Source organism: Zonotrichia leucophrys, chromosome 19 (genome assembly GCF_028769735.1).
Source record: "Zonotrichia leucophrys gambelii isolate GWCS_2022_RI chromosome 19, RI_Zleu_2.0, whole genome shotgun sequence".
In the NCBI taxonomy this organism is placed as follows: Eukaryota; Metazoa; Chordata; class Aves; order Passeriformes; family Passerellidae; genus Zonotrichia; species Zonotrichia leucophrys.
Genome location: NC_088188.1, coordinates 7,168,705 through 7,573,143, shown reverse-complemented (window position 1 = coordinate 7,573,143; position 404,439 = coordinate 7,168,705). Strand labels below are relative to the sequence as shown.

General features: G+C 50.8%; 16 protein-coding genes and 1 long non-coding RNA gene across 49 annotated transcripts; 13 read left to right on the top strand and 4 right to left on the bottom strand.

Annotated features, from left to right (window-relative positions):
• The first annotated feature begins 4,671 nt into the window (after window positions 1-4,671).
• On the top strand, window positions 4,672-94,779 carry SSH2 (slingshot protein phosphatase 2). 2 transcript variants are annotated; one of them, XM_064729143.1, is made up of 15 exons: window positions 4,672-4,883; window positions 33,139-33,182; window positions 62,360-62,463; window positions 67,117-67,181; window positions 71,759-71,880; window positions 74,253-74,321; window positions 75,082-75,147; window positions 76,158-76,352; window positions 77,923-78,016; window positions 78,143-78,271; window positions 80,302-80,348; window positions 81,696-81,842; window positions 82,434-82,634; window positions 86,697-87,519; window positions 88,747-94,779. In XM_064729143.1, the coding sequence occupies exons 1-15, from the start codon at window positions 4,821-4,823 to the stop codon at window positions 90,700-90,702; spliced, it is 4,125 nt and encodes a 1,374-aa protein (XP_064585213.1). In that variant the 5' UTR covers window positions 4,672-4,820; the 3' UTR covers window positions 90,703-94,779. The 2 variants fall into 2 exon arrangements, with proteins under 2 accessions (XP_064585213.1, XP_064585214.1); XM_064729144.1 differs by lacking the exons at window positions 4,672-4,883; window positions 33,139-33,182 and adding an exon at window positions 44,501-44,588.
• A 1,546-nt stretch (window positions 94,780-96,325) lies between these two features.
• Window positions 96,326-102,229, top strand: CORO6 (coronin 6). 2 transcript variants are annotated; one of them, XM_064729495.1, is made up of 11 exons: window positions 96,326-96,484; window positions 98,340-98,653; window positions 99,243-99,365; window positions 99,801-99,930; window positions 100,013-100,194; window positions 100,314-100,433; window positions 101,136-101,240; window positions 101,327-101,472; window positions 101,551-101,608; window positions 101,688-101,918; window positions 102,030-102,229. In XM_064729495.1, the coding sequence occupies exons 2-11, from the start codon at window positions 98,456-98,458 to the stop codon at window positions 102,147-102,149; spliced, it is 1,413 nt and encodes a 470-aa protein (XP_064585565.1). In that variant the 5' UTR covers window positions 96,326-96,484; window positions 98,340-98,455; the 3' UTR covers window positions 102,150-102,229. The 2 variants fall into 2 exon arrangements, with proteins under 2 accessions (XP_064585565.1, XP_064585564.1); XM_064729494.1 differs by having other exon boundaries at window positions 102,027-102,229.
• Window positions 102,230-102,742: 513 nt separating this feature from the next.
• ANKRD13B (ankyrin repeat domain 13B) lies at window positions 102,743-112,941 on the bottom strand. 4 transcript variants are annotated; one of them, XM_064729493.1, is made up of 15 exons: window positions 112,823-112,941; window positions 106,870-107,005; window positions 106,487-106,611; window positions 106,373-106,418; window positions 105,995-106,138; window positions 105,722-105,911; window positions 105,570-105,636; window positions 105,390-105,471; window positions 105,257-105,321; window positions 105,047-105,177; window positions 104,780-104,937; window positions 104,551-104,703; window positions 104,241-104,401; window positions 103,970-104,050; window positions 102,743-103,884 (listed from the first exon to the last, which is right to left on the bottom strand). In XM_064729493.1, exons 1-15 carry the CDS (start codon window positions 112,901-112,903, stop codon window positions 103,657-103,659), a joined length of 1,848 nt encoding a protein of 615 aa, XP_064585563.1. In that variant the 5' UTR covers window positions 112,904-112,941; the 3' UTR covers window positions 102,743-103,656. The 4 variants fall into 4 exon arrangements, with proteins under 4 accessions (XP_064585563.1, XP_064585560.1, XP_064585561.1 ...); XM_064729490.1 differs by lacking the exon at window positions 112,823-112,941 and adding an exon at window positions 110,273-110,447; XM_064729491.1 differs by lacking the exon at window positions 112,823-112,941 and adding an exon at window positions 110,273-110,446 and having other exon boundaries at window positions 103,974-104,050.
• Window positions 112,141-120,618, top strand: GIT1 (GIT ArfGAP 1). Of its 4 annotated transcripts, XM_064729486.1 has the most exons (22): window positions 112,141-112,296; window positions 115,161-115,294; window positions 115,376-115,488; window positions 115,566-115,671; window positions 115,746-115,832; window positions 115,942-116,072; window positions 116,149-116,243; window positions 116,322-116,364; window positions 116,545-116,571; window positions 116,857-116,905; window positions 116,989-117,061; window positions 117,669-117,766; window positions 117,847-117,958; window positions 118,038-118,165; window positions 118,242-118,394; window positions 118,476-118,703; window positions 118,813-118,866; window positions 119,138-119,224; window positions 119,328-119,401; window positions 119,495-119,677; window positions 119,774-119,837; window positions 119,938-120,618. In XM_064729486.1, the coding sequence occupies exons 1-22, from the start codon at window positions 112,245-112,247 to the stop codon at window positions 120,148-120,150; spliced, it is 2,304 nt and encodes a 767-aa protein (XP_064585556.1). In that variant the 5' UTR covers window positions 112,141-112,244; the 3' UTR covers window positions 120,151-120,618. The 4 variants fall into 4 exon arrangements, with proteins under 4 accessions (XP_064585556.1, XP_064585557.1, XP_064585558.1 ...); XM_064729487.1 differs by lacking the exon at window positions 116,545-116,571; XM_064729488.1 differs by lacking the exon at window positions 118,813-118,866.
• Window positions 120,619-120,870: 252 nt separating this feature from the next.
• On the top strand, window positions 120,871-123,843 carry ABHD15 (abhydrolase domain containing 15). Its single transcript, XM_064729450.1, has 2 exons — window positions 120,871-121,715; window positions 122,912-123,843. The coding sequence occupies exons 1-2, from the start codon at window positions 120,871-120,873 to the stop codon at window positions 123,387-123,389; spliced, it is 1,323 nt and encodes a 440-aa protein (XP_064585520.1). The 3' UTR covers window positions 123,390-123,843.
• Window positions 123,844-129,518: 5,675 nt separating this feature from the next.
• On the bottom strand, window positions 129,519-191,455 carry TAOK1 (TAO kinase 1). The gene is made up of 20 exons (XM_064729449.1): window positions 191,227-191,455; window positions 163,329-163,555; window positions 159,271-159,342; window positions 156,260-156,361; window positions 155,416-155,461; window positions 154,428-154,524; window positions 153,953-154,066; window positions 153,102-153,193; window positions 150,524-150,617; window positions 149,800-149,881; window positions 147,774-147,941; window positions 146,723-146,926; window positions 145,412-145,546; window positions 144,553-144,789; window positions 143,676-143,804; window positions 141,967-142,170; window positions 141,235-141,474; window positions 137,317-137,529; window positions 136,050-136,232; window positions 129,519-132,563 (listed from the first exon to the last, which is right to left on the bottom strand). The coding sequence occupies exons 2-20, from the start codon at window positions 163,458-163,460 to the stop codon at window positions 132,102-132,104; spliced, it is 3,006 nt and encodes a 1,001-aa protein (XP_064585519.1). The 5' UTR covers window positions 163,461-163,555; window positions 191,227-191,455; the 3' UTR covers window positions 129,519-132,101.
• Window positions 191,456-191,879: 424 nt separating this feature from the next.
• On the top strand, window positions 191,880-208,428 carry LOC135455738 (uncharacterized). Of its 2 annotated transcripts, none has more exons than XR_010442379.1 (5): window positions 191,880-192,724; window positions 192,851-192,942; window positions 198,034-198,269; window positions 198,991-199,194; window positions 206,707-208,428. It is a non-coding gene; the product is annotated as an uncharacterized LOC135455738 (long non-coding RNA). The 2 variants fall into 2 exon arrangements; XR_010442378.1 differs by having other exon boundaries at window positions 198,684-199,194.
• Window positions 208,429-211,243: 2,815 nt separating this feature from the next.
• On the top strand, window positions 211,244-225,628 carry NUFIP2 (nuclear FMR1 interacting protein 2). Of its 2 annotated transcripts, none has more exons than XM_064729043.1 (5): window positions 211,244-211,515; window positions 214,323-216,038; window positions 223,675-223,707; window positions 224,273-224,327; window positions 224,937-225,628. In XM_064729043.1, the coding sequence occupies exons 1-4, from the start codon at window positions 211,332-211,334 to the stop codon at window positions 224,323-224,325; spliced, it is 1,986 nt and encodes a 661-aa protein (XP_064585113.1). In that variant the 5' UTR covers window positions 211,244-211,331; the 3' UTR covers window positions 224,326-224,327; window positions 224,937-225,628. The 2 variants fall into 2 exon arrangements, with proteins under 2 accessions (XP_064585113.1, XP_064585112.1); XM_064729042.1 differs by lacking the exon at window positions 224,937-225,628 and adding an exon at window positions 224,626-224,747 and having other exon boundaries at window positions 211,250-211,515.
• An 8,964-nt stretch (window positions 225,629-234,592) lies between these two features.
• CRYBA1 (crystallin beta A1) lies at window positions 234,593-238,189 on the bottom strand. 2 transcript variants are annotated; one of them, XM_064729315.1, is made up of 6 exons: window positions 238,142-238,189; window positions 237,475-237,594; window positions 237,142-237,260; window positions 235,494-235,635; window positions 234,981-235,123; window positions 234,593-234,875 (listed from the first exon to the last, which is right to left on the bottom strand). In XM_064729315.1, exons 1-6 carry the CDS (start codon window positions 238,184-238,186, stop codon window positions 234,728-234,730), a joined length of 717 nt encoding a protein of 238 aa, XP_064585385.1. In that variant the 5' UTR covers window positions 238,187-238,189; the 3' UTR covers window positions 234,593-234,727. The 2 variants fall into 2 exon arrangements, with proteins under 2 accessions (XP_064585385.1, XP_064585386.1); XM_064729316.1 differs by lacking the exon at window positions 237,475-237,594.
• A 4,619-nt stretch (window positions 238,190-242,808) lies between these two features.
• On the top strand, window positions 242,809-279,540 carry MYO18A (myosin XVIIIA). 16 transcript variants are annotated; one of them, XM_064729370.1, is made up of 45 exons: window positions 242,809-242,885; window positions 247,463-248,545; window positions 256,003-256,038; window positions 256,627-256,683; window positions 257,232-257,319; window positions 257,441-257,550; window positions 257,629-257,805; window positions 257,921-258,131; window positions 258,355-258,497; window positions 259,154-259,254; window positions 259,344-259,407; window positions 259,517-259,661; window positions 259,990-260,010; window positions 261,051-261,062; window positions 261,522-261,698; window positions 261,777-261,867; window positions 261,951-262,143; window positions 262,453-262,539; window positions 263,057-263,198; window positions 263,408-263,567; window positions 263,646-263,832; window positions 263,934-264,168; window positions 264,987-265,096; window positions 265,185-265,250; window positions 265,497-265,625; window positions 266,079-266,222; window positions 267,198-267,287; window positions 267,373-267,492; window positions 267,569-267,680; window positions 267,782-267,909; window positions 268,013-268,167; window positions 269,323-269,446; window positions 269,523-269,723; window positions 270,019-270,129; window positions 270,453-270,557; window positions 270,669-270,815; window positions 270,905-271,018; window positions 271,162-271,278; window positions 271,382-271,465; window positions 271,663-271,800; window positions 272,692-272,877; window positions 272,960-273,099; window positions 274,152-274,196; window positions 275,689-275,811; window positions 278,907-279,540. In XM_064729370.1, the coding sequence occupies exons 2-45, from the start codon at window positions 247,538-247,540 to the stop codon at window positions 279,043-279,045; spliced, it is 6,273 nt and encodes a 2,090-aa protein (XP_064585440.1). In that variant the 5' UTR covers window positions 242,809-242,885; window positions 247,463-247,537; the 3' UTR covers window positions 279,046-279,540. The 16 variants fall into 16 exon arrangements, with proteins under 16 accessions (XP_064585440.1, XP_064585433.1, XP_064585442.1 ...); XM_064729363.1 differs by having other exon boundaries at window positions 256,003-256,143; XM_064729379.1 differs by lacking the exons at window positions 242,809-242,885; window positions 247,463-248,545; window positions 256,627-256,683 and adding exons at window positions 251,933-252,201; window positions 253,031-253,099; window positions 253,926-253,981.
• Window positions 279,541-280,053: 513 nt separating this feature from the next.
• On the bottom strand, window positions 280,054-282,874 carry PIPOX (pipecolic acid and sarcosine oxidase). The gene is made up of 8 exons (XM_064729381.1): window positions 282,663-282,874; window positions 282,240-282,388; window positions 281,668-281,869; window positions 281,370-281,552; window positions 281,152-281,304; window positions 280,939-281,085; window positions 280,755-280,830; window positions 280,054-280,661 (listed from the first exon to the last, which is right to left on the bottom strand). The coding sequence occupies exons 1-8, from the start codon at window positions 282,786-282,788 to the stop codon at window positions 280,531-280,533; spliced, it is 1,167 nt and encodes a 388-aa protein (XP_064585451.1). The 5' UTR covers window positions 282,789-282,874; the 3' UTR covers window positions 280,054-280,530.
• Window positions 282,875-286,147: 3,273 nt separating this feature from the next.
• Window positions 286,148-301,465, top strand: SEZ6 (seizure related 6 homolog). 2 transcript variants are annotated; one of them, XM_064729146.1, is made up of 17 exons: window positions 286,148-286,554; window positions 294,096-294,668; window positions 294,778-294,911; window positions 295,756-295,948; window positions 296,505-296,690; window positions 296,765-296,933; window positions 297,549-297,715; window positions 297,799-297,993; window positions 298,167-298,305; window positions 298,382-298,578; window positions 298,655-298,849; window positions 298,929-299,120; window positions 299,204-299,401; window positions 299,498-299,536; window positions 299,641-299,761; window positions 299,839-299,941; window positions 300,533-301,465. In XM_064729146.1, the coding sequence occupies exons 1-17, from the start codon at window positions 286,491-286,493 to the stop codon at window positions 300,563-300,565; spliced, it is 2,898 nt and encodes a 965-aa protein (XP_064585216.1). In that variant the 5' UTR covers window positions 286,148-286,490; the 3' UTR covers window positions 300,566-301,465. The 2 variants fall into 2 exon arrangements, with proteins under 2 accessions (XP_064585216.1, XP_064585217.1); XM_064729147.1 differs by having other exon boundaries at window positions 286,149-286,554; window positions 300,549-301,465.
• Window positions 301,466-302,151: 686 nt separating this feature from the next.
• Window positions 302,152-333,787, top strand: PHF12 (PHD finger protein 12). The gene is made up of 15 exons (XM_064729222.1): window positions 302,152-302,443; window positions 302,760-302,941; window positions 316,932-317,004; window positions 318,547-318,934; window positions 319,478-319,598; window positions 320,566-320,698; window positions 321,398-321,562; window positions 322,147-322,308; window positions 323,421-324,237; window positions 326,221-326,343; window positions 327,275-327,418; window positions 329,324-329,422; window positions 329,977-330,059; window positions 331,888-332,026; window positions 332,625-333,787. The coding sequence occupies exons 1-15, from the start codon at window positions 302,378-302,380 to the stop codon at window positions 332,957-332,959; spliced, it is 3,030 nt and encodes a 1,009-aa protein (XP_064585292.1). The 5' UTR covers window positions 302,152-302,377; the 3' UTR covers window positions 332,960-333,787.
• Window positions 333,788-334,742: 955 nt separating this feature from the next.
• On the top strand, window positions 334,743-337,053 carry DHRS13 (dehydrogenase/reductase 13). The gene is made up of 5 exons (XM_064729273.1): window positions 334,743-334,879; window positions 334,957-335,075; window positions 335,594-335,717; window positions 335,805-336,116; window positions 336,724-337,053. The coding sequence occupies exons 1-5, from the start codon at window positions 334,753-334,755 to the stop codon at window positions 337,026-337,028; spliced, it is 987 nt and encodes a 328-aa protein (XP_064585343.1). The 5' UTR covers window positions 334,743-334,752; the 3' UTR covers window positions 337,029-337,053.
• Window positions 337,054-337,459: 406 nt separating this feature from the next.
• On the top strand, window positions 337,460-356,835 carry FLOT2 (flotillin 2). Of its 4 annotated transcripts, XM_064729174.1 has the most exons (12): window positions 337,460-337,574; window positions 344,990-345,071; window positions 347,027-347,095; window positions 348,826-348,916; window positions 352,780-352,903; window positions 353,316-353,434; window positions 353,842-353,955; window positions 354,048-354,167; window positions 354,532-354,746; window positions 354,841-355,024; window positions 355,178-355,327; window positions 355,471-356,835. In XM_064729174.1, the coding sequence occupies exons 1-12, from the start codon at window positions 337,526-337,528 to the stop codon at window positions 355,507-355,509; spliced, it is 1,356 nt and encodes a 451-aa protein (XP_064585244.1). In that variant the 5' UTR covers window positions 337,460-337,525; the 3' UTR covers window positions 355,510-356,835. The 4 variants fall into 4 exon arrangements, with proteins under 4 accessions (XP_064585244.1, XP_064585240.1, XP_064585242.1 ...); XM_064729170.1 differs by lacking the exon at window positions 347,027-347,095; XM_064729172.1 differs by lacking the exon at window positions 348,826-348,916 and having other exon boundaries at window positions 347,027-347,117.
• A 3,664-nt stretch (window positions 356,836-360,499) lies between these two features.
• On the top strand, window positions 360,500-365,652 carry ERAL1 (Era like 12S mitochondrial rRNA chaperone 1). The gene is made up of 11 exons (XM_064729476.1): window positions 360,500-360,624; window positions 360,803-361,027; window positions 361,139-361,266; window positions 361,340-361,417; window positions 361,552-361,598; window positions 361,946-362,007; window positions 362,393-362,505; window positions 362,936-363,322; window positions 363,712-363,861; window positions 364,106-364,186; window positions 364,398-365,652. Exons 1-11 carry the CDS (start codon window positions 360,537-360,539, stop codon window positions 364,518-364,520), a joined length of 1,482 nt encoding a protein of 493 aa, XP_064585546.1. The 5' UTR covers window positions 360,500-360,536; the 3' UTR covers window positions 364,521-365,652.
• Window positions 365,653-366,873: 1,221 nt separating this feature from the next.
• FAM222B (family with sequence similarity 222 member B) lies at window positions 366,874-403,047 on the top strand. 3 transcript variants are annotated; one of them, XM_064729408.1, is made up of 3 exons: window positions 366,878-366,957; window positions 392,626-392,753; window positions 398,819-403,047. In XM_064729408.1, exons 2-3 carry the CDS (start codon window positions 392,672-392,674, stop codon window positions 400,387-400,389), a joined length of 1,653 nt encoding a protein of 550 aa, XP_064585478.1. In that variant the 5' UTR covers window positions 366,878-366,957; window positions 392,626-392,671; the 3' UTR covers window positions 400,390-403,047. The 3 variants fall into 3 exon arrangements, with proteins under 3 accessions (XP_064585480.1, XP_064585478.1, XP_064585479.1); XM_064729410.1 differs by lacking the exon at window positions 392,626-392,753 and having other exon boundaries at window positions 366,874-366,957; XM_064729409.1 differs by lacking the exons at window positions 366,878-366,957; window positions 392,626-392,753 and adding an exon at window positions 377,920-378,051.
• Window positions 403,048-404,439: the final 1,392 nt, after the last annotated feature.

Below are 404,439 nucleotides of genomic sequence, written 5' to 3'. Positions count from 1 at the left end.
GTGCCCAGGGCTTTAATGCAGCACAGATGGAGAAGACTAAGAGGGTATGGAAGAACAAACAAAAAAAATAAACAACAAAGGAATGCTACAATCAGGCCATGAAACTTGGGATCTGTGGAGGATTACAGAGACACACAATGGATAAGACTCCATTGGCTCATAACCTTCAGTGATTTTCATTAGTTGAGAATTTGGCCCATAAGGAAGAATTTCTCCACTGAAAGGGTGGTCAGGCATTGGAAGGGATGGAGCCACCATCCCTGGGAGTGCTCAGGAAACAACTGGACGTGGCACTCAGGGCCATGGTCACATTGGCAACGCAGTGTTTGGTCAAATGTTGGATTCAATGATCTTGGAGGTCTTTTGCAAAATTACTGATTCTACAAGTCTATGATTTTACAATAATATTGGGAGCTCTCAGGGCCTGTGGCACTCCCAACTGGAGCCCAAATAACAGTGAGCATGGAGCACAGACGCAAGCTCTAGAAACACCCAGGAAATTTGAAGTGTGATATAAAGTTTCCTGTAAGCCTTTGTTCAAGCTGAAGGCAAGATAAGCTTTCCATTATTTAGTAGGATGCCACTTCCCTGGCTTCTTTCCTGTAAGAAAAATATCCTTGCTGGAATCCCTGCAGGTACAAAAAGATTATCTCAGTGTTCCCTGTAGAAAACCCAAATGTGCTCATAAACAATATTCTTATGGCTTCATTGTTATTCTCTAAGAGAATTTTGATGGGCAGGATAAAGCCAAGAATGACTAAAGTTTGTTTAGGTAAATATTTTCTAGATGTTTGAGTTATAAAAGTCCTTTCAAAAACAAAGTTCAATCTCTTTGACATTCTATTGCTCAGAAATAATTTTGCATTCCCCTTATGTGTTTCATAGAGCATATTAATCTCATCACAAAAAGCCCAATATCCTTTTCATACATGATCTTTTCAATACAATTTACAATTAAAATTTAGAAACATTTTCTCCTTTGCTTTCTGAAGCTTTGAAGAACTGTTTTTCTTACCTTTGGAGCAGGTATCAAAATAGATCTTATTCCTCCTGCATTCAAAGTGGCTTTGCAAATCAACAGGGATTTCATATATGCCCATCAACCATTAAAAATCTTGAAGTGAATTAAGGATTTCTCAGACCTGCTGTGGAGCTGGGCTGTGAGTTTTACTCCTCTGTGTGTTTGCAGTTGCTAAGCAATAATCCCAAAGGTTGCTATGTCTTTCCACGTTCAAAATTGCTGTAGGTTGTCTTTTGGCTGTGGCACAGCCCAACAGACTCTTCTGTACTGAACTTAGAACATTGCATCACATGACTGAAAATAAAATAAAATCGAGAAAAGACTATGAATAGCAACAGAGAACATTAAGGGCACAAACAGAGAATCTGCAGGTGCCAGTGACAGGTTACCTTCAGATTCAAGGCTCACAAAGTCCAGAATTGTCTCAAGCCCATTACCAGCTGAAGGGAGGACTGTGTTAACCAGATGTGAGAATCTCAGACATAAAAAGAAATTAATTACAAACTCAATTTAAACATTTTCAGGCTTTCTTTCTTGTGTTGCTTTGAAGCAGCCTTGCAGGAAAGGCACACAAGCATTAACGAGGGGGGAGAGCACAGTGCCATTTTGTCAGACTGCTTTTAAACCTGAATCTAAAGGAATTTGATGAATCCCCTTTCATAATCTCTCCTATATTCTTTGAAGAATAATATGACAGGAAAAGGAGAAGGCAAAAGACAAATACATCTACAACAGGCATTCTGCACTCATTTACACGAATGTAAATCAGGTGCCTGTTCAGCAATTCCCTTGGGTAGGGCACAACTTCCAACTGAGAAACTTATGGCTATTTCTGCCAGGAAATGAGGTTTATCTAGTGCTATTTCTTTCTTTGTATTTTATAATGGAAGTGGCAAAACCTTTGGATTGCCTACCTGCAGGAAAACTGAACTGTGACTTTATCTATGGTATTTGTCAAGGTGCAAGGTGCCCTGCCCTCTATTAGTCTCCATTTCATGGGATGGCCTGTAAGAAACCTTGAAATAGAGGAGGTCAACTTTCATGTGAAAAATACACCATAATAAATTATCATTTCTTTGCTATGTATTTGGAGAAACGTATCAGAAGGAAATATGCTCATTGCAGTGCATTTCCAAGATGTGTTGAAGTCTAGCATCAATTATGTTAACAAAATGAAGCAGAAAATTAGAGCTCAGGAGTAATTTAAAATGAGGCTTTAAACTGGATTGTGCCCTTCTTCCTCAAAGCAGTTTGCTCATGATTAATTCCTGTTATCTCTTCTCCCAGGTGGGCTTGGTTTTTCCCCTTTGCAATTCAGAATTCTGTTGCTATTATGATTAACTTATAAAACTTTTTGAGAATGAAACATAAATTTTAAAAAAACTGTGATTTTTTTTTTCAACCCCCAAACAAGAATATACAACTAGAACTTAGAAGGATGGATCAAAACATCTCTATTTTTATTTTTCTGGAAGTGGAATCCCATGGGTTAAGCAAACCTTTAATTGTACTCTAACTTGGCTGTTATTCCTTGATGTTTTTGCTAAGCAAAGTGTATCCTTTTATTATGCCACCAAATACTTGCACTGTTGACAAAATAATGGGCTGAATATGTCATCACAGATGTTTTGCTGGAATTGCCTCTTCTATCTTTTTTTCTTTTTGTTTTTCTCTGTAAGATACATTTTGGGAGCACTCTGTTGTCTTTTGCAGCTGATGCCAAGATTGTGCAATAAAAGCCCTAACATGTAGTAATAATAAGTTGTGTTAGCCAGGGAAATGTTTGCAGTGTATTAAATAGTCAGTTTTGGAAATGTGTACAAAACCAGCTCGTGTACAGCTCCACTTCTTTGAAATGCTACTCTGGGCTGAAGCAGCAGGTGCTGACCACAGCACAGGAAGGAATAAGGCCACAAGCTTCCAGTCTGTTTTTTGTACCAACCCTGATGCTGTGACCACAGCCTGCCCTCTAATTGCTCTTTTCAATCCCAATACATCTGCCTTATAGCTTCCTCCTCCACATTTAAATTCTGCTGCTAAAAAACCCCAAAACATTGCACATGCAAATTACACCTTCCTAGAGGCTGGAGAACTGTCACAATTTGTGGTTGTTGTAGCTAATAACTGATATGTCAGACTTTTAGTGAACTGTAGATAGCAACTCCATTGTTTACCTGTGGTAAATGTTTTTAAAAAGTGTTTGCTGTTCAAATACCTGGAAGATCTACAGGGTGTATGAAAATGACACAAAAGTCTACTTTGGAACTTGGTTTAAATAATAATTTCTTGATAGTAATCCCTGCATGACTTGATCAAAATCCAGAATGAAACACCAGTCTCAGGTGAGGAAATGGCTACAATATTCTGGGTATTTCAGTCTTCTATCAATCCTCTCTATCAATGCAGACATACTTGAACATGAGCTATGGGCCTAGAGCAGCCCCACATTTGCATGTTCAAGACTCTGGCTTGCACTCTAAACTCAGTTTAGTCTGATTTAGAGAGCCTGTCCTCCATCCTTTAGCCTCCATCCTCACCCGTCCACCAGGAGGCAAAATGCTCCATTAGCAAGCCTGACTTCACTGCAGCCCAGCCCAGCTACAGGAGCCTCCCTGATCATTATTTTAACTGGGGAATAACCTAAAGAAAGACCATGTGGCTTCTCCAGTTCTCAAATGTGCTATCAACCTGAGGAACAGATTGAAACAGCATCAGCCATGAATGGAATAATGGATAATAAATGGAATCTAGGGGTTGATACATACTCCTGACAAAGAGTTTGCTCTGTTTAACGTTTAGAACAGTTTCTGGTTATCATATGTAATGTTGTCATTCGATGCCCAAGAGACAATTCTTGATCCCAGTCACCTCCTTCCCATGAATTTTGTAGATTCTTGATCCAAATTACCTCCTTCTGATGATATTCGGTGGCACCAGGCTGAAACTGCAAAGCAAATGAAGTTTAATAGCACTTAACCCTTTGTTTCAGAGCCCCAAACACCCAACAGTTCTGTATCTGGGAATGTTTGAATGCTTAAGATGTAATCACTAGACTCGGTTTTTGGTGTTTGGGCGTGTGCATTGATGTATGAAGAGGTGTTATATGCTGCTTTCACTATGGAGTTACTGTAGTTGCCTAATCCAAGGAAAAGCTCCGTTATGTGACCATTAATGCCAACTTTCACCAGGGGTTGCCATATCCATCATCACAGCTCCCGGTGGTATGGGATTCCTCAAATCATCACCAGCCAGGAGGCACACTGGGGGTGCCCTGCTGACATAAATTAATAAAATCCACCTATGAGGCTGAGAGACTGGGGGGGCGATGCCGAAACCCCTTCAGCAACCGGGGTGGGGATGCCGGGGCACCCCAGCTCCCTCAGGAACGGGGTGGGGATGTCGAGCCCCTCCAGCCCATCGCAGCCCCCTCATGGGCCGGGGTGAGGATGTCGAGTCCCTCCAGACCACCGCAGCCCCCTCAGGGACCGGGGCTGGGAGCGCCGGCACCCCTCAGGAGCCGCCGGCGCCGCGGGGGTTAACGCGGCACGGCCGCCAGGGGGCGGCGCCGCGCGCGCGCTGACAGCCGGCGCGTGCGCGCTGGCGCCTCATTGTGCCCGGCCGGCCCGGCCCCGCCGCGCCTCAGTCGGCGAGAGGCCGCGGGCGCGCGCGGAGCTGCTGCCGCTGCCGCCCCCTGCGGCCGTCGCCGCCGCGCCACCTCCGCTCCGCTCCCTTCCCCTGTCCCCGCCATGGAGTGAGGCCCCCGCCGGACGGCCGGACGGGGGGGCCCCGCCGCGCCTCGATGGCTCTGGTCACGGTGCAGCGCTCGCCTACCCCCAGCGCCACCTCCAGCCCCTGCGCCTCGGTGAGTCCCGGCGGGCACTGAGGGCAGCGCGGCGCTCGGCGGCCGTTGGGGTCCGGCTCGCGGTGCTGCGCATGCGCCGCACCCCCTCCGCCTCAACCCCCGTTGCCGCCGGGGTCCGGGCCCCGGGCCGGGGGCGATGCGGGCCCGCGGTGCCCGGGAACGGGGCTCGCACACCCCCGGGCTGTGGCCTGCTGACAGCCGAGGGGACGGGCGGGGGTCCCGGTGCCCGTCAGCAGGCCCGGGCTGGGGCAGGGCAGCTCCCTGCCGGCCCTCGTGGTATCGCAGGGTCCCGGTCATGCCCACCCCCTCAGTGAAGGATGCGGCGGCTCGGGGCTGCTGCCATAAATCCGCCGGGTTTATTCTGTGTTCATTGTATGCGGTAGGAGAGGCGGGAAGCGTGGTGTGGAAGCGACCTGACACGGTTGGGGCTCCGGCCGTGCTCAGCTGATCTCATCTGACAGCACCCTCTGGGTATCCCCAGTGCCTGCTCTGCCTTCGCGGGCAGCTCAGGTGCTTTTCTGCCCCCTTTTTTAGAACGGTTCATGTAATCTCCATAGGGCTGTGTCAAGCCCAGGAGAGACACAAAACGGCCAGATTCCAAATCCCTGAGTGGGATGTGCGGCAGGACAGATGTTCCCATCGCTGCCCTGGGTTGGGCAGGCAGCTTTGAAGGCTTCTGCCTTTCCATGCTCTTTAAACTTGGGACAGGCTGTTGTTTTGTTTGTTGTTTGTATTTCTCTGTTGTTAACCCTGTAAGCTGCTACCTACCCCCCATGTGCTGTTTCTGATGTAGTCGAGGATGAAAATTAAAATAGCTCTGCTTTCACTTCTGTACGCTTAGTTCTAAGTTAGCATTTATCCTTAAAAAACCCCATGCATTATCACACTGCTGTTAGGCCTGATTTGCAAATGTTTGGAGGAAGAGAATAGTTGAAATCCCAGTGGCTTCCATCCTCAGTGGGGGGGAATGAAAAAGCCAACTACTCTGAAAATATTTCTCGTTGTGTTAGGTAACCTCTTCTGAAACTGGATCAGCTGCTTGACAGGTCCTGCCTGCCCCAATGGCATTTTAGCTGTCAGAACACTTACCTCGTTTTTTCCCCCTCTTTCATTCCCATGTCTCTCCTAAGGTATGTTTACTTAGCAACACAGATTAATTTCACTTATACTTACCTGCTATAAATATTAATGTGCTGCATTACTTCAGAGATTTCTTCCCCCTCTGACTTCCTTACCCTTTCCACTATTCCTCTTCCCATACATTTATAGCATTGAATGCATCTAGTGAGAATAGATGGGTCTCTCTTGGCATCTTCCTTCTTTCTCCCATTTGGATGCATCTTCCTTCTTTCTCCCACTTGGATGCATAGACCCTCTCTTTGTTAAATATTTTATATATATATGAACAATTAGTTGTATTCTCTAAAGCTTTTCCATCTGCAACAGCCAGGCTGTTTCCCAACCAATTAAATTAAATTAAAATCGTGCTGATATTTGGATACTACTTAGTTGTTAAATATATAAACAACTCCCTGTGGAGCCTGATGAATCCGGAGGATGCAGCCTTGGGTTTATGTGTCTATATTCTCTTTGTCCCATGACATGATATGGAGGTGTATTCTGTACCAGAAATAAGTGTGTGGCATATTCCTGGCCTGCTTTTGGGCTTTGTAATTACTTCTGCTTTCTCAGACTCCTCCTGGAGTGTAAAGTGAACTTGATTTTCATCATGATCTTAACTCTATTGTTTGAACACTTCTGCATTTCTTGTTGCAGCTTCCTAACCACACTTCAGGGTTGGGCTGCCCTTTTAGCCCCTTAGATAGCTGGGGTGGGTTGTTTCTCCCTCCTTCTGTTAGAGCTGTGTTCCTCCTTTGCCACAAACTTCTTGTTTCTCAATCAAATCTTTATCATTTCAGATGCTTCTCCTTCCTCAGCTGCTGAGGGTTTGTGAGCAGGGCAGGCACATTTTTAGTCCTTAAGGAGGTTTTGGTCCTAAGCCTCCCACACTTGCCATTCTCCTGGATCCCTGTCAGCTGCAGCAGCAGGACTTGATTCTTTCAGTTTTGACTCAAATTGTTTCAACCAATCTGTAGTAAACTGATGGTAGCTTTCTTTGACTGTCCCCAGGTTACCTCTTTAAATGAAAGCTCATCTTGCTCAATAATTTTATCAGTAGGGTAAGGGTCTGTCCTTGCTGTTTGGAGCAAAGATTATCTGGTAACTGCTGGAACTTAGCTGCTTCAACTTGTGGGCAAGGAGAGGCATGTGAGTGTGCAAGCATATGGCTGTGTCTAATTCTGTTTCCAGGTCACTAAGAATTTTGAGGACAGAAAAGGATTCTCTTTTTAAATTGCTTGATGTCTTTTTGCTTCAGAGATAAACTTCTCAGACAAGGAGAAAGGGTGAAATTAGTGTCCTCAAACTGGATTTTTTGCATTAAGTGTGCCCTATAAACTGTTATAATTGGCTCTTACAGATTCAGGGGAATAGCTGATCTGAATCACTCTGAAATTGGACAGCTTTTATTTATAGGTTTTTATCTTGTTCCCATTGCCACAGAGCATCTCATGAGCATTCATTTCAGGGCAGTTCATGCAAAGTGTTGATTATACATTTACAGCCCTCTGGTTGCTTGATGACTTGTAAAATTCCTTTAATTGTCTGTCCAGACTTTTGCTGTTTGTTTTGGCCTTTGGTTATGCAGTCGCTTGAGAAATAAGACTGCAATCTTCAATCCTTACAGCAGAGCAGTTGTCTTCTGATGTGCCATGTTAGCAAAAAGGGGTGGCAGACAGGGCCATGCTACAGTAAAATACAAAGATGCCATGAGCTCCTTGGTGCTAATGCTGATGCATTGTTCAATGCAGTTCTTGGCTGATAATCACCTGTATTGGAAATGATCTGTTGAAACTTGGCCTTTTAAGGTATTTTTGATGCACAGGTACCAAAAAATTGGATCTGTAATTTCTGAAAAATGGTATTTTCCTTTTGTTGATTATATCTCTTTCCTGAGAAGTGAAGAAGCTGGGCAGGCAATCTGGCCCTGGCTGCTCTCACAGTTCACTTGTCTTCCCTACCCTGAGGGAGGCAATATGCTTTTATTGGAAGGGACCGACTGACCCAAAAAGAGAGGAGACACTGGGTATATATTGTTCTAAAATGCACAGTTTGGGGAAAAAAAAATATGCTAAAGCAAATTAAAACCTAAAGCATTGGACTTCCCCTCCTTAATCCCAGGAGAACAGCTTGAGCAGGAAGCATAGGCCTGGAAATGTGTTTGGGAGTGTCTGTCATGTTGTGCTTGGAAGCTCCTTGCTGGTAGAATGTTCAGGAAATATTTTCCCCACGTCTTTATGGGGAAGCTAAATATAACATTTCTCTCCCCCTGGTCCTGTAATTGCTGTTAGACAATGTGGTAATTGTGAGTTGACTTAATCATTGATAAGTCCAGTCTATCTCACATAGAACTTATTTTTTCTCGTTTCCTTTTTTTAAATAAATAAATTAAGATCTTGATTGCTGCTGCATGGGTAAGGTTATGGAGAGGTGATTTTTGGAGGAACTAAAATGTAGCTGGGCCATCAGAAGCTTCTTATGAAATATTTAGTAAAGTTAGGAATGCCTAATATTTGAAGATGCTCTGACCAGTAAGATCATCTATTGTTTCTTGATTTTCTCCAGCTGATGTCTTTCAGGCATAGCCAGAGTTCATTCTGAAAACTGAAGGTTTTGGAGGCAGTGGCCCAGAAGAATGAGCTGATTCCTGCTTTAGGCAAACCTTGTAGTGCCCCACAGGTACCTGTTTCCTCTGGTGCCACCATTTGGGAGATAAAACTGCTTCAGTGAGGTGATCTGTAACTTCCCATCTTTTAAATTTCTGCTGAAAGCCCTGTGAGGGAACCAGGAGGCCTCCACCTCTTGCTGGGTGTGATGCTGTGTTGTTAAAAGATGATTTCTCTCCAGCTGGACAAGAGCAGGCTGTTGGAGCACAGATCATTTTTGTGTGTGTAAATGCATTCATGTGTGGTGAGACTCTGCTGTTCCTAAAGCAGTTTGGTGGTTAAACTGTGACAGAAGAGCTTCTCTGGAATTTCTGCTGCCTCTTGCACACACACTGAGCAGGTTTCCTCTAGGATCTGCATGAAATGCAATGTCCCCTTAGAGGTGAGAACAGCATTTGCAGCTGAGGAGGAGGATGATGACAGTGGAATTGGAGCCTCACTGAGAACCACTGAGAAACACTCTTAAAACTTGCAGAGCACATGAAAAAAATCTTCACTTTTTAAAAGAGATCTAATTCCTTTGGTAGCATATCTCAATGATAGCTTGATTTCAGTTTTCACCTCTTGAGTTCTGGTGGCACATAAATTCTTGTGTTTTGAAAAGGAGCTTGTAATTTGAAAATGCAAATAGCTTGTGATGCTGTAATGAGTCACTACCTGACCAGTATTGATTCTTGCTCTTTAAGAAATAAAAATAAGTTGAAAAGGGCAGGGTACAGTGGCATCTACAGTCATTCTGGGAGCCAATGACATATTTATTTAAGTGGAAAATGCTATTTTGAGCGGAGACTGCCATCCACAAAGCAGTCTGCTGGAAATATTTTAGTGTAAGAGAGCTGCCTTTATGCAGGGGTAATGCCTGAGGATTTCCAGTTACTGGAAAAAATCCTGAAAGATCTAAAGCTGCAACTCTTCTGTCTTGGGAAATGAAAAAAAAAAGAAAAAAAAAAAGGAAATAGCCTTTGGGCAGCTTAGCTCAGTGAAGCTGCTCCCTGATCACAGCCTGCAGCTCAGGGTTTCATTCTTCAGTCACAACAAGCCACATCCTCCCAGGGCCAGCTGAAGCAGGGGGCTCTTTGCAGGCTTTGAGTCTCCACGTCTGACTCCTGCTGATGCCATTAGCGAGAAGCACAAATGGAGCTGCTGCTTTGTGAGCAGTGCTGCCTTCACATGAGCTGGCCCTGCCACTCAAGAGCACTTGGGCTGGTCAGCTGCCTGCTCCAGGTGTTCCAGTTGTTTAGTTCAGTCTGAATTAAAGGTATCTCCACTCTGTGCCAGTGATTTGCCTGAGGGTCCTTTTAATTTGATTATTAGGTAGTGACAGTGAAGCTCATATATTTTGCATAAAAGGGGAGCCTTGGAAGCAGGAGAAGAAAGAGGTGAGACTTATTGGAAGCAAGGCACACACTGTTTCTTACCTTTTGGCTGGAAACTGTTCCTCTGTTTAAAGGGGTAAAAAATTATGAGGGCTAAAAGCCATTTTTGCATTTCTCAGTTGGGCCATATAAAATTACTGTCAACCCAACCACCTACAAAATGTCTTATCACAGTACTGCAATATTGCACTGTGCGTGCTCATGTGTTTTAGTCAGCGTTTGGGGAGGCTTCTGTATACAGGGCTTTGAATGTGTCAATAGCTTTTTGCCCAAATAGAATTCCTCTGAATATGCATCTTATCAGCGTTGCTCATTGCAGGCTGCTCCGTTGCTGTGAGATGAGTCACAGCGTTTAGCAGCTTGTTGCTTCCATGGTGAGACGCGCCCTTGCTGTGCATGCCAGCGCTCATGGAGCTCCTGGCAAATGCCCTGTGACGTGAACTCCCCATGGCCCCGGCCAGCACAACGCCCCTGGCATCGCTGAAACGCCCCTGGCATCGCTGAAACGCCTGCTGCTGCTCCTGGGTGCGCTGCTCCTCCTCCTCTTCCTCCCCAGAGACTCCTGCACTGAGGCTTCATGGAAATAATGAACTTATTGCATTGGTGGGGGTTGTTTCAGGGTGAAATTACTGGGGAACTTAAGGGCACAGTGTAAACTTCTTGTACTGGAGTAATCAAAGACATTAGAGTGTTTCATCTGAGCTGTTTTGAAAGAAGTGTTTTATCAGGGATCACACTGTCCCTGTGCTGAGCTCATAGCACAGCTCAGGAGGTGCCTTTGAGGCTTGAGCTTTCCACTGCTCTGCCAATGGAGAAGCACAGGAGATCTTGGGGAAGTGAATTCCAGAGATGTTGTCTCAGGAATTGGACTGCAACTTGTAACTGAATTAAATATCCGAAAAGTGAATTTTAATATGGAAAGACAGTCCTGTCCAGGGAACTGTGGCTGTCCTGTTCTCATTGGCTGCTACCATGTCCCTTCTGTTTTGATGTACAGAACTATCATATTTAAAATTGCAGCAAGAACTTTTAAGACTTGTTCAACTGGCTTGGTTTAGCTTCAACAGCTGACATCTGAGAATTGTGTACATTAGGATTCTTCAGAAAAAACCCTGAAACAAAACATGTCATGCTTTTCATCTTTTCATTTTACAGGATGATGAGAGGGAGGGATAGGGCATGTGCCTTGCATGTGTAAAGTGCTTTGCTTTCCAAAGGAGGGCTGGTTGGTAGTTAGAGGTAGTCTGACTCTGAGTGGTGCAGGACCAACCCTTTCACTCAGTGCATCTAAAAATGGAGTTTTCCACAGGTCTCTGAAGCTCTGAATGGACTGCAGAGAGTCAGCTGATGTCTGTGAGCTTCTTGTATAGTAGCAGGTATCGTTTGGAGCCTGCTGTTCCCTGAGTCCTGGAGCATCTTCAGTAGGAAACAGGGTGTCACACTGGAAATTTAGCTCATGAGCTGCTGTGGGGCAGGCAGGGAAGTGACTCAGCCCTCTGACCTACAGACAGCAGCTAAACCTAGGTACAAGAGGAAGTGCTAGGTGATGAGATAAAGGTGTTGCTGGAATAAGGATTGATTCTTTTTTTGTTCTTCTTTGTTTCTGTTGTCTTTCTTTTTTGTTTTCATTTCCGAAGTCCTCCTCAGCAGTTTTAAATAGTTTAAAGACAAACAGCTCTGGGCATGTTCTTCAGAGATGCTGTAACCACTGCATTTGAATATAGTGCTTCGAGATGTGTCAGGAAACAGCTACGTGCTGTATTGTCTCCTGAGTGAAGTGCAAACCTTGAAGTGACAGCCCTCCCCTTTGCCCTTTCACATTGCAGAATGGTTAACAACTATTTCATTCACACTCTAACCAAATATTTTTTATGTAACATCTAATGAGTTTGATTACTGCGAGTTTGCTCTGGGTTTTTTTTTTTCAGCTGAGTTGTGCTTACATGGGGGAGCAAGCTTGTGACTTCAAAAAGTGAAGTGAAACAGGACAACTTAGACCTTTTTGTTCTTTGTGGTGTTCCTTCCTCCTTGGTAGTATTCTGGTTCAGCAGCAGTTATTAGAATGTGTAAGCCTGAATTCCACCTCTTAATGAATCATGAGACAGTAGCTACCCCTGTAGTGTGGGTCCAGTTTAATATTGCATAAACTTGTCAGTACAGCTGCAGATGGAAATCAAATATTAATATATTATCTCTTGCTTTTAGTGTTTGCCTGCCACTGCATCCCTCAGCACTTGGCTGTGTGGCTGCCTTGGTGCTGGGAGGGAATTGTCCTTCAATGCAGCTTCTGCCCTGCTCCTGAATCTCAAATAAAGGTTTATCAGGGAAAACCAATATGAGCAGAGCATATTTTCAACCCCCTTCCCAAAAGCTGCCCATAGTTGTAGGATACTTTAAGGCAAGGGAGGTATTACTAGTTAACATTTATAGTATGACTGGAATAGAGTTTGCACAGTCTCAGTGGGTGAAGTGAATATTTTTCACATAGACTGTACAGATCCCTGGTTTCATCTTGTGCATCATGCTGCAAAGATAACAACTGTGCCACACGCTCCTGCAACCCACACTTCTGGTCCTTGAAGTGGAATTTTTCTCCTTTACACATAAACCAGACACTGCTGTGGTGGGGAGGAAGCTCTGTTTAACTCAGATCTGTTCATGTTGACCATACATGGCTGAGGCAGTTATTTTGGGGTTTCTCTCTGCTTCTCAAATGACTGAGAAAGTTCAAACTTGACTTTGCCTTGAGGAGAAGGGAAAAGTTTGAGAACTTTTTTTTTAGTATTTGAGAGATGGAATGAGCCAAAATAAATTTTTAAGCTTGAGCACTTGCTCACGTCTTAGTCCTGAATTTGAGAAGTGCCCCATTTAAAAAGTAGAGTAATAAAAACCCAACAAAACCAAAACTAAACAGCCCCACAAAACCCAACCCAAAATTACTCAGCTTATTTAAAATTTAAACTTTCAAGTTTGATTTTAGGACGGGTTGAGCACAGAATGCCTTGAGCCGTAGTGAGTACAGAGACAGCTGAGGTGAGAAACAGTCTGTGTGTGTCAGAATTTCATTTACTTGCTGAGAAGTGGGACATCCTTGATGTACTCCACCTTCCTAAAACTTCACTTTGGTGGTGAACGTTCTCTGCATTCTACCATGTACTCTGGGAGATGCTGAAGAACCCTGAAGGGTGAGAGATTGCCAGCAGGGTTTTGGTGCGGAGTCTCTTCTGGGGGCAGATGGGGAGCGATTTCCTGGCCGAGTGCTGATAGTTTGTCTGACGTGCAGCCTTGTTCTCTGTGGCTTGGCACAGGTTCAGTGCTCTGTGTGGTGTGGAAGCACGCTGTGTAAAACGTGAGAATTTCCTGCTGTGATAAGGAACCAACAGTTCTTCCAACAGGTGCAGTCTTTAGCTGCAGTCCTGGGGATGTAACAGAAATGTTTGCTGTCATGGGCCTTCAGGATTGTCAATCTCAAACTGAGTCTGGCCTGAGCAGTTCAGAAGGCAGAGCTTTGCTTTTGCTTGCACTGCTATGATAAGAGAATTAGGAGGGGAAGCTGTGCTCAAGAATCTCTAATCCATGATGGTGACTGTGACTGAAATGAATAATCTTATTTTAAAGGGTGCTCTAAACCACTAAAGCTTTATAAATATTAATTTTGTTCATTTGTTTCCTAATAAAAGGCTTTTATTCATGAAATCGCTATTTATTTATTAACCTGACAAACTAATAGCAAGCTCTCTTCTTTCAGTGTATGCATGTGCCATATCACAATTCTGCTTGTCACTGTAATAAGAACTTCATTCATCTGCCTTAAAATGTCATTGATAACAACCTGGCAGTGGCCCAGCTTGGAGCAAGTCAACTACAAAAGGCTGCATTGTAAACCTTTCTGAGAGCACATGCTACATTAAGTCTAAAATTAAAAAAAAAAAAAAAGAGAGAGAAATGTGCAGGCTGGTCTGAGTGTCGTACAACTGCCAAATAGCTTCAAACCTCTGGAAAAAATTGGAATTCTGTATGGAGGAATTCTGGCTGAGATGGGTTAGTTTGGAATGAAGGATGCATTCTGCTCGCTTTGAAATCTTTGGGGTACACTGAATTTATAAGCCTCATCTTAAAATGAGAGGGAATGCTTTGCTGAACCACAGGCAGCTAAATGAGAGCTTGGACATGTAAAGATCTTGTTATTTCCTTTAGTCTTGTCTTTCTGCAACTGGGATAAAAGCTGCAATCTGAAAATAGTCACATGCCTCTGGAGTTAACTGCTTGGAATACTGGGAGTTTGTCTTGGTTATAGAAACCTTCCCTGACCCCATCTGCAGCCTGGGCACCAAACATATTTATCCTCCCATAAGTTCGCAGAGTGCAAGGAGGTTCCATCACACGCTGAAGTTCGAATATCTGTCTCTGCCAGCTCCTCTGGAGGGACCTGAGCTGCTCCTTGCTCTGCAGTCCTGTGCATGGGGCTTCACATCCATGGAGGCTTAGGGCTTCCTGCCTTTGACTCTCCTGTTCTCAAAACTATTACAAATTAAATCAGTAGCCTGGGTGAGGGTGAGCTGATCTGTCCATGCAGAGTTTGAACTACATGGACAAAAGCTTCCAGGGACCTTTAAAACAGGCCGTGTCCTGTGCTGCATGTGAGGGCAGTGGGGTTTGGTACAGCCCCTGACTGACCTAGGCAGTCTCACTGAACAATTTAACAGCTGAGTTGACTGTGAAGCTTTAACATATTTTCATCCAAGGTCTTCTGGGAGCACTCTAAGCATGCCTTAAACACCATGGTTCTCATCCTACACCCCAGACATGGCAGAAGCTCAGGCAGAGTGGGGAAGGGCTTGCTCACAACTGATGGGTTTAGAGTTGGATTTCTTAACTGGAACAAGGACTGCAAGAGTCTTTAAAAACTAAAAACCCAAACCCTGCAATTTCATGCTGCTTCACTTCTGTGGTTTTTGTTTTGTCTCTTTCTTAAGTATAGTGTATGGACAGCGCCATGGGTTAGGGAACACTTGAGCTTCATCTTCAGAGACTTTTCGTATGTAGCCTTCTGCTGAAGTCAATGGGTGTGGAGGTAAGCGGTGCTTTCTGACAACATCACTGCCACCCACTCTGAGCCTGATGCACACAGCACTCCTTGTATTTGAGCATTGTTTTTCTCCCAAAAAGTCGCATGCAGTTGCACAATAAAGACACGGCTTATTGGTGTAATGCAAATCTGTTCCTGCTTGTTGGTGCAAAGTGCAAGCAGCGAGCATCAAAGTGCGAAAACTTCACAGATCCTGCATGAACACTTGCCACTGAACTGCAGTGACATCCTGCATTATGTCAGAATAAAGGATGACATCACAGTTGGTCTCTGAGTGAATGGGATTTGAACTCAGGGTTGAATGTTGCTGCTTGGAGCATTTGTGCTGCTGATGCTCAACACCCTTTGCTCTGCTACTGTTTGTTTGTTTATGTATTTTTACAGCTGCTGAGTTTAGTTTCTCAAAGGTTAATTATTTTATCAAGAGCCAGTCAGAATCGGAGTTTCCTGTTTCCTTGTCTTTCTGTTGATTTCCTTTCCTGTTGAAACACAACTTTCTCTGTTGGAACAACTCAGTTGCTGCGCTCTTCAGTTTCCGTCTGGTGATTTGAAGTGTCTGAAATGGCCTGATATTCTCACAGAGATATTGACAGTGGGGTCTGGTGACTAAATTGTTGTGATAAAACAAAAATTCATTGGTTGATGCTGTTGAAATCCGCTGACTTTTCTATGCTCCTAATAGAAGGCTTTAAAATATCCAGCTGCAGACTGATCCTCTCCAAGCATGTGACACTGACATCAGTCCTAGAAGTGAGGCGTTGAACTGCCTCCAAAAATGAGCTCATCGGGTAATATTCAATACACTGATTTAGCAAAATATTAATTAATTTGATTACATGATCACCTGTACATACTGTTTGAAAGGTGGGAATTCATTCCAGTTTTAGTTGCTACTGTTCCAGATACCAGTGTTGTAAAGATCCTGTTGATGGGACACCATGCTCCCACTGCATGCTGGGACCTGGGCTTGGCAGAGCCTATCTCTAATTGCCACTAATTTGCTCTAACATTTGGCAGCTTCCTGACTTTTCTTCTCCCTGCATCCCTCCCAATAAACTGCAGGGAATAAGTCAAGATTCTGTTGTCAAGCCATTCATCTAAAGCCACTCATAAAACTTGCTTAATTTTCTTGTGGCTCCCTTGACTTTTTTAAATGGCTGTGTGAAAACACAACCATGTGCTTTCCCAGAAGTTGGAATAGTGGTCCATCTTCATCTTGACCTGCCTGGTGCCAAAGCTGAGTGACCATAATGAGATTAAACCCTGGCAGAACGGCCCTGGAGGCTTCCTCCCCTCCTGTAGCTTGAGGTCAGCTGCAGTAGCTGAGACTTCCTCTTACAGCCCACACAAAGGGCGTGGATTCGGGCAACACTGGACTCATGGTGACCCCAAATATTTGCCTATTATTTTTTAAACTTGAAGAAATTTTGTATTTTCCTTTAATTACAGTAGCAGCACATTCTAGATGCAACTGTCCAAGCACATCAAGATGTGTCTGATTATTTATTTGAAACATGGGCATAAGAGAAGCAGTTTGTTAGAAGGGTTCATGTGCATTTGTGCAGAAACAGTTTTGTCTTCCTTCCTCCACCCAGTATTTTCTGCCTGTTACTGCACATTGCAGGATTGTTAGTTTTGGATTCTGTTTCCCTCTGAATACAAGTCTTTATGGAGCTGCCCATAATGTTGCTCTTTTCTTTCAAGAAACACTGCTGCTAACTTAAGACAGAGGAAGATGCTGTGTGCTACAGGGCTGTAAGGATGCCTGAATTGCAAACTGTTGTGCAACTAAAGAGTGGTATTGTGCAAAACAGAGTGGAAAAACGGCTGCTGATGAGCACAGAGAGTCGAGGCAACGAGAGCCCTACTTAGAGAGCAAGAGGAGAAGCTGGGTTTGGGGAACAAGCAGTAGAAAACAAGATAGGAAGGCTCCGTTCCTGCAAGAGTAAATGATCCCTTAGAGCAGCCAAGGAGGCTGTTTGATGTGAACTCTGTGCAAAGGTCAGTGGAGAGTGTGCTCCAGTGTCCCAGGCGATGCTGCTTCTTCCTCCTTCTTGTTTACAAGAAGCTGGCATGATTTCAGAATCAACTACTAAAACATCCTTGGTGGGAGAAGAATTGGGAAGACAAAATACTTCTTTGCATCTAGAAAGTTATTGCTACATCAGTAACTGCTGAAGCTGGGCGAGTGGCTGCTGCCTGGTTTTGGTTAATGTCAGGAATTGTGCTGGTGGGAAGTGAGTCCTGGGGTGGGACTGTGCAGTCCCTGTTGTGCCTCAGCACAGTTCTCAGCATACTTCAGATGCTGTCTCTGCAAAATGATGAAATAAACTTCCTCTTTTCCCAGCAAAATGCCTGTGGTACACCCATCACGGAGTTGTTTTTGTCCATCCTTATTTAACAATAACAGGGGTTGTGCAGAAAACATGCAGGGCATGGAAATGGGGAGCTGAGCCCCATCTATCCTGTGCTGCTGAAGGGTGGGAGGAGGTAGGGAAGCATGGAAAAGAGGAAAACAGCTTTGCCTGTGCCTGTTTTGATACTGAAGAGCTCTTCCCAGTGATCTGAGAAGGGGGTGGGGAGAGAACCAGATGCTCTTAGGAAGTTCATACCATTGTTAATAATGTAATTCACAGATGGTGGTGAAGGCCTTGAAGAGGCTTTCATGCAGTACTTACGCTCTGTAACAGATCATCACATAAGGGCTCACAAATAGAGATGACTTAATCCAAGGATGAGTCTACAGTGATCTGTTTGATGGTAGGCCTGCAGATCACTGCAACCTCTTTAAACAGTTAAGAGCCTTCAGGATCCCTGGATGCTGAGCACTAGAATTGGACCAATCCCTAATTAAATTGTCAGGATAAAGTGTTCGTGTAGCTTTGAGACTTTTCCAATGAAAATGGTTCTTGTAATTAAAAAACAAGTTCCTTTGTCCTGGTGCAGAAATCAATGCAGGTAAAGCATGAACATCAGTTTGTACAATGACATCTTGTTAAGAGGCAGTTCTGCTTTTATTTCCATTTGTCTGCTTGGAGCTGGAAGCAGAGCTTGTGTGTGTTCTGAATAGCTGTCAATACTTTGTGACAGCTAAGGAGGATTGTGCCTTGCATGTCCTCCTGTTGAAAAAGAAGTCACTCATATCTAAAGCAGCTTTACAGCAAATGAACAGGATGCTGGTTTTCAGACATGTAGAATCAGGAAAGACTTAGCTCAAGTGCTTGCAATAAAATTCAGTATTTGTTTGTGAGAGGCTTATTGATAAGATCTTCACTGGCTGCTGGTCAGCTTTTGCTGTAAGCTGTGTAACTACAAGTATTTATCAGGGACTTGTAAGCAATACTGGCTTGCATGTGTAGCACTAGAAATCAAAAGTTTCAAATAACATGAGAACTGATCTTGGCTTTGTTGTTTGTTGCTGTCTTTTCAAGTGCAGCCTCTCCTTCTCTAAAAGACATTCCTGTTGTGGCTTTTATTATTATTAACTTCTTCAAGTTTAAATTGAATTTAGTAAATTGACTTCTTGTGATGTTTGTCATGTGATGGTTTATGAGCTCTCAAGAATGTGCTCCTGTGACTTAGCCATGTATTTGCCTGTACCAATGCAGGCTGTATCATGTGTTCTTGTTGGGCTTGCATTTTGAGCTAAGTAGTGGAGGGGGTTGGGAGAAAAAAATAAAAAAAGGTGGGGGGAGAACTGATTCAGGGCTAAGCTGCCAGAAATTCTCAGACTGCTTAATTTGTGACCTTATTCCCTAGTTAAATGCAACCCAGGATTTTTTGCCTCTTCCATAGTTTCACAGAATTGTTTTCTGCATTAAAAGCTGAGTTTTTCTCTTACTACCCTTGTTAAAAACCAGGAAAACCCAATGCTTGGGTAAAAGAAATACCTTGACATCTTGGGAGAAAAGATTTTTTTAATCCTTGGTGGGTGGGTGTGCCTTAACTGAGAAAGTTAGAAACTGTCTTTCTGATCCACATTTTGTGCATATATCAACTGTGGCATCAGTAAAGCAATATCTTTATTACTGCAGTAAAATGAACAAAGTTGAAATTACTGCATCTGTGCCAAGAATTTTTGGTTTCTCCACGATGGCCAAAGTTTGGAGCATTAAAAATGCTGTCAGTGAGTCTCCAGCTCCTTGTCCCACTGCCTGCCTGTGATGTCTGTGTCCAGTGGAAGCAGAGCCCTCCCAGGACTGAGGACTCACAAGGTTTGTTTTAGGTTTGTTTTAAGCAGCACTTTCCAGCATTGAGCATCCTGTTTATTTTCCTGACACCATGTAATGCTGTTTTTCATTTATATACACACATATATACACATACACATACATTTATATATATGTGCTGCTACTGCTGCTGAATGCTCTGCATTTCCCCCTCTTCATTTGTGTAAATCATGTTTCAGCAGAGCTGTACCTTATACAGTTCCCATACTATGAGGGTTTTTTTGTAGTTTTTGTTCTGCGTGGGCTAAGCATTTCTTTAGATTTGAATCCAACATCGAAGTAACATTGGTTTAATACAATGTTTTTATATCACCTTTTTTCTCCAAGTTGGATTTTATTTTCAGCTCTGACTCTCTTATTTTTGCTGCATAATTTGAGACTTTTTGCTTGCTCTTCACATTATTTAAAAAAAAAACCCAACCCACACACAAAACTCTGTTTTCCTTAGCTCATACAGTATTTCCACTTGGCTCAGGAGATGTGGATTTGTGAGCTGAGGGAATCCTCGTTTGGCTGGTCACCCAAGCTTGCTTCAAGAGTATTAGAAGGATCTACAGCTTAAGTTCATCAGAGGGATGACCTGCTCTGGTTTTAATGAGATTTATTATACCTGTACCTGTTGGATTCTGTGGTTTCGATCTTCAAAATGATCTGAATAAACCTGTTAGTGAAAGCAAAACCTTTGACAGAAAACTGACTCTACTCACTCTGTCCCATGTTAAGATTATTGATTTTTGGAATTAAAATAATGTCCGTTGTGGCATTGGCATGGAACTTCTGTGAGATGTTTGGCACAATGCTTGTATCCATGCTTCCCTTCTCAACTCCTCCAGTTCCCCCTCCTCAGAAAACCACACTGATCAAACCCTGATATCACAGCCCAGGCTTGGAGAGGGTGGAAGAAACAAATGTGGATGTGGGAGTTGATGGATGATTGTGTGTGGATGTTATGGATACAGCTGCATTCCTAACACATGCAGGAGAGATTGGGAGGGGTCGGTCTTGGCCAAACATAAATGTGTGTTCTCCCTCAAACTGCCTTTGTTTTTCATGAAAGCTCAACAGCATTTAGTGATTTGAGTTTTGTTAGCTCAAGGAACCTGAGAGTTCTCTATTTACTCCAAAATGAGTTTCTGTGAACTTTCAGCTTGTCAAATATCTGTGCTCCTCCAGGGCCTGGAAGGGGAGGCAGAGGCACTGGAGGGGTATAGATGTGCACTGGTTATGGTTGAGTGAAGGCAGCCCTGGGGAGCAACACGAGCAGGGAAAGTGGTGTCTGGAATGAGAGTATCTGGGTCAGCCTCCTCCGGAGCTGCAGGACACGTGAGATGCTGCTCTGGTCTGGTTTAACTTCTCTCAGCGTGGTGACTTCCACGAGGTTTAACACAGCTCTAGAAGATGCAGGGTGACAGGCCTGCAGCAGAGGTGGCCAGTGAACACAGAGATTTGACTTGTTCCATCAAGATTTGGCAAGCCTGATGACTGGGTGATCCCTGGAGCCGTGAGGAGGAATGTGGCCTGTCAATAACAGAGCTCATCAACTTTCCTGTGCTGGCGCTGGGATTTTGGACATGCAGCACTCAAGTCTGAGACAAATGCATTGCTGGGTGTAACGCCTTTCCTTTTTTTTTATTTGTACCTATTAATGGAAGCAGAGAGCATAATGTAATCTTAAAATAGCTCCTCTGTGAATGCAGAAACATTCCACTTCTGACTAATTGGCCATTCAGAATGAGCATTTAAATATGCACCAGAGACTGAGCGGCGGCTTTCCATATCCGCGTGAATGGAGCTGGGAACGTGCTGCGCTGCAGAGCTGGGCAGGCTCCTTGCTTTGTCCTCCTGCCCCACACTCCTCACTCAGTGTGACTGCCCTGCCCTGGCAGGCAGAATGCATGCCCTGCTTGCTGTCCCTTTGGTTAGGCAGCAAGCTGAGGGGGCTGTTCATTTTCTCTACTCATGAGATTGAGGATCTTGGAAGCACTAGGCTGATAAACAGTCCTCCAAACCAGATTTCTCTTTCTCTTGGTTGTGAATGACCAGGAACACAAAGAGCTTATGGTCTGAGTGCTGGCTCCAGTGCATGCCCTGGAGAGCTTGGCATGCACCAGGGAGCCCATGTGCAGTGTTTTGACTCTGGCAGGCAGGGCCTGCTGCCCCAGGGCGTCTGGCCCAGCTTCACAATGAGAGTAAGACACACAGATACACGTGAGGCTGCAGGGGCAGGATCCACGTGGTCAATTGTGTCACTGACCTAAAACCTGTCCCAGCTTAAGGACTTCTCTTGCACACCCACTTGCTGCCTGCCCAGAGGATGGTGCCATGTTACTCAGGGCTCTCTCCCAGGGGACAAGTGCCACTGGAAGTGAGTAGGGTCTCACCTGTCAGAAAAGGGCACACTTTCCTTCACCCACTTGTCCTGGCTTTCTCTGCACTATAGGAGTCAAATTCCTCTGTGCCCTCACTGGGTGTGTTTTGTTTTTTTGCTGGGTCAGACTGTTGATGTTTTGTGTGTAGTGAGACTGCCCTCATGGTCTGCATGTGCTGTGTATGGCACTGCCTCTCCTGGCAGCTGAGGGTGAGGGCTGGCTCCCTGTCCCAGGGCTGCTTTCACTCTCCTGCCCACGGGCTCAGTGCCAGGGGAGCTGCCTGGGCCAGACCAGCCAGGCAGAGTCTACAGAGGTGATTTTCTTTCGCTGATCTGTGTTGCTTTTCCAAATCCCACATGGCCTATATGCCTGTAATTGGAGCTCATTTAGAGCTGACCTCAAAGGCAAGTTCTCCTTTCCTCCCAAAAAGGAGAGGTTTTCACATAAGGGCTTACTCTGGTTTAAGGCTGCTTTATCTTAGTATAACATAAACCTGTTTCTAGTTATCTTAAGGCAGAAAGCAACTAGAGGATTTGGATTGGACTGGATGATTGATTCCTGCTGATTTAAGCAATCCATAAGGAGTGCCTTTTGCCCTTACCTAGCTAATCTTGATTTCCTTTTCTGGCATAGGCAGCAACAAGAACTTTACGCTGTCTTTTGCAGTGGGACAGAGTTTTGGGAAGTGCCATACTCTGAGCATTGGCTTCTGCAGCTCTGCTCTTCAGGTGGTTATTTATGCAAGGCACTAGCCAAAGGGAAAGGAGAGTTTTAACTGGATTAACCTCAAGAAGAGAGTGTGGGGATTTAGGGATTAAGGAACCAAAAGCAGCCAGCAATCAGTGACTTAAAATCTGTGGTAAGAGAGCCAGTCTATAGACAGGGAATACAGTCCTTTCTTACCTGCACAGCACTGAGATTGGCAGTGTTTGTGCCTTTGAGATCTTGGAGAGGATGGTCTTAGGGATGTGGGGTTTGTGTAAGATGTTTTCTCTGAAGACTTTTGTATTGATGGAAATTGTTTATAATTGGCAACTCTTTAAGAAAAAAACTGGTAAAGGACTGAGTGTTCAGATGGGATCTCAAACCTGGCACTGGGAAGGTTTGTTGGTGGCTTGCTCCAATATAATGAGAACATCTGGTTTCCATAGACTTGTAACTCTTGTAGCTTCATGCACACCCCTTTTACACCTTCTACCCTTGCCTTTAAAGTGTTTCTGTTGTCCCATATATATTTTTTTCCCACTGATGCTGTTATGTATCCCCTGCAGGGAAAATCCTGCTAGATTACCGGATTGATAGAAAGATTTGGAGGCGCGGGGGAGATCAACAAAAACCTGTTACTAAGGAGACACGAGTTTTAGCATTGAGTCTCTAATGGCCAGTCTGCCGAAGGGGAAACAGATGGCACAAAGGAGGCTGGGATTATACAGACAAGTACCACAGGGCTGCAAATCTGATACATCCATTGAACTTCCTGGGGTCAGGCAAATCCAGCCTTGTGCCAAGACTAATGTGGTTCCTTTGCCTTTGGCACCGTGTTTGTGTCCTTCTGTTAAAGGCTGTTCTGGGCTGTGGGCTTCTGCCTCCAACATTCCTGCCCCAGGGAGCAGCCAGGTTTGGCACAGAGTGAGGGCAGGTGGCTGTATGGAAGTGTGTCCCTTTGACAGGTCAAGCTGTACCTGCTGCCAGTGGTTCTCCCTTCCTGAGAGGGGGAAATAACCAAACATAACCCTGCATTCTGCTTGAGTACAGCTTTTCTCCTGTTACTGGTGCACTCGTGTAGAAAAGTGACTTCTATCCTAGAAGAATGGGAGGATGGATGGTGGCCACAGTTGCTCCTGTCTTTTGACACAGCCTGGCCTTTATTACAATATAATGTTTCGCAGAGGCTTGAATTTCAAGAGTGATGCTCCCAGCTGTGTGCTGCTTGCTGGGCTCCTGCTTCCCCGGCTCCTGCCTGCTCCAGGGAGACGTGACACGGCCCTGCTGCTCTGGACAGAGCAGTGGGTAAATAAGCAAAGGCAGAATTCATCCTGGCTGAGGAGAAACAGTGCTGGAGTCGCTTTTGCAAGAGGCTAATTAACATCTGGTTTTGTATTTAACTTTCAGGCTGGCTCTAGAGAATGTTGCAGTAAACAGGACACTGATTCGTTAATAGTGGGAGAGTGCTAAATGACTACAGTGCTAGAATTAATAGCTTGACAGCATATCCTCTTCTCTCCTCCCACAGCAATTTGGACTGATACCCAAATAAACAATAACAAATAGATTTTTGGAGGAGCTGACTGGGAGAAATAACAAAAGTCAAGGGGCACTCGTTATGCAACATTGTTCTGCTAGTATTTGACTCATCCAGAAAACCCTGTTCTACTCCTTAGCTTCATTTTCCTTTTTCATTTTTATTCTTCAGCCTCTGTTGAGGAGGTGTTATATTTGCTGCCTTGCTTTTGGTCCCTCAGAAACTCCCTATACCCTTGGATCTCCAATTGCTGTAGGCATGGAGCGCTGGAAGAGTGTAGGCAGAACCCTGCTGCAGAGAAATAGCGTGTGAGAGCCTCTAAACCAGCTTGGGTCAGGCAAGAAAATTGCTCTGGCTTTAATTCCAGCCACATGAGACTAATACCTGGGTGTATTTTGTGAAGAAGTGAGGGATCTGAGCAGTTTATAAGCGTTACGTCCCAGTTCTAGCAGCAGCAGTCCCCTGGCAGAAGTGGGGCGGCTGGGAGGCCGCTGTTGGCGGATGTGAACAAGGAGTACGCTCTGTACCTTGTGATTCTCCCTGCAGTGTCTTGCCAGGGAATATCTCCAGGCGTTCCTTTCCCTCTGCTCTCCACAGACTCTGCTTTGTGTCCTGCATGCACAGAAAGCTGTCCCAGCAATTCCTTTTGAAGTTTTGCCTGAAACACTCGGGGATTTTTCCTTACCCAAACGGAGGCTAGAGGTGAAGGGACTTTGCTGCCAATTCCTGTTCTGATCTAGAGTCTAAACTCCTGCTGTTAAAGCTCTACCAGCCACTTCTGTTCTAGATATGTCACTGCAATAGAGCAGAGCCTCCCCGGCTGTGCTCCTGCTTGAATCCAGGGTTACGCAATAGCGGCCTGCGAGTGCCAACGCAGATGCTGCTGCATCCAGACACGCTGTACAATGTAGTTGCTTGGATACCCCTTTTTTTTTTGTTATTTTTCTCACAAGTGCTAGGTAACAATTTGCAACTCATAATTATAACATTGAACACAGATTCAGGTTAAGCAATGTAAAGAATTAGAAATATTAATGATTTCCTCTCTGCTTTTTAAAGGTTGGGCATTGTGGAATTTGCAAAGATTGAGTGTTGCACTGCTCTCTTTTCAGAGTCTGTATTTCATCTTCATAAGTGTTAAATAACTTCCCCCTTGAGAATATCTTTCATCCAGAAAATCATCTCTTAATTATTGATGCAATATGCCAAGATCCCTGAGTGGCCTGGCTGCTGGTGCTTTTATTTTGGGTAGGTCACGAAGATTTCTGCGCTGCTCCTAATTCTCTGCGTTGTGTGTTCCTTACGTCAAGAGGAGATTTGACAGGGACTTGCAGGGATTGGATCTCAGAGGAGCTGAGTGGGTGAGAGTCTCCTGTAGCATTCTGGCAGGGAGAAGGATGCTTTTGTGTTACAGGCAGCCCCTGGGCTCTACGAGCTGGTGTGGGGTGAGGGTGCAGCTAAAACACGTCTCAGGGATGGCTGCGTGTGCTTCAGTCTGTGGAATTTGACAAGCTGTCAAAATGAAAAAACTCTGCCTGGTTATGCTGCTGCTGACCAGGAATTAGACTTTTAACAAGTGGGCTGTGCTGGCACAGCTTCATTTTATGGACACAGTTATGACATAAGTAGGAGTGGTATCCAAATAGCTCTATTCTTGTTCCATTATAGGAATAATATATTTTGTGTATGTTGCAGGTGGATCAGCATTGTTTTAGTGACCCTACTGTACATTCTGGAAGAGTCAAAGCTCTGGAGTTACAACTTGATCAGAGCCCTAGAATAACTCCCTGATTTTTAATTGAGATAACTCCTGCAGGGATACAAATGCGTGTGCACCAAGGTAAACTAGATGCTAACAGGAAGATGGCTGATTGCAAGACAAAGACCCTTCCCTTTGCCGTGTACCTCCCTTCCTTCCACCCTCCTCCTCCTAAAATAGCCTTTCAGCATGAGTGAAAACCAAATATTTTCCTCTCTTAAAAACACTTTTAAATGCTTATTCGTGTCAATGGGAAAGTAATTTCACCCAGAAGCTGGTGTTGTGCATCTGCCGTGTCTGATCTATGTCCTTATTCCTTGTAATGCTTTCCTATTGCTCATGGATGGTAAAAGAGTATCAGCTGCAGTTCCAGGTCTCCAACTTCCCTGCACATGGCTCATTAGCCAGTTTGCTTTTCAGACTCCTTCAATCTTGTTTAATTCTAGCTGCCACGTTTTTAATGCAGCAGTTGAGCAGAGTCTCTCTCTCTCTCCAGCTGGAAACAGGCCCAGCTCCTGAGGTGAAGGTGTCAACGCTGTGGGTGAGGAGGAGCATGGCCAGGGCTGCTCTGGGAGCTCTGGAGGGCATTGGGAGCTTGGGTAAGGTCTGTGTTAGAACAGGAGAGGGTCTGAGGTGTGAATGTCCATCGTGTTTAGTTGCAGAGGGACAATTTCATGCCGGTGAATGTGTCAGCCTGCATGAGTGGGTAATGAGCCACTCGTTGTGGTGACCTGTGGAGCTGGGATTTCATTTAAATCACAGACTGTTGGCTGGGTACAAGCCCTGCCCTGGGATTCACCAGTGTACACATGCATATCTTTGACTTGGTCTTAGTCAAACCTTGACATCAGCAACAGTTTCCAGTATGAAAACTGGAGTTCCAGTGCCTGTGTTTTTACAGCCACTGAGTCTTCTCACACTTGGCCCATTACCATGAGCATTTGTTACTGTTCTAGGGGAACAAATGCTCCTAGATTCTAAGATTTGCAGTTGACAGTGCCACTAGCTTTGCCTAAAAGGAGATTAAGCAGATACCTTTAGGGTTCTGCTAGGCATTAAATCCAGCAAAGCATCATAATTACATTAAATACCTTTTTTACACCATAATTACATTAAATGTCTTTTCTGTCATACTTGCAGGGTGCTGAAGGGCCTTCTGAAAATCAGGGGGAAGGTCTATTCAAGGAGACCATAGATCTGCTGAGTTTTTTTCCTTAGTGTCTGTAAGTGGCTAGAGATGATGTACTACTACACAGTTTTAGAGAGAAAAATTATATTAATACATGTTTGATGTAAGGATATTTAAAGTGAATATATATCTGCAATGTATGGGGATTTTTTCCTTCCCTTTAGGTGAGTCTCTGATTAAGGCAAAAGCTGTTATACTCCTCATCAGGCAGGCTGATTTCACTGCAGAAATTCAGTTGACAGTAATCTGCTTTTTAATCTGTTCTTGTGGTGTAGTGTAGCAGGCTGTGTCACACTGTATTTCTCATCCTAACTCTTGTTGTACCAGTTGAAGGCTTGTAATTTTTGTCTTGAAGTGTCTGAGTTTTAGTTCTGCAGTTTTTAGTGAGTGCTAATCTAAACAAGGTTTGCATAAATCTCTTTGCTCCAGCGGGAAGATGAAAGCTTTGATAAGAAACTTGTTTTTTTCTCTCTCCCAAGCAGGAGCACAATGTCTTTGACCTAAATATACCAATTACTGACATAGCAAAGTGATACAGAAAACAATCCAGAAGGAATGCCAACCTCTGAATGAACACTTGGCTGCAGAAAGCTACTGCTTGTGTGGAACCTCAAATCCAGAAGACATGTGAGGAGGAAAACAGCATTCATTCAAAACATTTCATGCAAATAGTGAGGGGTGAGAGCAGTGGCTGGAGAAATGCTTCTTTATCCCTTATCCCTATGGCTCAGGAGAGGTAAAAGCTCTATGCAAAACACAGTGCAGTTCTCCCCTTTCTCGTTTGTGGCCTGGTTTGCTCAGCTTTTTGAAGAACTTTTATGTCGAATTTAAAGGCTTCCTGGTAGCAGCTTCTACTTCAAAATGTGTTTGATGGCAGATAGAAGTATTTCAAAAAGTAGCAGTAAGCTTCCTCTCTAGAGCATGCTAGGTGACTTTATGAATTAGTTTCGTAATTTTTATTCATTATTAAGGTTAACCACCTCCAGAGACCAATGGAGTCTGAACTGGTTTTCAGTTCAGCTTTGAGACCTATCCTCCATTAGTGAGTACTTGCACGTTGCAACCACACTGATGGTTTCCAGAATTCACTGAGTGAATTGGTTCACACAAACTGCCACAGATTTCTGGTTCTCCACGTTGCAGCTGTGGAATGGTCAGACTGGAGGTGGTACCTGGTACAGTTCTGCATCTCCCCTCAAACCCCAGTGAATTTGTGTGTAGTCTTGGGCTTCTTGCAAGAAACAGGGAACCTTTTATCAACCCAGGTTTTGGAGTCAGCCCTTATTTCGTTTCCCAGGCAGTGTTGTTGCTGGCACTTCAGCCATACTGCAAAGGCAGCATGTGTGGGCTTTCTGCTCACACAGTTTATTTAAGAGATTGATACAACTCAGACTACTGCAGAAAAGTCCCTCTGCTACAGAAATGTGTAATAGATATTTGGCAGTGCGACTCAAACATTTGTCTCGCTTTGTTCCAGCAGATGATTTAAAATTACTGATAGGAGCAGCTTTGTGCACGGTCTGCTGTTGAACAGGAATCTATCAAATATTTCATCTTGGAAGGCACTGAACTTCAGTTCTGTGTGATGTCCGTGCACAGATCCTCATCCCTTGGACTACTCAAGCCTACACTGAGTTGCTTCTTTGGGCATCTGGTCCAGATCCATGCAGATGCTGGGTACCCCACATGGGTATCTTCAGGGCATCTCCACTGTCACCACGTGTCTGTGTCAGGAGTTGAGTTGAGCCCTAAGGAATCTGATTGTCCATGGATGCTCTTATCTCTGTGTGCCTTGTGTTGCATTAGAGGAGAGGCTGTGGCTGCAGCAGTGGCACCCTCTGCAAGACTTGACCAGACTGGGTGATCCGTGTGTTGGGAAATAGTTGTGGGAGTGTGGCTTTTGTACTGACTTGCTTAATATTTGCTGGCACACGAGGAGAGCTCCTGTATGGGGAAGTGTGCAGTGCTCTGTGTGGCTGTGGCCCAGACAAAGGGACACTGGGACACTGCTGGATGCATGCAAAGGAGCATTTGCATGGTTTAACCACTGGGTCAGTGCCTGGTTGCACAGCCTCTGATTTGGCTGAAGCTGCTGCCTTCTTCCCAGGAAAGGTCATGTTCAGCTCAGAGACACTTAGTGTGTGTCTGAACAACTGGATGGGATGTGGGCAGGGAGCTGGGAGGCTGCTCACTTAATTACAGTCCTTTGCTTTGTAGTTCCTCCTTTGAGACTGAGTCCAAAGCTGTCCACATGGTGGACGTTTGACCATGTTAAGTGAAAAGCTCCTCTGATGGCGTGGATACATCTGAATGTTGCTGTGGGTTTGGGGAGATCAATATTAACTAATTTTCTGTAGTATCTGAAGTGTTCACCTCACAGCTACAAGTAAGATATTGACTTAAGGGGTGAAAACTCTCTAAGTTGTTGGTGCTCTTTTGATATTTGCTGGCTGTGACCACTCACTCACTTCCCAGGCATTGTCTATACAGTCAGGTATGTTGGCATAAAATCATACATAGCCAGCAGTTATTAAATGGGAATCCTTTTAAGCTTTGAAAGATTTTTTTTTTAGGGTGTAGTCTGTGTGAAATGTTCCTTGGTTAATAGAAATGTAGTGATTATTAGGCGCATGACTTAGGCTAATAATCGTATCTCACAGTACAGGAACTTGCTGTGATGTTCCTGATGTTAAATCCAAGCAGACAGCTCCAGTCCCCGTACGTAAGAATGGAGATTGAATCTTGTTTATCATTACATCAGTCTGCAAAAAGGAGATTTATAAGAGCAGAATTGTTTGCGTGACATGGAGTGACTCCCATTGTATAGAACAGAACAGCTCTCCAAAATTTCTCTCCTCTCCCTTGCCCTTTTGATGACAGATAGTTGGCAGTGGATCAAAGCACAAACAGGATTAATGTTTTGCATATTCTGTCCTACATGGCCTGAAAGGAGCAGAGATGGAATTTTTCATCTTTCACTTTAAACTGCATTTAATATCGTGGCCTAGTTTAGAGCTATGCGACTCATTCCTTCCATTTCCCCTGAGGCCTCTGTTTCTGGTCAAGGAAAGCAGGGCATGACTCCCTCTGGAGCTCATCAGTGCTGCTCAGCTTCCTCCTCTGTGCAGCCTGGTGGAGGAGGCTGGTTGGAGGCTGGAGCGATGCAGCATCAGGAACCTCCAAGGAGCATTTGTGGCAGCTGCCATTTCTTGGGCCTGTCGCTGTGGTCACATCACGGGTGCTGCAGGGAACCCAGAGCTGGGGCAGCACCCAAAGTTCCTGTCACCACCTGAGCAAAGGCAGCTGTGAAAGCTGGGGTGGTGTCACGCCTCCAAATGGCTGCAGTCACTTTCCAAGGATGCTGTCCGAGCATGTTCCTTCTCAAAGATGTCCTCAGGAAGGAATGTTTGAGCCACATCCTGGATAATGAATTGTTGTACTGGCAGCAATACTCCTTCACCTTTGGAAACAGGCTGGAAAAGGCGAGAAAGGGTGGAGGTGTGTTTGGGCTGGTCTGCTGGGCGTGTCATGCTGGCGTGTCATGCTGAGCCGTGCCCTCAGAGCGTGTCAGTGCTGGGCCCGTGTCATGCTGACTGTCCCTCAGAGCCGTGTCATGCGGCCCTGCAGTGGGCCGTGTCAGTGCTGGGCCCGTGTCACTGCTGGGGCCGTGTCACTGCTGGAGCCGTGTCAGTGCTGGAGCCATGTCCCCTCAGAGCCGTGTCACTGCTGGAGCCGTGTCATGTGGAGCATGCCCTCAGAGCGGTCGGCTGACGTGTCACTGCTGGGGCCGTGTCAGTGCTGGCGTGTCATGGGGCCGGTCGTGTGCAGCCGTCAGTGCTGGGCCGTGTCATGTGGGCCGTGTCAGTGCTGGAGCCGTGTCAGTGCTGGAGCCGTGTCACTGCTGGAGCCGTGTCCCTTCAGAGCCGTGTCAGTGCTGGGCCCGTGTCAGTGCTGGGCCCGTGTCACTGCTGGGGCCGTGTCACTGCTGGGGCCGTGTCCCCTCAGACCCGTGTCACTGCTGGGGCCGTGTCACTGCTGGGGCCGTGTCCCCTCAGAGCCGTGTCAGTGCTGGGCCCGTGTCACTGCTGGGGCCGTGTCCCCTCGGAGCTGCTCCTCCCTGCCCGGAGCGGCACCTGAGCGGGCCCAGCGCTGTCCTGCCCTCCCCTCTAGCGGGAGGAGCCGCCACTGCAGCCGCCTGCTCTCCCACGGGCACCTGGGGATGGATGTTCTGTGCCTGCAGGATTTCATTGTGGCCACAGCACTGCAGCAGCCACCTGGAGTGGAATATGTGAAATACAGGAGCGTTGGCTCTTGAGCCCTGTCCATGGATGTCACAGACATCTTTTATGAAAAATAATTTCCTTAGGATTTTTCCTCCTGAGAAGCTGAGGCCTCAGGAACAAACTATAAACAATTATTATCTGCTGCTGTGGAATGCAACAGGTGCATCTGTGATTGGTCTCATGTGGTTGTTTCTAATTAATGGCCAATCACAGCCCAGCTGTCCAGACTCTCTGTCCGAGCCACAAGCCTTTGTTAGTCATTCTTTCTTTTTCTATTCTTAGCTAGCTTTCTGATGAAATAATTTCTTCTATTCTTTTAGCATACTTTTAATATAATATATATCATAAAATACTAAATCAAGCCTTCTGAAACATGGAGTCATATCCTTGTCTCTTCCCTCATCCTCGGACCAGGGAAGGAGTAGGCTGCAGGCTGGTCAGAGTTGTTGATGAGGAGGAGGCTGCTGAAGGTTAGTTTGGTTCCAGACAGCATCCCAGGTACTGGCAATGGGTCTCTTGCTCAAATCACACTTGTCTCCAGCTCTGTTTTTGTAGTCAGTTATGTTCTGAATATGCTCCTCACACAAACCTGCTACATTTATGTCTGGTATCAAAGAGATGTAAGAGTTTCAGCAGAGACAGATGGTGATTAATTGGGCCATGTCTGGCCTCCTCCACACTGAGCTCCTTAGGGTTGAATTTTGAGGGGAGCTAAGATAATGATCTACATATTTCAAGATCTTCTCCCGTCATTTGTGGGACTTATGGCTATGGCACACCAGGCTTGCCAATTGCTGTGACAAGGATTTTTCTTGGCAGGTAGAAATGGCTGTTCATTATAATACTAAAAATGTTTGCATAGCTTGAGTTCCTGAGCAGTACAAATGAGGTTTCAAGGGCTCTCTCAGTTGTTTTGCCTTACTGTGGAGTTTGAGGAACTTGTTCTCTAGCTAAATACACACTTTTTATTCAAAAACACCATCGTGTTTTTAGCAATTCTACATGTAATGAAACGTCTTCCCCTCCCTTTTGACCTCATTCTCTTGCTCCCCCAAGTCAATTTCTTGTAAACCCACAAGGAACTCAGTTGGAATTTATGTTCTGGCAGGATTGCCAAAGGAGACCTGCAGGAGGGAAGCCCAAATCAACCAAAACCAAAATTATCTTTTTCTTTTCTCTGTCTGAACTCTGGTTTTCATGGGATGCCCCTGCCCTGACAAAACCGTTGGTATGTTTTAAATGCTTTTTCCCTGTGGACCTGTACAAACATAGTAAGTTCTCACTGATACAACAGATCCTGTACCTATCTCCAGTGCCTGGCAGGGTGTATATAAATGTACTGTGAAGCAGAATTAATTGCTGATATTTCTCTGCTGAGGGATTGCTTTGGGCTGTAGTAGGTAGGCCTAGTAAAATTCCACAGCACATTAGAGTTTCTGCATATTAATATCTCATCTAAAGCAGCATAATATGTCAAATTTCTCCTTTCTGGTTATATCTGTGCTCACTCAGTCTGATTTATCAGGTTTATTACATGCTGGTTTTGTGGATTTTTACACTTGACTGCTGACTGGACTGTGAATTAATATGATCTCCATAAAGGTAATAAAAACTCAGAGATTTTTGCCCAGAAGTGAACTCTGTGTTTGGCTCTTGGCCTGTCATATTTGGCAGGGGTCACTGGAAGTCCATGCAAAAGCATGCAAAATCCTGCAGGGGCAAAAACTCCTGTAACACTGAGTTTTTAAAAGGCTTTTGAGAGAACATGAAGTGACAGCTGAGCAGAAAGTGAGTTCCTCTCTAGTGACAGCTGCATGCAGGAGCAGGCAGAGTTCCCCTTGCCTTACACAATCAAACCAGTGAAATGCAAGCCTTTGCTTTCTGCATGTATTAAAAGATATTAATGTTTTTTTCTCCTTTCCTTCTGTATGCAGGAGGCAGACAGCGGGGAAGAAGAATGCCGGTCCCAGCCCAGAAGGTAAGATTGTCACAGGAGTCCTGGCTGTGTGCAATGCTCCACAAGGCTTTTGCTGTTCCTCTGGCATGTCCTGCAAACACACATCACCTTCTGCCTGCTGTTGATGTTGCACAACCATCCTTAATGAGCCTTACTGAAAAATGGGTTCTGGTAAAGGGTTTGCTGCAGAGGAAATGGGAAAAGTCAGACTGCACACTAAAAAATAAATATGGGGAACAGTTGGCAAGGGTGTCAGTGAATATATTCTCCAAACTGCTGTTTCTGGAGCTCCCTCCAGTGTCCTGTGTGGCTTCTCAGGATTTAGTCCACCAGCAGAGTATTCTGAGAGGCATAACCAGAGTAATAAACTCTTGTTCTATGGTTAAAAAGTCCCTGTTGCCACCTAGGGTGATCCTGATCCATACAGGCACCTGCTGCTTAAATAGCACCTTCAGGATTTGTGGATATTTACTGCTGATGCAGGTAGTCAAAACTATTCTCAAAAATTAGGAGACACTGAGAATTTGCAGGGTTTTTTTTGTTTAATTGGGATTGTTTTGCAGAGAGATATTCACTCTTGTAAAAGCTGATTTCAGTTGCTTCAGGAAGAACTTTTCTTGGTAAATATTATTTGTTAAAAAGAAACATTGAAACTCAGCTGATTGAATGGTGACAGGCAATGGTGATTTTTACAATGTAGGTATAGTCTGCAGGGTAAGACTTCTTGGGGTGTGGTAAGCTTTATCTCCTTTCCTCTAAGCCATCAAAGAAATTATTTCAGCTGAACCTAATAAAAGCGAAAATTGTATATATCAGGTGACTTCTCCAATGGCAGGAACACTTTCTTGGCTTAAAATGTTGCAGCCAGATTTTGTGAAAGGCTTCAGATTCCCTCCAGAGGGAGTAAAGGGGAAGTGAAGGTGAAATGGTTCTCCCTTTATGAGCTCTCTGGCTGTTACAGTTCTTTGCTTAATGGTGTTTGTGTGAGTAGGTAGCAGCAGAAGCCATGATATCTAGCATTTAAAATACTTGAACAAGATCTGGGCTTTGTGTTTTGGGACCAACTTGGATAAATCTGCAAGAGAAAAAGCTGTCCTGGTTGCACATTCCCATGATTTCACTGGAGTTCTGTGATTCTGTGGCTCAGGGAAGGCGACTGCCCTGTTTACTTCAGTCTTCTAGCCCTAAATGATGATTTAAGAATTGCTGAATTTCTTCATTTTACAGCTTTCATGAGTGAGAGGAAAGCTGGAAAGAGCAATTCCCGAAGGCTCAAATTGAACTCAGCTAAACTCCAATTTTTCATTTTACTCTTGGCCTTCCAGCAGTCACAAGATCAACTCATGACTTGATCTCAGTATACATAATGTATTGGAAGGGATGGGAGGTATTTAATTGTTGTGGGCACTTAGCAACCATTGTAGGTTAGGTCTGAAATGAGCATTTTTTTAATATATTTGAAATAACTTCCTGGGGTAGGAAATGACAACCTGCTGTTGATGTGGTGATCTGAGCTCTGTGACTCCTGTTACTGGGGTCATAGAGCTAACTAAAACCAAACTCCTTCTGGGGAAAAGCAAGGGGGTGGGTGTTAAATGTGTTTGATTACAGTAGGATAAAAATAATAGAGTCAAATGGGGTAAGTAGTGAACCTGGAGTCCTGCTGTGGAGGAGCAGCAGATGTCCATAAACAGTTCCTGAGTATTCACAAGAACATAGCAAGTAGCAGCTATTAAAAATCCAGGCAGTAAAAAGGCTACAGACTGAGCTTGGCTTAAAAGGAAAAGCGTGTTCCAGCTGCAGTGTCACTCAGGTAGTTCTCTGCATAGCCTGACATTCCTCACTGCCTGCCTGGGCAGGGCCCAGTGCTCCTGAGGCTTCATTCAGGTGACCTGGCTGCAGCTCCAGGCAGTGGTCAGTGTTTGGGCTGGGATTTTTTTTGCTGTTTGTAACATTCTTCTGGTGAGGAGACCTTTTGTCTCCTGCGGTCATGGAAAATGTGTTCCTGTGCTACCTCAGCGTGTCAGGCATCAGGCATGTCCAAACTCATCCTGGCAGCTGGACACTGGAGCCAGGAGTGCTGCTGTGGTGGGACTAAATGTGTGTGTGCAGAAATAAAATAACTTTTCAAAGGTTATTAAATAGGATCAGAGTGCACAAAGGTGTTAATGCTTGCAAGGGAGTTGGTGAAGACCTGAGCATAAGCACATGGACTTGTTTGGTGTCAGAAGATTTTTGCAGTGCTCAGTCTTGACAATCATTGGGCAGAGCTTCATTTCCAGTTCTGTGTCCCCAGGTCTCTGCAGAGCCTGGGGATTGCTGTCTCAGAAGAAATGTTACACTCAGATCCAGCTCAACAGCACTGCTAATCCTGTGGTTAGCAAAATCTAGATAGCTGCTTGTGTTAGGTTTGTGCTGTTTATCTTTCCTCCCTGATGAGGTATGGGATATACACTGAGGTGAGGGGAGCATGCAGGAAAGCCTGGCAGCAGGAGAGCAGCAGGGACAGTGTTTGTTGAGCAGAGACTCTGAAGAGCAGCAGACTAAAATGTCCTCCAAAGAGGCAGAGAAATAAATTACAAACAGAAGCTTAAACTTGTAGGTGATCACCATAGTTAAACAAAATGATCTGTGTGTTTGCTGACCTGTGCTTTTTTAATCTAACACCACAGAGCCCTGTGATTGCCTGGACTGGGTCTCACAGAGAAGGGAGAACTGTGTGAAAATGCTGTTTAAACATAAACCTGCTCTACAGAGCATTCAAATGACCTGACAAGTCTGCACTCGTGGACTGAGGAGCTTTCTGCTTTGGGAATTAGCAGAATCTGCTTAAACTTTTGTCCAAAAGATGGGAAGAGCTGTCAGAGTGCAGAAAGAGAGTTCCTGTGTGCTCTGCAGTAATCCTTGGAAGGTGATTGAAATGGCATTTCCTGTCAAACTCTTTTGTGTTGATGCAAAGAGGAATGATTTTTTTTTCCTACTGAGGAAATTACTTGAGTATAGTGACCATAGATCTGACTCCTACAAATATTTCTACCCATTATTAAAAACCCCAGCAAGTTAATGCTGCCAGTACCTGAAGCTGAGCAAATAGGTGAAACCAGCTTGGCTTCTGCAAAGTTTTTTCTCACACCCAAGCCCTGCTCTGTGTCCAGCTGTAGCAGTGACCACTCATGCAGGGTATGGTGAGATCCCCAAAGCCCTGACACAGATCCAGGCTCTTGCTCTGGAGTCCCTGATCCCTCCAGTCCCTGTCACTTTTGGCTAGTGGAACCAAGACAGTGCTGCATAAGCAGATGTCCTGAACAATCTATTTATTACATTTATTACCTTCATAGCTGTGTTCTGACATTTTTATTAGGCTGTCTGGAGGCTGTGGAGCTAAACTGGCCTGCACACCCCTGCTGTCCCCAGCCATGCTGCTGCCACACTGAATGCACCTTTAATGGAGCATCTGGGTTAAGGAGCTCTCTGCAGCATCCCAGGTTGTTAAAATTTACCTAAAACCCACATGTATTGAGCTGAGTTGTGTTTACACCCGCTGAGGTACTGACATTCAGGTTTTGTGTGCTCTGTGCCAAGGTTGCAAGGATTCAGCATCTTTGTTTTGCTGACAAATGACAACTCTGGGCCCGGGGCAGCAGCGGTGCTGCAGCTGCATTGGATTTGCTGTGAGGATCTGCCTCTTGCTTTTTTGGGTTTTATGTTTTAAATGGTGCCTCTATTTCCACACCATCGTGATTTTACCACTTCTGTGTGCCTTGAAACCTCTCTGGTTGCTGAAGTGCAGCATTTGAGGCTGCTCAGTAACTGAGCATATAAAATTGGGTGAGCTGTATTGCCTAGTGACTGCCAGGGACTTCACAGGGATTCTTTGAACTTTTATGGGCTGGCAGTGGGTCAGACTAAAGTCCATTTGCTCAGGTAAAGCTGAGGAGCCTGTCGTTCCCTTCAGGTGCCACAGAAAGTGCTTACATCCTGCTTGAAATCTGAAACTTGTTACCTGAAAATGTTCTCAGAAAGTGCTTGTCCTCCGCTCTTCAAGTGGAGGCAAGAGTGTGGTGTTAAATTATAATTTAAAAAGAAAAAAAAGAACCCACACCTTCTGCAGCGCAAGGATGGTTACCTTCTGGTTTGGTTTTTTTTAGTCAAAGTAGTTCCTTCCAGGAGTGAACTGGGAAGGAAAGCAAATCAGATTATTGCCATGATAACAGCTGGATGTGCCAAGTTGCCTCAAGGTCTCAAGCTGTGAGTAAATACCTTTGTTTTAGGAGCAGGAGACCACAGTCTGATGCAGGAGCTGATGGTTTATAGCAGTATAAAAATTGCTTTTCAAAGAGCAAGTGGAATAGGTGAATGTGCTTTCTTCTGCAGGGCAGCAGCTCAATAAACTGCAAGCCAAGGTGTTTGATTTTTAAACTGAGACCCTTTGTACAATATGTGTTAGTCCCTGTGAGAAATGGGGGGTGATGGTGTGATACTGAATTGACTGCACTTCCAAAGGCTCCTTCACACTCCACACTGAGCTGGGGGGATCTGCAGCATCCTGTGGCTTTTGGAGATGTGTGTCATCACCATTTGGTGCTCCTGGGGCAGGCTCCTGCCCCTCCTGGTTATCCTTAAAACCTCTCTGGTGTTACAAGAGACACTTCCAAAAGCTCTGTGCTGAGTTCTGGCGACTAAACCTTCCCTGTGCTGCCTTTGCTTGCTGCTGCAGCTGCCAAACAATTACTGTGTTGGTACTTGAACAGTAGCTGGATCTTTATTGGGTGTGCAAGACAGTTTGTTAATTCCATCTTGAGTAGGATGGGGCTCTGTGTGTGCTGTACAGGAAAACGTGTGTTTATCCGTGCTGGAGATTACACTAAGCTCTTGTAGTATGAACCTTATCTTTAGAATGTGTTTCCTGAATTCATCTTTCTGTCTTTCCTTTCAGTGACAGCTCAGCCTCTCTCTGGCATTTACTACAGCTGCTTGGGGAGAGTGTAATGCTGAGATAAAGAACAGTTCTGGTCATTTGCCAGCTCTGCTGACCACCAGAAAAAGTTCTGTGGGCCAGATTCATTGCAGTGGCCATCATTTTTGAATACCAGTTCTTTTATCACCAAACTGTGAGCAAAGGTATTGAACTGCCAGTAAAATTGGGGTTTATTAGATTAGTAACAGGTATCTGCAGGGCTGGTTCACTGCAAGGTCTGTGCTTGTGGTTGCAACGTGTTCAGTCCAGTCTGATGACATACCTGTGGATCACAATAATGTGTGAGATGATTTCAGGTGTGATCTTCAGGCTGAAGGATCAAGCAGAGTAATATCGTTGCACTGCCAAATTACCAGGTAAGCACAGGGAGCTAGCTCAAAATCTGAATGCATATGAAAAGTGGTTTTGAATTTGTCATTCTAAGCGTGTGAACAGAGGAGAATGAGGAACAGGGCAAGGACAAGCTGGGAAGTGAAAGGAATGAAGGTGGGTCAGATCCTTCAGCTACCAAAAGGGTCCAGAGCCCAGAGCTGCTGCCACACACTTGTGCTCCTCCAGAGGGTCACCGAGCAGGGGCTGAGCAGGAGGTGCCTTAAGGATTCCATACGTGCTTCTGTCTCCTCCTGAGCATGAACCAGGTGCTCTAAGCTAAAGGATTTCTATTCCTTTAGCATAAAAACTCTGAAATTCCCTTTTCTGGTGAGATACCTTCGCAAGACTTCAAAGTTAAACATGAATCTTCAGAGTTTTCAGCATTTCGTGGATTTCAGACACTTAAATGTATTTTGATAATCTGAGCCAGGGTTTTTGGACTCAATGCTGTTCAGCTCTTTGGTGTCTTTGCACCAAAATCATTCCTTTATAAAACTGGGTGAGTGGATGGTTTGACAGTTGGGAGGATTTAGATCTTTCTTCTCCACAGGTCATTGAAATAATACATTACCTACACTGGTGTTGCTTGTTGGGAGCAGACATTGCTGCTTGTGTCCCTTTTCCTGCTCGGGTCCCTTCAGTCATCTGAGCTTCAGGCTCTGTAAAAAAGGTGTAATTGAGCATTGACCTCTCTGTGTTAGACCCTGGAAGATTTAATGATAAGTAAACTGTACAGTGATTGGATGTGGGGCTGGTGAGGGAAGGGTTTAATGAACTGATAATATTGCAAAATAGGTGTTGAATTCTCAACTAGGCAGCCTAATCATCGATCATGATGGGCAGCTGACCAAAGGGCTTTAAAAGCAGGGGTTTGTTCTTTCAGTGATGCTTATCTCCCTACCCCTGTACTTGGCTGGTTTCTTTGCTTAAGAACTGGAAACAGAAATACTCTTTGACAGCTTAAATAACCAAATTTAGAATGTGGCTTCCTGTTCTGACTGGTTCTTCAGGATTAAAGTACAGTTTTGCGTGCTTTCCCTGTTCCTGCCTCCCCCTGCCTTTTTTTTTTTTCTTTTTTTTCTTTTTTGATTTTTGTTTGGTTTGGTTTTGTTTTAACTAGATATGGGCTCCTCTATAATTAGTTGGTTAAGTTCCCCTGTGTGTGTGCAATCCAGCTGGTGTGTGTGAGCCCTGCCTTGGTGGGTGGTATGTCTGTTATCACTGGGAAAGCTTTGTGTCTCTGCTGTGCTCTATCTCCTTCTGCCCTGCGTGCATTGGCTTGTTTATGGTGGCTGCTACTGAAATCATTCATGTTTGCCTGATAAATTGGGCTGCAGAATGCAGAAAGTTTTGTCTCCCATGCCAGAAGCATCCAGAAGGCCTCTGACAGATCAGCTTCTCCTCCGAGGTGTGGAGGCAGCAGTAGGAGATGAGTGCTGCTCTCAGCCAGTCTCTACCTATTTACAGGTTTGCTGCACTGATTTAAGGCTCTTCCCGAATAAATCATCTTAAATCCACTCACACTCATCTGTCAACTCTGTTCAGTGCTTAAAGCCACAGTAAAAGGATGACTTCCCACCAAAAATGCAGGGTCATCAGGTCCTTTGACCCTCAAAGAGCTCAGTGTGGCAGCAGATTTTTCAAGGCTACTCCTCAGGACCCTTTTCCCAGCAGCGCTGATGCAGCCACAGCTGCCTTTGTGGACAAAGACTGAGTGTGGCTGCCGGTGAGAACAAAAAAGGACTTGGCCCCACCTCTGCACACGGAAATGAACTTGCTACCTCTGCTCCCAGCCGTGCCTGTGCAAGACTCCCCTGCTCGGCTGTGGGCAGGGACAGGGACGTGCTGTTTTCAAAATCGGTGACTTTTTGTAAATATCACCGGAAGCAGCTGTTGAGCAGCACAGAATAAACTTTCCACATGTGCAGTAAAGGTGGCTGAGCAGACACGGCCGTGGCACAAGGCTCGGCAGGGAGAGGATGTGCTGGGGGTGAGGGGGAGGTTTGTTTGTCACGGCAGCTTCACGAGGTTTTTTTCATAATCCCCTGAAAACATGGGGCTGGGTTCTGCATTGTCTTTTCTGTGATACTGAGGGCAAAATTCCTATGTGTGACAGCCTCTCACTGTCCCCTTTACCTTGAACATGACCAAGTTACAGCTTTAGTACTTTCCATGTTTGTAGGAACAGAACATTCCTTGATTTTGCAGAGCACCTGGACTTCAATCCAAACAGGCTTAATAATGCCCAACCCTTGACACCCACTGGAGTTAGACTATGACAGTATATTGTGTTCATTAGGGCTCTTCAAAAAGAGAGAACTGAGACAATCTCACTGGTAGGTTACTATAAAATGAAAAGAGGTCATCAGGTCCCCCTTAGTGTAGACTAAAAATTGAAGATGCCTAATAAGACAATCATTCTGCAGATTTAATCATGTTAACACGTGAGCAGACACTCAGCAAGCCCCTGTGGGATAGGAGTGGGTGGAACACGATGACACCCACACCTTTGTGTGGTCTGACAAGAAGCAGCAATTCAGCCTGAAGCTGTTGATCTTGGATGGAAACAGAAGCTTGATGAATGCCCTGTTTGCATGTGGACTATGTGCACTGACACGACTGGGTGTCCAGCTCTGAGCATGTGTCAAATCTGGGCATGCCAGTGCCAATTCTGACCCATGCACCAGGGATTGGTCTGGACTAGGAGAAGCCCATTAACAAGTGCCAGTCCTGTGTAGGACACAGGATTACTCTGTGTGAGATCAAAACTGCTAAAATGCATCAGGAAAGTGAAACAGCTGAAGGTTCTGTGCAGGCTGCTGTGGTTGTTGGGTTTTGCAATGCAGACACCAGGGAGAATGATGACTGTATGAATAAACAATATGTTGTCAGCCTCGTCTGCCAGACTGAGCACTACAAGTCAATATGAGAGATTTGTGCATGCATGTTCTCCTTCCAGCCCCTGAAAGTTCTTTCCAGAGGCAGCTCTGGTAGCATTCCCTCTGCTCCCCCCTCCTGAAGTGCTTGCTCAGACATCCCTCACACTCTTTGTTTTGTTTCCATTGTGCTTCCATAACTGGTTCTAGCTGCTGCCTTATTGTGGCAAAGGTTTGGGATTGGTGTTTTTACAGTGTGTCTCACGTGCAGTATGTAACTCCAGTTTATCAGTTGGTGTGGCGTTCAAAGGTTGAAGGGGATCCTGCTGCCCCTGTGGTGTCACGGTGCCTTGCCTGCCCCGCTGGTCCTGGGGCCTCCTGGGGAGTGGGAAATGCTGAGCAGAGCTCAGACAAGCAGTGCCCTTTGCCCTGCAGCAGAGTGTCACTTGTGCACTGGGCTGGGCAGCGCTGGAGACCCCAGACAGGCGTATTTACATCTTGTCATGCAGTGATTAATGGCTCTGCTCACATGCTCTGCTGCAGCACGGCGTGATTTAGGCTGCTACCTGTCATCACTGCAATTTTGTGCACTTTAAATGCTTTGTGTGTTTGTCCCAGCAGAGTGCACCTGCTTCCAGCCAGGAGCAGTTTCTTGGCTGTTTCTTGGCTGTCTTGTGACTCGCTGCCTAAACTCCGTCTCGTGCATCCCTTTCTTTCTGCCTGCTCCTTGCTCCTGCATGCTGAGAGATCAATTTACTGGGTCTAAACTTTTACTCATTCTAAACATAGGAGCAACTTTGACCAAGAAATAGAGTTGTTCCTTAAGTCTGATGTTAAAAGCAAAATATGAAAATAACACAGCATTTATTGCTGTTGTCTAGTTGACAACATGGTGATGTGTCAAATATTTGATTTGATCTTGGAGGTCTTTTCCAACTTTAATGATTCTCTGAGTCTCCACAAATCGACAGTGGGAACTGAAACGCTAATCTCACTAACACACACCTGAAAACAGTGCCACTTTCAGGTTGGGGTTTCAGTCTTTATGGCAACAAACCCAAGTTCGAATAGCTTTTATTTGTGCAGATTTCAAGATACGAATTTATTTGAGGATTTCCTGTTTCTCTTCTCTAAAGGAAAAGAAAACAAATGGGTGATTTCTGTCGTCACTTGGTTCCCTGGCATATGGAGATGCATTGCATGATTGTATTAATCCAGGACTAATTCATTTACAAATCTATTATCCATATGTTATGAGGAGCTGTTTGTAGTTAATCACTGCACTTGTTTTCAACAGGTTTTAAGGGCTTGCCTTGTAATGGTAGTTAAGTGTAAGAAATCTGACGTGTCTGGACAGTATCTAAGTACATTTAGTCTTCTACAATGCTTGAATAAAGCCCTTAAGTTATTAATTAGAATAGAACAGAAGTTCTGGGCTTGTTTTTCAGTCTGTGAATGTGTGGTATGTGTTACTACTGAATATGAGGTTCTTGCCAGTCTCTTGACCTCTGGAAGGATTGAGTTACCCTCCATTTCTTAGTCCTGATTTTTCCATTGCTTCTTGCAACTGACTTCATTTCTGCCTAACAAAATTACTTTTTTTGGCATTGCAGCAAGCTGGCACTGCATTTTCTTTACAGCTGTGAGGCACCATTACCAGAGCTGCGCTCCTGGCTATATAGGATGACATTGCTTAAATTATTGCAGCCAAACAATACCCTAGCAAAACTTGCAGAATCACAAATTCTACTGCTTTGCCCTTTTCTCTGCCCATCCCTGAAGTGGAGATGGTCAAGACCTTTCAGAGAAGTCTCTTCTTGTTCATGGCAAGTCTCCTATCAAGACCTGAAGCAGCTGCCATCACACTGAGTGGGTTTTTTTCAACCTCTCTCTGGTTCTCTGAAACTTTTAGTTAAAAATTGGAAATAAAGCTGATGAAGCTTTTGGCTTCCAGCTCTGCTGCCAGATCACAGGGGCAGCTCTGCAGTTGATGCCTTGGTATTTTTTGCTCTTGAGTAGATGTCATTAACAAGTAGTTGTGTTTAAACTCACATCTTCCCCTGCCAGCTCACTTGTGCCTCCTTGCTGGGCATGTGCCACCCATAGCAGATGACTTAAGACTGGTATATCGTGTTCCTCTGTGCCGGGATGTCATGCATTCCTATGGAAACACAAAACTGAGCTCGCTTCCAATCCAAGGCTCCTTGGCTGCTGGCAGGGTGTGAGGGCTGGAGAATGCCGCTCCGGGATGGGCAGGGCTGGGTGGGATCGAGCTGCCCCTGGCTCTCCCCAATGGAAAACCGTACTAAGTTCCCCTCGCACTGTAATTCCCAGCAGCCAAACGACAAGACTTCTTGTTTTAAATAACTTAATTTCTTCCTTTTCTCGAGCAGCGATGGAGCTAAAGATTAAACAGCACTGAAAGGCAGCTGCTGCTCTTCTCCTTTGGCAGAAAGCAAGTTGTCGCGTCTCTGCATATGAAAGTTACTGCCAAGAACTCTTCCCCCCGTCTCCTGCAGGAGAGAAATTGAGGTCGTTTCCTAAGCACCCGAGTTGTCGCTGCCTGCCTTTTGCAAAAAACATCGTTTGATATGCTGCATCAAACCCGGTTGCAGGGCGTGCAGCCTCGCTGGCTAGATCTGAGGGAGAAAAAAGGAGAAGGGGGGAAAAGGGGAAGTGAAAAGGGAAGGGAAAGGAAAAGCTGGGCGCGCCCGCGCGGTGCTGTGCCCTGTTCCTCGCTGCCGCCCGCCGGGGGAACCGGCAGCTGAACCCCGGTCCGTGAGCGGGGCGGACTGTCCGCCTGTCCCTGCTCCGCGTGTCCCTGTCCCGCGTGTCCGTGCTCCATGTGTCCCTGCTCCATCCCGGTCCCGCCTGTCCACGCTCCGTGTGTCCCTGCTCCATCCCGGTCCCGCCTGTCCCTGCTCCATGTGTTCCTGATCTATCCCGGTCCCTGCTCCATCCCTGTCCCGCGCGTCCCCTCCCTGTCCCCGCGCCGCCACGTGCGGATCTGGGCGGGGCAGGGGGGTGTGGCCTGGGCTGGCCCCGCCCTCGGGGCGCGCCTGCGCGGCGGGGGCGGCGCGGCGGGCGCGGGGCAAAGCGGCGGTGCCGATGCCGCGGGGCAGGGCGGCCGCCGCGGCGGGGAGCGATGATCCCCTACTTCTCCGACAACGCCGTCATCTCCCAGGGCGCCATCGCCCAGCTGTGAGTACCGGTGCACACCGCCCAGACTCCCCTTCCCGGTGCCGCGCCGCCTGCCCCCGCTCCCGGCGGCTCCCCCTGCCCGCCGTGCGCTGCGCTCACTCCGCTGTCCCCTCTCTCCACTCTCTCCTCGCCCTTCCCGTTCCCCGTAGTTCGCTCCGCCGCCGCTGCCTCCGGGCAAACTTTCCCCTGGCCGGCACCGCAGTGTGCAAGTGCTGATAAGCGCCGGCAGCGCCCGGCAGCTGCTGCTCCCTCGCCGCTCGCTTCCCTGATTATTCTTTTTATTTCACTACGAACACTCCGAGTCTCATCCGAGCGCTTCTCTCGGTGTTACACTGAGCAGCTCGGGGCCGTGCGGGACCCCCGGCAGGCTGGGCGCTGACAGCGGGCTGCAGACCCCGGCCCGCACACTCTGGCCGTGTTTTGGGCTCAGAGCAGAGATCAGCCCCTTATCTGATCTGGGGTTATCGCAGAGCGGCAGGGGAGGGGGGGCTGCGGGGCTGGGGTGCCCCAGGTCGCAGGCACAGGAGCAGGTCTGGGACCGTACCCTCAGCACCTGCGGGTCACAAGGCACAGGCAGTGCCAGTTGTTCGGCACTGTCAGTCTCGGGCAGATCTCAAGTGCACAGTGTCTCCGTGTCCCAAACTAAGCCGCATGGAAAATCAGTCTCTCCAGCTTCACCCACCCCGCCTTTGATATGCAGATACAAATAATCATTTAATTTATAAACAATTAACAGCCGCTGCCTGAGTCGTGGGGTTTGGCTGGAAGGATTAAGGAGGGAAGTGGCAGCTATGGGGTGGTAGATAAGGCGTTCTTCAGAGAGATAGTCGCCGTGGTCTAGCCGTGCTTGATACTTCTTTAAAGAAACCCACAGATTGTTTTATCTCTCGAAAGCATCATGAAAGGCTTACAGATAAAGTGCTGGGTCCCACCTGGAACTGTGTTCTTGTAGCAAGAAGCTCCTGCTAGAGCTGCAGCTGGAAGTCTTTAGTAGATATCTCTGCTTATGCTTCATATGGAAATGAGTCCCCGGACTCTGTGCCTTCTTTTGTGAGCGCTAGCAATCATGCTGCAGTTGGTAATCAGTTCAGCTGAGTCTCTGTGAGCCTCTCATACTCAACCCAAAATGTTTGTAATTAGTAATTTTTTCCATTCTCAGTGTTGCCTGTAAACAATCAGGGCTTTCCCTGCGGTTGCTGATAATGTAGGTTTAACAGAGATGTACCTAAACTATTCTTCCAAAGCAATGATGCAAGCTGGATGTGCCCTGGGCTTTGGGAAGTTGCAGTAATTCTGGAGTTGTGGTGAAAACCCCAACATACTGTGGGCTGAAACATTTCCTTGGAGCTCCGGATGATTTACCGAGCTAGAGTAGGTAGCCAGGTAACAATTTAAGTGCTTTTAAGGTGTTTGTTTTATCCCCTGCTCAAACACTTCACCCATGGCTGGAGACTGTACAGAAAGGGATCAAAAGGAAGGGGAAATGCTGCTCGTCTCTGCTCCCTCCATCACGTGTCACACGGATCCCTGCAGCAGCAAAGTGCCTGTGGTGGTTTAAATGGCCACTTGGGTGGAAGGACCACCCTTTCCTTTCTGGGGAGAGAGATAACGGAGTTATCAGAGTGGAGCTTACGCTGTCCTTTGCCTCCTGTGAGGGAAGATTAATAAGCCTGAGAATGACAGAGCTTTTGGCCCACGTAGAAATGTTCTCAGAGGGCTGAGTGCTGGATTAATATTTTGCAAGTGTTCTCAATCAGGATGGTGCTGTGGCTCTCAGGCTGGCCTAGTAAAGGCCAGCATTTAAAGTTTGTGCTCCTAATTAGAATTTCACAAAGGCTGATTAATATTGGATGTCCTTATTTCATCATGAGCAAGACCTAAAAATCCAGATTTTGTTTTTTGCTACGCTAAAAATGAGTTCTCTGTGGAGTGGGAAGGGCAGTGGTGACCCAAACATTATCAGAAACCTCTGTTTCAGTGTATTCTTTAGTAGATGTATTTGGCTGATCAGCTCTGACTTTCAGAGATCAGCAGAAATTACTCTTGTGTTGACGCTTTTAGTCAGTAATGTAGTCAGCTGGTCTGGGTCTAATTCATTTCAGGTTCACAAGGATTCAAATAATGTCCGGGAGACTTGTGTTTATCAAAATGCTCAGAATTTATAGTTGTAACTTGTTCCAGAAAGTCTTGCTACTCTCACTGAACCTGGGGGGAATTCTGCTGATTTACTAGTTTATTTGTGTGTAGGATTCAAAATTTACTTTGGTCTATTAAAACTCTAAGGCAGCTGATAGGAAAGATAGAAAGAAAAAAGCAAAGCTTCAGAGAGTCTGCAAATATCAAAGAGTTTTTATCAAGAAACCTGGAGGAATTGCCATGGATCAGTTCTTCCTGCCTGCAGTCGCTTCCTTTGCCTCTGGCCAAGTTTGAGTGATTCAGTTCAGTGCTGGTGTCCCTCAAGTGGCTTTTCCAAGTTTCTCTGATAATGCCAGATTCCTCTGTCACCCAGTTTTCCTCTCTATCTCAGTGACAAAGCAGGGTGACCCAGCCATCAGAGCACTCACTTGGGGTTTGAGAAAACCCAGCTCTTGCTTTCACTGTGCCCCATCCTTCCTGTGTGAGCCTTGCCAGGCTGTGTTCAGCGGGCAGGAAGGTGCAGAGGGATGCTCAGCCCTTGTTCAGAACCTGAGGATTGACCACCTCCCTTGTGCCCACATCCCTCTGGCATTTTGAAGCATTTTTACTGTGTTTAAATACTTTTGACTCTGCCTTGTTTTCCTCTCTGCCAGGCAGCAGTGGGAGCCCTCCCTGGGCACAGCTGAGCACAAGTTGTAGCACTCCTGCCCTGTTTGCTCCTTCATCCTCCAAAACTCAGGAGCCAGATGGACCCAAAAACCCAGATAGGCTCACTGCTTTCCATGGTTCTTGTGCTTGCCTCATACCAGTCTATTTTCTGTTATAAGATGTTAATTCAGTTTTTATATGAGTTTTAAACTTTGAGGGAGAAAAAAGGAGGAGTGGGAGTAGACACTTTCTTCACAGCATTGTGAGTTTATGGTGGAAAAATAAACCCAGGAAGTTAAACTGAGTTATTTTCAGTGATAGGTAGATACAAAATGTCCTTTCAGACCTGGCTTAGCAGCCTGTTGCTCTCTCCTGTAATCAGTTTTCTTCTAAGTGATAGCCCTTGTGTGCCGAGTGTGAAGAAACAACACTTGACAGTGTAAGAGGAAGTTCTGAGGCTGTGCAGGTAATTACAAAGTGTACAGTAAATGACAGCACTGGGTAATTCAGGCTCATTGTGTTGCCACCTCTGTGCTATAACCTGCTTGGCCCTTTGTCCTCCCCCACCCCTTTCATTTTCCTCTGTCACACGGCCTTGGCCTTTAAGGTGGGAAATTTCATGACCACCTAATCTTGAATTGTGCCCAGTGCCAAGTCAGGAACTTGGATAGGTGTGTGGCTGCTGTTGCCATTCTTTGGAGAGCTGCTTATTTATTTATTTCTTGTATGGAAAGCCTCACAACCTTTTTATCTCCTTACAGTGTGATTGCTGCCAAAACCCTTGACCATTCAGCAATTAGACCCAATCCTCTGAGCAGCATGTTATTGGAAATCTTTAATTGCTTCTGTGCCATTGTAAAGCACTGTAGCTTTGTGAGTATTTTACCATTGTGCTGAGAATCAATGATATTTAAAAGCCAAGGAGGAGATGCTTGGAAACTGCTGCAGAAAGCCTGGAAGATCAGCAGAGTCATTCCAGTTAGCACTGTCAGCTCTGACTGGAGCTGAGGGTTGCTCTGGTTGGAAGTGCTTGAAATACAGAGAGTGGCTGATGAGCCTTTCATGTCTTGTAGAGCCTGGCAGGATCAGGGCGGGCTGCAGCAGTTGTTTTCTCCATTCAAACATGCGTTGTGTGCTCTGGGTCTGTAGGGCTGCAGAAAGCAGCCTCATCCTCCATCAGGGATGTGATGGGAATGTGCAGGCAGGGGAACCTGACCCCTTCCCCTTCCTGCCCACCCCTCCACACAGCTGAGCTCACCCTGCACTGTGCATGGGCTTCCTGTTGACAGAGCAGAGTCGTCGGGGATTTCTCATCTTTTTTATTTCTTTACTGCTTGTGATGAAACAAATGCGATGCTGAAGAGGCCTCTTACTACCCTCTGATTACTGAAAACTGTTCAAATAGGTTGTGGTATTTGCATAAAAGTGGTATGGTCTGTGCAGAGTTGATCATTAACCAAGCCAGGGCCGTATTGTTCATAACTACTTTTCCTGTTTGGCTTTTCCTTTTATTCCCCTGGAAGCTGTGGGTATTTGTCTCAGCGATCCTTCCTGGTAAGGGCTGGAAGAGAGACAGAGATGGTTATCAGACATCAAATCAAAACCTGAGCCACAAACCAGTGTTTCAAGGACAAACCCCCCACGCCAGCACTCTTTTTGAGCAATATGTTTTAGTTAGGAAGCCCACGCTGCTGGGCTGCCAAATTAATGTTTTAAAAGGATTTAAATGGTAGAGTTGACTCTGAGATTGTGTTGTCTTGAAACATCTGCAGATGTTCCTGTCTCTGGAAATGCTTGGGATTTTTGTAAAGACCACAAAGCAGAAGGACCCCAGTGAGATTATCAGCAGAAAAAGACCTTTTGGGGCCAGTTAATAGCTGGCTGGGATTTTTTTTTCATGATTCTTTGTCCTTGCACCTTTATCACAGAGCCTCTGGTTAAAATATTGCTTCATTGTTTTTAAAACAACTTCAAGCTAACTTTCTTGACAGTTGCTTCTGACTAGTGTTTGTGGGGTCAGAGAAAGTTTAAAATTCTGTATCCCATTCTGCAGTAGGCTCTGAAGAGCTGCTGTCTCCCCTGTATTGGTCTGACAAACAGCATTTAAATTATCAGCCTGTATGTGCTTAAAACTAGTTCAGCAAATATTTTTCTCCAGTGTAACATGTGAAATGTGTACAGAGCAAATCTGCAACTTGAGTTTCCAGCCATGGTGTTTCATAGCAGCTGGTTGAAGAGTGAAATTTTCACAAACACATGGAGCAAAACTCACTCCTGTGCTTAACAGTAAACACTTGTGCTTTTGCTGGAGTATTCCAAAGCCACCCCTGTGCTTTGCATGTGCAGCTTGGCCAGTGCTTGAGTCCAGCAGCTTGAGAAGGAGCTGCAGACTGGCAAGAGCTGTTCTGCAGCCACCTAATGCTGGGCTGTGTGGGATTAACCAAGTGTGTTGTGACAGACAGCAGCTTTCTGGTTCAAGGACATCAGCCTGTGGTTGAGGGAGGCTGGGGAGAAGAAAAGCCTGTAAAGGTAAACTTAGAAGACAAGTCCCAGAGTTGCTGAAGGCTGGGAGTGGCACAGGAATCCAACCTGGAAGATCTCAATGTAGGATTGGCATTTTTTTGTGATTGGCAACTTGATAAATTTGGGCACTTCTATTATATTGAGGTGACAGGCTCCTTGTTCAGTGCATATTCCTGTTTATCCAGTGCTTATCTGCCCCTCATCAACATCATGTTCAGCTCTTTGGGCTCTCTGATTTACTTGCAATAAGCCATTTAAGCAGAATGCTTTTCCTCAAAACACCTTTGTTACAAGTAGGCTAAATCCAGACTGCTGAACCAGAAATGATTTAGTCCTTTCTTTCAAACAAATGATCTTTGTCACTTATTAGCGAACTCTTTCATTTGTTCACACACTTCTCACAATGGCTTAATGAGCTCCATGCTGTCCCAGCAGGCAGGGCTGGCTCCTGCCCTTTGGGAGCACCACAGGTTGGGGTCTGATTTCCCTGTTAAACTTCCAGCTTTTCCCTGGAGGAGCTCAGATCTGGCTATTGCAGTGTGGCTTTAGTGGGGGCACCCAGGTGGATCAGAGAAAGTTCATACCAAGGTCCAGAGCTGTCTGGAGGTGCCCAGGGTGGACTGGGACCCCTGTTGAGTGGAGCTTGGAATATTGTGTATCCTGTGCTGGATTTCCTCACTCCCTGTGATTTTTTGCCAGCATGAAGAGAATAAATTTGCTTCTCTGAGCCTCTGGTTGCCCTGCAGCCTCTTTTCCTACAGAATCCCAACTGGGAGCTTTGGAGAGGGCTGTTCCTGTGGCTTGTGTTCTGGGTGTATTGTGGTGTTTTGTGAGACTCCAAACGGCAGGTGGGACTGGAGTAGGGTCATTTTGGTTAGCAAATGGTAAATTTACCTTGGTCAAGTTGCAGAGTAAGGGGGAATCCCATTTGCACAATGTGTAGAAAGCTATCATTAGTCTTACTTTTGTCCTCCTGTTAGTTTCCTGCTTGCTTTCTGCAACTCGATACTGAATTAAAATGAACCCAAATTGTGGGAGGAGTTTTACTGGGTTTTTTTGTTTGTTTAGCTTGTTTGGGTTTTTAAAGGGCTCATTGCATGGTGGTGTGTGAAGAGCTTGTCACTGGCTTTGTTGTTGTTATTGTTAGGGTTGGTTTGTTGTTTTTTTCCCCCTTTATTTGCTTTGTAAAAGAGATGGAGAAATCAAAAAACAAATGCGAAGTGGAGCAGCCGCATTCCTCTGTGGCGCAAAGGCTGAGAGACAGTCTAAATAAAAACAAACAGTTTGTCAGCACCATTTCTGGCCCTCCTGTTGGTTTGCCATGATGAGGAAATTGCAAGAAAGCAAGAGAGGAATATCCATGTGCCTTGATAGCAAGTGGGGGTGCCACAAATACCCAGCCCATAGTGGGTGATGCTGTGCCCAGTGTGTGTGAGCAGGACTGGGGGTGCTGAGCCAGCCCAGGAGCTGCATTTTGGCTCAGGAGATGGAGCAGGACATCACCCAGATTCCCAGCACAGTCCCAGCAAAACCTTGACACTGCTGTAATCTGCCTGACTCTTTTGTCCTTAGTTCCTTCAAGTACATAATGAAATGTTCTATGAGAGGCTCTCTAGCTTGAAATTAAGCAAATATCTATTCTGGAGCCTTTTAAAAAGCTGTTTAAGAGCCTTTTCCCTAAAGTACACTGTGTTCTTGTTAGAGACTTTGCTGGTTCTGTGGTACATAGCAGTGTTTAGTATTCTGATGGTCTTTCTACTTTAATGTGTGGTTTTTAAAGGGGTTTCTTATGCTTTTAGGAAATACGAAGACCTGAGTTAACCACAGAAAATTGGCTGCCAAACTGCTTAAAGTGCTAATTCTGCTGAAATTTAGCACCTGACTTTTGCAGGGATAAACACATCTGGAATCTCTACTCTTCTGAGTTCAAACTCCTGGAAAATAAAACTTTTATTTAATGTGTTTCCAGTCTGAGTCTTAGTCAGCAAAACTACGCAGGGTTTTTATGTTGAGTTAAAAACTCCTTTATATGCATTTTGAAGTAAAGCATTGACATCCCCCTGAAAGTTGCATGGAGGTGCTAAAAGAATTGGTTAATTTGCAGCTGTGCTGAGAAATCACAAATGCAAAACTGCAGGGTGATGCTTCAGAATGAAGCACTTTACTGTTTTTCCTTTAATTTACTTTTTTTGTGAGCAGATACCATGAAGAGTGGATGGTTCACACAACTGCTTCCCTGCTTGTATTTAAAGTAGCTGTATAAAAACATTTCAATTCTTAGGAACATTTTGAAGAAGTTTTCTTGTCTCCTGTTTAGAATCTCCCAGTTCTTTTGCCTCTTAGGGTGCCCTTCGTTTCAGCTTTTATTTAAGTTGGGAGATGCTGTGCTGGTGTTAGACATCCCACAGTCTGTCAGCTTCTGTTTAAAGTGGTGTATGGTGAGTGATTAATGGAAATTATATCGGGAATAAAGGACTCCTGGTAAGCTGATCCCTATTCAGAGCACCAAAAGAAAAAGCAGAGTCACAAGGGATGTTGTCTCCAGGAAGAACTTGTAACATCCGCGGGGGGAAGAGCTGGATTGGAAAGTGGTGCTGAGCTTGCATTTTGAAATGGATCATAATTATATCTCTTGGTCTGATTTGGAGAGCTTTTCCTGATGGCTCCGGAGGCTGATTGTCACTTCCAGCAGCAGGATGTTGGAGTGGTTCTTGTGGCTGCTGTCAGGGTAGGTGTGCTCTGAGCTCCTGGGCATGAGCAGCCTTGTCTCTCCAGGCTGTCACCCCATTCCCCTAGTGCTGGGTCACTGAGCCCACAGTGAAGCTGTGTTTCTTCTTTGGTTTGCAGCTTTAAATCGAATCTGAAGTTTGTGTTGACCTTGCTTTGTGCAAGGAACTGTCCTTCTAAGTGTTGCCCTGCTTTGAGGGCACAGAATCCATTAAATTATTCCAAGTATAAAATGTTTCTGATCCTTTATCTTTGATGATTCTTTACTTCTAGCTGATTAAAATTTCAAGTTATTAGTTGCAGCCACATTTAAGTTTGTATTCCCTTAAGTGTAGCTTCCCTGTTCCCTAAAATAAAGTCTCTGGTGTATTTGCAAGGGGGAGCAGATCAATGGCCCAGTTACTGGCTGGATCATCACAGCAGGTAAAGCTCCCTGTGACTTCCAGTTTCAGATCAAAACCTATTGAAAGAAACCTGGCACGTGGCAGTTCTCTGTGAAACAGCCCACAAACCATCTCACATCACTGGCTACTGCTGACTGTCCTTTTTGCTAATCTAAAGGGACAGTCGTTCCTAAACTGATGTTACTGTTCCTGCTGGAAACTGCCATTCAGGGATCAAATACCATTGCATGGGGAGGATGCAGTAAGAATGAGAGAAAATTGAAAGTGCTGAGCGCTGCAGAAGTTAAAATACTGAACAAATAACTTCCTTCTATATTTTTATGAGTCAAATCCAACAGCCTCTTGATGATTTTTGATGCTTTTGGTAAACAAGCATCTGCTTCTTCTTAGCAGGAGGAAAAGGCTTATTATTCAGCATTGATTTCTTTGTGCAGAGACAGAGTGGTCCTTGTTTTGGTGCTCTATTTACAGGGGTCTCTTAATGTATTTACTGAGGGCAGCCAACAAGGCTGTGACGAGAGCCAGGCAGCTTCCCCAGCGTAACTCCTCCATGCCATGCCCTGGTTGGGGCGGCTGCAGAGCCAAGTCCTGGCACAGTTCTGCATCTCAAGGCAGCAGGAGCTCTGCTCCCTGGCTGACCAGAACCATGCTCAGTGCTGTCCACAACCACTGAGACCAGAAAAACACAGAGCAGCATCCTCCTGAAGCAGTCCCATCCTGGGGCTGTGCCTGGGGGAGCTGTGGCTGCTGGGGACAGAGTGGGGACACAGCGTGCCCTGCCCTGAGCGGGTGCTGGGGACGTGTCACCTCTGCTCACACCCATCTCAGGGAGGCAGCCAGCACTGGCCAGGCTTCATGCAAGTCAGTGATCTCCTTCCATCTGTAAAGTGCTGGACATTCTTTGTCTAAATATAGGGGGGCCTGGACTTGGCTGTGCAGGGAGGGACAGTAAGTTGACCTCGGTGTGTCTCCTGTCACTTGTGTTACAGTTGTATTTAAAGCAGATGGGTCCTTCTCGTGGGACACTGCCAGTCAGGCCAAACATGGTCAGGTCTGTGACAGTGACATGCAGGGAGACTGGCATAAAAATTTATTATAAAATAATTATAAAATATCTCATCTTAAATGCATTTAATCGTAGTGGGGAGAGACCAGGTTGTTAATTAACTGCTGGAGGGTCTGTCAGCTGTCATTTAAGGTTTAAAAAGAAACGTGCTGTGTATGAAGGCAATGCTTTCAAACTCTGGTGGCAGGGGAGATTACTGTGTGGTTTAAAGATAATCAACATAGACTGTGTTAATTAGGAGAGAAAAAAGATAAGTATGTGTCAATCAGAGGGGTGTTCTTCCTGAAGATTAACTAATCAAAAAGCTGGTGGTTATTTTTCTCTGTTCCTTGATGCGATAGATTATCCTTAGGAAGTTTTTTTCATGTTGATTAAAGTGTTTCTAAGAACACATTTGTGAAAGCATTTTGTTGGTACCACAGCAGCTGGCTCACTTTGGGCAGGCTGAGCTGTGGTGGTAAAACGCTGTGGAGTGTTCTCCTGGGTGCTGCTGTCCTGCTCCATGAACCCAGTGGTATGCATTAAAAATGCCCAAAGGATGTTTAAACAGTATATGGCACAAGAAGAATGTCATGTAGAGCTTTCATCTGGGAATGTCTTGACTTGGAGACCTGGGAGCCTTTGGGGACTATCGTGTAAAACAAATTCCTTTCATGGTCTCTCTTCCGGTCTGGGTCTCTTGCTTTAAAAAGTGCAAAGAATCAGATTTCTTCTGTAAACACCAAGTGCCCAGATTTCTTAATCAGCATCCTAATTGTGTTAGCCACCCCCTTCCTAGTCCGTGAGCTGCCGTGCTCGTGCTTGGACTGCAGGAAGAACGATTTTGTGCATATCTTCAGTCTCAAATTCCAGAGACATCAGGGCTTTGTTTGCACAACTTGTTTTGCTGCTGCTTTTTGGAATCTTTTTCTTTCTCTCTGGATGGATTCTCTGAAGCTGCCTCAGAGGCTAAACATGGGCCACCAACACATGCCTTGCTGGGACTCCCTCTGTGCTGCATAGCCAGAGAGATGGGCAGTAAAGCTTTTTGCTATTTGTGCTGCATGGAAAATGGGTCCTTTTCAGTCTGTGATAATTTAACTCATTCCTGCTTTATTCCCTTCTTCGCTTCCATGGTGATCCTACAACCTGTGCTCAGTGAAATAAATCATTACCTGGTGATCTGTCATGAGCGGGGTGTGCCCCAAGTCTGTTCCTCGGTGGTGACAGCAGCCACAGCTCAGCTCAGCACATGTCCCTCTCCCCAGCCTCAGCACCAGGACATTCCCTCCCTTCCCAGGCCGCTGGGGGCTGGCACGGGTGATGGGGACAGGCTGGGCAGCGGGTGGCACAGGGAGGGCTGTGTCAGGGTTACTCAGCAGCAGCCCAGTGAAACCCAGCCTGGGGCTGCCAGCAGCAGGCTGGGCACGGGGCTGGGTGCTGAGGTGAGCTGATGTCCCTGCCAGGGCTCTGCCTGCCTTGCCTGGCCTTTAGGAGTTCGTTGAGCTGGTTCATCTCTAGGCCAAGAGTATGTGAGGGAAACAGGAAACCCGCATGGAGTTTCACTTCCTTCAGACAGCATAAAATGCTGATCAGCTTAAAACAAAACCCAGTCTGCTTTCCTTTGCCTGTAAGGAATAAATCCCAGCCCTGCCTGTGAGGGAATGCATTGGATGTGAGTGTGAAACTCAGCCCTGCAGAGCAAGGCTGGGGCAGGGAGGCAGAGGAATGCTGCAGGTGGTTGGGGTTGTCTGTGCACAGCGCAGCCCTGTCGCAGCTGCGTGGGCTGAAATCGTGGGCTGCAAACAGCAGCTGTTGTTGCTCCCCTCGCCTGCAGCAAGGCTGGGATGAGTTTCTGGCAGGGATCAGTTTCTCAGCCCAGAGCTGTTGTCTTCTGTGCTGTCTCCAAAGGATGCCACTGCTCTCTCCTGCATACCCAAGCTGCCCAAGTTTGCAGAGGTATTTCTGAGCTCAGTTCAATTATCTGGTGGTAGAGGAGCTCTAATGGCATGTCGTGGTTGGTTCCAGCAGCGGGTGTGACTTGCAGGCTTGTAACTCACTTGGGTGTTGAGTAGGTATCAAAGCACCCCAGAGCCTGGTGGGATGACCTGAAGCTGTTTTGATCCTGTCTCTGAAACTGTGTCTGAGTGTGGTTGTTTTGTGCACCTGAAGCAGTTATTCTTCACTTACACAGACAGTTGGGGTCATCAGAGTTCCCTTGGCAAGTTGTACCCTCTCTGAATTCAGCAGAAATTCTCTCCTTGCTTGGAGCAAGGTAGAAAAATTAGTCCTTTGGAATTCAGATTCACACCCATCCATCCTCACCTTTGACTGTCTTCCGGCAAAGTGTTGTTTTAGTTGGTTTCAGAAGTTGTCCATATTAGGGCCCAAAACAAGGGAAAAGGTGACCTGGTGCTAGTGAGAAGGGATCAGTGGGTAAGTTCATGTGGATGAGTAACAGTTGCATTGCAGATCCCTCTGTGATGATGCCTGTGTGTGTGTCATGGAAGCTGAGTTCTCTCTCCAGGGAGCCCCACCTTGGAGCAGAGGAAGTGCCTGCAGACAGTTCCTTTTTTAAAAAAAAAGGCACAAATGCAGATGTTGCTAAAAATGCAGTTTGCGTCAAACCTCTGAGCCCAAGTGGGTTCCCACGCTCAGTTTGTTTTTCTCCTTGGGCTGTTTCTTCAGTTGCAGAAGTGCTGAGAGATGGCCTTTGGTGAACCACTTCCCTTTTCTCTCCCTGCCCTCGGGGGGGTCACCTCTGCTGGCAGTGTCACTGACCCCTTTTCTGTAACTTGTGGCTCTTGTTTTGCTCGGCACCGAGTTTGCTTCTGTTTTGAGTATCAGAGAAGCCTCTCCTCGTCTGTGTTTGCTGCCTGCTGACCCTGATAATACAAATGTCAGTGCAGGGCAATCCTGAGTTATCCTTGCCTTTTCATTTTCCTTGTATGGTTTTGGTGGGTTTTCTTTATTAGTACCTGGTATTGTGCTTTACACAGCTCTGAGATCTGCCCTCTGTGTGGAGAGAATCAAGCACCTTAATCCCTTGCCTAGGAGCAAAGGTTTAAACTGGAAGCCAAACATTGCTTCCCTCTCTTTAATTCATTAATACTGTAGGCAGTTATTAAAGTAGGTGCTTTAAAAAGTAAACAAGGGAAGTAGGGATGTTGTTTATTGAAAAACAAACTACAGTGAAGGTGAAGGAGGCACTTCCCTGGGGAGGGATGCTGGAGGAATGCAATGCTTTTATCTGGTGTTTGAGGGAGAAGTGCCCTGGGCTGCCAGGCTGCACATCATCCTTGGCTGTGGGACTGATGCTTTATTAACCTGGACTTGTCTTGTGGGCAGGTGAGGGGTGGGAGGCTGGCAGTGGGAGCTGCCCCCAGAGCAGGTGTGCCTGCCTGTGGAGAAGGGGAGACAGCCAGTTTGGGAAGGGGAGCAGGGAGAGGGAGGGAAGTGGCTTGAGGTGCTAAAAAAATCAGCAGGCTGCAGGGGAATTGCTGCTCTTGCAGTCCTGGCTGCTCCAGAGCTCACTCACACGTCCCCAGCTGCCCTCTCTCCCTCCTTCCACACCTCGGGAATGAGCTCAGTATTGGTGCCTGCTGTGCCACTCCTGCCAGCCTTGGAATTTCCTTTTTGTTTGGTTGGAGTTTTGCAGCTGCTGGATTAAGGGAGGATGATGGAGCTGAGCAGGCAACTGAGTGTGCAAGGCAGCATTGGCTGCTCATGTTAGGGCAAAATCTGGGGGGCTGTTGAGGGACTGCACAGCTCTCTTGTCATGGGGAGCTACAGCTGGAGCCAGGCTTGGCATTGAAATCCCATTGTAGCTGCTTCAGAGCTCTTTTCTGCAGGGCTCTGGTTAATAAATACCCACTAAGAGAAATTGTATTTCAGTATTTCGTACAGGTAGTGGACTTCCATTCAAATGTGAAGTACCTTGATACCCTCATTTTCTCCACCACCACTTTTCAGTCTCCCATTTCATCTAAGGATTAGGGTGGGCAGGGTGGGAGGATGTGACCACATTCAGTGCCCGTGTGCTTTGGGCATGGCTGTGAGGAGGTGAGAGCACAGGGAGGGCTTGGCCTTTGCCACACTGACCTGTCCTGTTGTGTGGGAGGATGTGCATGGAAGGACTTCTCCTGCCGAGCCTGACAGGGAATGGTGCCAATTTCTGCTTGTGCTACTTGGCAAGTGCCCCACCAAGGGCTGGGCTGGACAGGACAGAGCCTGCTGTAAGGAGCTGCTCCCATGAGTGAGGAGAGCAGACTTTGGAAAGTCATCCTCAGGCTCTCAATAGCTTAATTAAGTGTTTATTAGGATAAAGCATTGCCAGCAGCCGTTCAGGTGCCTCCTTGCCTTATTCCTAAAAAGGTTTTCTCTCCTTCCATTGTGAAGCAGTTTCAAAGCAGTTTCAAGCAGCAAAGTTCCTTTTTGAGTATTTTACACTGAGGACTGAGGGTTTCTCAATGAAATTGGAGTGGTGCAGATTCACCTGGCTGGGAGCTGGAAGGCATTGTCCAGGGGGTCGTGACAGTGCATCCAGTGATTTATCACATGTCTTTGGCACAGCCCTAAACCAGTAACACTTTCTCTTTTATGTCCTCAAACCAGTGTATTTGGCGTTTGTGCTTGCAGTTTATGAATGGAGCTGTGCAGTGTAACATCTGGGAAGGCATTTATTCTTTGTTTGCCATCTATAAGTTCTGTGTGGATCTCATTTTGTAGCATAATGAGAATTTAGTTTGAGCTGTGCAGTGATTTCCTTGTGCAGGAGGAGCTCAGCCCCAGGCAGCACATCAGGGAGCACAGAATCACTTCTGTTTCCAGCTGTTACTGCTGGTTAGAAACAGAGCCTTCTGAGGGCAGAGTCTGTGCTTTTTGTGCAAAAGGCTTTAAATAGTTCTGATGTGACTTGGACAATTTCTACGAAATCTTTTCTGCCTGGGAGAAAAATTGGTACAAGTAGTGATTTCTGTAGAAATAGCTTAAGTCTTCTGGTTGCACTGGTTCTCTTCCCAGTGAGCAGGGAATTACAAACAGCACACCACTGGTGCCCTTGGGGCTGCTGCTTCACTGCAGAGGTGAACATGGAACAGAAGGGTTTTTCCCCAGCTGTAGTGCTGAGGATTGTGAACTCTTTCCTGAGTGAGTCTTCTCCTGACAGAACCTGCTGTGCAGTACAGACAACTGATGACAAGCCTGGGGTGCTGATAAAACCCAGCTCAGCTTTGTTAAACCTGAGCCAAGTTGGCTTCTTGTCTTCTGCTGTCCTGGGCTCAACTTCTCCCCTAAGCACGTTGAGTGTCTTTTAACACCAGTCAGTTCCAGGAGAGTGTTTCAAAGAGCTCTGAAGCTCCTGTAGGCTCTGGCAAGCCAGATTTTGTGAAGTATTTCAAAGCCCACGTTATGCTTGGAAGCCATCGAGCTGTCAGCAGGGTGAAATCAGGAGTGGATGGCAACACTTGTTTAGAGCCTTAATTGCCCTTTTCACAGCCACCTTTTCTACCTTTTGTGGTTTTGGAGTGTCTCAGACTGAAGCCTGCTGTTGGTGTCCCACCCAAGGAATCCTTTTTCTTTATAAATCAGGGACAGCATCCAAAGGTGATCTGAAATACGAGCTTTAGGTGAAGGTCATGCCAGGGTGGACCCAAATGGAGCAGCCATCTGAGTGTGGCACAGAGGATGTCAGGCCAGTGATTGCTTTTTTTTGTCCATGTAGTGCATCACAGGCACCAAAATCAGCATCTGCTGAATTTGAATTTAGTATTAGAGCTACTTGGACTTTCCCATGAATGTGTTGCCTTCCGTCCCAAGATTTTGTTTACTGCTTGACTCTCAAAGCAAGAGCTTTGTTGTGTGTGTGTGTGTATTATGGGTTTCTTTTCTGGACACTGATGCATCTGGGCTTAGAATTCAGGGCAGGTGGTGCCAGAGGTGCACAGGGAGTGTCCCCACAGCTGGATTTGGCCCGAGGCTGTTGTCTCGGTGGAGCTGCTGTTCTCCCAGCAGTGCTGATGCCCATCTCCTGCCCTCCCTGCCTCACCTCCTTGTTCCACAAGAATGATCTGCTGTGCCACATTCTTCAGCTGCTCCAGCCCTTTGTATGGGAAATTACTTTCCCTTTCCCTAGTCCTACCAAGTTACACTTAAAGCCCGTGGTTAATGGCCCAAAACAAGGCTCCCCTGGCCTTAGGAGAGGAGGTGGCCTCCTGGAAGGATGCACCTGATAGGAATCTCTTTAGTTCTGCTGCTCTTTCCTTTCCAGGCTGGTGGCTGAGAGCTGGTGATAAGGGAAAGTGATGGAATTGAGAAGGTTTTTAACCTCCTGGCCCTCTTAGCTGCATGCTACATTATCCACTAAAAATAGTTGCTAATTCCACCTTCTGGGGGAACCTCAGGCACAGGCTAAAGGATTGCTAATATTAGTGGTTGGCTTTGCTGATAAAATGAACAGTGTGAAAGCTGTCTGTGAGGGCTGAATTCTTTCTCCTCCTCTGCAGCCTAACATCTTTTAACAGCTTTCTTCTGTGGTGAGGTTATAATGGGAGGAGGAGAATTTATTTTTATCATTAATAATACTACTATTATTTTTTTTAAGTATCCTTAAGATAACTCGGTGTTTTTCTAGTTCAGGCTGTAAGAAACTGTGTACCTTGAGAACTTGGAGAGGATTTATTTGTCAACAAAAGCTAGAAAGGCTCAGTCAAATTTTTTAATGTGAGAATGGTCTAAGGAAACAGGTTCAGTGTGCCCAATGAACTTATATTTTTTGGTTTTAACTTTAATGTAAGTAGAGAACTCATTTTAATTTAGGATGAGTGATTTTCTCCTTTTCAAAATTCTGTTTTTATTGAAACATCCAGACCATGTTTGACATCTGGTTCAATTTTAGGAAGAAAGTTCTGGGAGAAACTTTGTCACTCAGGAGTGCTGAGGCTATGACAGCAGGGTCTAAACACTGGGATGTGCTGCAGCCTTGAGAAAAGTCTTTCTGACTCTGTGCATCTGCTTTTCTGGAGCTTGGAAAACTTCATTTTTTATATCCCTGGCAGCAAAATGGAGAGGTGCCCAGAAATGTGCTCGAGCTTAGGGGGAAATCCAACTTTAACACAAGCTTTTCTAATTCTTTTACTTCTAAAAATGTAGTCAGAAAATCCTTTTTTAAAGCAGTCAACCCCAAATAATGCAGGGCTTTTTACTCTATTAATTTCCCAGTCCTCATCCCTTAGAGGAAAGGAATAACTAACTAGGTTTGATATTTGCTTAAGTGGAGAAAGGAATAAAAAAGTTCCTAACCTCTTGCTCAGGACAAGAGTTGTCTTGAAGGACGAGCCAGCATCTTTTCAAAGCTGTTGGGATGCACGATGCCAGAGACTCTCCCATCCTGTCTTATCATATTCATCACCCATCCTGTTGACTAGAGAATTGTTTCTGGCTTTCTTCAAAGCCTCTAGGATTGTCTTATCAATTCTGAGAAAAGCAGGAGCCCTCGAGTATGCAGCAGGATGGCTGCCGTGCAGAATCTGGAGCGTGTCTTGCTTTTTCCACGAACCACAGCATCTGCAAGAACAGGGCTGGAAGATGTGCTTAAAATACCAGCTGTTCTCAGTACTCAGGAGTTCTTTATTGCCCCTTTTTACAAACTTCTCTCCTCATGTGACTTCAGAAAGGGCAAAATCAAGTCATGAAGTGATGGCCGATTTCAACAGCATTACAGTTTCTTGCTTTCCTGATTTATAGGTCTTTAAGAGTTAATCATCATGCAACTCATAGAGAGCAGTTTTATGATTTCTTAATCTTTTGTGTACACTAATTTTCTTTTGGCTAACTGCTGAAGGGATACATTTGTTTCTGCAGGGCATCAGCTGTGTCTGAACCACAAAGCTCAGGGTTAACAGAGTCCATAATTACCCAGATGCGTGGGCTTGTTCTATTCATCACCGTTTAGAAATGTGGATCTGTCATCTTGACTTTCAGATCGAAAATGTAGCCATAGGTTAATCCCCCCTGCCTGCTCAGGTTGCACCTCTGCAGGCAGAGTGGCACCAGCATCTGTTCTGCTTTTCAGTGTTTCTCTGTTTGTGTTGTTCTCAGTTATGCTTTGAATGTCTGCAGTACTTACATGGGGAGAAATTCTTTACCAGCAGAATGATTTGGTCTAAATCACTTCATTGCCAAAGAACAGAGCATGCATTCAGTGCCTTTAACCTGTCTTGTTCATTGCTTTTTTCCTTTTTGAAGACAAGACACTTTTCCTCACTCCCTGTTTGTCTTTTCCCTTGCAGCATCAGCGAAAGCTTCCTCACTGTGAAAGGTGCAGCTCTCTTCCTGCCACGAGGAAATGGGTCATCCACCCCCAGGATCAGTCACAGGCGCAACAAACACGCAGGTGAGTGTGGTATCGATGGCTGGGCCTTGTCTGCTCCCTCCTGTTCCAGAGTTCACCTTTCCTGAGCTCACTCTCACCTGATGACACACGTTTGTCTGGCCCACGTGTGTATGAAAGCCTGGCCTGCCAGGCTCAATGCTGACAGGAGGGAAAGTTTTCAAGACTCTGCTGTTCAAACAGGATCCTCAAATGAGTGACATCAGGGCAGCAGTGGAGACTTGAGAATGATAAAATATCATCCTGTAATTTCAGTATGAGAGAGGGAAGGGAGGATTGCCTTCCAAAACCTTTGTGCACTGCAGTGAGAAACCTGAGTTTGTGAAACTGGGTGAGTAATTGTCCTCCCTAATCTGAAAGGAACCGGTTGTGATGGAGGAGAGGAAGGAGGTTTACCAGGCTTACCTCCATGTGGGGATGAGGAAACCTCTGAGCAAAGTCAGTGTGACTTCTCAGAAGTGTGAGCAGAGTGAGTAATAGAGAGTCGGTTATCATTCCACCTCCTTTATCTGCTGGAAGTTTGATTTGTGTTTTTGCTTTGACTCTCTTTGAGAAGTTGCTCTCAATATCATAACTCAAACATTTCAGGGTAGGGTTTTTTCACTGGCTATATGGTGCTTAATCACTGGTGGTGTTTTACAGGCATCAGGTGATAGTGTGGGGAATTTTCCCTTCCATAAAGCAATTGGCAGGAAACAAAATAAGTTGAGACCTTCAGATGTTTGCAAATGGGACAGAGATAGAAATAGAGACAGGAGTCAACGTGCTTTGCTAGAAGATGACCAGGAAAAATGTGATTTGGTTTGGTTCCAGGTGTATATCCCTTTGTACTTTGACACCATCAGACAGTCATCCACCTCTGCATCTGTCAGAGTTATGTATGTGATGAGTGGCCACCTCAAAATCTGTTTGCAAACATATTTATAGAAAAAGTTTAAGTCAGAAGGCATTTAATTATATACTTCCACTCAAACATAGCACAAGCAGTACCCAGATTGCTTTGGTGAGATGCATTAATTACCAGTTGTCAAAAGAAAATGTTCTGAAACTTAAATTAAAGCTGGCCTTTCTGGTCGAGAATGAAGTGAAATGTCCTTTAGTGTGAAAGTAGAGTGAGCAGTCTTTAAAAAGTTTCTCTTGGCCTGTCTTGGTGTTTAATCTCTCCAAAGTCCATTGCTGAAGCCCCTGGCACTGCTGCCTCGGCTTTGCCTCACTGAGGAAACCCAAAGATTTTCCTGCTGAACCTCTGCAAGGCAGCACAAACAGCTGTTGAGTCTCTCTGCTTGCCTCATTTACTCGCTCCAGCTGATTTGCATGAGGTCTGGAGACCTTGGTGGAAAATAATTGCTTGTCTAATCGGCCCAGAGCTCTTGGAAGCCAGATTGCCAAGGAAGCAAATCCGGTGTGTTGTAATTGCTTACAGCGAGATGTTTGGTGCTGCCGAGGCTGGCTTGCCTAAGGGCTGGGATTTTTGTTCTTAGAAAACTTACTTTATTCCTGTCTCTTCAGCTTACAGGGTGAGATTTAATGAGGCATCACTGCTTGTCCTTTCCTCAGTTTCCCTGTCTGTCAAGTGGTGGGAACGCTCTTGTGGTTTTTTATGGTGCTTGGAGGTTTCACTGAGGAGAGTCCTTCATCTGAGTGTGCACCAGATTTCTGTGAATTTTTCTGGTATCAACAGACCAAAGCACCAGGGAATCAGTGTGTCACCTTCCTGAGGAAAACATCTGTGCCACCAGAATTAAATCAGTGATGTGGAGAGCGTGGCTGGCACAGTGTGTGCAGCTGCCTCCTTTCTGGGACACCGATAATCCATGCTCAGCTTCCATCCCCATGCGCGTCGTGACTTATCTCTGGCACACAAAATTAGAAAGGGGTAGAGAGCAGACAAAACTTTCCAGTATGGAATTGCTGCCTATAGATGCAATAGTATTTCAAGTGGCTGCAAGAGCATTTTCTAGGAAGGCTGGCTGACCTTCCTGACCTGCCTTTTTAATTCATCAGAGGCGCTAGAATCCAGCGTGAAGAGTGAATGGGTAACAGGAAATAATTAATGCTCACACCCATTTCTCTAATCACACCTCCATCAATGGGAATCATTGGCAGATTGACTAGATATGGTACCAGCTGTCCTTATTCCTCTCCCTGGGTGGTCCTGTGCCACCTGGCAAACTGTGGGATGGTGGGCTTGCTTTTCCACAACAAACAGTGCTGCAGGAGGCCAGAAAGGGATGTAACTTCCCTGGGGCTTTTGCCATCTCTGGAATACTGTGAATCACTTTTCAGATCCCACCCTTGCCCATACTTTGCACCTTGCCTGCCAGCTCAAGGAAACAAAAGCATCTGCTCGGCACAGGACAATGTGATAGGAAGCAGCAGCCCTGCCATGGCTGCCAGCAAAGCCAGCTCTTCACAGGACAGGATGTGATATCTTTGTGCTGATTCTGGCATGTTAAAGCCCTTCCTTTGGTTTTTCTTAATCCAGGAAGTTTACAAAATGCCTTGTGTGTTTGGGGCTGAAAACCCCGCAAGTTGATTAAAGCTGGCCAAGGAAGCAATCCTTTACTTTCCAGCTCTGGAGATCCCAAGGCTGGCAGGGGGACAGGGAGGAGGAGTGTGGTAAACTCTCTGAGGATGAAGGATAATGGAGCTCTTTGGCTGAGCCCTGCAGAAAGGGTTGTCGTAGAAACTTCTTCTCTTTAAGTATTGAGATAATCCAGTAGTCCAGGTGATTTTTTTTTTTTTAACTGTGGAAACTTTGGCTCTTAAGAAGTCTCTGAATTACTGGCAGAAGTAAGTGGGAGCTGCTACATTTTGGAGAGGGAAAAAGCTGAGGTGAAGCATCTTTCATTTCAGACTAAGACATGTGGAAGCTTCATGAGTCAAATACTTGCTGAGCTCTTCCAAGCTGTGGGCAGGAGGTGCAGGGGGCCCTTTGCTTGTTGACTGACAGTTCTCAGCAATTCCCACTGTATTATTAGCTGGAACTTGCTGGAACTGAGCAGTGCTGTCGGGATTTTGCGCTGATGTTGACGTGGGGAGATCCTGTCATGGCAGTCCTGGCAGAACAAGCACCTGATGGATGACTTGGCCTTCCTGAGTGCCCTATCTCCATAAATAATTTCTATTTAGGGAGGCTCGTGCCAGCCACTCCCGTGCTGGGAACAATGTCCATGGGCAGGAAGCAGCTTCAGGTGCTTGTGGCTGGTGATACTTGGTGATTTCCCTGGCACTGCTGAGTGCCTCAGTTTTCCCACCCCCAGTTAAAAATTCATTCCCAGAGCCTTGACTCATTCTCCATATGCTGGAATGCAGTTCAAGGAGGAAGGAGGAGCAGAGCAGGGATTGCAGTGTCCTGTGTAAGCCACTCCATGCGGGGCTGTCTCTGTCCCATACACAGAGGGGCTGCACAGCCCTTCAGCCTTGCTCTTCCACCAGCTATAAAAATCATTTGGAAACCAGGTACTCTCACTGGGCAGCCTTTCCTTTCTTCTCATTGTCTTTTTTGGTATTTCTGGGTGCTGCTCCATGTCCAAGCTTTCCTTATTTCTGGGAGTCTGTGAAATAACATGGATTCTGGCACCCCTGGTGAATCAGGGAGGTCAAGGGGATTAACCAACCTTCCTAGAAAAGGTTCTTGTAGTTGATCCTGCTGAATATTTGCTCCTTGCAGTGTTGCCTAAACTCAGCTTCCTGGCTGTGGGGGAGTGGGAGAGGTGGAAGAGTAAAGGCTTCTCTTCTTGCTGATCTGTGCCACCCACCTGGCAGCCCTGCACTCTCCTTTGTGGGAATGCAGATTAATTTTTCCATGTAATGATTGAAAAACCAGCCCCTTGCAGGAGCTGTTGCTGCTGGCTCGTACTCAGGGGATGCTGTTGGCTCTCTGCATGCCAGGAGTAGTGCTGAGAAACCAGTGCAGCAGTGCTGACAGAAAATCATCTCACTTGTCTTTGAAATGCTTGATGTTTTAGGAACTTGTGACACTTGTCTCTTCTTAATAAGACTTAAAATCACTGTCATGCACTAAATTTAATTCTCCTTTATTTTTCCTCAGCTTCACCAGGGAAGCTGTTCCAAGTGTTTTCTAGGAAAAAAATACAGTTGTTTGATTTTTCAGGTGGCAGTTCTTAGCTGCTTTTGGGTGGGGTTGGTACACAGCCATAGGTGGGCACGTGCTGCTCTAAATCAGAATTAAATCTCATTCCAAGGGAGTATACTTTTCCCTGGGTAGTATTTCTGCACTGAGTAATAAGCTGGTGTAAAAGAAATGGCAAATTTCTGGTTTGGAGCACATGGTAGAATGAGATGTTGAACCACAGGATGGGGTCCATTTCTAACTAGGTTGACTTGTCTGTCAAAGGAACAAAGAGTAATGAAACACTGCTTATTTCTGTTAAAAAAAAAAAAAAACCAAAAAAACCCCAGAATTTAGCAGGAGAGAACATGGAAACACAGGAACAGGTGAGCACACAGAGCAAAGAGCAGCTGACTAAGAGATGACAAAACTCCCATCTCTGAGTAGGTGGGAGTGACAGTGACGACACTCTCGGTGACGTGTCAGGTTTCTCGGTGGACATTTGCTCTGGCTGGACAGCCAGGAACTTGCATGTGATTTTGAACTATTTTTGTGCATTCACCTTGCCCTCTTGCCCGCAGGGGATCTCCAGCAGCACCTGCAGGCCATGTTCATCCTGCTCCGCCCAGAAGACAACATCAGACTGGTAGGTTGGCTTTCTGCTTATCTCCTGTGAACCAATGCAAAGGTTAAGCACCACTTGACAAACACACCTGTGTAACTCAGGGAAGCAGTGGTGTGTGTGTTTCATCAGCAGGTTTGGGGAGCCTTTGCAACCACAAAGGTAGGAAAGGAGCTGGTTGTGAAGGGCCTGCTTTGGTTGTTCAGTGAGAGAAATTGTATGGCTAGAAGGTTGTCTTTGAACCAAGTACTGAGTATCTGTGCTCCCAAAAAGTATTGTAACAATTGCCAGAGAGGACGGGTAAACTATCTTGGTGTCCTGTTTAAATCAAGAGTAGCTGCCTTATGTCTGACCAGTGTGAGTGAGCATCTGCCTTTCTGAGAGTGGATTTGTGTTCCTCGCTCTGCTGTCCTTGTGGCATCCCAAAAGGCCATGGCTGAACAGGTGGGAGCATGCAGGACCCCCATGTAGCCACGTACTGAACCTTGGCCTTCTGCTTTCCTGGGCTGTTGCCTCCTATAATGATGTAAAATGAGGCATTGCTGTTCATGGCATTGATGCACAGTCCTGAAGAGCTCCAGAAGCCAAATGTGAGCAGTGAGGAATTTGCCTGGGACACGTTGAAGTGCTCTACAAGGCCAGGCATGACTGCAGTGAGTCTGCCCCTTTCAGCACTCAGTAGCCTGAAGTTTGTTTCCTGTGTTTTCTTGGTGCATCTTAGCAACCTCTGCCCAAAGAAGGACTGCCAGCATCCCAAGTGTTATTCCAACACCTCTGGTTTGCTGAATCCTCCTGAGCTGTGCTGGAGATGGGCTGATTGGATGAGTATAGCTTGGAAACAGCCAAGGTTACTATGGAATGCTTTAGCTTCCCAAATGACCACGGAAAATAATTTGCCATAAGCAAGCCAAAGGACATACTCCCCTAAATTTTGCCAGGCACACCTTGCTGTCACTAAAATTTCAGTGAAAGTGATGGGCATGGGGGTTCTCAATGCTTTTCAGAATTTGAGCCAGGGTTAGAACATTGGAAACTATTGAACAGGGCATTGTTCAGCAGTATCACTGGCTACATTGTGTGATTTGGGACAAATTAGCCTTAACAGCTGAATAAGGACTTTGTGGGCTGAGACATAAACCCTTTTGTCCAGAGCTACATTTGGAATGCTGAAATCTTGCATGAGGTTAAGTTCGATAGTCTACTTGAATTTAATTGATTCTTGACGAACGAAGGGTGTGCAGGGCTGCAATGGGCTCTCTCATAAAACAGCAAATACAAATGAGATTTGAAATATAAACACTACTGAGAGAAATGCATTCCCTTCATTTTCTTGGCTGCTGTCATTTGGAGGGCTGGCTTCACAGCTCAGGGGCCAGCAGAGGAATCTAATCCTCTAAAAACCTACACTTAAAATTTGGAACAACTCTTGTTTCTTGGAGCTGTTGGCAGAGGTTTTTAGCCTTCCGTGAGAGCAGGATTAGAGCCGTGGTAAGATCAGTAGGAAGGAGGAAAAGGAGTTAAGAATGCAAAGTGATTGAATATGTTCCTGTAGCTTAGCAGAGCTGGGAACTTGGAAGTTGGACACACAACTTTTTTGTTTTGTCTTTAAATCATTTATCTCCATGAGAAATGTGTTCTTGTATGAAACACCTACTGTTGTGGAGCGTGAAAGGTCAGTATGAACTTCTTGGAATGTGCTGTTCATAAGGGCTGGTGAAATATCACATCATGCTTCTGATGATACAAGAATGCAGCAGAAGATAAAGTTGGCTCGTGTTCAGGTGAGCCTAAAACTTAAGAAGAATGTGGCTGGCCCTGTTTTGACCAGACTACAAATAACCTTCCCAAACTCAGGAGAAAGCTCTGTATAGATGAGCTGGTTGAGAAAGAACTTTTCATCTCATCACAGTCCCTGAAGCCAGGCCATCCTCCCTACAATAACAAGGATTTCAAATATCATCATTTAAAAGGCATCAGAGCACTTTGTGTGCTCCTTCTGAGAGGTGAGCATGTGAACTAGCACTTCATGGAAAGGTTAGAGCTTCATTTGTGGTTTGATAGGCACTCTGGGGCTCTAATAGCAGCTTTAGAAGTTGGCTGGTTTACAATGTCAATTCTGCTGTTTTAATACTCCCATTAAATTTAGCAAAACACATTGTCTGCCCAATCATGGTTCTTAGTGCTTTGTGCTAAGGGTGTAAGTGTTGAATCCAGAGATTCACACTGAGCCATGCCCTGTTTCTCTTAACTGACCTCTGAAAATCCCACCCTACCAGTGTGTAGCTATGTGACCTTTGCTCACTGTTTGTCTTGCCCTGTTCTAAAGGGTCTTGCATCAACACTTCCCATTACTGCCAGCCAAATTGGTTTAGCAAAGTAAGTTAGATTTTGTTAATCCTCTTGCTGCTGGACTATCCTGAAGAGAAGCAGAACAGAAACTCCTGTGTGGATGCCCCAGACATGGGGCAGCTGTGTCTGTCTGCTCCCATTTTAGACAAGTCTGTGCTGATTATTGAGGTTTGGTTCCTAATGTAGATAATTACATTAACCACCAAGACCTTGGTGATTACTTGCTCTTCTAGGTTGAAGAGCACCTTTCTGTATTCCCACAAGTGGTTAGTTCTAGAAACAACCATCTTTGGGAGAATTTGCACCTTGAAGGACTGACCACTTTGATCCTCCGTGTTTCCAAAGGAATCCCAGTGACTCAAGAAGCAAGAAGGAAAATAAGGCTGGTTTTAGCATGACTTATCCTAAGGAGATGGGGTGGGGCACAGTCTCTGGCTGTACAGAGCACAGCTGTCTGCTGGCATCAGCATTTGGGTAGTTTCTGTTGGTCTTTGGTCCAACTGGGCAAGTCTGGAGGACTCTGACAGCACTGTCTCCTGCCTGCACTTGCTATTCCACCCCATCACCAGAGCTGCTGCTCCCTGCAATGCCACGCTCAGCATTCCCTGCACAGAGCACTCTGCTGGGATGGTGAGCTCTGTTCAGCTGCCAGGCACTGGTTTAACCTTTGTTGTAGACTCCACCATGTGTTGGGGTCAAGATTTCCCTGCTGGTGGTGGACAGGAGAGCTCTGAGATCAGAGGGGGCTTCCTCTAAGCTGGGAGATGCTGCTCTGACATCAAGGCCAAGTTGTGAACAACTAAAGGAGCACATTGGGAAAAGCAGCCTGCTCCTGGGAGATCTCACACAATAGTTTATTTCTTAGCTTTTTAAGAATGACTGTTTTAACTGAGGTCTCTGAGCCATGACCTCCTATAAGGGTCCCCAAGAGGCATCTATGTCTTGGCTTGGGAGTTTGAGGAATTTGGGTTCAGTTTGTGGAGGATGTCAAACACCACTTCAGACTTCAACCACTGGCTTGCAGGAAATTCAGGACCCAAGTCCTGGTGCAGCAGACAGAGATCTGTCCACAGTGCAAGGCTGGGCTAGGAAGGCTCCTTCTCCCCCTGTTTGCTCTCTGCAGGCCCTGCTCAAAGTTCAAGCAGCAGTTTAACAATATGGTAAACACTGAGGCCAGACAGAGTCTTGGGGTTGGATTGGGCCATCCAAAGTTAAGGTTTAGTGTGCAGAATTAAGACACTTCCTTTCTAGGGATGGCCTAGTTTCTCTGCTTGGGATCCTGTGACTAAAATAGCTGCAAACAGCTCGGAACGGAGTCCAAAAAGTGTTGCAAGTAAAGGCTGCTTGCTGCAAGTGTTGATAAGCAAAACTTTCAGTGCTGGGCTCCCTTCCCCAGCCTCCTCATGAACCAGCAGTCTGTCTGCAAGACTTCCTGAAGTCCCTTCAGTTCTCACTTCCTTGTGGCTTCTGGAGGAGCAGCTCACCTCAGTGCAGCCTTCCAGGAGCTTCAGCATTAGTCTAACATTCACAATTTAAGTTCCACTGTTCTCTGAATGCTCTCAGTCGTATTTGATTTGGGGGATTTTGGGCTGAGCACCAGTCCTCCTAGAGCTCTTTTGGCACTGGGGTACAAGTGAACGTGGCAGGAGCAAAGAGGCACAATGACTTTCACCTTTCCTGGGCAATCTGAACAGTGAAGGATACAGCTTAGTCATAGGGATATCTTTTCCTGCCAGGTGTAAGGCAGTATGATTGCCAGAAGAATTCAAAGGGCCAGCAGGAAACCATGTATGATTTAGGTCCTGGTTGTCTGTCCAGCTGCCTGGGAAACTGGTGGAAGGAGACTCATTGGAGCTGTTGTAGCACACAGAAGTTTAAAGGAAAGCTCTGGTTCTTGGGACAGAGCCTTCTAAAGGTGAAGGTTCAACACCCATCTGTCTACTGATGGCCCACAAAGCTCACTGGGCTGGGACCAGTCAGAGGGCTGTAGGTTGTTCAAAGTCAGCCTTAGTGGGGCAGAGCAGGGCCTGCAGCCAGGTGTGCAGAGGGCACCAGGAAGGTGCCAGCTGTTGAGGAGGGCACTGTGTGGGAGTAAAGCCCTTTTTAGCCAGATGAGGAGTGTGGGACATCCCTACCAGTCCAGGCTGCATCACTGCTTCTGCGCCTCACTCAGCATGAAAAAGTGCCCTGTGAAGGTCATAATGTGTGTTTTGCTGACTGCCCTGCTCATCTCTTCCCCTTCTTTTCTTCAGGCTGTAAGACTGGAAAGTACCTACCAGAACCGCACTAGATACATGGTGGTGGTGTCCACCAATGGCAGACAAGACACGGAGGAGAGCATCGTCCTAGGAATGGATTTCTCTTCCAATGACAGGTACTCAGAGTGCCCAGGTGGGGAAGTCCTTGTGCTCACCTCCACACAAGTTACCTGTAGAAATCACTGTCTGGTGTCCTGTGTTTTCTGGGGACAGGCTGCTTCAGCTTTTCTAGCCTAACATTTTTCTTGAGATTCAGAATTGCCTTTTTTTATTTCTTGAGCGGAGGTGGTAAATGTGAAGGCAACAGTGCAGGTCAGCATTTCCCTCATTCCTCCAAGCATCAGGCTTCTGTGAGGATGTTCAGTGCCTCTGAATGGTAAGGTCCCCAAGCCCTGCATCTGCACACCAGGGACAGGGACAGTCTTCATGCAAAGAAAGAAAAAGCTGCAATTAGAGGAGCTGGACCTCAGCATTCAGGAGAACAGGTGATAAATACGAGAGGGACTGTCAGGCAGTCCCTTGCCAAGGTCATGGCACAAAGGCCTGATGGCAGAGTCAGGGTTGGTGATGGCAGATCTTGCACACCATGTGCTGTCCCCAGGCAGCAGTGTATCATCAGGGTTCAGTGCTTCTGCTTCATTCATTTAAATTCCTGCTGACCTTTCCACAAGGCTGCAGAATGTGGCTGGGAAGCAGCTTTTGCTGCTGGAGGGGCTGTATGCCAGGTGACAGCAATGCAGCAGCTTCAAGGGCAGAAACTTCACATTTAGAAGGGAACAGTGGGCACTTTGAAGAGGGCATGGAGGCACATGACTCTTTAAAGAGTTTTAAGTAAATATTGGCCTTTATTGGAAGACAATCAGCTGGATATTCAATTTTGGAAGGCTTCATACTCGTGCTTACTTCCAGCACAGCTGCTACAGGAATGAGTCTTGCTATTGACACTAGTTGGAATAAATGACTTCCAGGTAGTTAGTAGGATCACTAGAAACTATTTTTTAACTATTTGGCTAAGAAGTTGCCTTCCAAATATTGCCTGCTAGTCACAGCAGCCACCATGCTTGGTTTGGATGCTGAGCTTGGGTGATGCCTGCTAAAATGGGGGACCAGCTTGATGCTGCCCCTGGCTCCTGTCTCTGCACATGTGTGCAGAGCTGTGATTTAAAGATGCTCTTGCCTGGGGGCAAGAATAATTTGTCCTTGCACAGGTTGCTGTGAGCTTGGAATTCACTGTTGGCTGTGATGTACCAGCGCAGTCACCTTTGATAACTGAGAGCTCACTGGTATTCAGTCTCTAATAACACAGCAGGGTCGTTTTAGCTTTCTGCTGGAGTTCCTGGGCTTCTGGATGGTCACTGTGATCTGCCCTCCCCGAGCCCACTCGGTATTTATAACTCCATGTAGACTTGTTGCTATGGTCTCTGATAAGCGCTCACTGAACAGTATCACTAAAAATACCCCAGCCACCTTGGGAAGCCTTTTAAAAACACATCTTTCCATGAGCTCATCTCATGTTGTCAACAGAAATAGCTGCATGCTGTCTCCCGGTGCTGGGCACCAGGCATGTGCATTTCCAGGGCTCCCTGTCTGACCCTCCAAAGCCTGGTCTCTCCCTGTTCCCACTCTTCTCTGAGGCTGGAGACTGACAGGTGTGCTGGAACTGCTGGAAATCTGGGAGCAAAAGAGCAGGAGGCAGTTGAAATCAGTTCTTCAAGATGCTGCTTTGATTATGGAGCAGATTTGCAGCTTTATGAGATTCAGCTCTTTTCATTTAACAACACAGAGGAGGTTGTGTTGGGTTCCCCCGCCCCTGCCTTTTTCCCATCACTTGATTTCTGCTTTTAGCTTGGCTTTTTGCTCAGCCTTACAGAAATCTTGGGGGACTGTGAGGGCAAAGAGAGCAAAGCAGCTGAGGGAGGAATGGGATTGCCAGGGATTGTATGGCATGGCTGTTGTGCTCATTCTTGAGGGCAAAGAAGGGTCAGGAGTCAGCCACAGGTGATGGGCTGAGATTGCCAACTTGCCATGCTGCCAGTCATCCTGCTATTGCACTGCCCTGCTCCCAGTCCCCAGCAGCTGTGCCTGGGGGACAAACAAGAAAATAAAGCTGTGGATTGCAAAATCAGAGCTAGAACCAAACCTCTTGAGCCTGAGAGGGATTAATCTGTAAAGAAAGCCTTGAGCTGACCAAAGACTGTGAGCCCCCTCTGACCTTCTGCACAAAGTTCAGTGTTTTTGGATCCTGTTTGCTCTTCTCTTGGGTGTGTTAACCCTTCAAGCTTGCTTGAAAGGACAGTGCTGTGCCCTGAATCTGGTTAGTGATCCTTGCCAGGCCCCTGTAGAACAACACTGGTGCTGTTTGTCTCTGAAGCAACAATGGGATTTTTCTTTTTCCTAATGAATACAAAAATATGCAACTATTGCCATGAAATTAGAATAATAACATGGTGCTGTAGTAGATAGACTGACTTTCTCTTTCTCACTGCAGTAGCACTTGTACGATGGGCTTGGTGCTGCCTCTCTGGAGTGACACCTTGATCCACCTGGATGGGGATGGGTGAGTGCCTTTTGTGTGTTCTGTGTTAATACAACTTAGAACAAGGTGCATGGGGAAGGATTGCAGTGCTTGCAGAGCCCTCACAGGCCCAGCAGCCCTCCTCTGTTGACCTGTATCAGGTTAGCAGGCTCAAAGGCCCTCAATCACAGTGGTTGTGGCAGGGAACAGCAGTAATTGACTTATCTGTGAATAAACACGCACTGAGACAGTGGCTTATGTGTGTGTTTAAGCTGGAGTAAAGGAGCTTTTACTGGAGAGTGGGTGTGTAGTGAAAGCTCCTTAAAGGGATCCTATTATGTGTTCCTCCATCATGCTTGCAGCAGGCAGCACTCAGCCCAACATAAAGCAAAAATGATGTTTTTCTGCCAAATAGACACCTGACTTGCAGACTCCTGTTTGTGCCAGTTACTCAGGCTGTCCAGTGCAGTGCATGGAATGACTTTTCTTTCCTTGGTAGCTGCCCCAGGATCTCTTTAGCTGGACTCTGTTGCTCCCAGCTGTGGCACTGAATTTGTGTTGCCAAGGTAAACAGCACAGCCCAGCACTGTCCCACTGTCTTAGTTTCGTTCCCAAACAGCAGCTGCTTAAAGAAGTTATCTTAGAGCTTTTAGTGTGCTATTTTCATCTGTTTGCTAGCTGAACTCAGCAGTGTATGCTTAGGGCTAGACCTTTGCTGTTCTAATGTGCTAAGACTATCAGTTATTAACTAAAAAGTGACTTTTGGGAGACATTTTTACTTTGCCTTTTTTCTTCTCACCAGAGGCTTCAGCGTGTCAACAGATAACAGGGTGCACATATTCAAGCCCGTGTCTGTACAGGCAATGTGGTAAGTACTTACTACAAGCTGTCCCAGTGATCCTTTTTCCAGGTGTTTTAGCTGCTTAAGCTCTTAAAAACCAGATGCTGCTATAGGTTACTGTGATCTTGACACCTGCTTGAGCAGCCAGAAGTTTCCTTCAGAGACAGGGAAGGAAGTTTGGTACCAAAGGAAAGAAGAGATGTAAGTGCTGGTGTAGAGCAGCTTTGTTTCAGCTGAGGGCAGGAAGGAATAGGGTAATTTTCCTTGCAAAGGGCTGCTGCTCTGAGCCCAGAGTCACATTGCTTTGAGTATATGTTTGAAATATTTTGAGATATGTTCATTGTGATAGAGGAAAGAGAAGCTGCTTGCATTTTTCTTTCCTTTTAGGGTGGTTCATGTAGTGATCATGAAAGTATTTCTGGCTCGAGCTTCTTTGCATTGCAAAAATACATCGCCTGTCAGCGATGCTGCTGTCACCCCAGTGATTTTGACCTGGATCCTTCTGATCCCAGTCAAAGATTTAAAATAAGCTAAAAATAGGAGAGGGGGATTTGTTTCCCAGCAGCAGCTGAAGCAACTTCTGCCATCCCTCGTGCAGTGAGAGAGGGCAGACACCTCAACATCTCAGTGCAGTCCTGAGCCCTTGGTTGTGCATGTCTGACTCCTGGGTATCCCTGCCCTCACATGGGACAGCTGATGGCACAGTAGGAGCTGTCAGCACCCTGTCTTGGACACAAACTCTGTGCATCTTATTTAGGGCTTGGGTATTTGGAGCAGATTTTGGAACCAGAGACACGGGTCTGAATTGTGGGCACCTTCACTGCTATCCAGCCTTGTTTTGGCATGCTCCAGTTAAGACATGCAAGCTCTGGCAGCGTGTGGGAATCCACAGCTTTGCAGGACAGCCTGGTGCACAATGCCAGGGGTTTGTACCAACTGATGGGACATGAGCAGCATCCTGGATTTGACTGCTGCTTAGTGCTTGATACCAGCCTGAGGAAGAAATGATAAACTGACAAATGTTGTTCCCTTGCTAGGTCTGCTCTGCAGAGTTTGCATAAGGCTTGTGAAGTGGCAAGGAGCAACAACTACTATCCAGGGAGCCTCTTCCTCACGTGGGTCAGTTACTATGAGAGCCACATCAACTCTGACCAGTCATCAGTCAACGAGTGGAATGCCATGCAGGACGTGCAGTCCCACCGGCCCGACTCGCCCGCCCTCTTCACAGATGTGTAAGTTGGGCTGGCTCTGCTGAGCTATCCCCAAACAAGGAGAGAGTTTCCACAAGAGATTGCTCTTAATTAGGTATTAATTAGGAAAGGCTTCCTGTTCCATGTAAGAAGTGGACTCATGGTTAGGTAAACACCAGCACTGGAAGTTTAGCCCTCCTGGGCTTCTCTTGCATCTCCTCTGTTTTCAGTTTAGTTGTTTACCTTGGGCTTTGCTTGCAGACCTTTGCTTCTGCAAGGTAAGTGCGTGTTACTGGTGAGAGAGGTGTGGTGTACCTCAGCCTTGTCTCTGCTGGTTTTGTCCTCTTGTTCCAGGCCTGGAAGGAACAGGTTTCCCTGGACTTTGCTCTTACACTGGCACGTGTCTGAGCACATGTTTAGGCTAACATGGTCTTTTTATCCTTACTCAGTTAATTTTGCTGTAAAGTGAAGTGTTTATGTATGGACTTCAGGTAAATGGGTAGACAATTTGGAAAGGCAAAATTTATAGGCTGTATCAGCATTCAAGGTTTACCACCCCTGTCATTAGTAACTGCTGGTGGTACTGATACCATATAACCTGAAAGTTAGTATGTGACCAGATGTGGTGCCAAGTGTGAGGGTTTTCACTTGCCCATTTTATAATTACTTCACTGGCCCCAGCTGCTTTCCCAGAATAATAGTGCCTTTGGTTGATTTATGCTCCCAGATATTTCCTGTTGCTGGAGTCTAGTGAGTGAATAATGATGCTGAGCAGTTGTTCAGCTGTGAACAAGTCTTCACACTTGATTGTTTTTTAATGTACAAGGCGGGTGGCTGAAAAGTTTTGGCAGGCTGACAGATGAATATTTTCTTGTAGCTTTTCATATATAATTTTTATCTAACCCACCCTTTCCCTGGTGGCACCTTGAAATTGAATGATTTCCTTGGGTCACTTAAACAGCACTCTCTTAATGGAATCCTGAAATAATGCATGAGATTAAAAGAACCAGGAACTTGCATGATTTTTGTTTGTGAGCCACTTGTACCGTCCATGCCCTCCCCATCCTGGCAGCCTTCCAGAGAAAGGGAAAGGTGGTGGGACATGGCACTGCTGGGTCCCCTCTAGAGATGCTGGGTGAGCCAGCTCCGTGCTGCTGCTCTGCTGCAGCTTCCCCTGGTGTTACTCAGGCTATTTTTGCAGCTGGTGATAAGGCCCCTGGCAGCAGAGGCGGGAGGAATGCAGAGGCTTAGCTGCCCTCAGCTCTCCATGTAAGGAGTTTTGGAGCTGTTACCTTTCCAAGAAAGGTAGGGAGAGGCTTAGATATTGCTCCAGAGGGTATAATGCAGCCTTCCCAATTTAAATTTTACCAAATACCAGGGGTACTCTGGATGACTACAATGGATTAGGAGCATTCAGTTGATGGCTTTCATATACAACTGTGAATCTAAACTGGGCTTTACTGTCACCTGAATTCCCTCCAGAGGACATGCCTGGAGGGAAGTAGTGTGAGAGTCTGAGACTCTACAGAGTATGCAGTCTATACCTATTTTAAAAGTGTCATGAATGCAGTTTGTTTTCCCTCCCAGTGACTCTGTTGCTTTCTTCTGACAGCCCAACTGAGCGGGAACGCACGGAACGGCTGATTAAGACCAAATTAAGGGAGATCATGATGCAGAAAGATTTGGAGAACATCACCTCAAAAGAGGTGAGTGGTGAGGGTGCAGCACTGGAAATGCTTTGGTGCAAACTAAAGAGCTCTGTGCTTCATGCCATGAAGAAAGGCCAGAATAAAAGATTCACATGACTCCTTGTGTCCCTCGTACCCATGCAGATCCGCACGGAGCTGGAGATGCAGATGGTGTGCAACCTGCGGGAGTTCAAGGAATTCATTGACAATGAAATGATAGTGATCCTTGGGCAGATGGACAGCCCCACACAGATATTCGACCATGTCTTTTTGGTGAGTCTAACAGTGAACACAAAAGTAAACACTCCAAACACTTTTCACTATGGGTTGGTTGGCACAGGAGCTTCTGGAGGAAGTAAAAGGAATTCTGAAGGAAATGTTGGTTGATCCTGGGATCAATTACTCTTAAACAAGACAGTGATGAACAAGAGCAGCTTGGCTTTTTGGCTGTACTAAACTTTGCCACGTGGCACCAAGCCATAGACCCTGTACCTAGTGGATGGAAGGGACAAGGTCTTAATTCTAACAGTTTCTCAGAGCTGTTTCCATTGATCTAAAACAAGTTTTGTGGCTTTAACTGCCCAGGGTACCCACATGCCAAGTTCTTGTGTTTGGGGAAGACATAACATAGCAAAAAGGGAGGGGAGCTGGGGAGTGACACTCTTTTAACATGGAAAGCTCTGAGTTTGTGTGATCCAGGAAGAACAGAGTAAAGTAACGAAGAATCTGGAGATAAGTCACTTAAGGAAACATAAACATTTTGCTGTTTAATGTTTTGCTTGCTTAGTTGCTGCTGGGGCCTGTCTTAATTACTGCAGCTCCTTCTGGTGAGTCAGCGCTCCGCTGGATTTCCCAGCCCTGGAGCCATGGACACAGGTTTGGTTGGGCTGTCTAGCCTGTGAGCTTGGCTCAACTTTAAACAAAGCCATTCCTCTTGGACCAGCTGGTCTTTCCAAGTGGAGAGGGCCTCTCCCAGTCTCCAGCTCAGAAGGGATGGTCTCTGTTAATGTGAGCACTCCCGGGATATCATGTTGGGGTAGAGCCAGGAAACTTGTAAGCACCTAAGATGTAATGGATTTTTTTTGCAGACTATGTGTTATAAGGAGAGAGAGGGACCTGTTACAGGCTTATGGTGCTGGCCAAAAGCTGTTACAGGCAGCTGGATGCACTGCAGGGCTTGGAGTCTTGGCTCTGAGTGCATTTAATGGGGAGAAAACTTTTCAAACAAGGCTTGCAGGCAGCACCAAGAAGAGCTGTGGTTAATGTGTGGAATAAAAGTGTTTGCAGAGCAGCTGCTGTGGTGAGGAGCACCAGCTTCACCCAGGAGCATGTGCTGCAAGGCAGGGTTGTGTTGTGAGGGCTCAGAAAGGCAAGGAGCTGTTTCCTTCCAGGTGGAGGCAAGAGCCCTGTGGGATCCCATTTAAGGAGTGCTAAAAGAACTAAGCAGGAAATAAGAGAACTGATGATGTTGGTACTTGTGGATCAAAGGACAGGAGAAAAGGCTTTCACCCCTGCAGCATTGCTCTCCCTACCTGTGGAAACTGATGGTTCCCAGACCTGAATTAAATTGTTCTTCCTTGACTGGAAGAGACAGCATTAAACTGAGTCTGGGCCTTGGTGAATTCAATCAATCATCTTCATCTGGATCATCTTTCCACTTGGGAGCCATTTTAGGGCAGGGAAACAGAGAGCTTGCGCACCTTAAATTTTGAAGGAAGCCTTTGAGTGGTTTTGTCCTCAGTCAGGTTTGTGTTTGAGCAGGAAGCAAGCAGCTGTGTGTGCTGCAGAGGAGAGGGTTACCTAGCCAGGGTTAGTAAAATATCTTCATTTCTCTGCTCACACAGGCTTTGAACGTGGGGAGAAGAGGTGTAACCCAAGTGAGCTTAGGTGTTGCTGCCTTTGATGTTCGAGATGGGTGTTTTGTGTATAAACAGCACCTGGATGGCTCTTAAATGCAGGCAGCTTCTCCTCTGTGGGGCAGAACTGGCAGCAGCCTCCAGGGAAAGGGTGGGGTGGTCCTGTCTTGCTGAGGTTGATTTGTCAGCAGTTTGCAGGAAGTGCCAACACAGTGCTGGGCTCTTGTTGGCAGAGCTGCTTCTTGTTTCAGAAGGGATCTGGTTAATGGGGTGAGAGAAGGTGCTGAGCATCAGCCCTGGTTACCACTTGTGGATCCCTGTGCTCAAAAGAGCCCCAGCTCTCCAACCCTTGGCTGGTCAGCTCTGGTTCACTGTCCCCCCTTCCACCAGCTGCCTGGCCATGCCTTCCTTCTGCCTGATGTGTCCCTTTGCATGTTTTCCCTGCAGGGCTCAGAATGGAATGCCTCCAATTTGGAAGATTTGCAGAACAGAGGGTGAGTAGCTTCAGGCCATCAGCTTAAAAGCAAGAGCCTGGCCACACTTTTCTATGCAACAAACTATTCCATACCTGCTGTATAACCTGAGTCTTATTTAAGGGATTGCAGATGCAAACGAGCTCTTGCTTCCTCCAAACTCCTTGTCCCACAAACAGGCACCTTAATGTGAAAGGATCTTACCCTGACCTTGACTGATGTCCCCAAGGCAAACAAAGGAAGGCAGCAAGCTCATAGCTATAAGTAGTAAAAAGCTGCAATTACTGAACTGGATGCTGCATAGTTGGCTCTGTGCCCTCAGCCCCAGCCCATAGTTCTGGACTGATTACAGAGGCACTTAGGACCTCCAGGCTGTGCAGGAAGGAAAATGTGGAGAAGAGCATTTGTTCCTCTGAGTGGGGCCCAGTAGGAAGTAAAGTCCTGTAGGAACCCCACCAATGGGTTCCTCTGTTTCCTGCCCTTTCTACTTTTCAAGTTTAGATTGTCCTTTCTCTAGACCAGGTGGTTATAAGCACCAAGATTGTGCAATTAAAAAATTATTCATGAGTTTGCTTATTTGTGACAAACCAGTGGAAAAAACTAATTGTGCTGGTGAACTGATAGTGTAATTCAGTACCTCAGAAATTCAGCCTAGCAAAATTGACTCTTCTTGGTGAGCTCAGGGTCTGCTCTGGTTTCCTTGAGTCCAACAGGTCCTACTTGATTGCCAGTGATCTCATACCTGCTTGGGAAAGGGGATGTCACCTTCTTGCAGTTCCCTTGTTCTGCCTGATATCCCAGCATGAGTGCATTTCATAAGCATCTTACGAGCAACCCTCAGGGCTAAAAATACTGAGTGCTGTGTACATAAATACCACATGCTTTCTCTAGCAGTTTCCTTTCCAGAAAATTTAGGGATAAGAAATAAATCCTCCCCAGTGGCTCATTGTCTGTTACATCTCTCTATAGTTGTTTTATGTGTTTGTTTAGCTCTGGTGTTACTGGGAGGCTTAGGCTTCCATCTTCCTGTGGTTTTGGTACAGCAGGAGGAGAGATTCACAAAGGGTTTGGAAAAGGTGTGCATACACCAATTGCAGGAGCTCCTGTTGCTGACATGTAGAGCAGAGGTGGTGGGCAGTGTGAGCTGACATTGTGCAGAGGAAGTTTCTATCCATGGATCTCTGTTATCAGGCTCTGAAGTGCCCAGCAAAACCTATTGTCTGTGCTAGCTGCTGCTTCCTTGCATTAATTCCTGATTTCCCAAGAATTTTGTTGAAGAGTGCACTTCCAAATGCCCTTGGCAAAGCAAGGCAAGGCTGCAGTGCAGCAGTGGGACATCTCTCTGAACTGGCTGTGTTTCCCATGCAGGGTACGGTACATTTTGAATGTGACTCGAGAAATAGATAATTTCTTCCCTGGGCTCTTTGAATACCACAATATCAGGGTTTATGATGAAGAAGCTACAGATCTTCTGGCTTACTGGAATGATACCTACAAATTCATCTCCAAGGCAAAGTAAGTCTCTTCAGAAAACACAACACACACATTTAGAAGATATATACTAAGCATTTTGTTTTCCTGCTGATTTTTTAAACTGATTTTCCTCCTTCCATACCTAGCATCACAGCATTTTCATTTTGTGATTTGCAGTAGAAGAGCATCTCTGTGCTAGAGGCTGCTCTGAACTGCTTCATATCTTTCTGGGATGTGTTTCTAAATTGTGACACCATGTTTGTGGTACAGGTTCTCTTTTCACTTGGAGTGTGGCATGATGCCAGTGGGCCATTTGGGCTGAGCTCAAGGGTGCCACACTAGTCTTCAGAGGTTTTCCTGTATCTCTGTGTTTTTCCACTGTGCAATAACAGCTTCAGAAGAGCTGTTGTAACAAAATCTCTTAGGAATATTAACAAGACCTTGTTCTTCAGTTTCTTTGTGTGTCTTGCTCCAGTTTGTAAATTGGATTATCAGATCACATCCCAGACTCCAGCTGTGGCCACAGTGCTGAAAATATGTTCGATAATTCTCTGGTAAAGAAATTGCTGTTTTCTTCAGCTTGTCAGATGTTTTCTGTTTAGTGATCCTCCTTTGTTCTTTCTCCCACTTTAGGAAAAATGGTTCTAAGTGCCTGGTGCACTGCAAGATGGGAGTGAGCCGCTCAGCCTCCACAGTGATTGCCTATGCCATGAAGGAATATGGCTGGAACCTGGACAGGGCTTACGACTACGTGAAGGAGCGGCGCACGGTCACCAAGCCCAACCCCAGCTTCATGCGGCAGCTGGAGGAGTACCAGGGCATCCTGCTGGCCAGGTGGGTGCAGGGATTGAACCATGTTGAGGTGTAACACTTCAATATTACTCCATTTTTGTGTTGTGCAAGCTCGGGTTCATAGCAAAGGTAGCGCTCTGTTTTCAGGGTTAGCACAGCCTGGGAAAATGGGTGTAACCAGGAGCTGTCAGGAAGCTGTTTGACTTCTTCTAGGATGTTTGCTTTTTGGAAAGTAGCATCCCATGAAGTGTTATCTGAGTGCAGCATTCAGAGCTATGCAGGCTCCAGCAGAGATAAATGATGATCCTGTTGCTTGTAACATCACTTGGCAGGGAACTCGCTTTGTCTCCTCACAGTTCCCCGTTGAACATGCCCCTCCTCAGCAGCTGGTCTGGTTTTATTTAGATCCCTTTGCTAAGTGTTGGTGTGAGGGGAGGGGACAGGATGTTCTGTCCATTGCAACAGTGGTGTTTATTCCTGCCTGGAGTCCTGAGGCTGGTCTGGAGCTGGGCCTGGGTATGGGCAAGTGTGTTGTAATCCCAAGCCAATCACCTGACTAGCAAAAAGACATAAATATTGCATGTTTCTAGGCTGTGTTAAGCAATGTCTTCACGTGATCAGCAGGAAGGAGGTAGTGATACTCTGTTTTGCCAGGTTATGGTATTTAGTTTGGGATCCTGGTGTGCTTTGCCTGGAAGCAGATCTGCAGAGTTACCCAATCTGAGCCTCCTGCCACAGGAGGTGATCTTAGCTGGTTTGGACCAAAGTAAATAGTAAATTTCAAAGCTTTTTGGTGCAATTGGGAGATGCCTGCTTTTTGTAAAATCATTTAGGTTGGAAAATAGCTTTAAGGATGAGTCTAGCCATTGTTTTATATACTGTTATTTACAACAGCTCTGTCACTCATGTACTGTCTTTAGGGCACACTTCTTACCTCTGTCCCTTCATGTCTATTCTATCCACTTGCAATGACCTCCATTCCCTTTCATTGTAATAACTTTTTCTTCCTCCTTTGCTCTCCACCTATTCCCATCAGCCTGACTGTGTTTGTTGTTGGGCCAGGCCTGGATTCCCAATTTTTACACCAAGCCCTTGGTCTGAGCTCCCCTGTCACTGGAGTGTGCTTCCTCTTTCCCTCTCTGCACAAGTAAACAACCTCAGGGCTCCTCTCAACTTATTCCCTGACCAGGTGCACCCACAGGAACTTCATCCACCAATTCTTCCCATCCTTCCTCTCCCCTGCTCCCCAAACCCTGCCTGCCATACTGACCCCTTTCTTTCTAAAAAGCAGCCAAGTAGTATCAAGTCTCAGGACAGATCACGTGGAATAGACAATTTTAAAAAATAGTGCCCTGCTGGACTGAAACCCCTGGAGACAGACACCACACCTGCCTTGGGTGCCTCATGTGACACCAAACATGCTGCTGGCACCACTTGGTAAAGGTCAGTGCTTAACTCTGGGCCAGAGGTGACCTGACCAGTGCATTGAGTGTGCATTGAGCAGACTGAGGAATTAGATCTCATTGGTGTAGATTGGATTGAGAAAAAGAAGTTTTTTAGGTGTGAAAAATGCACCAACAGGTTGGTGAACACCTGTGAGGAGCTCTGGTGTGGGAGCAGCTGGTATCTCACATCTTCCAGCCCTGAGCCCAGCAGTTGGTTTGGGTAATCTGCCAGTCTGGTAGCTGGTGACATGCCTGCAAAGCCACCCTGTACAAACATTTTGGTTAAGGATTATTTTTCCCTGTCTTTTAGTAATTTATTTTTTGGAGGTATATCTTTCCTGCTGCCACCATTTATAGCATGTGGCCTCCCTTCCACTGAAGCCCTGCCCTGCTCTGCAAGTCCCTGTACAATGGCACAAACAGGATTGCTTGTGAGGCTTTAAAAAATGCAAGAGCAGTGTGTTACATCTGTGTAGCATGAAAAAGCCTGCAATAAATGAAGCTTCACTGAAGCAAGGAATGGCCACTCCATGCTGCAGAGACTGTCCCTCTTTATCTCAAAGCTGCATTTTTTCCTCTTTCTTTGCCCTCTGGCTGCATTGTTTATTGCTGCAGTATTCCAGGACAGGTAAAAAAAAAAAAACAAAAACCAAAAAAACCCAACAGATTGACACTCATGTGACTGCTCCAGTTTCAGGGGGAAGGTATGTGAGGGCAGCCATGTGCTCACACTATCCAGTTACGGTTTTGTGCTGGGGTTATAGCAACTGGGATATGTTTTCCAGCTGTAAAATAAAAACCCCCTGCCTGCTTTTAGTCACAACAACAAGTGTGTATTGCTCTTTGGGACTGTCATACTTCCTGGGGTTAGTTAAACTGTCCCCTCCCTCTGTTGATAAACACAGCAAGGCTGAGCCAGGCCTGTTTCTGGTATTAGTTATAGATAAGTTACAGGAAACCAGTGTTTGGGATCTCCTGTGCCTGGTGCAGCTTGTGAACCAACAGCAGTTTTATACCCAAGCCTGGAGAGCTGGTGGGAGGTGTGGGGGCCTCCTGGTCCAAAGCTGGTGTGGGTACAAGCACTGGGAATGTTTCCCAGGAAGGTCAAGAGGCAGCTGTGGGCTCCTGTTCTCTGACCTGCACCTCATGCAGGTTGTCAGACTGGGAATGTGTCAGAATGGGAGATAGCACAGCACACCTCTGCCACTGGTGCTTGACATCTGGTGTGGTCCTCAGATCTGTGCCAGTTGCTCACCCTGGAGGGTAATTCTGACTTTCAAAAATCAAATGTGCAGCAAAGAGCTGGATCTGAGCACTGAAGTGCCCTCAGAAAACACCAGCAGCTCCCCAGGCTGTATGAGCAGAGATGTCAGATGACATTCCATACAGATCCCAAGCAAGAACCTGCCTCAGGGACAAGCCTGTTTCTGCTGCCAGTGTCAAACTGCTCCCAAACCCACTGGAGATGGAGCATGTGCACCCCAGGACGTGCCTTTGGCCCCTGATCTTGACCCTCCTCTCCTGTGTCAGGACCTGATTCTGCCCTGTGTCACACGGGGAGGTTGTCACTGATTATAGGGTTGGAAAGCCAAATCTGCAATGGGTTATTTTCCTTAGCTGTTGGGCACCCACAACTGAACTGGCACGTGGTAATTAGCTCAGTACCATCTGTTAATTAACTTACCGTGGCCATTGGATGTGTCTGGGAGCGCCTGCTCCTGCTAGCAAGGGACTGGAGGGTTTTTGCAAGATCTGCAGCTCCAAGGAGGTTTCTGTGGTTTCTGTGTTCCTCCTAGGGGCAATGGGTGGAAACACATCCCTGTGGCCATGGCCACTCAGCAAACCCTGGCAGCCTGGGCCAGCTCTGGCATTTCATGGCAAGAAGTTGCCTGCAGTGCTCTCTGTAAGCCCAGGTGCATGGGTTGGGGATTTTGGCAGGTGGAGTTGAGGAAGGTGATGCAATGCCACTGGCAGTTATTTGGCCTTTTGATGGTTCAGACTTTCCTAAAGGGGCTTTCCAGGAGCTGGAGGAGTTCTGAGCTTCCTTCCTGTGGAAGGTGGGTGGTAATTTGGGCTGTGTGTTTACTGTTGAGGATGTCTTGTGTGTTTTTGCACACACCCGCCTCTACTCATCCCACCCTTTCCCTTGGTTACAAGAGCCAGTTATTGATTACTGAAACTATTCAGAGAAGGAACCATGAGGGAAATGGGACTTTATAGAAATTGGACTTTATGGAAATGGGACTTTATTCAGTGTCCACCACCTGCTTGTGTCCAACACAAGAGGTTCTCTCTCTTCTGGTCACCTCTCACCTGCTAACAAATATCAAAGTGCTGGCTGAGAAAAGAGGACCAAGTTCTGTAGTCAATTAAACATTGCATTTGAGTGGATGGATTCAGTACTACTGAGGAATAGGGAGGGCTGTGTGGAGCAGAATGGTGCCATGGAATTTAGCTCCTGGAAAGTGGCTCATTGCTGGGTCAGCTTCTCCAGCAGCAGGTCTGGCCCTGAACTGTTCAGGTGAAGCCGCAGCTGTGGTCAGTGACTCCAGCATTTGGCACGGTTTCTGTTGTAGGTTGTGTCCTCTTACAACCAGGTGGATCTGGCTGTGGTATGTAAAAGTTACTCACTGTTTTCTTTTGCTCTCCTTGCCTGCAGCAAACAGCGGCACAACAAACTGTGGCGCTCACACTCGGACAGCGACCTCTCGGATCACCACGAGCCCATCTGCAAGGCTGGGCTGGAGCTGAACAAAAAGGAGATCACCACCTCAGCTGACCAGATCTCAGAGGCCAAGACCAATGACAACCAGCAGCCCATGTCTCCCATTTACTCAGCTGAGCTGGAGAGGGAGCAGCAGCTCCCAGAGGACACAAACATGATTGAGGACGTGTGTGTGAAGGAGAGAAGGATCCACTTAGAGTTTACTTGCAGAAACTTCCACACTGAGCAGATGGAGGACAAGCTGAACCTGAACAATATCAATGGCTGTACAGCAGGGTGCTGTGTAGACTCTGTCCCTTCTGACAACTGCCGTGCTTCTGAGGCCTTAATGCAGCTCCAGCACCCTTTGGAAATAACAGAGTTTCCTGATCTGACAGTGGATGATCTGGAAAAAGATGCCCTTAAGCCTGATATGAACGTGCACTTGGTTCCCATGGAAGAATTCACTTCATGTTTAAAAGACTTCCCCCAATCCCCAAACCAGAATTCCCTAGGTCCCCAACAGAACCCTCAGCCCGAAGTGACAGACCTCAGCACAGACAGGATTGATTTCTTCAGCGCTTTGGAGAAATTCCGCTCCCGAACCTGCTCCCATTCCAGGCCAGAGGAGCAGGGCACTGGGAGGAATGGGGTCTCCAGGGTGCCCGTGCTGGAAGTGCCACCTGCTGCAGATGGGGGTGCAGATGCTCGAAGGAGCAGCCCTGGAAACTCTCCTCAGCCATCTGATGACTCTTCCACGGATGAAGAGCAACAAAAGGTTAAAATAACTTGCTCAGGTTTTTTTAGGAACTGCTGCTTGTCCCTATCTCTGGCTGTTTTCTGCTCTGGGGTGGCTGTGGTTGGGATTTTCTAGCCCTGCTTTCAGTGGACATAGTGTTTGGGGAGGGATTGCTTCTCCCTTCCTTCCCTTTTAGATACTTGCTCTTTTCTGCACTTTTTCCTTAAACATCAGTTTGCTGGCATTGGCAAGGCCATGAGCCGACCTTGACCTGACCTGCTGTGCTGTTCTCATGAGAAACTTATTTTTGAGTTTTGCATCAGGAGAGCAGAAAGGTGGGACTTGACCCACTAATATAGCTAGATCCTGATCCCAGCCAACATCCCAAATCTGACTTGAGAAATCCACCAAAGAATGGGGCAAAACTGGCCCTTTTCCCTGGTTGGGAAGCACCAGCATTGGGGTAGTAAATCAAGGCAGGTGTAGAACTTCCACTGCTGGAGGAAGAAATTAACCTGTCCAGGTCTGGAGTGATGGGATTGGTCATGGCTCACTTCTCCTGGGTAGAGAGATAGTCTTGACAAAATTTAGTAACCTCTAAATTTAGGTACCTTTTTCTCGTAATTGCTTTTCAGCCTCCAGGACTCTCACAGGGATTGATGATGTCCGGGGCCATCATTTTCTGGGAGCTTCTCTTATTTAAATTCCATCCTGCATTGCTTGAATCTTTTCCATCTCCATGTGAGGCAGTAAGGCTCTTCCAAATATAATAGGCCAATGCTCTCTCCTGTGATTTAGCAGAGAGTGTCTGTGGGGACAGGGAGTCCCCCTGGCCATTTTCATCTGGGAAATCAGAGCATTTGGTCATTCTTTTTGCTGTACTTCTGTCTGCTCCATACATGAGCAGAATTTGTCATGTTTTCAGTTCAGAATGGTATTTTAGCAGTATTAGGATTCTTTTTGTTTGTTGGACTTTTCTTCATTTAGAAAAACAAAAAAGCTACCTTTCCTTGGAGTTTGTTGTAGTTAAGGTTCTTAGATCTCAGTCTAAGTGACAATCCAGCCTGGAGTGTGTTAAATTCAGTCTCGGAGACAGTAAAAAACCTACGTAAGTGATCACTGCTCTTGTGATCAGTCTCCACACACTGCCACATGCTTTTTTAGTTCCTTTGGGGATGTGCACCCCTATTTTCTCTACCCTGCTGCTGTTTGCTCCGTGTCAGCACAGCTGATGCACTTTGTAATTCTCCTGTTTGTGTGTTGCAGGAGGTCCCTGAGCTGCCTGGTGCAGGTCATCTCACGAGATCCCACTCGGAAAATGCCATTTCTGTGAAGGAAATTATCACAGAGATCGAGTCAATCAACCAGGGAGTAGGACCTGCCCAGCAGAAAGAGGGTTCAGCCAACCTCAGCCAGACACCAAAGAGGAACACGGTGCATGACCTGCCAGTGGAGGTGATTTGGGCATCAGAAAAGTTGGAACAGAGCGAAGGAGCCTGTGCTGAACACCAGGAGAAGGAGAAGGACCCTCTGCCAGCTGAGCAGGAAGAAGCCCCATCTCTGCAGCTGTCTTCTGGTAGATCAGACCTGGAGGAAAGCAGCTCTGGTGGGGAGCAGCAGGAGCCTCGTGGCCCCACCAAGCCCGAGCCCAAGTGGTGCCCCGGCTCGGTGCGGCGAGCCACGCTGGAGTTCGAGGAGCGCCTGAGGCAGGAGCAGGAGCACCAGCACACGGCCCCAGCCTGCACTTTACCCACCCGCAAGAACTCCAGGAACGACTCCCCTGCTGCCGAGCTCCTGCCCCGGGGCAAGAGCGAGGAGCCGCCCCTGGAGCTGGCTCCGGAGGGGGACAAGGCGCAGGAGGAGCCGCTGCAGCCTCCCAGGGCAGAGCAGCCCGTGGGCAGACCCCTGCCTGCACCCCTCGGGGCCCCTGCCCAGCAGTCCCTGCCCGCAGAGCCCAGCCCGGCGCAGGAGGCAGCAGCACAGGAGCACAGGACAGTGGTCTCGTTTGATGGGATGGAGGAGCCATCCCTGCCCTCCCTCCTCCCAAAGAGAATTGAAATCATCGAATACACCCTCACGGTCAAGCCTGCGGAGCAGCGCCCCCACACAAGCTGTGAGCAGGGCGGGCTGGCCCCGGCCACCCCGTCTCTGGATGAAAACTTGAACCCCTCGATGCGCTTGGAGAAGGCTCCAGCGGATCCCTCGCCGCCGGAGCACGCGGTACGCAAGCAGGCTGCCCTCACCCTGGGCAGCCCCAGCAAGGAGGGCACTGGGAGATCTGCTCACCTCAGTGCTGCTGCTCCCTCTGCCCAGGTGACCTGTCCACCCTCAGCCAGCCTCGAGCGCTCTCCTTACCCCTGTGTCATTCGCCTGGAAGGTGTCACCGAGCAGAGCACGAGCACAGATGATGAGCTGGTCACGCCTTGTGGCACCGAGGGAGATGCGACTCTGCCCTTCAGGGACACTCCCAAACCTCTCTGTGGGGACACTGCTGGCACCTCAAGGCAGCAGAGCAGCGAGGACTTCAGCAGGCAGCGTGCTGCAAACATGGACCTTCGGGACATCTCGTTCCTGTGTTACAGCCTCCCTCACAGCTCCAGCAGCCTCAGCGTGGAGGAGCACTCCAGCAGCCCCGGGCCGGTCAAGCAGCGGGCCAAGGAGATCGAGGCTCGGATCCGGCACGCAGGGCTCACCAGACCCTCCCACATGAAGCGCTCGGCATCCCTGGCCAAGCTGGACTGCCTGGAGCTCTCCAAGGACGACTTACACGACAGGGAGTCGGCCTCTTCCAATGCCAACCCCGTGCTCCTCACCTGCGTTGCCCTGGGTCGAGGCTTTTGTGGGGGGAGGTCGGAGAGGGGCTCGGAGAGCGCGTGTGGGAAGCATCGCCTCTCCTCCCCAGAGCCCACCAGGCATTTTGTGGAGCAGCTCAGAACAGCCGAGTGCATTGCCCAGAGCATGCCCGTGGAGAGGCCGCTGGCTCAGTACGCCAAAGAGTGCAGCTCCAGCCAGCAGAGCTTGTGCTCCAGTGCAGATCCGACGTGGACTAGCTCCAGGGAGAGCCCTCCGCTGCTCCAGGTGCAGGTCCTGGACTCCTTGTCTCCATCTCAAGCTCTGGCTGTTGCCCCACGGCAGCAGCACGGGAGAACTCACCCTCTGAGGAGGCTCAGAAAGACCAATGACAAAAAGCGGACAACCAATCCCCTCTACAACACGATGTGATCCTGGGCCCTTGGCTGTGATTCCTTACCCAGAACCTGTGGTGTTGCTTTCACACAAGGGGCAGGTGTAATATAAGGAACATGCACTTTATTGGTTAATTTTATATATATTGTCAATTTACTGTTCCTGGCGCATGTAGGTGTGGGTTGGTTCTTCTGTGTGTGACTCTGACTGCAGGACTGTTTGGGTTTTTTTAAGTTTAACTCAGATAACCTCAAATGTTCTTTTTTTTGTTGTTGATAGTTTGTTTTAAAAGAACACCTTTATCATGAGAAAATGGAAGTTGGCTTGCTTTGGCAAGGTGGAGTTTTTGCTTACAACCAGATCCTAGTTCCTGACTTGAATTTTCCCCATGCCTTGAAATGGTGCTGGGCAGTTGGTGGGGTGAGAGCCCCTGTAAATGTGAAGGTTGTGCCAAGGTCCCTTTGTTTGGCCTTTCTTTTATTCTGCAAACTGGAACTCCACCATGCTGGCAGATCCCTCACAAAGCTGCTTCAGGACAAACACCCTGGGCTCAGTTCAGCTGGTGCTTCCCCATAGGGAGCACACAGGGGTAAATCTTCCCAGTGGATGGGCTCTAATAATCCTGGGCAGCACCAAGACCAGCTCTCCCATCTGCCATGGGGCACACAGAGCTCTCTGCTCTGGAGGTGGGGCAGAACTCCTCCAGGAGCTGCCAGGTTCACCTCTACCCCCAAAGCCAGTGTTCTTTTAAAACAAACCTCTCATTAGGGTTTTAACCCTCCCATTACTTGAATACTGCTGTGGGCCTTCCAAGTTCATGGCCATATCATCTGTCCTCTGCCCCAAAGCTGTTCTTGTGCTGCCTGAGTTTCCCTCTTCCCCTCTGCCATGCTCACGGGTGTTTCTGGTGGCTCCCAAAACTTGAGCTGTTTTTGTTACATGACATACTGCCCTTAATGCATAGCTTTGTCCTCTCTGCTGTCACTCCTAACTCTAGACCCAGAGGGAAATATTTTCTGGAAGTTTGTTCTTTTTTTTTTCTTTATTTATTTTTTTTTCCTAAATTGTATTTTTTTTTGTCTTTTCTATGTTTTTTTTTTTTTAAAAAGAAGGGCAAGACTGCATTCTGTAAACTGGAAAACAAACCCACGTGACTCAAACTCAGTGCTGTTCTTTGTGACCTGCACAGACATGGGAGTGGATTTGACATTATGAGCTGTCTTCCCTTTCCAGAAGTGAGCCTGGATGCCAAATGTGTCCCTTCTCCTCCAGTCCTGTGTGAACCCCCCTTGTCCCACTGTGGGAGGGGCATTGTGTGTCTGTCTGTCCATCTCCTTCCTGCTGCAAGCTGGGTGCCAGGGGTGCCAGTTGGACATGGAAAGCCTTTGGCTGCTCAGAGCCATTCTGCAGGTTCTTGCTTCCCTGGAGAAACTCTGTGTGAAGGCTCTGCTCCAAATTTCAGCAAATTATTTTGTGGTTTCTGAGCAGTTTGGCTGAATCAAAGCTCCTCATTTCTAGCAGTGTGCATCAGCAAGTTGTCCCTGTGCTGTAGGAGCAGAGGGAAAGGCCAAGGGGAGCTCTGGGTCCTGTCCACAGTCCCGTGGCAGGTCCTGTCTGAGCTGTGCTTGGCCGGGGCCCAGACCTGCCCTCTGGGGAGGAGCAAAGCAGCGAGGAGATGCAGAGTGGCTCAGGCTGCTGAAGCCCAGCATGGAGAGGACGTGGTGTGGGAGGAGCAGCAGCCCAGCCATGCCTAGAAAGCAGCCCTGAAGCTGCAGAGCCTTGCAGGCTCAGATGGGACAAACTCCCTTGAGCTGGAGAGGAGCGCACAGCACTGGAGCGTGCTGGAGTATTGGGAAGCAGCATCTGCCTGCCCTGGGGAAGGGCTGTGGGGTATCCTCAGCCTGTTTGGCAAGGTAATGCCACCTTGCTGCCCTCCTGCAGCCCCCAGGTCCTCCTGTGCTGCCCTGCAGCCTGGGCAAGGTCTGTGAGTCTGTCTGTGCTCCAGCAGCCACGAGCACTGTCCCTCCCTTTCCTCAGCTCTGGCAGGGGGCTGTTGCCCCTGCTGGAGCACAGCCCTGTCCTGGGTCACACAGCACGTCTTCCCAGGCCATTTCAGTCACTAGAAGTCACCCAAGCCCCTGGCCCAGGAGGCCAGATATTTCTTTGGGACACTGGAAGACATGTGGCTTCTCCTAGCCTGCTCCAGCTGGCTCCGGAGCAGGGCAGGCACTGTGCAAAGGCCAAGTGGCTCATGTCATCTGCAGAAGGACAGGTTCAGTCCTTGCCTCCCCCACAAACTTCATCAGGCCCCACTGCCCAGTGTTCTGACCCGAAGGACATGCCTGCCTGCCCCTCCAGGGGTGGAAGGGACTGGTTGCCCCCAGGCTGCCTTGCACTGGAGGGTGTGTGCTTGGCTGGCAGCATGTCCTGGTGACAAGGATCTACTCAGGAGGAAAAAGCCCTCTGTAGATTTTTTTTTTCCCTTGAGAAGGCAGGAGGAGGAAAAGGATTGGGTTTCTTTGCCCAGCTTGATCTCAGGAGAAATGCCCTGTGGGAAGGGTCTTCAGTGCAGACCAGAAATGCTGCTTCCTTCCAATACTCAGCTGCTCTCCGGGTGCTTCAGCTGGGGAGAGCAGCAGAGGGGCAGAGGCCCCTGCAGGGAGGTGCTTTGCTGTCCCTTGTCCTTGGCTCTGGCCCAGCACAACTGGTTTTTCTCTGAGAAGGCTGTGGGCAGGCAGAGGGAGTCAGGAATGGTGGTTCTCTTGCAGAGTGATGAAGGCCTTGGAGGTCTGGAGGCTCTGAGCAGGATGGCAGGAAGGGGATGGACTGGAGGGGTATGGACCTCCTTTTCCAGTGTCTGGGCAATGAAGCCACCAAGGCCCTGGCATCAGAGGTCTCTGCTGGGGACAGTTGTCCCTTCTCCATGCTGGTGGCTCTTGGGAGGTGATGTCTCTCTCCTGGTTCCTGCAGCCACCCCACAAGAGCTTCTTGTGACCTGCTGAGCACCACAGGGAGCAGCAGCACCTCCAGGGTGCTCAGCAGCTGACAAGCCTCGCGGGTAGAGGGGGTTTGGGAGAAACGTGTTGTTTTAAGGGCATTTTTGTACAAAGCAACTGTTCTTTGGTCTCTGGCGAAGCCTCTCTGAGGACGCTTTATTGTTTACATTGACTCCTGTACAATATCCCAGCCATGGCTGCCCCGTCCCGGCCGTACTGTAACGTGTGAGCCTTGCACAAACGGGCTGTGTGTGCGTGAAACTGGTTTTACACTGCGTTCTGTTGCACTCGGTGGTGTGTGTGGGTGCTCTCTGTGTGTGTGTGTGTGAGTGTGTGTCTGGTCTGCTTGAGAAGTTGTGACCTGTACAAATCTCTCCCCTCTCGGCCCTTTCCTGGGGGCGCAGTCCCAGCGGTGGCAGGAGGTGACACCCAGGTCACTGGGATGTTTAAACTGAGATTAGCTCAGTGTCCCTCTGCCAGCCAGGGCATGGTGGAAGGGATCCCACCCCACCTCCGGCTGCTCCGGGGACCTCCTGGGAGGAGCGAGCTGGGGATCCATGGCCACAGGGGCACCGCACCCGCCGGGGGCTCCGGGAGCCTCGCAGCTCTCTGGCAGGAGGAAGCCATACCCACCACAGGGCCCTGCTCCCTGCACGGTGCGTCCTGCCTTAACTCGGGCCTGGCTCCACACAAACACCCCCAGTTCTCCCCAGGGGAGGGGCCCCGAGCCCTCGGTGTGGGGCAGAGGCAGGTGCTGGCCTGGGGCAGGGCTCGGTGCCAGAGGTGCTAACAGCCCGCCCACGCTGCAGACATCTCTGTTGGCACAAGAGAAGGTGCCAGTGCCTTTTATTTTCCTTTCTGGAGATGTGACGTCCGTGCGCTGGTTTGTAGGGATTGTCCAGGGCCGAGCAGCTGGCGGTGGGGCTGCGAGTCAGGGAGGGGAGCGCTTCTGTCTGCCCCTCCTGGATCTTCCTTGGTGGCTGGGATCGTCCCCTTTCCCCTAAAGACTTTATGACCGATGTGCTCAGCTGTTTTTAAATGTGAACTTGTGCACTGATGTGCAGATTCAATGTTCTTGTTACCGAATGAATAAAAGTTTTATTTTGAAGATGACAAAGGCGTGTGGCTTCCTGTTTGGGATTGGGGCTGAGGGGGTTTGGGAGTGATCTGTGCTGCTCTCAGAGCGTGGGGTGGCAGTGGGGGTCTGGAAAGTCAGAGCAGGGTTGTTCCCTGTCATGGATGGCCCCATCCTGTCCCAAGTGATGGAGCTGTGCTTCCAAGCAAGAGATATCTCCAGACCACACTGCAGCTGCAGGGAAGATTCCAGGGGTCATGTATTTAAAACTCTCAGGATGCTGCAGGTGCCCTCCTTGCACTGCTGCAGACACAGGAGCTGTGAGGAGGGTTCTGGTTTAAGCTCCAAGGGGGATGTGAGGTTTTAGGTGGACACTGGACAACTTGTCTCTGGTTTTGGTTTTGCTCCATTGTGGCAAGAAAGGCAGTGCAAGGGTCTCTGTGCCCTTGCTGTAAGCGAGGGACTTGAGAAAGCCAAATTCCCTGGGCTCAGCCTCACCATCCATGCAGGAGCTTCCCACCAGGCCAGAACTGAGTGGGCACCAGGGTGTGGGGCTGTCGCTGCAGGCTGTCACTGTGGGTCTGGCAGTGTCTCTGGGGTGCCCCATGCCTTCCTCCTCCCCCCAGCACCAGCTGGGGAAAAGCTTCCCAGGACCTTCACTTGCTGGGGATGTGTCTTGGAGTTAAGGACACGGGACACGGAGTGAGCCAGGGCTGTGGTGGGACAGGGCGAGCAAGGGGTGCCTCTGCAGCCCCCTCCCTCCCTGCCACCCCTTTGGCCGGGCAAACAAGGATGTCACCTCTTCCCTGCCTTTTTGCCAGCTGCCCCCTCCTGCCCGCTCAGCCAATGCTCGTCCAGCTCCACACGGTGCCCTTGTAGGGTCCAGGGCTTTGCTGCCTTTCCAGGAACCACCGCTCCCCTCCCTCTGGTCCCTGAGCCCTACAATCCCTTAATCCCCTTGGGCCAGGGCATCCCTGCAGGGCTGGGCTTCACTGAATCCCAAATCTGATTCCTGGATGTGCCTGTAGCCATCCTGCTGGGCTGGGGCTGAGGGGGGCTTGCAGACCCTTTTATCGTGGGGCAGGTGGGGACCCGTGGAGTGTCGGGAGCCTCAGGAGCAGCCCATGGCCGTGGTCCCTGTGGGGCTGGGCTGGCCCCGGGCTGTGCGGGACCCACGGCAGGGTCACAGCCCTGTGCAGAGGTGACCCCCGGGGTGATGCCCCGCCCCTGGGTCTCTCCCAGTACTTCAGAAAGGCTCAGGGGGCTTCTCCTGCCCCTCATCTCCCCGCCCGAGGGGCTCCCCCACACCGAACCGCGGGGCTGCGGGCACCCTTGGGACCCCCCCGCATTCAGGGTGGGATCGGGGGGCGGCCGTGCCGGGGCTGCCCCGACCCCGCGGGCAGAGCGGGGGGCCGGGCAGGGCGCGGGGCAGGCGGGGCCGGGCCGGGCCCCCCCTCCCGTCCCTCCGGTGCCCGCCGCGGGGGGGCTGAGCCGGCCCCGGCGCCCGGCTCGGCTCAGCTGTTCTCTGCGGCAGCGGCACCGCGCGGGGCCGAGCCCAGCCCAGCCCAGCCCAGCCGAGCCGAGCGGGGCCGGGCGGAGCGGAGCCCAGCGGGGCCGGGCCGGGCCGGGCCGGGGGGAGCGGAGCGGGGCTGAGCGGAGCGGGGCTGAGCGCGGCCGGAGCGGGCGGAGCGGAGCCCAGCGGGCGCAGCGCGGAGCCGGGCGCGGAGGAGCCGCCGAGCGAGCGCAGGTGGGAGCCGGGCGCGGGGCGGGGGCGGCGGGAGCGCCGTGGGGAGGGACGGGGGGACGCGGGGAGCGGGGCTGAGCCCCCCGGGCCCCGGCCCCTCGCCGCCCGCCGGCGGAGATGGCTATATTTGGACAGTGACCTCTGGTCGTTCCCGAGCAGTCGCTGCGGATTCAATTGTGGCAACGTAATGGCACTGCCGGGGAGCGGGGAGCGGGGCTGTGCTGCCCGCACCCTGCCCGTACCCCACCTGCACCCCACCGCTCTTTGCCGGCATCCCATCCCACCCCGCCTGCACCCCACCCAGCTCTCACGCCTGCCCCCCACACCTGCACCCTGTTCCGCCCTGCCTGCACCTTGCCAGCGCCCCACCTGCTCCTGCCAGCCCCTCCTGCACCCTACGTGCTCCCTGCACCCTGCTCAACTCCTCCTGCACCGCATCTGCCCCCAGCTGCACCCAGCCCAGGCAGCCAGGCCGTCCCTTCCTGCCCTGCATGCCGACACCCCACACTCTGCTCCCGCGGGCGATGGCTGAGGCGCTGGGGGAGCGTCCCCTCGGAGCCCGCTCGCTCCTCCCCGGAGCTGGGGACCGTGCTCGGCACTGGGGGTGACACCGGCAGTGCCATGGTCCAGCCCCGCTCGGTATCCAGGCTCTGGGCCCCTCAGACCCAGCTCAGCCAAGCCAGAGATGATGCTGAAGTGCCGTGAGGACTCCGGGGACACTCAGGGACTGGGCAGATGTGGTTTGGCAGGTGCTGCATGTGCCCTGTGCAGAATGCACCGGCTGGGACTGGAGGAGCAGATCTGCTCCTGCCTCTGCCCCACCGGCTCTGTGTGGGGGACAGGGGTGCCTGGCCGTGCTTTGGTGGCTGGATGTGGCTCCTGACAAGGGCTGTGCACCCAGAAGAGCACAGGGGATTGCCCAGGGCAGCCAGGGGCTCATGGGTGCTGCAGAGCCCCAGCTCCGAGGGTTCTGTGGTGCTGAGTGTCTGTGTCCCCCTGGGGCAGGTCCCAGGAGCAGCACAGGCTGGGGGCTGAGGTGGGTGCCTGTGGGCATCGTGCCCAGCTGTGGCTGAGGGCTGGAGACCCCACTGAGGCCATGGAAGGGGCTCGTCCACACCCCAGTGTGCCCGTGGGGCTGTGCCAGGTCCTGCCCTTGCCCAGGTGGGGGTGCAGAGTGGGTGCCAGGGATGGGTGGCATGGGACAGGGATCCATGGAGGGAGGTGTGAGCCCCCAGCAGGCAGCTCTGCAGGCACAGCCTGACCCTCCTCCCGGTGCTGGGGCAAGCCAGGCAACCTCAGGCCACTGATGCAGGACAAGGGGACAGGACACAAGGGGACAAGCTGTGACCTGGTGCACGGCGCCTTTATGTCCACTCCAAAGTCCCCTCCACCCTGCTGCTCTGCTGCAGCAGCTCATGTGCCAACCCCAGTGCCAGCCAGAGGGCATGGCACAGCTTTGGGACATGGCACAACTTTGGGACATGGCGCAGCTGTGGGGTATGGCACAGCCACAGGGCATGGCACAGCTTTGGGACATGGCACAGCTGTGGGGTATGGCACATCTGTGGGACATGGCACATCTGTGGCATATGGCACAGCTGTGGGGTATGGCACAGCCACAGGGCATAGCACAGCTGTGGGGTACAGCACAGCTTTGGGACATGGCACAGCCACAGGACATGGCACAGCTGTGTGTTATGGCATGGCCATGTCCCTGCCCAGTGTCAAGGGGCTCTGGCCAGCAGCTGACAGCCCCCAGCCCCTGCAGCACCCCCCCATCCCTGCACAGGGGCTGCCCTGCTCCCTGCCGTGGGGTCAGGGCTGTGCCATCTCCCATCCTCAATCCCCGCCACCTCAGTGTTCCAGGGCTCCCGCTGTGCCCAGAGTCTCTCGGAGCAGGAGGCCTGAGGGGACTGAGCCCCTCCAAGCCGTGCCAGGAGGGGAGGAGGAGGTGGCCTGACTGTCCCCCCAGCCATGAGCCGCCGCGTGGTGCGCCAGAGCAAGTTCCGGCACGTCTTCGGGCAGCCGGTGAAGGCAGACCAGATGTACGAGGACATCCGTGTCTCCAAGGTGACGTGTGACAGCTCCTTCTGCGCTGTCAACCCCAAGTTTGTGGCCATCATTGTGGAGTCTGGTGGTGGCGGCGCCTTCATTGTCCTGCCCCTCGCCAAGGTGAGTGGGGAGGGTGCTGGGGTTTGGTCACGCTGCTGGCATGTGTTGGGGGGAACGTGCTGATGGGTTTTGCTTTTTTGGGGATCTGCTGTGGCCCCAGAGCCCCCCAGCTTTGCCCCAACAGCCCTTCCTCATGTGGGGGCTCAGGGCAGGAACAACCTGGGTGGTCATTGGCACCTGCCAAGGGTGACATCCCTGGGGCAAGCGAGGTGATCTGGAAACCCCCAGCTGCCTTCCCCCAGCCCCAATTCCCTGGGGGCACAGCATGGCCAGGGAGCAGCACCCAGTGGAGTGGGGGTCTGCCCTGCCAACCCTGGCAGAGAGACTGGGAGAGAGTCCCCAACCCCTCCCTGCCATCAGAGCAGACACAGAACAGCCTCTCATGGGCCACATGATTCTCCTGTGTGTCCCTGTGAGGCCTTGTGCCAGGTGAACCCCATTTGCCCTGTGTGCCTCAGTTTCCCCCTTCAAGGCAGGCACAAACCTCAGGCCACTGCCAGAATCCCCTGCAAGTCCCCATTTGTGCCACAACCCACGTGCTGGCCAGGGTCTCTCCTGGGGGGCTCACGCTGGTCCCTCCCCATTGCAGACAGGACGGGTGGACAAGAACCACCCGCTGGTGACGGGACACACGGCGCCCGTGCTGGACATCGACTGGTGTCCCCACAACGACAACGTCATCGCCAGCGCCTCGGAGGACACCACTGTCATGGTGAGGGGCTGGGCGCTGCGTGGGAGGGGTGGGAGGTGCAGGGGGAGCAATGCAGAGCATCCCCCCCCCCTCGCTGCCTGTGAAGTGTCACTGGCCTATTTTTAGCCGCGGTGCCATGCGTTCGCGCTGGCGGCGGCTGCTCGCTCCATGATGCAGCAGTTTGTGCTAAATTTACCCTCCCTGGCGACTCAGCATGCAGGAATAGCTGGGGGGGGAGCTGGGGGCTGCACCCCGGCCGTGCCCCCCTCCCTGTGCCCACCAGCACCCCAAATGCTGGGGATGCACCCCAGGATGGAGGCGCTTCTGGTGTCCCCTGGCCACCATCCCCGCAGGCTGAGCCGGGATTAATGATGAGGTTAATTGGCTCCCAGGCCCTCATCCGCTTAGTGCTCACACACAGGGTGATCCCCAACACCCCGCTCTGTCCCCCCCCAGGTGTGGCAGATCCCCGACTATGTCCCCGTGCGCAACATCACGGAGCCCGTGGTGACACTGGAGGGACACTCCAAGCGGGTGAGCATCATCTCCTGGCACCCCACCGCCCGCAACGTCCTGCTCAGCGCAGGTAAGGGGGTCCCGGGTCGCCCTCCCCGGGGGCACGGGAGATCCATGGCGTGACAGCACCTGCCCCCCTGGGTCCTCTGCAGGCTGCGACAACCTGGTGATCCTCTGGAACGTGGGCACCGGGGAGATGCTGCTGGCTCTGGACGACATGCACACCGACCTCATCTACAACGTGGGCTGGAACCGCAACGGCAGCCTGCTGGTCACCACCTGCAAGGACAAGAAGGTCCGTGTCATCGACCCCCGCAAGCAGCAGATCATAGCGGTGAGTGCCCCTGCTGTGCCCCCCATCCCACCCCGGGGTCCCCCCCAGTGCCTGCCTGACCCTACTAACCCCTCTCCGCGCGTCTCTGTGTTTGATTTAACCCGCTAACGCCGGCGCAGGAGAAAACCAAACCGCACGACGGCACCCGGCCCATCCGCGCCATCTTCGTGGCCGATGGCAAGATCTTCACCACGGGCTTCAGCAGGATGAGCGAGCGGCAGCTGGGCCTCTGGGACCTGGTACGGGACAGCAGCTCCAGCCTGGCCAGCACCAATCCCGCAGATCTCGGCCAGGAACGCTCTGGGTGCCGGGGATTCTCTATGGCAATGTGTGCTTAGGGAGCATCACGGAATGGGACTCAGCAGCTGTTCTGGGGGACAGATCCGGACCCCCTCCATATTCCCCCCTCCCCATGCCCCGTGCTGACTGTGTCCCCCTCCCCCCAGGAGAGGTTTGCCCCCCACGAAGGGCTGAGGCCCGTGCGGGCCATCTTCACACGGGAAGGACACATCTTTACCACAGGCTTTACCAGAATGAGCCAGCGGGAGCTGGGCTTGTGGGACCCGGTAACGAGGCCGCATGGAGTGCTGCCCTGGGAACTTGGCCCCCCCAGCCCCCTTGCTAACCCCCCCTGCCCCAGGATGCCGTGTCTGTGCATCCCCCTCCCAAAAGATGCCAAGTTCCCAAGTGTGCTGTGCAGTGCTGGGGTGGGGAGGGGGCTGGGAGTGCTGGGGAAGGGGGGTACAGCCAGGCTGGGGGCACCCAGCCATGCAGGTAACCAGGAGTGGGGCTGGGGGGGCATGCCAAGCTGCCTGCCTGGGGGGTTGTGTGCCCCAGAGGGGACAAGCCCTGTCCCCCAGTGTGCCGTGGCTAATGTGTGTGACTAACCATGGTGGGAGTTTTGGGGTCACTGCTCACACCTCTCCACCACTGCCCCCCAGAATAACTTTGAGGAGCCCATTGCCCTGCAAGAGATGGACACGAGCAACGGGGTCCTGCTGCCCTTCTACGACGCCGATTCCAGCATTGTCTACCTCTGTGGGAAGGTAACCCCCCTTCCCCAGGGTGCACCCCAATGCCACCCCATCCCTGAGGGTGCCAGGGCTGGCTGACACCTGTCCCCACCCCGCAGGGTGACAGCAGCATCCGGTACTTCGAGATCACGGACGAGGCTCCCTACGTGCACTACCTGAACACCTACAGCAGCAAGGAGCCCCAGCGGGGCATGGGCTTCATGCCCAAGCGTGGGCTGGATGTCAGCAAGTGTGAGATCGCCAGGTGAGAGCCAGGGGGGCTGGGGGGAGCCAGAGGGGTGAGGGGGCTCAGCTGGGCCCTGACTACCTGTGCCCCACGCAGGTTCTTCAAGCTGCACGAGCGCAAGTGCGAGCCCATTGTCATGACGGTGCCACGCAAGGTGAGCCGGGGGGGTCCCAGGGGAGATGGGGGCCTGGGGAGACACCCCACATCTCACCATGGTGTCTCTGCCCCCGCAGTCAGACCTCTTCCAGGATGACCTGTACCCCGACACACCAGGCCCCGAGCCGGCCCTGGAGGCAGATGAGTGGCTGTCAGGGAAGGATGCAGAGCCCATCCTCATCTCTCTGCGGGATGGGTACGTGCCCATCAAGAACCGGGAGCTGAAGGTGGTCAAGAAGAACATCCTGGACAGCAAACCCCCGCCAAGCCCCCGGCGCAGGCACTCCACCTGCGACTCAGACTTCTCTGTGAGTGTCCGGGGATAGGGACATGGCAGCAGGGCTGTCCCCCTGCCCTGGGGTGGCATGAGAGGGGCCCAACTCGTTGGTGACCCTGTGTGTCCCCCCTCCCTGCAGCAGCCAGCCTTGGAGGAGGTGCTGGAGGAGATCCGTGCCCTGAAGGAGACGGTCCAAGCGCAGGAGAAGCGCATCTCCGACCTGGAGAACAAACTCGGCCAGTTCACCAACGGCACGGACTAGCGCGGTGGCCACGGCCACGAGCACGGGCAGGGCCAGGACTGCCCCGGCCTGCCGGGGATTAAAGCCGAGTCCCCACCTTGGGCAGGAGCCCGGAGCCGAGTTCTTTCCCCAGGAGCCGAAGGGGCAGGCAGGGGTCAGACCTGACCCTGCCTCCACTGGCATCAGTGGCATCCTGGCCCATGGGCACCCATTGCAGCTCCCAAGGGGGTGTCCTGCTCCATGGGCACCCACTGCAGCACCCAAAGGGGTCCCATTCCTGCCGAGCACCCCAACACGGGGGCCTGCAGGCTGGGCACAGAAGCCTCCCAGCACAGGGAGCTGCCAGGCCCTTCCAGGCCGGGATGTGCTTGTGCACGGTGCTACACCCCCACCCCATCACCCCCTTACCTCCCCCTGCCCCATCAGCCCCTCGGAGGGTGCTCCCACCCGGCTCTTTGCTCCTGCACCCCTTTAATAAAGGGCTCAGCCACCCTTGGCTGCGTGGCAGTACCAGGGACCAGGGACCACTGTGCCAGGGGTGCTGCCAGCACCCCCCCTGCCAGCTCCCACAGCCTGTGACCCCCGCCCCAGGCAGAGGAAGGCTGAGAGAGACGAACATTAAAGAGCATTTATTGGTGTTGGCCGCGGTCGGAGCTGCTCGGGCTCCCCCGGCCCTGGCCCAGATGTTGCTGTGGGGTGCACGGGGGGTGGAGGGGGGGGCAGCAGCTGTGAAAAAGTCCCAGGGGAGCGAGCCCAGCCCCCCCCACCCCGCAGCCCCCGGCCCCCCGTGTGCAAAGGGGGAGCAGCCGGGGCAGGGGGCCGGGGTTAGCACCATTTGACAGAAGGTTTCTCTCGGGGTCAGTGCCCGGGACCAGGGGGTGCAGCGCTGCCAAGGGGGGGCATCCGAGCAGGGTGGAGGGGTGCGAGCAGGGCTAAGGGGGGGTGACACCGGGCTGCCCTCCACAGGCACCCCTTCAGCTGCCCCAGCAGTCCCCGTGCCATGGGGGCAGCTGTGCAGCCCCTCGCTGGCTGTGGGGTGCAATAGGGCTGAGCCCCCACCCCTGCTGCAGGCAAAGCAGCTCCCGGGTAAGTGCACTTGGTAGCGCCTGGGCAGGGGGGAACAGGGAGCTGGGCAGAATCCCCTGGCTCTGGGGGCACCCCGGGACCCCACACAGCTGGCAGCCCACCCATCCAGGGCAGGATGTGCCCCCCACCACCCTCCCTGGGGTGAGGGGCTGAGCAGCACCCCGTGGGGCAGCTGGGGCAGCAGGGGTGTCCTGGAGAAGGGGTTCAGTCCGTGGGGTCCCCTCCCTGGTCCTGGTTAACACCCACCCCACCCCTGTGCTGCCGTGGGGCGCCCCCACCTCACCCCAATATTGCCCCAGCTCTGGGGCCGCTCTCCCAGGGCCAAATCCTGCTCCCCCATTCCCCATTCGCCCTCCGCAGTTCTTGGACTGGCTCCCCCACACCGCTCCCCCCTCTGTGTCCCCAGACACGTCCCCATCGCCACTAGGATGGACGAGGGGGCTCAGCGGCGCTGCGGGGTCACTTCTCCGTCAGCGAGAGCTGCAGGATGCGCTGCAGATCCTCCTCCTCCTGGCGCGTCCGGCGCTCCGCTTCCTCCTGCTCCCGCGCCGACAGCGCCATGGCCAGGCGCAGCTGCTCCGCGTAGCTGGGGAACAGCGCGCCCGGCGCCCGGCCCGGCCCCGCCGCCGGGGCCGCGGGGGGACGCGGGGCTGCCGTGTGCTGCGGAGTCCTGGGGGGCAGCAGCGCCTCAGGGGGGTCCCCGTGGCTGGGCACCCCCACACCCATTCCCTCCCAGGGGGGTGGCCAGACCTTACCAACCTGTCTCCCCGGCGGCCCTCGTGCGACATGGGGTGGGTGCCCGGCTTGCTGTTGGTCAGTGCTTCCCAAATGGTCACCTGTGGCCGGAAAGAGGGGTGCTTGGAGAGTGGCACCCCAAAAAACAGCTCCCACAGCATGAATTTTGACCCACCACCATAGGATGCAGGCATGGAGAGGGGTGGGTGAGTGAGGATCACAGGTGGCATCGGGATGGGGCGGGGAGCGGGGTCCCTCAGCCAGGAGTAGGTGAAGGGGGGCAGTGCCCACCTGGTCGTACTCGCTGCCCGCTTCCAGCAGGCTCTGCTGGATGGCAAACTGCAGCAGGTCATCCTCGTCCTCCCGCAGGGCGTCCTGGTGGGTGCCCACCACGCTGTACCCCCGCGGCACCTCGAAGAGCGCCGGGTCCATCTCGCACGCTCGGCACGAGGCTGCGGGGACAGCAGAGCTGGCCAGGCTGGGCACCCGTGGGGTCCCCCTACTCCACCCGCCAGTTATGCACCCTTACCCTGCTGTGACCCACCAGCTGTACCCTCAGTGGGACCCCTTCCCATCCCACCTCACCGTGTCCCCCACATACTGAGGGAGCTGGAGCTGCTGACGCTGGAGGAGTCGCTGCTGGGCGAGGGTGCCTCGCTGCTGGGGCTGTGCCGCAGGGAGCTCACTGGCTCGTCACAACCGTTGAGGTTGCCGAAGGTTATTCGGGCGTTGAGGATATGGAAGATGGGGATTTCTGCAGGAAAAGGGAAAAAACACGAGGAGGGAAGCTGGCTGTGCCAGCCAGGTCAGCAGCAGAGCCCAGTCCATACCAATCTTGACGGGGAAGCCGGGCGGGAGGCGCAGGGTGATGAAGTCCCGCAGTTTGGCGAAGAGCGCATTGCTTATTGCCATGAGGTCGATGATGGGGGCAACCTGCTCACACAGGGACAGCGGGTGGTCCTCACACAGCCACAGCTTCGCCTTGAACCTGCCAGGGATGGACGTTGGGCTGGGGACCCCACCAGTCCCCCCCTTGAGCTTTGCAGCAGTGGAGGGGGGGGACACAGGGAGTCCCTGCCTGCTGCTCCCCCTCTCACTTCTGTGTCTTGGTGGTGAGCTCCATGGGCCGCCCCATGTCCCGGTTGCCCAGCTCGAAGTTGGGGTTGAAGTACTCCTCGGGGGTGATGGCAGTGGGGTTGGCGTGGCTCAGTGTCTGCGTGATCAGCGTCTGCATGGGGGCACAGCCCGTAGGGTGAGAGGGGAGGTCTGACTGCAGGGCCACCCCTTCCAACCCCTGAGACACTCACCCCATTGTTGGGCCCCACGTGCTGCTCAGCGATGCCCAGGAAGGATTGCAGGGGGGTCTTACAGCCTGTGGGAGAGTCGGGGGTGAGGGCAGAGCCGGGGGTGCCCTGCCCGCCCAGCCCGTGCTGGCTCCACCTTTGCTCTTGCCCTTGTGCTGGTCTGAGAGGTGCTCGGTCCGTGTCCGTGTGATCAGCTCCACGTTGGAAGCGCCGTAGACCTGGCCAAGGAGGGGGGATGGCACAGGTGGGCACCTCACAGCTACAACCAAGTGGGCAGCTACAACCCCCCTGGGCAGCTCAGCTCCCTGCCCCTCACCTTCGCCTCATACCCATTCACCATTTCCGTCTTCTCGCTCCTCCAGCCCAGGATCCCGGATTTGTTCCTAGGGTGACACAGCACCATGAACTTGTTTAGACAGTCTGGGGTGCCAGCACCCCAGGGGTGGGCTCAGTGCCACCCCAGCCCACCTCTCGAAGGCGATGTTCTTGGTGTCGAGCTGGGTGGTGACGACGGGGGCCGTGAGCCGCCCCATCACCTGCTCCTCGGTGGGCTGCACAGCAGCCAGCAGCACCTCCTGGTCGTGGCCGGCCAGGGCCAGCGTCTCCGAGTAGACCACCCGCCTGTCGTGGTCAATCTCCATCACCACCGCACTGCTGTCTGCAGGGAATGGGGTCAGCACAGCCACGGTCCCCACCGTGTGACCGCTCCCCAGGGATGGGGACATGGCAGGGTCACCTCACCTTGTCCCCGAAAGACGAAGCTGCGGTTGCCCCGCTGCCAGGTCATGTGGTCGAAGCCCAGCAGCGTGGTGTCCACCCGCAGGTTCTGGCCACTCTTCCACACCTTGTAGGTGTCGCTGGGGCAGATCTTGGACACCAGGGGCACTGGGGAGAGATGCCAATAGCCCAGCCAGGGATGGGGACACCTGCACCCCCGAGGGGGCTGAGCTGGGCGGGGGACACACCTGGGGAATGCAATGCCTTGGCAGGATGAGGGTCTGCAAGCTTGGGGTGTTGGGGGCAAAGGGGGCAGGTGAGCCCTAACCTGGGGATGGATGCTGGGGGACTCTGCTGGGAAATTCCCACTCCCCCCACAGCCACGCTGTGCCCCGAGCTCACCCCAGCTGGTGAACTCCCACTTCATCTCCACGTAGAAGTCCTGGGCCTGTGGAGAGCAGGGAGGGGTCAGGGGCAGCCCTGGCCGCAGCCCCACAGCCCCTCTGAGCGAGGTACCTTGCGCAGCTTCTCCAGCAGCACCGGGATCCCCGCCAGGCGCTTGATGGCTCTCTGGTAGTCGCGGTAGCGCAGCACCAGCTGCACCAGCTCCAGGTCACGGGTGCTCACAGCCTCCTGCAGGACTGGGGGGCAAAGAGGCAGTGCCCAGGGCCGTGGCACAGCGTGGCACAGCGTGGCACAGATGGCACTGCAGAGCTGGGCGCTGCACAGGAGCCACAGGACAGAGCACCAGGTGAGCAGTGCCTTGGGGAGCTTTACCATGCCTGTGCCCGTGTCCATGCCCACATCTGTGTCCATGCTCATGCCCACGCCCATCTCCGTGTCCATGTCTGCACCAGGGCAGCTTGCAGGAGGATGGAGGGCAGCAGCCCCTCGCTCACCTGTCCATCCGCTGCGGTTCTCCTTGCCCACGTCGGCGCCATGCTTCAGCAGCACCCTGGCACACTCCAGGTGGCCCAGCGTGGTGGCCAGGTGCAGGGGAGTGCGTCCTCGGGGGTCCAGCTGCTCGATGTCAGCCTGCCAGGAAGGAACGAGGCTCTGAGATCACTGGGGTGGCCAGACCATGCTCTCCCACAGATGTGCAGCTCCCGACACAGAAAGCAGCCAACGTTTGACTCTGAGAGAGCAGCCCCACCCCTGACCTCCCCCAAGAGAGGCACCTCAAAGCCTCTCCCTGCTGCCACCGCCAGACCCATGGGGAGGGCACGGAGAGCACGGCGGTGGCTGCCAGCACCCCGCACACCGGGTCCCAGCCAGGCCGGGCTGCACCCACCAGGCGGGCACACAGAAGGGGCACAGCACGGCAGCGGGGGCACAGATGCCCCTGGCACAGCGCACGGAGCTCTGCACATCTCGGTGCAGCTGCAAGCTCCAGAAGAGCCCCCACCTCTGGGATGTGGAGGGGGCCGTGCCCAGTTGCCAGGCAGCAGCTGCCGGCAGCCCCCCTCTCCCCCTCTCGCTGGCAGGGCCGGGCTGCGGCGGGCGCACGTGTTCCCCTGCCTGAGCCGGGGGCGGCGGCTGCGGGAGCCGAGCGGCGGCTCCGAGGATCCCCGGGGCCCTGGGGAGCCGTCGCTGGGGCTGCCGTTGTTTGTGCCAAACCCGGAGCCTGGCACCCGGCCAGCCCTGAGGAATCCCTGGTGCGCTGGCACCCCCGGCACCCACGGGCCCTGCTCCCCGTGTGGGAAGCAGCGTCACACCCGTGCCCAGCTGGGGACGTGGCTCGGGCAAGGGGGGACACCCTCTGTGCCCCCAGCTGGGGTAGAAGTGCCCAGAGAGGGGCACTCAGATGCTACCAGGGCAGGAGGCAGTGGGGCAGTGCCCACATAATTGGTTCTGGGGAGGCCACCCTCAGGAGAACAAACCTGGGGTGCAGGAGCCAAAGGTGCCAGTTGGGGTGGGCAGCCAGGGGTGTTTGGGCATGGGCAGAGGTGGAGCATGGGCTCCCTGGTGCCCAGTCTCACCTGCCTTGCTCTGGGCATGTCCTGCATTGCTGCTGCCCCAGGGATGTTCCTGTCCCTGCCCAGGCTGTGCATTCCCATGTCCCTCATCCCCAGGGACTCACCAGGTAGGGGGACCCCCCAGTCTGCCCCCACCACAGGAGGAAAACAGCCCCCCAGCTCCCTGGGAGCCAATGTGTCGCTCCAATGCTCTCCAGGCGACTGCTGCTTTTTAATTGCACTAATGAAACTGCTCTAATTAAGGCAATCACCCCCCAGCTGGGGGCGGGGGCAGCAGGCTCAGCGGGGCTCCCCAGCTGCAGCCCTGCCCCAGCCCTGGGCAGGATGAGGGTCCCCAGTTGGGGACACGGCACTGGAGCCACCCCAGGGGACACGGCGTGACCCAGATCTGGCCAGCAAGAGCTCAGCCCTGAGCCCTGGTGTTGGGTTGGCTCCAGCTTGGGGAGCACAGCACAGACCCCCAGGTGCTGCCCATCCTGGGGCTGTGACACCCACAGGGACGGGGACAGGGTGGCTTTGGGGTGGCTTTGGGGTGGCAGCGGTGCAGTGCAGAGCTGCAGCCCAGCCGCTCCTCCTGTGCCAGCCGGGCACGTGGCACAGCACGTCCCTGCACTGGGGCTGTCCCTGGGCTGGAGAGCCCCAGCTCCTGCCCCTGGGTACCATCAGGGGATGTGAGCCAGCGCGGGAAGATGGTGCCAGGCACTGCTGTCCCTGCCAGCCCCGGGTCCCTGTCACGCCTGAGGGGGCAGGCTGTGGTCAGGGGTGTCCTGGCACCACAGGCTCCATGTCACTGCCTGCCACAGCCTCGTGATGTCCCTGTCAAGGGGACCCACTGACCCTTGCTCCCTTGTGCAGGCCGGTGTGGATGGGAGCCCATGGCGGCAATTTGGGGGTGACAGACACAGAGCCCTTACGAGGACATGGAGAGGAGCAAAGCTCTCAGCTGCCCCAGTGCTTCCCAACCCCAAACCCCTGCACTGGGGAGGGGCAGCACACGGAGCCACTGCCCTGGGGGTGTCACCAGGGCAGAGGGAGGGCAGGGCACTGGGTACGGGGGCACCCAGCCTCCAGCATTTCAACAGCACCAACCCCTTACCCGGGGGATGCTCTGGCAGGGATAAGGGCTGAGCCGTGTCCCTGGATGCCCTGGACAGAGCAGGGAGCCTGGGCCGGCCCTCACCTCCTTCCCCAAGCCCCCACCTGCCCCAGAGTCTGGCCTGCAGCACCCATGCCCCCCCTTGCACCCCTGGGGTGCACACATGGCCGGCTTTGCTCTCACCCAGCAAACGACAGCGGGGCCAGGGCAGAGCCCCCGCACCTCCCAGGCTGGAGGGCTGGAGCCTCTCTGCAGGCAAGCGGGTCAGAGCCCCCCCGCAGCCCCTCCACCTCCCCACGTCTGCCGAGCCCCGCTTTGATCTCCGCCGCGCTGAGCTCCTGGGAAGGCTGACCCCAAATTAGCAGGAAAATAAAAACACTGCCCGTGGGGTGGGAGACCCGGGCGATGCTGGCGCAGCCTCCGGCTGGACCCCACAATGGAGACGGGTGTGGCGGGAGCCATCGCCTGCATCCCGGCGGGAGCTTGGCGGCACAATGACCCCCGTTCCGTGCATCACCGGGGTCCACCCAGCACGGCCCTCGGTGCCCTGGGGCTGGGGGACCCGGGCCGAGGGACGGGGGATGCTCAGCACAGCTTCCCCGCCAGCCTCCCTCCAGCGCCTGCGGTTTCCTGCGTCTTCGGGGTTGGGTTTTAATTACCTGAATTGCATCGCCACGGGGGAGAGGGAGGCTGGGAACCCGCCGGGGAAGCACCCACACCCCGTCCATCACCGGGCGGCTGGGAGGTTCCCGGGCTCAGGGACAGTGGGTCCCCTCACCCTGAGGAGAGCCCTTGCGAGGCTGGGGGGCTGCGCCCCGACAGCACCGGGGCCCTTGTGCCCCCCACCCCCGAGGGGCTCAGCCTGAGAGTGGGGGGCTGAAAGCTGCACCCCGAGGGGGTGGCAATGCCCTGAGCAGCGGGGTGCGGGCCGGGGGTCTGCAGAGGCCTAGCAGGGAGAGGGGGACACGTGCGGAGGGATGCTCGGGGCTGCGTGTGCTGGGGATGCAGGGGACCCGCGGGTGGCAGCCCCGGGGACAGCAGGCACAGAGCCGGGGTGCAGGTGGGGACACACACCACACCCCCCGAGCCCCGCCAGCGCACAGAGCGACCCCATCGTTATCACCCCCCTCATCTCCATCCTCATCCTCACCCCGGCCCCGAGCATTGCATCAGCCCGAGCCGGGCCGTGCCGGGCCGGGCCGTGCCGGGAGTGTCCCCGCGCCGCCCCACCTGCTTGGCGCTGAGCTCCCGGTCCAGGTCACGGGCGCGGTTGTGCCAGACGAGGTAATGCAGCGGGTACCTGCCCTCCGGCCCCTTCCTGCCCGAGCAAGACGCGAGCATCCTCCGTGCATGCTGGAGCGGCGCGGCGGGCGCGGCGCGGGGCGGCGCGGCGCGGGCGGGGGGGCGCGGGGCGGGGCGGGCCGCCACCTCCCGCCCGGTGCTTCCCCGGCCCCCCCGCACCGCCCGGCCTCATGGGACTTGTAGTTGCCCTGCCCGGCATCGCCCCCTTCTTCTTCCTCATCTTCATCCTGCTCTTGGCTCGCCCCCCTCCCGCAGCGCTCAGCCCATCACCGCGGCTGCGATCCCGCGGGGGGGCTGCAAAGGGGCACCCCATAGGCGATCGGCATCCTCCCCAGATTCCCCCCTTTCCCAGGCTGATCTTCCCCCTCCCGGCTGACCTCCGCTCCCCCAGCGGGGCAGCGGCCAGAGCATATGGCGGGGCAGGGGTGAAGGCGGCAGGTGGGGACCAGGTGGGGGCCGGGGGGGGGACCCCGATCCCGCCCCCGCAGCACCAGGCACGGGCCCCCAGCCCCGTTTCCTTTTCCGCCTGCGTCTCTCCCGGGCGGGCGTCGCGTTTTCCGGCTGCCGCCCGAGAACAATGCAAGGCTGGGCCTCTGCGGCCGCCCCGGCCTCCGCCGGCGCCGCGCTCCCGGCCCCGCTCCCGCTGCTCCCCCCTCCGGTGCCGGGAACCCCCCGGTGTTGTTCTCCGGTGTTGTTCTCTGCCCAGCCCTGGCGCTGGCGGGGGTCGCAGCCCCCCGCCCCTGTCCCCACAGCATCCCCATCCCCCTGCCATGCCCCATGACGTCATGAGCCACCTCCTCACAGCCGCGGTGAGGTCACCTCGCTGTCCCGCGGTGTTGGGGACACCGTGCGGCCCCACTGCCCCGCTCCCGCCGGGGTCTGAACCCACCAGTGTCTGTGGGGCTCCCATGGGGTGTCCCCTCTGGTGCAAGCACCTAAAGGGTCGCAGTAGGGAGCAGACCCCAAATAGTCCCCAGTCGCTCCACTCACCCCCAAATCCCCTGTTGAGCACCCTAAATAAGGGTTGTGTGGCCCGACCCCGTGTCCTGGAGAAGGGCTCTGTCCGGGAGTGGGGTACACAGTGTCAGAGGTGGCACAGCGTAGAGGGCTGGGGTGCCCCAGGGCTGCGGCTGGATCCAGAACAAGTGTCCAGAGCAGGACTGAAGCAATTTGGGGGTGCCCTGAGCTGGGATTGGGTTACACAGGATCCAGAACAGGAATGGGACCAGTGCCACCCCTCCGGGATAAACAGGACAAGGGCTGGGGGCAGGACCAGGACGGTGCTCTGGGCTGAGAAGGGGACCGGGAGTGCACCGAGGGCGGGCACAGGGGTCAGCACTGGGGGATGCCCGGGATCAGGAGCAGAGCAAGGGCAGGGCTGATGCCCAGCAGCAGATGAGGTGCCCGGGTGCGGGTCGGGGCTGTCCGGGGGGCGTTTGCAGGTGCGGGTGCGGGTCGGGGGCGTTCCCGGTGCGGCTGTGGAGCGGTGCCGGTGCCCGTCCGAATTCGCGTGCGGCTCCGGCTCCGTGTGCGGGGCGGGGGCGTTCCCGGTGCGTGTCCCGGTGCGGGGCGGCGCCGGTGCGGGTTCGGGTGCGGCTGCGAGTGCGGGGCGGTGCCGGTGCCGGTGCGGGGCGGCCGCGGCAGCGCTGCCGGTGGCGGGGCGGGGGCGGTGCGGCCCCTCCTCCGCCGGGGCCGGGCCTGCGCCGCTTCCTGCGGAGCCGCCGGGCGCAGGGAGCAGCCGGCAGCCCCCGGCCCCGCCGCCCCGGGCCCCGCTGCCCCCGCCCCGCCGCCCGGCCCCCCCTCCCCTTCCCCGCCGCCGCTCCCCCGGCGGGCCCGGGGGCGCCGCCGCCGCCCCACGCTGGCGCAGAGGCCCGGGCCCGGGCCCGCCTCGCCGCTGAGGATGTCCCGGAAGGCGCCGCGGGCAGAGGTGTGCGCCGACTGCAGCGCCCCAGGTAAGGCCCCCCCGCATCGGCACCGGCTCGGCCCCGCCGGCCCCCCCGCGCCTCCGGCTGCCCCCCGGCGCTTGCCCTGCGCGCCCCCCCGCCCCACCGAGAGCCCCCCGTGCGCCCCTCGGCACCCCCGGCGCGGCCCCCGCACCCCCGCTGCACCCCGAGGTGTTTGCCCGGACTGCTCCCCGTGACCCCTTCTGCATCTCCTCGTACGCCCCACATCGAGACCCTTTTGCGGCTTCCTGAGCGCCCCCAGGATCGCCCTGGCGATTCCTTTCTGCGCCCCACTCCGCACAGCCAAGGGAGCCCCACTGAGCCCCCCGCCTGCCCCCCAGGAACCCTCTCATGTGCCCCCCAGTGAAACGCTGCGATGAAACTCATGACCCCCTTGGTGCACCCCGTTTTAGCCTCCCGGAATGCCCTCACACACTCGAGACACAGCCCCGATACCCCCGCATGCCTCCTCCGTGCGGCTCCAGCGCGCCCCGGGTGCCCCCACGCCCCCCGGCACCACCCACGGCTTTCTCACCCCAGCGCGGGGGCTGCTGGCACAGCCTGGGGACGCGCCGCTCGCTGCCAGCAGCGCTGGTGACCCTGTAAATGACAGCATGATGGGGGACACCGTCCTGCAGCCCGCAGCCAGCACCCACCCCAGCCGGATCTGGGCTTGGCGGTGCCGGTCGGGCGAGCCGGGCGGCCGCGGCGCTGCAAGCCAGAGCCGAGCCTGGGCAAGACCATTCCCATCCCCGGCGGTGCCGGTGCCCGCAGCCCCCACGCTGGGGACGCGCCCGTGGGCGTCGCGGAGGGTTTGGCCCCCCAAAGCCTGCCCACGGTAGGGCCGGACCCCAAACCTGCCCGTAGCCAGCGCAGGTGGCCCCACGGCAATGAATGAACGGGGCTCGGAGCCGGCCCCGGAAAGCTGCCCGCGGGCCAAGGCTGTGCCGAAATTATTCCGGCCACGTGCCAATGGCCGGATCCTGCCAGCGGAGCTGTCGGCACGCGTGGGCGAAAGGCTGCCCTGCCTCCAGGCATCCCCCGTGCCGGCGGGCGAGCGGGGGGCCCGGGGTTCCCGGGGCGGTGCCGGGGCTCCCTGCTGCGGCCGGGGAAATGGAAAACAGTTTCTTCCAATCTCTTATCGCCTGGCAGCCATGGGAGGAAATGAGTTATAAAGTCCAGAGGCCGTTTCCTAGCGCGCGGGGAGCACCGGGGATGCGCTGCCTGGCCCTGCATGGGGAGGTGCCCGTGGGGCGCTCCGGTCTCTCTGCCCGGCCTCCCTCGGCCCCACGCAGGGATTCCGGCTGCCCCCTGCCCTGCCATCGCCGCTGCGGGGCCGAGTGCTGGGGGTGCCGGTGTCACCCACATCCCGATGCAGGGATTGAGGTGCTGCGAGCTCCCTTGGGCTCCAGGATCCTCGCAGGGTTTGGAGTGTCCCTGTGCGAGCACTCCGCGATCTGCTGCAGTGCCCGCCCGCATCCCACGGCATCCCAGCGCTCCTGAGGCGGGAGCGGCTGCTGCCCCAGGGATACTCTGAATCCACCCGCCCTGGGGGGGCCGCGGGCCGGCTCCCCCCGCACGGAGCGTCCTGTTCCCGGCGGTGGCCGTGGGCAGCGGGTGCGAAGGCACAGATGCCGCCGCACCGGCTGCCAAGGCGCTGCCATCTGCGTGCGCGGGGCTGCCAGGCTGGGGGGGCCGCCGCTCCCCCCGGCCACCCCAGCCCGGCCCCGGGGCACTGCAGCAGGGCAGGATGCCGTGCCCCCATCGCGGGGTCCTCAGGGCTTGGGGGGTGCGTGGGGAGGGGTCCGGGACCCTGCAGGGAGGAAGGAAGTGGGGGAGGCTTGGCTGCCTGCCTGCCTTCCTCCCTCGGTGAGGTCGTGGGGCCGCTGTCCCCCCTCAGGGCCATCAGGCAGGCCATTGAGGCCACCTCCCAGGCCCTGTATCCCCGGGCTTGGGGCTGCCCTGCTGTGGGACACTGTGGTGTTTGTGTAGGACCCACAGAAACAAGGTGAGGGGAAGGGCTGGGCACAGGGTGGCAGGACTCCCCCGTCAGAGGGGACACCTGGGGACCCTTCAGCATCGTCACCCCGTGTCCGGCTGCGTTTCCCGGGAGGGGGGAGGCGGCTGTGACCCAGCGGGGGTCCTCAAATCCTGTCCTCATTCTGCTGTGAACAGCTGCAGCTCAACGGCCGCACCACGGGGCCAGACCCCTCGTCCCCAGGATGTGTTTTTGGGGTGCAGGCGTGGGGAGCTGCTGCCGGGCCGGGAGCGGTGCCCCCGCGGGTGCCGGGGCTGGTGCCAGCGCGGGGCCAGCGCGGCTGCTCAAACGATCCTTTGTTCCCGGCGGGGACACAAAGGGCTCCAGTCCGGCCGGCCGGGGCCAGCGGCGGGGCTGGAGGGGCACGGCAGCCTGGGGGGCCGTGGCACCTGCCCCGGAGCTGGGGTGTCCCGAGGGCTGGCTGTGCTGGGGTGCTGAGGCTGCAGAGCTGCTGACCACCCTACGTAGGAGCCCATGGACTGGGGGTGCCCACCCATTGTGGGGCACGCTGCCCCCATCCAGGACCCCCCAAACAGCCAGCTGGGGGCTCTGGGATGAGTGACCTCACAGTGAGCCAGAGTGCCCCTGATCCGAGTGTGCTGGCATCATCCCTGCCACCAGCTGTCCTCCTGATGGTGGGGGGCCAAACCCTGCCCCCGTTTTGGCTGGTGGTTGCTATGGGAAACCCGTGGGTTTCCCCTGGTGATGGGCTGAGCCCCTCTCCATCTCTCGGGAAATGGTTGCTGTGGCAACGCATCCCCCCTGCTGGAGGGATGCATGAGGAGGGGACAGCATGGGGAGGGGACACCCGCTGACACCCCCATGCCACCCCCAGACCCTGGCTGGGCGTCCATCAACCGCGGGGTGCTCATCTGTGACGAGTGCTGCAGCGTGCACCGCAGCCTGGGCCGCCACATCTCCATCGTCAAGCACCTGCGCCACAGCCCCTGGCCCGCCACCCTGCTCCAGGTGGGTGCTGGGGACACTGCAGTGTGGGGACACGCACACTGGGACCCCCCATGCCCACTGGGCCCTGCCTGTCCCCTGCAGATGGTGCACACCTTGGCGAGCAATGGGGCCAACTCCATCTGGGAGCACTCGCTGCTGGATCCAGCGCAGGTGCAGAGCGGGCGCAGGAAGGCAAACCCCCAGGACAAAGTGCAGTAAGTGCCCTCTGTGCTGTGGGGAGGGGGTCAGCTCTGGCTGGGAGCCCCCTCCTCACCCACTGCCCACTCTCCAGCCCCACCAAGTCGGAGTTCATCCGTGCCAAGTACCAGATGCTGGCCTTCGTCCACAAGCTGCCCTGCCGGGATGATGACGGCGTCACTGCCAAGGACCTCAGCAAGGTGGGGAGGGGGTTCAGGGACTCCCCTGTGGCAGAGGGGACAGATCCCCCCATTACCAGCTCTCTCCTCTGCAGCAATTGCACTCGAGCGTGCGGACGGGCAACCTGGAGACCTGCCTGCGCCTGCTCTCGCTGGGTGCCCAGGCCAACTTCTTCCACCCGGTGAGCTCTGGCGGGGCTCAGGGACCCCACAGGGGGTGTGGGGCCCAGGGGGATCCTGGGGCCTCATGCCACATGCAGGCTGCAGGGCTGAGGCTGCCCATGCCCGCAGGAGAAGGGCACCACACCCCTGCACGTGGCCGCCAAGGCCGGGCAGATCCTGCAGGCAGAGCTGCTGGTGGTCTACGGCGCCGACCCTGGGGCGCCCGATGTGAACGGCCGGACCCCCATTGACTATGCCAGGTGAGGGCAGGGAAGGGGGTCACCCCTGCCTGCACCCCAGCTAGGGTGGGCATCACCCCTGCCGGCCCTCCCACAGGCAGGCAGCCCAGCACGAGCTGGCGGAGCGGCTGGTGGAGTGCCAGTACGAGCTGACCGACCGGCTGGCCTTCTACCTCTGCGGCAGGAAGCCGGGTGAGTGAGGGTCCTGGGGCGAGGGAGGTACCCTGGAGGGATCCCGTGGCCCTGCTCACCACCCCTCTCTCTGTGCAGACCACAAGAACGGGCACTACATCATCCCACAGATGGCCGACAGGTGAGTGCCTGGCGCCCGTGGCCCCGCTGCCCTGTCCCGTGTCCCCCCCAGCGTCCCCGCTGGGCTGAGGGGGGACCCCGGTCTCTGGAGCGTCCCTGGGGGGTGGGGGGCCGGCGTGCCCGCGCGTTTAACGTCCGCCTTTATCCTGTTCTTCCCTCCGCTGCCTTCTCCGGAGCGCAGGGTGCGCCCAAAGTGCATGGCACAGAGGTATTGTCCGCTCGGCTCCGGGGGCCCCCCATGCTGCTGCATGGGCCCCCCCTGCAGCCCTGGCTGCTCGGCCCAGCCCAGCACCCGGGGGACACTCGGGGAGGGGGGTCCCGCCCGCCCCCTGCCACCTCAACCCCCTGTGCCTGCCTGCCAGCCCTGCTTGGTGAAGCCCCCAATGCCTGAGGGGGGTCCCTGTCTTGGTGGGGTGCAGCTGGGGACTGTTTTGGTGTGAACAGGCCAGGAATAACCCCCACGTTTTGCTTCCCCCCTCCCCGCACCCCCCAGCCTGGACCTCTCTGAACTGGCCAAGGCAGCCAAGAAGAAGCTGCAGGCGGTGAGTGGGGGCCAGGGCAGGGCTGGGGGATGTCCCGCCTGCCCCTCTCATCCTGCCTGACACTGTCCCCTGCACTGCTGCAGCTCAGCAACCGCCTCTTCGAGGAGCTGGCCATGGACGTGTATGACGAGGTGGACCGTCGGGAGAACGACGCGGGTGAGCGGGGTGCGGGTGCAGCCCCCCGGGGCCGGGGCCGGGGCGGGCGCGGCGGCAGCGCGGGGGAGGAGCAGCGGCGGGGCCGCGGCCGAGCCCTGCGCTCCCCCCCGATCCGGACGCGTCCGCCGGGACCGCAGGCCCCTCCTTCTTCATTCCTCCGGCCGGGAAGGTTTGCTCAGCGCGAGGGGCCGCCGCTGGGTGCCGGGGCTGGGGTGCTGCCGGAGGTGGGTGCTGGGATCCCCCAGGGATGGGGGCTCAGCCTGCGCTGCTGCCCCTGGGCTGGGGGGTGGCAGGGTGGGGGCAATCCCATTTCTGTGGCGGGGCGGGTGCCAACAGACGTGCCAAAGGGGCTGGGGGTGCTGAGCTGGTGCCTGAAAGGGTGAAGAGCATTTTTGGGGTCCTGTTGGTGGGTTATGGGGGGACCCCAGCCCTGCTGGGTGGCTGGGGGAGGCGATTCCCGTCAGCCTGGCCAGGCTCCACTCCCAGCCCCAGCAGGCTGGCCCTGCGCCCGCGCCTGCGTCCTGCCGGCTCCGGGCCCTGCAGCCGGCTTGTCCGGGGGTGCAGCCCCTGTGTCCCCCGGGCTCTGACACCAGGTGCCTTCCTGCAGTCTGGCTGACGACGCAGAACCACAGCACGCTGGTGACAGAGCGCAGCGCCGTCCCCTTCCTCCCTGTCAACCCCGAGTACTCAGCCACGCGCAACCAGGTGAGGCCCCATCTAGGCCACGCGACCCCTCTGTGCGCTCAGACCTCTGCTCACCCCCTTTTTCCCTCTCCTGCCCCCAGGGCCGGCAAAAGCTGGCCAGGTTCAACGCCAGGGAGTTTGCCACTTTGCTCATTGACATCCTCGGGGAAGCCAAGCGCCGGCAGCAAGGGAAGAGTCTGCTCAGCCCCACAGGTGAGGCACGGAGGGCAGCGAGGTGGGGCTGAGCGCTTCCCCCATGCCCTGTGCTCAGCACCCACCCTGCCCTCCCCAGACGCCCTCGACTACTCGCTGCGGAGCCAGAGTGACCTGGACGACCAGCACGACTACGACAGCGTCGCCTCTGACGAGGACACGGACCAGGAGCTGCTGCGCAACGCCTCCCGCAACAACCGCGCCAGGGTGAGCCCCAACCCGGCCTGGACCCCCTCCCAGACCCCACCTCTGGGATCCTCACACTGAGCTCCTCTCCCTGCAGAGCATGGACTCCTCCGACCTGTCAGATGGCCCCATCACGCTGCAGGAGTACCTGGAGGTGAAGAAGGCTCTGGCAGCCTCTGAGGCCAAGGTGCAGCAGCTGATGAAGGTGAACAACAGCCTGAGCGATGAGCTGCGCCGGCTGCAGCGCGAGGTGGGTGTGGGGCCAGTGGGGCTCCCTCCTCAGTGTACCCCCCTCTCCTCACTGATGCCTTCTCCCTTCTCCTGGCTGCAGATCCACAAGCTGCAGGCAGAGAACACTCAGATCCGGCAGCAGACCGGCCCTGCACATCCAACCCCGGCCCCCAGCGAGCGGCCAGAGCACGGGCACCCCCCGGGCACGGCCCCCCAGCACCGCCGGGACCGCCAGGCCTTCTCCATGTACGAGCCGGGCTCGGCGCTGAAACCCTTCGGGCAGCCCGTGGAGGAGCTGGTGACCCGGCTGCAGCCCTTCAGCCCCGGCGTGAGTGTGCTGGGCTGGGTGGGAGGGTTTTGGGGTGCAGCAGGCCCCCCAGCCCCACAGGGTGCTGGGTCCTGTCCCCGCGGGGCCGTAACCTTTCGTGTGTCACCAGGAGGTGGAGGACGAGGCTCTGTACTCCATGCACATCCCGGCCAGCGTGTACCGGGTAAGGGGGCCGCAGCGGGGGCGGCTCCTGCATGGGACATGGTGGCTGTGGCCTGCCCAGGATGTGGCCTTTGGGATGTCCTGTCCCCCCGCCGCCCTGCACCCCCCTGGGTCAGGCTGGGGACCTCCCCAAGGGGTGGCAGCTGTGGAATGTTCCTGCATGCAGGGTGGCGGTGTCCCCTGTGCTCGTCCTCCCCTGCACGTCACCGGGGTTGGCTCCACACCCTTCTGCACCCCGTTCAGCATGGGCTTCCCCTGTTTTCCCCCTCCAGATCCGGAAAGGTCCATCTGCCTCCTCGGTGCCCTTCCCTCCATCCTCCCCGCTGCTCTCCTGCCCGCCTGATGGTGCCCGACACATGGTGACGTATCAAGGAGGGGGAAGAACCCTTGGGGTTGGCAGACTCCTGAGCCTGAGTGGGGATGGGGCTGGGCAGGGCTTGACACTGCTCCTCTCCTCTCCAGAGCAAGCTGGACCGGCATGGCAGCGGCACTGACAGTGACTACGACAACACACAGGCTGGTGAGGTTCTGATCAGGTGAGTGGTGGGGCTGGGGGCTGCACCAGGGTTTGTGGGGACACAGGGACAAGGGGCTGATACTGACCCAGGGCGGTTGGTTGATCCCTGCAGCATGGAGGGGAAGCGGTATGTGGAGCTGAGCAAGGATGAGGATTTCCCCCACGAGCTGGACCCGCTGGACGGGGAGCTGGACCCTGGCCTGCCCAGCACGGAGGATGTCATCCTCAAAACTGAGCAGGTCACCAAGAACATCCAGGAGCTGCTGCGGGCAGCACAAGAGTCCAAGCATGATAGGTAGGACTGGGGCACAGCCTCAGGGTCCTTCTGGACACCCAGACCAGGGCTGGGGCCGTGCCCTCCGTGTTGCTCACCCTTTGTCCTTGCCCCCAGCTTCGTGCCCTGCTCAGAGAAGATCCACTCAGCTGTGACAGAGATGGCATCACTCTTCCCTAAGGTAGGAGGAGCTGTGTGTCCCTGGGGTGGTTGTGGTCCCCACCAGACACTGTCAGCCCCCTGAGCATAGGATCTGACGCTGGTCCTGTGCTCTGCCACAGAAACCAGCCCTGGAGACGGTGCGCAGCTCCCTGCGGCTGCTCAACGCCAGCGCCTACCGGCTGCAGAGCGAGTGCCGCAAGACTGTGCCCCCCGAGCCCGGCGCCACCGTGGACTACCAGCTCCTGACCCAGCAGGTCATCCAGTGTGCCTACGACATCGCCAAGGCCGCCAAGCAGCTGGTCACCATCACCACTCGTGAGAAGAAGCAGTGAGCGCCAGCCCGCGTCCCCCCATGTCCCCGGGCCCTTTCACTCTCCATGTCTCCCTTCCCTCCGGCAGCAGCCGGCACCTGGGGCGAGCATGGCTGCAAGTGGCCTTTCTGGGGAGCCGAGGTGCGGGGTTCCTCGTGCCCCCCGCGCCATCAAGGAGCTGGTGCTCAGCCCGCGGGGTAGGTGCCTGCATCCCCCTGTACAGCCCCCTGCCCACCCCTAACTTATCCTGTACATAGCCTCTGTAGCTGTCCATGGCGGCGGTGGCCTTGTACCCCCACTCCCCACAAAACCCCTCTCTGGGTGGCCGCTACCCCCGAGGCCGCCCACGGCATTACACTGGACTGGGGCGCCCCTCCCCGGGCGTCCTGAACCCCTCCCCGGGCGTCCTGCCCCGTGCCGGGGCCGCACTCCCCACTGTAAGATGTGTCCTTGTACATTTGTATCAATAAAGGTGTGAGCATTGCACGGCGCCCGGCTCCTGCGCCCATGGAGGGTCCGTGGCTGCGGGGGCTTCAACCCCTGCGGCGCCGGGCAGGGCTTGGCCACGTGTCCCTCCCGTTTCACCCAGTCCCCTTGGCCCTGCTGGCGGCCGCTCACGCCATCCCCGGCACAGCCCTGCTGTTTGCCCAGCCCCGGGGCTGGGCTTCCCCAGCGCGGCCCCGCCATCGCTCTGCGAACCGCCGACCATCGGGGCTGCCGGCTGAGGCTCCTGCCGCCTCCATGCTGTCCCCGGAGGGTTTGGTGGCCGCAGCCGCGGTGCTCGTGGGGCTGGCCCTCCTAGCTTGGTGCCTTTGGGCAGGGAGGCTGGAGGTGCCTGCAGACGGGGGAGAGGAGGACGAGGAGGAGGAGGAGGAGGAGGAGGGGATCCCCTTCATGGCCGAGGAGGGCTCGGGGCACTGGCGGCTGCTGTGCAAGCCCTCGGCTCTGGCCCAGCACCTGGTGCGGAGCTTGGGGCGGTCGGCGGCGCTGCGGGGGGGCCGCTGGCTGTGGCCGTGCTGGCCCCGGCTCCAGATGCTGTGGCAGCTCCTGCAGCCACCTGAGCCGGAGCCGGTGGTGGCCCGTGAGCTCCTGCAGCTGTCGGACGCTGGGCTGGTAGCCCTGGACTGGTTGGTGGGGCCGTGGGGGGCTGCGGGTGGCGGCGGGGGGGTCTCCAGCCCGGTGCTGCTGCTCATTCCCAACGCGGCCGGGAAGGTGACGGGGGGGCTGCTGCAGCTGGGGCTGCGGGCGCTGGAGCGGGGCTTCATCCCCGTCATCTTCAACCGCCGGGGCCACAACGGCTGCCCCCTGACCACCCCCCGGCTCCAGCCCTTCGGGGATCCCGGGGACCTGCGGGAGGCCGTGACCTACCTGCGGTGCCGGCACCCCTGTGCCTCTCTGCTGGCCGTCAGCGAGGGCTCGGGCTCGGGGCTGCTGCTCGCCTACCTGGGCGAGAGCGGCTCCTCCAGCCGCCTGGCCGCCGCCGCCTGCCTCTCCCCCATCTTCCGTGGCCGCGACTGGTTTGAGGCCAGGATGCCCTGGCTTTACGAGTGGCCGCTGCTCCTCCACCTCAAGCAGGGATTGAGCAGGTCAGTGCAGTCCCTTGGGCCTGGGGAGGTGGATGGGGGTAACCCGGGAACCCCGCGGTCATCCCTGGGGGTGTGCATGGGGTGGGTGCTGCTGAAACAAGGAGCCCCAGTGCAGGGCAGAGGTGCTGAGGACAGCAAAATGTGCTGGTTAATGAACACCAGCCTGGAGCCGGCTGCCATGGGGCCAGCTGGGCCACCACGTGTGTCCCCAGCCTGGCTCGGGCTGCGGCAGCATCTTGGGGCTCCTGAGCAGGGAGATCTGGGGCAGGGTCTCACAGTTCCTCCTGGGAGGAGTTGGTGAAGCCCCTGTTTGGTTTTGGACCCTGAGTGGTGAGTGGGGCTGGCCCCTCTCCCTGCACTGCCCCTTGTCCCCAGCACCTGACCCTCCCGTTGGCCCTGGGGGGGGACTGTGATGCCAGCCCAGGGCTGGGCTGGGGGCTGTGACTGCTGCTGTCCCTTCCCAAGGGCTCTGGGTTCCCTATTGCCCAACACAGACAGGCTCGATTGGACCAAGCACTGGCTGAGACAGGAGACTGCCCTGGGCCGAGGACTTGAGCAAGTGGGCACTTCCCTGGGGGCTGCTGAGAGCTTGTGGGGGCAAAGGGGCTCTGCAGGTGGCCAGATGGGAGCCAAAATAATGCGGGTAAACCCCAAAACATAGGGGCAAACAGGTGACAGGTGAAGCTGCAGCAAATCTCAGATGGGTGCAGCAAGGAACAGTGTGTACTGCAGGGATGGGGTGCTGGGGGTGGGCAGCAGGGAATCTCCCCCCTCCCTGTTTCCCGGTTCCCACTGCAAATGCTGCTGTCACGGTAACGAAGCAGGAGCGCCGGCCGTCTCCCGTTGTCATGGCACCCGGGCTGTGCTGTGGGGACCCTCCAGGATCCCTGCAAGGGGCTGGGATGGGCCTCCTAAGCCACTCTGGGGCTGGGGCAGTCGAGGTCACCCCTATTCCTCTGCGTGCAGGGCCAGGACTGTTGAGCGGCCCATGGGCACACACGCTGGTGGCACCCCCATGGCAGCATCCCTGTAGCCCCCAGCTCCAAGTGCACCCCTATGACCCTCCACCCCCACAGCAGCACACCCCAGCCACTGCCAACATTCTCCGTGGCCCCCATCCCAGCATCCCCATTGCCCCCAGCCCATGGCAGCACCCCAGCACCTCCAAGCCCACGGCGGCCGCCCCATCCCCGCAGGTACGCGGGGGCCCTGGCCGAGGTGGTGGACACGGACAGGCTCCTGGGCAGCCGCTCGCTGCGGGAGCTGGAGGAAACGCTCTTCTGCCGGACTCGGAGCCGCCCCACCAGCTGGGAGAGCTACTGGGAGCGCAACGAGCCCCTGCGCGACGCGGACGAGGCGGCGGTGCCGGTGCTGTGCCTCTGCAGCGCCGATGACCCGGTGCGCGGCCCGCCGGCCCGCAGCCTGCCCCGGGAGCTCTTCCGCAGCAGCCCCTACTTCTTCCTGCTGCTCACCCCGCACGGCGGGCACTGCGGCTTCCCCCGCCGCGGGCCGGGCCGCTGCTGGGCCCACGAGGCCGTGCTGGAATATTTCAGGGCCATGGCCGAGTTCCTGCGGACGGAGGAGAGGAGGAAGGGGCTGCCGCGGCCCCGCAGGTGGGGGGGTCCCCCGGTGGAGCCCCCCGTGTTCACCTGGCAGAGGTCGTACACGCGGTAGCCCCCCCTGGGGCAGGGTCTCACAAAGGCAGGCAGACACTCCGTGTACTAAAATTACTTTATTACAGTTGATTTTTTTTTTAACATTTCCTTTGCTATGATACAAAGGATACTTACAAACAAAATATTACATATGACCTTATTTTTTTTTTCTCTTCTCTTATTTTCTGACAACTTGGTAACAGCTTTAAATGCACAATCTATACAATTAATACAGGTTATATATGAGCTATAATGTATGTTGAACCAGAAGAATACCAGAATACTGACAATATACTGTACATTAAGCCTTACCAGTTAGTGCTCGTGGCATTTTCTACAAGAAGGAAAACGCACACCTGTAGATTCACTCATACCAGCTGGTGCTACCAGACACGGAAGCAAGAAGGAGTTTAATTCCCCTGGTTAAATCCTTCGTGGCCCATCACCGTGGTGCTGAGCCTGGAAACCTCAGACCAGTGTTCATAGTAAAACAGCAGATATGTGTGTGTTTTTTTCTATCTAATGCTCTGTGGCACAGCACGGCGCCGGCCGGGCTTGCCCATACCTGGATGATGCCCCAGAGCAAACGGCCATGGCGCTGGGGCCGGGCGCTGGGTGAGCTCTTGCTGGGGAGCTGGACCTCCTTGGGGAGGGGGAGAAGAGGAGGAGGAGGAGGAGGAGAGGAAAAGCAGCAACAGCTTTGCTGTCATCAGCAGGCAGCTCTGGGGTTTGTGCACATGAGCAGGCGGCGGCCGAGGGGGCAGAGCAAGCCCAAGGCATGGCGCTCCCGGCACGGCAAACCCTGCACGGGGTCGGGCAGCAGCTGCCCTGTGCTCACCTCCTCATCAGGAAAGGTTTGCTTTTGTTTTGCAGCCAAAGCCAGAGGTGTGTGGCTACAGGTGTGCACTTCCCCTCCTCCCGCCGGGGTCTACATCGCACTGATAAGGTTACATTTTTTGTTTTTTATTTAATTTTTTTTTTTTTCCTTTTTAAAGCAACCAGCAAGTGAAGCATTTTTTTAGTTGACTGGCAAAAAGACCTGGCATTTGCACAAAAGCTGCAAATGGAAAAGAGCCATCCCCTCCTCCCACCCGCTGCATCCCAGCCCAGAAAAATCCCAAACTGTTGGCGGAAGAAAGAAAAAAAAAAAAACACAACAGGGGTGGAGGAGAGGAAGGGGAGGGGGAACAGGTTGGAAAATACCAGGTTTGAGTTAACATTTCCTTGACTTCACACAATTCTTGTGCAAAAAGAAACAACCCCCCCTCCCCAAAACAAACAAAAACCCAAACCCAGAAACATGCTGGAAATAATGAAAACAAATGGAAAGTAATATATAAAATTAAAAATATAAATAGGATGTCTGGCTGACTGGTAGAAGAATAGGTCATTTAGGTTACAAAAAGGAATATACATTCAAGAGGCTCTGAACCCAGTGGGGTAACTGATGTTAAACTTGTGTTAATAGTTAGGCTAGAATTCTCAAGTTTGTCTTTAAAATCTTCACAACACAAGCAAGCTATTTTTAAAAAATATACACTATACACACCTCACACAGCTTCTCCTATCCGTATTACACACGTTACGCTACCCTCCCATCCACTACACCGAGGGGGGGGTCCCCCCATCCTGTCCCGACCCCCCGGCCCCGCGGTGGCGGTGGGGCAGCGATGGCTGCGGGGCCGGGCAGGTCGCTTGGCCCCTCCACGTCATACCACAACCTTCTCAAAGCATTTACAAGTCACCAAAGGGCTGTAGCCTTTTATGTTATACACACTTCACTTTGCAACGTTAATTATTTACATCAGGGCTGCCCCCCACCCCCCCCAAATCTTTTAGCTGTTTCTAGGCAGGTAAAAAAAATGTTCCTGTTCCAAGCAAAGCAGGGGGAAGAGCTGCGGGGGGTTAGGAGGGAAGAAAAGCTGAAGAAAGGAAGCGAGTGGTTTGCTTGCCAAAAGCCAAACCCGTACGCGCACGTCTGCCTCTCCTTCTCTGATCCTTGAATCCTTACAAGCTCCCATTCCCTACAACCTCCAGGACAACCAGACCCGGAGAGCACGGCCTCACCGGCGCTCAGACTCCTCTGCTCGCAGCTTCCCGGGATGCTCAGCACAGCTACTGACTCACAGCTTGCCTCTGCCACAGGACACGGAGCACAGATCCTGACCATTCCTAGGAGCCCACCCCTCGCTCAGCAGCAGGTCTTGCAGGGCAAGCCAGCTGCACTGGGGCAGGGACACTGGGACCCCCACAAGCCACCACGCTGCACCCCCAAAGTCGCCCTTGGCAGCTGCCACCAGGCACAGCCGGGCTCTGCCGGAGCCGTGCAGAGGCAGCGGCCGCCGACTTCAGCTTGTCAACAACCCTGCGCTGATTTCTGCACTCTGCTGAGCTCAGAGTTGCCATAGAAATGGGTGATCCTGGCACTAAAAGCAGGCAACGACCTCAAATCAAAGTCTTTTTTTGTTTTGTTGTTTTTTGTTGGTTTTTTTTTTTTTCCTCCAGTAGATTTAGATGAACTCGGGCTTAAGACAAAAACAGTTGGAAGGGGAAAAACAGATCATTTCTAGAGAGATTGAAAAACATAGTCACAAGCCGGTATTAAACTGCAGCAAAGAACCTGAACTTGGTTCCCATTGAGTTCAGCTCCAGAGCAAGCTCGAAGCCACCGCTCTGTCCCTCGCACTGCCCTCCGTGCGGTACAGGACGCCCAAGGGAAGGAGATTCCACACAGCCATCAGGGAAAACCCAGCCAGAGGCTGGAAGCCAAAAGCCCCAGGCCAGTGGCTGTTTGCCTCCCCAGCTTGCAATATTTAAGCACAAATTCCTTACAGCATCACTGGACAAGTCTCAGGGATTAGGTGCATGCTGAACTACAACTGGCAATTACAGTAGCTTTTTGCTAGCTGGCACATACTGTATCTATAAATTTTAGTACAAAAACTTAAAAAATACAGAAACTAGGTCAATTTGTTAACTACATATTTACAGATAATTACAATTCTTTTCACTGACAATAATTAAACTAATTGTCAGTGAAAAGTCAAACTGTGCATGTTCTGAGGTACCCGTACTCAAGGGTGGGGAGCGGGGCAGGGGGCCAGAGGGGCGAGGTGGGGAGAAGTTTCCCCCCAGGGTTTGTTCACATCCGTGAGGGCAAGGCTCGGCCCTCCTGGTTCCTGGTCTCACTGTGTGCACTCAGAGAAAGCAAGGAGAGAGGGAGTTGATACTGGGGTCTTATTTTCCCTAGGACATGGCTTAAGGGTGTTTTGAGGATGCCAGGCAGGTGCAGAGCTAATGGTCATGAACCAAACTGCCTTCTCCCCACCAGGGAGCCTTCAGGTGAAGTGCAAGTATTGAGACCCACAGCTCAGTGGTTAAGGTGCTTGTTTGCTGGCAAATCCGATTTACTAAGTCCCTCTCTAGCTGACAAAGGGCTCTCCTTCCCCTGGAGGAGGGGGCAGGGATGTAGCAGGCAGCATCACAGCCCAGTTGGCTGAACTTCATTGTGCAACAGGAACCTGGGTTATCTGCTGCCACTGCTCCCTGGTGGGGTGATGTTTACTAAAACCACTAGATCTATCAGGTTTTCTTATTTTCTGGCTGTAAACAGCAAGCCCCAACCCTCCAAAGCGCCTGACACACACTCATCAGAAGACTTCGGCTCAATCGATTTGGAAAAGTGCAAACTCAACCACAGCAGAGGGACAGTGACCAGCATCCCTGCCTGGGTATCCACTGCTCCTCTGTGCTTGGCACATGGTTCTGGGCTCACTGTGGACCAGCACTGGGGTGGGAACATCCTACAGGCAGGAGCACAGGTAAAGACAACACTACTCCTTGGGAAAGGGTAAGAATGACCCAACCAAACCCAAGTCTCTCCTAAAAAAACTTGTAAGAGACCTTCCAGAAGGGACAGGGGGAATATTGCCTCCGAATTCTCTGGTAGCACAAAGAGAGCCCAGGGTTGGCATTCTGCTGAGCTGGCGGGGCGTCCTTGGGGGAAATGCGTGACCTGACACATGCAAGAACCGCTTATCCCCTGAACTGTCAAATGCCTCCCTAAGATGGGGTCTGGAGAGGACAAAGGAGAAGGTCAGAAGGGTCTTCACAGCTTGAGGAGCTGGTGGTGTCCAGCATGGCACTCACCCCTCTACTATGAGAAAGACCAGGGCAAGATTTACTAGAACTGCAGAGCAAGCACCCAGGAGAGGAACAAGGCTGGCCGCTGCTGGCTGGACTTCGAGTGATGAAGCACACAGGGCCTAAGCAGAGTAAAGATTGGACCAAGAGCATCTCTGTGTGTATATATGGATGTACAGACCATAAGTCTCTAAGTACACACGTGTACTTAAAATCTTGCAATCTAGCTTCTCTTTTGCCCCCCACACAACCTAAGAACCTCCAGGTATCAGACACACGCCGAGGCAGCCAGCGTTCAGAGCTAGCGGCGGCTCCACCTCAGGAATGCCAAAAGCCAGTGCCGGTGCAGCGAGCCAAGACCGTGCCGGGCTTGTGATCTTTCGTGGCGAGACGCAGCTGGGGACTCTGAGCTCAGCCTGCTGAGCACTTCACCGGCCCACTCGCCGCCTCCCCAGCAGATCCCTACAGTGCCTCCACTGCCTGCCTATCGCTAAACCATCTTGTTTGCTTCTCTGCTGCCTTGTGACTTTCTGGTACCCTCAGGAAGCTCCCTGGTCTCCTTCAAAGCCCACCCGCAGCAGCTACCTACCCTCTCACACCCCAGAAAAAGCAAGCTGCAATTACCAGGGCTGCACTTCAGTGAGGGTTCAGCCCTAGCACAGCCTGTGCCACGTCTGCGCCCTCGCCCCGAGAGCCCTGCTGAGGGGTTGCTTTTGCTCACAAACAGGAGCGCTAAAGAACAGCAGAACTGAAGTGCCCTGACAGAAATGCACAGCATGAGGTGTGTGTGCACCTATACCCACACACACGTACATACAGAGTATATAAATATATACAAATGAGATACCATATATATATCCAGAGAGATGTGCGTATTCAACAGAGTAATGGGAGACAGTGGTACGATAGGATTTATTGCCTCTCAAGAAATGGCACGTAAGCAGGGTCGAGGGGCTGGGAGCCTGGAGGCGAGGGGCCCTGGGGGTTTAAACAACAGCACAGCCCCAGGAGTGCTCTGGCTGCACCCCCGTGCAGGTCACAGCCAGTGTGCAGTGCCCGTTCTTCCGGCGCAGGAGGGCTGGGTGGGACACAGAGCGATGCCAGCCTGGCCCCAAGCCAGGCAAGTAATGGCTGCAGGGAAATTTTTCTGTGGAAAGTTTGGTATCACACCATGTATTTAGTTGTTCAACCTCTTTGAAGTTCACAGGCTTGGAGGGAATGCAGGTGAAACAGAGCTGTGGCCTCCATTTCAGTGCTGCATCCAAGGAAGAAAGCACGTAATGTTCAACATGGAAGGGAGAGGTGGCTGCTGGCTCCCTGGGACCATGGAAAAGAAGGAAAATGTGGTCCCTTTCACTGATTTTAAATAAAATCAAAGGAAATTTGAATCAGAAAGAGGTAAAAATGCTGGCTATTTTGTTTTTTTTTCCATCTCCGGGCTAAGCTACACCAGAACTTCAGGTCTTTGCAGAGGGGAGAGAAAAATAACCACAGAAAAGAGATTTCAGGGGTCAAGCTGGTGATTTAAAAATACCGCAATAAAATTTGCAAGTAGTCCACACAGAAGAGTTCCCCAGTGTTAAATATGAACGTAAGAAATGCAAGAGAACATCTTTGCTGAGGTACTGGAGTAGTTTCCACAATTTACAGATTACAGTAATTTTAAAACTGAGGGCATGACTGCAATGAGCACAACATGGAGCAATTGGCCTTACTTTTAAAAACGCTTTACTTTTAAAAATAAGAGTTTGCAAACTGATTCAGAGAGTGTTTGCATCTCTCTAGTGCACAGTTGTTCATGTATCTCAGAAATAAACCTGAGATACATTAAAATTCTCAACACCAAGGGCCTCCTCAAATACCTCCAAGGCACAGCCTGACCCTGAGTTCCTCTGGCTACAGCTGTGTAATGAGGTGCTTCCTCTCGAGATCAGGCAGTTTTGGGACAGCTTTTCTTCCCCCACGTACACACAGGGACACACACATTTAGACCAGTTGATCTGAATCAGTTTTTGCAAACTATTTTAATTAAAATATTAACTTGTTGGAATAGTCCAGGTCTGCACATGATATACATGTAAAAATGGTTACTACACAATTCTTTTTGAATACAAAAAAGCCAATATGGGATAGCCATCATTTGGATTCAGCATTCAGTCATGCTTGACATTACACAAATAGATGTGTTGAGAGAATTCTGTTGAAGTAGCTCAATTTAAGCCAGAGACTTTGACCAAATTCAAACCATAACAGAAGCAGAAGAATGAACCCACTGAACTTGCAGGTATAGCCTGTCCCCACTGTAGCTGCTGCTGTTTGGGATAGAGGAGCTGAACTCAAAATGCTATGTTAGCACCATGCTCTGGGCACACCCTCCACAATCACATGGTGAACCCCAATACAATTTTGGCCTTTCATTTTGGTTTTATCTCTCCTTCCAAACCTAGGAAAACACAGGTACCTTTCCTAAATGAGTTTCGCTTCATTTCAACAACACTGCAATGCAAAAGAGTGACCCCAAAACATCCAATTCCACATAAAAACATAGCAGAGGGAAGGACAGGACAATTCACAGTCACCACTTGCCCCCAGGAGCATCCAGAGGAACCTCCATGGGACCCACACCTCCTCCCAGGCTTCTGTCAACTGTTAGTACAACAAAACTCCTTACAAAGGGGCTGCTCAAACATGTTTTGGTGGAGTTTCCATCTTCAATTAGAGTGATACGCTACATTACAATGCTAGAAATCCCAGCTGGATTCACCAGACACTGGCAGAGAGTTGAGGACTGGGAGTGGATGTTAATTTAGCTAACGAAAGAGCGCTGCCCTGTCGGGTACTGAACAGCAGCGAGACACTATTTACTATATAAATATGTCACGTGGACAAACACATTCGGAAAACCTCGCTTTTGAGCCCTATAAACATATTAAAGGCAAATCCTAGAGTTAGCAGCTAGTGTTTTCTTCAAGATGATTAGTGTGCAAGGAAAAACATTTACAAAGAACCCTGGCTGGTCAGTCCCCAAGACGGAAACCTTTGCCTCAAGCCAAACTTCATCTACCTGCTCTTCCCACAGTCCTGGCTGAGCGACACCGTCCTGGCACTGGCATGAGAGCATGGGGGCATCTCTGGTTCCCAGCACTAAGGGATGACACGATGCCAACAAAGTCATTCAGTTATAAGACTCCCTGACCTTTTATCACTGTATGGATTTCACAACCTCCTTTGTTTCCTTTCAGTAGTACAGCAGCTCCAATGAGCCCTCTGGAAGCAGTGCCTTCTCACATGGTGTGATACGCTGCCGAAATATCACAGCATCTCTAGGGACTGTAAAAGTTGTGAAGTATTGCAGCAATGAAAACAATAAAAAAGGAGCCTCACATGCAGCAAGATCTACAGTGGTGATGTGGGTTAGTCATCAGCTGGGAAAGAGTCATTGGCTCAGCTCCTCCTGGTACACCATGGCAACTAAACATTTCAACAGTTGGCTACACGCTACATGTAAACAGGAAATTGCAACAAGCCAAAAAGGTAATAAATTGGTGGATGTAGTGTAATAATGAAAAACCCGATCAATGGCATTTTGTGACTATGGCATCCTTCAAAACACCTCTGGCATTTGAGACTGATTGGCTGAAAGTCTAAACATTTCTGAATGGAGCAAAAAGGACTACGCTGGGCTCCAAGAATTATTCTGATGCTTAGCTAAAATGAGATGTCACAGTATTAGCTGTACAAGTGCATTACTTACGCTCCTCTGCCCAACCTCATCTGAGCTACCAGCAGCACAGTCAGGGAGTGCCAAAGCAGATAGACCATTTCAAACATTCCTAGCCTGTTCCCCCAGACAGGTTTACCTACAGAGTTCTCGGGAAGCTGACCAGTGCCTTCTGACAGAACGTCACTTCTTACACGACACGGAGCGCGCACTTGGGTAGAAGGGCCCTGTTGAGCCCTGGTGTCTCTTGGCCTCTCTTCTCACCTTCTTCCTCACCTACAACTCTTTGAAAATGCCTCCTGGCAGAGGCAATACCCTAGAAATTTATCCAATTTAATGACAAATAAAAATGGAACAGAAGATCCAGCTGTTCCTCCCCTGGATGTTGGTTTAAAGGCAGCTTGCCTGGTTTTTGCAGGGTGGCAGATCGAAATTCATGGACATGGGAAGAGGTCTCCATTCTCCCTCAGACTTCCTACATGGATGGCATGATGAGGGCAGTCTGAGGCCCTTCTTTCCTGTCAGTATGATGACCACCAGCCAACTCTTCTGACTAATTGCATATATTTCTCAGATGCCCTCCCAAGACCCCTCCAAAATGTAAAAAAAAAAAAAAAAACCAAAACAAAAAAACAACAACAAAACAAAAAACCAAAAACCACCCCCCAAAACCCTGCAGCCAAATACTATGACATCCCAGTTAGTAAACACAAAACGTAATGCTTTACAAAATGAATACAATATTCCATGTGCACCCAGCTTCCACACGTCAGCACCGCACTGAGGAGGCTGCTGGGCTGGTGTCTGTAGGCAGTTTCTGTTGGCAGACAGCTCCAGTGGAATTGCCACCCTCAGTTATTGTTTAAGTTATGTATAAGACATGTGTGAACCATTGGATATTTGTGAAGTAACACTTGTGCTCCTGCTCATGCCCTGCTCCGTCCGTCCCCCAGAAGCTGTCCGCCTCAGAGCCTGGGGGCTGTTGCGGACCCCTATAGCACTACTTCGAGGTACCCCCTGCATGGGCCCCGAGGGGTGACCCCATGGCTGAGGTCCACCTTGCATTGGATGGCCCCAAGCTTGCGGTGGGCCACCCATGGGATGACCCCAGTGAGGTCCTGCACCCCCAGTAGGATTGTGGGACCAGCCAGAAGCTCCCGGGTAGCTGTGGCTGAACGCCTCGGGGGAGAGATTAGAAAGAACCATATTACTAAAACCTAGCCTCATGCTTTCTGAGTCAAAGGCTTCGATCTCGCGAGCTTGGCGCTCCAGCAGGCTTCGTATCCGCTCGGTGCGCTCGTTCTGCAACGCCAGCATCTCCTCCTCAATCTAGGAAGGAAAAAAAGAGACAGTCTGTAGCAGCAGGACTGGCACAGCCTCTGGAGGACCTGTAACAGCTACTGAGGGACTTCTTCCTGCATTTGTGCAGGAAACTGGCTCTAGATCAGATATCCGTGGACATGCAGTCTGCTCTGAATACAAAAGGGTGAATTTTTAAGGGTTAAGTCTCAAAGACTCACACAGCCCAAAGCATGATGAACATCAGTTGGAGGGTGTTGGTCCCTGTTCCCTGGTGAATACATGAAATTTGAGGGATGTGAACCTGATACCAACACCTTGACATAGATTAATCTTCTGAGATCCAGCAAAGACTACAGCTTCCATAGATGCCTACTGGGAAAGCACCTTCAGGTACAGCCTGCCAACACAGCTTATGGTGACCTTCACTGTTTGTAGCTGAATCTAATGATGATTATGATGATGACTGCTGTTTTCTCTAATATTCAATGCACAAGCCCACATTCAGCTTCCTCTCTAATGTTCACTGGCCAGATTTTCTTAGCTCATGTATTTGTCACCTCCTATCTACCCCTTTCCTAATTTGGTTTTCTCATATTTCACTGCCCTGATACTTTTTCCATGGTGTGTGGCTGAAGGACATAGGCAGTGCTGTTTGAGTTGTGTGGCAGATTATTAGCTAGATGATATGCAAGCTGGCAACTCCAATTTCTCCTCCATAAGACTCTTCCAAATTGGTTTCCAAGACTACTTTGGTAGGGGCACTGGGATCAGCACTGTAAGTACTGAAAACACAGGACTACGGCCTCCTGACACCCCATCAGACAGGGATGAAAGCCTTTCTTATTGAAATCTTTGCAGTCAGGTGGAGAACCAAAACCCATTATCTTCTTGCCAGCACTGAAAAAGCTTCTTTTGGCCTCAGTGAAAAAGACCAAATGGGGAAAAAGCAGGAGCCAAGACTTTCAGCACAGCTCACTGGCATCTCCCTGCTGTCAGCAGCAACATGGCCAAGAGGTGTTATCTGGGTCTGTGCTGAAGGCACCAGGCAGAGCCTTGTACTTGTAAGCACTCTCTTGCTTGAGTCAGGGAATATGCAAAGCAATTTCATCTGGAATTGAGGAAACAATCTGCTCCAGCATGAGTCATCTCCTGAGCCATTTGGGGCTTTCAGAAACTCCTTCTCCACTTGCCTGTTACTCCAGGTGAGTGACAGACTGTGCACTGAGCAGCCCTGCTCACTATTCCTGCTGAAAGCCACAAAGGCAGTGGAGGAAGAAGGTACCTTCTGTAACATTACCTCTTTAAAATGCTCTGCTTGTTTTTCTCCTGTCCTGCTATCTAAGTAGAATCCTCCTCTCTCAATGTCTTCAGCATGTCACCATTTTCAGTCTCAGTGACAGTGTAACACACAGGACTTGGTGCAACTGAACTTCACTGAAAGGCCTGACACTTTGTTAAAGTGACATCACTCAAACCACTCTGAAAATGAAGTGTCTGAGGCATGTGGGAAGGAAATGACTAAATCTGAACTCTTTTAAAGACACTCTTGGGACATGCTCATTGCTAGTGCAATACAAACAACATTTCACATCAATGGGGCTTGGCTACTCCCTCCTTACTCCAGGGTTGGACATGACACACATGCTCTGGTGAGTTATGGTGATGGGCACCACCAAAAGTAACGGGCAGCCTGCTGAAAAGGAAGCAGATTTCTATGCATGCACTAACTTCTGGAATCTGGTTTATTATTGAACACCAGGGACTGACTTTGCCACAGGCTACACATTTATTTGTGCATATAAATGCAGACATTCATCTTGTGCATATACCTGCCCTTTCTCTGGCTGCCAGCTTCAGTTAGCACATGCCAGCAAACACCAGGTGACATCACTGAGGAACCCACACCAGAAAACTCACAGTTCTTAGTCCTAACAAAAACAGAACATCATCTCTCCTCCCAAAAAATACCCCTGCAAAAGAATGATGTGTGTGCCTCTGGACCCACATGTTTGCCCTTGAGGCACTGCCAAGTGACTGGAACCCCACCAAGGTCTCACTGCTGGTGCATGACCTGTGATTTTCATGTGCCAAGACTGCACATATTGCTACAGGAACCTATGAAAGCTGAAGCACCATCCATTTTTTTTTTGCTATTCTAAGGCAGTATCAGGACACAAAATGAAAAACTACGCTAGGTGATACTATTTCACAGAGAGAAAAAACAGATAAAAGTATTGTTAAGCTTCCTATCCCCATCACTGATGCCAAATCCTCCACAGGGGTTCTCCATGCACAGAGACTTCAATCCTGGTACACAATGGAAGACTTCCACAACATTATTGGCTGATGTGAGTTTCTTTGAGTTGCTGGCTTCACTGCAGCTTCTAACACTATCTGCAATACATGCTGCTCCCACAGAGCAGGGAGTGCTGGCTCACTGTGGCACCTCCTCCCCGAGCTGCTCATGCCACCAGAGGGCAATGCACCTCCAGATAAATCCACACTCGTGCCAGGCTGTGACGGGAGCTGGGACCAAAATAACCAGCAGTGGTATCTAAAGACAGCTATTGCACACGAATGACACACAGGAACTCTGCTTTCACAGATTCATCTGTTTTCTGAGAGCAATTGCCTCCTTGCAGAGACCAAAGCCCAGCAGGACTGTGCTGCCTCCCTGGGGTGCTCCCTCCGCTGGCCATGAGGTGGAGCAGTGATCTGAGGACTATGCCAGCATCCATCCATTAGCCCCTAGAAGAACTTCACTGTAAAGAACCTCGAGGCCACAGAGTAATCGCCCTAATTTATTACACACTGATGAAAAAAACTGGGAAATGTGTGAATAGCAATGGCTGACACTTATAGTGCAAGTCCAAAGGGAAAACAACTCCAGGAGAAAGGCTGACAATTTATTTCTTCTCACCAGTTTTTGGTGCATTTCCCTTCTCTTGGTCTGTGTAGGTCAATCACAATGCTACACACATACCTAGCACAGCACCTGCAGCAAACTTTAACAAGAAGCACCTGAATACACCTGAATACACTTTAACAAGAAACACCTGTAGCCAACTACAAGCTGAGACCTGAGCAGTAGCAGATGCACCACACCTGTGGCTCTGGCTACTTGAGTTTGCTCATAAGACACATAATTTCAGAGAGACACTGCAGCCCCCAGCCTTAGGTTGTTACTGTCTGCTCTCTGAGAGGCCAGGGAAGCCAATCTCCAGCTCAGAGACAGACAGTACAGTTCTCTCTCCCTTCTGCCCAGAGAGGCACATCCCCCTCTGGCACACTTCAGGCAGCTCTATCCCAGCCAGAAGCTGCTCACACAGGAGGCCTGAGCTGGCAGAAAGTTTAGTCTATGTGTCACTGAGCTTTCAACCCCAGAGAGACAAACACCCAAATGATCTGTGTTACTATATACAGCAAAGTAAGAGCAGTTTATCTTTCACTGATAAGCGGAATCTAGGATCTGAAATATGGAGTGTGCTTAGGATGCTCACACGCCCCCTTTACCTTCTGCTCCAGGAGGGCCCGGCGGAGGGACACCCTCTGCTCCAGATCACGCAGCTCCCGATCATGCTGGGCTTCTGCCTGCATCTTGATTTTACTCTGATATGCGTTCAGCAGCTCCAATTCTTGCTGCAGCTGCATCTTCAAAACCTGGCACTCTGCTTCCTGTGCCTCATCCAAACGCAGCTGGGAAAGACAGACAATAGAGACGTTTCACCATGGGGTAACCACTGCTGACACTCCAGGGGAGGACCGCGGGGAGGGGGGAATGGGCTGGGACATTGTTTTCTTAGCAATACAATTGGTCTCTATTGTACTTGGCTTGGCTGAACAGAGGACCTATAGTGACAAAGACTGGTGACAGTGAGCCCACAGCACTGATGCAAGTGATGCTGATGAGCAGTGGCGCCTCAGGAACCACGATCCACACTGCAGAGACCAGACTGCTGGAGGTGCAAACATCCTCAGCTCTCCTTTTGCTAGAGGCAAAGAGAAGCTCTCTTGCTCTATTCAACTGGATCAACCAATTACCTCTACCCAGGAGACTTAAGTCCAGAGCCTTGCCAATGCAGGACTTTGGGTACAAGGATATAATGAAATAAACCTAAAAGCAACATGATACTGGACTTTTAACCTTCCCATCATAAAAGAAGCCAGCTACCCTGCCTCACAGTGTTAAATTTGTGTACAAAGTGATGTGAGCAGGATGCAATATGCAAGAATTGCAAAGAAAAGTGCACATTAAGCTGTAGCAAGGATTTGAAGCATTGCTCATGTGGTCATTCCTTAAAGAAGGAATCTCTTAAAGAGGAATCACAGAAGTTTCACAACACTTTGACCTCAGATTTACAGTCAAAACTGTGGACTCCTCCATGACTCAATGAGCATCTTCCACTGGTGGCACATGCTTGGGTTGGTATCATCAGCAAATCAAAATCTAAATGAATTAGGACAGCCAGTTGCACACTATGTAATGATGCTCTAACAGGGATGTTTATGTTGCCACATTTCATGCAAAAGCAGTTCACTGGTCACACAGATGCATCACTTTGCATCTCTACAACAGCAGCTTCAGCTTCAGCCTGCCTGGAGGGGGTGGTAGGTCTTTCCTCTGGGTTTGAACTCTGCTTTCTGAACACAGAGGAAGGCCTGTGCAGGGGATGGCGTGTGCAGCAAGGAAGCAGAGAGCCTGCTGTCAGGATACAGAGCGGTTCAAATGCAAACATCCCTCTTTGGCTGAGGAACCCTGGGTCCCTCAGAGGCGACTCACAGCTTGTGTAGAGAGCATTTCATTAATGCTGTGATCATACTGCTCAGCCAGGATAGCCAGCTTCCGGGTCTGCTCCTCCTTGAGCCGTTTGAGGACAGCTTTATGTTCACTCTTTGGCGTGGTCTCCAGCAGATGGTTTCTCAGTGCTTTGTACTGTCTGGTTTGGATCTTGCATGTATCCTGAAACTGCTTCTTTATCTGTAGTTCTTTTGACTGGAAAGATGGAGGGGACACAAAGAAAAAACCAGCATGTTTCAAATGAGCGAAATATCCATTCAAATGGATATTTAGGATTACATTAAGGATATGAGTTCAAGAATCCACAAATGTATATTAACATCTACAGTGCAAGGAGGGAAGCAAAATACACAAGAGGCAATGACTATTGCTGCAGCTGCTTTGACACTGCTACTGTGCAAAACAATTACAATACAGACACTTTTATAACAAAGCTCCAGCCTAAATACAGCTGTCTCTGCACAAAGAGCCTCACATTTGTCACTGGACTGAATCCAGTCTTGGGTGCTGCTTTTCAAGAAAAGTTCTTGAGGGACAGGACTAATATTTATTAGCACCAAAAGCCATACTTACACGACTGTGCTTGTATGGCACATATATATGAACAGCACTTAATGTTATGAAAAGAAGCAGATCTGGTGCATGGGAAAGCACAGGAAAAAAGAGCAATGCTTTTTCCATTGAGGGTTTGATGAATATAAGATGTATTCTAACCCCTGATATTATGAGTCTGGTTTTCATAAAGAAACCAAAAAAAGACTAGATGCTTTAAAATGTACACCACAAAACAGTAGTATTGTGTTGGTCTAGCAAACAAAACAATTCCCCAGTCCCAGTGGAGACTTACTGGAAATGGAGTTTTCCTCCCTTTGCACTTGCTAACATCTCTGTACTGCTTAGAGACATAACTGTGATTGAACATAGGGTTGGGGAACACCAATCCTGGAAAAGGTATTGGGATCCAGCTTTGCTGTATGACCTTGAAGAAATTATTTTTTCTTTCACCTGCCTTCAGAGCAGCCTGTGACGTTTAACATGTACTAAGTGTTTCAAGATCCTGAAAAGGAGGGTGTTCTGGAGTTCTCTGTATCTATCTATGGGATGGCTGGCAGGGATACTACCAACAAAGCAAAACCCAGAAGTGATGAGTGATGATGGTTAATTGATGGTCAAGTTCACCATGGCAAGAATAAACAAATAAATAAATAAACACAAATCACTAAAATCAGACATGAGGGCTTTCCCATTGTTAGGCACCATGCCAAATACTGAAGCACTAGAGGCACAAACAGAGCACAGGACCAGACTCCTGTGTGAGCAAGTTGAAGAGCTCTGGGATGTGAACCAGTGAGGCATATGAGATCTCTGTGCATGGCCAAATCAGCCCCTCCACTGCCTGCTCCTGGCACCAACTCAGGGCTCAGCAGGGCAGGTGATCAGCACAGCACTTGCAGCCACCTCCAGAGAGGCAGTGGGATCAAACAACACCCCCAGCCCAAGAACACTTTGCTGCATAAAACAATAACACTTTGCTAACCTGATGCAGAGAACAGGACAAAGATGGGTTTCATTCAAACCAAAACATGTATCATGAAGAGGAATGCATCACTTTTAACCTTTCTAAATTTCACAGAAAGTTATTTCCTTCCAGGAAACCTTTAAGGTTGTTTCTCACTGCCCTTAAGGGAAGTGTCAGCTGGTTACACATTCCCATCAGGGACCTGGTCACAGCAAAACACCATCAACCTATTTTGCCCTCATTTTTTGTGAAGTCTTGCTGGGACACCAGACTGTTTACAGGCTCCCAATCCAAAGGCTTTAACAACAGGAAACAGAAGGGAGGGGTAAGATTTCCAGTCAGACTTCTGACAAGATCATTTTGACCTAGTATTGTGAAATACCAGCAAGAGGGTATTTGCATCACAATTAACACACTTGAAATAATAACAGCCGTTTTCACTGAAGGGTGAATTCTAGTTATGGGTCCTTCTGGTGCTGTCATAGAACAGACACTGACCGTTAAAAACCTGCTTCCAGGACAAAGGGCCTCACTAAATAACAAAGGGAAAGCCTGAAATGTGCCCTTGAGGGAAAACGTTGCTGGGGAGAGAAACTGAACAAATGGTCAAATTATCTATTCAATTAAGAATACTTGCCTGCATTAGTCAGAGGCAGGAGAAGGAGTTAATGCTAGAGAACAGCCTCGATAAAGAGGGGATTGTGCTACAAACCCAACGGTTGTCCAGGGCTCTGCTGTTAGCACTGCCTGTTTGCAAAGGTGCAGGATTGACAGCTCAAGCCTGAAATCCTTCACTAATCACAGAACAGCCATGCAAAGCAAAGTGCAAGCTTTCCATGCTCCCTGCAAAATGCTCCAGCCCTGTCCTCCCTGGAAAAGGGAAGGGTTGCAGAGTCTGCAGAGCTGTGAGGGCAGCCAAGCCCCTGCAGCACACAGTACCACAGATCCTGCTGCCAGGGAAGGAGAATGGACATGCTGCCCACCCGTGTTTGCACCACATCACCTTGGGGAGGCAGAACTCATTCATGCTAATCTCAGAAGGATCAACCTAATACAGCTGCTTCAGTTTTATTCAGCTCAGAGTGCAGCACAGCTTCCCTGTGAAGTCATCTGCTATTTATACACTATATCCTTGGAGATTCTCAGCAGTGATCAGATGGTCCCTTGTTCTCACACAAGCCAGGTTTTCACTATTTAATATTATTCTAATATTGACAAATCAGGTATCATTTTTTCTTTTCTGAAGTTGTGTTTTCAAGTTGGTTATTTTCTCTGTAAGAAGATAACTTGCAGGTGTTGAAAACTAAGTCAGATGGAAAATATCATGAAGAGGAAAGATGTAGAACAACAAAGAAACCCCATGCTCAGTATGCCATACACTCATTTTGTTACTGGCACAGCTGAACACTGGGTAGAGAGAAGAAGTCTGCCTCCTCAAAGGAAATGTACCAGGCAGCTTTGTGAAAGGCCTTATACACCCTTCTCAGACACTTCAAAATAAACCACTGGACTTCTTCAGATGAAGTGAAGGCTTAAACAAAAACACTGAAAGCCTCAATCACAGAGGCCCCATAATTCTGGTCAGCCACCAGAGCTACAAGGGCAGCATGAGAAACCCAGAAGAGACAAACAGCAAAGGTCAGTGCCAGGAGCTTCCTGAGGACACTGCACTTGGCTGGTGTCTCTCTTCCCTCTCCCCATTTGCCACCATGCCAGCTTTAATATAAAAACACTAACCAGGTGAGTTAGCCAAGACTGAGAGTGAAGTTCATTTTGATGCACACAGCCACACAAAGCTTTTGGGTTTTGTTTTTAAACGACACTGCTTCATTACAGAAATACTGATTTTATTTTTGTATATGGGGGAGAGAAGGATCAGAAAATGGTGTAGGAGGGGGAGAAAAAAGCATACTGTGAACATTTAAATGCATTTAAAACTACCCCAGAAAGGAAGGGACATTGCTGAGAAAAGCTTTTCAAAGAAGAGAGGGACTAGTGCTGCTGTGGCCTGCCTGCAATACCCTGTAATGCTGATCATCACTATGGTGCTCTTCAAGTTAACCAGTTTCAAATCACCCTGGCTTTGCCTGCACTGTAAAAGGGCTGTAATGGACCACTCTTCCACTACCACCAGCTTGAATGGGAGTTCCTACATCCCTTAGTGCCTTCAGAGCTCCTACATCACTGAGTACCTTCAGAGCTCCTACATACCTTGGTACCTCTAGAGTTCCTACACCACTGAGCACCTTCAGAGCTCCTACACCACTGAGCACCTTCAGAGCTCCTACATCCCTTGGTAGCTTCAGAGCTCCTGCATCCCTTGGTACCTCTAGAGTTCCTACAGCCCTTAGCACCTTCAGAGCTCCCACACCCCTGAGTACCTTCAGGCTCTTGGGCTGCTGCCGGACCTCCATGACGTGCTTGCGGCGCAGCTCCCGCTCGCGGCGCTTGTTGTACTCCAGCTGGTTGGTGAGCTCGGTCTGGTGCTGCAGCCGGATCAGCTCGCAGCGCATCTTCTGGATGGTGCTGAGATGGCGGAACTCCAGCTCCTGCATGGACTCGTGCTGACGCAGCAGCATGGCGTGCTCCAGGTCCTTCTGTGTCTGCCTTTTGTTTAGCTCCTAGCAGGAGGACACAGGGAATTATTAGGTTCTTTGTACTTACTTGGATTTCCGTTGACAAAGTGACATTTCACTTTGTTCACAAGGGCATTTCTCCTTCCAAGGCATCTGAGGACAGACCACAGAGATTCTTGGTCTTATCAGCAGCAGACAGCAATGCCACCGGTAATTTTTCCTTCCTCATTTCACTTTTCTTCTTCCTGTTCTAGATGCTCAACAGGATTCACAGTAAGCATTTTCTGTTAACTGTTGTGTCTGATGACTTTTTGGACCTAACAATTCTCCTGCAATAGAGCATTAAACCTGTATATTGGATGGCACGAGGATTACCAGATGGCACTGCAAAGCATCCAACCACTGTTTGACAAAAGCACTTTGGATGTGGTAACAAACACTTCTGTGTGATTTCAGCTGGAATTTAGGTGCTCCTGTGAGATGCACTTCCCACAGGTGCAACCAGCTCTGATCTCTGCCTGTTCCCTGTTCCCTTACCTCCCGAACCAGGTCCTGCTCCAGGTTGTGGCGGCCCAGGAGCATCCGTCTCTTGAAGCGGCGACACTCCAGCTCCAAGTACTGCCTCTGACGCCTCAGTAAGTTGGCCTCTTCTTCTGCCTGGAAATGCTGGATGTTCTCCTTCTGCTTAGAGAGCCACTCCTGCTTCTCCTTCTTTGGAGTGCTCTGGTTTTCATTCAGCTCCTGGTAATTGCAAGGTGATTAATTGTGGAATAGTTACATTAAGTTCTTTGGCTATGAACTGGACAGACCTGACTAATAAACTACTGAACTACGTTCTACTCTCTCTTCTCAAGGTTGGTGCCATCTCAGCCTCTTTAAAATACATCACATCATGAAAGGAACACTAAGGAAATACCAGGATACAAATCACAGTGGAACAGATTCAACTACAGCTTTTCTTTTTTTGCACTGGCCAAAATACTGGTTTATGTCCACAGTTTCCAGACCTATGTATCAGCTGAAAATGTCAAAATGAGGGGTTGCCACTGAAAGCACTTGGAGGTACTGCCATACTGCCTGGTAAACGTTTTTACAGGCTCCCAAAGGACTGAGAGAAGGAAAGTGTTCACGTCCTGTTGTTCAAACAGAACTCCAGCAACATGAAGCACATCAGAAAATTTTTTGTGTCTTGCTTGATCAGAGCACATACCCATTTTACTGTAACTCACCAAGGCAGACTGCTCACTGAGATGCTGTAACTCACAGAAACAATGTAAAGAAGTTCACAGGTAAAACTTCCACATTTGTACTACATAGCTTAAAGTATCTTTGGCAAAAGACTCTGCTTGCTTGAATTGCATACTAGAGATGCCCATGCAGTAATTAAGACTTGTTGTGATACATTTCAACTGAAGAATGAGACAGAACTCCTCTGTATTTCATCAGTGTTTCTTGGTGCTCTGTGATCTACTGCCCACTTAGAAAAAGATTCTATGTTATTATAAAGAGCCCACGCTACTGTAGTTTTTGTTAGATCTTTCTTGGCTCTGCTGCTCTTTAGCCTTTTTTTTCCTCCTGGGAAATGCCTATGTTTGGGAATATTTCCCTTTGGAGCAAGTTCCAAAGTTGTGTCACACAAGTTGATGGTTGAGCATTAAATGGTTCTTTCAAAAAAATTATTTATAGTGCTTAAGGTTTCAGTCACTCCACAAAAAGAATCGGAAGTTTGATTCTACAGTTTCTCTGCATTTCACAGAGATCTTGATTTTCACTAAAATGCAATGATTATTAAATAATTACACAGCTTTCTCCATTAAAATTAATAGTGCTTTACAGGTATTTTCCTTACAAAAAATTTAAGTGATAAGAAACTTCACTAACTGCTGCAGGGAATGGCCACTACCTGCAAACAACAATGTATGAGAAAAATCTTCATGACCTTTCATAACTTTTTTCATTCCTTAGGATTGCCAACTTTGCATGTTTCTGGCTAAAAAGCAGCATTAAACAATGGAGAGGTTTGTACTTTCACAAGATAAACATATAGTTACCAACAACTAACTAAAAAATTAATTCTCTTATTCAAAGGTCAAAGATATGAAACAAATATAGTACACACAGGACTGTGCTCATGAAATGCAGAACTCACTGCAATCCTGTGGAAGATCTGTGGTGCAGTGTCACTTATTTTCACATGCTCACCACTCTCACACTGTATCTCACATTTCTCACTGGGGATGAGTTACCTCTTTCAGCTGCTCTTTACGGAGTTTATATTCTCTCTTCTGGGACTCCAGGAAACTGTTCAATTCTTTTTTCTGTTGGGCCTGAATATGCTGTTGGAACTTCTTCTCTTCGTTGGCCATCACTTTAGCCTAAAGCAAATCCAGCAGCAAGTCAGTCTGAGTCCCAAAGGATTAAAGCTCATGTCCAATTTCAGCCTCAAGACCCAGGACTCATGGAAGCCACCACAATATTCACCACATGTCTGGACAAGTCCAAGTCAGAGGAGCTTGTCCTCACTCTCTCCTCATTCCCCATCCCATCAAGGTTCTCCTCCAACACCACATTCCCTCAGCCCTATTGTTCAGCTAATCTTGCCTCAAAAAGTCTAAACCTTATGATAAACTATAACCTCAGCCTTCCACTGAGAGATCAGAGATGAACAAAAATCGATTATAACTGCTGTAGGCAGCACCACTTCATTATCAATTATTTAAAAGCACAGGCCCCCCATATCCATACACAACTAGACAGTGAACATTTAAGTGTAGCTGGCACATTTCTCTGCAGGCTAATCTGCCTCCACAACATTCAATGGCAGGCAATTATTGACAGCACAGACAGGGCAAGAGAGAGGAAAACCCTCAGTGTTTTTTCTGGGGTCAGGATTCCAACATTCAGTACAACCTACTGCCGTGAAGGACATACCTCCTCTCCAGTTACATAACTCCTCAGTGTAAGGAGGTGATGTATTAACTTTTTTCTAATTACCAATTTGCTTGGCTCCTGAGAACAAGACATCTCAGAGTCCACACTCTCATCTCTGCATCAGTGAGGGGAAGTGGACAATTCAATGTAATTAACAAACATGGGTTGGTCTGACAAACCATAACCTCCTACCTCTTTTTCCATGGCTGCTTGGTGCTTTTTAATTAGCTTTTCCATTTCTGCAGCAAAATTGTTACGCTGTGTTTCGAGATCTTTGTCCAACCTGAGGCGGTGCTCGTCCATCTCTGCCTTCAGTTTATTCTCTAATGCCATCAGCTGCTTCTGGTGCTGCCTTCTCATACGTTTATAGCCAGACATCTGCTCTCGGAGCTCAGAGTCCTGCTCATGTTCCTGCATTTGCCTTGTCACCTAGGAAGATAACCACACCGGGCCAGAGGAAGTTAATGCTGCCTAATCTGCTTTTCAGCAGTCTTCAAACCACAAAAGAAAACGATTCAGTTAAGAAATATGATTTTGTTGTAAAGAAAAGCACACATCCTAATGGCAGCAGAGCAGATTAAAAACTCAATTCTGCTGTAGGAGATAAGCTCACATGGGCTCCAGCAGAAAAACAGTACAATTGTTATAAAGCTGGTACTAAATAACGGCCTTTTAGCCTAATACAATGAGGGTGGATACATACACACACCCACAAATATTCATAATATGCATATGAAAATAAAAACCAGCTTATTATTATAAATGGTTTCCTGTATTCTACAGAGCACATCGGATTTGAGACTTAAAATATTTAATATACACAAATTACATTTGCCCAGGTATCTCACTGAAGCTTTTATTAACCGACGCTAAATTATTTCAGTGCCAGTATCTCAGTCAATGAAGATAGCTCATATTGTGGTGATATTCTGAAAGCTCTGAGGAGTTGCTCATATTGTGGTGATATTCTGAAAGCTTTGAGGAGTGGCACAGGGCTGTGTTCAAAGCATGCCCTCCTGCAGAGCTGTCCCCAGACCAGCCCTCCACGTACCAGCGACGCTGTGCGTATGGTAGCAAAGTGCTCTCGGTTCCGATAATGAGACTTGTGGCGAGACACTTGGGGAGGAGACTGGGGTTCTGATGCCCTTGTCCGAGGATCCGACTCCTCTCTGTAGTTCTCTTCCTCCTTATCAGCAAATATTAATGTCAGAGAATAAAGAGAAACTGTGTTACTAAAGATTTTTAATTTTGGTCCTTTTATTTGAAAGTAAGAAAAAAAGCATTTTACATTCATCAGCCCTGAAAGATCCTTCTGCTGATGAAGGTATATACTGCAAAAGGAGTTCCGACCTACGACCTTTCAGAAATTTCATGCTGAATTTTTATTACTAAGAGGAAGATTACTAACGAAAGCTGAAAATGAGGAAAAATAATGGAAAAGTGAAAGCTGAGTTAAACAGTTTACTGCAACAAAACATAAAAGCTATAAAGTAGATTTTATCGAGTCTGAAAGACAAAAACAACATCTTTGTAGCTCTGAAAGAGAGAGGAATATTTTCATTACACCCACTGCAGAAATACCTCAAAGCAAATTTTAAAATTTGTCATGGTGTATTCCACATTCTTATTTTGAGTTTGTCATTCATCATAGAGCGATTACGAGTTAGATATGATATACTAATTAACTCCCTGAGGAAATACCTGTGTCTTTGTTGCATATCTGGGCAAAGAACAAGACATTCTAGCCACACCTATCATCAGCCACGGAAACGGTAGTGCTTTGAGCAAATGGAGTGATAACCCCTCCACGGCAAGAGCAGCCCAGCTCAGAGGGCACTCCCCAGCCCACCCTTCATCTGGCAGAGGGAAAGCAGGGAAGTGGTTTCTGCTGCGTTTTTTTCCCTTACACTTTATTTATTAACAAAATATTCAAATCAAGTGCTGGGAAGCTGAGTGCTGCAGAACTGATTTCAGCTCCTACTGTAGGCCCTGACTTTAAGAATTATCTAACAAGGAGGTAAAAAGGGGAAGTCACACATCCTGTTGTCCCACAAGGCAGTGCTATGCATGTTGAAGTCAGCCACCAAACAAACCTATTTACAACCTCCCATTCCAACTCCTCCTGATAAAGCAAACTGCTTTTGAAACAATTCCATTAGTCAAATAATTTTTAGTGAATTGACAAAAATAAACCATCTTCACAGCCGCTTTCCCAAGTCTCCAGTGCACACTCATATATATAATTTGGGGCACAGTAATATAAACTGCAGATAATGACTTGGGAATGGGAACAGGTGACTTTGCACCAAATTCTCTCCCACTTTACACCTTGGAAATTGTGCAGTGAGAATCCAGGGCTCACCGGCTTTAGATGAATGACAGAGCTGTTTGACATCACGGTGTGGTCCCCCTCCATCATATCCAGCTCGCTCTTATCATCCGAGGCATCTGGAAGACTGTTAACACTACTGCTTTGGCTACTGGCACTGATAGACATACTAGGAATGGACTGATTGCTTCCGACACTGTTCACTGTTCCCGTCCTGCCCACACCATGATCTTGTTCCTAGGAGAAAGGAATTAGAAAGAAAATTCAAACCTATCCCAGAGGTACCCATGGACATTACCAAATGGAATATTCATTGCATTTCTCTCTAAAGGCATCCACCTGCCACGTCATGGCACTTTCCACCCTCCAGGCATTGCCATGAAACGTTTTTCTTGTGGGATGCTGAGGAGAGAAAGAGTCAGCCCTGTCAAGATTAACTGGCTGATGTCAGATTCTTTTCAACAGCAAGCCTGTTAACAAGCTGAATTCTATCATGTATCAGCCACAGCGTGTCACCAAAACTGCTGTGACACCAGAATCACCTGAGTGCTCAGCTGGGACCCTGCACCTTGCAGGCTCTTTTCTGTACAAGAGAACTGGAATTCAGAGTCTCCTTCTCTGCATGGTCACTGCAGCATTCAACCCAAAAAAGAGAAATCAATTTCCCTGATGACCTGTTTTTCTTCTTTTTTCTTTTTTTTTTAATAAATTAAGCAAAAACCTCAATGCCTTAGACATAGAACAACATTCTCAGTACACATGGTCAAAACAGAGGTTAACTGCAGTTGCTAAAGAGCCCTCATGAAGCCTCATAAACAGGCAAAGAAAGAGAGGATTTACAGGACTGGAAGCTGACTGTTCAAGCATGAACACATGGCACAGCTTCTTGCCAGCGCTAGGCATCTACCCTGTTTGTCCTTGTTTGTGCCTTGAGGTAGCTTTATTCCGAGCACAAAGAGGGAGACAGTGTTTACAGCCAGGTGTGTAAACAGCCTCCCTTCTTTTCAGCAATATCTGAATTGTGGTTATTTAAATGACAGTTCATTCTCTGTGGTTCAGTGATGAAATCCGGCATTTCTCTCACCTCCTCCTCCTCCTGTGTTTCCACTGCAGGGCCATTGTGGGCCTCCTGGAAGAGAAGCTTCTTCATTTTACGATACTGCAGGTTGTCCAGTTCTCTCACTGCATCCTTTGTTCTCTGAATCAGGTCTATTAACACTGTTTCGGGTCGCTCTCGAAGAACAAACATGTGCTGCAGAACACAAACAGATAAGTGGCTCTCATGCCTCCAATGCACATGCTTTGAGCACACAGTGATGAGCTCTAGTTGGGTTTGTCAGCCCTCTTCCCTGCACATGAGGAGAACACCTTCACAGCTAACACTGGTAATATTTTCAGACTTTGCAATCAAGATAGATTTCAGAATGATTGTACCAAAAAATAAAGGTGTAAAAACCCAGAAACAGCATTTTTACATGCCATGAAAACTTGCTCACTATAAACTTACACTTCAGAAACATCATCTACTAGTGGTTTAGTGAGGGAAGAGCAACAAATACCAAATAAAAGCTAAAGCTGCTAGACTGGCTAGTATCTTTAACCAAATGTTAATTAACTCATCAGCTAACTCTCAGTATAAATCCCATTTCCTTGTTTAGAAAAGCCTGGGAATCAAATATTCATCATACAGCTCTGAGTCATAAAATAGGCTGTGAACCTTAGAGCTTGGTCCTGGAACAGTTCCCCACGTTCTGCTCCTCTCTTGGAGATATTCACCACATTTCTCTGCAAAGGTGCTATATTTTACTCATAGGTAAAGCAAGAACTGTCTATGTATGTCAGAAGCAGCTTTTGCAGTCTCCAGATGCAATGTGCTGTGGAAGCATGAGTCATTATTAACACCACCACTACTTTCATTTTGTTCCTCTGGAGAACTGCAATGCTGTTTCCAACATGGCACATTCCCTACCTGTCCCTGTAAAGTGGCATGCAGCTGTTTCAGACTATAGTTATGGAAGGAATACATTTCCAAACGTTTCATTTCCATCAATGTTCTCTTTAATTGCAGCACATTGCTCAAAATAAAACCAATCTGTAGAATTCTGAAATGGCAGGACTACACACCCACACCGAAACCTTTCCTGGATAATTGCATTTACTTTCTGAATAGACAGTTTTCAAAGAGGCACAAGTCCCCAGAGCCATTTTTAGGTAAAACCATGCAAAAAGGTGCTGATAAAACCCTCATAAATAGCATCCATTTCCCTGCAATGCAAAAAATTTGGAAAAACACTGTTTAGCAGAAGCAGGGCCAGGATAAAAGAAACCCAAAATGTCAGAAGCACTGTAAAGAGAATGACAAGTTAGCAAAATTCTGAATGCCACCTGATGCCACAAAGGAAATCCATCAAAGTCACACAAAAAAGCAGCTCCAACACCCAACTTCTCTGAGTTCTGTTCACATGCCAGCCTTTTGCAACAATCTACCCCATTGGCTTTGTCTCCAGACTACAGTGAGCAAAGCCAAGTACCTGCAGCACTCAGGAGCACAAATGAAGAATTAAAATAGAAGCTAAGAAATAAAGCAAGAAAAAGCCTGCAGACTGCTGAGGCTTTTTCATGCCAAGGAAAAATAGAGGGAGGAAAAACTGGTTTCTTTTTGCCTTCTTTTCCCAAACAGTGGATTTCAGGTACTGCATAAAGTACATTGGAGTGTTCTATAGCACAGAACACAGAGGGAAATAACAAAAGGTATTTGTTAGCTAATGCATGGCAGCTCCGTCAGGATTAATAATAATCACTGGAAAGATTGAGTTTACAAACTAAAACTCTTGACAAGTTGATGGTCATCCAGTGTCACTTGGTGGAGTGACCTTTTATGCTGAGAACTCCAAGGCTGGCTTGGAAAGTCACCTGGGGAACGCTCTGAGACGCTGCAGACAGGCAGCAAAGCCAGGGCTGCCAGCTCAGTACATCCCACAGCACTCACAGCTCAAAGGTGTTTGAGCATCATTAACCATAACCTTGTACAGTAGGTGAGACAAACCATCATCACAGGGCACAGTCCCTTTTAATACCACATGGAAAACAGAAAGGACAAGCAAGCCAACCTTCAGAAGCTCCTCTGATGTAGGCCTGTCTTGAGGAATTTTCTGGAGGCAAGAATCTACGAAGTTTCGAAAATAATCAGACCTGTGTCAAGGAGAGGAAAAAAAATCCACCAAAGTTAACAACCCAGTTTAATTCATTAAGGAGTCAAGATCCTCACATCTGGATGCTTGTAGCTCCTAGGCCAAGAACTACAGTTCAGTAAACCATAATTAGGAAGTTTTTAACTTCTGAAATTAGTTTACTGTATTTGTTGTTTTCAAGACAGTTGTTGAGGCTGGGAGGCACAAAATGTTACTACTGTGCTTTATTCTTCTGAAGTTTATGCAACAGACACTTGCCACACACAAGCTGTGTCTTCATCTTGCAAAGCAATACTTCAACAAAACAGGATTTAGAAATTGACAGTGTGGTTTGTGATAAAAAAACCTAAACCCCACAGTTTTGGCTAGCTTGGGAGCTTCAGAAGTTTACTGACCCATGGACGGAATTTTTCACAGGATCTTAAGCTCTTCCAGCAGCCTGTCCTATTCCTACTACAGTGAAGGGTCTCAAACATATATTTAGTAATTGGTCAATTTTGTGTACAAAATGTATACTGAATCTAATGAGAACCTTCCAGCTCACATCCTCCCAACAGGACTCCAGCCATTTCAAGAACTCAGCATGACAAAGCACTCCATTTACAGCCATCCCCTCCAACATTCCTCCCTCAGCAATACTCACCATTCATTAGACTGTAGTGTAGGGGATTCATTCTGCGCTATGTGATATAAGGCACTCATTGCGTTCATGTTAAACAAAGGAGGCTTCCTTTCCGCTGCACACAAGAGAAAAGAACTTTTTATATAGGGAGATAGTCTCATGTTGTTGCTCTTTTTATTTATTTTTTTTACAGTTTACATCTCTTTAAAAAGAAAACCACATCAGCAAAATCCCTACTGCCTGAACATGGAACCCCAAACCAACCCTACCCTGCAATCAGACAGATATGTTGGCATATGTCCTGTGCCATTGCAGAAGATGAAAGCCCTTTGAAGATCAAATGCCTTGTCCTCTCAAGCTTTTAAATTACGTGGTTTATCATAGTTGAGTTCTCTGACTCATTGTAATGTACTAAAATAGGAGTAAGTTAACAGTAAGCTCTATACTGGGTGTTTAGCCACTAAGCATTCCTGGCTTCATACACCCCCCCTTTGTTTTTTTTAATCTACAGTTGCTAAAAAGCTAAGAAATATTTATTTCTAGCAGGATAGCAGTGATGAAGAAAATGCTGGTTACAAGAACCATCAAATCACACTTAACTGACTAAGCACATGGGCAGGAAGTCAGCAACAGGCCAACTCTTTATACTATTTTGAGAGTTGCCTTCTCTCTTTGGCTCTTCTCTCTTTCAAGCTTGTATTACTCTTATAGACTGACACAGCATGAAAGCCTAATGAGGAAGGAGATGATCTCACTGTAACAACAAAATTGAAGCTTCATCAGAATGTTTATGGGGCAAACTTTATAAAGCTCAGCCTTGCCATAGACATTCCAGAGAAGCTGGTCAGGCCACGAGGATGTTCCTAACTACTGAAAATGCAACAGAAAACTTTCCTTCCTCAAAAAAATAAACAAGGAAAAAATAATGCTGCTTTTCTTAGTCTGCTCAGTTCTGAGTTGAATAGTAGCACTGAACTATGGATCAGAGATCATGGTACACTCATGGCTATGGCAGGATGGACTAAGCCCTACAAATTCCTCAGAACGGGTAGATTGAGGACTTAAGTCTTTCCTCAAATTCAGCACTTTACCTCCTCTAATCTGTCAGATAACTAGCTGCTGCTATCAAGGATCAGACACATTATTCATTAAACTATTTTAACTGACTGTTCTCTCTACCATTTTTTTCCTCTTAGCTCACCTGAATAAAATAGAAATCTTCTGGAAACCCTGAAACGGAGCCCTCAATAAGACCATTTCTAAGACTAAGTGATAATTTGAGAAGACTACAAGACATCTCATTTCCCTGCTGCCTTCCCATGCTTACTCAAAGCAACACAAATGAGCCAGGCATGGACCCAGCCTACACTGCTCTGCTGTCCTGACCTAGTCTCACCTCCCACCACGGCAGCAGCCGCAGACGAAGCCCAACACGCTTCATCCTGCAAGAACGCGGCGTGCAGGACTCCCGGGGGTGTGGTGGCCATGAGCTCACTGCATTCCTGGAGCCCTGCAGCCAGCCAAGTCTCCTTACTCCACTCAGAGCAGGATTCTGTCATGACAGTCACACCCCTTCAACTTGCTTTATATTGGCAACCAAGAAGCAAAAAACAAAAAAAAACAAAAAAAAAGAGCCCAACAAACAAAATCTCTGCTCTGAAGAAAGAATCTATTTCGCATCCTGGAAGAAAATGAAGTTGACAGTTTGGAATGCCAGACAGCATTTTTAGCTAAACTGTGCAGTTCACATGGATTAGTGTGTTCCTGAGAGCTCTCACTGCCTGGCTGAGTGCTCCTCCATGGAGGATGGGTTGGAGCAGGAGCAATCAGATCTGACAAGGATGGGAGGACAGCCTCAGGTGCACGGAGCAGTGGCGTGCATGGTGTGCTTCAGCCAGGGTGGTTTTGTTCCAAGAAAACATGATGTGTTAAATTTAAACAGAATGCCATACTAACACTGTCCCTTTAAACTCACATCCTGCTTTAAAGCTTTAAAGGGTCTGTTCTATGGCAATGCAATGCCATCATTTCTTTAGGCTTTGAGTTTCAGGTTACCACTTCAAAATTGGATTATTTAGTATCTTTTTGTTTAAGGAACAAAAAATCTATTCAGAAGTGACAACACACACTGAATACAGCTTTGTAGTTGTCAACTTCTCCAGAACTTCATCACTGCAAAATTTTTAGTGTATGTTAAATTTTCACAGAAACAATATGAACTTAGAGCACTAAATAGATCTCCACACTGGTACCCTTAATGGTTCACTTCTAAAGCTGCTTGGCAATTGACTGTTTTTCAGTTCAGAAGTTAACTGCCTCTCCCACAGAATGTGAACACCCTTAGTGATATCACTTGGCCACTCTCTTTGTCTATATAACTCTTTTTCTTCAGGTAATGAAAACACCAGTTCCATAAACATCAAACTGGAGACTTGGTCTGGAATTCTAGAAAGCACATTTCACTCTCTTTTCTAAAGCTCAGGGCCCAGAGAAACCAGGACAAGAAAGGGAGCACAAATCTTCCGCACTGTGATTCAACTGAATAAATTCCAGGTATTAAATAATAACATTTTAATTTTTTTCAAAGGAAATAACTTACCTAACTCAATACAGGTAATTCCAAGAGACCAAACATCTACTTTGCCATCATACTGCCCTTCATCCATGGCTAAAATCACTTCTGGGGCCATCCTAAGAAAAGAAACTGGTGCTCAAAACAGGCAGTGGAACACATTATCTCCATCAGTATGAAAAAGCTGTTTCCCTGATTTCAGCCACCATAAGCAAATATTCCCCAAGCTATCAGGCATGACCATGGGATACTGGGAGAAAGACCAGGCACCCACACTGGTGCAGGCCTGCAGAGGCTGGGTGATGTTCTCCTGTGCTTGCCCAGCTTTCCATTTGTGACTATCATCACCTTCTCACCCTCCCACATTTCCAATAGTTTAGCTGGCTGACCAACTGTGGTGAAATAATTATAACATGCAGTTGAGTAAACACCACAGATTAGGTGTAAGAGATCAAGAGCATACAAGGGATCTGCAAAGGGGTGGTTCAGTGAACCTGGCCTTTCCTATGGAAGAAAAAACACTTCAGTTATTTCAACAACCAGACATGGTGAGAATACATGAATTGTTTAAACCACTGGGGGGAGTGATTAAAATATATTACAGATGATTCAATCCCACCTCTATCACTTTAGGTCAGTCTAAGCAGAAAGCAAAATGTTTTTATTACTTTTTGTGAATACAAACACAGGGATACACAATTTCTTGGAACTCAGAGCCTGCTTACTATTGAAACTGTTTTTTCTAACAAAGTACATTTTAATCATCACCACAACTGGAAGATTACAAAGCTAGCTCCAATAAACCCAAGTATATTAAATAGCCAATGCATGATCCTTTCACTTCACAAAGCCAGAAATGAGTAAATCTCTTGGCTTACCAATATGGCGTCCCCACAAATGAGTTGGCAGGAGATGCTATGGAAGCAGACCCAAAGTCAGCAAGTTTCACCTGTCCTGGCTCTGTCAGCAGGATGTTCCCTGCCTTGATATCTCTGGTGATAGAACACAAGTGTCAGTATTACTCCCCTCCTAAGAAGGAAACTCCCTATTGGACAGACTATGAAACACACCAATATTCACATGTTCAAGCTGCAAAATATTCACATTTCCTCCAAACACAAAGTCTTTAACCATTAGGTTAATTGCTTAAAGTGGCCCTTGATTTTGGATTCTTTTGTCTTACAGGTTAGTCTTGCTAGTTTTTAGACTACTACAAATCACTTGTTTGGAGCATATGGATACTGTGAAAAGCAAATCTCAGCTTACAATGTAGAATTTGGGATGGAGAGGATACAATCAACAAAACAAATTATGTGTAAGTGTGTATGAGACAGCAAAAGTGTAACTACTCACCTATGGATCATATTGTGAGAATGCAAGTATGCTAATCCCTGGAGAGCACCATGGGTAATTGCTGCTATTTCCACTTCTTGCAATGGCTTTTTATGAACTTAAGGAAAGAATTTATGTGAAATTCAATATTACAGAAAACAATACAGTTTGCAGCATGCAAGCCAGTACTGTTAACAATGTAAACAGAAATACTAAAAGTCCATTTTCACTGGGTTCAGTATGAGAAGCAAATGTAAAAATAGTTCACAGAGTACATTCTATAATCAGATGTAATCTTCTAACTGTAAACCAGCAGCTATTTACTACCAGAGGGACCATTCTCCAACCATAAACTGCATTCCTGTCAGTTATGTGACCAGTCTCCCAAGTAACTTCTTGAGACTCAGTATTGAGTTTTCCATTAATGAGGTGAAACCCCAAACCCCAGAAATTTACAGCAATTCACACACAGATAAATTGTAGCAACACAGATCAGATTCTGGCAGCTCAGCTTTTGGTCCTGAAATGCTTCTGGCAAGGAAAGGAACAACTTATTGGCCACACATATCTCTTCAAAGCCAGGCCATTATAAGAAGTCTGATAGAAAAATGACCATTTAATGAAAGACCTCATCAGCACAACCCTAACACTGCTGTAGTGCTATTCTAGTCAACAGGCCTACAGTTGTTAGTAAGCATTTGGATCAACAGCAAGGGTTTTCAGAAGTAAATCTTGAACTGTCATGGCAGGAGAACCTAAAACTCAGAAGCAAACAAATAGCTGACTTTAAAATAACACAAACTAAGGAGAAGCTAAGAACCTGGGAAAACCAATATTTTACAGAAAAACCACTACAACTATGCAAGAATTTGACAAACTGCACCTATTTATACACACTCTGGCCCCAAACAAAACTATAAACTCAAGGAAAATTCTGTAATGCTGTAACCCCCTAGTTCAGTACTCTACTTCTGACTTTCCATCAAATAAACATGTGTGATTCACTTACCTTCTAGTAAGTCTGATGCTGATCCTAAACAGTATTCCATAACAAGCTGTTACAGGAAGAAATCAAAGTAGTTAGAAAATCTGTAATAGTGAAAACATGTTTTTTAGACTTGTACGGAGAAATCTAGAACTAATCCCTGGAGCACAGAGTGCAGGTTGCCATAACAAAGCAAATATTGCTTGTACCATAAACTCCATCCCAGCACTGTCACACTGACCCCTCCCACAAGTACAGCTCTAACTGGAATTAAGCATAACCTTCCTGTGTAAGATACCAAGCAACACCACTTGTAAGGAAGGCTAAAGCACATTCATGACCAGTTAGATATTGTATTACATATCATATTTTATATGCACATACTTAACAGGAATGTTAAACTGCACTTAACAAGCTTATCAGAGTATTAAAGGGCTATTTAGGGATTTACTTAAGATTCTGTCCCAGACAGATTTCAAAAAGAGAAACTAAAACTTTGCCCTACAGATTTATTGAAGCTAACTCACAAAACAGTACTTACAACTTAAACTATTAGTTCAATAATATGATTTCTTTAGTATATTGCACTACAAAACTTTATTAGTGATGGGTGCACATTATTTCAAATACTCAAGTTTATCCAGCTAAATACACTAGAACAGCAACACTTAATCTAAGCAAAAAGGCAAATTTCCTTAAATCTTGGTTCCAGAAAGTACATTCAGTTTGTTGAGCACCTGTAAGGCCCTTGGCTATGCTCATCTCAGTCTGTACAACACCAGTGCTCAGGTGCCTCCCAAAATCCAGCTGGAGGGATTTCAAAGCACCTTAAAGCAAGGAAGAGAAGTGCAGAGCAGCATTTGCTTACCCATGCTGTATGCTCCCGCAGATAGCAGCCTTTGTATTCTATACTGTTGGGGTGTTTTATTCTTTGGAGGAACTTGACTTCCTTAATAATATCCTGCCATTTCTGTAGGGAATAAAATAAACAGAAAGACTTTCTAGAACTGTTACCTTGTTCTTGTTGTTGTTACTATGTAGTTTCATTATTTCAAGAGGCAAAACTATCTCAAGGTTCAAATCAAAGTAAGTTTGTATCAACACTATGATATTCACTGCTTAACTCTTCAGCAGACCCACAAAATAAGTTGCTGATCAATTAGGCTCAATGCAAGGATTTCTCATCAATGTAATGCTTTATGTTTATATATCTGTATGTGTGAATAGGATATACTGGTAAACACTTAATATCTGAGCAAGTCCTCAAAAAAGAAGTGATCCTCTACTAAGGGATAGCAATTCTGTTGTCAAATCAAACATACACCCCAACCTGAAAGAGATGTGGGTGCTAAGTGTCCTTCAGTAGGATCAGCTGCCTCTCTCAAGTCTTGTTACTATAAAGACCTATCCCTACTAGTCACTATATTACACTGGATGAGCCTCCCTCTATCAGCTGCCAACTATCTGAATACATTCTTGATAATGTTTCTCTATTACTAGTTTAATCTTTACGAGGGCCAATTTAAAATGAGTTACCTACCAGATAAAGGAATGGTTCTGCTGGAGAAAAATAAACAGATAAAACAAAGCCAGGTTTATAATAAGGGGAGCTCTGTTAGTGCAACTTTAAAGCACAGAAGAGGCCAAAATGTCAAGTTCCAACGTGTGCCTGGACACTGACATTGCTTCCCTCAGAGACCTCCAAGTCCCCCCATGTGCTGCACATCCACATCTCCTCAGGTAATAAAGGCACGAGTCTGAGAGTGCCACAGAAAAACTACAACCACAGAAAGTACCTTCGAAACCAAATGCAGCAGCTGAAACCATTAAAGTATGCAGCCATAAATGTAAGTGTGTTGACACTGCAAATGTTTTTGAGCAACAGTATCAGTTGTGAAGTTAACCAGAGGGAGAAGAACCCAACACCAAAAGGCTCAAGAGTTGGTTTCCAGGTCCTGTTAATCTCTCAGCACACTCTTCCTCACGTGTTGGTATGTGGGTAGTACTCACAGAGGGACAGAGGGCCACCTTCCCCAAGGCTTTGGAAAACATGTGCCAAGCCTCAATAAAAATTTTAGGGTTAGAGAAACACATGAAACCAGGGAACACAGAAGCCCACAACTGAGGCAGCTGATTGACTACATTAGGCATTTCTCAACACCAGAATTGCTACAGGATGACACAGTGCAGCTGTAGCACAAACTCTCTCACTGACACTGGAGTGACTTGGTTGCCTTTTACCTTCAGCCTTAAAGGCTTTGAGGAACTAAGTAATAAAAGCCAAACCAAGAAAGCATCATGTTAAATTTCTATACTGGGAAGAGAGAAGTCATGTATTAGTCAAGAAGTATTCATGATTTCCTGCATAAAAAAAAAAAGCTCCAAGATCACATTAAGAGCACAGTACTACATTTTTCAAAGGTTTTAAACCTATTCTTAGTACAAAATATGACATTATTTGAGAGAATAATTTTTTCCCACCAATGATAATATCTTATTATGAAACTAAATGATACCAGAATGCCCTTAATCAATTTTCTTTGCATCAGCTCTATCATAACTCCAGTGAACTTCTGAACAAAACAAATAAATATGGATGTAAAATAGAAAGTGTTTTAATCCTGCTCTTATTACTTTCTTCAAAATAAAGAAACATACGCATTGAAGACAAACAAAAGCTATTTCTGAAGCATGCACAGTTTGTTTCATTCATGTGAATAGAGTATTTATAGCTCACAGTAATTAAAACAGTAGGACAAGTAGCAAGTACAAATTATTCTTTCATCAGTACACAGTTAAACAAGTCACCGCAGCGACAAAACAGAAACAGGCACAGCAAATTTAACTCTGAAGCTAGAATTCAGGACTGCTGGAGAGACACTGCCACCTCTACCTCCTACACAGACACACACACAGAGGAAGGAATAGTTCAGCCCCTTGGAGTGCAGATGATCAATACACAAAAGGCAGGCACAGAAAGCAATGAGCTGTAAGTCGAACTCATCAGAGCAAGGCTGCTGCTAAGATTGGAATATAGAGAATGGAGGGAGGGAACCATAAATGCTTTGGACAAAATGCTTATGAGAAATACCTCTGTTGAAAAATCATGCCATGGTTTGATAGATGTTATTTACCAGAAATAATATCAAATTAGCTGCTTGTGTCATCTTGGGCTTTTCAAGAATCTGTATTAGCACTTAAACGCTTCAAGTATAAAATCAGCTCTCTCTGCTAAGCATCCCAAGGAAAGGAGACACATCTGGGGTGGCCATGAAAACACTTAATATCTAAATCTCAGAGGCCCACTTCTACAGACCCTTCTGCAAAGACTGCCTTAATCCCTGGCTCTGGCAATTCTTGTGGAATTATGCTGCTGTTCAGATTTTCACACTCATTCATTCACCACTCTTTTGCCTTTGTTTCAGCTGCTCATGAGCACAGTCATTCAGGGAGGGATGCATTCTGCCTCACTACTCGGTACAAGCAAGGCTCCCTCTCACTACTGTATCCATTTCCATCATTCCTTTGTCCTGGATTTTGGAAACGTATTTAAAATGGAACATTTAAGGGCAGTAAGACACCAACACACAAACTCATAATTTTAATTTTTTTTCCTGTCTACACATTTCTGTGGTCCCAAAAAGAGCCTTTTGTATAGTTCCACCTCTCTTTTTTTCAGGAGCAGACTACACTGATATACAGAATACACAGAACAGTAAATACACTGAACAGTAAATTGATTTGTTTACACAGTACTCTTATTCACCTTTACAGTCACAGAAAATATTTCTCCTGCAGGAACCCAAGCTAACTAAAGCCATCCCAATATAGTAATTATTTGCAATGATCAAGGTTTAATATACAACATGTTCTACATACCTCATTGGACTGCTTCCCACTATATGACATTTTCTTGATGGCCACCACTTCATTGGTGCGCACATCACGTGCCTGTAACAGGAAAACACAATCCATCAGCTCCTTCAGGCCCCAGCTTCCCATAAGATGCAAACCACACACAATCATCAAATAATTTCTAGTCTTAGTTAATTTTTGCAGAGCATTAAACTGAAATATCTTCCAAGAGGTGTTACTGCTGCAAGAATTAGAAACTTCTTTCCAAAGTGAAAGCGAGACAAGGTGTGATATTATTCCATGCTCAGCATCCACCAAGTCTCTGCAGGAGTCAAGCATTGTGACTTAAACTAAAACTCAGCTCTGATTCAAGTAGAAGGGATTTTCCCTAAATCAGCTTCTCTCCCTGCCCAGGTCCATTCCCCATGAAACAGAAGCAAGGCTCAGCCACCCAGTTCCATTCAATCCATGTGGAAAGATGTCACACAATGCACTGGAGACAGCCACCAGTGTCTGGAGCAGGTTTCTCCCCAGTGCTCCCAAAAATGTTGTATCTTAAAGGAAGGCAGATGATACAGAGAGACACGGCAGCAACCCAAGTGACCCATCTTCAGATGAGGCTTCTCAGTTTCACAGTATTGTTATTTACACTGCACCATAAATGTACATGGTTTTTCACACTTCAAAGGCAAACTTCCTGACTTCAGACAGCAACAATGCAAGGCAAGGACTGGACAAGAAGCTTTGTTTCATTCAGCACCAAAGCAAGGGCTCATTCCCCACAGCAGAAGAGGCAGCACCTTGCAGGAAGGATGGCTCCAAATAAGATCCCAGATTTCCTCTGTTAGAGATTTCAGCAGCACAGGAGGGTGGTGGAGGAAAAGACCTCTGAGTCTCTCTGATAATAATAATCAACTTGGACATGAAGCCAAATGATATAAATCAGAATAATGTGCACCACAGCAATCACAGATGACTGATGAAAATGTTGATTTTTAATATATTTGTACTATCAAGCACAACCTACCAGAACATGGATTAATGAAGTACTAGGGCTCTGCCTTTTGTAAAAAGGTTTTTCAGTCATGTTTTAATTCTGCTGTTCATTAAAGAGATTCCCAGAATTCCTTGCCAGTCTTTTTTTCAACTGGCTATGATAAGGTTGAACCAATACTATTTTTACTTTTCTTTCTGTTTCAGAGGATCCTCTCACTGCTACTACCTGTAAAGTTGGGGGGGGTGATTATTTTTGTTGTTTGAAACAAAAAAGAATCAAATTCTGACTGTTAGATCTTTACTGACTAAAGACAATCTCTGAAACATTCAACTGTGTGAAGAACTGCCAATAAAGCAGGGAAGCAAAATACTACAGTAAAGCAGAAGGAACCCAGCTCTAACAAAAGAGAGTGGGTTATTCTTCTGCTCCATCTGCAGTGTTCCAGTGTAGTAGGTTTCCTGTGTCAAGCAAAAGCTATTATTACACTGCAGAGCAGGGAGTAGGGTAAGGATAATACCAAAAATGATTCAGAGGTGCCAGACTTGCAGTTTCTAAGAAACTAAAACCATGAGGTGAACCAGCAAAATTCATATCAATTATAAAAGGAAAAAAATATATGAAAGGAACTTTCTGCTATGAAGGATGCAACAGAAACAAAGAGACAGGAGTAAGATCAATATATATCACCCATTGTTGGGAACAGTGCTAAAAGGGAAGGAAGATGGGCACAACTATCAGTGAAACCCTAAACTCTATTTTAAATTACGTAGGGGAGATTCCAGGATTAAATGGATTTTCTATTGGGTAATTACCCCCACATCTATTTATCAACCACATTTTTTGGCGCAGGCTGCATGCCATGAAAGCTGCCTGGAGAGAGGATGCTTTGCACCAGAAAACCCAAGCAAACAACACCTGACAGAGTTTGCTGAACAGCTACAGTCCTAGAGAGGGAGAACTGTCCTGGCTGACACCCCAGAAATATTAAAATCACAGAGTTGCATTTGCTTTTTTTAGTTTCCCTGTGATCTGGGATAATTGAAAAACAATTCCTAGACAAAAGCCAGGAAGATGTGCAAGGGCAGCTCCCTTTAACCATCCAAATGAGCAAGGCTTGTTTCATGGCAGACATGTATGCACATATATCCTGCTTTCCTCCAAAAGCTCCACACAAAGGATCAACATCTGGTGACCAGAGTAGCTTCAGGATTGATACAGGCAAAGTATGCACAAAGAAAAAGTGGAGTATGTCACTGGCTTCAGTAATATCATTTAAAGCAGTTATTAACTATAATCCAATATTATGTTAATTAGAGAAAGTTTAATTGTTTGCCGTAGCAGAATCAAAATTTTGTCAAGAAACTTAAGAAGTTTTATTTCTAGCTTTACAGAGGAATAAAGCACCCAAGAGACAGACTCCCCTATGCTTCAGTTCTTCATGCTTTCACATTAAATTTCCCTCTCCAGAGTTGTCTCTCTGATCTTTTGGGCTTCTGTTTGAAGGATGGGGCACATTGCATGGAACAGTTTCAGATTCAACATCTCAGAACCATTGGTAGTAAAAAAGACATAACACAAAACTTAGAGGTTTAAACTTCCTAATACAGAAACAGCAATAGAGTGTCTTTATCAGAAACCTTCTCTTGACAAAAATGAATCCCCTGCACGGTCTGGGGTTGTGTGATGCACTACTTAGACTTGTCTTTATGCAAGTGCCAAATCGGAGGTACTTTCTGACAAATAAGCACAATCCAAATGCCAGCAAGTAATTGCACTCTATAGTGAGTAAATACCGATCTATAATGAACTGGTGATTTAAAATGGTGGGGGAAAAAGAGAAAGAATGGCTAGAAATTAACGACCTCTGAGTTGCAATTGCTTTGGAGATGGAGCTGGTAATGGGCCATCAGCCCTTACCACAAGGACAAAGTTCAGGCAGGCTACAAAAACCTCATGGCAGCTTCCTGCTGGTGTTTGGGAATGCTGTTTGCTTCCAGCTCACAGCCTATCTGCAGCTGCATTTTGGGTTTCCATATCTGTGTGGTCCATGCGTGCCTCTGAAAGATACAGTGTTCCAAAAAATCTTCCACAATATTTCTTCAATAATATTTCCACATAGCAGGAAGGCAGATTTGTCAGTTCCCTCCCTTGATATTCACTCTTTAACCAAAGTGAGGTGAATTTAAGGCCACAGGTGAGGATTGTTTCGTTAAAAAACACTTCCTCCCCCAGATCTGTTCCCAGACAGTGGTGGCTCATAGTTTTAAGCAGGGAACAAAATTAAGAAGCTTTTCCTAATTAGTTCATCTGTGCTGTATTAAATTTGTGCTGGAAGGTTCCCAACATGGTCTGCTGCAATTATTAACACTGAATAGGCATTCTCATAAAATAGTGACACAAATGGCTTTCTGAAGGGAAATTGGCAGGTTTGGCCACACCTCCTATAATTATAAACGTGAAAAGGTTTCTGAGGAAAGTGTTTTTTAATGAAGGCCCCACAATATTTGGTTAGCACACAGCAAGCTGCACTGAGGTTGCCATGAGGATCCCTTCATGTCAGGTAAGTATTATGCAGATGGATACTGGGATTCTTGCCTGCAGTAGGAATGGATGTGACAGGACAAATGACAACAAAAGCACCCACACTCAGGTGTCAAACATAAAGAATGGCTTTAAGGGAGCCTCGGGGTATGCACAAAGGGGAAGAGAACTCCATTTCTCTCAAGGAACAAGAGGTGATAAGGAGATGATCAGACCAAGAGAAGTGCACTGCCAGTCAGAATTGATGGAGCAGAAGTCCACGTTTTAATTTGCACATAAATCCCTGCCTGCAACATAATGATGCACCTAAAGGGCAAGGACAAAGTTTCCAGGGGTTTTTTTTTGTATGCAAACACCTCGCAGAGACTGCAAGTTTGTGAAAGGATTGAGACCATACAGACACACAAGATAACATCTCTGCCCCAAACACCACACAAAAAAAGTCACAGTAGTTAGTTTCTTTTCCTCATTATGCTCAAAAAAGTCTACACCCACAGTTTAAAAAGTAACACAGCTAAAATTCACAAGTCGTGGTGCTACTTACAAAATAAACTGCTCCGAAGCTTCCATGGCCAATCTCTCGGAGATCTGTGAAGAGCTTTTCTGGATCTTCTTTGAAGAAGAGCTCTGCAATTTCGGGGTCCTTCAGGCTGCCCGCTCGGCTGGTTGATGGCATCCTGCTGGGCAGTCAGCCGACCGACTATCTGGGTTTAAAGTGCTGCTTCAACCCTTGGCTCATCTGTATGAATGGAGCCTCTTCAGCATGGATTACTGCAAGAAAAAGATTGCAATCCTTCACTGCTTGTCCTCTGCTCAAAGAGCCCCAAACAAGCCACAGCAAAGCAGCTTCCACTTCCTCCAGAGCAGGCAGCCCCGGTGCTGGGATAATGTCACAGCCCCACTGTGACACCAGTCAAGGACCTCATCTAGGACGGAGACCAAAATCAAAACACAAAATGAGGCGCATTCCATGCTCCAGCATCTGCTCCATCACCTGCAGAGCAGTCAGAAATCTCTGACCAGTTCATCACCAGTGAGTGCACATCACTGTGACACCCTCCCTCTGAAGAGCTACACCCACTGGGTCCTAAAAAATTGTTTGGATTTTGCGCTGTCTATCACAAAGTGCCTGTTCTTCAGGGGTTTACTTGCAATCCTTTTCTCATAGAAACAGCATCCAGAACAGGAGATACCCAATTCCACACCCGCTGCTCCTCCTTCTGCTCTGCTTCAGCAGAGGCAAACACACATTGAAATTGTGACTGGCATTTGAGACAATGGACAATAGGCCATTGGCAAACCCTTTCTTCAGAGGAACTTGCAACTTCAGACACAACTGGGAATGTATAAAATTCTTTCTGTCTGCACCATGAGTTCACGTTCATTTACTACAAGCTTTGTGTCTTGGAATCTATCCAAAATAAAAGTATTCTGTTAAGTTGTGCTAAAATCTTACTATATCTTTACAACACGTGATGCCAAAAAACCACTACAAATAAAAAGCCCTTTTTCTCCTAAAGGGAGGTCTTAGGATTTCCTATCAAATCCCTGTAAATTATCACTAATAAAAACAATTCTGTCACTGGCAAACAGTTAATCACACATCTCTCTTCTTTCCAAAAAAAAATCTGTCTGGCCAAGAGTTGTGCTTTTTTTATTTTTATTTCATGTATCAAATTTGTTTTTTAAAAAAGTTGGAGGTTTATTTCCATTATGAAGATGTGAAGGACAACAAGCCTAAGCTTAAACAACACATCAGAAGGCCCTGTCCATTTCTCCTCCCTTTCTGGACACTATAAACTCCACCTTTTTCCAAGCCTCTAGACCATCAATGAATCATTTGTTTTCCAGTCCCTGCAGAGGAATTCCTGCAAGGATGGAAAAAGACATATTCCTGCATGTTTGTGCTCAGTGGTTCTCCTCTCTGGAGAGTTGCAGCATGTGCAAGTCCCACAGCCTGCCTGCTCCTCGTTAGAGACCTCCCAGCATTGCTGCAGAGCCTGGCTGTGAAACACAGCCGAGATGTACCTGGCTGTAAAATCCACAGCAATCTCCAGTTTTTCTGAGGAAAGCATGCATGGGAGAGAGAAAGCACAGAAAGGAAGCAAAATCCAGCATTTTCCTCCAAGCAGTCAGCATTCAAAGAGATTTATAATGCAACCCAGAATGCATTTCCGTGATCGCCCGCTCTCAGGGGAGGAGGAAAAGCTGACACTGAAATCCCAGTGGTGGACCAAGCAGAAGAACTTCTACACACATACAGAAAATATGCAGCTGCTCACAGCTCTGCCACACTGCACTGCTGAGCACTCACACATTTCCTATGATGCAGGATCACTGCAGGAGCCTTGGAACAACAGCATCTGCACACAGCTGCCAGGGAGGCCGAGTGGGATGCACAGGATCGGGACTGTGATATCCCCACCTTCCCTTGCATAACACCATAACTAATACTGTGTGGGAAGGGAAATAATTAGCTCTAGCTCAGCCCATACCTGAAGCACACTACATTTATGAAAGCTGGAGGAAAAGTGGGGTTTTTGTTATTTTTCTTTTTCATATATCAACAATATTCCACTTGATTCCAGCTCTAGCAAGCACATAACACTGAAAGACAACTGTTTCACATTTACAGCTCCCAACAAAACAATAGACAAAAAGCATGTCAGAAAAGCAAGAGAAAGGAGCTGGGGGAAGGGAGCTGATAACCAGAGCACACTCAGTATTATTGAAGGAATGTTTCTTGGATCGACGGTAATGATGTCATGTTCCATCTTTTAAGAAGCATCAGATTCTTACAAAAAGGACATTGTTGTTCAAAAGCAACTGCTGCAATCCCAGAATGCCCTTTTCCCTACATCTGTTAGTCAGAGGGGCTAGGCTTGGATAAACCTGCTAATATGGCCAAAAGTCACATGTCGCTGTGAGCGAGCGTGCGTGTGAGAGCCAGCGCGAGGGAAAAGCTGAGATGGGTTACAGCCTGCTCCCCCTCCCCAGGGACCCCCACGCCAAACCAGCCACCACACTCCTTCCTGCTGTCCCTTCTGAGCATGCCTCTGAAATGTCAGCAACAGGAACATTTCTTCCTGCAGCTGAAACTCCTACCAGGCCCACTGACAACACACACAGGCGTGGGATGGGACAGAGCAGAACTCCTCACCTACCGTGATACACCTTAAAATACATTTTTTCCCCCCTTTATTCTTGAGAACATCAAGAAAAATTTCATTATCTTTATCCTTGGAAATAATTGCTGCTTTGAAATGCATGAGAAAAAAACCACTATTAAGTATTAAAATCTATTTAACAGAATAGTCACAAACGTGTACATGACACTGTGCTTATCATTTGATCTCCTCAGATGGAGCAGTAAAATGCATTAATGTAAATTCCATCCATAAGAAATCCTTACACAGTCTCGCCTAATGAAGTGCTCCAATTTTTATGGATGCTACAATATTAAATTCCCTCTTCTTTTTACCCAGACAACAGGCACTGCCTGCCAAAGCCCAGCAGTGCCAGCAGCAGAGCTCTGCCTCCTGCCTTGCAGTAATGACACCTGAATGCTGTGGGGAAATGGAAAGCAGGAGAAGTGGCACACAAAGCAGCCATTGCATTATTTTAAGTGTATTAAAAATACAGGCGAGACTCAGGATTAAAACAAAAAAATCAACCCCACAACTAAACTGCCCTGAAAATTAAATCACACACCAGCAGGCAGCTGCTTTTCTGAAGTACAGTCAAGTTGCACTTGGGTATTTTACATTCTTCCACCAGTGCAGAATATTCACTACAGGGTTTTTGGATTGGTGCAGCAATACTGTTAAATACAATTGTTCCCAGTGGATGGGACTGATCATCTCACTTCAGATGAGATCAGGTGGCTGGATTCTGGCGCTGGCCAAGGGACGGGCACTGAAAACAGGATACAGCACCCTCTGAGTTTGTGTGACTACCTACTGGCCACCTTGCAGGCTGCTAAAATTAGAAAAAATAAACCCACATTTTTTCCTAGGTGTCACTCATATGAAAAGATAATATTGCACTGCATAACCACAATTACCAGGACTTCAATCTTGACCAATAAGGTGGAGTAGGAACATGAGACAGATTCAAAGCAAACCAGGGAATGACCAAGGCACAGGACTATTTCCACATAGTAGTCTGAACTCACTACACTTAGTGGCTACCATTACTGGTGTAAATGACACTGACTACAGGCCAAAATGTTTTATCACATTACTTTCATCTGAACAACTATCAGTTAGCAGAAACCACATGCACACATCCACAAAAGTCTATGAATCGATAAGATGTTACATCCCTGTAATTATGGCTACATTAAAGGTACACACACACCCCTTGAACCTCTGACACAAGAAAGCTGAAGATGAGGACGGGATAAGATCTGTTCTCTTTGGAGTTTTCTGCCTCTTGCCATGTCATCTCAAGCTCAAGTGAAGACCCACCCCTGTGACTAACATCCCCTGGGATGCTGCAGAGTGGAACAAGCAAAGCTCCAAATGGTCAGCTGCCATAATTAAAGTGCATATTTCAGTCTTCTGCTAGGAGACCTCAGAGAAATTAAAATCTGTCCACACTACACTAAACTCTCTGATAGATAACTCAGGTTATCTGTCAGTGTCACAGATAACCATTTTCAGGTAATATACACCAATGTACTAAAGAGAATGTGCTTGGCATTCCCTGCAGAAGAGAAGGGAATCACACACTGAGGTTATCACCTGTCCATATTATTTCTCAAGTTCCCATTCAGACCAACTGAGTGAATGACACTGACTAGAAGGTACTTGGTTACACTAACCATGAGATACAGTATAGCATTTTTAGTTCCTTAAGACGGTTCAAAAGTTTGCAGAAACCAAATTACACCACACATTGACTTGTAGATGATTAGCACTGAAAAGCAGCATGCTTTGTCCCTACAAATGACATTTCAAGGAACCAATACATCCAACAAAAATATGAGAACCAGAGCTAAACAAATATCATGTGAGCACAAAATGGAAACAACAAACAGATTTCTGCATCCATCATCCTGTGTCTCCCCATTTCACTGGGAACAAGAGCCACACAGGCTTCCACAATGGCTGTGGAGGCCAAGAGGAAAGCTGTCCTCTATTACTGAGCTATAAACAAAGTTATTTACAATTCGAGACATAAATCTTGTTTTATGTTATAGTCATCTGGTATCCCATACACTTAGCACAGTAACATCTATAAAAACTTCTCTTTGCTGTCAAACATAGCTACACTGTGTTTTTCCCTCATTGAATATATATGACACTTTAAAAACAAACAAACCAAGCAGGAGACCAGTTACAGCCCCTATGATCTTCACAGCTGACACTAACAGCAAAGACTAGAAAGTGAATATTCAATACAAAAAACTACTGGTTTTTCGCAGATCTTCTTATTCAAAGTAATAAAACAACCAACAAAAACACCCCTCACACCACTAAAAAACAACTACCCATCATTTAGAAACTGATATCTTGATTTTTTTTTAAAGAATCTGTATTGGTGGTAGTGCAAACAGTTGCTAAATCTTAGTGTAATTTTCTCTGGCATGATCTAATGCACAAGCACCAAATAAGATGGGGAATGAGTGTCATCATACAACTATCAAAAATGGGAAAAGGGATTTTCTGTTACTTGCATGTGGGTCAGATCCAGGGAGTGTATGAAGCTGAGATTAAATTATCCTCTCAACACACTATTAAAAATTTCCTGAATGGCTTCCAGCTGACACTGAAAATTTCCACAACTATCCTAAATATGATAAACTGAAACTGTTGAAAGAACTGATTTTCAATTATTTTCTTTTACTTGCAATTACACCTGAAGTAAGAGCTAGATGGTAAGAATGCCTAAAGAATTATTAGATTTTTTAAATGCTTAAAATAACGAATTTTACAAGTTTCTCTGTAGTATTGAATACTTGACCTGAAAGCACAAATTCTTTTGGAAGCAGCAGACAAATCACTCCCCATTTCTATCAACTCAGAATAAAAGCTTGCAATATAAAAAAGATGAAAGCACTCTAAGAAAAGTAAGAATTTAACCTGGAATGGGAAGTGGAAGAGCTGTACCATTCATGGGAACAGCAGAAAAGATGATGAAGGTCCAGCATCAGAAGACATGAACAACCATCAGGCAGTGCTGATATATGTGACTTTAGGAATGATGCCACTTGAACTTGATTTAAATTTATTATCTGCATTTAAATCAGCCCTCAGAATTTGTCAGGCTAAAATTCCATGCATGGAGTTACCTTACCCAGAAAGACAAAGGGCAGGAATTACCCACTACAGGTCCCATCACTTTGACTGTTCCCAAAGCCAGGTGCCAGCAGTGGTGGGGCCTTTCCACAAGGGCACAGACAGAAGTTCTGGTGGCTCCCCTGCAATTCAGGGAACCTGCAGCCAGTGTGAGACTGTCAGATCCAAGATTGTCCCCATCCTTCTGCACAGCTCAGCAAACACAGAAGGACTCAGGTCCATCAGGTCCTCCATGGATCCTGGGAAAGCACATTCCTGATCACTGCACCACGCTCTTCCTTCCAGCAAGCTTGTCAAAACTATATTACACTGTTTTTTATTGCTTTGCATTTCTTGAAACCTCTTAACCCAGGCTCTGCTCCACCCAGCCAGCCCTTTTTTTCCTGTTCTGACAAAAGCAGAGTAATTCTCAAGGGCCTTAACAAGCTCTGAACACATGGAAGAAGAGTTACTGTGCTCACAGCAGAAGGTGGCTGTTTCCTTGAATAGCTCAAAATCAGCTTCCTGTCCACCCTCAGTGACCCCAGGCAGATGGCAGCAAGACAGTTGTGTCCCAGTGACTGTCACAATGGAAGGTCCATCAGCACCTCAAACCTCCCAGAACAGACAGGAATTGTAGTCCCTTGCCTCATGCAAAACCCCGTATCACAGACTCCTTGTGCACTGGGCTAAGCCTCTCCCACCAAGCTAACAACATGTTATTTTTTCTCCTCCTAGTTCTGCAGTTTGGAATTTTTCCTAGAGTGGCAATTAAGGGAAATAAAAAAAACAACAAAACAAAAAAAAAAAAAAAACAAAAAACAAAAAAAAAAAAAAACCAGAAATGAAACAAGAAAAGGCTGGAGATGCAGCAAGGGGCATTTAATTTCTCCCATGCCCTGCAAAGGGGACAAAGGGCACTCAGGAACATCTCCCTTGGGATCCTGTAACTTACTTGTACCACTTAGTCGTGAGCTGCAGCTCAGAAAAAAAAAGTGCTGACAAAGTAATGAACTTGCCTTTCTCTTAATGATCTTAAAATCATTCTTTTCAGTACACTTGTTCTCCACACTGCATCCACCAGGGCTGTCAGTCACAAAGGAAAAGGGAAATGCAGATGAATGACATTCTACACGAAACTGTTAGAAAAATGTTAAATACTCAGAAAAATATCCAAAAAACTGTCACCAAACTGATCATCCTAAAATAATGCCAACTGCAAGCAGAACAAAACCACCTGGAATGGGAAGAGCAAAGTGGATTGTGGAAGGTACCTGTGGAACATGGGAAGCCCCACTGAGATTCTTTTGCACACTGCTTTTCACTCCAAGCCCATGTACATGAGATTCTCCTTTGCTTTCTGCCAGTCTCCAGGGGAAGGGGAAATTCAGAATAATTTTATTTCCAGGTGAGGAGACCCCTCTGTTGCCAAAGCCTGAAGCAGGTGAGATCTCAGACACTTCCATCAAGGGCACTTCACATGGTCTCAACTCCATGTACACCTCTGTAACAAAGTTCTGCTTCCTGCACAGGAACAGAGAACCTTCTCCACAGGAGTTCAGCAAAGAACAGGCATGAAATGCTGTCCCCTTTATCTTTCACATTCCCTCACCTAGGTATTTCTAGAAGGAATAGATTAGAAGGATAAGATGAATCTGCACCTGGATATTACAGTGAATTCTTGCAATTTTTTGTCTGTGTGAGCATCTATGTTCAAACAGGCTTTTCTTCCCCCCTCAGTCCTTCTTTCTTCATCTGACAAGGAACAAGCCTACCATTCCTATAAGATTCCCTTTTCAATTTATTTTTAAAAGATTTTTGAGGAATGGTTCTATCCTGAAAAAACCTCTTTGCAGTTTTTTTTTCTTTCCCTCTCTGCTTTTCTACCTCTGTTTTTTTCTTTCATTATACTTTTTCACAGAATAGCCTCAGGAAGACACTTTTATGTTTGAGCACTGCTTGCATTTCTCTTATACGTGTACTTGTAGACTCTGTGCCTTACTTTGATTTCCTCTCAAGATTCTGACACTAAAATGTCCATCATCAACTCCTTGAATTACTTACCCCAGCACACTTTCTGATCCAGCTGAGCTGTTCTGCTTGGGTGTTTACTTTCCAGGAATGTCACTAACAAAAGGGTCAGAAAGTTGTATTTCCCAAACCTTTTCTGACAAGCCCAGGATCTGTGTTTCTGTGCTGGGTGTAAATATTTATTTTTAATTATTTCCATGATATTTCAAGTTTTCTACGAATTTAAAAGATAAGGTAAGTGTGTTCTTGTGTTAAAGACAAGATATTCTGAACAAACTAAATCTCTTTTGACAGGTTTCATATGCCAGTTATAAGCAAACACTACCTGTATTCTTGAAAATACTAGTTTTGTTAACTGGCAATTTTTACAATATCACTCACACCAAATTTACCACTGACCCTACCACTTAAACAACATATATAAAAGACAATACTGATGCAGTTGAGAAAAATTAATACTAAAAAAATCTTGCTTTTTTCCTCCTACTATTTAAAGCAGAATATCCCAAAAGATCAAAAATTAGACCTACGGAACAGCTGAAGAACAGCCAACATTCATTTCTCAAAGACCAATGCTATGGAAGTTCAAGAAGTGCTCACCATTCCTTACCATGTTCAACACTAACATCTCCTGGATGTCTTTGCCTGTGATAGTTCTGGTACATTTATTAAGAAGGTCAGCTCTAAATTTAGTGATTCCTTAGGCTAGCAAAGCTATGAGGAAGGCAACTGGAAAAAATGAAATCTTCTGTCGCCCTTCTTTCGCAATTCAGTAAGTTCACAGTCGTTGCCAGCTCTTTTCCTTTATTAATGTAAAGCATCACATTAATAAATATTCTGTGAGTGCATCACTTAGAGCTCCATGGCCAAATCTCTCCAAGCAAGGAGCACATTTTACAAGGGACACAGTGTGGGAGATGCTGTGCTGGCAGCACACTGGCCAGGAAGAGGTTAGCAACAGGCCAGCTGATGAGAGTCAATTAAGTCTAGAGGCAAAAATACTGGGAAACTCCAGCTGCCCATAAAAAAAAAAAAATTAGTCAGATATCCTAATGGGACTTGAGTTTAAAGAAACCTTTTCTTGACCCCTAAGCAATTCTGTCCCAGAACAATAAATAGAGTAAACGTAAGCAAATTAGCTATTTTGGATTCAGCATAAATAACTCAGAAATAAGCTTCTGAAGCTCACAACACAGATAATTACCCTTGAGAAAAGAAGTAATTAAAAAGTGGCAGTATCACCACAGTTTTTGAAAAGAGGCCTGAAAGAAAGCAATTCAAAGTCTTTCTGGTCAATCAGTAAAAAAAAAAAAAAAAAAAAAAAAAAAGAAAAAAAGTTTAAATTGAGCTTGCAAATGAATTCCCTGGAGTGCAGAAGAACACTCCCACTCCTGCAAGAAGCTGTGTCCAACCCTCCAGTCCACAGGTCAGATTCTTATTTGAGCAAGTATAAACCTGGCAAAACTGATGCCAGTAGGAAGAACTTGAGGCAGAAAATAAAACCAAACACAAACAGAAAAATCCAGGAGAACTCTGTGTGATTCTGTAGGAACAATCTTACAAACCAACAGCGAGAAGCCTTGGGGAGTCACCCAGCCTGACAAAAAGCCACACAGGAGAACAAGGGAATGGAGAGAAAGTAAATAACCTGCACAAAGAAGATAACTGGGTACAAGGCAAGGTGCTGTCACAGACCAGGACAGCTGGTCCTTCCATAAACACTTAAATTAAACATTACTGACCTATGGGGACGAGTAAGCAGCTGCCCTAAAGTCTGACGTAGCTCCAGAGTGACGTTCAGCTTTTGTCACAGCTGCTGTCCCCTTCCAGCAGCTGCTGCTGCTCCAGAAGCTCCCAACAACGGCTGCAACCAAACTGAACAGAAGAATTAACTGAACTATCAATTAGTGGGAGCAACATGCTAATCACTTGGTGACTGTGCTGCACTAAGGAGCAGAAAATGAACCATTTATGCACTAGACTATATGTCATTAAAAGAACAGAACAACTCAAAAGAATATTCAAAAAGAAGGGGAAAAAGTACACAAAATTACTGTGAGAATTAGTCATAGGTGGAGAACAGAATCATCACCTCTGAATTGATAGAAAACTAAAAAAAGCAAGAGGTCAGATAATAATTACATTACATTTTGAACAAGAGAAAATGTGCTTGCAACCAGAGTGACCACAGATAATGTGTGAATCCAGCATAATGTCTGCACTTAAGATCTGGATGGGATGGAAAGGTACATGACAAGTTTTATTTAGGGCAGCTGACAGCATCAAAAAGCACACAAGAACCTTAAAAATGAGCAACAAGACAGGAGATGAAAGGTCAAAAAAGTAAAGAACCATAAAGCAAACATCTACTCTTAAACTAAACATAACTCAGGAGCTGAGCCTGCTGCAGAAAACTCAGCAAAATTATTGCACAATTATGCCAAAGACAATGTCAGACTGGGTTTTTTTAAAAAACAAGATGAAGAATCAATCAGAAAAATAATACAGAATTTCTGACAGTACTTGAAGAAGTCTCTGCCATGGCTGGAGATTATTCTTCATTCACATATAGCAGTAAAATGGAAGTACAGTAAAAAAAGCCTTAGAAATGGGAAGCTGTAAATGCCTAAAAAGACAAACTAAGCTTGAGCAGAAAGGTGTAAGAGTACTTAAAAATCATAAATAAGAATGCCATAAGTGCTCAGACTTCAAAAAAAAAGAGAGAAGCCATAAACTACAAGAGCAACATGTTTATAACACAGCAAAGGAATTCAACCAATCAAAGTACAAACAGCAAAATTAACCTGCAGAAATGACTGTGAGGCATTGAACCCAAGAGACAGAAACACTGCTTTTTAAACCAGAAACTGCTTTTTAAACATTTACATGAGCAAGAACATCCTCAGCCAGGTCAGGTAAGGTATTCCTGGATGCTCCTGGCACTGCTTCCCAAGCTCCCAGGTTGTCACCACTGCCAGGGACAGCAGATAGGAGCAGACAGGCGAGGTATCAGAACCTGGATGACAATTTTTATGCTTCTATTCTTCTAGGGTCAAACAAGCACCATCAAAACACACCTTGCTATGAAAAAGGTCAAATTCTTTTAACACAGGATTTTCTAAAATACAGGATTACTATCATAAATAGAAAAAAGGTTTATTGAAAGGCTGCAGGGAAATAAGGAGAGGTTCTAGGAAGGTGCATGGCCCTTCAGCACTGGGCACAGGCAGAGAAGCCCTGTCAGAACAGATGACCAGTGAAAGATTATTCTGTTCTTCAGGAGTGACCAACCCACTGCAGCACACAGACACTGCCAGAGCAGCAAGGATTTATAGCTGCTCACCTATGTTTGTAACTTAAAGCTCATTCAAAAAGGAGTTCAAACATATTTCAGCTTCAAAAGAGTTTAAAACCTTTTATAGCTGTTAAATCTGTGTTACCAGATTATCTGTACCCATAAATGGGATAGCTTTAATGAGCAATTATGTCACACGTTTCCAGAGCCCGTGAGCACCTCCTTTCCTGCTGGAATTCCCCAAAGTCATGGCAATTTGCTTTACTCCAGCTCAGGTTATTTTTTCCCCAGTCTTCACATGACTAAGCAGAACCATTTCCTACACAGCATACAACAATAGGAAGAGGCAAACAACCAAAACCAAACAAAAACAAATTTTAAAAATCCCCTTTTTTTACTGTTCTACATACTAGAAGGAATGCCTCTCCACTGGTATCTGCAAGGTCTGAATCCCTTCTCTTTATGCTTTCCACTTAAAACAAAAAATAGTTCTCAGTGTGTATTAAGATAACAAGCATAACCTTTTAATTTGATGAGTTTTATTTGCTTTCATGGGGAAAATGTTCATTTTAACTAATACACAAAACAATTTGTGGTTCAGATATACAGAGTATGTCTCAATTGAATTGTTAAGATCACAGGACTGAAGGTCCAATTAAGTCCTGCTCCTGCTATTTTAAGCAACTTTATAATAGAATCCAATCATCAAATAATAACCAACTCCTGAGAACTTCTCAAAACCACTACTCTGATTACAAGGCTGCTCCAGAACCCTACTCCTATTTTGATTAGGAACCAATTTAAGATTAAGAACTGATTAAGACTGATGTACAGATTTATTACTCTAAGTTTACACTGCCTTACTCTTTTTCCCACACCAGCATTAGTGTTTAGAGTTTTCCTCCCTTTTCAATACTGAGGGATAAGCACAAGGAGAGACAGAACTGTCCCCTTAAGCCTGTTAGCTGAAAAAAGCCAGTTTTGTCTCCCTTTATGACGCAGGAGAGAGCAGTGACTTCCCAGACCATCCTAACAGCCCTTCCTCACATCTGTCCCAAATGAAGTTGGGTTTTTTTTTAATCCTCCACCACCATTTCCCACATCTGCTTATTTCCTAGATATACAGCACAAAATTTTAAAAATCACCATGGTATCAAGGGATATATTCAAGTCTTTTGCATCGTTCCATTTCTAACTGATAAACCATATTTTTCTAGTTCATATATTTATATATAATGATTCTAAAACCCCAGAAGATTTGTTGTAGAAGCTCTGATGTCACTTTCACACAGGAACACCCATCCTGGCAGTGAGAAATGAGACTGAAGCAGGAGAAGTTTGTAAGGGCCTGCTTCCCCAGTTCTGGTAGTCACAGGTTTGCGTGCTACATTACAGCTGTTCTGACTGCTGACATCTCATCTCTTATGTACTTATATACCCATTACCATAGTAACCAAATTCCTCTGAACATATAATGCAATTTTTGTATCTGGTGTATTAGAACAAAATTATTAAGGTTACAAAGGCAAGCATTCCAAAATTAGCAAGTGTCAGAATTCAGACTGCCATCTCCCTTGCCAACCCATCTTCTTTTGCTGCCTCCCTCCCCATCTCCCAGGCTCCCAAGTCACCTCTCCTGCAAACCCCCAGCTCCAGTTCTCCTCCAGCTCCTTTCTCTGCAGCCCCAGTTTCACTGCACTCTGTCCTGACATATTCTTATCTCTCCCCTCTCATCTGACTTTTATACCTCCTGCATTCACACCAGGCATTTTCCTCCTCCACACTGCCTGAGTGCTCTCCAGGAATGATTCACTGAACACAGGGCAGATTCCTGACAGTCTAGGAACTGGAAACAAGAGGAGCCTCTCCTGCAGGAAAAGGTCCTTCTGATCTCTCATAGTCCAGGGCTGGAGCATCTCCTGCTGCTCTCCAGGGATAACTGCCTGCTCCAGCACCAGGAGCTGCAAAATGCCTCAGCAACACTCAGTGCTGCTTCACCCTCCTATTGCCACTGCAAAGATGGGTCCCACTGGGGAATACACCCCCATCTCAGGGAGTGATGGCAAATACAGTCTCCATCTTGATGGAACTCAACATAAACAATTTAACCTTTATACTTTACCTGCCTAGAGCATTATTTTATACACATAAATATACTGCTAGGAGGAAGACACAGGCACGGAATGCTGAAGAGCTGTGTTTTCCCTGAACACCAGCACCTGCAAGCACTGTGGAGACAGGAGCTGAATCCACTGCAGTGGAACACACCCAGAACATTCAGCACATCTCTCCTTACAAGTTTCCTAAAAAGTCCATCAAACCATGGACTCAGACATCCTTGTGCATGGCTGCCTCTCCACTAGAGAAAAAGGCTGAGTTGATACATCATTCTGCACACACAGAAGGTAAATGACGACACCTCTTCTCCAATAACCTGCTTTTAAAAAATTATCTGTATCTTTTCTGGTCTGGCATTATTACTAATTGTCCTAAACACAAGGGATGAAAAGAGGTAGGTCAACATCTGCACCTGAAGCAAATACTTGGAACAACAATTCATAAACATGGCCCACAAAGCAAGTTTAATGCCCAAGATTCCTTCTACTTCAGTTAACTCTTACTATTTTTTAAAAATTTTCTCTGATACACAACTCTTCAGCTCTCAAGTAAGAAATGCAGCACTTCTTTCTGGTCTGAAGAGAGGAGGAAAGACCTTAAGCCACTTGTATGCATCTACCAAGTGCTACAGCATTTTAAGGCTGGAATGGCAATTTCAGCTTATGTAGAAACACATCCATCCTAAATGTGACAGAAAACTGTAATCAGAAATTGCTCTGTTTCAACAGCACAAATCCAAACACCTCTATATTTCACAGGTTCTTTGTGTGCTCACACATAAAGCCACTTAATCCAGCTGTTCTCAGCAATCATTCACAAAAGCAAATGAATGAAAAAGAAATAATTAGTAACCATTTCCACTCCTACCCTTTAACTGAGGGGAACAATAATTTGACTGCTTCAGTCAATGGACAAAACTATTTTCTGTGCATTTAAACAGAAGGTTAATTGAGATATGGTGGAACCAGCTCTCACACTTGGACTTTCTGAAAACAAGGTTGTCCTGCCTATTTCAAGGACTTTGGCCTCAGCTTTCTCAGGAAGTGAGGCAGGAAGCTTCCACCAGGTGACTTTTCCAAGACTGAACTGATCTTCAGGAGATATAAAGGAGTAGTGTTGCAAACAAAAAGCCAATTAAATTAATCTTATTTTTCTCCCTAAGCATTCCTGCTGGCAGGGAGGGGGCTGGAAGGCTGTGTCCTGGGCTGGGCTGGCTGTTCCAGGAGCTGCTGATCTGAAGGCAATCAGTGATTTGGTCCAAGCTAAGCCCCACTGCTCAGAGCCATCTAATGAAGGATGGGAGCTGCAGATGATTAAAACTAGCCAGAGCAATAAGCACACAGCACAGCTGGAGCAGGACTGAGCTCCATGGTTTGAAGGACTTCCTTAAAATGGTCTGCAAATGTGGGACAGGAGGGGCCTGGCTCTAGCAAGACATGAAGAAGCATCGGGGAACAAGGACAGTCACAAGAACAGTTCCAAGAGAGCAGTGGCACAAGGGATCCTGCCAGAGAGGTGTTAGAAATTTTCAAAAATCAGTCACCTGCTGGTTTGTTTGGGTGTTGAGTTTGTGTTTGTTTGGTTTTTTCCCCTCAAAAAAAGGGCTTGATATTTTTTCTCCATTTTGGCAAATGGACGATTCACATCACACTCCTCTTACATGACAGCTCCTAGAGAACCTCCCATTCCCCTGGAGAATTTATCAAACACTTTTAGACAAAGCAGAAGAAGTTGGCTGCATGAGAGTTTCCATACTAGAGTGGTAAATATTTGCAGAAGAACAGCTAAGTTGGTGAATAACAGAATCATGACCACCAACATCATCTGCCTGGAGACTCTCAGCCTGCCAACAGCCAGAGAACTTGGGGGCCAAAGGCTGTCTCTGCTCCAGTGCCTGTTTAGAGGGAGATGTTATCAAATTCCTTCCACGTCTCTTTAGATTTCAGGAGACAAGCACCCACATCACACACACAAAAACCACCCTCACACCTTTTGTCAGCCAGCTCCCTGCAGGGGCACAGAGAAAGGAGGAGCTCCTCACCTCAAGAGGCTGCCTGTGAAGGGCACAGGTAGGGTGGAACAGCACAATAATACAGGACATTTTTGCACTACTGCAGTCTGCACTGCACCTTCTCCAGGGATAAATAAAATTCTGATCTCCACAATCTCCATGGCTGTCAATCTGACACCTTTTGTGAATACTAAATTCACACATACAAAGAACTTTCTCCTTTGTAGGTTTTGAAACATCTCACATGCCGTTTCCTACTGGTAACGGAACAAGCAGCATAATTTCATACCTGGCAATTTGAAGCCTCTTTCAGCAGTTTGGAATAATGGATTTTGCCTTTTTGTTTGTCAGTAGGAACAGACAAATAAGAGGGAAAAAAACAACTGCAAAGTTTCAAGCAACAATTCCTGTATTAGAAGAAGAGCTATTTTCTGACTGTTCATGTTGGCTAATAAACAAAGGCAACATCAGGTGTCCATTTTATAAATTCTAAGGATCTTGGATTTTTGAACTGGGAAAGTAGGACAACCTCCTGATACCTTGGGCAGATACATCCCTAACAACCAACGAGCAAAAAGCAAGAACTGCTCCCTCATCATGCATGCAGCTCACCCGAGCAGCCCAGCTGGGCAGGGAGCTACTGAGAGCTCAACAGGCCATGCCAGAAAACACTATTTACTTTTTGGACACAAGCTATAAAGAGCAACCAAGAAGTAATTAAGGTTCTTGAACATAACAGGGCAAAAAATATCAGCTCCAGTGTTGCTCACTGCCCAGAAGTTCTTAATACATCTGGACAGCTTCTCAGAGACCACCAGCCCATCCTCTCCCTATCAATACCCAGTTTAGAGCCTCCAAAAGCCTCAAAAGGCCTCTCTGCAGATTATTTTGCAAAGTCATTCTGAATGAGGGAATATCTAAAGCTCTAGCCTGAAAAAGAATAAACCTATCCATGTTTACAGGAACTGTATTGCTCAGTATAGCTAACAAGCTGCATGAGAGCCAACTGCTGCCAGGCCACAAAAGGGCTCCCAGAAAGAGGGAAAAATTCCAATACATTCTTATATATTAATATAACTCCAAAGGCTTGAATAAAAATCATCCTGGTTATATCAGCCCAGCAGTTGGTTTTGGCTGCTCCTCTGACTCTGGCCAGGACCCAAAAGTAATCTTGGTGGAAGGCTGCTGCTAGTACTACCTTGATATCTATACAAACACCTCAAATGTATGGGACAGTTCCCTGGTAGAAATTCACATAAGCATGGCAAGAAGACACTGTGCAGTGCTCATTTAAATATCTCCAAAATAATCAAAACCAGAGAAAGATTATATTAAAAGATAAAAGATCTCTGAAAGGAATATTTGGATATTTATGAAGTGCCCCTATATTTGCATCTGGCACAAAACATGCATCCCATCCTCCAGCAAGACACGAAGGAGTTATTTTTGAGAACTTGATAGTAACAACTGAAAAGAAATAACTCTGCTTCTCTCACTCTCTTTTTCTATTAAGCTAATTCCTGTTGTATAAAGTCAGCTTGAAAGCTCCTTTCAGAGCAAAAGAGGGAGGGAGGATAGGAAGAATCAGATCTGGGTGTTTTTTGCATTTGCCATTCAGGTCTCGTCCCCCCGTTTTGTTTTCCTGGAGGACGCGGCGCGCAGACCTCGCACAATGATGACATCACAGCCACAAAAAAAGCCAAACCCAAACAGGAGGGAAGCAGCTCTCCCTCCATCAGCTCCCAGCACCAGCTCTGCTGCTGCTGCTGCCTTCTGCACAATTCAAACTCACTGGGGCTGGGGGGAACCAAATATTCCCTCAGAACTCTGGCCCATGTGAGCAGCCCATGAAAATGAGGGACAGTCCTGCTCCTTTCCAGGCCAGGCAAAATCAAGTTAAGAAGTGTTTAGCTACTGTTCCCCTCTAGAGATACCTTGAACACTACACTGTTTTCTGCCTGTTTATACCTGTTTTATTGTTGGTTAGGAATTACACAGGCAAGTGGCTTTTACCATGATGAAATAAAGCAAAGTACAGCACGTTTAAGTCACTCAGCAAATTGGAAGCTGCTCTTTCAGAAATGCTTTATAAAGTTATTTTTTCTGTATGAGGCAGGCACTCTGAGCAGCATCCTTCCTGCAGAGCAAGGAGCCACGCTGCACCAGGAGCAGAGGAACTGCTAGGTGTGCATGCATGCAGAGTGCAGCACCTGCACAGGATACAAACACACCTCTTGTGGTGAAAACGTGTTCATTCCTTGTCTGTATTTATTAAATCTCAGGAAAGGCCCTTGACAGAACACGTGCACTCACTGCTCCATGTCACAAGGAGATTTACCCTTCATCTAATACCTGAACCCAACACATTGACATGACTGGCAAGCACAAAAATAGCAGGTTTTAAGTGATAAATACCTGCCAAATCTTGGAAGAAAATCTCCATTTAAGACACCAAACTAGATAGCACATGACCACTCTCCTTGCTTCTAAGAATTTATGACTTAATTTTCACAACAACAACAAAAAGCAGGAAAGAAACAGAGAATTACAGAAGTGGAAGTTACTAAATATTCAGTGGCCACATGGTTCCACTTACACCTACTGAACAGCACAATGGTGACAAAGCATCTGATTGCTTTTGCTGTGATTTTTTGGTAATTGAACATGAAACTAAGAAAACTGCCATCTCTACCTTATGTACAAGCTCAATTCAGACAGAACACTAATAATTCCTCAAAGCAGCAAAACAAACCCAGACTTGCTATTAACTTAGGGACAATGCTCCACCAGGAACATCAGCTAACCAGGGACTATTCTCAGATTTTGTCCCCAAAAATCTTTTTAAAATATGCCCTCACAGAGGATCTCCCATTCCTCCTCAGAACTCAAATGTCTTGTTATTACTCTACATTAAATACTAAGAAAAGGTTCTTCATCCAAAGGGTGTTGGAACAAGCTCTCCAGGGAAGCAGTCACAGGCAGAGAGTTCAAGAAGTGTTTAGACAAAGATCTCAGGCACATGGTGGGATTCTTGGGGCACAGGAGTTGGACTTTGATGATCCTTGTGGATCCTTGTGATCCCTTTCAATTCAGAATATTGTGTGATCAACTACCCTGAGAAATCCTCTCACAACAATGGCTGATTTCAGATCAACAAATGGCTGATTTCAGATCAAATGCAATTACAGATTTCTGTAAAGCAGCTGGTGTTTTCTATAGAATTTGACATCCATGCAGTAAGTGCATTCCAGTGTCTATCTGAAGATCTCAATCTCCTGCCTCAGCGATTAAAAGGAAGGAAAATAAAACAAGCAATTGCCTTTAAGGAAGCATCAAAACCAGGTGGTAACTCCAACCCAAGATGGAATTCTGCTTCTAAGCTGGAAGTCTGAGCTCTGCTGTCTTGGATGGGCCCAATGGAGCGTGCTGAGTCCTGCTGGGTTGACTCTGGAGACCAGTCAGGACAGTTGGACAATGACCATCTCTGTAATTTTCTGTTTACATATTTACAGAATGTATTTAAGTGGTGAGACCGTATGTGTCATGTCCTTAGAAATGCTAATCACAGGCATGAAATCACATACAGAAAACCCCTAAATCAGCAGGTGCTCGCTGCCTCCAAACCAGAAAATAAGCAGACAAGTAGAATCACAACTCACACCATCCTCTCCTTCCACTCATGCTGCTCCATATCATCCTTGCTTCCCCAACACCTATGTAAATAGGTAGGCAGATTTTGCAACAGGCATAATAAACAAGTATGAACTACTTCAAACCAGCACAGGTAACATTAGTTTCAAAGCTGAAAGCAGCTTTTGGAGAAAGCTTGCTAAATTTCACACTCCAGGTCTGTGGCAACATGGAACAAAAATCCCTCGGAAAAACAAGGTCCCAAAATACTGAGGACTTTCACACAGGTACTCAAACTTCAAGGTTTTAATGCTTTTTTGGGGTTATTCTATTTTAAAAGCATGACAGAAGCAACAAAATTTTAAATTTTATTATTTCCAGGTAAGCCCCAGCTATTTTACTGCACAGATATGCCTTAAATAAATCCCCACACTGCAAAGACAGGTACAGGAGAATCTAGAACAGATGAAAGTTACTGGTGATGAGCTGAGCAATGGCTCACTCTGCAATGCTTATGGATTCCCAACAGGCACAGGGGCTGGGAGCTCCTCTTCCTTCCCAGGGCACCAGGTGAGAACCCTTTCAGCTCTTTACAGCAGTGTGCATTTGCATTACACAATAACTAGACCCTGAAGAAAAAGTGAGATTCAGCTGTGGCAGAGACTGCACAAACAGGGTCAAAGATACACTCTGCCTCCACAGATCTCCATAAAAATGTCCAGACAATACCCAAGTCTTTCCATTTTATATGCACAGGAATATTTTTAACTTAGATGGGCAGTCCGTGGTTATCCCTGTGCGTGACTGACTTCAAAAATGAAAAAAACTCAAGTTTGTTGTTCATCAAGTTCAGGGACTGATTTACAATGCATTAAAAGCCCTTTTCAGATTTATGTAAAGATAAAAATCAGCAAAAAGTCAGATCATAATAACAAAGAATATTAAAATTTTCAAGACTTAGCCAGCTTATTCATGAGCAGCATTAAATTGCCATTATGGTAAGAAAAATCTACACAGTGCTCCTATGATGAAACAAGAAGCCCCAAACCCCATCCCCTGCATTTTCAGCAGGTCAGGCAGAGTTCCAGAGGGAGATGTGGGACAGGGCTGCTCCACCACACCCCACAGGCAAAGCAGCATCTCCTGCACTCCTGCTTCCACCTCACAACCTGGGAGGTGCTGATGCAAACTGGGAACCAAGGAGACAAATTCTCCTACCCCAACACCACCAGCCATGCTGAGCAAATTACTCATTTCTCCACCTGTACTTCAGCATCCCCACCTCATAAATGTGGAAAATAAATATGCCTTTATCACCCATTTGAAATACCTTGAGATTTGTGGGTGAAATTCAGAGCACGGAATTACTGTTATTATCCTGCTAATTCAGAGAAAAGTATAAAATCATCACATATGTAAGATAATATTTCTTTGCTATAGCTTAAATTTCTATTTGTGTATTAATATTTCATTTCTCATATTAATATTAATTATAACTATGTCTGTTTAAACATAAAATATTTGTAATACCTACAGAAAAACATTGTGATTACACCAATTTATAGTCACCAGAGTAATTACTTTTCAGTACCAGAGATTCCCACAGCAATGGGAAGAATATTCAAATGTGGATCACACACCCTGGTGCTGGACCAGCCCCTGGAGAAACTCCAGAGCCCAATGTAATGGCCCACCTGCACAGTGGTCCACAATTATCAATTCCAACAACAGAGGAAACATAAGAGAATTAAAATATTATGTGCTAATTGGTATTTTCAATATATAAGGGCCATTCAAGAAAAAGCACTAAAATAATTGGGGAAACTTAGGGACTTTTCCAAAATATTTTTTTAAAATTGGGCATCAAAAATTCCATATCAAGTTTTTATTGAATAAACTTGAAAACGATTCTTTAAATGTTCTTTATGGTTTTGTGACTAATTATGAGCTAGTGAAGGTAAATCATGCACTTTATAAGTAAACTATTTTCACGTTAGTCTAGTATTCAAAGCACTCTGCATGTTATTGTCAAATCAGGAACGAATCTTTTGCCCAGTCTTGTTTTTGCAAATAAATTTACATCATCAGTATTGTAATGAAATAAAAGCAAAGGTGAGGATGAAGACTTCCTTATTCCATAACATTTTATTTTGGATAAAAACCCACATATTCAGACGTCTTCTTAAGTACAGATTATCTTAGTGTTTGGCTCCCTGTGCTCTGTCCCTCCAGTCAGCAATAGAAATGTTGAATTCTCTGGTCAGTTCAGGACATATGTGTAGGCTGATCTGCTAAGAATGTGGTCAACTACTGAGCTAGCAGCTGACAGCAACATCTTCTGAGAGCAGAAGGAAATATCTCCAGTGATTGTCATGCAACCACCTAAATTCAGCCCCAGCATCCTCACTAAGCCCTCCTCTCCCCCTCCATGAGCACTCCAATTTGTACAGATCTGGCCACTCAAGGTGGCTTCTGGAATGGAGATGCTCTAGGATTTCCTTGCCCATGTATTGTGTCAAATGAAGGGGAAAATAACCTTCCATCACTTACAAAGGCCAGATGATCAGCATTCAGATGGGTTCGCCTGCATTCTTGCTGCAAAACGGGCAGGTCCCAGCAAGAATGAAAAGGAGGTTCTACCACACACCTCCAGCCAGAGACTAACCCAGTTTTAAACACTTCAAAGCATGTGTTAGAGGGGGTTTGTGTGGAAAGGGAAGAAGGAAAATTAAGCCAAAAACACAGGTAAGAGTTCAGGGTTTGCCTGAATATGGCAATTAACCCATAATAAAAATGGAGCTTGGCATTCTTTGCAAGGCACTGCCTCTGAAATGTACCATTATTTCCTTCCCAACTCTGACATGCACTTCTAGGAGACAGCAGGAATTTTTGTCAAGGCCAAGGTTACCCTCTTTTTTAACTCAAGTTGCAAGCCTTCATAAAAACCCCAATCCAAGAGCCTGGCTGCACACCCAGATGTACCAAGCCACTATAAAGGGGGGTTTGTACCAGCTCAGCTGATGCCAGTGAAAATCAGATCACTGCACCTTGGTCTGTATGGGTGGCAAAACCACATTTGTGCAGCCAGTCCAGCACATAATTCCCAAGACAAGACCTGGATATGCAAAGACCAATTTAAAAAGCCCAAGGAGACAGAGGAGAGTGATGGATTAAAGGCAGAAGATCGGGTGCTGTGCACAGCCCCTGTGTTCTGTCTGACCCTCAAAGAGGGACACAGCTTACCTAGGGGTACAGGGCGAAATCATACCAAAATAGATTCCAAACCCAGGGTTTAACTAGTTTGCTATCTAGGCCAGGAAACAGTTCTGGAACACATTTAACACAGTTTAATCGCATCAAATCACAGCTGGCCCAGAACTGATTTTAACAACTGTCAACTGCTCCTTGAAACAGGCAAAGCCAAAAAGAAGATCACAGCACACAGTTTACAAAGAGCACAGACACAACCCAAACATCCAGAGCAGCAGCAGCAAAGCAAGGCACATTCAAATCCCATGATCTTTATTCAGATTGGGTTACAAGGAAGTGGGAACTGGGAGGAGTTAATGTTAGTGACAACTGCAAGGCAGAACTAAAGGAGAAACATGTTGCACTGCCACCGGGACACAGCTTGAGAAATCCTAATACTGATGGAGAAAGTTACTGCACTACTTACTGAAAACCCGTGGCCTATTTGAGAAACAGCACTAGCAAAAATAACCTCTCCTCATATCTCATCTCAGCTCAGGAGGGAGGGGACAGTCACCAATTAAAAGGGGACTGAGGTGGGAAATGAGAACTGCATATTAAGAATGGTGAAGGAGGCAAAAATAACAAATATGTGCAATAGCACATGAGATTCTTTCCAAGAAATCTCAGTCTAACATTTCTCTGGGCATGGGCTCATGGGCCTGTTACTGCCCTTGAGCAGGGGAATGTCAGGGAAGAGGAAGGATTGCTGGGTGCTTGAAAACAGACTGAACACATGGATGTGGAACAAGCCAAAAGTGCTACAAGAAATGCTCCCCACACTTCCAACACACTTGTACTTGCATATTCCTCCTTCCCATCCTCCTGGACCCCACAGCTTTCCAGGCAATAAAAATCAGTCAGAGCAGAGTGAGCTGAAGCTGAACCAGGAATGCAAAGGGAATTTTGCATTGCCCTGATCCTAAGGGCCTAACCCCCCAAAATCTGTGTTTAGCAGTGCTCAACTAATGACAGAAGGCTAAAGGAACGTAAAAGAAGTTTTAAAATTTAGGTGAACTAAGTGAAAGGCTGAAAGCAACTTTATTCACATTTTAAGAAATCAAATGTAATACATATTGGCTTTCAGTCTAAAGCTATAGCAAAAATCTCTGAGATTACCAGTAAACATCAGAAATTTTCCTTTCAAATATGGATTGATAAAGCTGACCTGCAATAAAAGCTTCCAATGAAACTCACAGGCACTATCCCCCCACATCCTGATAGGAGGCTGCCCTGTAAACATGCTGAACTCAATGAGCGTAGGAGAAAACTGTTTTTATAAAATTACATCTCACTCTAAAGAAAATATTTGTATGGCTGTAGCCAGGAGTGTAATAAGGGTCATTGGAAGACCACAGGCACAGAAAACTGAAGAGCCTGCCAGCTTTAGAGTTTTGTGACTTCTACTTTTATTCCTCAAGATCTAACTATCCCCCCAAACAAAACATTTCAAGCCTTTTCCATCCTGAGGACAATACTCAGTATGTAAATCTCATGCTGTCACCCCATCCTGACCCCTAAAGAAAAATCAAAACTGTTTCCAGCCAAGCAATACAGCAGGCAAAACTACAAGCTACTGTCCAGTTGTATTAAGAAGCCATCAGCACTCAAACTCATGTTGGACTGTCCTCACCAACCCCTAAGAGAAAGGAAACCTCACCTCCAAGCTATAGGTGTGTAACTAATGCTGTAGATCTGTCCTCAGCATGCTCTGATTGAACTGGAGAAACTTCTTTGTTTAGACAAAACTTATTGCTGCTTGGGCAATTTCATGTTTTGTTTACAGTGGCTACCTTGCCTTTTCTTCTGGCAAAGAAACAAAGATTTATCAGAATGTGAAAAAAAAAAAATCAAGAGTAATAATGTAATGATTTCTCATCAAGTATTAGAAGTTCCTAATGGCTTCCCTTCCACAATTAAAAAAATGCTGTAATTCCAGTGATCATCAAGTATTTGTTTAAAAATTGCTTTAAAAAACACGTTTGGAGCCCCCACTGTGCTGGCTAATGTCCATTGTGTTTCTAAGGGCCTTCAGAAAGTGTTCCCTCCTCCATGTTCTGTACTGTAAATGAGCACTTAGGCAAAGAGGAAGGAATAGTGTGTAAAAGCCAACTCTGCTTTTAAACAGCTCTCTATCTTTTCCTACTATTTTCTGCACACTTCTTCCCTTCAGACACTTTGCATTTCACCTCTGATTTCATGTTTTTACATTTTAAATTTTTTTTCACAGGAAGGACTCTCCCTTCACGTGAGGGGTTCAGTGATTTTCTGACCCTTTGTCCATTGAATTTTTTTCAGTCTCTTCTCCACAGAGAAATCAATGTATAATCAGCAATGCCTCAGCATGTTAAAGGACAATAAAAATAAAGAATCCTGAACCCTAACCACTACAAATTTAGCAAAAAGTGCCACCAGCCACCTCTGCCTTTAAACCTCACTGCTGGCTGTGGTGGTGCAGCCCAGTCCCTGGGGTTGTCTCTAACCTCACCTCGCTGTGCACTGAGCATTTCAGACCACCAAGCTGACACAAAACTGTATTTTCCTCAGCTTAGCTTTCTGCTGGTGCAGGATCAAAGACCAGAGCCAATGGAATGACACATGGAGAAGCAGGAGGGGTACAGGACTGACACCTCAGTAAGGGGAATTTGCCAGAGAGCACCAGGCCTCACAAACCAGGGCTTCATCCTGCACTGTGTCCATCCAGGAGGAGCACTTGGTGGAGAAGAGTAGGACACACTCAATATCATACAAGAAAAGACAGATGTGGGTCTCAGAAAGTATTCAATCATCCTGCTCTGTGCTGTTACAGGCAAGCTTGTCCCAAGCATGGTTAACCAGGAGAGGACAGAACTGAAACTCTGCTGTCAGACCCAGGAAACTTTCCAGTTCAGGCATGACTCCAGGCCAGGGTTGGAGCTCAGCTCTTCCCTTTGTCCAGGATCACAAGAGGAAATAAAAGTAAAATCCTTGACACTGCACAGCACACTTGAACAGGAAAAAGGTAATGGCCCCCCAGCAGCACTGCCATTCAGAAGGCAAGAGCATGGCTCACCCCTGCTAACACCAAAGATTTTTCTAATTTCTAGTATGCACTTCAATCTAACAGGATGTTGTTTACATGATTTTAATATGAACAGGAACACAACAGAAAATGCTTCTAAGATAGGATCTTAGTGATTATGGGAGTGTTCTTCAAAACACACTGAGAATGGAATCAGGCAAGTGGTATTTACCATAGCTTCCTCACCACTTCTGGGTCACAAAGAGAGCCAGATCAACCCTAATTATCCTCTTACTTGACAAAATACCTATACTGTCAAAAAAACTTCTATGAGGCATATTTTGGAAATGACCTTACAAGTTTATCCTCACAGAAGTGACAGATACCAGCAGCAGTACATCCAGTCTGTCTTTGCTAGAAAGAAAATAACATCTGAAAAAACCAAGTACCTGGAAACCACCTAATGTTGAGAATGCAAGGGTTGTGTCAAAGTGGAACTCACTACTGCAGAGTCAGCTACCTACAACATCTTTAAAACAAATCTCTGAAATTGCTGCCATATCTATTGTTCTCTACAAAACATCCTCATTACAGGAAATCCACTACTAGGATACATCTGAAGATGTAATTATTAGTGTGATATTTGTTTCTCTTCTAATGAATCTCACCAAGCATAAAACCTGAGACTGCCCTACTACTCATTAAAAACATGTTATTCTGGAGACAAAACTGGTGAATAGAGCTAGAGATGAAAACTGCACAATTGGAAATGTTATTTAGCTGTAAGTAAACATTAAAAGTTCTCCAGTTTAGCTTACACTGGTATTTAACAGCAGGACATAGATAACTTTTTCAAATAGTCTAACTTGAGGCCTAAGCCACCTTATCTGTGCATAATTTTAATGCCAACATCTGGTCCTGTACAGGCAACACTTAATTCATTCAACTTAAAAAGAAAAATAATATCCAACTATCCAAAGAGTTTTTACTTCAGGCAGCTGTATTTCAGCAGGATTAAACTTAAAATTAGGCTGTTCCATCAGAACCGCCTTCTCTTCACTGAGATATTGTTACCAGAGGAGAAAAACCTTCTGCCAAGTTCAAAGGACAAATTGAGGTTCAAGTTTATCAATGTATTTCAGCAAATGGATAAAAGGAAGAGGAGTCCTAAAAATGGCAAACATACCAGTCAGAACTAGGCCAATGTTGTGGAGAATCTAATATGAAGGCTCAAGCCAATCGTTGATTACGTTTGCCCTTGGACATAAGTAGCAGAAACTATGGCACACTAACTATGAGGAGGCACAAAGGCAAGGAAAATACAGGCTCAAGAAAAGCATACCAAAAACTGTATTTATTGCAACAGAAGTTGCTATTCTGTAATCCTGAAATATGAAAACAAGCCTTCCCTAGTGTCAAAATGTATCAGTTTTCCACGGTTTTCACTATTATGTGCTATCTGCTAAAGCTGTTTTTCAGACACTGAGGATCTGAACTATATTGTTCAATTATATATATATATATATATATTTAGGGTGGTTTTTTGAAACGTTTCATCTGAAGCATTCCAAGCTGATAACCTTTATCCAAATACATAAAACAAGAGCCATGTCAAACGCACTATAAATAGCATTAATAGTAAGGAATCAATAACATCCAAACCTTTAGGTAACATCTTATTAATCCGCCCTTGGCATGCATGGGCACACTGCTGTAACGGCTCTCAAAATGCAATAGTCAAAGGTGAAGGACACAATTTGTTCAACTAGTTAATGCAACTGCTATTTAACCAACAGAGCCACTAAAATGCCACCTAATGAAATACTCCGTACCATGATAAGCAGCAGAGACAAGCACGATAAACACGAAACGTTTTTCTAAGAAAATATATTAGAAGTCCTCAGGGCTGTTACCGATCTGTCATATTTTCTTCCGAAGGCATGTAAAGATCTACATTTGACAACAACCATTTTAATCTGTGGTTCTCTCCCCCCCTCCCCATTTCTTGTACCGCGCCCAACACAATGGTACAACTGCATCTCCCAGGTATCGCCTTGGTATTTATTTCTGCTTTCACAGTGACAAAGGTCAACTCTGATGCTCCAAAGATGCTTGCAGCAAAGCTGGGTGAGAGATATTTCTAACGACATACCCATACGCTGGGTTACAGAAATGCAGCCTCCATGAGATGTTTTAATCTGACAAATTAAAATGGTTGGGAAACGCTATTTGGGTAACGGAATCGGCCGCCACATGCATTGCTGAGAGGGGAGCAATAAAAGGTCTTTAAAATAGGTCACTTTCAGCCAAATCCCACACCAGCACCGAACAAAATGGTATATACACTGAAAACTCACCGCTTGGGGAGGAGCGAGGGGCATGGAGAAAAAAAAAAAAAAAAAAAAAAAAAAAGGGAAGGGGGAAAAAAATATAAGGGCATAAATCCGCGCGGGTCTCCCAGGGACCCCAAAGCCCCTCTGGGGGTCGGGGCTCGGCCGGCGGAGCCCCCGGGGGAGCCGCAGACAAAAAGGGCCGCGGCGCTGGGCACGCCTGGCCGCGGGGCCGGCCCCGGCCCCAGCCCTGGGCCTCCGGCGGCCCCTGACAGCGGGGAACACCCCTCCGCCCGCGGCCGCCCCTCCGCGGGAAGCGCCATTTCGCCGCCCGCTCCCCCGCCGGTGCTCGGCGGCGGCGGCCCCGACCCTGCGGCACTGCCGCAGAGCGCGGCGGGGGAGGCGCCGGCCCCACCGGGCCGCCCCCCCCACCCACCGCCTCCCGCACCCTCCCGGGGCCGCCCCGGCCGAACCCCCGCCGCGCTGCCTGCCTTACCCTCCGCCGCAGCCGGGCTGGGAGCGCCGGTCGGCCCCCCGCGGAGGAGGAGGAGGAGGAGAACGAGGAGGAGGAGGAGCGGGGCAAGGGGCGGCGGCCCCGCGGGGGGAGGCGCCCCCGGAGGGGCGTCGGGCCCGGCCCCCGCGGGTGCCCGGGCGCGGCGGGCACAAAGGCGGCGGGGCACGGCACCTAAGATGGCAGGGCGGGCGCGGCGGAGCGCTCAGCCGCCGCCACCGCCGCCACTACCACCGCCGCCGCTGCCTGGGCCCCGCTCGCCGAGCCGCGGCCAGGCCGCGCCGCGGAGGCGCGGCGTGCGGGAGGGCGGGCGGCGCCGGCCGTGCCGCCGCGGCGGAGCGGGTCCGTGTGCCGGGCCGCGATCGCTGCCGCCGCCCCGCCGCCACCTCCCCTCAGCGCCGCCCGGGCTCCGGCTGCGCCGCCGCCGCCGCTCCGCGCTGCCCGCAGCCAGCGGCCCCCGCCCGCCCCTCTCGCGAGACTTCGCCGCCCTCTCCCTCCCCCCCCACCACCGCGGCCGGCGGGAGGGGCTGGGGGCGGCGGGGGGAGCAGGGGCGGGGCCGCGAGGGGGCGGCGGAGGGGCAGTTGTGGCGCGGGGGCGGGCGGGGCTGCGTGAGGAGCGGGCGGCGGGCTCAGGGGTCCCGGCTGCGAGGGGCGGGCGGCTCTCGGTGTGAGGGTCTCTCCGAGGAGGGGGTGTCGGTGTGAGGGTCTCTGCGGGGAGAGGGCGTTGGTCTGGTGGGCTCTTGTGAGGAGGGGGCAGCCGGCTGTGAGGGGTTGTGTGAGGAGGAGCCCTTGCTGTGAGGGGCTCTTGGGGAGGGGTCGTTGGTGTGAGGAGAGGATAACCTAACCAGCTGTGAGGAGGGGTTTTGGCGTGAGGGGCAGTTTTAGGGGACAGGTGAGGGGTTGCTGAGGGATAGGGGAACAGGAGAGAGCTGGCTGAGGGGAGTTTGGGATAGACGGTTTGTGGAAGCCCCATGTGGCAACACTGAGGGGTGAGAGGGGCCAGAGGGAGAAGATGGTGGGGGGCTGCTGCTGAGGCCATTTGAGCTCAGACAGCATTTTGAGGGGCAGCAGGCCTGAGGGAGAATGAGGAAAGGTGTGGAGTGGGCAGAGAGATGAGGGGTCCAGCAAGGGAGTACATGGGGCCAGGACGTGTGTAGGGGAGAGGCCTGGCGTGGGTGGGAGCTTTTTGGGGGAAATGTGGCAGAGGACAGTGGGTTTGGGGCAGGCTGGCTGTGGTCAGGCCATGGAGCCAAGTGGAGCTGCCTCTTTGGCCAGGAGCAGCTCATCTACAGGGGGTGACAATCCTAGGAGGTCGTAGGTGACTGCTCTAGTGCAGCTGCCCTCACCAAATGGGTGTGTTTCAGCCTGCCCTTGGCCGAGCTATATCTGGGTTGTGGCCAGAAGAGGGAAAAAAAATCTCATGGCTTGAGCACATGGTCTCCTAAACTGTACCCTTGGCTCACAGTGGTGGGTGTTGAACTTGGTAGGTTGTTGAGCCTTTGTGTGCTTTGGTATCTCCATCTACGAAGCGGAGATAACAGTTGGCTTCATGCAGGGATTAATTATCGCATCTTGTAGTCACGTATTTGTTTATTTGTTTTTACTATAGATTACAGCTGGAGGAATTCTAAACAGTCCACTTCTCCTTGTCATGGTGTTTGAGCGCATTGTGCTCCTGTCTGAACAGAGGAAATCACTGAGGTCAGTCTCCCTTGTGTTTATCGTTGCTTTCCCTTTCAGAAGTAGGGGGACAAGGAATCATCAAAATAACCATTTGTACTGACATCCTGATAATAAATTAATAGAAACAGTTACATAAGACACAAAGTTTGTCAAAGGTGTGTTTGTAGGGATGGCTTCTGTTTTTAACTTCAGAATTACACTGCAGGCACAGTGCGCTCTGTTATAAAGCATTCTGCAAATACTCAATTTTGAGATGTCCCCAGTATGAAATTATACAACTCTGTAAATCCAGTATTACTGCTACTACTGAAATAGAACAGATGAAACAAACGTCCTTCCAATTTCCACATAATCTAACAGAAAGCTCTGTATCCAGCAGGTGTTGAGGTGATCCTGGATACAGTTTAGGTGAATTTTGCATTTACCTTTAGACAGGCAGAGCCACTGGGGACTCTAATCTGGGATGGGGGACACCTGAGGAATGTTATTGGCCATAACCATTGTGGACCACATCTAGAGTTTTGTGAACTTGTCCCAAAGTGGTCTGACACTTTGCCTTTTCAAATCCCTATAGGAAAAGTGAGACAAACGTGGATCACTTCAAACATATGTTGTTGTGGGTATTGGGAGAGGCAAACTAAAGGTTTATCTGATGATCTCAACCTTGAAGTTGGCAGCTTTGACGGGAAACTTGGTTTCATTCATCTGCCAAAGATATTTGTAGTGTATCATTTGACAAGTTAGAAGGCATTTTTGTAATGACACAAAAATAAAACCATCCGTTTTCTGAAACTACAGTTTCTGTCTTCTGAAATAATATGGGAGGCACACTTCTGGGGAAATTAAGGGCATGTTTGAAAGGTAAAGATTTGTGTTTTCAAATTTTGGAAGAATGGTGTTTAATGTGAATCTGCTCAGTGTGGCCTATTGATTCTAATTTGGTTTTGTACTTGTTTTGTCGAATTAGTGGGTATAATTTGCTTTTGGAGATGGGAGAACAAAATGGAGCAGTAAGAGAGAGTGATCCGCCCACGGGGTCAAAAGGTGGAATTAAGAATCAGGTTCTTCTGAATCTTGATCTTGTACTTCTTCCTGCAGACAAATTGCCTGTAAAGCTCATGAATTATGAGAGCTAGCGAGGTCCATGGAGCTAACCCAGCAAATGCCAGCAGAGAGTCTGGGCCACAGCTCTTAGTGTTACACACGTGAAAGAAAATGAGAGGTCTAGGTAAAAATCCTCAGACTCTCTTAATAGTGGCTGCAGAAAAATGTGAATAATGCTTTGCCCTTAACTATCAAGTATTTTACTTGAAATGCTAGATCTGCATCTGATATGTATTCAGTGACTGCTTCAAAAATATACAGTATAGTCTGTGAACAGCCTGGAAAAAGTTCACTGAAATTCTGAAGGAACAGCCAGTGTGAAATTTATGTTTATTGTCACCAGCTGAACTAAACAGCATATTTAGCTCTCCTAGTCCATTGCTAAGGTGTGTTCTTGCTGCCTTCTCAAAACACCATAGTAAGTATCTAGAAAGTTAGTTCAGCTTCATTTGCTAATTTCCTGATGCAACTTTAGTCCACTTAAGAACTAAACAAGTTTATGTATGTCTGCATCTGGGATTTGCACCAGTCTATCTGTCAGATAGCTATACCCAAAGTTAATTCTGTCTGAAGGAGGTGCCAGAACATCAATAAATAAATATTACAAATTGCCTAGCGGTTCAGCTGACAGGCAGAACTGGTTTCAACACATTGCTCCCAATGTGCTGCTGCAGAGCTGGCCCTGGACTAGACCCATAGAACATTCCAACGTGGACAGGACCTTTAAGAGCTTGCACCAGCTCTCCATGATATTGTAGGAGAGGAAGTAGAGAACAATACTGAGTCCAACGGAAACTGTGGCAAGAATTTCTTCAAGGCACATTGTAATTACTCGAGCAGGGAGTTTGGCCAGGACATTGGGGTTAACACCCCTGCTCCTGTAGAGGTGGCACAGTTTATTTTTTTTAATGACTTGAAGTGATGAGAAGCTTGGCTTTCTGTCTCAGCAGAATGCCACCAGTTCAAGCAGTGGAAACTTCTTACAGCAATATGAAGGTGCTGGTTCAGAACTAACTCAGAGCAGTGATGGGGCCTAGCACAGTAATCATTGCTTTATAAATACTTGCAGTAGATAAGAAAGATAAGAATGTGATTAGGGCACAGTTTCAGGTGCTGTAATTACAGCCATGCCTTCCTCAGCCTTTGGTCCAAATGCTGCTTGAATCTGGCCATTTTTAAGCAAACAATTGTAAATTTTAGAAGAAATCATAGAACTTGAAGCAGAGAAATTTGGTTATTAATTATATAGCAGCTGTGGACAGCAGTTATCAATGCTTTTTCTTAGAAACTTGTTATCATACAAGCAGAATGTAATTTATCCAATTCTTTCATGCCTTTGGGATTTTTAGAAAGTGTTCTTTGTATGATGTACTAATTTAGAAACTAACTTTCAGCTTGTTTTTTGCTTGCAGAGAAGATAAGCACTTGTGTGTTTTAGTGAGTGACTAGTTGTGCAATGCACAAGTGAGGAATTGCTTTGGTTTTACTAGCACATGAAACCTGCCATCATTCCTATAGTGCACTTTGGGCCATTATTATGGGTTATGAGGTTATACAGGAAAAACATGTTCTAGAGAAAGGCTGGTCACAATAAACGAGGTAGAGTCTCCCAGATGACAACAATCTGGTTTTGTATCAATGATGTCAATGCTTGGGTACATCCACTGCGATGAAGATACCGTGTCAGGCAGTGTCCCTCTGACAGTTCCTGTTGTAAGGACAAAAATGAAGCAATACTGACATTGTTACGTAACTGCTTTTGTATTCTATGACAACAATTATAATACTTCACTCTTCTCTTACCTTTTATTAGATGCTCCTTGCTGTGCACTTATGATTGTTCCATGAGTTGAGTGGTTTTAGCTGTTAGGAAATGGGGAAATGGTGGCACAAGAAGAAGTACTTGTCAAGGTCATATGGGAAATGAGTGTCAGAGACATAAACAGAATCTCAGCCTTCTGACTCTGCCCTCTGGGAAACCAGACAAAAGTGGAAAAGTGGCTTCCAGTGTGACTCAACAGCTTTTCCTTCCCCAACCACTGCCATGCTGGGCAATTACAAATAAATGCCAGTAGGTCATTTCCACCTGAGTCAAACAGGTTTCCAAGGGACTCTAGGTACCATGTCTTCTGCTAGTGAGGGCTCTTCCATGGGTCTTTGCAATAAATTTCCTTTGAAATCTTCTCAGAATTTTGGAACTAACTGTTTTTTGGGCCATGACAAGGAGAGTCTGTTTAGGTATCTCAGATTTTTTCCCAGCAGCAGGGCTGAAGGGGGTTTTACTCTGGCATTGGTTCAGAATACCTGCAATGGGTACATGGACCAGTATTATGGAGTCCTTGATCTTGAAGAGTGACTGATGGAAAGAAGCAGCACAGGAAAGGCCTTGGCTCTGGTCCTTGGATGGATGGGTAAGAAGAGGCCTTTGGCAGAGAAGGGAGAAAGGTGACTAATAATGTGAAACTGGGAGGAAACTCATTTCAGTTATGCAATCTGCTGGCTTGCTTTCTCTGAGGGAAGACACCTTTTGTTAGTCGTTCCACTGGCACTTGCTGCTCATGCTGTCTTCTGAATAGAAATCTAAACCAATTATTTCTCTGCTTGACTTAGGAAGCTTAATTTAGCTTCACAGCAATGAAAATACAACAGCATTTAATTTCTTTGTTCTCCATCTGCAGGATTTCTTTTAGATTTATTTTGTCTCTTTCTTTTATTATTGGTTCTTTTTCCTGGCTGTCCAGTAGTTTAGCCAAGATGAAGAAATGTTTTTTTCTGCTATCATGCACTTATTCCCTATATCTCACTTGTTCCGTGGTTTTCTGTGTCCTTTTTGCTCATTTCCAAAGCTTCCATGGAGAATTTTGCCGTGGTGGTTCAAGAAGTTGCTGTTGTCTGATCTAATCCTTCTGCACAGGTTTTCCCTCGCAGCTGGGCCAGCAGAAGAGAGTGTTCTGTGCCTGACCCTGCTGGGTTAGTGCTGCTGTCTCAGCTCAGGCCCCAGCCTGACAGGGCTGTGACTACTCTGGTGCAGGGATGTGTATTTACCTCAGCTGGCACAGGGAGGTACCTCTGGAAGAGTTTGCTGGAGAGGATGAGTGGAACTGCTGGACAAGAGTTGGTGGAACTCTCTGAGAACTCCTAGATTCCATATTAGCATGGTGGCTTTTCCAGTGATCTGCAATGAACAGCTCTGCTGTTGACCCTATCTAGATTTTGATCTCTTGTTGTACAGATTTTATAGGTAAAACAACATTTTACATTGTTATAAACTTGCTTCCAGGCACTGATTCTTATAATCCCTAAGACAATTGTGAAACTGTGGCCTTGCTCTTCAGCAATTCTGCAGTCACCTATCTCTGAGACATTGTATTTCACCCTTGAATAAGATTCTAGACCAAAAAAAGAGTTAGACTGCATACAGATTAACAAATGTGTTGCTAGTATCTCTGGCTACTGCAGCATGACTCACCCATCAGTGCTTGTCAGAGGCTGCCGTGACCTCATAGAAAGCTTCAACATCTCTTATGTGAAGGCAGGTTGTAATGCAGTGTGGGAATCCTAAATAGGTGGGGAATGAAGTTCTGAGATTGTGATAATGCATACATCATAAACATCTCCCTGGAAATCAATTATGCCCTCACCAGGAATATTCTTACAGATTTCTGAGGATCTCTTGGTGCTCAGCCTGCCTTTCTCTGCTTTCATTAAAAAAAACCACCTGTATTATTCAAGACAGCAACAGAAATCAGTGCTGGTAGGAAAATTTAAGAGTGAATGGGACATATCAGGGAAGAGATGCTCTGTTATTTGCAAGGACAAGAAAGAGCTGGTGGTTCCTTTTTATTTATCACAGCATCTACAGACTTTATTTTTTTTTCTTATGTCAGTAATGGGGCTTCTGGTACACAGACGTCTTCTGCTACTCAAACTGAAAGTGAAATCCCTGGCTGTTGGTCTGGTTGCTCTCCTAAGGACACGTGAATGTCTGCTCCTGTTTTGCTGTAGGTAATTCCTGTATGTGGCAAAGTTGTCTGTGCCAGCCTGGAAGCTTTGTCCAAAAGCAGCAACAGTTACTGTCTCTTGGTTTCTCAAAGCTGCAGCTCCTCACTGGTTCCACAGAGCTGCTTTGTCACAAAGTGTCAGGAACTTTGTAGAAGTCACTGCATCCTCTGCTGTGCTTGGGATCAACTCTGGCATCTGCCTGAATGTTTGTATGTCCCTCCTGCACAGACACTTACCTGGTGAGTTTGTTCCCTCACCCCTTGCCTTAGGTAGGTGGTAGTATGACTTCTGTATTTCTTAACAGTTTTTTATCTTGAGTGTGGGACAGGGATTGTTATTATTTTGGGATAGGGGAAGAGGGCAAAAATCCTGAGTAGATACATTTTACATTCTGGTCCTTCTTTAAGGAAGGTGTAGCAGGTCACAGAATCAATGCATGCATATCATTTGTAAGGGAAAAATAGGTGACTTTAGGCCTTTTTATCCATGATTCTTTACCACAGAGATCAGACAGGTGCTATATCTCCTTAGCTGTTTTGTGAATCCATGGGGAAATAAGTTGATGGGTCTGCACAGTTTCAATACTGAGCACTGTGCATGTGCACACAAAATAGATATAGTTCTAAAAAATGTCTCTGATGTTCTTTGTGCAGAGACCAAGGCCTGGATGATGTTTGCAGACTAGGCATATCTTTGCTGGATGATCTGATGGATTCACATCATGATGTACTTGGGCATAAGAGATGGAATCTCCATAAAAGTGTTGTCCATGCTGCATTCAGCTGTGGGGATGTTGCCTTAAATGATTGATCTAGTGTTTGAAGTCCTATTGCTTGATTTACATCTTGATTTTTAGTATCTTGGCAGACCTTTCTCTCACACAGTAAAGCATAGCTGGGGTTTTAGTAGAATTCTGCCCTTAGGTCAAGCTCAAACCTCATTGCTCCTCCCTGCCTTCAGCTGGAAATGGACAGCCACCATTTGTGACTGAATATCCTGAGTCACCGATTCCCAGCTGGCATGTGCACTGCAGTTCCGTCTCTTCCTTTCCGACTGCACTCCCTAGAGGCGATTGGGAACAACTGCAGTCGTCAGCTCCAGCGTGGTGTGCGCTCTTGCCGGGATCCACACAATTGGTGGACAACCCCTGTCTACGTCTATGGGGTGAGCTGCATCTGATTTGTTACTGTATGCCTGGTGTTGCCACACCGGAAAATTGAACATGTGTGGGAATATTTAAAAAAAAAAAAATTCTTGATATTTTCTAGAAAAATATCTATATTGTGGAGATGGTGATAGGATATCTCCATTAAATAATCAGTTGAGACAAATGATAATGCCAGTAATGCTCTCACAATAAGATTGTGTGATAATGGATGAAAACTAAGAATCTAGAGAGATGATGAAAGGTGAAGTAGTTACTCCCTACACTAGCAAAATTCTGCTACCAGGAGCAGATAATCTGTTGTGTCAGACACTCTTGTGCTGTGTTTATTATCCTGCTTGTGCAGTGTCCCACAGAAAGGCTGCTTAAGCTCAGCAGGGGAATTATGCAACATGTTGCTATGTTATTTCATCTGACCAAAACATTTTCACTGTGTAATGCTTGCTGCTAGTCTTGTGCATAGCTCTGGGGGAAGCTGAAACACAAACCACTTCATTGAGCTTTTTGATCCAACAGGTCTTGACATATTGCTGCTGGACACATCTCTGTGGCTGATGTGAACTGTGACAGTTCCATTCTGTCCTGCTAAAATAACAGCATATTAAACAATACTGTTCTGTCCATGTCATTTCCACCTATTGACTAAAAAGTTAAATTCTTATTAAGCTAGTTTTAATTTACATGTCATAAGATATTAGTTAATGGCCAGCTGATTTTCCTGGCACGAAGACTGCAAAGTGTGTAACACAGATTAGTGCTTGTGTGGGACCAAATGAGTTAAACCAGCTCCTTCTGCTGAGATACCCAGTGAAATACAGTGATGGTCTGCATATCAAATCTGTTTGCAGCAGGTCACCAGTGTTTGCCTGGGACAGTTCATCCTGTTAGCAGGCACTGATCCGGCTGTGGAGGAGATATGTGGCTTGTGCTGACTCATGAAAGCAGGTGCAAGTTGCATCAGTGAAGTAAGGAGTGGCTCACCTTAGAAGCAGGATGTAGGTTTTAGTGTAAGAACTGTTAACAAATCACCTTTAGAAGAAAGTTGGGGGGAAAAAATACAGGAGAGACACTTTGAAATCTGACTTGATAAATTCTGATTCTTCTTGCTGCATCAGGGGCATGTTCCAAATGGGGAAGGTGTGGAATTGTTAACACCACTGAGGTGTCTTGGGAAAACGTGCACTGTAGCTGCAGACAGCAGTTCCTGGCACATTTTCTGGGAGGGTTGGATGACAGCTGTTCATAAACTGTCATATAGTTACTCTCTTGTTCCTTCTTTATAGATCTGACTCATCTCTCCCTGTCCTAAACACACCAGTTTGTTTGGGTTTTTTTCTCTCCTCTCATTTACCTCATATCCTTCAAGATTCCTTTTGTATCTCTGGGCTTAATTCTATTAAATCCAGTTCCCTTGACTTTTACTTTGCCTGTGCTTTGCATTTGCTACAGAGCCCCAGCAAACTTGGCAGCCAACCCTTGGGCACTCCAGAGAAAACAACTGTCTAGACCAGGCACCTTCTGCCCGATGCCCTGGACGTACCCCAGAGCTCCCAGGAATTACTCTGGATTCAGAACAACATGTTGCTATGCAAATGATTCCTTTCTGTTCTTCCTCTTACCTACACAGAGTTACATGCCCCTGACTTCTCAGCAGGCACTAGTCTAATGTTTATTGATCTTTTACAGAGGTCTGATTCAAAGGAAGATTGATAAAATCTTGTCCGGTGTTTTTGTGAACTTATAATTGCACCTGCCTCCTCCTAGGGAATGAGGCAAATGGGACTGAGGGAGCCCACAGAATAAATAGTGAATAAATAGTACCTTCTGCAGAGCTGGAGATAGTGCAAGCTGGAGGCCATCACTGCAAAGGCCTTACAGAGCCTCTGGTATCCAGCAGAATTCAGGAAGGTGTGTTACCCTTTCCTAAAAGGAAGGGAAATCAAATCTTGGTCTAAAGACTCCTATGGCATGGGAAGGGCACAGAAGCTTTAAGGCAAAGTTGCAAGCTCTGCCCGTTCCCAGTTAAAGCCCCTGTTGCCCTAGGCAATCATTGAGCCTGTCAGCGTCCTGCAGCTTTCATACAGAGATGTGACCAAAATAGCTCCACAACTTTACAATGTGGCTAAAAATAGCTTGCAGGTCAGCTTTTTTCTCAAAGGTGGTGGTGACATCAGGGGGAGAGCACTTTTGCTCCTGTTCAGTGCAGGTAGAACTGGATAAACAATGCAGCAGTTTAGCTGAAAAGCCTTGAGGAAAGAGGTGATAAGAGATGGGAAGGGACTGGGGAGAGATGGGCTAAAGTGTCAGAGGCGTGGGCGGACCCACTGCTGCTGGCCAAGTTAGTGTGCTCATACCCAGACAACTTCTCCCCGGGGTTTTGTTTCCATGATGTTTGAGAGTTATCAGTCTGTTCCTGTCTCCTTGTGGCCCATGTCAGGATGTGTCACTGGATGGGCTGGCCAGGCAATGCAGCGTTTCTTGCTCCTCATTTCCAGACAGTGAACACAGCCCATGACATCACCTCTGGCCAGCGGCGGATCAGAGGCTAGGCCATGGCAATGTCAAGTGTGTTTTGCTGTGGCCATTCAACCAGAGAGCTGATCTTTTACAGTGCAATTTGCATGTGGAGGAATCTGGATGGCCCTTAGTTCTAGGGGGATTTCAGCATTTGTTCTTGGGCCAAAAATAGGCTGTTTTTATGGGGTCGAACTGTCTGTTTTTGTAGAGCATTACATTTTACCAAAGGAGCAAAGCTGCACACCATGATCCTCAGAGTTTTAGTCTCTGTTGTGTATACTAAGTCTGGCCATGGAGATGAGTCTCAGCCAAGTCTGGAAGTTAAGTGCCTGATTTGGAATGTTATGGGAATCTAATGTAGGTTATGTGAGGTTTGCCATGCCTGCAGCTCCTGTGCTGCTGAGGTAAGTGTACTGCAGCAGGCTGTGCTAGTGAGAATTTCCTTTGTGCTGCAGGTTTCATGCCTGGTGCTTTCATAGTGCTGAAAGAGGGGAAGGAGACAACAAAAATGTGAAAAATCGAGGCCAGGTCATTACTGTCAGATGAGGACAGTCCTGTAGCCAGTCAGATGTGACAGAATGCATTGCTGATGCTGCTACCAGGAAGCTTGAGAGAAATGTGACTGACTGAGAGCAGTGCGCATGCGCCTTTGGAGGAAGGAGGCTATGTGTGTGCTCTTGCAATGCTTTTCTCTGCCCAGCAACATCATTGCTTCTTTTCCTGGTGTTCTGCTTAAGCAGCTGTTCTGCATTTATGATCCAATCTATTCTTCATGCAGGGCCATCTTCACACTGAGCCACCTTCACTGTCACTATCAGAAGGACTGATAGGACCTCAGGTTTGCTTTGATTAAGCACTATAAATAGGGCAAAAGCACTATAGTTACTGTCCTCTTAAACTAGTGTGAGTCTTGTAGGACCAGCCTCTGTCCCCACCTATTTAAAATGGCTCCTGTTGCCTCACAAGGGGGAGACTTCAGCCAAATACATCTCCATATTGACAAGTATGGAGAGAATTATGCGCATGATCGGCTTGCTGAGAATTTCATTTGATGTGCAGCTGGAAGTCAGCTGCCAATAGAAAAGGGAGCTCTGCATCCCTACTTGTGTGCTCGCAGTGCATTTAGATGCTACAGGCCACATTAATTGCAGACTGCAGTTAGAACAGGTTATAGGTGAAATCAACTCAATACCATCATCATGACCAGTTAGTACAGTCATTTCTGAGCACTGCAATTTCTCACCACAGCCTGCTCTTTCCCTTCAGTGAGAGCTGTTCCTTGGTCTGCCCTGCCCAGCTTGTAAATGTAGCTCATCAGTCTCTGCTTCTTTGCAAATGAGCTGCTTAGGTAATGGGAGGAGGCAGCAGCACTGCAACCTGCCCATCCCCAGCTGGTCATAAAGGCTTCATGCTCCTTAGGCTTTGTGAAGTTATTTGCCCCATGAATTGTGTGGGTATAAAACTTTGTTGTTTCCTTAAATGCTCTGCCTTTTGCAACAGGTCACTTCCCAGTGGGGAAAACAGGCTGTTGATGTAGTAGGCACTCAGCTTGGCTTTTGGATAAGATCCAGAGGCGATTAGTTTGGGCGCAGCAGTGTGCTAACACAGGCAGAATGCACCCTGACTGGCTCCTGTTGAGATAGCCCCACTCTCCTCACTCTCCACACCTCTGTCCACAGCCCCTGGCTCACTGTGAGCACCGGTCCCTGTCCCTCTCCCTGCCTGCGCTGGCACGCCCACAGGGAAACAGAATTTGCACCCCACGCTGCTTGCCCGTGTCCTGATCGGTACCAGCCCTCCCAAAGCAAACAGTGATTTGCCTGTCTGCTCTGACTCAGCTGTGCTGAAGGCAGGAATCAGTAATAAATCCGGTTCAGTGAAGTTCAGGTAAGGAACAGCCTTCTGTAGCAGATACTGAGGCATTTTAAAGGAACTTGACTCTGTCCCAGGAAGGGCACTGAAGTGAGCAATGCTGCGTTGGGCAAGAAAACCTACCCAGGAGCCATTAATCTCTCAACATCTGTAGCCCTGTGGTTGTAAGCACTGGGGGTTGTCTTCCCCTGCCTGCAATTACTAGCTAGCAACTGGGAATTCAAAGGAATCTGGGCTATCTTTAGGAAGCAAGTACCTACTCTTTGCCTCCTCTCAGGAAGCAAGGTCCTTCATTACAGCCTGTCATGGCATGGGGCTTGAAGATAAGGAGGAAGGGCAGGAAACCTGCTGGGCTTTGCTTCTTTAGCAGCTCTAAATATTTTCCATAGTCTTAGCACTGTGAGTCAGCATTTCTAGAGCCTTGACTTGTTTACAGCAGCAATCAGTGAGATGGTATAAGGTAGGTGGGGTGAGGAGGTATGTTTGTGTCGAAAATGAAAAACCTTTTGCCCAGGCACAAGTGGAGAAGTTACCAACTGTATTTGCCATTTGTGACTAACAGGAAGCAAAGGATTGGATACCCTAAACAGTAACTGCAGTGGAGCCATTTCCAGAGTAAGGAGTTTCCTAGTGTGAGTAAGGGAATTGAACTTCAAAAAGCTGTAAACCTCATGTTTCATAGTTCACTTGATATATGTATCTACATATTAAAAAAGAAAAAAAGACTGCAAATACTTAGGATTATCAGTATAGTGGGATAAAGGTAACACTTCCCATCTGAAGTGGTATGGATTCATTTTGCATTGGCCTGGCTAGGCAGGCTGTGGGGCAGAAAGACCCCCAAAAGTGTACAGGTAACAAATCAATCACTGAAGTTTTCATTCAGAGCCCATACCTACACTGGAATAAGGAACATCAGTCATGGGATATCTCTGTCACCACATGCAAGCTTTTTCCCTATGCCTGACTGGTCAGCCTGGCTGGATCTCATGGTAAAGGGAGGTGACATCAAAACCAAGATATTTTAGATCTGCAACCTCAGTTCTGCAAAGGTGTTTATTTTGAAAATTCTAGTTTCCATAGTGATGTAGTGCTGTTCTCTCTCATCTTTCTCCCATTAACCCAGTCTTGGCAGCCATTAGATAGATTATCACCGAGGCAAACCTTAGCATTTTTTAATCTTAAGTGATTTTATATGTGTTGGTTCCTTAGTGAATCAGAAGCATTTAGTCAAGGATTGACTCACATCCTTTCCTGGGACTGCTATGAGGTCTATTGCAGTGAAAAGATGATAATGAAGAGTGAATATTATTAATTGGACTTGATGAATGAATTAGTGGAGGGGGGGGACCTCATGTCTGGAACTCTGGTTTGGTTATATGTCTTTTAGTTTTACTTGGGTTCCACTATAGCTTCATTAGGATATCATATTTTTGTTTCATACATGTAGTAAATAAACCCTTTTGTAAGGGTTGCTGTGTACTGCTGTTCCACTGCTTTTCTTCACCCCAGAGGTGACTTTTGGACACAGTTCCCCTTCCCATTGTTAACAGAGCCAGTGCTCGTGGCTCATTCCTTCATTCTTCTTTTCAATACCTACAAAAATGCAGTTAAGAAATAAGGCAATATCTTTTTTATTGGTGTGTTTTGTTTGTTTGGTGGCTGTTGTTGTTTTGTTTCCTGGTGCATCTGGCCTTTCCTGGTCAAGGAACTATTAGTTTTGCCAGAACAGTTATGCAGGTTGGAATGTAAAAATCCCAGACTTAACCCTGCAGCAGTAATGGCATGCAAAAAACCAAGATGTGGAGATGATTTATTCTGATGGTGTAGCTTGCCTTTTAAGGAGATGATTTAGTGAGTTCTTTTGCCTATATGAACTGTATCTCCACCTGGGGAGCTATGCCAGAATAGCTGTTCCATAAACCCTTTGCTGTGAACAACAGCCTTTGTCCTGGAATTCAGTCCTCATGAGTAGGTAAGCAGTGAAGTACAGAAACTGTGTGGGAGAACGAGAGTGGCACTGTGGACCAGATTCCAAGATAAGGAAGTAGGGCTAAATAAAGGCAAGGGTTAGCCTTTGGTTCCTGCAGTGTCCTGTAACAAAAATACCTGAATTGTATAAAATAGAACACAGTTCCAGTAAGCTGAGGATGCAGGAACTCTGTGGAATCTGGATGTTAACAGGCATCTGCTGCACAGTGCCCATTGCTTGCCCTGCCAGTCAGTTTGATTTCCTCCCCACCTAGAGCCATCAGCTGTCTTGTTTGTATTCAGTCCTTGAGTTCTTCAGAGGAGATGGGTTTTCAAAAGTCAGTTCTTCACCCTGCTTCTATTTGGGCTCCCCAGGCCCTGGATATCTGGCAGAAATAGCCTCTTAAATCCCAAGAGGTATAAGCTCACTTGTGCTCCAAAGAATAGTAATCCTACCAAAATCTCTATTTTAGATGTCAAATATTTACTTTTAGCTGAATTATGCCAATCCATTGAGAAAACTAATAATACTTTGCTCTTCACAATGTAGCTTATCAGTGAATCCTGATCTATATTCTATGCAAAACATTAAAAGGTGGTTGCTTATCTTTTCATTTACCTTTTTTTTCCCTTCATGTTCCTGCATTCCTATGTTTTGAGATAAGGTGAACAAAAGTTCTCCAGCTGCTATCGCTAAGCTATGCATTCTGCAATACCTTCACTGTGTTCTTTCTGATTCACTCCCTCCAAGGTGAATGGTCCCAGTCTTTTTAAATTTCCTTCAGACAAGGGCTCTTCCCAATCCCTGTTCTTGCAGTCAACCATCATTGCCCTGTGTCACATAATGAAGCAGCACAGTAATAACTCAAACAATAACCCCTCCAGATCTGTCAGTGCTGAGCATTGTTAAGATGGAGATCCTGAGTGCAAACACAAGTAGAGGAATCCTCATATACCAAATGCAGACATACCCAACCTACATGTAAAAACTAATAATTTTTTAAAAAAATTTCCTGTTTCAAAATACCTGCTTGGTATCCAAGTGAAATGAGAATGAAATGTGACTAGCAGCCTTGTGACTGCTGTGTTGTATAACAAGATAAAAAGTGCTTGGGATTTGTGGATTGAGCTTTTTTTCATTTGTCTTCCAGAGGTCAAAGTCCACTGCAAGCAGTGACTGATACGATTCCCTGTGTAAGTCAGGCTGGACTGCCTGTGCCTCAGGTTCTAACAGCAGGGGAGTTTGTGCAAGAGCACCTTGGTAGGTGTTTGTCTGGATTTCTCTGTGGTCCCTGTGACGATCCTAGGAAGCAGGAGAAGATCCAGAATTGTCTGAAAGCCAGGATTCTTTGAAATCCCAGAGAAGTAATGATGAGCAATGTGGCTGAACCTGCTAGCCTGCTTCCCATTCTGCTTCTTGTATGGGTCCAAGAAGCTGCCTCCAGTTTATACAATTGCACTCTAGTAAACAATTTTGCATGCAGCTATGGGCAGCAGATGTTACTCATGCCTGTGTGAACACTTCAGTGTTTTTACAACAGGGATGATCCTCAGATTGAGTCCTGTTAAACAATGGATGTACCCACCAGAAGTCCCACTGGTCTCAGCCATTCTGTTACAGCTTGCTCAGAACACTTTGAAGGATGGTCACGCCATCCTTCTTTGGCCACTCAAGGGGATTGACTCACAAATATGAGCAAAATAAAATTAGATGGCTTAAGTGGCTGCAGCCCCAGCTGTGTCCCCACTGCCCAATTCCCAGAAGGTCATCCCTGCAGCCAGGCTGGCTGTGGAAGGCAACTCCAGAGCTGCTGTAGTGACAGCCCATTCTTCAGGGTGTTAATGCTTGTCTGGCTCCTCTGTGAAACAGTTTAGGAAGCTTAACCAGAATAAAAATGTGCACTTTTCCATCTGAAGAATTATTTTTTAGTTTAATTTCTCAAATGGGCTCTGAGAAGCAGCAGTGTTGCTGTGAGGGCAGGGCAGAGAGAGATGACCTTCCCTTTTGGGAGCAGCCATTACGTCAGTTTTGCTGCCTCACAAAACTATACCCTATGGTTATTTTTGGTACTAGACTGCCTTAATTTTCTGGAGAGTGAATGAAGGATTAGCATAGTGTGCTTATGACATTTGGAAACTAAGCTTTCAGGAAAAAAAATCATAATTCAGCATGTGCTGAAATGGAAATGCTTAATTTGCTGGGGATTGGAAAGATGAGTCAAATATGAATTTTTTACAATTTTCACAATTCAGCTAGGGGGTTAAATCCTTTTTTAATTTTTTGCGTTTTGCTGCTTTTTAAGACCTCTAACCCAATGCCTACTATCCAGCTGCCTCTAGAGAGAGAAGTCTTTAAAGAGACCAGCTTTGTACCTATAAATAATGTACACAGCAGAGTACAAAAATGGAGTCAAGGAGAAGCTCCTCCTTACCTGAATGTAACTGCAGCAGCTCTGTGAGAATAGCTGTGGTCAGGCTGTGAGCAGCACTCGTACCCTGCCATCCATCTTGGCTAAACTGCTGCTGAGAACTAATGCTGAGATTCCAACACTTGAATATCAGCTGGTAAATCCCAACTGCCTTGTGCTGAAACACATGAGATGCCAGCAGCCGAACGTGGCAAGGTTTTGAACAGTGTGGTTATAATCCTACTTGGAACTAAAGGTCTGCTGGAGTGCTTTGTTAAGTTAGATGTGCTGGAATATGGAGAATTTCTCAAGTCTGAGCCCCTGCTATAAATGAAAACACTGTGGCAAAAAAATGTAAATAAATGCCAGACATATTTTGTGTAAAAGCCCTTCCCAATATCTATAAATATGGTAATTTTGGGGTTTCCCAGTTTTGAGTTTTAAACAGGAGACAGACACATGAAATATTACAAAGCAAGCATTTTATTTTTTTTATGGATTAATTTTATAATTTCACTTTTAACTTACCTGAAAACAATTAATGGAAACTAAATGTAGTGTTTTAAAGAGGACTGCCTTTGAAAGGAAATAATTTGTTCTTGAAAAAATAACTTCAATAACTTCTCAGTTTGACTGCATTTTAATATGAATACAAAACTCATCCTGGGTCAGGCTCTCCAGGAAAACTTTCTCATGATTCCTGTAGCAGTTGATTCATTCCATGCTGGCTTAATTTTGCAGCTTTAAATGGCAGGTTCTCTGCAAAGCCATCCACTTCAAAGCTTCATAAAACAGAGCTTTGAATACTGAGTTAGAAATTATACTGGCTGTGCCCAGCTTTGTGCCTGGATGTGGGAATACTTGGCACTGGGTGTGGAATTCCAAGGAAAATTGCCTCTTTGCTGGCTTGCCAAAGAGCAGCAAGGAGGAAAACTGCTGCAGATGAGCAGACACGGAAATCTCCAGCTTCCCTTTCCAGAGAACACATCCTGAAGAACTGTTGAATATTAATACACATTATAATGGTGCAACACTGGGCAGACAGTGGGATTAACAGGAACTCCTGCTGCTGGAGGGGACATGTCCCAGTGTGGCCACAGGGCAGCACTGCCTGCTGGAACCACTCTTACCTTTAAAATGCATCCCTGAGGATGCAACTGGAATCAGTGGGAAGTGGGGAAGGCCCACTGTGTGTGGACACACCATGCTGGGGTGTGGGATGCCCATGCTTCATGAGCCCCAGGCTGTATTATTTGGGATTTTTTTTCTCTCTTTTGCAAGATTTAAATAATCTAATACTGATAACAAGACACTTCTAAGCAGTGACATAGTTGCTTTGTCTTTCACAGAGAGGCAGCCCACCTTCCTCTGTATTCAGATTTCTGGTATGTGTGTGTGGAGACGATTTGTCTATAATTGTTTGCTTTCTTCAGAGTCTTTTGAAGTTTAAATCTTCAAGCCAACTCCCTATATTAAAAATAAATTCTTCCAAGCCACCAATAAAATGTCAGCTGTGATTAAAGCCCGACTCCTCATTTTAAGACTTGTCTCCTAAGCACTGTGAGGTCACTCAATGAGTCAGCGTTTGAAAGGACCAGGACCGTTATTGTTTGGGTAAAGCCCAAAGTTCATCATGGCTTGCTTAAATGGTTTCATCACGTTTTAAATGGATTTGCATTGTGCTGAAAGAAATGTAAACTGCAGGAATGATTTGGCAGAGAACTTGTGATATTTCAGGCACCTCAAATCTTGAAAAAACCCTCTGTATTAATGTCGAAGTTGGTATTTCTGGTAAGGAAAAGCTTTACCTCCTGTGTAATAAAGAGGAGGGTGAAGTGGGAAGCTCTGTCTGAGGCATAAACTTTCAACTGTGTTCTCTTAAAATAAAGCTTGGGAACTGTAAAATCTCCAGACAAGGGCTCTTGTACAGTGCCAAAGTCTGATAGGGCTTTTCTAGACACATGAATTTTATTAATTTTGTTCATTAAAATAGCGAAGAAATAGAACAGAGGATTAAGCTGCAAGGAAAAGCCTTGAGAAGTGAGTCCATACCATTTTCAGGACTATCTGTGGAGCCCATTTATATTACACACATTAATTGTAACAGTCTTTAATTACATGAACACATTTTATTTTGTCACTTTTCCTCCCTGTTTACTGCAGTGCACACTGTTGGGACTATTTGGAGGCAATTAATCACACCAGAGCAGCAAATAACTTAGAGCAGGACTCTGCCTCTGTCTCAAGCCTGTGTCAGTCGTGTGTCTCCCCATTCTCTCTGCCCTTTTCCTACATTCCTAATTAACTCCTGCCTCAATTCCTCACTGATCCATACAATCCAAACCCTTTGTCTCAGTGCTGTCTGGAGAATTGGGCCTTGGTTTTGAGGAGGAATCCCGGAACAGCAGTTGAATGTCTTGCCCTCCTGCAGTGGAGGAGCAGAGGCGTGAGTTCAGGTCATTTAGCTGCCACCACCCCCCCTCGGAACATGCTCCAGTGGGGGTAATCAGAGATTGAAATTGTATGAAATCTGTTACAAATTCTGTCAAGTTTCAAGAGTTCTCCTCCTTACACTCTCGGGCTTCCCCATCAACCTTTGATTTTTGTTAAGCATCAATTAAACCTCCCGTGCTTCTCTCGGAGGTGGACAGGTGCATTTGTCGAGCCCACCTTTCCCGGCCCGGCTGGGTCTGTGCGGAGAGCGGCGGGTCCGCCCGGGCGGCTGCGGGTGGAGCCCTGGAGCCGGCTGAGCTCCGGCTGCCGCGGGAGCGCTGCAGCTCGGCCCGGCAGCGATCCGGGGCGCTGCTGCTGCTGGGAGCCCGGCCGCTCTCGGTGCTCACATCCCTGCCTAGATCCCCTCCGCTGGGGCCGTTCCAACCCTCTCCGCCTGCCCCGGGGCGCGGTTCACCCGCTCCATGACGGCAAAACGCGGCTTTGCGGCATGCCGGGCAGCCCTCCTCCCGGTGACCCTGCGCTGAAACCCCCCCGGGGCCGCACGCCGCTCCCCGCCGGTTATGGAACGCTCCAACGGCGAGGGCCGGGAACGGAGGCGGCTCGGCCGCGGCCGCTCATTCCGGCTCTGCCGCGCTAGCACGGGGAGGGGGCAAAGCGCGCCCGTCCCCGGCAGCCTCACCTGCCGCTGGCCCGGGGAGGGGGCGGCCGGGCGGGTCCGCGCTGGCCGGGCCGGCTCTCCCCCGGCCGCGGTGCGGCGGGGCGGGGCGGGGGGCGGGCGCGGCGGCGCCGCTCGCTGATTGCAGGGCGGGCGCTGCCAGTCCGCCGCCTCCCCCGCGCCAGCCGCGTCCCCGCGCCGGAGCCGCACGGCCCAGCAGCGAGCGCCCAGCCCGGCCCGGCCCCGCCAGCCGCCCCCCATGGAGGAGCAGCCCCACCACCACCATCACCACCACCACTATTACTACTACGGGCACCACCACCACCACCCGCAGAGCGCCTACCTGCCGCCGCCCGACGGCCGAGCCCAGCCTAAGCCGCCGCTCCGCCACGAGCACAAGCACGGCGGCCCGCAGCACACGGAGGCGCCGAAGCGGAGACCAGGTTGGAGCGGGCAGCGGGACGGGGCCTGTGACCTTCGCGGGGCGGCGGCGGGGCCCCCCTTCTCTCCCTCCTCCTCCTCCTCCGCCGCCGCCTCCCCCGGCCCGGCTCGAAGCTTCTCCGCCGCGCTGGGGCCGCTTCCTGTCCGCCATGTTGGGGCTGCGGGAGCCGCGGGCCCGCCGGCACCGCCGCCCGCCGGCACGTGGGGCCGGGCCGCGCTGCCCCCGCCGGCCGGGCCCCGGGGGCGCGGGGGGGCGCGGGGGGCGGCCGGCGATTGATGAGCGCCAGGATCAATGAGTCAGAGCAGGCGGAGGGGCCCGGCCCCGCCGGCGGCGGCGGGAGGCGGCGCGGCCCTGCCCGGCCCGGCCCAGGGCGCTCGGCCGCCTCCTCCCCGCCGGGGCCGGGGCTGCGGCCCCCGGGCCGGGCCGAGCCGCCGCCGGCCGGGCGGCAGCGCCGCAGAGGCGGTGGCCGGTCAGCTGCGCGGGGGGAGCCGATCCCGGGCAGGACCGGAGCCCCCGCCGCGTTCCTGGGGGCTCCCCGGCTCCAGCAATCCCTCTGGGTGGTTTCTGCGGGGTCACAGCGAGTGCGTGGCCGCCAGCCGGCCCGAGTGCCGCGTACATTTTTTTTTTTTCCTTCCCTTGAATTTTCCTTTTACATAACGAGGAGGGAGGTGGGAGGGGGCCTGGAAGCAGCGGAGCGGGGTCGGCAGTGCCCCATGTGCAGCCTGGGCAGGCAGGGAGGGACTTGATCGGGCACACGCTAAAATAAGTTACCGAGCAAAAATAAGTTGAGAAGTCATTTCACTGTTTGCAGCGTGCCCAGGGTTTTAATGTGTGCCTAGGCTGGCACCCCTCCCTTCCCAGCTCTGAAACGGTTTGTGAGCTTGCCAGATCCTCTTCACCTGTTCTTACCATCTTGGGTTTTTCCCTCTCCCCTAAATTTTGGTTGCTGCACCTCCGTGTCCAGGCCAAGGCCAGCTGTGCCAAATGTTGATTTGGAGAAAACTCAGGCAGCTGAGCTGTGAATGCTTGAGAATTGGAACTAGAAACTGCTGACACACTGACTTACTGAAATGGATTTTGTTCTTCATTTTATTCTTTCACTCCTCATCTGCAATGGTCTTATGACCACTCTTATTGTTTTGTTTCATTAACAAGTGGTGTCAGAAGTCTTGAGTCATACAAGGTCAGCTGTAACACTGCTCTTGAGAAGGCTTCCTCTTCATAGTTTTCCTGAAATACTTCATTTTAGGGGATCCCACCGTTCTAGTTCTCTCTGGGGTGAAGTATTTATGGTTAAATTTCTTAACAACATATTTGAAAGTTATAGTGGAAGTTGTGGTGGTTACAGATACTTGCATGTAGTAAAATCCTTTTTGATCCCCCTCGGCAAACTCAGTTGTGGAATTTCTGTAAAGATTCCTACAAGGATTCTTGTGTTCCCGACTTGCACAGAACTTGAGCTGTTACATCTGCCAGACATCTGAGGCTCCAGGATGTGAGGGTAACAATGATTTTTTAGTTACAGCAGTTAATTTCAACAACATCAGCAACAACAAAAACATTCTTCTCCCAAGCTGGAGTTTTGCCCGCTCCAGTTGTTGAGGGACTCCCTCTGTGTGCTGACTCGGTGCCACCGTGGCTGCAGATGGAGCCTGAGGTGGGTCGGTGGCTGTGGGGGAAGGAGGACGGATGAGTCAGAGGAGCAGCGGGTGCAGGAGGGGTCCCTGTGCAGCTGGACTGTGTTGGTGGAGCAGGGCACGGTGTGCTCTCCCCATCTCCAGCGCTTCTCCTGGGGCTTTGGCCAGGGTCCTCGAAAGCAGCAGGCCTCTGGCCAGAGGTGTTTAAAAAGGAAAAAACAAAAGAGGAAGTTGGGGTGGTTCAGTGTGGGCTGTCCTGGGCTTCCATTGCACTCCCAGAACCATGGGACCTTTAGTAAACTTCAGAAGGGAAGAGTAAAGCTCAGTCTACAGCGCAATCTCATGGTTTTATGAGTGAAACCCCAAGCAAATGCTTTATTTCTTGGGTCTCAGGCTCATACCAGCTCTCCTGGGGACTCTGAAATACAAGTTTTTCAGTGGGGAAGAGACCCATTGCTGGTGGCATTAGAAGGGCCTTGCAGGGATGCATTTCTCTGTCACCTTTGCAGTGCTCAGGAGCGTATGTAGGGAGGTGCTGGTCACTATCCTGAAATATTTTCATCCCTATCTTCCAGCTGGACTTGCACATGTCCTTTTGGAAATACTGTGCTTTTTTTCCCCCACTCCTTTACTGAGATGGCATTTGGGAGGAGGGTGGGAAGGAGGACTGCTGGTGTTGCAGGCCCAGGAGCTGATGGAGATATGGCAGCAGTTGTCCCTTGTTCACAGTGTGTATCCTGAACCTCCACAGATCTTGTCACAAAGGCAGTGGATCCCGCTGTCTTGAAGCATCCTGGGAATTAATTTTTTCCTCTCTGTGACCTGGAAATAGTAGCTGATGAAATAGCTTTCCAGCTTGCCAGTGATCTTCAGTACAGTATATTTTCCTGGCATAGTATCTGTATTTTCTTTTGCTTTGTTATGTTATCTGTGTGTCACTCAGTTATGCGGGAGGCAGTCATGGCTGGTCCTTCCTGCTTAACCCTTCTTGCTGTGCGTTCCAGCAAATAAATTTATGCAGCTTTACCTCAGAGACTAGATATTTTCCTATTTTAAAATGTCTGCACGAGGAAACTGGATATGTTTGGGGCTGACTGCAGCTTTCTGCAATGACAAGTCTAACATTTCACATTCTAATTCTTGCCTTTTGCTGTTTTTGGCTTCCCTCTAGGCTACGGAGAGCTGAATGGTAACGCAGGAGAGCGAGAAGTGTCCCTGAAGGGCCTGTGCTCTGATGAAGCCACCACCCCAGGATCCAGGGTCCCCAATGGCAGCCAGCAGCTCGTAGATCCTAATGTCACCCCAAAGCAGACTGTGAAGGCCGGTGCTTTGGGGAAAGCTGGAATCAAAACCAAGAACTTCATTCAGAAAAATAGCATGGACAAAAAGAATGAGAAGTCCTACGAAAACAAACACAGAGAAAGCCAGTCCTCAGACAAGCCAGAGGGAGTGTCTATCCCCAACGGCGTGGTGACCAACAATTCCAGCTACATCACAAATGGCTACGTAGGCAAAGGGGCCGACAACGATGGCAGCGGCTCCGAGAGTGGATATACCACGCCTAAAAAAAGGAAAGGCAGGCGCAACAGTGCCAAGGGTTGTGAGAACTTGAATCTCGTACAGGACAAAATAATGCAGCAGGAGGTCAGCGCACCAACCTTGAAACAGGAACTTGAGAGTTTCAAGCCTGATTATAGTGAACAAAAGGGGAACCGAATTGAAAATACTAAGCCTGTTTGGAAATATGAGGCTGGGGCTGGTGGAGCAGGCAGGGGGAAGCCTGGGCTCGGGGATGTACCGCGGAAAAACTCTGATGCCAAACCTGGGATTAGCAGCAAGAAGTTTGATGACCGGCCCAAAGGGAAGCACGCATCGTCGGCTACGTCTAAAGAGGACTCATGGACCTTGTTTAAACCACCCCCAGTTTTTCCAGTGGACAATAGCAGTGCTAAAATTGTTCCCAAAATTAGTTATGCAAGTAAAGTTAAAGAAAACCTCAACAAAGCAGCTCAAACCCCCTCCACGTCATCCTCATCGTCTTCATCATCTGCTGGGGAAACTCAGGCCCAGACATCATCAAGTCGACTGTCCCAAGTCCCCATGTCTGCTATGAAATCTGTCACTTCTGCCAGCTTCTCCAACGGGCCAATCCTTGCTGGGACTGATGGAAGTGTGTATTCCCCAGGGGCCCAGCCACTGCTCTCCACTGCTGCTAGTACTGTACCATCGACCTCCTCCTCTGAGTCTGTACCCCAGGACATGAGTACAACTTCGACAGCCCTCGAACAAAAGAAATCTGGCCTTTTTATCTACCCTTCAAATATGCAAACTGTGCTCCTGGGGACAGCGCAAGTCGATTTCCCTTCACAGACGAATCAGCAGAACCTGGGGGATATCTTCCAGAATCAGTGGGGCTTGTCTTTCATAAACGAGCCCAGTGCTGGACCTGAAACCGTTGTGGGGAAATCTGCGGATAATCAGTTAATGGAAGTGACATTTCAAGGGGAATATCCTGCCACTTTGGTTTCACAGTGTCCTGAAATCATTCCCTCGGGAACTGAACAACCTGTGTTTCCTAAGGCTTATGAGCTGGATAAACGGACTAGCCCTCAAATTCTTAGTGCTGTTCTTAAGCCTGGGACTGCTGTTGAGGGTGGTGTCTTAGCCTTGGAGTCGCATCACACAGGTGACCTACAAAAGGCAGACACCGGTAGCCAAGGTGCTTTAGTGTTTCTTTCAAAAGACTATGAAGTAGAGAATCCTCTGGCCTCTCCTACGAACAATTTGCTAGCCTCCGCCAAAGAACAGAGGTACCAGAGAGGCCTAGAAAGGAAAGATAGCTGGGGTTCTTTTGACCTGAGGGCTGCTATTCTATATCACACTAAAGGTAATGGCTTCATTTGCTGCCTAAGGGCGTTCTCTTCTTTTATTTTTATTCTCTTTTATTTTTAGAAGTGCAATATTCTAACATGGTATGTTCCTTCCAGCAATTCTAATTGTTTTAAAAATGACCCTTTTCTTTGCTTGCATATCCTCTCATGGCAATAACGGTCTGGGGAAGTTACTCAAAGGGTTGTTTAATTAATGTTAAGAGGTATTTGTTTCCCTGTTCCCGCGGACAAGCATGAGTGATGTTGAGAGAGATGATACTTAGCAGGTCCTCGTGAGCCACTGAGCATTGGAAGGAGTTAAATGTGTGGTTTCAGCTGCTCTGTTCCAGCTGCACCAGGTGATATTCTGTCGCTGTGAAGGCTTCTTAGTCTGTACTCACACCTCTGCCACCAAAGTGTTGCAGCTTCTCCCCTGGGCAGATCAGACCATGAAATCATGGCTTTGAAGGAAGAAGAAATTATTCCTACGACTGTAGGTGTGATTTATTTTTTTAAGTGTGCCCCACACACACTTTTTCCCTGCCCCTGAGTATTATGGCAGCAGCAAGACCAATCTTCTCTTATCAGCTCCTCTGTGAGCTGCAGATTGAATTCTCTCCTTGTCTTTGTAGGCCACATCTTTCAGATGATTTTATTGCTTTCATGGAGTCCTTTGTAGTCCAGCTCCCTTTTTTTTTTTTTTTTTTGAGATTGAAATGACTCAGACACGATACAGACACTTTAAAATGGGAACGAAGAGAGGGAAGCCTGTGGCATGGCTTGCTTTCTGCTTTAGCCTCAGCCCCAGAAGTGTGAGGACTTGAGGCAGTGTTTGGCTTTTGGTGCTGGCTCAGTGTTAGCAGGAGCCTGGTTGGGTGTTCCCTTTTGTCACAGTGTTATTTTCTCACTCTTGACCAACACTGGGGCAGTTCCTTTTTCTGAGCCCCTTTCCTCTCCCTGCACCCCTCTCCCCTGAAGGGAGCAAGACGATCATGTTTTTTTGTTTAGTATTCCACATGCGCATAGGCATAATATCTTCCTCCCCTCTGCAGAGGGTGGCTGCTTGGCTTTGGCAAATTTGCTCTTTTCACCCTCTGCAAAGTTCAGGAATTACCACTTCACAGAGTCTGTATGGCATAAACTCGAATGCCTTCCTGTAACAGTAACAAGCCCAGTCATTTAAAAATAATAACTCCAAATATTTTTTCCAGGTCATCTCCCTCTCAAGATGTTAACATTTCAAACTCTAGTATTCTTGAGAACAGTGCTCATCAATTGATTTTATCTGGGTCCTCTCCCTTCTGCTCAGTTTATTCCAGCATTAAAGCAGGCTTTCTAGTCTTGTTTTTTTGTGTCTGCTTGCAGTTTAAATCCCAACTTCCCATCAGAAAGCATAACATGGAAGAAAATCCTCGGTGATCTTTTTCTTAATTTTGCAAATATTCCCTAGACTTCAGTTTGTCTCTCTGTTGTTAGCCTGAACTTGTGGAGCAGCAATTGTGCTGCCAGCAAGGCTCATCAGCTCTCCCATTCTCACTTGCTGTGAAAGGCAGACCTCAGTGAAACAATAGGAACAACAGGAAAATAAAGAACACTCCCATCCCCTGTCCTCTCAAGGAGGTGTTAACTTCAAAGCCTGGCTGCGTGGAGCTCTTCTAAACACAGGAGTTAATTACATTTGTTGGCAAGAATGGCCACTTAAAGCACCCGTTAAAATACTGTTCTCTGCTCTTCTTCTGCATGTGAATGGTCTTGCTTTGAGCATCCTGAGCAAACATCCTCATGATGGCCCGGGGATACCCGATCCTGCCCCAGCACTCATCTCTGCTGATTTCTTTTTCACGTTATGTATGTGCCATCTTCAGGGTGTTACTTAGGGGTAAAAGATGATGGCTGTTTCTAATCAGCATTGTCATTAATGCCCTGATGGGGTGCTCCAAACACCTCGGGCTTATCTTTCTCCTATTTAGTGGTCAAAAGCTTTCCAAAAAAAGAGATCAGGCCAGGTCTTAGTACTTTTGTAATGATGGTGGGGGTTGCATTTCATCCGTGGGGTGAGATGGGTTAAGGGATATTTGGAGGGAAGGTGCCTCCTGTCCTCCCTTCATGGCCGTGGCCCTGCAGCAGAGCCCACCGTGTGCTGTGAAATGTCTCAAAAACAGAATTGTGGGATCTGTTTGCAGGACAGCAGTGCCAGAGCCCACCCTGGCTGTGAAACGCCTCAAAAGCAGAGCTGTGGGGTGTGATTGCAGGACAGCAGTGCGGGGGTTAATTCCCACACTGTGCTCTCCGTTTATCTTGGGCTCTTTTCCTGAGGTCCAGCTCCAAGCCAGCCGGTTCCTCTGCAGTAGGAAAAGAGCGATTTCACTCGGTTCCTTTTCACGATTTGCCTTTTCCTCCTTGCTGGGGAGAGCCTGTGGCTTTGCCTGGATCGGTGTTAGGGCATTCCAGGCCCTCAGACTGTTTGGTTTTGATTTTGAGAATCTCGTGAACTTCTCCCTCTCAGATTGATCTGTTTGCTGTTGAGCAAAGTCTGGGTAGTTTGATCTTTGCATCTGCCCTGCCCTTGGGGTTATGAACACAGAGAGAAACGATCACAGGACAAGGACGGGGTGAGTGTGGAGTCCTGGTGTGTTCCCTACCCTGAGCTCCAGGTTTTAGTGCAAGGATGAAGCTCTGGGGGTTGCAGAGGAGAATGAGTGTGAGTGGTTGCAGTGCTTTGAATGTCACAAATGTGCACACTCTGTCTTGCACTGTTTGTGCCTGCAGTTGTGACCAGGTTGTGTGGATCCTCATCCTGGACTGTAAATTTCTCTGGGAAAGCCTCCAGCTTAGTCAGTAGCTTTGTTCCAGCAAACCAGGCTTTCCTGTGCGTGGTTTGCCCAGCAACTGCACAGGACATTATAAACTGTAATTGCTTCACGGCTTCCCCGTGGAAAGATGGATGGAGGAGGTGGCACCCAGAGAGAGCTGGCTCTGGTGCAGTGCTCCTGTACCTCAGCACAGTGTCCCTGAGTGCTGCCAGGGCTGGGTGGCTGCAGAGCACAGCGAGCTCCTGCTGCAGGATTCCTGTGTTCCTTTGCCTGTACCCTGACTGCTTTTCCTCCAGAGCACTGGGAACATTCAGGCAAGGATGATGATGCACTCTCTTGTTCTTCTGGGAAACTTTTCCTGATGGTTTCATTGTACCCCTGCTCCATGCCTTGCTTCTTTTCTTTTTCCCCCCCGCTCTCTTTAAAGGGCAGAAAGACTCCCTTGATCATCTGATGTGCCTGAGTGTAAAACACAATCCTTCAACGTGGCTGCCTTCACTGACAGCCCGTGCTGCCTGCAGTTTGTGGTGGTGCCTTGAAACGCTCAGGAGTGACAGATCTGATTTACCAAGGGAGATCTGATGTAGCTCAGCCCTGGTGGGCCTGCTCTGGATGTGCTTGGAGACAGGGATGGGCTTCACATGGAGACTGGGAAGGCCAGGAAGGAGTGATGCTCTCATTTCAAGTCATTGTCCCCTGTCTAGGTTAGAAGTTGAACTTCTGCCTTGGTGTGGCATTGCCAAAATCCTTATCTTTTTTGAGGTAAAACTGATTCTTGCAGATATTTTGCTCCTTCAGATAAGGAGGCTGAGTGTATGTCTGCTTTGCTTGCATCGAAACCAGCATCTTCTTTTACTGCTTTAGTCCTTCTTTTAAAGACAGCTGGATGAAGCACTTCATATCAGAATAATTGTCAACACTTTGGAGAATTTTGTCATATTCAGGCAATTGCAGTCTTCCAGGCCAGGCTGTCACTAGCACTGAGCTCTAGATGGCAAGCTTTGTGGTGGGAAGCTCAATAATTTGCTTGTCCTGAGCTAAAAAGCAAATAATTGAGGCCTCCAGCTCAGCTGCACAGCAGCAAAGACCACATGGGTGGAGGAGAGGGAACTGCAGGGTTTCCCTTGTTCTTGCCCCTGAATTTCTGCCTGTGCTGCTGCTTTGTTCCTTCTGAGCACCTCGGTTGCAGCAGCAGCAGCATCTCTGCTTGCATGAAGAAGCAGGAGAGCAGCATGGAAAATAGAGCAAGGCAGCGTGGGCCAGCCAGGAGTGGCGTTCGCCGGAATGGTGAACTGGGTCAGAAGAAATAGCAGAGCTGTGAATTCAGCAATTTTCATCCTTTACATCAGGAGAGGGGGGGAAAAAAAGCCTTGGTTTCCCATCCCCCCCTTGGTGGGAAGGGGTTTGAGCTCGCTCTGTTGGTTATGGCCTTGTGGGGCTTGGGCTGTGGGGCAAAAGCTGATTTAATTCTCCTTCCAGTCCCTGCTCTTTCCAGTTGTCAGGATGAGTGTATGCTGTACAGCCATGAGTCTCCACAGCATGCAGTACTTATTCTTTCCTTTGTTTCCAAGGAAATCCCTATACTTAATCATTGTCCTGCAGGTGCAAACAGCAAACATCAGACAAAAATGGTCCCTTCTTGTTATTTCTTTACTGTTGTATTTTAGGGACAATTTTGGGATTTATAAGGACAGTGAAGTAGTAGCATGGCATTGTGCAGACACTTCTGTTTGCAGGGGGTGCCTCTCTACCAAGGAAAATGTGTATAAAAGTGCCTGTCTTAGCAAGTTATTTCAGAAACACTTTTTTCCCCTCCAAGGTTCCGTACCAGTCCTGCTGTAAAGTTTATTGACCTATGAGGAATCCCAGCGCAATTCACCAGAGTGTGCCTTAGTCCTTTCCTGACATCAAAGCTTTCCCCCAGTGACCCTTTGTTTCAGTGATAGTCCCCAGAAAAAGTGGTTTAGGTGGACGTGGCTGGGCCTGTCTGCCCCAGGCAGTTCCTCAGCAAACCATCAGCCTGAGGGCTGTGGAAAAGCCAGCTAATTGTAAAGAAATATCCTGGAAAAGAAGAGGTTGGAAAGGGCACAGGAGGTGACCTCGTTCTGCCCCTGGGTTGGAGCAGGGCTGGCTTTGATGCTGGGTTGTGCAAGGATTTGTTGGTGGCATTTTCTCCAGCTGGGTTGGAGTCCACTGGAGAAGAGAGTTTGGTGTTTCCCCAGCCCCATGTCTGGTTTTGGGAGTGGTGGCTCCTGTTGGGCAGGAAAGCAGCAGTTCTGGGGCAGTATCTGAGAGACTGGACAGGGGCTGGTGGTGAGGATGCCCCTGTTCTCATGCAGGGTGAGCAGCTGTAGGAGTCCTTTGCTTAAACTCACTCTTGGAAGCTTTATCCAGGGAAAAGGCTCAAGAAAAGAGCTGTGAGCTCCAAGAAGGAGGGCTGAAAGCAGGCTTGGGGCCTCCTGCATGCCCAGTTCTTGGGGGCTGTCTTTCCTTCTGCTTGGCTGGAGCCAGGCATTGGGCAGCAGTGGCTCTGCTGGGCTGCCTGGTCACCCTGTGACAGTGGCCATGCATTTGTCACAGTGCCTTTTGTCAGTCACAGGTGATCACAGCCTCGAGCTGGCAGGAAAACTTAGCTGTATTACCAAGTAAAGCAGAATAAATAATACCATTCCATTTTAAGATGGCAGAAATTCCTTTTTCCCCTAGTTTTGTGCTGTAGTTAGCCTGGAACTTTTCTTTTCCCTTGTGAGGTTGTGTCACTTGGTCAGTGTGCTTTAACCTGTGCTGTCCCCTGTCCCTGTGCTGCCAGGTGGAGGGGAGGACCTTGCTCTGCTGGTGGCAGGTGATATTTAGTAAGAGCTGTTATTGCATTGTTTGCTGATGGTCTTTGGTTTTGTAGCTTGTTCCTGCTGAGCATCTGCCAGCCAGTGTGTCCAGGTGTCTGGGATGTCCAGGACACTTTACACCACCCTCCCTTTCTGAAGGAGGAGAAGGGAAATTGAAGTCTGAAATGGCTTAGATTTGTTATTTTTTTTTTAAACAGAGTTTTGTCAACTTAGTAATTTTTTGGTATGTTCTTAACAGTATCTCTGTTTGTATGTCTGTATATCTGTCCTATTGTCAGATACTCTTTAATACATGGAGTTCACATTCTTGTGGTGTCCAGAGCAGTTAAAGCCAAATGAGGTGCACAAGACAATGGTCTGTGCATGGGGATGTGGTGGTGGGTGGTGCTTCAGCTCTGCCTTGTATTTCATGCTCAAGCATTGCTCGAATGTGCAGGAACCAACAACTGGAGAGTAGTTTTCTGTCCTGTGCCTTTGGGGAAAGCTGTTAAAACGGGAGATGTTCTTTAGCTGCTAGGAAATGATGCATCAAACTGCGCTGAATGGAAAACTCACTCCACAGGAGGTAATTTTAGTAGCTGGTTCATTTTACTTCAGGGGAATCTGCATCTGGCAGATGAGGGAGGCAGTCCCTCACCAGCCTGCTCCTGTCCCTGGGGTGTTAGAGGTTGGCTACTATTCCCAAAGCACTTAGGGCTCCCCAATAGAAGTGCAAAGTGTTGCTGTTACTGTCCTGACGCAAAAATAACAGACCTCGTAAAATTTTGTCAGGGCCTTCCTTACAAAAGGCTTAATTGTGCAAGGAGGGCTGGCAATATTTATTTGCATGCAATTTCCTGCCCCAGGGAGCTGGAGATTGTAGGGGACAAAGGACAGATGAAGGGTTGGAGAAGGGAGGCGATTGATGGAGGTGACACTTGGCACACATCGTGGGTTTTGTAGGGCTTTTTCTCCTTCCTTTCCTGTGCTGGTTAGTTTACTCACTGCCTTGTTTTGTGCTTTACTGCACATCCCATGTGGCCTGATAATTTCTCACCATTCCCTTTTCCTAGCCCCTACCAAGGTCCTGTCACCCTTTCTGGCAGAAAGGAGATTCAAAAGTGGTTCTTGGAAAATTGTGTTCCGACTAATACCCATTTTCTATAATTTTGTCTATTGAACTTGGGCACAGGGTACAGTCAGCATCTTAAAAAATATTCTAGCTCATGGAATTCCAACGTGATAGCAGCTCAAAGTAGTTATTTTGAATGGTTCTCTAAAGATGCATCTTTGTTTGGGGGATATTTTAAAGGGAAGAGCCTTCTGTTTCTCAGCGTTAATGAAAAGAACATTTAACTTTGCTGTTATTTCTTAGGTAAACAAAAGCATGTGCATGTCCAGGGAGAGCTGGGAAGGGTTTGTCTTTAGCCTGCAAAAGTGTTGTAGAGGTAAAGTGTGGGAAGACCTGCAGGGCAGGTGTGTGGAGCATCACACTTTGCTCCTGGACAGTGTTGGCCGCAGCTCTCAGAGATGCTCTCGCAGCTGCAGCCCTTGCCTGGTGCCTCAGCACACACATGCTGTGAACCATGTGCAGCTCGCTGTGTCCAGCACTTCCCATTTCACACTCACTAAGCATCAACTTGGAAAAATCATCTCTCCAGGCTCCTTGTTGAGGCTGTAATGTGCAAAGCAGCGTTGGAGACAGAGTAGTAAAGCCCGAAGTGAGATTGTGATATGTAGGACTGGTGAATGGTGATGACATTTCTGATGCTCAGCTTGGCTCTCTGACCCTTAAGACCATGTTACAGCTATCCCTTTGCCTTTTATTGCTGGATTATTCATGTCAGATTTGTTGTCCTGTGGGCTGGGGCTGTGCTGCTGGGTGGGAGGAGGGTTGGCTCTCTCTGAAAGCCCCAGCACAACTGCCACAGTTGGAAAATTAAAGTGTGTTTGGAGTGGTCTCTAATGGCAGCATCAATCTGCATAATAACAGTGGTCTTCTTTTGCCTCCACAGAAATGGAAGCGGTTTGGAATTTGCAGAAGCAAGGTAAGGATGTTGGAAGGGATAAATGAACCAAGTTGCTCTGTCTGTTGGGAGGGGGGATGAATGAGAGTGGATTGTCTCTGTGTCTGGAGATGCCTGGGTTCAGTTCTTCAGCAGCCCCTGTGGTTTGTAGTCTGAATTTATCTCTGTTTCAGATGGCTGAAAGTCAGGACAAAAAGCTTTGCTATAATGGTGAGCTGCTTGGAGAGAAGCAGAGTCTCTAGGAGAGCAATAAACCCAGTGTCAAATTAGATTTAATGGCTCTTCCTTATGTGTATACAAAATTGCTTTCTATTTCTGGTGCTGGGTGTCGCATCCAATAATAAGTTTTAAATTCTGGTGTATCCCCACAAGTCACCTGAGAGGAGATTTTCTGTGAGAAGAGCTGTATGTGGAGACCTGTGGGGAGCAGCTCTGTTCTGGGGGAGCCAGCCTGGCCTTGGGGTGGCTTGGCAGGAGGGGAGCATCCAAAGGAAAAGTCTGTTAACAGCCAAGTATTTGTGTTTATTTTCAGCCACAGGGCCTGAAAGTAACTTGTCCAAAACTTAGAACTCTGCTTTCTTTCCAGATCCCAAAAGGATAATCACTTATGATGAAGCCATGGATCGCCCGGATCAATGAAGGTAGCAAGACAAGACTGCCTGTTCTAACCTTTCTGCAGCATTTGTGCTGTTCGTGGGGGACAAAAAGGCTTTTATGCTCCTTCTAAATCTTCAGTGCAGCAGAGGAACCATAACTAGAATCACAGGATAATATATACAAATATATATATAGTTATTTAAAAATGGCAACTGAAAGTAATTAGACTTCTTAAGGAATCTGAAAATTTATTTCAACGAGACTACACACGTGATTATTTAATCTCCGGTACTGAATAGATTTTTTTTTTCCATTTTTGTTTTGTTTTGTTTTTGTTTAAAGAGTGAATGCAAGTGATTAAGGAACACAGACTCAATTACAAACCCGGTTTCAAAGTTCCTGCTGTCGTCTACATGGGCAACAGCAACCCACTGGAGAGGCATTTCCACTTGACAAGGTTTCTGTTTCTTGTTCTGTGACTGTAGTGACACACTAATCACAGGGAAATCAGGATGAATCACCATCCTTCATCTCCTCTTTCCCTTCCACCTCCCGTGTTTGGTTTCTTTTTTATTTTTTTTTTCTGATTTGTTTTCCATTGAATGCTGGAGAAACGCCTTGAAGTTTGCAGAGTTTCTTTTTTTTTTTTCCAGAGAATTATAAATCCGCATGTTTTGCCAGGAGTAAAGCAGCAATCCTATGCTGGTGATATTGTCTTAAAAGGATCATTCTGCTGAGGGAAAGATGGTAATACTGCAGTTCTAGGATGCATGGTGAAGTCACACAGTTGACCTGGCTCCTGTTACACGTTGGACTATTGCAACTGAAGAGTTATTTCATTTTAAAAGACAACATGGAAAAATAAGCAATCTGTTTAGGCATTTAATATGGAGAAAAAAAAAACAACAAAAAAAACCCCACTGTTCCCACAGTGTAATGCCATTGTATTACTGGGAGCAAGAAAAAAAAAAAAAGACAAAAAAAACTATCTTCTGCTTTCAACTGTAGGTGCTTCATATTTGCTCTGTCTGTCTCCTAACACTAAATGTGCTGGATTTTTTTCCCATTTTCATTGGAAAACTGAAGAGGAATTGAGTTCTGCTAACTTTCACCCTTCTTGAATTATTTTTTCTCTTAAAAAAATTTCAAAATAACAAAAAAATGAAAAAAGTTTAAAAAAACAAAAAAGAAAAAAATGGGAATTTGAATCCTTTTCAATTTGTCCATAGAACGCCAATGGCTGGGCTTCCTGCCCCTTGGAAATGCTCTTTTATATTTTAATGCAGTCTGTGTATTTCCGGGCTCTGCTTCTAATTATCTCTTAATAAAAATATATTTTATTACAAAAAAAAATGGAGGACTTAGGAATGAAAATAATAATTTTAAAAAATAAAAAAAAAATAATCCCAGGGAAAGGAAAGCTTCCTAGCAGTGGTAGGGAAGGCTGAGCAGAGTGCAGGCTCCAGCTGTGTAACCCCTCTGTCCCATTGCAGCTTGTGTAATGTGTCCCAATTATCTGGGGGTTGGGTAGTTTTTCAGGGTTTTTTTAAAAGGTGGAAAGTTCACAGGGTCCAGTGCAAGAGTAAGAAATGAATAAAGCAGACATGGGTTTGTTGGCCAGCCCCAGCTCCCCATGTACCCAGTGCTCATCGTGGGTGTGGGTGGCCTAATCCTGGCTCTCCAAATCAGCAGCAGTTGGTGTCTCCTAAATAAACTGGACCCTCTGGGGCATTAGGAGGAATAGATAAACCCAAAATTTTGGAATATCCTTTGTGCTTAGATCTGCCATCAAGACATGGGGCTGCTGTCCAGTCACCAGAGGGTCCCACAGGGCTCCATCCTCAGCCCAGCATCTCATTACAGCCTGGGTTCAGGACTCAAAGAGATACTGATTTTACCAACACCCTAAACTGTGAGGAGCTGTTGACACCCTCAAGGGCAGAGAGCCCTCAACAAATTCAAGATGGGCAATCACCAACTGTCTGAAGTTTGCAAGGGCCAGTGTCAGATTCTGCTCCTGGGATGGCAGCCCTGGATGCACTGGGAGGCTGGAGAGCAGCACCATGAAAGGGAGCTGGGGCTCCTGGTCCATGCCCGTTGGATCTGAGTCAGCAGTGCCCTGGGGGGCACCAGGCCCAGCAGGACCTGGCCTGCTCTGCTCTGCACTGCTGCAGCCTCACCTCGAGTTCTTGGGGCAGTTCTGGGCACCACAACATAAAAAAGACCCCGATTAGAGAGCATCCCAAGGAGGCCATGGGGATGGGGAGGGGTCTGGAGGGGAAACCTTATGAGATCACTTGGGTTGTTCAGCTGGAGGAGACTGAGGGGAGAACATCCTCCCGAGGGGCAGCAGGGAGGCAGGTGCCATCTCTTCACTCCCATGACCAGTGAGAGGGAGAAGCCTGAAGCTGAGTCAGGAGAGGGTTAGGTTGGATAGCAGGAGGAGGTTCTTCACCCAGAGGGTGGTTGAGCACTGGAACAGGCTCTCCAAGGAAGTGGTCACAGCACCAAACTCGTCTGAGTGCAAGAAGAGTTTGGACAATGCTTTCAGGCACAGGGTGGGATTCTTGGGGTGTCCTGCACAGGGCCAGCAGTTGGACTCGATCCTGATGGGTCTCTTCCAACTCAGAATATTCTATGATTCTATTGCTTTCTTTTTTTTCTTTTCTTTTTTTTTTTCTTTTTTTTTTTTTTTTTAGTAGGAGTATGTAGCATGTGTTTTTTTAATTGTTTTTATACTTTTAATAAGATTGTTCCTGAATGAGACACTTGAGTTCATGGTGGGACAATGAAACTGAAATTCTGTACCTTGTGTAAGACGCTCGCTTTCTGCCACGCTTAAACATTTGACTATGGATTGCCTACTCCATTTGATGTATCCAGAGCTATATAGTATAATCCTGACTGTGATACTATATAGTCATCATGTATTGTATCAGTCCAGGTTCAGAAATGTGTGGTTGGCCAGTCGCAAATAGTTCTGTTTCACCTATAAACTTGTACCACCTCTGCAGGTGTGTGTAACTTCAAAATGCATAACATGTTTACAGATGTGCCCAACATCTAGTCCTCCAACGTTCCTATTTTTAATTCTGTTGAGTCTCCCAACTGCTTGCCAAAAGTTGGAATTGCCTCCAGCTCCCCTGCTGAAGAGCTGGGGCGTTCCTGAGTTTTAAAGTGTTGAACAAACTGGATAGTGGGGCTGGGAAAATGAAGGTGGAAGAAATGTTCTTTTTAATTTTTAATTATTTTTATTATTATTATTTTCAAAATTTGAAGGCTAATAGCAAAGTTTCCAGTTTGTTTTACTGGCTTTAAGGCTCTGCTGTGTATTTATTTGCCTTGTGTAGTCACTTGTCGCCTTAAGGGCTGGGTTCCATTAAAAAAAAAAAAAAAAAAAAAAGAAAAAAATATAAAACCACCCTGTTTTGCTTCCCTGGGGTCTGTGCTGTCCTGTACCCCTGCCCCAGGTCTGTGCTTGGGGCGATGCAGGAGTTGAGCAGCACTGACCCTGCGCCTCTAGAAAGGTCTGAGTCTTGCTGAATATTTGAGGACTCTCATGTTGGCCTAGTCCAGTCTGTCGCCTGAATAGTGAAAGAAATGCTGAGAGGAGCTCGGTTCAGCCATGGGTTGGGCTGGATTCCCCCTGATGCTCATCTCTGTGGCTTTGCCTCGCCAGCGGGACCCATCCAGAAACACCCTCGGCAGCGCCTTCTCTGCTGTATTTCTGCCCATCCTCTGTTCAGATGTCTGTCTGTCTGTCTGTCTGTCTCCATGAGCTCCAGGCGTGTGCTCAGCTCTAAGCAGTTAGGAATTCCTCTCTCTGAGCTCCTGTAGCTGCGGCTCCCTGGTGTTTCTGGGATAGACAATTGCCTAGAGCCAGGCAGGACCATGGAAGGAACTTCCTCGTGCTGTCGTGTAACTCACCCTGTCGCTGTCTGCAGTCCTCCCCAAGTCCTCACACAATTCTTAACTGAGCACTTATTAAAAATATCTTAAGATTTAATCTGTTTTCTGATTATTTTTGTGTAAGCTTATAAAAAAAAAAAAAAGAAAAAAAAACAAACTGAAATTGAGCTGTGACTAATTTAGCACATTGAAATAACGATAAGGTGTTACTGCTAAGTCTCATGTTTTGTTTTGTTTTTGTTTGACTCAGAGTATTAGTACTGTAGCATAAACCAAATACAGCCTGGGAAGGGGAGCAGCAGCCTCCTGTCCTGGGTGTGCACCCGAGGGTGTCTGTGGGGGCGAGCATCTGACCTGTGAGGAGAGTGAGCGTGTATTTATTTGTGCCATTGTTTGCATTACACTGAGTAAAGAAAGTTTTAAATCAAAACCCCTCCAGTATGTCTAGTATTGGAAAGCAGCACTAAGGGTGAGATCATGACCTATTTTTTTATTAGCTATGAGGATACTAATTCAGGTTAAGGCTTCTCTCTTGTTTCTGTTCCCGTTGTGAGTCCCTTTCCTCTGGTTCCCTTTCCAAGCTGTTTGTTGGAGCGAGGATTCCTGCACAGGCAGGGGCTGTCTCCTTTCTCCTCTGGTCATTCCCCACCTCTCCTCCTCTGCCAGCAGGTTCCTTTGGGTGTGTCTTGTACAGGGTCTTGTGTAATAGGGACTGGAGTGTGTAGTGCCAGCCAGATCCAGCTCGGGATCTGCGTGCTTTTGGTGCATCGTGGAGTGTTCATGTGCTCCAAGAGGTGCTTTAACAACTGCTCCATGACAGTGGTTTGGGGCCTTCAGTCTCTGCTCTCTCCCACTCCACCCAATTGGTGGATTGGCAAAGCAATGGCTTTCAAGCTTTGCTTGGAGTTTGGTTTTAGTTTGGTTAAATTAAACCCACCTCAATCCTCTGTGAAACCTGGTAGAAATCTCCTTTCTCTGACCAGTGGGTACCTCCAGGGCATGGATTCTGTCACTAACCCACTTCAAACCTTTCTGAGCTAGTAAATCCCACTTTTTGCCTTTCATAGCTGCTGTGGACTTCTTTGAAATGTGGAAAGAAACCCAATTCTCACTAGGTTGTGAGTCCAGCGCCTGGCAGTGGGTGATGGGTGAGCCAGCTAGCTAAATGGAAAGGAAAATTGCTTCCTGCTAGGAAAAAAATAGGGAAAAAAAGAGCTGGAAGTTGTGCTCCCAGTTGTGTGTGTAATTAGTGCTTTCACCTTCAAGGCAGTGTGACAATAACACCATGGTGTCCTTTCCCAAGTGGCCAGTGGGTGACCGCAGGGACATCGGGGAGTGATGGCGTTCACAGCCAGAACTGCCGGTAGTTTCCCTGTGTGTCCAGGTTTTGATCTTTATTTAGTAAATTGCTGTGGTGTCCCAAGCTTTCAGAGTATTTCTCTCTCATCCCTACAAGACTTTTCTGTCCGTCCATCAGTCGTGATTTTTCTCAGAGAGGCTGTTTACAAGGGAGCTGGTGAGGTTGGGAGGGGAGAGAACAAGGATTCACCCACTTCAAAGCTGCTGCACGTTTTCACACTGGTGTGTAAGGCAGGGAGAAGGGCTGGTGTGGTGGAATAGCCAAGAAAGCCAGAGTAATTCTGGCTTTGGCTGCCACCAGACTGTTTTTCCTTGTGGGAAAACCCTAGTGCACACAGCAGGGAAGCGGGAACCAGGGCTGGTGGAAGGAGATCTCCATGTGCTGCCTTCCAGGGATTACAGAGCTTTAGAGGTTTGCCCAGTACATGTTACACCCCAGGGTCAGGCTGGCTCCTCTCTCCTGCCCAAGATCCTCTAAAGCAACAGGAGAGTGGAGCTGTGGATGTCTAAGAGCCCTGTGGTGGCCTCATGTCCTGGGCATGAGCCCATTCCCTGTGCTGGACTGGAGCAGGAGTCCTGCCTGTGCCCTCACCAGGGGATGCTGAGCTGGATTTATCTTGACTGTTAATCAGAAAGCTTCATATAACATGTCCAGAGCTCTAAAGCCATTTTGTAAGATAGCAGTGTCCCTTTTCTACAGCCTTATTAATGAGTAGAAGATCTTTAAAAAGAAGAAAAAAAACAAACAAAAAAAAAAGAGAATTGCTCATTTCTTTCTGTGGTATGAAACTTGTGTACTGCGAACTTCTGAACATTTAGCAAAGATACAACTTACAGTTTTCTTAAAAAAAAAAAAAAACAACAAAAAAATCCCCAGCCTGTCTGCTTTCCATACAGTCTTTCCTCAGGTGCTAAATAAGGGTTCCAAAAATGGATACTGCTTTAGGAGTTCCTGCTTTATTCTTAAAATACATATTTTTTTGCTTAGGTGTTGTAAAGATATTTTAACAAGAATGTTGTTTTTTTAATGTAAATAAGATTGTGTCTTTAATTTTTGTTTTATCTCCTTTTTGTCCATATTGAATAGTCTAATTTTCATTTTTGAGAAGGACCCTCTTATGCCCTTCCCCTGAAGACATTTCATTAAGTGTTGCTGCATTTAAGAACGAATCTACAACTGTTCATTGTCTTGGATTAATGCTGCTGCTGCTGCTATAAGTAACCCTGAAAATCAAGAATGTGTGATGCACTTTTGTTTTTAGTTTTTGTTGTTTTGTTTTTTTTAACATGACCATGTAGTTCCTCTGCAGATAGCTGAACCCTCCTGTAACACAGCCACTAACTGGGGGAGTGTAGGAACTGGGGGAGCTGGGGTGTAGGACAGGGGTGGACCTGATTTTGGTGCTGACCTATGGGAATTTCTATGCAAACGCAAGCAAAGGAGAACTCTTTTAACTTGAGAGAACACTGTGCTTTTTTTATTTTTTATTATTTCTTTTTCTTTTTCTCTCCTTCCTTTTCTCAAGCTGCTATTGGAAGGGTAGTGCAAATCCCTGAGGTTTTCAACTTCTCCTTCCTCCGTGGCTGGTGGTGCAGGAAAGGTGCCTGAGTAACTTGTAAGGTAGAAAAAACCTCAGTCAGCTCTTGTCTCGTCTCTGGTTTTAGTATATTTGTTTTCTATTTGAATTTATCTATAGAAGGAAATTGCTCATCTCTAAAAAAGCTCTTTTGAGTGCTTTGTCTCAATGTGAAGTTAACCAGCAGTATTAAGGATTGCATGGCCTCCGTCCTGCCCTTATCCCAGTGCTGGGGACCCACCAGCTCCTTCTCCACCTGGGGAGCACTCGGTGCCTGGGCTTGGATGTTTTCCAAGAAAAAAGTGAGGTGAAGCCCTCCACCCAGCCCAAACCTGGCAGTGAAAGGCTTAGGGAGCACTGGAGGAAGGTCTCACTGCATCAAGGCTCTGTGGTGAGGCACAGGCAGGTCCAGAACCTCTTCTCTTTGTGGGTCACACCTGGGCCATGGTGGGGGATGTGCACCCTGGAGGAGGAGTTTACTGGAGGGGAAAAAGGGATTTTACTTGACTATTTATAGAAGATCCTTTAGGAATATAAAGTACCTCTCTGCAAAGTGGGGTAAGAGTAAGGAAGGTCTAAAGTCGTGTAGGAAAAACACTTGGGGATTACAACTGCCTGGAAAATAGTCTACAAATACATAGGCCAGAGCTTTCTGCCTGTTTAGTTAGTTTTTTCTTTTTCAGACAGCGTTTGCTCTTTTGCACACCGAGGTGTGTGTGTACATCTGACTCAATGTGCCTTGCATGTGTGCTTAGTCTTTCTGGAGAGAGGTGGTGGGGTGTGAGCTGGGGCTGTGGCCACGAGGGCCACTCCCCGTCCACAGGGTTCCTTAGTGTCCCAGTGACCCCTGGGATCAAGTGAGAGCTGGCCTCCAGCCTGTGTAGTGGCTGTCTTAGTTTGGGGATGATGTCCTCTGCAGTGGCACCTGTGACTCTGGAGGGAGAGAAGGAAAAGCTGCTTCGCTCTTCTGTGGATAAAAAATCAGCATTGCCACGGTTCACCTGCAGAGCCAAAACAAGCCGAGGTCTGGAACCGGCTTTGCTGGAGTTCAGGCTCTCTGTGGCACCATGATCCCATTATCCAGGGGATTTATTCCCCGCCAGGTTGTGGCTCTTGTTTCTGTGGGGTTTACAAGATTTTTTTTGTAAAGGAGAAGTCAACACGCCTTGCTTGAAGTTAACGAAATCCAAACGCTTGTGTTTGCAGTCAGTGACTCAGAACTCCAAGCTGTGCAATTCTGGGTTCTCCATCTCCCGCCCCAGCGTGTGATGATTCTGTCCGAGTCTCTCTGTACTTCTGCCACAGTAAATGTGAAAGCTTGCTTGCATTATTTTTTAGAAATGCATTTTGCACACTCGGGTTTCGCTGAAGCTCCGTGAAAAGGTTAGTTTGAAGCAGATGAATAAAGCTATGCACATGTTTTGAAAGTTTAATTTGTGTCTCATTACCAGAAGTGACTTATCTGCCCTCTTTTGCATTCCTGTGCTGTCATTGCCTCCATTCTCTTCACCATCTCGGAGGGTATGATGTAAGGTGACAGTTCTTTGCTGACAGCTGTAGCAGAAAACTGGCGCTTCTTGATTTTTTTAGTAGCCTTTCTCTCTCCTTTGCTTTCTCTGTATCTCTCTGTATAGCTATATAAATATATATATTATTTTTTTATTTTAAAGAGCCTACTTTAGTAATTGAATCGGAGGGAGCGGGGTGTGCTGGCTTGTGTCTCAGATACACTTTGTGCTGTCGGATGAACCAGTGCCCTTTTTGTCACCGGGGAGAGCGTGCTGGTGGCACCCACTGGTGTCCCCATGGGGACAGGGAGCCCCCACGCCAAGCAGCTTTGGGGAGGGGATGGAGACCAGTCCACTGCGCTGCAGGCCGGTGGCGTGGGCAAACTCGAGGCTTCTAATGACAAAATGAACCAAGAGGAATCCTACTGCTGTGTATTCCCACTGTGAGGCAGGAGGGACAGGGTTCCTCACTATCCCGCTGCGGGGCTGGAGCGGAGTCTGGGTTCCCTCCAGCCTCAGGGGTTAAAGAGAGCTTTATTTTGGTTTTGTTTTCACGCATTAGGTGCATTGGGTTGCAGGTATCACCTCTGGAAACATGTTGCTTAGCCCAGAGCCTGTGTGCGGGAGAGTCGGGGTTTTGTGACGGGAGAGGGACCCTGACAGCTTTCTCCTCCTGTTCCCTTCGCCATGGCAGAAATTTGTACTAACTTGACAGCTTTTTTTCATACAGAACAGGGCTGCTTTTCTATCTACCATCACACGTGTACTTACACACCTTCAGCGGCTTCCCAGCCTCTGAAGGTCCTCAACTTGTTTACTGGGGGGGACTGACGCCCCTCTCTCCCCTTCCCTGAATATTTCAGTGTTAAGGGCGGTGCAAAACACGACCGCGAGCTGGGGCTGGAGGGATCCCTGCAGGCAGAGCCGGGCAGGGTCTGTCTCCTCTCCTGCCCCCCTTCCCCGTCGATAAGTTCTCATTTCGTTCCTGGTTTGTATTCAAATCTCTGCGAGGGGTTGTGCTCTACCTGCTCAGGAGCTGAATTACCTCTGACCTGCGGAGAGGGGCAGCCCCTCTTTGGTGTCCATGTTGTAGTGTGCGACCACACGGATCAGTCAAGGTAGTCTTTGTTTCCTTCTCCCCTCCGCGGTAATTTCTGATTAGGTGAATGCACTCGGTGTGCCCAGCTGGAAAAGCGTTTTCCCAGTGGTGAGAGGGTGGCTAGAGGAGTTTAGTGTAAAACCTGCTGTAGCTGTGTCTGGCGCAGCCCCTTGCGCTGGTGTGGGTGATGTCACGGACTGTAAGGATAGGTAATGTCCATGAGCTGTAATGGCATGATGTATCTTTACCAATGATGTCATACTTCACACTAAATGTTTAAAAAAAAAAAAAAGAAAAAAAAAAGAAAAAAATACAACAACCTTACCTGAAATTTTGTTTATTCTGCACCAACAGGTCTTCAAAATTTATCCAAATTTTATTATTTTATCAGGAAAAAAAAAAGAAATTTGTGTAGATCGAATACGTTAAGACAGACAATAAGTGATGTAAATTGTTGAATAAAAATTTTAAAGTTTGTGGGTGTCAGTGTGACTTTCTTTGTTGCGTTTTCAAGGAGCAGCCTGGGTTTGGGTGTTCCCAGAGGCCTGGCAGTGCTGGCCATGGAGCCCAGGAGCTGTGTGTATGCAGGTGGGGTGGATCCAGGTGTCCTTTACTTTGTCAGGGGAAGGAGAGGGCAGGAAGGGAAATAAACAAGGGTTTCTGTGCAGCAGTGGGGGTCTGAACCTCCCTCAGTGTGAGCCCCACTTCACTTCAGCCCAGCTTAAAATAAATAGTAAAGAGTCTGCTCCTGTAATGGGGATGTGCAACCTCAATCCCAAACACACCCCAGCAAACACACACCAAGCTGATTTATCTTTTTCTTTCAGTCACATTTATTGGCAATTGTGGCAGTCGGTACCGTTTTGGGAGTGTTGTTCCATAAGCAGTGGCAGTACGAGAGGGGGTGGTTATTTCGGGAGGGGAGTATTAGCACCAAGAGGGAGCCGGTGAGCTTTCGAAACCTTTGCAGAGATGTACTGGGAAGTGAGGAGCTACTGCTGGACACGCCTGATGGATTGGATCTGGGAGGTCTGGGCGTGTGAACCCCACTCTCTCCAGTGCTTGTAGTCTCCACCGTGGTGGTCAAACTCCAGGACGTACTGGTAGCCACGGTACCCGGGATACTGGTAGCACACCCAGCTGGAAGAAAAGGACAAAGAGGTAAGCAGGGGGGTTACAGGGTGTCCCCTTCCTGCCGTGGTGGCACAGTGGTGGCAGCTTGTCCCTGCTGCTGCTGTCACTTACGCGCCACACTGGATCTTCATGGAGCCCACTTCGTTGTTGGCCCAGCCCATGGCCTGCAGCGAGGGGTAGTCATCAGCAATCTCCCACTGGCGGCCGATGAAGTTGTCTTTCTCAAAAATGGTGATCTTGGATTCCTTGTGATTCTGTGGGGGAGAGCAGGGGGTGAGGGGAAGGTGGTGCTCCCTCCCCAGCATGGGCTGTCACTCCCTATGGCATTACTCAGAGGGTGCCTGGACAGGGAGGTGTTCAGACCCTGGTTGGTTTGAGTTTTCTGGGTGGCTGGGAGGTGTCAGCTATGCCACAGGTGCTGTCTCAGGCTGGCTGTCCCCTACTCTGGTCATGTACAGCTTGCCCAGAAACTCCCTCCAAAGCTTTAAAAAACAGGGCAGAAAGAGCAAACCCTGCTGGGACTGGGGGATGAAGCGCTGAGCTTGCCCCTGTGTTTTCCCTTCCTAACCTCCCTGGCGTGGCCTGGGCCGTTTCCAGGGGCTCAGAGCCGGGTGGGACACTCACAGCGGAGCAGACGGGGCGGAAGGACATCAGGCGCTCGATGTGGTAGGCGTTGCTGCCGCTCCAGGCGTCCCAGCGCGGGTACTCTCCCCTCTCCAGGATGAACTGCTGCCCGCAGAAGCCGGTGTGCTCGTAACCGACCCAGCTGCAAAAACAGAGCCAGGGCTGCCAGGCCTTCCTGCAGCAGCTCAGGGCATCCTGCTGGGAGCTGGCATTACAGGCAGGATGTAGGTGCAAAGGGGAGGTTGGGGTCTGGCCTCTGCCCACAGGTTGGGAGGAGAGGAAGCGGTGCTGGATGTGGGCAGAGAACCCAGGGAGGGTGAAACTGCCTCTGGTGCTGCAGAGGCACCCACAGGGCATCCCTGGCTGCAGTGGGAGGTGGGGGATCCTGGGGTCCATCCTGCACAGGTGGCTCTTCCCCCTGGCTGCTCTGTCATCATTTATACAGACCAGCATCAGTTCAGAATGCCCCAGCTGCCCTTCCTCCCAAAGGCCTCATTTCTTACTTGTTTCCCAATTACAACCTGACACTGCTGGAAAGACCTGAATTCCTGATGCCCACAGCAGGCAGGGCCCATCTGGCTCTGAGCAGAGAGCTATGGCCTTTCCCCTTTCTGCCTTCCCCTCTTGCTGAAAACAACCAAGGAGAGGTGAGTGGATGCCTCCACCCTGCAGGACACATTTTGCAAGCCCTGGTGCTGCACACACAGCCCCTGCCTGTCCCCAGGGTGGGGATGTCCCCTTAAGGAGACTGGGGACAGAGCCACAGGCAGAGCAGGGAGGCAGAGCCTGGCCTGGGGGTTGGAAGGTGAGTGGCACGGGCTGTGCAGTGCATGGATCCCTGCTGATGGGGTACAAAGGGTGCTGAGGGGGTCGAGGGTTTCCTGCCACTGACCAAACTGAGCCCCAAAGCCATGTCCTGCAGCCAGCCCGCCCTGTGCAAGGTGAACAGCCTGATTAGGAGCACATCAACTGGAGCAGGGAGCTGATTACAGCGTGAGCACGCACGCTGCTGTAATCCCATTAGCATTACACGTCCTAAAGATAGCAGCACAAATCTGTCTCGTCTGCTCCCGCCCCGGGGGGATGCGCACCGAGGGACGCTCCCGGCACTCCGCCCCTCCGAGCTGCTCGGGAGGTGCCCTGCCTGTGCCAGGGAGGATTCCCGGGCGCAGCGAGAAGCCCAGCTCTGCTCCCTGTCCCTCTCAGCACTGGAGAAGCTGCGGGAAGGTTCTGTCCTGGTCTAGGAAGCTGTGCAGTGGCAGGGAAAGCACAGGGCAGAGCAGGGCTGGGTGTTTCTCTAGGGCTGGTGCTTCAGGACAGGGACCAGGCTAAGCCAGGCCACTCACTGAGCACTGACCCTCTCTGCATCCCTGGGCATCAGCCCTGCTCCAAACCTGACTGGTCCAGCCCTGCAGGAGGCAGTTTTGGGTGATGCCAAAGGTGTTGCCACTGTCCCCTGGCCCTCTCTCTGTATCAGTGCTGCCCAGGACGGGCTCCTCTATCCTAGGATCCCCTCATGCCTGGCTTCCCTTGGCTGTGGTGCTTGTCTCCAGCCAAGCAGAGCGGGGACAGCTGGTCCCACTCCACGCTTGGGCACCCCTGTCCCTGCCCCGGAAAGCACCCCCTCCCCTGGCAGCTGGGTACTCACGCGCCGCATTCCACCTTCAGGGAGCGGATGTTGTCGAAGCCGCATTCCATGATGTTCGGGCAGGCCGAGGTGAACTCCATCCTCTTGCCCTGGAAGTTTTCTTGGTCGTACACGGTGATCTGGAACGGAGAGCGAGCTGCCGAGTTGGAAACTGCCCAGCAGTGGCCCCGGGCAATTCAGCGCCTCTTGGAGACGGACGGAGGGTGGCTCCGTCAGGGGGAGAGCCAGCGGAGGCTGCATGGGCACCCTCTGGGCCGGGACAGCCCCGCACGCTCCGCGGCCCTGCACTGCCGGCCCCGCCACGGCCGGGCCCCGCTCCGCTCTCCTGCTCACCCCTGCGGAGATCAGTTCCCGGGGCAGCGCTGCCGTCCGGAGAGAGGAGCGGAGCCGTTCTGGGACGGGCGGGTGGCAGGGCTGTGGCTGGCGGTTCTCCCGGCCTCTGCTCCGAACGCTCTAGGGCAAAGAGGATTAACGGGGGAAAGGGCGAGGGGCACCTCCCTGGGGGCTGCTGATGTTTTCCTCTCCCGCGACAGCTCCAGGCTTCGACGGGAGGCTCCTTATTTGTGCACGGGATGCTCCTCACTCGTGCACGTGTTTCTCCTCTCCCTCTCGGCTCCCTCCTCGACCAGAGGCCATGGGGCTATTGCCAGACCCCTTGGGGCTGCTCCCCACCTTGCTCCACAGTACCCACTGTCTGCATGGACAGGGGAGGGTGAACGACAGCCGGTGGCTTTTGGGGACTCTGTAACTGCCTGTCACAGGGTGGCTGGTAAGAGCAGGGCACAGCTGGCCCGGGGTGCTGGGAAGAGCCTTATGAAAAACACCCAGGAGATATTTCAGCAGACAGGAGGCACTTTCCCAGGGGTGCCTGTTTCCTGTGCTCATCCCTGCCTTTCTGTCCACTGTGCAGCTTTTCTGGCCCCGGAGGATGGGCTTTGCCTTTCTCCCTGTTCCCTACCTGCACACATAAAGGTGAAATACAGGGAGTGTGAGGACGTACCTTCCATGGGCCCATGGGAACAGGCAGAGGGTTTGTCTGAGCCATCTTTGCTGCTGCTGGATCGTGTCTGGAAAAGGAAGGAAAAGCCATTTTTACCACGTCGTGTCCCTGTGCATCCCCCCCTCTCGAGGCTGGGGACAGCTCTGTGCCCACACCCACAGTGCCAGTTCAAGGACAGCTGCCCCACTGCTGGGGACAAGCCACACCAGCCACAGGGAGACCCTCTTGCCATCCCCAGTTTGGGGAACAGGACACACTAGGGGGCTGTGGAACACATCCAAAACAAGGTGCTCCCTTCTCACCGCTGCAGTGCCCCTTCCCTCCTCCCTGCCATGGCACGGAGCCTGCACTCCTACCAGGGCATAGTGCCCAATCCCCCTTTCTCCTTCCCCAGGGCCAGACCACTGCTAGGAAAAACACCCCTGAAAGCAGGGGGCTTCAGTGGGCACGGGCTGCCCTGTGCCTGGCAGTGTCCAACAGACCCGCCTGGTCCCCTCTCCCTGCCCGGTGTCCCCTGGGAGGCACGGTGGGCTCCCACAGCCCTGGCTGATGGTGGGAGATGCCAGCCATGCCGGTGGGTGCTGGCAGTGGGGTGCCCTGCTGTAGAGGGGCTCTCAGCCCCCCCAGCTGCCAGCAGGGACGTGTGAGCCTATCTTATGCCACGGAAAACAGTGACAGTCCCTCTGGGTGTCTTTGGCCACCAGGCAGGAGGAAGGGTGCCTGCCCAGCGGGCTGGCAGCAGAGGGGTGAGGTGGGAGAGGTGCGCATCGGTCCAGGACTCACCTAGCTCAGGCGGTTACTGCTGCTTCGCCCATGTAATGTTTGCCTACTTCAGCGGCTCAGCTTTTATAGGGTACTGCTGGCCGGGAACCGGTGCCAGCGTTTGCAGAGCTGTCAGCACAATGCTTGCTCTGGCATTGTCCTGCTGATCCCAGGAGATTTCAGCTGCTCATCCCCATGGTCTGAGCCACATTCTTAGGGAAAAAGAAAAAAAATTTGATAATAAAAAAAAAAATAATCGGGGCGGCTGTTTGCACAGATAATCTTGGGCACAAATGACTCAACGATTTGACCGCGCTGGCATTTTCCAGGGGCAATGCACCGCGCCGTCACGGGGTGAGCCTGGGGGCTGGCCTGGCCCTGGCGCCAGCTGGCACCGTGGGGACGGCGGGGACACCTCTCCGTGAGACCCTGCGGGTGGTGGGCTCGGCATGGTGTCTACCAGGCACTGTCACCTTGCTTCACCACCCAAGGTGCATTCCTTCTCACCGTGTTGGTGTGGACATCCTCCTTCCCATCACAGTGAGGAAGGCTGGAGGTGAGAACTGGCGTGGCCCTGGCAGACACATCCCCACAACCACACCGAGCCCCAACGCTTCCCACAGCGCTGCCACCACCACAACCCCACACCCAGGACACCTGCCATGGCCTTGGGGAGGCTCAGCCCTGCGGTCACCCCAGCCATGAGCCCCACAGCCCCCTCCTCAAGCGGGGCCGCCATGGGGCGGACCCTGCAGGCCCCGGGGCACCATGGCGGGCACAGCCCGGGCCGTCGGGGGTCACGAGGCGAGCGTGGCGGCTCGGGCTGCTGCCTCAGCGCATGGCTGCCAGCACAATGCTCGCCCGCGTCTGACTGCCCCTTTTGTCTCCCCGCTGGGCAGGCGCGGCCGCACAAAACAAAGCGCCCCGTCAGCGCTGCCTGCGGCAGGGCCTGGCGCCCGGCCCGGGGGACCCTGCGGGGACGCGCGGCGGGGTGGCACCGGCCCAGACGGGCCTGCTGGGGCTCAGCGGGGTCCGGGGGAGCCCTGCTGCGGGCAGGGCATTGCCCTGAGGGGCGAGCTGGGGTTTGTGGGGTTCTTCCCCTCGCTGGCTGCTGCGGGAGGGGGATAGGGGTGGGATCGGTGTCACTGTGACACGGAGCTGTGGGGCTGCACCCCCAAGGCCTGGCGCGCCAGCTGACAGTCCCAGCACATCCCAGCAAAATTTGGGTCAGGGAATGAAAAAGGGCAGGACCACCTGTGCTCTGCAAGGTACCAAAATGGGGCTGGTGGTGAGATGCTCCTGCCGAGCCCACCCAGCGCACTCCCTGTGCACCTGCTGGGAGCATCCCGGCTGAGGGGGGAGGTCAGCTCGGAGCTCGCCCTCCCGCTCGCTCCAGCCCCTCGGACATGCCCCGGTCACGGCTGCGGCCACCCCAGAGCGCGGAGGCTTTGCCAGGAGCCTGGTGCCACTAGAGGGAGAGCTCAGCCCGAGCAGGATGGGACACGGCCGGCGCATGCGGCTGTGCGTGGGTGTGTGTGGCACTGCACAGCCCACTGCACCCCGCACGGGCACCTGCCTCCTCTTGCATCGGGAAAACTGACTCTGGCTGGAAACCACCCCAGAGCAAAGCCCGGAGCTGGCAGCCACCCCTAGCCAGGGGAAAGGTGGGGGGAAACAGCCTGCACAGCCCACTCTGGTCATGGCCAGCAGATAACAGGACCCCAGTATGGCTCAGGCTGTTGTGGACCCCCCAACCCCTCACCCTGCTGGTGAAGCAGGTGTCGTTCTCCCTACCCTCCCCAAGGATCTGGGAACACAGCAGCAAGTGCCTGGGGAGCCAGTGATGCTGGCGGGTCCACAGGTTGTCCAGAACAACTGGTTTTTCTAGATCCAGGAGACTATAAAAATGCAGTGACCTATTTAGGGAACCCCGCGGTGCTGCAAAACAGATGCTTCCCCTCCCAGTCCGGCTCTGGGCCCTTGCCCTGGCCAGCCATGTGTGCCTGCCAGGGGCATGCAAATTGCCACTGGCACCGGAGCTCTGTCTTCCTTCTGCACAGAAAACCCTGGGCAACACAGAGAATTTCCTTGGATGTGGGATTTGCTGGTGCCTGGGGAACCCTCTGCCAGGGAGAGCTGCTGGGGGCAACCCAACCTGTTTCTGACAAAGCCAGATGGGATCATGTGTACAGGAACAGCTGGTCAGCTTGCTGGAAAACACAGGGTGTTTAGTTGTGGGGATGCAGCAGGAGAGTGGCCCCAGTGGGTGGCTTATGGTGGCAGAGCTGTGTGGCACTGGGGACCCTGTGCTGTCCCACAGCTCGGCGGTTCCAACCGGCACCAGCCCATCACCACCTGCCCAGTGTGATAAGGAAGCAGGAGCTGCACAGGCTGTGACTGGCTGTTCACCCGCCTGTGCTGGGCAGAGCTACAGCCACACAGTGTGTCCCCCTCGCCACTGCAGCTGGAAAACCCTCCTGAAAGCTCAGACAGGCTCTGCTGCCCTTCCAGATCACTCGACCCCATCCCTGCTCTCCGGATGGCTGCGGCTCCCTGTGCTTGGTGCCACGTGCCTGGGACAAAGGACAGTGTGACAAAAGCAGGCGGCTGTGCTCACTGCCGCCGTCCTCCGCCCTGCAAGGGCTGCATCTCCTCCACCACTGCATGCCCAGGGCTCCTTGCTCAGCTGCCAGCCTGCTCTGCCATGCCCCGTGTGTCCTGCTCTGCTGCTGCTGCTGTGGGGCTGTGTCCTGGGCACAGCCTGTGGGCTGGAAATCACAGCCAGCTTTTCCACTGCGAGGGAGTGGGGCTTGTGACACCCAGACAGGTGTGTCCCAAGAGCGGCTCACAGCCTGATGGAAGGAGAGCCAGGACCGCACGACTCAGCCAGGATGGCAGCAGGGGTTTGGAGAGAGTCCCCTTGGGCATCCCAATGTCATCTCTCTGAGCTTCCCAATCAGAAATTGAGCACTGCCTGAAAAGTGCTTTTGGAAAGAGCTTGTGGATGCTTCTCTCAGGGTTCCCTGTTCCCAAAGCCCCACTGCAGCTTCCCTGGGCCCAGTTGCTCACACACCCCATAAGAAGGGAGGTTGTCCCAGCACTGACATGGCAGGGCTTATCCTGAAACCATCTGTCCCAGGATTCTCACTGTATGTGACCAACCCCAGTGTGACGTCCCAAAGCTGGGCACCAGCGGTTACAAAGATTGTGCCGCTGTCGCTGCTGGGTGTGCTGGGAGATGCTCATTGTTAACCCTGGGCTGTTTCCTGGGCAGAGCAGCCACTGTCCCACAGTCAGTCCTACAGTCAGCCCTCGCTGGGCACAGGTGCTGCGGGAGAAGCTGCAGAATGGCTCCTCAGGCAGCTCTGCCATGGCCGGCTTTGTATTCCCTGCACTAGGGCCAGCCGGCACCCACCACCCTGCTCTGGCCAGCAGCCTGGAGCCGTCCTTGTGTGGATCCAGTGCTGTTCCTGATGGGATTCCTCCCAAAAGGAGACCCCCACGAGTGCGTGTGTGCATTGTGCCATGCACGGGGCTGCGTGCGTGCACCAGTACGAGCTCACAACGCTTGAGTGTGTGTGAGGATCGGGGGTGTGTGCGTGCTGGGAGTGTCACCGTGTCACACCGGGGGTGTGCACACACCGTGTGTGTGACTGCGGGGAGGGGGAGCGGGGTCACCCCGCTTGGTGGGTGTGCGGGGGCTGTTGCGCCGGTACCGGCTGCGGGCGCCGCTCCGCACGGTGTTACAGCCGGGCTGCGGGTTCAGCGCCGTTCTCGGCTGGGCAGGTCCGCTCCTCCGCCCCGCTCCGTTCCTCTCGGTGCCGAGCGGAGCCGCGCCCGGCGCGGCGGGCGGCGCGCGCAGAGCCGGCAGTGCCCGCCCCGGTGCGGGGCCGCCCCGCCCCGCCGCGCCCCGCCCCGCGCCGCCGCCGGGGCCCGGCACCGCCGCCGCCGCCACCGGGCCCCGCTCTGCCGCCGCCGCCGGGTGAGTACCCGCCGCCATCCCACCGGCACCGGCCGCCCGCACCGCCGCCGGGGCACCGGCACGCACCCGCACCGCCCGCCGCGCCGGCCGGGCCGCGGCTGCATCGCCCCCGCGGCGGGCCGGGCCGGGCCGGGCCGGGCCGGGCCGAGCCGAGCCGTGCCCGTGCCGCTGTAGGTGGGTGGGTGGGTAGGTGGGTGGGTGTGTGCGGACCCCTCGGTGCCGCCCCCCGGTTGCGGGGTGCGGGCGGGCGCATGGCCCGCTCTTGTCTCGCAGCCCCCGGTGTCACTCGTGTGCGTGTTTGCATGTGTGTGTGTCACCTTGTGCGGGGTGCGTTTCTGCGTGCGGCGTCCCCGCGTGTCCCCCCTGCAGGATGCCCCGTGTCAGGTGCTCCGTGTTGGGTGCCCCAGCAGCCGCTGCAGGGCTCCCGGGGAATGCTCCCAGGGAGAACCCGCTGGCCTGGGCCTTTCCCACACCACCGGGAATTGCATCCAAAGCCATTAGCCCGGCTCGCCGCTAACCACATCGGTGCCACTGGCACCTGAGCCACCTTTTAGAGTGACAGGGAGGGGTGGGTGGCACTCAGCGAGCTGCTGTGCTGGGGGTGGTGGTGGTGGCTCGCAGGGCTGTGGCCAGCCCAGTGCCTGTTAATTTTCCCAGAGAGCAATATGTGGAGCATCGGGCGAGGGCTGGGACGCACGTCCCTAAATCGTGTGGTTTCCAGCCGGCCTGTGAGATGCAAATTGTCTGGTCAGCGAGTGCCAGAGCTAAACTTAGGGCAATTACAGGAGAGTGTGGGCACATGGCAGTGTATTCCTACACCCCAAGGCTGGCCCTGGCACTCTGGCACTGGGGGACCTCTGCCCACTGCCCCATCCCAGCTCCCATCGGGATCTGGGTGTTCCCACAGCACCTGCACCAGCCCTGGACTTTGCCCCTGACAAGCTGTGGCTCGGCCCTTCACCTTTGCTGTGGGCTGGGCCATGCAGGGCACCAGGCTGTGAATTTGGGGCCAGATAAGGGTGATGATGAGGAAGCTGTGTGCCTTGTGCTAACGGGGCTGCAACCCACCTGACCCCTCCAGCTGGTCATGGAACCACGTCCCACCTGGCAGCCCTGCCAAGATCCTGCCCCATTACCTCTAGGTCTATCCTGTTAGACCTCTTGAACTGTGTCATTCCCAGCTTTGGGGCGAGGCAGGTGCTTGCACCCCATGCGCCCTCCTGGTCTGGGGTGACCCCTCATAACCAGTCTGGGTCCCCTTTGATGTTGGACATGGGGTTCCTGCAGCAGGAGGGCCTGAAATCCTGCTCTGGGGAGAGCCTGGTAGCACATCCTGGCTGTGAGTCAGGTAGATCCGGGATTGTTTTCCTCTCGACACATTCCAGCATTGTCCATAAGTGAAGGCACTGCAGAGGAATTTGGAAACCCCCTAAATTTCCTTGTTCTGTGGAAAACTTGTGTTCAGCAAGGAGCCATCGCGCAGGTCAGCTCCCACTTGCCCTGCATAGGAGCTGGCCTGCCTGCTCGGAATCGCTGCCAGCAGCTCCTGTTCCCTGGCATGGAATCATCCCTTCCTGGCTGGGCACAGCCAGGCCATGAGCTGCCCCAACACGGTGTGCCCGAGGAGGGCACAGCCACCAGCTCGTGTGCCAAAGTGGTGTGGGAGCAGAGCCCCACTGCCGGCATCGGGGAGCAGAGCAGGGAGGGCAGGCGAGCGTGGAACTCGCCGTGCAGGTCCCTGCGCGGGAGCGTGTCGGACGAGATTGCGTCTCGAGGAGGGAAGGAGTGGCTGGGAGTTTCAGTGAACGCCTTCCTCCCTGCCTGCACCTCCCCGGCGCCCTGGCAGGGACACAGGGGCTGCTGGCTCTGCTGGGGGGACATGGGGGAAGGTGGCTCTGGGAGGGTTTTGGCTTGGGGAGCGGTGAGATGCGGCTCCCTTTCTGCCATCTGGCCCTTCCAAGGTGATGTCCTCATCTTTGCCAGCCCAGTGTCACAGCAGCATCCTCGCGTGCGATCCCAGAGCGCCGGCGGGTGCCTCTCCCTTCCCTGTCAGGGCTCATGCTCACGCCTGGCCGAGGGGAGTCCCGGAGCAAGCCCGGGCTGAGCCAGGGAAGGCGTCTTGGGTCTGAATCAGAAATTCAGGAGCTGCTCGGCTCAGCAGCCTCCTCCTGCTCACGGCATCGGGCTGCACCCATCCGTGGCGGGAGGCTGCTTGGGGAAAAGGGAGCAAACCACAATGGCACAACACACGGGCTGGGGACATCAGTGCAGGGCGGATGCTGCGGTGCTTTCCCCAGCCCACAGAGTCCTGTGTGCCTGCCCCACTGCTGCCTATTGTGGCCCTGAGTGGGGCACACGTGGCTGCGGCAGTGGCCGCCAGTGCTGCCTGATTAGCGATGCGGCTGGGAACGCTGTTCCCCCTTTTTGTTGAGCGTACAAAGGCTGGGAGGCAGCCTGTGTGCCGGGAGAGAAACCACCGAGGACAAAGAGCGCGCTGGCCGCCTGGCTCCTGGCGCCCTGGCTCCAACCAGCACCGGCCTGGCGAGTGGCTCTGCTCCCAAGGGACCCCCGGGAAGGATCCCTGCAGCCCCCTCCCTGCCCCAGGTGAGCACTGGGTGCTGCCAGGTGTGCAGCCCTTTTGTGCAGCTTCAGGGATGCCCAGGTGGCTGTGGTAGCGGTGGCATGTGTCACACAGCGGGGACAGGAGCAGGTGCAGGTTCTCTCCTTGCCATTGTCTGTGCTGAGGTCCTGGCACAAGGGAGCAGGCCCCAGGATGGCATGGCCATGGTGCCCTTTGTGGCAGCACCTGCTGTGGATCATGAGAAGGGGCTGTGCTGTCCCCTGGTTTGGGTCAGTGATCACCCCACAGCCAGCAGTTCTGGGAGAGGAGAAAGGAAGTGGGGTGTTTTCATGTGTTTTGGGGCCCTGCCCTGCCCAGGTCCTGCTGTGTGTCTGGGTAAAGCCCCAGTTGCTGCAGGGAGGGCAGAGCAGCCAGAACCCTGGGGCTGGATGGTGTGAGCACAACTGTGGCAGCCCTTCTGGCCATGGCCAGGAGCCTTGCAAGCCTGACCTTGTCCCTCAGGCTGCTTCCCCTCAGTGCCTCAGAGGTATCACACACCCAGTGCCAGCACTGTGCCATGGCTTGCAGGGCTCTGTCCTCACCTGCCCTGTGGCCAGGCCTCTCCCGGGCACGTGTGCTCCTGTCCCAGCCCCGAGGGGCAGCGAGGTTCTGGGAGTTCCCTGCCATCCCTGGATAGCTTTGTCAAGAGGAAAACGGGTTTCCCTTGTCCCACTGGGTGTGTTCAAGGGCAGTGCAGACCATGTGTCCTTGCAGGGAGATGGTCCAGGCAGTGATGGTGATGCAGTGCTGATGCTGTGCTGGAGCCAAGGTGCAGCTTGGCACAGCACAGCACATCCATGCACCCCAGGCAGAGCTGCACTGCCCATCCCTATGGCTGCCCAAACCTCATCCCCACACCCGTCGGAGAGCTCTAAAGCAGATGCTTCAAACGTGGGGAGCTTTCCTGTTGTCCTTTGTGCTGAGGTTAAGTTCCTGTGCAGTTTCCTGCCCTGTTATATATAGCTGTCAGCCCGTCCTGCAGGCACTGCCAGCCGCCTGCTCCACTTTGGAGTTGTTTATCCACAGCCCAAGCGCTCGATGGAGGCTGAGGGGGGGCCACCAGTCACCCCAGGGGCAGAGGAGTGCCACAGCCCCCCGTGCAGGGTGAGGCTGTGGGTACCCCGAGGCACTGGCTGTCCCCAGGCACTGCATGCACACGGGATTTTCCAGGAGTTTTCTGCCCAGCCACGGTTTTCCCACTGGCACTGGGCGCTCCCCCCGCTCTGCGCGGGATGCCCAAATGAAAGAGCCACTGTTCCTGGAGGTCGCCGGCAGCGTCACGAGCCTCTGCGTCGCCCTGGCTAAAATTAGACACTTATCAGTGTTGGGAGGGATGTGATTTTACAGGTTCCTGTTTATTAGAGCAACCTTCGCTCCAGGCCGTGTTTCCGGCTCCTCCCTGGTGGGGATTCTGCCCACGGCAGCCCCTGTGGTTTGCGGTGGCCAGAGCCAGGATGAGCAGCAGAAAGGCCTCTGTTTCCTCAACAAGGGGCTTTTGAACAGCAGGCAGGACGTTGGTGGCTGGATGGGATGGGGGTTTTGCCCTGGGGAATGTCCCTGCTGGCAGTAACTGCTGCAAAAGCCACCAGGATATTTTCTTCCCTGCCCACCCATGCTGCTCCAAAATGCCTCCTGAGCTGCTGAGGGTCTTGCCTGCAGTCAGCCCTAGTGCCAGGCACTGCCAGGCTTCTGGGCTTCTTTTGGGGTGACCCTGGGGGTACAGGGCCATCCTTGTTGCATCCCTGGGGCTTGATGCCCAGCCGGGGTGAGGACACATCGACTGCGGCAGTCTCAGCCCTGTGGTGCTGCAATCCCCAGGGAAGGTGGGAATGCTGGAACATGGCTCAGGGACTGGGGGTGGCAGCTGGCATGACCAGTGGGGTGGATGGAGGGGTGGTGGGTGGGGGTTGGCCGTGCTGCTCTCTCATGGCACCTTCCCGTCTGTCCTTCTGCACAGGCGGCTGTGCTGTGACCAGCATCCCAGCCCAGTGCCCTGCCGTGGGGGCAAGAGTGCCCCAAGCCCTCATCCACCATGTTCAACCTGATGAAGAAGGACAAAGAGAAGGATGGGGCCCGGAAGGAGAAGAAGAAAGAGAAAAAGGAGCGAATGTCAGCAGCTGAACTCAAGAGCCTGGAGGAGATGAGCATGCGCCGGGGCTTCTTCAACCTCAACCGTGCCTCCAAGCGGGACTCCAAGACCCGCCTGGAGATCTCCAACCCCATCCCCATTAAAGTGGCCAGTGGCTCTGAGCTGCACCTCACAGATATTGACTCCGACAGCAACCGGGGCAGCATCATCTTGGACTCAGGCCACCTGAGCACGGCCAGCTCCAGCGATGATCTCAAGGCGGACGATACCAACTTCAAGGGCTCGGTGCTGCAGCGGGCAGCCAAGTTTGGCTCCTTGGCCAAGCAGAACTCCCAGGTGATTGTCAAACGCTTCTCCTTCTCCCAGAAAAGCCGGGATGAGAGCACCTCAGAGACCTCCACGCCCTCTGAGCACTCAGCAGCCCCCTCTCCTCAGGTGGAGGTGCGCATGCTGGACACCCCGCTGGACAAGCAGGGGGCTCCCCCCGGACAGCCCTGCACCCCTCCTGCCGCCTCCCTGCGTGCCAGGGTGCCGGAGCTCATTGGTAAGAAGTTCCCTGCCGAGCTTCGGCTGCCCGCCCTGGTGCCCCCGCAGCCCCCCACGCCACGGCAGCTGGAGCTGCAGAGGCGCAACACGGGCGATTTCGGCTTCTCCCTGCGCCGCACCACCATGCTGGACCGCGGCCCCGACGGGCAGGTGTACCGGCGCGTCGTGCACTTCGCCGAGCCCGGAGCCGGCACCAAGGACTTGGCCTTGGGCTTGGTGCCGGGAGACCGGCTGGTGGAGATCAACGGGAGGAACGTGGAGAGCAAATCCCGGGATGAGATCGTGGAGATGATCCGGCAGTCGGGGGACACGGTGCAGCTGAAGGTGCAGCCCATCCTGGAGCTGAGCGAGCTGAGCCGCTGCTGGCTGCGGGGCGGCCAGGGGACACGCCGTGCTGCCTGGGATGTGAGTAACGCTGTCCCTGCCACGGGCACTGCCAGGCCTGGGTTCTGCCAGTGCCAGCGTCCTCGTGGGGGCGTTTGGGTTGGCAAGGGCTGTGGGAAACAGCGGGTGCTGGGGCTGCTCCAGCCAGGATGCACAGGGAGGAGTGGGAGGCTGTGGCAGGGATGCAGCAGTGATGCATCAGGTCTTGCAAATCATCGCTGGTGGGTTTTGACCCCCAAAGCGCTCAGGGTGCTGTTGGGTTGGGTTTTCCTCCTGCTAGAGGAGAGCCCAGCTCTGCATTGCCTGCGGGAAGTATGTCCTCATCTCTTTGCTGACTGAGCATAGTTCAGCTGAGAAGGGAGCTTTGCTCCTCACTGCCAGGAAATTCCAAAGGCTACTTTGCAGAAGGACACTGCTTGCTCCACTGCCCACGCTGGCGTCCCCCACAGGGATCCTCCCCGGGGACTGGGGCAGGCACACAGCGTGCCAGGGGCTGGGAGCTGCTGCCGGCGTGCACAGCCCTGCGTACGCAGCTACTGCTGCTGCTGCTGCTGCTGTATAAATAGAAACTTAATGGCTGGGTGACCCACATCCCTCACGCCTGCTGCCCGGCACTGCTGACCCTGCCGCAGGCTAACCAGCGTCCTGGCCAGCTGGCACCTCAGCAGAGCCCCCCAAATGCAGCGTCCTGCAGGGCTGGACCCCCTCTGTGGTGGCAGGGGTGCAGAAGAGTGGTGTTGTTTAGTGTATAGCTGGACTTGTTTAGTGTATTTTTAAGCCTTCCTTTGGGGAGGAGGGTGCCTGTGCCTGCTGAGCAGGTTGGCTGCACTGGGGAGAGCCACACTGTGCCCTTTGCCTGTGGGCTGGTGGCCAGGATGGAGTGAGGGTGACCAGGGGGCTCCATGTGCTGCTCCTCGAGCAGATGCCGGCACTGCGGGGTGGAGTCTGTGCCAAGCCAAAGCAGTGCCTTTCCTGCAGCTCCTCCTGGAGCCCTGCAGGCGTCAGCAGGCACTGCTGCCTGGATAACCCTTGGGATAACCCTGTGTGAACACCTGGATAACACCTGGTGTGTGGACATGGGGCACTGATGCCTGGATAACCCCTGGTGGGATAGCCCTGTGTGGGCACCTGGATAACCCCTGGTGGGATAGCCCTGTGTGGGCACCTGGATAACCCCTGGTGGGATAGCTCTGTGTGAACCTGGATAACCCCTGGTGGGATAACCCTGTATGAACACCTGGATAACTCCTGGTGGGATAGCCCTGTGTGAACCTGGTAACCCTGTGGATAACCCTGGTGTGACGGATAACCCTGTGGTAGTGGCACCTGGATAACCCCTGGTGGGATAGCCCTGTGTGTGAACCTGGATAACTCCTGGTGGGATAACCCTGTGTGGGCACCTGGATAACCCCTGGTGGGATAGCCCTGTGTGGGCACCTGGATAACCCCTGGTGGGATAACCCTGTGTGAACACCTGGATAGCCCCTGGTGGGATAGCCCTGTGTGGGCACAGGGCACAGCTGCGCCTTGGCATGGAGGCAGGTGTGTGTTGGAAGTCACACACATAGGGCCAGCGAGGTGCTTGTGCCTTCCAGGAGTGCCAAGCTGCGCTGGAAAGGGGGAGAGGAGACACTGATGCCCTTGGGGCTGCATGGGAGAGGCTGCAACGTGCAGCCTTGTGCTGGAACATGGTGTGGTTTGACGGCATCAGCTGGTGGGAGCTGGTCAGAGAGCTGGCAGGGACTGTGCTGTGGGGTGGCCTCTGCAGCAGTGGCACAGGATGCCTCCTCTTCCTCCTCCTCCTCATGGTGCACCACAGTGACACACTGTGGCTTTGCTGGTGCTAGGGAGCCCAGATTGGGGTGCTGGCTGCAGCTGGGGGTCCCTCACACAAGGTGCTGGCACACAGGGAGGCCCGGCTCTCCCACAGGCCCCTCTAAGCTCCCTGGAATGTTTCTGGTCCTAATTTAAATAAAAATGATCCTTTTTGAAACAGGAAATTATAGGCATATTTTGGGCTGTTGCTCTGGAAGCCCCTCCCTGGCTGGAGCAGGGTGGTGCTGGGCTCTCTGTGCCCTATGGGGGGTTGAACCCCCTCACAGGGTCTGTGCTGGGTCACCCTTGTCCCCACGGACCCAGCTGGGCAGTGCCAGCACCCGCTGCCTCTTGGGGGGCTCTCAGTGCTCTGGGGTGACAGGGGACAGCTGGTGGCACAGCGTGGCCGGGCATTGGGGCTGGGGTGAAACCCCCTCCGTGTCCCAGCCTTGCTCCCAGTGTGGGGCAGCTGGGCTGGCTCAGCTCCACACTTTGTATTTATTTATTTACTGACCGAATTCCTCAGGCAGGGCCCAAGCATGCGCCGGCCCAGCAGAAATATTCCAGAAATATTCCAGAAACGCCTCTGACCACTCCAGTGCTTCAGCAGGGCCACAGGCATCCAGTGGCTGTGCTGGCTGACCTTGTGTGCCACTGTCCACGGGCACACAGGTCCCTGCAGGTCGCTGTGCCCAGGGTGCCATGGCATGGTTGGGTTCCCCGTGTCCCACCAGGGTGGGAGTGTGGGACTCTGGTCATGTCAGGGGCATTTTAATCATTTTTCTGTGCTTGGCAAGTTCTTTATTTGGCTCTTTTTCTGCTCTCACTGAGGGTTTGGTGCTGCTGTGGTGTCTCATTGTGTTGGGGTCTTGGGAGGTGGCTTGTATCCAGTGGGCTCAGCCATGGGCCAGTGTGTGTGTGCTGAATTTCCTGGCTTAGGAATGAGAGAAAAATGCTGGCCAGGCAGAAATGCTGCTGTCACCAAACAGCTGGGCTGGGTGGAGGTGGCTGCATGCCTGTGCTACCTGGGGACACCTGTGTCACTGCAGGCACTCTCTGCTGTGTTATGCCAGCCCTGCCAAGGGTGTTTGATGTGGCCTGTCCCTTGGCAGTAGGGTGTGCCAGGCTGTGCCCCTGCTTCCTCTGGGAATGTTTATTTGCTCAGGGCACATCTGTCTCACTTTGGTTGGGCAGGGACCTGCTCAGCTGCCAGCTGGGGTCCCAGTGTGCCATGCCTGTGTCACCGCTGCTCCTCCATGCCCCTGACCCTCATCCCCTTGTCCACTGCCCCACTCCCGCTGTTTCCAGGGACACCTTGAACTTCCAGAGGCAGTTTTGCCATGAAAACACCTTTACCATGTGTTGCTGGGGTGCTGTCTGTCCCCAAGAACATTTTGGGGGGATCTGGTGTTGATGGCAAAGCCAGAGGAGGAGCGAGAAGCGTCCGGGTTGCGCCGCCTGGCACCACAGCAGGCACCCAGGGGTGTGGATTGTGCAAGCCCATCCTGTGAGGCACAGAGCCCTCCCTGGCCCCCCCAGCTCCACAGCTGCACTGGGCCCGGGGGTGTCTGTCCCACTCTGCGGGCGGACGGTGCAGGGAGGCCGGGCAGTTCCTGGAGCCCACATCACTTCCTCTGGCAGCGGTGACGGTGACGGTGCTGCTGGTGCCGAGGCCCCAGTGTCCCCCCCGGCTCTCCCTCCGGCTGCTGCTGCTCCGGCCGGCGGGGCCCTCGCATTCCTGGGCTATTTTTAGGGTGGCCCTATCAGCCCAGCTGTCCCCGCTGCCGGCTGCCGCCCCTCCGGTGCCTCTCCCGTGCGGTGCCGCGCTCGCCCCGGCCGAAACCCTTCTCCTGCTCCCTCTGGTAAGGTGGGAACCCCAGCGTGGCCAGCACGGCTTGGGGGAGCACGAGGGGGGTACCTGGGAGATGGTTCTGGTGCTGGGATTGGGGATTGAGAGGCTGAACCCACCCCTGGGGTGTTTTGGGGTTGTTTGTGGTGGGGACCTCGTGGCCGGTGCTCTCTGGAGAGCTTTGTGGCAGTGCCAGGCTGCTTGGAGGTGGGAGTGCTGTGGGCAGAGGGTTTGGGGGTTCTGACCCACAGGTGGGTTTGTCTCCAGACTCCCATGCTGGGATTTCACACCATGGTGACAGTTTGGGGGGACAGGGATGTTCTCCCACGCTGCTGGATTGCTTTGGTGCTCCCCTGTGCCACACCTGGCCCTGAGAGGGGGCTTCTCCCCATTGGCCCCAGGCACAAACTGGGTTTGGACAGTGGGTGCCATCCAGGGCAGCAGGTCCCACTAGGGCTGCCTGGACTCTGGCACGGGGTCAGGCTCAGAATAAACCCAGGCTGTCAGGGCAAGCAGGGAGCTGGGGCAGAAAATATCCCTTCCCTCACCCTGGCATTTGCTTACCACAGCGGGCTGGCCCCCTCAGGGGAATGGGGCCACGGTCCTACAGCCTGACTAAGGGGGTTTTTTTTACTCAGTGAGTTTTGCTGGGTCTCAGACTGGTCACCTGTCTGTCCCCAGAGCCCCCTGTGGGCTCTGTTTGTCTGCTGAGCAGGTCCAGGTGGGCTCAGACCCCCATTCCTGAGGATCCCAGGTGGGGAAGGGCACGTGCCTGTGCCCTGGTCTGTGGTTTGGCATTCTGTGTGCTGTCCCAGTCAGTCTCACCTCTCCTCTCTCCCCAGCCAGGGCTGCAGCTCCATGAGACATCACCATGGCGTTCTCATCCCGGTTTGCGTTCTGGGAGCAGAAGGGAAGTGTCTCTTGCATGTTTGCCTGTACCCCACGTTTGGGTCACGCTGCTGACCAGCTCCCCCCAGTTCACCCAGTGCTGGCACCGTGTTTGGAGCAGCACTCACTCCCAGCCTCACTGTGCTGCTGTGACAGGGGCTGTGCTGGGCAGCTGGGAGCTTGGCCAGGGCTGGTGTCACCAGCACAGCCATGCATGTGATCACTAACACCATCACTAACGGCTTTGTGAGTGTCTGGTGCCGCCCCTAACACAGTGTGAGCCACCCCAGTGCCACCTGCCACCCAGGAGCTGCTCTGTGGTGGCATTCAGGGTGTGCTGCCCACAGGATGCACCACCTGTAGTGTCACAGCCAGTCCTGGCACTCAGAGGCTCAGTCCAGGGCAGGGTTTGGCTGCCCACCCCCCCAGAGGCCCCTGGTTGCCCCGGGTCAGCAGGGATCTGGCATGTGCCACGTGCTGCAGAGATTAGCTGGTGACACTTAAAACGTGCTGTGACACCGGCCGGGGGTGACGTGTACAGTGACAGAATCCTGCAGGAGGGGTGGTGGCACTCTGAACCACCTCCCTCACTGGCTGCTCATGGTGAGAGGGCCCAGGCCAGGCAGGCAGAGCACCTCTCCCACCTTTGGGGTTTGCTGTAACTAGGGTGCATCTCTGTGCTTCACCCCCTTTTTTTGGCTGATGGGAAGCCTGGGAGGACACACATCCTTGTCCCTGCAGTGGCCTGTAAATTTGGGCTGGCATGGAGTGATGGTCCCAGGAGTTTTTCCTGCAGCAAGGCCCCACACTGGGTTAAAACGTGCTCCTCTTGTTTGTCTGACCCTCAGGTCAAGGACGAGGACAAATCTTTAGCTGTGAAAAGACCCGTGAAGGAGGACGGGGCTGTAAGTGTCACAGGGCACGGGCAGGGTGGAGCTTTTGGGGATGGGGCTTGTCCTTGGTGGGAACAGCCCCTGTGACAGGGCCTGGGGACACCATGCAGGGTCATGGGCTTAGTGATGCCCTGAGCGCTGAGTTTTGCCCCCATGCTGTCAGCCTGAGGGTTGAATGGTCACTGTTTGTGGGGCAGGGAGGTCACCACTGCTCCCTGCCCTGGGATCCACTGTGGGGCTGTAGTTTGGTGGGGAAGGGTGCTGTGGTGATTATTGCAATACCCAGTGCTGGGCTCTGGCCAGGAGCTGTGCTCCATGGCAGGGCAGAGCCCCAAACAGCAGTGGAGGCTGGCCCTCCACTCACACCGCTCTCATTGTGGCTGCAGTCAGAGAGCCCGAAGGATGCAGCATCTGCACCCCCCAAAGCTGAGCCCCCGAAGGCTGAACCCCCAAAACCTGAGCCTGTGAAGAGCCCCGAGCCCGCGAAGAGCCCCGAGCCACCTCCTGGCAGAGGGAAGAGCCCGGAGCCGGTGCTGAACGGGGCAACAGAGAACGGGCTGGAGGGCGCAGCCCCCGAGGCACAGGGCGATGACGGCCAGGGGCTGTCCCGCCGCAAGGTGGTGCGGGTGGTGCGCAAGGTGGTGCGCAAAGTCCTGCCCGGGGAGGACGCTGGCACTGCCAAGGAGCCAGGCCGGGATGCCAAGTCTCCTGAGCCGGTGCCACCACCGAGGAAGGAGGAAGGAGGGCGTGCTGCCGTCCCAGCTCCCCCAGCCCCGCCACCTCCCCCCGCCGTGCTGCCCGCAGCCCCTGCCAAGCCGGAGCCCAGGGATGAGATCTCAGAGGGGCTCAAAACCCTCATGGCCAAGGGCAAAACCAAGGAGCACCGGCCACGGCTCCGGCCGGGGGACAGGCAGGAGAAGCCCCGTGAGCCTGCTGGTGGGGACACAAAGCTGTCCCCGTCCCCGGGCGCTGAAGCCAAGCCAGAGTCACCAGTGCAGCTTTCAGGAGGGAAAGCAGAGCCGGCAAAGGCGTCTGCTCAGAAACCCACAGCCCTGGAGAGGCACAAGGTACCGGTGTGTGCAAAACAGGGGATGCTCTGACCCCCAGTGCAGCATGGTGTGAGCTCACCTGCATGGTTTGCAGTGGTTTTCAGATGTGTGGTGCGGGTGGGAGTCACTTTTTTGGGGCAGCTGTGTGTGCTGTGGCCACTCCATCACGCTGCCCCTTGTCTCCCCTCCATTTCATGTGGAGAAGAAGCTGCAGACCAGCGAGAAGCGGCAGACCCCTGTGAAAAATGCCCCGGCTGCCCCCCAGCAGGTGTGTAGGATGGTGACACAGGTCCCTGGACACTGTGGGTACACACTGGGACCCAGCTGTGCCTTCACCCTGGGACCCGCCCCAAGCACTGATGGGCTGCAGGGCTGGGAGGGCCTTTGCAATGGCCCTGCTGGTGCCCATGTGCCAGGGCTGTGAGGGCTGTGGGACAGCTGGCCTGGAGCTAATGGTGCTCTGCCTCCAGGCTGCCCCTGGCCCTGCTTCCCCTGGCCCTGCTTCCCCTGGCCCTGCGTCCGTGCTGAGCCCATCTGAGGAGGCGCAGCTCCGGCTGGAGAGGATCTTCACCACTTCTGTAACTCCAGAGGTGTTGGTGCTTGCGTGTCGCACTCTCAGGGATGGGGAGGCATGGGCAGCCTGTGGCTGCCCCAGATGTGCCATGTGCTCTGCACACAGTGACTGTACCCCTGTGTCTGGCTGCCAACCCCATGGTCCATCTGTGGGTGACACTGGCAGCAGGGAATGGATGACCAGGGCTGTTGGTGGGTTTGGGAATCGTTGCCCAGACTGTGCTGGGGATGGGGAACTGCCTGCATCCCTGCAGGTGCTGAAGCACACTGTGGTGGCTGGGATGGATGATGTCCTGGTGCTGCTGTGTGATCATGGCCATGCCGGGGCCCTGTGGCTTGTCAGGGTGCTGCTTCTGCTCTCTGCCTCTCACCCCCTCTCTTCTTTCTCTCCTCCTTCCTTGCTGCCGTTAGCTGGACCCCGCCGCCTCCGCCTCGGCACCCAGCCAGGTACTGTACCCCCGTCCTCAGGAGCCCTCTGCCTCCACCAGCGACCCCCTGCCATCCTCTGTGTGCCTCTGGGCTGGCGTCTGCGCCCGCGCCTCCTGCTGGAGTGTAAGGCTTCCCCCATCCCACCCTGCTCCGTGGGCTGCCATGGGGCCAGCGGGGCAGCCGGGGCTGGGTGCCTCTCCCCACCCCAGCGAGGTCATTCGGGAAGCCAGACGTCCCAGGAGGGTGCCCTCAGTGGAGGTGGCACAGCTGGGGCGGGCAGGGGTGTGGAGCAGGGTGTGAGGGGGCATAGTGCTGGCATAGGCAGGATGCATGGCTCGTGCCGGAGCAGCTGTGGCACGTGGTGCTGGCAGAGCTCAGAGCGGGGTCAGTGCAGTGACCCCCAGCCTCAGGGCTTTGGCAGCACGGCCTCGTGGCTAATGTACTTCCACCCTGCTGCCCACAGTGGTGGCCGTGGCACGAGGAGTGCCCACAGGGCTTGGCACAGCGGTGCTTTGCCCCTGCTTGCTCCCCATCTCCTCTTTCCGTGCTGTGTGCGGGGCAGGGCTGAGCCCTTCTCGCCTTCAGCGCCTCTCTCGGCCTCGCCAGGGTCCAGCGGACGATGCGCCGGCAGCTCCCCTCGGCCCCGTCCCTGCTGCAGCTCAGGTTTGGCTTTGGAGCTCGTCCTGCTCTCCTGTGCCAGGGACATCCCCGCTGTGCTGGCCACCAGCCTGGCATTTCCCATGGCAGAGTCCTGTGCCACGTCCTGTGTCATTCCATTATGTGCCTCAGTGTGTCCTGTGTCCCTACAGCATGTCCTTGCAGCATGTCCCATGTCCCCATAGCATGTCTGGTGTCCCTGCATCCTGACATGTAGCTGGCTGCTCTCAGGGCTGTGGTTTGGGAGCTTGGCCCCTCTAGGTTCACCCGAGGTGGCTGTAATGGGTGTTCCTGTGGGTCACTGTGTCTTTATGTCTGCCCCAAGCTGTGGCAGGGCCCTGGTGGTCTCTGCAGCCCTGCACCCACTGGGATCCCCAGCGGGCAAAGTGGGGACATACTGGGAGGGTTTGTGGCTTGTGGAGGTGGCCTGGCTGTACAGCACGTGCCCCTGTGGTCAGCCAGCCCTGCTCCCTCCAGCCCCAGGGATGAGGGGAGGGGGTGAGGCAGGGCAGGGGACAGGTCACCACAGCCTCTCCACATCTGCTGTCCCACAGGCCAAGACAGAGGAGCAGATAGCAGCTGAGGAGGCCTGGTACGAGACCGAGAAGGTGTGGCTGGTGCACAGGGATGGCTTCTCCTTGGGTGAGCACTGCTGGGACACAGCACCCCGTCCTTCCTGTGGCACAGTGAGCCCCCTGACCCCCCTGCAGTGTCCCTGGGGGCTGCCAGCCCGGCCCCTCTGAGTGCCCCGTGCCCCTCACAGGCAGCCAGCTGCGGCCGGAGGCGGGCAGTCCCCTGCCCGAGGGCAAGGTGAAGGTGAAACTGGACCACGATGGAGCCGTCTTGGAGGTGGAGGAGGACGATGTGGAGAAGGTAGGGCTGCGGGGCGGGGGCCGGCAGGGCCGATCCCCATTCCCCGCCTGACCCGCCCCATCTCAACCTCGCTGCCAGGCAAACCCCCCGTCCTGTGACCGTGTCGAGGACCTCGCCAGCCTCCTCTACCTCAACGAGTCCAGCACGCTGCACACGCTGCGCCAGCGCTACGGCGGCAACCTCCTGCACACCTACGCCGGGCCCACCATGGTCATCATCAACCCGCTGAGCTCCCCCTCCATGTACTCCGAGAAGGTGACGCTGCTCTGGGGGCACACCAGAGGGGACACGCAGCTGGCACCGCGCGGAGGGGGCAGTGAGGATGGCAGGGTGCTGACCCTTGCCCGTTTCCCCTCGCTGTCCCCACCAGGTGATGCACATGTTCAAGGGGTGCCGCAGGGAGGACACGTCCCCGCACATCTACGCGGTGGCGCAGGCGGCGTACCGCAGCATGCTGATGAGCCGCCAGGACCAGGCCATCGTCCTGCTGGGCGCCAGCGGCAGCGGCAAAACCACCAACTGCCAGCACCTGGTGCAGTACCTCGCCACCATCGCCGGCAGCACCGGCAAGGTGTTCTCTGGTGAGTGCCTCTGTCCTGCCTGCACGCGCCCCTTGCTTTGTCACAGCCCCACGCACGCAGCAGTGGCTGGACACGCGCCATACTGGCTGTCACTGTCACACCGGTGCCTTTGCTGTGCTCCTGGGGGCTGCTGCAGTGCAAGGGAGCAGCAGCACCCGCCCAGCCAGCTCTGGCCCCCTGCCCACTGCACAGCCCCTGCACTGCTCTGCGTCTTTTCCTGCAGTGGAGAAGTGGCAGGCTCTCTACACCATCCTGGAGGCTTTTGGCAATAGCAGCACTGGCATGAACGGCAACGCCACGCGCTTCTCCCAGATCATCTCCCTGGACTTCGACCAGGCCGGGCAGGTGGCGTCTGCCTCTGTACAGGTGAGGGGACCAGGGCCGGCCCCCAGCAGGGGAGCTAGTCCATCCTTGCCAGCGTGGTTCCCCATGGTGTGGGATCCAGCCCATCCTCACGGGAATGTTGTCCAGAGAAGCTGTAACTGCCCCATCCCCTGTGGCAGTGTTCAAGGCCAGGTTGGACAGGGCTTGGAGCAACCTGGGGTAGGGGAAAGTGTCCTTGCCCATGGCTGGGGTTTGTAACTCGCTGATCTTTCAGGTCCCTTCCAATCCAAACCATTCTATGATTCTCCTGGTGTTTCCTACACTAAAAGCTCTGCCGCAGATCCCCAGCCATGCTTGCAGCACTCAGCAGCCTGGCATCCTGCTCTTGTCCTTGTTCTCACCCATCAGATGGGATCCCTTGCTTAGTTAGTCCCAGAATCAGTCCCAAAATGCTGTTGTGAAAACAGCAGAGCTCTTAAAATCCAGGAGATGTACTCCATACTCTTGTAGTAGCATTCACTGAGGAGAGATGTTCATGGGCTGTGTGGGTGATGTTTGCATTCACATGGTGCCCTGCAGTGGTAGGAAGACCCTCACAACTCCATGGGCAGGCAGCAAGGATGAGGCTGGGGTGGGTTGGGGGTCTCAGTGGGAGTGGGGCACTTGGGGACAGTCCCTCACTGTCCCCCCTCTGTCAGACCCTGCTGCTGGAGAAACTGCGTGTGGCCCGGCACCCGGCCAACGAGGCCACCTTCAATGTCTTCTACTACCTGCTGGCCTGCTCTGACAGCACCCTGAGGTGAGCTGGAGGGGAGGACATGGCCTCCATCGTGGGAGGGGTCTCTGTGACCTCCCCCATGGGGCCAATTGTGGTGTTTATCCCTGCAGGACTGAGCTTCACTTCAACCACCTGGCAGAGAACAATGTCTTCGGCATCGTGCCCCCCTCCAAGGTTGTTGCCATGGGGGGCTGTAGGGGAAGATGGGGGTCTCTGGCCCATTTCACTGCAGGGGGAGGCAGAGCTGGGCTCCCAGACCAATGGCTCCTGTTGTTTTCCACAGCCAGAGGAAAAGCAGAAGGCAACCCAGCAGTTCAGCAAGCTCCTGACAGCCATGAAGGTGATGGGCATCTCAGGAGATGAGCAGAAAGCCTTCTGGCTCATCCTGGGGGCCATCTACCATCTGGGAGCTGCTGGGGCAACCAAAGGTAACAAGCTGGGAGCCATTAACGAGGGGAGATTTGGGACTGAGGGATGTGAGGGGTTCCAGAGACACCTTGCAAACAGCCTGCAGTGCAACCAAGCCCTGGGGAGAGGGTGGGAGGCTGTGTCAGCTGAGGGACTGTGCCCTGCCACCCTGAATCCTCTGGGGCACCCAGCTTTGTCCCCATGGTTGGGGTGGTCTCATTAACTGGTGGGGATTGAATATGCCCACACCCTGCCAACCTGGGGGAGTGGGGGCCTGGGTGGGGCTGAGGCAGTTGGGGGGTGTCCCCCATTCCCAGTGTAACACCTTTCCCTCCATCCTCCTTGCAGAGCCACTGGCAGATGGAGCTGGTAATGGGAGTGGGGAGGGCTCTGCTCTGGGGGGTGCCACGCAATGCAGATTTGGGGGCTGAAATGGGGGCTTGGGATGCTGCTGGTGTGCTGGGACCAACCTTGACCCTGGTTGGGTCTTGGCAGCCCCAAATTTGCCTGCTGCTCCTGAGGAGTCCCATCCCAGTCCTGTCAGCACCATTGGTGGTGTGGGTCAGGGCTGCCCTGGCACACGGCACTCACCATGGCTGTGAGCCTTCCACAGCACCAGCTTTGCTCTCCATTCCTGGGGATGGCAAATTTGGCTTTGGGGGCTGCTCTTCTCCCCCTGTGGCTTTCTCTTTCTGCCTGTGGTGCTGCACGCTGGTGGGAGAGCTGGGCATGTCACCCCAAAATGGGCACCTGGAGCTGGTGGCTGCACCCAGGGGATTTGCAGCCCTGGGGGAAAAGATGATCTGGGGATGAAGAAGGAGAGACCAGAGGGGTCTGGATGCACACTGGGGCGCAGGGCTGGCCTGTGGGGTGCTCCTGGGGTGCAGTGCTGGCCCATGGGGTGCTCTCAGGGCACTAGAGGGCAGCAGGGCCCCGCTGCAGCCACCACAGTGAGATGCTCAGGCAACTCTGGAGCCTTTCCATGGAAGCCTGCTATGGGAGAGGATCCCAGATCCTGCTGGGGGGGAGCATTGCTGCTTGGGGTGGGCATGCCAGCCCCAGTCTGTGCTGCTGCTGCTGCTGAAGCCTCCCCTGTGCCTCGTGGATGCTGGGAGTGCTCAGAGCTGAGTTACACCAGCCCCACAATCTCCTTGGATCCAAAAGTGGCTCCCAATGCGCTGGGGCAGAGCCGAGCTGCTCCCCAACATTCCCCACTGTGCGGGGGGGCTCAAAGGGAAGGGACCCCCATGCTGGTCCCGGTTTGTCCCTGCAGCAGTGCCTGGGGAGGGGCAGGCGTGGCATGTGCGGTGGCATGGTGGCAGGAGGGTGTCCCCCCCCGTGCCATCGTGTGCCGTTGTTTCTAACCCGTGTCTCTGTTCGCATGGTGCATGCTGCCCTTTGCAATGCAGACGCCGACGAAGGTAAAGTCCCGTTCTGTTCTGTTCTGTTCTCTGTGTGTCTCTGGCTTCCCCCTCCCCCGTGCCGCCCTCACCCCGCTTCCGTGTCCCTGTGTGTCACCATTAACCGGCTCCCACCGCCCCCCAGCGTCCGTGTGTCTGTCTGTGTGGCTGTGTCACCCAGCAGGGACATGTCCCCATGTGGGGTGGCTCAGAGCCTCAGAGGTCCCTGGGTAGTGGTGGCAAGGGATCTGTGCTCCACACCGGTGTGGCTCCAGGCTCAGCCTGCAGCAGCACAAAGCCATTCATCCATTCTCCTCTTAGACCCCAAACATCTCTGTCTCCTCAAACCCCAAAACGGGTGCTCCCATCATCCCTAACCTACTCTGTGGGTCCCTAAGATCCTCCCAGGCCTGTTTGGAAATGCTCCCCATTTTTAGGGGTGCCCTTCCTGGCCCTGAACCCCCTTTCTCCACCCTTCAGCTGGGAGGAAGCAGTTTGCACGGCACGAGTGGGCTCAGAAAGCCGCCTACCTGCTGGGCTGCAGCCTGGAGGAGCTCTCCTCTGCCATCTTCAAGCACCAGCCCAAGGGCACCCTGCAGCGCTCCACCTCCTTCCGCCAGGGCCCCGACGAGTCTCCCCTGGGGGACAGCGGCACAGGTAGGGTGAGGTGTGGTGGGGACAGCGGGTGTCCCCAAGGGATGCCGGGTTGGGGACACTCAGGCTTGCTTTGGGCAGGTCCCAAGCTGACGGCGCTGGAGTGCCTGGAGGGCATGGCAGCTGGCTTGTACTCTGAGCTCTTCACACTCCTCATCTCCCTCCTCAACAGGTACGTGCTGGGGGGCCAGCAGGAGAGTGGGGGTGCCTGGCTGTGCCCACTGACCCCACTGTGTCCCTCTGTGCTCCCCCCAGGGCGCTGAAGTCGAGCCAGCACTCAGTGTGCTCCGTGACAGTGGTGGACACCCCTGGGGCACAGAACCCCAAGCTGGCAGGGCAAAGCCGGGGTGCCACCTTTGAGGAGCTGTGCCACAACTACGCCCAGGAGCGCCTGCAGCAGCTCTTCCACCAGCGCACCTTCGCCCGCGAGCTGGAGCGATACAAGGAGGTACCAGGGACACCAGGGCTGCCATGGCCTCCTCCACTCCTGCCCTCCCATAGCCACGTGAACATCTCCTATGTGTCCCCCCTGATTTCTGATGCAGTGGTCATTGTGGACCAGTGCAACCAAAGCTCAGTGTCCAGGGGCTGCTGGAGCACAGCACAGGAGGGCTGGGCTGGGAGGTGGTGGAGTTAGCACTCTGCATCACTCTAAACCCCATCAAGACCAGCACCCTGATGGGCTCACGCTCCCTCTCACTGCTACTCTGCAGTGTGGGTGCTCACCTGCCTCTGTTGCTCTGTTCCCCCTCACCAGGAGAACATAGAGCTCGCCCTGGCTGATGCTGAGCCCAGCTCCTCTGGCTCCATAGCTGCTGTGGACCAGTCCTCACACCAGGCACTGGTAAGCACTTTTCACTCTTCCTTCCAGCCACATCATGGCAGCAGATGGGCACCTTTTTGGCCTTTTGGTGGTAGAGGGGAAGGAAAGGGGCTGATGGCCATGAGAGCATGGGTGCAAGTGTGTGTGCACCCCACATCTTAGGCAGGGGGCCTGGATATTTCTGGGGTGTTCCAGGTTTCAAAGTGCTCTGGTCCCCAAGGTGCTCAGGTTCCTAGTGTCCATGGGTCCCCAAGGTTCTCCAGTCCCTGGGGTCTTCCAGTCCCTGCTGGAGGAGGCTGCTGGCACCATCCCTGTGCTGGGTTTCAGCCCAGCGCTGCATTTCCCACCTCAGTGAGATGTGCTGCCAGAGTGTCCCATATGGACCCTTTCCCTTCTGGGTCTTCACTAATCAGGAGCCCTCTCCCACGGTGTAACGTTGTGTGCTCCCTGGGTGGCCTTGGTGCCCTGTGTCACCCCGTGTCCCTGCCCTGGGGGACCCTGGTGTGCTGGGGTGGCTGCCAGCGTGGTGACCCTGCAGGTCCGGTCTCTGGCCCGCACGGACGAGGCGCGGGGGCTGCTGTGGCTTCTGGAGGAGGAGGCTCTGCAGCCGGGGGGCAACGAGGACACCTTGCTGGAGCGGCTCTTCTCCTACTACGGCCCCCAGGAAGGGGGTAAAGAAGGTATGGAGAGGGGCCTGGAACCATGAGGATGTGTCCACTAGACCAGAAACAAGCTCTCCAGTGGAAGATGTCCCTGCCCATGGCAGGGAGTTGGAATGAGATGATCTTTAGGGTGCCTTCCAACCCCAGCCATTTTGGGGTTCTGTGACATGCCCCAGTGAAACACTGGTCCCCAGGGCTGTGCCCACTGGTGCTGTGTTTCCCTGCAGGGCACAACCCGCTGCTCCCCAGTGACAAACCCCGACACTTCCTCCTGGGACACAGCTCGGGGACCAACTGGGTGGAGTACGACGCTACGGGATGGCTCAACTACGTCAAGCACAACCCGGCCTCCCAAAACGCCTCTTCCCTGCTGCAGGAGTCCCAGAAGTGAGCAGGGCCCTGGGGTGGGAGCGTGGCAGGGGGCAGAGGTGACCCTGGGGGTGACGTGCCCTCCGTGCCCTGCAGGAAGGTGATCAGCAGCCTGTTTGCGGGGCGCGGCGGCTCGGCGCTCGTGCTGTCGGGCTCGGTGGCGGGGCTGGAGGGCGGCTCCCAGCTGGCCCTGCGCCGCGCCACCAGCATGCGCAAGACCTTCACCACCGGCGTGGCCGCCGTCAAGAAGAAATCCCTCTGCATCCAGATCAAGCTGCAAGTGGTGAGTGAGGGGGTACCAAGGGGGATCCCCACATCTGGCTGGGGCACCTGGCTGGGGCACTGCCGCAGGTCACCGCTCACCCCGCTCTGCCGCACCCGCAGGACGCCCTCATCGACAGCATCAAGAAGTCCAAGCTGCACTTTGTGCACTGCTTCCTGCCCAAGGCGGGGGCTGGTGGGGACCCCCAGGCCGTGCTGTGCCGGCGGGTGAGCAGCAGTGAGCTGGAGCTGCCGGCAGAGCACTGCGAGGCCGGGCTGATGCAGCTGGACGTGCCCCTGCTGCGCGCGCAGCTCCGCGGCTCCCGCCTGCTCGACGCCCTCCGCATGTACCGCCAAGGTGAGCCCTGCCACCAGCACCAGGGCGTGGAGGCCCCAGCTGCGCCTTCTCACTGGAGAGCCAGAGACCCCCAGGAGTCCCTTCAGCATGTGCCCTTGCTCTGAACTCTGGAGCCTCTCCCCAGGGTGGTCCCGTCCCTGTTCCCCCTCCCCTGCTGGGCTGTTATCTGCACTGGGGACAGGCATGGCCTTAATTGGGTGTCTCCCCTGGTGCCGCTGGTTCCTGGCAGCAATCCCATTGGCATCCAGCCCCTGTCCCGCTGGAACGAGAGCCTCTGGGCTGTGCTCAGCAAAGCATTTATCGATACATTGGCTGGCCAGCCACCCGGCCGAGGGTTTATCGCTTGGAGGCCGAACCCTTCCTGCCATGATTGGAAATCAATGCCACCTGCACACCTCCTGGATCAATGGCCATGGCCAGCCGCCCGTGCCGGGGTCAATGTTCCCATCAATACCTCATCGTTAATTAAGATATGGAGGCTCAGTGCTGGAGCCTGATGCAGGAGTTGGCTGTGGCTCAGAGTGGAGCCAGAGCAGAACTTGCACAGGCAACGCATGTCGCTGTTCTCCCCCCGAGGAGGGATCTGGCCGCTTTCTCCTCAGATCCCAGCCAAAACTGCTGGAGGATGCAGCCAAGGAAAGCTTCATGGGGAGGCTGAGGGCATTCCAGCTATGCCTGACCCCATGGGGAGCTTGTGTCACGTAGGGCAACCCTGTCAGCTCTCCCAAAACATGAGCCCCAGCATGTCAGGGCACGTGGGGCTGTCCCTGGCCATCCCCTGGGCATCCACACAGCCCCACTCTCCCTTGCTTCCCCAGGTTACCCTGACCACATGGTGTTTGCGGAGTTCAGGCGGCGCTTTGATGTCCTGGCCCCACACCTGACCAAAAAGCACGGGCGCAACTACATCGTGGTGGATGAGAAGCGGGTACGTGCCCCATGTCAGAGTCACTGCTGTGGTCCAGGGTCCCCTGCACCTCAAAGGGCCTGGCCCTGACACCTTTCCCTCCCTGCAGGCAGTGGAGGAGCTCCTGGAATCGCTGGACCTGGAGAAGAGCAGCTACCACATGGGCTTGAGCCGGGTATGGTGCCCGACACCACCGGGTGTGGGTGTGGGCAGGGCTGTGCGTCATGGCACGGTGGGACAGCAAAAGGGCAGCACTGTTCACTCCCACCCACGGCATTCCTCATGCCTGGGGAATAAAACCCCACAATGGGACAGGACCAGCGGCTGTGGAGGGGAGAGACACATCCCCACCGGCGGGAGGGTGGCACAGTGTGGCCGGAGGGATGCCGGCACCCATCGCTGTCCTGCTCCCCTCCCACAGGTGTTTTTCCGGGCTGGATCGCTGGCCAGGCTGGAGGAGCAGCGGGACACGCAGACCAGCAGGAACATCACCCTTTTCCAGGCAGCGTGCAGGGGCTTCCTGGCACGGCAGCACTTCAAGAAGAGAAAGGTTCGTCCCAGCGGCTCTCCCCTCCCCGCTCTGCTGCACAATTTCGCCTAAAATGGGCAGTGCAGCCTTTCTGCGCCTCCTGGGCCAGCACCTCCTCCTCCCGCCTCCCCCGGAGCCGTGGGGGGCCAGGGGGAACCGGGGGGCCAGGGGGAACCGGCAGGGAGGCTGCTGGGCATCGCCGCCGAAGGATGAAGCCACGCTTCAGCTCCTACTTTTATCATTAGAGAAGGTGTAAAACAGGCATCTTGCAGTGCCTCATCTTCCTGGGATTAGCACTTAGAGGGGCTGGAGAGGATCAAACAGCAGATTTGCTGGTGCAATTAGCCCAAATGCTGATGAAGGGAAGCATGCTGGGGTGCTGGCAGGGGTGCTGAGCACCCACACACTCCGCTTTGCCCTGCTGGTGGCCCTGTACTGACCCCATACCCCGTGCTGACCCCGTGCCCTGCACAGATCCAGGATTTGGCCATCCGGTGCGTGCAGAAGAACATCAAGAAGAACAAAGGGGTGAAGGATTGGCCCTGGTGGAAGCTCTTCACCACCGTGCGGCCCCTCATCGAGGTGCAGCTCACCGAGGACCAGATCCGTGGCAAAGACGTGGGTATCCGTGCTGGGGGTTCTGGATGGGGCAGGGAGGGCTTAGGGCAGCATTGGCCCTGGGGTGGGATGCAGGACCCCATGGTGGCGTCACATGCAGAGCCTAATGGTGGGGTGGGATGCAGGATCCTGAAGTGGGGCGGGAAGCAAAGCCCAGGGAAGGGTGGGATGCAGGATCCTGTGGTGGATTAGGATACAAGATCCCATGGTGGGTTGGGATGTGGGAGCCCGTGATGGGGTGAGATGCAGGACCACGTCTGCCCGCGCCAGGCTCGAATTGCTCCCTAATTTGCGAATCAGCATGTCATTAGCATCCCGAGAGCCGGCTGTTGCTTGAGCCCAATTACAAGCGTGGAGAATGGAAATGAAACCGTGCGCCGAGAGGCAAATGCGGGGGCTCCGCTCGCACTGGCAACCAGACACTGGTGCACCCGGCGAGCACGAGCTGCTGCCTGGCTCAGCTTTCACCCCGACCTGCTGGGGACAGGCACCTGGCTGGGGGCACCTGGGCAGGGGCGCCTCCTGCACCCCCAGCCTGTGCTGGGACCAGAGGAAGAGAGAGGAGGATGTTAGCAGCCAGACATGCTTCCACAGCACTGCCTGGTGGCCCCTGGGCATTCTGGCAGGCCCCCTCCCTCCCCACCTGGGCTGGCTGCACCCAAACCCTTCAGCAAGCTGCTGATGTGTGGATTTGCTCCCACCTCCTCTCGCGGGGGATGTGGGTACCCCTGTGCAGCTTTTCTGGGACTGCCTGGCATTTCGACACCATTTATGGGGTTGGAGTCGGCACACGGCGGAGCGGGTTGGGGAAAGTCCCTGCCCAGCCCTTGGCAGGGGAGAGCAGCCCCAGGGAGCCCCCACCCTGCTCATCCTGTGCTGAGGGGGGTGCTGGGGAGGGGCAAAGAGCTGCCAGCCTCCTACCCGCCAGCCTCTTGCCTGCGCCTGCCCCCTCCCTCACCGCCCGCTCTGTTGCAGGAAGAGATCCAGCAGCTGAAGAGCAAACTTGAGAAGGTGGAGAAGGAGCGCAACGAGCTGCGGCTCAACAGCGACCGCCTGGAGAGCAGGGTAGGTCTTTGCTGCTGCTGGGATGGGGTTTGGTGCCGTGCCAGCCTGGCTCAGCCCATGGTCCCATTCCCCCTGGCACCCCCAGATCACAGAACTGACATCGGAGCTGACGGACGAGCGCAACACCGGCGAGTCGGCCTCCCAGCTGCTGGACGCTGAGACGGCTGAGAGGCTGCGGGCTGAGAAGGAGATGAAGGACCTGCAGGTAAGGGTGCCCCTCCCCAGCCTCACAGTGTCTCCTGTCCCCCTCAAATGCTCACCACGGCCATGTCCCCTCCCAGGCCAAGTACGATGCCCTGAAGAAGCAGATGGAGTCGATGGAGATGGAGGTGATGGAGGCTCGGCTCATCCGGGCGGCTGAGCTCAATGGGGAGCTCGACGATGATGATTCAGGTATGTCCTCCCTCCAGTGCTGGCTGCTGGCACACCCTGCCGTGTCCCCTTCTCCCTGTGCCACCCCCACAGCCCCTTGGTGACCACATTTCCCCACACAGGTGGCGAATGGCGGCTGAAATACGAGCGAGCGGTGCGGGAGATCGACTTCACCAAGAAACGGCTGCAGCAGGAGCTGGAGGACAAGCTGGAGGTGGAGCAGCAGGGCAAGAGACAGCTGGAGCGCAAGGTGAGTGGGGGCCCGGCTCTGGGGACTCCCCTCAGCATGGCTGGGACAGCAGGGACATGGTGGCACCCCAGAGCCCTCACTGCCTGCCCACCTCTGCCCGCAGCTGGCGGACCTGCAGGCGGACAGCGAGGAGAGCCAGCGGGCGCTGCAGCAGCTGAAGAAGAAGTGCCAGCGCCTGGCTGCCGAGCTGCAGGACACCAAGCTGCACCTTGAGGGACAGCAGGGACGCAACCATGACCTGGAGAAGAAGCAACGGAGGTGGGGACAGTGCGCTGGCAGTGGGGGGGACATGGGTGACACGCCCCTGGCGAAGTGGCATTACCATTTTAGCAGGGATTTGGGCACCTCACCAGCTTGTACTTGGCTGAGGTGTCTCCAGCAGGATGGGGCTGCCCAACTTGGATGTGTTTGTTGTGGGAGGGATCCCCATTGCCCTTTTGGGGGGCCCAGAGCTGAGTGATCCCATCCATGTGGGGTCCTGCCCCACGGTGGAGGCTGCTGGTGCCCTGCGTCTCCACCCGGCACGCGCCGCCATCCCGTCCCCTCTCCCAGCCCCAAAGTTTGCTAACGTTATTAAGCAGCAGGGACGCTTTCATCTCATTATGGTAATGATCGCACACACAAATACAGCGAGAGAATCCAATCTAATTAATTTCAATTTCCGCGGATTGGAGTCTGTGCTAATGCAGCTGTTTATTACCCAGCGCAAGGAAAAATGGGGATTAGCTGCCGAGGTGTTTAACGCAGGTCACAAACTCAAGCGCAGGGTTGTTTTCCAAGCCCCAAAGGCAGTGATTTTGGAGTAAGCCCAGCTGATCCCATCCCAGGGGCACTGGAAGAGACTGCCACGTGGCTGCCTGGCTACAGGCTGTGCTGAGAGCTCCTGAGAACTCCTTCAACAGGGGTTTGTGTCCCATCTGGGGGGTTGTGTGTCCCCTTTGGGGATGGGACTGGTGCCATGTCACGTGGAATTCCCACACTGGGATGCAGCTGTGGGAGCCGAGGTACCACAAGACCCCATCTCTCCTAGGGACCCCTCCATGTCCTGCTTGGTGGATTTGGTGTCCCCAGCTGCTTTGGAGTAGCCAAGCCCCTGCCATTGGCAGGCACGGGCCCATGGGCACATGCTGGCCCTGGAGAACAGCTGAGGTGCTGCTGGGGTTGGTGCTGCAGGTGCTGCACTCCCCTTTAGCTTGGAGTGAAGGCATCAGGAGGAGTGTCTGAGTGACTCGATGCCACCGTGGTGGCAATTAAAGACTCATCAGCACTGTGTTTCAAACAAGCACTCAGCAGCACACCACCCTTCCCAGTGCTTGCTGCTGAGGGAAGGGGATGCTCTGTGCAGTTCCCCTGGCACAGGGCTGAGGATCAGTCCCCGGGGTGCTGAGTGCTCTCCCCACTCTCCCTGTGCAGGTTTGACAGCGAGCTCTCGCAGGCGCACGAGGAGGCGCAGCGGGAGCGGCTGCAGCGGGAGAAGCTGAGCCGAGAGAAGGATGTGCTGGTGGCCGAGGTCTTTGGCCTCAAGCAGCTGCTGGAGGTGAGTAGCCCCCAGACCCTCCTCAGCCTCCCAATCACTGGGTGCCCCGGGCTGATGGTGACCCTGTCTCTCACAGGACAGGGACTCGGACATCGCAGGGCTGACGCAGAAGGCAGAGGCGCTGGAGGCAGAGCTGCAGGACATCTCCTCCCAGGAGTCAAAGGATGAAGCCTCCCTGGCCAAGGTGAAGAAACAGCTGAGGGACCTAGAGGCGAAGGTCAAAGACCAGGAGGAGGAACTGGATGAGCAGGCTGGGACCATCCAGATGCTGGAGCAGGTACAGCGGGGAGGGGCGAGGTTTCTGGGTGGGGTGGTTTCATGCAGGGCTGTTATTACCTGGGCCGGGCTTGCCTGGGAAGAGGAGGCGGCCGCCCTGAGCCCGGCGTCAGGCCAGGCATCGCCGCGGCCGACACGGCTCCCAGCCCTCCGTGCCATGGCCCGCCAGGTCACCATGGGGCGGGCAGCCCAGCTTGCCTCAGACCGGGGGGCTTTCAGGGTGAGTGGTGACCGGAGAGTGGCATGGAGGGGTCCCCACGTCCCCTTTGCTCTGAACACATCCCCACCATTTGCAGGCGAAGCTGCGGCTGGAGATGGAGATGGAGCGGCTGCGGCAGACCCACGCCAAGGAGGTGGAGAGCCGTGATGAGGAGGTGGAGGAGATCCGGCAGTCATGCCAGAAGAAGGTAGGGCTTGACTGTGTCCCCTCTGCCCAGGGAGGCCTGGGATGCATCCCCATGCCCGGCTGGGTACTGGGAGCTGACAGCTGGGCACTGTCATGCAGCACCCGGCTCCCACACAGCGACCACAGCCCGGCTCCACCGGCCCGGCGGGTCCGACCGGTCCTTCTGCTGCCGGGGCCAGCACACTCTGCCGGGCTCTGTGCCTCTGGTTGCGCAAACACCCAGCTGGTGGGGTCACACAGTGTCTCCAGGCTGTGGGGACACGTGAGGAGGGGTCATGACCCCTCCCCACTGCCCTGACTGGCTGTCCCCTGTCTGTCCCCCAGCTGAAGCAGATGGAGGTGCAGCTGGAGGAGGAGTATGAGGACAAGCAGAAGGTGCTGAGAGAGAAGCGGGAGCTGGAGAGCAAGTTATCTGCTGTCAGCGAGCAGGTGGGGTGAAGGGCAGCTGGGCATCTGCCTTGCTTTGGGGACCCTGAGGTGGCCATGGGGGGGTGGACACCCCTCTGGCATGGAACTGTGGCAAAGTTTCCCCTGCCACAGGCCAACCAGCGGGACTTTGAGACGGAAAAGCGCCTGCGCCGGGACCTGAAGAGAACGAAGGCGCTGCTGGCTGATGCTCAGATCATGCTGGACCACCTGAAAAACAACGCACCCAGCAAGAGGGAGATCACCCAGCTCAAGAATCAGGTGTGCATCGAGACACTCCTCATACTGCAGGGTACAAGGACACAGGGTGTCCCTGTTCCCTGGCCAGGCACTGAGCTCTATCCCTGCAGCTGGAAGAGTCGGAGTTCACCTGTGCAGCCGCTGTCAAGGCCCGCAAATCCATGGAGGTGGAGATCGAGGACCTCCACCTGCAGATTGATGACCTTGCCAAGGCCAAGGGAGCGGTGAGTGGGTTTGGGTTGGGATGAACCATGGTGGGGCCATGCCCCATTTGCACCCAGGGTCGCCCCACGCTGTTTGGAGTGGGTTTGGGGGGTGAGTGCCCCATTCTTGGGATGCCGTGGGAGACACGTGTGTGTCCCTGCAGCTGGAGGAGCAGCTGAGCCGTCTGCAGCGGGAAAAGAATGAAGTGCAGAGCCGGCTGGAGGAGGACCAGGAGGACATGAATGAGCTGATGAAGAAGCACAAGGCAGCTGTGGCCCAGGTGAAGTGGGAGGAGCAGCTGCACCCACCCCACCCCCTCAAGATCTCCCTCTTGGAGCCAGTGCAGTGGGATCCCCCACTGATGGCCCTGGTGTGTCCTGCAGGCATCCCGGGACCTGGCACAGATGAATGACCTCCAGGCACAGCTGGAGGAGGTCAGCAAGGAGAAGCAGGAGCTGCAGGAGAAGGTGAGGATGCAGCTAGGACAATGCACCCAGAGACCATGCAGGACTGCCCTGCACCGTGGGGGTGCAGAGCAGTATGGTGGGAAGCTCTCCATCAGGATGGGAGCAGCATAGCATGGCCAGCAGCTCTCCTCCAGGACAGCGTGGCACTGGGGGCAGGGTGATTGTGGTCGAGGCTGAGGCTGTGCCCTCTCCCGCAGCTGCAAGGTCTGCAGAGCCAGCTGGAGTTCCTGGAGCAATCCATGGTGGACAAGTCGCTGGTGAGCCGGCAGGAGGCCAAGATCCGTGAGCTGGAGACCAGGCTGGAGTTCGAGAGGACACAAGTCAAGCGCCTGGAGGTAATCACGGGGCTTTCCCTCTGCTCCAGCCGGGACAGGGGTGCAGCAGGACCACAACGAAGCTGCCTGAGAGTTTTCTGAGTGCCTCCCCTCCCCACGACCCCCCACGCTGCAGCCCTCCCCCTCTGGCAGCCCATCCCTGTCTCCGCGGGGAAGGCTCCCTGCAAGCACTGATAACAGTAATCCACCGCCCAGCCCGGCAAAGTGCTGCTCTTTCCCTGCATCGACTTAGGGAAATTATAGACTCCCCAGTCCCGCGAACGCAGCCTGTTTTATATTCTGCCTCCGCAGCTCTGCCGGGGAGCGCGGCAGCTTAGCTCTCCTCTTCATATTTTCCAAGCTATTATTTCCTTCTCCACTCTCTCTGCCGGGGCCATAAATATGCAGCGGCTGGCTCAGTGGCTGGGGGAGAACTGGAGCTATTTTTTCCCTACGTTACATGTTTTAATTACTTCACACACAGTTAAATCTATTTTTCCAATTCAACAAAGCCATTGCTGTTGTTCTGCCCCTTCCCTGGCCCTGCAAGGGGGTGGTTTCTCCTCCATCTCCTTGTGTAAATTGATAGGAGTGGGATCCATCCTTGCATCATCCACTGGTGGGTGTTGGGGTGAGAGTGTGGGGTGAGAGGTCCATGGGGAATTTGGGGTGACCCTGGTGCTTGGCAGAGCCTGGCCACGGAGCTGAAGGAGAACAGGGAGAAGCTGACGGAGGAGCAGCCCTTGCTGTTGTACTGGCCGTGGGAGGGGGTGGTTTCTCCTCCATCTCCTTGTGTAAATTGATAAGAGTGGGATCCATCCTTGCAGTACCCTCTGGTGGGTGTTGGGGTGCGGGTGGAGCTGTGGGGTGAGAGGTCCATGGGGGATTTGGGGTGACCCTGGTGCTTGGCAGAGCCTGGCCACGCGGCTGAAGGAGAACATGGAGAAGCTGACGGAGGAGCGGGATCAGCGCGCGGCCGCCGAGAACCGGGAGAAGGAGCAGAACAAGAGGCTGCAGCGGCAGCTCCGCGACGTCAAGGAGGAGATGGGCGAGCTGGCCAAGAAGGAGGCAGAAGCCAGCCGCAAGAAGCACGAGCTGGTGAGAAACCCGTGGTAGGGCCAGGCAGGGCACAAGGGGATGTTCCCTGAGGAATCCAGCTCATCCCACTCCCTCCCCGCAGGAGATGGACCTGGAGAGCCTGGAAGCTGCCAACCAGAGCCTGCAGTCAGACCTGAAGCTGGCCTTCAAGCGCATCGGGGACCTGCAGGCGGCCATCGAGGATGAGATGGAGAGTGACAGCAATGAGGACCTCATCAACAGGTGAGAGCACCTGGGCACGGCTCCCCTGCATCCCTGGGGGTCACTGCTTCCCCTTGCCACTCCAGAAATGCCACAGGGACCCCTTGGCTCTGCCTGGCCCTGGCAGGATGCTGTCTGTGCATCCGTCCATGCATCGTGCACACGTGCATCTGTCCATGCACCCGTGTCTGTCCGTCCATGCATCGGGCACCTGTGCACACAGGCATCAGTCCATGCATCTGTGCATCCATCCCTGCGTCCACCCGCAGCCCCCAGGAGCTTCAACCACTTGTGGAGGTGCCTGAAATGCATCCAGAATCCTGCCAGCTGGCTGGAAACAGCCCAGGGAGCCCCAGGAGCCAGGGCAGCACAAGCTGGCAGGAGGTTTGGGATGCTGGGATCCAGCCCAGCCCAGGATAGAATTATAGAATCATACAATTGTTTAGGTTGGGAAAGACCTCTGAGAAAATCAACTCCAGACATTAAATCAGCACTGCCATGTTAGCACTGAATCATGTCCCCAAGTGCCGCATCCACACATTTTTTTAATGTTTCCAGGCAATGACTCCGCCACTTCCCTGGACAACCTCTTAAAATGCCTGACCACCCTTTTGGTGAAGAAATTATCCTTAATATCCAATCTAAGCCTCCCATGGCACAACTTGAGGCCATGTCCTCTTGCTTTTTCCTTGGGAGCAGCACCTGACCCCCCTGCCTACAACCTCCTTTCAGGAAGTTGTAGGGAGTGAAAAAGTCCCCCCAATCCTCCTTTTCTCCAGGCTGAGTCCCCCCAGCTCCCTCAGTTGCTCCTCATCAGATTTGTGCTCCAGACCCTCCCTCAGCTCTGTTGCCTTTCTTTGGATACACTCCAGCACCCAACCTGGGATGCTGGGATCCAGCTGCGTGCAACCCCACTCCAGGGGCACGGGGCAGCCTCACCTCCCTCCCCTGACCCTTCCCCATAATTTAATTTGCCCACCCACTTGGTCTTTTATTTTTTTTTCCTTTCATTTAATTTCTTTTCTGTTGTGTTTCTCCCCCCCTCCTACCCTGCCCCCTCCAACCCCTCCCAGTTTGCAGGACATGGTGGCAAAGTATCAGAAAAGAAAGAGTAAAATGTGAGGAGCATCTCTTTCCTTCCTCCCCTCCCCTAACCCCCAGCTCACCCCCGGGGGCCGGGGTCCCGCATGCTCTGGCCCAACTCTGCATGCCCTAACAGCACCCACGGCATGGCCCAGCACAGCACAGCAGGGCACATAACCACATCCCGTGCATGGGGACGGGATGAGCCCCTGGGATGGGCTGGGGGGTGATGCTCTGCCGTGGCTGATGGCAAATGTATCAGCATGGGACAGAAATGGAGCCCTTCTGACACTAATTAATACCCCATCCATGATCGCTCCCATGACCCAGGTCCTGCTTAACTAACGGCACGTTTGCCTGGACATAAACTGTGTTTGATGTGGAGCTTAATTCCATTGGTCAGAAAACCTTAGCTGCCCCCAGAGATTGTTTTTGGGGCTCGTTGGGGTTTTTTTTTGTGTCGTTCTGTGTTTTTTTTTCCCCAAGCCCAGCGTTGCCTGGATGTATTGCAGGGGAGGGAGATGCGCAGGATGGAGAGCGACTCGTTGCTCTGAATTTAAAAAGAGAAGCATTCATATACAGGGTCTATCCAGACCTGTCCCTTGTGCTGTTTGCTTTCATTCCCAGGCAGGGAATAAGCCCAAAAACAGGTGGAGAAAGGGCCATTTAAGATCCTGTGATACATCCCATCCCTTCCTTGGTGGGAGCGGGGTGGCGAGAGGGGACCACACCACTTCAATTTCCGTATAGATCCCGACGCTGCTGCCGTAGCCCTAATGAAAGCAGTAAGCGCTGAGGTATTAAGAGAGATTTATTCAGGGATGCTTTTAACGTGGAGGAATGGATTTTGCAATGCACACAGCACCTTCTTTCTAAAGGCAATCAATATGGTTACCAACGGCCGTTATAAATTAGATGGTTTAAGCCAGATAGGACTTTTTTTACGCCGGGACGTAAATCAGGGGCTCTGGGGCACGGCAGGGCTGTAAATCTGCCCGCTGTGCTCCCAGCCCGCCGTGCCAGAGCCGTTTCTGTTCCGCCTGCTAAACTCCTGTTTACCCGGGGCCATCAGCATTGCTCTTCCTCGCTGTAATTCTGCGCTCCACGGCAGCCTATAAAATGAACCCACTTATTTCCTCCCCAATCCTGGAGCTGGAAATCTCCTGTGTTTCTGGAGCTGTGCCCTGCCTGCTGCCCCAAAGCCAGGCCTTGCTGTCTCCAGCTCTGGAGCCAGGCAGTGACAGGGAAATGTTGGGCAGAGGGTGCGGGAGCCCCTTGGGCAGCCACAGGGGTTTGGGGGTGCTTCAGGGAGCCCCTGGCTTGCAGGTTGAGCTATGTGTGTGCAGATTTTGTCCCAGAGATGGAGCAGAACCATAGATGGGGTTTCACCCATGCCAGGGTACACAGGCAGTGGGTGCTGGAGGGGTTCAGTGCCTTCCAGTGCACTTCCATCTCTCCAGCACCCAAAAACTCACTGCCCCTTGCTGACCTCTTGCTTTCTTCCACCCTGACCCGCTCCTCCGGCAGCGACGGTGACTCAGATGTGGACTCAGAGCTGGAGGAGCGCGTGGATGGGGTGAAGTCTTGGCTCTCCAAGAACAAAGGCTCCTCCAAAACGCTCTCTGATGATGGCAGCCTGAAGGGCAGCAGGTGGGTGCAGGGCTGGGCATGGGGCTGGCGGGCAGAGGATGGGCTGAGCTGTCCTGGGACATGCATAGGGCTGGGTGGGTGCCTGTGGGATGTGGCATTTGGTGCTGTGTTCCCACCTGGTGCTTGTGTGGATGGCCAAGGAAGGATTAATGCTGGTGAGCGGCTCAGTCTTCATTGGGGACACATGTCCCCCCACCCAGGGGGAACTCCCTGTCCCCTTTCCCTCATCCCACCATGGAGGCATATGGGGCATCTACATCCCCCACCCCATCTGCCTCCCCAGGGCTTGTGGTGCCGGGCTTTAGTTCTGTGCAGCATTCCATCTCTCCAGGATTGCTTCCCTGCTCCATCCTGCCCCCCTCTGCAGCCCCACCCCATCTCTCCCCACACCTCTCAGAAAATGTTGGCAGAGGTGGGGAACGTGCCCAGGTGCACCCACGGCATGGGGCTGAGCAAGCAGCCCCACTCCCCTTCCCCCTGTAAAACGCTTGCCTGCTGAGTGCAGATTGCTTTTATCCAAACCCAATTTCCTAGCAGGGCTCCAGGAGTCCCAGGGGACTCCCTCCCTCTGCCGAGCAGGGGGGAAAGATCTGAGCTGGTTTCTGTTAATTGGTTTAATTTATTCAGCGGTGCAGATGTAAAACATTTTGTTATTGGAGATAATTCCACCTTTTCTGAAGTCGGGAATCAAACGCAGCGGCTCCAGGTAGCCGACAATGAAATAAATTGAAGGCAACACTTTAAAGGGGGGATCAAAGTGCTGGGCTAGAACAATTCCCCCATTTACATGACATCTTTCCACGATGCCATTTCCCGCTGACGCAAATTGCCGAGGCCGCCCCCCTCCTCCTCCCGCTCATCTCCGTGTCTCTCTTGTCTCCCCGGTGCGTGCGGGGCCGCGGTGCCGCGGTGCAGGTCAGCCCCGCCGGACGGCCCCGAGCCCGAGGAGCGGCCGGTGTCCGTGTTGAGCTCCCTCAGCTACAGGAAGCGGCCGGGCCTCAAGGACTCCATAGGCGGCCTCGGGGATGAGCAGACGCTGTTCAGCGCCCTGGCCGAGCGGCCGCCTTCCCCCGAGCGCCCTCCGCGCCGGGCGGCCCGCGGCGGCGAGCCCCGGGACCGGGCGGCCGTCATCGCCCGCGCCTTCGCCGACGCCAGCGGCCGGGCTCGCCAAGGGCTGGACAAGCGGTGGTCGCTGTCGGCCACCGACGTAGAGAAAGCGTCTGTCGCCTCCGCCCCGGTGAGCCGCGTCTCCTCCGCCTCCTGGCGCGGGCTGGAGGACGGCGACGATGGGGACGAGGGATGCTCGGTGCTGAGCTTCGCCCTCTCCAGCCCCGGCAGCTTGCGCAGCCGACGCGGGGGCCCCGAGGGCCGCCCTGAGTCGCGGCTCTCCTTGGCCCGCAGCCGCCTGGAGGAGGCGGACGAGGGGTCCCGCGGGCAGCCCCTCCTGGGGCGCAGCTTCTCGGTGCCCCCGCGGCCCCGCAGCGCGGCCTCCGAGGAGGAGGAGGGAGCCGGGGACGCCCGTCCCGTGCGGCACCGCTCCTACCTCGACCCCGACCTGGAGGCCGCCATCCAAGAGGTGCTGAGCTACCGCCCGCTGCAGGCCAGGGGCTACTCCAGCCCCGACTCGGGCGATGACGGCCGGAGTGTCCGCAGTGCCCGCAGTGTCCGCAGTGTCCGGAGCGCGGCCCCGCTGGGCGCCGCTGACCGCCCCTCCGGCAGCCTGCGCCGCTCCGCGTCCGCCCTCGACTTCTCCCGGCACACCTGCCGGTGCCGCAGCAGCTCGGGCTCCTCCGAGGAAGAAGAGGAGCAGAAGAAGAAGAGCTCCAAGAAGCGTGCCAAGAAAAGCAAGAAGAAATCCAAGAAGAAGAAGAAGAAGCAGCAGTCATCATCATCCGAGTCCAGTTCCTCCTCCGAGTCCTCCTCCGGCTCCACCAGCTCCTACCGCAGCACCTCCAGTGTCAAGAAGGGCCCTCGGGGGGCGGGGAGCGAGGAGCCGACACGTCCCGCCCGGGGCAAGAAGGAGGAGAAGCAGCGGAAAAAGCAGGTGGACAACCTGATGATGAAGTACCTGTACCGTCCCGAGAGCGACTGAGGCAGGAGGTGGGAGCGGTGTGTGCCGTGCAGCATGAGCCTCCCCGTGTGCCACTAACCGCTCGCCCTAACCCTCTCCTGGCTCCGGAGCTCTCCTCCGCCGGCATGGGGCACCCCGGCATGGGGCAGCCCTCTGTGCCTGCAGCTGCCCTGCTTTGGGCATCTCCATCCGTGGGGAGATCCCCGGCGTGGCCGCAGCGGGACCGGCAGTGCCCTTGTGCTCGGGATTAGCAGCTGCGGGACGCCAGGAAGTGCTAATCCCTTCCTGGCTCCCCAGCCATCGCCAGGACACATCTGGATTTATTCCTTCAGGAAATTTGTAAGGGTTTGATGGGCAGCACAGCGCCCAGGAGTGGAGGGGAGTGGTATGGGTACTAACATGCACCCACTGCAGTGTGTGAGCATGAGGGAAGGCAGCATCCATGGTGAGGGGGCCCAGGTTGGGCTGCTGGAGGTCAGAGTTGCTCTGTTGGGGTGTGAATGGCATCAACCTGGAGCTCTGCACACTGCTTGATGCAGAGAGGGTGTGTTTGGGCTCGCTGGCAGCGATTTCAGAGCAGACTTCATCCTTTCTGATGGCTGAATAGGAGAGCAGCTGGAGGAAGGGAAAAAAGCCTTTTGGAAATGTGGCTGCCTTGAGCTGTCTGTCCCAGAGGAAGGGAAGGCATCATGGGGAGCAACACCCCCAGCACCCAGCCCTGGGCTCGGGTTCAGGACCCTCAGGGTGTCTGGGAGCGCTGGTGTTGGCATTCAGAGCCTCGAGCCTTTTCCTGGGCAGGCTCAGCTCGGCCCCACTGCAGAGCCGGGGCTCAGCTCAGCGCAGCGAGGAGTTGTTTGCAGTGAGGCATGTCCCAAATATCTCGGAAAGAATAAAAAAGGAGGCAATCAAGGCTCCATCCAGCTGGCTGCCAGCGTGCTGGCTCACGGGAGTCGAGCTCAGCAGCCAAGCCATGCTGGGGACACGGAGCCCCTCATCGCCCCCCTAACCCTGCTCTCTCCCACAGCCCCACGAGCTCCCGGCACACCTTCACCTACGACAGATGGGACGACGAGCAGGACGCCGGGGACAGCACACGCCGCTCGTCCCGCAGCTCCCCCAGTGCCAGCGAGGCGGAGAGCCGGGCTGCCGAGACCCCCGCCTAGCCCCCCGCCACCGCCGCTTCCCACCGCCCCGGGAGGGAGCGCTCAGCCCCGGGGCCGCCCCGGGCAGCCGGTATTTGTTCTGCACGGGTTTGGGGGGCACACACGGGGGGAGCAGCCCGGCCGGCTCGCTGGCTGCACCCCCCTCCCTCCCACCTCCTGTCTGTCCCTGGCGGCGGAGTCGGCTGCTCCGGCACCCGGGATTTATTCCTCAGTGCCTGCTGGCACCTTGTTTTGTAACTTAAACTCCCCCCTTCGGCACCCTGCCGTCCTCTTACACCCCTTTTAGTTGAGCCAAAGACGTCTCTCGCTGGCCGGGCCCTGGGGAGCAGCCGGGAGGGGGACATGGGGAGAGGGTCCCATGTGCCCACCCGGGTTTTTGTGACCCCCCCCCCAGCCCCCCACCTCTGCCTGGCTGTTTTGCACTAGCCCAGCTGTGCATCTTCCCCCACTCTCTTTACTTTCAGTATGAAAATAAACGTCATTTCTGGCTGGTGATACTGGCTGCTGCCTGCTCCGTGTGCCTGGGGGGTCTCCCCGTTTTGGGGGGGGGTGTTTGCATGGTGGATGCTGATGGAATGCATCCAACCCCAGCAGGGATGCAGAGCTTCATGGAAAGGCCGAGTCCGGCCTCTTCCCTGAGCCTGCTGCACCCATGGGTGCTGGGGAGGGGAGCGGGGGGGGAAGCCCTGGTGGGTGCCAGTGCTGAATCATTTATCAATCTTCATAAATATGCAGATGAGCAGCGGGACAGAGCCTCTGCCTGCTGGCGTTAAATAATTAACGCGGAGGAGATGATGATGTGCGTTGCTGGCTGCCTGCACGGCTCAGCCTCGGCCCTGGCCCTGTGCTGTCCCCGTGCCACGTGCTGTGCCCTGGCCCCAGGGACACCCTGCACCCTGGGGACCCCCCTCCCTCCCTGGCAGGTTGTTTCCCTTTCCCCAGTATCTCTTGGAAGCACGCAGGCCAAGCTCGGTGCTCGCTGCCATAAAGCCACGCTGCGCTAATGCGCTTTCATTAAGTGGGAGCGATCTAATGATAATAAAATGGCACATTTAACATTAAAACATTTAACTTGACTCCTAAGCGAGTGTGTCTCTCCGCGCTGCTCCTGCTCCATCTTCATGAGGCTGACAAAGCTTCTTAATTTGTTCCCCAGGAGTGGGTGCTTGGTAGAGATGGCTTGGCACCGCCTGGCATGGGGGATGCTGGATGCTGCCAGGTGGGGAGGCAGGGCACCAGGGTACCAGGGTGTAGGCATGTGGGGAAGAAAGGATGAGAGGTGCTGGGATGGTGGGATATGGGGGCATGGCAATGCAGGTTATCTGGGGTGTGGGGTTGGAGGAATGCAGCATGTTGGGAGTCCCCAGGGTGCAGGGAGATGGAGATACATGGAGATGGAGGTGTACTGGGTGTGAGGACACTGGAATGCAGGGACACAGCTGCAGGCCAGTGTGATGCCATAGGGGCACATCTGGGGCCCCACATCTACTGTGCAGCCCCGAGCACACCAGGGAAACGAGTGATGGCAAAATGGGCCATGTTGTAGGATGGCTCCTCGCCCAGGCTCAGCTCACACAGCAACTTCCCCACCACTGGCGCCAGCTTGAACCCATGGCCTGTGGGAAGGAGAGGGAAGGTGGGGACACAGCCATCCCCACAACCCTGGACAGGTGTGGGGTGCTGGGCTGGGGGTGGCTGCCCTCGCCTACCTGAGAAGCCAGCACCAATGATGATGTTGCTGAACTTGGGGTGCCGGTCCAGGATGAAATCTTCATCTGGAGTGTTCTGGGGAGCCAGGGTGTGAAGGTGAGGGGACAGGCCGGGGTTCCCCTTGGGGTGAGGGAAGGCTCAGGACCCCGCATGCCCGGATCTGTGCCCTGGGGAGGGTCTCACCGTGTAGAGGCAGGTCTCCATCACTGCAGGCTGGCTCTCCAGCCCAGGCAGGTAGCTGCTGATGAAGCTGCTCAGAAGAGCGATGTCAGAGCGGGGGGCCTGATCCCGCTTGTCTGGGTCGGTGGGGCTGCCGTGGTGGTGGCACACCTGGAGCACAGCTGGTCAGGGTGGGCTGGTTAGGGACTCCCCCACCTTCAGCTGTGCCCTGCTCACCTTCATCATCCCTGGGTACTCAATGGAGGGCAGCCCATAGATGCCGTGGGGGGCTTGGCTCAGCCCCAGGGTCAAGAAGCAGGGGCTGACACTGCCCAGGCCAGCACTCCCAGGCTGCTTCTCCCTCCAGTAGCAGACATTGATGCGCAGGGGCTGGAATCATCACTCCATTAGCTCTGGCCATGCCTCTGCCACCCTCCCGTGCCACCAACCTTTACCTGCAGTGGCAGGCGGAGACCCAGCTGTTCCACGAAGGCACCAGTCCAGGCTCCAGCCGTGATGATGAGCCGGGGGGCTTTGTACACCCCAGCAGTGGTGGTGACGGTGACCGTGGCCCCAGGCTGGATGCTCAGCACCTTCTCCCCGTCCCGCAGGGTGCCCCCGTGTCGGCGAAAAACTTCCTGTGTGGGGAGGAATGACAAGAGGTGGCTGCGAGGATAGAGCCAGGGGACCCCCATCCCATCCCAAAGCATCCCATGTCATCCCAGAGCATTCCCTCCCCTCTGCAGCACCCACCTGCACTGCCCGCAGTGCCCGGTCGGCGAAGAGCACCCCGGCGGTGCTGTCCAGCACGGCCACCTGCCCAGCCTGCATCTGGAAGCCAGGGAAGCGCCGGGACAGCGCCGCGGCGTCGAGCACCTCCTCAATACCCAGGTTCCTCCTGCAGGCCTCCAGCTCCGGCTCTCCCGGCGGCCCCAGCAGCACCAGTCCCGTCTGCCTGCATCCCACCAGTCCCGTCAGCTCGCCCTGCTCCCCCTCCCTGCAGGGACCCCCAGCTTGCTTTGCCCCCGGGGGAAACTGAGGCACGGCGACAGCAGTGATGCTTGGGATGTGCTGTGCCCTGGTACTGGGGCACAACGCAGTGGGATGCAGGGCACAAGGGCAGGGTGAGGTGCATGGGGACTCTGCCCCCTGATATTGCAAGGGTCATCAGTCCTGATACCGACACCGGAGGATCATTTAGTTGTTCATTTACTTAAGGACATTTCTTTAGTGGAACCCCATAAATTTCCAGGAACTGGCAGCTGCCTGCCAAGGAAGACACGTCCCACCCAAAGGTCACCGCCCCCAGTCCCTGTCCCCATCACCTGTAGAGGGTGGTGCCGGTCTCGGCCTCCAGCTGCTGCCAGAGGCGGAAGCATTCGGGCATCATGCGGGAATAGAACTCCTGGGGGTAGGCGCTGCGGATGATGCGGCTCTGCCCGTGAGAGCTGCCCCGAGAGTGGGGCACGAGGAACTGCGAGGCAGAGAGGACACGGGGGTGAGCACAGGCACTGCCACCCTCAGTGCCACCATGTGCACCTGCAGCAGAGGGCACCTTGGGGACACAGCCTGCCCTGTCACCCACGGCACCGGGAAACGGCAGGAAACGGGGACAAGAGGGCCGTGGCATTAGGGACTGCAGTGCCAGCAGCAGCTCTGCTCCGTGCCACGGTGGAGGGCAGCCAGCTCTGCAGGCAGCCGGCCCAGCCTGTTGGGAATGGGGAGGTGGCAGAATGGGGCCACCATACCTGCTCCAGCAGCAGAGTGTCCTGGTGGCGCTGGGCCAGGTGGTAGGCGGTGAAAGAGCCCTGGATGCCGGCCCCGATGACAATGACATCGTAGGTGGATTTCTGGGGCTGGCTTGGCGCAGTCATGTCCGTCCTCGTCCCTGCTGCTGTCTCTGTGTCCGTCCCCGTCCCTGCTGCTCTCTCTGTGGCCGCTGGGAGGGAGCCAAGGGGAGGAACGGGGCAGAGTCCAGCTGGGCCGAGCGGGTGGTGGAGCCTTGCCCAAGTTCCTGTGGGGACACAGGGGCACACAGGAGCCACACTCTTCCTGCCCCTTGCAGCTGGCCAGGAACGAATATTCTCATTCCAACACCAACACCTGGTCCCAGCAGGGCAGGCAGCTCAGGTGGTCAGGGTGGCGTAGATGTGAAGGAAAACCACTTCCAATAATTCCCTTTTTCCACTGGTCACTGCTGGCTCCAGCTGTGGTGGGACACAGGGCTTCCATTTGTGTGGAAGTGGGAACCCCCCCTTGCTTCCAGGCAAACGAGGCTTTTTTTACCTCCAGCACAATTTATTGCAGCCATAAACCATTTTGTCGCCATCTTTTGTTGTTATTTTTTTAACGGGAGATAGGGGTGATTTAGAGCTCACCAGAGCTGCCAGGATGCAGCGTGGTGGATTTTGCAAATCTGTAAAATTTTGGGGTGTGACTGAGATTTGGGGACAATGCCTCAGAGTGAGGGATAACACAGGCAGGGGCTGCTAGTTTTGCCCACTGCCACCACTGCCCTGTGCTGCCTGACATTCCCCTTAATTAGGGGAATTAATTTACTCTGGCTTCTGCGGTGTAAAAGGCATTATTTACTGGTTAATTGTCATTATTACGAAATGTTAAATACCATTATTTATTTTCCACTTGCCTCTGGTGATGAATGAAGCACTGGGGAGCACTGGAGGCTCCCACCAGGCCACAGGGACACCCCAACATGGTGCAAAGGCAGAACTGGCTGCTCACAGTGATGGGGAGGTGAGAGGAGGAGGATGGGCAGCACGGGCAGAGATTGGGGTCCCCCCAGACCCCTCATCCACCCCACTGCCCATGGCCACTGCTGCAATGAGAGCACCCCAGCCTGAGCATCACCACCGCGCCCAGGGCTCTGCATCACGCAGGGCCCCGTTAAATCAGCACATCCTCGCTCGCCTTTGATGTTACAAATAATTCAGCAATTTCCCTGGGTTTCAGCTGACTTTTTTTTTTTGCTTTGAATAGCCCCTGTGCTTGCTCTTCCTTTTTTGCTGGAAAGATGAAGAATAATTAATTATCCGTGAAACGTTAAATGGTAGAAATGAACTCCTCTCCTGTTAGCGGCGTGGTAATGGAACGGATGGAAAAGCCTTGCTCGTGAGGTTACAGAGATGGTGAGGTCTTTGGTGGGGTGCAAATCACCATCCCAAGGGCTCTGTGGGACCCCTCCAGCCATTGCTTTTGTTCTGCAGGTGACCCCAACCAGGGCTGAATGCAGGTATCAGGGAGGTCTGCACCCCCAAAACCCAAAAAGCAGCTGCAGGACCTCAGTTTGCCTTAGGGTGAATTTTTAAGGGGTCCCCCCAGCCTTGTACCAAGGTCTCCATCATCCCTGCTGTGTCCTCTTCACCTGGGTTTATACTAAGTGAAAGCAATGCTTGTGGCAGCAAGAAATCCATTTCCCTAAGCAGCTGGTGTGGGTCAGGAGAGCTGAGTAAAAATGGAATATTCCCTGTGTGGGCTGGGTGGATGGATGGGAGAATTTGGGGCTGTCAATGGCCTGGGGAGGGGGAAATGGGGGCTTGAGGAACTGCCTGGCACAGGCTGTGGAGCTGCCCTATCTCAGATCCACTTGGCACTGGGGAGGTGGGGAACAAGGAACTTTGGCCAAGGTTGGATCAGGGCAAGGATCAGATGCAATTTGATGGATAAGGATCAGATGCAATGTGATGGGCGCTGGACTCTGCACCCACTGCACCCTTTTCATCCACTGTATGGTGGGACAGAATTTTCCCAAAATCCCACCACCCATCTATGCCAGCCTCATTTTTCACCAAGCACAAACCAGCACTTAATAAAGAATTAGGGAGCAAAGCTCTTCCCCAGGGAGCTGAGGCAAACACAGCATCTTTCTCTCCCAGCTGCAACACTGGCTCCATGCATGCTTGCCCCCATTTTCCTCCCCAGACCTCTCCATTCCCAATCCTTTGATGGCACCTGCAAAGAATTGTTTGTTTTCTGTCAAAAGCAGCAGCGGCTGAAGGCAGCCCCTCATTAGCAGTCCAGGTACATGCCTGGGGATGCATCAGGCAGATTAAAATTATTTGAATATCATAATATTAGAAACTTCAATTTGGCCTCAAAATGCTCATCTTCCGAGCCCTACCAGGGTTTTGCTGCATTAAACATTGATGGCGCTACTGGCGGATCAAAGTTTTGGGTTTAGAGCTGAAAGTGCTTTGCAGAAGAGCCGGCAGCACCCCCGGGATGAGGAGGATCCCAGGACCACTTCCAGCCCTGCTCCCACCACAGCCGTGGGGCTGGGGGCACAATGGCACAGCAGACAGTGCCATGGGGCTGGTGGCACAGCAATGCCACGGGGCTGGTGGCACAACAGACAATGCCACGGGGCTGGTGGCACTCAGCCCATGACGTGGGGCTGGCTGCTGCTCTCGGCTCCCCATGCCAAGCCGTGCCATTCTCCATGGCAGGAATGATGCAAAGCAGGACCTGGGATTAGAATTAACCCCCCAGTGGAGCGGGGTGCGTGGGCTGTGTGTGCAGCGGGGCTGGCCGGGCTGCGGGGGATCCGGCGAGGCGAAGCCATCTGGGCTTTTGGAGGGGTGAGGAGGGGGTTTTTAAACAAAGAGATTTTTTTTTTTATTTTAATATATTTTTAACACCCGCAAGAGCCGTCCATCAGCCAACATGGAGCTGCTCGGTGCCGGTGCCAGCACCATCTGCCCACTGCAGGGCTGGCTGCCCTCCGGGAGCCCGAGGCAGGGGGCTGGGGAGGGGCTCTCGGAACCCCACCACAAAGAACACCGAACCCTCTCTGTGCTGCTCCGGGTCCAGGTGTCTCTGCTTGGAGGATGATGAGCCCAGCCCTAATTTGGGCTATTTAGGGATGGGGAAGAGGAGGCTGGGGGAAGGGAGGTGGCTGTGGTGAGGGTTCTGTAGGGCGGGGAGGCAAGATATGGTGAGCTGGGCACCGAGCACCTTTCCCACAGCCCTCGGTGGCTCCCACCGCGAAGGTTTGCCGGGATTCGAGGGGGAAGGGGGGGTCAGGCGTTCCCCCTCCCCTAGCATTCATCGCCAGCTTTAGCGGGCGCCGCACTCGGAGAGTTACGGCGTGGGGGTGGGGTAGCAGGGAGGAGCCCCCCCTCTCCAGCCTGCGGGATTGGAGGGCGCCTCGCTCGGAGAGTTACGGCCGGGGGTGGGTGGGGGCAGCCCCCCCTCCATCCCTGGAATTAGCGAGCGCCCCACTTCCAGCATCACGGCCGGCCCCCCGCCCTGTGCCTGGGATTGGCGAGCTCGGAGCGTTACGGAGGGGGGGATTGAGGGGAAGGCGGGCAGAGCCCCCCCAGCTCCGCACATCCCCGGTATCACTGGGTGTGCGCCGCGCTTGGAGCATTACGGCGAGGGGGGGCTGCGAGGGAGGCGGGGAGAGCCCCCTCGGTGCTTGGATTGGCGTGCGCAGCGCTCGGAGCATTACGGGCCCCCCCCTCCGCCGTCCCCGGTATCGGCGGGCGCCGCTCGGGGCGCCGCCGCCGCCGCCGCGCCCGCAGCGGAGCTGTCCGCGGTGCTGACCGCCGCCGCCGGCCATGGGCCCGCCGCCCGCGCTGCTCCTGCCGCTCCTCGCCGCGCTGCTCCTCGCCCCGGCACACGGTAAGCGCCCGCCGACACCCCGGCTCATCCCCGCCGTGCACACCGACCGCCCCGCGCTACCGGGCGGCCCCAGCCCGCCTCCATCCCCGGCAAACTTTGCCAACTCGCGCTCGCCCCCCGGTGCGGAGGGGACGCTCCCCGTTTTCCCCCGGTGAACCGAGAATCCCCCCCTGCCCGTTATCCGCCCCTCCGGGGACGCGCACGGCGCTTTGCAGCCGGGCTGGTGCAACGCCGCCCCCGGCAGGCTCCGGCGGCAGCCCCTCTGCCGGTGTTACCGCCGCACCGGGGGCTGGGCAGGCACGGCGGACCCGCCGTCACCGAGCCCTTCGAGCCGCCCTCGGGCTGGCTGTGCCGTGAGCCGGTCCCTCCGTGCGGTCCCCCTGCCGGGTGGGGGGCACCGGGGGCGTTTGGTTCTTTCCCCCTCTTTTCCCTGTTGGGGTGACCCCTCCAGCTCCGTGAGGGACACTGGGGACACGGTGTGCTGGCTTGCCAAGGAGAGCAGCCAACACCCAGCTCGGCTCCTTGTCCCTGCCACCCGTGGGGCACAGCAGTCTCGGTGCCTCGTGGCTCCGCTGCTCCAAAAATAGGATTGGGGACCTTCCAGGGCTTGGGGAGCTCTGTCAGGGATTGGGGTGCCCCGGAGCGGCGTGGCCAGGCATGGGGCGATGGGCGGGTCGTGGTCCAGCCCCGGTGGGATGCGGGATGTGGGCACCGGCTGCAGGCAGCAGCCGTGCGGGGAGTTACATAAACTCCCATCTGGCGGCGGGGCCCAGGCGGGGAAGGGCGCCGTGGCCCTGCGCCCGCTGCTATTCCCAGCTCGCCCCGCCGCCTGGGGCTGCTGCCACAGCCTTCCTCCTTGGGGGAGGCAGAGGATGGGGACAGCAAGTGGGGCAATGCCCCGGCACCCCCATGTCCTGCCCTGCTGGGGGGCGGCAGAACTGGAATGGGGGGTCCGTGTCAGTGGGTCTGTCCTGGGAGCAGGGCGCTGAGCAGGGCAGATTTCCCCCACGGGAGGCTGGTGCTTACTGTGTCAGTTTAATGATTTCTAATGAGCAATTACCTCTAGTCAGTCCCCTAATTTCTGAATATCAATAAAGTTAATTAAACACTGCATGTGCATTTCCCAGAGTCTTAAAAGTAGGGATGCCCTGGGAGGTGCTGAGCTTTTCCCAGGACTGGGACCCATGGCATCCTGTCCACCCTGTGTCCCCTCATCATGTTCTGGGAGCTGCCTGTGTGGCTCGTGCCTCAAAGTCCCTGTCCTCCATCAGGCAGGGCTCCCAGGGGTTCCATGCAGCAGTGCCAGGCTCAGTGTCACCGTGGCCTTGACTTGGCATCGATGGGCTGGTGCATGATGGGGATGAGCTGTGGTCAGAGGGACGTGGGGTCAGGGAGTCTTGGACACCTCATCCAGGCTGGGGAGCTTTGTGATGTGGTCTGAGGGGTGGCAGTGCAGGGTCTGATCCTGCCTCTCCTGCCCCAGTTGTGGGGCACCACCAGCCCCTGGTGTCTACAGGGATCTGCCCCAGCAGCAAGTGGGGTCTGGCCCCCATGGCACTGGTGAAGCCGAGGGGAATGGTGCCAGGCACAGCTCCATCCACCCTGCCCCACTGCAGTCCTTCTCCCCAGCTCTCCAAAGCCATGGCAGGCCAGGAATTTTTTGTGGGGGTCATTTTAGCCTTGCTGGAGGGATCTCCTTGTAATTTGGGGTCCTGGCAGCCTGTGGCATTAGGAAACATCACAGGCTGTGTCAGGGGGCACAGGGCCTGGCTGTGCCCCCATGAGCTGTGCCAGAGCATCCAGCATCAGCCAGCTGCACTGTGCCCAAGGGGTGATGTATTTGGGGGGCACGGTGCCCCTGGGGGTCTCGGTGTGAGGAGGGGCTGGGGAAGGGGGCGGACGCCCGCTCCAGTAATTGCACACAGCGCGTGTGCTCGTGCCCTGCGTGCCTCCGAGGAGTTCGTCACCGCCGCGCTGCCGTGCCGCCAGGCCAGGATTATCTGGATAATGCTCTTAAGCCAGGGAGCGGGAGGGCAGGGCTGTCCCGGGGGGATGTGGGGCACAGGCTGAGCCAGGCTCCCCCAGCGCTGCCCAAGCCTGGCTGCCGCAGGGATGGCCCCTGGGTTTGCAGTGCTGGGGATGGATTCAGTGCAGGGTGCTGGGCCAGGCAGGGCTGGAGCAGAGCAGGGGGAGTGTGGGGGAAAAGGGGGCAAAAATCCTTGGGCAAGGGCATGACAAGGGCACCCCCAGGCCTGGTTTGGAGCAGCAGAGCCCCTGCATTTTTCTGTGCTGCTGGTGGGACCCTCAGGCTGGTACGGGGCTCCTGGGGCTGTCACTCCCTGCTGGGGTGGGGGCTGAGGCTGACCTGGCTGTGGGGTCCCCTGGGAGCACCAAGAGCCCCCAGGGGAGGTGGATGAAGTTGTGTCTCCAGCGGCTCTGACGGGAGAGGATAATTTCGCCTCCAATCAATTCTTTAAATGCGCACAATTGAAAGATTGCCTCTGAAAGCTGCCTATAACCAGGGAGGTAATGGATTCCCTCCAGTCGCAGGCAGGAGCTCGGGAGTGGCAGCATCCCTTCCTCCTGCTGCTGGGGACATGGGGACAACCAGAGGGCCAGCACTGCTCTCACCATGAGCAGCCTCGGGTGGGTGAAGGGGCTGCCTGCACCCCTCAGAGGCAGCTGGGGATGGCTCCATCTGCCTGGCCTGCTGCCAGCCTGCCCTGTGCTGAGACCTGGCACTGCTCATCACATCCTCCGAGGTGCCAGGGGGTCCCATTGGCCAAGGCTGGGGATCTGCTCGGCCCCCAGCCTGCGGGAGAGGCAGCGGGAGCCAGCCTGCACACTCGCTGTGCCAGTAGGAATTATTACATATATAATTTAAATGCAGTAACGAGCTGTGCTGAAGGGATCAAATATTAATCAGCTGCAAGAGCGCTGCTCTGACCCTGTGAAAATGGAGAGAGGTGCTTGAAATGCCAGATCAGCCAGTGGTGGGCGATGAGCGAGGTGATGCTTGGGCAGGGCAGGCTCTGGTTGTCCCCACATACCCTGGGGGGTGGCAGCAAGGGGCAGTGTTGGCTGTGAGATCAGCCCTGAGTGTCTTCCAGAACTGGCTGGTTCATCCTGTAGGGAAAGCAGTGCTCGGGCAGGATGTGGGGCTGGCTGAGGAGCCATGGGGGCAGCTGGAGCGCCGGCTGTGGCAGGAGCAGGCGGCGCTGGGAGGGGAGGGATGGTGCCTGCAGGACGTGTGACATGGCTGAGCAGCCCAGCGCCGAGCCCGACAAGCAGCTCTCGCTCGCCTCCCGCAACCGATTTCAATTACTGTCTCTGGCAGTGGGCGGAGGGAAGGGGAGACGGGAGCTGGGTGGGCAGCGTGGCCCTGCTCACCCTGCCTGACTCCTGCCCACGCTGGGCACGCACCCCCAGCACCCAGGGGTGCCCCGAGGGCTGGGTGCCCCTCTGCCCCCTCACAGGGGTGAGCTGTGCTGGGTCCTGGGGGAGATGAAGACCAGATCTTGCACAGAGCCCCGTGGGGGCCTGGCACCCTCATCATGGCCGGAGTGGGGTGGCACAGGGCGGGTGCTGCCCAGCAGTGGGGTATCCATCACTGGAAATACTGGAGGAGGGGCTGATTTAGGTGCTGCGAGCCCAGGGAGGGGGGACATGGCACCGCACAGCGCTCGGGTCTGAAATAGCAGCAGACACACAATTTATCACCGCTGCTGCCACGCAGGGAAATTGCTGTAGAAACCCATTAGCTCCGCAGGGAGAATGGGGAAGGGGGATTACATGGGCTGTGGGTGGCCAGGAGGGGACGAGGGCATTGTTGGCACCGTTGGGAAGGGAGGAGAGCCCCTGGGATGGGCACCCAGCTGCCCGCTGGGCACACGGGGGTGCTCCGTGTGCCAGCCGGGCTCGGCCGCCGCGATGCTCCAGGGAGCCGGTTGCGGTGATGTGACATGTGTCAGCGGGTAAATGACTGTTCAATTCAAGGAGAATTGCAAAACATACAAGGTCAAACGCTTCCCCGCCAGCGCTGCCATGAATATTAAAGCCGAGCTCCTCCGGTAGCTGCCAGGGCTGGCGGCCGCACACGCCTGCAGCGGTCCGGGCACGGGGCGGCCCCTGGGGTCCCTGCTCCAGCTGCTCCGACAGGCTCAGCTCGGCCGTGGGCATCTGGGGTCACTGGTGGTGCCAGCGTGGCCGTGGGGTGGCAGGACGTGGATGGCAGCATCGGTGCCAGCTTGCCATGCTGCGTGCCAGTGGTTTGTCTGTGGTGACAGCTGGTGGCAGAGGAGCTGGCTGCACATTCCTGCCCCTGCCTTCACCCTCACAACATCTGTGTGCCTCTGCCTGCACCCACCCACCCAGCCCTGCCTGCATCCAGACAATGCCTGAATTCCCTCACTGCCTACACCTGCCCACCCACCACCTGCACCCACCTGCATTCCCTGCCTGCTCCTGCCCACGCTGCCTTCACACCTGGGAGCAAGCCCTGCTCCCTGCCAGGGCAGGGGGCAGGTAGGGATCTGGCATCAGTGAGGTGTGTTCCCTCTCCTGTTCTTGTTGTGGAGGCTGGGGGGATAGGGTAGGGATCTGGCATCAATAAGGTGCCTTCCCTCTCCTGTTCCCATTGTGGAGGCTGAAGGTGGTTCAGGGGGCTGTGGGCCGTGGGATGGGGAGGTTGTGGGGATAGGGTTGGGATCCGGCATCAGTAAGGTGTGTTCCCTCTCCCGTTGTGGAGGCTGGGGGTGGTTCAGGGGGCTGTGGGCCGTGGCATGGGGATGCTGTGGGTGGGCGCGGGAGCGTGGTGTCGGCTGCCTGACAGCTCATTCATCACAGCTGCAGGCCCTGACCATGGGGGCAAAGCCAGATTGGATTTTAAATTAGAAAATAAACCTAGAATCTTGTGAGGCCCACCCCTTGCCCTCACCCTGTGCCCGCCTGCGCCTCCCGCTGCCCCCTCCTGCGGGTGGGGAAACTGAGGCACGGAACCTCGCTGCGATGCTCCTGGGGCCACCGAGGGCGCTGGCCTGTCCCCTCGCCGAGCCGGGCGCTGTGTTATTGCTGTCTTGGCGGGCAGCATCGATCGGGGCTCCCTGGGCGGCCGCGTGCCGCCTTATTTATTTATCGGTGACAGCAGGCGGCATCGATCCCCGATCCCCGCCGGGGCCCCGCCCGCCGCAGCCGCAGCCGGATTAGTCTCTGGCATCTCCCGGCTGCTGTTAATAAACTCCCACCCCGCAAAGCCAATGGGAGGGATTAGGAGCCCATCCTGCCTCTGACAGTGGCCAGCACGCCGAGTTACCCCACAGGTTAGGAGCTGCTGGGGGTTTGGCAGCCCCTCTGCCCACCCCGAGTTCAGCAGGGTCCCTGCTGGCTGCCAGGGCCCAGAGGGGACTGTGCTGGGTGGCCAGGCCCACGTCAGCAGTGCCTGGTCACCTTGGGGACATGGGAGGGACATAGCCGTGGCACTGGAGATAAGCTGCTTAGGGACATCTGTGGAGGTGGAGGATCTCATTCTGTGGAGTTCACGGGGCAAGGGTGGCAGCAGCTGGGCACCCCCTGCCTTCCCACGGTGTGCTGAGCATCCTGCATCCCCAGAGGGCCAAGAGTGCCGAGCATTCCCTGTGCCAAGAGCATCCTGTTGGTACCCAGAGCCCAGGGCAGTGCCTGAGCATCCTGTGGCACCCAGAGCCCCACCCAGAGCCCAGGGCAGTGCCTGAGCATCCTGTGGTACCCAGAGCCCCACACAGAGCCCTGGTGTCCCCAGGAGTGCCCAGACCAGCGTGCTCAGTGTCCAGATGGGAGCTGCTGTAGGATCCTTGCCTGGAGGCCTGGCCTTAGCCAGTGACCTCCATGGGGCCCTCTGTGCCCCCCAGCACCCCGGGCAGGTGAGATGCTGATGGACAGGAGTGTCCAGGGGGCTGGGTGGGCATCTCCAGCCCAGCCTTCACCACTCAGGGCAGTGGTGGTGGTGCAGGGCCCAGCCCTGAGCACTAATCTGCCATTAAAGCCCGACAGAGATTTTGGCGCCCTTCAGTATAAACTCATTAACTTTTATGTTCTAATAAACGGATCCCATTAAAATATAATTCTGGCCTTGCTGGGGGGCAAGCAAACCCCTTGGAGCTGGTGTGGGCAGGTGTCCCTGCTGTGCCTCTGTGCTCAGGGCATTATCACCGTCCCTGTGCTATGACAGGGGGATGCTGGGGACAAGGGGTGGGTGGCAGCGGTGTGAGGACGCCTGCCAGCACCCAGCAGCTCCCCACCACGCTGCACACCCAAGATAATGTCTCTTAATAGTCCCTTAAAAGCAGCATTCGTGGAGTAATTAATCTTCGCGGGGCCCTGCCCTGCTACGGATAGGGATAATTAGCCGGTAATTGGCAGTATCGTGTCATCAGCGCCTGTGCACGGCGGAGAGACGTGCCCACGCTGCCGTGGCCTCGGAGGGATGCTGGGTGTCACCATGGCACCCCCGTGGCCCCAGAGGGATGCTGGGTGTCACCCCCATGGCCCCAGAGGGATGCTGGGTGTCACCCTGGCTCCCCCCCTCTGCCGTGGCACTGAGCTGTGCCCAGCGAGAGGGGACGGTGCTGTGCCGGATCCAGGAGCGGGAGATGCTGGGTGACTCATTAGGGCTGATTAAATTCTTTTATTTTTGGTCTAGAGGCCGTAAGCTGCTGGGCTGGGCATGCTGAGGATTTGCTCAGGGACTAATGCCTGGCAGGGTCACGGGGCTGTGACAGGGGAATCCCTGAGGTTGTGGGTGGGAGAGGGGGGAGCATCGATGGGATAGGAGGTTCCCTGCAGCCTCACACTGCCCGGGGACAGGGACAGCCTGGCTGGGAGGAAGCTGAGCTCTCTGGCAGCATGGAGAGGGGTGCAAGTGTCCAGGCTCCTGTGACATTCCTGGTCATGGCAGTCATGGTGATCACCTGCATGTCTGCACCCTGGGAATGTGCAGACCCAGGAGAACCTTGGCACGGGATGGCCATCTCTGTGGTGAAGGATAATCTGAGATATCAGGGACACCCAGCCCCAGGGTTGTCCCCATCCAGGCTGGCTCACAGGAGGAGCGGGCACCCTTCACGGGGTACAACTGCAGATGTGCATTAATTAGCCAGGGCTTAATTGGTAGGGCTGCCCCAGTGTAGGGTGTGCTGGGGAGAAGGTGTCATAGTCCCATTGTGTATGGGTGATGCACTTGTTTGCCATCCTGGTTTTGGGGGAATATTGGGGTGCAGGGAAGCGCCAGCCCTTGGAGCAGCAGGGTTGGTCCATGGGAAGTGCTGGTCCCCAGTGCAGCACAGGTCTGTGGCACTGCACCAGCATCACTCCCCAGAGCTGCATCCACACCTGGTACAGCACAGTCCACGTCCAGGCTCTGCTCCTGGGTGCCACTGAGGGCACGGTGCTGGTCTGTGATGAACCATCACCCCCTGGTGCAGCACCAGTCCCCCGTTCCCTCTCAGTCCCCAGCACAGCATCAGTCCACAGGTTCCCCAGCATCCCCCACTCTTTCCTCCCTCCAGGCTTCAACGGGCTGGCGAGGAAGGCCGGGGAGAGCGCTGAGGTGGAGCCGACGGCGCTGCCCACAGAGCCGGCGGAGCGGGAGGCCGAGGCTCGCTTTGTGAGCACCGCGCCCACGCTCAAGATCCTCAACCACCACCCGCTGCTGGAGGACCTGCTGCACGAAGCCTTCCTCAAGAAGGACTACCTGGCCCAGGCGCCTTTCCTGCCCGCCGGGGCCGGTCCCCTCCTCCCTGGCGGTGCCCTCCAGCCGGCCCCCGGCCCCCCAGAACCCGAGCCATCCCCCCGCACCCCTGCCCTGCCCCGGCCCGCCTTCCCCACCGACCCCCTGACCACGCCAGCGGGGCGCCCCGGGCCGTGGGGGGAGGCGTGGGGGGCTGTGCCAAGCGCAGACCCCTCGTGGTCCCCATCTGGGGTGCCAGAGTCAAGCACGGCATCCCCCAGCCAGGCACCCACCACGCCCAGCACATCCCTGGCACCCCACGCCGGGGCCACTGCGGTGCCTGGCGATGAGGAGGGGACCACCACCACATCCACCATCACCACCACCACTGTCACCACGCTGCAGGGGCCAGGTGAGCGCCAGGGAGGGAGTCAGGTGGAACCAGGGTGGAGTGAGGCTAAGCTTATTCATTTTTTATAAATAATTTTTTAAAATTTATTCTGGGTTTATTCTGTCACCAGCTCCCTGCAACCGGACGCTGGCGGGTCCCGAGGGCTGGCTGGTGTCCCCAGAGCCAGCTGGTGTCCCCTATGATGGCAGCCTGGACTGCACCTACACCATCTCTGTCTACCCTGGCTATGGTGTGGAGCTCAAGGTGAGCTGAGGGCTGAGGGTGGGCCAGGGTGGGAAGTGCCTGCAGACAGGTGTGGTGTGTCCCCTCCTCTGTGCCACGGCTGTGTGTCTGCACAGAGAGCACAAACACATGGTCTTCTTCCCATTCCTGTGTCCCCAAGCCAAGAGAGCTGGCTCAGGACACTGCCTACACTCCTGGCACAGGGATGTGGGTACATGAGCTGCTGGGATGCCCCAGGATGCTCTGTGCCCACCAGCTGCTGTGCCTGGCACCCATCACAAAGAAGTGCTGTGAGATTTAATTAATGAGGCCCTAATGGAGAAGGTGTGAGCAGTGCCAGCAGGTGCCGTGCTGTGCTGCAGGACCAGGAACACCCAGCACCCATCTGCCAGGAGCAGAGGCTGACAGCAAACCCTGCTGTGCTGAGCCCTTGTGCTGCTCCCATCAGTGTCCCCATCTCTGCTGAAGCCACCACAGGGTTTGTGGAAAGCTGGTGGTGAGCCAGAGGCAGCAACTCCACCACCAGCCCTGCTCCAGCAGCCCACACTCACCAGTGCTGCTGCTGCTCCTCACCATGCAGCACGGATTAATTAGCATCATTAATAGTAAATTGCTCCGGAGGGCGAGGCTGGCTGTCTGCAAGGCTGCCAGCGTGGGCCTGGCTGTGCTGTGGTGCTCTGGCAGAGCCGGGCCCTGCTGCTCTTGGCGTGGGGAATGATTTATGGCCCTGCTAACCATGTTTGAAAGGTGCTGCCCTGCGCAGACAAGCTCCAGCGGGCTATCGACTGCAGAGAAGCCACTCAAGGGCCAGCTCTCAGCCAGGTGCCGGGTGATGCTGAGGTGGTGACACCTGTGTCCCCTGCAGGTAGAGAACATCAGCCTGGCAGAAGGGGAGACGCTGACGGTGGAGAGCGCGGGAGGGCTGGAGCCCAACCTGCTGGCCAACGAGTCCTTCCTGCTGCGGGGCCAGGTCATCCGCAGCCCAGCCAACCTCCTCACCCTCCGCTTCCAGAGCCCCCGGCCCCCCAGCCCCGGCTCCTACCACTTCCATTACCAAGGTATGGGGCTCAGAACCCTCTGTACCCTCTGGGAGCTTCCCTGCCAGCGTGGTGCTAATTTGAATTGTGGTGATGCGCCAGGAGTTTATTTGAGTTTTAAGCAGGCACTGATTAGGTGAGTGTCACGATCCGTCCTTACGAACAGGTTTCGTGATGGTTCGTGGATTGATCTCAGGGTGCGAAAAGAACCGACACAGCACAGGGGATTCACAGTGATAATCAAAACAAATGCACCTTTATTGAATGACCACAGCGAAATGTGGTCATTAAGGGAGAGAAAAGATAGAGAAAGAGAGAGAAAAGAGAGAGAGAGAAAGAGGGGGATATAGCTACCAAACGTAGAGACGACAGGCTCTCACAGTGAGGAACGCTCATGGAGAGCTAATTGGCCTGAGCAGTTATGGATTCATTGAGCATAATTCTCAGCATCCATAAGCTCTGTATCACTCGAGCCCTGCCACACCCAGGCATTTCCAGGGCTCTGGGGAGGCAGTTTTTGGGTTCTGGTGGGTGTCCATCACTCCTCAACCTTGCTAACAACACTGCCTGCCCCCAGCCTACCTGCTGAGCTGCCCCTTCCCGGCACGGCCGGCTTTCGGCGAGGTCTCGGTGAGCAGCCTGCACCCCGGTGGGGATGCCCGTTTCCGCTGCTCCACGGGATACCAGCTGCAGGGCGCCCGCCGGCTCGTGTGCCGCAACGCCACCCGCCCTTTCTGGAGTGCCCGTGAGCCCGTCTGCCTCGGTGAGCACCAGCAGCTTGGGGACACAGGGCAGCTGGCGTGGCACTGCCACCCACTGACGGCGCCTCTCCCGCAGCGGCGTGTGGCGGGGTGGTGCGGAACGCCACCGTGGGACGCATTGTGTCACCCGGCTTTCCCGGGAACTACAGCAACAACCTGACGTGCCACTGGCTGCTGGAAGCGCCGGACGGGCACCGCCTGCACCTCCACTTTGAGAAGGTGTCGCTGGCAGAGGATGATGACAGGTTTGGCTCAAATTGGGGGGCAGGGATCTGAGGGCACCCTGGGACAGCTCTTCATGGGGCTGTGTTAAAAGGATGAGTGCTCTTGGCAATATCCAAGGATGGGTGCCATTGGCCATATCCAAGGATGGGATCTGCCATGGATGGGTGTAGCTTGCCATGGCTAAGTGTGACTACCTTTGGCCATTGGCCATGGTCAAGGACAGGTGTGGCGGCCTTTGACCATTGGGCATGGTCAAGGATGGGATCTGCCATGTATGGGTGCCATTAGTCGTATTTAAGGAATGGGTGTTTCTCACCAAGGCCAAGTGTGGCTACCTTTGGCCATTGTCAAGGACAGGCGCTGTTGGCCATATCCAAGGATGGGATCTGCCATGGTTGGGTGCCGTTAGTCATATTTAAGGATGGGTGCTGCTCGCCATGGCCAAGTGTGGCTACCTTTGGCCATTGGCCATGGTCAAGGATAAGTTTTGTTGGCCATATCCAAGGAAGATAACCTCTGGCCATGCCCAATGATGGTGCTGTTGGAAATGGCTGGGGTTAAAGGCTACCATCCATGCCCAAGCATGCTGTTGGCCATGGCCAGCAGTGCACCCTGCCCTTGTCATGCCTTGGCAGGCTCATCATTCGCAACGGCAACAACGTGGAGGCCCCGCCGGTGTACGACTCCTACGAGGTGGAGTACCTGCCCATCGAGGGGCTGCTCAGCACCGGCCGCCACTTCTTCGTCGAGCTCACCACCGACAGCAGCGGGGCCGCGGCGGGCATGGCGCTGCGCTATGAGGGTATGGGGCCAAGGGAGCAGCAGGTGACCCCAATATCCCTGTGCCCACCTGGCCCCCGCAGACCTTTGCCCCTGTGCCCGCAGCCTTCGAGCAGGGGCATTGCTATGAGCCCTATGTCAAGTATGGGAACTTCACGGCCAGCGATCCCCGGTACCCCGTGGGCACCACGGTGGAGTTCAGCTGCGACCCTGGCTACACGCTGGAGCAGGGCTCCACCATCATTGAGTGTGTGGACCCCAATGACCCACAGTGGAATGAGACAGAGCCAGCGTGCCGTGGTGGGTGCTGGTGCTGGAGGGTGCCAGGGGGTGGTTTGGATGGGGCTTGAGGGATACTGCAGCCACCATGCTGTTGAGTGTGATGGAGCTGAGGGACATAGTGGGTGCTGGGTGTGGGATGCTGGAGTGGGTGGGTGCCCCATGGCAGTGCCAAGCCTGGCGTGTGCCCACAGCGGTGTGCAGCGGGGAGCTGACAGACACAGCTGGAGTGGTGCTGTCACCCAACTGGCCAGAGGCGTACGGCAAAGGCCAGGACTGCATCTGGGGGCTGCACGTGGAGGAGGACAAGCGCATCATGCTGGACGTCCGTGTGTGAGTGCTGGGATGGGATGGGATGGTGGGATGGTGGATCTGTGCCCTCCCTGCCCTCACGGCCCCACTGCCCCAGGCTGCGGCTGGGCTCGGGGGACATGCTGACCTTCTACGACGGGGACGACCTGACGGCGCGCATCCTGGGCCAGTACACGGGCGCCCGCGGCCGCTTCAAGCTCTACGCGTCCACCGCCGATGTCACCGTGCAGTTCCAGTCTGACCCCGGGGCCGGGGCCTTTGCCTACCGGCAGGGCTTTGTCATCCACTTCTCCGGTGAGGCCCATGGTGGGACAGCGCCCCTGGTGTCCGCAGTGTCCCCACTGCCCTGCTCAGCCTTCCGTGCCCACAGAGGTTCCCCGTAACGACACCTGCCCTGAGCTGCCGGACATTGCCAATGGCTGGAAGACGTCCTCACAGCCAGAGCTTCTCCATGGCACTGTGGTCACATTCCACTGCTACCCCGGCTTCCAGCTGACTGGCACTGACCTCCTGATGTGCCACTGGGACCTGACGTGGAGCGGTGACCTGCCCTCCTGCGAGCGGGGTGAGTGGTGCCCACCAGTGACCCCCTGCCCTGCTGCTCATCCCCATCCACCATCACCACTGGTCACTCCTGCCTGCAGTGACAACCTGCCGGGACCCTGGCGATGCTGAGCACAGCCGCAGGGTGGTCTCCAACCCCAAATTCCCGGTGGGAGCCACCGTGCAGTACGTCTGTGACAAGGGCTACGTCCTGGCGGGCGCCGGGACCCTCACCTGCCACGACCGCGCCGCGGGGGGACCCAAGTGGAGTGACCGCCTCCCCAAGTGCATCCGTGAGTTGGGCGTCCCCTCCTCGGGCGTATCCCCCGAGCCATCCGATGGTGAGCACTGACGCCACCGTCCCACTGCCTCGCAGCCGAGACCTACGAGCCCTGCCACAACCCCGGCGTGCCGGCGGGCGGGCGGCAGAGCCCGGAGCGGCGGCTGTACCCGGCGGGAGCCACGCTGCACTTCTCCTGCACGGCCGGCCGGGCGCTGCTGGGCGAGAGCAGCCTGCGCTGCCTGCCCGGGCACCCCTCACGCTGGAGCGGCTCCCCTCCCATCTGCAAGGCGGGTGAGACGAGCCCTTCCCACCCCAGCACCCCGCCGGTTCCGCTCAGCGCCCCACTTCTCACCCCTGCTGTTGGTTTCTTTCTTCCACCTCCTCCAGCCTCCTACGATGAGTTTTATAGCAACCGCAACCTGGATGGTAAGGGCGAGGGTGTTTTGGGGTGCCGGAGCGCTGAGGGGCACCCGGGGGGCGGCAGATGTGGGGTGTCCCCTGGGTGAGCCCCGATTCTCCCTCCCGCACAGCTGTGGCCAAGGCTGTGCCCTCGGGGACGACGCTGGAGGGCACCAACGTGGCCATCGCTGTCTTCCTGCCCGTGCTGGTGGTGGCCCTGCTCATCGGGGGCATTTATCTCTACTTCTCCAAGTGAGTGGCCCCCCGTGACCCCCTGGGGCCCCATGCGCAGTCCCCCAGTGCCCACTGCAGCTGCCCTTTCCCCACAGGCTCCAGGGGAAGCCAGCCCTGCAGCTGCCCCTGGCTGGCTCCCACCCCTACGACCACATCACCGTGGAGTCGGCTTTTGACAATCCCACCTATGAGACAGGAGTAAGTACCGGCCCCCACACCCCCCATGTGGGGCTGGGCACGCTGGGGACCCTGCACTGCATGGGCCACCTGTGCCAGGGGCTGGGACAGGTGTGGCATGGGATCATGTGTTCCATTAGACAGGACATCCATCCAGGAAAACACAGGGAATGGGACATGCACACAGAGACCACCCATGGGATGATGGATCTATCCAGGGGCTGTTCAGGGATGGACATCCAGTTAGGGACCATGCACGGGATGGAACATCGATCCAGGGACCACATGTGGGGTGGGATATCCCTCTAGGCACCACACATTACTCCAGAAACCATCTAGGGACCATTCACACCCTCTGGGATATCCATCCAGGCACCACACATTAGTTCAGAAATGAACTAATCAATCAATCCAGCGACCACACACACTCTCTGGGATATCCACCCAAGGACCATGGACAGAATGGACACTGATCCAGAACCCGTGTTTTGGATGGGAAACGCATCCCCAGGGCTCTCTGTAGTCTGGGATGTGCCCCCAGCTCCTTATGGGATGGGAGATGCCCTATCCCTGTCCCGGGCACCCCGTTGCACTGTGTCCAACCCCTTGCAGTCTGTTTTCTTTGCAGGACACGAGGGAATATGAGGTGTCCATCTAGGTGTGGGCAGCGTGGAGCAGGGCGCTGCAGCCACCCCTCCCCTCCGTGCCCGCCGGCCCCGGCACGGGCTGGGAGCACCTCTCCCAAGGAGACTCAAGCCGAGCGCTTGGCAGGACCCACCTGGGCACCGGCCACTCCCCTGCCACCCCCGACCCACCCGGACCCCCGAGGGCTCTGCCCGAGCCCCACTGTCACCCAGCCCCCCGCTCCGGGCTCATGAGAGGCTGAGCCAGCGAGGGTCCCCGGACCCCATCCTGTCCCCCGGCCCCTGAGCCAGTCAGGGTCCCCGGACCCCATCCCGCCCCCCGGCCCCTGAGCCAGCCAGGGTCCCCGGACCCCACCCTGCCCATCGGTCCCCCCAGCGGGAAAACAGCAGCCCCCGCAGTCCCCGCGACGGAGGAGTGACACAGGCAGGGGGAGCAGCGCTGTGGGGACCCCCAGGTAAGGACAGGGCTCCCCGGGGCTGCAGCGGGGAGGGGACAAAGCCCCGGGGGTGGGCGAGGGGCTTGGGTGGCCATGTGGGTGCCCCCCCCGCCCTCGCCCCCCACCCAGCACAGGGCTGGTCCCCCCCGTGTCTCCCACCGCCGCCACGCAGGGACGTGTCCCTCCCCTGTCCCCAGCATGCTGCGTGTCCCCCCGGCCCCCGCTTGCTTCGCCCTCACCGGGGGGGGGTCCCTTCCGCCACCAGCGTGTCCCCCCCGCGCGTCCCGGCACCGCAGAGTGACGGGGTGGGCAGGGGCACCGGGCATGGCTGTGCCCCCTCCCACCGCCGCGTCCCGCCCGGGCTGGTGACCCCGGCCACCGCCGCCCCCTCGATCTGGAGGGGACACCGCCCCCCTCCCCATCTTTTGGTTGTTTCATTAATAAAAACTGGTGTTTTAGAAGAAGCGATGGCGTCTTCCTCAGCGGGGCCGGGCGGCTTGGAACGGGGATACACCCACACACACACACCCCCGAGCGCGGGCCCTGAGCCCACCTCACCGCCACCCCGCTGATATCCCGATCCCCCCCGCCCGCCTCTCCCGTGCTCTCCGGGGGTGCACTGCCGCTTTAAAAGGCGTGGCCTGTGCCGGGGTGACGTCACAATCAGAGACCACGCCCCCACCACCCCGGCGCGCCGCGTGCAGAGTGCCCCCTGCCGACGCCCGCGTGTCCCGCCGCCCCGTCCTGCGCCGTTACGTCACTGACGTCCCCGCCGCCCCGCCCGCTCGCTGGAACGTGACCGCCGCCACGCGCCTGCGCGAGAAGAGGGCGGAGAAGGGGCGTGGCGGGGCGGGGTCGCGCGGGCAGGCGCTCCGCGCACGCGCAGTGGCTCCGCGTGCGTCCCGCCGTCCCCTCCCCGCCGCCGCCGCCGCCGCCGCCGCGCCAGGTCCGCGCGCGGGAGGCGGCTCGGGGCGCGCATGCGCGCGGGGCGGGCGGGGCGGGGGCGCGGAGTGCGCGTGCGCGCGGGGCCCGGAGCGTCGGCGCCGCCTGTGCGCGGGGCGTGCGCGGTGCGTGAGCGGCCGCGGCGGGCGCGGGGCCGCCGCCCCCTCCCTCCCTCACCCACCCACCCCCTGCGCGGCAATGGCAGCGGGCGTCGGGCCCCCCGCGGCCGCCCCCGGGCACGGCTGGAGGAGGAGGAGGACGACGCGCAAGCCGCAGCGGCCCGTGGGATAGGCCCCGCCGCCCGCCCGCCCCCGCCGCGCCGCGCCCCCCCCCTGCCGCCTCGACGCGGAGCCGCCGCTGAGGGGCCGCCGCACGTCCCCGCCTCGCTCCCTCTCGCCGGGGGGGGCTCTCGGGGCCGCTCCTGGGCTGGATGAATGTGGGAGAAGATGGAGACCAAGACGATCGTCTACGACCTGGACACCTCCGGGGGGCTGATGGAGGTGAGGCCCGGGACGCGGCGGGGGGGTCGGACCGGGGGGGCAGCGGGGCTGCAAGATGGCGAGGGAACCCCCCCAGCCCGGAGCCCCGTGGCCTTACAAGGAAATGCGGAGGGACGGAGGCAGCGCGCCCGGCCCCCGGAGAGGCCCTGCCGGACACGGGGCGGGCGGGGCGGGCTCGGCCGGGGCTCTGTCCCCCCCCGATCCCCTCCCGGAGGGCCCAGGGCCGCTGTCCCCCCGGCGGGCACGGGGAGAAGGGCGCTGGGTCAGGGTCCGTGCAGCCCCTCAGAGCCCGCTCTGTCTGTGTGTGCATGTGCAGCAAATCCAGGCCCTCCTGGCTCCCCCCAAGAGCGAAGATGGGGAGAAGAAGAGCAGGAGGCCCGAGAAGGAGCCCAGGCGAAGTGGCAGGGCCACTAACCACGATAGCTGCGATAGCTGCAAGGAAGGAGGGGATCTGCTGTGCTGCGATCACTGCCCCGCCGCTTTCCACCTCCAGTGCTGGTAAGGCTTGGCGCTCTCTCCCTCCGGATCTGCCCAGAGCACCTTCCCTCCGGCCTCTCCCGCTTCCCGTTAGGTCCCGGGGAGGGGGGGGACGCGGGGCCGGCTGGAGCAGACAGGAACAAAAAGGAGGTGCAAACCCCGCTTGGGTCCATCCCTCCTTAGGCTAATCCACGGCGGCCGAGGTGAACCCTCCCCTGGCTGCTTTCTGGAGGGTTGGGGGTCCTCCCTCCTCCTTTCTTTTTGTGCTGAGCAGCGGGCGAGAGGCCTGGAGGAGGAGCGAGGCCGCTGGCTGCGCGGCCTGGCTGCCTTGGTGCTGCCCCTGCCCGGCCTTTCGCCCTCCCCAGCGGGAAACTTCCCCACCTCACCCCTCTGCAAGGGTGCCTGGCTTGCGGGGAACCCTCCGGAGGGCCCTGGCTGGAGAGGGGGAAGCCCTGGTGGCGTCTCCGCACCAGGCCTGACGTTCCCAGCGCTTCCGTGCTGCTGCAGCTGCTGGGAATAATGGAGGTTGCTGTCTCTGTGTCTCCCTGCCTCACTGTTTACAATATGGCGACCTTCCTTTAAATTATATTTTTATTCTCAGCGCCATTTTGGCTGCATATATGACTTCCAAACCCTCGCAACGCTCCCCACAGTATCTCAAACGTGAAAATACCTTCCCCGTGGAAATCCAGGCCTTCAGACTTTAACGTTGGCCGGGTTTATTCCTTTCCCTCCTTTTTTCCCTTCCTCCTTGCTCTTCCGACCTGCTTGTCTCATCCGTGGGGGTGTCTGCCGTGAGCCGGGGGGCTGCCGGGCGCTCTTTGCTGGGAGTTGTGTGGCTTTGTTGATGAAGGCAGAGCTTTCTGCATGCGGATCTGGCTGCCGGCTGGGAACCGAGGTGCGTGTGGAAGCGGTGGCAGAGCTCGAGGTGCTGGAGGCTGCAGCAGGATGGGCTCTTGCTGCCTTCCCTCGCAGCTTCCCAAGCTCTCCCGGCACAAAGCGACACCACGCCAAAAGCAGCGCCTCCTCAACTTTCCGCCCCAAAGTTTTTTCCTTTTTCTGCACCCGGAGCTTGGATGCATCCTGAAATCCCCCCTTCCAACAGTTGACACAGGCGGGCGGTTTGTGTTAAATTAGCACAGCCAGAGTGGATAATGGAGTGGAGGAGGGAGCGGGGCAAGTCAAACAGCTGGAGCTTGGGAGTACAGAGTATTCTTCCTTAGGGGAGATTTTTTAACCACATTCCTTTCTCTCTTTCATGCTTTGGAGCTTTGTTTGCCACCCTGTTACAGCTGTCTCCTCTGCGCTTTTTTTTTTCCCTCCCTCTGTTGTTTGTTTTTTTTTTCTTTGCTTTTTTCTGATTTTCATTTGCTCGCTGGCTATTCTGCATTTCTATGCTAATTGAGGGTCTCAGAACACTTATTAAACTGGCTGCTGATAGCAGGGGAGCTGGGTGTGCGGTCACAGTTCTGTAGGGAGTGTCCCGTTAGCAGCGTGTAGCCAGGCAAACCCGACAATGCTGTAGCATGCAGCCATGACATCATCCCTCCTACCCTGAGGAAGTGCTACTGGTGGTGGTAGTGCAGATCCTCTAATATTTACTAGCAGGATAGTAATTATCATTATTTTGCATCCAGTGTCCTTGATGAGCTTTAATTTAAGGGTGGTTTTTTTCCTTCTGCCGGGCGTTGTTGCTTTCGGGTGCATCCTGAGCGTTCTCCTAGCGAGGATAGAACTTCACATTTTGGAATGGAAGAGCTGTGCCTAAGGCTGCAGAGTTAACTCTGAATCTTAGTTAAGTCTGACCATAAATGAGACCACTTTGTGCATGCCTAAATTTCATGGCTTAATTTGGTGATGTTTTTGTAGTTAGCGAGTGGGAAACAACCGGGTAAATCAGATACCTGTAAAGCTTTAGCTGTGCCTGAGTTAGTTGCATTATAATTGTATAAGAATTTATGTAAAAATATTATAGAAAAATATGTGTATCTTCAAGTAGTCACTTTTCAGAACAGAAATGAAAGAGCAATTCTAAATACTCTCTTTCACCCCATTTGTTGCCTCTTCTGGGGTTTCTCAAACGATCCCTTTGACAGCAGCCCAGACCCTGCTGTGGGAGGTGGCACAGTGTGGAAAGGCTTTGTCTGAAGGCCTCCAGCTTGGGCCTGTTCTGCCTCCTTCCTCCTGGACCTTTGTTGGACCTTTGGCTGTGGCCTTCAGGTGACCTAGGTTGTCTCAAAGGGATGCTCAGGTTTTGTTTTCATGTGTCTTCCCATTACCTCCTGCATTTTGCTGGAAGTAAACTTCCGTTATGGGTATAAACTTAGGCATAAAGGCAGCACTTGCAACTTCCTTTCTGCCTCCTTTTTTTATTTAAAGAATGGTAGCTGTAATGCAAGACTTGGTTTGAGTCACTTGAATAGCACTGCTGGAGCACTCTGATTTGTGTTGACAGCTTACCTGTTCTCTGAATATTTATTATGAGCTTTAGTACCAGATTGAATTTATTATCAATACAGCATAACAAAAAATGTAGCTTTTAATTGGTCTAGGGTTTGTGATCAGTTGATTACAGCTGTAATCAGCTCCCATACAGCTGTATGGGAGGGGCTATATTATAAAAGGAAAGGATTTTCAGGGGTGTGATTGGCACAAGTCATGCTGTCAGCTGGAAACAAACCCAGCTCAGCTTCCCAGGAACTCGTGTTGCTCCTTCCTGTATAGAGAAGGTTCTTCTGTATCAAGTTGTTTAAGCCTGTGGTGAGGAAGCTGGCTTTGCTAGGTGTGTGACCCTCAAACTTCAGCAGTTTGCCTTAACTTCAGTTTAGCACTTAAACCCGTTGTCCTCTGTGGAAAACAGAAGGCACTTGGCCAAAGATCCCAGAACTTTGAGAGTCTGATAGTGTTACACATCTGAGGCGGTAAATAACAAGTTTTGTTGGTACACTGTGGCACAACTGCTCTCCTGAATTAACGTGGGTGGAAGTGACTTCCCAAGTCTTCTGTTGGGGTGTCAGCTTTTCCCACAACTCCATTTTGGAGTCACTAGTTCAGTGTGAAGCTGCTATGGGTGCTCTGAGAGGCCAAAAGATTCCAGCCTGGCTGCAGATAAACTGGCCTGGTGGGAGGGATACAGGGAAGTGTGAAATCCCTGCCAGATACTTAGTTTCAACATACTTGGATTAATATCACGGTCAGGTGACTCTCCTCAGGTTTGAATCTACAGAGAGAGGTTTTTTGTCTCTACTAATTCTTGAAAGAAGGACGTGGGATTTTTGGCTCTGAAGTTGGTGTCTGGTTCTGCTGTTTGCCCACAATCTGCTGCTTTGGGTAACAGTGCAGAGTGCATTTCCATCCTGATGTTCTGCCTTAGCCCAGGCCCCCAGGGACAGTGCATACTCCTTCTTTACATGATTGAAAACCAATTTTCCAGTGCTACTTCTATTCTTTCCCATTTATATCCTCCTCCTGGCAATGTGATTGTTAGAATTCCCTGTGTTTTCTTGAGCTTGTAGTAAACTTGATTCACATTGAAGCGGGTTTGCAAAGTGACTGATGTTGCAAATTCATTACGAAGGATTAGAAAGATCCCCGGGAGAGGAAAAGTTTAGTTAACAAGCTGGGGGAGGGGAGTGACAACAGGAGGGAGAACCAGCACAGAACAGTTTTGTGTTTGTTTTTTTTCTCTCTCTTTTTGTTTTTTTTTTTTTTAAGTCTCCCTGCCCAAGTTTCTGGTTGGAGGAGCCCAAAAGCACAAACCTCGCTGAATGCTGCGGTTCAAGTCCCTCTTGTACAATCTCATGCCGCTGGCTGTGCAGCTCTGCTGGCATGGCAGAGTGACCTCAGTCCCTTAAAGCTGACCAGTTATGTAAACGACAGTGCCAGTTCTGTGGCCCTGCTCAGCAAAAAGGTTCCTCGGAGCTGGGCTTCCTCACTGCTGTGCTGGGAGAATTCTGTCCTGTCCCTACCGGGGCCTGCTGCCGCCATCAAACTTTTTGCAACACCTCCTTGTGTTTATATTTGCAGTGTTTGGCTCATTTCCCCTCCGATTTGGCAGTCTTCACCCAAGTGCTGGTGTCGAAGAACAGGAGTGACAGAGCTGCAAAGTGCAGCAGAGGAAGCTAAACTAGATTTTTGGTATTTTCTATGAGTCACATTGTTTTAGTGCTTCAAACAAAGAATGGAAAAAAGTTGTGTTTGGCTGGTAGGACATCGATAACTCTTTCCCCACCTTATTCTGTCTAAAATTCCCTGCTTTATCTTTGGCATTTGTTCTAGCTTTGGGTTTTTACATGAATATGCAGTCTGTGAGGGGAGAAAAACAATGGCCAGTCTATTGTCTCAGTTAATCCTTCCCTTAATGGTCATCTTGGGCTGCCTCGGGTGTTTCAGGTGAATCTTACAATGGTCTGAGGCATCTCCTGCTGCAAGGAGTAGGGAATGTCCAGGAAGGTCCTGGAGAGGCAAACTTGCTACCTAATAGTGGCTAGGAACAGGGTTTCAGTACATTGAATGACATCACAGCTTCAAAAAAGCTTGTAGTTTTAAGTGAAGGAAGTTTTTAGTAAGAGGCTTTCTGTTTGTTTGGGTTTTTTTAACAGTAAGTGACTGGCAAACCCCTACTTTAATGTTTATGTAATTGCATATTGAAGGTCAGAGTAAACTGTTCCGTTCCCAACATTTCAATGTATCCATCTTAACCGATACTTTGTTAAAACAATATTGGTTTAAGTATGTGCTTTTAAAAGAACCCAACTTTTGTTTTTATGTATCTCTGGCTCTGATATTTTGGGAGCCTTGGGGCCTGCCCGGGCTGGATCCCGAGGCAGGAGGAAGTGATTGCCCTGGCTGGGTTTCTGGCAGCGGAGGGTCACTGCGTGTGCGCCTGCAGATGTGGTAACATGATCAGTCTTGGCAGCTCTGCTCGGCAGAGTTGTACCAATGAGATTTTTCACTCTCCTTATTTTGTCCTAAATCTCTCCGTGCAAAGGCAGATAAGGTCAGCCTAAATCTATGGACTTCAGCTGAGGGCTTCAGCAAATCATTCACAGTAAGAATTTGAGGAACTCGTGATTGGGTGACTGGCAAACCACCACTCTCACCTGTGTGTGTGGATGTTGCTCCTGTTAAACTGTGTGTGAGCACTGTGGGCAAGAATTGGGGATTGAGCCGTGGGTCTCTGCTGCAGTTCCCAACATCAGTGTGCAGTGGTAGGAGCATGGCTTTGGGATTCTAAAGGATTCAAAGTTGAGGAGAGGGATGTTTACCTACTTAATTTAGGCTTTGCCTTCAAGGCATGGCTGCTACACGGACTGGTGTGCATCAAACACGTGCATTGTTCCAAGGCTGTTTAAAATGGCACAGTGGGAGACAGTGGACAAGGAGAATTCTCTGTGTTTTTGTACCTTGGCTTAGGAAAGTGCCAGTTTTATGTTAACCACGACTTGTGGAACTGAGAAATCCTTTTTTTGTGCCTCTGTGAGTCCATTTTTGAGTTGACTCCTCAGGAGCAGGAGGCTGCAGCGGTTTGCTTCGAGGTGGGGTTCAGTGCTTTGTTCCTGCTGCTCCAGAGCTGGTCTTTCCTGGTATGTCAGCCTGCAGGCATGACTCATGGGAGCCTTTCACAACATGGAAAGGTCTTCCCAGAGGAATTCCAGCTCCTCCAGGCATTTGCAAAGGAAATTCTTAATTGGATTAGATTCATAATACTAATCTGCTAATGACTGTTTGTTATGGAGATCTTGGCACTATCTTGTAAATATATTCACCTTCCTTTAGCTGCCTTATGTCTTTTTATCACATACAAGCTCAGTGTTGTTAAGATTGTACTGCCGCCAGCAGATCTGATAGTTGGGAATGGGGGACTGCTGTGTTTATTGCACAAGATCTTATAAAGCTCATAATTCTTTCCTCTGTCTCTCTCCATTTCACGGTGTTGTTTAGGTGGGGTGGTGAAAGGGAAGCAGTGGTAATTGGCATGTCTGACATCCGGCTGCACTGCTCTTACCACGGGTGTGAAGGACACCCCGGCTGGGCTGTGCCTCTGTGCAGTTGTCAGTGACAGAACTGGGTATTTTTAGCAAGAATCAGGACCAACCAGGAATTTCCCCCCCCTCAAAAAAGGCCTTTTTTGGGTTGTAGGTGCTGTTGTGGTGGTGTGAGGAACACCTGCAGGAGAGCAGGGTTGCTGTGTTTCCCTGTGTAAGACAGAGTCAATTTGAAATTTCAGTTGTAACATCGATACTGAAACAGTTTTTCAACACTAACATAAATTCTTCCGTTTATTGACCCACACCAGTGGATGTTAAACTGCTTTTGTTGCTAGACTGACTCACTGGTACGTGTCAGGTTCTTGACTTTTTCCTGTGCTCTGCAGCCTTTCTCAAACCTTGAGTCAGTAGCAAATAGCAGGAATCTGCTGTGGAGAAAGGGAGCAGCTACTTCCAGAGTAGGAAGGAGGTGTATCTCCCTGAAAGCAAGTGTGACAGTCTGAATATTTAGGAAGTGCTGTCTGTTGGAATATAAATCATGTGAGAAGGATGTACTCGTTTTGTTTTTTTAAACCAGTCAGGAAGTTCTCTTGGACTTGTGAAAATGCAAATGTATCTGGGGGATATAACATGGCTTTGTTACAGGGGTATGAAAGAAGTGAGTGTAAGCAAAAAGCATCTTGCCACGTCAGGTTACTGGCTAGACTTGTGATTTTTGTGACACAGATTGTCAGAGCTGGCTTTTCCTTCCTATAGCAATCGATTTGTGCTGTCTCCAGCTCCACTGCTCACTAGATGTCTGCCCAGCTTCCTCGAAGGAACACTGCAGTATCCAGTAACTCTGTAAGCTGAGTAAAAATAGTATTGTAGCTTCCCTTTAATAAAGGGGTTGACAGATACCAGTTGTAATGCAATCACATACCTTTTTAGGGTATGGAGTAAATGCTCCCTGTAGCCAAAAATGAAGGGGAGAAAAGAAAAAAAAAAAGGTTGTATAAATCATTCTTCCTGTTGGTGTATCAGATCTTGAGCACAAAAGGCAAAGAGCATCTCAGCCAGCTGGGGGGAATCGAGTGCCTGAACCCAACTCTAACCCATTTCTGCTGACGTCTGCTCTGCACGATCACTGGAAGCAAACTAGATGGAGCTGGAGATTACCGACTTTGAACCCTGCAGAAAGCACTGGCCTGAGGATACAATTTAGCAGGCTGAAAACCCCATGCTGAATTTCTGGCAAGCACTAGTGATTGGTGTGAAACACCTGCCTGTACAGCCTCTGACTTTGGGCACGGCATCATGTGAACTTCCCAGTGATCTCTGTCTAGAATAGCAACAGGAGCAAGATATGAAGGTGATCTGGAAAGGCAGAAAAGAATGTATGCCCTGCTCTAAGGATTTTTTGTTGGTTTTGTTTTTTTTTTTAGTGGATATTTCTGTCTCTGCTCTTTTTTCTCTCTTCCCCAGCGTTCTTGGGAAAGCCTAGTCCACATGTAGATGTCAGAATTACACTTCACTTGTGCCTGTGTGAAGACAAATTCATGCTTTTGCTTTTATGGGTCTGCCCTTCATCCTCTTCTGATGTGCTGCTTTCCTTTTTTCCACCTTACTGCTGCTGTCCTTTCACCCCTGTCTCCTTTGAACACGTTCAGTATGGCTGGGGCTGAATGTGTTCACTTCTCAGAAACCTCTCAGACCTGTGTTTTCATTATTTTTTTTCCCACCAGAGATGTCTCTTCATTTATTGTTCTTTAAAGACAGAATTGGATGAAGTGATTCTCACCAGGGCTGTGTTGTTCCTCAGCCTCCTTTCTTTTCCCTGATGCTGCCCTATGTGTCATCCTGCTTTGAGAAGATGACTTCTAATCTGTTAAGAAGATGGTGCTATAAAGACCTGAACACTTAATAATGAACCTGGACATTGAATTCAGGCTATTGTTACCATTGTCTGCAGCACAGGCATGAGTGATGCCTGGGAAAGAAACAGGAGTCAGGATGTGCAAAATGTCTGAATTTCTGTGTCTGACCCACATTTTTCAAAGTCAACAATTCTTCTATCAACTTCCATGGTTTCTGCTTATAAATACAAAGCTGGATGGTTCCCTAGGCAAATATGTCTCAAATATCAGAGTTCATAACCAGTCAAACTAATTAAAAAAATAATAATCAAAACCCCTCACTGCAGTTCTGGTGGTACTACACACTCTTTAATACATATTTGTTTTTATATATGTATGTGTTTACCTATGTGTGGAAATTTGGTATCTTAAAAAAAAGTACTTCCTTTAATTTTTTGTCAGCTGGACATTAATGAAGGTAATAACTAACAGGTTGTCTAGGGAATGGTCTCTGTGGGCCAGGTTCTTTCTATAAATAGAAGGAACTAATTACATCAGGTGATCACATGTTTACATGCAGCTTATCCAGTTTATTGGGCCCTCCTGCTCATCAGGTTGGAGGCAAAAAACTTCTGCTTCATGCCTTGGTGGATACTTCCCTGATTCCCCATGAGCTTCAGGCCTGCCTGTGCTCGAGGGCACAGGGAGGAGGGAGGAAGGGAGCTGAGGTAAGGTAGATAAACACCTGCTTCCATGAGGTTCTCTTCCCAGGATGGGAGTAGCAGGAGTGGTTTGATGGATTCAGGTAAATAAGTTCATAGACATTGAAATTCACAGAATACCCACAGCATTTATGATACACTCATGAGATGGTACCTGGTTCTTAGGAGCACAGTGATGCTGCTGCCAGAGCCTGGGACTGCTGGCCAAGCCCTTGAAATGTTGAACACACTGGCAGGTCTAGGTAGTAAAAATGAGCGCACAGTGAAGGAAATTTTGGGATCTGGCATACCCAGCAGAGCTGCTACTTAAACCCTGAAGAGTTCAAGTCTTCCTCCACTCTTGTAGCATCATGTAGATAGTGTAGTGTATCTTTATTTTTTCCTTGGATACATCTTATTCCTTGCTGTCTGCCCATATAATGGTGTTTTAATCCTGCCTCTGTTTTCTGTCTGTTGCTGAACCCTTATTTCCAGCTCTGGCCATGCTGTTGGAAAGATGCACACTAAGCACATGCAGCGTTCCAGATGATGGGATAATTGGTGACCTGTGAAACTGTCATTTTGGTTCCCTTCCTTGCATAGTGGCAGCCAAAATAATCCTGTCCTGACCTGTTTGGTGTGTCCAGGAGTCCTTGCTGGATGTTGCTCATTTAGAATTTCTTATGTCCATGCTCAAGACTTTCACTTCAGTGTAAACAAAGTTGTGCTGCCTGCTGTCAAGCTTTTTTTACAAGTTCCCTCAGGAGTTGTTGCACCACAGGTAGAAGTATAGTGTGTGATGCTCTGTAGTTAATGTGAATTGTGCTGCTGGCTTAAAATAAGTATAACTTATAAACAGTGTGAACCTAATTGAGGCCAGAAAGTTGCTGAAACTGTTAGTTTCAATGTGATCAGCTCATGCTTAGAGGTCTGTAAAGAACAAAAATTGTGCTAGGCTTATCTGAAGTTTGGTGGTCTCTGCATTGGTGCTTGAGAAATCTTTGGCTTTTTCAGGAAGATTATTGTTGTACAGCTGAGTGTCACAATTTATCCATGTTAATGAGCAGAACTTGGAGACTTCACTGAATAATTTGAGGAAGAACAGTGGAGGAGAGGAGGGAGCTGATAGTTTTCCAAATAATCACCTTTGAGGTAATTGAAATCTGACTTCTGTCTTCAGGAGCTTTGTGTTGATGCAAGAGTAAAAGAGGAGGGGAAGGGAGTAGCAGTGGGGAGGAACTTGCTGCAGGCTGCAGCTGTTGGCTTGTTTGGTGTGGTTTTATTCTGTCTAAGGTAGAGGCTCAGGCTTCCAGGTGTCCTCCTCCAGCCGGCTTTGGGAGCAGCTGTGAGCAGAAGTATGTAACTTGGGCACAGTAAAAATGTTCCAAAAAGCTGAATTTGTAAATGATGCAACTTTCCCTGTTTCTCAATGGGGCTCTTGTAAAGCCCTGACAGTGAGGTTGGTTTCCTGGTTTGTTTTAGCTGCCATTGAGGCCCTGCTGTAGGAAGCCAGGGAGCCTTGTTCTTTATGAAGCTGGTGGAACAGCTGTAGCTCTATCCATCATAGGGATAAATAGGAGTCCCATAGAAGAGTTGAAAGCCTTTTTCCCTTATCTGGCAAACATATCTAGCATCCTTCATTATCATCCTGTCACTGAGCCTTGGTCAGTTAATCAAGTTTCCTGAGAAGGAAAAAATGTGTTTGCTTACATTTTTTCATGGTGTTACTATTTTTCCTCCGCACAGGAAAAAAAAATATTTAAGTCCAATTGTTGAAAACAACTGACATGAAAGAGAAGTTATTGAAGAAAGCTTCACCAGGCACTGGTTTGTTTTCCTGCCACCATTATCCCAGCTGGTAGCTGGCTGTATCCTGGTGGGTCCAAAAGTAGTGTCAACGTGCCTTTGACGCAAGATGGCCAGGAATGCAGTGTGTAAATAACCTCAGGTCTGCTTATAACTGGTTCCTTTGAGAGCTACGGCCCAGTTTGTATTGGAGAAGGTGCCATTCCTTGGAGCACTTGTTTACCTATTTATTGAGGTCAGCAAAGTGAGGAGTAATTACAGGATTTAGACTTGACAACAGGCTTCTGATGTATGAGAGCCCCAGAGTGTGAAATTGAAAAGCTAAGTGGCTTCATGCTATTGTTTGCTTGATAAAAACTCCTAATATGCTCTTGAAATTTTTTTTTATTTTGTCATAGCCATTTAAGTTTTATTTAAGGGATAGAGCAATGCTTGATAATGCATCTGATAGGAATTTCAGGAGATAGTTAATTTTCTGAGAAAAAGCCCTGATACAGATATTATATGGCAAGTGACTTCATAGGCCGTGTAGTGGTTTTTGACTAGGCAGTGATAAACATCTCCTTTAATTTTCAGAGGCTTTGTATGAGTTAGTCTTCCAGCTGTTTTTAAGTCAGCCTGTGTTTTTCAGAGCTGTCTTTGTTTTAAATGCAGAAACACATTCTGCTGAGCAGGTTTGATTTGGGTCACACCAAACCCCCCAGGTAAACAGCAGAGGCCACCACTCTTGTCTGTGATGACAGAAGGGGAAACTTTCTGAAATGAAGGGTTAGTGAAAATGTCCTGAAAAGTGCAACTGACTGGTGTGTAGTTGAAAGGAGATGTGTTGTAACCGAAGATAAATTGGGAGCTGTACAATTCCAGGTCCTGTTGGCAGCAAACACTGGCGGCTGGAGCTGTGCATGCTAATGAACCCATGAAAGATAGGGAGAAAAGGGCTCTGGTGCTCGTGCCAAAGTGCTAATTCTTACCTTGCTTATGAAGATCAAGTATCTTGCTCAGATTTAAAAATCCGTTTCTTTTATGCTTACAGTAAAAGGTTGAAGAATGTGGTCATACCTAGTCAATTAAAACAGCATTCTTTAGCGCTTCCCTGGCTTTCTGCTGAGACCCAGGCAGTGCTCTCTGCTTGCTGCGAGGCCAGCAGTGCAGGAGCAGCCTTCATCAGTCTTTGTTAGCATGGTGAGCTGCCTTGATGAACAGTTCATTAACCAGGAGAGGCAGAATCAGTCTTTTAATACACTTGCTATTGCAGCTAGGCCCTGCCAGTGAGCAGAAAACCTCAGGAGGTTTATCTGAGCACTAAAACCTTTCTGCTGCCCTGAAACGAATCTTTCCCCCTCCTTCCACAGGCCTTTGGGTAGCAGCATTCATTAAAATGCTTCTTTAATAGTACAGAGTATGTAGGATTTCATGCTTCAAACCCAGCAAATGGGACAATAACATACATACTTGCAGAAGAAACCTGTTCTGACTCTTCCAGGCGTCTCTCGAGGTTCACCGTGGTATTAATTGTTTCATTGTAAAATGCGTAAGATTGAGGTAACAGTTAAAACAAATAACCGGAGGCATCTGGCAGCGCGCGGATCCCTGGCACGCCGCACTCGGAATGGGGCAGACGTGTTCCCAGCGGTTCAGGCACGCTCGTCGGGAGCTTCAGAGGGTGAAATTTCACTAGGAACAAATCAAAGGCTGTGGTTTTTGTGCCCTGGGGTGTTGGGAGAGGAGAGGGGAATGGGCCACATGAATCCATACTTGCTGTAGAGGCAGATCTAAGAGCTGGTTTTCTAGCAAGAGTAAAACCTGAGCTGTTGCAGGATGCACCTTAGGATTCAGCTGGATTTATGCTGCAGCAAGCACACGGGGATCATTTGTTACTCTCCTCCTTCTACCCCCCTTCCCTGCTTCTGTTAGCAAAAGATTAGTTTGGGGCAGGGAGCTACTGCTTCATCCAAGCGTTTGAGGTGGAGCAGCCAGTAGTGGAGGCTTTGGTGCTCTCATCTAGAGCCTGATCTCTTGTTCATCCAAGCCCTCCAGGAAATGAGAAACATAAGCTGCAGGTATGTCAGTGCATATATGCAGAGCGCTGCGTTTCTGGAGCGCCTGGAACACGGAGGCCTCTGAAACCCTGCACTCCTCCTCAAAATGGCTGCCAGATGTGTTGGCTCTACTGAATTCCCCAGAGCCTGACACCAGAAATGCTGAGGTTATTACCAGCCTGGTTCTTGCTGTGTTCTTCCTTCATCTTCCAGGCACAGTGTTGCCAGAGGGAGTGTGACCCCGGGTGGCTGCAGTACCTGCAGAGGCAGTGCTGGCACAGGGCGAGCTCGGGGCAAGGCTCGCCGGGACTCTGTTTAAACAAAGGAAGTGTGTTTGTTTTCACAGTCCAGGCTTGGGAGCCTGGGCTGGGATCCTGTGCCATTTCCCTGTGCTAGGAGCAAGATTCTCGAGGAAGACAGCCTCTCCCTTTGCTGCAGAGCACAGCTCTTCCCAGCCAGCAAGTGTGCATCTCATCCTCCCTGGCTTGTCAGGGCTGGAGACTGGAAAGCTTAACTTGGATTTGGTTGGGTATTTGTAGGTGCAATAAACAGTATAGAGACTCCTGCCATGAGCCAACATCTAGCTTCCCATGCTTGTGTAGCTTTCTTGGGCCAGTCTTACAAGCTACTGTACTTCTTGATCCCTTGTAACCCAGTCAGTCCCAGTGGATCCTTGAAATCTGTTCCCCAGTCAGTGGGAAATGGAGCTTCAGAGCAGACTTGCTAAGAGCTGCCTCTAGCAAAATCAGGAGAACTTTTAAAAGTATTATCTTAAGCCACACTGCATGGTAAATGGCTGGTTTTTGCCAGCAGGTACATTTTCCCTGTCACAGTCAGCAGTTTGCTCAAATAACAAATCTTAATGATAAAGAGGTGTTGGAAAGTACTTGAGTTAGTAGTAGGATCTGTAAGGAAAGTGTATCATCTAACATATGCTGCTCTGCCTTTTACTGAGGAAAAGTGTTTCTCAAAATAGTCCTCCTTACTCCTTAGTCTAATTTGCTTTGGTTTATTTCTAGCATCAAAATGAGAATGTCATTTCACTGTGATACAGCTTTTATAGTAAGTGCAGATCCATGTGAGTAGGATGTATCCTATGCTTCGTAGCCAAGGCAAGCTGGATATGGTGACACTTTTAAGAGTATTTGGGTTGTCTTAAGATAGAAGGTGGTTTCTACCATTAAGTAAGTGTGCCCAGGGATGGAGTACATGGGAGAGATGGTGGGTAGCCCTCATGGCAGCTCGTTCAGTTGGACTCATTGCAAATCCAGGGATGTATGACTGTGCTTGCTGCATGGGAATCTGTGTGGTCTCACATGGAGTAATCAAGTTATTTAAGGAGGTCTGGGGGGAGGTATGTGTGTGGCACACCAGTGAATCTTCCATTTATCTTTGCTGTTCAAGTCTGAGAGTGCTCTGAAACCGTGGAGCTGAGATGGGTGTCATGGAAGACTGGCTTCTTGGAGGTGTCTGGCTAAGTGGATGTATGGGAGAGCGAATCCAGGGAGCTTCACCATAAATTAAAGGAAGTGCCTGGGAGTGGAACCGCAGAGCTGCCCTGGCTCTGGCTGTGTACGTGAGAAGAGTTCCAGAAATGACAGTAAATAACAGTAAAGCTTTGCTTTGTGTTTCTCTTGTAGCAACCCTCCGCTCAGCGAGGAGATGCTGCCCCCGGGGGAGTGGATGTGCCACCGCTGCACCGTGCGCCGCAAGGTAAAGCCTCAGAACAGACACAGCCCCTGCCCTTCCAACTGGCCCTCTGAAACCTGAATCCTGTGGTTTATACCTGCCTCTCCCTTCGTGTGTACTCAGACAACCAGAGCTGCTGCTTTGTGCTCATGTTTGCAAAGGGTTTTGTTAGGAAAGGGATTAAAGAAACCTAAGGGGTCTTGGTGAGACCCTTGGGATATTTTAACCTCACTTCTAGGAGGTAAAACTGAAGTGCCTGATACCTTCTTGTCAATCTGTGCCTTTTAAACTGTTTTCCTTCCCCCTCCATTTCTGGAAAGAAGGTAGAGCTGAGGCACAGAGGAAATGGGAATGGCTCCTGTGCTCAAGGAGGTGAGCTGTCTACAGGCAGAATGGGAGTCACGTTAATACAGCTTTGCCATCAGGGCTCTGATTCTACTTAATATGTGTTTTTTAGAAGAGTGACTTCACAGCAGTTGTACATCAGCAGAGGGTGAAATCACAGTGAGTTATGATTTCCTGGGCTGTTGAACAGGATGGGAAGGAGATGATTGGGCAATATTGTAGCTTGTCTTTTTTTTTTTTTGCCTTGATGCTCTTTCTCCAGGAAGCTGTCTTGCACAATGTAAACATCTTATTGCTGTGACCACGTAGGGCTGCCTAGCAGAGGGTTTAGAAACTGCACCAAGCTATCTAGCAACTGTTCCCTTGAAGTGACACCCAAAACAGATTGGAAGAAAACTGTGTGCTCAGCCTTTTGTTCCTGAAGTGATTGCCTTGTTATGTTTCCAGGGTACTGCTCAGCCATCTGCCAACAATAGAAATGAAGGTCACAAATCGAAAAACAAATAAAAAAGTAAAAAGAGAGAGAAAAGGAGAAAATCCCCAACTTTTCTGTATTAAAAATTGCTTGAAAACACTTTGCAGACCATGTTAGTGATGGAGTAGATTGGTTCCTCCATATGAGTGATGCTGGAACAGTGCACAGTTGCCCATCCCAGGCCATGCAGCATTTCCTCCTGTTGCAAAATGGATCTTGTGGTGATGGCAATCTATAGTTTTCCTCTGCTGCACCTTGTTCAAGATTCCTGTCCTCAGGAGATAGCAGAATGTCGTTTGTATGTTGTGCTTGTATTCTCCAGCTGACCTTCTCAACCTCTGATGGGTTTGTATGCAGTGCCAGGGTTAGTAAAGTGCATCAACAGTGAACAGTTTGCTGTGGAGTTTCTCAGTGTTGGTAGCAAAGTAAACAATTGTGTGATTTGTCAAATGTTTAGGACTAGATGCTGTGAAATGTCCTGATCTGGACTCAAGTATAGCTACCCTGAAAGGAAAGACACATGGTAATGTTCTTCCCCATGCTTGGTTCTCTTCAGCTGTTGTGTCACCTGTACCTTAGCTGCCATCAGACTGTTCTTGCTCGAGGCTCTGATGACTGCAAGGGGGAAGTTGTAGCGCGTGGCTCAAGCGTTTTCAGATGCTCTTTGTCTTCAATCGCATATTTGTCAAGGTTGATGTGCTTTGTTTGTGGCCTCCATGATAAGCCTGCCTATTCATGTCGTGCAGAAGCGAGAACAGAAGAAAGAGCTGGGGCAGGTAAATGGATTGGTGGACAAATCTGGGAAAAGGACCACCTCCCCCACCAGTGACGCAGACCTGTTGGACAGGTCTAGCAGCAGCATCAGGGCTAATGCGCATGCCAGGATCTTGGAAAGGAGAGCGAGCCGGCCTGGCACTCCCACATCCAATGCCAGCACCGAGACCCCCAACTCTGAGCAGAATGATGTGGATGAGGACATAATTGACGTGGATGATGACTCTGCCATTGCAGAAATGGACTGTGGGCAGCCCCAGCTGAAGCGACCCTTTGAGCTTCTTATTGCTGCTGCCATGGAAAGGAACCCAACGCAGTTCCAGCTGCCGAATGAACTGACCTGCACCACAGCACTTCCAGGTGAGCAGGGCCTTGTCTGCTGATAGTGAAGATGTCTGCAGTTGCATCCTGCTGCCATCTTTCCTCTTTGCCCTCCTGACTCTGTGACAGTTGTGGCTCCAGTGGTGCTCGCTGGTGAAAGCAGAGGTACCTCTGGCTCTCCACCACCTGCCTAGCAGCAGGTGCCTCTCAAATCTGTGGGGACATTGCAACTACACACCATGTCCATCAGAACTTGTGATAGATGCTTGTTGATCTCACCTTGGACTAGATCATCAATATGAAAAAGAATCAGTTGTCAAAATACTTGATTTTTGATTTATGATGCAATAATAAAGTAACAAAGTAGTGACTAAATGTATAGGGTGTCACTGAAATTACTAAGTGTGAAATATATCTGTCTTTAAAGACAGTCTCTGTCACTTAAGGCTAGATTTAGTGGTTGATAGAGGTTCCTTAGGCAGCAGTCTTTGACTTTTCTGAGATGATTATATTTATCTACCAGAAGGCAAACAAACCTCCACTATGTGGATAACACAAAGCTTTTTAAAATTTCCTTTTCAGGTACTAGTAAGAGGAGGAGAAAGGAAGAAACCACAGGAAAGAATGTCAAGAAAGCACAACACGAGTTAGACCACAATGGTTTGGTTCCCTTGCCGGTGAAGGTCTGCTTCACATGCAACAGGTACTTGTTCTTTCAGGAAGCTGTTCAGTGTAGCTGCATCCTTCACAGGAGCAAAGTTCTTGCTGAAAAAAGTAGATTACCTGTTTCCTTTTCCATTCTCTTTCATTATTTACTTGCAATTCTCTAAACAAATGGGAGAATATTAATCTTTACTTAATAACATGCTGTTCACCACAGCATGTGTAGGTCCAGCTGTAAAGGGTTCTGAAATGTAGCCTGAAGATTGACAAGATTGAGCCATCTTGTCTTCAATGTTTTTCTGCAAAGAAATATTCTAAAATGATGGTGGTTTGGTAAATGGTGATGTTTGTTTATGGTTTGTGAAGGAAGTGTGTGAGGAGGTGACCTTTAGGAAATAGAAATCTACTGAGAGATTTATAAGCCCAGGGCAAATAGGAATATTGTGCTGAAATTGTAAATCTGAAAACCAGTCCAAAATACTGATGGGTTTTGTAACTCTGCATAAAAAAATTCATAGATCAACCCCAATTCAAAATGTCAGTGGAAATGAAACCTTCATTTCAGAAACCCAGTCAGAGTGAAATTCTCGAAGTGGAATGGGGATTCAGGTGGGCTTTTGTGGAGAACAACTGATGACTTTGTCATAGAGCAAAGGCTTTTTTAAAGCCTGGGGATTCAGATGTAGGTTTTTTTCCTGGAGTTTGAGACTTGTTTTGAGAACATCTTGTTGATGTACACGTCCCAGCATCACACATGATTCCTCCAAGGAAACTTGTAATTACCTAAATCTGAGATTTCCTTTTGATCTCTGAATTTTGCTTCAAATAAAGGCTTTTGCCTCAAGTGGATCTTAAAGAAGGTCTATACAGATCAAGTTACAAATCAGAAATCCTACTTTTTGTTGCAAAGAACAGTGTAGAGGATAAACTGAAGTGGTCAGCCAAGCTTGTCTGAATGTTCTATTTATACTCTGTACAGGGAATAAGATTTGGCTCTCTCTTCTCAGGAGTTGCAGAGTGGCACCTCTAATCCAGTGTGATTATTGCCCACTCCTGTTCCACATGGATTGTCTGGAGCCACCGCTCACTGCCATGCCTCTGGGTAGATGGATGTGCCCAAATCACATAGAACACGTGGTGGTAAGCAGGACTATGATTGCAGTATGGTAACCGGATGCTGGAGAGGAACCTGGCAGGTCCATTAAAGGACAAAGCACAACAAATGTAAAACAGCTTCTGAGCTCTTATTGCTCCCTGTAACGCTTGTAAAGCTCCTGCTGCAAGCAACACACTCTCCAAAGGAATATGATGCTGGTCTCTGCAATAAGATATAAAGATGGGGGAACTCCTTCCTGTAACTGAAGCTGACAGCTCAGATTGTGGCTCACTGACAGCTTGTCTGGTTTTTGACTGGACTCTTTAAGATCTAGATGAGCTTCCAGAACTGGGATACAAAGCAGCACAGTGCTACAAATAGGGGGAAGTAATTCTTTGCATGCTTAACCCAAAAAAGTTTCATTCCAAGAGGGAGTTTTCATTTTTGAAAAAGCAGTGTACTTGAGACTTAAATACTCAGGAAACAGGGGGCTGAAACAAAGAGCTTTTTCCCAGACAAACTGCTTCTGAGAGCATTGATACTGCTTAGTCGGCCTCTAAATGCTTTTGTATTCATCTCCAGCAATGTGCCCTTTAACAGAAATGGTTAGTGCTGCAGGAAACAAATAGTCCAAAGCTGAGCTGATGCTGTATTGCCAGTGCTACGAGGCATTATGAAAGTCTTAGGGTGCCTTAGAGTGACCTGCAGATCCCTAACTCCTGTGGCATTATCTGATCACCCAGCTGAACCAGAAGAACTTGACCCTGAGTAATCGGTGCCGAGTATTTGACCGGTTCCAGGACACCATATCTCAGCACGTTGTCAAAGTGGATTTCTTAAACCGAATCCATAAGAAACACCCTCCGAATCGCAGAGTTCTTCAGTCAGTGAAGAGGAAAGGTCTGAAGGTAAGTGTAGCAAGGAGTGGTGGGTGAAAACCCCTGTGTATGTGTTTTAGTTTGGAAGGGAAACCAGCATACTCCTTGGGGCAGGAGGAAGAAGGCAGTCTGAATGATTGTGTTGGTGAGAGATCTGGGAGTCAGCATTCCGTACCTGTAGGATTTAAGAAGATCTCTTCAAGTATAAGGCTCAATTATTACAAGTAAACCCTTAAATCTAGCACAAGCATAGAAGGTACAACACAAAACTTCCAGAAGGTGGCCCTACAGTCAGATTTGGGGCTGTGTTGTTTGCCAGGATGCCTGATAACTACCATACAGACTTCCCTTGGCTGTTTTATCGTGATTTCTCTTATGCTGTAGCCACCATGTTGTACCAAAGTCATGCCTGACCTAAGGGAATAAAACCTATTAATTTCAGCATGGCTACATCAATTTAAAGTACTCAGTCCTTGATACTTCCAATGTATCTGCAGGGTTCCTTTGGGTGAGAAAGCAGCAAATGCAAAGTTTAGTGCTGATCAAGCACTTGGTTTAACTAGTCATTCTTGAGTAATTGTTCTCATGTGTGATCTTCTTTCTCCACACTGTAGGTTCCTGATGCTATAAAGTCCCAGTACCGGCTTCCACCCCCGTTACTCGCGCCTGCAGCAATTAGAGATGGCGAGCTGATCTGTAACGGGATCCCTGAGGAACCCTTGCAGAAGCACCTTTTGAACACTGAGCACTTAGCCAGCCAGACAGAACAACAGGAGGTAAATTAAGTCAAATGCTTGGACTCTGTGTGTGTAGTTGCTTTGGTACAAAGATCCCCTTCCACTTCAGTCGTGATGGAGCAGTTGTCTAGGAAACCAATCTCAGGCTCCTGTGTGAAGGTGATAGCTTGTCTTGTCTCTGACACCTTTGTGCATTAAAACTTCACTTTGACTTTCCAGGTGAGATGTAAAATTCCTCATTTGACACTTCAGGGAAGTGGTGCAATAGTCCTCTGGCCTTAAGAGTGGAGTCGAGGGCCTTCTGTCTAGACGTCATCTTTATTTCGTGGCTGAGGGGAAATACTTTGCACTTTGATTATGTAAGGCTGCTCTCTGACACGTTTATTTATAAGTTAACGTCCCATTTCTGGGTCGCTTTTTATTGCGGATGGAATTGGGCATGTAAATCAAGGTCAAATGAGTGTTTAAATCTTGTATGAAACTTCTGGCCAGATTCCACAGTGTAAAGGCATGTTAAGTTGCTGTCAGTGGAGAAATCAAGTCCTTCTTTTTTAGCACAGACAAGCTGCTTTTATGTGGCAGGTGCATATCCACCATGGAGCTTAAAACTTAGAATAAATCTTTTGGTCTTCCTCCACTTTGTGTAAAAGGAAAGTGCTCTTTACCCCAGCTTTCTACTCCCTATACCTGAGGTAGAGCAGCATTTCTTTCCAACATGCTGTAGAATAAGTTGGAGGGTTGTATTTGGCTAGAAGCCCAAATTAGTGATAGGTATGTTTGTAACCTGAGGCTGAAGAGTTGCAGCATTTAACAAGTGAAGAGAAGGAGGAGTTTGGAAGTGAGGAAATGCTGCCTGCCTTCCTCCCTCCTTTAATCTCAGCCCCTCTCTGTCCTACCTCCAGCATGGAGATAAACAGAAGATAATTTTGGTTGCACTTTTATACCTCTAGACCAAATTTTTTCCTAATTGTAGATGAGGAACTAAATGCTAAATGCTCTGCATTTCCAGAGCAGATGCTGTAGTTCCACACTGCCTCTCAGCAGTCAGCAGCTGGATTTCCTCAGGCTGGGTGAACGATGGAGCAACTGTAGAGGTTTGGAGCGCTGCTGCCTCCAGAGCTAACCTGCACTTTTTTCTTCCTTCCTTCCAGTGGCTCTGTAGTGTTGTTGCGCTCCAGTGCAGCATATTGAAACATTTATCTGCTAAGCAGATGACTTTGCTTTGGGACTCTGAACAAACAGAGAAGGCTGATATTAAGCCTGTTATTGTGGCAGATGGCTCACTCGCCAACCCTTACCAGGCAGCTGACAAGGCACCCACACCTTCCCTCTATTCCATGTCATCCTGCACCTCAGGGATTACCACCCAGAATTCCTTGAGCTCCTCGCAATCCCAGCAGACTTTGTCACAGGAAGATGTTAACTGCAGCTCTTGTATAGATAAATCCAAGAAGGCTTCTTCTTGCGGGACTTCGAACGGGCCGACAGCCTCCGACATTAAAGTGAACGGGCCTCATTTCTACGGCGTTTCATCCGAATCCTCAGCACAGTTGACTGACTCCCAGAGGCTCTCGGGCTCTGGGAACACAATCCCTGTTTTGTCTCATCGGCAAACGTGGCCTCGGCCCCTCACGCCCCCAGCGAGTTGCGGACTTCTGAACCACACCATTGGAACCATTGTCAAAACAGAGAACGTAGCAGGACCTGTTTCTTGTGCACAAAGGGGATCTGCGCCGGTCACGAGTTTGCCTACATCCATCTCGAGCTCCTGTGCCAGCCTGGAGACCACCAGCACTTTGCAAAGGAAGAATGTGCAGACGCAGATCGGGCCGCCGCTGACGGCAGAGCTGCGGGCCGGGGGCTCCCCGCTCAGCGCCACCCGGGCTCTCACCCCTCCCCAGGCTGCAGGAGATGGCATCTCAGCTGTTGGGTCCACAAACAGATTCTGTTCACCAGCACCACCTTCAGGTATGTGCTGAGCCACTGGCCTTGGCCCTGGGGCTGAGAGAAGCTCAGGCTAAACCTCATTTGAAATCTCAAGGCTGTAGCAGTGTGCCCTCGTTTGACTGGGAATTGGGCTTTCTGTGGAGAGCCAGCAGAAGTTTCTCAGGTCTCCTCTGTCTTAGGTCTCTTTATAGGAGCCATGGGATGTATTTTTGCTGGCTGCCTATACTTGAGGGGCTAACTCTGTCCTGACAAGCAGGATAGTAGGTCAGTTGAATTCTTGAAAGCAACAGTAGCTTTATATCACTTGGCTGCTGCCTTGCTGTTTCAACAGCTGCTGCTTTAAAACCCCAGCGCTGCTGTAAAACCACTGGTTTGTTTCAAATGGCCATTTGGATTGCAAGGTAGTCAGTCCTCCTCACAAGAGCAGCTCTCTGGGATCTAATCCAGAGGAACTGTTCAGGCAGTGGTTGTGTCCCCTACTGCAGGTGTTGTGCACAGCCTTGGTGCTGGAGAAATGTGGGCTTGGAAAGCTGTATCTGCTTAGGATCTGTTGGCCTGACACGGGGTAGTTACAGACTTGGATATCCATCCTGAGTTCTACCCAAAAAAACCTGCTAAATAATAGCAAAGTGTACAGTAGAATGTATATAACCATTTTTAGTGTAGAAACATAAAATCAAAGATGTAGACAGATGCTGGAGTAACTGCCCACAGCTCAAATTTTTCTAGAATAAACGTTCACATGTGGCATTCTCTTCCTTTTCCCTCTCCCCACGCCAGCTCAAGACTCACACCAGCAAAGCCTTTGTGCAGGTTGGGTGGGAGCAGTCACTGCAGAGCACGTGACAGAGCTGTGTGTCACTCCTCATGCAGTTCCAACCTGCTCAGTGTCAGCCTTGTGTGCAGTGGCTCAGGTCTGGTGGCTGTAAAGCAACAGAGCAACATATTTTTATAATCCTTTCTAAAATTCCTCAATGAGTAACTTCTAAGCTTTGCCTCGCCTTTGGAAGCAGTCCCCAGGGTACTTGGCCTCCTCCTGAATAAACTTGGTTACTCTGAGGCTGCTGAATTGACCAAGCCCTGCTTAGAAATGCAAGGCTGGGAGAAGTCCTGGTAGAGGAAATGAGACTGTGTTATAGAAAACTTCTTGCTTGTGGTTTGAAGAGCACTGCAAGCCCTACATAATTTTGCAGTTACTTAAGATGTTAAATAATTGCATCTGGTGCAAAGCTTGTGTACTACAAAATCATTACTTGCTGCAGCGTCTCTTGGGAAAGGTGTAAACATTTAAATTTTCCATCTAACAGGATGGATTATATATTTATAACAAAAATTGTGGTGTGCAAATTTTGCTGCCGAGTACAAAAATGCAAATTGCTCATGACTTTTTTTGCAATAAATTTTAGTAGTTAGAAGCAAACCAGCTCAAGAAGATCTGGTATTGACAACACATTACAGGGGTTTTGTTTCCTGGCATTTGCCACTGCATGGTCACTTCCAAAGCAGGAGGATTTTATTTGGTAAATAATAGAATCTGCTTATGGCTGTCACATTCCTTCTGGACAGTGATGTGCACCCCAGACTTTATAACAGTGTAGAAATAAAACCAGGGCAGTTGTGCTTTTTATTCATGTTGAAAAGCTAGACAAGCTACTTGGCAAATGTCTCTTAGGTTTAATAAATTCTTCAAGCTCCTGGGGAGTTGGTGCTCATCTTTCCAGTGTCACCACAGGGAGCAGGAGATTAAATGTATAGGTCAAGAATTCCTCCAGCAGCTGGAGACGAGGCAGAAGTCACGTTTGGCTCTGTGTTGGAGGCACACAGAAGCTTTTCTGTGAGCAGAAGAAAGCTCCTGGCCTCTAGTTCAGGCCTTTTTCAAAGCATGACTATGAGCAAAATGAGTCATTTTGGAGCAGCTTGGCAGCCAAGGGCAGCCTGAGGGCTGGGTGCATGTCTGGTGAACGTCACAGTGACATCTCTTCTCTCCATCACCTCTCTCTGTAGATGGTAAGGTCAGTCCCAGCACCTTATCCATAGGAAGCGCTTTAACTCTACCCTCATCACTCACTTCAAACTCTGCAGCTATGTTGGACTTCACTGGTTCCCTGAAAGCATTTATGGACGGGGGTGAGTATTTAATTCATCATCAGTCTCTGCCAGCCCTGTGTGTTTGCTTCCCTAAAGCATTCCATCTCTGCTCGAGGGAAAGTTCCAGAGATAAAGCAGGGATGTAGTCAGGTGAGGGAGGGGCTGGGTGTACATTACCTTAAATATGTCACATGCTTCCCTGCTCTGAGTGTTGCCAAGGCAGCAAGGCCAATGAAGTGTTTCTGCCTGAAGCTTTTCTGGGGAAGAATCACAACTGGGCTGCTTTCCAGGTGGAATTCACATGCAGAAACCTGCAGCCCTGCCATGTTGTGGTGCTAGCTGCAATCCAGAGCTGCTCCTGGCAGATGTAAAGTCCAGCAGCAATAGATCTTGTAGTAGAGCAGTCACCTGAGTGCTGATGCTCCAGCGGGTCTGTTAATTTTATAATTTATTTCTGCTTCTGTCAGTCCCCTAGACTGGCCTGGGTTTTATTTCCTTTTGTTGCATTTGGCAAGAGATGGCAAACGTTAGCAGAGTGCCTTCAGGAGGAGATTGCTGAGCCTGCAGCAGCTTCAAAGGGAGTTATAGGTCTCTGTAACAGGGCTGCACTTTCTAACCAGGTAGCAGAGCTTCAGAGGAAGGGGTGCATTGGCCATCTCTACTGACCTGTTGATTCTGGGCCAAAACAGCAGATTTTCAGCTTTTATCAACCCTAGTTGCCCCAAACCTCTGCTTGCTGCCTCAGTTGGAGCTCTCCAGCTGTGACTGGCACTGTCCTCACACTCTTCTCACAGGAGGTGATGTGAAATAATAGCTCACCTATGTGTAGGAGTCTTGATATTGCAGAATGGGTCAAGTCTTGGCTGTTGAAGCAAACAGCAGGTTTGTAAGAGGGACAGCTAAATCCACTGCAGCTCAGATTGCACTCTTTCCCTGAATAACTTGCTAATTGCTTTTTGTTTATTAACAGAGATTGAGATAAATATGCTGGATGAGCAGCTGATCAAGTTTCTGGCCTTGCAGAGAATACATCAGCTCTTTCCTCCCAAAGCTCAGTCTCTAGCAAGCAGTGTCAATTCCCATCAGCAATCTCCTGTGGGGAACCACATTGAAGGTAAGAGCAGCCCTAGAATAGCTGGGTTATGTTGAGCCATAGATTTGCCACTGTCCATTCCTTGAAGGAGATTTCACTCTTCTTCTGGTATCTGATGCTGCCTTTCACTTTTCTTTCTTCTCATCCCCCTGCTCTGGATATCCACTGACCAGAAACTCCATCAGGATCCTCTACTTAATTATTTACAAATTTGAGCAGTGTGAATACTTTTAGTACCTTCAGATTTTCTGCTGGAAACGTGTAGTGAAGTTGTGTTTTATTCATCTTAGAATTAGCAATAGATGGGAAAGTTCATCTCAGGTTCTTGGTGGCTTTTCTTTGCACTTTTACCTTTGAGATGGGCAAGAGAAATCTGTGAATTCCTGCTCTCTCTTTCTGGAGAGATACAAGAACAGGAGGAAGTGGAGCACAGAATATATATGTGACATTCATTGCCTGTTCAGAATGTCCCTGTCAAGCTGAAACCACTGCATGTGACTAATGCTAGTAATGGAAAGCAACTGGAGTTTCTCTTGGAATCTTCAGATTCCTGAGTTTGGCTTTGTTTTTTACCACTGGTATCACCTAAAGCTGCAGGGTGAGCATGGCTTTGGGTTCCTCTGCATGCAGCCAGTGAGTTTAATCTGCTTTCAAGCACTAACTGGAGAGCCTTGCTGTGGAAGCAGTTCTCTGCTCCCTCTCTGCTAGGCCTGGGGGTAAATATCCCAGATAAGATCTTTGGAAGTCAGTCAGTAATCTTTTTCTGAAGCTCTGTGCTTGCCTGCTTTAGCATCACAGCATTCCCTAAATGCTTTGTCAGTCTCCTTGTGATGGCTGCTGCAGGACACAGCAGCAGGCTGTGGTATGAGCTGCCTTCCTGCTCTGGAATTCTTCAGCAGTCTGCCTTTCTCAAGGCAGATTGGTGCTGTCTGAACCCATCACCCTTTTTGGGCAGGAATGATGCATCCAACTGGCTGCTTAGCATTGCTGGTGAAATGTTAGATCCAAAGCCTTTAGTGAGCCCTGCAGAGCCAGGCAGCTGAAAGGATTCGTGCAGGGCAGCCAGGCAGAGGTGGAAATTGTGATGCCACTTGGTGTGACCACTATTCTTGATGTAGGTGCCTCTGCAGTCTTTCATAATCCTCATGTTCTGTTCTTTGATTTCACCCTCTTGGTGTAACACTGTCCTGCAGATGTGGTATCAGGAGAGGCTTAAACTCTGTGTATAAGGGGTTTTCCTCCAAAAGACAGTGCTGAAATCCTGGCTAAGCCTGTGTGGCCCAGTGGAGTGCAGTATCTGTTCCACAGAAGATTTTCTGTCCAGTTAACGTGGGCATGGGAGTGTGTGATTTGAACTTGGAGCTGCTCTGGAGGCTCAGCCCTGGACCAGCCATTGTCAAGTGTGCAATAGGGACTGACCTGAGGGTAAAAGAATCCACTCAGTCAATCATCCTGTCTTGGGAGCTGGGTTTGTCCCTGCCAAGCCCCATTCAGCCCAGGTGTTTTTCCTGCAGCTTCACTAGAAATGAAATCACCACTGTTAAGTTGGTGAATTCACCAGCACCAATTCTTTTAAAGTGGCACTTTGAGAGCAAAGACTGAGCTCTTTGATTACCCAGAGTAGAAGAGATTAAGAAAGAAGCCAGGGGTAGAAGGCTTGTGTGTTCCTCAGCGTGGCTCCATTGTGCACACTCAGTGTTAATGCTCCCCATTTGCATGGCTTGTGTGGGTTATGAGAAAGCAATTTTCTCTGACTGGCAAAAAGAGGTTTCATGCACAGACATTCCTAGAGGGTTGGGAACTGGTGCTTAGGCCAAAGCTGACTGCATCCTCCTTAGGGCCTGTGCTTTCTGAGCTAGGGACACTGGGGTCAAGCAGCTTTCCCAGCTGATAACATTGTTCAAGTCATTTCTTTTTATCTTGCAGCGCAAAGAAAGGAAGTGCAAGCCCGGGCGGTGTTCTATCCTCTGATGGGCTTGGGGGGTGCAGTCAATATGTGCTATCGAACCCTCTACATTGGGACAGGTGAGTGGCTTTTTCCTGCCCTGATCTTTCAGAATCAGGGTGGTTCTTCCTGAACCCTCCCTAAGGTCTTTGCCAAGTGGGTGTCAAAGGAAACAGACTCACTGTGGCCGCTTGTACTGGGATTCTGCACTACCAAGAAGTGTGGAAATCCCCATCTGCCTGAATCTGTGTGGGTGGCAGCTCTGTCACCTGGTGTCAGAACTAGAACAGCTGTCTTGGAGGTTTAGTGCCTGACTGATGGAGAGGAGAGTTATGATTTGCTTGCAGGTTTTGTTTCTTGTTGCTGAGATTCTTCTGGTGCTCTGGGTAGACCCAGGAGCAGTGAAATGCTCTTCAACCTTTGTGGAGCTGCTGGCTCCCTTCCCCCACTGAAACTTTGTTGGTGGCTTACCCAAGCATTATTCATGCAGTCCTGGGAGCAGGACAAAAGCAGTTGCTCCCCTGTTGTTTTGCTAATTGAACTTTAATTCTGTCTGTTGTTCTCTGCTGCCTGACAGTTACGTTTGTTTTTTTTCCAATATGAACTGAGCCTGTTTTGTCCTCCCCCATGACAGGAGCTGATATGGATGTGTGCCTTACAAGCTATGGTCACTGTAACTATGTGTCTGGCAAACATGCCTGCATATTCTATGATGAGGTGAGTGCCTGAGTGATTTTTTTTTCATTATTATTATTTTTATTTTTTTTGGTGTGCATGGCAGTGGGAGCTGGAGATGCAGGCAGCAGGTTGTCTTTGTGTGGTGCTCCTTTTGTGAACTACAAAGTAAGAGCTGGGTTTTACTCCAGTGGAGGCTGTGTCAGCATTTTCTGTCAAACCCTTTTTTGTAGCACAGAGCTCTGCCAGCAGGATTTCTCTGACTGCCTGTGGGCAAGGACTGGCCACAAGTCAGCACTGTCACTGCTGGTGTCTAGGGAAAGAAAAGGACATAGACGTGATCTGATACTTTTTGATCTGAATGTGTTGTTAATAAAAGCTAAACTTCGTGTGTCAACATCAAACCTCAGCTGGAACAAACCAGGGAACTGCTCTGACTCCCTTGTTTTCAAGTGTGATGGAGGAGCAAAGCATTCATAGCATCTGCAGTTCTCTATAAATTATTTATTTAGCTAAAACTTCAGTTAAGCTCACAGCATAAACAGAAACCTACAGTTTCTTCTTTGCTACAGCCCAGAGATTAGTTTGTTCTTGAAGTAAACAGACCAGCAGGCCTGCCAGTAACAGCACTGCTGGAGATGTCTCTTAGCATGGAAACAGTCTTTGAAGCAAGATCGAGTCTTTCATATCACCATTTGTCAACCAGCTCCAGAGCAGGATCCAGGATTAACCCACAGCCAGCTCTGGCCATTCCTCCAGTGCCCTGCCAGCTACCAAACACACTCAGTAATGGGATCCTGACCATAAATCTGTGTGGAAGCACCTCCTCACAGTGGTCAGCCATAAATCAGGCTCCAGGCACTGACCTTTGACCCTTCCATGGCTGTGGTCACTCTGGAGAGGGAGAATTCCCATTCCTGGAGCTCTCTCTGCAGGTTCTCCTCCTGCAGTCTAGCAGGTTAATTCCAAACCTACTCCCATGTGCATGTGGAGTTTTTGTAACTTGATTAAAGCCTTGTAGTCCCTGAGGGACGAGGTCTTGAGCTCTCAGATGATTTCTGTGAGCTAACCTGAAATCTCTGCTCTGTCAACATCCTGCACAAAGCTCAGCTGAGCGTGACGCCGCTTGTGTAACGCTGCGTGTCACGGTAATGGCTGCTGGCATTTCAGCCTGCACAAGGCCCGAGAAGCCCAGACTGCCTCTGTCCTGAGGCTGCTGCAGCACGTGGCATCCCTCTTGCCATCTTGTGCCTGCTTTCCAAAGCTCATCTCTTCCTGCTAGGCACAGGTCACGAGCCAAGTTTGCCTCAGGTGTGCCTGTAAAATGCTGGCTGTTGAGAGCATCAGCTTGAATATCCTGTTCCCAAAAGATGTGTTGGTTCGAGTGCAGTAGGTAAAACCCACTTTGCTTTGGCCCTCCTTCTCTGCCAGAAAGCAGCTCCTGCAGGAAGGCTGGTTGTTCTGGGAGCAGGGGGATCAGATTGGTGGTCTCTGGAGCTGGAGGATATTTACCACCTCTTACTTGACCATTACTGGCAGCAAGGAGAAGGGGTTGTGTTTCAGTGTTCCAAAGAGGTGTGTATGGGCAGAAGGACTTCTGACTAACAGAGGTGGGGTTAGATTGGATATTAGGAAGAAATGTTTCCTTGTGAGGCTGGTGAGGCCCTGGCACAGGCTGCACAGAGAAGCTGTGGCTGCTCCAAACCGGTATTCAAGGCCAGGCTGGATGGGGCTTGGAGCAACCTGTTCTAGTGGAAGGTGTCCCTGCCCATGGCACGGGGCTGAAACAAGATGGTCTTTAAGGTCCCTTCCAACCCAAACCATTCTATGACTTCATGTGTTGATTCCTTCCTCTTCCCTTTCTTTCCAGAATACAAAGCATTACGAGCTGTTGAACTACAGTGAGCATGGGACGACCGTGGACAACGTTCTGTATTCGTGTGACTTCTCGGAGAAGATGACACCCACTCCTCCCAGCAGTATTGTTGCCAAAGTGCAGAGTGTGATAAGTGAGTGTTGTACCACCACCAAGGGAGTTAATTGAGAGGGGCAGGAGCAGGTGGAAACCAATTCCTTGTTGGTGCCCCTTGTTCTGCACAGGCTGGTGCACCCCTTGCACAAAGGGGAGCCTTGCCACAGCCCTCAGCTGGGGTTACACAAGACCCTCCTGTGCAGCCTGGGGAGCTCTGTGCCCTGACCTAAACCCTACTCCAGCCTCCAGGGCAGGAGTTACCAAGCTCCAGGTCCTGATGAGCAGCCAGTTTGGAGCAGGCCTGAGGCATTTCCCCATGAATGTTCTCCCTTCCCAGGCTGTGAGAAGATCTGGGCTGTGCTGCAGGCATTCTGTCCCTGCGTGGCTCACTCCTGCTCTCCACCTGATCAGCTTCCTCTTTTTGGGCTGCCAAAACAGATATGTAAATGCCTCAACATCTCCAGGGCTGTGAGGAGATTCCCATTTCCCTTTGATCAGCTGCTCACTGCAAACTGAAATCCCTCATGGCTGGAGAATCTTACCCATGAGGCACCTCAGCAGTAACTCCTGCTGATGAAAACAAGCTGCTGCTGATCTGCCCAAACCTTACCATTTTTTTAATTATTCTTTTCCAGAACGACATAAAAGCAGAAAACAGGAAGAGGAGGCGCACGAAGAAGCTGCTGTGATGAATTCACAGGCACAAGGGCAGCATCGAAAACCCTGTAACTGCAAAGCCAGCAGCTCCAGTTTGATCGGGGGCAGCGGGGCTGGCTGGGAGGGCACGGCCCTGCTCCACCACGGCAGTTACATCAAGCTGGGCTGCCTGCAGTTCGTTTTCAGCATCACCGAATTTGCGACCAAACAGCCCAAGGGGGACACTGCCTTAGTACAAGACATGGACTTGGAGGAGAAGCTTTCTCTGAAACCCCACCAGGTGCCCGTGCTGCGGTCCAACTCAGTTCCCTAGGAATTTTTAGGAAGAGAGCTTTTTGGAGCAAGGAAAACGCCCTCAGACTCTTTACAATGCAAAAATGTACAAACCAAGGTGGGATTTTTCTGTGTCGGCCCAGAGACTGTTCACACGCCGTTTGCATGAAATGAAGAACGTTTAACTTTTTTTAATTTTTCTTTTTTGCTCAAGTTTTAGGGGCATTTGCACATATATTTGTACTATACATTTCATTTTAAAAGGAAAACTGCAGTGAGAGCAGGACGCGTCAGAGCGAGGGGTGACCGCTGTCTGACTCGAGGACTCTCTCTGACAGATAGTTCCCATGCAGTTGTAAAATAATCAGAAACTTGTTCTATTTTGTGCCAGTGACAATAGTTTTATATTAAAAGAGAAATACAGTTTTCATACAGCAAATCTATACAATATCATTGTTTTATTTAATGTAAAGAAGCGCTCTTCTTCCCACAGTTATTTTTCCCATCCCTCCCTGCTATGGTTGCACTACAAGTAGCTACTGTGTATTATGGGCAGTGAGAAATGAGTTCTTTTCCTGGTGTCCATCCTATTTTTTATTTCAGATAAGGAAAAGTGTTGGATTCTGTGTAAATACATCAGTGATGGCATTTTTCAATGTTTTAAAGCTGTGTACAGTGCTACATGTGGTATGACGTTCCTCAAATTGTCTATTGTAGCAGATCCTTTGTCGTAACCTGTCTGTCTCTTTTGTTTCTCTGCCACCTCCCCGCAGCAGAACAGCTAGTTCCACTGTACATAGTAATTGTAACGTTTTAGACTTTACAGAAACTTTCCTGTATTCTGTATATAAAAAAAAAATACTTCACATTCTGTTTTCTCGATTGTCTGTCTTCACTCGTGTCACCACAACCTGGAGCTTCCCCAGAGTGTCTGACTGCAGAGGAGCCTGAGCTGGAATCAAGGCTGGGGTGGGATGGAAGGACCCTGGTGTCCTGCCTGGGATGTGGGAACAGGGTGAGGGCTGGAAGGTGATGGAATCATGGAATTGGTTGAGGTAGGAGGAACTCTTGAAGGTCATCAAGTCCAACCCCTGCAATGTGCTGGGACATCTTCAATTCATCGTGGCCCAATCTCACCTCAAATGTTTCCACTTCTGGGCTCCTCAGGATAGATGAGACATAGCCTGAAGGTGTCCTGGAAGATCAGGGGACTGGCACACCTCATTTATGAGAGAAAGCTGAGGGAGCTGGGCCTGTTTAGCCTGCAGAAGAGCAGACTGAGGAGATCTTATTCTCAAATACATCAATGTGAAGGGAGTGTGGCAGTGGATGGGATGGAGCCAGGCTCTTCTCAGGGCTGCTGAACAATAGAAGGAGAGGCAAGGGCAGAAACAGGAGCAAGGGCACTTACACCTGAACATGAGGAAGACCTGCAGGCTGCCCCAAAAGGCGGCAGATTGCCTGTCCCTGTAGCCATTCAGCTGTCCAGACACAGTTCCCAGTGCTCTAGAGGACGCTGCTTGAGCAGGGGGGCTGGACTAGATGACCTCCGACGGTCCCTTCCCACCGGAACATCCCGAGGCTCTGTGATCTCCCACCCTGGGGGCAGCACCGCTCTCCCGAGCTATCGATGGGGGCCCCGCACTCACCCTCTCTCCATCTCTGCTCGCACCACGCCACGATTCCAGCTCTCCCTTCGCCTAGAGCCGCGCAGCCCTTGCCCCATCCGCCCATGGGTCCGTCCCGCCGGGGCGGGGAGGCGGGAGCGGGGCGGGGCGGGAGGAACGGGGCGGGCCCGGGGCTGCCCGGAACGGCGGCGGCGGCTGTGGCGGGATGGGGTGGGCGCTGCTGGCCGTGGGGCTGCTGCTGGCGCTGTACACGCTGCTCCGGCACGGGCTGCGCCCGGCCCCGCGGCCCCGCGCCCGCCCCGAGCTGCGCGGCCGCACCGCCATCGTCACCGGTGAGCGACCGGCGGGGAGCCGGGGCGGGCCCCGCTGCGGCCCCGGCCCGCGCTCAGCCCCGCGCTCCGCTCCGCAGGGGGAAGCAGCGGCATCGGCGCGGCCACGGCGCTGGAGCTCGCCCGCTGCGGGGCCCGCGTTATCCTGGCGACCCGCAGCGCCCGGCGGGGAGAGGCCGCCGCCAGCCGCATCCGCAGGGTGAGCGCCGGCACCCCCGGGAACCCCCGGCACTCCCACCCACGGGACATCCCCGAACCCTGCGGCACTTCCAGGGTACCCCTGGCACCCAACTCCAGGACACCCCCAGTGTACCCCCCGTGGGACATCCATGGATATCACATGAACAGCCCCAGATACCTCTATGGGCACCTTGAGGACACTGCCATGGCATCCCCTCAGCGGATGCCCATAAGAGACCCCCAGAACACACAACAGGACATCTCTAAGCATCACATGATTAACCCCCAAAACACCCCCGTGGGTACATCCCAAAACACCCCAAAAACAGCCCCTCAGACACCCCCACAGGACATCCCAGGCACCCCGAGATACTCCACACTGTACCACGGGGCGGTTGCAGCCTCCATGCTGGGGGTCCCAGCACTGTAGCCCTTGGTCTGGATCCAGTCCCCAGAGCATCCGCCTGCCCCTGGCCGTCTCCAGCTCCCACCCAGGGCAGGGTGCACCCCCTGGCCCAACACCCGCTGTGCCCACAGGAGACTGGGAACAACGAGGTGCTGTTCATGCACCTGGACCTGGCCAGCCTGCGCTCAGTGAGAGCCTTTGCCAGCACCTTCCTGCGCCAGGAGCCCCAGCTGCACCTCCTCATCAACAACGCGGGTGAGTGCCAGGACCCCAAAAAACCCACTGTGCACCCTCAGGATGGGCACCACCACCACAGGCTGCCACTGCCTCCTCGCTCCGCAGGGGTGAGCGCCGGGGGCACCACAGAGGATGGCTTCAGCCTCCCGTTCCAGGTGAACCACCTGGGCCATTTCCTGCTGACCCAGCTGCTGCTGGAGCGGCTGCGGAGCTGCGCTCCCAGCCGGGTGGTGATCGTGGCCTCCAGCGCGCACTGCGCCGGCCGCCTGCGCCCCGAGCGCCTGGGCCGGCCGCCCTCGGGGCTCTTCTCCGCCTTCCAGGACTACTGTGACAGCAAACTGGCCAACGTGCTGCACGCCCGCGAGCTGGCCACGCGCGAGCAAGGCACGCAGGTCACCTGCTACGCCGTGCACCCAGGTAGGAGCCACCCACCCTTGGTGTCTGTGAGCTGCACATCACCTTTGTGTCCCCTGCTGTCCCTCTGTGGGGATGGTGTCCTGCTTTGCAGGCTTTTCACTGGGAATTCCTGCATGGGGAGCATCTCTCCCTTGCATGGTGCGGCCCTTTGCATGTGTCCCTTTTATATGGTGTGTCTCTTTTCATGTGTCCCTGTGCCCAGCGTCTCTTTTCATGGCGTGTCCCTTATCTTGCCATGTCTCTTTGGACCTTGTCCCCTTGTGCTCCTCGATACAGTGTGTTCCCTTTACAGTGTCCCTTTGCACAACACATCTATTTATATACAGTGTGTCCTTTTCCATGTGTCCCTTGGCATGTTCCTTTCTCCTCTTTCCTCTTTATCCTCCTCTTTCCTTTTTTTCCCCCCCTCTCCCTTCATTTTGCACCTGTCCTCACCTGGGGCACACCCACACAGCCCAGCCAGGCATGGCAGTGCCTGGGGATAATCACAGCTGTGCTGCCTGTGGCATCTCCTTTATGTGCCCATCTACACAGGGGACACACAGGGGGACACCCCACATCTCGTGGGTCACACAGGGGACACCCCACCTGTGCCACTCTCCCGCAGGGTTCGTCAACACCTCCCTGTTCCGGCACGCTCCGTTGTGGCTGCAGGCGCTGCTGGTGCCGCTGGCCTGGTTGCTGTTCCTGGAGGCGGCCGAGGGCGCTCAGGCCGTGCTGGACTGCGCCACACGGGACGGCCTCGAGCCCTTCAGCGGCCGCTACTTCACTCACGGCGGGCCCCGGGTGCCATGGCCGGCGGGGCGCGATGACCGCCTGGCACGGGCGCTCTGGGAGGGCAGCGAGCGCCTGGTGGGGCTGGGGACAGCAGAGGGACACGGGGAGGGCCTTCCTGCTCCCACGGCACAATAAAGGTGATGATGGTGGTCATGAGGGAGCCCGGGGGGGTCCTGTGTGGGTGTGGGATGGGGTGAGCGAGGGGCGGCGGCCTTGCACGCCCAGCACGGCCTGTGTGTGCAGCAGAGCTGGGAGGGTGATGGTGAGTGTGCAAGGGGATGTGCACAGTGTGGGTGTGCAGAGGAGCACACCAGGCTCTGTGTGCACACTGCAGGGCACACACCCTGCCTTGCATACCCATGCAGTGTCACACACACACACACACATCCCTTACACACCCACGCACTGTCACACTCAGTCCCTTGCACACTCACGTCCCTCCCTCACACAGCGCGCATGCGCAAGCCCCCCATGTTACCCCCGCGCACGCTGCGCCCAACATGGCGGCGCGCCCGGCCCGGCCCCGCCCCCGGGGTGTGGCACCGACCTCCCCAAGATGGCGGCGCCCGCGGGCCGCGCCCCCGCCGTGAGAGGCGCGGGGGCTTGTGGGGGCGGCCGGCGGCGGGGCCGTCATGGGGAACTGCCACACGGTGGGGCCCAACGAGGCGCTGGTGGTGTCAGGTACGGCCGTGACACGGGGGCTGCGGGGTGACATGGAGGGCACCCTCAGGGAGTTGGGGGTCTTGGCTGTGAGAGGACTGTCAGTGGTTCCTGTCATGGGAGGATCCTGAGGGATTAGGGGGGTCTCTAATGCGGTGTGCCGGGAGGGGGCTTTGGGGGTCGTGGCTGAGGGGGAGCTCTCAGCGATTTGAGGGGTCTCGATCACTGGGGGGGGTGTCTCTGTGATGGAGCCGCATGGGAGAGGGAAATAGGAGGGTGTGAGGGGACTCTCAGGGGTCCCTGTCGGGGGGGACACTGTCATGAAGAGTACCTGTGGGAGTTTGGGGAGGGGTCTCTGTGATGGTTTGTGCAGGGAGGGGGGAATTGAGGGGTCCTGGCTGTGAGGGGACTCTCAGGGGTCCCTGTCAGGGAGACACTGTCATGGAGAGAACCTGTGGGAGTTTGGGGGGGTGTCTGTGATGGGGTGTGCAAGGAGGGGGGAATTGAGGGGTCCTGGGACTCCGAGGGATTCCAGGAGGGATCCCTGTCATGGGGGAGCTCTGAGTGGTTTGGGAATAGACGGGGGGAGGTGGAAGATGCTGTAATGGAGCTGAGGCTCCGGGGTGGGGTCCCAGCAGCACAGAGCGGTGGGCGAGGTGCAGCCACAGCAGGAGCTGCTGATTCCAGGTGATGTCAGGCACTGGCACCGGCAGAGCTCAAACGGGCTGTGGCTGGCATTGCCAGGAAACTGTTCTGTTCCTGGGGCAGGGCGCTGCAGGCTTGTCCCTGCAGTGCCCATCTTCATCCATCACATCCTGCTGCAGCTTCCTCACCAGAACATCACCTGGGCTCTCAGTGGATGCAGGTGATGCCCACTGGACGTGTGGAATGTCACAGCATCTGACTGAGGTGACTGAGGTTGGGGTTAAAAAAAACAGCAGTGAAATCCCCCATGTCTGATTCAACCTGTTGCTGCTTCAACCCATATCTGCTGCTGAAGCTCCAGGCTGCACTTTGGCATGGACCAGGCTTTCTGCAGACAGGATTATTATTAATTCATGACTGTAGGTGGATTAATTATTGTTAGGTGATGCGAGGGCTGGGAGCTTCCCTCTGTGGCAGACTGAGGCCAGCTGCAAGGTAATGAGCACCGGTAGAAAACGCATGTGAACATCAAGGATGTGCCTCCAGTCACAGCTCTGCCACGCTTGCAACTGTGTTATTGTGGTTTTGGAGCCAAAGCCTCCAGCAGGCTGTGGCTGATCTGTTATCAGTTCATCTCTCTTGGATGACAGACCTGTTACGGGAATTCATGAGCAGATGCCAGGAGCAGGCTGCAGTTCTGGAAACAGCTATGCCCACTCTGCTGGTGGCTTGTAAGGAGTTACAAACCCCACCCAGAGCAGCAGAATTCCTTGCAGTTCTCCTGGTCTGCAGTTCCCAGTGGGATCCAAAGCTGATGCTGGGAACCCTGTCAAAACTGGCCCTGCTTGGTGAAATGCCACATTCAGGGCAAGCTGTGCTCCAGGTGTGCTGGGATGCTCTTCAGTCTCAAAGCTTGGGTTTGCTTCTGTTCAGCTCTGGAGTTTACAGCTTCCAGGATGAGCCAGCAGGAATTTGTGGCATCTGCCTGCAGTTCCAGGCGTGCTGCTTTTCCACAGCCAGGAGCAGCCAGCCCAGGACACTCCTTGAAGTGCAGCTGCGTTTTGGGAAGGGAGCAGAGATCACCCCGAGTTCTGCCAGCTGGGATGGGGTTTGGAGCTGCCACCAGGCTGGTTCTCCTCAGCTGCTGCCCAGTGTAGTCTGCAGATACTTGCTGAATCCTGAGGGCTCTGCAGGGCCCTGCAGCTCCTCTGTGCTGTGAGCATTAGTGAGATGTTGTAGCTACAAACCATTGAAATTCCAGGAACTTGAGCCATGTTCCTTCTGGGAAAAGCAGGGAGGACCTCTTGGGACAGCATTAATTTGTGTGATACTAAGCTGGATTTAGGGAGACAGGGGAAGGGAAGGAGAAACTAATAATAATTACCAATAAGCCAAAATAATATTAAATAAAATTTAGTTAAATTAATTTAAAGAAACCAAATATTATTAGAGGCAGGCTTTTGGCATGCAGTCTTGCATTGTCATGTGGTAGTTATTTGAAAGACTTCACTTGGTGGGAAGGTTTTCTTTATTTTCTTTACTCAGCTTGTGCCCCTTGGCCTTTAGTCCTGGGCCTCCCCTGGCATGTGGGTTTTTCTGAGGAGGGTTGTTCTTTCTTTTCACTTTCTTGTGAGACACTCGAGTTCCTCCAGTGCTCCAGGAGCAGCCAGCTGTGCCTTGGGAACGTGGAGCTTTATATCCTTATTTGGGAAGCTGCTTCCCAGGCACAGCTCAGCACTCTGCTGGCACTGCTGTCCTTCCCCTGCTGAGCAGCACCGAGCTCCTTCTAAGAACCTGCACTGCTGATCCATCCATCCCTGAGCTGTGGAGCCCAGGATTTGTGAGGAAGAGCCTTGAGTCTCCCCAAATTGTGGGTCTGACTTTTCTTGGTGCAAGGTCTGAGGAGGCTTTGCAGGAGCCTGGCACATCACTGAGCACAACTGGAGCTGGTGGAGTTTTCAGGGAGGTGCACAAAGTACCTGTTCATCCCCATATCTGAATGTTCCCACCAGCCAAACAGGCTGTGAAATGCTGGGTTTGGGTTAAAATCTGGTTAAATGCAGCTTTTGTGGCTAAGGGTCCATCTGCTGATTTTAAATACAGCCCTATGTTTCCACAGTGTCACAGTAAGGAAATCTGTATTTGTAGTGGCCACATTCATCTAACAGTTACCAAACAGTGTTGCCTAAATCTCTGCAGTTGAACCATTTTTCCTTCTGGCTGCAGTAGAGGAGCTCTGAGGGGAACACCTGGAAATATGTGACAGGGAAAGTGGGCACAGCCCTCCCTGTTCCTGTGTCAGAACAAACTGCTACTTCAGCAAAAATTTAGGGAGTGAAAGGAGGAAAAAAATTCAGGGAGTGCAACCCAGCCAAGCCAACTTTATCTCCTAGGAGACTCCCAAGACAAGTGTGTTGCTTGTAACACCTACAAGAAGTCAAGTAGAGTTATTTGCCATGTTCAGCTAATCTGATTCCTCCTCAGGTGAGCAGAAATCAGCTTGAAAAATATGCTCCAGCCCAGTTTCTCAAATTTTAGTTTGGTGCAACACCCTTTGGGGCTCCTTGATGTCTGTCAAAGAAGAGCTAGCAGTTAATTAAAGTTTTGTGTAGACATTTTCTGCTGCATGCCAGCAGTGAGGGGTGTGTAACCCTTCCAGGGCTGCTCTGAGCACTTCCATCCTGTTACTGCATCCCCCTTATCCCTTCAAGAACTGCTCATGTGCTATTTTCATGTTACTTTTCTAAGTTGAAAGCCTGAAATAAGGATTTCTTGAGGTTCTTGAAGCCCTTCCTGCAAGAGACCTACAGTGCACAGTGCAAGAAGGAACTGGTTTCTCAGATATTACGAAATAGATATGAAACTGCCTGGAAGACCATTGCCAGGAAACTTGACAGTAGGTCACTGTTCAGCTGAAAGAATTTATCAAGTAAGTTCCTTGTTTTGGCCTGGATAATGGAATCAAGAATGTGCTTATTGAAATTGCAGGCTGAGCTGGGAATGGGTTCCAGAGCTTTGAAGAGCTGGATCAGGATCAAAACAAACTCTGGAGATTGACCCAATGGGCTGAACAAAACCCAGTGCAGTTCTGGGAGGAGAAATGTAAAAGTTACATTTAGGTGAGAAGAGTTTATTGCATGAAAATGGAACGAGAAGGTCCAGGAACATAAATGGAACAAGAATGTCCTGTGGAAAGATGTGGTGGGCAGCAAGAGCCACCTGAACCCTCACACTGATGGTGTAACTCCAGTTCTTCAGCCTCAAAAGGAATAGGAGCTTGTGGGAAGGAGCAGGCAGCTTCTGCTGGCTCTCAGGAGGTTTTGCCCTGTGTTCATACAGTTCATTCAGTTCAAACTGTTTCCCAGGGCTGTGCTTGGGGTGTTCCACCTCTTGCACCAGGCAAGCTGTGCAGGAAACTTGCAGTGGCACTGGTGGTTTAACTGAGTGCTCCTGCAGATTTAGGTTTGTCATTTTGGCAAGCCAAAACTCTTTCCCCACAGTTGGTTTCTCACTGCTTGTGATGCTCGGGGGTGCTGAGAGTGCAGCGTTGCAGGTGGTCTCAAGTCGTGAGTGCTCAGAAGGGCCCTTGCCCCACTCATCTGGGATCTTTTCTTCTCAGGAGCTGCTTCTTCACCTTTTTGAGCATGGTGGGGCTCAAGGTTTCCCTTGTCATGTGCTTGTTAAATCTCCAGGACTTGTAAACCACTCTTTGGAAAGCCTGTTAGGTGGAGGTGGACAATAGCCTCAGACCTTTCCTTTTGGTTTGCAAAAGGAATTTTGGGGTAGTTTCTCAGTGATTTTGTTGTGTGGCTTCATTGTTGTTTGTCTTATCTGAGTTGCTGTTTATGAGATGAGTTATTGAATGTGTTTTTAAACTCACTCTATAGCCTTGTTACTCTTTAAGTCATTTTCGTATAAATCACATCCAGAACGAGATAGCCAGTGAAATCTGCTTTCATCTGCTGCAGTGACCATCAGAGGCTTTTATGGATTCAACTCAGAACCCTGCATCTTTTAAAATTAATTTTTGTTAACCTTGTACCATTTCTGCATGTGAACAAATCCTAATTTATATGCACAGAGAGGCCGAAGAGCCATACACTGACTTTAGTCTGGGCCCTGCTCTAGAATGTGATTTTCTTTATGCATGCTTTTGCCTTCCTCTATCTCTGCATTATCTTTTGTCAGTACCTGTTTTCAATTACCAACTTTTCCCTGCTCTGTCTGCACTCAGCATTCTGTTTACCATGACCTGATTTTGGAAAGCTCCCCACTTCCTGCCAGAGAGGTAACTCAGTGCCCGGGTTACCTGGGAGAGCAAACAACACTGAGCTTGTTCAGATCATCCCAGCTTTGATGTTTTGAGCCCTGTGTCCCCAAAACTGTTGAGGCTCATGTTCTTCCTTGCTCACTTCCTGCATCTGCTGAGAGCTCCTTTTATCTACCAACCCCCCAGCGATTAATCTTATTTCATAACAACAAAAAAAAAACCCCAAACAAACAGACAACGTGCTTTCTCCTGGCTCTGGGAATTCTTGCTTGAACATGGGAGCCCTTCATTGGGAAGAGGCCAAGCTGGCTGGCAGCTCCCTGGCTATGAATCCTCCGTTTGTGGCCCTGCACACTGCCCCGGAAGAGGCACCGTGGATGTTTGTGGAAGCCACTGTGAGACCCAGTCTGCTGAAACAGTGGGCGTATTATAGCTGGGAAAGGCAATTGCTCTGCCAAATCTCATTGTGCAAGAGGGTTTATTCTCTAGCCTTGCAAAGGTTTTTGCTTTGTTGGTTCCTTTTTCACTTGCTGCCTGAGAATTGAGAAAGAGGCGGCAGGACTGCCGTGGAAAATGAGCCCTCGGCTCCTCAGCCTTGCCAGGACGGAGCTCTGCTGCGCTCAGACGTCCAGCATGCGTGAAAGCAGCTGGCTGGCATCCCACTCCTCCTTCATGTGTTACTTTTCCCTGGTTTTTTTAGGCTTTGAACAGTTTTTGACATATAATCTAGCTCAGCAGACCATGCTCTGCAGCTGTGTTGTGGAGCACCAGGAAGCAAATGTGGAGCTCATTTCGTGTGTGATACTAAATAAGGTATTTCCTTGCATTTCCTACAGAAGAAGAGGAACATCTGTGTGGAGAGGCACTTTCCTGTAACAATGGGTTTAGGGTGCAGAGCTTTCTCAGGATATTATTAAGAAAAAATTAACAGAGGTTCTGTAAAGACCACATAGACCCTGGGAAATAAAATACCTTTCCATGTGGTGCTGCTTTTCCTGAGTGCCAGGAACACCTCCCTTCCTGTTCTTGGAAAACAAGGGCTTGGCTGAAAGGCTGAGCTAACTGGGCTGACGCCCTCCAAGAAATGTTAAAGGCATTGTGGTTACTGCAGGATGTTGTATCATCAGCTTCTGTAACGCTTGCCTGGCTGAAATCCCCTTCCAGCTACAGGAAAAAGCCATCCAAAGGCTGGCTCAGAGGTGACAGGAGAATATTCCTCTAGGCTGTGCAGCACGGGAGATCTGAAAAAGTGTGTGAAGCCTTTTCCCCTTTGCATTTAATTCTTACTGAAATGCAAGAATTGTAGATGGGGCAGATCTGCTGGTTTGTCAAACACTGCATGGAAGCCAGTGAGGCAGGCAGTGTGTGGCCAGTGTCTGGAAGCAGACAGTGTTTGGAAGTAGGGAAAAGATGGCTAAATGACAGAGAACTGGAGCAGGAAAGGAGGAGAACAAGGAGGACAGAGTCCCCTCCTGCAGTCAGAGGGCCCTGCAGGCACGCTGGCCTGGGTATGTGCTGCTTCTGCCCTTCATTTTGACCTATGCAAACAATGCTGGTCATTCCTCTTGAAAGGGCTGCTGGCTTCATCCTTGTCCCTTTCCCCTCCCACAGCCCAGAGCTCCCAGAGCCACTCTGTTTTCTGCATTCCTGCTCTTCCTCTGTGCTGGCTCTGTCTTGCCTGCAGAGCTCTATCCCGCAGGGCTGGAGCTGGCTGTTGCTGTGTTTGCACAGCACTCGCCTTGCTGAGGCCCTCGGGCACTGCTGTAGTAAGAGTGATTATGGAGAGCAGCTGAGAGAGGGAATTCTGGCTCCATCTGCCTGAGAGTCAGCAGCTCCCAGCCCTGGTCTGAGCCAGGGAACTGCAGAGTTCCTCCCTTCCCAGGCATCAGTCTCATCACTGGCAGGGTGCTCTCTTGAAAGGCAGCAGGTGTCTTGTTCTTTAAATCAAAGATATGAAAATCCAGACAGCATCTTCTGGCTTCAGCAGCATCAAATCTTAAATGTGTCAGAAGGGTTCTGGAGGCTGCCTGAACCTTGGGCACATCCAGCTCTGAGATGGACCATCCAAGCATCAGACAGTGTGCTATTTGCACAAGCCAGAATTAGGAGGTGTTTTTTGGGAGCTCAAAGGTTCTTCTCTCTTCCCATGCTGATTTGAGAGCTTCTGTGGGAATTTAAGGATGGTGTGAGGGAAAGGAGGTGGATTTCTTATGTGGCTTTCCAAAGCAATTAACATCACAGTTGAAGATACTGATAGTGATTCTGGTAGCTGAAAGGGCTGAAAAAATAAAGCCCTGGTTTGGCATACATTCCCTTTCTGTGTGTTACTGTTTGTCATAGTGAATTATACAAATAATACTTTCCAACTTTATAAGACAATTCCAAAAAAGGTTGCCTTGGGAAAGCTGCCATGTGAAGCCCATGGAGAGGAGGAAGAGGAGGAACTCCTCTGCCTGTGAGTTACTCCCTGTCCAAGAGCACATGCATGTGTGTACTCCTGCTGTCTCTGTGCTCTCTGCAGGTGGCTGCTGTGGCTCTGATGAGAAGCAATATGTGTATGGAGGCTGGGCCTGGGCTTGGTGGTGCATTACTGACACCCAAAGGTAAGGAGACCCCTGTTATTTGTGGGCTTTTGGAGTGGGAATTTGGCAAAATCATCCCAGTGGGGCTGTCAGCAGTAATTTTAGGAGCACTGTATCAGGCACTGTGTATGAAACCAGGGATGAGCATCAGGAGTTCTTTGCTGGCTGTTGGCATGGGGACAGCTGGGTGCCACAGTGCAAAAGACACACACAAAAAAAGAAATCACATGCTTTCAGCTGGAGTGCTTTTCAAACAGCCTCTGTGTCCACAAGAGGAGCCAAGCTCTGCCCAGTATGGCTCAACCCCTCACCCAGTAACAAACCAGTTTGTGGCCTGCAGTGCACCAGTGCCCCCCTCTGCTCCTCAAGTTTCTCTTTGTAAAGATCTGCTGACTGCTGTCACCTTGGGAGCAGACTGTTCCCATTTAAAACCACGGGATTTCCCTTCTCTCCCTTTCCTCAGTCGTGGAGTTTGCTTGCTGCTGCTTACAGTCTGGTCTCTGAGCTGACATGCTGTGGTAGTGCTGCTGTCCTGCTAATGCAGCTCTTTGTGTCTAGGATGTGTAGGAATGCTCCCTCCCAAATCATCCCTCATGTTCACTGATACAGATTTCCTCCATCTGTGTAAAAAAATATCAGGGAAAAGGATAAAGACGTGACTTTTGAGTTTTACACTGAGTGATGGCCAGAGGTTGTAGTTAACCCTTACAGCCTTTTCCAGCCTCTTTTCCCTGTACCTCACCAGCAGAGTGAGCATGTGGCTGCCCTCACTCTGCACATGATGGGAGGTGGGAGAGGAAGGAAAAGCCCAGCTTGTGGGCTCAGTGTTTAAGGGCTGCATTGGAGCCAGACAAGCTTCATTCCCAAATTTTTATGAGACAGCTTGTTGGGAGAACTGTTAATTGAACAAATGGTTCTTGCTTCTCCTCTTCTTCTGAGGAGCAGTGCAGGACCTTGACCTGCCCAGTGCAGAAGGTCAGACACATTTGGGAGGCTGATTTATTGAGTTAAGGATAGGCTGAATCCAGGGCCAAGAACTGGAGTGCCAGGAACAAGCTGTTATATGATAGAGGTCTGGGCATTATTTAGCAAATGGGGCTCTTGACAGGAATTCCAGCATCCAAACAAACCTTCTGCTTTAAAGTCCATACCAGTTCATGCTGTGGGATGTGGGGCTTAACTCTCCTTTCTTGCATGCCATAAGCTGTGCCCCAGATGGAGCCCTCTGCATTAACATGAAGAGTGAGACAGATTTCCTTCTCTGAAATTAGGACATTTTTTCTGGAACTGCCAGTGCTGCAAGCAAGAGAGACAGGAGCAATTGTGTTGCTGTCAGCGGCATCCCGCCAGGTAGCATTAACCTGGGAACAAAAGGAGCAGTTAGAACTGGCAGGGTGCTGGGCACTTATCCTGCTGCAACCTTGAGCACTGGGGAAAAACAAGGGGAAAAATGCTGTCCCTGTTTTGGGGTCAGAAATAAAAGCAGTGAGAGAGACAGTGTGGTCTAATATGCCTTTGGGGAAGCCAAATGGTGCTAATTCAGCTTCCCAGGACAGCACTTGGAAGCAGCTTCTCTCCTCAATGCCTTAGCCAGGGGTGGGTAGCCAGGTCCCTGGTGTTTTCATTTATCTGTCCTCTCTTAAATACTGACATAGAAGCTTCTAAATTATTACCAAAAGGAATTTTTCTGTTTGCAAGGATTACTTCAACAGAGAACTCCAGGTGACACCAGGATGGCACAGTTTTGTGTGCAGGGTGGGGATGAGCCCCCAGCCTGTTTATCCTCATTAAAAGGAGCTGCTGGATGCTGTAAACTCCCACCCATGACCAGGGAAGCTGATTATGGAGCCCTGGGAGCAAACTGACCAGGGAAAAGCTGAAACCTGAAAGTCTCGTCTGTCCTTTGCAAGGAGTGTCTTACTCTGTGGTAACTGCTCTGTGTATTTGCTGTCCTGCCCTTACTCCTCCCTGCTCAGAGTGTCTTTGGAGGTTTTGACCATCCTCTGTCGCTGCGAGAATGTTGAGACGTCGGAGGGGGTCCCCCTGTACGTAACAGGGGTTGCACAGGTAATAATCCTCCAGCTTCCTAACACCCTGTCTAACTGTTTATTTAGTTTTGAGCAGCAGCAGCAGCAGCAGGATAACATAAAAAATAATGGTTTTTCTAATGGGACAGCTGAAATCTCCATACTCTCCTCTCCTTCTCCTTCTCCAGCACTTGCTCTGTGGCACTCCACAGTTCATAGGTAATGCAGACAGGTACATTCCGGTCAAATTCCAAATTCAGCATTGCTGTACCTAACATTTGCTCCTGCTGTAACACTTTCCTTGCCAGCACTGTCTCCAATGGGGGCTTGGGGCAGAGCAGAAGGGCATCTGGAGGCACACTTTTGTGTGGAGGCACAGGCAGGCCAGGTTGGATTCTGTACAGGATTTGGGACAGGTGGGAAGGCAGATTTTGTGCCATTTCAAAATTGCAACTGTGCCTGGCTCTGCAGTGTTGGCTATGGATTCCCACTCAGCCCTTCTTCCTCCACATGGAGACACTGCCCATTTTGGATGTTGTCACCTTTGAAAATACAGCACAGAGACCTCAGATGAGTTGTAGCACACAGGACTGGCATTGTGAGCCAGTAATGACTAAATACCCCTATGCACAGAACTAAGAAGCAGCACAGTTTGGAAATTAAATTCCAAGTCTAGATTAGGCCTTCAGAAGGCTGAAATCCTGCAGTATCTGATTAAAGCTGTGAACACATGGCAAAAAATGCCTGTGCATGTCCTGGCCAGTGGGATGTGTTTGATCAGCTCCCAGTTTGCGTGCCAGTTTAATTAGGACAGTGGCCAAGGCAGGCAGAACTTGCAGGATAGGTTTCAGCACTTCCAGCCAATCCTGGAGCAACTCAGCATGCACACAGCAGCCCAGGGCAGCCCCTTCATGGTTCAGATGTTTGACCTGATGTTCACTGACACAAACTCTGCCCCGTGGCTCCCTGTCCTGACTCCCAACATCTTTCTGGCTCGTTATGGCTGATACAGGAGCCAGGCTTGGCCTCCTGGAACCTGCCACAGCCAAAGATGTCCCTTGTTTTACCAAATTGTGACCTGTCAGCAGATTGCTGGGACTGACCAAAGTACCTCGAGCCCACCTGGGGTGGCTGAGGCAGCTCTGGAGCTGCAGGATCTGTTCCTGGGTGCCTGATGTTCTACAGGTGCAGCCATAAAGAGCTGGGACTCATTTCCATCTTTGGGTCACGGGACACTGGGAAAATAGAGGGAGAGGTGAACCAGGTCAGGGGGTAGGTGTGTGGTAAGGCTCACCCAGGGCTTCTGCAGCATCAGTGTCAGGTTCTGCCAAGCACCAGCACTCATGAGAGGTGGGTGGGAGCATCCCAGTTCTGTGCTGTGCTTTCAAACCAGTGACACCACCCTGTGCTGCCGTGGCACAATGAGCCTCTGACAGAGGCTTTGGGCTCCCAGTGCTGCAGCTTCTGGCTCCTCACAAACCAGCAGGAGGGAAAGGGCCACAGGATAATTTCCTGTCTGGATTCCAGCCTTTGCTGATAAATTACCTTTAAGCACTATCTGAAAATCTGTTTCTTGGCCACAATGCCCTGTCTGTCTCCAGTCACAGACGTGCTCCCTTGGCTGCATTCTGTGCCTGCCTTGCATTACCTGTGATGAGTGCAGCAGGTAGCCCGGGGCAGGAGATGCAAAGGGAAGAGCTGAGTGTGTGTAACCTGGAAACGTGCAAACATTTTACGTTTTTTGGCAGGATTTCCCTAGAGATAATGACGTTACAGCCCAGGTGTGAGGACGTAGAGACGGCGGAGGGGGTAGCTATAACTGTCACAGGTGTGGCACAGGTACAGTAACTCCAAAACATCATTTCAGGAATGCATGTCTCTAACTTACCTCTGGTTTTCCCTCTGAAGAGGTTGCTGTTGTCCAGGGAGAGAAGCCAGCTGCTCTGGAATAAACCTTTGTACCAAATCACATTGTCCTTGTTGGTACAAACACGCTCCAGCATGTTCCATGTGGTGAAGGGGGTTGTGACTTCTCCTTCTCTTCCCAGAATCATTTTTTTCTGGTGTCTCATTTGTCCACGTGGCAAATGAGGTGTGTGGGGGTGACTTGATGTGTTTGTGGAATGCTGATGTGCTGTGGTGCCCTTGGAGCTGTGTGTGGCCCCACAGGACTGACCCATAACCTCCTGAGATGGTATTGAGCATTATATTCCTTTGGATTGTTATTGTTAGCACATGGGCCTTGTAATTCTTCATGGTGAGTTAAAGCTTGAAAAAAAGAATTTACTCCCTCCAGGCACTAAAACTGGCGTGTAAAATTTTTGGCTGGAATTGAATTTTTATTCTCTACAGCTTTTTTCAAATGTAAGAACCTGCTTTTGCTGCTTGTGGCAGCACACCAAAACCCTGCACTTCTTGGAGCCTGAGGTCTGCTGTCCTGGTACAGTCTGTCCTTGGGGCCAGCTCCTGCCCTGGGGAGGATGCTGGGAGGGAAATGTTAGTTTTTGAGGGAATTTGGCTCCTCCAATAGGCAGCTGGATGCTGTGATTGAAAATTACTCCTGGCAGCTCATTCTGCAATTGGGTGGACAACCAAGAGTGGCTCTCAGTGCACACAGGGCTGTGGTCACTGTGTTGTCACAGGACAAGTGGCTGCCACATTCTCAGTGGAAAGCTCTGGAGCCAAGGGGAGCTGTTGAGTGAAAAATCCCTCATGGATCCAGCACCCTTGGTTTCTATTTTTCAGTACTTTATATCCATCTTTCACTTAGTTTCCAGTCCTTGATATCCATTTAGCTGCTAAGGTGTCATATAACCCCAGTGGTCTTTGCATGGTTGGCAAAAATGTGTGTACCCATGTTTCCCTTCACACTTTTTTCCTAAATCTGTAGACTTTTCCTTCTGTATTTGGTGTTTCTTTGAAGCCAGCATTCCCTTTTGTCCTAGTTTTGGGAAATCCTTCCTGCAAAATGGTCTGGTAGCAGAGGGCTGGATCACCAGGTGCCTTGATTTAAAAATGCAGACCCCAGTTCATCTCATTCATGTTGTTCTCTCTTCTCACTGTTCATTTTTTTCCACTGACAGTTAATTTTAAAGCTGTGATCCAAGGAATTGCCACACAGAAAGCAGCCTCAAGGCTGTTGGGGATGTGCATGGCAGAGATTACCTTAATTCTGCAGAAGCACTTTTTGAGGCAAATGAAACATTTTTCTGTTAAGGGTTTGAGCAAAAAAAAAAAGGGGATAAAAACCCAAACAAACTATTCCAAGAGAAACAGCTTTTAAAGTGTTTGCTGCAATGATAGAAGTGCTTAATGTGCATAAGGATGAGGAGGGATGTAATGAGGAGGGATATAATGAGTGCTCACCATAGCCTCCTTCCTGTGTTGGCTGGGTGCTGGGATGTGCTGGGATGCTGCTCCCTTAGGCCATGCTGGGTTCTGTATCCTTGTGCAGCATTTTCCTGAGCCTCCAGCTAATTGGATTCTCTGTGCCCACCCCTCACTGCGAGTGCAGCTGGCTGGAGCAGGGTGTGGAGGCGTGGATCCTGCACAGGGCATTGCTGGATGGAGGCTCTCTGATCCCCTGCCAGCCCAGGGCTGTCCCTCTGATGGCAGTGACATTTGAGTGTCACAGTGCCCTGCCTGAAACCCTGCAAAACACGCTGAGCACAAATTGCTCAACTCTGCTTTCTTTTGTGCAGCCTTTGCTTTGGAGGCTGGGATCTGTATTCCATGCAGAGCCAGGCTCCCCTGGGCTGGCCAGAGCTCAGCAGTGGAGGCTGGCTGGCTTTATCCAGAGGCTGAATCATTCCTTGCTCCCAAGTACCACAGGGATTCTCCTGATGAGCATCCTGCCCTGTGCTCTGTCCTCCCCACAGCTCCCAGGGTGGGGATTGTTTGGAGAGGTGGAATTGCTGGCAGATGCTCGCCATAAATGTCGCTGCTGAGTCTAATTGCTTCTGATACTTGCAGAAATCTCCTGTTTGCTGTGAGAGGAGCCTCACACTCCTGGGTGCAGCTCCAGAGCAGCTCTCCCAACTCCCCCTTGTGTGGGAAGAGCACACTGCTGGCCTGGGGTGTAGGGACAAGAAAAACCACAGCAGAATTGGCCCCAAAATGATCCCAAGAGGCTTTGGGGACAATGCAGAAGAGGATTGCCATGCTTGCCTGAGGTTGTTTGACATTTTGACTGGGAGAGCCAGTCTGGGAAGCAGCAGTAGGAAATAGGCTCAGCCTGGGTTGGTGTTTCTAAACATTACAAGGGGCAGGGTTGTGGCAGGTGAGTTTTGGCCAGCTCCCTCTCTCTGGCATGGCCCACCTCCTGTCCCCTTAGAAGATGGCAGTCAGTCCCAGCTGTCCTGCTCTCTGGCACTGCCTGGGCAGGTGCTGCTCTTTGCCTCTGGAGGGATGATTCTGTGTGTGGGGGCTGGCAGACAAGACTCTCAAGATAGAGCTGTGTTGACCTTTTGCAGCTGAAGGTGCTAGAAGGTATCAGGATGAGGTCTGTAGCCTGTGAATCCCTCCATAGTGTGCACTGGGACCCTCAGAGGGCCCCTGTACAGCATCTGTGCTTTGGAAAGCTCAGAACCAGGTCCAGCCAAGGTCCTTGGGGCAGGGCTCAGGGTGCCACCAGCTCCTGTGGGGCAGGAGGCACTGCCCAGCCCAGCTGTGTCCATGAGAGGGTGCTGTAGGATGCAGAAAGCTGTGTGGCTGCTCTGGACCTGCTCCCTCTCTGCTGCTGCCAGCACAGAATGTCCCTGTGCCCAGCCTTTGCCTGAGCCCTCAGACTGGACATGGCCACCAGGAGCTGTTGTCCTGGTGGGTTGCACTCCTCATAGCTGGGTGCTGTAGGCACAGATCCCCACTGCCTAACACACCCCACAGGGATTTGTAATTCACTGTGCCTTTAAAAAACAGCCCTGTGACCAGCTGGGCCATCCTGGGACCGTGGCTTGGCTGGAATGGGGGCACTTTTAGGCCTGGCTCTGGTGAAAACATTGCTGAGGTGGCTGTGTCCCAGCTCTGGGGACTGTCACCACACTGACCACGTGGAGTAGAACAGCCAAGTCCTGATCATGGCACATTGGGATCATTGCAAAGGATGTCTGGGAGCTCCCAGCTACAGCAGGACAAAGCAGTGGCCTTATTGTCCCATCCCTCCTTCCAGGGAACCCTGAATGGAACCCCTGTTCCCAAGCTGCTCCTTGGGCATGTCACACTCTTTCCATTCTCTGTCTTTTTGGGGTCAGAAAAATTAATTCTAGTGAAAGAGGAGGACGAGGAAGGTAACAAAATGGGGTTTGGCCAGGGGTGGTTAATACCCTGCTTTCTTCTGACTGGTGTTGGTGCAGTGGCTGAACTGCTGTTTCAGGGGTTTTTGTAGGGTTTCTGTGAGCTGGGTCTGGTAGGGCCAGGCTCTGTCCCCACTGCTGAGCAGCTCCACACTGATCTGCTGTTGGGTTTGGGCAGCAGCACAGAGAGCAGGGGCTGGTCCAGTGGCCTGGCTTAGCTTGGGGACAGCCCAACTTTGGGACAGCTCAGCGTGGGGACAGCTCCAAGCCTGGTCCCTTGGAGCATCAGTAGCATGGGGGCCTGGCAGCCTGGTGGTGGTACTGCTGCTTCTGCTGCTGCTGCTGCTGCTGGGTGCCTGCACCTCCTGGACAGGCACCTTCAGCCCCTCTGCTTCTGTCTCCTGTCTCTAGGTGAAGATAATGACCGAGAAGGAGCTCCTGGCTGTGGCCTGTGAGCAGTTCTTGGGGAAGAACGTGCAGGATGTGAAGAACGTGGTCCTGCAGACGCTGGAGGGACACCTGCGCTCCATCCTGGGTATGGAGGGCTCATCCCCTGGAGACACCTCGAGTGGCTTTGTCCCCTCTCAGCTGGCTGGTCCCAGCAGTATCGCTGCCACCATGCAGCCACATGGGACTGTCCTGTGCTGCCTGCAGAGGTGGCATCTCCCCTCCAGCAGCTCCCTCTGCCTGCCTGGGCCTGGTGATAAATGAGTTTTCGGTGCCTGCAGTGAGAGATGTCTGAGTCCCCAAGGGCCACAGGTAGCACATGTGGGTGGTGGTTGCACTTGTGAGACTGAGATGTTGCTGCCCCTGCTGTGGCAGAGGATTACGCCCTTGAGCCCAGGCCTGACAAGATTAGGGACAACAAGGATGTTGCTGAGCTTAGACCCACGTTTTTGTGTGTTACCTGTTCCAAATAAAGTGCTTCACCTTCCTCCCCTCTGCAGGTACCCTGACAGTGGAGCAGATCTACCAGGACAGGGACCAGTTTGCCAAGCTGGTGCGGGAGGTGGCAGCTCCCGACGTGGGTCGCATGGGCATCGAGATCCTGAGTTTCACCATCAAGGTACACCCAGATGTTGGGCAGTTCTCTAGGCAGAGCTGTAGGAGCAGCAGGAGAGCCTGGCCCTGACCCCCCTGCTGCAGCTGGAAGGCTCAGGCTGACAGCCTGTCCCAGCCCTCCGGGGGTTTCCATGACAGCCGCCACAGCATGTCCTGTATCCAGGCAGCTGGGCCAAGAGCACGGGGTAGCTGCCTCTGTAAACAGGCTCGTGGAGAGAGCTGGCTGATAACCCAGCCTCCTGGGAGTGAGGGAAGATGTCAGGATGGCCTCCTTCTCCCTGCCCTCCCTGTTTGTTTGGAGCAGCTGTCGACGCATTCTAACCCTGGCCTGACCGCACTGAGCTTCAATGGGAAAGGGAGCAAGATGGAGTCACTCATTTGAAGTGGTTATGACTTATCTCCCCTCCCCAGGATGTCTATGATAAAGTGGATTACCTGAGCTCCCTGGGGAAGACTCAGATTGCAGCTGTCCAAAGGGATGCAGACATTGGAGTGGCAGAAGCCGAGCGGGATGCTGGCATTCGGGTGAGTCTGGGGACGTGCTGGGCTTCCCTGGAGCAGCCTTTTCTGCTCCAACTGCATGCCCTGAAGCTCTGCTCTCTGTTCCCTCTCCACAGGAGGCAGAGTGCAAGAAGGAAATGCTGAATATCAAGTTCATGGCAGATACCAAAATAGCAGATTCCAAACGGGCTTTTGAGTTGCAGAAAGCTGCCTTCACTGAGGAGGTCAACATGAAGGTGAGAGTATCCCACAGCCCACTGCTGTTCCCTGGAGGGTCTGTGATGGTTTTGGTGGCTCTGGGACTTGTCAGCTTTCTCCTCCTGCATCTGTTAGTAGAGCTGGAGATGGAAAACCCAGGTCTGTGTGTCACTGTGAGCTTGCAGCAGATTCTTCTCCTCTTTGCAGCAATTTGGTGGGACTTGAAGAGGAAAGGATGGGGAGGGTTGAACCTGGAGCTGAGTGGCAAGAGCAGCGCTGAGGATTGGGATGTCACCACTGGGCAAAAGTTCAATAGCAGGAGTCATGTCTGGTTTTGGGTCCTTATGTCTGTGTACCCGAGTTCATGGCCCTGAGCCCTGTTCTCCTCTCCCCCATGTGCAGACTGCAGAGGCCCAGCTGGCCTACGAGCTCCAGAGCGCCCGGGAACAGCAGAAGATCCGTCAGGAGGAGATCGAGATCGAGGTGGTGGAGCGCAAGAAGCAGATTGAGGTGGAGGAGAAGGAGGTGCTGAGGATGGAGAAGGAGCTGACGGCCACCGTGAAGCAGCCGGCCGAGGCCGAGGCCTATCGCATCCAGCAGATCGCCGAGGGCGAGAAGTGAGTGAGGAGGGACACGGTGCTGCCCTGAGCCCCAGCTCCTGGGCTCTCTGCAGGCACCCAGGCTGCTGCAGGGCTGCCTTTCCCTTGCCAGGGTGAAGCAAATCCTGCTGGCTCAGGCGGAGGCAGAGAAGATCCGCAAGATCGGAGAGGCCGAGGCTTTTGTGATCGAGGCCGTCGGGATGGCCGAGGCTGAGGGGCTGAAGCTGAAAGCAGAAGCGCTCCAGAAGTATGGAGAAGCTGCCCAGCTGGCTCTAGTGCTGGATGCACTGCCTGAGGTGAGGAGGGGGCAGCTTTCCCCTGCTCCAGGTGGGCTGGGGGGGCTCCCAGACTGGGCTAGGTCTCCCGGGGGCACAGCGAGGCCTTGTAGGGACCTTTCCCAGTGAGCTGCTGAGCAGTTCCCTCACTCTGTGCTCTCCCTGCTTCCCCAGATCGCTGCCAAAGTGTCTGCTCCCCTCTCCAAAGTGGATGAGATCGTTATTCTCAGTGGAGAGAAGGGCAGCACCATGTCTGATGTGAACCGTCTCCTGGCTGAGATCCCCAACTCCGTGCGTGCCATCACTGGTGTGGATCTCACAAAGGTGAGCTGGGCACAGGGACTTGCCTGGAAGCTTTCAGCTTCCCAGGGAGCCTCTCCTTCCCCTGCCCTGACCACCACAGAGTGCAGGCAGTGCCCTGCCTTCCCTCCTGCAGCCCTAACAGCTTCTCTCTTCCCCTCCTGCAGCTTCCTCTGTTCCAGAAAGCCACCGAGGCCAAGGAATGAGGTTGGCCAACCCAAAGCTAGTGAAGATCACTCCCTGTTATGCACTCAGACATCAACTGCCTTCTACACATGGGAATTCCTTTTATATCAAAGACAATCCGAGTTTTGTTTGTAACTGGTGCCTTATTTTGTAGGGCCAGAAAGATGCATGTCCTGTCTGCTGCTCTTTTTATTCCAAAGCTGAGAGAGGATTTATTTTCTAATTAACTTTGTGTTGTCTCAGGCCAATCCCATCCCCAGTTATGACTGGCAGCTTGTCTGGTGTTGCAGTCCCTGTGCCTTGCTGTTCTCTGCCCTGGGGTGAGCACCTGGGACTTGGGGAGCAGAGGGTTGGGATGGGGAGGTTTAGGAAGAGAACCAGGACCCCCCTCCCCTGGGCTCCCTGCCCTGTCTCAGTGACCCTCCTGGGCCCTGTCCCAGCCCTGCCTCTGCCCTCAGCTGTCCCTGTCTCACCCCCAGGGTCCCCACAGTGCCAGCAGCCCTGCCCAGGCTGGCTGGGTGGCACTCAACCCCCTCACAAAAGGTGACAATCTAGCAGTGGGTGCTGCGCTCTCCCATGCTTGGGGAGTTTTCCTCACAGGATCTGAAGCAGGGAGAGCTCCAGGGGACAGAGGGAGCCCAGCTCAGCCCTGGTGAGATCTCACCACCACGAATACTGAAAAGCAGCGCTGTGCCAAAGCCACCCATCCCCTGAGAGGGCAGTGAAGCCACTGTGCCTGCTGTCCCCAGGTGCTGTGGCACCTCCCAACCCCACAAATGCTCAAGCAGAGTGGTGCTCAGAGGTGGGTGGGGGACCAGCAGGATGCTGAGGTGGGGACAGGCTCCTCCAGCACAGCCTGTGCATCTGCCCCTGCCTCCCTCCCTCCCCTGACTCTTAGGCCAGTGGCTTTGTTGCCTTGTGACAATGTGAAGGAGATTGTCCCCGTGTGTGCCCCCAGAGCCCTGTGCTGGCCTGTGCCCTCCCCAGCCTGTCCCAGTGCCTGGTTCAGCGTGGCTGGCACAGCTCAGTGTGTGCAGTCAGCCTGGCACTGCTGGTGCTGCACCCCCAGCTCGGTGCCCCCACCCCGTGCCACAGGGCGGCTGCAGGGCCCTCCTGGTGCTGTCCTTTGCCAGGAGTGACCCTCGGTGGCTGCAGGTCCCTCCCTGGGGTGTCCTTTGCCAGGAGTGGCCCTCGGCGGGTGCTGCAGGGCCCCCCGTGCCCTCCGTGCCGTTATCAGCCCCCGGGTGGGCAGGCGTGCCGGGCCGGGCCGGGCTCTATCTGCATGTGCCGCCACCCCGCTGCCGTGAGATAACAAAGAAACCCTTGAATAAACCCTTGTCACCTCCTGCTGGGCTCTGTCTGTCTGTCTGTCCCGCCCCGGGTCCCCTGCGTGGCTTGGGCTGCTTGGTGCTCCCGCGGGGATGGGGGACAGGGAGTGTGGGAGGTGAGGTTCCAGCTCGGGCTGCTGCTCCAAGGCTCCTGGGAGCTGGTGGCTTCCCCGTGGTCACCGTCCCAGCCCTTGTCGTGCTCCCTCAGGGATGAGTGTGGAGCCAGGAGTGAGCCCCATGCATGGCCCGTGTGACCCTGGGGATGACCATGGCAGGGGCACCCCAAAGAGTGGCACCCCAGGTCTGGAGAAGGGCTGACAGGTGCTGAAGGTGTCACAGCAGCCAGGCTGGTGGCAGCAGCCCATGTCCCCCTGTCCCAGCCCCACACACCCTTCCCTACCCTGCCCAGGGTGGCTTTGGGGGCTCCTGTCCTGCTCAGGGTCGCTCTACAAGCAGGACCAGTGACAGCCAGCATCAGGGGCTTTGCTGCACTGCCCTCCCTGGGGAAAATGGGTCATTTGTGCTCTCCAGACCCTCCATGTCCCCCCCAAGCCCAGGGCAGGACAACAGGCCCTGTCCTGTGTGTCCTGCAGGGTGGCCCTGCAGATAGACAGGGTGGGGACAGCTCTGCAGCTCCCAGTGCCTCCTTATCTGGAGCCAGCCACGCTGTCCTGTCATGGCTGCTGGGAGGGCTGTGGCACTCGGGGGGCTCTGTGGCATCTGGGGGTCCCACACCAGCTGTGGGGACACTCAGGTCCCCTCTGCCACCGTGGGGTACAAGGCCACAGGGCAGGGCTGCCCTCGGGTGCTGAGCAGGCAGCAGGGCTGGCAGGCACTGCCAGCATGGGGACAATGCCATGGGGACAGTGCCATGGGGACCATCCCTGGGACTCACCTGGGGCTGGCAGGGCTTGGGGACTCAGGGACACTGCCTGTGTCACTGCTCTGCACGCTGGGGTGCCTGTGCCACAGTTTGGGGACACTGCGGGCTCCAGGACACCTCTGGGTCAAAAGGAACCAAACCAGGAGGTCCCCACAGCCTCACTGCCTGGGACAGGCTCAGAGCAGGGCTGGACCCTGTGCCCCCTCCTGCCAGGGGCTGCCCAGGCCGTGCTGCCCCTGTTCCTGTCACCCAGAGGTGACAGAGGGTCCAGGGACACATTGTGTGGCAGGGCAGGGTCCCTGATAGCCCGAGGCTGCTGCTTATCGGGACCCGGAGCACAGGCAGGGGATTGTCATTATCACCTCCCCCCAGGCGAGTTCCAGGAATGCCAGCCTGGCCTGGCACAAACAGCCCAGAACAATGGCACAGCCCCGGCTGAGGATGTGGCCCTGTGGGGACAGACAGGGCTGGGGGACACAAATGACCAGGGTCATGCACAGGCAGGTGACACTCATGGTCAGGGGTGGAGCCGTCTGGGGACACGGTGGTCAGGGGACAAGTGTGACCAGGGTCATGTGCAATGAGGGGACACGGCCCTCTTGGGGACACACGTGGTCAGGAGGGGCCCTTGGGGGGACACAGCTGGGGTTACATCCCTCCAGGGGACACAGATGGCCAGGGGAGGTGTCTCCCTGACTGGGGGAGACATCCCTCCAAGGGTCACGTCCCCCTGGGAGGGGGAATGCGCTTCCAGGGTGTCCCTAAGGGCAGGAGGGCAAATCCTCTTTTTGGGGACACACTGCTAGGGGTCATGTCCCTCAGGGGAGCAAATATGGCCGAGGACACAGCACTACAGAGGTCACCCACCCCAGGGGACTCCTGCACCCATGTGTACCCTGTACCTCACCTCAGGGTGCCTGTGTAGGGTGACCCCCACTCCCAGATGTCCCTGTGTCCCCCAGATGTCCTTCCTGGTCCCCATCCCCACAGGCTGCCACCCCACCCTGTCCAACACCACTGTCCAGCAGCTGGGAACCAGTTTGCAGTGGGGAGCTCCCAGTTCAATGTCCCCAGAACTATGGGAAGGGATAATGCTGGTGACCACAGGAGGATGGGGCATTTGTGGGGCCACCCTGAAGTGGAAGCACAGGGAGTGCCCCCTTGCAAACCCCAAATCCCCTCATGGACAATGCCAGGCTGGGTGTGGGGAGCTGCTCAGGGCGGTGCCCCCCCGGGCATGAAGGGGTTAAGGGCCCCGTCCAGCTGTGCAGTGCAGATGTGAGATATGCAGATGAGGCAGAGCAGGTTTTATAAGGCGGGTGCAGACCCAGCACCCCACAAAGCCCCAGTGCCACCCCACAGGTAGGTGCCACCACCTGGGAGCCCCTGTCCTGCTCAGGGAGGGTGGGATTGGGGGGACCAAGGTGGGGATTTGGGAAGCCCTGTCCTGCTCAGGGAGGGTGGGATTGGGAAGGAAAATGTGGGGTTTGGGAACCCCTGTCCTGCTGTGAGATGGGGATCTGGGATAAAAGGAGGGATTAGGGGGGTGCCCTAGGAAATTGGGAGCCCTCAATCCCACTCTGGGGCAGCAGAACTGGGGGACAAAGGTGGGGTAGGGGGGTCTTGGGGTGAGGGGACAATTGGGAACCTCTGCTCCTCTCCAGGGTGGTGGGAATGGGGTGACAAGGAGGGACTGGGGGGACACCTGGGTAGGGAAACACTGAGAACCTCTGTGCTGCTCTGGGGTGGTGGAACTGGGAGGGACGAGGAGCAGGTGGGGAGGTGCTGGGGCAGGACCGGGGTGACAGAAATGGGTGAGGGTGACACCGGGGTGACAATGAACTCCCTGACCACGCTGTCTGTCCCTGCAGGCTCTGCTCTGCTCCCAGCGCTGTCCCGGGCAGGATATCATCGTATACTGTAAGTTGGCTATGAGACACTACAGTATAGATGATGTACTCCCCGGGCTGCACCGACCGCCTCCCGCCACCGCCACCACCGCCGGGACACGCCCGGGACACCGGAGATGAGCCACACGGGCTGGGGGGACATCCCGGGTGGGACAGGATCCGGACTCAGCCGGGCACCCACGGCCGGCGGGGAAACCGTTACCATTACTGAGTTTAGTAATGGTAACGGTTCTGCTGACGGCCGGCAACGCGGCACGGCATGGCACGGGATGGGAATGGCACGGGATGGCATGGGATGGCACGGAATGGGATGGGAATGGCATGGGAATGGCACGGGATGGCATGGGATGGCACGGAATGGGATGGTAAGGACATAGTAATGGAGCCCTGGGTACGGCTGCAGGACAATAAAGATTTGAGTTACAGAACTGTGGCTCCACTCTCCTTCCTCACCACATCCCCTGCGGGCTCCGGGCCTGGTGGAACTGGGCACTGGGGCCACTGGGAGCACCAGGGGCACTGGTGACACTGAGGGGGCACGGGTGACACTGGGGTGGCACTGGAGGGGCAGTGGTGACAGCGGTGACATCGGGAGCGCTGGTGACACTAGTGACACTGGGGGGGTACTGGTGACACTGAGGGGACATCGGTGACACTGAGGGGGCATTGGTGACACACTGGTGACTCCGGTGACCCCGGTTGCGCTGTGACCCCACGGTGCCGCCTCCTGCACCCCGCGGTGCCGCCAGCAGAGGGCGCTCCCGAGCCCCGCCCTGCCCCGCCGGCTCCCGGCCGTTTCCATCCCACAATTCCCCGCGGCCCCGCGGCGCTCTGGCCCCGCGCTCGCGCTCTCTGTGCCCCCCACGCTGTTCGCCAATGGGCGCGGGCACCGCTCCCCTTCCCGGCGTGCCCCGCGGCTCGCCAACATGGCGGCTCCCATGGCCGCGGCCGCCGCCCGGGCCGCGCTCTGGGCCGCCGGTGCCGCTGTGGCGGGGCCGCTCCGGTTGCGAGCAGGTGCGCTGGGGTCACGGGGGTACTCTGGGGGCGGTTGTATGCGGGAGGTGGCGGGCGGGACGCCAAGAGGCCGTGTGGTGGGGTGAGCGCTGCCCAGACGCTGCGTGTGGAGAAGGCGACCCACGCGAGCTTGGTGTATTTTAGGGATGTTCTTGATATATTCGGTGTTTTCTTTCAGCTCGCCTCCCGGGGAGCCGCTGGAACGCGAGCGGCTCGGCGCTGGAGAGGATCCTGAGTGTTCCCAGCTGGTGCAGCAGGAGCAGCTCGGCCCTGGGAAGGATCCCGAGTGTTCCCAGCCGCTGGAACGGGAGCAGCTCGGCCCTCGGGAGCCTCCTGGGCATCCCGGCCGAGGCCCCGCCCGCCGCTCTGGGCCAGCACCCGCCGCCCGTAGCCACCGACAAAGGTGAGTGGTGACAAAGGTGGGTGATGGCAGCTGCCGCGCCGCCCCACGGCTATCCTGTATCCTGACCCCCCGAGGGTTTGGCACCAACCGAGCTCCTCCTTTCCCCGGCAGAGGAGCAGAAACGCCTCCTGGAGCATCGGCCCGACCAGCCCCCGCAGCCCAGGGTGCTGAGGATCGCCATCATCGGCGCCCCCAACGCCGGGAAATCCACGCTCTGCAACCAGCTCCTGGGCAGGAAGGTGAGGCTGGGGGGCAGCTCAGGCTGTTTCCTGTTTTTTTGGCTGTATAACATGTTTAATTAATTCCCTGCAGGTTTTCCCAGTCTCCAAGAAGGTGCACACCACCCGCTGCAAGGCCCGGGGTGTCATCACACACGAGGACACGCAGCTGGTGAGTCCTGGGGACCAAGGGCAGCATTTGCTCATCTATGTCCCCTGGGATCACCTCTCACTGCACAAATATGGGGTTTTGCCCTGAGCTCTCACTGCTGGCAAGCTTGAAACGTTTATTTTTCCTTTTCCTAGATCATTCTGGACACGCCTGGCCTCACAAACCCCTTAAAAGCCAAAAGGTACCTCCCCTGGGGTGGGGAGGGGGCTATGTGCTGCCTAGCAAAATAAAACAGGAATGTGATTTTCAGTGTGCAAAGTTTGTAAAACAGGAGTGAGCTGAATGCATATTTTTAGCCTTATTTTGCTTTCCAATAATTTTTTTGTTGTAATTTCAGTAGCACACAGAGCCTGTGATGTCCCTTGAGCCTTTTTGTGTGTGGTTCTGTGTATCTGCACATGGCAAGGGATGTCACAACCCCTAAAGCAGCTGAAATGAGGGAAAACACTGTTTTCCCCCTGGTTTGAGAGGGAGGAACACAATTATAATGAAGTATGTCTGGTTTATTCATTTGTATTTGTGTTTCAGGCATAATTTAGATGAAGCCATGCTGACAGACCCGTGGGACAGCATGAAACATGCAGATTTAGGTGGGTTTTCAACTCTTTTTGCATCAAACCAAATCCCTTTTTGGCACACAGGTTCCCAGCTGTGGTGTCTGGGTGTTTGCTGGCAGCCCAGGCAGAACAGGGAAGGAAGGGCAGAGAAAAGATCTGGAATATTGAGCTGAGAGGGGATAAGAACTGCCTGGTGCCAAGGGGAGCCACTTTGGGTTCATAATTGGGCTTGGATGTTGAGATTTAGCACGTGTGATGTCATTAGGGTGACATGGGTAAGCTGCATTTTTAGTGTTTTCAATAAAATCCTTCTTTTTGTGCCCCTCCTGAGGAGGGGAGTGACCACAGACTGTAAAGCTGCAAGTGAACATTCTGGAAAATGTGGATTCATCCTTTTTCCCTCCCTCTTTCCTGGCAGTCCTGGTTCTGGTGGATGTGTCAGATCACTGGACAAGGAACTCTCTGAGCAAGGAGGTGCTCAGGTGCCTGTCTCAGTTCCCCCACATCCCCAGCGTGCTGGTCCTGAACAAGGTAAACCCTGCTTGTTCTTCTTCAGGCACCACCTGGCTCAGCACTGATGGGTTTTGGGTCCCTGGTGTGTTAAAGGACACTCCAGAATATCGAGGGGTGTGTGTACCCATTAAAAGCAGAATCATCCTTGAATTTGTGCTGCTGTCTGGGGGTTAAATCCATCTGGGAAGAGGAGCCAGGTGAGCCAGGGAGGATCTCAGCAGAGCTGACAGGTTCTCAGTGCTTGGGCAAACTGTGCTGGCACAAAACTGTGCCAGTTTTGGCCTCTGGTCACAAAACTGCCCTGTCCTGCAGCAGCTGCTTCCCTGGCTGGTTTCCTGTATCTCCTTCAGACCCAGGGCCCAGCTGCCCACCTCATTTAGGATAAATCTTCTTTAGGATAAATAATTTTCTCTTTAGGATAAATAATTTTCTCTCTCTCTGCCTTCAGGTGGATGTACTAAAGAAGAAGTTTCTCCTGCTGGAAATAGCAACTGACCTGACAGAGGGGATTGTAAATGGAAAGAAACTGGAAGTGAAATCTTCATCTAAACAGGATTCTCGTTCTTCAGTAAAGCTTCCCCTTCATCCCACTCAGGCTTCTCCACCTGAGAGCAAAGTGCCAGGGTCTCCCTGTGGGCAGGAGAGGAATCAGGCCCAGGAGGGCTCTGGTTTGGACAGGAGCAGTGATGCTGGGGGTGCTGGGCACCCTCTGGGCACAGGGGAAGGCCCAGAGCACCATGGACCCAAGGATCTGAAGGACATGAAAGGCTGGCCACACTTCCAGGAGATCTTCATGCTGGCAGCTCTGCGTGGGGAGGAGGTGGATACACTCAAGGTAACTCCAGTCTGAATTGTGTCACACCTGGGACTGGGGTGGGAGCCTCAGCTTCTGTTCCTGGCCTGGATGGGGGGAAAATGTCATGTGTCGATGTGGGATGTGTCCCTGCTGCACCTGCAGAGTTTTCTGTACAAAACTCTCACCTGGGGCTCTCCCAACAGCAGCTTGGAGCAACAAGGAATCCACCCAGTGCTGTCTGTGAGCTCCAGGGCTTCTGTGTGACACACACAGCCCCAGGGAGGGATGTCACAGCTTCCCTTCCTCCTGCCCCTGCCCAAAACCCCAAACCACTGCCCCAGTGCCAGGCCAGCAGCAGTGCCCTCCCTGCAGGGGCAGCTCAGGGGAGGTGGCACCGTGTGGGTGACACTGGGGTGCTGTGCCCACAGAGGTACCTCCTGATGCAAGCCAAGCCAGGCCCCTGGGAGTTCCACAGCGAGGTCCTGACCAGCCAGTCACCCCAGGAGATCTGTGATAACATCATCAGGGAGAAGCTCCTGGAGTACCTGCCCCTGGAAGTGCCTTATGGAGTGTCTCAGGTGGGAATGTGCCCAGGCAGACTCAGCCATGAGCTGCTTTATTGGGAATTTTGGGCTGTGTGATGAGAATCCCTTTGTTTGGATTCTGCCAGACCCTGTGGGGTGACTCAGTACTTGTAAGTGTGCCCTAAGACCCTTTCTGTGTGTGAAGGAGCCCCCTTTGTGTGCTGGAGTATCCAAGGGAGGGGTGCTGGGGGCTCCTGAGGGATTTCCAGGATTGCTGAGTGCTCCATTGCTGTGCCAGGTGACACACGTGTGGGAGGAAGGAGAATGTGGGGAGCTCCTCATCGTGCAGAGCCTCCTGGTGCCCAGGGAGTCTCACAAGGTGAGTGAAGGAAGGAAGATGGGGTGCTGGGGAGGGTGAAGGGAGGTTCCCCAAATCCATCCTTGCTGTGCTCCCTTCTCCCTCTCCTTTGTACCCAGTACTGGCAGCTGTGTTGCCTCATGGTTTAATGCTGGAATTTCCCTCATTGTTTCTGTGGCTGCACCGTTGTCCTGGGTGAGTTTGGTGATGTTCTCTCTGGGTTTTAACACAGAGGATGTTGATTGGAAGAGGAGGAAAGGTCATCAGCAGGATTGCTCAGGAGGCTGGCCAGGACCTGATGAACGCTTTCCTGTGTGAGGTGCGCCTGAAGCTCAAGGTGGAGGTGAAGGGTTGAGCACCTGGTGTGTTTTAACAGCCCTTGAACTCTGATCATGTGGAGAAACCAGTCCTGGGGGTGTTCTGGCACCTTTGTTGGATGATGGAGTTACTACCATGGGCTGAAGTGGAATATATTATTCTTTGGGAGAACAGCCCAAACTGAAATAAAATCTCCAGACTTCCTATGGCATCTGGCCTGGGGACAGACACTGGAGAATCAGCTGCACCCATGATTCTGGTGCTGCATTCCCAGAGCTGCCCCCACTTCTTTTGGGCTGTGTCTCATGTCCTTGCTCTCAGGGGTTTGTATGTGGGAGTTCAGGAGCATCTCCTGCCTTGGAGCAAACAAAGGGTGGCAGTGAAGCATTATCAGCACATGTTTGTAATCCCTTCTGAAGGCTGAATCGTGGTCACACAGGGGGATGAGGCCACCCCAGCCCAGCTGATGGTCTCATGTTGGCTTTTCTCCCTGCCCTGCTGAAGCTGGTGGGTGCAGGGAGTTGGTTTTAAGGGTTTGCTGGCAGCTGGAACATCTGTAATGCCTGGCTGGCTTGTCTGTCATGAAAAACCAGCATGGACCCACTCTTTAGGAGTTCAAGTAGTTTATTCTATCACTTACTTCCAAGTCTTCACTCTTTGCACCAGGGTCACAGGTAGAAACACAGCAGCTGTTGCAGCTAAAGAAAATCCCAAAGTGGGAAGAGCAGCAGGTTCTGCAGCTCAGGTGTAACAGAGAGTACCTGGCACCACATATGTGTCCCTGGGCCTGGTGTTTGGGGCTTGTTTTATCCCTTTGTCAGGTGTTTGGAGCACTGGGTACCTTCCTGCCAGAAATCCAGGTAATCCAGTTCTAAATTAACATCCCTGAGGGAAGAAAATCCCAACAGGGAAGAGATTGGGAAGGGTCTGGAACCCAAACCTGCTCAGCCCCTTGTCCCTCTCTGGTGCACTGTGAAAGAGATGTTTTAGAAGAAGTGATTCTTCTGCTGAAGAATTCTCTCTGGAATGTGAGATAACTGAAAACTGGGTTGGGAACCCTGCACAGAGTGTATGTCCTTGTTCCCCAGGAGCAGGGGGTGCTGTGCTCCCTTCAATGCTGCTGTCCAACTTTTGTATTTCCCTTGCAATAAAATGAGGTCCCAGCACAAGTGATTGTTCTCTCCTTTATTCCTCGCTGGCAGCCTGACCTCACAGCCACCACCTTCCCTCTGGTTTATTCCAGCTCAAACCAGGGCACTTTGATGTCATTCCTCCTTCCCAGCTGAGCTTAGATCCCATTTTCTGAGCTGAGGCTTGTGAAGGTTGCACCTTGTGGGGGAAGAGCTGGGTAGGCAGGGTTGGAGGGGTCTCATGGCATGGGGCACAAGGGGAAGCTGTCCCCTCTGTGTGGCCGTGTCAGGGTCACCCTGTGCTGCCCCAGAGCTCCATCCCAGGCTGCTTCTAGGGATGGAGCTGAATGCCCAGAGCAACAGTGGGGGCAGTGGAAATTCTCTTGGCATGGCAAGGGTTGAGTGTCACCTTCCTGACCTGCAGCTCCTTAATGAGCTTTGAGAATTAGGTTAATTATCCCATTGCAAGCCCATCGCAGGGGTGCAAATCCTCACTTCCCTGTGGGGAACAAACTTCCCCAAGGACTGACCCCAGCTGTGGGGGAAGGCGTCTGTTGAGACCTCCACGTGGGCAGCACTGGAGCTGTGGCAGAGCCACCTCTGTGTCCCCTCCCTGCCATGTTCCTTCACGTCCTCCCTGTGTCCCCACTGTGTCTCTCCCTGTTCCCCACATGTTCCCTTAACATCCTCCCATGTCCCCCAAGGTGTCCCCGCCGTGTCCCTTCCCTCATGGCCCCCAATGTCCCCCAGTGTGTCCCTGCCGTGTCCCCCCTCATACACCTCAATGTCCCCCAGTGTGTCCCTGCTGTGTCCCTTCCCTCATGCCCCCAGTGTCCCCCCCAGTGTCCCCCAGTGTGTCCCTGCCGTGTCCCCCCAATGTCCCCCCAGTATCCCCCAGTGTGTCCCTCCTACTGTCCCCCCATGTCCCCCAGTGTGTCCCTGCCGTGTCCCCCCTCATACTCCTCAATGTCCCCCAGTGTGTCCCTGCCATGTCCCTCCCTCATACCCCTCAATGTCCCCCCAGTGTCCCCCAGTGTGTTCCTGCCGTGTCCCCTCCTCATACCCCATAATGTCCCCCAATGTGCTCCCATGTCCCCGCTGTTCCCTGCAGTCCCCCCGGTTACCGGCAGGGGGCGGCGCGGCGCTGCCCCCCCCATTTCCCCCTCCCTCGCTCCCGTGGCCGCGGGGCCGCGCGTGCGCGGGGCGGGGCGGGCGGCGCGCGGGCCGCGCGTGCGCGGGGGCGGCTGCGCAGCCAGCACGGCCGGGGCGGGCGGCGGCGGCGGCGGCGGGGCCGGGCGGGCACAGCGGCGGCGGCGCCATGAGGCCCGGGCAGGGGCACCGAGAGTAAGTGCGGCACACGGCGGGAGCGAGGGCGCGGCCCCACCGTCACCTCCTCCTCATCGTCATCATCATCCCCCTACTCACAGCGCGGCGGGACCGCCGCGGTTCTTACCCCCCCCACCCCACCATTGTCCTTCCCGGGTGTCCCCTCCCCCCGGCCGCTGAGGCAGCCCCGGTGTGCCGACCCGCCCCCTGTCGCGACATACGCCGCCTGTCGCGACAGTCGCTCCCAGCCCGTCTCGCCGGGCTCTCCCCCGCTCAGCGCGGAGCTCCCAGGCCCCCCGGTAGCCCCGGCGCCCTCGTTACCTGTCCCCGGTACCGCGCACACGGCCCCGGATCGCGATAGTGCGGCAGCTATCGCGACAGAAGGGCCGTCAGGGGGAAGGGGGGATTGCGGTCGCAGTGCGAGCACATCCTTTGTGTGATTCTTTCCCAAGAAAAGTGTCTTTCTGCGAGAGGCTCGCGGGCTGGTTTGGGCTGGAAGGGACCTCCCAGCCCATCTCTGCCACGGGCAGGGAACAGGTATCGCCAATAAATCATCCGCCGCTTTTATTCCCCACAAACCCATTTTCAAGTGCCTGAAGAAGAAGGAGAAGAAGAAGAAGAAAACTGCAGAGCTGGACTCCAGTTCTCAGTGCACTCGTGCAGCAAAGTGCTGAGATGGTTTTGGTTCTGCAGCGTGTGAACCTCCCCGACCAACACCTGCGAGGGCTCAGACGTCTCTCACCCTCCCCTGGTAGCTCTAGGTACAAGTTTAGGGTAAATCACAGATGCAGGTTGATAAGTTCAACCAGAATTTGTTCTGCTCACTTCTTCCTACAGTCCTTTATTTCTCCCTAGTCGCATTCTCAAGAAAATGCAAGTTTTTCTGGAAAACTTTTTTTGCAGCAATACTTTTTTTCCTCCTTATTGCACAAACCCGGTTCTTTGTTGCTCCGGTCGCTGCGGGAGAGGAGGGAGCTGGGAGCTCTCAGGAGATAAGGTTGGGTTCCTAAGTGATGTCATTTGTGCTGGAGCAACGGTGGTGACTTTGTGATGGAATAAATCCTCCTGGACGTGTTGGGGCTGTGTGATTGTGTGTGTGTGTGTGCACTGTGGAAACTTCGTCTGATTCAGCAACGGGCTGAGAAAATTCTGTGCTCCACAGGCAGTGAGGGAATAGAGTGATGAGAGTTGCATTTTCCTTTCAGCCTCTTTATTTCTGATCAGGGCTTTTAAAGAATTTGAGCTTGTTAGAGTGTGTTCATTTAGCAGTAGGGAAAGATGCTGTTCAAGGGTCTTACAGGTGTTGGAGGTGGGGAGAGCAGAGTTTTGCAGCCAGCAGCAGAGTGAAGGGTTCAGGGAGAGCTTTTAGGGGGGTCTGGTGTCCTGTAAAGCCAATCCAGAGGGTCTGGAAACTTGGAGAGGAAAAGCAGTGATAACAGAAAGCAAGCTTAAAGCAAATGCATTCACTATTAATTTTCAGCAGAGGAATGCTTGGATCAAAAGTAAGAGTCAGAGGGTAAGGTTTGCAATTAACACAGGATCTAAGCTTTCATGGAGAAATGCTTCCATAAAAGAAAGGCTATTTGTTTTCCAAATGATATTTACACGGGGTAGAATTTCTGAGGTGAAGAAATGAGAATTGCCCCTTGTCTGGGGGAGCACAGGTCGGGCAGGAGCTGCAAGAGGAGTTGATGAATTGGCTGTAATTCGCAGGCATCGCTTCAAATATTTTCAATATTTCTCAACTATTTTAAGAAGCTGTATTGAATTCCAGCCCAACCAGCCTGATAGTCTGGGGAGAGGAAGGATGCGTATTGCTGGAGCAAGAATTAAGCAAAAATAGATAAATCTGACATAATGGATGACAAGGGAAAGCTGATTGCTGAAAGATGCTGGCATGCTCTGTTTTTGCATGCTTGGCATATATTCTGTTGTGTTACATGGCTTTTGAAGTGTAAAAAAAAGAAAAAAAGAAAGAAATCTCATTTTGTGCTGAGATAAAAGAAAAAGCAGGTGCTTAAATTCTGTTAAGGATCAGCTTTGATTCTGACATGAAGTAGTGACCTCTCTTGCATTTACCCCCCTGTCATTTTGTGAACTTCTCAATTGAATAAATAATTCACTTAGCACCAAATAAATGCCATTTAATAAGATGGTATTTTTGATCCCCCTTTTCACTTCACATTGCAAACAGTTTCACACGTTTTCAGCTTGAGCACAGCCTGGGGTGCTATTTCTGTTAATAGCATTAAAAATATGTTGGAGAATGTCCACATAGTATTGTTTTTTCTCCAAATGTGAAATTAAGGAACCGTTGTGTTCTCTGCAGCTTGGATATTTGCCTTCATTTAAGCCTTATTTGTATTTGTTTCAAGTTGTCCTCTCAAGATAAGCTTTTGTATCTGTGCTTGCTTCTGGGAATTGTTGCCAGATCAAGAGAAGTGAGGATTTTTGTCAAGGACTGAAGTATCTATCTCTATTTCCCAGAAGCTGATACAATGTGCAGGAGCCTCAGCTTGCTGAAACGCCTGGATGTGGGATAGAAACTTTTATCAGTGCTTCCAGTGCAATATTTTACTTTTTCACATTGGTTTGTCCGTTCATTTTTCATTCTTCTTCATTTTTGACCATGACTTGTTACTGGCCAGCACACAGAGATGGGGAGAGGAGGAAATAGAAAGTTTTGAGTTTTGCCCTGGCTGGCCTCACCCCAAAAACCTCCATCACCAAAACCTTTTATATCCTGTGTATTCCTGGCTCACTCATCTTTGGTGAGGCAACAGTGAGAGGAGAGTCACAGATTTATGAAGTGACTTGCAGGATTCTGGGATTTATGGAGTTGCTAAATACACCAGCCAGGACATAGCCACAGCCTGATTTGTTTGAGTTATTTAACAGATGATCAGCACTTTTAAATAATTGCTTTAAGAACATGCAGTTCACTGAAATGCTACACCCAGCAGGTGAGTAACAGGTCACTCTGTTGTGTAGTAATATACTCACTCTTCAGAGGCTGCTTTTGGGGTAAGATTCCCCTGAGGATGAGTAAAACTTTCACAATTTTCTTCATCTGTAATGAGTCCATCACCCCACCCTTTCCAATTTTCAGCATTTGAGATGTTTAAACAATTTAAAACGTTCTCAAACTAGGAAGTGAAGTGAGTAATTGAATTTTTTATTCCTTGTGTGGTATGCCACATTCCCATTTTCCCATTGTATTTTGTGACTCGTGTTGAAATCTTTTACCACACAGATCTTGGAGCAATTTTTTCTGTTAATTACAGATTGTTACTTTGACTGTGAATGCTAAAATGAGTTTGTCACATTATTAATCTTTGTACTTTCAAGGAAAAAAAAAGCTTTCCAAATACCGATTGAGGAACAGAGCTCCTGAACAGGCATTCTGCTGGCTGACATCCAGAAAAGTTGTTCTGAACTTTACCCAAAGATATTTTTCCAAGGGGTTGTAATCTTTCAAAAGCTGATTTTACTGTCCAAGCAGGGCATAGCTTGTCCTACACCAGGAGCTGACAGACGCCTCTGTGTTCATCTACTGCTGGTTCCTGGGTTTTTAGTGATTTGATTTAAATGAACACTTAAAAAGCCAGCAGCTGTAGCTCATGGCTGATCCAACCTCATAGATCCTGTAGGAAATTAGGAAAAGGTCCCTTTTCCTTATTTCAGCACATTCTGTCTGGGTGTCCCTCCACACCTCCCCACTCATTTTGTATTTGTTCTGTGTTTGCTATAATTATTCCCCCATTGTGCTTCAGAATTATTCTTGGTTTATGTATTCCCATTGCTTAACTTGTTTATGCTGTGTGTGTGAGGATTAGTCCAAGCTTCCAGGGTTTATGAGGAAAATGGTGATATTCCATTCTTGGAAGAATTTCTCAGGAATGCAGTTTGGCTGCAGCGTGGATTTGGTAGGGAATAGTGGGGGTGTAACTCTGGGGGATGAAAACTGGGAAAGATTTTTCATGTGAGTTCCCAAGTCCCGTGCAGGGATTCTGGAGTGCCTGGAATGTGTGGAGCACTGGGTTGTTGATGTATTTAGAGATAAGTGAACTGTTCCAGGCTTTTAAATAGATGCATTGATGGGTGTACTAGGGGGAAATGTTTTAGAAAACAGGTTCTGTGTAAAAGCAACACTTCTGAGACAAACCTTTAAGTAAATTCTGCTGAATTAGGTGACACATCCTGCCTGCAGCAGGTGTGGGTCCTGTAGGATGTTCAGTGGGCAAGGAGTGCTAACATTTAATTTCTTACGGTGTCTGTAGTAAAGGTGATGCAGAAAAGGTGAACCATGAAAGTGCAGCTATTTTTAGTGTTAAAGGAAAAAAAAAGCAGCAGTCAGAAAATGATCTACTAAGTGATACATTGCTGACGTCTGTGGTGCAGCCAACCCAATTAAGGTGCCATATATTGTTTCCAGCAGGGTTCTGATTGTTTCTAATTTGGGAACCACGCGAGAGCAATGGAAATAGGTGAAACGCCGTGCTCTGCTCTGCAGAGTGATCTAGCATCCAGTTTCTCTGTCATTTCCCTCCTCATACTGGGACAGTCTCCCTGGCCTGGCTGAGGTGGGAGCCAGACATGCAAAAAATAATAAAATGCTCCTGTGTGTTTTTGTTGGTAAAATATCCCATAAGTCAGTGTTGAGCGCTGTGGATTATTTTCTCATTTCCTGCCCCCAGCACATCCTTTGCTGTATCCTGCTGTCCCTCTCCTTGCCTTCATGCTGTTAAACTTGGAGTGTGCCTGTTGGAGGATGTGTGTCTCACAGTCCTGCCCTTTCCTGTGCCTGTCCCTTGCCACTCATTTTGTTCCTCTCTGCGGACAGTTGCTGCATGGAAAACACTTCAAAAATACTGTAAGGTGACTGTCTTGAGCCAATACCACATATATCTGTGTATATATGTATAGATCTAGTTTAAATTCTGTTGGAAGGAAATCTTTGTATGAACCTTTTTCAAAAAATTACGCAGATGCTCCCACTCTCTGGAGTAAACTTCCTCCTCTGCTTATCTTTTTTTAAACCTGGGATGAAAAACAGCTTGTCTTCTTAACATCTGGAAAAGGGAGCCCTTCATGCCTACTTTATATTCTTTTATCCAGCATTGTTCTTCATTCATCCTTCTGTTCTGGCACTGGTTTTCTTAATTTGTTGTCTTCTAAGCTGGAGGAATGTCATGTGCTTTGGCTTTGTTGTGGACAGGGAAAATTAGGGATTTGCTTGCCCTTCACTTCCAGCTCATCACTGTTCTGATTCTGGGCTGGTTTTTATTTTCTTCAGCTACAGCAAAGCCCTCAGCTTTTGCCTGGAATGGGTGGTGTGTTCCTGGAGCTGGTAATTCGTGCATCCCTTGACTTTAAATTGTTCACAGCTCTGCTGAGCATTTGTGAATGAGTGTGGAGGAAAATCAATATATGAAAAAGCCAGAGTAGGGGAGGGAAAACAGCTCTTGCAGCACCTTTTCCTGGTCACACCATTGCCTGATTTAGTTTTTGTGTCTGCGAACTCTTTAGTGTTTAAATTTAGAAATGGATTGTTTTGGAACAAGTCACTTTTGAGATCGTTTCCAGGAGATTTGTGTGTAATTTAATCCCATTCAGGTTTGCTGCTCTCTGATCTGCTTGTTCTGCAAGACTTCAGGTTCTCTATTTCCCTGTGCCTCTCCCACTATATTCTGCAAATCTGTTGGGGTTTTTTTCCAGTCAAAACTGCAGCAGCATTTATGAATCCTTTTGTACCTTTTCTGTTCCCTGTTTCTATTCATTGACTAAGTGGTGTTTCTTACATTAACCTGGAGGTTTAAAAAAATGTAACTTCATTGTCTCTGAAGGATCTCATTAGTGATTATTATTCAAATACTCTAGAAATTGAATGTGTGTACTTTAAAAATTAGCCTGAATAATATATTTAGTATTTCTGCTGTATATTCTCTTATGTTTACTGTTAATTTCCAACACTGCTTAGTTTAGTATTTCAGGGCATCTTTTTATTTAGAGCTTATCAATGAGTGAAGTTGCTGATGAAGAATAAAAAAATTTCTTCTCAGAATGTGACAGTCCAACATAACATCTCAACCTCTTGAATTTGAGACAGGAAAGAATTAAGATTTTTCCATACTTCCATCTAGTGTGCATGAGGGAAATTGCATCCATGGCTAAAATCCCAGCCTAGCAGTTCCAGTTGGGCAGGGATCATCATCCACTGGTCTTTGTTAAGCAGTTACTGCTGATGAAGTGACAGGTTTGGGATCAGAGCATTTATGTGGTGCTACCTTTGTGATGTCCATAAAATGGTGACGTGTGAAGTTTGAGAAAAATCACCTTTCACCATGTGGTGTTCGTGCTCTCCTCCACTGTGTTCTGCTCTATTTACTTGTCACTCCGTGCTAGGATTTCAGCTGCTTGATTTATGAATTATTGCTATTGAAATAAAATTAAAGTGGCTGTTCAGTTATTTAAGAGCCAATTAAATCTGATTTTATTCTGATGTAACATTTCCAGTGAAAGGGCATAAAACGCAGTCTGTGGGGGAAAGTTAGATCTAAAAATGGTTAGTGTTTATTTTTTATAATCTGTCCTTTCAACAGCTTGACTTGGCAAATAAAATCCTTTGCAATCTCACAGCAGTGACTGCAGATGTTAGAAGTTGCTCTGTATAAGAAAATAAAACAGGTTTGGTGTTTTCAGTGATCCTGTATAAACCTTTAGCTGTGGCTGCTGGTTGGAGAATATATCCAGCCAGGGGAGAGGAATTTGCAAAGCTTTTGGAGAATATAATTTATTTACCAGCCTTTGGTGACTTTGAAAGGTAGAAACAAAGGGTCTTTTGGGACAAACCTTTCTCACTTCATGGGCTGTGCTGTCCTGAGGGATCAATGTTAGAATTAGTTGAGTTTCCAGTATCAGATTGTGCTAATTACTGCGAGGTGCCTGCTCACAGGGGACACTCAGGACGAGATGCTTTGAGCCCAAGAACCTCATTCATGGGTCATGAGTGTTGTATTGGAGAGCCAAATTCACCCTTAAAAATCTGCTGGGGCATGGGCGTTCTAAAAAACTGAAGTCACCACAAAATATCCTGCCAAGACTTGTAGTCCTGAATTTAAATAGCAATAAACACAGCAAGTGGAGAATGAGCAGGTACTTTTCATTACATATGGCAATTAAAATGTGTCTCTGGGTAGTGGTGTTTCCTACTAGGGGAAATGACAGAGCAAATCCCAGTTTTATTCTGACAATTTCACACTGTACATGATATCTTCTGTGGGCATGGAGGGTGCTGGCTGAGCCTGTTTCAATATGAAGAGCCTGGTTTGCCTTATTTTTTTTTTATTAAAAATAAATCATATTGATGTGGATGTAATTTTATTTGTGACTAGACAAGCCTGCACTAGCCAGCTCTCAGGTTTGTGGCGTCTGTCTCCAACAAGATCATAGATATGGAGAAAATGATTTATTTTAGTATCCAGTGCTCAGATAAAACTCTGGTTTTGTGCAGATGGCACTGAAAGGATAACACAGAGCTCGGACAAATTTGTATAAAGCACCATGTATTTCTGCTAGAAACCAAATCTCCAGTACATCAGTAATATTGAGGTTTATATTTTTGTAACCTGTTTTTTATTTTTTTTTTTTGGTGTATATTAATTAATTACTGAGTGTAGAGGTTGGTGGGGATGGTGTGCTCTGATCTGGCTGCTCTGTGCATCTTGGTGGGTTTTTCCAGCTGCCCACCCTGGCGCTCTGCAGAGCTGCTGGGAATTGTCTGGTTGATCTTGGAGAATGCTTTGGGGTTTTGGAATGGAAAGCGTGTCAGAGTGTGAGGGTGCTCAGCGTTTTGGAGAGGGTTGGAGATGGCCCAGGTGTTTGGGAGGGACCAGCTCCTCCCTCAAAGGCTTTTATAAAACACTTTAGTAGAGCTCAATCAAATTCTGATAGCGGCACTAATTCTAAATAAGTGTTTGCTAAACAACGTTAATGGATTTAAAATGTTTTTAGGAATAGTTATTAGTCCTTCAGTCTCGTATGGTGAAGGGAGTTTTGTCTCGATGGGGGGCTGCCATTTTAATGCTTCCTGGCAGGAGGCCTATTTTGATCATGCAAATTAGGTTGGAAAAAGTAGGCTAAGCCATTAAAAAGTAGGAGAGATCATGAAATTTTAAATTTTTAAGGTGACTGTTTTTCTAATTATTAACATTTTTTGTTATCATCGTTCACATATGTCACTTCATTTCCCTTAATTCTCGTGTCCTCATCCCTTAACTCTGACAGCCCCAGTGCTGGTTGCTCTTGCATCCACCACTCCAAATGGAAGCCTCAGTCCATTGGCTATTTTATTCCCAGCAAGGTGCTTGGAAATATTGCCACGTGGTGTGTTTTGCTGTATAATTAGAAATGCAGATACAGTCTTTTTACTTGCACCCATGGTTAATTTTTTCCCATTCCGTTAACATTAATAGGCACTGAAGGTTAAGCTTATGTAAATGCTGGATATTTGCAGGGTTGTTGTTGGCAATGGAATTCATTCTGGGAAGTGGGAAAGGGGCACATGGGTGAGATTTGGAGGCAGTGTCCAGAGAGGGCTGGATCTCAGGTGGGAAGACACCAGGGTTTTCATCAGGATCTCATCAGGGTTTCATTTTCCCCAGTTTCTTGGTAGAACAGGGTGACACAGCACTGATGGAACCCAGGGTCCCTCTGGGGTGTGGGGAAGAGCCCCCTGTTCCCTCCAGGAGCCCCATGGATCCTGCAGGAACCCTGCAGGAACCCATCCCTCACATCCTGCTCCTCTGGGCAACGAGTGCGTCAGCAAAGTAACTGCCTTGGTGCCCATGGGCTTGCAAGCTTCATTTAACCCTATTAATTTTTAATAGAAAATTAATATTAAGCCGGCATCCTTGGAACATGGCTTTGCCTGTGCTCAGAAAGACCCTCAGCTCGTGTTTGCTTTGGAGTGTTGGATCCTGCAGGAACAGGACCCTCCTGGAGCAGTTTGGGGCTGGGAGCAGAGGGATGCTGTCACCTTCAGCAGTTCCAGTGGCAGTGCCTTGTTGCACCTCAGTGATCACAAATGTTGGTTGGATTTCAGATCTCTCTCTCCAGAAGGGGTGTTGGGTGTGCCATGCATGGATAAACTGAGAGGAACTGGGCATTTCCAGCTAAAAGTGTGCAATAAATGTATTTGTGTCAATTATCACTGCGCTGACCCGACCTGAGTCTGAGGGGAAATGCCAGCAGTTGAGGGTCAATTTTACAGGGACTTCAGTAAATACTAATCTATTCAAATTTAGGGGTGATTTACAAAAAAAAGCCTATTTTTAATTGCCATTTTCAGCTTTGCTGCAGCTGATGTTCTGCAGCCTCCAGAACAGTAAACTCGAAACAGGAAGGTCGGCTCTTGGAGCTGATGGTATCTTTGTCCTTAAGAGAGATTCTGGGAAAGCAAGCTGCATTCCTTAGCTCTTGCAACCCTTTTTAATTGTTTTTTCTCACAACCTTAGCCTGATCTTATCACCCTAGTAATTGTTGCATCATATTTGCTTTATTGTCCCTGCTGGGATGCCAGATAATTGCTTTATACCTTTTAATGGAAAGTGTTTGGGAAGTCTGTTACCTCTGGGACATAGATGAGCGGTGCTGCAACTATTGCAACAGTTGCATTTATCCCATTTTTCTGAAGCTGGATGGGAATCCAGCAGGAGAAGGCTTGGATGGCTGGCACCTTCTCTAGAATTGAGTAGCAGCCATAAAGTTACTTGGTGTTTTAAACCCCATCATAAAAGTAAAGCTGCCAGCTCTGCTGTGCCTTGTGTTTGGGTATATCTTATCTGCGGGAATATTCAGCCAGACTTTCCCTTATGAAGTAGTATTGTAGGGTATTAATTATTCATAGTCAGTTTAATTCTTCTTTCTTGCATATTTAATTGTAATAGCATGCTGTATGTCACAGTGATTTCCCAGAAGAACTGTACACCAAAGGCAAACCGTTCAGGTATATAGTCTTAAATACATCCGTGCTCTAATCTTTGTTGTTTAATTTTGGAGCAGAATGGGATATTATCAGATGTTTCTTGCAGGGAAACAATTATGCAAAATCATGATTTCACTTAATCTTTTCAGCTGAAATTTTCGAGCTGAAATAGCTGGTTTGATTTCCACTGATGACGTTTGCGTTGTCTTGCTTATTTTATGAGGAAAAAATGCTTAATGGGAGGGAGGACGTGACTTTTGTTTTCTTCTCTGTAGCGGGGGAGCCTTTATCAAAGACTTTGGAAGTGTCAATCGATTCCTTGCAGAAGATGAAGGAAGGGAATAAGATTTTTATTGAGTTTTTTCCAGTGATCAGAATAGCAATGCCAAATGCTTGTGTGATTAAGATTTTTTTTAAACTTTTTTTTTAACGACTGAGATGGGCTCTTAGTGCTTGATGTGAGAAAATATTGGAGGCACAGGAACTGCAAATGCATTGACAATTTGATTTGCATTACCCTCCTTCCAGAGCTGTTTCTCGCTTGTGAGACACTTGGTAAAGCCGAATCCCTCGTGTTTGGAGAGCAGGATTGTTCTCGGAGATTTACCGTAGGAGTTTAAACTTCTCAAAAATCTGTTTACAATGTGTCTGAACTGGAGCATAGAGGACACAGTAGAGACTGTTATCTGTTTACTGCTCAGATAAGGAGGTGGAATAGATTGCTGGCCTGTTTCTGAACTCTGCTTAATGAATGGTTGCTAGGCAAATTGCATCTCAATCAGCTTAATCCTCAAGATGTCATTTACAGGTCTGCTCTTTGTGAGGGCCAGAACCGTGCGCTTTCAAACTGCACAGGCCAGAAATTGCTAGCAAAGCAGCTTAGAATAGCTTGTTCAAAAATTCAGTGTACATGTGCTGCTGAGCTGCCCAATTTAAAGTGCCTGTTGTCGCAGGGCCGTCACTGCCTGGCCATGCGCGAGATGAGGCGTGCGGTGATAGACAGGAGGCAGCAGCATCCTTAGCACCGTTTCTGGATCAGCACAGCCCACACCACCACGTTTTGGCACTGGATTAACGTGAAAGAAAAGCGTTTCTAAATGGGGACCGCACTGCTGACGTGATGAAAGGTATTTCTGCTTGGGCTGAGTTCGCTCGGAGCCGGGTGCGATGTTGGGGTGCGTACGTGGGATGCAGTTAACAGGTGGGAATGGGAGCTGGTGTCACCTGGCACGGGACAGGGAGCTGGGGCTGGCCTTGGTGACAGGGCTGTATTCAGGAGAGGGCACAGGCTGGCTGTGTGAAAGCTCCACGCTGCCTCTGGAACGTTGGACTTTCTCCTGCGGCGTCAGGCGAGAGCCAATTAATGGCATATGCTGGCATGTGGGATGCCCACATACATTAGGCTCATGGTTTAGTCCAAAGGAAAAAGTTTCCTAATATAGTTAAGCTTTAACAGTCCCTTTGTAGGGAAAGATAACAAGATACTGGTTTTATTGGTTTCCCATGACAGCGATTAATCTTGTTGCGGGCAGTGCATTGTTCTTTGCATGGCTACACCTTCCTTTCCTTTGAAATACATCCTCTGAGTGTTGTGTGTCATGACACCGAGCACTCCAAAGGCAAACTGCAAAAGGCTGGACTTGTTGAATACAAAAGGCATTCTACAACTGTTCATGGTCACCTTGTGCTGATATGAAATGTCCTTCACATGACACGGTTATTAAAAATACAGGTGTGAGCATACTGAGTGAACTTCACAGTACTTGCATAGTTGGGATGTGTGCAGCTTTTGTTTTATTCAAAAATACTGGGTTGGTTTTTTTATTTTTTTAGGAAAAGATGGCATTAAAGCATCGAGAGCCTCTCCAAATAAAACATAAATAAAATATTCCACCTCAGTCACAGGCAAAATGACAGTGGTGCTTGCATCTTTACACTGTGGATGGGAAGAGGGCTGTCGAACAGAAGACTTTGTGATCAGAGAGTGCTTTTCATGCAAATGAAGATTTTATTACGTGCTGCTGAATCAGGGGCTTGTGTAGCGAGAACAGCACAGAAGTGATAAGATCACTTTGTCATAGCTTGAAATTTTGCCCAGCGTGTCTTTCAGATTGCTGAAACGAGCAAGAAACACTCTTATTAAGGGCACAGCAGTAACTGATACAATGTTTGGGGGTAGGGCTGTTGTTTCTTGGTAGGGTCTGTCTGCAGGGTTCTGCCACACGTCCACAGCCCTGATTGCAAAGCAAGGTGGAGCTGCAACCTGTGGGTCACCCTGTGCAGCTGCAAAGTCCTAAAAGCTCCTGTTCCTGGTGGGATCCCTGTTCTGCTGAGTGAATGGGTGTGGAATCTCCTCTGTGCTGCAAGCCAGGAGCTGTTAGCATTGATCAGAGCAGATCTGTCCATCCTTTTGCTGTGTTGCCCGTTCCCAGGTCGTGCAGGGGCTCTCTGCACCTGCCATGGGGGCTGTGTTTTGCTGCAGAAGGCACCCATCCAGAACTGCCTCTGTTGGGTTTTCCTTTTGCATTTGTTAGCTAATATCATCTTCCCAATGTCCTTTCTTTCATGGTTAGAACCGGTTTGGTTTAATGAGGGCTGTTGTTGCCAACAGGGGAGTGGATATGTGTGGTGGAGCAGGCATCTCAATCTTCCCCTGCAGATGGGGAGGTTCAGCATCCTGACATGACCTTGGTGAAAGTTCTCTGGCGTGTTACTTTCCCTCTTTATTTATCTCCTTTCTGTGTAGCAGCTTTTGCTTCCAGGGAAGTGTCTGAGCTATTGGAAATCTGTCCTCTCTTCTCTTCCCCTCTCCAGAGACATTGTCAGCGTAACACCCAAACTACTTAGATTGACGCCTGAATATTCTGCTTTTGCACAATCAGGAGGCATTCAGTGAAAAGTAGCAAGAGGAGAAGAAGTTTAAGATTTAGGACTGACATTTTTAGATACTTTTCAATCCATAATTTTGCACAGTCTTGATGAGGAAGGTCAGAGACTTCCTTCACATGGGGTGCCCCTGTGTGTATGTGTTGAGCATCCAAGTGTACAGCACGGGGGAAAAACATTCTGAACAGCCATCAGATTGCAGTGTGGAGTTTGTTCATATTTCAGATTCTTATCTGAAGAGTCTAGGAGCAAAATCCAACCCTGCATGTTCCTGGAGAGTTTCAGAGCAGTAGGATGGAACCTTTTGCCTGTTTTTCTCATGCAAATTATGGTAAGGATTATTCAGTGTTTAAAATCTGGTTTATACTGGCTTCTGAATTTCATTTAAAATAAACATCTGGAGAGCTTTTTGATCTCCTGTGCAAGACTGTTGTCTGCCTGCCTCGTTAAAATGACTTCTGCTTAATTTTTAGTGAAAGGCAAAGACCTAGATGGTTTCAGCCCAGAGGCAATCTAAATGCTTCCCCTTCTGCAGTTAGAAATTTCCATGAGCAGATACTTAAAATCTGTTCTCTTAGGGAATGTGGCAGCGATAGGTATCTGTTTTTTCCCTGCTGCAGTTTGGGATTTGCAGAGCTGCTACCTGTGGTGCCATTTGTATTTCTGCAGAGCCTCCTCTCCTGGTGCCAAGCACATGCTGGAGCAGATGCTCCCTTCAAGAATTTCGGTCTTGTCCCTTTGCAGCTTGCAGTCCAAAGCCCTCCTTGGGAAGATTGCCACGGTGTGCTGCCGTCCCACAGTCAGAGCACTGGAACAGGGAGTCATCAGTGATTTATTCAAGTAGCTGTTACATTCAGAGTCTGTTTTCTGTGATTTGACAGGAGCTCACTCCTCTGCTCTTCACTGGAGACTGGAAGCCTGTGCCAGTGGCGAGGGCTGGGTATGTGCTTCCAGTGGCTCTCTGCCTTTGAAACAGGTTCCTGTTGCTCTTTGCAGAGCCTGGAGCAGTGATCTGTGCAGGCAGTGTCTGCAGAGCTGGAGTGACTTTACCTCTTTGTTTTTCCTCCAAATGCATATCTGTATGAGATCAGCTGGTCCCGGATCGTGTGTGAAGTAGTTAAATGCTACCCTGCATCTATAAGATGTGATTTTTTTCCCCCCTCCTTTCCAGTCTCTTTGATCAAATCAAATAAAAACGCAGTGCTTTCATTTCTAGTTTTATAGTTTCAAAGACAATCTCTTGACGTGCTCGAGCAGTCTGGACCTGAGTCCCTTTTTTCCTTAGTCCAAAGGCTCGCTGTGTCTTGTGCCTTTCTCTGTATCAGCAGTTGCAATCTGCATTAGCTTTTATCTGCATCAAAAGACAAATGGAAGAGAGCAGGACCCTGCAGGAATGGGAAACAGGCTTACATGTGCAATGGAAATATGTAATCCTTACATTCAGTCTGCCACATGGAGTACAGACCAGTTCCTGTACTGGAAATCTCTAGGCTGTACTCTCAGAAATGAGAGTTTAGATTTTAGGCTTTGAAGGCTGGTTAATCCCCTCCAGTGGTTAATACCAACATTAAATATTCTGTGATGTCAAACTTTTCCTCCTAAATGCTTCTTTTTCCCCCTTTTTCTTTTTTTTTTTTTTTTTTGCATATGTCAACTATACAAAGCAAGGCTCAATTTGAGAAATTAGCATTCAAACACTCTGTAAGCACTTTATTTTTGTCTGCTTTGTGAGCAGCTGAGCACATGTCCAGGCTGAAATACTCGGAGCTGCTGCTGCTGCTTCCCGGCGCGCGCGTGCCAGGCATGGCAGAATTCGGAACTCTGTCCTCAAGAGGCGCTCCCGATTCCCCCATCCTGCAAACAGCACATCTGCACCAATCTCCTGCTCCACTGCATCCCAGGAGAGAGGAGAGGATCCCAGTTAAGCCAGACTGAATCAGAGGCGGGGAGATGAGAGCTCTGGTCGCTGTCATCCCGATCCAAATCCCGGCGGTGTCTGATGGCATTCGCAGTGGCACGGTGCTCGCTCCCGTCTCGGAGTGGTGCTGCTCAAAGCAAAGTGTGCTACTCCTCTGCCTTAAGGAGTCAGATTCAGCTGTTCAAAGCAAGTTGATAAATTGCTTTTCATTAAGTGTCTGAGCGCCAAGGGGTTCGGTGTGCGTTCCAAGGAAAAAATGCATTAATTACAGCTTCTGTAGAGCGTTTATCAATCACGTAGTTATAAACACTACTAATGCAGTTAATTGGAGGTAGAAAAATTTACCTTTTTGAATTTGTTGACTGAAGCAATTCCGTGGCTGGAAAGACAAATTGGAAATTAAAACCTGGGGATACTTTTAGTGGGAGCTGCACAGTGGAGGTCAGGGCTGTGGGAGATGGGTTACCAGGAGCTCACCTTTGTGCTCTGTCTGATGCTGAGGTGCAGGCTGCAGCAGCAGTGTTTGTTCTCTTCTCCCACACAGCCACGTTGTGTTTGCCATGCAAAGGGATCTCCCTGCCTGTGGTGCAGTTTCAGCTCCCTCTGTGTCCTGTCTGTACAATTAATTTATTCCTCTGTGTATGTTAGCTTGTTTTTTTTTAAAGGAAAAGGCAAGTGCAGAGGAGGAAAGATGCACAAAAGCAAACAAAAACATCCTATAGTCTGTAAAACTTTCTGTGAAAAAAGAAACATTAATATAAACTTCAGGTAAAGGTGGTGTGTTGGCTGCTGCTGAAGGAGTCAGGTGAGATTGTGCTGAAATGTTTTATCAGGTCTTTAGACAAAAACCTCTGGTGCTTGTGGTGTGCAGAGGCTTTGAAAGCACCTTGCACGTTCACCTTGCTTTCCCTGTGGCTGTTTTGAACTGCCAGCTGTGCAAGTGGCCGTTTTTCATGCTTCTCAGGAAAGCAGTGAGAATAGCAGAGACTTTTTACAGTAGCTCACCACTAATTTATTTCCTGTCCTTTCTTCTATGGAGTTGTTACGAGGTGGCCTTTGAGTTTGCTGGGAGATTGATAAGGACATTAGGTCTGTGTCAGGACAAGCCAGCAGGACACCAGCACCTCGTTGTGAAGGTTGACAGGAAAACACCACCCCAAATGTCTGGTCCAGCTCTTTGGTATTCACCTGATGGCTGCTATTTTGTGCTGGTGGGTGTTTTGTACATGTGTTGCAGCTTCTGTTTGAGGTTCTTAAAATGCTTTTCATCTTTGCAGCTGGCTGCACGGTATCTCCAACTACAGAAGGAGGTCTTATCTTGCCCTTACAAATGATAAGATGTGTATCCAAGAGCTGTGTTTGTGGTCCAGCAGGAAGCTCTGTCGCTGTGCATAATCAGACAGAGATCTCCAGTTTTGGATCTTGAAAATGTATTTTTCACTGCTGGTTTTGTAAATGGGCTGTTAAAATTTCACCACGTGTAGGACCATAATTCAGTGTCCACAGAGAGAAATACTAAACCAAGCTGTCAGTGTGATTGTACAGGTCAGAGTGGTTCACCTGCATGACCAGTGCAAACCAAAATCCATCCTCCCTGTGAGCCCATGTTCACACACCACCAGCACACCTGGTCCAAAAGTGAGTCATTTCCTATTTTTATTCCTTTATATACAAGTTCAGTTTTTCTTTTGTTATGAAGTATAATGCATTCTGCCTCATCTTATTTGCAAATATTTCTCATTTTCAAGTGCATCTATTTTTAAAACAGGACTCAAAACATATTTTTCAATAGCTAACAAATGTCTGCTCTGTTGTTTGTCTGTTGAATAGAGGTAAAATTTGTTCAAAGTTAGCTCTGTTTTTTTTTAAATAATCAGCTTGGAATAAACAGGGAAAGATAGCTGCTTTCCTACCCAGGAACTGTCGTAATCTATAACTTCTAACAATATTTTAGAAGGAAAAACTGTCTTCCTTCTGTCATGTGCAGCCACAAGGATTTCTGTAAGTCATGATTAAGTCTTTAATTCAGGGCTTTCACAGAGTAAGTGTGGAGTGAGAAGAGATAATGAAACTGGTGATCTTTGTGAAGCAGCCACAGGAGAGGGAACTGTTTCATGTTTCCTTTCCCCTTTGCCTAAGCTGTTTGCTGTACCTAAGAAAAACTTCCTTTTCAGGTCTGGGAAAGCAAGAAAGCCAAGAGGGAGGAATTCTGCCCAAGAGTGGCATGAGGAAGCTGACATTTCTTGCATGTCCTGTGTGGTGAAGGAAAGCCCAGAATTATGGCCTTGTGCTTCTCCCACACATGGAAGACGTAGGAAAGCTGCACATAACCCTGTTCCTGCTGAGGATGTTGAGGTTATAACTGCAGGCTGTCCCCTATGGGAAAGGGGTCAGTGTGTATTTTGGTTTCTTATCACTTGAAGGCAGAAGGAAGTTGCATAAAGGATGGAGAATGTCTGTTGGTGGGAATGCATGGTACCTCCACTGGGGGATGTGTGAGCAGCATCCTGTAGTTTGGCAGAGGCTGGGCTCTTCTGGGTTTCCTTTGGATGGAAGTCATCTCAACTAACCTTAATTTTGCCTCATGTTCACATGGGAACAGGCAGGCTCGTGTCTGTGAGTCTTGTTCTGTATTTCAGAGCTGCTGTGATGTTGGAGATGCTGCTCGAGCTTGTAGGAAGAAGTTGGGTTTAGTTTGCCCCGAGGGTAATGGGTGCTTTGGAGGAAGGAATATTTGTTTGTGCCTGACAGTATCTTGTTGAGGAAAATGAGATCTTTTGTGAATGTTACAGCGGAGGGTAGGGAGTCTGTTTTGCATTTTGAAAATAAAAATGTAAGCCTGATATCCAGGGCAAGTTATTTTGGTGACAATGCTGGCCTGTGCTCTTTGCTGCTGTGGTTCAACTGGAGCATCTTTGCTCCCTCCCCAAATATCCATGGAGCCATATACACCCATAAAATACACACCAGGCTGTGTCTTCATCCCCATTTCCCACCAGTACAGCATGAAAAAATTAAAGTTGGAAGTTACCATATAAAAGGAGAAAGTTAATTAAAGGTCAGAGCGCTTTAGTGTAGTGAAAATTGAGAGGAGGCAGATACAAAGTTATTCAAATTGCTTTTGACTTCAGGCAGGTCGATTTTCCTATTTCTTGCATATGTTCCCATGGTAAAAGTAGTATCTCGTCTGTCTCACAACTGACCACTAGTATTTGTGTTTCAAGCACAGCCAGAAATCCTCATTTGAAGCTTTGGCCAGGCCCTACAATTGTCCTGACTTGTCTTTTCTACATCTTTCCTTCACCTTAGGAGTGGCCTGCAACACCTGGCAAGACCTACTTTACTCCTCTGTTGTCTGTCAGCTCCTGCCACCTTGCAGAATACAGAGTTAAATCTAAAAATACTCTTAAAAAGAGGTGAGGGCTTTGAGCAAAGTAAAGTAAGCCACTGATTTGGGTCACGAAAGGGAATTGATGTCACTGGTTCTTCCTTGCAGCTTTCTTGGTCTGTGAAGTTCTGTTCTGGGCTGTGAAGATGGAGAGGAGCAAGTGGTGCTCAGGACAGGGAAAGGTGATCTGTGTCCATTTGTCCAGACTGTGACCTTGTCAGCCTGATGTGAGAAGTCAGGGTGGTGTTAAATGCTTTGCAGTTTCATTTTCTTCACAGTCTTCAGTGGTAGAAAACTGTCACCCACTGCTGTCCTTTAAACAAGGAGTGACCGTGGCATCAGGTGATTAAATGCTTCATCCAAAATTATGTCAGGAACCTGTGGTGAGCCAGATACTTCCCTCCATCTCTCCTGTCATAGACCAGTCCATCATCAGGAGACCACTGTTCTAACATAAATGTGGCCCAAAAACCTGAAGCAAACTGTAAAAGGAGTTGTGTGCAGTTTTTGCCTGTGTCAGAGCGGTTATGTGGCTTCAGTAATGTTTGTTAAGTGCTTTGATATGCTTTGGTGAAGGACAGAGTGTTAATAATTAAAATTGTAAAGAAGTTCTGGAGTAGCATGGGGTTTGACAACCGCTTTCTGGTCTGTTAGTTAACAAAAATGCAAAATATAAATGGACGAATCAGCAGGAATTGAGTAGAACGCTCCCTTCCCCCAGCCACCTGCATGGGCTGAGCACAGAAAGCAGCTAATTGTCTGCTCTGCTGCAGAGATGAAAGAAGCTGGTCCTACAACAGGAAAGGCTATTGAACTGCATGAAGGTGGTAAATTATCAGCACTGAAAACCTTTTGAGTCGGTATCTTTACGTGCTCAAAAAGTACATTATTTGTACTGGTATTGACAGCGTTCAGGAGCTGATAAAAACAGCGTCTGGTGACGTGAATCTTGTGTTTCAGTGCCTGTGATTAACAGGTCTATAAAACTGAAACTTGTTTTTTGTAACTCTGCACCATCGCCCTGTTTGGGTGTAGTTGGAGGGTGTGTTTGGTGAGGACAGGCCCTCATAATGGCTTTATCTTGGCCCAGCTAACGAGCTGTTTGCAGAGCTGCTCTGATTTGCACTGGGCAGACTGTAAAGCAGCCTCATGTTTGTCCATTTTCCTGCTCGCAGTTCCATTTGCAGAGTGCAGGCAGGAGCAGGCGTCTTGCCAGCAACAGCTTCATTCAGATTAGGGCTTTAGTTCAATTATGTCCAATTAACTTTTATTGCAGATAGCAGTGATAATTACTTGCAAGTCAATTTTTTGGCTGTGGTTATCCCAAGGCTAAAGTCTGAGCTTGATGGATTTTAATAACTGAAGTGACGTATAGCTTTTCCTCTTTTTTTTCTTCTTCAGGCCTCAATTAGATGAAAGGTCAGAAGCTATGTAAAAATCCATCTTACAATTAAAGCCAACTGTTCTACTCCTTGGCAGATGCGTAGTACTGTGTTTTAAAATAATCTCTTGGGACAGACCTAAAAAAAGGCTTTTTAAACTCAAAGATCATAACCTTGAGCTGGCTGCTGCTTTATCCGAGGAGCGAATTTGATGGAGCTGATGTCACACGTGGCAATACCTGAAGCTGAGAGCTGCCTCCTTGGCTGTTTTTAGTGCACTGCATCCTGTTCCAAATTGCTCACCTAGAAGCCTTCAGTAGTAGCCCTTGGGCATGAGGAGTGTGATATGAGCAATATTCCATTTAAGTGCTGTTATCCCAAAGCTGCTTTTTCTTCCTTTTTGGGCGTTGCCATCCCAGCTCGGAGAGAGGAGCAGAGCTGTGCTATGGCAGCATTTCAATTCTCCCTGCCTTCCCCACCAAACTAATTTTGTTGCCTGAAACATTATAAATGGAGGTCAGCCTGAAAGGTGACGTGGTTTACAAGCAAAATCATAGTTAATTAAATGGCAAGAAGCAAAAATTGATTTTGATCGAAACTGTTGCAAGGGCTCCACAAAAGGTCCACCTGAATGCAGAAAGCCAAAGGTCCTGTGCTGGCAGGTGCTGACAGTGCACTCCCTGTGCTACAAAAGGCCACTTTCTATTGTTCAGTTTCCTCGTTATTTATCCCCAAGTCCACTCCATGCTATTGTGATTTATTGCCGTTTCAGAGGGCAACTTCTCTGCCCACTGTTTCGCAGTTTTCCATTTATAAAGCATTAAGAGGATGTGATACCAGCCGGTGATGAATACAGTGCTAGTTTGGTAATTTTCTTCCAGGAAACACTAAGATTTATTTCTGGCTCTTCAGCAGTCCTGGGAAAGGGCCATTCTGGTAAGTGCCCAAGAATAAAGGGCAGTTTTAGAGCTGGAAAAAGGCAGGAAGCCTGCAGGATGGGTCTAGACACTGTCAAGCAAAGCATGGCTGCCTGGAAGGAGTTTTGTTGAATGCTGAGGTTGGCAGGAGGGTTCAATGTCTGCCGTTGACATGAACAAGTCTTTGAAACCCTTACATTTTAGGTTACTTTGGGAGAGGAAAAAGGAATTATTCTCCTTGGTGTTGAGCAGCCTGCCGGGGGGGTAAATGAGACACTGAATTTCCCTCAGAGCATGAAAATTGGCCAGGATTCAATTACATTTCCTGGCAAGCTCTTGCAGACATTTGTACCAAAGAAACTTCCCAGCCCGGGTTAGTTTTTGTTGTTGCCTGCAGCATTGATGTGCTCTGAACTTGGCATGTGCTGCTCGGGGGCTGCCCTAAATCCCTGGAACTTCAGGGTGGGGATGGAGCTTCATGGAAGTGCCTTGTGCCTGAAGAGCAGAGGAGGAGCAAAGCCCAGCAGCCTCCAACAACCCTCACACAGAGGCTTTCGGGACCCCAGGGTGCTGGAAACTTGGAATAGTTTGGAGTTTTTTCTTTTGTGTGTGGGTGGATGCTCCCCCTGCGCTTCCTCCTGGCCTCGGGGCTTTGTGAACAAGCCCACAGTTAATCGTGGAATTTCAAACATGTGTGTTTACTTTCAGGAACCTAACTTTAGACTTTACCAGCTCAGTTTCCCATGTTTTCAGTGGCCAGGGGTGGTTTGAGGGGAGTTGTTTCCTTTGTGTTCTCACCCTGTAAGGCCTCTCAGGAGCTTCAGAGGCTGGTGTATCTAAAAACTTGGCAATAACTGTATATGTGGTCTATTTATGTGATGATAAAACCATGTTAGAAATTTCCTAGTAGTTGCTTTACATCTAGATTTTACTCTAGGTTGTAAAAGTACCACCTGGTTTGAGAAGCACAGAGGCAATAAATACTAAATGTTGAATATAATTCAGAAAATGTTAAATTTTTAAGGCAAGAAAGGCAATATTGTGGTAAGTTCTGCTGGAACTGATTCCTAGCTCTGCAGGGATATCCCTGGGCAGTGGTTCTTCCATCCTGGTGAGCCTTGTGGTGACAGGGGACACTGTGCTACCTGGACCTGAAAACATCCTGATGTGCAAGTAAGGCTGAAGGTAATAGTCATTGTGAAGATGTGCCAGTTACCCCCAAATCCCAAGCACTGCAAATCCCTCTTAAGCTTAACATGCTTTGATTTAATTATTAATAAATCTTAGGAGAAAAAAAATCTGTTCACATGTCTAAACCTGCTATTTTGTGGAGCATCCTGCAGTACGTGTGCTGTTAAGATTATATCCCGCAGCCAGATTAGATTAAAATCACTTCAAAGAGAGGTATTTATTTATTTATTCCAATCTAATGATTGTTTTCCTCCAGAGATATGCTTTATCTTTTCTTATATATATTTTTTCAAGACAGAGCTCGCTGTGCTGCGTTTGCCAGTGCACAGAATCTGTTTAAAATGCAGTTTAAAAAGTGAAGTTTTCATGGTTCACAGCCCTCCATGGCTGGGTGCCACAGCCCACTGGTGAGATCACTCTCCAGTTTGCAGCTGACTGGTTTAGATGACAGTGTGACTGACCCTGGTACAGTGCAAACCCTCTCCATTCCATTCCCCAGTATCACAGTGTTCATTCTTGGAGGGTTTGGAGCTTTGCAGGTGCTGGTGCCCACACAAGTCGCCACCATGGAGCCAGATCTGCTGGTGAGGAGTCCTGATGTGCCAAGTTCAGTTCATCTCCAGCTCTGGACTAATTAGAAGGAAATCAACCCAAGCAGGAGGGGCTGATGCTGCCAATCCTGGTTTAGCCAGCAGTGCTCACCTCAATCCCAAATATGTGCCAGGGATTTCAGTTCAGTTCAGCTGGTGTGAGTTGGAGTTGTCCATGCCAGATCATGCTGGGGAAGAGTCAGTCAGAAAGTAGTAGCCAGGTGCTGAATATCTCAAGGGGAATAAATGTTAATTAATTTCTAACTAGAAAAAATAAATGGGGTGCTTGTCAAGATATTTCAAATGTGTTTGTTTTCAAATACTGAGATCTCGATTATGAAAACCAGTATTGATTTCATAGAGAAGAAAAACTGAAGCAGGATTTAAATTATAATAAGAAATTCAGCAATGGAGTTATGGCTAGCATTTCTGTACAAGTCTGAATTAATTTTTCTAATGCTCAGCAGTGACCTAGATGTCACCGATTTATTTACTGCAAATCAAGCTGAAAGAGCGATTTTAGGCTTCCACTTCAAATTATTTCTTGTAAGTCCAGTATTTCCTTTAAAATTATTATTGCCACCCCAGTCTTTTATGAACCTTTGGCATTACCTAAAACGATTATCTGCCTGCAGGAACAACTTGCCTTTATAGCTCTCTCTAAAACATTGCTCTCCATACTGGAGCTAAAGCTTCTGTAAATACATGTTTTGACCTTCAAGGAAGCACTGCTGTCATGTAGCAGGAGCCTGGCTATTCCGAGGTGAATGCTGTGACCACTCCTAATCACTTGTTCTCTCTCCTAATGTGCCATTATCCTGTTTATTGCTGTGTGCACCTCGCTGGGGCACTTGAGCCAGAGGCTTTCTGAGAGCGTCACAGTTGAGGCTCTAATGAGCGTTAATGATGGAGCAGGTGAGCAAAGCCTCCCCTCACCTCGCTGCCAGAAATGCTGCTCCCTCACTCAGAGCACGGCTGGGCTCTTGCAGGGCTGCACACAAACTTGCCATCAATTAAATAATGTTTTAGACACCGACCTCCTTTGGGCCTGCAGGGATAGGAAGTGAATCCTTGCTTGGAGTCGAACGTTATTGGAGTAAAAAGGTGGATGCTCAGATGAATATGGGAATAGTGTGATCTGTTTTTCTGTCTACAGTGAAGGCTCTTAATTTTGTTTGTCTGCTTTTCACTGAGAAATAGGTCTTGTTTGTGCCAGCCTTCTGAAGTTGATGAAATGAGGAAAAAAGGAAAATACAATTATTATTTTTTTCTTGCTGACTGTGGGTGTTTCTGTTGCTTACTCAGGTAAAGCTCTGACAACTCACAGTGGTTTTGTCTTCTGATTAAAAGGAGCTGGATTCTTGTTTTGTCTTTTTGGTCTTGCTGGGCATGATTTGGGACGAGGAGCTGCTGCCCACAGGCTGTTTGCAAAGTTTCACTGAATGTTGTGTACCCTCAGTCACGACTGCATCTCATCTATAAAGGCTGAGCAACTTTGCAGTTCCTCAAGCAATTCCTTGATGTTGTGGATGTGACAGGTCTTCAGTCATCATTTCTGAAAGACTCCAAGAATTCCATCTCCTTCAGAGAACCAGAAGAAAATCCAGGTTTAGTTTTGCTTTACCAGGTTTTACATATCTTGGACTTTGGGCAGTGCGGATTGTTGCTGTCTCCTAGGAATGAAATGGAAATGGTAGAAATGTGTTTTGTTGGTGGTTGTGCTGTCAGCCCTGCACCTTGCTGAGGTGCTGTGTGTGTTTCTCACAGCGCCAGGTCTGTGTTACTCTGTGTGGGAAGGGTGAATGGGCACCAGCCTGGATTGTCAGACTGACATTCAGTGCCCAAACCTATTTCTTTTAGCCACAGTGGCACCCAGCAGGCTCGGCCAGCTTTGGGCAGCACTCAGTGAAGATGCAGAATCTCTCATAAATTAATATTTGTATGAGGTTTCTTGGCCGTTGGTTTAATCAACCTTTGCGTGTTGAGCTGAGGAGATGCATAAACATGGAGCTAATGAGCTGTACACAGTGAGTAATTGCTGTGCTGCAGGAAAGCTTCGTGTCCACACTGTTCCCCCCAGTGCTGCCAGCTTCCATGGGCACTCTGACCTGTGCTGCTGGGCTCAGGGGAGGTTTTGCATTCAGAAAATCTGAAATCTGCTCTGGGAGGTTTCTGGAGCATGAAGGTGGCAGTGCTGACAGTGTCACATCGCTGTCATCGCGTTGCTTGTGCCGTCTCAGCAGTGAGACTCCTTCAGAAGTGGCCTCTTAGAGGTTTTGGCAGATGTGGCTTCTCATGTCTGGGCTGGAGCTTTCTCCTTCCTCCCCTTTTGATCTTTGAATGCTTTCTCAGTTGTTTTAATTGGGGTTTGTGAAACAATGACTAAAATTAAATCAGCTTACAAGTCTTGAATCCTTCAACTCTTCCCATGTTTTGGAGGTCGTATAACAAGTCCCAAAGCCTTTCTAGCTGCTCCTTAGATGTTTTGCTCTGTATGGCAGCACTGATGCTTCTGGACAAGGAGAAAAAAATCTGATTTCTCCAGCTTGGTTCTGTCACCCTGTTTCCCAGAACTTTCTAAAGTGCTGCAGCCAGGAGGATTTGAGCAGGGGCTTGGACCAGATGGCCTCTAGAAATCTTGTTCCAGCTTAAATCTCTATAATTCTAGTAACATAGGACACTTAGAGCCCCAGTTAGCCTTGTTGCTGGGATCCCTCTTTGCACAGCAATGGTGGGATTTGAGGGAAGTTGTGTCATGTTTATATACAAAGAGCCTTAGTGCTCCATTCCAAGGCTTGGTTTCTTAAATGCTGTAGCAAACAGAAGAGGATGGTGGCACCTCTGGAGCCCCTTTGTGCACATCTTGCTGTTACCTGCCCCACAGCAGCTCGGGTTAGCAGGTCTTTGCTGAAATGAAGGAAGTTGTAGCCATTCATCTTTCAGCCTAATGGACCACAGGAATTACAAGCTGTAGCATGCAGCTTAATCTTGCCACAAGGCAGAGTGCTGCATACTTTGCCTTCAATTTATGCATGCCATGCCTTTTTGTTAAGTGCAAAAGAACAGTTGACAGGGTTTCTCCAGAGAAGTTGCCTTGGTGGATACCAGTGCATTTCAGCATAGTGAAATGAGTGATGGTGGTTTCCTTACCATTCATAACAACCACCTTTGAAATGTGAGGACAGAGCTATGGATTATTCTGTGTGTGTCAAGCAGCAGAGGAGAGCACAGCAGCTATTTTGGTTTTAACCCTGCAGATGACCCAGTTCTTGAAGTATTTCCGTTGCCGTTAGGAGATGCAGTCAGGGCTGGAGCAGCGGTCGCGCATCTGTGCTTGGTCAGGCCTTCACCCAGGGATGGCTCTTTGCCTCTTTCTTTTCTCTGTTCCTCCTTGTATTATAACTTTGAATTGTCTCTCTGTTGTTGCAGTGTGCAGAGGAGTGAATGCCCCATGTTGTGTTAGTGCCTGTCTGCCATGCTGGCCTGTCTGCCAGGACCAGGCGACCTCTCCTTTCAGCTTCTTTCTTACACGCAGATGAACACTGGACTTCAGAAATGTGAGTGATGTTTTGTCTGCAGGATGTGGTTAACTGTTAAATCTGGCTCTGGTACCGCTGTGACATAAACATTTAGGATACAGTGGAAAAACTATTTCATGTAGAGTCTTTCTTTTGTTATGCCTTCAAGGCATCTGTCAGTAAAGGCTCTGAGAAATGGCTGTAGAGGTTCACATGTGTGCAGCTCCTCTGTTCCTGGCTCTGAAAAGGTTAATTTAACCACAGCAGGATGCAGCAAGTGAGGTTCCTGTGAGATTCGTGCCTCTCTGCTGAAGAGGTTTTGTGCTAAAAGTGTGCCAGCTGATTTGCTTCTCAGCACAACTTTTTCCTCAGTCTTTTTCGCTTCCCTTCGTGCAATTACTTGTAGACACCAATAAAAGTTAGATCAGTCTAATGCAAACCTTTTGAGGTCAGCAGCTCTTGCTCTACATACCTGGGGCTTATACTGCAAATATTAGTGAGCTAGCCTAAATTACTAAAGTTCAAAGTTTCCATCTTCTTCTGATGTCTCTTTGGTGCCTCTGAAAATGTGTCTGAAGAGCGCTCTGATAATTCTTTTTTGATAACTTCAGTCATTTTTTTCATAGTTGTACTGGTATTTTTAAGAACAACTTGTGCTTGGGAATGTAAGTTTATTGACTAGAGGTTTTTTTAACTCTTACTCTGTCTCTCCTCTTTATCACTGAAGTAGCACACTGGTTGTCAGCTGAAATTTCAGAAATGCCAAGATTTCTGTGTAAGGTCTGTGTACTTGGTTCTTAGGGCTGTGACCTGTCTCTTGTGTTTGAAATGTGCCTTGGGAGATCTCAGTTTGCTGATGCACTCATTGCTTTTTAAACCCAAGTGATTTACAGTCCACTTGTAGCCAAATTGTTCATACAGTGAGGCTTGTGATGCTGCAGAAAATAAATATGGGAGATAATTTTGCACTCAAGAGTGACCTGCTCATGGTCATGGTCCTGCCAGAAGTGACTGACACGGTTCACATACACACCTGAGCCCCCCACAGCACTTCTGCTGACTCCATGGGCTTGGTAATTATAGTATCACCCAACAACAATAAAAATCTTCACTCACCAAAGCACTGGGGATGGCATCAGACTGGGCATCCCCTCCTTTCTCATTCCTGTTTCCAGTGTGAGCATTGCCTGTGGGGTGAGGATGTGCCAGGTCTGTGCATTGCATGAGATTTCTTTGTCAGAGCTGAATTCTGAAAGCAAAATGTTGAGGTTCATGTGAGGGCAGCTGTGCATAAATCAGGTATTTGCTAATTACAGCTTTACAAGGCAACATGCTGCTGTGTTGGGCAGTTTTCCTCACCTAGTGGTACCTGTGCTGTTTCTTGGAGATCTGCAGATCCATGTGCTGAAAGCATTGCTGTGTCCTGCTCAGTGAAGAGCTTTGGGAGCTGCATTTCAGAGAATTTAGGACATAAAGTAGCTGGCAGGCACGGGCTGGCAGTGGTAATGCTCAGCTGTTGGGTTTGTTCTGATTTTCTGGAAGATGAGGCTGCTGGTGCAGACCTTGCTCAGCCCCTCTGCAGATGTGGGCAGGATTAATTGGTGCATTTCTCTTCTGCTGGAGATGCATGAGTAGCCCAGCCCCTGGCCAGGGCAGAGCTGAGTTAATGAGCGTTTTTTAATGAACAGTGACTTGAGACTTTGATGGGGGGTGGAAGCAGGCTGTAATAATAATGCTGTTGCTTTTATAAAAGCTACAGAATTCCACAGGATTGCCTTTATTCAGACTTACAGTGTTTGTATTAATAATTTTTAAGTGTAGTTTTCTGGATCAGACTTCTTATTAGTGTTTAAAAATCTGTATTAGCTCAATTACCTTTTTTTTTCATGTTCGCTCTCTAATAAGGGGCTTGTTCTTACAAGTGGTCCATGCAGTAGAAGTTTGGGAGATTAATATGCACATATTTTTCCTTTAGAAACTGGTGACTAAAGGACTTCCAATTTCAGTATTTTTTGTTGGATTCTAACCTAAGCTCAGGCTAACCCTGGAATTCCTTTTCCACACAGTGGATTTCTCACTGGGCCAGTATTGATATTCTCTCCTTCCTCCCAGTGACTCCAGTATAAACCTGACTGGTAAACTGGGATATTTGAGGCAAGATTGTGCAGGTTGTGTCTGCAGCTGCTGTTGGATATAGCAGCAATGCCAAACCTTCTGGGGAGAAAAAAAGGTCATTTTTCTCTAACAATGGTGCAAAATCAAGTGAAAGGTGCTTCTTAGCAAGTGTTTTGTTAGGAGGGGACATCAGAGAAGAGGAGATTAAACTGAATATGGGATCATCAGCTAAACTGAGTCTTTTTGGGAGGGTTCTTTCTGTAAAGCCTTTGGAGAAACTGCTAAAATTGAGGGGTGAATGCAGAAGGTGGACACAGCTGGTTCTGGCTTGTCCCAGTGCAGGAGCTCTCATTAGGGTAGCAATCCTGAAGGCCTGTTTGTATTTTGTTTAATGACAATAAAAATTTAACCATAGGCAGCTTTTAAAAAGCAGTGGGTTTTAAAGTCTTAATGTGAAATGCACTTAAAAGATGTTCCATTAGTGCTGAGGTGAGGCAGGGAAATGTGTCTGATTGCATGACAGAAATAGCTGCAGTGCTGAGAGCAGGAGTGTGACCAGAGGAATCGGTTGCCACGGGATTAGCAGGAGTTGTGAACCTGCAGCTCTCCAGTTTATTGGGGTAATTGCTCATATGCACAGCTTTGCCTTATAATAAACATGAAATAATTACTTTTCAATGGAAGTATTCTGCCTTGCATTCACCATTAGGGAGCTTCCTGGAGCTCATCCCATTGTTCTCCTAATGAAGCTTCTTCCTCTGCTGTTGCCTCATCATTTTATTATGGCCTGATCTGGAGTTCTTCCTCTTGCACACAAATGATGATATTCCAATTCCAGCATTTTCTTTCAGCCTATTCTAGCAGGTTTTTCATTCACTTAGTTACCAGAACTAATTGTTCTTTATTGGTTTGTAGGGTATTTGTATGGGATGTTCAGATTCTTGCTCACCGTGTAATGCCTTTCTCCTAATATTTTACTGCCTTAATTACTACAGTCATGGAATCTTGCCTGTGGAACTACTAGCAAAGCACTTTGGGGCACTCAGAAATACATCACCTTCAGGCCTGAGTACCATGGCTGAGTTAGCCTGGAGTAAAAGGAGCATCATCTTACCTGTGCATAAACCAGGTGCTTTTTGGAATGGTGCTTGGGTTCAGAAGATCCCATCCAAGGGATTTAGAAGGTGGTTTGCATTTGGTAGGATGCCAGACTTGATGCTGGGGTGTCATTTAAGTTTAATTGTGGGGTTATTTTCTCTCAGAGGGAGGAATTCTTCCAGGTTTGGGAGTAGTGGTGTGTCTGAGTGACTGATGGCTGCAGCCTGTTCAAACATCCATGTTTTAGCTGCTTCCTGAAACTTCTGTGTAACAGAACATCAGATGATGGGATAAAAGAATACTCAGTGTGTCTGTTTAGTGTTTATATTTAATTTGCTGATTTGCCTGTAGAAATGTAAACCAGGCTGGGAAATTTTGATGGCAAAGGTGTCTTAAAGTATCTCCTTGATTTTTCATCTGAAAATAGAATGTGACAGTGTCTGCAAGCATAGCATAAACCATAACGCAGACAGGTATGGGGTCCTTTGTCCTTTGATTCTTCTCTGGTTCATGAGGGGTTGCCAGGGTCATGTCTTGGGGAAGAAACAGACCTTAATGAGCGTGGGCAATGCTAAAAATAAAGGTTGGGAGTTCATGAAAGCCTTGGCTTTTGAGGCAGGGTAATTCTGGCAAATGCCATTCAGAGGCTCTCCTCTCTGTTGGGAGCACAGCAGCTCTCTCAAAAGGGCAGATATAAACACCTGCCTGCAGAGACAGGTACAGGGATGTGCACAGAGAGATGTTTGGGTTAATATTTCCTTTGATTAAGAGAAAGAGATGATTTGTGCCAGTGTCTGGGCAGCACAGGGAGCACAGGTATAACTGGCGCCGTGGTACGAGCTGTGCTGGAGATGGGAGACAAACTGCTTGTAAAGCTTCTTATTTCACAAAAGATATTTTTAATACTTCCATAATTAACCTTTCTTCTGGTATCCATTCTGTTTTCCATTTCCTGACCTTTCTTTTCTGAAAGTGAGAGCTCTTAGAGCAGAGCTGCTCTCCCTCACCTGTGACAACAGGAAGCTGCAGGATGCAAAGAGAGAAGTGGCTGGTACTCATCTTTTGAGGCAATTTGCTTGAAAGAATCAGAGGTGGATTTTCAAGAGGAAGGGCTGTTTGCCTGGGAGCAGAAAGCTCTTTGCTGGAGCATTAGATTTCCTTGGGTCAGAGGGCCAGATATGGGGCTGGGGTATTCTTGGGTGGATGCCACATTTCCTGTTCTCTCAGCACAGCAAATAGCACAGGGATGCTGAAAATTTTAGGAAAAAGGATGGATTTTTTTTTTCCAGTGAACTGTTTGCAAGGTGAGGTGGGAGGGGGGAATCAAGCAAAAGCTAAATTGGATTGTCAAAGCTGCAAGCCATTATTTGAAGATTATAAAATCAGCAGGAGTCCCATAGGAGTTAAGCAGCAGAGCTGTGGTGGGAAACAGCCCAACTCTCTGCTTGGAATGTGATTATGGCAAGAGACACACACACATTTCCCCAGATTTCTGAAGTTCTTTGCAGGAGCAGTTGGAGCTTGTGAGCCAGGTAGGTATCTGGTAAATCAGAGGAGTGAAACCACACCTCTGTCTCCAGAAGGCTTTTGTCTCTGTCTGGGGAGTAGCATGTTTTTAATCCTGTGAGGTAATCACATCACTTTGCCATGTGATGTGGGGATGTTGTCCTTAGCAAGGTGCCACCTTGAAAAGTCAGCTGAGGAAATAATTGCAGCCATAAAATAATCAGCCTCCTTCCATTTGCCGAGTTTGGGCTGACAAGAGCTTCCTAATGCACAGAAAGACACTCAGTGCTTTCAGATGTCAGCACCTAGGAAAGGAGTGGGGTGTAAATGGAGGCTTGAGCTGAAGCTTTGATGTGTGTAGGGTTTGGTAGTGGGGGGATGCAGGAACTGCTCAGAAACTTCCCCCCATGTCTGATGGAGCCAATTCCAGCTGGCTCCAGGATGGACACACTGCTGGAACAACTGATTTAAGAAGGGGGGAAAAACCTGCACAACTGCAGCTGGAGAGAGGAGTGAGGAAATGTGAGAGGAACAGCTCTGCACAGACCCCCAGGGCACTGCAGAAGGAGGGGAAAAGGTGCTCCAGGCACCGGAGCAGAGATTCCCATGCAGCCCGTGGTGAGGCAGCTGTGTCCATCTCCCTGAGCTGTGGAGGTGGAGAAAGTCAGGAGTTAAGCTGAGCCTGGGAAGAAGGAGGGGTGGAAGGAAGAGGATTTTATTTCTCCTTACCCTACTCAGATTGGATTGGTAATAAATTAAATTAATTTCCCCAGGTCTGTTTTGCCCATTTTGGTGAGTGCAATCTCCCCTTCTGTGTTCTGACCCTGTGTTTCTTCTTCCATGCCTGGCTGAGGAAGGGGGTGACAGAGCAGCTTTAGGGGCACCAGGTGCCCAGCCAGGGTCAGCCCACCATAGTATGGTTCCCACCTCAGGATTACAGGGGCTTCATGTTTAATTCATATCTTTCTGATTTGGAATTCCATGGTAAAAATACTGAGAATGGTTTGAAGAGTGATGAGGAGGCATCTTAATTTAAGAGACTAAAAACCAGCCCACCCCTACAAGCTGTGAGGAATATTTCAGCTGGAGACAATCTGATGTTTATAACACGTTACCTGTTTTTGTCCAACTGCAAACATTCTCTGATGAGAACATGGTTTTGTTTCGCTCCCCCGGGCAGGTCTTGCCTTAAGCTGAACTGAGGCTTGTGTTGGTTACCAGGTAATAAAGGGAATGACGTGTCTGCTCCGTGACCCGCTGGTCTGGCAGGATGAAGTTTCCTTGCCTCTTGAATCCTTGGAGATTTTCTCCCCTTGTTGTGTGACTGTCTTGCCCTGGGCTTGATCCCTTGCTCACCAGAACTGACCAATTTCCTTTCTCCACAGGGGACACTACACAGAAAATGAGATCTGCACAGTATCCTACCCCAGCAGAATTGGATGCTTATGCTAAGAAGGTCGCCAACAATCCCCTGACCATAAAAATCTTTCCGAACAGCGTCAAGGTTCCCCAGAGGAAACACATACGCCGTACTGTGAACGGACTCGATACTTCGGGCCAGAGGTACAGCCCCTACCCATCTCAGGCCACCACCAAAACCGGCCTGCTGGCCATAGTCAAATCCCCAGCCAAGGGAATCATCAAGGACTTTGACGGGACGCGCGCGCGCCTGCTGCCGGAGGCGATGATGAACCCCCCCTCCACGCCCTACGTTGCACCAAGCACTTTATCCCACCCGCAGGCGCTCGCTCGCCAGCAGGCTCTCCAGCATGCACAGACTTTGCCGCACCCCCAGAGCATCCCACAGCACCCTCAGGGTATTCCACAGGCACCCAGCTTACCGCACCCTCAGGGGATCCCGCAGGCGCTGCCGCACCCGCAGAACATGCAGCAGCAGCAGCCGCAGGGCTTGCAGCACCCTCAGCCCATGGCACACCAGAGCCTGCAGCACGCGCCCAACCCGCTGCTGCAGCCGGGTTTGCACGGAGGCAGAAAGATGCCGGACGCAGACGCGCCGCCGAATGTGACCGTGTCTACCTCAACCATTCCCCTCTCTATGGCTGCCACCCTGCAGCAGAACCAGGCACCGGACCTGAGCAGCATTGTGCACCAGATTAACCAGTTCTGCCAGGCCAGAGCTGGCATTAGCACTACCTCAGTGTGTGAGGGACAGATCGCAAACCCCAGCCCTATAAGTCGCAACCTGCTTATCAATGCAAGTACCAGGGTATCTACTCACAATGTCCCTACACCCATGCCTTCCTGTGTAGTAAACCCTGTTGACCATGCTGCTGCTGCTATTCCTCCTGCCTCTGTTAATGTGCCCATGGTCAATATTAACAGGGTGCCACCCGCCTACCAGAACGAAATCAAATCAGTTGCGTGGAACCAGCACCAGCTTGCACATCTGCAGCAAATGTGTGGGGATGCTGCTGGGCCTGCTGGACTCGCAGGGAAGCACCCTCAGAGAGAGATTGCAGGGCAGAGTTTCCCTGGCAAAACCTCCAACTACCCTCAAGAACTGTGCATGGGCCAGTCCTTCAGCTTGAAGCCCCCCATCGAGAAGCCTACGCCTTCTCCTCCTGTGAACGGGTTGCAGGGACCTTTGCCATATACCAATGGGCACTATTTCCAGCCCCTCTGGAATAACATTCTGCCCACACCCAACAGTGACAGCTCTGGGTCCCAGGACCTCACCATGCCTTTCCATGGGGGACAGCCAGCGGGAGCGACGCTGGATTGTGCAGGAGGAACTCATTACAGAGCTGGAGCTGGCCCATCCAGCCAGAATAATGTGATGCAGACCATGGATTACCTAAGTGGGGACTTCCAGCAGTCCTGCTTCCGAGACCAGAGCATGGCCGTGCTGGGAAAAGTCCATCGGCCTCCCATGAACCGAGCACCTGAACCAACCGATAGTCGAAATCTTCATATTCAACACCCAGGGTATAGATAGGCTGCAGTCACTTTCACAGACAAAAAAAAAAAAAAATTATAGGTTTTAGTCTTAATTTTAATTAATAAGCAAGGCGTTTTTAACTTGCAAACTTGTGTGATCATTATAGTACCCATTGGAAGAAGACATACTGTATATTTAAAGAGCTTTGCTTACATGTTATCTCTCTCCTTTATGCATCAAATATTTAACATGCCTTTTGTGTCAAAGAATTTCATTACACTACTTCACGCCACAGCTGTTTCCTCACAGCAGAGTCCCCCTTTGTGCAGCTTTTTTTTTTTCTTTTTTTTGCCTTCTGCCGAGCAGCTCCTCGCTGGACTGAGGTTGAGTTGCTGCAGGGTTTTGCAGCCACATCTGTGCTCCAGCGAGGGCGAGGTAGCGTAGCTGCTTCCTTTTCCATCTCAATTTCCTCACAAGATTAAGAGCAACAGAATTTTGTCAGGGAGTAGGGCTTGTTTTCAGCTCAAAAGCCCATTTCATTAATGCATTAAACATTGACCATTTGCACTGTCTAGAGGCCTGTGTAATTGAAAAAGAGCCTACGTTTGAAAAGAGCCAGCTAGGGGTGTGTATTTAGGCTTTAATAGAGGGAGAAGCTTTTCAGCTCTTTCTTGCCCACGTTTACCATTTAGACTTTGTCCAAAGTCATAAGTCCCTGGCAGATTTTTCTGACACTTTGTGTTTTCTGGACAGGGTATGAGGAGGGGAACGGCGGGTTTGGGATGAAGGCAGCCACGTGGAGCTGCCTCTTCTTCGTGTTCCCCCTCCCCAGTGCCCTTCCACCAGCCTCAAAGCTCGTGTTGTCTGAATCCCTCGCTGCTAGGAGTCTGGCCAGCCTCGTGTGAAGGGAATCCAGACCCACTGACAACTCCAAAAAGGATTCAGCCACTTCTCTGGAAGCTGGAATTCCTGTCAGGGCAAGGAGATGCAGCTCAGCCCATCCCCGGTGCAGCGAGCGCTGTGGGGTGGGAGTTGGTTGGTCTCAATCAAAGCTCCTCTCACAAGCCACTGTGGGATTGACAGTCCCCCGTTCCCCTCCATCAAAACACCCCAGCGGATTTAATGGAACAATTCTTCTCCCTGGGAATTAGTGAAGCTGTTTATAACATCCCTTTTTCCCAGGGTCTCGGTGCCTAACTCCTTCTGTTCCTTCCCCACAGCCAGTTGAGTCAGTGACTGTAGGACACTAACTACTGGGTAACCTCAGCATCTTGTTCTCCTCTGTGTACCAAAACATCCCCTTTCCTTTCTAACAGCAGAATTTATTGTAAGTAGAAAATTCCTCATCTCTGTTAACGAGACTAATACTTGAACATAATGATCACAATCAAGTTTGGAAATTAAAAAAAAAAAAGGAAAAAAATGAAAAAAAAAAAGAAGAAGAAGAAAAAGTTTAAAAAAATAAATGCATTGATTCTTTCTATGTACACTGGCTAAAAAAATTATGCTCTACACTGTAACTTTTAAGTGTAATATTTCTGTATGAATGTCGCCTGGTAGTGTGGGTTTGAGTAGCATTGTGTATGGGTGAACCCACTGGCCTCTGCCATCCACTGGCCTCCCTCACAGCCCTTGGAAAAACAAAGCCTTAAGTATTTGCTCCTTGAACTTTCCTTAATGAGCATGGTTAAAAAAAAAAAAAATCTTAAAGACATCATACAAAATTAAAAAAAAAAAAAATTAAAAAAAAAGTTTTGAAGTGACGTCATAGTTGGCTAGAGATTCTTAAAAGTTTTTCGTAAATGGGAAAATTAGAAAACATTTATTTGTATTTTTTTAATTTAGAATGTGTAGTCCTGGGCTGTAACAAATATTTAGGTTTCAAAGCTTAGCAGAGTACATTTCTGACTCCTTGTAAGTTAGTACACTTATATCATGTCATTATTTAAATTCTTTTAAGTGTACTATAACCCGTTCTTTAGTGGTAACTCCTGAGCAAAGTTAAGCAATTTGACTAAAGACGGATTAAATTATGTGTTGGCTTGTGTTGCCTTATATTTAAAAAAAGGAAAAATTGCCTGATTGTGTTATGCCAAATGATAGCAACATGAAGTCCTAATTTATTGTTTATAATCGTATTCCTGCAGTCTTTGTGAAAACTGGTAAATATACATCTATGAAAGAACGAAAACCCTGAGGCTTTTCATGCAATATTTTTCTGAATCCATTCTGTTGGAGCCAGAGTTTGAGTCTGAAGCTGCTTCCCCTACAGTCCCCCCGTCGTTTTCCCCTTCCCAAACCCAACCCCAGCGAGGGCTGTGCTCTGACCTCACCCCTCCCTGCCCACTCAGTCACTGTAAGGTGTTCTGCTCCTTTTTACTAAATCAAACCTTGGCCTCTCCTCTGGTCCGTAGCCTGCTCCAAATCTTTACCCAGACTGTTACTAAAAGCTAATTTTTAACTCCTGCTCTTCTCCTGAGAGCCTGAGCAGGGTGCTGTGCCGTGGTGGTGGTTGCCTGGGAGGCGTTTGGTGGTGGTGGCAGCACGCTGTGAGTTTTTGGGGACTCTTCTGCACAGGTACAGCCACGACCTGCGAGGCTTTGCCCCGGTACAGCAGGACCGGGAAGCAAAATTCCTGCTGAGACTCATCCAGGTGGGACATTGCTTGAAAAAAAATAAGAATCATTTTACTATTAAAATATACTGAAACCTTTTCCTTTTGGTCTGGCAGTGAGATTTTTTCTTTGAACCGACCCTTTTCTCCTCTGCAGCAGCCCTGTTGTGATGGGCTCTCCATCCTTCCCTGCTCAGCCCTGTCCTGCCTCATTCCCTGGTGGGATGTTGGGAGAAAAGGTTGGATCCGTGGTGTGGGTGCCGAGGGTGGGGTCTGGCTGTGGCATTGTCACCAGGGTGAGGAAGGGAACAACCTTGTGTGGCAGGAGCTGTGCCCTGATCTCCTGGAAATTTGGAAAAACCTCCCAGGTTTTTCCTCTCTGCCTCGTGCAGAATTAAGAGGAACCAAAAAGCTGGGAATGTTCCTTCACTTCCAGGAGCCCCTTGTGGGTGGTCACCAACCTTTGGGGCTCACACTGCAGCTCCTCTTGCCTTTCTGTCCATCTGTCCATCCGTGGGTCAGTGCTTTCCCCACCTCTGACTCCAGCACAAGGCTCTGGGTGCCTGCTCTGCTCCTTGAGGAATGAGTAAGGCTCAGGTGTTTCCTGAGCTCCTCACCCTCCCTCAGCAGCACCATCCTTCCCATCCCCACCTCAGAACCTCGAGCTGGACCTTAGGAAGATCCTGGGAAGGATAAAAACAAGGATGGTGTGAACCCTTCCACAGGGAATCTGTGCCCCATGTTGGGAGCAGAAGCTTTGGAGCTGTTCAGCCACAAGCCCAGTTTGTTAGAGCCCAAAATGTGCATTTTATAAAAGACTCATGAGTTTTCTTAGGCTTTCCATGTCAGATATCTCCAGGGGCCCTTGGCTGCTCCCGTGGAAACCAAACAGAGCTGTTTGCTGGGGATCACTGGGGGAGAACTGGGAATTGCTGCTGTGTTTCATTAAGCCACAAGACTGATGATCAAGGCTGCTGCTTCTGTGCTACGGGTACCAATTAGAATTTTATTTATTATTACTATTATTATTATTTTGTCCACAGGAAAAATAAAAAAAGAGACCTGGTCCCTCTGCCCCTTCTGCTGGTTTAATGCAGTGTGAGGTGGCCTGGAGTCACAGGGTGGGTGTTTGTCCCAAAGGGAATTTGGGGAAGGGTCTCCATGGGCTTCTGGGATACGAATGTATCAGGCAGTCTGGCTGACTGCTCCAATAAGAGAAAACAAAGAATCTCAGAGAGAAAGGTGCTGAAATAATGGTTAAAAATAGGAGGAGGAGTGAAGGAGAGGATTTGAGTCTTGCCAAAATTTTAAAGGGGATTTGTAACATTCACCATCACCTTCCAGAAGATGGGACCTGCCTGGGTTTCCTCCCCTCTCCCAGGACTGTACATCTCATTTAATCTTTGCTTCTATCTCTCAGGACAAAATTCCAGCCCCATCTCACTGCAAACCTGAGTGTCAAAATCCCTCCTTCCTACTGGTCCCACTGTTCC

What these genes read in the sequence shown, in the direction of transcription:
- MYO18A (XM_064729363.1), top strand. Translation starts at nt 247,538, where the DNA reads ATGTTCAACCTGATGAAGAAGGACAAAGAGAAGGATGGGGCCCGGAAG. An exon ending in CACAAGTCAAGCGCCTGGAG is followed by an intron (nt 271,801 to 272,691) that starts GTAATCACGGGG and finishes GGTGCTTGGCAG; the next exon opens with AGCCTGGCCACGCGGCTGAA. An exon ending in GGCAGCCTGAAGGGCAGCAG is followed by an intron (nt 275,812 to 278,906) that starts GTGGGTGCAGGG and finishes TCTCTCCCACAG; the next exon opens with CCCCACGAGCTCCCGGCACA.
- CRYBA1 (XM_064729315.1), bottom strand. Translation starts at nt 238,186, where the DNA reads ATGGCTCAGACAAACCCTCTGCCTGTTCCCATGGGCCCATGGAAG. An exon ending in GGGAACTGATCTCCGCAGGG is followed by an intron (nt 237,261 to 237,474) that starts GTGAGCAGGAGA and finishes TCTCCGTTCCAG; the next exon opens with ATCACCGTGTACGACCAAGA. An exon ending in ATGAAGATCCAGTGTGGCGC is followed by an intron (nt 234,876 to 234,980) that starts GTAAGTGACAGC and finishes CTTTTCTTCCAG; the next exon opens with CTGGGTGTGCTACCAGTATC.
- SSH2 (XM_064729143.1), top strand. Translation starts at nt 4,821, where the DNA reads ATGGCTCTGGTCACGGTGCAGCGCTCGCCTACCCCCAGCGCCACCTCC. An exon ending in AGAACATCACCTCAAAAGAG is followed by an intron (nt 78,017 to 78,142) that starts GTGAGTGGTGAG and finishes GTACCCATGCAG; the next exon opens with ATCCGCACGGAGCTGGAGAT. An exon ending in GAAGATTTGCAGAACAGAGG is followed by an intron (nt 80,349 to 81,695) that starts GTGAGTAGCTTC and finishes TTTCCCATGCAG; the next exon opens with GGTACGGTACATTTTGAATG.
- PIPOX (XM_064729381.1), bottom strand. Translation starts at nt 282,788, where the DNA reads ATGACTGCGCCAAGCCAGCCCCAGAAATCCACCTACGATGTCATTGTC. An exon ending in TGGAGACCTGCCTCTACACG is followed by an intron (nt 280,831 to 280,938) that starts GTGAGACCCTCC and finishes CTGGCTCCCCAG; the next exon opens with AACACTCCAGATGAAGATTT. An exon ending in CATTGGTGCTGGCTTCTCAG is followed by an intron (nt 280,662 to 280,754) that starts GTAGGCGAGGGC and finishes TCCTTCCCACAG; the next exon opens with GCCATGGGTTCAAGCTGGCG.
- ERAL1 (XM_064729476.1), top strand. Translation starts at nt 360,537, where the DNA reads ATGGCGGCTCCCATGGCCGCGGCCGCCGCCCGGGCCGCGCTCTGGGCC. An exon ending in CATGAAACATGCAGATTTAG is followed by an intron (nt 362,008 to 362,392) that starts GTGGGTTTTCAA and finishes CTTTCCTGGCAG; the next exon opens with TCCTGGTTCTGGTGGATGTG. An exon ending in AGGAGGTGGATACACTCAAG is followed by an intron (nt 363,323 to 363,711) that starts GTAACTCCAGTC and finishes CTGTGCCCACAG; the next exon opens with AGGTACCTCCTGATGCAAGC.
- FAM222B (XM_064729408.1), top strand. Translation starts at nt 392,672, where the DNA reads ATGCTGGCCTGTCTGCCAGGACCAGGCGACCTCTCCTTTCAGCTTCTT. An exon ending in GAACACTGGACTTCAGAAAT is followed by an intron (nt 392,754 to 398,818) that starts GTGAGTGATGTT and finishes CTTTCTCCACAG; the next exon opens with GGGACACTACACAGAAAATG.
- CORO6 (XM_064729494.1), top strand. Translation starts at nt 98,456, where the DNA reads ATGAGCCGCCGCGTGGTGCGCCAGAGCAAGTTCCGGCACGTCTTCGGG. An exon ending in TTGTCCTGCCCCTCGCCAAG is followed by an intron (nt 98,654 to 99,242) that starts GTGAGTGGGGAG and finishes TCCCCATTGCAG; the next exon opens with ACAGGACGGGTGGACAAGAA. An exon ending in TCATGACGGTGCCACGCAAG is followed by an intron (nt 101,609 to 101,687) that starts GTGAGCCGGGGG and finishes CTGCCCCCGCAG; the next exon opens with TCAGACCTCTTCCAGGATGA.
- SEZ6 (XM_064729146.1), top strand. Translation starts at nt 286,491, where the DNA reads ATGGGCCCGCCGCCCGCGCTGCTCCTGCCGCTCCTCGCCGCGCTGCTC. An exon ending in GCTCCTCGCCCCGGCACACG is followed by an intron (nt 286,555 to 294,095) that starts GTAAGCGCCCGC and finishes TCCTCCCTCCAG; the next exon opens with GCTTCAACGGGCTGGCGAGG. An exon ending in CTACCACTTCCATTACCAAG is followed by an intron (nt 295,949 to 296,504) that starts GTATGGGGCTCA and finishes GCCTGCCCCCAG; the next exon opens with CCTACCTGCTGAGCTGCCCC.
- FLOT2 (XM_064729174.1), top strand. Translation starts at nt 337,526, where the DNA reads ATGGGGAACTGCCACACGGTGGGGCCCAACGAGGCGCTGGTGGTGTCA. An exon ending in CTGAGGAGGTCAACATGAAG is followed by an intron (nt 354,168 to 354,531) that starts GTGAGAGTATCC and finishes CCCCATGTGCAG; the next exon opens with ACTGCAGAGGCCCAGCTGGC. An exon ending in CAGATCGCCGAGGGCGAGAA is followed by an intron (nt 354,747 to 354,840) that starts GTGAGTGAGGAG and finishes TTCCCTTGCCAG; the next exon opens with GGTGAAGCAAATCCTGCTGG.
- PHF12 (XM_064729222.1), top strand. Translation starts at nt 302,378, where the DNA reads ATGTGGGAGAAGATGGAGACCAAGACGATCGTCTACGACCTGGACACC. An exon ending in CTGCACCACAGCACTTCCAG is followed by an intron (nt 318,935 to 319,477) that starts GTGAGCAGGGCC and finishes TTTCCTTTTCAG; the next exon opens with GTACTAGTAAGAGGAGGAGA. An exon ending in AACCCTCTACATTGGGACAG is followed by an intron (nt 329,423 to 329,976) that starts GTGAGTGGCTTT and finishes CCCCCATGACAG; the next exon opens with GAGCTGATATGGATGTGTGC.
- ABHD15 (XM_064729450.1), top strand. Translation starts at nt 120,871, where the DNA reads ATGCTGTCCCCGGAGGGTTTGGTGGCCGCAGCCGCGGTGCTCGTGGGG. An exon ending in CTCAAGCAGGGATTGAGCAG is followed by an intron (nt 121,716 to 122,911) that starts GTCAGTGCAGTC and finishes CCATCCCCGCAG; the next exon opens with GTACGCGGGGGCCCTGGCCG.
- TAOK1 (XM_064729449.1), bottom strand. Translation starts at nt 163,460, where the DNA reads ATGCCATCAACCAGCCGAGCGGGCAGCCTGAAGGACCCCGAAATTGCA. An exon ending in ACACTACAGTCTAATGAATG is followed by an intron (nt 149,882 to 150,523) that starts GTGAGTATTGCT and finishes TCCTTGACACAG; the next exon opens with GTCTGATTATTTTCGAAACT. An exon ending in AAATGCTCTCTACACAAGCT is followed by an intron (nt 136,233 to 137,316) that starts GTGAGTCGCCTC and finishes TGTCTTTCCCAG; the next exon opens with CTGCGTTTGGATGAGGCACA.
- ANKRD13B (XM_064729490.1), bottom strand. Translation starts at nt 110,383, where the DNA reads ATGCTCGCGTCTTGCTCGGGCAGGAAGGGGCCGGAGGGCAGGTACCCG. An exon ending in GAACCGCAGCGGATGGACAG is followed by an intron (nt 106,612 to 106,869) that starts GTGAGCGAGGGG and finishes TTTGCCCCCCAG; the next exon opens with TCCTGCAGGAGGCTGTGAGC. An exon ending in TGAATGGGTATGAGGCGAAG is followed by an intron (nt 105,472 to 105,569) that starts GTGAGGGGCAGG and finishes CTCCTTGGCCAG; the next exon opens with GTCTACGGCGCTTCCAACGT.
- GIT1 (XM_064729486.1), top strand. Translation starts at nt 112,245, where the DNA reads ATGTCCCGGAAGGCGCCGCGGGCAGAGGTGTGCGCCGACTGCAGCGCC. An exon ending in CCAAAGTGCATGGCACAGAG is followed by an intron (nt 116,572 to 116,856) that starts GTATTGTCCGCT and finishes CGCACCCCCCAG; the next exon opens with CCTGGACCTCTCTGAACTGG. An exon ending in GAGTCTGCTCAGCCCCACAG is followed by an intron (nt 117,959 to 118,037) that starts GTGAGGCACGGA and finishes TGCCCTCCCCAG; the next exon opens with ACGCCCTCGACTACTCGCTG.
- NUFIP2 (XM_064729043.1), top strand. Translation starts at nt 211,332, where the DNA reads ATGGAGGAGCAGCCCCACCACCACCATCACCACCACCACTATTACTAC. An exon ending in GGCGCCGAAGCGGAGACCAG is followed by an intron (nt 211,516 to 214,322) that starts GTTGGAGCGGGC and finishes GCTTCCCTCTAG; the next exon opens with GCTACGGAGAGCTGAATGGT. An exon ending in TATTCTATATCACACTAAAG is followed by an intron (nt 216,039 to 223,674) that starts GTAATGGCTTCA and finishes TTGCCTCCACAG; the next exon opens with AAATGGAAGCGGTTTGGAAT.
- DHRS13 (XM_064729273.1), top strand. Translation starts at nt 334,753, where the DNA reads ATGGGGTGGGCGCTGCTGGCCGTGGGGCTGCTGCTGGCGCTGTACACG. An exon ending in CCGCCAGCCGCATCCGCAGG is followed by an intron (nt 335,076 to 335,593) that starts GTGAGCGCCGGC and finishes CTGTGCCCACAG; the next exon opens with GAGACTGGGAACAACGAGGT. An exon ending in CTGCTACGCCGTGCACCCAG is followed by an intron (nt 336,117 to 336,723) that starts GTAGGAGCCACC and finishes ACTCTCCCGCAG; the next exon opens with GGTTCGTCAACACCTCCCTG.